The 576,716-nt window shown below is 46.3% G+C and overlaps 2 protein-coding genes and 1 pseudogene across 5 annotated transcripts; 2 read left to right on the top strand and 1 right to left on the bottom strand.

The window, feature by feature from the left end:
• The first annotated feature begins 115,235 nt into the window (after nt 1–115,235).
• On the top strand, nt 115,236–396,314 carry C2H1orf116 (chromosome 2 C1orf116 homolog). 4 transcript variants are annotated; one of them, XM_068269782.1, is made up of 5 exons: nt 115,236–115,376; nt 254,041–254,208; nt 258,528–258,620; nt 355,924–356,104; nt 393,113–396,314. In XM_068269782.1, exons 2-5 carry the CDS (start codon nt 254,131–254,133, stop codon nt 394,924–394,926), a joined length of 2,166 nt encoding a protein of 721 aa, XP_068125883.1. In that variant the 5' UTR covers nt 115,236–115,376; nt 254,041–254,130; the 3' UTR covers nt 394,927–396,314. The 4 variants fall into 4 exon arrangements, with proteins under 4 accessions (XP_068125883.1, XP_068125884.1, XP_068125886.1 ...); XM_068269783.1 differs by lacking the exon at nt 258,528–258,620; XM_068269785.1 differs by lacking the exons at nt 115,236–115,376; nt 254,041–254,208; nt 258,528–258,620 and adding an exon at nt 279,695–279,758.
• Nucleotides 133,613–141,450, top strand: LOC137545135 (uncharacterized; annotated as a pseudogene).
• Nucleotides 396,315–573,452: 177,138 nt separating the features above from the next.
• Nucleotides 573,453–574,760, bottom strand: LOC137545133 (uncharacterized protein F54H12.2-like). The gene has a single exon (XM_068266241.1). The coding sequence runs from the start codon at nt 574,758–574,760 to the stop codon at nt 573,453–573,455; it is 1,308 nt and encodes a 435-aa protein (XP_068122342.1).
• Nucleotides 574,761–576,716: the final 1,956 nt, after the last annotated feature.

The raw sequence follows: 576,716 nt of genomic DNA, 5'->3' as shown, positions 1-576,716 counted from the left end.
CTGATCCAAAGCTGCAGCCTGGATGGCATACATAAAAAAAGGGTGCAGGGGATAATAAAATATCGCTAAATTTAGTTATACTACGGTGACCATATGTCCCGATTTAGCCGGGACACATCCCACCTTCGGGGTCCACTGTCCCAGGATGCCTTGTGTCCCTTAGAAACATCCCGCAGCGGGACCAGTGTTGCCAACCTCAGAAATACATTTTTACTGACAAAGCACAAAAAATTTACTGACAGAACACTTTTTTTTACTGACATCTACTATTATTGAAATTAAATGAAAGATATCACACATGCACCCTACGTGCAATACACCAGCAACCATGTACTCGAATGAGGAGGAAGAAGAGTGCAGTGGCGGACACCGGACAGGTGAAGTATTAATGCACGGCATCTGGAGGTGGGACTTTGATATATTTACATTTGGGGGATGCAACTGGGGGTTTCCGTCACATTTTTTCTCAATTATCGCAGCCCTTACCACTGCACGCCTGATTGAGCATGCCAACCTGAGATTTTCCAGCATGTCCAATTGATAGATGCGATCGATACATGCAACCAATTTCGACCCGAAATTGGTTTGATTGTCAACTAGGCATGCTCTTGGTGGCACCGATTTTTATAATAATAATAATTGTCTTATCTGATGGTTGATTGGCCGCCAAGTCTACAGATGTATAGCCACCTTTAGCTAGAGCAGTGTACATTCCAGAGGGATACGTAAACTGATAAGCAGTAAGTGCTGTGATCTTCTGGGAAAGAGAGAGGTTTTTTTTTACTGACACCACAAATGTTTTCATGGACTTTACTGACAGCCCAGATTTGTTTACTCGGGACTCTGGCCACCGTAATTGCAGCGTCTAATAGACGCCGTGCCAGTTCATAGCCCGCAGCCCCGCTCCAGCCTGCATAGTGTTCGGCAGGTCAGAGCAGGGCTACGGGAAGATGGCTTCCGAAGCCCTGTACTGGAGACTATTTGTGTCTCCAGTACAGGGCTTTGGCGCCATCTTCCCGTAGCCCTACTATTCCACCAGCGCGGGAGACTGCATGTAGTCTGAGGAAGATCTCGGGGGAGCTGCACACACACCAGAGGCCGGCCGCGTGAGGGGACTTCTGTCAGGTGATTAAAAATTATTTTTTTGCAGGTGTTATGTTGCACACGTTTCCTGCTAAAATGTTGCCCACATTGCATTTATTTTCTGCTAAAATGTTGCCCACATTGCGTTATTTACTGCTAAAATGTTGGCCACATTGTGTTATTTACTGCTGAAATGTTGCCCACATTGCGTTATTTACTGCTGAAATGTTGCCCACATTGCGTTTATTTACTGCTGAAATATTGCCCACATTGCGTTTTATTTACTGCTGAAATGTTGCCCACATTGCATTTATTTACTGCTGAAATGTTGCTCACATTGCGGTTTCTTTTCTGGTGAAATGTTGCCCACATTGGTTATTTACTGCTGAAATGTTGCCCACATTGCGTTTATTTACTGCTAAAATATTGCCCACATTTCGTTTTATTTACTGCTGAAATGTTGCCCACATTGCATTTATTTACTGCTGAAATGTTGCCCACATTGCGTTATTTACTGGTGAAATGTTGCCCACATTGCGTTTTCTTTTCTGGTGAAATGTTGCCCACATTGCGTTTTATTTACTGCTGAAATGTTGCCCACATTGCGTTATTTTCTGCTGAAATGTTGCCCTTATTGCGTTATTTACTGCTGAAATGTTGCCCACATTGCGTTATTTACTGCTGAAATGTTGCCGACATTGCGTTATTTTCTGCTGAAATGTTGCCCACATTGCGTTATTTTCTGCTGACATGTTGCCCACATTGCGTCATTTTCTGCTGAAATGCTGCCCCCATTGCGTTTTATTTACTGCTGACATGTTGCCCACATTGCGTTTATTTTCTGGTAAAATGTTGCCCACGTTGCGTTATTTTCTGCTGAAATGTTGCCCACGTTGCGTTATTTTCTGGTGAAATGTTGCCCATATTGCATTTTATTTTCTAGTGAAATGTTGCCCACTTTGCGTTTTATTTACTGCTGTAATGTTGCCCACATTGCATTATTTCCTGCTGACATGTTGCCCACATTGCATCAATTTCTGCTGAAATGCTGCCCACATTGCGTTTATTTTATGGTGTCTGGGGAAACTGTTGCTGCATTTATTATTGAACGGTCATAGTTGACTATATTCACTTTCAAGATGTTGCGACTGTAAAGTTGGAAAACCACTGCGCCTGCGCTACCGTGTCCTCGCTCCTGATGATGTCACCAGGAGAGTACTGCGCAAGCGCGCCTTTAATGATATTTGTGATTAGGGGTGCGCCGGGGCTGTGATTAGGAGTGTGACAGGGGCATAGCTTAAGTGTCCCTCTTTCTTATCTAAAAAAATTGGGTGTTATGGGCACCATGGGGATTTTAGGGTTTGGCACCACCAGGAAAGCGTTCTGTATGAGAGTAGGGTTAGGTTTAACCTTGGTAAAATACTGGAAATAAAATCCAGAGTAGAGTATGACTAGAGTGACCAGATTTTTCTGGGTTCAACCTGAGCCGAGGGGGGGGGGGTATGGGGGGCGCCACGGCAAAAAAAAACTGGGGAGCGGGCCGAAAATTGGGGGCGTTTGCGGTGCCGCGCTGAAAAATTGGCGTGGCCATGACATTGTGTGGGCGGAGCTAACATAATGATGTAAAAGCGAGGCATAAGAAAGCAGTGTTTCCGCCATGATGTGGTGAAACGAGGATTCGCATCATGGGTGTGCAGAAACTGTGTGATGCTATTTATTAGTATACCGTAAACCCAAAGCAGCAAATATAGCCAATTATGACCGTTAAATAATAAATGTGGCAACAGTTTCCCAAGACACCAGAAAATAAACGCAATGTGGGCAGCATTTCAGCAGAAAATTACGCAACGCGGGCAACATTTCACGAGAAAATAAAACGCAATGTGGGCAACATGTGAGCAGGAAATAACGCAATGTGGGCAACATTTCAGCAGAAAATAACGCAACGTGGGCAACATTTCACCAGAAACAATAAGGGAAAGTGGCTACCTATGCTACATGATTTCTGTCATTTGGCACTGTATTGGCCTGAGGAAGCGGGCTCAGACCCGCGAAACGCGTTGCCTGTGCTCAAATAAAAATCTTTTGTAAGTTTACAGAGATTTCGTCATTGAGGTAAGATACCTCATTTTTCTTTTTCGTTTTTAAACTGGTTTTAAAAACTTTTATTCAAATCAGGGCGCCTCTTTCCCTTATTGTGCATAGTTATACCCCCGTACATGTTTGTCCGAGGGGTGGTGACAGAACACCAGTTGTTTTACCACGGTTAATGTTTTGTCCATCCTTTTTCATCTAAGAGAGCGACCGCAACCAGGTCCGTCCAGGACCACCCCGAGTGGAGTCGGGTTTATGGTCTCCACCTGCTTCCTGTGGTCGGTTGCCCCTTGCAACCCTCCTTTGTGAGTAGCCCTTTCAATCAATTGATTTCTCCACACACCTACTATTGACATACTGCACTATCGGGCTCCCTTTTTTGTCTCCTGTATTTTTTTCCAAAGGGTGCCAAGACACCCCAACCACGTTTTCACTAGAAAACATTTCAGCAGTAAATAAAATGCAACCAATGTGGTCTGAATGATAAAACTGCATTATTTGCTTCTGAATTCCTTCTGGTATCAGTGACTAGGGGCGTGGCGGGGGCATGATTAGGGGTGTGACTGGGGTGTGTCTTAACGTGTCCCTCTTTCTTATCTCAGAAAGTTGGGAGGTATGCTTTAAAGGGAAGGTCCAAGCAAAATAAAAAAATGAGTTTCACTTACCTGGGGCTTCTACCAGCCCCCTGCAGCCATCCTGTGCCCTCGTAGTCACTCACTGCTGCTCCAGTCCCCCGCTGGCAGCTTGCCGACCTCGGAGGTCGGCGGGTTGCATTGCGTACATTTTTACGCATTCCCGCTAGTGCAGGAACATTAACACATACATTTTTACGCGTTACTGGTTTAATGCGTACATTTTTACGCATTAAAGCAGTAACGGGTAAAATGTATGTGTTAAACCGGTAACGCGTAAAAATGTATGTGTTAATGTTCCTGCACTAGCGGGAATGCGTAAAAATGTACGCGATGCGAGGTCGGCAAGCTGCCAGCGAGGGACTGGAGCAGCAGTGAGTGACTACGAGGGCACAGGATGGCTGCATGGGGCTGGTAGAAGCCCAATGTAAGTGAAACTCATTTTTTTATTTTGCTTGGATCTTCCCTTTAAACCGGCTACAAAAAAAGAGATTCACTTACCTGGGGCTTCTACCAGCCCCCTGCAGCCGTCCTGTTCCCGTGCAGCCACTCACCGATGCTCCGGTCTCCGCCATGGCTTAGTTTCACACTGTGCCTGCACAGCTCTGGCCAGGTGTATCCTTCCTGCCCACAATAGCATCCTGCACCTGTGCAGGATGCCATTGCAGACTGCAACGAGAAGGATATGCACGGCCAGAGCTGTTCAGGTGCAGTGAAAATGAAACTAACTTGCAGTGGGAGACCGGAGCACCGGTGAGTGGCTGCGCGAGCACAGGACAGCTGCAAGGGGCTGGTGGAAGCCCCAGGTAAGTGAATCTTTTTTTTTTTTCGTAGCCAGCTTAAAGGGTTAAACCACGCATGCGCTGTACTGTCACGCCGACCACCGTGATGACGCGAGGCGGCCGGCGTAGTGACGTCAGACGTGACGTATGCGGAAAAGGGGCCCAACACTCGGGCCAAGTGTCGCCGGGAGCCGCGAGCCAGCCATTTCTGGAAGAGACACTGGGAGAAGACCCGGATGTACGTCGTGGGACCTCCCGACCAGCACTGGGCTGCAGAAAGCCCCGGCTAAGTTGAAATTTTTATTCTAGTTTGAGCTCGGAGTCCCTTTAAAGCGGTATTGTCACCATAAAAATCTAATTTCAACAGCAACTGGTCTGAGGTTATTAAGTGGTAAAGATGCTAATCCTGCATTCAAAACTTGCAAAACTTTTTCTGCTGTTATGGTTTGGAGTTATCATATACTTTAGGAGCACTGGCCCTAGTGCCAAACAGTGCCAAAGAGTTGAATGCTGGGAGTTATTTTTATCTATAATATATTCCTCCTCTTCCTTTTATTTCCCTATCCGACTAAGATGGCGCCAGGTTCGGTCGCCGCGGCCACAGGGCTCCGGCCTTTTTTCTTTCTTTTACAATGATTTCGGTCTCCTCCGAGCTCCTCCGAGCTCCTCTTCCTGCGGGTAGTATGCGGAGAACAGGGGCGCGCAGGTCTCGCTCTGCATCCCGGCCTTTGCCGGCCAAGTGGTCCATCGGCTGTTTGGGACCCACGTGCTTGTGATGTGGATCCCAGGAGTCAACTGCTGCGGATGTGGGGAAGCCGGGAGGATCGCCTCTGCAGCCGTGAGGGAGCGGGACGCCGAGCCGGCCGGGAGCATCGCCTCTGCAGCCGTGAGGGAGCGGGACACCGAGCCGGCCAGGAGCGCCGCCTCTGCAGCCGTGAGGGAGCGGGACACCGAGCCGGCCAGGAGCGACGCCTCTGCAGCCAAGAGGGAGCAGGACACCAAGCCAGCCGAGCCACCGCTGCCGCTGCTGGTCCTCTGGCATCACCACCTGCGTGGAGCCCACCATGGCAACGCCGCACAGGACGCATATCGGCACTGGGCTAGGCCGCTGCCAGGGAGACCAGACGCCGCTGAGGCCCCCCCGCATCCACGTGATGCTGCTGCTGCTGCCAGGGAGGACAGATGCCGCGGATTGTGAGCGGGCCACCCACCCCACAGCTAGGTGAGGTCTGACTGCCGCTGCTTCCCCTGGGTCAGGGCCGTTACATCATTGTGGCCACAGCAGGCCAGTGCTCCGCTGCCTGTCTGGCTATGCTGTCCTCTCCACTCGGCCAGTAGGTGAGAGCCTGCCTGATCCTGCAGCCACCATCTGTGTGGGCCTAAGTGCTCCGAGTGCCCACAACGTACTAGGCCACAAGCCGGAGGAAAAGGTACGAACTTCCATGCCCTTGAGTAGCCAGGCTAGTCAGCTGGCCAGTCAAGACACCGCTGCAGCCATAGGAGGACTCTATCTTTTCTCTGCAGCAGCCATGGGTCTTAGCCTATCCATTCGGGTACTAACCAGCCAGGTCACCTTATATCCAAGGGAGCTCTCTTTCACTTTTCACTGCTTTCACTGTATGCACTGTACTGTATGTATCTGTATATCTTTACCTTCTCTCTCTCTCTCTCTCTCTCTCTCTCTCTCTCTCTCTCTCTCTCTCTCTCCTCTCTCTCTCTCTCTCTCTCTCTCTCTCTCTCTCTCTCTCTATCTTTACCTTCTCTCTCTCTCTCACCCAGGATGGACCAGGGGCATCTGATCAAAGTATCGCTGCAGAAGCGTTTTGAGTGCCATAGACGGCAGCAGATGTCCCCCTGGTCCTTCTCTTTGGGTCCATTCCTTATGAGTGCTCTACCTATGCTTTGCTTCACTCTGTAATTATGCATTGTACCTACTGTATGTATCGCTGTATATATGTATGCGCTATATGTATTTACTGTGTACCTTCTGTATGCTGCCTGTTCAATTTATGTACTGTACCACCACCGACCCAAAAACAATTCCGGGTACAACTCACGTTGTACTTGGCGAAATAAATGATTCTGATTCTAATTCTGATCTAGCTGCTTATCAGTAACACCCTCTGATGACTTGTGTTTACAAGCAAGGCTGAAGTGACTCAGTGATTGGATGTGTAAAAACAAAAATAGACAGTGCACTTGTTAGTATACACCTCGGTGGGAGTGTCTGAAGACTCTGGGAGGAGGGCAGCTAATGAATACACAATGAGCAAGAGAAGGGAGGGTGGAAAACAAGAGTCAGGGAGGATATGTCATGAGCATTAGCTTGGCAAGATGGCCACTGCCTAGAATAGGATTTTCTGCTTTTCCTTTATAAAATGCACAGGAATCATTACATGGATCTGTTATGTGTATGTATTGTTTTTTATTTCTAGGTTAGCATGGGTGTTGCTTGTACTTTAAGAATCCCTTTAAAGAGAAACTCCAACCAAGAATTGAACTTTATCCCAATCAGTAGCTGATACCCCCTTTTACATGAGAAATAGAATGATTTTCACAAACAGACCATCAGGGGGCGCTGTGTGACTAATTTTGTGCTGAAACCCCTCCCACAAGAAGCTCTGAATACCGCGGTACTCTGGGCAAACTGCCACAATGTAACAATGTTCACAGACAGGAAATGGCTGTTTAAAGCTGTCTGTAACAGCCAGAGCAGCTAGAAACAGCTACATAACTTGCCCACAGTAACAATGTCACCATGTAATACATGTCAGAATGTGAATCTGGGAGAGGAAAGATTTTACAATGAGCAAACACTGAATAAATCATTTATACATAATTATTGTAAAAATGGAGCACTTTTTTTTATTAAATTATTTTCACTGGAGTTCCTCTTTAAGATTTTAAAAGAAAAATATGTTGTTTTATAATTCAAACCACACTGGTCCTTTCTATCCTGGTACATTTTCCTCTATATTATTTGAAAATAAGAAATATATCAATTTAAAGAATGGCAATAAAGTTTATCAGTAGATAAAATACATATATTTACATTGATCTGTACATAAGTTATGAAAGAGGGAAATGAGGAAGGAAGAGGGACAGAGAGATTGGGTTCTCAAAGAGGGACTGTCCCTCCAAAAGAGGGACAGTTGGGAGCTATGCCTAACCCCAACCCCGTGGTGCCTAACCATAACCCCCCTGGTGGTGCCTAACCCTATGACCTCCCCCCCTAGTGTTGCCTAAACCTATCCTCCCCTCCTCCCATTTGCACCTAACCCTAAATCCCACTCCTAAAGCTAACAGGCGGACATGCTTGCGGAAAACAAAATTGGCTTGTGGGTAACAAAATTGCGGCATTGCATAGTGGGCGTGGATCACCACGTTTTGTGGCAAAGAAGGTAAAATTCGGCGCCCATTAGATGGCCCGAATGCAAGTTCGCAAACTTCCAACTCGAACTTCCTTAAAATTTGCAAACAGGCGAACCTTGCGAATCGCTATAGACTTCAATGGGCAGGCAAATTCTACAACCTACAGGGATTGTTTCTGGCCTCAAAAGTACCACCAAAAATTACATAGTTGACGCAGAGTCATGTTTTAATCAGTAAAGGGCAGACATCACAGTACAATCCTACGTTTGTGGCATAAAGTGCTGCTTTAACCACTTGCCGACTGCCCATAGCCAATTGGCGGCGCCAAAGTGGCACCCCCAGGAGCGCGTAACGGCAATTGGCGGCGGAACCTGGGGGACTAAATCACCGGGGATTGCGCGCAGTGATGCCCGCGCAACCGCCGGCATTAGGCTCCTTCCACCCTCGACGTCAACCCGCCGGCCAATTAGCAGTGCCGGTGGGTTGTTAACCCCCCCAATCTGCCGCGTTAGAAGCGTATAATACGCTTTGTAATGTATACAAAGCGTATTATACAGGCCGCCTCCTGCCCTGGTGCTCCCAGTCAGGAGGCAGCCCTCCTGGTAACACACTGATCTGCCCCCCCCCCCCGATCGCCTACAGCACCCCTCAGACCCCCCCCCCCCCACTTAATCACCCCCTCAGACCCCCAATCACTCCACTCATCACCCATCAATCACTCCCTGTCACTATCTGTCAATGCTACTTTTTAGATCAGGTCCTAAACTGCCCCCTGGGGGCTCCTGATCACCCCCCCCCCCACACACACACACACACCCTCAGATCCTCCCCAGACCCCCCCCCCCCCACGTGTACTGTATACATCTAACCTCCTCTGTAATCACCCATCAATCACCACCTGTCACTGCCACCCATCAGATCAGACCCTAATCTGCCCCTTGCGGGCACCCAATTACCTGCCCACGCTCTTAGATCGCCCGCAGACCCGCCCTCAGATCACCTCCCAAGTGCCCTCACCGTCTCCCTCCGATCCTCCTGGCCCCGCCAGCAGCCACTTCCTGTTTCGGTGACAGGAGCTGACAGGCTGGGGACGCAAGTGATTCTTCGCGTTCCTGGCCACAATAGCGCCATCTATGCTACTATAGCATATATCATATACCATATAGCAGCATAGAGGGTGCTAATGTGTCTGGGAATGCGAAGAATCACTTGCGTCCCCAGCCTGTCAGCTCCTGTCACCGACACAGGAAGTGGCTGCCGGCGGGGCCAGGAGGATCGGAGGGAGACGGCGAGGGCACCGGACAGCTGCAGGAGGCTATTGGAAGCCCTAGGTGAGTAAAACTCGTTTTTTTTGTTTGACTTAAGTGACCCTTTAAGTGGTTAAAATGTCCATATGTACACATCCATCAGGTAGTGTAAGTGTTATGCCTGCTTCATAATGACAGACCAAACGCCGTGTTTACAGAGACTGAGGGAAAACAGGTCTGTAAGGCCTAAGGAGGTGTGTGGTGCTGCATATGCGCTCAACTGAACGGACCAGTGGGGGTGTGTAGCAGAGGCCACGTTTTGGGATGGGAAGTTATTGGTGAAAGTGTACGATGGACCCAGTGTACAACCTAATTCTTATATTTTATTTTTTTTGTTGGCTTCTTTGTGAACTCCTCCATGCTAACTAGTTACGCGACCGTGCACGGGAGCTTCATGTGCACTAACAGGTCTGGAATGTGACACTGGTCAGTGAAACTGACAAGAGATGTGGTGACTTAGCTCTGCACATATATGCACATGTTTTGTAATTTGACAAATAAAAAAATGTTTTGCAGGTGCTGTAGCAGAGGGCAGACAATGTCATGGCCTACACAATTTGCCCCAAAAATTTTATTATTTTTAAAAAGAAAATCAATGTTTGTTGCATCCCTAGTTAGTGACACTGACGAGAGTGGCATTGACTAGGCTCTGCGCATGATGGTGAAGGTTTCTACATGCAAAAAAAATTGTAATTACCTGCAGTTACAGTTTGACGCCTTTACTCAACCCCCGTCCCCTTCCCCTTCGGGTGGAAGGTGCAGGTCTATAGTCGCCATCTTTGCTGGTCTCCGCTTCACGACTCTACTTAACTTTCTCGCACACCACTCAAATTAATTCTTCTTTTTCCCTTCTATACAGTTTCTGCAAGCTGAGAGGTCACTTGCTTCTTTGTACCTCCTTCTTATAAAAGCACTACTGTGATTTATCTAAACGTATAACCTGTATTCTCTGTTTTATGTTCATGTAGTTTTAAATTCAATAATCACGTAGTTCATTTACCCCATTATATTATGTTAATATTACAAGTGAGAAAGGGCCAGTTATTTAGGTCTATGGAGAGAGGTGATATATAGACAGAAAGGGAGCATATCACAATCTGTTGCTGGAGTGCTCCATACAGGGGCATAACAATAGCCCCTGCAAGGGATGCAGCCGCAGGGGGGCCCAGGAGCCACAGGGGGCCCCATCCTGAGAGACTGACAACTAAGGGCAAGGAGAGAAAAAAATCTTTCTGCTCTCTGCACAATTGTTTTAATGACTGCATCTGCTCAGCCACTGATAACGAATCATACGTTTTGTAGACAAAGATTTATAGACAGTTCCTATTCAGTGTGGAGGAGGCCCCACCCAAAGTTTTGCAGGGGGGGCAGTGATTTCTAGGTACACCCCTGGCTATCTGCATTATTACTACACAAAGAATTGAATGTGTGCATTTAAGAGTGAACACCTGACATACCTGGCTAAGCAAATTTGGCCTAATTAGCTATTCAAAAGGCAATGCTCATGCAAATACGCATTCGCTTTCGCATGCCAACTTATGCAGGGTCAAAAACCAATGCCGCAAAGCGGTCGCCCTGCGGGAATTAGTTCATGCTACAATTAGCACTATCCAGGAGCACCACGGGGAGGCTTCCCAATGCCCCCATACAACCGGGGGGACCGCGGGATCTCAGGAGCTCTCACTGCCTGGTAACCACAGCGGCACCCTGGAGGGGGAGGCTAGGTGGAGCAGGCGACCACCACCAAGCGTGGCCAGTGCCGGGGAGAGCCATCCGCATCCACCTCCCAATATTAAAAACAGGCACTTACCTTAACATCCATTGCGTTCTACTACTGAGCATGACTTGGGTGCAACACATTTGAAAAGGGAAAGGAGTGAAGCATGGGTCGCCCTAAGCTTTGGAGCTCAGGGCTGGCTCACACACAGCACTCCAAGGGGAGGGAAGGACAGGCGCAGACGGCCCACTCCAGGGTGCACACTGCCTAGAATGAGCCATCCACCACCCGCCTCCAAAGGGGGGATAGAAATGAACCACTACACAAAGAATTGAATGTGTACATTAAACACCAAGTGAACACCTGACATATCTGGCTAAGCAAATTTGGCCTAATTGACTATTCATGAGGCAGGCCCTTTGGCGATATACAAACAAATTTCCATATCCATTTTACTTCACGCTGCACTGGCGTTGTAACCCAGGTGCGTGGAGTGTGATACGCACCACAGTGTCACCATGTTGCGATTAGAGGGTGGGGACACCACTAGAGATGGCCCGAACGGTTTCCGGCGAACTTCCAGTGTTCGAGATCGTGGAGAACCACGAACTTATCCGGAAGTTCGGTTCGCCCCCATTGTGCATCATGAGGGTCAACTTGGACCCGAGTCTACATCACAGTCAGCAGGCACATTGTAGCCAATTAGGCTACACTCCCACCTGGAGCCCCCCCTCCCCCCTTATAAAAGGCAGGCAGCGTCAGGCATTGGAATCACTCATGTTCCTGCAGTAATTAGTGAAGAGATAGCTGCTGCAGACTCTCATAGGGAAAGCTTAGTTAGGCTCTTGTAGGTTTCTTAGCTTGCTCCTTGCTGATTATTATTGCTAAAAAAGCACCCCACAACAGCTCTTTTGAGAGCTAATCTTGTTCTTGTGATCTATTTTTTGTGTGTGTGTGTGTGTGTGTGTGTGTGTGTGTGCGCGTGTCCCACTGACACTTGTGTTGCATAGACACCCTTGGTAATTCCTACTGTGTGTGCCACTGCCAGGCTCAGCACATTCAGTGACTACCTGTGTGTGTGACAGGTGCACATTACCCATCACTGCATATACCTACCTGTTGTTCACTGTGCACCCACCTACGTGAGCGCACGCAGTGTCACTGTGCCTGTCTGGTACCTGTCTGTGTGTGACAGGTGCACATTTGTAATACCCATCACTGCATATACCTACATGCAATTCTATGAAAAAACCTCAGTCTCTGCATATGCTTGTAAAAAATTCCTTTATTTTGGTATACAAAAAATGTCCAGCAAGGAATAACCGTTAACCCTCCCCTCTAAAAACCATTAAGAACCTGGTCACAACCTAAGAGCGCTAAGATAATAACTCCCACTGTCATCACGGCGGTCAAAATCGATTGAGATCGCCCAGCCGTGAGTTAGAGCGTGAGATAGGTGACACTATGGACGTAACGTGTGCAGAGGGGGATGATGAAGTACCTGCTGTTGGTGCAGTTTTGGAGGTGTCTGAGGCAAACGAAGCTGGGCAGGATGATTATGATGACGATGATACGGATTCCACGTATGTTCCCAATAGAGGAGTTGAACAGGGGGACAGTTCAGAGGGGCAGTCAGAGAGGAGTAGGGGGAGACGAGTTCCTGAAAGAAGCAGAGGGAGCTCCTCGTCAGAAACAGCTGGTGGCAGTGTCCGGCGGCCATGTATCGCTACCTATGTACAGCCAGCCAAAATGGCCTTCAACGTCAGCTGCTGATGCCACCATAGTATCATCACCCCAGGGGGGCTCAGCGGTTTGGAAATTTTTTAATGTGTCTGCCTCAGATCAGAGCAATGCCATCTGTTCTCTCTGCCTCCAAAAATTGAGCCGTGGAAAGGCCAACACACTTGTAGGGACAAGTGCCTTGGGAAGGCACAGGGAGAAAAGGCAAAAACTGCAATGGGAAAAGCACCTGAGCAAAAGCAGCACACAAAAGAAAAGCCACCCTCCTTCTACTCTCCCTCCTTCAGGTGCATCATCTTCAGACACTTTCTCCCTTGCACCTTCACAGCCACCCTCCTCCACTCTGCCTCTGGCCTTGAGCGGTTCCTGCTCCTCTGCCCACAGCAGCCAGGTGTCTGTGAAGGAAATCTTTGAGCGGAGGAAGCCAATTTCTGCCAGTCACCCCCTTGCTGGGCGTCTAACAGCTGGCTTGGCGGAACTGTTAACTCGCCAGCTTTTACCATACCAGCTGGTGGACTCTGAGGCCTTCCGTAAATTTGTGGCCATTGGGACACCGCAGTGGAAGATGCCAGGCCGCAATTATTTCTCTAAGAAGGTGATACCCAAACTGTACCAAGAAGTTGAGAGGCAAGTGGTGTCATCTCTGGCACAGAGCGTTGGGTCAAGGGTCCATCTGACCACGGATGCCTGGTCTGCCAAGCATGGTCAGGGCAGGTACATTACTTACACAGCCCATTGGGTCAACCTGGTGACCGATGGCAAGCAGGGAGTATGTGGCTGTGCAGCGGACCAACTTGTGACACCTCCACGGCTTGCAGGCAGGCCTCCTGCCACCTCCTCTCCTCCTGCTACATCCTCTTCGCTGTCACCTTCCTCCTCCTCCTTGGCTGAGTGTCAGTTCAACTCTACTGGTGCAGCGATCTCCTCTCCAGCTACACAGCCCCAGCTCCCCAGGGCCTATGCTGCATGCCAGGTACGACAGTGTCATGCCATCTTAGACATGTCTTGCCTCAAAGCGGAGAGTCACACTGGACCAGCTTCCTGGCTGCTCTTAACAAACAGGTGGATCAGTGGCTGACCCCACACCAGCTGGAGATCGGCAATGTGGTGTGTGACAACGGCAGCAATCTAATTTCCACTCTGGGAAAGCTGACACATGTACCCTGCATGGCACATGTGCTGAATCTAGTCATTCAAAGATTTGTGTCAAAGTACCCAGGCTTAGAGGAAGTCCTGAAGCAGGCCAGGAAGTTGTATGGGCATTTCAGGCGGTCTTACACGGCCATGGCACACTTTGCCGAGATTCAGCGGAGAAATAAGTTGCCGGTGAGACGCCTCATTTGCGATAGGCCGACTCGCTGGCATTCGATACCCTCCATATGTTCTCTCGCCTGCTAGAACAGGAGAAAGCCATCACCCAGTACCTCTACAATTTCAGTGGAAGGACACAATCTGGGGAGATGGGGATGTTGTGGCCAAACAACTGGAGACTGATGCGAAATGCATGCAGGCTCATGCGGCCGTTTGAGGAGGTGATCAACCTGGTGAATTGCAGTGAAGGCACCATCAGCGATTTGATCCCGTACGCTTACTTCCTGGAGCGTGCCGTGCGTAGAGTAGTGGATCAAGCTGTGGAGGAGCGTGAAGAGGAACAGTTACGGGAGGATGTGTTGTGGGATCAATTAGCATCAGAACCAGATGTTTCCTCAACACCTGCGGCAGCACAGAAGGGGGAGGAGGAGGAAGTGTCGTGTGGGTAAGAGAAGTCAGACTCTAATGATGAGGAAGGTGTTTCTTTGGATGAGGAGGAGGAGGCGGTGGCAGAAGAACAACCGCAGCAGGTGTCGCAGGGGGCTTGTGCTGCACAACGTTCCCGTAGTATTGTTCGTGGCTGGGGGGAGGAGGAGGACTTACCTGACGTCACCGAGGAAGAGCAAGAGGAGATGGATAGTACGTCTGGATCCAACTTTGTGCAGATGGCGTCTTTCATGCTGTCCAACCTGTTGAGGGACCCCCGTATAAAAAAACTCAAGGGGAATGAGCTGTACTGGGTGGCCACGCTACTAGACCCTCGGTATAGGCACAAAGTGGCGGACATGTAACCAACTCACCTGAAGGCAGAAAGGATGCTGCACATGCAGAAAAAGCTGGCAACTATGCTTTACAGTGCGTTTACAGTGCTTTACAATGCTTTACAATACGTTTAAGGGTGATATCACGGCAAAACGCAATAAAGGTACCACTGGCAGTAATCCTTCTCCCATGTCCACGCAGGCAAGGACAGGACGCTCCAGCAATCTCATGGTGATGTAGGACATGCGAACATTCTAACGCCTCACCTTAGTGCTTCCGGATCCACCCTCCACCAACGCCTGGACCGGCAGGTAGCCCACTACCTGGCCTTAAGTGTGGGTGTAGACACTGTGAGCAGCGATGAACCCTTGGACTACTGGGTGCGCAGGCTTGACCTGTGGCCAGAGCTGTCCCAATTTGACATCCAACTTCTGTCTTGCCCTGCCTCAAGCGTCCTATCAGAAAGGACCTTCAGCGCAGCTGGAGGCATTGTCACTGAGAAGAGAAGTCACCTAAGTCACAAAAGTGTTCAGTACCTCACCTTTATCAAAATTAATGAGGCATGGATCCCGTAGGGCTATTGCCCGCCCCAAGACTAAGTCAGTCCCCACACACAGCATCTCTGCCTGCACGCCGTGTGACTTCCTGCCCCAAGACTAAGTCGCTCCCCCCACAGCATCTCTGCCCGCAGGCCGCTTGACTGCCTTCTCCGCCACCACCAACAGGGTCCAGGACTCCAGGTGGATTCGCTGCTAGCAGCGGCCACTATAATAATTTTTCTGGCGCGTGTAAATGCCTGCCTATTTTTTCTGGCTGCACTGCAGCTGCAACAGCAAAACAAAAAGCATGTACATGTGCCAATTTCCCTTTGTGATCATTACCTTGCCGCGGTGAAGGGTCTTGCATATCACAATGAAGCAATGACCGCTGGCTATATAAGTGTCTGGGGGGGGGCACACGCAAGATAATAAAGTCGTGTCTTCATTGTGGGCAGACCAAATTTGATCAGCTGGACAGTTACTGTTCTGTCATTCAGCTACCTCAGCACGGCGACCATATGGGCTGGAAAGCTGCCATCACCTGCACTCTTATCATGGTGCGCACTAGTCCAGCATGGCTGTCACTATACAAACAACTATTTGCAGTCGCTGCATACCTTTCACTGCATCTTTGACTGCACATTGTATTATACTTGGCAGTCAGTGCATACCTTTCACTTGAATGGATGGCAGACTTGCCCTCCATAACAGATTCTCGTTAAAGGATTTAAAGTTGATTCATCTCATATACAGCAGGGCCTCGAAAGTCCTCCTGTATTGTTATTTTTGGTCACTACCTCGGGACGTGCATGCCATGCCTGCTGCCTTCCTTGGATGTGTGGTAGCCGTTCCTGCTCCTTTGCCCAGAGTGTGCCTGCTGCCTTCACTGGATGCGCTGCATAATATGTTGGCGCTTTATAAATACAATAAATAATAATAATAATGTTTGGTGGTTGTAGCCGTTTCTTAGGCTCCCACTCCGGACCGGAATCGAACCAGGATTCCCCGGCCATTACCCGTGGTCACCATTCTACTGAGAAAGTACCACCGAAAGTTTCAAACAGTTGAATGAATGGCTGACTTGACCTCCATAATAGATTCTCGTTAAAGGCAAGTGGTGTCATATCTGGCACACCGCTGGGTCAAGGGTTCATCTGACCACAGATGCCTGATCTGCAAAGCACGGTCAGGGCAGGTACAATACTTATACAGCAAATGGGTCCTTACTTGGATGTGTGGTGGTGGTAGCCAGTTCTCAGGCTCCCACTCCGGACTGGAATCGAACCGATTCCCCGGCCATTACCCGTGGTCACTCACAATGGCAGACTTGCCCTCCATAACAGATTCTCGTTGCAGGTACTGAACAGCCAGTGGAAAATCAATAAAAAAAAATAGATGTAAGCTTTAACAATGGTAGAGAAAGAACCATCGAAAGTTGATAAGGCAGTCAGACATTACCTGATATCACTGAGGAAGAGCAATCTCGCCATGGTGCGCACCAGTCCAGCACGGCCGTCACTACACAAACAGCTGTTTGCGGTGCGTTACACAGTGAGTTTGGTGTGTCAGTGTGATGCAGTTCTCTAATTACACTCCCTGATTGATTTATACACATGCAAGATGTTTTAAAGCACTTTAGGCCTGCAATTTAGCATTCAATGTGATTTCTGCCCTTAAAACGCTGCTTTGCGTCAAATCCAGATTTTTCCCCGGGACTTTTGGCATTTATCTCTCTCCGCCATGCCCCCCTCCAGATGTTAGACCCCTTGAAACATCTTTTTCATCACTTTTCTGGCCAGCATAAGTGTTTCTAGTTTTCAAAGTTCGCCTCCCCATTGAAGTCTATTGCGGTTTGCGAAAGTTCGCGCGAACCAAACTTTCGCGGAGGTTCGCGAACTGAGAATCAGAGGTTCGCGCCATCTCTAGACACCAGATCCACTGCAGCAGAGCTGCATTTTGACACCCACAAAATGTGCCATATTAGCTTCACACATTCTTTCACTGAGGTTGGGAGAGGAATAGTCTTTTTATCAATTTTAACAAATTTCAGCTGCGCTCACCATCAGTAAATGTTCCTCAAATAAAACAAACACACTTTCTATAGCGTAACTCAGTTTCAACAATAGCATGCAAGGGGAAAGACCACCGTGAGGGATATTCCAGATTTCCATACAAAAACACCTCACATGTGCCTTAAAACAGGGGTGTACGTTAAAAAGGGGCGCTGGGAAAAAAGGGCGCGGGGTTTTAAACGATAAGCATGGATAACGTTTAAAAATGTATTGTACTGTATTTCGTTTAAAATTAATGTTTTATAAAGTTATAAATCATTAAATAATGTGCATTAAATCGGCAATTGTAAAAACGTTAATCTTTCGTTTAAATAGTGAAACGTATAATAACGTTTAAAAAAAAAATTACTAAGTAACCCTCCCTGTACCTACCCCTAACCCCTAGACCCCCCTGTTGATGCCTAAACCTAAGACCCCCCCCTGTTGGTGCCTAAGTAACCCTCCCTGTACCTACCCCTAACCCCTAGACCCCCCTGTTAGTGCCTAAACCTAAGACCCCCCTGTTGGTGCCTAAACCTAAGACCCCCCTGTTGGTGCCTAAACCTAAGACCCCCCTGTTGGTGCCTAAACCTAAGACCCCCTGTTGGTGCCTAAACCTAAGACCCCCCTGTTGGTGCCTAAACCTAAGACCCCCTGTTGGTGCCTAAACCTAAGACCCCCCTGTTGGTGCCTAAACCTAAGACCCCCTGTTGGTGCCTAAACCTAAGACCCCCCTGGTGGTGCCTAAACCTAAGACCCCCCTGGTGGTGCCTAAACCTAAGACCCCCCTGTTGGTGCCTAAACCTAAGACCCCCCTGTTGGTGCCTAAACCTAAGACCCCCCTGTTGGTGCCTAAACCTAAGACCCCCCTGTTGGTGCCTAAACCTAAGACCCCCCTGTGATAAGCATTAATAACGTTTCAAAAACATATTGTGCGGTTTTTTTCGTTTAAAAATAATGTAAAAAAAAAATTGTACTGTTTTTTATTTTTCTCCGGCGCCCTTTTTTCCTATCGGGCGCCCATTAAACGATATTTATTATGGGAGTGAATGGCAGCGCCCGATTTGTCCACTAGCCTCCTGCGCCCTTTTTTACTGTTCCCAAAACAGGGGGCCCCCCACCAACAGTGATGGGGCTCACCAAAACGTTGGCACCTCACAGAACAGGTGGATCTAGTGCATATGCAAATGTTTCACAGCAATCTTTGAACAGCATTAAAGTCAGCAACTCTTCATATCATTAAAAGTATGTTTTAAACCAGAGACATATAAAAAGACATAAGAAAAACACCATCACGTAATACAGTCATCTAACAATCCTGGCGCTGATAGAAATACTCTTACACCTCTGAGTGTTTGTCAGTGTGTGTAATATTAATAAGCCATCCAACCGAGCACTGCTGGGGGGTTCAGACACATGGCGTCCTGCTCCAATTTCATACTTACTCCCTCTGGCGGCTCCAGCTCTCTCCCATTTTTCCAGATGCCGCGTGTCTGACCCCCCCAGCAGTGCCTGGTTGACGGCTTATTAATATTACACACGCTGCCAAACACTCGGAGGTGTAAGTGTATTTCTATCATTAGTGCAAGGAGCGTTACAGTGGCTTGCAAAAGCATTAGGCCCCCTTGAAGTTTTCCACATTTTTTCACATTACTGCCACAAACATGAATCAATTATATTGGAATTCCACATGAAAGACCAATAAAAAGTGGTGTGCACGTGAGAAGTGGAATGAAAATCATACATGATTCCAAACATTTTTTACAAATCAATAGCTGCAAAGTGGGGTGTGCGTAATTATTCAGCCTCCTGAGTCAATCCTTTGTAGAACCACCTTTTGCTACAATTACAGCTGCCAGTCTTTTAGGGTATGTCTCTACCAGCTTTGCACATCTAGAGACTGAACTCCTTGCCCATTCTTCTTTGCAAAACAGCTCCAGCTCAGTCAGATCAGATGGACAGCGTTTGTGAACAGCAGTTTTCAGATCTTGCCACAGATTCTTGATTGGATTTAGAATTGGACTTTGACTGGGCCATTCTAACACATGGATATGTTTTTTTTTTAAACCATTCCATTGTTGCCCTGGCTTTATGTTTAGGGTCGTTGTCCTGCTGGAAGGTGAACCTCCGCCCCAGTCTCAAGTCTTTTGCAGACTCCAAGAGGTTTGCTTCCAAGATTGCCCTGTATTTGGCTCCATGCATCTTCCCATCAACTCTGACCAGCTTCCCTGACCCTGCTGAAGAGATGCACCCCAGAGCATGATGCTGCCACCACCACCATATTTAACAGTGGAGATGGTGTGTTCTGAGTGATGTGCAGAGTTAGTTTTCCGCCACACACAGCGTTTTGCATTTTGGCCAAAAAGTTCCATTTTGGTCTCATCTGACCAGAGCACCTTCTTCCACATGTTTGCTGTGTCCCCCACATGGCTTGTGGCAAACTGCAAACGGGACTTCTTATGCTTTTCTGTTAGCAATGGCTTTCTTCTTGCCACTCTTCCATAAGAGCCAACTTTGTGCAGTGCACGACTAATGGTTGTCCTATGGACAGATTCCCCCACCTGAGCTGTAGATCTTTGCAGCTCGTCCAGAGTCACCATGGGCCTCTTGACTGCATTTCTGATCAGCGCTCTCCTTGTTCGGCCTGTGAGTTTAGGTGGACGGCCTTGTCTTGGTAGGTTTACAGTTGTGCCATACTCCTTCTATTTCTGAGTGATCGCTTGAACAGTGCTCCGTGGGATGTTCAAGGCTTTGGAAATCTTTTTGTAGCCTAAGCCTGCTTTAAATTGCTCAATAACTTTATCCCTGACCTGTCTGGTGTGTTCTTTGGACTTCATGGTGTTGTTGCTCCCAATATTCTCTTAGCCAACCTCTGAGGCCGTCACAGAGCAGCTGTATTTGTACTGACATTAGATTACACACAGGTGCACTCTATTTAGTCATTAGCACTCATCAGGAAATGTCTATGGGCAACTGACTGCACTCAGACCAAAGGGGGCTGAATAATTATGCACGCCCCACTTTGCAGTTATTGATTTGTAAAAAATGTTTGGAATCATGTATGATTTTCATTCCACTTCTCACGTGTATACCACTTTGTACTGGTCTTTCATGTGGAATTCCAATAAAATTGATTCATGTTTGTGGCAGTAATGTGACAAAATGTGGAAAACTTCAAGGGGGCTGAATACTTTTGCATGCTACTGTATATGATTGTATTACGAGATGGTGTTTTTCTTGTCTTTATATGTCTCTGGATAAAAACATACTTTTAATAATATGAAGAGTTGCTGACTTTAATGCTGTTTGAAGATTGCTGTGACTTATTTACATATGCACTAGATCCACCTGGTCGGAATAAAGTTACAGTTACCTCAGCGCAAGAAATAAGCAGGTATATCAATGGCAATCGCAGCCTGAGACCAGTGTGGCCAGGAGATGGTTAAACACACAGTACCTGATCCTGTAGTAATCACACTTCCGGTCCGCTGTATGGACCCACCTACATGGGGAAACAAGCTCTGTCCGGATTCACAACCGGAAGAGGCTGATGGAACGCATGGCCATTTGCAAAAAGTCACGTGCGTGCATCATATATGACGCCGCTGCACGCTGACCAATGGCCGTGCATCAGAAGGTCCTACTGTGTACGGAGCTGGACGCGTAGTGCTCGTGGGGTACATTGAAGTGGTAGCTGCCATGGCAACCCCGGAAGCCCTATACCCAAAGCGAAAGGGTGGGAGGCGACCCAGGGCGTCACCTAGAGGAAAGGAAAAAAACACTCCAAAAAGGCGCACATAAAATATGTGCCTTTCAGTGAAATATGGAGGTATTCTCGCATATATAGCTATTTTAGCTGATTGGACTACAGCCTAAACCAGGGAGGAAATGGATGGGTATTAGCTCATGTTAGTGGGAAGTGGAAGGTGGCTGGGTGTACTGGAAGGTGAAAGAAAGGATAGGTGAAGAAGTGAAAAGGTGAAAAAGAAAGAACCCTAAGGCTTCTTTCACAGTGGGACATTGGTCGCATAACGTGCCCCTAACGCAACGCATTGTAGACTATAACTTGGACGTTATTGTGCATTCTTTAGCCCTGCGTTTGGTGCGCTGTTTTTGTCGCACAGTAATGGAACGAAAACAGCGCATGCGTTACATTTAAAAAAAACAACACATTGCTGAGCATGTGCAACACAAATAACGCAGCAGATTTATTGCTAAATGCACAGCATGCAGCACTTTCTAATAACGCTACACGTTACACACAAACGCAACGTGTGCACTGTGAATGTCGCACAGACTTAGTATTGCTGTGCGTTAGTCTACATTGGAAAATTTTATAACGTGTGACTTTGACGTCGCATTGTGAAAGAGGCCTTAAAAAGGGGGGGGGGGGGGGGAGGAGTGAAGGAAGACGGTAAAGTGTAGTACACGTAGACAAGTGAGGAGAAGGATGGAGAATAAAGATTCATTATAAAGATGGGCACCACAATGCAGAGGCACCGAATGGATCCCAGCATGGCATATCAAATCAAGATTATCTATTACAGCAATTATAGCAATTTTATTATTTCATTGAATTGGTTAAAACAAAATGCATCTCGAGGGAGAAGAAAAAAACTCCCTACAAAGGGCAATGCTTCAGTGTCCCCGCTACAAAGTCAAATAGTCAGGGAGCATCGAAGCTGTATTAAAATTAGAAAGCCATGATGGGATCAAAGGGCAATAAGAAGCGGCCAAGGGGTGAATACAGGGGCACCAGGAGAGTCAAGGATCCAAGAAACAAGCAAGATCGACATAGTCATTGATGCCTAAAGCGCCCATAGCATTAGTGCGTAAAATCCAATGCGCTTCTTGTCTGAGTAATAATTTTTTCTTAGATTTCCACGGACACTGCACTCTTAATACATTCCACCAATCCTTCAATTCTCTGTGCCTTTATACTCCGGATGTGACCATAAAAAAAAACACAAACAAACAAACATAGCGTGATTCTGTATATAACATATAGCTCCACCACGTGTGTTAAGAATTCTCATGTGGTCCCACCACATCCAGGTATCACAGCTCCTCACCCTCTGTGCTGGCTGCCAACCCACAGACAGCTTCTACGTTTATTATCAGTGATTTTGAATAGCAGCTTTCACCTTCCACCAAACTGTGTTGCATAAATGCCACCAAGATCTCCAGCCTCTCACCTTTTATGAATGCTGCCAAATTATAGGTCAGCCACAGCGCTTAGTAGATTCCAATCTCGCTGTCTCCTCACCAGTCTAGATCTCCATAGTATCCATATTTCATCAAGCTTAAACCTAATGACTAAAGAGGAGTCTCCATAGCGTGAAACTGTTGCTTTAATTTAAAAGATTAAAAGAGTTGCACTCACATGTTTCCATAAAACAATGCGCATATAGTATCCACAAGACGAGCTGTAGTCCACATCAGGGGCGTTCCTAGGGTCCTTGGAGATCGGGGGCACCTGTGGGCACAAGGTGAGGGGGGTATGTGGCATGCGCAGTGGCAAAAATAGGCGTGGCCATACAGTGAGTGGGCGTGGCCATGGGTTGGGTCCAAATTTACATGAACTTAGCTGCGGTGTAAGCTACAGATAACAGGCCTGCCCATCAAAATATTGGATGGAGCCCCCTGTCCTTTATTTAAATAATTGACAATCAGTATAGGCATAGATCAAAGATGTATATGCACATACAATTTTGAATGGTCAATCACTGACCAATTTTACCACCCCCATGCAGTAAGCGGGCCAACAGACAATGAATTTGATAAACAGAGCTAAAATTGGCTAATCAAAATTGTATGTGTGTACCAGGCTTTACAGCTAATGCTGTACATACTGAAAGTAGCAGGGATAAGCACACACTGCAGCTAGTTTACTATCAGTACAGGCACAGAGTAACAGCTTATACAGTACATACTGGAGGTAGCAAAGATCAGCACACACTGCAGCTAGTTTACTATCAGTACAGGCACAGAGTAACAGCTTATACAGTACATACTGGAGGTAGCAAAGATCAGCACATACTGCAGCTAGTTTACTATCAATACAGGGACACAATAACAGCTTATACTGTACATACTGGAGGCAGCAGAGATCAGCACACACTGCAGCTAGTTTACTATCAATACAGGAACAGAGTAACAGCTTGAACAGTACATACTGGAGGTAGCAAAGATCAGCACACACTGCAGCTAGTTTACTATCAATACAGGAACAGAGTAACAGCTTAAACAGTACATACTGGAGGTAGCAAAGATCAGCACATACTGCAGCTAGTTTACTATCAGTACAGGCACCGAGTAAAGCCTCATCTACACGCAGCAATGTTACTTATCAATTGAGCCGCTGATGCGGCTCGATTGATAAGATCCGACAGGTCGGATCTTGCCACCGCAGATTCCCTGCTCGTTCCCCACGAGGGGACAATGGCAGGGAATCAAGCGGAAGATAAGCGGCGCCAGGCGGGGATGAGAGCGGATCGAATCCGACGCATGCGCGGCGAGCGGGTACACGCGGGGATGCGGAATAGGCTCGATTAGCCGCCGGATCGCTGAGGCATAACAGCTTATACTGCACACACCAGAGGTAGCAGAGATCAGACACACACACACAGAGGACAGGGCACAGGACAGACACACAGGATAGGGGGGCACACACACACTAGGGCACAGAGAGGTAAACAACAAACACAGGATGGGACACAGAGGCGTACAGGCACAGATACCCACAGTTTCCATACTACCCCAATTTAGAACGAACGAACGAACACACACACACACACACACACACACACACACACTGTACACACACACACACACACAGTACACACACACTGTACACACACATACAGTACACACACACACTTACTACACACACACACACACACACTTCACTGTCAACACAGCATAGGAGATATAAAAAAGGGAGGGTGGGAGAGACGGGAGAAAGAAAACAATCCAGAGTAGAAGCCAGATGGAGTATATTACCTCCTCCCAGACATGCAGTCTTCAGGAAGCAGCTGACTAGCTGCCGCTGTATACTCCGTGTCGCTGGCTTTAATCTTCTCCCCGTCAGTCTGTCTGCAGCTTTGAAGACTTGCTCGCTCCATCCTCAGTTCACACTACACTGAAGACTCTTCAGTTTAGTGAAGTCCAGGTGCCCGCAGTCCTCTCACTGGACACGCTTCTGCTCCCCTGTCCGCTGTCAACTCCAGTAATAACGCGCTCCGATTCAAACCCTGCTGGGAGGCGGAGCTTCAGGGTGGCAGAGTCTTCCGGAGATGACAGGGTGAAGAGGCAGAGCAGCAGCTTGGCACTATGCGCATGTGTACTGGGCTGGCCACGGAGGGGAGCATAGAGTGGAGGCGTCATGGCAACAGAGGCCAATGCTTCCTTTCAGAGTGCCCCGCAGCAGGCGTTCAGAGGTTCGTGGCACTGTGGGCAGGATCCGTAGCCCGTGCTCGTGCTCCGGATCTATTGCCCGTGCTCCGGATCTATTGCCCTAACGACGCACCTGGTCCACGTCCTTAAGCTCCGCCCAACGCGTTTCGTATTAAATACTCATCAGTGGCTGGAGACGTTAGACCAATAGACATAATTTATACCCTAACTCCTCCTCCTTCCCAGCATGCTCCCACAAGCAGGCACCCAATCATCGGCAGCCAACGTCTGCCTCATATGGAGCGTAATGGGACTTCCGATTGCGGGCTTCCGCCCTGTGCGTTCCAGCACATTCACTTCCGCAGCGGCTTGCGTCCCATACGCTTACATGCCAAACATCACGTGCCTCAAACGTCAATGCGGCCAGGCATGCGCAATCTCCACCTCTATGGCCACAGTTTACCCCCAGCTTACGTAACAAGTGTATATGCAGCCGAACTTCACATGCCTCAAGCGCCAATGCGGCCAGACAGGCGTAATCTCCGCCTTCACAACTATAGCTTACCCCCCAGCTTGTGCAACAAGCCTATATGCAGCAGGTCCTATTCCCACTATCCATTTTCTAACTCATTATAGGTTAACCACCTCCCCCCATTAACTTTAAGCTGTCCACATCTCCAGACTGACAGATTCCATACCAAACGCTCACATGGCTAGCAGTATCCTATCTATACATATAACTCCTATCTACATCCCATATTCTCGCAGGTGTATCCCCTTCCCCATCCCACACATATATCTATATCCCATATTCCCCATCCCACACATATATCTATATCCCATATTGTAACAGCATGATTTATACATATTCCTTCCATAATAATATACATTGGGAATGTATATTATAATGGAAGGAATATGTATAAATCATGCTGTTTACAATATGGGATTGTAACGATTGTGGAATTCTCTCCGTGGTCAGCGCACAGGACGCGCGCCGACACTGCGGAAATCCTCCACAAGCGTATAATTAGAGAGAACCCAGCAAAAGGTGCAATGCACCTGCAGAGGGAAATTCCCGTCGGCAGATGGAGCTGTGGAGTGCAGAGGAACAGATCCTCTGCCCTGCCACAGACGCCAGACAGGAATTGTACGAAGGGAAGAGACGCAGGGCAAGATAGCCCTTAAAGAGAGAGAGTAAAGCGACAGAGTGTATGTGTGTTCACCAAACTAGTCGCCACCCTGCGACGATGAACACACAACCATGAAGATCAGGTGAGAAGGCAATCGCAAGAGATGGCGATTGCTAACAGCGACACAAGACCGAATAAGCACAGATGAGGAATGTATGTATGTCCACCAATCTAGCCGCCAACCTGCGACGGTGGACACACAACAGAGGAAACCAAGTGAGAACGCAATCGCAAAAGAAGCGATTGCAAATGAGAATGAGCACAGGGACAGAATGTATGTATGTGCACCAATCTAGTCGCCAACCCGCGACGGTGCACACACAACAGAAACAAAGTAGGAACGCAATCGCGAGAGAGGCGATTGCCAGAGGTGACACCAGGCTTAAGCAAGACAGGGCACGAGAGTAGCAAAGGCACAGCAAATCATACAATGAGAAGATAAGGAAAATAACAAACGCTAACTAAACGCGAACGCGTTTACAGCGCAATCTCTGCACGTTAAGCGCAACAGAGACAAGCACACCTAACTAACCGACACATAAACGCAAAACAGAGAACGCGAGCGCTTGCTTAACGGTTACCTCACTGAGCCTACAGCAAGCGTTCGTATCAGACAAGACAGACAGATGGACGGGAAGCAGGATAGGAAAGATCCACTGCTCTTTCCGCCAGAGCGAGTGCGATCCAGGTAAAGTAACAGAGCTAGCAGGATCCACTGCTCTTTCCGCCAGAGCGAATGTGAACCAAGTATAGAAACAGAGTTAGCAGGATCCACTGCTCTTTCCGCCAGAGCGAGTGCGATCCAAGTTCAGGGACAGGAACACAGAATTAGAAGGATCTACAGCCGCTACCGCTAGGGGCTAGTGCGATCCAAGCAAGACAGACAGATGTGATAGCCGGTAGCAACCGCTGCTCCAGCTATATTCCAAGAAAGCGATCAGAAGGATCCACAGCCGCTACCGCTAGAGGCTAGTGCAATCCAAGTAAGACAGATAAAACAGAAGGGGCTACCAGTAGCAACCGCTGCCCTGGTTAGCACCCACAGACAGGATGCTTTCCTATCAACCACCGCTGGCGACAGGACAATCACAACAGAGAGGTAACATAAACAAAACAGATAAGCAGGCTAACTGCACTAGAGAAGCTGCCTAGTGCAGTCCCCAGAATTACTCTAAGCTAACTATAACAATCCAACAAGGAAGGCTGACACTCCAGGAGTGAGTTAACAAACCGTTATGACCAGCAAAGCCTTCTGGTCAGCAGAAGGCTTTTATACTGCCAACCCTTAAAGGAGACAGCTGGGGAATTTGCATGTATGCAATCCCTCAGCAAAGCAACTCTGAAAGTTGCAAGATGAAGCCAGGTCTCTTTTCCAGAGACCTGTATCTCTCAGACATAAGGAATGGTCAAACAGCTGTCTGCCTGTGCAGCCAGCTGAGCGGATCATTACAGTAACCACCACCCCCCCCCCTCTAGGGACGGATTCCAGACGTTCCTCAAAACTGGTATTTCCACAAAACTCTAACTGAAGACTCATGAAGGTCGGCACAGCCCGACAAGGCCCAATTCCAGAGTCAGTCCACCAGAAACCGACCTCATCGGAAGCAGAAGCCACCGAAACATGCCCATATTACTACGGGTGTAACACCCGTCAGGGCTGTGAATGCCAGAGAAGAAGCCAAATGACACCCTCCAGACAATACCCACCACCTTCCAGGGAGCGTCCGAAAACACCAAACCTGCCACAATACCTGTTTGAAGTGTCTCTTTCAAAACAAAAGCCACTGTTGATCCTATCAAGGGTACCAAGCAAAATCTCTCCCGGAATCTCCCAAAATCCTTTGGAGCTCTGCAGACATTCCAAGAGGCCAGAACGCTCACCAGGCTCACATGGAGAACCGCCAAGAACCCCTATGGAACCTATGATTATTCTGAATTCAGAATTACCCGGACACCCATCAAGATCAGGACTTTCAGGGACCACTTCTGGGCATGCAAACAGGCAGGCAATATCAGAGCATGTCTCCACCGAGGAAGCATCTGAGCATGCTGGTAACCGTGGCATACTTGGGCTTTCTGGGTCACAGAGCACATTGGGGTACACCAGCACAGGAGAAACCTCAGGACATGTCGGGGAACTGCCAACCTCAGAGTCCGACACGACAAGACCAAAACCAGGACCAGGCAAAACATCATCACGAGTAGAGGCCACAGGTACTGGTCTTTCAAAAGAAGACTCGGACTCAAATTCAGAAATCTCTGTGACTGTAATATTATCATTGACTACACATGAGTGAAGGTCCACCAGAGCTGCAAAGGTAGTCAGCACAACAGCAATGCCCACTAAAGTGGACAAAACCTCAGACGGATCTGGGGGGAAAGAGGCATCTCCCAGAAGTTCTGTATCCCCCAGGAGGGACTTGGAAACCTTCAAAACATCAAATAAGACCTCAGAAGTGTAATTTTCCAAGTTTTCTAAGAAGGATTCTGAAGTATCCATGTTACAGGGCTGAACATTAAATACCTCCTGCAGGCAGGGCAGATGTCTCAGGAATGGTTCCACCATAAGCTAAGACTGAATTTCATCATCAGGACACGGAAGCACAGGAGTATCTAGTGAAACTAACTCTGACTTTCTGAGTTTCGTTTCACTGCAGGCAGATTTTATACAAAGCAAAACTGACTCATCCAAAGCACAGGGTGGAGAGTCAATACTTTCTTCAGAGCAAGAAAGGGACTCACAACTGTCAGTGCGATTGGACATCATATTGTTATTCATGGTACAGGGCAGGCTCAGAGAAACCTTCTCTGGACACAACAAAGATGCTTCAGTGTCAGATTCGCAAAACCAAAGCGCTGTCTCACTCTTAGATTCGGCTAACAATGTCGAATCCGGGGAGACAGAACGCAAACCTTGCGAATCCAAAATCACTCTCTGTTGTGAAACTGACACTTCCATAGCGCAAACCTCCACAATCTGCGGAGCAGACTGTAAGGCGTTCAGGACAGAAACACTGGAGCAACTGTCACCAGGCAACAGGCCCTTACAGGTGTGAACAGGGTGAGACAAAGACTCATTTGCACAAGAAATAGTGACAACAACAGGAGAAACTTTATTAGACATATTAATTTTACTTTTGACGCTGCATAATTTAGGAATTTTCCCCATAGCAGGATCATAGATGGAAGATCTTAAAGACCTGTTTTTAGATGACAAGGGATCCCACATATCGTTGAGAAAACTGGCAAATTCATGTCGATCTCAATTTGCAGGAACATCCAAGAAACAGGCATTACATCACATAAATTCAAACTGCACACAGTCAGGAGAGAATCTTTCAGGATTCGCAGAGGAGTCAACCACAGTGGTACACCCATTCATTTCAGATCGCACAATGTCTAGACTCACATCCTTTACCCCAGAAAGGCAGGAACAATCATCCAATAACAATGTCTCTTTATTGGAATCAATCGATTGGTGTGTGTGCAACTCATCCAAAATCGTCTGCCACACACACATCACTGGATCCACCAAACACCTGTCACACTCATCAGAATCCATCAAAGTGTACACGGAATTTATACAAGCGTTTAGCGTCTCTGCACTTTCTGCGATATAGAAATCGCAAAACGCCTTCCAATCCATCTCGAATTCCTCAACCAAAGCTCCAATATCCCAGGGAGCAAATGGGGGCTCAAACAACCCAGTATCTAAGTAGCTCTCATAAGGGTTGGGGTCAGGTACATGCATAGACTTTCTTACTCCTTTAATATAGAAAATAATTCTGCCTATTAAAGGATCCACAAAAGCTTGTGATTGGGGTAATAAACCCTGAAACTGAGCAACATCATTGTCAACATCTATAGGGAGTGTTTTATTCAGATACTTGCGGTTTTTAGTTTTTTCCTTTCTAGCAACTTTGCTCATCTCAGATTTGACAGAAGTAATCTCTTTATTTGTAGTTGCTATGGGCAACAAATTCTTTGGCTGAGAAGCCGAATCAGCAGACTGGCCTGCAAGCACCCACTCATTAGAATATGCTAACGACTGGGAGGTGTTGCATAAGTCAATCTGATCAGCATCTTGCACAGCAGGAAAAAACTCATAGAAATAGGCTGGCAGGGGAATTCTAAGCTTACGAGAAAACACATGAGCCAGAAACTTGCGAGGGTTATGTCTCAGATTCTTGTGTCTGGCATACTCATCAGCCCACACAAACAGATCCCCTTGGAAAAGATTGTAAGCAATCTGACCACTCCAAGTGGAAATATTGGTGGCCTGAAATTCAGGATTTGCTAAGAATCTGGAACATTCTGATATGAACTCATCTCTGGTTTCAGAGTCCAGTATCTTAAACCTCTTAAAGACACAGGACCCATATTCGACCAAATCGTACAAATCAGAAATTCCCTCTACACTGGGAATTTCGGTTTGGCTGTCATACTGTAACGATTGTGGAATTCTCTCCGTGGCCAGCGCACAGGACGCACGCCGACACTGCGGAAATCCTCCACAAGCGTATAATTAGAGAGAACCCAGCAAAAGGTGCAACGCACTTGCAGAGGGAAATTCCCATCGGCAGATGGAGCTGTGGAGTGCAGAGGAACAGATCCTCTGCCCTGCCACAGACGCCAGACAGGAATTGTACGAAGGGAAGAAGCCCAGGGCAAGATAGCCCTTAAAGAGAGAGAGTAAAGCGACAGAGTGTATGTGTGTTCACCAAACTAGTCACCACCCTGCGACGATGAACACACAACCATGAAGATCAGGTGAGAAGGCAATCGCAAGAGATGGCGATTGCTAACAGCGACACAAGACCGAATAAGCACAGATGAGGAATGTATGCATGTCCACCAATCTAGCCGCCAACCTGCGACGGTGGACACACAACAGAGGAAACCAAGTGAGAACGCAATCGCAAGAGAAGCGATTGCGAATGAGCATGAGCACAGGGACAGAATGTATGTATGTGCACCAATCTAGTCGCCAACCCGCGACGGTGCACACACAACAACAAAAACAAAGTAGGAACGCAATCGCGAGAGAGACGATTGCCAGAGGTGACACCAGGCTTAAGGAAGACAGGGCACGAGAGTAGCAAAGGCACAGCAAATCATACAATGAGAAGATAAGGAAAATAACAAATGCTAACTAAACACGAACACCGCACTCATTCGCAACAGCGAACGCGTGTACAGCGCGATCTCCGCACGTTAAGTGCAACAGAGACAAGCACGCCTAACTAACCGACACATAAACGCAAAACAGAGAACGCGAGCGCTTGCTTAACGGTTACCTCACCGAGCCTACAGCAAGCGTTCGTATCAGACAAGACAGACAGATGGACGGGAAGCAGGATAGGAAAGATCCACTGCTCTTTCCGCCAGAGCGAGTGCGATCCAGGTAAAGTAACAGAGCTAGCAGGATCCACTGCTCTTTCCGCCAGAGCGAGTGTGAACCAAGTATAGAAACAGAGTTAGCAGGATCCACTGCTCTTTCCGCCAGAGCGAGTGCGATCCAAGTTCAGGGACAGGATCACAGAATTAGAAGGATCCACAGCCGCTACCGCTAGGGGCTAGTGCGATCCAAGCAAGACAGACAGATGAGATAGCCGGTAGCAACCGCTGCTCCAGCTATACTCCAAGAAAGCGATCAGAAGGATCCACAGCCGCTACCGCTAGAGGCTAGTGCAATCCAAGTAAGATCCACTGCTCTTTCCGCCAGAGCGAGTGCGATCCAGGTAAAGTAACAGAGCTAGCAGGATCCACTGCTCTTTCCGCCAGAGCGAGTGTGAACCAAGTATAGAAACAGAGTTAGCAGGATCCACTGCTCTTTCCACCAGAGCGAGTGCGATCCAAGTTCAGGGACAGGATCACAGAATTAGAAGGATCCACAGCTGCTGCCGCTAGGGGCTAGTGCGATCCAAGCAAGACAGACAGATGAGATAGCCGGTAGCAACCGCTGCTCCAGCTATACTCCAAGAAAGCGATCAGAAGGATCCACAGCCGCTACCGCTAGAGGCTAGTGCAATCCAAGTAAGACAGATAAAACAGAAGGGGCTACCAGTAGCAACCGCTGCCCTGGTTAGCACCCACAGACAGGACAATTTCTATCGGCCACCGCTGGCGACAGGACAATCACAACAGAGAGGTAACATAAACAAAACAGATAAGCAGGCTAACTGCACTAGAGAAGCTGCCTAGTGCAGTCCCCAGAATTACTCTAAGCTAACTATAACAATCCAACAAGGAAGGCTGACACTCCAGGAGTGAGTTAACAAACCGTTATGACCAGCAAAGCCTTCTGGTCAGCAGAAGGCTTTTATACTGCCAGCCCTTAAAGGAGACAGCTGGGGAATTTGCATGTATGCAAATCCCTCAGCAAAGCAACTCTGAAAGTTGCAAGATGAACCCAGGTCTCTTTTCCAGAGACCTGCATCTCTCAGACATAAGGAATGGTCAAACAGCTGTCTGCCTGTGCAGCCAGCTGAGCGGATCATTACAGGGATATAGATATATGTGTCGGATGGGGAAGGGGGGAGGAGATACACCTGTGAGAATATGGGATGTAGATAGGAGTTATATGTATAGATAGGATACTGCTAGCCATGTGAGCGTTTGGATGGAATCTGTCAGTCTGGAGATGTGGACAGCTTAAAGTTAATGGGGGGAGGTGGTTAACCTATAATGAGTTAGAAAATGGATAGTGGGAATAGAACCTGCTGCATATACGCTTGTTGCGCAAGCTGGGGGGTAAGCTATAGATGTGAAGGCGGAGATTACGCCTGTCTGGCCGCATTGGCGCTTGAGGCATGTGAAGTTCGGCTGCATATACGCTTGTTACGTAAGCTGGGGGTAAGCTGTAGCCATAGAGGTGGAGATTGTGCATGCCTGGCCGCATTGACGTTTGAGGCATGTGATGTTTGGCATGTAAGCGTATGGGACGCAAGCCGCTGCGGAAGTGAATGTGCTGGAACGCACAGGGCGGAAGCCCGCAATCAGAAGTCCCATTACGCTCCATATGAGGCAGACGTTGGCTGCCGATGATTGGGTGCCTGCTTGTGGGAGCATGCTGGGAAGGAGGAGGAGTTAGGGTATAAATTATGTCTATTGGTCTAACGTCTCCAGCCCCTGATGAGTATTTGATACGAAACGTGTTGGGCGGAGCTTAAGGACGTGGACTACAGCTCGTCTTGTGGATACTATATGCGCATTGTTTTATGGAAACGTGAGTGCAACTCTTTTAATCTTTTAAATAAAGCAACAGTTTTACGCTATGGAGACTCCTCTTTAGTCATAAGGTTTAAAGGGACACTTAAGTCAAACAAAAAAAATGAGTTTTACTCACCTGGGGCTTCCAATAGCCCCCTGCAGCTGTCCGGTGCCCTCGCCGTCTCCCTCCGATCCTCCTGGCCCCGCCGGCAGCCACTTCCTGTTTCGGTGACAGGAGCTGACAGGCTGGGGACGCGAGTGATTTTTCACTTTCCTGGCCACAATAGCGCCATCTATGCTACTGTAGCATATATCATATACCATATAGCAGCATAGAGGGTGCTAATGTGTCTGGGAACGCGAAGAATCACTCGCGTCCCCAGCCTGTCAGCTCCTGTCACCGAAACAGGAAGTGGCTGCCGGCGGGGCCAGGAGGATCGGAGGGAGACCGCGAGGGCACCGGACAGCTGCAGGGGGCTATTGGAAGCCCTAGGTGAGTAAAACTCATTTTTTTTGTTTGACTTAAGTTTCCCTTTAAGCTTGATGAAATATGGATACTATGGAGATCTAGACTGGTGAGGAGACAGCGAGATTGGAATCTACTAAGCGCTGTGGCTGACCTATAATTTGGCAGCATTCATAAAAGGTGAGAGGCTGGAGATCTTGGTGGCATTTATGCAACACAGTTTGGTGGAAGGTGAAAGCTGCTATTCAAAATCACTGATAATAAACGTAGAAGCTGTCTGTGGGTTGGCAGCCAGCACAGAGGGTGAGGAGCTGTGATACCTGGATGTGGTGGGACCACATGAGAATTCTTAACACACGTGGTGGAGCTATATGTTATATACAGAATCACGCTATGTTTGTTTGTTTGTGGGTTTTTTTTATGGTCACATCCGGAGTATAAAGGCACAGAGAATTGAAGGATTGGTGGAATGTATTGAGAGCGCAGTGTCCGTGGAAATCTAAGACTGGTACACTTATATGTTTGGTGACAAAGGACAGCGATCCAATAATATATGTGTTTTTTCACAGGTGGACTATATATATATATATATATATATATATATATATACACATTTTTTTACAGGTGGACTGTAAGCAGAGTTGCAGAGACACCTTGGGAGGGTTTGTGTCATTTTAGGTTCTTTTTTTTACAGGTGGAAAGGTATACAGGTGTTGTGACACGGGGAAGATATATATGCATATAATTCTATATTTATTTGGAGGTTTTTAATAAGGTTGAGATATATGAGAGATAATTTGCACTATTGAGCTCACTTTCACTGGTAAAACTAATAATTTTTTTCTTGTCTCCACCCCTATGAGGAGTGTTGCAGACATCAATACATGCAAAAGAGAAAAAATCAGGATTGCTGTGGTGAACAGCAGACATGTTCAACAATCCTTGGGGAGACTTTGTTTTTAGGAAGCAACCGCACGTGCTCCAGCATGCGTTCTTTGACCATTCTGGTGGTTTTGCCAGTATAAAAACCACATATTTAGTTCTGCATGTGGCGAAAAAAGGCACATCGCACTGATTCGAGCCTAATTTAAAGGACTTACCGGTCTTCATTAGGTGACAGGCTTTACAAAAGCCACATCTATGGTTCCCTGTGGAAGCAAATTCACTCAGCCAAGTTCGCTGTGGATGTGTAATAGATAGCGGAGATGCCGCCGCAGCGTTGAGCGGCATGGCGGCTGTCTCCGCGTCTCAGCCGGCGGCCTTCGCCGCGCAGTTACATGGTGGAGTTTTGCCTGGTCCGTCAGTTGCACATAGACTGAGGGCTGCGCGCGCCAGGCGACAGGACCTTTATGCGAATAGAAGGGGAGTCAGCTGATCGGCCGGTCAGCTGACTCCAGCAGTGCTCTTGATTGGTTGAGTGACTGGGGCGGCGCTGTGGGGCGCTCTCAGTATATATAGGACCTGCCTGTCAGTAGCTCCTCGTCTGCTGTTGCAAATGCTACGTTAGCACTCAGACCTTAGTCAGATCCCAAAGTGTGCTAGAACCAGCAGGAGCTGGGGATCCACACTTGCCAGGCCTGGTGCACACCAAAAACCGCTAGCAGATCCACAAAATGCTAGCAGATTTTGAAACGCTTTTTGTTATTTTTCTGTAGCGTTTCAGCTAGCAATTTGCGGTTTTGTGAAGCGTTTTTGGTGTAGTAGATTTCATGTATTGTTACAGTAAAGCTGTTACTGAACAGCTACTGTAACAAAAAACACCTGGCAAGCCGCTCTGAAGTGCCGTTTTTCAGAGCGGTTTGCGTTTTTCCTATACTTAACATTGAGGCAGAAACGCACCCGCAATCCAAAATCTGCAGCAGCCCGGGAGTATGCGTTTCTGCAAAACGCCTCCCGCTCTGGTGTGCACCAGCCCATTGAAATACATTACCCTAGCGGATCCGCACCCGCAAGCGGATCTCAAACCGCAGCGGAAACGCTCTGGTGTGCACTAGGCCTTAGTCAGATTCTGTTGATAGCTATAGTACTAATTGAATTGTATTATTTGTTATGACCTTCTGCTAGCCTTGACTACTTTTCTGCTTACTGATTCTGTGCTTCTGTCTATCTGATCCTGTTGCCGACTCAGCCTGAACACTACTCTGATTTAAGCCTTCTGTCATTGTACCGTATCTGTCCGTTTGTTGCCGAATCTGCTTGTCTGACTCTCCTGCCCTCACCAGTGAGCCTAGTCCCTGGTGAGGGATTCCCAGTACAGTCTTAATCACCTGCTCCTCAGGTGACCAGTAGCTGCAGTACAGTCTTAATCACTTGCTCCTCAGGTGACTAGTAACTACGGTACTGTCCTCATCACCTGCTCCTCAGGTGATTAGGAGTTGCAGTACAGTCTTGATCTCCTGCCCCTCAGGTGATCACCCGCTGCAGTACAGTCTGAATCACCCGCTCCACGGGTGATCAGTATACGTTGTCTTACTGTGCTCCACCCGCTCCTCGGGTGAACTGATTACTAGTTCATCTGCATCTCCAGCTTGCTGGAGTGCTTATCCCTGTGTTCTATAGAGATATCTCCCTCTACCAGCTTCTCTGGGGGAGTTGATATCTCTATCTGTATTACTGTTGCACCAAACACCTATCTTTACATCTGGTTGTCCTGTGTCTCGCTATACTTGCATTATTGGTGATTCTGCAGATCACCACATAATCAGGTATAGTATCTGTATTATTGGTGATACTGCAGATCACCAATAATCAGAAAATCTGTTCTTGCTGACACCAATCTTTACAGAACAGCAGACCAAACATTATGCGGGGTGATCAATACCGAACAGACTCAGATCACTCAACTGTCTGGGACTGTACAGGTACTTCAAACGACTATTGATACAAAGTTTTCTGGGCATAGATCTGACTTTCAGAATTTCAGAAACCGTGTGCTATCCTATTTTGAGTTGAGACCCAATCTGTCAGGATCTGAGAACCAGAGGGTAACCTTTATAAAGACCCTTTTGTCAGGAGATTCACAAACATGGGCATATAGTCTTCACACAGGGCATGAGGCATTATCCTCAGTTCAGGAGTTTTTTAAGGCCGTGGCCGTTATATACGATGATCCGGATATTGCTATCACGGCTGAGAGGAAACTAAAGACTCTCAGGCAAGGTCATAATCCAGTGGAGGTTTATGCTGCAGAATTTAGGAGGTGGGCTGTATCAGCTAGATGGGGAATGTATGCTTTATTAGACTGTTTCCTGTCAGGACTATCCGATGCAGTTTCTGATTTGATGTTAGGTCATCCTGAGCCTAAATCTCTAGACGAAGCAATTTCATTGGCGGTGCGGGTTGATCGCCGCCTTCGCTATAAAAAAAAAACCCATGGCAGAAATGCTGTAAGATCTGTTTTCTACGCCTCTTCTCCACCCTCGTCACCTCAGGACGAACCGACGCAGATCGGTCAGTCTAGGTTAACACAAGTGGAGAAGAATCGCAGAAGGTCAGAAAGACTCTGTCTATACTGTGCTGAGGAGGGTCACATTGTCCAGAATTGCCCTAAAAAGTTGGGAAACGCTGCCGCCTAGGTGTAGTCAGAGGTAATACCCTAGGCGAGCCGTGTTTACCTCTAGATAATAACCGCTTACTCCTCCCTTGCTCCATTACCTGGGAGGGTTGGGTCACGGCCACAGAAGCATTCGTGGACTCTGCAGCTAATTTTATAGCTTATGACTTTGTCAAAAAATTGGGGATTCCCTTACTTCCTTTAGACCGTCAGATTTTGATCACAGCGGTAGATGACTCTCCGTTACAGTGTAGACAGCCTCTCTCCCAGACCCCCTTATTGTTGTGTAATATAGGGGTTCTACTTAAGGAGAACTACAGTTCTTTGTACTGCAAATGGCAACCTCCACCATAATCCTCGGTATGCCTTGGTTGCAACTACACTCCCCTCAGATCGACTGGGCTTCAGGTCAGCTACAGAGCTGGTCAGCCCATTGTCATCATCATTATTTGGAGAAAGTTGCTGTTTGCGCCACCAAGGTTCAGGTGAAAGGGGTGCCAGTGCAGTACGCAGAATTTTCTGATGTGTTTTGTCCAAAATCAGCAGAGAAACTCCCGCCACACCGGAGCTTCGACTGTCCCATAGAGTTAAGATCAGGTTGTATGCCCCTGTAACAATGTGTGGTGTTTGGTGCACACTCAGAGTATTCAGATTGTTGGTGATCCGCAGTATCACCAATAATGCTGATATATCCGATTATGTGGCGATCTGCGGAATCACCAATAATGCGGATATTTATTTGTAACTCTGGATACCGGGTATAACGACAGTGGAAAACCCACCACACTGATATCTTTAAGAGGACTGGGTACCTCTAAAAGAGAAACGCAGTGTGTGCGATTCTGTGACTAGATGACGTAACGCTAGAATCGCGTTCCCCAGCAGCAATGATATACTGGGGAACCACTGAGACCTCCGCAAGGAGGGATTCAGCAGAATAAACCCTTTAGTGGGAGAACCACTAAAGGGGGCAAAGTCAGACGGAAACGGTTCGGTAACAAACTGGCTGCGAGGTACCGAATCGTAAAACAGAGAGCAGAGTCAGAAATCTAGCCAAGGTCAGTAACGGAAATCAGATAGGCGGAGGTACAAAGTCAGAAAGCCGAACTCGTAGTGAAATAGACAAGCAGAGGTTCGGCAACGGGAGATCAGAAAATGGCACAGATAACAATAGTGCTTGCGAATATATTGGCAAAACCAATATATGTCGCAGATCAGGAAAATAACAAATCTGACTGTTGTGGGCTAGTTACGGCAAGCCGCACTTGGCCCACGATGGTACTGACTGTCAGATCACTATCTGGCTGACTATTAGATCAACTGACTGGCTGACTATAACAGAGATCAGGTTACATACAAATATATAATAATCAGGAAAACAACAAAGACTGACTGATGAGAGACAGGAGCCTTGCTCCAGCTAGGACTGTCTCTCTCGGATCTAGCTAAGGTCTGAGGGCTATCACAAAGTAACGCTTACTGCAGACAACTTGCAACTGACAGAATGCCTGCTTTTATACTGTGCTGGGCTCAACCAGCCCGCCCAGCCAATCAGCCAATCACAACACAGTTCAAGGACCTTGCAGCACAGCTCAAGGACCTTACTGAGGTCAGCTGACCAGCTGGTCAGCTGACTCTCCTTCTAAGAGTATAAAAGGCTTTATTGCACACGCGCGCAGCCCCTACGGGGTCCAGACTGGATTGAGGATAGCGTTGGTGTGTGGCAGGCCCTGAGGCCTGTGAGGGAAGAACCGGACCACAGCCTCGACGTAAAGTACCCGAGAGGCCTGTGACCGAACGGTGGATCGCAACGCCGATGCGGATGTTTCTCCGCGTTCCGCATGCGACCATGTGGTGGATGGTGCCGCTGATGCGGACGCGGCCAAACCTCCGCGTTCCGCTTGCTGAATGCGGTCAGGCCGCCGTCTTATTACAGTACCCCCCCTTTCAGGCGTGGCCTCCGGACATGCCTCTCCCGGCTTCCCGGGATGTGACTCATGAAACTTCTTTCTTATCTCTTTGGCACGCAGATCTCGAAGGGGAACCCATAATCTTTCCTCTGGTCCATACCCCTTCCAGTGTACCAGATACTGAACTTTATTGCGTACAATGCGAGAATCCAGGATATCCTGAACCTCATACTCCAGTTCCCCATCGACCACCACAGGAGAAGGGGGAGCCGAGTCTACCCTAACAGCAGGTTTCAATAGGGAGACATGGTATGTCCTGCCACATCTCAGACTGGCAGGTAGTTTCACCCTGTATGTCACATCATTAATCTTTCTTTCCACAGGGAAAGGCCCAATAAACCGGGGACCCAGTTTTGCCGATGGCTGTCTGAGAGAGATATGTTTGGTGGATACCCAAACAAAATCCCCCGGAACAAAGTTCCATTCAATGGAACGTCTTTTGTCCGCATACTTTTTCTGGATCTTAAAGGCCTTATTCAGATTGTACCTGACATTCTCCCAAATTTTCTTGAAGGCTCCTTGCCACTCCTGGAGAGCCGGAAGAGGTGACTCCCTGACTGGAAGCGACGAGAATTTGGGTGATCTACCGTAAACGACCTGAAATGGAGAATACCCGGAAGATGTGTTCCTGAGATTATTGTGAGCGAATTCAGCAAATGGCAAGAATTTAACCCACAGATGTTGCGCCTCCGCCACGTAACATCTCAAGAATTGTTCAAGAGATTGGTTGATTCTCTCTGTCTGCCCATTGGTCTGGGGATGGTAGCCAGACAAAAAAGACAGAGAGATGCCCAAATCTTTGCAAAAGGACCTCCAGAATTTAGATACAAACTGTACCCCTCGGTCTGAAACCACATCCACAGGAATTCCATGAAGCTTAAAGATGTTATGCACAAATAGTTCTGCCAAATCCTGAGCAGACGGCAACCCGGGCAGAGCAACAAAATGTGCCATCTTACTGAACCTGTCAGTTACGACCCAGATGACGGTCTTACCTTCAGATTCAGGCAGTTCACCCACAAAGTCCATGGAGATGTGGGACCATGGAACCTGTGGAGAAGGCAGGGGTTGGAGAGACCCGGCTGGAGCCTTCCTGGAGGATTTGCACCTGGCACAGACAGAACAGGACTTGACAAACTCCTCACAGTCGGACATGAAAGAAGGCCACCAGACAGCCCTACTCAACAGTTCCTGAGTACGGGCAATGCCCGGGTGTCCCACATTCTTGTGTTCATGAAACATACGTAGCACTTGCCCTCGGAAGCGGATGGGAACATACAGGAGACCCTCGGGTTTCCCCTTAGGAACATTAGCCTGACATGCCGAAAGCACCTTGGAAAGATCCTCCGAGATCTCAGTAGCTGCCAGAAAGTACTTTTCAGGGAGGATATTAGTGGGAGTAGCAGATGGGGCAGACTCAGGCTCAAAGCACCTAGACAAGGCATCAGCCTTAACGTTCTTGTCACCTGGCCTATACGTGATCACAAAATCAAAACGAGAAAAGAAAAGCGCCCATCTGGCCTGTCTGGGCGTTAACCTCTTAGCTTTCTCGATGTATTCGAGGTTTTTGTGATCTGTATACACTGTAAAAGGGAACTCTGCCCCTTCCAACCAATGGCGCCACTCCTCCAGTGCCAGTTTGATGGCCAACAGCTCTCGATTCCCCACATCATAATTTTTCTCCGCGGGCGCAAACCTCCTTGAGAAGTATGCACACGGATGGACCTTACCATCCGGGCCAAAAGCCTGCGATAAAACTGCGCCGACTCCTACATCGGATGCATCCACCTCCACAATAAAGGGGCGGGTGACGTCAGGATGACGCAAGATGGGAGCGGAACAGAAGGCTGCTTTCAACAACTCAAAGGCCTTAACTGCTTCAGATGGCCAGTTACTAGCATCAGCCCCCTTTCTTGTCAACTGAGTCATAGGGGCCACCACCGAAGAGTACCCCTTAATGAACCTCCTGTAATAGTTGGCGAATCCCAAAAACCTCTGCAGTGCCTTGAGGCCTGAAGGCTGTGGCCATTCCAGGACTGCTGCGACCTTACTAGGATCCATTGCCAACCCAGATGTGGAGATAATGTATCCCAGAAAGGCTACCTCCCTGACTTCGAAAATACATTTCTCCAACTTGGCGTATAATTGGTTCTCACGTAGTTTTTGGAGGACAAACCTAACATGCTGCCTATGCTGCTGCAAGTCTTTCGAAAAAATTAAAATGTCGTCAAGATAAACCACTAAGAATCTGCCTGATACATCTCTAAAGATATCATTGACAAACTCCTGAAAGACCGCCGGGGCATTGCATAACCCGAAGGGCATGACGAGGTACTCATAGTGACCGTCAGGTGTATTAAACGCGGTCTTCCACTCGTCGTCTTCTCGGATACGAATAAGGTTATATGCCCCCCTCAGGTCCAACTTGGAAAAAACACAGGCATCAGTAATCTGTGAGAATAGATCGTCGATGAGTGGGAGAGGGTAACAGTTTTTGATGGTGATCTTGTTAAGTTGTCTATAATCTATACACGGGCGAAGACCACCGTCTTTCTTCTTAACAAAGAAGAACCCCGCTCCCGCAGGGGACTTGGAAGGACGGATAAAGCCCTTCTCCAAGTTCTCCCTGATATAATCCTTCATCGCGATCTTCTCGGGACCAGAAAGATTGTACAACCGTCCCCGAGGGGGCATAGTACCTGGTCTCAGCTCAACAGGACAGTCATAGGGTCTATGGGGAGGCAACCTGTCCGCAGACCGGGCACAAAACACGTCACTGAATTCAGAATACTGAGGTGGAACCCCTTCAACGTGAACCTCAGAGGAACAGACTGATACAGACCCTAAACAATTCTCCTGACAATAGTGTGACCATGCAGACAGTTGTCCCTCTCTCCAATTTATCTGGGGAGAATGCTTCCTCAGCCAAGGGAGATCCAGGATGACTGATGAGGTGGCCATCTTTAAAACAAAGAACTGAATGTTTTCTGTGTGAAGAACCCCAATCTGGAGGGTGAGAAATGGAGTTTGACAAAGAGGTGACTTGTCTTGCAGTGGGGAGTCATCGATTGCAGTGACATAGATATGCTTCTGAATGGGGAGAATGGGGATATTGAACCTCAAAGCTAGATCACGATCTATGAAATTGGCGGCGGAGCCCGAGTCGATGAATGCAGACGTGTGACAAACTTGATTCTCCCATTGAAGGGAACAAGGCAGCAAGATCTTACTGTGATATGGAGGTAGGGTTGGCTCGCTTAGGGCGGTACCTCCAACCAGCCCTAAGCGGACAAGTTTCCCGTCCTCTTGCTGCACTTCTGCACTCGGTGACCCTTCTCCCCACAGTATAGGCATAGTCCCTCCTTCATTCTCCTAGCTCTCTCAGACCCTGTCAGATGGCCATGCCCCAATTGCATCGGTTCCTCCTCCGAGACCTCAGGAGGACTAACCGCATGGGACACCCTGGCGAGTGCTAAAGATCTGCCCTTCTTATGATATCGAATACGTCTATCAATTTTAATGGACAGTGTTATGGCCTCATCTAAACTTTTCGGTTCAGGGTGGCTTATGATGACATCAGAGATGGAATCAGATAACCCATTCATATACGTGTCTAATAGTGTGAATTGATCCCACCTCACTGAGACTGCCCACTTCCTGAACTCTGCCGCATACTCCTCAACCATGCGACTACCTTGTTTAAGTTCCCTGAGCTTGCGCTCGGCTGTGCCGGCGATGTCGGGATCATCGTAGATAATGGCCATCGCTTTAAAGAATTCAGACACCGATGACAAGGCAGTATGACCTTCGGGAAGGCTAAATGCCCAGGTCTGGGAATCTCCCTGTAAGAGGGTCCTAATCAGAGTAACCCTCTGTGCCTCTGAACCGGACGACACACGTTTCATCTGGAAATATGCTAAACAGCGATTTCTAAAGTTACTAAAGTCGGCCCGTGAGCCAGAAAATTTTTCCGGAAGGGGCATCTTGGGCTCGACTGTGTGAGGGGAAGGTTGAACCACTGGTGGAGACAGGGCAATAATTCTCTCTGTAAGCTGGGAGATCTGAGCTTGCTGTAAGGTCACAGTTTTGGACAGTTCTCCAATAGTGGCTGACAGCATATTCAATCGTTCCACCAGACCTTCCATATTCATAATGTGGTCTGCAGTACTGTAACAATGTGTGGTGTTTGGTGCACACTCAGAGTATTCAGATTGTTGGTGATCCGCAGTATCACCAATAATGCTGATATATCCGATTATGTGGCGATCTGCGGAATCGCCAATAATGCGGATATTTATTTGTAACTCTGGATACCGGGTATAACGACAGTGGAAAACCCACCACACTGATATCTTTAAGAGGACTGGGTACCTCTAAAAGAGAAACGCAGTGTGTGCGATTCTGCGACTAGATGACGTAACGCTAGAATCTCGTTCCCCAGCAGCAATGATATACTGGGGAACCACTGAGACCTCCGCAAGGAGGGATTCAGCAGAATAAACCCTTTAGTGGGAGAACCACTAAAGGGGGCAAAGTCAGACGGAAACGATTCGGTAACAAACTGGCTGCGAGGTACCGAATCGTGAAACAGAGAGCAGAGTCAGAAATCTAGCCAAGGTCAGTAACGGAAATCAGATAGGCGGAGGTACAAAGTCAGAAAGCCGAACTCGTAGTGAAATAGACAAGCAGAGGTTCGGCAACGGGAGATCAGAAAATGGCACAGATAACAATAGTGCTTGCGAATATATTGGCAAAACCAATATATGTCGCAGATCAGGAAAATAACAAATCTGACTGTTGTGGGCTAGTTACGGCAAGCCGCACTTGGCCCACGATGGTACTGACTGTCAGATCACTATCTGGCTGACTATTAGATCAACTGACTGGCTGACTATAACAGAGATCAGGTTACATACAAATATACAATAATCAGGAAAACAACAAAGACTGACTGATGAGAGACAGGAGCCTTGCTCCAGCTAGGACTGTCTCTCTCGGATCTAGCTAAGGTCTGAGGGCTATCACAAAGTAAAGCTTACTGCAGACAACTTGCAACTGACAGAATGCCTGCTTTTATACTGTGCTGGGCTCAACCAGCCCGCCCAGCCAATCAGCCAATCACAACACAGTTCAAGGACCTTGCAGCACAGCTCAAGGACCTTACTGAGGTCAGCTGACCAGCTGGTCAGCTGACTCTCCTTCTAAGAGTATAAAAGGCTTTATTGCACACGCGCGCAGCCCCTACGGGGTCCAGACTGGATTGAGGATAGCGTTGGTGTGTGGCAGGCCCTGAGGCCTGTGAGGGAAGAACCGGACCACAGCCTCGACGTAAAGTACGCCGAGAGGCCTGTGACCGAACGGTGGATCGCAACGCCGATGCGGATGTTTCTCCGCGTTCCGCATGCGACCATGTGGTGGATGGTGCCGCTGATGCGGACGCGGCCAAACCTCCGCGTTCCGCTTGCTGAATGCGGTCAGGCCGCCGTCTTATTACAGCCCCCTAGAGGCCATCTCTATAATCTGTCGGGGCCAGAGAAGCTGGCTATGCAGGAATACATTAAAGAAAATTTGGCCAAGGGCTTTATCCATCCCGGTCACCAGCAGGGGCTGGGTTCTTTTTTGTACAGAAAAAGGACGGTGGGCTTCGACCTTGTATTGACTATCAGGGTTTAAATAAGATCACAGTGAAAAATTGCTATCCACTGCCTTTGATTGACGATTTGTTTGCTCAGGTGACTAATGCCAGTATCTTCTCTAAGCTAGACCTACGAGGAGCATACAACCTGGTACGCATTAGGGACGGTGATGAATGGAAGACGGCATTCAACACGCCCGATGGGCACTACGAGTATCTGGTCATGCCCTTCGGGTTGTGTAATGCTCCTGCCGTCTTCCAGGAGTTGATCAATGAAGTCTTTAGGGAAGTTCTGGGAAAATTTGTGCTAGTGTATCTGGACGATATACTGATTTTCTCACCCAATCTAACCGAACATCGGAAACATGTGAAGTTCGTTTTAAGAAAATTGAGGCAGAACTCGTTGTATGCGAAGTTAGAGAAATGCCTCTTTGAAGTCACTAAGGTCCCTTTTTTGGGATATATTATTTCCACTTCAGGTCTCTCCATGGATCCTGAAAAAGTCGCTGCTGTATTGGAGTGGCCTCCACCTGTAGGATTGAAGGCACCCCAAAGATTTCTTGGCTTCGCCAATTACTACAGGAAGTTCGTCAAAGGGTTTTCTTCTGTAATGTCACCCCTCACCAACCTTACCAAGAAGGTGGCTGACACTTACCATTGGAAAGTAGAGGCACAGTCTGCCTTCGCTACGTTGAAAAAGTTATTTTGTTCTGCTCCCATTTTGAGACACGTGGATGTCACCTTCCCCTTCATTGTTGAGGTGGATGCATCGGAGATTGGGGTTGGGGCTGTACTGTCTCAACGCTCTGGCCTTCAAGGCAAACTACATCCCTGTGCCTTCTTTTCTCGTAGGTTCTCTCCAGCCAAGAGGAACTACGATATTGGCAATAGGGAGCTCTTGGCCATTAAGTTAGCCTTTGAAGAATGGCGCCATTGGCTGGAAGGGGCAGAACATACGATCACGGTCTATACTGATCATAAAAATTTGGAGTACATCGAAGGGGCCAAAAGGCTTAGCCCCCGACAGGCTCACTGGTCCTTGCTCTTTTCAAGGTTCAGGTTTGTCATCACGTATACACCAGGAAGTAAGAATGTCAAAGCAGATGCATTTTCTAGGTGTTTTGAGCCCGAGACAGTTCAGCCATCAACCCCTGAGACCATCTTACCTCAAAGACTGGTGGTGGCAGCCACGGAAACCTGGGAAGACTGGGCGGTTACCCTAGGGCCTTACCAGCAAGGTATTCCAGAAGGGAAGCCCGAGGGGGTTCTGTTTGTACCACTTCCTTTTCGCCTACAACTCTTTCAATTGTTCCATGCCCATAAGAATGCAGGGCATCCCGGGGCTGCTCGAACTCAGGACCTACTGGCCAGATGTGTATGGTGGCCTTCGTTGGCTCTTGATTGCAAAGAGTTTGTGAGAGAGTGCTCTGTGTGTGCCAGAAATAAACCCTCTCATCAAGCACCAGTAGGTACGCTACAACCTTTACCGGTGCCAAATGAACCATGGACCCACTTGTCTATGGACTTTGTAGGAGAACTCCCCAGGTCTGAGGGCAAGTCGGTCATCTGGGTGGTAGTTGATAGGTTCAGTAAAATGGCTCATTTTGTCCCTCTGAAGGGACTCCCCTCGGCCCAGGAATTGGCTGATCTCTTCATCCAGCACATTTTCCGGCTGCATGGCATTCCGGAGAATGTGGTGTCAGATAGGGGAGTCCAGTTTGTGTCTAAATTCTGGATAGCCTTTTGCCACCAGCTCGGTATGGACCTATCATTTTCATCATGCTACCACCCACAGACCAATGGACAGACCGAAAGAGTTAACCAGTCCTTGGAGCAATTTCTCAGGTGTTATGTGGCAGATGCACAGTCAGATTGGGTAAAGTTTCTGCCATTTGTGGAATTTGCGCATAATAATCTGAAGAGTTCCTCTTCAGGGTTTTCTCCTTTCCAGGTGGTTTCGGGGAGATCTCCCAAATTCTCCCCAATACCAGTGGCATCTTCCCCTTTTCCGGCTCTAGAGGATTGGCAAAGGGCATTGAAGGAAATTTGGGTGCTTGTAAAAAGGAAATTGGGAAAAGCCTTCCAGACGCAGAAAAAACAGGCGGATAAAAGGCGGTCTGTTGAGTGGAAGTTTTCCCCAGGAGACATGATGTGGGTGTCTACTTGGCATCTGGCGTTAAAGCAACCATCACCTAAGTTAGGACCCAGATTTGTAGGCCCATATCCTGTGTCCAGAAAGATTAATGACGCAACATATGTGATTGATCTCCCAGCCAGCATGCGAGGTGTGAGATCATTTCATGTTGCTTTGTTGAAGCCTGCTGTACATGCGGATTCCTCTCTCTCTCCCCCCCCCCCCCCCCCCTGTGATGATTGACGACCAACCTGAGTATGAGATCGAGAAGATTTTAGATTCTCGATTAGTGCAGAATTCTGTACAGTACCTGGTCTATTGGAAGGGGTATGGCCTGGAGGAGAGAACTTGGGTTCCGGATTGCTGCATGCATGCCGAGGATCTAAAGAAAGAGTTTCATGAGTTACACCCTGAAAAGCCGTGTAAGAAGTGTCCGGGGTCCACTCCTCAGGGGGGGGGGGGGGCATACTGTAATAGATAGCGGAGATGCCGCCGCAGCAGTGAGTGGCATGGCGGCTGTTTCCACGTCTCAGCCAGCGGCCTTCGCCGCGCAGTTACATGGTGGAGTTTTGCCTGGTCCGTCAGTTGCACATAGACTGAGGGCTGCCAGGCGACATGACCTTTATGCGGATAGCAGGGGAGTCAGCTGATCGGCCGATCAGCTGACTCCAGCAGTGCTCCTGATTGGTTGAGTGACTGGGGCGGTGCTGTGGGGCGCTCTCAGTTTATATAGGACCTGCCTGTCAGTAGCTCCTCGTCTGCTGTTGCAAATGCTACGTGTTAGCACTCAGACCTTAGTCAGATCCCAAAGTGTGCTAGAACCAGCAGGAGCTGGGGATCCACACTTAGTCAGATTCTGTTGATAGCTAAAGCACTAATTGAATTGTATTATTTGTTATGACCTTCTGCTAGCCTTGGCTACTCTTCTGCTTACTGATTCTGTGCTTCTGTCTATCTGATCCTGCTGCAGAATCATCCTGAACACTACTCTGATTCAAGCCTTCTGTCTTTGTACCGTATCTGTCCGTTTGTTGCCGAATCTGCTTGTCTGACTCTCCTGCCCTCACCAGTGAGCCCAGTCCCTGGTGAGGGATTCTCAGTACATTCTTAATCACCTGCTCCTCAGGTGACCAGTAGCTGCAGTACAGTCTTAATCACCTGCTCCTCAGGTGACTAGTAACTACGGTACTGTCCTCATCACCTGAGGAGCAGGTGATTAGGAGTTGCAGTACAGTCTTGATCTCCTGCCCCTCAGGTGATCACCTGCTGCAGTACAGTCTGAATCACCCGCTCCACGGGTGATCAGTATACGTTGTCTTACTGTGCTCCACCCGCTCCTCGGGTGAACTGATTACTAGTTCATCTGCATCTCCAGCTTGCTGGAGTGCTGATCCCTGTGTTCTATAGAGATATCGTGAAACATGTCGAGGCTGCGTGTGGCGTCATCGCGTGCTTGCTGGGCCGCCTGACCTCTCCTGCCACGCTCACTGACACAGCGTCCCCGATCACTGGCACGATCCCTGCCACTGGGACCCTCTATGGAGACTCTCCACTTGACTTCATCTATGTGTGGACGAACCTCACTAGCCATCTAAGGGCACAGGGGTGAGCATACCTTCATGAACTGTCTGGGCTCAATATGATCATGTCGGCTCCCCTGCTGCTGTTGCTGCACCCATCCATGGCTCTACAATAGAGACACTGTTTGGATGACCACCTTGTTTGCATATACAGTATGTGCTTTTTGCTTTTCATCCTTGCTGGATTGAACTGTCTATGACACAGGCTTGTCTGCTTATCCTGCTATTTCTGCTGGCAGTACTGCATGCCTTCTGAGTCTGTTGGGACACTGAGACAACGACAGTAAGTTGCCTAATCTTCTATGGACATCTCTGTGCCCTATGAGCCAAGTTTCTGGATTCACCAACTGTGCAGATCTTGTTGAGCTTTGGCAGGGTTTTTCCCTGCTGAGACATGAACTTTGCTTGTTAGCCCAATGGTGTTGACTGCTCAAGGCCTTGATACTCTGCTGCATGCTTGATGTATGCTGTGTGAGTGGATGAGTGGGGATTTTGCTAGCGGGGGGTGCTGGGGATGTGAGCTGCAGGTGGGGTAGTTGGGAATAAGGTCCATGCTATTTTAAAGATGTATCCTATTTACAAATAAATACATTTTCTAGTTTTTCAAAAACGCTGTCTCCTATGAGGTTTGTTGGTATGTACCGCCCACAATCTATTCAACCTTCCTAACTGGTTTTGCTGTTTTTTTGTTCTATAGAGATATCTCCCTCTACCAGCTTCTCTGGGGGAGTTGGTATCTCTATCTGTATTACTGTTGCACCAAACACCTATCTTTATATCTGGTTGTCCTGTGTCTCGCTATACTCGCATTATTGGTGATTCTGCAGATCACCACATAATCAGGTATAGTATCTGTATTATTGTACCAAGATGTGACATAGTAGGTGCTCTTTTGAAGGCAACTAAGGGTTGAGAGGGTAAATTATTTTTCAGTATTGGATCTTCAAGCAGGAGGGACCAGTTCTTACTGAAGGCCCATTTTATCTGCTTGGCCATAGGGGAGAAGTCAAATAAAAAAAAACCTGGTCCCTTAGTGGACCTGTTCCGATTCCTCCTTTTGATAAGCTCAAGCCTATCTTTATCAGTGGCTCTTTGAATGGCTAGATCCAAACTATATTCATTGTAGCCTCGGGCAAGGAGCCTTTGTTTGAGTACCATACCTTTGTTTGAGTTCCATACCATATACCAAGATGGCGCCCACGTAGGTCGCCTCGGTCACATGGCTCCGACTTTTAAAGCAGTTTTTTCTTGTTTTGTTAGCTTTAGTGTTAGATAGTTATAATTAGTTTTAGATAGTTTTAGATATCAGGTTCGTGTACCTGCTTTTTGTGCTTCTGACTGCCGCCACTGACTACCGCCGGGGCTGACTACCGCTGGGGCTCCTGCTCCTGCCTCCGGACACACATCGGCTCCCGTTCTCAGCCCACCGCTGCACTTAGCGAATCTCCCGGCCGCAACTCCTCCAGTTCCTGGCTGCCGCAACAACCCCAGCCTCCTGCATCCTGACCGTTGCCCCTGCTGCCCGATGCTCCTCCGGATCGCCCACACACGGTCTGCCGCTGCACCAGACGACTGCTGCGCTCCCAAGGGCTGCATCCCCGGCTACGCTCTGGCTCCCGAGCTGCCGCTGCATCTCCAGCTTCTGGCATCCTGACACTGCTCCGGGCCCCGGCATCCTGTTAGTCGCTCCCGGCTGCTTTCCGGATCTACAGCACCTCTCTGGCCTGCTCCCCATCCTGTGGTTACTTCCTGCACCCACGTGGCCAGGCCTGCATCCTCGTGGCCCGGCCCGCATACCGGCAACCTGGTGCCCCCGGAGACAGCATCTCTTCTGGGGAGGAGGACTACGGACTGCCCGGCCTGTGTCCCACCAACCTGGCCTCCAGGACAGCACCTTGCCTGGCTTGGGAGTCTCCGCTCTGCCCGGCCTGCACTCCTCCATCCTGGCCTCGGGGGCATCACCCCTCGCCTGGTGAGGAGGACTCCACGTTGCAGACCCTTCAAGCTCGGCCTTACCCTGTGTGCTTACCGCTGCTAGGAAACCTGACCTGCAACCTCTTCCAGCGGCTGCATATCCTGCCCTGCTTCTTGGTGAGTTCTGTCGCTTGTCTCCCCACTCCCTACTGTGATCCTCTATCTGATTGCAATAGGCTGTGTTGTGCCTGCTCCATATCATCTGTGCCTGCTCCATTTCATATGTGCCTGCTCCATACCATCTGTGCCTGCTCCAGACCATCTGTGCCTGCTCCAGACCATCTGTGCCTGCTCCATACCATCTGTGCCTTCTCCATACCATCTGTGCCTGCTCCATACCATCTCTTGTGCTTAGCCCGTGCTGTGCCACCCGCTCCTTCCCATCTATCTGTGCCATAGACTGTGCCGTTCTGTCTGTTCCATACCATCTAGCTGTGCCATAGTCTGGGCTGTGCCTCTGCTCCATACCATCTACCTGGGCCATAGTCTGTGCTGGGCAGCCTGCTCCTTACCATCTATCCGTGCTGCCCGCCCCATACCATCCAACTGTGACGGACTATGTTGTGCCGCCTGCTTCATACCACATGCACCATATCTGTGCCATAGTCTGCACCGTGCGGCCCACCCCACGCTCTTTGATTCGTGCCATGCACTGTGCCAGGCCGCCGCCTCATTCCATTCACCATCTACCGGTCGCCCCATACACTGTGCTGCCTGCTTCATCTCACCTACCTGGGCCACACACTGTGCCACCTACTGAGGAAATTGGGCCATGGGCGCGAAATGGACTGCCACCCTTTCCAGAGAAGCCCTTCTTAAATGGGAACCTCCAGACAGCCCCAACCCAACACCGGGCTCTCCCCTGTGGAATGCTGTCACCACACACATTGAATACCTCTCCACCAAGCGAGCACCAAACAAACGCCGCCACAGAGAAAGGAGGGCGGGGGCCCAGGTCTGACTTAAAAGGAAAGGCCTACGCTCCCCTGTCCCTGCCATCCTACTAGCAAACATCTGCTCACTCCCCAACAAGCTGGACGAGCTGCTCCTCCTTCTCGGCAGCAAACCCCAGATCAGCAAGAACACCCCTGTTCTCTGTTTTACCGAGACCTGGCTGTGCAACCGCATCCCCGACAACTCTCTACAGGTACCAGGCTACAACCTCCAAAGAGCAGACTGTGATGCAGCCCTCTCTGGGAAAATGAGAGGCGGCGGTATCTGCTTTTACATAAACACCTCCTGGTGCTCCACCACCACTCTCCACAAGGCCTGCACCCCAGACGTTGAGCTCCTTGCCATAAACTGCAGGCCCCGGTACTCCCTGAGGGAATTCTCTTCCCTTGTCCTCGTTGGGGTCTACATTCCTCCCGACGCATGCTCCAAGACTGCCCTGCATGTACTCAGTGACTGTATCTCGCGGTGGGAAACAGCCCTCCCTGAGGCCCTGTTCATCATCTTGGGCAATTTCAATAAGGCGAACCTTCGGCACGTGAGGCCCCACTACAAGCAGTACATCACCTGCCCTACCAGGAACTGTAACACCCTGGACCACTGCTACACAGTCCACAAGTATGCCTACAAGGCCACCCAAGGAGCCCCCCTGGGAAACTCTGACCACAACACAATACACCTGATCCCCACCTACAGGAGGCTCCTGGAGACTTCAAAGCTCATCACCAAAACCGTTAAAATATTGTAGCAGGATGGCTAACAGAGAGCCTGGAAAAGTCCTGTCAGGAGTTTATATATCACCCAGACTCATGTCAGAGCATGGGAAAATGTTGTGATGATTGATGGTAAACCTGTCCAACCAGAGGATAGGTTGTGTTTTCCTTATTTCATTAGTAATGATGACTTACTCTACAGAGTATGTAAAAAAAATGATGAAATTGTTGAACAGTTGCTGGTACCTAAATCACACAGAAAACTGGTAATGGAGCTTGCTCATGGGCACTTGTTGGGTGGTCACTTGGGTATTGAAAAAACCACTGAGAGAGTCTTGCAAAGGTTTTACTGGCCTGGGGTACAGAAAGAAATTGAAAGTTTTTGTAAATCCTGCCCTGTTTGCCAGAAGTCTGCACCTATGCCTCACTTTAGAAGTCCATTAGTGCCACTGCCAATTATTGAAGTGCCATTTGAAAGAATAGCTATGGACCTTGTTGGACCCCTTCCCAAGTCCGCAAGGGGCCATCAGCATATTCTAGTGATTCTAGACTACGCTACACGTTATCCTGAGGCCATACCCCTACGCAATACATCTGCCAAAAATATTGCTCGTGAATTGCTCCATGTGTTTAGCAGAGTTGGTGTCCCTAAGGAAATTCTAACAGATCAAGGAACCCCTTTTATGTCTCGAGTAACTAAAGAGCTGTGTAAATTGTTTAAGGTGACTCAGTTGCGAACTTCTGTGTACCATCCTCAAACTGATGGCTTGGTGGAACGGTTTAATAAAACCCTGAAAAGCATGTTAAGAAAGGTCATTGATAAGGATGGAAAAAATTGGGACTGTCTTCTTCCCTACCTGATGTTTGCTATTAGGGAAGTTCCTCAGTCTTCCACAGGTTATTCCCCTTTTGAATTATTATATGGGAGACATCCTAGGGGGCTACTGGACATAGCAAGAGAGACCTGGGAAGGGGAAAAAACACCTCACAGAAGTGTTATTGATCACATTTCTCAGATGCAAGATAGAATTGCAACAGTTATGCCCATTGTGAAAAGACATTTAGCCCAAGCCCAGGAAGCCCAAAGTAGAATTTACAATCGTAGTGCTCAAGTCCGCACTTTTTCACCTGGGGACAGAGTACTGGTGTTAGTCCCAACTGCTGAGAGCAAGTTCTTGGCTAAGTGGCAGGGGCCCTATGAAGTCATTGGAAAAGTTGGGGAGGTAAACTACAAAATTTATCAACCTGATAAAAGGAAAACTGAACAGATCTATCACATAAATTTGTTGAAACCGTGGAAAGACAGGGTCTCTTTAGTAGCAGAGACCACCCTGGTGACCTCTCAGAGGTGTACTGAAGCCCCTAAAATTCCTGAAGTGACAATTGCCAACACGTTATCTAGTTCTCAACAACAGGAGGTAAGAGAATTCCTGCAGAGAAATAGAGACGTGTTTTCAGACTTACCTGGCCAGACTACAGTAACACAACATGACATTGTTACCGAACCGGGAGTTCGTGTAAAACTTAAGCCCTATAGAATACCGGAAGCACGGAGACAAGCTGTCACAGATGAAGTAAAAAAAATGCTGGGTTTAGGGGTAATTGAGGAATCCAATAGTGACTGGTCCAGTCCCATCATCTTAGTCCCAAAACCAGACGGTAGTTGGAGATTTTGTAACGATTTCAGGAAATTAAATTCAGTGACCAAGTTTGACACATATCCCATGCCCCGGGTGGATGAGCTCATTGACAGACTGGGATCAGCTAGGTATTTGACCACCTTAGACTTGACTAAAGGTTACTGGCAGATACCCCTGACAGAAAATGCCAAGGAAAAAACAGCTTTTGTAACTCCTGAGGGGTCATTTCAATATAAAGTGATGCCATTTGGGTTACAAAATGCCCCTGCTACCTTCCAGAGAGCCATGGACAGAATTTTAAGACCCCACCAACAATATTCTGCAGCCTACCTAGATGACGTAGTTGTACATAGCACTGACTGGGAGTCCCACCTTACACGTGTTCAAGCCGTTCTTACAGCTATCCGCAAAGCAGGCCTCACTGCCAATCCAAAAAAATGTGCCATTGGGTTGGAGGAAGCCAAATATCTTGGGTACACTATCGGTCGTGGGGTAATAAAACCACAATTAGTGAAAACTGCAGCCATACAGGAGTGGCCACGCCCTACAAACAAAAAACAGGTCAGAGCTTTTCTTGGCATTACTGGGTATTATAGACGATTTATCCCAAATTTTGCAACTCTTGCAGCACCCTTGACTGACCTTACAAAAGGAAAAGACTCAGTGATGGTAAAGTGGTCTCCTGAGGCAGAACAGTCATTTCTGGTCTTGAAGAAGGCCCTTTGTGAACAGCCAGTCTTGTACTCCCCAGACTTTTCCAAGGACTTTGTAGTTCAGACAGACGCATCGGATGTAGGTCTGGGAGCAGTATTGTCACAAGTACAGAATGGGGAAGAACACCCTATTGTGTATTTAAGTAGAAAACTAAATGAACATGAGAGAAAATATGCAGTGATAGAAAAGGAATGTCTGGCTATAAAGTGGGCCCTAGAGGCATTGAGATATTATTTGTTGGGTCGTCACTTTGATTTAATAACTGATCATGCTCCTCTCAAATGGATGGCACAGAAGAAAGAGACAAATAGAAGGGTAAATCGCTGGTTTCTTACTTTGCAAGATTATAGTTTTACTATAAAACATAGACCAGGAGCAAAGATGGGAAATGCAGACGCCCTATCCCGAGTACACTCATGTTTTTCTGTGGGTGTTCCAACCTTGGGGTTGAAACAAGGGGGGAGGGTATGTAGCAGGATGGCTAACAGAGAGCCTGGAAAAGTCCTGTCAGGAGTTTATATATCACCCAGACTTCGAACCTTTGCATACAGGGAGCTGTGATCCACTCCAGGAATCCAACGGATTCATTAATTAGTATTCAGGAGGTGGATTATGTTAAATAGCTAAGCCCTGCTCTCATTCATTGCTCTGTAACCTGGGGAGCAGACAGGTTGGTGTGGCTGGAGCTAAAAGGTTGGTTTAAAAACTGTCATTTGTTGCAGTGTGACTAACAAAGCATCAGGCTTGTTCAGTCTATAGTTAGATCTGTATATATTGTATAGTCAGAGCCGAGACACGGCTAGGGTTTTGTTTTTGAATTTACTTTGTTTTGAAGCACCTTTTTATGCCCCTGTGTATATAGCTGTAAATAAACACACCACTGTTTGAAGGCAAAGCCACTGGACTGGTCTCTATACCTGAAAAGGTTGCTCACCCCAGGGAGCTTAGCACCCGGTACATATTCCCCCTCTCACATATGGTGGAGGATGCGAGGGGCAGCTGGATAGGTGCTATTTAAAGAGCCAGTACCTGAATTGCAAAAATAATGGACGAACTGGTGAAACAGTTGGTGTTGTCTAATGCAGCCTTGCAACAAGCAAACGCTGCACAGCAGCAAGCAAATGCCCAGTATCGGGACATGATAAATGTGGTGCAGACACAAACTGCGCAGCAAATCAAGGCTGTGCAGGAGCAGACACAGGAACTGTTTTTGAAATTAGCAAGTGATGCAGAAAAGGATCGGAAAACTCTCACAGAGGTGGTGCAGGGACTTGCACAGCGGTCTCCTGATACAGCTACAGGTGGTGGTGGTAACCACTCAGCTATCCATGTGGGTCGTTTCCTGTCCAAGATGACTGCAGAGGATGATGCAGAAGCCTTTCTGGTTACCTTTGAGAGGACAGCTGAAAGGGAAAACTGGCCTCAGACTCAGTGGGCTGGACTGGTGGCCCCCTTGCTTACAGGGGAAGCGCAGAAAGCCTACTACGACTTGGAACCTGCGAATGCTGCGGATTACAAAAAGTTGAAACAGGAAATTTTAGCCCGGCTGGGTGTTACTCTGGCTGTACAGGCACAGCGGGTTAGCAGCTGGTCCTACCAAGTTGGGAGACCTCCACGATCACAAATGTTTGATCTTATCCATTTAGTTCGAAAGTGGCTGCAACCGGAGACTCTGTCTGGGCCCCAGATAGTGGAAAGAGTGGTCATGGATCGCTATTTAAGAGCTCTACCTGTTTCTCTGCAAAGATGGGTGAGCCAGGGAGATCCAACAACTGCAGATCATCTGGTGGAATTAGTTGAGAGGTACTTTGCGGCTGAGGACTTGACTTCCTCCCCTGCAAGGTCACAGACTTTCCACCCAAAGCCACGGTATCCCCTGGCAACCGGTAAGACTGTTCTGGGGGAAGTGGGTGGTAAGCATGGTAAAGACTCAGGGGGAAGGAATGTTGATAATAAGCCTAGAGATTGGCGTCCCACACCTGGGAATCGCGGGCCTCTCCGAAGGCCTAACTTGGAAACTGTTAAATGTTTTCGTTGCCATGAATTTGGACATGTGGCTGCAAACTGTCCTTTAACTGATGAACCAATGCAGTGTGATTTCTCTTTCGGAGATAGGAGGCAGTCCTTGTTTGCTTCTGCTTCATGTACAGCCATGTCAGCAATCGGAAAACACATGTGTACTGTATCTGTAAATAGTAAGCATGACACAGCTTTGCTGGACTCGGGGAGCGTAATAACATTGATCAATGCTGATGTGATTGGCTCTGAGAACTTCCAGTCTGGGAAAGTGGCTGTAGTGTGCATTCATGGGGATACCCGAGAGTATCCCATAGCAACGGTTGCATTCGGAACTGCATTGGGGACTGTGAATCATGTAGTTGGAGTAGTACCTCATTTATTACATGATGCAATTATTGGAAGGGACTTTCCAAAATTTTGGGGACTGTGGGACTGTCCAGATCTGATCCCCATTTCTGAATCAGTACCTCTGAGGTCTGCAGAACAGTTATGTAGAGACGACTCCTCCCAGGAACTTTCAGTTTTTCCTTTCTCTGTTATGGCAGGAGAACTGGAGGAGTCTGGGGAAGTCCCTACGGCCAGCGAAGATAGGCAGACCTCCTCTAACCAAGAGGTTGGTTTGGAGCTGGTTGATCTTAATGTGCATAAAGAAAACTTTGGTACAGAACAGCGAAAAGATCCTACCCTTGTCAGAGCATGGGAAAATGTTGTGATGATTGATGGTAAACCTGTCCAACCAGAGGATAGGTTGTGTTTTCCTTATTTCATTAGTAATGATGACTTACTCTACAGAGTATGTAAAAAAAATGATGAAATTGTTGAACAGTTGCTGGTACCTAAATCACACAGAAAACTGGTAATGGAGCTTGCTCATGGGCACTTGTTGGGTGGTCACTTGGGTATTGAAAAAACCACTGAGAGAGTCTTGCAAAGGTTTTACTGGCCTGGGGTACAGAAAGAAATTGAAAGTTTTTGTAAATCCTGCCCTGTTTGCCAGAAGTCTGCACCTATGCCTCACTTTAGAAGTCCATTAGTGCCACTGCCAATTATTGAAGTGCCATTTGAAAGAATAGCTATGGACCTTGTTGGACCCCTTCCCAAGTCCGCAAGGGGCCATCAGCATATTCTAGTGATTCTAGACTACGCTACACGTTATCCTGAGGCCATACCCCTACGCAATACATCTGCCAAAAATATTGCTCGTGAATTGCTCCATGTGTTTAGCAGAGTTGATGTCCCTAAGGAAATTCTAACAGATCAAGGAACCCCTTTTATGTCTCGAGTAACTAAAGAGCTGTGTAAATTGTTTAAGGTGACTCAGTTGCGAACTTCTGTGTACCATCCTCAAACTGATGGCTTGGTGGAACGGTTTAATAAAACCCTGAAAAGCATGTTAAGAAAGGTCATTGATAAGGATGGAAAAAATTGGGACTGTCTTCTTCCCTACCTGATGTTTGCTATTAGGGAAGTTCCTCAGTCTTCCACAGGTTATTCCCCTTTTGAATTATTATATGGGAGACATCCTAGGGGGCTACTGGACATAGCAAGAGAGACATGGGAAGGGGAAAAAACACCTCACAGAAGTGTTATTGATCACATTTCTCAGATGCAAGATAGAATTGCAACAGTTATGCCCATTGTGAAAAGACATTTAGCCCAAGCCCAGGAAGCCCAAAGTAGAATTTACAATCGTAGTGCTCAAGTCCGCACTTTTTCACCTGGGGACAGAGTACTGGTGTTAGTCCCAACTGCTGAGAGCAAGTTCTTGGCTAAGTGGCAGGGGCCCTATGAAGTCATTGGAAAAGTTGGGGAGGTAAACTACAAAATTTATCAACCTGATAAAAGGAAAACTGAACAGATCTATCACATAAATTTGTTGAAACCGTGGAAAGACAGGGTCTCTTTAGTAGCAGAGACCACCCTGGTGACCTCTCAGAGGTGTACTGAAGCCCCTAAAATTCCTGAAGTGACAATTGCCAACACGTTATCTAGTTCTCAACAACAGGAGGTAAGAGAATTCCTGCAGAGAAATAGAGACGTGTTTTCAGACTTACCTGGCCAGACTACAGTAACACAACATGACATTGTTACCGAACCGGGAGTTCGTGTAAAACTTAAGCCCTATAGAATACCGGAAGCACGGAGACAAGCTGTCACAGATGAAGTAAAAAAAATGCTGGGTTTAGGGGTAATTGAGGAATCCAATAGTGATTGGTCCAGTCCCATCGTCTTAGTCCCAAAACCAGACGGTAGTTGGAGATTTTGTAACGATTTCAGGAAATTAAATTCAGTGACCAAGTTTGACACATATCCCATGCCCCGGGTGGATGAGCTCATTGACAGACTGGGATCAGCTAGATATTTGACCACCTTAGACTTGACTAAAGGTTACTGGCAGATACCCCTGACAGAAAATGCCAAGGAAAAAACAGCTTTTGTAACTCCTGAGGGGTCATTTCAATATAAAGTGATGCCATTTGGGTTACAAAATGCCCCTGCTACCTTCCAGAGAGCCATGGACAGAATTTTAAGACCCCACCAACAATATTCTGCAGCCTACCTAGATGACGTAGTTGTACATAGCACTGACTGGGAGTCCCACCTTACACGTGTTCAAGCCGTTCTTACAGCTATCCGCAAAGCAGGCCTCACTGCCAATCCAAAAAAATGTGCCATTGGGTTGGAGGAAGCCAAATATCTTGGGTACACTATCGGTCGTGGGGTAATAAAACCACAATTAGTGAAAACTGCAGCCATACAGGAGTGGCCACGCCCTACAAACAAAAAACAGGTCAGAGCTTTTCTTGGCATTACTGGGTATTATAGACGATTTATCCCAAATTTTGCAACTCTTGCAGCACCCTTGACTGACCTTACAAAAGGAAAAGACTCAGTGATGGTAAAGTGGTCTCCTGAGGCAGAACAGTCATTTCTGGTCTTGAAGAAGGCCCTTTGTGAACAGCCAGTCTTGTACTCCCCAGACTTTTCCAAGGACTTTGTAGTTCAGACAGACGCATCGGATGTAGGTCTGGGAGCAGTATTGTCACAAGTACAGAATGGGGAAGAACACCCTATTGTGTATTTAAGTAGAAAACTAAATGAACATGAGAGAAAATATGCAGTGATAGAAAAGGAATGTCTGGCTATAAAGTGGGCCCTAGAGGCATTGAGATATTATTTGTTGGGTCGTCACTTTGATTTAATAACTGCTCATGCTCCTCTCAAATGGATGGCACAGAAGAAAGAGACAAATAGAAGGGTAAATCGCTGGTTTCTTACTTTGCAAGATTATAGTTTTACTATAAAACATAGACCAGGAGCAAAGATGGGAAATGCAGACGCCCTATCCCGAGTACACTCATGTTTTTCTGTGGGTGTTCCAACCTTGGGGTTGAAACAAGGGGGGAGGGTATGTAGCAGGATGGCTAACAGAGAGCCTGGAAAAGTCCTGTCAGGAGTTTATATATCACCCAGACTTCTAACCTTTGCATACAGGGAGCTGTGATCCACTCCAGGAATCCAACGGATTCATTAATTAGTATTCAGGAGGTGGATTATGTTAAATAGCTAAGCCCTGCTCTCATTCATTGCTCTGTAACCTGGGGAGCAGACAGGTTGGTGTGGCTGGAGCTAAAAGGTTGGTTTAAAAACTGTCATTTGTTGCAGTGTGACTAACAAAGCATCAGGCTTGTTCAGTCTATAGTTAGATCTGTATATATTGTATAGTCAGAGCCGAGACACGGCTAGGGTTTTGTTTTTGAATTTACTTTGTTTTGAAGCACCTTTTTATGCCCCTGTGTATATAGCTGTAAATAAACACACCACTGTTTGAAGGCAAAGCCACTGGACTGGTCTCTATACCTGAAAAGGTTGCTCACCCCAGGGAGCTTAGCACCCGGTACATATTCCCCCTCTCACAATATGGACAGCGGACGCCAAACTGGAGCTCCAAGCTTGCTTTGAAACCACCGAATGGACGACTCTGGAGGCACCCACCCTTGATGAATGGGCTGAGAATATCACCTCCTACATTAGCTTCTGTGAAGAAGCGTGTATCCCATCCAAGTCCTTCAGAGTCTATCCCAACAACAAGCCTTGGTTCAATGACAGGCTTCGCTGACTTCGGAAACGCAAAGAGGAGGCACACAGGTCTGGCTCCTCAGAGGAATTCAGAGAGGCCAGGCTTGCCCTGAAAAGAGAACTGTGATCGGCAAAGAGGGCCTACGCCGAAAAGCTGGGGCTCTGCCTTAAGTCCACCAATACACGGGAGGTATGGAAGGGCCTGAGAGCAGCCACGAACTTCAAACCAGCATCCCAAACGGCGACCCCGAGCCCTCCACTGGCGGAGGAGCTCAATGAGTTCTACTGCAGGTTCGAGCAGCATCCCAACCAGCCCGTGGGCCAATCAGCATCGACCTCTGGTGAACTTGCCGCCCGGGCTCCTAGCGCTGTTCTGGAAACAGAGGTACTCCGGCACCTCCGGAAGCTGAATCCCAGGAAATCTTCCGGCCCGGATGTAGTGTCGTCTGTCTGCCTGCGAACCTGTGCTGATCAGCTAGCCCCTGTGCTCACCTCCTTATTTAAGCAGTCATTATCTGATGGTACACTCCCCTCCTGTTTCAAGAGGTCTATAATTGTACCAGTCCCCAAAAAACCAGGCAGTACCAAGCACAATAACTTCCGACCAGTGGCCCTAGCCTCTAACATCATGAAGCTCCTTGAACGGTTGGTCCTTGCCCACCTGAAGAGGTCCATGGACGCCCATTTAGACCCGCTCCAATTTTCATATAGGGCAAACAGATCCGTGGAGGATGCCATCAATGTCAGCGTGGCATACATCACTGAGCACTTAGACAGCCCGGCCTCCTACACCAGGATCCTGTTCCTAGACTTTAGCTCAGCGTTAAACACGATCTGCCCTGACATCCTGATCACCAATCTGACACAGCTCTGAGTTGATCCTACTCTCCGAGCATGGATCAAAGACTTCCTGACAAATAGAACGCAACAGGTGAAGCTTGGCAACTACTACTCCAGCGTTTAAACCACCAATACTGCGGCTCCACAAGGCTGTGTTCTGTCACCTCTACTGTTCTCTCTTTATACCAACAACTGCACCTCATCTGCTGACTCTGTGAAGGTCATCAAATTTGCAGACGACACCACTATTATTGGCCTAATTGGAAACCACGGGGAGCATGAATACCGTAGCGAGGTCGAGAGAATATGCAACTGGTGCAGGGAAAACAACCTAGTTCTCAACACAGCAAAGACTGTTGAACTAGTCTTATACTTCAGGAGGAACTCTCCCCCCCACCTGTCCTCATTGGAGGGATAGAAGTCTCTACGGTGTCATCGGTTTGGTTCCTAGGCACGACTCTCACCAACAACCTGAAATGGGGGCATAACACCACCAAAATGCAAAAGAAATCCCAGCAGAGGTTGTTCTTCCTGCTGGCCAGCTTCTATACTTCCACCATAGAATCCATCCTCTGCTCCTCAGTCATTGTTTGGTACGCGGGCGCAACGGCCAGTGATAAACAAACTGCAGAGGGTCATAGCTGATGCAGAGAGAACCTTCGGGTCTCCTCTTCCACCTCTTGATCTCCTCCACTCCACTAGGTTGAGGAAGAGGGCCACCATGATCTCCCGTGACCCCTCTCACCCTGGCAGCCACTACTTCCAACTCCTCCCGTTGGGCCGTCGCTACAGGACTATACCATCCAAAACCACCAGGCAGAAGAACACCTTCTTCCCCCAAGCTGTTCGGTCACTGAACTCTGACCTTCCCTGGTCTGGCCTGCATTTCTAACTGCCGGGTCGGTCAGCTGGTCCCCGTCGCTGCCTGCCTTGGTTCTTATATGGAAATGGGGGACTCGGGGCCTTTACCAGCATCTCTATCTGACTATCTGACTAATGCATTTCAAACTGTATATATAGGTGTGTCTATACTCCGTCTATGCCATGTGTACCACAAATAATTCCGATTATGGCTCTTGCTGTACTTGGCGAAAAAAAACTGTTTCTGATTCTGAGTTCCTCCGCCTGATGAAGGAAATCCTCTAATTGGGTATTGTTTCTACGTAAACGTAAGAACTGGCTGAGGGGAAGGGATTCTGTAACATGTTTGGGATGGTAACTCTTGCAATGTAAAATGGTGTTTGAAGCAGTGGGTTTACGATAACCTCTAGTTGTAATTCCCTCTTGTGTAATGGCCAGCTCTAAATCTATAAAACAGATGTTCTCTGCTGACCATTCCATAGTGAAATGCATGTTCACATTGTTCTGATTGAGGTATTCCAGAAAACGTTGCAAAAGTGGGACATCTCCTGACCGAAAGGCCAGAACATCATCCACATATCTGGACCACATCCTCAAGGCCAAACGGTAGGGGTTATCAACTGTGTGTATATAAAGTTCTTCCCATGCACGTAAAAAAGGTTTGCATATGTGCAGGTGACCAGGGTCCCCATTGCGGTACCAGAGACCTGCTGGTACCATGTGTCACCAAAAAGGAAAGCATTGTGAGGACATTCACACACAAAAGCGTTGTAAGAGGCATCTTTTTTGTGTCTCTGTCCATAAACATCCTCATAGCACTGACACCATCAAGGTGTGGGATTCTGCTGTAGAGACTGGTGACATCAATGGTCACCAACAAGTCTCCCCTGCACCACAAAGAGGACCCAAGGCCCTCCAGAACATCAATGGTATCACCAAGATGTGATGAAATGTGTGACAGTAATGGCCGGAGGATGTGGTCCAGATATCTGGAGAGTCGCTCCGTGACCGACCCCAAGCCTGACACAGTGGGTCGGTCCGGGGAATCGGTCAGGGATTTATGAATCTTGGGCAAACAATACAACATGGGTTTAACTGGAAATGGAGGCAAAAGGTTATTGGCTAGAGTAGAACTTAGGAAACCTTGTTCTACCCCTCTTCTAAGGAGTGACCTCAGGGCAGAATGGTAACTCACCGTGGGGTCTCCTTTGAGGGGTCTATAAGTAGTAGTATCTGACAAGTGTCTCAAAGCTTCCGCTTTATATTTGTCAGTTGAAAGAATGACAACTGATCCCCCCTTGTCAGCTTTGCGAATTGTGAGATCAGGACGATTCTTCAATCATCGCAAAGCTCTACTCTCTATGGGAGATAGATTTTGGGTTGCTACAGGGTAAATTAGGGCCTTAATTTCGCTGTCCACTTGTTTTTCAAACAGATCTATACAGGAGCCTGTTTGTGTAGGGAAGGGCATGGTGGACCTGCATTGCTTAAATTTGGTGTTGTCAGACAATGGTACATCAACCAGTGCTGATTCTACTAGAAGTTCATTCAGGGCCATGATTTCTCCCAGTTGCTTCTCATTCCATGACCCTTCTGGACTAAAACCCAAAGTGCCCACAGAAGCTTGTTCAGTTCTTTCAGGGCCTATTAGGGACATAGTTTCTTCCATTTTCATTTTTCCAAAATGATGTATATTCAATTTCCGATCGCAAACTTCCGCAAAAGTTCAATTCGCGCCATATGGTCGGGCTGAGGTAGCTTAATGACAAAACAACAGTGACTGAGTGTCCAGCTGATCGAATTTGGTCTGTCACAATGAAGCAATGACCTTATTATCGTGGGTGTGCCCCCCAAGACATTCATATAGCCGTCGGTCATTGTTTTATTGTGATACACAAGCCCCTTCACCACGGCAAGGTGATGATCATGAAGGGGAATTGGCACATGTACCTGACATGTGCTAGCAGCGGCCTTAAAAATTCAGGAATCCGCCTGGAGTCCTGGACCCTGTTGGTGGTGGCGGAGAAGGCAGTCAAGCGGCCTGCAGGCAGAGATGCTGTATGGGGACTGACTTAGTCTTGGGGCAGGCAGCCAGTCACATGGCGTGCGGGCAGAGATGCTGTGTGTGGGGACTGACTTAGTCTTGGGGCGGGCAGTAACCCTCCGGGATCCATGCCTCATTCATTTTGTTAAAAGTGAGGTACTGAACACTTTTGTGACTTAGGCGACTTCTCTTCTCAGTGACAATGCCTCCAGCTGCGCTGAAGGTTCTTTCTGACAGGACGCTTGAGGCAGGGCAAGGCAGAAGTTGGATGGCAAATTGGTACAGCTCTGGCCACAGGTCAAGCCTGTGCACCCAGTAGTCCAAGGGTTCATCGCTGCTCACAGTGTCTACATCCACACTTAAGGCCGGGTAGTTGGCTACCTGCCGGACCAGACATTAGTGGAGGGTGGATCCTGAAGGGCTAAGGCGAGGCTTTGGACTAAAGAATGTCCACATGTCCGACCTCACCATGAAATCGCTGGAGCGTCCTGTCCTTGCCTGCGTGGACATGGAGGAGGATTACTAGCAGTGGTACCTTTATTTAGTTGTGCTGTGACATCACCCTTAAATGCACTGTAAAGCATAGTTGCCAGCTTGTTCTGCCTGTGCAGCATCCTTTCTGCCTTCTGGTGAGTTGGTAACATGTCCGCCACTTTGTGCCTATACCGAGGGTCTAGTAGCGTGGCCACCCAGTACAGCTCATTCCCCTTGAGTTTTTTTATACAGGGGTCCCTCAACAGGCTGGACAGCATGAAAGACGCCATCTGCACAAAGTTGAATCCAGATGTACTATCCATCTCCTTTTGCTCTTCCTCAGTGACGTCAGGTAAGTCCTCCTCCTCCCCCCAGCCACGAACAATACCACAGGAACGTTGATCAGCACAAGCCCCCTGCAACGCCTGCTGTGGTTGTTCTTCTGCCGCCTCCTCCTCCAAAAAAACACCTTCCTCATCATCTGAGTCTGACTCCTCTTCCCCACACGACCCTTTGTTCTGCCGCAGGTGTTAAGGAAACATCTGGTTCTGATGAGAATTGATCCCACAACTCTTCATCCTGTTCCTGTTCACGCTCCTCCACAGCTTGATCCACCACTCTACGCACGGCACGCTCCAGGAAGAAAGCATATGGGATCAAGTCGCTGATGGCACCTTCACTGCGACTCACCATGTTTGTCACTTCCTCAAACGGCCGCATGAGCCTGCAGCCATTTCGCATGAGTGTCCAGTTCTTTGGCAAGAACATCCCCATCTCCCCAGACTGTGTCCTTCTACTGTAGTTGTAGAGGAACTGGGTGACAGCTTTCTCCTGCTGTAGCAGGTGGTCGAACATCAGTCGGGCTATCGCAAATCAATCGTCTCATCGGCAAGTTGTTTCTCCACAAAGCGTGCCATGGCCGTGTAAGACTGCCTGAAATGCCCACACAACTTCCTGGCCTGCTTCAGGACGTCTTGCAAGCATGGATACTTAGACACAAATTTCTGAATGATGAGATTCAGCACATGTGCCATGCAGGGAATATGTGTCAAATTTCCCAAATTCAAAGCCGAAATTAGATTGCTGCCATTGTCACACACCACGTTGCCGATGTCCAGTTGGTGCGGGGTCAGCCACTGATCCACCTATTTGTTAAGAGCAGCCAGGAGAGCTGCTCCAGTGTGACTCTCTGCTTTGAGGCAAGACATGTCTAATATGGCGTGACACCGTCGTACCTGGCATGCAGCATAGACCCTGGGGAGCTGGGGCTGTGTAGCTGGAGAGGAGATTGCAGCACCAGAAGAGTTGAACTGCCACTCAGCCAAGGAGGAGGAGGAGGACTACAGCGAAGAGGATGTAGCAGTAGGAGGAGGAGGATAGGAGGTGGCAGCAGGCCTGCCTGCAAGCCGTGGAGGTGTCACAAGCAGGTCCGCTGCACAGCCACTCCCTGCTTGTCAGCGGTCACCTGGTTGACCCAATGGGCTGTGTAAGTAATGTACCTGCCCTGACCACGCTTGACAGACCAGGCATCCGTGGTCAGATGGACCCTTGACCCAATGCTGTGTGCCAGAGATGACACCACTTGCCTCTCAACTTCATGGTACAGTTGGGGTATCACCTGTTTAGAGAAATAATTGCGTCCTGGTATCTTCCACTGCGATGTCCCAATGGCCACTAATTTACGGAAGACCTCAGAGTCCACCAGCTGGTATGGTAACAGCTGGCGAGCTGACAGTTCCGCCAAGCCAGCTGTCAGACGCCGGGCAAGGGGGTGACTGGCAGAAATTGGCTTCTTTTGCTCAAAGATTTCCTTCACAGACACCTGGCTGCTGTGGGCAGAGGAGCAGGAACCGATCAAGGTCAGAGGCGGAGTGGAGGAGGGTGGCTGTGAAGGTGCAAGGGAGAAAGTGGCTGAAGATGATGTACCTGAAGGAGGAAGAGTAGAAGGAGGGTGACTTTTCTTTTGTGTGCTGCTTTTGCTCAGGTGCTCTTTCCATTGCAGTTTGTGCCTTTTCTCCAGGTGCCTTCGTAAGGCACTTGTCCCTACGTGGGTGTTAGCCTTTCCACGGCTCAATTTTTGGAGGCAGAGAGAACAGATGGCATTGCTCCGATCTGAGGCAAACACATAAAACATTTTCCAAACTGCTGAGCCCCCCTTGGGTGATGGCACTATGGTGGCATCAGCAGCTGACGTTGAAGGCCATGTTGGCTGGCTGTACATAGGTGGCGATACATGGCGCCGGACACTGCCACCAGCTGTTTCTGACGAAGAGCGCCCCTGCTTCTTTCAGGAACTGGTCTCCTACTCCTCTCTGACTCCCCCTCTGAACTGTCCCCTTGGTCATCTTGTCTCTTAGGATCCCACATGACATCCGTCTCATCGTCATCATCATAATCATCCTGCCCACCTTCGCTTGCCTCAGACACCTCATAAACTGCACCAACAGCAGGTACTTCATCATCCTCCTCCTCACACCTTACGTCCATAGTATCGCCTAACTCAGACATATGAGGTGGTGTAACTTGCTTAGCGCCTTCATCTTGTTGTAACAGTAGTGGCTGGGAATCAGTTAATTCCCCACCAAATAACTACTGCGAAGTGTCAAATGGAATGGACGTGGTGCTAGTAGTAGCGCTGGTTTTCTGTGTTAAATAGTCAACCACATCCTGACAATCTTGGGAGTTGATGGGACGTGCCTTCTTCTGAGCACTGTGCTTTGGTCCAGGGCCGCACAAAATCACATCAGCATGACCTCGAACAGACCTGCTGGGTGGCCTTCCTCTGGGTCTGCCTCTACCTGTTTTGTCCATATCGGGGGGGATGAAGTGAAAGGTATGCACTAACTTGACTAATACAATGTGCAGTCACACAGGTGCAGTTAATAGGTATGCACGGAGTGGTATATCACACTGCGTGCACTTACGTGGGTAGGTGGGTGCACTGAACAACAGGTAGGTACATGCAGTGATGGGTATTACAAATGTGCACCTGTCACACACACGTACCGTGAACAGGTACAGTGACTGGTGGTATTAAATATCACACTGCGTGCGCTCACGTGGGTTAGGTGGGATGCACTGAACAACAGGTAGGTATATGCAGTGCTGCTGGGTATTACAAATGTGCACCTGTCACACACACGTACCGTGAATAGGTACAGTGACTGGTGGTATGTAATATCGCACTGCATGCGCTCACGTGGGTAGGTGGGTGCACTGAACAACAGATAGGTATATGCAGTGATGGGTATTACAAATGTGCAGCTGTCACACATGTACCGTGAACAGGTACAGTGACTGGTGGTATTAAATATCACACTGCGTGCGCTCACGTAGCTAGGTGGGTGCACTGAACAACAGGTAGGTATATGCAGTGCTGCTGGGTATTGGAAATGTGCACCTGTCACACACACACACACGTACCGTGAACAGGTGCAATGACGGGTGGTATTAATAATGTGTGTGCTCACGTAGGTAGGTAGGTAGGTAGGTAGGTAGGTGCACTAAACAGTGAACAGGTGCAGTGGGATTACAAATATGCAGCTGCCTGTCACACACACAGGTAGTCACTGAATGTGCTGGGCCTTGCAGTGGCACAGTAGGAATTACCACCAAGGGGCCAAAGGTTAGCTGCAACTGACTGACAGGGCTGTATATAATGCAAGTGGGCCACACAAAAAAAAAATAGATCACAAGAACAAGATTAGCTCTCAAAAGAGCTGTTGAGGGGTGCTTTTTTAGCAATAAGAATCAGCAAGGAGCAAGCTAACAAGCCTACAAGAGCCTAACTAAGCTTTCCTTATGTGAGTCTGCAGGCACACGAGTGAGTCCGATGCCTGACATTGCCTGCCTTTTATAAGGGGGGGGGGGCCTCCAGGAGAGAGTGTAGCCTGATTGGCTGCAATGTGCCTGCTGACTGTGATGTAGAGGGTCAAAGTTGACCCTAATGATGTACTATGGGGGTGAATCGAACTTCTGGAAAAGTTTGCGGTTCTCCGCGATCGCGAACCACGGAAGTTCGCCGTTCCCGTTCGCCGGCGAACCGTTCAGGCCATCTCTACTCTTCAGTCACCAACTTTTTATATTCTGCTTTGCTCTCTGAAATGGCACTGGTGAGTAAGCCCAATTCGATCGCACGCAAACCTCAGAAGAAGCTTGGCGTCTGCCATGCGAAACGGTCGTTAGGCCATGCACCCGTTGGCACCCACATCCGCTGCCTCCCACCACACCCAGGTACAGCCTTTTTTGGACACTTTGTGATGACATTTTTTTGATGCCTGTCAAGTTTGGCTTTCATTTGCAATGTTACACCATAACTTGCTACTAGGGATGGGACGAATCCACAATTTTTTCGAATCCGAATCCGGATCCGAATCTAAAAAGGTTCTCGAATATCTCGAACCTTTCGAATCCCGAATCTAACGAATCCTGCACATAAAAATTGTGCGATCCGTGGTATAGTTGCCCGCAGTATAGGTACCCAGGCATAGGTAGCGAGGTAAAGGTGCCTTCAGTATAGCTAGCTAGGTATGGGTGCCTTCAATATTGGTAGCTTTCAGTATAGGTAGCAAGGTATAGGGGCCTGCAGTATAGGTAGCAAGGTATATGGGCCTTCAGTATAGGTAGCAGGGTTTATGGGCCTTCAGTATAGGTAGCAGGGTTTATGGGCCTTCAGTATAGGTAGCAGGGTATATGGGCCTTCAGTATAGGTAGCAGGGTATATGGGCCTTCAGTATAGGTAGCAGGGTATATGGGCCTTCAGTATAGGTAGCAGGGTATATGGACCTTCAGTATAGGTAGCAGGGTATATGGGCCTTCAGTATAGGTAGCAGGATATATGGGCCTTCAGTATAGGTAGCAGCGTATATGTGCCTTCAGTATAGGTAGGTAGCAGGGTATAGAGGCCTTCAGTATCGGTAGCAAGGTACATGTGCCTTCAGTATCGGTAGCAAGGTATAGGGGCCTTCAGTATAGGTAGCACAGTACATGTGCTTTCAGTATTGGTAGGTAACTAGGTATAGGGGCCTTCAGTATAGGTAGCAGGGTATATGTGCCTTCAGTATAGGTAGGTAGCTAGGTATAGGGGCCTTCAGTATAGGTAGTAAGGTACATGTGCCTTCAGTGTAGGTAGGTAGGTAGGTAGGTAGGTAGGTAAAGGGACCTTCAGTATAGGTAGCAGGGTATAGGGCCTTAAGTATAGGTAGGTATGTAGGTAAGTAGGTATAGGGGCCTTTAGGTAGGTAGGTAGGTAAAGGGACCTTCAGTATAGGTAGCAGGGTATAGGGCCTTAAGAATAGGTAGGTATGTAGGTAGGCAGGTATAGGTGCCTTTAGGTAGGTAGGTACGTATAGGGGGCCTGTAGGTAGGTAGGTAGGTAGGTATTGAGGCCTGTAGGTAGGTATAGTGGCCTGTAGGTAGGTAGGTAGGTAGGTATAGGGGCCTTTAGGTAGGTAGGTAGGTAGGTACGTATAGGGGGCCTTTAGGTAGGTATAGGGGGCCTTTAGGTAGGTGGGTATAGCGGCCTGTAGGTAGGTAGGTAGGTATAGCGGCCTGTAGGTAGGTAGGTAAGGATAGTGGCCGGTAGGTAGGTAGGTATAGTGGCCTGTAGGTAGGTATAATTGCCTGTAGGTAGGTAGGTAGGTATAGTGTCCGGTAGGTAGGTAGGTAGGTATAGGTGCCTTTAGGTAGGTAGGTATGTATAGGGGGCCTGTAGGTAGGTGGGTAGGTAGGTAGGTATTGAGGCCTGTAGGTAGGTATAGTGGCAGGTAGGTAGGTAGGTATAGGGGCCTTTAGGTAGGTAGGTATAGGGGCCTTTAGGTAGGTAGGTATAGGGGCCTTTAGGTAGGTATAGGGGCCTGTAGGTAGGTATAGGGGCCTGTAGGTAGGTATAGGGGCCTGTAGGTAAGTAGGTATAGCGGCCTGTAGGTAGGTAGGGATAGCGGCCTTTAGGTAGGTAGGGATAGTGGTAGGTAGGTAGATAGATAGAACCCCCCTCCCCCGCCAACGGCCCCCTCCGTCCCCCGTGCCTCCTCCGCTCACCCCTGCATAATAATCTACTCACCTTTCCCGTGGAGCGCAGAGCGGCAGACCTCTTCGTTACTTCCTTGTTCCCTCTAGTAGCCGGACCGGCTCTTACTGATGATGTCATTGTAAGAGCCGGTCACTAGGGGGAACCAGGAAGTCGGCGAGAGGTCTGCCGCTCTGCGCTCCGCTATGGATAGGTGAGTGGATTGTAACTATGCGGGCAGGGGGGGCGAGCGGAGGAGGCGCGGGGGGGGGTCGTAGGAGGACGAGTGCGAGCGGCGGATGCGCGGCGATGCGGCGTCAGGATTCGGCGGATTCGTATAGTGGAAAATGGCGTCGGGATTCGAATCCACGAATCTCGAATATTTCCTAATATTCGAGGGATTCGTGGATTCACAGGATTCGTCGTCCCACCCCTACTTGCTACCATTGTGTCATTTTGCTGCACATTAAACTATAGTGCCAGACGTTCTTCCTCTCTTTGAATTTTTTTTGCATGGACTTTGCTCGTGTGTCTTGAGCACATACTTTTACTGGGTGTGTACTATATGCCAGCAGAACACAACGCTACCCGAGTGCCTGCCAGCTCTCCCATACAAATTATTTTTGGAAGGGACTTTAACGTCGCTTTGGATCCAACATTAGATACTTCAGATGGTCGCTCTTCCACGAGATATAAAGTGTTAAACAGAATAAAGCACAATTTAGCTTTGCTTAGATTGGTAGACCCATGGCGATTAAGTCACCCCTCTGAACAGGATTTTACATTCTGGTCTGCTTTGCACAATAAGGCAACGAGAATTAATTATATCTTTATCTCACAGCAGGACCTCCCGAAATTTTTAGATTCCGTAATTGATTTACGCACAAGATCAGACCACTCCCCAGTCATACTTAAGGCTCATACACACGCCTGACTGCAGCCAACGACGGGTCCGTCGGCACCTCCCGCCGGGCGGGTTTTCAGCAGACAGTACAGCGTGTGTACAGTCTGTCAGCGGACTGATAAGGCTGTTTCCTCAGCTTCAACATGGAACCGTGACATATCTTCCTCCTCCTGCTCTGATTCTGGCACCCCACAACTACAGTGGCTTGCAAAAGTATTCATCCCACCTTGAAGTTTTCCACATTTTATCACATTACTGCTACAAACATGAATCAATTTTATTGGAATTCTACGTGAAAGACCAATACAAAGTGGTATACACATGAGAAGTGGAACGAAAATCATACATGATTCTAAACATTTTTTACATATAAATAACTGCAAAGTGGGGTGTGCGTAATTATTCAGCCCCCTTTGGAATGAGTGCGGTCAGTTGCCCATAGGCATTGCCTGATGAGTGCTAAGGACTAAATAGAGTGCACCTGTGTGTAATCTAATGTCAGTACAAATACAGCTGCTCTGTGACGGCCTCAGAGGTTGTCTAACGGAATATTGGGAGCAACAACACCATGAAGTCCAAAGAACATACCAGACAGGTCAGGGATAAAGTTATTGAGAAATTTAAAGCAGACTTAGGCTACAAAAAGATTTCCAAAGCCTTGAACATCCCATGGAGCACTGCTCAAGCGATCATTCAGAAATGGAAGGAGTATGGCACAACTGTAAACCTACCAAGACAAGGCCGTCCACCTAAACTCACAGGCCGAACGAGGAGAGCGCTGATCAGAAATGCAGTCAAGAGGCCCATGGTGACTCTGGATGAGCTGCAGAGATCTACAGCTCAGGTGGGGGAATCTGTCCATAGGACAACTATTAGTCGTGCACTGCACAAAGTTGGCCTTTATGGAAGAGTGGCAAGAAGAAAGCCATTGTTAACAGAAAAGCATAAGAAGTCTCATTTGCAGTTTTCCAAAAGCCTTGTGGGGGACACAGCAACCATGTGGAAGAAGGTGCTCTGGTCAGATGAGACCAAAATGGAACTTTTTAGCCAAAATGCAAAACGCTATGTGTGGCGGAAAACTAACACTGCACATCACTCTGAACACACCATCCCCACTGTCAAATATGGTGGTGGCAGCATCATACTCTGTGGGGTGCTTCTCTTCAGCAGGGACAGGGAAGGGCTGGTCAGAGTTGATGGGAAGATGGATGGAGCCAAATACAGAGCAATCTTGGAAGAAAACCTCTTGGAGTCTGCAAAAAGACTTGAGACTGTGGCGGAGGTTCACCTTCCAGCAGGACAATGACCCTAAACATAAAGCCAGGGCAACAATGGAATGGTTTAAAACAAAACATATCCATGTGTTAGAATGGACCAGTCAAAGTCCAGATCTAAATCCAATCGACAATCTGTGGCAAGATCTGAAAACCGCTGTTCACAAACGCTGTCCATCTAATCTGACTGAGCTGGAGCTGTTTTGCAAAGAAGAATGGGCAAGGATTTCAGTCTCTAGATGTGCAAAGCTGGTAGAGACATACCCTAAAAGACGGGTCCAGTGAAAAATGGCGACGGTTAAATAATGGCGCCCCCTTTTGCCCGATATTTGTTTAAAACGATATTTATCATTTTAAAGGTTAAAATAGTGCAGACCTTTTGAACGAAATTTATCGTTTTAAAACTTTTTTTTTTTGTCCTGCCTGAACGATATTTATCGTTTTAAGCCCTGCTTTGCTGCCGTTTGGAAAATATCTGCCTGTCGACTTTAATGTTTAATAGCAAAACCCCCTTAAAAGCTAAAAACAAAAAATTTGCAGGGAATGTTAAGAAAAAAATTGTGAACAGGAGGAAAACATTTTTTCAAAAAGACCTTATAGTTTTTGAGAAAATCAATTTTGAATATTCTACTTTACAAAAAAGATATTGCAGTTTTAGAGCAGGTGCAGAGACGAGCAACAACATTGATAAATGGGATGGAAGGTCTCGCTTACCAAGAAAGGCTAGATAAACTGGGTTTATTTAGTCTAGAGAAAAGACGCCTTAGAGGAGATCTAATTAACATGTATAAATACATCAGAGGGCAATATAATAGCTTGGCGGATGAGCTTTTTGTCCCTAGGCCTTCTCTAAGGACTAGAGGACATGATCTGCGCATGGAGGAAAAACGTTTTAGCCATTTATTTAGGAAAGGGTTCTTTACAGTAAGAGTGATTAAGATGTGGAATGCATTGCCACAGGAAGTCGTTATGGCAAACTCTATACCTGCATTTAAAGGGGCTTAGATGCTTTCCTTGCGTTGAAAGACATCCATGGCTACAATTACTAGGTAATGCCTAATGATGATGATCCAGGGATTTTATCTGATTGCCATCTGGAGTCGGGAAGGAATTTTTCCCTTTTGGGGCTAATTGGACCATGCCTTGTAAGGGTTTTTTCGCCTTCCTCTGGATCAACAGGGATATGTGAGGGAGCAGGCTGGAGTTGTACTTTGTACTGGTTGAACTCGATAGACGTATGTCTTTTTTCAACCAAAATAACTATGTAACTATGTACTTCTGACCGTGGGAAAATTAAACGCCCGCTGACTTTAGCGGTTAATAGCAAAGCCCCTTTAAATGCCAGAAACACCAAATGTGTAGGGAATGTTAAGAAGAACAGTGGGAACAAGAAGAACATTTTTTTTTTCAAAAAGACCTTATAGTTTTTGAGAAAATCGATTTTAAATGTTCAAAGAGAAAAAGTATCTATTTAAATCGCGTAATGACATTTCTGCGGGAAACAATTCCCGCCGACTTTAGCAGTTAATAGCAAAGTCTCCTTAAATCGTAGGGCTGGTTCAGACGGACGTCTGTGACGCGTTTTTTAAACGCCGCGTTCAGACGCCCGCGTTTAACAGCTAAGCTTTTAAGGGCTTTTGAATGCTTTTAATAGCTTTCAATATAGTTGCAATTTGTGAGCGTTGCGTTTTCTGGGCTTTTGCTGGCTACAGGAAGTGGGCGTTTTGAGAAAGGACCTGTTTACAGGAATTGGGATTTTTTTAAAGGGATAGGGCTTGCTTACAGGAAGTGGGGGGGGGTGTGTTTTAAAGGGAAAGGGCTTGTTTACATGAAGTGGGTTTCTTTTTAAAAGGGAAAGGGCTTGTTTACATGAAGTGGGGTTTTCTTTTAAAGGGAAAGGGCTTGTTTACAGAAAGTGTTTTTTTTTTTAAAGGAAAGGGCTTGTTTACAGAAAGTGGGTTTTTTTTTTTAAGGAAAAGGGCTTGTTTACAGGAAGTGGGGTGTTTTTTTTAAATGGAATGGAAAGTGTTTTTTAACAGGAAGTGGGTTTTTGTAAAGGTAAAGGCCTTGGTTATGTGTCTGCAGTATGCAGAAATACCTTTTTACTTCCTACACCCCATGCGGGTGTAGTGGGACTTGGGGAAAGCTGCAAAATATGGCATGGTAGTCCATATTCTGGTGCTTAATTACTGTCTGGTGGCGGGGTGGTGTAGGGAAGGCATAGCCGCATGCTAGTTCCTTGAAAAAAACCTTGGGAGCAAGCATGTGGGTATAGTGGACCTTCAGGAAGCAGTACACATTGAGTAATAAAGTAAATACACACATTGTTCTTGAGAAACAATTTTTTTTATTGACGTAACCAAAAAGTAGGTCTTTAACAATATGTTATATAAAAATAACTGTACAACTGTACAAATAATACAAAAGTAGCTAACCAAAAACTACACAACTATTTAGTGCAGTGCGCAAAACACACACATCTCTAAAAGTGCAAGGCCCAGGAGGATAGCCTGGAGGAGGCCTTGAAAGATATCCCGAGAGGGCGGAGGACTGTGACTGACGTAGAGAAAGTCCGTTACCCCACGGGGGACCCTCTGCCTGTGGCCTGGGGAAGGCAAAGCCTCACCCCAGGACACAGACAGATAGTCCTATGATGAGGGGATGGACCATCTCCACCTCAGCCACCATACAAGTAACAAGTACCTACAGTAAAAGTGTGAGGCCCAGGAGGGTAGCCTGGGAGGAGGCCTAGAAAGATAGCCCCAGAGGGCGGAGGACTGTGACTGAAGTAGAGAAAGTCCGTCACCCCACGGGGGACCCTCTGTCTGTGGCCTGGGGAAGGCAAAGCCTCACCCCAGGACACAGACAGATAGTCCTACCATGACTGGATGGACCATCTCCACCTCAGCCAACACACAACTACACAAGTGCCACACATGTTTAAAAAACTGTATCATATATCTTCAATTATAGGCGGTGTACAACGAGATTCCATTTGTAGGGAGGCAGATACAGCCTCTGTTGTGCTTCTTTCTAAAGTGGCCTGCAATGATGGATGCTGTGCATTAGTTGCATGTCCTATGGCTTGACCCTGCGGGTGGCTACTTTGTGGTAGTTGGGGGTATGGATGCCAGTTTGGTTGATATGGAGGTACCATTTGGCTATAACTCCCAGGAAAATAGTACTGTGGCAAAGCCTCCTGCGATGTGCTCCCAGACCAACCCTCCCTTGATGGGACACTTGTTGTCTTCATGTTCATCACGAGTGTGAACAGTCTTTGTTTCATCTCATCCCACTTTTCTTTGGGAACCTCCCTTGCTTCTTTTTCCAGTGCCTTAAAAAAGTTCCTAGGCTGTCTTTTGGTTCAATTAGCTGTGCAACACTAGTTTCAACATTTTTGATTAGGGACAAAACTTCAGCATTTTGTTCTGGTACGACATTTCTAGCCCGATTTCTCCTTGGAGCGGTAACTATAGGCGATCTAGGCCTTTGACCAGTCGATGTTGTTGCTACAGTGGATTGTGTGTTTCCACTCTCCTCCAGTGACTCCTCCTCAGTCTCCAGGTTCTCAGAAGAGGATCTTATTGAGGTATTTAGAGATCCTACACTTGCGTCATCTTCCTCCTGGGCCTCACTTCCTTGCTCCTCCTGGGCCTCAGTTTCCTGGACATTTGTACTTGTTCTGCAAGGTAAAAAAAAAAAAAATGTATTGCAATACAAATGAGAATATTATAAAAACTACAGGATCTGGTAAAAAAATTAGCATATCATGACAAGGTCCTGTAAACGACCTACTCTAACCACCTGCAAAAGATTCCTGAGGCTTTTAAAAACTCCTAACCTAGTTCATTACTCAAAACCACAATCATGGGAAAGACTTCCGACCTGACTGCTGTCCAGAAGGCCATCATTGACAACCTCAAGCAAGAGGGTAAGACACAGAATAAAATTTGTAAACGAATAGGCTGTTCCCATAGTGCCGTATCAAGGCACCTCAGTGGGAAGTCTGTGGGAAGGAAAAAGTGTGGCAGAAAACACTGCACAACGAGAAAAGGTGACCGGACCCTGAGGAAGATTGTGGAGAAGCACCGATTCCAGACCTTGGGGGACCTGCGGAAGCAGTGGACCGAGTCTGGAGTAGAAACATCCAGAGCCGCCGTGTACAGGCATGTGCAGGAAATGGGCTACAGGTGCTGTATTCCCCAGGTCAAGCCATTTTTAAGCAGAAACAGCGCCAGAAGCAAATGACCTGGGTTACAGAGAAGAAGCAGCACTGGACTGTTGCTCAGTGGTCCAACGTACTGTTTTGTGGATGAAAGCAACTTTTGCATGTCATTCGGAAATCAGGATGCCAGAGTCTCGAGGAAGACTGGGGAGAGGGAAATGCCAAAATGCCTGAAGTCCAGTGTCAAGTACCCACAGTCAGTGATGGTCTGGGGTGCCATGCCAGCTGCTGGTGTTGGTTCACTGTGTTTTATCAAGGGCAGGGTCAATGCAGCTAGCTATCAGGAGATTTTGGAGCACTTCATGCTTCCATCTGCTGAAAAGCTTTATGGAGATGAAGATTTCATTTTTCATCACGAACTGGCACCTGCTCTCCTGACCTGAACCCCATAGAGAATCTGTGGGATATTGTGAAGAGAAAGTTGAGAGACGCAAGACCCAACACAATACTTTAGTATTATTTTTTTTTTTTACCCTCTTCTCTCCATTGTCCTCCTCAGGAATGTAAGTTCCTCGAAAAGTGGATGAAACTTGTAACGAGATGCAGCCTGTCCGCTTCGATTTTTTGTCGGCTTTTCTGCAAATCTTTCGAATATCTATCACGAATAGATTTCCATTTTTTTTAATCATTTTTACTGAGGGAAAAAGACAGAAAAATTACATTACTAATCTGATTGTACATAGCCCAATGTCAAGAAGCAAAAAGACGGAGCACCAGCACTGCTCTTAAGGGTTTAATTGTAGTTACACAGGCATACAGGCAACAAGTAGGATGAGAGTATAAGATACCGGCCTTACAGCCGTTTCACGGCAACTGCCGCTTCTTCAGAGACCAACAAAGGTATCAAAAGCAGTACATATGAACAGTCATTTATATACGTAAAGTATAGCCACTTACCACTCCCCACCGTCTAATTACCGCTAGCGAGTTGCGCGCCGCCATTGCTGCGGCTGCGTACGCTTCCGGGGTCGCGTCCCACCCACTCCCGGGGGTCACGTAACGTCTTACCCAATCGGCGCTCTGGAAGGGGACAACCAATCCGGCGCACGCTGGGTCCGTTATCGCTGATGCGTCCTTGGTTACAATGTAACCAATAGCGGAGAAGACGGTGGAGGTGGAGTTCTAAAAGAACATAAACAATAACACAGAATTAAAATTGTAACCTGTGATAACAATAAAAACAGCATAAAAATACATAAGCGAGGTCGTGTATCTATAGAGACGATAAGGTGCAATCTAATAAGCATCTAAATAGCAATGGAGTTCATTCCGTTCATTTAGTCCCATAGCATAACAGGCATCAGTCAGGGAGATTAAACGTGCTTCTTCCTGTAATAGTTTTTGTTTGCGGTTTCCTCCCCTATGGGGGATTGGTACCTGTTTAAGCCCCAAAAACCTCAGACCCCCTGTTTTACCTCCATGACACTCCCTCATGTGAGTTATCAGTCTGCCTGCTCCTATGCCAGTCCGTACTGAGTTGACATGCTGCTGAAAGCGGGTAGCTAGTTGTTGCTCTGTCTTCCCAATATAGAACCTTTTACATGGGCACATGATAGCATAAACAACATATGTGGACCTTGCATCAATAGATGTAGTGAGTCTATATACTCGGATCCCCCAGGACTTAGGGGTTGATATGGTCAGTTGATATGGTCTAGGACGGGGAGAACAACAAGACTGGGTGTGCTTCCTTGGCAAATGCCTGAAATTTGTTTTAGACCACAACAGCTTTATGTTTGAAGATAAATGGTACAAACAGTCATCTGGAGTAGCGATGGGGACCGCGGTAGCACCCACGTTTGCAAATTTATTCCTGGCAAAGTGGGAGGAAGTATATATCCACAGTACGACGAATCCCTATCGCGGCTCCATTGTCTGTTGGTTTAGATTTGTGGATGATGTTCTGATAGTGTGGAAAGGGAACCAGTCCAGTTTCAATCGGTTCATTGAATACATTAATTTGAATACTTTCAATATGCAGTTCACTGGAGTGTGGCGAGGGAATCAGGTCGAGTTTTTGGACCTACAACTGTTTACTGATGAAGAGAATATCCTTACCAGAGGATACCGAAAAAATACGGCAACAAACTCTCTCCTTCAGTATAACAGTTACCACCCAAGACACACTCTAGATGGAATTCCATATGGGCAATTTTTACGATTAAAAAGGAACAATAGTTTGGATTCTGACTATGAGGAACAAAGTTTTGACCTGGGCATGCGCTTTTTGGCCAAGCGGTACCCAAAAGAGGTGGTGGTGGGGGCTTACTGGAGAGCTAACAAGATGAAACGTACTGACCTGATTTGGAAAGAAAGGAAAAAGAAAGGAGTAGGTACACAACCCAACAAAGGACGTGTAGCAATGGTCTTTGAATACTCCCCCATGGCGGAAAAACTACGCAGTATTATCCTTAAACATTGGTCTATCTTAAAAGTAGATCCATCACTGAGCCATATTGCTAACGAGAAACCCCTGATTACATTCAGAAGGGCACGCACGATAGGAGACATCGTTACATCGAGCGAATTACGACAGATCAAACAGACAAATTGGCTGCATGGCCTTTGTCCACAGGGTAACTACAGATGTGGAACATGTAATCATTGTGGTCAGTTCTTCCCAGGAAAAACAATACAGTTAGGGGGAACTAGGCTGACTATAAGGGATTACTTACACTGTAGGTCCACATATGTTGTTTATGCTATCATGTGCCCATGTAAAAGGTTCTATATTGGGAAGACAGAGCAACAACTAGCTACCCGCTTTCAGCAGCATGTCAACTCAGTACGGACTGGCATAGGAGCAGGCAGACTGATAACTCACATGAGGGAGTGTCATGGAGGTAAAACAGGGGGCCTGAGGTTTTTGGGGCTTAAACAGGTACCAATCCCCCATAGGGGAGGAAACCGCAAACAAAAACTATTACAGGAAGAAGCACGTTTAATCTCCCTGACTGATGCCTGTTATGCTATGGGACTAAATGAACGGAATGAACTCCATTGCTATTTAGATGCTTATTAGATTGCACCTTATCGTCTCTATAGATACACGACCTCGCTTATGTATTTTTATGCTGTTTTTATTGTTATCACAGGTTACAATTTTAACCACTTTACCCCCGCGCGTACGGATTTCTCCGCCCCTTTTTCCATCCTTTCACCCCCAGGGACGGAGAAATCCGTACTCTGCGCACTCCCGCCGCTGTCCGCGCTCCTGCTCGTAAACACGCCGCCCGCCGCTAGTAAACACGCCGCCGCCCGCTCGCCCGGAGATCAATGAACGGGAAAATCCATTCCCGTTCGTTGATCTCAGCCCCGCAATGATCTGCTGCCGCTCGGCTGAGCAGCCCGATCATTGTGAAAAAATAACAAAGTCCCAGCCTCTTTCTACTTCCTGCAAGAGTCCAGAAGGACGCTTGCAGGTCGTATGAAACAAATTGGTAATGGTGCCATCTTGTGGCCAAATAGTAAAACTACATCCTAACCATTTTTTACACACAAATAAACTTGTTTTACACAAAAAATTAACTCCTTACCTCCCACACTCCCCAATTTTTTTTTTTTGTAATTAAAAAAAAAAAAAAAAATTTACAATTAAAAAAAAATACATAAATAGTTACCTTAGGGACTGAACTTTTTAAATATTTATGTCAAGAGGGTATAACACTGTTACTTTATAAACTATGGGCTTGTAATTAGGGATGGACGCAAAACTGAAAAAAATGCACCTTTATTTCCAACTAAAATATTGGCGGCAAACATTGTGATAGGGACATAATTTAAACGGTTTTATAACCGGGATAAATAGGCATATACATTTAATGGGTTTTAATTACAGTAGCATGCATTATTTAAAAACTATAAAGGGCGAAAACTGAAAAATAATAAATTTTTTTCCCACATTTTTTCCTATTTTCCCATTAAAACACATTTAGAATCTTTGGTTACTACACGTCGGAATCGACGGGTTGAGCGCAAGCAATTCCGAATGCCGTTTGTATCCACTTTTAGTACCAGTAGTGAATTGGTCAGTAAGGTTATTCGCAAACATTGACATTTGCTGCAGAATGCTTTCCCCAGGGTACCAGAATTTAGGTACCCACCAATAATGTCTTTTAAAAGGGCTCCCACCATACGGGACAAAGTGTTCCATCATCAATCCCCTAAGATTCATTCAGGTAAATTGCAGGTGAGTGAGCCTTCAGCTTATGGGGGTGCTCATGGTGAGCGTCAGATGGGCACCTTCCCGTGCCTTGGTTGTCATTTGTGTAGCCACATAGTTAAGGGGGGCTCGTTTACACATCCATCTCGGGGTACACGATTTTTTGTTAGGGGTCGTTACACGTGCGATTCGAGCTATGTTGTATATTTGATCAAATGCCCCTGTGGCTTGGCCTATGTGGGAATGACAACCAAGGCACTGAAGGTTAGAATGTCAGGACATAAAACTGCCATTCGTAACAAGGATATCACCCAGGCTGTATCCTGTCATTTTACTGAGGCCAGACATAATTTGTCCCAAATGAGAGTTCAGATCATTGATAATGTTCCCCCCAATTGGAGAGGCAGACATAGTAGATCTAGTGAATTAGCTAGAAGGGAAGCCTGGTGGATTAGGAAATTGAATGTTATGGGGAATGGGGGCCTGAATCGTGAATACGATCTTAGTTTTTGTATCTAATATTTGGGAAAGGCACATGTGGAGTTTGTTATAATTCTTTGCTAGTCTGGATTTTTGGTATATGATTATGATGAACAATGCTTGTGTATTATTGCTGTTGGGATTTTTTGGGGAGTTTTGTTTTAATTTTTTCTTTTTTCTTTTTTTTCTTTTTCTTTTTCTTTTTTTTTCTTTTTTTTTTTTTTTCTTTTTTTTTTTTCTTCTTTTTTCTTTTTTTTCTTTTTCTTTCTCTTTCTTTTTTTTTTCTTTTTCTTTCAGCAATGCCTATTGGCCGAGATGGGGGTTGTCTTTCAGCGCAGGAGCGGTAAGATGTGTCCATTATTACAATACTTGGGCCGTTGCAGCCCTGTTTAACTTTTTTGTATGGCGTTTCCATGGCGGTGGTGGGCGGTGCTGGGCGGTGCTGTCTCCTTTGGCAGCCACAGTGAGCTGCGATACTTATGCGCCGCTCTGCTCTGATCTTCAGCGTGTGCTGGGATTGGAGGGCGGTGTAGCGCAACGCTCATTGGTCCAGTGGCCCATGTGACTGTGATGTCACTTTCCACAGCCGTCTGGACGGGCGCCGCACTATGTGTTTACATTGACGCGCTGACCGCTCTGCTGCTGGATACATTACCCTGACTCGGCCGTCGGTAAGCTGAATTCTCTATATGTGTGTTCCCCATCAGGTCCGCTTGCTGCATGGTACATTCTCATTGGTCTAACATACTTTGAATTGATTGGATGATCTGTGTATATGTGTATATATAAGGATGTTCTGCTGATGTTTTTAAACATGGCTGAGTGGCTTGAGAAAGAGTCAGGAGGCTCGAAACAGCGGGCTGTCGCCGCTATTGCCATTTTTATCTGCTTTTGACCTTCTTTGTCATTTTTAGATGACTTACCAATAAAGAGCTGAACTTTGATTTGTGGTGCCAGCCTTTTGTCGTGGACTGGATTTAGGGTCCCTATGGTACTGGGACCTCAGGCTTTGGCACACAGCCTTTTTCCTTTCTATATGGGTGCTCCTCCATTCTTTATTTGTGGACAACACATTTAGAATAAAATTATTCTTGGCATAATGTTCCACCTAAAGAAAGCCTAATTGGTGGCGAAAAAAACAAGATATAGTTCATTTCATTGCGATAAGTAATGATAAAATTATAGACGAATGAATGGAAGGAGCGCTGAAAGGTGAAAATTGCTCTGGTGGTCAGGGGGTAAAACCCCTCAGTTGGGAAGTGGTTAATTCTGTGTTATTGTTTATGTTCTTTTAGAACTCCACCTCCACCGTCTTCTCCGCTATTGGTTACATTGTAACCAAGGACGCATCAGCGATAACGGACCCAGCGTGCGCCGGATTGGTTGTCCCCTTCCAGAGCGCCGATTGGGTAAGACGTTACGTGACCCCCGGGAGTGGGTGGGACGCGACCCCGGAAGCGTACGCAGCCGCAGCAATGGCGGCGCGCAACTCGCTAGCGGTAATTAGACGGTGGGGAGTGGTAAGTGGCTATACTTTACGTATATAAATGACTGTTCATATGTACTGCTTTTGATACCTTTGTTGGTCTCTGAAGAAGCGGCAGTTGCCGTGAAACGGCTGTAAGGCCGGTATCTTATACTCTCATCCTACTTGTTGCCTGTATGCCTGTGTAACTACAATTAAACCCTTAAGAGCAGTGCTGGTGCTCCGTCTTTTTGCTTCTTGACATTGGATTACACTTCTGGATCACGTGAGCACACACTTGTGGGGAGTATACTACACAGAGCTACTCCACAGCCAGCATTTGGTGCCAGCCATCCTTTACGTCTACTATTGTTATTGAATTGCTGATTCGGAGTGAGCACAGATGCAGGAACCAGTCACCACGGAGGGTCAACCAATTGTCCAGTCTGCGAGTGGGACGGATCAAAACCCAGTGGGACGGTTTATGGCTGATAGGACTGACTGGGAAACCTTTCTAGTGGATCCCGCACAAGGCAGTGAATCAAGTAAGGCACTGGGAGTGAAAGTGGCAGAACAACGCCTTTTTCGTTTATCAGAACGTGAAGTTAAATTGTTCTGGACAGTTGCCAGCCTAAGGAGATACAAAGACAAAGATATAGCAGCCAGAGGTTTTAGAAAATATAGCGAGGCTGCAGAATATAGAGACGATCCAGATTTTATTAAGGTGTGGAATCAACAGCAATTGGATAATGCATTAAAACTGCAAACTATCGTCCTTAACCGTACAGAAGCGGAATACAACAAAGTAACTGATGATACTGACAACTGTAAAAAAGAATTAGCTAAGCTAACATCCCCTGAACAATTAGAGAAGATCGTTAACAAAGTGGAAAATCGGCTGGTGAAGACACAAAGTGATATAAAAGAAAGGAAACTCCGGAAATTTCAACGCGATCAGGACGATTACCTGAAAGGGAGAATATTCGATTGGGGACAGTCATCTAGTGGCAAAAGATTCAGGAGAAGAAGACCCAATAAACCCTCCAAAGGCTACTGGACGACAGATTCCAGCTCAGATTCAGACACAGAAAGACCGGATAAAACACGTCCTAAACCAGGCCCTAATTCTAAACCCAAAGAATCATGTGCAGAAGTCCCTTTAGAAGGCGCATCCGCCGGGGAGGGCGAAGATTCAACAGAAAAGAGGAAAAAGAAAGTGACCTGGCGAAGGGGAACCCCTGGGAAGCGATATCCCAAGAACAAATAAAAGATTTTGAGATACAAGAAAGCCAGAAGATCATCAATATTTCAGGTATGAATCTTTCCATAGACTGTGTTAATGGTTTAGAAAAAGGCCTGAACTTTTCCCTAACCTGCCCGTTTGATAAACCACAATTTGATGTGGACTGGTATAAATCTATCAGGAGGCTAAATATAGCATCGTGGCAGAACTGTGAAAGAGATGGAAGTACTAGTGATGTTGTAGATTCCGGTAATCTGGGATTTGTTCCTTCAAGTGTATTGACACAGAACGATAACCCAACATTGGAAATGCTTGAATCTCTACTAAGAGAAAATACTGATATATCTATAATGGAATTAGAACCAGAGGACACTACTCCAACCCAAACTAAAAGACTATATAATCCAAGGAAATCTACTAGAGACTTTCCAAGCACCCCTGGGTCGGCCATTGAGAAGTTTGATATTCTGGTGAAATCTGATATGAGGGCTCTATTATACCCTCTCGCCACTCCTAATTTTAGTGAGGGGGAATTGAAAGCCCTGAAACAGTTACAGAAAAATGAAAATTTAATTCTCAAAAGAGCAGACAAGGGGGGGAATACAGTAGTAATGTCAAGGGAGTACTATACTAAGGAAGCAATGCGGCTCCTAGAAGGAACCCCAGGTGACTACATCAAACTTCCTAAAAACCCTACAGAACACTATAAAAACCAGCTACAGTCTCTACTACGAACAGGAGTTGAAACAGGTCAAATCACCAAGAAAGTGGGGGAGGGACTATTACCGTCATTCCCAATTAAGCCGGTCTGGTACTTCCTTCCAAAAATTCATAAAAATTTGTTGCAACCTCCAGGGCGACCGATAGTATCGGCCCGAGGATCCCTTACGGAACCTCTATCTAAATTTCTTGATTTTCAGTTGAAACCATTTTTGGAGGAAATACCATCCCTACTTATGGACACATTAGATGTCCTCAAAAAAATCAGTACCATAAAATGGCGACAAGAATATAGCCTTGCATCAATAGATGTAGTGAGTCTATATACTCGGATCCCCCAGGACTTAGGGGTTGATATGGTCAGTGACTACCTGCTAGGACGGGGAGAACAACAAGACTGGGTGTGCTTCCTTGGCAAATGCCTGAAATTTGTTTTAGACCACAACAGCTTTATGTTTGAAGATAAATGGTACAAACAGTCATCTGGAGTAGCGATGGGGACCGCGGTAGCACCCACGTTTGCAAATTTATTCCTGGCAAAGTGGGAGGAAGTATATATCCACAGTACGACGAATCCCTATCGCGGCTCCATTGTCTGTTGGTTTAGATTTGTGGATGATGTTCTGATAGTGTGGAAAGGGAACCAGTCCAGTTTCAATCGGTTCATTGAATACATTAATTTGAATACTTTCAATATGCAGTTCACTGGAGTGTGGGGAGGGAATCAGGTCGAGTTTTTGGACCTACAACTGTTTACTGATGGAGAGAATATCCTTACCAGAGGATACCGAAAAAATACGGCAACAAACTCTCTCCTTCAGTATAACAGTTACCACCCAAGACACACTCTAGATGGAATTCCATATGGGCAATTTTTACGATTAAAAAGGAACAATAGTTTGGATTCTGACTATGAGGAACAAAGTTTTGACCTGGGCATGCGCTTTTTGGCCAAGCGGTACCCAAAAGAGGTGGTGGTGGGGGCTTACTGGAGAGCTAACAAGATGAAACGTACTGACCTGATTTGGAAAGAAAGGAAAAAGAAAGGAGTAGGTACACAACCCAACAAAGGACGTGTAGCAATGGTCTTTGAATACTCCCCCATGGCGGAAAAACTACGCAGTATTATCCTTAAACATTGGTCTATCTTAAAAGTAGATCCATCACTGAGCCATATTGCTAACGAGAAACCCCTGATTACATTCAGAAGGGCACGCACGATAGGAGACATCGTTACATCGAGCGAATTACGACAGATCAAACAGACAAATTGGCTGCATGGCCTTTGTCCACAGGGTAACTACAGATGTGGAACATGTAATCATTGTGGTCAGTTCTTCCCAGGAAAAACAATACAGTTAGGGGGAACTAGGCTGACTATAAGGGATTACTTACACTGTAGGTCCACATATGTTGTTTATGCTATCATGTGCCCATGTAAAAGGTTCTATATTGGGAAGACAGAGCAACAACTAGCTACCCGCTTTCAGCAGCATGTCAACTCAGTACGGACTGGCATAGGAGCAGGCAGACTGATAACTCACATGAGGGAGTGTCATGGAGGTAAAACAGGGGGCCTGAGGTTTTGGGGGCTTAAACAGGTACCAATCCCCCATAGGGGAGGAAACCGCAAACAAAAACTATTACAGGAAGAAGCACGTTTAATCTCCCTGACTGATGCCTGTTATGCTATGGGACTAAATGAACGGAATGAACTCCATTGCTATTTAGATGCTTATTAGATTGCACCTTATCGTCTCTATAGATACACGACCTCGCTTATGTATTTTTATGCTGTTTTTATTGTTATCACAGGTTACAATTTTAATTCTGTGTTATTGTTTATGTTCTTTTAGAACTCCACCTCCACCGTCTTCTCCGCTATTGGTTACATTGTAACCAAGGACGCATCAGCGATAACGGACCCAGCGTGCGCCGGATTGGTTGTCCCCTTCCAGAGCGCCGATTGGGTAAGACGTTACGTGACCCCCGGGAGTGGGTGGGACGCGACCCCGGAAGCGTACGCAGCCGCAGCAATGGCGGCGCGCAACTCGCTAGCGGTAATTAGACGGTGGGGAGTGGTAAGTGGCTATACTTTACGTATATAAATGACTGTTCATATGTACTGCTTTTGATACCTTTGTTGGTCTCTGAAGAAGCGGCAGTTGCCGTGAAACGGCTGTAAGGCCGGTATCTTATACTCTCATCCTACTTGTTGCCTGTATGCCTGTGTAACTACAATTAAACCCTTAAGAGCAGTGCTGGTGCTCCGTCTTTTTGCTTCTTGACATTGGATTACACTTCTGGATCACGTGAGCACACACTTGTGGGGAGTATACTACACAGAGCTACTCCACAGCCAGCATTTGGTGCCAGCCATCCTTTACGTCTACTATTGTTAGTGATTGTACATAGGTTGCATATACAAGTTACAAAAATTTTTGTTACAAAACCTTAAAGGACTTACGAGGACAGATGTTTATATGCACGGAGGACACCGTCCGCGCCCTCCGTGCAGTCCTGCCGGGTCTCCTTCCTGAAAGCGCCCCCCGTACCGATCGCGACCCCACAGACCGGGTCGGGCTCTCATGCCGCTCCTAATATGGCCGCCGGAGGTGGCCGTGGCTTCGCAGTCCACATTGCCCCGAGTGCGGCTGCGCAGCTCTAGGGCCAACCCCTCCGATCCACGCTACAGTGCGTGGTTCGGAGGGGTTGGCCCTAGAGCTGCGCAGCCGCACTCGGGGCAATGCGGACTGCGCAGCCGCGGCCAGCTCTGGCGGCCATATTAGGAGCGGCATGAGAGCCCGACCCGGCCTGTGGGGTCGCAATCGGCACGGGGGGCGCTTTCAGGAAGGGGACCCGGCGGAACAGCACGGAGGGCACGGACGGCGTCCTCCGTGCATATAAACACCGTCCAGGTACTTGACTTTTTTAAGGACTTTGGCCTCATAAGTCCTTTAAGCTTATTGGGAGATTGTAGCAAGCACAAGGCCAGAAGACAGGTACAATGCATTCAGTGGGCCTGAGGTGCGGTACAATGCAATCATTCAGTGGGCCTGAGGTGTGGTACAATGCTATCATTCAGTGGGCCTGAGGTGCGGTACAATGCTATCATTCAGAGGGCCTGAGGTGCGGTACAATGCAATCATTCAGAGGGCCTGAGGTGCGGTACAATGCAATCATTCAGAGGGCCTGAGGTGCGGTACAATGCTATCATTCAGAGGGCCTGAGGTGTGGTACAATGCAATCATTCAGTGGGCCTGAGGTGTGGTACAATGCTATCATTCAGAGGGCCTGAGGTGTGGTACAATGCAATCATTCAGTGAGCCTGAGGTGCGTTACAATGCTATCATTCAGAGGGCCTGAGGTGCGGTACAATGCAATCATTCAGTGGGCCTGAGGTGCGGTACAATGCAATCATTCAGTGGGCCTGAGGTGCGGTACAATGCTATCACTCAGAGGGCCTGAGGTGCGGTACAATGCAATCATTCAGTGGGCCTGAGGTGTGGTACAATGCAATCATTCAGTGGGCCTGAGGTGCGGTACAATGCAATCATTCAGTGGGCCTGAGGTGCGGTACAATGCTATCATTCAGTGGGCCTGAGGTGCGGTACAATGCTATCATTCAGAGGGCCTGAGGTGCGGTACAATGCAATCATTCAGTGGGCCTGAGGTGGGGTACAATGCTATCATTCAGTGGGCCTGAGGTGCGGTACAATGCTATCATTCAGAGGGCCTGAGGTGCGGTACAATGCAATCATTAAGAGGGCCTGAGGTGTGGTACAATGCAATCGTTCAGAGGTCCTGAGGTGCGGTACAATGCAATCATTCAGTGGGCCTGAGGTGGGGTACAATGCTATCATTCAGTGGGCCTGAGGTGCGGTACAATGCTATCATTCAGTGGGCCTGAGGTGCGGTACAATGCTATCATTCAGTGGGCCTGAGGTGCGGTACAATGCAATCATTCAGTGGGCCTGAGGTGCAGTACAATGCAATCATTCAGTGGGCCTGAGGTGCTGTAACGATCGGTGAAGCACAGAGAGGATCTGATTACCAGTGATCTGCAGAATCACTGGGAATACAGATGTATACCAGATTATACGTGATCTGCAGTATCACTGATAATCCGATATACTAGCTAACCTCTGTTCACCTGAGTAGAGTGTAGTGTTTGGTGTAACAGTAACACTTTGAGGACTAGGCCTCAGTGCAGCAAGGAGTACAGCACAGATTCCTTCCGCAGACCTGAGCTCTCCAAGACGGGAGGAGTCAGACTGAAAGTAGGAAGGATAGTCTGAAAGTGACCCTCAGGAGGAAGGGTCGCTAACAGAGCGAGGAACCGCCTCTAACGGTAAGGTCGGTTCTCGAGGTCGGACAAGCCAGGTAGTACACACACGGACAGATCAAGTACAATATCAGGAGGCAAAGGCGGAGTCAAAGTACAGGCAGGGTTCAGCAACGGGGTATCAGATATATCGGGGTACAAAATCAGGAGGCAGAAGCAGAGTCAAGGAACGAGCCGGGGTTCGGCAACAGAGTATCAGAAATATCGAAGTACAAGATCAGAGTTCAGGAGGATAGTCAAGGCAGGCAAAAGTCATAACAGATAATCACAATCAAACTAGTACTTTAGCTATCAACAGAATTTAGCTAAGTGTAGGATTACAGCTCCAGCTGGTCCCGGCACACTTGCGGATCTGACTACGGATCTGGGTGCTCCCACATATGTGATCGCACGCCAGACAAAGAGCAAGTGAACAACCAGCAGTATATATACTCTAGGACCTTTCCAGGACCTCCCTAATTGCTGGTCCAATGGGAGCAGTGGAATTTGTCAGCTGACCCAGCTGGTCAGCCGACTCCCTTCTAACTGCTATTTAAACTCTGCCTCTGTGCTCGAGCGCGTGTAATTCTGAATCTTGGTGGACTATCAGTCCCAGCCACACCAGTACTGTCTTGCAATGTATCCAGTAAACTGAGTGCGGGAGCCGCCTCCAATGCGGATTCCGCCGTTCCCAATGTGGATTCCGCCGCTCTGCCTAAGCGGCATGCGGCGTTTTTTCCGCGTTGTGACACCATGCTGGACGCGTTTCATCACAGTACCACCCCCGAGGAGTGGACTCCGGACAACTCCTACCAGGCTTCTCGGGATGTAAGGCATGAAACTCTTTCCTCAACTCATCCGCATGCATGCGAGTCCCCGGTACCCACTGTCTCTCCTCAATGCCATATCCCTTCCAGTGTACCAGATACTGTACCGAGTTCTGGACAATGCGAGAGTCCAAAATTTTCTCTACTTCGAACTCAGGATGACTATCCACCAGGACAGGAGGAGGAGGAGTAGGGCCCACATGGACTGCAGGTTTGAGCAGGGATACGTGAAATGATCTCACCCCACGCATGCTGGCGGGGAGATCAACGGTATAAGTGACGTTGTTGATCTTTTTGGTCACAGAAAACGAACCCACAAACCTGGGGCCCAGTTTGGCAGAAGGCTGCTTCAGGGTCAAGTGACGTGTGGACACCCAGACTAAATCCCCTGGCTGAAACTTCCATTCCATGGAACGTCTCTTGTCCGCTTGACCCTTTTGACTTTGGAACGCTTTCTGCAAATTATCTCTAACAATTCCCCAATTGTCCCTGAGTGACCTCTGCCAATCCTCCAGCGCTGGGAACGGAGAAGAGGCAACTGGCAAAGGGGAGAACTTGGGCGACCTCCCTGTCACAATCTGGAACGGGGAAAAACCAGAAGAAGAACTCTTTAAATTATTCTGCGCAAATTCTGCAAAAGCCAGAAACTTCACCCAGTCATTCTGTGCCTCCGCAACGTAACATCTTAAAAACTGTTCTAAAGACTGATTAATTCGTTCAGTCTGCCCATTCGTCTGTGGGTGGTAGCCTGACGAGAAAGACAGCTTCATGCCCATTTGGTGGCAAAATGCCCTCCAGAATTTAGAGATAAATTGGACTCCCCGATCGGACACAATGTTCTCCGGAATGCCGTGCAGCCGGAAAATGTGGACGATGAATAGGTCAGCCAATTCTTGGGCCGAGGGGAGTCCTTTCAAAGGCACGAAATGGGCCATTTTGCTGAAGCGGTCGACTACCACCCAAATGACCGACATGCCTTCAGACCTGGGGAGCTCACCCACAAAATCCATGGACAAGTGGGTCCATGGTTCACTCGGGGCGGGTAAAGGCTGTAAGGTACCGACAGGTGCCTGCCGGGAGGGTTTACTTTTGGCACATACCGCACATTCCCTGACATATTCCTTGCAGTCTGTTGCCATAGAAGGCCACCATGCACACCTGGCAATCAGATCCTGCGTTCTGGCAGCACCAGGGTGACCAGCACTCTTATGGGCGTGAAACATTTGTAAGACCTGTAGACGAAAAAACAGTGGGATAAACAAGACCCCCTCCGGTTTTCCCTCAGGGACATCTTGCTGAAAGGGACCTAAAACCTTTGTCCAATCCTCCCAGGTCTCTGTGGCTGCTAACACCAGCCTCTGCGGGATGATGGACTCAGGAGCGGGGGGCTGTGCTGTCTCTAATTCGAAACATCTGGACAGGGCATCTGCCTTGATGTTTTTGCTGCCTGGAGTGTATGTGATAATAAATCTGAACCTCGTAAAAAATAACGACCAACGGGCCTGTCGGGGACTTAGTCTCTTAGCCCCCTCGATGTATTCCAGATTCTTGTGATCAGTATACACCGTGATCGTGTGTTCTGCCCCTTCTAACCAGTGGCGCCATTCTTCAAATGCCAATTTAATGGCCAGAAGTTCCCGGTTGCCTATGTCGTAGTTTTTCTCTGCCGGTGAAAATCTCCGAGAGAAATAGGCACATGGGTGCAACCTCCCCTGCAGCCCAGAGCGTTGAGACAGCACAGCCCCTACTCCAACTTCCGAGGCATCAACCTCCACAATGAATGGGTAAGAGGTGTCTACGTGTCTCAATATGGGTGCAGAGCAAAACAATTTTTTCAAGTGAGAAAAAGCTGCCACAGCCTCAGGAGACCAGTGGTTGGTATCTGCCCCCTTTTTTGTGAGACTGGTAAGAGGGGCAATCAAAAGGGCGATGAGGAGGTAACTTGTCAGCAGCCTTGGGACAGAATACATCTGAGAACTTGGAGTATTGCTCGGGAACCCCCTCCACATGCAACTTGGTCTGACCTAAAGTCACCTTCCCTAGACACTGTTGGGAACAGAAGTCTGACCAACTAGTTAATTGTCCTGTAGCCCAATTAATCTGTGGCGAATGGAGCTGCAGCCAGGGCATTCCTAAAACAATTGTGGAGGTGGTCATGTGTAATACAAAGAAACTTAGACTTTCGTTATGCAGAACCCCAATAGTGACTTCCACCTCTGGTGTCTGAGACAGCGGACGGTCCCTTTGCAGCGGGTAGTCGTCCACAGCAGTAACCTGGATAGGTGCTTTTACTGAGGTGAGCGGAATGCCCAACTTTTCTGCGAACTCTGAACTCATAAAGTTAGCCGCGGAGCCTGAATCAACAAAGGCTTCTGTGGCTTCAGATTTGTCCCCCCATGTAATCATACAGGGAAGGAGCAAACGTTTTTCGTTTAAGGGTATGAGCCGGGCACCTAGGGTGCTACCCCCTACCACTCCTAAACGGTAGCATCTTCCCGGCTTGTCAGGGCAGTTCTGTACTATATGCGCCCCTTCAGCACAGTACAGACACAGCTGTTCGGTCATTCTCCGTCTTCGCTCTACCTGGGTCAATTTTGACCGAGCAATCTGTATCGGCTCGGATGGAGGCAAGACGGGAGAAGGTGAAATAGTAGGAGGTGGAGTCACTGGGACCGTAGTGTAAGATACCCCTCTGACACGGGAACTACCCCTGGTCTGTTTTTGGTAGCGCAGCCTGCGGTCGATTCGGATGGCCGCTGAGATGGCCTCATCGACTGTTCTGGGCTCGGGCTGGCTTAACATCAAATCAGAGACCTCATCGGACAGCCCTGACAAGAAACGATCTAATAGGGCGTAAGTGTCCCACCTGGCCGTAACTGACCACCTCCTAAACTCGGCCGCGTAATCTTCGACCGGACCTTCGCCTTGACGCAAAAGCTTGAGCTTCCGCTCAGAAGTCAAAGCAAGGTCCGAATCGTCGTAAATTACTGCCATAGCTTTAAAGAATTCCTCTACAGAGGTAAGAGCTTTGTCTCCGGCGGGCAGGCTATATGCCCAAGACTGGGAGTCGCCGGACAACAAAGTCTTTATAAACGTGACCCTCTGGGTCTCAGTACCCGAAGATTGGGGTCTCAACTCAAAATAGGACAATACTCTACTCCTAAAATTCCGGAAGTCAGATCTGTGGCCGGAAAAGCTTTCAGGTACAGGCATACGTATGTCAGAGCTAGGAGAGGATCGCACATGATCCACTGATGTCTGGAGGGTTTGTACAGACCCTGATAGGGCATCAATAAGAGTCATGTGGGCGCCCAGTACTTGATTGATGTTGTCCACCGAAGTGGCAAGTACACCCAGACAATCAGTGTTTGCATCCATTTTGTATTTGGTCTGGCGTTCTGTAACGATCGGTGAAGCACAGAGAGGATCTGATTACCAGTGATCTGCAGAATCACTGGGAATACAGATGTATACCAGATTATACGTGATCTGCAGTATCACTGATAATCCGATATACTAGCTAACCTCTGTTCACCTGAGTAGAGTGTAGTGTTTGGTGTAACAGTAACACTTTGAGGACTAGGCCTCAGTGCAGCAAGGAGTACAGCACAGATTCCTTCCGCAGACCTGAGCTCTCCAAGACGGGAGGAGTCAGACTGAAAGTAGGAAGGATAGTCTGAAAGTGACCCTCAGGAGGAAGGGTCGCTAACAGAGTGAGGAACCGCCTCTAACGGTAAGGTCGGTTCTCGAGGTCGGACAAGCCAGGTAGTACACACACGGACAGATAAAGTACAAGATCAGGAGGCAAAGGCGGAGGCAAAGTACAGGCAGGGTTCAGCAACGGGGTATCAGATATATCGGGGTACAAAATCAGGAGGCAGAAGCAGAGTCAAGGAACGAGCCGGGGTTCGGCAACAGAGTATCAGAAATATCGAAGTACAAGATCAGAGTTCAGGAGGATAGTCAAGGCAGGCAAAAGTCATAACAGATAATCACAATCAAACTAGTACTTTAGCTATCCAAGATGGCGCCGGACTCGGTCGCCACTAGGGTTGCCAGGTCGGTTGATGGAGAAAACCGGACAGGGGGTGGAGTTAGGGGTGGAGTTAGGGGCGGAGTCAGAAGCGCACTTTTATGTAGAGTGGGGCTAAGCAATGGGCTTTTTTTAAAAAAATTTTTATAGTATTTATATCGCACTGACATCTTCTGCAGCACATTACAGAGTACATAGCCATGTCACTAACTGTCCTCACCAGTAGTACTGGTCCAGTGCACATAAGAGACAGTTTTTCAACAATAACTGCACATAAGAGACAGCTTTTCACCAGTAAATGCACATTATAAGAAACACCTTTTCGCCAGTAAATGCACATAATAAGGGACAGCTTTTCCCCAGTAAATGCACAAGAGACAGCTTTTCACCTGTAAATGCACATAATAAGACACAGCTTTTCACCAGTAAATGCACATAATAAGAGACAGCTTTTCACCAGTAAATGCACAAAAGAGACAGCTTTTCACCACTAAATGCACATAATGACAAACAGCCAGTGTTCCCAGTATATGTAGCCAGGGATATATGTGCCCAGTATATGTAGCCAGGGGGTATATATGTCCCAGTATATGTAGGCAGGGGTGTAAATGTCCCAGTATACGTAGGCAGGGGTATATATGTCCCAGTATATGTAGCCAGGGGGTATATGTGCCCAGAATAGGTAGCCAGGGGGTATATGTGCCCAGAATAGGTAGCCAGGAGCTATATGTGCCCAGAATAGGTAGCCAGGGGCTATATGTGCCCAGAATAGGTAGCCAGGGGCTATATGTGCCCAGAATAGGTAGCCAGGGGCTATATGTGCCCGGAATAGGTAGCCAGGGGCTATATGTGCCCGGAATAGGTAGCCAGGGGGTATATGTGCCCAGAATAGGTAGCCAGGGGCTATATGTGCCCAGAATAGGTAGCCAGGGGGTATATGTGCCCGGAATAGGTAGCCAGGGGCTATATGTGCCCAGAATAGGTTAGGTAGCCAGGTGCCCCCCCCCCCCCCCCCCCAGGAGGAGAACAGTGCAGCAGAGAGAGAGCTGGGAGCAGTGGTGGAGAAGGGGGGCAATCTCCCCCCCCTTCCCTCACCTTAGGGTGCTCTCTCTCCCCCGCTGTCTCCTCCAATATGATGTGCAGGCTGGCGGGTGGCTGCGGGCGGAACTTACCTCTGTGTCGCAGGCGCCGGAAGTTCGGGTCCCGCAGCCGCTGAGATTCGACTCAAAAAAGATCCGGATCAAAGATTCGAATCATTCATGAGCCGGACAACACTATTCAGACTGATTAGTGTTGTCCGGCTCATGAATGATTCGGATCTTTGATCCGGCTCTTTTTTGAGTCGAATCTCAGCGGCTGCGGGACCCAAACTTCCGGCGCTGGAGCGACACAGAGGTAAGTTCCGCCTGCAGCCACTCGCCAGCCTGCACATCATCCTGGAGGAGACAGCGGGGGAAAGAGAGAGCACCCTAAGGTGAGGGAAGGGGGGGGGAGATTGCCCCCCTTCTCCACCGCTGCTCCCAGCTCTCTCTCTGCTACGCTGTTCTCCTCCTGTGCTGCGGGGGGGGGGGGGGGCTCTAAACCGGACAACTTAATTGTCCGGTTTAGCATGCCTTTTTGCACCAGACACAGCGCACAAAAACCGGACTGTCCGGTGTAAAACCGGACACCTGGCAACCCTAGTCGCCACGGCCACAGGGCTCCGGCTTTTTTAGTACTTTTGTACTTTCTCTCTCCACTCGTGGTGGAGAGAGCTTCACTCTTGCTGGGAGAGGCGGAGGCGGAGGACATGGGCACTACCGGACCTGTTCCGCATCAGACACGGAACGCAGGCGGCGTGAAGATCAGCTGCTGAGGATCAGCTGATCGGGGCCACGTGGTTGTGCGCAGCATGGAGAGGCAGCACAGAGTTCCGATGGTCTGCCGTCGCTGCATCCACATTACGGACTCCACCTGCGCCGATCACCGCAGCTCGTCACCCAGGACGGTTGGCTGGAAGCTGCTGCTGGATTATACCGAGGACGTCGCATGGAGGAGCCCACAGCCGTCTAGCTGCCACATTTCACAGCGGCCTGTAGCCGCTGCCATGGAGACCCTGGAAGCCACAAGGAAGGAGGATCTCACGGCCGTTCCCCCACCGCTCACAGCATAGGGATCCAGGCCAGCGGAGGGTCACAGCTGCTTCCAGCCTCGCACTGCACGAGGGACACGCACGGCAGGCCCCATCCAGGCCAGCGGAGGGTCACAGCTGCTCCCAGCCCCGCACTGCACGAGGGACACGCACGGCAGGCCCCATCCACCAAGGAGGATCCTTGTGTCTACTTGGCTCCCATGGGCCCTGGAGCTCGGTCCTTTCTCCACCGGTCCTGGCTCTGTATGCTACAGCTGCCAGAAGCACAGGGTCCCATCTGCCTGCATCCACAATAGATCCCTGCACAACAACTGGACTGGACTGATGGCTAGACCCAGGGGTGCTTTTCAATCTGCACTCTGCAGCCCCAGGGACTCTGCCTCTGTATCTGTCTGTCTCTTCCTGCCTTGGTCTTCTCTTCGTCTCTCTCAGCTATCCTTTCTCTCTCTCTCTCTCTCTCTCTCTCTTCATCTCTCTTAGCTATCCTTTCTCTCTCTTTCTCTATCCAGGACACACTGCGGGGCATCTGGAGCTGCTGTGGAGCGAGCGAGCGCCGTCGATAGTTGGCAGGCTGCTCCCCTCACATAGCACTCCAGATTTCCCCACGCGTCCTCCACTACAGTTATTGGTATTATGTATATATGGGTATATATTATATGCTTAAGTGTACTATTGCACGTGATTGTATGTGTTGAATTGCTGCATGTGTTTGTACCATCTCCGCCCCTGTATGAGCCAAAAATAATTCCGGGTACAACCCCCGTTGTACTTGGCGAAATAAATTTGATTCTGATTCTGATTCTGATCAACAGAATCTAGCTAAGTGTTGGATTACAGCTCCAGCTGGTCCCGGCACACTTGCGGATCTGACTACGGATCTGGGTGCTCCCACATATGTGATCGCACGCCAGACAAAGAGCAAGTGAACAACCAGCAGTATATATACTCTAGGACCTTTCCAGGACCTCCCTAATTGCTGGTCCAATGGGAGCAGTGGAATTTGTCAGCTGACCCAGCTGGTCAGCCGACTCCCTTCTAACTGCTATTTAAACTCTGCCTCTGTGCTCGCGCGCGTGTAAGTCTGAATCTTGGTGGACTATCAGTCCCAGCCACACCAGTACTGTCTTGCAATGTATCCAGTGAACTGAGTACGGAAGCCGCCTCCAATGCGGATTCCGCCGTTCCCAATGCGGATTCCGCCGCTCTGCCTAAGCGGCATGCGGCGTTTTTTCCGCGTTGTGACGCCATGCTGGACGCGGAAACAGCCGCCTCGCCTTGAGAGACAGCGGCTTTTCTGCGTTTCATCACAGGTGCGGTACAATACTATCATTCAGAGGGCCTGAGGTGTGGTACAATGCAATCATTCAGTGGGGCACATGTCAGTTAAACAATACAATCAAATCATGCAGTGAGCCAAAGTATACTTACAAATGCTATCTTTCGTGGATGGGCTGTACTGTTGGTAATTTTCAAAAAAAGTGACTGCAGACAGCCTCCCATGCGCGAGATTTCCGGATGCTGTTACTGTACTCTTTGCTGCTACAGTCCCAAATTGCTGGTTGGCCATGGATTTGCTCCACAAGCTCTCCCAGCTCCACCCTGCAATCTGCTGCTGCTGTTGCTTCCGCCATTGCTGTCGCATGTGAGATTTCCTTGCTGCTTTGCATTGTGGTTCCTTCTTCATACCCTCCCGGCCCCTCCTCCAGACGCATTCACAGGCTTTCGTAAGCGTTCGAACGCGACGCGACCAGACGCAACTGCCTACCAAAAGCAGCATGTCGCTTTCGAGCCTAGACGCGACGCGGGGATCAACCGCCAGGCGTCTATGAAAGCTTGCAAAAGCCAGCCATAAACACTCCCATTCACTTGAATGGGACGGCGGTGGATCCCAAAAAACGTCGCGTCTAAAACGCTGTGTTAAACGCCGCAAAAGTGTCCGTCTGAACCAGCCCTTAGCAACACCAAATTTGCAGGATATGTTAAAAAGATACCGGGAAACAATGTTTTACATTTTTGTTATTTATTTAAATTTGTGTTATGTTCTGAGTGTGGGAAATTTTTTGAAAAAAAATGACGTGGGGTCCCCCCTACCGAGCCTCTGTAACCCCTTGTCTCCCATGCAGGCTGGGATAGCCAGAATGCGGAACCCCGGCCGACTGGGTCTTCGCACCCTGAGCTATACCAGCCCGCATGGTCCATGGTATGGGGGGGCTCCGGGGGGAGGGGCGGCCAAGCCTTCCAATGGACAAGGGGCTCTTCCCCACCTCCGGTGCCCCAGGAGGAGGTGGGGGCGGCGACTTCCTGGGGGGGGTTCATGGTGGCATCTGGGAGTCCCCTTTAAGAAGGGGAACCCAGATGCCTGTCCCCCTCCCAGGAGAAAAGAGTATAGGGGTGCAAAGTACCCCTTACCCATTTCCATAAAAAGTTAAATGAAATAAAAACGAGAAAAGTCCTTTAATGTTCTAAATTAACCAGAAATACTTACCTGTACCTTTAAGAAAAAATTCCCACGCCAATTAGGTCCCATGACAGTATGCTCTATCTTGCGGTCTTTAGAAATACTTACCTGTACCTTTAAGAAAAAATTCCCACGCTATTATCCTCGGAAAAGGTCCCGCGCTATAATCTGTTATGTCCCACGACGGCAGTATCCTCTGTCTTGTGATCTTCAGAAATACTTACCTGTACCTTTAAGAAAAAAATCCCACGCCAATTAGGTCCCACGACAGTATCCTCCATCTTGCGACCTTCTGTTACTACTTAATTGAAGATCTCCGCCGCCCCGACGCGACACACACCGCCCCCGCCGCACTGCTCTCAGCTATACTTAGTATAGCTTAGAGCAAAAAGCATCTTTAAATTTTGGCTCCAATGGTCCCCATTGGTTCCTTAACAGACCAATGGGGATTCCCATTGGTCGATAAGGAACCAATGGGGAGCTTTGGAGCCAAAGTTTAAAGATGCTTTTGTTCTCAGCTACTGTATACTAAGTATAGCTGAGAGCGCGTCTATACAGACGCATTACCGCTGGCTCCCGCTGTCCTCCCTGCCTCTCTCACACCTGTCACCCTCACCCATGCTGGCACCCATGGGTGCATTGGGTGCCAGCATGGGTGAGGGTGACAAGTGGGGGGAGGCAGGGAGGGCAGCGGGAGTTAGCGACTTAGACAAATAGACAAATAACATTTATATTGCGCTTTTCTCCTTGCGGACTCAAAGCGCCAGAGCAGAGCAGCAGCCACTAGGGCGCACTCTATTGGCAGTAGCAGTGTAAGGGAGACTTGCCAAAGGTCTCCTACTGAATTAGTGCTGGCTTACTGAACAGGCAGAGCCGAGATTCGAACCCTGGTCTCCTGTGTCAGAGCCCTTAACCATTACACCATCAGCCAACTGCTTAGTATAGCTGAGAGCAGTGCGGCGGGGGCGGCGTGTGTGGCGTCGGAGATCTTCAATCAAGATGTAACAGATGGTTGCAAGATGGAGGATACTGTCGTGGGGGTGCTAGTAAAAAAGGGCGCACAGGGATAGTGGACAAAAAGGGCGCCGCCATAGACTGCAATGCAAAATATCGGCTATTCGGCACCCGACAGAAAAAAAAAAGGGCGCCCAAGAAATAGCGGTTACAGGGATCGTGTTAACAAAAGTTTTCGTTTACAGAATAAGGTTTATAACAAATATCGTTTACAAGTTTATTTTGACTTTGTGTTATACTTATTTTTTTCGTTTTTAAATTCCGGATTAGGAAAAAGAATTAAATATATTATTGTTTATATGTGTTTAGGGTGTTTGTGTGGTGGGGATGGATAGGTTTAGGCACCACCAGGGGGGGTCTAGGGGTTAGGGATAGGTACAGGTAGGGTTAGGTATAGTTACAATATAATATACGCAACCAGGGGGTGGTTAGGGTTAGGCACCACCAGGGGGGTGGTTAGGGTTAGGCACCACCAGGGGGTCTAGAGGTTAGGGTTAGGTACAGGGAGGGTTAGGTATAGTTACAGTGCAATATACACCACCAGGGGGATGGTTAGGGCTAGGCATCACCAGGGGAGATTTAGGGTTAGGCACCACCAGGGGAAGGTTAGGTTTAGGCACCACCAGGGGGGTGGTTAGATTTAGGCACCACCAGGGGGGTGGTTAGGTATAGCCACCACCAGGGGGGTGGTTAGGGTTAGGCACCACCAGGGGGTGGTTAGGGTTAGGCACCGCCAGGGGGGTGGTTAGGGTTAGGCACCACCAAGGGGGTGGTTAGGGTTAGGCACCACCAGGGGGGTGGTTAGGGTTAGGCACCACCATGGTTAGGGTTAGGCACCACCAGGGGGGTCTTAGGGTTAGGTACCACCAGGGGGGTGGTTAGGATTAGGCACCACTAGGGGGGTCTAGGGGTTAGGGATAGGTACAGGGAGGGCTCTGTGTGAGAGTAAGGTTAGGTATAGTTACAGCACAATATATGTAATATATATAATTTATTAAATTATGTATATTTAAACAAAGAGGGGGTCTAGGGGTTAGGGATAGGGATAGGGAGAGATCTGTGTGAGCCTACAGTTAGGTATAATTGCAGTAAAATATCTGTAAAATCTACCATTGCATTGCTATGCTTAAAGGGAAGGTTCAGGGATGGGATTAAAAAAATAAAAATAAATTTCCACTTACCTGGGGCTTCCTCCAGCCCGTGGCAGGCAGGAGGTTCCCTCGCCGCCGCTCCGCAGGCTCCCGGTGGTCTCCGGTGCCCGACCCGACCTGGCCAGGCCGGCTGCCAGGTCGGGCTCTTCTGCGCTCCATTTCCTGGGACTTCTGCGTCCCACGCCGGCGCGCTGACGTTATCGGACGTCCGCCGGGCTGTACTGCGCATGCGCAGTAGTTCTGCGCATGTGCAGTACAGCCCGGCGGACGTCCGATGACGTCAGCGCGCCGGCGTGGGACGCAGAAGTCCCAGGAAATGGAGCGCAGAAGAGCCCGACCTGGCAGCCGGCCTGGCCAGGTCGGGTCGGGCACCAGAGACCACCGGGAGCCTGCGGAGCGGCGGCGAGGGCACCTCCTGCCTGCCACGGGCTGGAGGAAGCCCCAGGTAAGTGGAAATTTATTTTTATTTTTTTAATCCCCTCCCTGAACCTTCCCTTTAAAGAGACTCTGAAGCGAGAATAAATCTCGCTTCAGAGCTCATAGTTAGCAGGGGCATGTGTGCCCCTGCTAAAACGCCGATATCCCGCCGCTAAACAGGGGTCCCTTCACCCCCAAACCCCCCACTGCAACACTTGGTCGCAGACTTGGTCGCTCCTGGAGGCATGTCTAACGGCTGCAGCCCTGCCTCCAGTCGCATCTATCAGCGGCGCATCGCCGCCTCTCCCCCGCCCCTCTCAGTGAAGGAAGACTGAGAGGGGCGGGGGAGAGGCGGAGATACGCGCTGACAGACGCGCGTGGGGCAGGGCTGCAGCGGTTAGCCCTGCCCCAACCAGGAAGCACTCCCCCGCTGCACGGAGGGGGATTTGGAGGTGAAGGGACCCTCGTTAAGCCGCGGGATAGCGGCGTTTTAGCAGGGGCACACATGCCCCTGCTAACTATGAGGTCTGAAGCGAGATTTATTCTCGCTTCAGACTCTCTTTAATACAAGTGTAAATATTGTTTTTGTTATAGACGCTATTTGACGTTTCATTTCAAAATTCGTTTGTTGTTATAGACGGTATTTTGCCATTTCATTTCCGTTTATTTAACCGATTTAGCACTAATTTTTTGTTTGCAACCTCTTTAACGAAAAATATGGTTTTGCATTAAAACTTACAATTTCGGCTATACCCCGCGCCCTTTTTTCCAGGCGCCCTTTTTTGATACACGCTGTCGTGGGACCTAATTGGCGTGGGAACATTTTTTTAAAGGTACAGGTAAGTATTTGTGGTTAATTTAGAACATTAAAGGACTTTTCTCGTTGTTGCGTTTTTATTTCATTTAACCCTTTATGGAAATGGATAATAGCAGGAAATCACCGCTCAACTGCACCATGGAGGGCAGTGCTGGACCATAGGCAGCCAGGCCTATGTACTGGAACAATGAGCAAATGGAAATACTTTGCACCCCTATACTCATTTCTCCTGGGAGAGGGGCAGGCATCTGGGTTCCCCTTCTTAAAGGGGACTCCCAGATGCCACCATAACACCTCCAGGGAGTCGTCACCCCCACCTCCTCCTGGGGCACCAGGGGTGGGGAAGAGCCCCTTGTCCATGGATTGGACAAGGGCTCTGGGGGGGAGGCTTGGCTGCCCCTCCCCCCCAGAGCCCCCCATACTATGCACCATGCGGGCTGGTATAGCTTAGGGTGCGAAGCCCCAGTCGGCCGGGGCTCCGCATCTTGGCTATCCCAGCCTGCATGGGGGACAAGGGGTTACAGAGGCTCGGGAGGGGGGACCCCACGTCGTTTTTTAAAAAAATGTATGTCACACTCAGAACATAAAAAAAAAAGTTGATAGCAAATTTATAAAAAAAAATGACTAGCTGGCTGGGATAGCCAGAATGTGGAGCCCCGGCCGACTGGGGCTTCGCACCCTGTGTTATACCAGCCCGCATGGTCCATGGTATGGGGGGGCTCCGGGGGGAAGGGGCGGCCAAGCCTCCCCCTCCCCCCCCCCCAGAGCCCTTGTCCAATCCATGGACAAGGGGCTCTTCCCCGCCTCCCTTGCCCCAGGTGGAGGCTGGGGCGACGACTCCCTGTGGGGTGGTTCATGGTGGCATCTGGGAGTCCCCTTTAGGAAGGGGACCCCCAGATGCCCACCCCCCTCCCAGGAGAAATGAGTATAGGGGTACAAAGTACCCCTTACCCATTTCCACAAAGGGTTAAATGAAATAAAAACGCAACGAGAAAAGTCCTTTAATGTTTTAAATTAACCAGAAATATTTACCTGTACCTTTAAAAAAATGTTCCCAAGCCAATTAGGTTCCACGACAGTATCCTCCATCTTGCAACCTTCTGTTACATCTTGATTGAAGATCTCCGCCGCCCAGACGCCACACACACCGCCCCCGCCGCACTGCTCTCAGTTATACAGTATAGCTGAGAGCGTGTCTATACAGACGCATTACCGCTAACTCCCGCTGCCCTCCCTGCCTCCCCCCACCTGTCACCCTCACCCATGCTGGCACCCAATGCACCCATGGGTGCCAGCATCAGTGAGGGTGACAGGTGTGAGAGAGGCAGGGAGGGCAACGTGAGCTAGCGGTAATGCGCCTGTATAGACGCGCTCTCAGCTATACTTAGTATAGCTGAGAACAAAAGCATCTTTAAACTTTGGCTCCAAATTGGTCTGTTAAGGAACCAATGGGGACCATTGCAGCCAAAATTTAAAGATGCTTTTTGCTCTAAGCTATACTAAGTAAAGCTGAGAGCAGTTTGGCGGGGGCGGCGTGTGTGGCGTCGGGGTGGCGGAGATCTTCAATCAAGATGTAACAGAAGGTCGCAAGGTGAAGGATACGGTCGTGGGATCTAATTGGTGTGCGAATTTTTTCTTAAAGGTACAGGTAAGTATTTCTGAAGATCGCATGGTAGAGGATACTGTCGTGGGACCTAATTGGCGTGGGAATTTTTTCTTAAAAGGTACAGGTAAGTATGTCTGGTTAATTTAAAAAATTAAAGGACTTTTCTCGTTGTTGCGTTTTTATTTTATTTAACTTCTTATGGAAATGTGTAAGGGGTACTTTGCACCCCTATACTCATTTTTCCTGGGAGGGGAGCAGGCATCTGGGTTCCCCTTCTTAAAGGGGACTCCCAGATGCCACCATGAACCCCCCCCCCCAGGGAGTCGTCGCCCCACCTCCTCCTGGGGCACCGGAGGTGGGGAAGAGCCCCTTGTCCATAGATTGGACAAGGGCTCCAGGGGGGGGGGAAGGCTTGGCCACCCCTCCCCCCGGAGCCCCCCCCCCCATGCCATGGACCATGCAGGCTGTTATAGCTCAGGGTGCGAAGCCCCAGTCGGCCAGGGCTCCGCATTCTGGCTATCCCAGCCTGCATGGGAGACAAGGGGTTACAGAGGCTCGGGAGGGGGGACCCCACGTCATTTTTTTCAAAAAAAATTCCCACACTCAGAACATAACACAAACATTTAAATAAAGAAAAAATTAAATACAATTTTTCAAAAAAAAATTTTTAAATATTGTTTCCCAGTATCTTTTTTAACATATCCTGCAAATTTGGCGTTGCTCGGATTCAAGGGGACTTTGCTATTAACTGCTAAATTCGGCGGGAATTGTTTCCCACAGAAATGTCATTACGCCATTTAAATAGATACTTTTTCCTCTTTGAACATTTAAAATCGATTTTCTCAAAAACTATAAGGTCTTTTTGAAAAAAAAGTTTTTTCTTCTTGTTCCCACTGTTCTTCTTAACATTCCCTACACATTTGGTGTTTCTGGTTTCATTTAAAGGGGCTTTGCTATTAACCGCTAAAGTCGGCAGGCGTTTAATTTTCCCACGGTCAGAAGGCGAATATTCAAAATCGATTTTCTCAAAAACTATAAGGTCTTTTTGAAAAAAAAATTGTTTTCCTCTTGTTCACAATTTTTTTCTTAACATTCTCTGCAAATTTTTAGTTTTTAGCTTTTAAGGGGGTTTTGCTATTAAAAATTAAAGTCGGCGGGCAGACATCTTCCAAACGGCAGCAAAGCAGGGCTTAAAACAATAAATATCGTAAAGGCAGGACAAAAAAAAAACAAGTTTTAACCACTTGAGGACCACAGTCTTTTCGCCCCTTAAGGACCAGAGCCTTTTTCTCCATTCAGACCACTGCAGCTTTCACGGTTTATTGCTCGGTCATACAACCTACCACCTAAATGAATTTTACCTCCTTTTCTTGTCACTAATACAGCTTTCTTTTGGTGCTATTTGATTGCTGCTGCAAGTTTTAGTTTTTATTATACTGTATTCATCAAAAAAACATGAATTTTGTCAAAAAAATGATTTTTTTTTTACTTTCTGTGCTGACATTTTTCAAATAAAGTAAAATTTCTGTATACATTTTTGTCCAAATTTATCGTGCTACGTCTTTGATAAAAAAAAAAATCCATTCAGTGTATATTTATTGGTTTGGGTAAAAGATATACAAACTATGGTGCCAAAAGTGAATTTTCCCATTTTGAAACATCTCTGACTTTTCTGACCACCTGTCATGTTTCATGACGTGCTAAAATTCCAGGATAGTATAAATACTCCCCAAATGACCCCATTTTGGAAAGAAGACATCCCAAAGTATTCACTGAGAGGCATGGTGAGTTCATAGAAGATTTTTTTTTTGTCAAAAGTTAGCGGAAAATGAAATTTTGTGACAAAAAAAAAAAAGTTTTCATTTCTTCTAACTTGCGACAAAAAAAAAAACTGAAATCTGCCACGGACTCACTATGCTCCTCTCTGAATACCTTGAAGTGTCTACTTTCCAAAATGGGGTCATTTGGGGGGGGTGTTTACTTGGCCTGGCATTTTGGGGGGTGCCTAATTGTAAGCACCCCTGTAAATCCTAAGGGTGCTCATTGGACTTTGGGCCCCTTAGCGCAGTTAGGCTGCAAAAAAGTGCCACACATGTGGTATTACCGTACTCAGGAGAAGTAGTATAATGTGTTTTGGGGTGTATTTTTACACATACCCATGCTGGGTGGGAGAAATCTCTCTGTAAATGACAATTTTTTGATTTTTTTTACACTCAATTGTCCATTTACAGAGATATTTCTCCCACTCAGCATGGGTATGTGTAAAAATACACCCCAAAACACATTATACTACTTCTCCTGAGTACGGCGATACCACATGTGTGGCACTTTTTTGCACCCTAACTGCGCTAAGGGGCCCAAAGTCCAATGAGTACCTTTAGGATTACACAGGTCATTTTGCGACATTTGGTTTCAAGACTACTCCTCACGGTTTAGGGCCCCTAAAATGCCAGGGCAGTATAGGAACCCCACAAATTACCCCATTTTAGAAAGAAGACACCCAAAGGTATTCCGTTAGGAGTATGGTGAGTTCATAGAAGATTTTATTTTTTGTCACAAGTTAGCGGAAATTGATTTTAATTGTTTTTTTTCACAAAGTGTCATTTTCCGCTAACTTGTGACAAAAAATAAAATCTTCTATACTCCTAACGGAATACCTTTGGGTGTCTTCTTTCTAAAATGGGGTCATTTGTGGGATTCCTATACTGCCCTGGCATTTTATGGGCCCTAAACCGTGAGGAGTAGTCTTGAAACCAAATGTCGCAAAATGACCTGTGAAATCCTAAAGGTACTCATTGGACTTTAGGTCCCTTAGCGCACTTAGGGTGCAAAAAAGTGCCACACATGTGGTACCGCCGTACTCAGGAGAAGTAGTATAATGTGTTTTGTGGTGTATTTTTACACATACCCATGCTGGGTGGGAGAAATATCTCTGTAAATGACAATTTCTTGATTTTTTTTTACACACAATTGTCCATTTACAGAGAGATTTCTCCCACCCAGCATGGGTATGTGTAAAAATACATCCCAAAACACATTATACTACTTCTCCTGAGTACGGCGATACCACATGTGTGACACCTTTTTGCAGCCTAGGTGCACTAAGGGGCCAAACGTCCTATTCACAGGTCATTTTGAGGCATTTGTTTTCTAGACTACTCCTCACGGTTTAGGGCTCCTAAATTGCCAGGGCAGTATAGGAACCCCACAAGTGACCCCATTTTAGAAAGAAGACACCCCAAGGTATTTTGTTAGGTGTATGGTGAGTTCATAGAAGATTTTATTTTTTGTCACAAGTTAGTGAAAAATGACACTTTGTGAAAAAAACAATAAAAATCAATTTCCGCTAACTTTTGACAAAAACTAAAATCTTCTATGAACTCGTCATACACCTAACAGAATACCTTGGGGTGTCTTTTTTCTAAAATGGGGTCACGTGTGGGGTTCCTATACTGCCCTGGCATTTTACGGGCCCAAAACCGTGAGTAGTCTGGAAACCAAATGTCTCAAAATGACTGGTCAGGGGTATAAGCATCTGCAAATTTTGATGACAGGTGGTCTATGAGGGGGCAAATTTTGTGGAACCGGTCATAAGCAGGGTGGCCTCTTAGATGACAGGTTGTATTGGGCCTGATCTGATGGATAGGAGTGCTAGGGGGGTGACAGGAGGTGATTGATGGGTGTCTCAGGGGGTGGTTAGAGGGGAAAATAGATGCAATCAATGCACTGGGGAGGTGATCGGAAGGGGGTCTGAGGGGGATCTGAGGGTTTGGCCGAGTGATCAGGAGCCCACACGGGGCAAATTAGGGCCTGATCTGATGGGTAGGTGTGCTAGGGGGTGACAGGTGGTGACAGGAGGTGATTGATGGGTGTCTCAAGGTGTGATTAGAGGGGGGAATAGATGCAAGCAATGCACTGGCGAGGTGATCAGGGCTGGGGTCTGAGGGCGTTCTGAGGGTGTGGGCAGGTGATTGGGTGCCCTAGGGGCAGATAGGGGTCTGATCTGATGGGTAGCAGTGACAGGTGGTGACAGGGGGTGATTGATAGGTGATTGATGGGTAATTAGTGGGTGTTTAGAGGAGAGAACAGATGTAAACAATGCACTTGGGAGGTGATCTGACGGCGGGTCTGCAGGCGATCTGATGGTGTGGGTGGGTAAACAGATTGCCCGCAAGGGGCAGGTTAGGGGCTGATTGATGGGTGGCAGTGACAGGGGGTGATTGATGGGTGATTGACAGGTGATTGACAGGTGATCAGTGGGTTATTACAGGGAAGAACAGATGTAAATAATGCACTGGCAAATTGATAAGGGGGGTCTGAGGGCAATCTGAGCGTGTGGGCGGGTGATTGGGTGCCCGCAAGGGGCAGATTAGGGTCTGATCTGATGGGTAACAGTGACAGGTGGGGATAGGGGGTGATTGATGGGTAATTAGTGGGTGTTCAGAGGAGAGAACAGATGTAAACAATGCACTTGGGAGGTGATCTGACGGCGGGTCTGCGGGCGATCTGATGGTGTGGGTGATCAGATTGCCCGCAAGGGGCAGGTTAGGGGCTGATTGATGGGTGGCAGTGACAGGGGGTGATTGATGGGTGATTGACAGGTAATTGACAGGTGATCAGTGGGTTATTACAGGGGGGATAGATGCATACAGTACACAGGGGGGGGGGATCTGGGTAGAATCTGAGGGGTGGGGGGTGATTAGGAGCCCCCAATGGGCAGTTTAGGGTATAAAAAAAATAGCGTTGACAGATAGTGACAGGGAGTGATTGATGGGTGATTAGGGGGGTGATTGGGTGCAAACAGTGGTCTGGGGGGTGGGCAGGGGGGGTCTGAGGGGTGCTGTGGGTGATCAGGGGGCAGGGGGGGCAGATCAGTGTGTTTGGGTGCAGACTAGGGTGGCTGCAACCTGCCCTGGTGGTCCCTCGGACACTGGGATCACCAGGGCAGGAGGCAGCCTGCATAATACGCTTTGTATACATTACAAAGCGTATTATACAATGTACATGCGGCGATCTGGGAGCTAGTAACCCGCCGGCGCTTCCGGTTACTGCACAAGGGGGGTGGAGCCTGTCACCAGCGCCTGATCGCGTCTCGCGTGACGCGATTGGTGCATAACCACGCCAGCCACCGCCGATGGGCGTATTGCGGTCGTTTAGGCCCAGTACTTGCCGCCGCCCATCGGCTGTGTGCGGTCGGCAAGTGGTTAAAACGATAAATTTCGTTCAAAAGGTCGGCACCATTTTTTTTACATTTAAAACGATAAATATTGTTTTATAATGTAAGTCAATGGTGCGCCGTTTTTATCTATCAGCGCTGGGCGCCATTTTTAACTGATCCGTAAAAGACTGCCAGCTGTAATTGCAGCAAAAGGTGGTTCTACAAAGTATTGACTCAGGGGGCTGAATAATTATGCACACCCCACTTTGCAGTTATTTATTTGTAAAAAATGTTTGGAATCAAGTATGATTTTTGTTCCACTTCTGACATGTACACCACTTTGTATTGGTCTTTCACGTGGAATTCCAATAAAATTGATTCATGTTTGTGGCAGTAATGTGACAAAATGTGGAAAACTTCAAGGGGGCCGAATACTTTTGCAAGTCACTGTACTTAACACTCGGCTGGCAGCCACCTCCGCTACTACTAGCACAACAGCCGCTCCATATAAGATGTCGCAGGAGTTCTTTACACATATTTGTGAGGGATTTACTGATTCACAACCATTATTTTTACAAGATGAAGGCGCTAAGGATGTTACACTACCTCATATGTCTCAGTTAGGCGTAACTATGGACGTAAGGTGTGACAATGATGAAGTACCTGTTGTTGGTGCAGTTTTGGAGGTGTGTCTGATACAAGAGAAGCTGTGGATGATGATGATGATGATAATCATGGCATGGATGTCACGTGGGATCCCAGAAGACAATATGAACAGGGGGACAGTTCAGAGTGGGAGTCAGAGAGGAGGAGGAGGAGGAGACGAGTTGCTGTAAGAAGCAGGGGGAGCTCGTCAGAAACAGCTTGTGACAGTGTCCAGCGGCATGTATTGCCCCCTAGGGACAGCCAGCCAACACGCCCTTCAACGCCAGCTGCTGCCGCCTCCACCAAAATGGCGTCATCCCAGAGCTCACCAGTGTGGAAATTTTTGTGTGTGTCTGCCTCAGATTACAGCGATGCCATCTGTACTATCTGCCACCAAAAATTGAGTCATGGAAAAAGCAACACCCACCTAGGTACAACAGCTTACAAAGGCACTTGATCAAGAAGCATTAACACCAATGAGGCACATGAGGCACAATTAGCACATGAGGAAAAGCAGCACACAAATGCAAAGCCACCTTTCACCTCCTCTTCCTTCTCCAGTTTCAGCATCTTCCGCTTTATCCTCTGCTGCCCTTGCACCTTCACAGCCACCCTCTCCCACTCCGCCTCTCACCTTGAGCAGTTCCTGCTCCTCTGCCCAGACCAACCAGGTGTCCGTTAAGGAAATATTTGAGCGAAAGAAGCCAATGTCTGCCAGTCACCTCCTTGCCAGGCATCTGACAGCTGGCTTGGCGGAACTGTTAGCCCGCCAGCTGTTACCAAGCTGGTGGACTCTGTGGCCTTCCGAAAATTTGTGGTGATTGGGACACCGCAGTGGAAGATACCAGGCCACAATTATTTTTCAAAAAGGCGATACGTAAACTGCACCGTGATGTTGAAAGGCAAGTGGTGTCATCTCTGCCACAAAGCGTTGGGTCACGGGTCCATCTGACCACGAATTCGTGGTCTGTAAAGAACGGTCAGGGCAGGTATATTACTTATACGGCACATTTGGTAAACCTGGTGACCGCTGGTAAGCATGGAGTACATGGCTGTGCAGCGGACCTGGTGGTGACACCTCCACGGCTTGCAGGCAGGCCTGCTGCCACCTCCTCTCCTTCTCCTCCTACTCCTCCTACATCCTCTTCGCTGTTGTCCTCCTCCTGGCTGAGTGCCCTCTCAGTTTAGATTCCCTTTAAGGGTGATGTCACAGCACAATGGGAAAAAGGAGCCACTAATCCTCCACCTTCCATGTCCATGCAAGCAAGGGCAGGATGCTCTATCAATCTGATGGTGATGTTGGACATGCAGACTTTCTTTAGTCCAATGCCTCACCTCAGCCCTTTGGCATCCACCCTCCGACAAAGCCTCAACCAACAGGTAGCCGACTACCTGGCCTTAAGTGGTGCGGATATAGACACTCGGAGCAGTGATAAACCACTGGACTACTGGGTGCGCAGGCTTGACCTGTTGCCAGAGCTGTCACAATTTGCCATCTAACTTCTGGCTTGCCCCTCCTCAATCGTCCTCTCAGAAAGGACCTTCAGCGCACAAGGAGGCATTGTCACTGACAAGAGAAGTCACCTAGGTCAAAAAAGTGTTTAGTACCTCACCTTTATTAAAATGAATGAGGCATAGATCCCGGAGGGCTACTGCCTGCCTGAAGACTAAATCAGTCCCCACACAACATCTCTGCCCACACGCCGCTGCTGCCTGCATGAAGACTAAGTCAGTCCCCACACAGCATCTCTGCCTGCACGCCGCTGCTGCCTGCCCAAAGACTAAGTCAGTCCCCACACAGCATCTCTTCCTGCAAGCTGCTTGACTGCCTTCCCCGCCACCACCAACAGGGTCCAGGACTCCAGGTGGATTCCTGAATTTTTAAGGCTGCTGCTAGCAGCAGCCGCTACCAGCAGTCGCCGCTATCAAAAAGAATAATAGTTTTTCTGGTGTGTGTGTACATGGCCAATTTTTCTGGCTGCACTGTGGCTGCAACAACAAAACAAAAGGCATGTACATGTGTCAATTCCCCTTCGTGATTGTTACTTTGCCACGGTGAAGGGGCTAGTGTATCACAATGAAGCAATGACCTATATGAGTGTGTTGGGGCACACCCATGATCATAAAGTCGTTGCTTCATTGTGGACAGACCAAATTAGATCAGCTGGACAGTCACTGTTCTGTCATTGAGCTATCTCAGCCCAACCATATGGGCTGGAAAACCGCTATCGCCTGCACTCTCACCAATGTGCGCACCAGCATGGCCATCACTACACAAACAGCTGTTTGTGGTGCGTTAAACAGTGAGTTTGGTCTGTCAGTGTGTAGCAGTATACTACTTACACTACCTGATTGATGTATACACACGCACAGGGACGTAGCAATAGGGGGTGCAGAGGTAGCCCCCACATTGGGGCAGAGGGGCCCCAGGGGGCCCACCCCTCAAACACAGTATTAGCTCTCTATTTGTCCTGTGCTCATAATAATCACTTCTATAGATAATTTTCCAAGGGACTTTTGGCATGTATTCCACTCTGGCATGCCACAGTCCAGTCACTTTTGTGGCCAGAAACAGGGATGCTCTGACACCCCTTTTTAAAATCCGAATTGATTCGGATCCGGATACCCAGATATCCGGATCCAAACTTTTTAGTATCCGAGTAAACTTGGATATCTGAACCCAATATCCTGGATATCTGGCCGGATTCGGATAGAAAACCGGAAGTGACCTGAAAATGGCTTAAAATGCTTCCAAAAGTCTATTCAAATGGCAAAAAACCCTTTTGGAGGTCTCTCTCTCTCTCTCTTTCATTATTGCCATTCAAAGTGATTTTGGCTTCTGCTTGGATATTTGAAGAAACTATCTGCCCGGATTTCGGATTTCAGATGGGAAATCGGGGTTTGCTAGGATAGTCTAATCGGATTTTAAAAAATATCTGACTTCAAAGTTCGAATAGTGGAAAAGGTTTGGATTATCTGGGTAGTTCGGATATCCGTTATCATGCTGAACACCACTGGCCAGAAATAGTCCCTATATGTTTTAAAATTCGCCTGACCATTAAAGTCTATGGCGGTTCACGTGAACTCGAACTTTTGCGGAAGTTCGCGAACACAAAATCTGATGTTCGGCCATCTCTAATCTTGTGTGGTGATTGTAGCATACAGCAGAAACCGATCTGTCATCTGAGTGAAGTGACAATCAGTTCCTCACTGACAGGGTGTTTATTTATACTACTGTAATATTGTGAAAAATGACAGGCAGAGGCAAGCCACACTACAGGGGTCGTGCTGCTGTGATTTCCTGTGGCCTTAGCATATTGCTTTGTGTTCAGAGGGCGTGTACCTTGAACTCAGGGCCGGTTTAAGCAACAATGGGGCCCCAGGGCAAAATTAACCTGGGGCCTCCCCCCCAACATATACCCCGGAACAAAAATCGGCATTAGGGGACCTTTTTTGCAGCTGGTATAGTTAGGGTGTGAAGTCCCAATCGGGCAGAGCTCCACATTCTAGCTATCCCAGCCTGCATGGGGGACAAGGGGTTAAAAAGTTTCAGGAGGGGGGACCCCACATAATTTTTTTTTTTTAAATTCCCACACTCTAAACTTAAAAAAAAATTGGGAAAATAGGAAAAAATGCCAGGGATCTTCATACAGCCATATTGCGGCTGTATAGCGATCCCTGGCCAAAGCGCTGCGGCTGCGTATAGACCCCCTGGAAACCCCGTCAGGAAATGTATTGTGCTTTCGTTTGATGCATGTAAAATTACACTACCGTTAGGTTTGCTACTAAAAGTTATATTTACCGCAATTAAAACTATACTTTTTTCCTTCTAAACTTTAAAATCGATTTTCTCAAAAACTATAAGGTCTTTTTGAAAAATAGTTTTTTCCTCTTATTCCGAATGATCTCCTTAACATATCCTGCAAATTTAGGGTTTCTAGCATTTAAGGTGGATTTGCTATTAACCATTAAAGTCGGCAGGTTTTTAAATGTGTTTTTTTTCCTTTGAAACTTTAAAATCGATTTTCTCAAAAACTATAAGGCCGATTTGAATTTTTTTTTTCCTCTTGTAGCCACTGGGGGCCCCTACAAGCTCTGGGGCCCTGGGGCAGCTGCCTCCTTTGCCTTAATGGTAGCGCCGGCCCTGCTTGAACAAAATACCACAGAAGTAAATGACTGGCCTACACAGCAGCAGACAACATCTTCTACTGCTTCTACTAGGAAACTTGCTGCACCATCCCCACCTTGCCACCACCTCTAGCACCACAGCCACTTCACTTGATGTCTCAGAGGAGTTGTTTACACATGAGTATGTTGAAATTAGCGATTTGCAAGCATTATTGCCAGAAAATGAAGAAGATAAGGATGTTACACCTGATATGGGCGACGAAGATGGGCATAAGGTGTGATGTCCCTGCTGCTGCTGCCTTTTGTGAGTTGTCAGATACAAGTGAAGCAGCTGATGCTGATGATGTGTCGATGGATGTGACATGGGTGCCCACAAGTAGAGAACAAGAGGAGGATAGCTCAGATGGGGAGACAGAGAGAAGGAGGAGAAGACAAGTACAAAGCAGGGAGAGCTTGCAAGGAGCAGGTGGCAGACAACATATATCAGCACCTGGGCTCAGCCAGCCAACATGCCCACCAAGTTGTGAGATGGCAAATGACAGCAGTGTGTGCGGTTGTGAATCTTGGAGAAGAACCACAGCGCTAGAGCAGGTAAATATTCCAAGCCTGCCATGGTAATCTGCATGTGCATGGGGAGAGGGAGGAGGAGTTGGCCCCCGCCGTGTTTGGGCCCCTCTGCAATTGCAGGGGTCATGGGGGTTTTTGGTTCACTTTAAGTCTAACCTAACAGTTATGTCTGGCGAAGTCTGGGCACACTGCTGCACTGGTAGTTGCAGTTTATTTTCTTTTTCTACCAAACTTTGAGGTTAGAAGAGGTTACAAAAAGGCTACAATTACTTTTGAGTGAAGTTTTACTGTAAATGTATTATAATTAAAAAAAAGTCATGTGTCATTAGACTATGCTGTTATATGTATTGTCAAGATTCATAACTTATATTTGGTTTACTTGGATATATTTTAATGTATGCATGATTTTCATTTTTATGCAAAGGGCAGCCTAGTAGAATGCTTTATACAAGGAACCTGAGCTACGTGTTATTATAACTTCAGAGTGCACAGGGTTAACTCTCTGCACTCATTATGCACCTGCATGTGTAGCAGGTCAGTGCCTTAACCTCTTTGATTGGGTAGAAGAACCTGTCTATCCGCCCATGCCATAATGAGGCAAAGGGCAAGAGACAGGAAAGTACACTTTACTCGTAGTTGCTGACTTATGAAGATCTCTGAAAAGACTATCAAATTGCAGTTAAGACGTAATTTTTGCACAAGAATCTTTAAAAAAATTTCAGGATCTATTTTTACTTTAATCTTTTATAAACTCTGTATAAAACAGGATATCTGTTGCTGAGGTAAGTTAATTAATAACTTTGTGTGTGCTTGGGTTCAGCAGGATTCGAGAAATTACTTTCAGTTTCTTGTGTTTAAATTTATTTTCTTTGTGTGTGTGTGTGTGTGTGTGTGTGGTCAAAAAAATATAAGCAGTCTATGCCTAATTATATTCTTCAGAAAAAAATGTGTTATGCATTAGTTTAGGAAACTTGGAGCTGGATTCGTTTATAAGATAGAAAAGTCAGTGAATAGTGTGGTCACTGCTTCTGGTGGCAAACATGTTTGGTAGACTTAGGGCTTGATTCACAAAGCGGTGCTAACCTACTTAGCACGTCTAAAGTCTTTAGACGCGCTAACCAGGGTGCTAAGTAGGTTAGCACCGGATTTCTCAATCAGATCGTGCGCTAACTTTGCGCGCGTAAAGTGTTACGCGCGCAAAGTTTTACGCGCGCTAAGTCCCATAGGCTTTAATGGGCACTTGGCACGGTGCGCCCTGTGCTCTGTGCAGTACGCGCGTAAAGTTTTACGCGCATAAAGTTTTGCGCGCGTAAAGTTTTATGCGCGAAAAGCTTGTTTAGACGTGCTAAGGGGGTTTTCACAGGCGTGCTAACAGTTAGCACCGCTTTGTGAATCAAGCCCTTAGTATATATAACATATTCAGTGTGTCAGGCTGCATTCTACTTATTAACATAAAATCGGAACTACAAATGTTTGCTTTTCAAAGTAAGTTTTGCCATGGTCATGTTCTTGGTGTAAGACTGTGATTACCACACCATTGCATGTTTTTTGTTGTCTTTGAAGAATTCTATTCATAGAGTGAATTTATCTGAAGATGTGTCATTTGTTGTTTTTGATTAAAGGGGAACTGAAGTAAGAGGTATACGGAGGCTTCCATATTTATTTCTCTTTAATCAATACCAGTTGCCTGGCAGCCCTGCTGGTCTATTTCTCTGCAGTAGTATCTGAATAACACTAGAAACAAGCATGCAGCTAGTCTTGTCAGATCTGACTTTAAAGTCTGAAACACCTGATCTGCTGCATGCTTGTTCACGGGCTATGGCTAATAGTATTAGAGGCAGAGGATCAGCAGGGCTGCCAGGCAACTGGTATTGCTTAAAAGGAAATAAACATGGTAGCCTCCATATACCTCTCTCTTCAGTTCCCCTTTAAATGGGGAAGGAGTACACAGTCTGTTGGGTCTAGGTAAGTCCCCACTGAAGAGAGTTGTCTTACAAAATTCAACAGGAAGGAAGTTAAAGAGAAACTCCAACCAAGAATTGAACTTTATTCCAATCAGTAGCTGATACCCCCTTTTACATGAGAAATATAATGCTTTTCACAAACAGACCATCAGGGGGCGCTGTGTGACTGATTTTGTGCTGAAACCCCTCCCACAAGAAGCTCTGAGTACCGCGGTACTTTTGGAAGTTTGTTACAATGTAACAAGGCTCACAGACAGAAATTAGCTGTTTACAGCTGTCTCTAACAGCCAAAACAGCTAACAGCAGCTACATAACCTGCCCACAGTAAAAATGTCACCATGTAATAAATGTCAGAATGTAAATCGGGGAGAGGAAAGATTTTACAATGGGCAAACACTGACTAAATGATTTATACATAATTATTGTAAAAATGAAGCACTTTTTTTATTACATTATTTTCACTAGAGTTCCTCTTTAACACTCAAGCAGCAAGGCCACTAACACAGGAGGCTGAACTATGTAGTTGGCAGGCAGTTCAGTAACCCATCTACAGTAGAACTGTGACAATAGTGATGTAATTAATGGAGGACAAAATGCTAATCTTATCACATACATACAGAACCCAGCTTTACAGGATAGCATCTCCTTCCTCAAGAAACATCCAAGTAGCCCACATGGGTACAACCTGTAATATATAGGGAAATACCCAGGCCACTGATCCAACACTGTGAACCACATGTAGGGAGGCTCCAGTCTCAGTTAAATTATCAGGGGTGGATCAAAAGGGTTCAAATTTGTTATTGCCATTATATATTATTGATATTATTACTGATTTATAAAGTGCCAACATATTCTGTGGCACTGCGCAGAGTAAGAAACAAACAGTTGCTGAGACTGTGCATGTAGATGGAAAACTGCTGAGTCCCAGGGGATCCTGCACAATGTGTGTCACTGTTATTACCAATTCTGTACTTTGTACAGAACCGATTTAGTATTTTGTACCAACAATATATGAAATCTGCTACACAAAAACGTTTCAAAAAATGGTAGGCATGTTTAGAAAACCTCTCTAAACATGCCTAGAATCGCTCTGAAAATCTGCTTCAAAAACCTCTAGCGTTTTGTGGATCTGCTAGAGGTTTTTGGTGTGCACTGGCCCTCATTTTGTACCCCATGTTTATTTCTTACTTTGTACAGCGCCACGGAATATGTTGACGCTTTATAAATTATTAATAATAATTATGCGTGGCTGCATTGTAATAACTCACCTGAGCTGCTCAATTTTCATCCCTGATGCCTGCCTCTTCTCCATGACCTGCCACAGGTCATTTACATATAACATATGCCACATAGAGAGGAGGCAGGCAGCGGGGATGAAAATGGAGCACAGATGGAGCAGCACGCCCAGACAGGTAAGTTATTACAATGCAGCCACACGTCATGCAGGGGCCCTGATGAGAAGTCAGGGGGAGACCACTTGGGGGGTGCGGTAGCCAGCTCAGGTGCTGACTTTGCTGGGATGTGGATTAGGGGAGGGGACATCGAGGTCACCTTTGCCCCTGGGCCCCCATTTTGCTTAACCGGCCCTAGGAGAAGAGGAGGGGATGGTGGCATGCAATTGGGTAAAAAAAGATAATCATTAACCCATTCTCTGACTATGTAAGTTAGTAAATCATTAGGGAAAAAATTCAAGCACATGTAGAGATGAGCGTAATGACCTAATTACGATTTTGCGAAATTTCGCGTAATTAGTGTAATTACGATTATGGCCGTAAGTACATAATCGTAATGAAGAAGGATTTCGCGAAATTTCGCGTAAGCGTAATTTTCGCGTAATTTTCGCATTACAGTCGTATCATGCCGTAATTTCGCATTAAACGCTACCGTAATTTCGCGTTAAACCGTAACGCTCCGTATAATATAAAAAAGCCGCCGACTTTAAGGGTTAATAGCAAAGCCCCCTTAAATGCTAAGAGCCTCAAATTTGGAGAATATATTAAGGAGATCAGGAGGAATAAGAGGAAAAATTTTTTTTTCAAAAAGACCTTATAGTTTTTGAGAAAATCGATGTTAAAGTTTCAAAGGAAAAATGTAAACATTTAAAAACCCGCCGACTTTAACGGTTAATAGCAAAGCCTGCTTAAAGTTTAGGAACACCAAATTCCCAGGGTATATTAAGGGGATCAGTGGGAATAAGAGGAAAAAATTTTTTTTCAAAAAGACCTTATAGTTTTTGAGAAAATCGATTTTTAAGTTTCAAGGGCAAAAATGTCTTTTAAATGCGGAAAATGTCAGTTTTTTTTGCACAGGTAACAATAGTGTATTATTTTCATAGATTCCCCCAAGTGGGAAGAGTTTTACTTACTTCGTTCTGAGTGTGGGAAATATAAAAAAAAACGACGTGGGGTCCCCCCTCCCAGACCTCTTTAACCCCTTGTCCCCCATGCAGGCTGGGATAGCCAGAATGCGGAGCAACGGCCGCGTGGGGCTCCGCACCCTGACTATACCAGCCCGCATGGTCCATGGATTGGGGGGTCTCGGAAGGGGAGGGGCAGCCAAGCTTTCCCCTCCCCCTCCGAGCCCTTGTCCAATCCAAGGACAAGGGGCTCTTCTCCACCTCCGATGGGCGGTGGAGGTGGAGGCCGCGATTTCCTGGGGGGGAGGTTCATGGTGGAATCTGGGAGTCCCCTTTAAAAAGGGGTCCCCCAGATGCCCACCCCCCCTCCCAGGAGAAATGAGTATAGAGGTACTTGTACCCCATACCCATTTCCTTTAAGAGTTAAAGTAAATAAACACACAGACACTTAGAAAAAGTATTTTAATTGAACAAAAAACATAACCACGAAAAAAGTCCTTTAATATTCTTAATTAACCATTAATACTTACATGTCCCTTTAAATAAATGATCCCTCGCAATATCCTCGGAAATGTTCTATCAGTTACAATGTAACAAAGTTATTACAATGTAACAACTTTGTTACATTGTAACTACGCCGCACCCGACGCCACTCGCCGCTCAGCCGCCGCATACGCGTCTGTGCAGGACGCTAAGTCCCCGCAGTTCCCGCTGTCCACCCCGCCCACATCTGTCACCCACATGTCACCCACATGTGGGTGACATGTGGGTGACATGTGGGAGAGGCGGGGAGGGCAGCGGAGCCGGCGGGGACTTAGCGTCCTGCACGGACCCGACAGAGCTCTGAGCTATATAGCTCAGAGCTCTGAGAAGCATCTTTGTATTTGGGCTCCAAGGAGCCCCATTGGTCCTTAGCAGACCAATGGGGTTCCTTCAAATCAGAAGGAACCCCATTGGTCTGCTAAGGACCAATGGGGCTCCTTGGAGCCCAAATACAAAGATGCTTTCGAGAGCTCTGAGCTATAGCTCAGAGCTCTGTCGGGTCCTGCAGTGCAGACGCGGCGGCGGCGGTGAGTGACGTCGGGTGCGGCGTAGTTACAATGTAACAAAGTTGTTACATTGTAATAACTTTGTTACATTGTAACTGATAGAACATTTCCGAGGATATTGCGTGGGATCATTTATTTAAAGGGACAGGTAAGTATTAATGGTTAATTAAGAATATTAAAGGACTTTTTTCGTGGTTATGTTTTTTGTTCAATTAAAATACTTTTTCTATGTGTTTGTGTGTTTATTTACTTTTAACTCTTAAAGGAAATGGGTAAGGGGTACTACAAGTACCTCTATACTCATTTCTCCTGGGAGGGGATGGGCATCTGGGGGACCCCTTTTTAAAGGGGACTCCCAGATTCCACCATGAACCCCCCACCCAGGAAATCGCGGCCTCCACCTCCACCGCCCATCGGAGGTGGAGAAGAGCCCCTTGTCCTTGGATTGGACAAGGGCTCGGAGGGGGAGGGGAAAGCTTGGCTGCCCCTCCCCTTCCGAGACCCCCCAATCCATGGACCATGCGGGCTGGTATAGTCAGGGTGCGGAGCCCCACGCGGCCGGTGCTCCGCATTCTGGCTATCCCAGCCTGCATGGGGGACAAGGGGTTAAAGAGGTCTGGGAGGGGGGACCCCACGTCGTTTTTTTTTTATATTTCCCACACTCAGAACGAAGTAAGTAAAACTCTTCCCACTTGGGGGAATCTATGAAAATAATACACTATTGTTACCTGTGCAAAAAAAACTGACATTTTCCGCATTTAAAAGACATTTTTGCCCTTGAAACTTAAAAATCGATTTTCTCAAAAACTATAAGGTCTTTTTGCAAAAAATTTTTTTCCTCTTATTCCCACTGATCCCCTTAATATACCCTAGGAATTTGGTGTTCCTAAACTTTAAGCAGGCTTTGCTATTAACCGTTAAAGTCGGCGGGTTTTTAAATGTATACATTTTTACTTTGAAACTTTAACATCGATTTTCTCAAAAACTATAAGGTCTTTTTGAAAAAAAATTTTTTCCTCTTATTCCTCCTGATCTCCTTAATATATTCTCCAAATTTGAGGCTCTTAGCATTTAAGGGGGCTTTGCTATTAACCCTTAAAGTCGGCGGCTTTTTTATATTATACGGAGCGTTACGGTTTAACGCGAAATTACGGTAGCGTTTAATGCGAAATTACGGCATGAACGAAACGCGAAATTTCGCGTTGAAAATTACGCTTACGGTATTTTCAATTACGATTTTAATGGCAATTTCGCTACGCTAATTTCGCATCGTAATCGCAAATTTCGCATGCGTAATTATAGTAATGCGAAATTACGAAAATTTCAGCTCAACTCTAAGCACATGCCCCATCCTACCTGAGTCATAACCAACACACACAGTATTCAATACTCAGAGAGAGACCTTAGGGGAGTGTAAAAAATTCCACTCCATTGAGATGAATACTGAAAAAGGTTTTATGTCTATGTTGTAATTTTTATGTCTATTGTACGTGTACAGTACGTGTACAGCACAGTACATTATTAGCGATGGCTCGAACTGTTCCTGGCAGATGGTTCCCGGTAATAAACGGTCGTTCGCCCGCCCACGAACAGATCGTGAAGTTTGATCTGCCCCATACGTTTGCATGAAGCCAAAAATTGACACCAATACTGTTATCTATCCAGTACTGTCCTGTATAAGACTTCACTGGCAGGACCTTCAGTTTAGTTTCAAAACGTTTTATTGAGAGAAATTGTCATAATAACCAATGTCTAACAAGGACTGGCTTGGCACTGGACTGCTGGCATGCTGATTAAATCTGTGAGTAGGGTATTCAGAGTTTTGTGGTTTACCTCCTAGAAGAATTATGCAGGGATCAAAGGTGCTAGTAAATTATATAATTTCACAAATTCTTTTCCAAATATGTCGCCAATAGCGACGAGCAACACGGCAGGCCCATCATATATGCCAAACAGTACCTCTCCTATTACGTCGTATTGATTTTATTTAAGTATTTACAGTGGGATGCCAAAGTTTGGGCAACCTTGTTAATCATCATGATTTTCCTGTATAAATCATTGGTTGTTACGATAAGAAATGTCAGTTAAATATATCATATAGTAGGCACACACAGTGATATTTGAGAAGTGAAATTAAGTTTATTGGATTTATAGAAATTGTGCAATAATTGTTTAAACAAAATTAGGCAGGTGCATAAATTTGGGCACCAGAAAAAATAAATGAAATCAATATTTAGTAGATCCTCCGTTTGCAGGAATTACAGCCTCTAAAAGTTTCCTTTAGGTTCCAATGAGAGTCTGGATTCTGGTTGAAGGTATTTTGGACCATTCCTGTTTACAAAACATCTCTAATTCATTCAGGTTTGATGGCTTCCGAGCATTGACAGCTCACCACAGATTTTCCATTATATTCAGGTCTGGGAACTGAGATGGCCATTCCAGAACGTTGTACTTGTTCCTCTGCATGAATGCCTTAGTGGATTTTGAGCAGTGTTCAGGGTCGTTGTCTTGTTGAAAGATCCAGCCCCAGTGCAGCTTCAGCTTTATCACTGATTCCTGGACATTGGTCTCCAGAATCTGCTGATACTGAGTGGAATCCATGCGTCCCTCAACTTTGACAGGATTCTCAGTCCCTGCACTGGCCACACAGCCCCACAGCATGATGGAACCACCACCATATTTTACTGTACGTAGCAGGTGTTTTTCTTGGAATGCTGTGTTCTTTTTCCTCCATGCATAACGCCCCATTGTTATGCCCATATAATTCAATTTTAGTTTCATCAGTCCACAGCACCTTATTCCAAAATAAAGCTGGCTTGTCCAAATGTGCTTTAGCATACCTCAAGCAGCTCTGTTTTTGCTGTAGGCAGAGAAAAGGCTTCCTCTGCATCACTCTCACATACAGCATCTTCTTGTGTAAAGTGTGCCGAATGGTTGAATGATGCACAGTGACTCCATCTGCAGGAAGATGGCGTTGTAGGTCTTTAGTGCTGGTTTGTGAGTTGACTCTGTTTTCACCATTCTTAGCTTCTGTCTATCCAAGATTTTTCTTGGTCTGCCACTTTGAACCTTAACTTGAACTGAGCCTGTGGTCTTCCATTTCCTCAATATGTTCCTAACTGTGGAAACAAACAGCTGAAATCTCTGAGACAGCTTTCTGTACCCTTCCCCTAAACCATGATGGTGAACAAGGTTTGTCTTCAGGTCATTTGAGAGTTTTTTTTGAGACCCCCATGTTGCTACTCTTCAGAGAAAATTAAAAGAGGAGGGAAACTTACAATTGATCCCCCCTTAAATACTCTTTCTCATAATAGGATTCACCTGTGTATGTAGGTCAGGGGTCACTGAGCTTACCAAGCCAATTTGAGTTCCAATAATTAGTTGTAAAGGTTTTGGAATCAATAAAATGACAACAGTGCCCAAATTTATGCACCTGCTTAATTTTATTTAAACAATTATTGTGCACTTTCTGTAAATCCAATAAACTTAATTTCACTTCTCAAATATCACTGTGTGTGTCTCCTATATGATATATTTAACTGACATTTTTTATCGTAACAACCAACGATTTATACAGAAAAATCATGGCGATTAAGTAGGTTGCCCAAACGTTTGCATCCCACTGTATATAGCACCAATATATTATGCAGCGATGTACAGAGTATATTGTTTTGTCACTAACTGTCCCTCTGAAGGGCTCACAATCTAGTCCCTACCATAGTCATATGTCTATGTATGTATTGTGTAGTGCATGTATCATAGTCTAGGGCCAATTTAGGGGGAAACTAATTAACTTATTTGTATGTTTTTTGGATGTGAGCGGAAACTGGAGTGCTCAGAGGAAACCCACAGAGACATGGGGAGGACATACAAACGCCTTGCAGATGTTGATCTGGCTGGGATACGAACTGGGGACCCAGCGTTTTCTTGTTCCCATTTACATTGGAAAGGCATGCGCTTCCAGACAGGCAGCACTTCCAGTCAGACGCTGCACCAGAATAAACTACAGGTAGTTAATTTGGGTGCAGCATCTGTCTGGAAGCACTGCCAATCTCTCCTGCTGTACATAATAAACGTAAGTATAAGTGTTGTGGAAGAGTCTAGTAGGGAATAATTTGTGCACATATTATTTATACAGCAGGAGACATTGGCAGCGCTTCCAAACAGAGGCTGCACCCGAATTGCCTTGAATGCAAATCAGATGCAAATCATGTACTAGTCCTAATCTATAATTTGAATGCAAATTGATGCACATGGATGCAGCTAGCCATAAGTATACTTACATAAGTTTTGTACAGCAGGAGACATTGGCAGCGCTTCCAAACAGAGGCTGCACTTGAATTGACTACCTGCAATAGATGTGCAGAGCTCCACAAATTGTGGACTAAAATACACAACATGCATTTAAAACAGGTGCAGCAAAGGAGGACGTTAGCTTCAGTATAAATAATATGTGCACAAATTATTCCCTACTAGACTTCCCCACGGCGGTGACGGGTCCTCTCGGGGAAGACCTACCGCTACTCTAACGATAAAAACATGATTTTTTCCTAGTGCTGCTAGTCATAAAATGGTATACACATTTCTCTCAAACAGACATCAAACAAATGACAGCGCTCATTGGCTGCAACTGAATTGTAGACCAACAGAGGCATGCAGAGCCCCACAGGGCTAAGTACATGCCTTGAATGCAAATCAGATGCAAATCATGTACTAGTCCTAATCTATAATTTGAATGCAAATTGATGCACATGGATGCAGCTAGCCATAAGTATACTTACATAAGTTTTGTACAGCAGGAGACATTGGCAGCGCTTCCAAACAGAGGCTGCACCCGAATTGACTACCTGCAATAGATGTGCAGAGCTCCACAAATTGTGGACTAAAATACACAACATGCATTCAAAACAGGTACAGCAAAGGAGGCCGTTAGCTTCAGTATAAATAATATGTGCACAAATGATTCCCTACTAGACTTCCCCACGGCGGTGACGGGTCCTCTCGGGGAAGACCTACCGCTAGTCTACGATAAAAACATGATTTTTTCCTAGTGCTGCTAGTCATGTATTTAGCCCTGTGGGGCTCTGCATGCCTCTGTTGGTCTACAATTCAGTTGCAGCCTATGAGCGCTGTCATTTGTTTGACACATAGTATTTATGCTAAAGCTAAATGCCCTCCTTTTCTGTACCTGTTTTGAATGCAATTTGTGTAATTTTCCCGTTTTTTTTTTAGCTCTGCACATCTATGCAGGTAGTTAATTTGAGTGCAGCGTCTGTCTGGAAGCACTGCCAGTTTCTCCTGCTGTACAATTTAATATATTTAGACTGGTACACCAAAGTAAGTGAGTCTGCTAGGTGCATACCCTCTGTTCCAGAAATATTGCTAATCATTATCTCCAATTTCTCTATATCAAGATTAAACCCGGAGAACAGGGAAAAATCAGAGATCAATTTCAATAGATTTGGTATTTAGGTGTGTGGGTGGGAGATAGTGAGGAGAATAACATCCGCGAATAGATGTATTTTGTATGTAGATTTTCCTGAAGAATGCCCTGTATGTTTCAATTTGAGCATATGGCATTTGTCTGAAGCGCAATGACATGAGCAAACAGAGCCAGGGACAGAAGACAACCCTGCCTCGTGCCCCTTTTAATTTCAAGTGTAGGTCTGTATGCAGCAGTTAGTTTCAGTGATGCACATGGTATTGAATATAAGCACCTGATGGCCTTCAAAACCCCCCCTCCAAAGCCCATCTTTCGTCGCTAACACATAAGTGTAGCTAATAAGATCCTTACATAAGGCCTTTTCCATATCAAGTGATAAGGTGGCCAGTGAGAGATGGTGAGGTTTACAGAAGTGTTGGACACTGAGGATCTTGCGGATATCATCAGCAGCCTGTCGTAGTGGAATGAAGCCAACTTGATCAGCTTGTACAAGTGATGGCAAAACTTTATTAATTCTGGGGGCCAAGATAGTGAATATTTTATAATCAACGTTGAGCAATGAGATTAGCCTTAAAGGGACTCCGAGCTCAAAATAATAATGAAAATGGTACTCACCTGGGGCTTTCTGCAACCCACCGTAGGTCGGGAGGTCCCATGACTTCCATTTGGGTTTTGTAGTCCCACCACTGGCAGCACACTGTTTTACCATTGCATATCTTTCCACTGTATTTGTGATTTAACTTACTAAAGCATAGCTGTCTTTGTGGGTGACACTGCATTAGAGATGGCTCAAACCTCAGATTTTGGTTTCGCGGACGCAATCTTTCTCAGAAGTCCAGGAACCAACGAACTCGGCGAAACACAATAGACTTCAGGCGAACTTTAAAAACTACAAACACTGTTTCTGGCCACAAAAGTGATGGAAAAGATGTTTCAAGCGGTCTAACACCTGGATGGGGGCATGGCGGAGTGGGATACATGCCAAAAATCCCTGGGAAATTACGTATTTAACGCAGAGTAGGGTTATAATTCCTAAAGGACAGAAATCACATTGCATTGCTAAATAATAATAATAAAGTGCTTTAAAACATCTTGCGTATGTATATATCGATCCGGTAGTGTAAGTAGTGTACTGCTTTACACTAACAGACCAAACTCACTGTTTAATTCACCGCCACAAACAGCCGCAAAGGGTTGTCATTAGTTGACACTCCCAGGACAAAGTGTCAGTCCTCTCGGCGGCAATGTTTGTGTAGTTATGGCCGTGCTCGTGCGCACGTTGGCGAGAGTGCAGGCCATGATGATGAAAATTGAAAAATACATTTTTGTTTTTTTTTAATAATTGAAAATTGAAGTTACTTGTAAAATTCTAAAAAAAATTTTTCCTGATATGTTACTTTGATAACTGTGGTAATTCCAGAGCTAATACCCACAGAGTGCCGACAAGCGCTGACCAGTACGGTGCCATAAAGAACTTGTGCTATGTACACAGTAACACCTATGCCTTCTCAAGTTGTAGTATCGGTTTTTATAGGTTTCAGGGAAAGGTAGGTTATAGAAAAAAAAATAGAAAGTTACTTATGTATAGATTTGTTAGTAAGAAAAACAACTGTATTTATAAAAAAAATAAAAAAAATTCAAGGTAATAATTCTAATTTCAATTATAATTTTCAAAAAAATGAAACAAAGTAAGCACAGACAAGCGCTGACCTGTACGGTGCCATAACAAACTTGTGTTTTATGGCAAAAGTAACACCTTGTAACGATTGGTGTCAGCAATACAGAGTTCTGATTATTTGGTGATCTGCAGTATCACCAAACAATGCAGATACTATATCTGATTATATGGTGATCTGCAGAATCACCAATAATTCAAATATAGCAACACAAAGGAGTTAACGTGACCTAGTCACACTTTATTGCACTGAGTGTAGTGATTGGTGCAAACAGTAAGTACTGATAGGTTTAGCAACACCTCACCAGAGGAGCTGGTGGGTACTAACAGTACGGAGCCCCTCACCAGAGACAAGGGCTCCCTGATGAGAGTAGAGAGGTCAGACTAATCGATTCGGTAACAGACAGGCAGATAAGGTACAAATACAGAAGACAGAGGCAGAACGATATTCAGGCAGAGTCGGCAACAAGATCAGATGGGCGAAGGTACAGAATCAGAAGACTGAGGCAGAACGATATTCAGGCAGAGTCGGCAACAAGATCAGATGGGCAAAAGTACAGAATCAGAGAGAGTAAGAATAGTCAGAATCAGCCAGAGTCATACACAGATAATAAACAGTAATAATAACAATCCTATCTCTGTGTGAAATCCCCGGTTTCCTCCCGGATCAAAGCACACCGGATCTAACTAAGGTCTGAGCGCTAACACGAAATGATCACAACAGCAGACAAGTTGAGAGTGAACCAGCAAAGCTTTAAGAAGCAGAGGAGATCCTGAGGCAAGCCCCCCTGCGCCCGGCCATAAAGGTCGTGACGGTGCGCGCGCACACGCGCCAATGCGACCTTATGGGCGACAGACAAACCCGCCCTCGGCGTGCTAGACGCCCGAGGCACGGGTAGTGAGGCGGGCAGGGGCACGGAGGCAGCTGAGGTGATGGCGCTGTTCGCCGCAGCTGCCCCAATAATTGTTACACACCTATGCCATCTCAAGTTGTAGTATCAGTTTTTATAAGTTTCAGGGAAAGGTAAGTTATTGAAAAAAAAAAAGTAAATTTATTTATGTATAGATTTGTTAGTAAGAAAAACAACTGTATTTATAAAAAAAAAAAAACATTTCAAGGTAATAATTCTAATTTCAATGATAATTTTAAAAACACTAAACAAAGTCAGCGCCAACAAACGCTGACCTGTACGGTGCCATAAAGAACTTGTGCTTTATGGCAAAAGTAACACCTATGCCATCTCAAGTTGTAGTACTAGTTTTTATAAGTTTCAGGGAATGGTAGGTTATTGAAAAAAATTTTTTGAAAGTTATTTATATATAGATTTGTTAGTAAGAAAAACAACTGTATTTATAATTTCTATGATCATTTTAAAAAATAAATAAATAAATGACTAATGATAGTTACATAGTTATTTGGGTTGAAAAAAGACTTACGTCCATCAAGTTCAACCAGAGAACAAAGTACAACACCAGCCTGTTCCCTCACATATCCCTGTTGATCCAGTGGAAGGCGAAAAACCCTTACAAGGCATGGTCCAATTAGCCCCAAAAGTGGAAACATTTCTTCCCGACTCCAGATGGCAATCAGATAAAATCCCTGGATCAACATTACTGGGCATTACCTAATAACTGTATCCATGGATGTCTTCCAATGCAAGGAAAGCATCTAAGCCCCCTTTAAATGCAGGTATAGAATTTGCCATAGCTACTTCCTGTGGCAATGCATTCCACATCTTAATCACTCTTACTGTAAAGAACCTTTTCCTAAATAAATGGCTAAAATGTTTTTCCTCCATGCGCAGATCATTTCTGGAAAGTGTCTGCAACACCTCAACCAAATAACTGTGTGTGCAAGGGTTCAAAACAAGAGCAATTATATGGTAGAAGAAGAAAGCCCTTAAAAACTACTGTATACTGTATATCTAAATAGCAATTGTGCACTTTATTTTTTTATATATGTGATATTTATTCATATGTTTATTTTTTAGTTCTCATTGCACAGGTGTTGTTTATTGGTCTTGCATCACACTAGGTTGTATACTGAACCTGGGTTCTCCCCCTGTTGGGCTCAATATTGAGCCTACTGTGGGGTATTATATCTGACAGCAGCATTATGTCATTATACAATATATTACATTTAGAGTGATTGTTTCATATGCAGCAGGGATCATGTTGGAATATTTGCTTGTTTTTTAAATGGTTTTATTCTTATTGAATAATCAATATTGTGATTATTATTATACCCAATGTTGAATAAAGATTTTTGTTATACTTTTTCAAATTTTGCTGTGGGAGGTGCTATTTTTTAAGGTCTTTCTTCTTCTACCATGCGCAGATCATGTCCTCTAGTCCTTAGGCCTAACTTTCAAAAAAAAAAAAAAAAAGTAAACAAAGCCAGCAGGTGTCAGGCTGGCAGCAGCAGGCCTGCCTGCCATTCGTGGTGGGGGTGGTGTCACCCAACTCCCAAACCCAACCCAAATGGAAAGGGCCCCGCTTTGGTGGGGCCCGGGACCACACATGCACGTTTTGTGGTGGTGGACAACACTGTCACCAACCATGACTTGGTGGATTTCTTCCTGCTCTCCCACCATATCAGGCAAGGATGTGGCATTACCACTCACTACATATGTGTAATGAACACTGCAAACCTCAGCCCTGACCATCTACAAAGGTTGACTGTCAAATTGTGCCACATGTACTGGAACTGTCCTGGGACCATCTGAGTGCCAGTACCCTGCAAATATGCCAACCACAAGCTGGTTTTCCTATCCGGGCAGTTCCTTCACCATGAGCCTTCCATTCAGGTGTGTGATAAGCTCATCTTTCTTTAAAGGACTTATGAGGTGAAATGGCTAAAAAAAGTTCAGTACCTGTGTTTATTTAGCCCTCCGCACCCTCCGATTACTTGCGCCGAGTCCACTGCTCTGATCTAGACCCCAACCTCCCAACCTCACCGCCCGGGTCGGGCTCTAATTCCACATCTAAAATGGCCACCAGAGCTTGTCACGGCTGTGCAGTCCGCATAGACACCTAAAAAAAGGGGGTCAGTGTTGGTATTGGGTGTATCCGGCTCTATCTCAACAGTAGTGGGAACTGGTTGTAAGGGATAATATCTATTATAGGTCAGAATGTGATATGTGGGTTGTGGTTTCCATCCCTTTTTATTGTATTTTCGAGGATATCTGTATCCAGGTATAAAGGGACCTTGCATTGGTGGTGGACCTGTAGGTTTGGGAATATTGCGTGGTGTATAGTGTGGTGCTGGTGGATGATACCCGTATTGATGTAGGTAGTTAGGTGGATGATATGGATGCTGGTAGGGTTTCCCCGGTCTTGGGAATTTAGGTTTGTTTGGTTGGTGGTATTCCTTAGGAATCCACCTTGGGCCTTTTGGGGTTGGTCTACTTGGTGGTTTTGTAGGAGGTGGGGCAGGTGTTTTTGGGACCTCTACAGGGGTTTTCTTTTTATCATGAGGGTTCACAATTTTTCCTGACTGCCACTTGTATGCTATTTTCTTTTTATAGTCCGTATGGTCCCTTACATATTTTTTTTGCTTTTTATTTCTTTATCTACTCCTTTCAGGTAGTATTGCATATCTACAGAGAGTTTTTTAGTAATCTCCTTGCTCTCATTCATTGAATATATTAAGGACTAGCTGGTGGCCCAGCGTCGCCCGGGTATGTATTTGGCCGGTGTTGGCTCCGCCCACTTTTCCTAACCCTAACTCAATTACTTAATGACCAAGTGTGTGAGCTATGCGGTCTTTGGCATCAATAATTTGCATTGAAATAAAATAAATCTGATTGGCTGTGGCTCCACCTCTTTTATGAATTTGAACCTCAATCACCCAATGGCCAACTATACCAGGTACAGGTGATTAATATTGCAAGAGGCTTGTGCCATTAACAGTTAAAGAATGGCAGCAATTAAATATTCCCCCTTGAAAATCAATAGGTGGATTTTGATTGGCTTTTGTAGGCTCCACTCACTTTTCTGCATATTAATCCCAGTCACCCAGTGACCAACTGTGCAAAGTTTGAGAACCCTACCATTAACAGTGTAAGAATTGCTGCAGTTTACATTTTCCCAATGAAATTTGTATTTTTCTCCGCCCACTGATGTCCCAACATTGCCCTGGTATGTATTTGGTTGGTGTTGGCTGCGCCCACTTTTCCTAACCCTAACACACAATTACTAAATTACTTAATGACTAAGTTTGTGAGCTTTGCAGTCTTTGGCATCAATAACTTGCATTAAAATGAAACAAATCAGATTTGCTATTTGTGGCTCCACCCCCTTTTATTAATGTAAACCCAGTCACCCAATGACCAACTGTACCAGGTTTGAGGCTTGCACCATTAACAGTGCAAGAATGGCAGCAATGAAATAGTCCTCTTAAAATCAATGGGTGAATTTTGATTGGCTTTTGTAGGTGTGGTGATATATTGAGGTGCTGATGATATTAGGGAGTACAGGAACATATCTCTGTCATTTTTCTGTCGGCTATATCTCACATGTGTATTCTGCTTTGAAGCGATGTTCATCTGGCTGTACTACATTTGCATCTAAAGAGGACTTCAGTGAATAGAGCTTGGGTAATCAGACAATGGCAGAAGTGAAGTGTTGAAGTCATTGACACTTGAAACGTTTACACTTCTGCTGAGGAAGAGCCTCCTGTGTGTTAAACACTATTTCGTTGTGAGGAAATTAAATTATTGGTGGAGATGCAAACTATATCCTTATCTTTGATCAGCTGGGAAATACGGTCAAAAATGGGGTTGTCACCTGTAACTTGGACTAGGGAAATCTTTTCATGTATGTGGGCTATAGTACATTTTTCACATGTGGATCTCTGGAAATCCCATTATGACTGAGGATGTAATTAAATCTAGTTCCCCCCCGTCCACACAGGCTTACAGCCTCGAGGCGAATATTTCATTATAAAAACCAGGGGACAGATACCTCAAATCAGTCCCCTCCCACCGGGAGCTGCGGCTGGTCTCCTGGCCCAAGCTAGTGGACTCCTGGTCTAACCAGAATTGTGTCCGTCCACAAAAGTCCAAGGTTCTTCTATCTGGATCATTGTATTTTGGTAAGCAAATTGCTTGGTGTGTATTTTTGTAACTTTTACTTTTGTAACTTTTTATTTTGTTTTTTTGTAATCTTTTGTATATATTCTGTTCTGCATTGTTCCACTTTTTTTCCTGGAATATTAAATTATTATTTAATAAGCCTGACTTCTGCTGTACTAAACTAACACTCATAGCCTAGAAGAGACTGAAGTGTAACCGTGTATAAGTTTCATGCCTAATTGTACGCTTGAGCAACACTACCGTATGAGATTGTAATTGCATTGTGTGTATGAGGCACTTCTGCGCTCCACAGCCGAGTGGGAAGTCTAACAGTATCGTTCGGAACGACTGTTAGTGGTTTTGCTGCACAACAGTGTAACTTGCATTACAAATCAGTTCCTGATTGTGCTGTGTTACCGTACAACTGTACTGTGTGTGTGGGTATGTGGCGTTCCCGTATTCGGCTTAAGCGCAAAGCTGACCCGAATACGAAAATGCAGAGTGCGCGTTGAGCCCTCGACAGCTGAGTGGACATGTCTAGCAACGGCTAGTGGTGGCAGTGGGATGTGTTTGAGGGGTCCCAGCCTGGTTTGTAGCTTAAATAAGGCTGTTCCCCGCTTAATCTGGTCAAACCCGCAGTCGGGAACCGTATACGCAGGCGTGCCGCGGGCCGGTTCCTGACATAATTGTCTGGCAGTGGTGGGATCGTTTAGTACATTAGTACGCAGTTTAGCTCGCTATTCTGAGTACTAAAGGCTGGAAGCTTGCTAGAAGCAACTAGCCTACAGAAGTCTACTCAGTGCAAAATCTATATACGTTTTTTTTTGTTCAAAGATACACACTTGGCATTTTGTTTCCCTTCCCCCCCTTTTTTTTTTTGCAACACGATGGCCCAGAAAGCATCCAGCTATGCAAGGCAAAACAAAGAGATGCTACTCAACCTGTGTGAGCACTGAGGCATCGAGACGGCGAACGGCCAGACTAAGGAGCAGTTAGTTCGTGCCCTCGAGGAGTATGATAAGGCAGAGCAAGCCCGTGCTTCAACGTCAGCGGATGCAGCTCACGACATGCCAGAGGAGGAATCGCTCCCGCCACAGAATGCGAGTGGAGACGATGTCCTGGATGATCCACTGAACACGGAGATGCCATCTCTGGAAGCTGATCTACAGCTACTGAACTCAGCTGATCCTGAACTGCGGCTAAAGCTGATCCTACTGCACCGATAGGCAGAGGAGGGAAGAGCTGAACGGCGACACCAGGCCGAGAGGGAAAGTGCTGAACGGCGACACCAAGCCGAGCGGGAACAAGCTGCACAGCGACTCCAGGCCGAGAGGGAAAGAGCTGAACGGCAACACCAACTGGAGCTGGCTAAACTTCAGCAGCAGAACCGGTCTGCTGGACCCGCAGAGCGCGAAGGTGAGCGAGTCCACAGAATCCCCCTGGATAAGTTCCCGCTATGGACAAGGACTCTGACATAGACACTTTCCTACAGGGGTTTGAAAGGATTTGTCGGCAGTATGGGGTGCCCCGTGAGCAGTGGGCAAGATACCTCACACCAGGGCTGAGAGGCAAGGCCCTGGAAGCGTTTGTGAGTCTCCCCCAGGAGGAAGAAACAGACTTTGAGGCAATTAAGAAAGCCATCATTGCGTGATACCACCTCACGCCAGAGGTATATCGCAAACGTTTCAGGACAGTGCAGCGAGGTCCTAATGACAGTTACCTGGATCATGCGTACAACCTGCGCACTGCCTTCCAGCAGTGGGTAAAAGGACTGGCTGTTGAAACCTTTGATGCCCTGCAGGAACTGATAATAAAAGACCAGTTCCTCCACACTTGTCCTGTTGAGGTCCGGCAGTTTGTACGGGACCGAGAGCCGAAGACCGTGGATGAGGCCACGAAAGTTGCTGAAGCCTACACGTCCAATCGAGCATCTGATTTTCGGAGGACTACGGCGCCCAGCTGGAAGGGAGAAAAGACTGAGAGACCTTCTCCTCTGAGCACCCACTGAAGCCAAGTCCCACAGCCGCCTGGAGGTAGAACAGCCACCGTTGACGCTCGGAGATGTTTTGCCTGTAACAAACCGGATCACATCAGTGCTACGTGCCCAGAAAAGAAGAAGGAAGCCCCAAACTCTGGCGGGGCCCGAAATGTGTTGTGTGCCACCAGGAATGCAGGTAGCTATGCAGAGAATCTGCAACCTGTGACGGTTGGGAATACAGTTACCACCGGTCTGAGAGACACTGGGGCAGAGGTGACTCTAGTGCACCCCCAGCTTGTGAATCCCGAGGAGCACATTCCTGGCAAGACTATGGCTGTCAAAGGAGTTGGGGGTGCCACCCCCGCCATACCCACCGCCTTGGTCCACCTGGATTGGGGGGCCGGCAGCGGAATGAAAGAAGTGGGGGTAACAGATGCCATCCCCATGAATGTTTTGTTGGGTACTGACCTGGGACGGTTAGTGGCCCGATATGAGCCTACTCCAAACCCCGTGTTGCCTGCATCCCCAGCAGAAGTTCAGGACTCTTGCAAGGTACTGTGTGATAATGCTGTGCAAGTGGGGCATGCTGGCGAGGCCCCAGGGGATACAGACTGTGTACTAGGAGCCAGCCCTAGTGAGTCTCCAGTGCCCAGGCCTGGAGGGGGACACGTTGTTACCATGCATGCAGATAATGTTGATGTAATATGTGATGTGTTGCATAATGACATGTGTACAGTGAACGCTCCGTCAGCTGCAGTGGTGACCCGCAGGGCTCACCGAGCTGCAGCAGATGAATTGTCAACTGAAGGGGCTGATGTCACTGGGTCAGGCTCTTCCACTTCAGAGCCCGGCTCTGAGGACCCAGAGGCCTCTCAGTTTGCCACCTCCCTGGTACCTGTGGCTGACAGCACTGAGTTCTCCGAGGCTGTACGGCTTGATAGCAGCCTGGAAGAGCTCAGGGGTCTGGCGGACAGGGCACCGGTGGAGGGCGACAGAGTGAGGGTGTACTGGGAGCAAGGCAGACTGTACAGAGAGGTAATTCCCTCTGAGCCGTCTGAATTGGAGGAGGCAGACCGGCAGTTGATTGTTCCCCACAGGTACAGGGAGCAGCTATTAAGAATAGCACATGAGGTGCCCCTGGCTGGTCACTTGGGGATCCGCAAGACCAAATCCCGTCTTGCCCACAATTTTTATTGGCCCCACATGGGGACAGATATTGCCGATTTTTGCCGGTCTTGTGTCGCATGTCAGCGGGTCGGCAAAGCAGGTGCCGGGGTCCCGGGGGTCTCCATAGTGGAATACGTTCTAAAGTTCCGGGAAAAGATGGACACCCTGGTGGGGTTAGTGCGAGAGAATCTTACTCAAGCCCAGGCCACCCAGAAGCAGTGGTATGACCACGGGGCTAGGGAGAGAGTTTATGAGGTAGGTCGCAAGGTATGGGTCCTAAACCCGATGCGACAGAATAAGCTGCAGGCCGCTTGGGATGGGCCCTATACCATACATAGGAAGATTAGTGATGTGACCTATGTGGTCGCGCTGGATGACCGAGGTAAGCAGCTAAAAATGTACCACGTCAATATGTTAAAGGAACATCATGATAGAACCGCTTGCGCTCTCCCTGTCTGCAGTTTGCTACCGGACGGTGAAGCAGAGGCCCTGGTTGACATCCTGGCCTCCACCCAGGAAACTGACTCTGTTACCGAGGTGCAGATCAATCCGGAGTTGACAGCAGAGCAGCAGGCTGGGCTATCTGATGTGCTGACCCTTTACCGTGGTACTTTTACAGCCCGCCCTGGTCTGACCAGCCTGGCTGTACACCATGTTGACACCGGAAATAACAAGCCGGTTAGACAGTCAGCTTATAGAGTCTCCCCTGAGGTTCAGGCCCACATCAGCAAGGAGTGAAATGCTGTCACTAGGGGTGATCCAACGGTCGCACAGCGCATGGGCATCACCTGTAGTGCTAGTACCCAAACGGGACCAGACCACTCGGTTCTGTGTAGATTATCAAAAACTAAATTTGATAACTGCGTCAGATGCTTACCCAATGCCGAGGGTCGACGAATTGTTAGATAAGCTAGCTGGCGCGCAATATCTAACAATCGTGGATTTGAGTCGCGGTTACTGGCAGGTCCCTCTAACAGCTGAGGCACGGGAGAGGTCTGCCTTTATCACCCCCTCAGGTCTGTTTGAATTTAATGTAATGCCTTTTGGAATGAAAAACACCCCGGCCACCTTCCAAAGGGTTGTAAATGGTCTTCTGGAAGGTTTGGAACATTGCGCTGTCGCCTACCTAGATGACATCGCCGTGTTTAGCGCCAACTGGGAAGACCACTTAGCGCAGCTGTCACAGGTTCTGGGACGCATTACTGCAGCAGGACTAACAGTCAAGCCTAGCAAGTGTCAGATCGGCATGAAGCAGATACAGTACCTGGGACATGTGGTGGGGGGGGGGGGGAGAGCTTCGTCCAGATACTGGGAAGGTAGATGCCATTGTGTCCTGGCCCACCCCCCAAACGAAGAAGCAGATTCAGTCCTTCTTAGGGACTGCTGGGTACTATAGAAAGTTTGTCCCCAACTACAGTGCCCTCGCCAAGCCATTGACAGACCTCACAAAAAAGAAGCTGCCCAAGCAGATTATCTGGACACCAGAATGTGAACAGTCATTCACAGCTCTGAAGAGGGCCCTAGCCAACCCTCCCGTGTTGCAAGCGCCAGACTTCAGCCGACGGTTTGTGGTCCAGATGGACGCCTCAGCCTTTGGCCTAGGTGCTGTGTTAAGCCAGGTAAACCAAACTGGGGAAGAACATCCGATTCTGTACTTAAGTTGGAAGCTGCTACCCCGGGAGGTAGCTTATGCCACCATAGAGAAGGAGTGCTTGGCAATTGTATGGGCCCTACAAAAGCTGCAGCACTATCTCTACGGTCGCGTATTCACAGTCGTAACCGACCACAACCCTCTTAGTTGGTTACATCGGGTTTCTGGTGACAATGGCAAATTGCTGAGATGGAGCTTAGTTCTCCAACAATATAGCTTCACTATTCAACATAGGAAGGCGAGCAATCATGGGAATGCTGATGGGCTGTCCCGTCAAGCAGAACCAACAATGTAGGTGCTGGCAGGATAATCTGGGAAGATCATCTGCCTTGCCCCATTCTAAAGAGGGGAGGTGTTGAGGTGCTGATGATATTAGGGAGTACAGGAACATATCTCTGTTATTTTTCTGTCGGCTATATCTCACATGTGTATTCTGCTTTGAAGCGATGGTCATCTGGCTGTACTACATTTGCATCTAAAGAGGACTTCAGTGAATAGAGCTTGGGTAATCAGACAATGGCAGAAGTGAAGTGTTGAAGTCATTGACACTTGAAACGTTTACACATCTGCTGAGGAAGAGCCTCCTGTGTGTTAAACACTATTTCGTTGTGAGGAAATTAAATTATTGGTGGAGGTGCAAACTATATCCTTATCTTTGATCAGCTGGGAAATACGGTCAACAATGGGGTTGTCACCTGTAACTTGGACTAGGGAAATCTTTTCATGTATGTGGGCTATAGTACATTTTTCACATGTGGATCTCTGGAAATCCCATTATGACTGAGGATGTAATTAAATCTAGTTCCCCCCCGTCCACACAGGCTTACAGCCTCGAGGCGAATATTTCATTATAAAAACCACAATTCCCACCGGCAGATGGGGCTGTGGAGTGCAGGCGAACACAGCCGCTGCACAGCCACAGATGCCAAAAGGTACAATCAGGCAGGGCTGGATAGCCCACAGGGAACAGAGCAAAGGGACAGAACCAATGTGTGCCCACCAAACTAGTCGCCACCCAGCAACAGCGAACACACAACGGCGGAAACGAAGTAGGAAACGCAATCGCAAGAATGGCGATTGCCAATAGCGACACAAGACTGAGCAGGACAGAGCACCAGGGTAGCAAAGGCACAGCAAATCATACAAAGAGAAAGACAAGGAAAATAACAAACGCTAGCTGAACGCGAACACCGCACACATTCGCAACAGTGCACGCGTTCGTGCGTGGTCTCCGCGTGTTACGCACAACAGAGACAAGCACGCCTAACTAACCAAAGACAGACAAACACGAAACAGAGAACGCGAGCGCTTGCTTAACGGTTACCTCACCGAGCCTCCAGCAAGTGTTCGTAGCAGACAAGACAGACACACGAAAACAGGGACAAGCGAGAGATAGGATCCACAGCACTAGCGAAAGTGGCCAGCGCGATCCAGGAAGACAGAACAGAAGGATCTACAGCACTAGCGATAGGCGAGTGTGATCCAAGTACAGAGTAGCAGAACAGAAGGATTCACAGCACTAGCGGTAAGTGGCTAGCGTGATCCAAGGAGACAGAACAGAAGGATCCACAGCACTAGCGGAAAGTGGCTAGTGCGATCCAAGGAGACAGAACAGAAGGATCCACAGCGCTAGCGCAAGATGTTAGTGCGATCCCAGTGAGACAGATCAGAATGGGCTACCAGTAACAGCCGCTGTTCCGGTTAGCACCCAGACACACAGAACGACTTCCTATCGACCACCGCTGGGACAGGACAATCGCAACAGAACAAACAAACAGATAAGCAATCCTAACTGCACTAAGGAAACCTGCCTAGTGCAGTTTTCCAGGAATTACTCTAAGATAACTTCAACAAGAAGTAGCATGGCTGACACTCTCTAGGAGTGTTTACTACAAACCCTGAAGGAATGACCAGCAAAGGACTGTGGGTAATCCCAACCTTTATACTGCCAGTCATCACAGGAGGCAGGTAGGGGATTTGCATAACGAATGTATGCAAATTCCTCAGCAGCAAGCTGCAATACTGACAAAAAGTCTCTCTTAAAGAGACCTGCAGAATGCAGACCTGAACAGTGGTCAAAGAAGAAGCCATCGACACCCTCCAGACAATACCCACCACCTTCCAAGGAGCGTCCGAAAATACCAAATCTGCCACAAAACCTGTTCGAAGTGTCTCTTTCAAAACAAAAGCCGCTGTTGATCGTATTCAGGGTACCAAGCAAAACTTCTCTCGGAATCTCCCAGAACGCCTTGAAGCTCCGCAGAGATTCCAAGAAGCCAGAACGCTCACCAGGCTCACATGGAGAGCTACCAAGCACCCCCATGGAACCTATGACAGTTCCAGATTCAGAATTAGCAAGACACCCATCAAGATCAGGACTTTCAGGGACCAATTCAATTCAATTCACTTTATTGTCACTGTGTAACACAACGAAATTACTTTTCATGACAACCCCACGGTGCATATAGGGAACATAGTGATAGTAACAAGGAAGAGAAGAAATTATACAAGTATGCCAGGTATTACAGATGTTTAAACAATTTGTACACAGTGTTAATTATTTCAGAGAGGATTCAGAGTTTATCAAGTTTATGGCGGATGGGAAAAAGCTGTCTTTCAGTCTGTTTGTGTGTGTGCGGATTGATCTAAAACGTTTACCTGATGGAAGGAGCTCAAACAAGGCATTTCCAGGGTGAGTGTTGTCTTTGATAATGTTTTTGGCCCTTCTCAAGCTGCGAGTATTATACAAAAGTTCCAGTGATGGTAGTTCAGTGCCAATAATGGCTTCTGCTGTTTTAACAACTCGCTGCAGGGCTTCTCTAGTAGCCTTCGTGCAGCTGTTGTACCAGGCCGTCATGCAATTGGTCAGAACGCTTTCTATAGTGCATCTGTAGAAATTAACCAGCAGCTTCTGTGGGAGGTTAGCGCTCCTGGGCATGCAAGCAGGCAGGCTAAATCAGAACATGTCTCCACCGAGGAAGCATCTGAGTACGCTGGTAACCGAGGCACACTTGGGCTTTCTGGGTCACAGAGCACACTGGGGTACACCAGCACAGGAGAAACCTCAGGACATGTCGGGGAACTGCCAACCTCAGAGTCCGGCATGACAAGACCAAAAGCAGTACCGGACAGAGAATCATCATGAGTGGAGGTCACAGGTACTGGTCTTTCAAAAGAAGACTCGGACATAAATTCTGAATTTTCTGTGACTGTAATATCATCATTGACTACATATGAGTGAAGCTCCACCAGAGCTGCAAAGGTAGTCAGCACAACAGCAATGCCTACTGAAGTGGGCAACACCTCAGAAGGACTAGGGGGGCAGGAGACATCTCCTACAAGTTCTGCTCCCTTTGGGAGGAACTCGGAGACCTCCAGAACATCAAACAAGACCTCAGGAATATCATTTTCCAGGTTTTCTAAGAAGGATTCTGAACTATCCAAGTTACAGGGCAAAACTGGAACTTTATTTTGTGGACAGGGCAGATGTCCCAGGGAAGGTTCCACCATAAACTGAGACTGAACTTTGTCATAATTAGCGGGATGTACAGGAATATTTACTGGAACACACACTGACTCCCTAACTTCATTTTCACTGTACCCAGAATTCTGCGTAGCAGTCAAACTAGCTTGCAATTCCAAAAGTGCAGAAAAACAGGTGAAAATAGCAGCAATACCTAGACGAGCCTCTAGGGACACGACAGGAGATATTGTACAAGGCAATATTGACTCATCCAGAGTACAGGGTGGAGAGTCAAAACTTTCTTCAAAGCAAGAAAGGGGTTCCCAAATGTCAGTGTGATTGGACATCATATTGTTATTCATGGTACAGGGCAGGCTCAGAGAAACCTTCTCTGGACCCAGCAAAGATGCTTCAGAGTCAGATTCGTAAAACCAAAGTGCTGTCTCACTTTTAGACTCGGCTAACGATGTCGAATCCGAGGAGACAGAACGCAAAATTTGCGGATCCAAGATCGCTTTAGGTTGCGAAACTGACGCTTCCATAGCGCAAACCTCCGCGATCTGCGGAGCAGACTGCAAGGCATCTAGGACAGAAACACTGGAGCAACTGTCATTAGGCAACAGGCCTTCACAGGTGTGAACAGAATAAGACATAGATTCATTTGCAAAAGAAGTGGCGACAACAACAGAAGATACTTTATTAGACACATCAATAATTTTCTTAAAGTTGCATAACTTAGGAATTTTCCCCATAGCAGGTTCATAAATGGACGATCTCAGAGAACCTGAGGGAAAAGATCTGTCTTTCTTAGACAAAGGACCACACAGACCTTTTGCAGCCATACGTGCGGTGGCGACATCAGACCGCACCGGTTCAACTTCCACACAAGCAACTGCTCTGAATGACTTGCATTTAGGCTTCAAACACTCAGTTGCTTTGGGAAAGGAAATGCATTCAAAACTCACTTTCTTTAAATCCAGAGGATTGGAACAATCGTCCATTGACAATGTGTCTTTACAGGAATTAGCAGATTGAAGCGCATGTAGTTCATCCAAAATCATTCTCCACACGTCAAACAGCGGAGTCACAAAGTCAGAGATACATTCACCAGTCTTGATTAAAGTGCACGCAGACTCAATGCACGCATACAAAACTGCTTTACTTTTAGAAAGGTAATGATTGCAAAACGATCTCCAATCACCTTCCAATTCATAGACCAGAAGCTCGATCTCCCATTTCTCAAATGGGGGCTCCCATGCACACTTAACAAAGGATGAACAATCATAGTGCGCACAGTCTACAGATTGAACTGGAGCAGGAACAAAACGGGAAACTTTAACCTCTTTATTGGGATCAATTGATTGGTGTGTGTGTAATTCATCCAAAATGTTCTGCCATACAAACATCACCAGATCCACAACACACTCGTCACATTCATCGGAATCAATCAAAAGGTACATAGAGTCAAGACAATCATTCAAGACATCTTCGCTTTTTGTGATGTAAAAATCTCAAAAGGTTTTCCAATCAAAATCAAATTCTTCCACCAAGGCCCCGATTTCCCATGAGGCGAATGGTGGTTCAAACAACCCGGTATCTAGATAATCTCCATATGGGTGGGGATCAGGAACGAGTACAGATTTTTTAACTGCTTTAATATAGCGTGCGATCCTACCTATAATAGGATCCACATACGCTTTTGTCTCAGGCAATGACATCTGAAGCAAATCAAAGGTTCCCTCTGCCCTGGGAATTTTGGTTTGGCAAATCCACACAATCTCCATAAGGATCTCAACCCTCTGCGGATGCTTATCCAACGATTACATTTATTGAAGTGTTACAATAAGTATACACAGCATATCACTACCAGCACAACGTTTCGGGCAAGGTGCCCTTTCTCAAGTGCTCGAAGTTTCTCACAGGAATAACACATTTATACAATCATTGTACCTGACCACACCTTATCTAAGGGGGTGGGACCCATACCTATTACATTTTAACCCTATGAACAGCTAATTCTATAAAAAACACCTGAGGCTGAAGTCCTCATTTAAGCCACCTGGCGACTGCGTCCCCAGCCTGTCCATCCACCAGGCCTCCCTCCTCAAAAGTTCCTTAACATGATCTCTGCCTTCATGTCTAGGGACCACCTCCAGAACCTGCCAGCGCAATTGACTCACACTGTGGCCCTGCTCTGAAAAATGCCTAGCAAGCGGTGGATCCTTTCTAGAATCCTCTTGCTCACCCCCTGTGGCCTTTTTTGTTTTTTTGATATTACTTTTGTGCTCATTTAATCTGGTCTTGATGTTCCTTGTGGTCTGCCCCACGTAGGCCAGACCACAGGGACACTTGATGAAATAAATAACACCTTTTGTGTCACAGGTGGCATAATCCCTAAGCAATATACCCTCACCTGACCGAGGGTGATGGACCTTGGGCCCTTTAATTATGTTATTGCAGTGTTGGCAATGTAAACAAGGGAAAGTGCCCTTTTTCGGGGTACCCAGAAACATTTGTTTCGCCCCCCCGGGTCTACCGATATCAGCCCGGACAAGATGATCCCTTAGGGACTTGCCCTTCCTATAAACAAATCTGGGGGTGGCCCTACAGACCGACAGCAACTGGGGATCCGCAGTAACCATGGGCCAAAACCTGACTATCATATCCCTTAAAATGGTGGATTCACGACAATAAGTAGTGATGAAATTCAATTCTCCCCTCTCACCATCACTTATCTTTTCCTTGTAAGTTCTCAGTGTTTCTCTTGCCATCCTCCCTACCTCACTGGCCAATTCCTCACATTTCTTGCGATTATAGCCCCGTTTTACAAAGTCATCAGTGAGGAGCTGCGATTGTCTGCGATAAAGCTCATTAGATGAAGTAATTCTTCTCACCCTGATGTATTGACTCTTAGGGAGTCCATCAATGAGGGGCTTCGGGTGGCAACTTGTGGCTAATAAAAAGCCATTTTTATCTGTCTCCTTTCTATACACATCAGTTTCAAAGCTACCATTTCTTACCCTAACCTCCACATCAAGGAAATGCAAAACCTCTTTATCATAATCCATCTTAAATTTCATGGTTTCATGTACACTATTGAGCTCCTCGAAAAACAACAGCAGCTCCTCCTCTGAACCTGTCCATCCAAAAAATAGATCGTCAATAAATCTGCAGAACCCCCTGATCTTCCCATGGTGGCCCCCATTCAAAATGAATGTGTTTTCAAAATCTAACATAACAATGTTTGCCACTGTAGGGGCATAAGGGGCCCCCATGGGAATGCCAAGGGTCTGCAGAAAATAATCACTGCCAAATCTAAAATAAGCATGTGAAAGGCTGAATTCGAGTATGGTGAGAATGAACAAGAGCAACTCATTGCTGATCCCTTCATTCATCTTCAATCTGTTTTCAACAGCACTTAAAGCTTCATTGTGGACAATATTGTTATAAAGGTTAACAACGTCCAAGCTGACCAGATAACTCAAATCATCAACAACAATCCTGTCCAGCATGTTCAAAAACTGGGTGGTGTCCCTGAGGCACCTCTCCTCAGCTTTAACAACAGGCTGGAGCCAGGTGTCCACACAGATCCCCAACGGTTCCAAGAGGGAATCAACAGCAGAAACAATAGGCCGCCCGGGGGGATGTAGCAAGTCCTTATGTACCTTGGGCAGTGTGTAGAAAACCGGTACCCTGGGTTTATCTTTCTTCAGTGCACCACATAACTCATTACTGATGATATTGCCACTTGCTACCTCATCTAGCAATCTATCAATCTAAATCTTAAAGTCCCGAGTGGGGTCATCTTGTAGTAATCTATACACTGAGTTGTCCATCAACTGTCGTTTGGCCTCCTTGATATAATCACATTTATTTTGCACGACAATTGCCCCCCCCCCTTATCTGCTGTCTTAATGATAATCGAAGAATCCCTCTTAAGACTAGTGAGTGCCCTCTGCTCAGCTTTAGATAAATTATATGACATCTTCCTGGTGGATAAAGCCTTCTCCGTTTCTGCTAACACAGTTTTTTCAAACAAATCAAGAGCAGTACTAGTCAGCGGTGCATCTGCATAACTTTTAAACCTCAGCTTATCAGGGACGTCCAGCCCTTTAGCAGCACTGCCTGTTGCGATGTCTCTGGTCGCTCTATTCAACACATGCCAGGCCCGCCACTTGACATTCCGTGTGAACTTGTATAAATCCACCTTCGCGTCAAACATTCTCATACCACGTGTAGGCACAAATCCCAACCCTTTGCTTAGGACCACATTTTCCATAGGGGTCAGATGTCTGTGGGAGATGTTGATCACTCCCTGATCTCTATCAAACATGCTCTGATTGAGCTGGGCAATTTCACTCGCCCCAGCCAACATAGCCCCTTCAATATTTACATCAGATATGGTAGCATCCGCCGCTCTCTCGCTGTCATACTCACTCACAGCGGAGGCGGCAGGGAGTTCAATGCTCACCACTGGTGATGTGCCCCGACACATGGCTGTTAGCGCTGGCTCCTGGTGAATGGACGAGGAGTCGGGATGGCGTTCTGTCCTCTCCTCTCTCCTCTGCCGCGACCTCTTCCTCTTCCTGCGCCGGCTCCTCCCCTTCCTCTGAGCTGTCTGTCGCTCCCTCCTCTCGATTCCGGAGGCTGGGTATGGGGAAAAGGGGCAGCGTATTCACCCTCACTGGCCGAGAAGTTGGAGTCAGAGGCCCCCTCCACTGGCGGTGGATTTCTGTTCAACTGACGTCCTAGTCTCCGGATTAACTTCCAGGTATACACTTTATTCCGCTCGTAGTCCTGGGCGTCCCTTTTAAATTTCTCAATTTTGCCTTTCAGTATGCTCTCCTTAAAATCGTTGATGTTAATTTCTAGTTGTTCTTTGAATGCATCATATGCCACCAGGGTGTCTTTGGCTAGCAATTCGGCTGTTAACTTATTTACTTCTTTCTGTGCCTCCACAATCTGCGGGTGTAAATACTGGACTGTTAACAACATAAGATCCTGAGAGCACTTGTTCAGTATCCCATACCACTTGGCAAGAAATTCAGGGTTGTCCTTGCACAGTAGAGGTGAAAGGACGATTCTTAATCCTCGGGGGATTCTGTCCACCTTAATGTATTCAGTGAGTGTGGAAGCATGCAAGGACAATGTCACCTCCTTTCTTATTGCTGATAAAAAGCCATTTTTATCTGTCTCCTTTCTATACACATCCGTTTCAAAGCTACCATTTCTTACCCTAACCTCCACATCAAGGAAATGCAATGGGGGCCACCATGGGAAGATCAGGGGGTTCTGCAGATTTATTGACGATCTATTTTTTGGATGGACAGGTTCAGAGGAGGAGCTGCTGTTGTTTTTCGAGGAGCTCAATAGTGTACATGAAACCATGAAATTTAAGATGGATTATGATAAAGAGGTTTTGCATTTCCTTGATGTGGAGGTTAGGGTAAGAAATGGTAGCTTTGAAACGGATGTGTATAGAAAGGAGACAGATAAAAATGGCTTTTTATTAGCCACAAGTTGCCACCCGAAGCCCCTCATTGATGGACTCCCTAAGAGTCAATACATCAGGGTGAGAAGAATTACTTCATCTGATGAGCTTTATCGCAGACAATCGCAGCTCCTCACTGATGACTTTGTAAAACAGGGCTATAATCGCAAGAAATGTGAGGAATTGGCCAGTGAGGTAGGGAGGATGGGAAGAGAAACACTGAGAACTTACAAGGAAAAGATAAGTGATGGTGAGAGGGGAGAATTGAATTTCATCACTACTTATTGTCACGAATCCACCATTTTAAGGGATATGATAGTCAGGTTTTGGCCCATGGTTACTGCGGATCCCCAGTTGCTGTCGGTCTGTAGGGCCACCCCCAGATTTGTTTATAGGAAGGGCAAGTCCCTAAGAGATCATCTTGTCCGGGCTGATATCGGTAGACCCGGGGGGGCGAAACAAATGTTTCTGGGTACCCCGAAAAAGGGCACTTTCCCTTGTTTACATTGCCAACACTGCAATAACATAATTAAAGGGCCCAAGGTCCATCACCCTCGGTCAGGTGAGGGTATATTGCTTAGGGATTATGCCACCTGTGACACAAAAGGTGTTATTTATTTCATCAAGTGTCCCTGTGGTCCGGCCTACGTGGGGCAGACCACAAGGGACATCAAGACCAGATTAAATGAGCACAAAAGTAATATCAAAAAACCAAAAAAGGCCACAGGGGGTGAGCAAGAGGATTCTAGAAAGGATCCACCGCTTGCTAGGCATTTTTCGGAGCAGGGCCACAGTGTGAGTCAATTGCGCTGGCAGGTTCTGGAGGTGGTCCCTAGACATGAAGGCAGAGATCATGTTAAGGAACTTTTGAGGAGGGAGGCCTGGTGGATGGACAGGCTGGGGACGCAGTCGCCAGGTGGCTTAAATGAGGACTTCAGCCTCAGGTGTTTTTTATAGAATTAGCTGTTCATAGGGTTAAAATGTAATAGGTATGGGTCCCACCCCCTTAGATAAGGTGTGGTCAGGTACAATGATTGTATAAATGTGTTATTCCTGTGAGAAACTTCGAGCACTTGAGAAAGGGCACCTTGCCCGAAACGTTGTGCTGGTAGTGATATGCTGTGTATACTTATTGTAACACTTCAATAAATGTAATCGTTGGATAAGCATCCGCAGAGGGTTGAGATCCTTATGGAGATTGTGTGGATTTACTGGATTTGAGGAGGATTGGTGACCCTTCCTGCCATAGGAACTCCCCATGATAAAATTACTGCCTGAAGCCCGCAGACACCCCTGTGTACATTGTTAATTTTGGTTTGGCACCCAGGCTAGGTGCTATGCTCCCGCAGAGGGCAATTCCCACCGGCAGATGGCGTTGTGGAGTGCAGGCGAACACAGCCGCTGCACAGCCACAGCCTAACTAACCATAGACAGACAAACACGAAACAGAGAACGCGAGCGCTTGCTTAACGGTTACCTCACCGAGCCTCCAGCAAGTGTTCATAGCAGATAAGACAGACACACGAAAACAGGGACAAGCGAGAGATAGGATCCACAGCACTAGCGAAAGTGGCCAGCGCGATCCAGGAAGACAGAACAGAAGGATCTACAGCACTAGCGATAGGCGAGTGCGATCCAGGTACAGAGTAGCAGAACAGAAGGATCCACAGCACTAGCGGTAAGTGGCTAGCGCGATCCAAGGAGACAGAACAGAAGGATCCACAGCACTAGCGGAAAGTGGCTAGCGCGATTCAAGGAGACAGAACAGAAGGATCCACAGCGCTAGCGCAAGATGTTAGTGCGATCCCAGTGAGACAGATCAGAAGGGGCTACCAGTAACAACCCCTGTTCCGGTTAGCACCCAGACACACAGAACGACTTCCTATCGACCACCGCTGGGACAGGACAATCGCAACAGAACAAACAAACAGATAAACAATCCTAACTGCACTAAGGAAACCTGCCTAGTGCAGTTTTCCAGGAATTACTCTAAGATAACTTCAACAAGAAGTAGCATGGCTGACACTCTCTAGGAGTGTTTACTACAAACCCTGAAGGAATGACCAGCAAAGGACTGTGGGTAATCTGATGAAAGCGTAGGTACACCGAAACGCGTTATGATGCTAAGAGGCACTGAGTTAGAGGTCCCGACGATCCCAACCAACCCCCAGGTCTGAGTTCCATCTCGGCATCCCTGCTACTGGCCACAGCAATTGGGAAACGGAGGAAGGAGAGGGATAAAAGGAAATCCTCACAGCCCGGATGTTGGGCGACATGCTTTTATAGCATTTACATCTTGTAAGTGCAATTTTATTCCTTTTTTAACAGAAATAAAACGTTAATGCACCATAGAGCGCTCCTGTTTTATCTTGTTTTCCAAATTTGTATTTGTCTCCGCCCACTTTTTGGTTATGGGAATAAAAAGTATCCTATACTTTATTCCAGGAAATGTACTATGTGTGTGCCAAATTTCATTCAAATCCGTTCAGCCATTTTTGTGTGATCGAGTAACAAACATCCAAATGTTCAAACATCCAAACATCCAAACTTTTGAAAATCAGTAACGTGAATGGTGCAGTAAAAACACAAACCTTTTTTAAGCCCACAGACCGTAATAGCTATATACCCAGAGACAGCTGCCATCATGAAAATTGGTTAAGATCAGTCCCAAAAAGTGAACTACTAAGAGTATACAGAAACTGTACGGAAAAAGAGAATTTTATATGGAAGCGGACATGCTAACCCAGAGATTTGTGGAGAAGGGATATATTAGAGAAGAGAATGAGAAAATTCTTTGTGTAGTGGGAACCAAAGATAGGAGAGGGATTATTTTTAAAGAGAAAATACACAAAAAAGTGAGTGACCAAAGGATATCAATGATTACTGATTACAGTATACAGCACAGAGAAATTAAGCACATTTTACAAAAACACTGGCACGTCTTGAGGGCTGATCCAGAATTAGCACGTATCTTGCCTGAAAAACCAAGTGTCATTATTAGGAAGGCACCGAACTTGAAAGACTTACTTATTAAAAGCTTGATAGACATTCCAAAGCAACTCTCAGGACGTATTGCAGATTTTAATGGATTTTACAAGTGTGGCACCTGTCATGCATGTAGGCATTGTACAAAAGTGGCTAGAAAGACCACCACATTCACTAATAAGTTTATTAGAGAACATTTTCCGTTAAAAATTGTTTTGAACTGTGAATCAAAAATGGTGGTCTATCTCCTTGAGTGCCCTTGTGGCCTACAATATGTGGGTCTTACCACGAGGGCACTCAGGGAGAGAACATACGAACGTGTAAAAAATATTAGAATTGGTTTTATGGACCACTCTGTATCTGCGCACTTGAAAGAGAAACACACTTATAACCCTAGAGGACTGATTTTCTCAGCTATTGACCAAGTGACAAATAACTGAAATGAACTGGATTATTAAGTTGAACTGTATGTATCCGAATGGTCTTAATGTGGATTTTAATTTAAATAGTTTTTTTAGCCAATTCATGAAAAGAAGATTATATTTTAAGGTAGGACTTGTTTATCTGTTTTATATTCATATTTATATTTATATGACATATGCACCCATGGATTACACTTGAAAATAGAAAACAACCTGGTTTAAGGTGAAATATTATTAAAGACTACTAGATGGTGTGGATCATGACACTGAATATATGGATAGAAACTTTTTTAATCAAATGAGTGCAATATCTAAACCAACCACAAGATGGCAATTCTGCAGAATTTTTTTTTCTGATGGACAATGAGACTATGTAAATTTTTATAAACGAACTTGTACTATATGCTATTATTTTTTTGGGACCTTTTATATATTTATTTATTTACTTTGATGTGATATGATGAAGTTGATAATAATGTGATTATACGTCTTCTACCTTGTACTATCTATTGGCATATTCTTGCATATTGGAATGAAATATACTGTAACCTGTATGAGTTCCACCTACAAAGATGATGTGACGATGATGGCGCATTCTATATATATATATATATATATATATATATATATATATATATATATATATATATATATATATATATATATATATATATATATATTCCCATCTTATGTGCGACCATAGCGTCGCATCACCATACTCTATATTTAGGCTGCAGTGCGACGGTAACGTCGCACTTAACCTAGCAGCCGACTTCCTTATTCTGGTGGAATGCATATGCATTCCAATGACGTCACCGGAAACAGTATGGCCGGCGACCGGAAGTACAGTATTCTCCGGCCGGCGATTCGGGAGGAGGCTTGGAACTTGCACAGGAAAGGTAATTATGATTTTAATATATATATGTGCTTTAGCCCGCCCGCTCTCGTATTCCCTGACGGCGAAACTAGTCGGGACAAGAGTGGGCTATGCACCAGAGATCGAAATTGTTCACTTAGTACCACAAGGGTGGGAAGCAAAATGTAACGATTGTGGAACTTTCTCCGTGATCAGCGCACAATGCGTGCGCTGACACGGCGGAAATCCTCCACAAGCGTGTAATTGCGGGCACCCAGCAAAAGGTGCTACGCACCTGTAGAGGGAAATTCCTGTCGGCAGATGGCGCTGGGGAGTGCAGAGGAACCAATCCTCTGTACCTCCACAAATGCCAGACAGGAATTGTACGAAACACAGAACGCAATCGCAAGAGAGGCGATTGCGAATGAGAATGAGCAAAGGGACAGGTTGTATGTGTGCGCCAATCTAGTCGCCACCCCACGACCACGCACACACAACAGCAGATATGAAATAGGAACGCGATCGCGAGAGGTGGAATCGCCAGACGTGACACAAGGCAGATCAGAATAGAATACGAGGGTAGCAAAGGCACAGCAAATAATACAATGAGAAGATACGGAAAATAACAAACGCTAGCTAACCGCGAACACCGCACTCATTCGCAACAGTGCCCGCGGTTATGCGCGGTCTCCACGTGATAAGCACAATAGAGACAAGCACGCCTAACTAACCATTAACAGACAAACATGAAACAGAGGACGCGAGCGCTTGCTTAACGGTTACCTCACCGAGCCTCCAGCAAGCGTAGCAGACAAGACAGACACACGAAAACAGGGACAAGCGAGAGATAGGATCCACAGCACTAGCGAAAAGTGCCTAGCGCGATCCAAGTACAGAGTAGCAGAACAGAAGGATCCCCAGCGCTAGCGAAAAGTAGCTAGCGCGATCCCAGGAGACAGAACAGAAGAGATAGCTGGTAGCAACCACTGCACCAGCTATACTCCAAGAACAGAGATCAGAACCATTTCCTGTCGACCACCATAGGGACAGGACAATGGCAACAGGCAAGACAAGACAGAACAGGCAATACAGATAATACAATCCTAACTGCACTAGGGAAATCTGCCTAGCGCAGATTCAGGAATTACTCTAAGCTGATGTTCAAACAGAGAGCAAGGTTGACACCGCACCAGGAGTGTTACATAGGACGAAATCCTTATGAACAGCAAAGCCTTGTGGGAAAGACATAGTACTTATAGTACACGCCTCCAATGAATGTGGCCAGGCAATTTGCATGACAACGTATGCAAATTCCTCTGCAAGCACAAGCTGCAAAACTGACAGAAGCTCTTCTTTCCAGAGTCCTGCAGCATGCAAACCTACACAATGGTCAAAGGGCTGCCTGCCTGCACAGGCAGCTGAGCAAATCATCACACAAAATAGCTGTAGAGGGTCCTAAATGGTATAGGACCCTCGCTATGTGAGTGATCTTTTTACAAGCCTTTTTTATGTTTTACCTACGAATAAATTTGCTTTGAACCTTATCCACTGAGAGAATCCCTCTTTTTCTTTTCTTGGGGTTCACGGAGCTGCACTACAGGCACCCACGATATAGGAGGGATCTCTGGAGGTGGATTGGAGTGTATATGTGTACTTATCACAACGTAATCCCTGGCACTGTGGCAGTATATGACATTATCTGTGGATGAGAGAAGGATTTATCCTTGGCACGGTTGCAAAGGTTGTTGAAGAAGATACTGCGTGTTTTTATCCTTTTGGGGTGCCTCTAATCATTTACTTATGTTGGCTGGATAACCCCAAGTGCATCACTAAATGCATCATGTGTGAATAACTCTTCTGACACATCAAGTGGAGAAGCTGGGTTGCTAGTTGTTACATAGTTATTTGGGTTGAAAAAAGACATACGTTCATCGAGTTCAACCAGAGAACAAAGTACAACACTAGCCTGCTCCCTCACATATCCCTGTTGATCCAGAGGAAAGTGAAAAACCCTTACAAGGTATGGTCCAATTAGCCCCAAAAGGGAAAAAATTCCTTCCCGACTCCAGATGGCAATCAGATAAAATCCCTGGATCAACATCATTAGGCATTACCTAGTAATTGTAGCCATGGATGTCTTTCAACGCAAGGAAAGCATCTAAGCCCCCTTTAAATGCAGGTATAGAGTTTGCCATAACGACTTCCTGTGGCAATGCATTCCACATCTTAATCACTCTTACTGTAAAGAACCCTTTCCTAAATAAATGGCTAAAACGTTTTTCCTCCATGCGCAGATCATGTCCTCTAGTCCTTTGAGAAGGCCGAGGGACAAAAAGCTCATCCGCCAAGCTTTTATATTGCCCTCTGATGTATTTATACATGTTAATTAGATCCCCTCTAAGGCGTCTTTTCTCTAGACTAAATAAACCCAGTTTATCCAACCTTTCTTGGTAAGTTAGACCTTCCATCCCACGTATCAATTTTGTTGCTCGTCTCTGCACCTGCTCTAAAACTGCAATATCTTTCCTGCAATGTGGTGCCCAGAACTGAATTCCATATTCCAGATGTGGCCTTACTAGAGAGTTAAACAGGGGCAATATTATGCTAGCATCTCGAGTTTTTATTTCCCTTTTAATGCATCCCAAAATGTTGTTAGCTTTAGCTGCAGCGGCTTGGCATTGAGTGTGATTATTTAACTTGTTGACGATGAGTACTCCTAAGTCCTTCTCCAAGTTTGATGTCCCCAACTGTATCCCATTTATTTTGTATGGTGCTAGACCATTGGTACGACCAAAATGCATGACTTTACATTTTTCAACATTGAATTTCATCTGCCATTTATGTTCCCAAATAGCCATCCTATCCAGATCCTGTTGCAATATGTCCCTATCTTCCTGAGAGTTGATGATTCTGCACAATTTTGTATCATCTGCAAATATAGCAACATTGCTCACTACTGAATCTACTAGGTCATTAATAAATAAATTGAAGAGCACTGGACACAGAACAGACCCCTTTGGTACCCCACTGCTAACAGTCTCCCATTTTGAGTATGATCCATTAACCACAACTCTTTGTTTTCTGTCCATTAGCCAGTTCCCTATCCATGCACACAAACTCTTCCCCAGTCCTTGCATCCTCAACTTTTGCACCAGACTTTTGTGGGGAACAGTGTTGAAGGCCTTTGCAAAGTCCAAGTATATCACATCTACAGCATTCCCAATATTAACATTAGCGTTCACTACCTCATAAAAGCTGAGCATGTTAGTCAAACAGGACCTGTCTTTAGTAAACCCATGTTGATGCTGAGAAATAAGATTGTTTTCTACTTTGGAGTCATGTATAGTATGTCTTAGTAACCCCTCAAACAGTTTGCATACAACTGATGTTAAGCTTATGGTGGCCATACACGGTACAATAAAAACGTTTGATTGTCCCGTTTATTCGATCTAAATGATCGAATCAAATGAAAGTTGAAAATATTTTTTTTTTCGATCAAGAAATTCGAACGATTATCCTGTTTTTCGAGAAAAATCAGATCGGACATGCTGGAAAAATCTTTACATTCGATGTAACGGAATAATCGAACTTAATTATAATTACCCTTACAGGTCTATAATTTCCTGGATCTGAATTTTTGCCCTTCTTAAATAATGGGAAAACGTGGGCTGTACGCCAATCCACTCGGACTTTGCAGGTTGAAAGAGAGTCACAAAAGATAAGATAAAGGGGTTTATCTATAACTGAACTTAATTCCCTTAGGACCCGAAGATGCATGCAATCCGGGCCAGGTGCCTTGTCTATTTTTAATTTATTTAGTCTTGCCTTCACTTCTTCCTGCGTTAAGTATTTAATATTACAGTTGGCAGATTGAGACTCTTCTGCCTCTGTAATTTGCAGCAGTGATGTTTCACTTGTGAAGACAGAAGCAAAGAAAGCATTTAAAAACTCTGCCTTACCTTGGTCATCCACCATTGAGTTCCCCTCCCTCATCCTTTAGGAGTCCAATACAGTCAACCTTTCATTTTTTTAGAGTTGATGTACTTGTAAAACTTTTTTTGGGTTAGATTTGATATCCCTAGCGATTTGATTTTCAGCTTCAATCTTAGCTAATTTCTTTCTTTTTTACAATTTTTATTGCACTCCTTATAATTGTTTAATGCAGCCTCTGTCCCCTCCTGTTTTAGGACCTTATAGGCATTCTTTTTTCCTCTTCATTTTATCTCTAACCTTTCTATTCATCCATAGAGGCCTTTTTTTATTCCTAGATATTTTGTTTCCATATGGGATATACATATACTACAATATTGATTGAGAGTAAGTTTAAAAGCTTGCCATCTCCCTTCAGTGTCCTCCCCTTGTTACATTATCCCAGTTCACCAAACTTAGTGCCTGCCTGAGTTGATTGAACTTTGCTTTTCTAAAATTCATAGTTTTAGTGGTCCCGCTGCCCCGCGGCCTATCAGTCACCAGATCAAACGTTTATCATGTTGTGATCACTATTTCCCAAATGTTCTTGAACCTGCACATTTGATACATTATCTGGTCTGTTAGAAATGATCAGATCCAGTAACGCATTCCCCCTAGTTGGTTCCGTTACCATTTGAGTCAAGTAACTGTCCTGTAGTGATGCCAGAAATCTGCTGCTTTTATCAGAATGGGTAGCCTCAATACTCATCATGTGGTAGTGTTAATTTTTTGTGGGAAACCAGAAGCAGAGCAGGAGGAGGACGGTGCGCCACGGAGGTTCTGAGAAAAAGCTGCAGAAGATGTGGTGCGCTGTTTAAGCCAGTCAACCATGTCCTCAGAATTTTGGGGGTTGAGGGTATGTGCCTTCCGAACACTGTACTTTGGTCGAGGGCCGCATGAAATCACACCAGCATAACCTCGAAAATACCTGCGGGGTGGCTTGCCTCTGCCTGTTATTTTTCCCATATTAGGGGTATGCAGCAATACTAACAATATTCAATAGTGGTAGACAGTGTGTGATTACTGTCTACTGCTATTGAATATTGTTAGAGGCACACAATCAGTGTCAAATACACAGCAGCTGTGTGGTGTGTGTGTGTGTGTGTGTGTGTGTGTGTGTGTGTGTGTGTGTGTGTATCACTGGGCTGTGTACTTTAACACACGCACACAGATATTCTATATAGTACGTTCAATCACAAATACAGTTGCAAGATAAGCACTGCTTATGATAGACAGTGTTCTGGCTTGCTTGCAATAGTTTAAAGAGTATATTAGAACTACAAGGGCCAGCAACTGACGGTGTCCTGTATGCAGTGCAGTGGTGCTCAGCAGAGCTCGAATATTCGAGTAGCTCGAATATTCGAGCTCTTTTCCAGCTATTCGAGCTCGGTATTCGAGCTCCGAATAGCTGTAGCTATTCGAATGGGCTATTCGCGTACACTCGAATAGCCCATTCACTATTCGAGCTATTCGAGCAAACGGCGCTATTCGAGCTCGGTACCGAGCTCGAATAGCGTCATAGCCCAGATTGATGTCCTTAGAGCCAATCAGAGGGCTCCCAGGCCCTCTGACGGCAGCCAATCACAGAGCGGGACCCTGGCCAGCCCCTACCCTATAAATAGCGGCCGCCATGTTACGTTTCTCCGTCCTTGCCTGAGACTTGCATAGAGAGAGAGTTGCTCCTTTGTGCTTTGGCTTAGCAAGAGCTTTGTTGTGGTCATTTACCTAGCGTTTTTGCTCACATACACCTCCTATACACACCTATATTGTTGTTAGTTAGTTAGACATTGTATTTTAGTTAGTAGCTTTTGTGTTACATAGAGACAGGCCAGCTGCTGCAGGCTTACAGCTTTTGGCCTCAGGGCCTTGCCTGTGTGGGCAGCTGTCCTCTGTTTATTTCTCTCTATTCTATACCAGTATTTCTGCTGTCCTTTACTACTGATTGTATTAGTATTGTAGTTATATACTGTAACTGTACTAGGACACTCACTGTCACTGTTCATAGGCTACTAGCTGCTCCTGCGTGTGTGCACTCACTGTCTGTGTACACACTACACACACTCTATTTCCTTCTGATAACTGATTGATTATTGTAATTGAATATTGTAATTAGTTAGTTGTACTCACTGTTACTACTTACTGTACTAGGAGTCTAGGACACTCAGTCACTGTTCATAGGCTACTAGCTCCTGCGTGTGTGCACTCACTGTCTGTGTACACACTACACACACTCTATTTCCTTCTGATAACTGATTGATTATTGTAATTAGTTAGTTGTACTTACTGTTACTACTTACTGTACTAGGAGTCTAGGACACTCAGTCACTGTTCATAGGCTACTAGCTCCTGCGTGTGTGCACTCACTGTCTGTGTACACACACTACACACACTCTATTTCCTTCTGATAACTGATTGCTTATTGTAATTAGTTAGTTGTAATTACTGTTACTACTTACTCTTACTGTACTAGGAGTCTAGGACACTCAGTCACTGTTCATAGGCTACTAGCTCCTGCGTGTGTGCACTCACTGTCTGTGTACACACACTACACACACTCTATTTCCTTCTGATAACTGATTGCTTATTGTAATTAGTTAGTTGTAATTACTGTTACTACTTACTCTTACTGTACTAGGAGTCTAGGACACTCAGTCACTGTTCATAGGCTACTAGCTCCTGCGTGTGTGCACTCACTGTCTGTGTACACACACTACACACACTCTATTTCCTTCTGATAACTGATTGCTTATTGTAATTAGTTAGTTGTACTTACTGACTGTTACTACTTACTTACTTACTGTACTAGGGACACTCACTCAGTCACTGTTCATAGGCTAGCTCCTGCGCGTGTTTGCGCGTGCGTGCACTCACTGTCTGTAGTGTACACACACTAAATTTACTTGTGATTACTACTGATTATTGTAACTGCTAGTTGTACTTCCTGACTGTTACTACTTACTTACTGTACTAGGGACACTCACTCAGTCACCTCACCCACCAACCCACTCCATTAAAGTACCCCACTTTTCACCCGCCCTTTTAAAAAACTTTTGTCTATACGCCCAAAACATCGAAGATGTCTGGAAATGGCAGCCAGCGCGGTTTGGGCAAGGGGAAGGGCAGCAAGGGAATCAGGAGGAGAGGGAGCAGCATTGTGGCAAGCCGCGGGCGCGGGCGCGCCACCATGCACAGTTCCGCAGCAGCAGCAGCAGCGTCAGAGGCTAACATTCCTCCCATAGCCACTGGCCGTGGACGCCTTGGGCGCCGCCCAGCAGGAGCATCTGCAACTCACGCTGCAGAGACACAGCAGCAGCAGCGTGTAGCACCTCCTCCGATTTTCCTCCAGCCGGGTCGGAAACGTCCCATTGAGGAAAAGCATGCAGACACTGTGGTGCAACTGATGACGGAGGATGAGCAGCCCGCCATCAGCTCTGCATCCGAGGCCTCCACCCTCACCACCACCCCTGTTCGCAGCAGCCGCCCAGCAGGGCCTGGGGAGGAGGCCAGTTCACCGTCAGTTGGCGACCTGTCATTCAGCAGTCTTTTGACCCCAGGCATCATGAGTCAATTGTCTGCTGTTGTTGGCGATTTTGAGGAGGAGATGCTGATGGGCACTTTGGGGGATGAGGGATTGGACAGTCAAGCAGCCCATCCATGCATCAGGAGAGGAGTTTGGGGGGTCCTCATCCCAGCAGGACATGTTTCAGGAGGGGGAGGATGATGATGACCCGGTGACAGACAGAGACTGGGTGCCACCACCTCCAGGGGATGTCGTCCTCAGCAGCTCTGAGGAGGAGGAGGAGGATGCTCTTGTGGGCCTTGCAAGGAGGTGCATCATTGCAAGCATTGGCAGCAGCAGTAGGCAGGTCCCACAGCCTGCTGGTGTCTCAGGCTCAGCAGCAGCAGCATCTGCCAGTACCACCATCAGCCGCACCCAAGCCCCCCAAGCCCCCCCCCCAACCACCAAGGGGGAGACAGGCAGCAGCGCTTCCATGCCGTAGGGGGATGTTTCTGTCACCAATCTGGCGATATTTCACCATGCCCACTGTGTACAGCAAGTACGCCACTTGCAACCACTGTCAGCGGAAGTTGAGCAGAGGTGCAGACCCCTTAAAGTTCTGCACCAGCTCGCTCATCAACCACCTTGCTGCGAAACATTTCCACCAGCATCAGGAGTTCCAGAGGCTGAAGGCATCTGGTGCTGGCAGTGGCACCACACCCATCACTGCACAGCCTTCAGCAGCAGCAGCAACAGCAGCCACCCGCCCTCCTGCTCCTCCAGCAGCACCAGCAGGAGTGCGGAAACGCACTGCTCCTCCCCCCTCTGCAACTCCTGCCGCCGACACTGAGGCCTGTTCTGGCAGCCAGTCCTCAGTGGCCTCCTCCGCTGTGTCTGCTGATTCCCGTGCCAGCAAAAGGCCACGCCAGAGCCTTTTGAGCGAGTCCTTCCAGGGGGTGGTTAGGGCTCTGCCTCCCAGCAGCCGTCGCGTGCGGCAGCTGAACGGCTTGCTGGCACGGGCCATGTGCTCCCAACTCCTGCCGTACACGCTCGTGCAGGAGGGGAGCGACATTCGTGCGCTGCTTGCTTGCGCAGCCCCAGACTGGCAGCTCCCCAGCAGACACTTTTTCTCCCGCAAGGCCATTCCTGCACTGCACCGCTTTGTGATGGCCAATGTGGAGCGAGGGCTGGAGCACGCGGTTGGTGAAAGGGTCCACGTCACCATGGACTCCTGGAGCAGCCGCTTCGGGACAGGCCGCTACCTGTCCTTCACTGTCCACTGGGTCAGCTTGGTGGAAGGGGGTGAGGATGGGAGAGCAGCAGCGGGCACAGCAGCAGCAGCAACACAGTGGGTGGTGCCACCCCGCAGGGTCAGGGGAACTGCAGCAGGTTCCTCCGATCCTCTGCCATCCTCCGGCACACCTGGCCAAACCCCCCGCCTCAGCAGCAGCGTGAAGGCCCGCCACTGCCAAGCGCTGCTGCACTTGGTCAGCCTTGGGAAGACCAAGCTGACGGCAACCCATGTGTTGGCCAAACTCCAGGAGCAGGAGAGGATTTGGCTGACCCCCAGAGGCCTCAGAGTCGGAGAGGTGGTGGCCGACAATGGGGCCAATCTGGTTGCCGCAATAGACAGGGGAAACCTGACCCACATCCCCTGTCTTGCCCACGTGCTGAACCTGGTGGTGCAGAAGTTCTTGCGCACCTACCAGGGGATGGGCGAACTGCTGGAAACGGCAAGGAACATTGTGCGTCACTTCCGGCGCTCGGCTGCAGCCTGTGCGAGCCTGGAAGACGTGCAAAAGGAGCTGGATCTGCCACGCCATCGGCTGATCCTTGACGTTCCGACTCGCTGGAACTCCACCCTGGCGATGTTGGAGCGTCTGGTTGAACAGAAGCGCGCTGTCAAACAGTACCTTGCCCTGGCCACTGTTTCCGCCGCTCAGAGAAGGGACAAGGCCAGCAACATCCCGTCCATCGTCCCCGATGATGACTGGAGGCACATGCAGCAGGTGTGCTTAGTGCTGGCTCCCTTTCTGCAGGCCACTAACATGGTGAGCAGGGACCATGCTATGGTCTGCGAGTGGGTGCCCCTGGTTTGTCTGCTGAACAGGGCCCTCGATGCTTTGCTGGAACAGGGAGCGGCAGCCTTGGACCAGCAGGAGCGGCAAGCAGCTGCACAGTCCACCTCTGAGGGGGAGGAGGAGGAGGACTTGGTGGAGGTCCCTGACCTTGCTGCTGATGAGGGGGAGCAGCACAGTGAAGCTGAGTTGGTGCGGGGGTGGAGAGAGGATGAGGCTGACGAGGCAGAGGAGGAGGATGAGGACAGCAGCACTGCCGTCGATGTGCCAGCAGACGTGGCCCGCCTCTTCCCAATGGCAGCGCACATGCTGACGTGCCTGCGCAGAGACCCCAGGGTGATCCAGATGAAGCAGAGGGAGGACATCTGGATCAGCATGATGTTGGACCCACGCCTCAAGGGGAAGTTGAGCCAGTTCCTGCCGCCTGCAGGAGGAGACCCAGCACAACAAATAAGGAGCTTGCAGCAGGCCCTTGTTGAGTGCTTGGAGGAAGCCTTCCCCCAGCCTTCCACCCCCACTGTCCAGCAGCCAGCACAGAGGCAGCAGCAGGTGCCTGCATCCAGCAGCAAGCGCCCCACAGACCTGCTGTCTCTCAGCCACGAGCTCTACAGGACTGTAGAGGCTCTGGCAGCAGTGACTAGAGAGGAGGTGCATGCAGCAGCATCCTCCACCGGTCACAGCCTGAGCCGCATGGTGGCTGACTACATGGGGTCCTACAGCGGGCTTGACAGCGATGCCCCTGTTGATCCCATGGAGTATTGGGTCAAGCGCCTGGAGATCTGGAGCGAGCTGGCGCAGTACGCCCTGGAAGTGCTGTCCTGCCCCCCTTCCAGCGTGCTGTCCGAGCGCTGCTTCAGTGCAGCTGGTGGTGTGGTCACCGAGAAACGCTCACGTCTGTCTCACAAGTCTGTGGACAGACTGACGTTTCTCAAGATGAACCAGGCGTGGGTGGAAGGCGAGTTCCTGGCCCCTGTTGTCGGCGAGAGGGGGACATGAACTGGCTAAGAACCATCGTTAATGTGCCTTACCACCCTTTACCACCTCCTGGCTCCTGCTCACTAAGCCAGCCTGGTTCACTTTGACTATTACGTCGCCTGCAGCCACACATTTTACACCTACAGTGGGCTGCTGTGTACTGCCCTTCTGCTGTCTGTCTGTGTTTCCCACTGCCAGGGTACACAGATTTACCTTCTGCTGCCACTCTGCCACCAGCTATTACGTCAAACAATAGCTATATATCTGTGTAATTTGTTTTACAAACAAAACCAAAAAAACATAAAAAAAAAAAAAAGGTTTAATTTTTCTGAGGTGCCCGGGTTGAAAACTGTGTTGTCCCAGTTGTGTATTGGACACGATGTGGGCTGCACGACCGCTGTCTGGGACCTCCTGTTGTGTTCATTTACGGCCTGGTATCACCGCTAGGTACCAGGGCTATTATGTCACGCTGCCTGCCTGCTGCCACACTCACACTACTCCTCCATTCCTCCTGCTGATGCTGCTGTCTGTCTGTGTTTCCCAACGCCAGGGTACACAGATTTACCTTCTGCTGCCACTCTGCCACCAGCTATTATGTCAAAAAATAGCTATATCTGTGTAATTGGTTGTAAAACCAAAACTACAAAACCATAAAAAAAAAAAAAAGGTTTAATTTTTCTGAGGTGCCCGGGTTGAAAACTGTGTTGTCCCAGTTGTGTATTGGACACAATGTGGGCTACACGACCGCTGTCTGGGACCTCCTGCCTGCTGTGTTTATTTACAGCCCTGGTATCACCGCTAGGTACCAGGGCTATTATGTCACGCTGCCTGCCTGCTGCCACACTCACACTACTCCTCCATTCCTCCTGCTGATGCTGCTGTCTGTCTGTGTTTCCCAACGCCAGGGTACACAGATTTACCTTCTGCTGCCACTCTGCCACCAGCTATTACGTCAAAAAATAGCTATATCTGTGTAATTGGTTGTAAAACCAAAACTACAAAACCATAAAAAAAAAAAAAGGTTTAATTTTTCTGAGGTGCCCGGGTTGAAAACTGTGTTGTCCCAGTTGTGTATTGGACACAATGTGGGCTACACGACCGCTGTCTGGGACCTCCTGCCTGCTGTGTTTATTTACAGCCCTGGTATCACCGCTAGGTACCAGGGATATTATGTCACGCTGCCTGCCTGCTGCCACACTCACACTACTCCTCCATTCCTCCTGCTGATGCTGCTGTCTGTCTGTGTTTCCCAACGCCAGGGTACACAGATTTACCTTCTGCTGCCACTCTGCCACCAGCTATTACGTCAAAAAATAGCTATATCTGTGTAATTGGTTGTAAAACCAAAACTACAAAACCATAGAAAAAAAAAAAAGGTTTAATTTTTCTGAGGTGCCCGGGTTGAAAACTGTGTTGTCCCAGTTGTGTATTGGACACGATGTGGGCTGCACGACCGCTGTCTGGGACCTCCTGTTGTGTTCATTTACGGCCTGGTATCACCGCTAGGTACCAGGGCTATTATGTCACGCTGCCTGCCTGCTGCCACACTCACACTACTCCTCCATTCCTCCTGCTGATGCTGCTGTCTGTCTGTGTTTCCCAACGCCAGGGTACACAGATTTACCTTCTGCTGCCACTCTGCCACCAGCTATTACGTCAAAAAATAGCTATATCTGTGTAATTGGTTGTAAAACCAAAACTACAAAACCATAAAAAAAAAAAAAAAGGTTTAATTTTTCTGAGGTGCCCGGGTTGAAAACTGTGTTGTCCCAGTTGTGTATTGGACACAATGTGGGCTACACGACCGCTGTCTGGGACCTCCTGCCTGCTGTGTTTATTTACAGCCCTGGTATCACCGCTAGGTACCAGGGCTATTATGTCACGCTGCCTGCCTGCTGCCACACTCACACTACTCCTCCATTCCTCCTGCTGATGCTGCTGTCTGTCTGTGTTTCCCAACGCCAGGGTACACAGATTTACCTTCTGCTGCCACTCTGCCACCAGCTATTACGTCAAAAAATAGCTATATCTGTGTAATTGGTTGTAAAACCAAAACTACAAAACCATAAAAAAAAAAAAAAAGGTTTAATTTTTCTGAGGTGCCCGGGTTGAAAACTGTGTTGTCCCAGTTGTGTATTGGACACAATGTGGGCTACACGACCGCTGTCTGGGACCTCCTGCCTGCTGTGTTTATTTACAGCCCTGGTATCACCGCTAGGTACCAGGGCTATTATGTCACGCTGCCTGCCTGCTGCCACACTCACACTACTCCTCCATTCCTCCTGCTGATGCTGCTGTCTGTCTGTGTTTCCCAACGCCAGGGTACACAGATTTACCTTCTGCTGCCACTCTGCCACCAGCTATTACGTCAAAAAATAGCTATATCTGTGTAATTGGTTGTAAAACCAAAACTACAAAACCATAAAAAAAAAAAAAAGGTTTAATTTTTCTGAGGTGCCCGGGTTGAAAACTGTGTTGTCCCAGTTGTGTATTGGACACGATGTGGGCTGCACGACCGCTGTCTGGGACCTCCTGTTGTGTTCATTTACGGCCTGGTATCACCGCTAGGTACCAGGGCTATTATGTCACGCTGCCTGCCTGCTGCCACACTCACACTACTCCTCCATTCCTCCTGCTGATGCTGCTGTCTGTCTGTGTTTCCCAACGCCAGGGTACACAGATTTACCTTCTGCTGCCACTCTGCCACCAGCTATTACGTCAAAAAATAGCTATATCTGTGTAATTGGTTGTAAAACCAAAACTACAAAACCATAAAAAAAAAAAAAAGGTTTAATTTTTCTGAGGTGCCCGGGTTGAAAACTGTGTTGTCCAAGTTGTGTATTGGACACAATGTGGGCTACACGACCGCTGTCTGGGACCTCCTGCCTGCTGTGTTTATTTACAGCCCTGGTATCACCGCTAGGTACCAGGGCTATTATGTCACGCTGCCTGCCTGCTGCCACACTCACACTACTCCTCCATTCCTCCTGCTGATGCTGCTGTCTGTCTGTGTTTCCCAACGCCAGGGTACACAGATTTACCTTCTGCTGCCACTCTGCCACCAGCTATTACGTCAAAAAATAGCTATATCTGTGTAATTGGTTGTAAAACCAAAACTACAAAACCATAAAAAAAAAAAAAGGTTTAATTTTTCTGAGGTGCCCGGGTTGAAAACTGTGTTGTCCCAGTTGTGTATTGGACACGATGTGGGCTGCACGACCGCTGTCTGGGACCTCCTGTTGTGTTCATTTACGGCCTGGTATCACCGCTAGGTACCAGGGCTATTATGTCACGCTGCCTGCCTGCTGCCACACTCACACTACTCCTCCATTCCTCCTGCTGATGCTGCTGTCTGTCTGTGTTTCCCAACGCCAGGGTACACAGATTTACCTTCTGCTGCCACTCTGCCACCAGCTATTACGTCAAAAAATAGCTATATCTGTGTAATTGGTTGTAAAACCAAAACTACAAAACCATAAAAAAAAAAAAAAGGTTTAATTTTTCTGAGGTGCCCGGGTTGAAAACTGTGTTGTCCCAGTTGTGTATTGGACACAATGTGGGCTACACGACCGCTGTCTGGGACCTCCTGCCTGCTGTGTTTATTTACAGCCCTGGTATCACCGCTAGGTACCAGGGCTATTATGTCACGCTGCCTGCCTGCTGCCACACTCACACTACTCCTCCATTCCTCCTGCTGATGCTGCTGTCTGTCTGTGTTTCCCAACGCCAGGGTACACAGATTTACCTTCTGCTGCCACTCTGCCACCAGCTATTACGTCAAAAAATAGCTATATCTGTGTAGTTGGTTGTAAAACCAAAACTACAAAACCATAAAAAAAAAAAAGGTTTAATTTTTCTGAGGTGCCCGGGTTGAAAACTGTGTTGTCCCAGTTGTGTATTGGACACAATGTGGGCTACACGACCGCTGTCTGGGACCTCCTGCCTGCTGTGTTCATTTACGGCCTGGTATCACCGCTAGGTACCAGGGCTATTATGTCACGCTGCCTGCCTGCTGCCACACTCACACTACTCCTCCATTCCTCCTGCTGATGCTGCTGTCTGTCTGTGTTTCCCAACGCCAGGGTACACAGATTTACCTTCTGCTGCCACTCTGCCACCAGCTATTACGTCAAAAAATAGCTATATCTGTGTAATTGGTTGTAAAACCAAAACTACAAAACCATAAAAAAAAAAAAAGGTTTAATTTTTCTGAGGTGCCCGGGTTGAAAACTGTGTTGTCCCAGTTGTGTATTGGACACAATGTGGGCTACACGACCGCTGTCTGGGACCTCCTGCCTGCTGTGTTTATTTACAGCCCTGGTATCACCGCTAGGTACCAGGGCTATTATGTCACGCTGCCTGCCTGCTGCCACACTCACACTACTCCTCCATTCCTCCTGCTGATGCTGCTGTCTGTCTGTGTTTCCCAACGCCAGGGTACACAGATTTACCTTCTGCTGCCACTCTGCCACCAGCTATTACGTCAAAAAATAGCTATATCTGTGTAATTGGTTGTAAAACCAAAACTACAAAACCATAGAAAAAAAAAAAAGGTTTAATTTTTCTGAGGTGCCCGGGTTGAAAACTGTGTTGTCCCAGTTGTGTATTGGACACGATGTGGGCTGCACGACCGCTGTCTGGGACCTCCTGTTGTGTTCATTTACGGCCTGGTATCACCGCTAGGTACCAGGGCTATTATGTCACGCTGCCTGCCTGCTGCCACACTCACACTACTCCTCCATTCCTCCTGCTGATGCTGCTGTCTGTCTGTGTTTCCCAACGCCAGGGTACACAGATTTACCTTCTGCTGCCACTCTGCCACCAGCTATTACGTCAAAAAATAGCTATATCTGTGTAATTGGTTGTAAAACCAAAACTACAAAACCATAAAAAAAAAAAAAGGTTTAATTTTTCTGAGGTGCCCGGGTTGAAAACTGTGTTGTCCCAGTTGTGTATTGGACACAATGTGGGCTACACGACCGCTGTCTGGGACCTCCTGCCTGCTGTGTTTATTTACAGCCCTGGTATCACCGCTAGGTACCAGGGCTTTTATGTCACGCTGCCTGCCTGCTGCCACACTCACACTACTCCTCCATTCCTCCTGCTGATGCTGCTGTCTGTCTGTGTTTCCCAACGCCAGGGTACACAGATTTACCTTCTGCTGCCACTCTGCCACCAGCTATTACGTCAAAAAATAGCTATATCTGTGTAATTGGTTGTAAAACCAAAACTACAAAACCATAAAAAAAAAAAAAAAAAGGTTTAATTTTTCTGAGGTGCCCGGGTTGAAAACTGTGTTGTCCCAGTTGTGTATTGGACACAATGTGGGCTACACGACTGCTGTCTGGGACCTCCTGCCTGCTGTGTTTATTTACAGCCCTGGTATCACCGCTAGGTACCAGGGCTATTATGTCACGCTGCCTGCCTGCTGCCACACTCACACTACTCCTCCATTCCTCCTGCTGATGCTGCTGTCTGTCTGTGTTTCCCAACGCCAGGGTACACAGATTTACCTTCTGCTGCCACTCTGCCACCAGCTATTACGTCAAAAAATAGCTATATCTGTGTAATTGGTTGTAAAACCAAAACTACAAAACCATAAAAAAAAAAAAAGGTTTAATTTTTCTGAGGTGCCCGGGTTGAAAACTGTGTTGTCCCAGTTGTGTATTGGACACAATGTGGGCTACACGACCGCTGTCTGGGACCTCCTGCCTGCTGTGTTTATTTACAGCCCTGGTATCACCGCTAGGTACCAGGGCTATTATGTCACGCTGCCTGCCTGCTGCCACACTCACACTACTCCTCCATTCCTCCTGCTGATGCTGCTGTCTGTCTGTGTTTCCCAACGCCAGGGTACACAGATTTACCTTCTGCTGCCACTCTGCCACCAGCTATTACGTCAAAAAATAGCTATATCTGTGTAATTGGTTGTAAAACCAAAACTACAAAACCATAAAAAAAAAAAAAAGGTTTAATTTTTCTGAGGTGCCCGGGTTGAAAACTGTGTTGTCCCAGTTGTGTATTGGACACGATGTGGGCTGCACGACCGCTGTCTGGGACCTCCTGTTGTGTTCATTTACGGCCTGGTATCACCGCTAGGTACCAGGGCTATTATGTCACGCTGCCTGCCTGCTGCCACACTCACACTACTCCTCCATTCCTCCTGCTGATGCTGCTGTCTGTCTGTGTTTCCCAACGCCAGGGTACACAGATTTACCTTCTGCTGCCACTCTGCCACCAGCTATTACGTCAAAAAATAGCTATATCTGTGTAATTGGTTGTAAAACCAAAACTACAAAACCATAAAAAAAAAAAAAGGTTTAATTTTTCTGAGGTGCCCGGGTTGAAAACTGTGTTGTCCCAGTTGTGTATTGGACACAATGTGGGCTACACGACCGCTGTCTGGGACCTCCTGCCTGCTGTGTTTATTTACAGCCCTGGTATCACCGCTAGGTACCAGGGCTATTATGTCACGCTGCCTGCCTGCTGCCACACTCACACTACTCCTCCATTCCTCCTGCTGATGCTGCTGTCTGTCTGTGTTTCCCAACGCCAGGGTACACAGATTTACCTTCTGCTGCCACTCTGCCACCAGCTATTACGTCAAAAAATAGCTATATCTGTGTAATTGGTTGTAAAACCAAAACTACAAAACCATAGAAAAAAAAAAAAGGTTTAATTTTTCTGAGGTGCCCGGGTTGAAAACTGTGTTGTCCCAGTTGTGTATTGGACACGATGTGGGCTGCACGACCGCTGTCTGGGACCTCCTGTTGTGTTCATTTACGGCCTGGTATCACCGCTAGGTACCAGGGCTATTATGTCACGCTGCCTGCCTGCTGCCACACTCACACTACTCCTCCATTCCTCCTGCTGATGCTGCTGTCTGTCTGTGTTTCCCAACGCCAGGGTACACAGATTTACCTTCTGCTGCCACTCTGCCACCAGCTATTACGTCAAAAAATAGCTATATCTGTGTAATTGGTTGTAAAACCAAAACTACAAAACCATAAAAAAAAAAAAAGGTTTAATTTTTCTGAGGTGCCCGGGTTGAAAACTGTGTTGTCCCAGTTGTGTATTGGACACAATGTGGGCTACACGACCGCTGTCTGGGACCTCCTGCCTGCTGTGTTTATTTACAGCCCTGGTATCACCGCTAGGTACCAGGGCTTTTATGTCACGCTGCCTGCCTGCTGCCACACTCACACTACTCCTCCATTCCTCCTGCTGATGCTGCTGTCTGTCTGTGTTTCCCAACGCCAGGGTACACAGATTTACCTTCTGCTGCCACTCTGCCACCAGCTATTACGTCAAAAAATAGCTATATCTGTGTAATTGGTTGTAAAACCAAAACTACAAAACCATAAAAAAAAAAAAAAAGGTTTAATTTTTCTGAGGTGCCCGGGTTGAAAACTGTGTTGTCCCAGTTGTGTATTGGACACAATGTGGGCTACACGACTGCTGTCTGGGACCTCCTGCCTGCTGTGTTTATTTACAGCCCTGGTATCACCGCTAGGTACCAGGGCTATTATGTCACGCTGCCTGCCTGCTGCCACACTCACACTACTCCTCCATTCCTCCTGCTGATGCTGCTGTCTGTCTGTGTTTCCCAACGCCAGGGTACACAGATTTACCTTCTGCTGCCACTCTGCCACCAGCTATTACGTCAAAAAATAGCTATATCTGTGTAATTGGTTGTAAAACCAAAACTACAAAACCATAAAAAAAAAAAAAAGGTTTAATTTTTCTGAGGTGCCCGGGTTGAAAACTGTGTTGTCCCAGTTGTGTATTGGACACAATGTGGGCTACACGACCGCTGTCTGGGACCTCCTGCCTGCTGTGTTTATTTACAGCCCTGGTATCACCGCTAGGTACCAGGGCTATTATGTCACGCTGCCTGCCTGCTGCCACACTCACACTACTCCTCCATTCCTCCTGCTGATGCTGCTGTCTGTCTGTGTTTCCCAACGCCAGGGTACACAGATTTACCTTCTGCTGCCACTCTGCCACCAGCTATTACGTCAAAAAATAGCTATATCTGTGTAATTGGTTGTAAAACCAAAACTACAAAACCATAAAAAAAAAAAAAAAGGTTTAATTTTTCTGAGGTGCCCGGGTTGAAAACTGTGTTGTCCCAGTTGTGTATTGGACACGATGTGGGCTGCACGACCGCTGTCTGGGACCTCCTGTTGTGTTCATTTACGGCCTGGTATCACCGCTAGGTACCAGGGCTATTATGTCACGCTGCCTGCCAGCTGCCACACTCACACTACTCCTCCATTCCTCCTGCTGATGCTGCTGTCTGTCTGTGTTTCCCAACGCCAGGGTACACAGATTTACCTTCTGCTGCCACTCTGCCACCAGCTATTACGTCAAAAAATAGCTATATCTGTGTAATTGGTTGTAAAACCAAAACTACAAAACCATAAAAAAAAAAAAAGGTTTAATTTTTCTGAGGTGCCCGGGTTGAAAACTGTGTTGTCCCAGTTGTGTATTGAACACAATGTGGGCTACACGACTGCTGTCTGGGACCTCCTGCCTGCTGTGTTTATTTACAGCCCTGGTATCACCGCTAGGTACCAGGGCTATTATGTCACGCTGCCTGCCTGCTGCCACACTCACACTACTCCTCCATTCCTCCTGCTGATGCTGCTGTCTGTCTGTGTTTCCCAACGCCAGGGTACACAGATTTACCTTCTGCTGCCACTCTGCCACCAGCTATTACGTCAAAAAATAGCTATATCTGTGTAATTGGTTGTAAAACCAAAACTACAAAACCATAAAAAAAAAAAAAGGTTTAATTTTTCTGAGGTGCCCGGGTTGAAAACTGTGTTGTCCCAGTTGTGTATTGGACACAATGTGGGCTACACGACCGCTGTCTGGGACCTCCTGCCTGCTGTGTTTATTTACAGCCCTGGTATCACCGCTAGGTACCAGGGCTTTTATGTCACGCTGCCTGCCTGCTGCCACACTCACACTACTCCTCCATTCCTCCTGCTGATGCTGCTGTCTGTCTGTGTTTCCCAACGCCAGGGTACACAGATTTACCTTCTGCTGCCACTCTGCCACCAGCTATTACGTCAAAAAATAGCTATATCTGTGTAATTGGTTGTAAAACCAAAACTACAAAACCATAAAAAAAAAAAAAAAAGGTTTAATTTTTCTGAGGTGCCCGGGTTGAAAACTGTGTTGTCCCAGTTGTGTATTGGACACAATGTGGGCTACACGACTGCTGTCTGGGACCTCCTGCCTGCTGTGTTTATTTACAGCCCTGGTATCACCGCTAGGTACCAGGGCTATTATGTCACGCTGCCTGCCTGCTGCCACACTCACACTACTCCTCCATTCCTCCTGCTGATGCTGCTGTCTGTCTGTGTTTCCCAACGCCAGGGTACACAGATTTACCTTCTGCTGCCACTCTGCCACCAGCTATTACGTCAAAAAATAGCTATATCTGTGTAATTGGTTGTAAAACCAAAACTACAAAACCATAAAAAAAAAAAAAAGGTTTAATTTTTCTGAGGTGCCCGGGTTGAAAACTGTGTTGTCCCAGTTGTGTATTGGACACAATGTGGGCTACACGACCGCTGTCTGGGACCTCCTGCCTGCTGTGTTTATTTACAGCCCTGGTATCACCGCTAGGTACCAGGGCTATTATGTCACGCTGCCTGCCTGCTGCCACACTCACACTACTCCTCCATTCCTCCTGCTGATGCTGCTGTCTGTCTGTGTTTCCCAACGCCAGGGTACACAGATTTACCTTCTGCTGCCACTCTGCCACCAGCTATTACGTCAAAAAATAGCTATATCTGTGTAATTGGTTGTAAAACCAAAACTACAAAACCATAAAAAAAAAAAAAAGGTTTAATTTTTCTGAGGTGCCCGGGTTGAAAACTGTGTTGTCCCAGTTGTGTATTGGACACGATGTGGGCTGCACGACCGCTGTCTGGGACCTCCTGTTGTGTTCATTTACGGCCTGGTATCACCGCTAGGTACCAGGGCTATTATGTCACGCTGCCTGCCTGCTGCCACACTCACACTACTCCTCCATTCCTCCTGCTGATGCTGCTGTCTGTCTGTGTTTCCCAACGCCAGGGTACACAGATTTACCTTCTGCTGCCACTCTGCCACCAGCTATTACGTCAAAAAATAGCTATATCTGTGTAATTGGTTGTAAAACCAAAACTACAAAACCATAAAAAAAAAAAAAAGTTTAATTTTTCTGAGGTGCCCGGGTTGAAAACTGTGTTGTCCCAGTTGTGTATTGGACACAATGTGGGCTACACGACCGCTGTCTGGGACCTCCTGCCTGCTGTGTTTATTTACAGCCCTGGTATCACCGCTAGGTACCAGGGCTATTATGTCACGCTGCCTGCCTGCTGCCACACTCACACTACTCCTCCATTCCTCCTGCTGATGCTGCTGTCTGTCTGTGTTTCCCACTGCCAGGGTACACAGAATTAGCTTCTGCTGCCACTCTGCCACCAGCTATTACGTCAAACAATAGCTGCTCACATTAATCCTCCATTCCTCCTGCTGCTGCTGCTGCTGTCTGTCTGTCTGTGTTTCCCAACGCCAGGGTACACAGATTTACCTTCTGCTGCCACTCTGCCACCAGCTATTACGTCAAAAAATAGCTATATCTGTGTAATTGGTTGTAAAACCAAAACTACAAAACCATAAAAAAAAAAAAAGGTTTAATTTTTCTGAGGTGCCTGGGTTGAAAACTGTGTTGTCCCAGTTGTGTAATGGACACAATGTGGGCTGCACGACCGCTGTCTGGGACCTCCTGCCTGCTGTGTTTATTTACAGCCCTAGTATCACCGCTAGGTACCAGGGCTATTATGTCACGCTGCCTGCCTCATTGACTGCCTGCTGCCACACACTCATCCTCCTCCTCCTGCTGCTGAATTTACCTCCTGCTGTCTGTGTGTTTCCACTGCCAGGGAGCACATACAATGGCGCTTCCAACATGCGTGCGCCACCAGCTATTTGTTACGCTCAAAAATAGCTGCATTTCTTTAAAAAAAAAATTTGAAAAGAGAAATAAGTGAAGAAGAAGACGATATAGAAGAAGATGAAGAAGATGAAGAAGAAGAAGATGAAGAAGAAGAAGAAGAAGATGAAGAAGAAGATGAAGATGATGAAGAAGAAGAAGATGAAGAAGATGAAGAAGATGAAGATGAAGAAGATGAAGAAGAAGAAGATGATGATGAAGAAGAAGAAGAAGATGAAGAAGAAGATGAAGAAGATGAAGAAGAAGAAGAAGATGAAGAAGATGAAGAAGAAGACGATGAAGATGATGAAGAAGAAGAAGATGAAGAAGAAGATGAAGATGATGAAGAAGAAGAAGATGAAGAAGATGAAGAAGATGAAGATGAAGAAGATGAAGAAGAAGATGAAGAAGATGAAGAAGAAGATGAAGAAGATGAAGAAGAAGAAGAAGAAGATGAAGAAGATGAAGATGAAGAAGATGAAGAAGAAGAAGAAGAAGAAGATGAAGAAGATGAAGAAGAAGATGAAGAAGATGAAGAAGAAGATGAAGAAGATGAAGAAAAAGAAGATGAAGAAGAAGAAGATGATGATGAAGAAGATGAAGAAGAAGAAGAAGAAGACAATATAAAAGAAGAAGAAGATATAGAAGAAGATATAGAAGAAGAAGATATAGAAGAAGAAGATATAGAAGAAGAAGAAGATATAGAAGATAAAGAAGAAGAAGAAGAAGTATATACAGTACTGAACAAATTTCTGGACACAACTTCTCTTTTCAACTTTTTTTTTTTAAAGGAACATCCCCACATAATCACTTGCTGTTGTTACTTGGAAAAAAAGAGGTTTCTTGCATCATTCACCCTCAAAACAAGTGTTGGAAGCTATTTAAGGCCATTTCGAATAGTCAGCTCGAATAATGAGCTCGAATACCGACTCGAATAGTGAGCTCGAATTCCGAGGTCGAATCGAATAGTAAAAATTATTCGACTCGAATATTCGACTGATCTCGAATAATTTACTATTCGAATTCGACCTAACTCGAATTTTGAAAAGGGGTATTTGAGCACCACTAATGCAGTGTGTAACCCACACAGATATCAATAACAGATACAATGATAAAAATAGATTGCATCGCTTGGATATCAAATTTCATTAAAAGTGGGCTGCAAAGAGAAGATGGGTTGGCGTTCCTCAACCCAACAAATAGATAAACAAATTGATAAGAAAACTCTTGCGCCTAAGCTCACATCAAATCACATCAAATAAAAACAATTTAATATAGACAGTATAAGGTCTATGACCAATAACCCCAGTCCACAAGACACACATGCAGTACGTGACCAAACCTATGATCACTGGTTCGAATTGGCCCGTTTAGATGGACTGAAAACGGCCGTGTCCCAGTGTCCTATTTGAAAAAAGTTGAGTTTACCCTTCAGTGTGGTGTTCAGCAGATATGTTTTTATGATTTATGCATTTTATGATTTTTATTTTTTCGTGATTTGACATTTGGAGTCCACCAGATGCACTGTGCAGGCTGTTTTTCAAATAGGACACTGGGACACGGCCGTTTTCAGTCCATCTAAACGGGCCAATTCGAACCAGTGATCATAGGTTTGGTCACGTACTGCATGTGTGTCTTGTGGACTGGGGTTATTGGTCATAGACCTTATACTGTCTATAATAAATTGTTTTTATTTGATGTGAGCTTAGGCGCAAGAGTTTTCTTATCAATAACAGATACACTTGGAAGCTAAGCACAGCTTATGATGATAGACAGTGTGCTGGCTTGTAATAGATCGAATACGATAGTAGAACTGCAAGGCCCAGCTATGACTGTGGTCTGCCCTGTATGCAGTGTCTGTCTCTCTCACACACACACAAAAGAATAGAACATGAGCCCTCAAAATGGTTTTTGTTTTAGGGTGGTTTCAGTCAATTACAGATACAGTGGAAAGGTATGCACTGGTATACAGTGGCGTAGCTAAGGAGCTGTGGGCCCCGATGCAAGTTTTACAATGGGGCCCCCCAAGCACTCTATACATAGAAATTGATACGGTGCACCAAAACCTGCCAATGGCAATTACAGTGTCAGAGGTGCAAGGAAGGGATGGGAAACAGTTTGTTAATGATTACCACTATTCAAAGTATCTATAGAAGTGATTATTATGAGTACAGGACCAATAGAGAGCTAATACTGTAGTTGAGGGAGGGCCCTTCGGGGCCCCTCTGGCCCAAGGGCCCCGATGCGGTCGCTACCGCTGCACCCTCTATTGCTACACCCCTGCTGGTATAATAAAGTGTGCTGTCACACAGGTACAGAGGAAAGGTATGCACTGGTATAATACAGTGTGCTGTCACACAGGTACAGAGGAAATGTATGCACTGGTATAATCCAGTGTGCTGTCACACAGGTACAGAGGGAAGGTATGCACTGGTATAATACAGTGTGCAGTCACACAGGTAAAGAGGAAAGGTATACACTGGTATGATAGATTGTGCTGTCACACAGATACAATGGGAAGGTATGCACTGGTATAATAGAGTGTGCTGCCAGTGGTGGGACTACAAATCCCAGCTGGCCTGGCTGGCTACTGTCTGTGGGCTCTATCTATGCAGTGTCACCCACAAAGACAGCTATGCTTTAGGAAGTTAAATCACAAATACATTGAAAAGATATGCAATGGTTATACAGTGTGCTGCAAGTGGTGGGACTACTAATTCCCACTGGCCTGGCTGGCAACTGTCTGTGGGCTGTATCTATATGCAGTGTCAACCACAAAGACAGCTATTCTTTAGTAAGTTAAATCACAAATACAGTGAAAAGATATGTAATGGTATGGTAATACAGTGTGCTGCCAGTAGTGGGACTACAAATCCCAGCTGGCCTGGCTGGCAACTGTCTGTGGGCTGTATCTATATGCAGTGTTACCCACAAAGACAGCTATGCTTTAGTAAGTTAAATCACAAATACAGTGAAAAGATATGCAATGGTAATACAGTGTGCTGCCAGTGGTGGGATTACAAATCCCAGCTGGCCAGGCTGGCAACTTTCTGTGGGCTGAATCTATATGCAGGGTTACCCACAAAGACAGCTATGCTTTAGTAGGTTAAATCACAAATACAGTGAAAATATATGCAATGGTATGGTAATACAGTGTGCTGCCAATAGTGGGACTACAAATCCCAGCTGGCCTGGCTGGCAACTATCTGTGGGCTATATCAATATGCAGTGTCACCCACAAACACAGCTATGCTTTAGTAAGTTAAATCACAAATACAGTGGAAAGCTATGCAATAGTAATAATAGAGTGTGCTGGGCCTGGCACAGTACAGCAACTAGGCCCAGCTGCGACAGACAGGGCTGTATCTATGGCTGTCTGTGTCACACACACACACACACACACACACACACACACACACACACACACACACACACAAAATCAGAAGAATATTAGCTCTGAAAAGAGCTTTTGTGGGGTGCTTTGTGGGGTGCAAGCTAACAGCCTAACTAACGCTTTCTCTAGCTCCAAATGTCTTTCCCTTCCTCTCACTACAGCAACATCAGCATGACTGAGAACATGGCCGACGCTGCTGCATTTTTATGGGGGGGCAGAGGTCCGTGGGTGAGTGCAGCCTGATTGGCTGCCATGTGTCTGCTGACTGTGATGTAGATGGTCAAAGTTTAGCCCAATGATGAGGTATAGGAGGCGGATTGAATGCGCTATGTATTCACTACCGGCCGCTGGCGTGGGTAGCTGATATCCACACGGACTACCTGCCAGGTGAACCGTTTGGGCCATCTCTACACTGCATAGATAGAGTCCACAAACAGTTGCCATGCCAGCTGGGATTTGTAGTCCCACCACTGGGAGCACACTGTATTATACCAGTGCATACCTTCCTATTGTATCTGTGTGACAGCACACTCTATTAGACCAATGCATACCTTCCCATTGTGCCTGTGTGACAGTACACTGTATTATACCAGTGCATACCTTTCCTCTGTACCTGTGTGACAGCACACTCTATTATACCAGTGCATACCTTTCCACTGTATCTGTGATTGAACGTACTATACCATAGCTCCCTTTGTTGGTGACACTGCATACATCCCAAAGAGAGACAGGGACAGTTAGGTAGGCTGTTCTTTATTGCTGAAACCACCCCAAAACAAAAACCCTTTGAGGGCTCATACTCTATTCTTTGTGTGTGTGTGTGTGTGTGTGTGTGTGTGTGTGTGTGTGTGTGTGTGTGTGTGTGTCAGACACTGCATACAGGGCAGGCCACAGTCATTGCTGGGCCTTGCAGTTCTACTATCCTCTTCTATCTATTACAAGCCAGCACACTGTCTATCATCTGAATTGAAAGAGTGGAGGAGTCGGCACTAGTGCTGACGGCAACCTGATTGGGGGTTGGTGGGTAGTTCAATGTGCCCTCGGATGGGCTCAGTGCATCAGATCAAATCCAAAAGAAACGTAGAATCCGGGCACCATGAACTGCAGTTACCACACTTTATTGCATCCCCAATCACAGACAGATACAGGTGTATAGGGCTGGTCTAACAGCCGTTTCACAAGCAAAGTTGCTCGCTTCCTCAGAGACTCTGAGGAAGCGAGCAACTTTGCTTGTGAAACGGCTGTTAGACCAGCCCTATACACCTGTATCTGTCTGTGATTGGGGATGCAATAAAGTGTGTTAACTGCAGTTCATAGTGCCCGGATTCTACGTTTCTTTTGGATTTGACACTGTCTATCATCATAAGCTGTGCTTAGCTTCCAAGAATATCTGTTATTGATATCTGTGTGGGTTACACACTGCATACAGTCCCTAGTCAGTGGCTGGCCCTTGTAGTTCTACTATATTTTTCTAACTATTGCAAGCAAGCCAGCACACTGTCTATCATAAGCAGTGCTTAGCTTGCAACTGTATTTGTGATTGAAAGTACTATATAGGATCCCTCTGTGTGTGTGTTAAAGTACACAGCCCAGTGATACACACACACACACACACACACACACACACACACACACACACACACACACACACACACACACACACACACACACACACACACACACACACAGCTGCTGTGTATTTGAAACTGATTGTGTGCCTCTTTGTGATTACACACACTGTCTACCACTACTGAATATTGTTAGTCGTACTGCATACTTCCAATATGGGAAAAATAACAGGCAGAGGCAGGCCACCCCGCAGGTATTTTTGAGGTCATGCTGGTGCGATTTCGTGTAGCCCTCAAAGTACAGTGTTCAGGAGGCACATACCCTCAACCCCCAAAATTCTGAGGACATGGTTGACTGGCTTAAACAGTGCAACACATCTTCTACAACTTCCACTCAGAACCTCCGTGATGCACCATCCTCCTCCTGCTCTGCTTCTGGTTCCCCACAAAAAAATTAACACTACCACTAGCAACCCAGCTTCTCCACTTGATGCGTTAGAGGAGTTATTCACACATGATGTATTTAGTGATACACTTGGGGTCATCCAGCCAACATGCCCTTCAATGCCTGCTGTTGCCACCACTCGAATGCCGACATTCCAAAGCTCACCAGTGTGGCATTTTTTTGGTTTGTGTGCCTCTGATACCAACAATGCCATCTGCAACCTCTGCCAAAAGAAACTGAGTTGTGGGAAGCCCAACACCCAACTAGGGACAACTGTTTTGCGAAGGCACCTGATCGCAAAACACAAACACCAAATGGTTTGCACACATTAATAAAAGCAGCACACAAATATAAAAAATATTAGAAATAATTTTTGTTAAATTTGACAAACATGCTTTAAGAAAAACAAAGAAAATAATAGGTTGTACAGTGAGCCTGTCTGCTTGCTACCATCATAAAGTTCTATAATTAACCTCCCGTCCCATCTAGACCTCTGGTACACGTGACATCATGACGCTACGCTGGTCCATTTACTTGAGCATAATGCACTAACTTACTTATTTTTGGGGGTAAATTACATTTACTTTTTTTTCAAAAAAACAAATACTTTTTTTTTTATAAATAACAACGCTCAAGCTGGTCCATTCAGTTGGGGGCGCATGCAGCACCGGCAGAGCTAAGGGCCTTACAGACCTGTTACTGCCCAATATCATGCGGCTGCATGGTCTCATAACTAGTTACCATGGTGGAGCTCCAGGGCCTCTGTTATCACGGTATTGTGTTTTCACTATTTCATAGCTCTGTGTCCGTCTGATACTCCACAGACACAACACTGTCACTGAGGGGCTGGGGGGAGGAGGAGACCTTTTGTGACCTCAGTGAGGAAGAGGAGCTGGCCATCTCTGCATCCATCCTTGTTCAAATTGGGTATTTCAAGCTGTATTGCCTGTTGAGGGAGGGACCCCCGTATAAAAATGGTTAAAGGAGAATGACCTGTACTGAGTGGCAATGCTACTGGTACGGGTGCGGGTGCGTCGGGATCAGGGGAATGCCAATCAGGATTTGCCAGCTCGTCTCAGAAACTAATGGGAGTACGGGCCCGTCTTCTTGGTGGCTGCAAATCCGGTCTTAATGCACGTGCCACCGAACCAGTTTCTACTACCAGGCTGGTGTTCGCCACTTCACCAGGGTCTTCTTACGGTAGTACTGGTGTTGATAGGTCCAGGAGATGCTGCACTGCTGGTGCATGCCTCACCAAGAAAAATCAGATCAGCGCTAGCATCACTCTGCTGCCCTTGAGACTGATCCTGAACCACCTGCGGTCCAGTGACATGGGGTGTGGTACTCCTGGATCTAGCCGGGACCTCAACCTCGTCATTGGAACTATCGGTCAGAGAGCCACTGCTGTCTACAAGTTCGTACTCTGAACCAGAAGATTCGTCGGATGAGTCGACCCAATCATCCTCATCCGACTGGTCCATGTACCTGGTCCCACAAAAATTCTATTACCAGGACTGCTACATGTGCTTCAAAAATATCAAATTTTATTCAGTGATAGATTCCACAATTCACGATGGGTAAATGACAACAACATTTAAAGCCAAAATCTAAAAACATGGACCAGCAAAGTGAGCGTTCAAAAACAAGTTGATAAAGGGCCTCAACTTACAGGTAGGTTACCCCAATCACCTGGCAGAAGCCTATGCAAAAAAGGAGGACCCCCCGATAAGTACTGGCCGCACAAAATTATTTTCCACTGACCAAGAACTGTGTGTTACCCATCCAAATCGCCCAGCTAAAAGCCTATGCTAAAATGGATGGTACGCAGATCAAAGTTGATGGACGGATTTCTTTTTTCAACCAAATTAACTATGTAACTATGTAACTATGTGTGGTCCCACCACCAACACACACCAAGGCCTCCAATCATACACACACTCAAGTTCAATATTGAACTCGTGCCGGTTGGCTGATGCCCGGATATTTCAAAATCCTGTTACTGGTATGTATTCAGATGTAAAATGTCAAGAATCGGCTGTTTAGAAGATGGACTAATAGTAAAAGGTGATGTCCCCTTTAAAAGGTTTGTTGCAATGACAGCGACTGTATGGCAAGCTCACCACTTACTCAGTTCATATGATTAAGTTACAGCTGTAAATAAGGACAGTTCATGGGAATTTTCATTACTTTACCACTAGGGTTGTGCTGGCTACTGTGTCAGTAATCCCGGCGTGTGCTGACTGAATATGTTCCTTCATGAGCTTCTGAACTCCGCGCTATACTCCAGCGCACTATTCACTCAAGACTTCCACTGCTAACAGGGGCTTGCGGAGAGGCGTCTCTTCTATCCGCTCTGCTCCCCTCACTGCGTAACAGCTTCCTGCAATGCGAGTCTCCTGGCGTGGTGGAGGCCGGTGTTGTGACCATGTGAGCACTCACTGTGCTGGTCCCCACCTCCTGCTTACGCGTTTCGCCCCGCCCACGAGGCTTTTTAAAAGCATATGACGTTCATGGCTTCCCTGCTATCACTTCCTTAAGTAAGCAAATCAGTGGGTGTTGCTAATAGCATCTTCAAATTCAATGCATACATGCTAAAGTGATTATCAACATACATTTTGAAGGACAGCATAAAGAGTATCGCTGTTTAAACTGCTGCTTTTACACCTCTTAAAGGGAAAGTTCATGAAGAGTTTGTTTTCAATGTGATGTCATTAAAACCTCAGATTTTTCGCGATTACATCTCCTATTATAAGAAATATACCGTGTTTAAATCGGAATTTAATCCAAAGGGGATCCTGGTGCCAAGACGGTAGATCCAGCCTGCCTCGATCTTGTACAATTTGTTTTCAATATTGCCCCCGCTTTTAGGGATCTTTTGTTTTACTATTCCTTTAAATTTCAATCCTTTTGGGTCCCTATTATAGAACTTTTCAAAGTGTGATCCCAGTGGGCTGTCTTTTGTTGCATTTTCAATATTATTTATATGTTCACCGATTCTGGTTCCCAATCTTCTCTTTGTTTTCCAGACATATAATAAATTGCAAGGGCACTTAATACAATATACCACTCTCGCAAAATTACAATTGATGTTATCTCTTATTTCAAAACATTTATCACCTCTTGCATTTTCAAAATATTTTGTTCTTTCCACATATTTGCAAACAATGCAGCCACCACACTGGAACATACCAAACCTCTCCGAGCCAAGTTTTTTTCGGTCTCGAGTTGAACTCAGATCTAACAAGCAAATTTTTCAGGTTCATGGCCCGCTTTGCGGTCATATAGGGCCTACTCCCACCCAATCTCTCAATTATCGGGTCTAACATTAATATATTCCAGTGTTTTTGCAAAGTATTCTGTACATCATACCAATGGGTACCATATGTAGTCGTGAACCTTATTGGTTCATTTTCTTTCAATTTTCTTTTGCCCCATAGTAGTACATTCCTATCTTTTTCCTTAGCTTTCTGGAATTCCAATTTCACCAGCTCTTTGGGGTATCCCCTTTCTTTTAACCGTAAACTGAGTTTTTCACCCTCCTTTAAGAATTCCTCTTCCAAAGCGCAATTTCTGCGCAATCTATGAAATTGCCCCCCTGGGACTGCTCGTCTTTGTGCTATGAGATGATGGCTATTAAAATGGAGCAACGTATTGCCCGCAGTGGGCTTTCTATATGTGGAAGTAATAAACCTATCACCCTCTTCCCGAATCTTCAGATCGAGAAATGACAGTTCCGTAAAACTAGCTTCATATGTGAACCGTAAGTTCCTTTCATTTATCGCCAGTTCCGCCATAAATACCTCCAAATCCTCTTTGCTCCCCCGCCAGACCAGGAGCACGTCATCAATGAACCTCAGCCAGAGCCCAACGTACCTCTGGAAGAGGTCCATGGGGTAAACATCCCACCGCTCCCACCAGCCCAGATGGAGACAGGCATAGGCAGGAGCACAGGATGCCCCCATCGACATGCCTCTGGCCTGGCGGGAAAAGCGTCCATCAAAAACAAAGCAATTGAGCTCCAACATCAATTGTAGAGCCTCAGTAACAAATTGGTTATGTAGTGGTGACTCAGGGAACTGCTCCCGAAGGAAGAATTTGGTGGCGGCCAGTCCCACCTCGTGTGGAATCAAGGTGTATAACCCCTCCACATCAACACTTACTAAAATCTTTCTCAAGTGCAGGGAACCCCTCGAGTACAGCCAAAACATCGTCAGTGTCTCTGACATATGAGGACAATCCCTCGACCATTGGTTTCAACTTCCCATCAAGGTATTTCCCCAGTCGTTCCAGGGGGCCCTCATTGCCAGACACTATTGGCCGACCAGGGGGGCTATCCCTGCACTTGTGTATCTTGGGGATAATGTAAAATATAGGTCTTCTAAAACTGGTCACTCCGCAAAAATCAGCCTCTCCCTTCGTGAGTACATCCAATTCTCTACCACTATCAACCAACCAGTGCACCTTCTTCTTAATTGTTAGAAAAGGATTTACTTTCAATCGTACATATGTCTCAGAATCATTCAAAAGTCTTAAACACTCGGATTTATAATTAGTTTCAGTTAGTAAAACAACATTACTGCCTTTATCATTAGGACGTATCACTATATCCTCTTTTTCATTCAAAAACTGAAGTGCCTTTCTCTCTGCTGATGTAAGATTATCATTACAACTTCTTCTGTTTCTTTTGTAAATCCCTTTGTACCAAGTCACGAAAGGCCTTTAATTCATGATTCAATTGTGGCATAAATTTCGATTTGGCTCTCACATTCAAGGGATTTGGATTCAGATGTTCAGGTTCACTAGACAGGACAGAAATCTGTCCATTTCCTTTATCCATCAATTGCTCCAAATCCCTCAAAGACGTCCTATCAGCAACTGACCATTGGCCTACATGATCAAATGCAGTTTCAAAATGTCCACTATCCTCAAAATTACTTTCCGTTTCTTTCTCCTCAAACATCAATTTCAAAGCTACTCTTTTTAAGAAGAAGGTTAGGTCCTTAAATAGTTCAAATTAGTCACCCCCTGATCTAAGTGCAACAGTGAGTCCTCTAGACAACAAACTGATGCAATTCTCATCAAGGTCGACATCAGTGAGGTTTATAACATTATTCCCAGAAACTTCCATGCTATCTACTTCTGTCCTCTCACTGGCTGTGCTCTTAATTTCCCCTGCGTCTTTATACTCAATTTTTTGGCATTTCGTCTCCTTTGGGGGGGTCCTCCTTTTTTGCATAGGCTTCTGCCAGGCGATTGGGGTAACCTACCTGTAAGTTGAGGCCCTTTATCCAACTTGTTTTTGAGCGCTCACTTTGCTGGTCCATGTTTTTAGATTTTGGTTTTAAATGTTGTCATTTACCCATCATGAATTGTGGAATCTATCACTGAATAAAATTTGATATTTTTGAAGCACATGTAGCAGTCCTGGTAATAGAATTTTTGTGGGGCCAGATTGACTTTGCTTTACCAGTACAGCTCCTCAAACGAGTAGTGCCAATCTAAAACTGGGTAGGACGCTCATTTTTCAATTTTTTGTCTGGTCCATGTACCTGTATATCTCTTCATTGGAAAACCTTTTTTTTTGCCATGGTGGACTGCTAAATTTAGGAGGTATTCCTCTGAGACTACCCAGGAAAAAGAGAACCTACCTAGCGAAAGGGAGTATTTGAAAGGTAGAAAGCTGTGGCCACTGAGTTTTGATTAAAAAAAAAATCAAAACTGATGTTTACAGTGCCACAGCTAGTGTACAGTGTTTTTTGCAGTGATCAGAAAAAAAAATTCTGTCACTGTGGTCGGGCGGGGTGAACGCAGGTGCGGGCGAACGATCAGGCCTAATTGGGCAAACACGGCGTTTTTTGGTGGATCCTAGTGACCCTATATATCTGACTGTGATCAGTAATGATCACTTACAGATACTATATAGTACCAATGCTGATTAGCGACAGTGATGATCACGAGGCAATTACAACACAATTACAGCAATTGGCGCAATCAAAGCCAATCACGGAGCAATTGAATCCAATAACGCGACAATCAATAACCAATTACGTGACAATCGAAGCCAATCACACGACAATCGATGCTAATCACAGGGCAATTGAGACAATCGAGACACAGGGCAAAACAGCCAATCAGAGGGCAATTGGCGCAATCAAAGCCAATCACGGGCAATTGAAGCCAATCACTGAGCAATCGAATCCAATCACGCGACAATCAAAAACCAATTACGTGACAATTGAAGCCAATCACATAACAATCGATGCCAATCACAGTGCAATTGAGACAATTGTAGCCAAACAAAGCACAATCAAGCCTTACAGACAGGAGATAAGATACACAATGGCAGGGGGGAGAATATACGCAAGCAATGCACTAGGAAGGTGTGGGGAGGATCTGAGGGCGTGAGTGATCTGAAGCCCCTAAGGGGCAGTTGGGGGTCTGATCTGATGGATAGGAGTGACAGGTGGTGACAGGGGGTGATAGATGGGTTATTTACGGGTGATAAGTGGGTGTTTACAGGGAAAAACAGATGTAAACAATGGACTGCTGATGTGATCGGGGGGGGGGGGGGGGGTCTCGGGGGGATGTGAAAGGGTGGTCACTGCTCCCGAGTCCTGAGATGGTTTATGATGTAATCATAGGACCAACCCCACTTCCCAATCCTGGGGTATGGGAAGACAGTAAACAAGCAGAGGTAGGAGGTAGTGATGTAGGGAACATCAAATTTTCATAACGCGAACAGCCGAACCACGCAAACTGCCATAGACTTCAATGGGCAGGCAAATTTTAAAACCTAGAGGGACTGTTTCTGGCCACAAAAATGATGGAAAAGTCGTTTTAAGGGGTCTAACACCTGGACCGTGGCATGCCGGTAGGGGATCCCGTGGCAAAAGTCCCACCAAAAATTACATAGTTGACTCGTGTTTCAACTTCTAAAGCACAGAAATCAAAGAACATTCCTAAATTTATGGGATTAAGTGCTTTAAAACATCAGGTGTGCGTACATGGCGATAAGGTAGTGTAAGGGTCAGGCCCAGTTCACACTGACAGCTGAAACGCCCCGTTTAACGCACCGCAAACAACTGCAAAGAGCTTTAGTGATAACGTCAGGTTTCCTTGAGAGAGCCATAAACACCACATATTTTAAAATGTAATTCCGTGAGAGCCATACAATATGTTTCAAACTGGGACAGTGTGCATGCGCAGCAGAGGGCTCACGTCCCTGTTGCCATGGTGATGTGTATACAGTTGATTCGCCAGGCAACAGAAGTGTCAGACACGTCTTCAGCTTCTCCTGGGTTTCAGCAACATCAGCAATTTGCAAGAGAGCCAGACAGGAGAAATACCGACTAACAGCTTGTACAGTTAGCTAGCTGACTTGAAGGTTGATTCACTTTGTAGGACGAGATCCCCACACTTTGATTGGCCCAATAGGCTGCCTGTCACTGGGATATTGTCCTACAAAGTCACCGGACCTGACAGAATCCAGAGTGGGACAATTGGAGCAGCTGTTCCTTTTGGGGTAGTGTGAGTAAGTTAGTAGTGCTTGCTACAGCAGTAGGGTGCCTACTTTGAAAATTTTATTTGCGCTGCCACACTAAGCTGCACTGCTTGAGCAGTGTAGCTTAGTGAATCAACCCCTACTGATTTTTCTGTGAGCCAGATGCAGCCATCAAAAGAGCCATAGGTTCCCTACACCTGCAGTAGTGGATACTAGATGCCAGTAGTGTTGGTGAGGGATTATTGCATTATGGTCGGTGCACTACTAGGACCAGCAGACCTGTCTCCCACAGATAACGTGTGCACTGGACACACAGTATTGCAATATCACAAAAGCAATATTTCGGGGATACAGTAGATAAAGTCTGTGGTGTATGCACATATGGTTAGCTGGTCCGCATGTAAATGCTATGTAGGTAGTAAGTGCTATGTAAGTTCAGCAAAGCAGGCAGTATGTGATATGCAGGCTAGCTGGTCCACATATATGTAAGTGCTTAGCAGGCGGCAGGAGTATAGGAGAATCAGAATCACTTACCAATATGCTCCTAGTGAAGCCTGGGGCACCAGAGATGGCCGGCTGTTTGTGAGCGTAGTTTAAATAAGTCACCAGTCCCGCCAGAAGATGCGGCAACTACGGAGGGGGTAGTACCTTACACTCCCATAACAGTAACATGACTGCCCTAATGGGACGGCCGCAGCAACGTGCGTGCCAAGCGGGGACATCACCACGTGGTGCATGGACTAAGAATATCTTGCGGCCGCCATGTCTATAGAGCCTGCTGTGCACGGCCATCTTTGGTATGATGGCTTTCCCATAACCTTCCCTATATTTTCACACAGGGATTATAATCGTTAAGGTGAAAACATACTGCAAGAGACGGCCACTATAGGAGGAACAGAGGGCGCATCCCTTTTAAGTAGGAGTACCAGGGGAGTTCTTAAGTGTATATATATATATATTTATATATATATATATATATATATATATATATATACTGAAATGTTCCCATACAAGCGGTTGCTATAGTATGAAATTGTATAGAGTCCTCAGATAATGAAATGTCGACAAAACCCACTGAAAACGTGTAAATAACATCAGTAAATAATGTCAATACATATACTGTAGATGCAAGTTGAGATTAAGAATAACAGTAGGAATAGATAATAATAATGAATTTGAAATAAATGACATATGAAATAAGAAGTATACATAACAACTGGTAAATTATAATAGCTGATCAACTATGGAAAAATTTGGGATACATAAATCAGAATCAATTATGATGAAAGTTTGAACATTAAGCTCAATCAACCCACAGGGAATATAATAGCATGTGTTGGTACAATTCCAATTTCACTAGTAAGATATATATATATATATATATATATAGAGAGAGAGAGAGAGAGAGAGAGAGAGAGAGAGAGAGAGAGAGAGAGAATTTTTCTCAGAGTTCCCATTGCTTGGGCCCCATATGTCTGCCGTTTATTTGCATGTTTTATCGATCTTGGCCTTCTGGATGGTGTGCCTGAACTAAAATAAGGATTGTTGGAAGTTTGGATCCTGTTCGTTTTTTGGTCCCCCTTACCACTAAATGCGAGATATACAACCTTGTAACGTGGATTGTCAGCAGCTGGTAAGCTCCTTCTAATCCTTTGGGTGATGGTCTACCACTTGGATTTATGAGCTGGATGACCACTTTGGTGAAATACAGTTGATTGTGAAACAGTGGATTCACTTATGATCTGCGCTGACTTTTTAATAATTCAAGAGCTAATACCTGCCGACGAGCGCTGACCTGTACAGTGCCATAAAGAACTTGTGCTGTCTACAAACACCTGTGCCTTCTCAAGTTGTGAATGTGAAAGCAATCTCTAATCCAACCAAACTGAGAAGCATCGCACAGAAAGTTTCACTGCAGTTAAAGTGCAAGCTTGAAGGAGAGCTGTGGGGAGTGGACTATCATTCCCCTGAAAAATCTGATGGTGATCGGAATGGATCTACCATGATGCCGGCCGTAGTTCCCATTAAGTGACAGGCTTGGTGGGGGCCAACATAAATTATTTCCTGACCCGCTGATACTTCTGTGTAATCTTTCAGCAACCACATCAGAATACTAGGGATAGCTGGCTTGAAGCTGTACCTTGTGGCAGCTCTCCAAAAGTACTACAAGGTAAATCATGTGCTGCCAGAGAAGATTGTGGTGTACCAAGATGGAGTCGGGAGTGGACGTTATTTTCTTATTACCCTGAAAAATCTGATGGTGATTGGAGTGGATCTACCATGATGCCGGCCGGAGTTCCCGTTCAGTGACAGGCTTGGTGGGGGCCTACATAAATTCTTTCCTGACCCACTGATACTCCTGTGTAATCTTTCAGTGTCCACATCAGGATAGTATGGTTTGCTGGCTTGAAGCTGTACCTTGTGGCAGCTCTCCAGAAGTACTACAAGGTAAATCACGCGCTGCCAAAGAAGATGGTGATATACCAAGATGGAGTAGGGAGTGGACGTTATTTTATTATTCCCGGTGTTATGATCATGTCTGCAGCGTTTACTGCTGGCTGCAGTGGTATTGCAAGCCAAGCAGTTCTAATGTCATTACATGCATTTGCTTGCATAGTTTGGTTTGCACTTAAACTAGTTGCTGATTCCATCTGCAGTCGCTCTGAAGTTAATGACAGTTTAATATGCTTTTGTGTAAGCAGACATTGTCTGCTGCAATGGAGGGGCAATCCCTTTCCTGCAGGCTGCATATCATTGTCTGCCTTTTCCTGCTATCAGCCTGTGATTAATTACCATTCACTTGTGTGGGAATCTGCAGGTCTGCTCCCATTGGATGACCTCAGTATAAAGAACTGCTTCCTGCAATGCCTCATGGGCTACCATAGTCTCAGATTCAGTCTGTTACTCTGCTAGTGCCCCACCTCGTTCCTGGTCCGTGTGGACTGCGCTGACTCCTGCGAAGGGGTCAGCGAGTCCTCCTAGTTCTGCTCTTGTTCTAGAAGTTGTTACTCTGCTTGTCTTGTGTCATATATTGGTTCATCGCCAATATATACGCATACTTGCGCATTTTGTTATTTTCTTTGTATTCGTGTTACGTTGATACATCAGTGTCGCTGATATATACGTACACGAACTGTTTATTTCCTGTGTTCAGTCAGTCAGCCTTCCAGCACGCTTTGGTAGTTTGCGCGTATCGTGAGCTCCCGTGCTGAGGTAGTATCCTGTTCCTGGTCCTGTTTGTGGATTGCGTTCATCTCTGCGTCCTGTTTCCTGTATTACTCCAGTCTTAGTCAGAGTTCCTGCTTATGTCATATATCGGTTCACGGTTCATTGCCGATATATACATATGTTAGTCAGACGTTACAAATAGTTTCATTGATAGCTGTAATTGTAATACGCTAGGAAATCATACTTATTGTATATTTATCTGTGTTACGTTCATCTATCTTGATCCTGCTATTTCCTGACTATCCTGTCCTGTCTTTGTGAGGCACGCCATTGCTGCAAACGCATTGGCTACCTCATTCCAGTCTGTTTTATTGTGGACGCTTGCTGTCACTAAGTAGTGGCTAGTTAAGCAAGCGTTCATTCTGTCTACCTGTCCTGATCTCCTCAGTCCTGGTTTATGCGCTCAGCGCTACTTTGCGCTGAGACGTTATTACGAAAGTGTTGTTTGTGGCTGTTCGGATCTGCACCGGCTCTGTGCACCACAATCTCCTATTGGAGTCAGTCCTCTCCTCCACTAAACTGGGGATATCCTGATCCCTTGTGCTGGTGTGTGTACCTCCTTCACGTCAGCTTATGTGTTGTATGCTGACTGTGGAGATTACACCTCCAAGCTTAACACCCGGAAAAATCTGATGGTGATAGGAATGGATCTACCATGATGACGGCCGGAGTTCCCGTTCAGTGACAGGCATTGTTGTGTGTGCCAGCATAAATTCATTTTTACCCACTGCTACTTCTGTGTAGTGTTTCAGCTTCTACATCAGGATATTATGGATGGCTTGAAGCTGTACCTTGTGGCAGCTCTCCTCTCCAGAAGTACTACAAGGTAAATCATGCACTGCCAGAAAAGATTGTGGTGTACCAAGATGGAGTGGGGAGTGGACATTATTTTATTATTCCCCAGCAAAATCTGATGGTGGCCGGAATGGAGCTACCATGATGCCAGACAGAGTTCCTGTTCAGTGACAGGCTTTGTTGTGTGTGCCAGCATAAATTCATTCTGACCTACTGCTACTTCTGTGTAGTGATTTAGCTTCTACATCAGGATACTATGGATGGCTTGAAAGCTGTACCTTGTGGCAGCTCTCCTCTCCAGAAGTACTACAAGGGAAATCATGCGCTACCAGAGAAGATTGTGGCGTACCGAGATCATGGAGTGTCAGATGGACAGCTCAACACAGTTCAGAATGATGAGATCCCGCAGTTACAGACCTGCTTTTGTACTTTTGAAAATGATTCCCCTCGCATAATTGTCATCGTAGTGCAGGAAAGGATCAGCACCAATCTGTACTGCTCTGCATCCGCAGCATTTGTCACAGGGCAGAAATTACATTGCATTCCTAAACTGTAGGCATAAAGTGCTTTAGCTCAATGACAGAACAACAGTACCTGTCCAGCTGATCGAATTTGGTCTGTCCGCAATGAAGCAATGACCTGATTATCTTGGGTGTGCCTCCAAAATACTCATATAGGTCATTGCTTCATTGGTATACGCAAGCCCCTTCACCGCAGCAAGGTAACGATCCTGAAGGGGAATTGACACGTGTACATGCCTTTTGTTTTGTTGTTGCAGCCACAGTGCTGCCAGAAAAATTAGGCATGTACACACATCAGAAACAATATGATTATTTTTGGTAGTGGCCGCTGCTAGCAGTGGCCTTAAAAATTCAGGAATCCACCTGGAGTTCTGGACCCTGTTGGTGGTAGCGGAGATGGCAGTCAAGCGGCCTGCAGGCCGAGATGAAATGTGGGGACTGACTTAGTCTTCAGGCAGGCAGCAGCGGTGTGCAGGCAGAGATGCTGTTGGGGACTGATTTAGTCTTCGAGCAGGCAGCAGCCCTCCGGGATCCATGTCTCATTCATTTTAATAAAGGTGAGGTACTGAACACTTTCTTGAACTAGGCGACTTCTCTTCTCAGTGACAATGCCTCCTGCTGCGCTGAAGGTCCTTTCTGACAGGACGCTTAAGGTGGGGCACACCAGAAGTTGGATGGCAAATTGTGTCAGCTCTGGCCACAGGTCAAGCCTGCGCACCCAGTAGTCCAGGGGTTCATCGCTGCTCAGAGTGTCTATATCCGCACTTAAGGCCAGGTATTCGGCTACCTGCTGGTCGAGGCATTATTGGAGGGTGGCAATGCGTTGGACTAAGGAAAGTATGCATGTCCGACATCACCATCAGATTGCTAGAGCGTCCCGTCCTTGCCTGTGTGGACATGGGAGGAGGAGGAAGAGGATTACTGGCACCTTTTTTCCATTGTGCTGTGACATGACCCTTAAAAGCACTGTAAAGCATACTTCCAAAATTGTGTTGCAAAGACTGCATCCTTTCAGCCTTGTGGTTATTTGGTAACTTCTCTGCCACTTTGTGCTTATACCAAGGGTCTAGTAGCGTTGCCACCCAGTACAGGTCATTCCCCTTGAGTTTTTTTTTATACGGGGGTCCCTCAACAGGTTGGACAGCATGAAACACCCCATCTGCACAAAGTTGGATGCCGACTCTTGCTCTTCCTCAGTGATGTCAGGTAAGTCATACCTCCCAACTTTTTGAGATGAGAAAGAGGGACACTTAAGCCACGCCCCTGCCACACCTCTGACCATGCCCCCGTCACAACCCTAGTCAAGCATACCATAAAGATTTCATAAGAAAAATATGTTGTTTTATAATTCAAACCACACTGGTCCTTTCTATCCTGGTTCATTTTACTTCATAGTAACATTTTAAAATTAGTAATATATCAATTTAAAGGATGGGAATAAAGTGTAGAGTCAATCAATCACATTTTTAGTAGAGAAATATACATATTTACATAGAAAGAGGGACAAAGTCCTGAAAGAGGGACAAATTAGGAGGAAAAAGGGACAGAGGGACAAGGCTCCCAAAGAGGGACTGTCCCTCCGAAAGAGGGAGGTTGGGAGCTGTGCACTAATGATAGGAGCAATCCTATGCAGGGAAATGAGATGACATGACAAGGCTCTGCTGCAGAGCCATGTCATCAGATAACTGAAACCCCCTCCCTCTCCAAATTCAGTGACCTGCCTGCTAAAATCGAATCAATGACTCACAGCATCGGGAATGCCACCCACTCATGTGCCTGTGTTATAATCCCAGCACTTTTCCAATGTATCCAGTTACAGCCTCCTCTGCAAGTCTCCTCTCTCTCTCTCTCTCTCTCTCTCTCTCTCTCTCTCTCTCTCTCTCTCTCAGTGCAGAGTACAGCGCAGGGATTCTATTGAATAATGCCCTTCCCTCCTCTTCCTACTAGATGGCCAGAGCAACAACAGCGTTGGCTGTTGGAAAGCTGCTGCTGCTGCTATTGGCCAGAATATCCTGCTCTGCCAGGAGGGCGGGACTAGTCTCTCCTCGCAGTGAGTATGGCTCCCCGCCCCGTGACACCGTGAGGGAGGGGCCAAAACAGAACTGCCACTGAGAGACCATGACAGTTGGCCCTTCTGAGGTAAGTTCTCCTCCTCGCCCCAGCCACGAACAATACCACGGTAAAGGTAAGCAGCACAAGCCCCTGCGACGCCTGCTACGGTTATTTTTCCACATCCTCCTCAAAGCCACCTTCCTCCTCTGACTCCTCTTCCCCAGACGACTCCTCCTCCCACCTCCTCTGTGTTGTGGACAAATCTGGGTCTGCTGATTATTGTTCCCACTCTTCCTTCTTTTCCTGTTCATGCTCCTCTACAGCTTGATCCACCACTCTACGCACAGCACGCTCCAGGAAGAAAGTGTATGGGATCAGATCGCTGATGGCGCCCTTGCTGTGACTCACCAGGTATGTCACCTCCTCAAACTGACGCATGACCCTGCAGACATTACGCATGGGTGTCCAGTACCTCGTCAAGAAGATCCCCAGCTCCCTAGAGCCTGCCCTAGCACCGTAGCTGTACAGATACTCATTGACGGCTTTCTTCTGTTGCAGCAGGCGGACAAACATGAGGAACGTTGAACTCCAGCAATTAGGGCTATCGCAAATCAAGCGCCTCACTGGCAAGATCTTTCTCCGCTGAATATCGGACAAGCACGCCATGGCCGTGTAGGAACACCAGAAATGCCCACACACCTTCCTGGACTGCTTCAGGACCTCCTGTAAGCAGTGGCGTAACTACTGCCCCTGCAACACCTTCAGCCGCAGGGGGGCCCGGAGGCTCTCAGGGCTCCCATGATACACAGCATGGGCCACTTACATGAGGATCAGGAAAGCCCATGCTTGTTAAAATGAACAAAACAAGATTTGCTGGCCAGCATGCACAGGCAAACGGCCTGTACTCTGCTGCTTCTGCCGCCAGCCAATAGAACCTCAGTAAGATGGTAACGTGCAGGCCGATTGGATGAAGGGAAGTAGGACTAGGAGAGATGGAGACGCTCCAGGAAGAAGAGAGACTCAGAGTGTGACAGTGAGTGATCTCCCTGCCCTTCCCTCTCCCCACGTGTAGCTGCAGATTTGAACTGTTTTGCTGGCTGGCCTCACTCCCCTCCTCACACAGAGGGAAGCTTCCAAGCCTGGACTCTGCTCACAGACTGGTGAGCTTATCTTAGGCATATCTACTTCTTGCTGCTATCCTGGTAAAGGGGGGAGGGGGTACTTAACCATTTCAGCAACTCAGCTGCCTGTGTTGCTTCCAAAGGCCCTGGCATACTCTTGTTCTCTGTGTGTTTATTTACACACACATACAGTACTTTCCACAAGTGCATTATGCGGTAAAAATAATGCCAGAGCCTTTGCAAGCAACACAGCTGAGGTGCTGAAAGGGTTAAGCACCCCCCCCCCCCCCCTGTTTCTTAAAGCGGACCCAAACCAAACATTTTATTAACTCAAAATATTTAGTTGCACCACTGACACATACAAAGATATATAAACACGCCTTCAAGCCTATGAGCATTTCAGTGCATGCTTTTCACCCTTCTCTTTTCATAACTAGGGTTATACAGGTGGCAACCATTAGCAATTCCTCCATTGCCGGACACCACCTACTCCAGCATTTTGCCGGATTCTGTTCCGGCAATATGAAAGGAAGGGAGGGGTTCCTCCAATAAATGTAAAATATTTTATATTTGTCATCATGCAGCTGAAAAAAAGGCAGCTATTTATTATTATAGTTTAGAAAATAGATTTTATTTCTGAAATATTGTATTTTTTATTTGGGTCCACTTTAAGGTGCCCATACATCAGAAGATGTATGGCAGATCGACCTAGAGACAAATCTCTCTCTGATCAAACATAATCAGAGAGAGATCTGCCGGTTGCCCATACACCACAAGGCCAATTACCAATCAATTTCAGCATGAAATCTCTTGGGAATCAGCCTTGTGACACCACATCTGTCGCCTTGCCGCAATACGCACTGTCCCCCTTAATGTAAAATGTAATCGTCCCCTCCTCTAGACTTTACCTGTCCGTTGCTGGCTCCTTCCTTGCTCCATGTGGTTGCCGGCATATATGTTGGAGCGTGTGTGACATTGCACATGCACCCACGTTATGCCGGCAACCATACGGGGCATGTATGAGGTCAGAGCTTGGATTGGCGGAAGGGGGCCCCATCAAAAGTTTTGCAGGGGGGCCCAGTGATTTTCTAGTTACGCCCCTGCCTGTAAGCCTGGGAACTTACACACAAATTGTTGGATTATAAGATTCAGCACGTGTCAACCTGCTCAAACTCAAAACTGAAATAAGATTGCTTCCGTTGTCACACACCACGTTGCCGATCTCCAGTTGGTATGGGGTCAGCCACTGATCCACCTGTTTGTTCAGAGCGGCTAGGAGTGCTGGTCCAGTGTGACTCTTGGCTTTGAAGCAAGACATGTCCATGATGGCGTGACACCATCGTACCTGGCATGGGGAATAGGCCCTGGGGAGCTGGGGGTGTGCAGTTTGAGAGGAGAGCGCAGCAGTAGAGTAGCACTCAGCCGAGGAGGAGGACGACAGTGAAGAGGATGTAGGAGGAGGAGTAGGAGTAGGAGAGGAGGTAGCAGCAGGCCTGCCTGCCTGCAAGCTGTGGAGGTGTCACCACCAAGTCCGCAGCACAGCCATGTACTCCATGCTTGCCAGCGGTCACCAGGTTTACCCAATGTGCTGTATAAGTAATATACCTGCCCTGACCGTGCTTTGCAGACCAGGCATCCATGATCAGATGGACCCTTGACACAACGCTTTGTGCCAGAGATGACACCACTTGCCTTTCAACATCACGATACAGTTTGGGTATCGCCTTTTTTGTAAAATAATTGCAGCCTGGTATCTTCCAATGTGGTGTCCCAATCGACCACAAATTTTTGTAAGGCCTCAGAGTCCACCAGCTTGTATGGTAACAGCTGGCGGGCTAACAGTTCCACCAAGCCAGCTGTTAGATGCCGGGCAAGGGTTGACTGGTAGACATTGGCTTCTTTCGCTCAAATATTTCCTTAAAGGACACCTTGCTGCTGTGGGCAGAGGAGCAGGAGGAGGAGGCAGAGGGTGGCATTGTGTTTGCGTGCTGCTTTTCTTCATGTGCTCATCCCATTGATGTTTGTGCTTCTTGATCAAGTGCCTTCATAAGACAAAACAAAGAAACCGAGAGCCCGGTATGGTGTAGTATGTATTGGAACCAGGAGAATAATAGGCAAGTAAGCAATATACTCACAAACGAGGGTTACCGCATAGGCAACCACTGTATAGGCAGGTGGGGAGATTAGACCTGTCCCCACTCAGGATTAAGATGTCGCTCTCTGTAGAAGGAAAAGAGGGTATATCACCCTTCCACCAGGGTGGAATTCTTGATAGTAAGCTGTGCAGAGGCGCCAAAAGAATAAAAATATACTAAAAGGTTTAAAATATTCGGGTGGCGGCGGTGGACCAGCCACTCCAAAAAGGACAAGAAAATTGTCACTTGAGGGTAAGACAATTTATTAAATACTCCACAAACGATTCGCAACGCGTTTCACGGGCATATCCCGCTTCATCAGGCAATAAACATACGGAGTATCACGGCTAGACGTCCAAAACACGCTTGGCACCACAGAGGTGCCAAGCGTGTTTTGGACGTCTAGCCGTGATACTCCGTATGTTTATTGCCTGATGAAGCGGGATATGCCCGTGAAACGCGTTGCAAATCGTTTGTGGAGTATTTAATAAATTGTCTTACCCTCAAGTGACAATTTTCTTGTCCTTTTTGGAGTGGTCGGTCCACCGCCGCCACCCGAATATTTTAAACCTTTTAGTATATTTTTATTCTTTTGGCGCCTAAGTGCCTTCATAAGGCTGATGTCCCTAGGTGGATGTTGCTTTTTCCACAACTCAATTTTGTTGGCAGAGAGTACAGATGGCATTGCTGTAATCTGAGGCAGACACACAAAAAAATGTCAATAGTGGTGAGCTCTGGGATGATGGCATTTTGGTGGTGGCGGCAGCAGCTGACATTTAAGGGCGTGTTGGCTGGCTGTCCCTAGGTGGCGATACATGCCGCCGAACACTGCCACAAGCTGTTTCCGACGAGCTCCCCCTGCTTCTTACTTCAACTTGTTTCCTCCTCTCTGACTCCCCCTCTGAACTGTCCTTCTTTTCATCTTGTCTTCCTGGATTCGACAACATCTATGCCATGATCATCAACATCATCATCCACAGCTTCACTTGTATCAGACACCTCCAAACCTGCACCAACAACAGGTACTTCATCATCCTCACGCCTTACATCCATAGTGATGCCTAACTCAGATATATGAGGTGTTGTAACATCTGAAGTGGTGCAGCTGTGGTGCTAGTAGCAGCGCTGGTGGCTGCCGGCTGAGTGTTAAGTAGTTGTGGGGTGCCAGAATCAGAACAGGAGGAGGAAGATATGTCAAGGTTCCATGCGGAAGCTGAGGAAGATGAGGTGTTCTGTTTTAAATAGTCAACTACGTCCTGACAATCTTGTGGGGTGAGGGTACTGCCCTCTGAACACCGTACTTTGGTTGAGGGCCACACAAAATCACGCCAGCACGACCCTGAACAAACCTGTGGGGTGGCGTGGCTCTGCCTGTTATTTTTTTTCATATGGTGGTGGTGGTGGTGGGTGGGGGGCGAGGGGGGTTATGCGCAGTAGTACTAACAATATTCAATAGTGGTAGACAGTGTGTGTAATCACAAAGAGGCATACAATCAGTGTCAAATACACAACAGCTGTGTGCGTGTGTGTGTATGTGTGTGTGTGTGTGTTATCAGAGGGCTGTGTACTTTAACACACACAGAGAGATATCCTATAGTACTTTCAATCACAAACACAGTTGCAAGCTAAGCACTGCTTATGATACACAGTGTGCTGCCTTGCTTGAAATAGATAGAAGAGTATAGTAGAACTACAAGGCCCAGCAACTGACTGTGGTCTGTATGCAGTGTGTAATCCACACAGATCAATGACAGATACAGTTGCAAGCTAAGCACTGCTTATGATGATAAGACAGTGTGCTGGCTTGTAATAGATAGAAGAGGATAGTAGAACTGCAAGGCCCAGCAATGACTGTGGCCTGGCGTGTATGCAGCGTCACGCACACGCACACACACACACACACACACGCACGCACGCACGCACGCACGCACGCACGCACGCACGCACGCACACACACACACACACACACACACACACACACACACACTAGAACAATACGAGCTCTGAAAAGGGCTTTTGTTGTGGGGTGCTTTCAGCAATAAAGAACAGCCTTGCTAACTGTTCCTGTCTCTCTGTGAGCTGTATGCAGTGTGGAACCCACAAAGAGAGGGTGACACACTGCATACACTGCAAATCACACAAATACAGTGAAAAGATATGCACTGGTATAATACAGTGTGCTGGCGGGTGGACTACAAATTCCAGCTGGCAACTGTGGGCTGTATCTATGCAGTGTCACCCTCAAAGAAAGCTATGGTATAGTAAGCTAAATCACACAAATACAGTGAAAAGATATGCACTGGTAAAACTGTGCTGGGCCTGGCACAGTACAGCAAGGGCCAGCTGAGACAGGGCTGTATCTATGCAGTGTCAAACACACACACACACACACACACACACACACACACACACACACACACACACACACACACACACACACACACAGGATAGAACAATATGAGCCCTCAAAAGGGCTTTTGCTTTGGGGTGCTTTCAGCAATAAAGAACAGCCTAGCTAACTGTCCCTTTCTTACTGTTGGCTGTATGCAGTGTGTCACCCACAAAGAGAGTGGTAATTTAAATTACCAAATACAGTGGAAAGATATTCACTAGTGGTAATACAGTGTGCTGGCGGACTACAGCAAGGGCCAGCTGAGACTGTAGGCTGTATCTATGCAGTGTGACCCACAAAGAGAGCTATGGTATAGTAAGATAAATCACACAAATACAGTGGAAAGATATGCACTGGTGTAATACAGTGTGCTGGCGGGTTGACTACAAATGCCAGCTGGCAACTGTGGGCTGTGTCTATGCAGTGTCACCCACAAAGAGAGCTATGGTATAGTAAGTTAAATCACACAACTACAGTGGATAGATATGCACTGGTATAATACAGTGTGCTGGTGGGTGGACTACAAATGCCAGCTGGCAACTGTGGGCTGTATCTATGCAGTGTCAACCACAAAGAGAGCTATGGCATAGTAAGTTAAATCACACAAATACAGTGGAAAGATATGCATGGGTAATACGGTGTGCTGGGCCTGGCACAGTACAGCAAGGGCCAGTTGCAACAGGGCTGTATCTATGCAGTGTTAGTGTCACAAACAAAACCAAATAAAAAAAAAAACATTAGAACAATATTAGCCCAATATTGAGGTGCTTTGAACAACAAATTTCAGAGAGGAGCAAGCTAACAAGAGCCTAACTAACTCTTTCCCTATCTCCAACAATGTCTCTCCCTTCCTCTCACTACAGCAGCAGACAGAGACTTAGAGCATGGCCAATGCCGCTGCGTTTTTTCCGATGATGAGGTATAGGGGGCTGGTATAGGAGGCTGGTCGAGCGCGCTGTGTGTTTGCTACCTGCCGCGGACAGCTGAAATCCGTGCAAACTACCCGGCGGGCAAACTGTTTGGGCCATCTCTAGACGCAATAATGGGGGTTTTGCAGCCTGGAGGGGGGTTTAAATTTAGGCTAGTAAGCAGTTACGTTTTCTGGGGGGAGGTGCCGCTGGTTAGCAGGGAAGGGGAAGAGGTTGACCCGGAAAGGGATTAATCCTGTGGGATCTAGAATCCCTCACTTTCCTTTTCCGGCAGCCTCTGGAGCAGTAGCTGAGATGGCTGACCGCCCCACTTTCCTGGCACAAGTTCAGCCCAGTACATGCAGCTGCGGAAGGCACGGTGGTCATAAGTGTCGCTGTTTCAACCATCGAAGGTTCTTAGGGAACATTTAGGTGGCAAGGACAATGGTCGCCTTGACGTCTGCTTTGAAGGCCCGCTCGGGTCGCACTAGACTAGGGAAAAAAATTGGAGGGGTGAGTATGTAAATCTTTTCCTTACTCGTACGACTGAAAGGAAGAGTGATGACAGCAAGAGAGAGGAGGAGGAGAAACTGCACTACAGGCTCATCCCGCACACGTTTCAAAATTGGTTCCAGGCTTTCTACATTTTGGCCAGTGCCATTGGTCAAAAGCAGGCTAAGATCTGCTTGGCTCTTTTTTTTACCTCAAGGTGATTAGTGAAAACTCAATGGGTGTACAGTGAATTAGCATGGCTCAGATACAATGAGCAGTTTTACCAGTGAATGGTGGTACAGCAGTGTAGCCTGTGTGTGTGCCACTGCTCTGACACACACAGGCAATAGTGCCTGGCCAAAAGCTGCAGCCTGGAAAATGCTGCTGGCAAGAGAGAGTGGACAGCCAGGATCCAAAATGGCCACCAGCTGCAGAAGAGGCAGCACCAGAGCAGGGAGGGGAAGGGAACCCGACTCCAGGGGGAGGACACAGAGAGCCTGTGCATGACTCAATGTTTTTTTGGGGTTTTTTTTAGCATGCGCCGTATGGAGTGGCAGTTGAGAACCTGGTCTGAGGTGGCTTGAGCTGTTGCAGGCATGTCTAACCAATTGTGTATGCACTGTTCCTAACTCAAGCCAAGATTTTATATGTCCCTGTGAGTACAGAAGCTGGATAAATGATTTGTGTGTTTGGGAAACTTTTCTGGTGGGTTACAATGGCCGTTCCCTTTTGATGGACGATTGCAAGGACAATTTTGATTTGGAATTATTTACAGACGCGTCGGGGGAGGTCGGATATGGTTTGCACTTTTAGGGTCAATGGATTGCGGAGCTGTGGCTGGATTCTTGGGTGTCAGATGGATTTTGTCGGAACCTGGGGCGTAACTAGAAACCACTGTGCCCCCTGCAAAACTTTGGGAGGGGGTTTCACCCCCTCCCCCCAACACACAATTGAAAAAAAAAACAAGAACACCAAACAGCTATGCATGTTTTTTTTTTGTTTTTTTTTTGGTTTTACATATTTTTATTGTGGCATATAGAAAATAACACATATGCTTACAATGTAACTAGTCCACATTCAGCCACTTTTTAAAAGATCAAAACATATCACATAATGTTAAACCTACCTTTACGAAAATTATAGATCAATCAAATCAGGCGCTTTCAGTGTCGTTTGTGTATAGACATCAGTGAATATACTTTATGCACTATATATAGACCATGTATTTACTGTTTTCCATAACAACTAGAGATGGCCCGAACGGTTCGCCGGTGAACGGTTCCGATCTCGGAGAACTTCCGGGGTTCGCGATCTCGGAGAACCGCAAACTTTTCCGGAAGTTCGGTTCGCCCCATAGTGCATCATGAGGGTCAACTTTGACGGTCTACATCACAGTCAGCAGGCACATTGTAGCCAATTAGGCTACACTCCCTCCTGGAGCCCCACCCCTGCTTATAAAAGGCAGGCAGCGTCAGGCTTTTCACTCACTCGTGTGCCTGCAGTAATTAGTGAAGGGATAGCTGCTGCCGACTCTCATAGGGAAAGCTTAGTTAGGCTCTTGTAGGCTTGTTAGCTTGCTCCTTGCTGATTCTTATTGCTAAAAAAGCACCCCACAACAGCTCTTTTGAGAGCTAATCTTGTTCTTGTGATCTATTTTTTTTTGTGTGTGCGTGTCCCACTGATACTTGTGTTACATAGACAGCTTTGGTGATTCCTACTGTGTTTGCCACTGCCAGGCCCAGCACATTCAGTGACTAGCTGTGTGCGTGACAGGTGCACATTACCCATCACTGCATATACCTACAACTACCTGTTGTTCACTTCAGTGCACCCACCCACCTACGTGAGCGCACACAGTGTCACTGTGCCTGTCCGGTACCTGTCTGTGTGTGACAGGTGCACAGTGTAATACCCATCACTGCATATACCTACTACTACCTGTTGTTCACTTCAGTGCACCCACCCACCTACGTGAGTGCACGCAGTGTGATATACCACTCCGTGCATACCTGTTGACTGTACCTGTGTGACTGCACATTGTATTACTCAAGTCAGTGCATACCTTTCACTTTATCCCGCCCCCCCCCCTCTCCGATATGGAAAAACCAACAAAACAGGTAGAGGCAGAGGCACACCCAGAGGAAGACCACCCAGCAGGTCTGTGCGAGGTTGTGGTGATGTGATTTAGTGCAGCCCTGGACCAAAGTACAGTGCTCAGAAGAAGGCACGTCCCATCAACTCCCAAGATTGTCAGGACATGGTTGACTATTTAACACAGAACACCTCATCTTCCGCAGCCACCAGCGCTACTCCAAGTACCACATCCGCTACATTTGACAGTTCGCATGAGTTATTTGGTGGGGAAATCACTGTTGCACAGCCATTATTGTTACAACCAGATGAAGGGGCTAAGCAAGTTACACCACCTCATATGTCTGAGTTAGGCGACACTAAAGATGTAACACGTGTGCGGAGGAGGATGATGAAGTACCTGCTGTTGGTGCAGTTTTGGAGGTGTCTGAGGCAAACAAAGCTGGGCAGGATGATTGTGATGATGACGATGATACGGAGGAGATGAACAGGGGGACAGTTCAGAGGGGGAGTCAGAGAGGAGTAGGAGGAGATGAGTTCCTGAAAGAAGCAGGGGGAGCTCGTCGTCAAAAACAGCTGGTGGCAGTGTCCGGTGCCATGTATCGCCACCTATGTACAGCCAGCCAACATGCCCTTCAACGTCAGCTGCTGATGCCACCATAGTGCCATCACCCCAGGGGGGCTCAGCAGTTTGGAAATGTTTTAATGTGTCTGCCTCAGATCGGAGCAATGCCATCTGTTCTCTCTGCCTCCAAAAATTGAGCCGTGGAAAGGCGCCAACACCCATGTAGGGACAAGTGCCTTAGGAAGGCACATGGAGAGAAGGCACAAACTGCAATGGGAAGAGCGCCTGAGCAAAAGCAGCACACAAAAGAAAAGCCACCCTCCTTCTACTCTTCCTCCTTCAGGTGCATCATCTTCAGCCGCTTTCTCCCTTGCACCTTCACAGCCACCCTCCTCCACTCCGACTCTGACCTTGAGCGGTTCCTGCTCTTCTGCCCACAGCAGCCAGGTGTCTGTGAAGAAAATCTTTGAGCGGAAGAATCTAATTTCTGCCAGTCACTCCCTTGCCCGGCGCCTGACAGTGGGCTTGGCGGAACTGTTAGCTCGTCAGCTGTTACCATACCAGCTGGTGGACTCTGAGGCCTTCCATAAATTTGTGGCCATTGGGACACCGCAGCGGAAGCAATTATTTCTCTAAAAAAGGCGATACCCAAACTGTACCATGAAGTTGTAAGGCAAGTGGTGTCATCTCTGGCACACAGTGTTGGGTCAAGGGTCTATCTGACCACGGATGCCTGGTTTGCCAAGCACGGTCAGGGCAGGTACATTACTTACACAGCCCATTGGGTCAACCTGGTGACCGATGGCAAGCAGGGAGTACGTGGCTGTGCAGCGGACCAACTTGTGACACCTCCACGGCTTGCAGGCAGGCCTCCTGCCACCTCCTCTTCTCCTGCTACATCCTCTTTGCTGTCGTCATCCTCCTCCTTCTTGGCTGAGTGGCAGTTCAACTGTACTGGTGCTGCAATCTCCTCTCCAGCTACACAGCCCCAGCTCCCCAGGGCCTATGCTGCACGCCATCTTAGACATGTCTTGCCTCAAAGTGGAGAGTCACACTGGACCAGCTCTCCCGGCTGCTCTTAACAGGTGGATCAGTGGCTCACCCTGCACCAACTGGAGATCGGCAACGTGGTGTGCGACAATGGCAGCAATCTCATTTCCGCGTTGAATTTGGGAAAGCTGACACATGTACCCTGCATGGCACATGTGCTGAATATAGTCATTCAAAGATTTGTGTGAAAGTACCCAGGCTTAGAGGACGTTCTGAAGCAGGCCAGGAAGTTGTGTGGGCATTTCAGGCGGTCTTACACGGCCATCGCACACTTTGCCGAGATTCAGCGGATAAACAAGTTGCCGGTGAGACACCTCATTTGCGATAGCCCGACTCGCTGGAATTCGACCCTCTTTGTGTTCTCTCGCCTGCTAGAACAGGAGAAAGCCGTCACCCAGTACCTCTACAATTTCAGTAGAAGGACACAATCTGGGGAGATGGGGATGTTCTGGCCCAACAGCTGGACACTGATGCGAAATGCATGCAGGCTCATGCGGCCGTTTGAGGAGGTGACCAACCTGGTGAGTTGCAGTGAAGGCACCATCAGCGACTTGATCCCGTACGCTTACTTCCTGGTGCGTGCCGTACGTAAAGTGGTGGACCAAGCTGTGAAGGAGCGTAAAGAGGAACAGTTACAGGAGGAAGTGTTGTGGGATCAATTTGCATCAGAACCAGTTGTTTCCTCGACACCTGCAGCAGCACAGGGGGGGAGGAGGAGGAAGAGTCGTGTGGGGAAGAGGAGTCAGACTCGGATGATGAGGAATGTGTTTCTTTGGAGGAGGAGGAGACGGCGGCAGAAGAACAACCACAGCAGGCATCACAGGGGGCTTGTGCTCCTCAACGTTCCCGTGGTATTGTTCGTGGCTGGGGGGAGGAGGAGGACTTACCTGACATCACTGAGGAAGAGCAAGAGGAGATGGATAGTACGTCTGCTTCCAACTTTGTGCAGATGGCGTCTTTCATGCTGTCCAGCCTGTTGAGGGACCCCCGTATAAAAAACTCAAGGGAAATGAGCTGTACTGGGTGGCCACGCTACTAGACCCTCGGTATAGGCACAAAGTGGCGGACATGTTACCAACTCACCTGAAGGCAGAAAGGATGCAGCACATGCAGAACAAGCTGGCAACTATGCTTTACAATGCGTTTAAGGGTGATGTCACGGCACAACGCAATAAAGGTACCACTGGCAGTAATTCTTCTCCCATGTCCACGCAGGCAAGGACACGACGCTCCAATGATCTCATGGTGATGCCGGACATGCGGACATTCTTTAGTCCAACGCCTCAACTTAGCGCTTCCGGATCCACCCTCCATCAACGTCCGGACCGACAGGTAGCCGACTGCCTGGCCTTAAGTGTGGATGTAGACACTGTGAGCAGCGATGAACCCTTGGACTACTGGGTGCGCAGGCTTGACCTGTGGCCAGAGCTGTCCCAATTTTCCATCTAACCTCTGTCTTGCCCTACCTCAAGTGTCCTATCAGAAAGGACCTTCAGCGCAGCTGGAGGCATTGTCACTGAGAAGAGAGGTCGCCTAAGTCACAAAAGTGTTCAGTACCTCACCTTTATCAAAATGAATGAGGCATGGATCCCGGAGGGCTACTGCCCGCCCCAAGACTAAGTCCGCCCCCACACACAGCATCTCTGCCTGCACACCGTGTGACTGGCTGCCTGCCCCAAGACTAAGTCGCTCCCCACACAGCACCTCTGCCCGCAGGCCGCTTGACTACCTTCTCCACCACCACCAACAGGATCCAGGACTCCAGGTGGATTCCTGAATTTTTATGCAGCTGGTGCGTGTACATGCCTGCCTAATTTTTCTGGCTGCAGTGCAGCTGCAACAACAAAACAAAAGGCATGTACATGTGCCCATTCCCCTTCGTGATCATTACCTTGTCACGGTGAAGGGGCTTGCGTATCACAATGAAGCAATGACCGCCGGCTATATGAGTGTCTTGGTGGGGGTGGGGTGGGGGTCACACGCAAGATAATAAGGTCGTTGCTTCATTGTGGACAGACCAAATTTGATCAGCCTGACAGTCACTGTTCTGTCATTCAGCTACCTCAGCATGGCGACCATATGGGCTGGAAAGCCGACATCACCTGCACTTTCGTCATGGTGCGCACCAGTCCAGCACGGCCGTCACTACACAAACAGCTGTTTGCAGTCACTGCATACCTTTCACTGCATCTGTGACTGCACATTGTATTATTCCTGGCAGTCAGTGCATACCTTTCACTTGAATGGATGGCAGACTTGCCCTCAATAACAGATTCTCGTTACAGGTAGTAAAGTCGATCAGTGTCATATACAGCAGGGCCTCGAAAAGCCTCCTGTATTGTTATTTTTGGTCACTACCTCGGGATGTGCATACCATGCCCGCTGCCTTCCTTGGATGTGTGGTAGAAAGTTTCACACAGTTGAATGAATGGCTGACTTGCCCTCCATAACAGATTCTCGTTAAAGGCAAGTGGTGTCATCTCTGGCACACAGCACTGGGTCAAGGGTCCATCTAGCCGCAGATGCCTGGTCTGCAAAGCACAGTCAGGGCAGGTACATTACTTATACAGCAAATGGGTCCTTACTTGGATGTGTGGTGGTGGTGGTAGCCAGTTCTCAGGCTCCCACTCCGGACCGGAATCGAACCCCGATTCCCCGGCCATTTCCCGTGGTCACTCACAATGGCAGACTTGCCCTCCATAACAGATTCTCGCTGCAGGTACTGAACAGCCAGCAGAAAATGTAATTTAAAAAAAATAGATGTAAGCTTTATCAATGGTAGAGAAAGAACCATTGAAAGTTGATAAGGCAGTCAGACATTACCTGATATCACTGAGGAAGAGCAATCTCGCCATGGAGTGCACCAGTCCAGCATGGCCGTCACAACACAAACAGCTGTTTGCAGTGCGTTACACAGTGAGTTTGGTGTGTCAGTGTGAAGCAGTACTCTAATTACACTCCCTGATTGATATATACACATGCAAGATGTGTTAAAGCACTTTAGGCCTGCAATTTAGCATTCAATGTGATTTCTGCCCTTAAAACGCTGCTTTGCGTCAAATCCAGATTTTTCCCCGGGACATTTGGCATTTATCTCACTCTGCCATGCCACCCTCCAGGTGTTAGACCCCTTGAAACATCTTTTCCATCACTTTTCTGGCCAGCATAAGTGTTTCTAGTTTTCAAAGTTTGCGAATTGAAAATCGGAGGTTCGGGCCATCTCTAATAACAACCACTTCCAGAATCTTTGATGTAAGATAATATGAGTACTGTACTATTGAAATGTCAACCAGGAGCACAAGGTAAAAAATAAAACAATTAACAGGATGATAAAGTGGCAGCTCTGAAAAACAGAAAGACAAAATAAAAACAATTAAGTATGACAGTGTATAGTGCAGAAAATAAAAGTTTACTTACCTGCAAGTCTTCATCAATCCAAAATCTTAAATTTAGTGGTGAAACACTAGTATCTATCTTCATTGGAGAACAGGTCCCATCATTCCTTTAAAAAAAAAGGTAAAAATTAACCAATAGTCTAATTTGACAATTCTACTGTGTATTTCTTTATTTATACTTACTCTTTTCACTTCACTTGAAATCTGAAGTCTTTAACCGTAGCCAACATAAAGTCTCAACAAATGAACATCAAAAAACCAAGATAGAACACACAGGCAGAACTGTAGAAATATTTATTTAATATTTATTTATTTATTGTATCTATAAAGTGCCAACATATTACGCAGCGCTGGACAGTATTTTAGGTTAGGTTGCTTTTGAAACAGAAAAAAGAACCTCGATTTAAAAAATGAAAATGCATTAGTACGTTCATTTTAAACTTTTTTTTTACTTTTTCTTTTTGACTAACACAGCTACTCCATGCACATAAAGTCCATGTAGAGTATATCCGCTCTTCCAAAGCTTGGAGTTACATGGCTACAGATGATCAAGTGCTTTAGCTCCAGTTGAAAAGAAGTTTTATATGGGACAATGGGGGGGGGGGGTCCATTTCACTGTGTGCTGTGTTGAAAAATATTTTAAATGATCCACAATGATTACAATTCCTTCAGTTGCCCAGTACAGGGCTGCTGGCAACTTAGACATGATGACAATATATCTTTAGTAAATAGGGAAAATAAAAAACAGTAAGCAGCTGTGGACAGTCCGAAAAAGAAATGTTTATCAGTTTATGGAACTCAAATAGTGGATAGAGATAGCTCGAACCTCCGATTTTAGGTTCGCGAAGCTCGAACGCAAACTTCCGCAAAAGTTTGGTTCGCACAAACTCTTGCGAACCCCAATAGACTTCAATGGGGAGGTGAACTTTGAAAACTAGAAACATTTGTGCTGGCCACCACAGTGAAGGAAAAGATGATTCAAGGGGTCTAACACCTGGAGGGGGTCAGTGACTACAAGAGGATTTTTTTTTTTTTTTTTGCAAAAAGACCTTATAGTTTTTGAGAAAATCGATTTTAAAATTCTCCTTCTGACCGTGGGAAAATTAAACGCCCGCCGACTTTAGCGGTTAATAGCAAAGCCCCCTTAAAGAGAACCAGAGACGAAGCACCCTCATGTATTTTACTACATTTATCAGTGGGAACATGACAGTAAACACCTTCTCTGCTTTTAGTTTCATTCTTCTCTGCTTAATTAGTCTGTTATCAGCTGTGATAAGAATCCCTGACTGAGCCTTCAGTCTAGGTTTGACCTGGAATCATTATAGCTGAGTCACTCTTCTGTGGAGTCCTTTCAAGCCCAAGCCTGCCCCCTCCTGGCTCAGCTTTCCTGATTTGCATACTTAGAGCTGATGACATGGGAGGGGCTGCTGCTGCTGAGAGAGAAGCTCTGAAACAGTCAAGTCTGGCTGCAATATGATCTGTGTGCACTCTGCATAGATGATGATGACTGCAATTTCATTCCTATGAGAGACACTTCCTACAGGCAGCTGCACATCATACCAAAGTGAAAGCACACAGATGAAAGGCTGCAGCAGCCTTTCTCATATAGCCTAGACAGCAGCCTAGTCTCATATAGCCTAGACAGCACATCCAGAACAACTCATAACCCGGAAGCAGAAGGAATATGAGCCGGTGGCCATATTGGATTTTTCCTGGAGCAATAATGGATAAAAAAACACTAAAAAAGGCACACCAGAGCGGTGAAATTATCAGGTAGAGCATTTATTCTTTACAAGCTAGGGACTGATATGTTTATTTTGTGTAAAACGTTCATCTCTGGTTCCTTTTAAAAGCTAGAAACACCAAAATTGCTGGGAATGTTAAGAAGAACAGTGGAAGAAGATACTTTTTGAGATAATCGATTTTCAAGTTTAAAAGGAAAAAGAGCCAATTCATTTGCTTCAATTCATTAAAAATAACTCATCTTGGCTTTGTACAGAGTTTAAGGGGGCTCAGGGTTGGTGAGTTTCTGGCCCTTACCTTACTGTTTGGCAGAAACCTGCGCTTTTGTACCCCCAAAACCTAGGCCCCAATGAAAGCCCATAACTGGTTTGCAGAAATGTAGGAAACCCCAAATTGGAGTGCAAGTACAACAATACACAAACAAAAACAATAACTCAAGGATAAGGGGCTGAGGTCAATTAGGAAACAATGTAATCATATGACTCTATCTAATAATAGGAATCCTCATGCACTATACCAACGTAATGTAATGAGATAAACAAGATAGAGGATTGGCTCTTTGGTGCATGAAGATAGAAAAATATACTTTATTACACAAAATATATAGCACATATAATATATTAATAAGAAGATACTATTAACCCCTTACTATCCCTATTTCAATACAAATGCATAAAATTCAATAAAAACAATACAAAAAATAGGGCTAACATTACACACAGCTCCCTGGCCCTTCTTAAATGGGGCTGCAGTCCCCGCTGATCCTACCAAGATCAAAAATCAGAAGATGCTGATAAAAATTGACTGAAAGATGTCATATTCCACTGGATGAATAATTGATAGGACACGAGCGCACACAGTTGCCTTGAAACAGTAACCCCCCACTCGCAGGGGTCACTAGTGAAGGATATAATCCTGAAAGACTGTTGTCCAGAAGAGGCCACAAATGGATTCTTAATTGAAACAGGAGGATAATTCCTTGATGACTGAAGCAGGCCAGCCGTTAGATTATATCATCAAACATAGCAGCATGTAGCATATGCAAAGACTCAAGGCCTGTTGTTGATTAAGAAGACATGTAACGATATTCCAGCATATGTATAGCCAGGCATAAGCATAGTAAAGCACAGGCACAGCAGGACAAAAAAGCCTCTAGTCGGTAGTTCATGCAGTGGAAGCAGAGGCATAAGCGTGTTCAGCCAAAAAATGCAGCATGTATAAGTCACACAGCCATGGAAGTGGCACCCAGCATAGCTACCAGTCCTGTCCAAGTACAACAATATTCCTGCCTTCTACCTGCATGCGACATGTGGTGAGCTTCAGACTTTGTTAACGGCCATGGTGGTGATTTACGTTCGTCACCAGCATCATTGCCAAAAAAACAAGCTTTTGTGACCCTAGGCTATGAACTCTTTGGCCTAGGGGTCCCAAACTCACCAGTCCAGAGCCCCCTAAAAATCCCTACAATGCTAGAAAATTTACAACTGCTGAGCCATCGTCCTTTGAAAAGATTTGAGATTTTTGAAAGTGAACAACAGTATGTACTGTCCTGTGGGACGCATAGCTGCTGGCTCCCGCTGTCCTCCCCCGCCTCCTCACCTGTCACCCTCACCTAGGCTGGCACCTGGTGCACCTGGTGCAGGTGGGGAGAGACAGCGGGAGCCAGCAGCTATACGTCCGCACAGGACGCATTCTAAGCTATACTAACCGGTTCATGAATGATCCGGTTCTTTTTAATGAATCGGCTTCTTTTAATGAATCAAATGAATCGGCTCTGTAACTTTTCCTTTGAAACTTTAAAATCGATTTTCTCAAAAAGTATAAGGTCTTTTTGAAAAAATGTCTTGTTCCCACTGTTCTTCTTAACATTCCCAGCAATTTTTGTGTTTCTAGCTTTTAAGGGGGCTTTGCTAATAACCGCTAAAGTCGGCGGGCGTTTAATTTTCCCACGGTCAGAAGGAGAATTTTAAAATAGGTTTTCTCGAAAACTATAAGGTCTTTTTGAATAAAATTCCTTTCTCTTGTAGTCACTGTCACCCTCTACATACCCTGCAAATTTGGTGTTTCTACTATGTAAGGAGACTTTTCTATTAACCGCTAAAGTTGGCAGGCATTAAAGTCTATGGAAAAAATGCGAACACAAACTTTTTTAAAAAAAATGTGTGGTTCACCGCGAACCACCGATGTTCACGCGTATAAGTTTGCGGTCGAACCGTTCAGGCCATCTCAAATAGTGGAAGCAAAATTGCAGGCAAATGTTGAACAGGTTCATAAAATATGTTCAGCCACTGTTAGCACACTGTGAATAAGCATCATCACAATGCCAAGTATTTTCTTGTACTTGCCGCTTTCAGCAAGATCAATGTACAATATTCATGACTTACAGCAATATTGCACTTTTATATTGGTAAAATAAGTTCCTGACATATTAGCGTATAACTGATGTATTGGATATATCAGTGTATAACTGATGTATCATCAATTTAGCTGTGTCTTGGAACATAGGTAAAGAGGTTAGCTGCTTCTGTTCTGGGTTAGCTGTAAGCATTTCAGGATACATGTAGAAGGAATATTAGAATAAACTTTCAACATTTGCCTGTTTTTCTGCTTTGCGATGCTGTAACAGGTGTGTTGAACAGTCACCAGGGCTCTGCCAACTGAAACTAGGCTGGGCAAATTGCAGAACTCAGTTAGCCAATGAGCTTGAGGGGGAAAAAAAGAGCTGGCACTTAACCTTAATCGGTTCTCAATTATTATGGCCATTAAAAATTTCCCATTGGCTCCTGGTTTGAACCAACCAACTGACTGATTCCATAGCAATTTATCCATCCATGGAAGAAAGGCCAATGAGTGAACTGTGCCAACGGGGCTATGCCAACTCTAGCTAGGCTAGAAAAGAGTGAATTGGCTATGCCAATGGGGCTATGCCATCTGTAGCTAGGCTGGACAAATACCAGAAGTCAGGTAACCAATGAGCTGTAAGAAATTACAGGAGTCAGTTTAACAAGTTTTCAATGAATCTTGTAATTAAAAATTTCCATTTGGGTACTGGTTTGGACACACTGGCTCCTGAATTCCATAGTGATATGACCATTCTTGAAATAATGGCAAAAAACTCGGATCAGCTGATTTCGGTGTGCGGCTCTGAGAGCCGAGCGCCGAAACTGGGTGCCCCATAGCAGCAATGCTATGCTGCGCGGGGCAGGTAGCGGCAATTCAGGGCTCTGGCATCTGCCAGACCCCGAATTACATCTCCCTCTGAGTTGCGACAACTCGGAGGGGGAATAGCATCTCACCGCGCTGAACTGAACGGCGCTAAAATAATATGCACCCCAAAAAACTGGCTATGTCAATGGGGCTATGCTAACTGAACAAAGAAGCTGGATAGATCTTTGAACTCCAACTTCAAATCAGTATACTCACTCAGAACACTATTAGAACAAACGTTTGCATGCTTTGACTTCTGCAAAGGTCTTTACAATGCTGTCAAGGTTTAACATATTTGTTTGTGCATTTTTAATGCTTAGGACCACAAGCCCAGAAAGTATTTGCTCAGACATTGTGCTTCTCAAATAGTTTTAATTAGCCTCAATTTGGAAAAGGACCTTTCTACCGATGCCACCGTTACAGACATCTGGCAATGTGAATGCCAGGGCACTGTTTTCAACCAAAAGCAAGTGTGTTCGGTCCTTCACAGAACATACTTTGTGTATATCAGCTTTAAGTGCTGATCTGAAGCTCAGCAGCTGGCCAGGAAAAGAGGAAGACAAATCACTGGTATACTTGGTTTACAATTTTTCTGCACCTTAATATAGGTCTTCGTCTGACACTTATGATATAACAGCTGGCTGAATAATATTAAAGCGATCAACAATTTCATTCCAGGGCCGGTTCTAGACAGGCACATATGAGGGGGCAGACAGAAATGTGCAGGGGGCATAAAAAAACCACTGTAATGAAAAATGGGCGTGGTCATGCAGCAGACAGTGGGTGTGGTCATGGGTGGGGCCAAATATACATGACCTTAGCAGTGGTGTTAAAGGTCTGCCGGGAAAGTTTGAGCTCTGCTGTAGTGTATCCCCCAAAAATATATGTGATCTGACAGCATTTCACCAAAAATACACTGCCAAGTTGCTGATGTATGGCTCCCTTAAAGGAAACCAGAGATGATTGATACTGTTTTATACAAACCTGGGGCTTCCTCCAGCCCCATGCGCACAGATCGCTCCCACGCCGACGTCCTCCGCTGCCTGCAGCTCCAGTATCGGGTCACGTTAGTTCAGCCAGTCGCGGCCAGTCTGTGCAAAAGGGACTGCGCTCTTTACGTATCTCTCCAGCGACCACTGGAGAGATACATAGAGGGCGCACTTCTCCTGCGTAGACTGGCAGAACTAACGGGACCCAATACCACAGCAGCAGGCAGCGGAGGACGGCGGCGTGGGAGCGATCTGTGCGCATGGGGCTGGAGGAAGCCCCAGGCATGTAGAAAAACACTGTCAATCATCTCTGGTAGACTTTAAGACATTCTTAATAGGAGACCAGCAGCAGCTACAAATGATTAAATTAGGATACACAAAGCTTAAGAAGCTAGGACAAGCAGTACAGGCTAGATCCCGTACAGGCTAGATCCACGGCGGTGGATACGTTTCAGGATTTGGTTGAGAACGAATTTGCCCAGTTACAGAAAACACTCAGAGCCAGTTCTGACCTTACCAAGCAGGAACGGGATGCACTGCAGTCCCTCCAGAAAGATAATTCAGTTGTAATTTTTAATGCAGACAAAGGAAGGGCTGTAGTCGTCCTGGATTCCGATGTGTATATGGCAGAGGCACTGCGACAATTGGAGGATAAGAGTACTTATCAAGTATTAGCAGGTGACCCTACTATCAAATTCCAGGCTGAACTTAAACGATTACTTAACTGGGGTTGCTCCTTGGGAGTTTTTTCTGAACGGGAAAGAGATTATCTCATGGTGGATACACAGGTTATCCCAATTTTCCATCACCTTCCCAAGGTGCATAAACCAGACGTTCCTTCCAAGGGCCGCCCCATTGTTGTGGGGATAGGCTCCTTGGGAGAACTCCTGGGTCAATGGGTGGACGGGTGCCTTCAGCCACTCGTCCGCCATTTGCCTGGGTTTCTTCGTGATACTACACACTTACTTAACAGCCTTGATTCTTTAAAGTGGTCTAATAGCTATACATGGGTCACGATGGACGTGACTGCACTCTATTCCTCCATCCTTCATGACCTTGCTCTCAAGGCACTGGATTTCCACATCCAGAAATATGGCTCTTTTTCTGCAGCCACTAGGGACCTCCTCATTTCTGCGGTAGATCATCTGTTGACCCATAATTATTTTATGTTTGATGGGGTTTTCTATCTCCAAAGATGCGGAGCTTCGATGGGAGCCAAATTCTCCCCATCCCTGGCGAATTTGTTCATGGGATGGTGGGAGGAGCTCCGCATCTTTGGGGCGAAGAACCCTTTTTCTGATTCCATTTTTTGGTATGGGAGGTATATAGATGATCTGCTGCTGAAATGGGGGGTCCCTCAGATGTCCTGCCTGACTTCTTGTTATATTGCAATGATAACAGTTTGAATTTGTCCTTTACTATGTCTCATAGCCCCTCTCAGATAGATTATCTTGATCTGACTTTGTGGGGGATGTCAGGCAGGATTGTCACTAAGACCTATAGGAAGGCATGTGCCAGCAATTCCCTTCTGCTGGCCTCTAGCTGCCATCCGAGCCATACTTTGAGAGCAATTCCTTATGGGGAAATGGTTAGAGTGGCTCGCAACTGCTTTGATCCCAATCTTTTGGAGCGGGAGTTGGATGTGGTGGAGGAGAGACTTCGGGAACGGGGATACACTACGCGCTCCATACGTGGTGCACGACAACGTGTGCTATGTAGGGATTGCCGGGACCTTTTGGAGGTTGGTTCTGGAAGCGGGACTAGGCAAAAAAGAAATGTAACTTTCACAACTCCTTACAGTTTGGAGTATAACAAGATTATTAATATAATAAAAAATATTTGCCAGTCCTGCACTCAGATCCCAAACTCCGTAGGATTCTAGGTGGTGGCGTTGCTTTTTCAGCACGCCGAGCCCCTACATTGGGGACCCGTCTTTCCCCCAGTCTTTTCTCCAGCTCTCCCAGACCCGTTCCGACTTGGTTGACTTGTGTGGGTTCCTACAAATGCAGGTATGGCACCTGCAGATATTGTTGGGTCCACAATCAGACGCGGGAGATTTTTTCGATTGCTAAAGATACAAAATTTGATATGAAACAGTATGTCAACTGTAATTCCAGTAATGTTGTATATCTCATTTCCTGTGCTTGTTGTGGGGTCCAGTACGTGGGATGCACCACTCGCCCTCTAAGACAGCGTATTGCAGAACACTATAACGGCCCAGCTAGATGTCTTAGAAATGAGGCCTACATCACCCAGGTTTCCAGTGTAGCTAAACACTTTTTAAGGGAGCATCGGGGTGACATGAGTGGCTTCACCTTCCAAGGGATCGAAAGAGTGACACACTCTGCTAGGGGAGGTGACTTACGTAGACGTTTATTGCAACGGGAGGCTCTGTGGATCTGGAGATTGGGCACGCGCATACCTACAGGCTTGAATTCAAAATTGGATGTCAGCTTGACTTATGACATCAGAAATTGAACTGTTGTGTGTGTGGGGCCTGCCTCTCTCTGTTCCATATATTCTCCCTTTCATCCTTCCTTCTAGCAATTGGTGTATCTTCACTTACCATATTTTTGCATTTATGTATTGCTACTCCATCTTATCGCTGCGGTATCTGTAATATTTATATTCCTTATGTAACCAGTTTGTGTATTTATCTTGATACAGTATTATAACATCTTTGGGTTTCTTATTCATTTTCTATTGTTGGCCCTTTGGCCTTTTTTATATTTATATGTATATGTCACTTTAAGAGCCATAGCCACACCCTGTGTGGGCCAGCTTTTTTTGACTATTTAAACTTGGGATGTTTCTGTGTATGTTGGCTATGATTAAGGATCCAGTGAGAGCTCCGATACACGTGAGCCATATGTGTATCTACTGATGTGTTAATAAACTGAAGACTTTTTATACCCTACCCATGGTGCAGCGGAATATCCTTTCTTGTTGTTCAAGCTAAGACCTGTGATTCCTGCTCCCCTGGGTCATGCACCGGTGGTGCCAGCGTTTCCACTCCTTGTTTGCAAGCAGTGAAAGGGTTAAAAGAAAATACAGGCTGAAGTGGGCAGAGCAGATAACAGAGTAGAGGGAAGGTCAGTCAGTGAGATTAAATAGTGAAAGGAAGGGGGGGGGGGGGGGGTGAGCCATTGCACATAGTATACCTGACCTCTGTGCAGATTGTTCCTGCTCCCTGAGCTGCAGATAATAATGGCAGTAATAATAATGGCAGTATTTGTATAGCGCCTTTCTCCTGTCGGACTCAAAGCGCTTGCGAGGCAGCCACTATAGCGCACTCAGTAGGCAGTAGCAGTGTTAAGGAGACTTGCCCAAGAAACTCCTTACTGAAATAGGTGCTGGCTTACTGAACAGGCAGAGCCGAGATTTGAACCCAGGTCTCCTGTGTCAGAGGCAGAGCCCTTAACCATAGGATAGGAGTCAGTAAGTAATAAAAGATTATCCCCTGCCCACCAATCATCACAGTAATGTGGGCACAGGGTTGTCAGGTCAGTGGGGGCAGTCAGAGGACTCATACACAAACATTGCCCACCTACACAAACATTGTCCATCAGTAAAGCAGAGGGACACCAAGAGCCCCAATAGTGTAATTCGTCTTGGGGACAACAAAATAAATGAGACGTTAAAATTATACTTACAAACCAGGGTTACCAATAGGCAACCACTGTATAGGCAGGTGGGGAGAACAATCCTGACCCCACTCAGGAATAAAAAGTCGCTCTCTGTAGACAGGAAAATAGGGTAACAACCCTCCACCCAGGGTGGACTCAATGTAGTGTACAAGATACAGAGGCGCCAAAAGAATAAAAGGTAATTAAATGAACTTAAAAAAACCAACTGGTTAAACAGAGGAGGCAGTGGTGGTCTTACCCCCTCCAAACAGACACAGGCGCCGAGCTCGCTGATATAATACAGATGCTGTGACTCCTACTGTATTTTGCCTGAGGAAGCGGGATGTATGGCCCGTGAAACGCGCTGCATTGTTTTTTGGAGTTCCGAATAAATTGTTGACTGTCTGAATCGCAGTCCTTGCCTGTGTCTGTTTGGAGGGGGTAAGACCACCGCTGCCTCCTTTATTGTCCATCAGTACACAGGCAGTCTGAAGCAGACTGTGTCCTGGATATGCAGAGGGCTGGGCGGCTGGGACTGGAGACATAAATCACTTGCCTTTCCCTTCACATGTCTCCCCAGCGCGCCCATCGCTTTCCTCACTCTCTTTCCGATACAGGTGCTTGTAGCTGGTCGGGATCACATGGGGCCGGGCAGCCAGTGAGAGAGCAGAGTGTCTCACTCCTCTCTCACTGGCTGCCTGGCACCATGTGATACCTTACCAGGCTACTGAGTGTCTTTATCTCCGCCCCCCCCGCACACAGCACAGCAGATAGAGGAGACACAGCCATAGTAACAACGGCTGTGTCTCCAGCGTTCGGGGCACTGCTGGTGGGCACACCGGGACCTCAGATTCCGGACACCTAAGCCCCTACTGACGCCTCTGCACTGCGTTCCACGGACCAGGAAGCAGCGGCTCTCTCTGGTTTGAGGGAGCAAGAAGTCGATTTGCCCCCTCTTGCCCCCCCCCCCCCTAAAGCCAGCCCTGCTTCATTCAGTCCCTGAAATCTATTAGAGAGCTGGCCGGTAACTGTGTCTAAGCACTTTAAAAAAACTAAGACTGTCAACTTCAAAATGCCTTTTGACTATGTGAACCCACTTAGCTTTATATTTTGGGGAAATATTGCAGAAAAAGTATTTCTGAACTGTGACACCTCTTCAACTGCAGTTTTAATTAACTGAGCAGCTCTGGACAAATCCATGCTCTCAGACTGGAGTACTTTCGAGAGATAATTTACTATACTGAGAATTTTTGACTGATGAACAATGAGAAATATGAAGTGGAAGGACTACATTTTGTGTTAATCCTCATTGCCTCCTCCCTTTTATTTTTCTTGGATGACACAAAATGAATTATTTTTGATGATGCCTTCAACACATCCGTATATCAAAAAGTAATGAAAGTAGTGAGTCAAATCAAGAAGACTAACGTGTGGGGCATAGTTTTTTCAGTGCTAATGAAGATTCAGAGGTAAAACTAGAAAGAATTTGCCAAAGCTTTCCACTATCCCCAAAAAAGAATAAACCTGTTGTAGTGTTGCCATGGAATTTGAGCTATGTCAGAAACAGCATCCTGGAGGACTAAATTTAAGTTATGAGCAGCGCAATGAACATAAAGTGCATTCTCCTGCTTTTCTAGAATTTGGGCCTGAACCTCAGAATAGACCCCACTCATTGTAGCAGCTCCATTGTAACCTTGGTCACAGCATTTATCCAAAGGCCAAAATGTCTTGCTCTATCCCAAAAGCCAACTGATCTTCTACCACATGAAACCCCAGAAAAGCCTCTTTGATGTCAACCTTGATGGCTCTCATACTGACATCTCTTTTAATTGTCACATTGCGAATGACTTGGCTCATCTGATCCACTTTAGAGCTGTCTTGAGTTGTGTCAATTATCAATGAATAAAACTGAGCCTGCTGTACTTCAGAGACAATGACATTTACCACCTGTTTAGAAAGTATTTCTATTATTTAGTTTTGTATTTTTGGGCTGAGATATTTTATGGTACCCTGTGGGAACAGTAGCATTTGTTTAAGTATAGGGTCATACTCTGCTAATAGTTCGATAATCGCTAGAAAATTTCCACTATTTAGTTCGCCAATTTTTTCACAATGGCCTTGAAAAGCAATGTTGCCCCTTGCCATAGAGTGACATTAATTATTTTTTTTAAAACATCTCTCCAAAAACCTTTTTCCTTTCAGATTTGTTTTTACTGCTCCTTATCAATGGTTACCTCTCTTCGCCAATGATCATAATCCACACATGCATCAATATGAGTTTGGGATTATTCATGCACATTGATTTTTTAGACAGTCCTCTCCATATTTGAATACCTTTGGCCAAAGCCGGTTTAAAGCTAATGGGAACCCATTTATAAATAAAGAAGTCAGATACTCACCTAAGGAGAGGGAAGGCTCCGTCCTAATGAGACTTCCCTCTTCTCTCCCAGTGCCCGGTCCTCCTCAGGATCCCCCATAGCAGTATTCGACCAGTTCAGTCAAATACTGCCACTTCCACCGCCGAAGGGAGGTTTCGGAAGTCTACAGGAGCACTCAGGCTTCTGAAGACGGGCTGCTCCTTACTGCACATGCGCGAGCGCCCTCTATGATGCACTCATAGTTACATAGTTACATAGTTATTTTGGTTGAAAAAAGACATACGTCCATCGAGTTCAACCAGTATAAAGTACAACACCAGCCTGCTCTCTCACATATCCCTGTTGATCCAGCAGAAGGCGAAAAAACCCTTACAAGGCATGGTCCAATTAGCCCCTAAAGGGAAAAATTCCTTCCCGACTCCAGATGGCAATCAGATAAAATCCCTGGATCAACATCATTAGGCATTACCTAGTAATTGTAGCCATGGATGTCTTTCAACGCAAGGAAAGCATCTAAGCCCCCCTTAAATGCAGGTATAGAGTTTGCCATAACGACTTCCTGTGGCAATGCATTCCACATCTTAATCACTCTTACTGTAAAGAAACCTTTCCTAAATAAATGGCTAAAACGTTTTTCCTCCATGCGCAGATCATGTCCTCTAGTCCTTTGAGAAGGCCTAGGGACAAAAAGCTCATCCGCCAAGCTATTATATTGCCCTCTGATGTATTTATACATGTTAATTAGATCTCCTCTAAGGCGTCTTTTCTCTAGACTAAATAAACCCAGTTTATCTAACCTTTCTTGATAAGTGAGACCTTCCATCCCACGTATCAATTTTGTTGCTCGTCTCTGCACCTGCTCTAAAACTGCAATATCTTTTTTGTAATGTGGTGCCCAGAACTGAATTCCATATTCCAGATGTGGCCTTACTAGAGAGTTAAACAGGGGCAATATTATGCTCGCATCTCGAGTTTTTATTTCCCTTTTAATGCATCCCAAAATTTTGTTAGCTTTAGCTGCAGCTGCTTGGCATTGAGTACGATTATTTAACTTGTTGTCAATGAGTACTCCTAAGTCCTTCTCCAAGTTTGATGTCCCCAACTGTATCCCATTTATTTTGTATGGTGCTAGTCCATTAGTACGTCCAAAATGCATGACTTTACATTTGTCAACGTTGAATTTCATTTGCCATGTATGTGCCCATATAGCCATCCTATCCAGATCCTGTTGCGTGTGTCTATGACGCACTTGCGCGTGCGCAGTATGGAGCCAGCTGTCTTCGTGAGGACTCGGCTCCCGAAGACTTCCGTAGTGCCCCGCAGCGGGGGATTTGAACGGAGGATCCTGAGGGCACCGGGAGAGGAGAGGGAAGGCTGATTAGGACTCAGAGCCTTCCCTCTCCTTAGGTGAGTATCTGACTTTTTTTAGGAGGGGTAACATTGGCTTCAACCGCTTCATAAGTGAGGGGTTTTACCCCTTCAGCATCTGAGCAATTTTCACCTTTCTGCGCTCCTTACATTCATTCGCCTATAACTTTATCATTACTTATCACAATGAAATGAACTATATCTAGTTTTTTTCGCCACCAATTAGGCTTTCTTTAGGTGGGATATTATGCCAATAATTATTTTATTCTAAATGTGTTTTAATGGGAAAATAGGAAAACATTTGGAAAAAAAATCAATTTTCAGTTTTCGGCCATTATAGTTTTTAAATAATGCATGCTACTGTAATTAAAATCCATGTAACTTATTTGCCCATTTGTCCCGGTTATTACACCGTTTAAATTATGTCCCTATCACAATATTTTATTTGCAAATAAAGGTGCATTTTTTTCAGTTTTGCGTCCATCTCTAATTACAAGCCCATAATTTATAAAGTAACCTCTTGATATAAATGTTATACCCTCTTGATATAAATATTTAACAAGTTCAGTCCCTAAGGTAACTATTTATGGTTTTTGTTTTTTTTATTGTCATTTTTTTTTTATTATTACAAAAAAAAGGTAACAATTGGGGAGTGTGGGAGTTATTTAGTTAATTTATATTGTAAAGTAATGTATTTGTATGTGAAAAATGTTTTTGAGTGTAGTTTTACTTTTTGGCCACAAGATGGCCACAGTAATTTTTTGTAAATTCGTCCTGCAAGCGTAGGTAGTAAGCTTGCAAGAAGTTCAGGGAGGCTGGGAAACTGATTTTTTTTTTTACAATGATTGCGCTGCTTCTCATAGAAGTAGCCGATCATTGCTGGGGTCAGAGATCAACAGACGGGAATGGTTTTTCCGGTTCATTGATTTCTGGATGAGCGGGCGGCGGCGTGCACGATCGCGAGAGCGCGCGCACGTGCGAGCGGGAGCGCGGACAGCGGCGGCAGCGGCTGACCTGCGTGGTTCAGCTTCACATAGTTCCACATTTTCCCTTGCAGCGCTGCCAACATCTAATGATGCACTTGGCTCTGGTTCAGCTTTACATTGTTCCACAAGTTCCCTTGCAGGACTGCCAACATCTAAAGACCTTTGCTCTGCCAGAGTATCAATACTTGTTGTTTCAGACTCCTTCACTACATTACCCAGGGAGCAAAGAGTTTCTGGGCATGCTTCCACAACACTTTCAATGGGTGAAGATGCCTTAGGGCCCGTTTCCACTAGAGCGAATCCGCACACCGCTATGCGAATTGCTTACAATGTATTTAATATGAAAAACGCATGCGGTTTTGGCATGCGATTTTTACCACGATTTTGCATGCGATTTCGCATGAAAACAATGTAAAAATCACACAGGCACTGACATGGTTAAAATCGCATATACACTAACCTATGCGAAATCATGCTAAAAATCGCATGCGATTCCGCTCCCGCATATGATTTCATCAGCGGTTGATCCACGGCGATTCCACACTGCACAAGTGGAAACGGGCTCATAGAGCTTTCACCAGCACTGGGAGCAGTAAAAAAAAAAAGTGGTAATTTTTTTGTGCGATTTCTCGCTTGCTTCCCTCCTCCTTTTATGTTTTTGTGCACCACTTAGGTGGAGGTAAGTAGACGTGTTACTGGTGGTTTATGCTGTAGGAACAAAGTATAATGGTCGATGGCAGCGAGACCTACGCAAGCTCAACCCTAGCGTCCTTGCTGAACCCCTCCATGCCCTCTCCTCCACTCTCCCCACCCTAACCTGTCCAAATCTTGCTGCAGCTCAGTATCACCAAACTCTCTCATCAGCCCTAGAGAAAGCTGCTCCACCAATATTTCGCGGCAACCGACCCCCTAACCCCCAGCCCTGGCGCACTACCCATACTCGCATCCTCCAGAGGAAAACACGCGCCACTGAACGGAAATGGAGAAAAACTAGACTTAACCAGGATTTCCTACAGTACAAGACCAACCTGCTGCAGTTCCACACTGCCCTTGCTCATGCGAAGCAGGAATACTTTACCAAGCTCATCGGAGCACAAGCTTCCAACCCCCGGCGTCTTTTTGCCACCTTCAACTCCCTGCTTAAACCCACCCCCCCACCCTCCGTTTTCTCCCTCTCTGCCACAGATTTAGCCACCCACTTCACCAACAAAATTGTCTCCATCCGCCAGGAAATATCCAATCTCCAATCTTCACCTCCCACCCCCTCCCAACCAGCTCCTCCTCCACCCTATCCTCCCCTCACATCCTTCACTCCTACTACCACCGAGGAAGTCAACCACCTACTGCAGACTTCCCATACCACTACTTCCACCCTTGACCCCATCCCTTCTAAATTTACTCCAGCCTCACTTCACGGAATTGGCCCCAGTCCTCACTACCCTGTTCAACCTCTCCCTATCCACAGGCACCTTCCCCTCAGACTTCAAGCAGGCCACTGTACTACCCCTGCTCAAGAAACCCTCACTCGACCCCTCGCTACCCTCCAACTATCATCCTATCTCCCTCCTCCCCTTTGCCTCAAAACTCCTTGAGCGTCTGGTTCACAAACACCTGACCCAGTACCTCAATGTCAACTCACTGCTAGACCCACTCCAATCTGGATTTCGGCCTGTCCACTTAACCGAAACTGCTCTCACCAAAGTGGTCAAAGACCTTGCCTTAGCTAAAGCTGAAGGTAAATACTCCATTCTCCTCCTCCTTGACCTGTCAGCAGCTTTTGACACAGTAGATCATCCCCTACTCCTCCAGTCCCTCCAGTCCTTGGGCATTCACGATCTCGCCGTGTCCTCGCTTTCATCCTACCTCTCCAACCGCTCCTTCATGACCGCCTTCAATGAGTCCTCGTCCACCCCCAACCACCTCTCGGTGGGAGTCCCCCAAGGTTCGGTCCTTGGCCCCCTACTGTTCACCCTATACACATCCTCCATTGGCAAGGTTATCTCCTCCATGGGTTTTAACTATCATCTGTATGCAGATGACACCCAGATCTACCTCCACACCCCTGACCTATCCACCACGACCATGGACAAGGTCTCCTCCTGCCTATCAGCCATCTCCTCCTGGATGTCCGCTAGGTTCCTGAAACTAAATCTAGACAAAACGGAATTTATGATCTTCCCACCCCGGCCATCCACGAACCTCCCAGATGTGCATGTCACTGTTAACCACACTACCATTCGCCCTACCTCTCAAGCCCGCTGTCTGGGTGTCACCCTGGACTCCGCACTCTCCTTCACTTCCCACATCCAAAACCTCACTAAGTCCTGCAACTTCCACCTTCGTAACATCTGTAAGATTCGCCCTTTCCTGACCTCTGCCACCACCAAACTCCTGAGCCATGCCCTCATAATTTCCCGCCTTGACTACTGCAATGCCCTGCTGTCTGGTCTCCCTATGACCCGCACAGCCCCACTGCAGTCCATCATGAATGCGGCAGCCAGAATTATCCACTGCTCCCATCGCTCCACCACGGCAGATCCTCTCCTAGAATCCCTCCACTGGCTTCCTATCCAGTCTAGAATTAGATTCAAGATACTGTGTCTGACCTACAAATCTGTCCACAAAACCTGTCCAACCTACATTTCCGATCTTACTCAGAGGTACACACCTAGCCGCTCACTCCGCTCTTCCAATGAACTTCGCCTAACCGCCCCCCGCATCACCTAGTCCCATGCACGCCTCCAGGACTTCTCAAGAGCTTCTCCAACACTATGGAACTCCCTACCTCCACCCATTAGGGCAGCCCCCTCCTTCAACATCTTCAAGAAAGCCCTCAAAACTCACCTCTCCCTCTAGATTGTAAGCCTTTGGGCAGGGTCCTCCTCCTTTTGTGTCCTACCTGATCTTGCACCTCCATTACTGTGAACCCATGCTATGCATCTGAGTGAACCTAACTTGTCTAATCTCCATGCTCCATCCAGTGACTGACTAAGCATTACCTGGTACTCATACTATGGTGTGTGATCTGGTTTTCTTGTATTCCTGTATTGTCATATTGCTGTATGTCACCCCTAAATATTTTCTGTAACCTAAATTAATGTTCAGCGCTGCGTAATATGTTGGCGCTTTATAAATACAATAAATAAATAAAATAATAAATAATAATAATGGAACATTCCTTTAGCATTAAAAATTAAGTTTAAAATGTTTTAAAAATGAAATGAGTACATTATGATACCGTCATATTGACGGATAAAGGCTTTACGTTCCATAATATTCATGAGATCCATCAATGGCATATAAATGTAAAGCTGGCCAAATATGTTAACCTTTGATCAAATCTACCTTTTGGCCCACCATATCTGATCCATTCATTTTTTATTGGATTTTGGGCAGAGCAGATAGAGGAAGGGTGGTGGGGAATCAACAAGAAAATAGCATTGCACCACATTAATACTTATTTATATAGGGTAGACATCTTCCACAGCGCTTTACAAAGTATATATAGTGTTGTCACTAACTGTCCCTCAGAGAGTCTCACAATCTCTAATTCCTACCATAGTCGTATGTCTATCGTGGTGTACAGCCAATTAATTCAGCTGTATTTTTAGTATGTGGGAGAAAACCCGGTTGACTGGAAGAAACCCATACTTGGACTTTGCAAAGGCCTTCGACACTGTTCCCTACAAAAGTCTGGTGCAAAAGTTGAGGATGCAAGGACTGGGGAAGAGTCTGTGTGCAAGGATAGGGAACTGGTGAATGGACAGAAAACAAAGAGTTGTGGTCAATAGATCGTACTCAAAATGGGAGACTGTTAGCAGTGGGGTCCCACAGGGGTCTGTACTGGGTCCAGTGATCTTCAATTTATTTATTAATGACCTAGTAGATGCAGTAGTGAGCAATGTTGCTATTTTTGCAGATGATACAAAATTGTGCAGAATCATCAACTCTCAGGAAGATAGTGTCATATTGCAACAGGATCTGGATAGGATGGCTATATGGGCACATAAATGGCAGATGAAATTCAATGTTGAAAAATGTAAAGTCATGCATTTTGGTCGTACCAATGGTCTAGCACCATACAAAATAAATGGGATACAGTTGGGGACATCAAACTTGGAGAAGGACTTAGGAGTACTCATCGACAACAAGTTAAATAATCTTACTCAATGCCAAGCCGCTGCAGCTAAAGCTAACAAAATTTTGAGATGCATTAAAAGAGAAATAAAAACTCGAGATGCTAGCATAATATTGCCCCTGTTTAACTCTCTAGTAAGGCCACATCTGGAATATGGAATTCAGTTCTGGGCACCACATTACAAAAAAAGATATTGCAGTTTTAGAGCAGGTGCAGAGACGAGCAACAAAATTGATACGTGGGATGGAAGGTCTTGCTTACCAGAAAAGGTTAGATAAACTGGGTTTATTTAGTCTAGAGAAAAGACGCCTTAGAGGAGATCTAATTAACATGTATAAATACATCAGAGGGCAATATAATAGCTTGGCGGATGAGCTTTTTGTCCCTAGGCCTTCTCAAAGGACTAGAGGACATGATCTGCGCATGGAGGAAAAACGTTTTAGCCATTTATTTAGGAAATGGTTCTTTACAGTAAGAGTGATTAAGATGTGGATTGGATTGCCACAGGAAGTCGTTATGGCAAACTCTATACCTGCATTTAAAGGGGGATTAGATGCTTTCCTTGCGTTGAAAGACATCCATGGCTACAATTACTAGGTAATGCCTAATGATGTTGATCCAGGGATTTTATCTGATTGCCATCTGAAGTCGGGAAGGAATTTTTCCCTTTTGGGGCTAATTGGACCATGCAAGGGTAAGGGTTTTTTCGCCTTTCTCTGGATCAACAGGGATATGTGAGGGAGCAGGCTGGAGTTGTACTTTGTACTGGTTGAACTCGATGGACGTATGTCTTTTTTCAACCAAAATAACTATGTATCTATGTAACTATATGGAAAGAACAAACTCCTTGCAGATGTTGCCCTGGCTGGGATTCAAACCAGACACCCAGTGCTGCAAGGCAAGAACGCTAACCACTACGCCACCATGCTGCCCATTAACATCCAGCAGTACCATTTTTGTAGTTCAAACAATGCGTGATAACTTTTTAGTGATATTGATTAAGAGTGAGCATGCCATGTAGGAAGCGATTACTATCCAAATTTAAATCGTATAGGGATCATTCATTTTGACATGTGACCAATGGATGAGGATGGCTATTCAGCAACTAATACAACTTTTTTTGAAAGGCTACATACTCATCTAAAGATATCCTGCAGTGCTCTTTTGCCCAAGGGATCAGGTATTGTTCACTGCTGGGCGACAGAGCACCCACAACATTATACATATGCGTCATTAGTCTCTGGCTAATGACATGTATGATGTTATGCAGGGGGAGCAGAGGGACTAAGAATGGTCATATCCGGGTAACCCGGATATCCGAACTTTTTTCAGCTATCCGACTGGATTTGGATTCCAGATACCTGGGCCCAAATCTGGATAGCTATCTGCGGATATTTGGCCGCATAACCCGGATATCCGCGGATATCCGGATCCGAAATACTGTAACTAAGGTGATGACGTCCTGGAGCCAATCAAAGGGCTCCCAGCAAAAGCACTAGCAACCAATCACAGAGGGGAACCCAGGCCAGCCCCACCTGACCTCATTGAGCCAATCAGAGGCCTCACAGCCTAAGCCCTGGCACCCAATCACAGAAAGGAACACTGGCCAGCCCCCCTGTATAATAAGGAGGGCTGCCATGATGAGACAGATCATCCTAGCTTGCTGAATGCTCACTGGGAGACATGCTCCAGTGCTGGTGGTGGCCTAGCAAGGGGGCTGTACACTGTTATAAACTAGCTGTTCAGTGATTAACCCCTTCACTACTATCACTACCATATTGTTAAATCATTAATTAGCTTGATTGATGTCTCATAGTGTGACAGTTAGTGTGTGCTCCAGCGCTGCTGGGCCAAGGGCTGTGCACAGATAAGCTGTTCAGTGATTAACCCCTTCACTATCACTACACTATTGTTAAATCATTAATTACCTTGATGTCATTTGTGTGACAGTCAGTGTGTGCTGCATGCAGCTGCTATGTGTCTGTGTGTGTGCTGTGCACAGACCAGGCCCGCTGCTGCTGGCCAGCTATTAGCCTTAGGTATAGGCTAGGTTAGGGATTAGGGGATAGGATTACTGTGTTATTGTGTAGTTAGTACTGTAGTACAGCAGTCAGTGCTAGTAGTTGTTAGAGTAGTAGTACCACTGTGTTAGCTTTCTACAGAACTGCTGTGAGCAGTGCCAGTGTGACAGTTAGTGTGCACTAGTGTCTTCTCATCTGCTGTCTGACTGTCACTCGGCAGTCACTGTAACGTGTGCCAGGAGCATGCCGGACGTGGCACGTGGCAATTGGCACGCGTCACGTGGCACTTGCCAAGTTTCACGTGGCACTTGGCACATGTGACGTGGCACTTGGCACATGTGACGTGACACTTGTCACTTGCCAAGTGTCACGTGGCACTTGCCACTTGGCAAGTGCTACGTGACATGTGCCAAGTGCCACATGACATGTGCCAAGTGCCACGTGACATGTGCCAAGTGCCACGTCACATGTGCCAAGTGCCCCAAGTGCCACGTCACATGTGCCAAGTGCCACGTGAAACTTGGCAAGTGCCACGTGACGCATGCCAATTGCCACGTGCCACGTCCGGCATGCTCCTGGCACACTTTACACCTGCTGCTGCTGCATTGCCCTGCTCCTGCTGCCTGTGCAGCTCCCACCGCCAGGCCAGGGTGCCACAGGCTACTGATACCACCTATATTTAACCCAAAACACAATTGCTGCGTAATTTTTTGGAAGTGTCTTGGCTGAAAAATGTCCCAGTTGTGTGGTTGGACTTTGGCCACAATGTGGGCTGCACGACCGCTGTCTGGAACCTAGGCCTAATGTTAATTGACAGCCATTTTTTTTGAGGGGGGGGGATTTTAAGTCCCCACATCATCAATTAGTGTTCCCATGTACAAAATAATGATGGTACATGCCTCATTTACCCTAAAAACCCTTTTTAAAGCAATTTAAAGGGCACTTCCGTTTTTTCTATCCAGATATCCGAATCCGGCCGGATACCCCGGATGCTGAGGTTGGATATCCGATTCAGATCCGGATTGAAAAATGTTGAACTCGGATATCCGACCCAGAGCGGATATTTGGGGATCCGGATCCAATCCGGATTTTGAAAAGGGGTACCTGAGCACCGCTGGTTGGTGGCCAGCCTTGTGTGCCAGCCCTCTTTTTACCTTCTCCACATACATGGAGAAGAAGAAGAGCGAGCCAGCCAGAGACGAGACCGCACCGCAGCCATACTGTCTGCTGTGTCCAGACTCGAGACCTCCAGGCCATTTGGTCACAGACTGTGAGTCCTCGGCGGCGGTTCAGCACTGCCAGCCCAGCGAGTGGGGGGGGCGGGCTGGGGTATTTTGGGGGCAGATGGGCCGTGGGGGAGATTCGGGTGACTCGGGTCGGGTCAGTCACTGCAGTGGGTTGGGGTGTTTTTGGCATTGCAATTTGCAGCCTCCTCCAGCCTGCCTGCCTGACTGTGTAGTGTGGGGCGGGGATGGGACAGTGTGTGTGTGTTATATGGCACTGGAATGTACTCCAGCACTTTACCACACACCCGCTTTTGGCCACTCCCCTCTTTTTGGCCACTCCCCTATTTTTGGTTACACTCTCGTTTGACCACGCCCCCTAAAATTTCTTCGCTCCCCCTAAAAATTATGCAGCACCTGCATAGCACCCCCCCAAAAAATTTCCTGGAGCCGCCACTGAAGAGGTTCACCACAATATCAGCCACAAAGACCCCATGAATCATTGCCCCACAAATGAAATGCAGCAAACACTATGAAAATCAACAGTTATTATGCAACATATGAAAGCAACAGTCATTACAACACACATTAAATGCAGCTAACACTTCCTGAAAAATGAACTTAAAGGGAACCTGAACTGAGTAAAATTATTTAAAATAAACACACGAGGTAACTTCAAATAAACATTACATAGTTGCCTTGCTATCAAATCCTTTTAGAAGCTCACCATTTTCTTCTGACAATGATCCCTTCCAGTTATATCTGTTGCTGTCAGTTATATATCAGTTGCTGTCAGTTATTGCTGAGAGGACAACTGATGTGCCATGTAATGTTCATGTTTCCCTATGGCTCAAGTGGGCGATGTTACAGTTTAACAGTGTGCTGATCAGAAAGCTGTTATGAGGTAATGGCTATTTTCAAAATGGAGGACGGAGAATGCCATTGATCACAGTGGACAAACAGGACGCAGGAGAGGAGAAAGAGATTGAGGGGTAGACTACACGGGAGGCGAGTTTGACTTGTGTATACTTATTTTTCCTTTTAATTTTCAGTTCAGGTTTTCTTTAAGCCATCATTAACATACTTGAAATGCAGAATGACCCCACAAATAAAAAAAACATTACCCAACATGTGGACTTCTCCAGTAAAAATAGGCATTGTTTCCCCGGAAAAGAAACAATCCACAAACATAATTAGGCAGCATGTTCCCCAAATATATTTAGGCAGCATTTTTTTTAAATATGCAGGGATTAACCCACACAGAAATGGACAGATTCTTTCACCCTAAACCACCAAACATAAGCTGGCGTGTTCCCTTTCCAGAAAAATACAATTCTATATGGGCAGAGTTGCCTCTTAAACCCCCAAACATAATGCACTTCTATCTGCAGCCCAGATAAACAGTGATCCCTCTAGTGTGCACCTTAACTTTAATAGTTTCTAGTGGTGCTCTAGTGACCCCTTTATTATAGTAGTCCTTTGTGGTCTAGTGGTTCCAGCCTTAATATAGAATTTCACTGGAAACTTTACCTGGTGGATTAGTGGTTCCCTCCACCACTTTTACAGTCTTCCCTGGTGGTCTAGTTATGGGCCATCCCCATATAGCCTTTTCTGGTGGACTAGTGGTTATCCCTTCCCCTTACACTAAGTCCTGGAGGTCTAGTGCTCCCCACACCCCATATAGCTTCCTTGGTGGTCTACTGACCCCCCCCCCCCCCCCCCATGCACCCCAATCTAGGCAATCAGTAGTGTAGCAGTGCAGTGGTGGTATGTGATATGCAGCCTCTTATCTCTTTCAGCAATGTGTCTTGTATCCTGTCCATCCTATCAAGCTGCTGCCTGCTCCAATCTCCTGCATGTTGCATGTAATCATGCGACACTTAGGAGGACTAGGATGCACTGAAATGTGCTGGACAGCTGGGAAGTGTGACACGTTGCTGAAAAATGTAAGAGGCTTTCTGCACCACAATTACCACCACTGCACCACTGACAATAAGGGATCACATAAGAGTGGCCCCAGGAGAGAGGAAAGAAAGTGGGTCCCCCTCCCCATCCAGTGCTTGGGCCCCTACAGTCATGGGGCCCAAGTACAGAGCAGCTACAGCCTCTCTCTGCCCCTGTCACTAGTATATAGGGACTATAGGTTTTGTTCTTAACCTGAATCCGTTCTTAACTTTGAATACTGTTTCCTCTCTGTCCCCTGGTCCTTCAGAGTCTCCCTCTGTGTGATCACTGCCCCCCCCCAATTATGCTCCCTTGTGTCCCCCATTGCTCTTCCCCTTGTGCTCTCCTCTGTCCAACTAACCGTTGCATCCTCCTCCGCTCCCCCTCGCATAGAAAAAAGCAGCAGCTACATGTCTCTCACCTCATTCAACAGAGCCCGCGGCGATCAGAGACCTCTCCTCTCCCTCACTCTTCCCACTATTGCCGGCTTCTGCTGATTGTGTCATTAAATACGACCAGCATAAGGGAACAGTGAGGTAGAGGAGAGGTAGAGGAGAGGTCTCTGATCGTTGCGAGCATCCGATGGATGTGGTTAGAGACATGCTGCTGCTTTTATCTATACACGGGGAGCAGATGAGGACACCGGTACATTACAGGGAGTCCTCATCATGGCAGCAGATCGCCATTTCACATCAGCGGGCAATCATAAGTCAGGGGGCTCCCTGTATTTGGAATATAAAACACAGTGACTTTTTCATTCCCTTTTTTAGGAAGAAAAAGTGCGTCATATTCCAAACAATATGGTAATGCATACACAAACAATACTACAAATAATTACACACACAAGATCAGCCAGGAAGCACCATCCGAAGGACTGCAGGTAGCCCTCTGTAGCAGCTGCTGTGTAGCCTGTGTTGAAGAGCCCTGAAAATAGGAACAAGTGCTTTCAAAAATGTGTTCAATCTTTGCCTCTTGCTGAAGTCTGCCCCCCCTTCCCCGCCAGTCTTAGGGCCCTATTGCAATGCATCTGCCTAAATCCCTACAACACAGGCCACCTCTACGCGTCCCTGTGATTTCCACGCCGGGAAACTTGGGCGCAGGATACGGCCGGTATACGGCTTATCCTGCTGCTGCACAAGAGGGTATACCCCTCTAGGTCCACATGGATAGTGGGGAATGATGTAATTCGGCTTCCAGCTATTGCTGGAGGCCAATTTACAGTGTTTTAAAAGTAACTTCAGCTGACGGCACCAAAGTTACTCACTGTGCGCCGCTATAGCCGTAATATCTATTACGGTCTATGGTGGCGCCGGCTGTGCCCAAATCTCCTGCGCTGTTATCACAGCGCTCGCCCTCTACCAGGTGAGAATACTAACAACTTCCCAACACACAATACATAATACCACACATACTTACACACACAAGATCAGCCAGGAAACGCCCACCGAAAGACTGCAGGTAGCCCTCTGTTTCCCTCTCAACATCTGTTGTGTAGCCTGTGTTGAAGAGCCCTGAAAATAGGAACAAGAGTTTTAAAAAATTTGTTCAAACTATTCTCCTTGCTGAAGTCTGCCTGCCCGCCCCCCCCCCCCCCCACCCCCCTTCCCCGCCAGTCATATGACCCTATTGCAATGCATCTGCCTAAGCCCAAAACACAGGTCCCCTCTACCAGGCGAAAATACTAACAACCCCCAACACACACAGTACATAATACGACACATACTTACACACAAGAGGTCAACCAGGAAGCACCGTCTGCACGTAGGAACACAGGCAGCCCTCTGTCTCCCTCTCACACCTGTTGAAAAACCCTAAGAAATGAATAGGTACAATAGTTTTAACAAATACGTTTAATACCACTTTAAAGTAAACATGAGCCAAAAAGGAACAATAGGATTTTTATTTTCCTGGGTCTACTAGAGATGGCCCTAATAGTTCGCCGGCGAGCACTATTCGGCAAAGTTCAAGTATTTGTGCTCGCCACGAGCGGCGAGCACATAGCGCTAATCGACCCGGCCCTATACATCATCAATGGGCTAAACTTTAACCCCTAATATCATGGTCAGCAGGCACATGGCAGCCAATCAGACTGCACTCCCTCATGGACCCCCCGCCCCCTACAAAAACGCAGAAGCGCCCGCCATTTCCGCCATTTCCAGTTTTCTGGAGATAGGGAAAGCATTAGCTAGGCTTGTTTATTTTGATCCTCGCTCTCTGATAGCTGTTTAATCATACCAAACAGTCCTTCTGAAGGCTACTTCATCCTTCTGCCTTTTTTTTTTTTCCTGCGACACTGCACAGCCCACAGACACCCAATATTGTGCCCAGTGCCCACTACACGCACAATAGTGCTCAATGGCCTGTGTTATTATTTCTGTATGGTGTTTAAAATTTTGCAGCGTTCTCAGTGTCTGCCTAATGCACTGACAGATCACACTGGCACAGAGCCACACACGTGCCCACTTACACTGATATTGAATTTTATGCCACATAAAAGCACATTTTTTTCCACTACTGCTTCAGGGCCTGTGTTATTATCACTTAATTGTGTTTGAAGTGTTGCAGCATATTCTCAGTGGCTGTCTGATAGTGCACCGATAAAGCCCACTGGCACTGAGCCACCCATGTGCCCACTTACATTGATATTAAAGTGTGTGCCACATAAAATCCCAAGCAAATTTTTTCCACTACTGTGCTCCGGGGCATCTTTTATTATCACTGTAGTGTGTTTGAATTGTTGCGTATCTTGGTGTGTGACACTACACAGCCCACTGACAACCAGAGCTGTGTACACTAGTGCTATTTTTGCCATATTCAGGTGCAGGCATCTCCACTGCGTTACTCTTCACTTGTTGCAGGCACAGTACCCCAATTTAAAAAAATGCCAGGTGGAGGCAGGAGCAGGCTATCCTGAAAGTGTCCTCGTGGCCATGCTGCTGTGATTTCCTGTGGCCCTGGAAGAATTCACAATGTTCAGAGGGCACGTACTGTCAACCCCAAAAATTCTGAGGATGTGGTTGACTGGCTTACAGAGCGCACCACATCTTCTGCAGCTTCTGCACAGGTTGCCAATTGCTTATTGGGGTATGCTACAGGCCAGCACATATTCAAGAAGCTGCAGAACTACAATTATTACAGCAGATTGAAAAAGCTGCAAGTAAAAATGAGGTCATAGTTATGGCTGCCTTCAACTTTCTAGACATTGACTGGAGTATTGAGGCTACACATTCTGGTAAAAGCAGCAGATTTCTGGCATCACTACAGGACAATTACTTGACTCAAATGGTAACGGAACCAACTAGGGGGAATGCGTTACTGGATTTAAAGGGACTCCGAGCAGTGCAGAAACTATGGAAAGATGCATATCATTTTAAAGCTCTCTTTCTCCTCTTTCCAATGATATATAAACTGCCGCACTACGCCTTTTAGTTTTCGCTATTTTGGCGATTGAAATTGCCGCGGCCGCGATTTTGATCGCGAAAATAGAGAAAACTAAAAGGAGTGTGGTGACGATTTAGGGGTCGTCAGAAAGAGGAGAAAGAGAGCTTTAAAATGATATCCATCTTTCCATAGTTACATTGTATTACACAGGGCGACTTTTTCTGCTGAATGGAGCTGCTGACTTTGAGAAAAAGTCGCCCTGTGTAATACAATGTAACTATGGAAAGATGGATATCATTTTAAAGCTCTCTTTCTCCTCTTTCTGACGACCCCTAAATCGTCACCCTACAACTTTTAGTTTCTCTATTTTCGCGATCAAAATCGCGGCCGCGGCAATTTCAATTGCGAAAATATTGAAAACTAAAAAGTGTAGGGTGGCGGTTTATATATCATTGGAAAGAGGAGAAAGAGAGCTTTAAAATGATATGCATCTTTCCATAGTTTTTGCACTGCTCGGAGTCCCTTTAATAATTTCTAATAGACCAAATAATGTATCAAATGTGCAGGTTCAAGAACATTTGGGAAATAGTGATCACAACATGATAACGTTTGATATGGTGACTGATAGGCTGCGGGGCAGCGAGACCACCAAAACTATGAATTTTAGAAAAGCAAAGTTCAATCAACTCAGGCAGGCAATAAGTTTGGTGAACTGGGGTAATTACTACAAGGGTAGGACACTAAAGGGAAATGGCAAGCTTTTAAACATATTCTCAATCAATATTGTAGTATGTATATCCCATATGGAAACAAAATGTCTAGGAATAAAAAAAGGCCTCTATGGATGAATAGAAAGGTTAGAGTTAAAATGAAGGGGAAAAAGAATGCCTCAAAGGTCCTAAAACAGGAGGGGACCGAGGCTGCATTAACGACTTCACGACCGCCGTATAGACAATTGGCGGCCGGGAAGTGGACCCCGCAAGGACCGCCGTATTGACAAATGGCGGCGGTCCTTTTACGGGCATGGGCGGCGCGATTGCGTCATTCGTGACGCGATCGGCCGCCGGGGACTGGCTCCGCCCACCTTGCGCTGTAACCCGCCGGCAGTTCGGAAGCGCCGGCGGGTTACTAGCACCCGGATCGCCGCATACAAAGTGTATAATACACTTTGTAATGTTTACAAAGTGTATTATACAGGCTGCCTCCTGCCCTGGTGGTCCCAATGTCCGATGTCTGTTTGCACCCAATCACCCCCCTAATCACCCATCAATCACTCCCTGTCACTATCTGTCAACGCTATTTTATTTTATCCTGCCCCCTGCCCCCTCCTGATCACCCCCCCACCCCTCAGATTCTCCCCAGATCCCCCCCAGCCCCCAGCCCCCCCCTGTGTACTGTATGCATCTATCCCCCTGATCACCTGTCAATCACCTGTCAATCGCCCATCAATCACCCCCTGTAAATGCCACCCATCAATCAGTCACTAACCTGCCCCTTGCGGGCAATCTGATCACCCACCCACACCAATAGATCGCCCGCAGATCCGACGTCAGATCACCTCCCAAGTGCAGTGTTTACATCTGTTCTCTACCCTAAACACCCACTAATTACCCATCAATCACCCATCAATCACCCCCTATCACCACCTGTCACTGTTTCCCATGAGATCAGACCCTAATCTGCCCCTTGCGGGCACCCAATCACCCGCCTACACGCTCAGATTGCCCTCAGACCCCCCCTTATCAATTCGCCAGTGCAATATTTACATCTGTTCTTCCCTGTAATAACCCACTGATCACCTGTCAATCACCTATCAATCACCCCCTGTCACTGCCACCCATCAATCACCCCCTGTCACTGCCACCCATCAATCAGCCCCTAACCTGCCTCTTGCGGGCAATCTGATCACCCACCCACACCAATAGATCGCCCGCAGATCCGACGTCAGATCACCTCCCAAGTGCAGTGTTTACATTTGTTCTCTACCCTAAACACCCACTAATTACCCATCAATCACCCCCTGTCACTGCTACCTATCAGATTAGACCCCTATCTGCCCCTAGGGCACTCAATCACCCGCCCACACCCTCAGAACGCCCTCAGACCCCAGCCCTGATCACCTCGCCAGTGCATTGCTTGCATCTATTCCCCCCTCTAATCACACCTTGAGACACCCATCAATCACCTCCTGTCACCCCCTAGCACGCACACCTACCCATCAGATCAGGCCCCAATTTGCCCCGTGTGGGCTCCTGATCACTCGGCCAAACCCTCAGATCCCCCTCAGACCCCCTTCCGATCACCTCCCCAGTGCATTGATTGCATCTATTTTCCCCTCTAACCACCCCCTGAGACACCCATCAATCACCTCCTGTCACCCCCCTAGCACTCCTATCCATCAGATCAGGCCCAATACAACCTGTCATCTAAAAGGCCACCCTGCTTATGACAGGTTCCACAAAATTCGGCCCCTCATAGACCACCTGTCATCAAAATTTGCAGATGCTTATACCCCTGAACAGTCATTTTGAGACATTTGGTTTCCAGACTACTCACGGTTTTGGGCCCGTAAAATGCCAGGGCGGTATAGGAACCCCACAAAGTGACCCCATTTTAGAAAAAAGACACCCCAATGTATTCTGTTAGGTGTATGACGAGTTCATAGAAGATTTTATTTTTTGTCAGAAGTTAGCGGAAATTGATTTTTATTGTTTTTTTTCACAAAGTGTCATTTTTCACTAACTTGTGACAAAAAATAAAATCTTCTATGAACTCGCCATACACCTAATGGAATACCTTGGGGTGTCTTCTTCCTAAAATGGGGTCACTTGTGGGGTTCCTATACTGCCCTGGCATTTTAGGGGCCCTAAACCGTGAGGAGTAGTCTAGAAAACAAATGCCTCAAAATGACCTGTGAATAGGACGTTGGGCCCCTTAGCGCACCTAGGCTGCAAAAAAGTGTCACACATGTGGTACCGCCGTACTCAGGAGAAGTAGTATAATGTGTTTTGGGGTGTATTTTTACACATACCCATACTGGGTGGGAAAAATCTCTCTGTAAATGGACAATTGTGTGTAAAAAAAATCAAACAATTGTCATTTACAGAGATATTTCTCCCACCCAGCATGGGTATGTGTAAAAATGCACCTCAAAACACATGATACTACTTCTCCTGAGTACGGCGGTACCACATGTGTGGCACTTTTTTACACCCTAAGTACGCTAAGGGGCCCAAAGTCCAATGAGTACCTTTAGGATTTCACAGGTCATTTTGCGACATTTGGTTTCAAGACTACTCCTCACAGTTTAGGGCCCCTAAAATGCCAGGGCAGTATAGGAACCCCACAAATGACCCCATTCTAGAAAGAAGACACCCAAAGGCATTCCGTTAGGAGTATGGTGAGTTCATAGAAGATTTTATTTTTTTTCATATTGGAAAACGACACTTTGTGAAAAAAAACAATTAAAATCAATTTCCACTAACTTGTGACAAAAAAATAAAATCTTCTATGAACTCACCATACTCCTAACGGAATACCTTGGGGTGTCTTCTTTCTAAAATGGGGTCATTAGTGGGGTTTCTATACTGCCCTGGCATTTTAGGGGCCCTAAACCGTGAGGAGTAGTCTTGAAACAAAAATGACCTGTGAAATCCTAAAGGTACTCATTGGACTTTGGGCCCCTTAGCGCAGTTAGGGTGCAAAAAAGTGCCACACATGTGGTATCGCCGTACTCAGGAGAAGTAGTATAATGTGTTTTGGGGTGTATTTTTACACATACCCATGCTGAGTGGGAGAAATATCTCTGTAAATGGACAATTGTGTGTAAAAAAATCAAACAATTGTCATTTACAGAGCTATTTCTCCCACCTAGCATCTGGAGACGCTGTGGAGTGCCAAACAATTGGTAATATTTCTCTTGTGTTGGCCAACCCTGCTGTGGGCCTCCTGGGTCGTGCGGCCCACGTATTGGAGGCCGCATTCCACAGCGTCTCCAGACATTTTGGCACACCATGAAAAAAATCCCCAACTATTTCGGATAACTTTTATCGAGGCCATTTCCCCACACATCCCAAACACTTTTGAAGCTTTGCGCCAGAAGGAGATCTACTGGATCAATATCCTAAAAAAGCTGGTTCCTAACGGTCTCAACGAGGTCTTAGAGAAAGCATTTTAGTATCCAAACGATGCTGATTTCCATATGCCACTACCGGCACCACAATTGATAATGACAGAAGGTTTTATTACGCTTGTCCTCTCTTTTATTGATTCTAATTCACTTTTGTGCATAAGTTCCTTGTTATTGTGTCTTTATATGTATCGTTTTTCATATATGTATCTTTTTTATATACATGTTTTTCATATATATGTTTTTATATATCATGTAGATATTTGTTTTTTCTTGTGAAAAATGTGGTATGAGTATATACATTCAATATTATACCTAATGTTTTTTTAGAGTAATTTCTCGCGATTGATACAGTTTTTTGATACCCCTCAGGATCCCAGATCGTATAACACCTGCCACATCCACCTATTTGATACATCGGAGCCGCATGCGTCCACTTTGATGCATCCACATGCGGCTTGTTATGGCGTTTACACGTCATTTTTGACACCTTCTTATATGCACATGCGTCTTATTGGACGCATGAGACTGACGGTCGGCCGCTTACGAGCGGGTATCACTACGCCACTAGTTACCCTTAACCAATAACCAACGCAGGAAGAAGTAAAGGCAAGACTAAATAAATTAAAAATAGACAAGGCACCTGGCCCGGATGGCATGCATCCTCGGGTCCTAAGGGAATTAAGTTCAGTTATAGATAAACCCCTTTATCTTATCTTTTGTGACTCTCTTGCAACTGGCAGAGTCCCAGTGGATTGGCGTACAGCCCACGTTTTCCCATTATTTAAGAAGGGCAAAAAATCAGATCCAGGAAATTATAGACCTGTAAGCTTAACATCAGTTGTATGCAAACTATTTGAGGGGTTACTAAGAGATACTATACATGACTTCATAGTAGAAAATAATCTTATTTCTCAGCATCAACATGGGTTTACTAAAGACAGGTCCTGTTTGACTAACATGCTCAGCTTTTATGAGGTAGTGAATGCTAATATGGATATTGGGAATGCTGTAGATGTGATATACTTAGACTTTGCTAAGGCCTTCGACACTGTTCCCCACAAAAGTCTGGTGCAAAAGATGAGGATGCAAGGACTGGGGAAGAGTCTGTGTGCTTGGATAGGGAACTGGCTAATGGATAGAAAACAAAGAGTTGTGGTCAATGGATCACACTCAAAATGGGAGACTGTTAGCAGTGGGGTCCCACAGGGGTCTGTACTGGGTCCAGTGCTCTTCAATTTATTTATTAATGACCTAGTGGATACAGTAGTGAGCAATGTTGCTATTTTTGCAGATGATACAAAATTGTGCAGAATCATCAACTCTAAGGAAGATAGTGTTATATTGCAACAGGATCTGGATAGGATGGCTATATGGGCACATACATGGCAGATGAAATTCAATGTTGACAAATGTAAAGTCATGCATTTTGGTCGTACCAATGGTCTAACACCATACAAAATAAATGGGATACAGTTGGGGACATCAAACTTGGAGAAGGACTTAGGAGTACTCATCGACAACAAGTTAAATAATCGTACTCAATGCCAAGCCGCTGCAGCTAAAGCTAACAAAATTTTGGGATGCATTAAAAGGGAAATAAAAACTCGAGATGCTAGCATAATATTGCCCCTGTTTAACTCTCTAGTAAGGCCACATCTGGAATATGGAATTCAGTTCTGGGCACCACATTACAAAAAAGATATTGCAGTTCTAGAGCAGGTGCAGAGACGAGCAACAAAATTGATACGTGGGATGGATGGTCTCACTTACCAAGAAAGGTTAGATAAACTGGGTTTATTTAGTCTAGAGAAAAGACGCCTTAGAGGAGATCTAATTAACATGTATAAATACATCAGAGGGCAATATAATAGCTTGGCGGATGAGCTTTTTGTCCCTAGGCCTTCTCAAAGGACTAGAGGACATGATCTGCGCATGGAGGAAAAACGTTTTAGCCATTTATTTAGGAAAGGGTTCTTTACAGTAAGAGTGATTAAGATGTGGAATGCATTGCCACAGGAAGTCGTTATGGCAAACTCTATACCTGCATTTAAAGGGGGCTTAGATGCTTTCCTTGCGTTGAATGACATCCATGGCTACAATTACTAGGTAATGCCAATGATGTTGATCCAGGGATTTTATCTGATTGCCATCTGGAGTCGGGAAGGAATTTTTACCTTGTAAGGGTTTTTTCGCCTTCCTCTGGATCAACAGGGATATGTGAGGGAGCAGGCTGGTGTTGTACTTTGTACTGGTTGAACTCGATGGACGTATGTCTTTTTTCAACCAAAGTAACTATGTAACTATGTAACTAAATATTGGGATTACATCCTTCGGCGCATGCGCGCCACACGTCACTTCCGCCCAGCATACCGGAGGTGACGTGTGACCACGTGGACACGGCATTTCCCGCTCACCCATCCCATATGTAGAGCTCAGTTCGCCTCATACTCCACTGAGGCGCTGAGCTCACACCAGACCCCTGATCGGTAAGTCCCTTTACTATATATCACTTTGCGCTAACTTTGGCTGATCTTTTAATATATAAGGACCTGAGAACTGCACTTTATATCCTATCCACCGGCCAATTCACCCCTGGTGAGGTTATTATATACTGTTTGATGTTTTAGTGCACTAATATAACATAGTGATAGCTACTGTAAAGTACAAGATACAGGGGAATGTAAACTTCTCAAAATTTTTTTATAATCAACCACAGTATTAGATATGAATTGAGTACTTGATATGATACACAGGTTACACGTTTGTATTGTCTTTTGCAATTTGCATCCTTGAAACATTCGCTTATGTAAAGTCTATAATGAACCTCAGTGATCAAAATGAATTGGATCCGTATACGTCTGCACTGTTCTTTGCACTTTACCCGTTGAAATGTAAATTTTGTATAAATTATCACAAGTATTTGGGGTCTTCTTGTTTATTTATTTTATTGTTCTGTATATTTGTAGCTTGTGCTCCTGTTTGATTGCCTGAGGAAGCTGGGAAATCCCGTGAAACGCGTAGCACCTGGGAGTACCAATAAATTGTTGTTGTTCTGACTGAACATTAAGTCTCAGACTGGTTCTTGGTCTCTATGGGCGGTGAGTCATGACTTATGTCTCCCCCCAGTTTTTAATTTATTGTTATGCTTTTACTCTTTTTGGCGCCTCTGGTTCTTATTCTCACTACAAAGCGATCCACCTATGGTGGCAAGGATTCTTCCTAATTTCTTTCTACGGAGAACGACATCTTATACCTGAGTGGGGTCAGGTTCTAATTCTCCCCACCGGCATATGGAGTGGTTGCCTAGGGGCAACCCTTGTTTGTGAGTATAACTAATCTTATTTATTCTTGTTATTATTATCCAACAATACTGCACCATTTGGGCTCTCGGTCTTTTGTTTTTGTTTCTGAAGTGCGTCTCAGGAAGATAGGGACATATTGCAACAGGATCTGGATAGGATGGCTATATGGGCACATAAATGGCAGATGAAATTCAATGTTGAAAAATGTAAAGTCATGCATTTTGGTCGTACCAATGGTCTAGCACCATACAAAATAAATGGATACAGTTGAGGACATCAAACTTGGAGAAGGATTTAGGAGTACTCATTGACAACAAGTTAAATAATCGCACTCAATGCCAAGCCGCTGCAGCTAAAGCTAACAAAATTCTGGGATGCATTAAAAGGGAAATAAAAACTCGAGATGCTAGCATAATATTGCCCCTGTTTAACTCTCTAGAATCTGGAATCTGGAATTCAGTTCTGGGCACCACATTACAGGAACGATATTGCAGTTTTAGAGCAGGTGCAGAGACGAGCAACAAAATTGTTACGTTGGATGGAAGGTCTTGCTTACCAAGAAAGGTTAGATAAACGGTGTTTATTTAGTCTAGAGAAAAGATGCCTTAGAGAGGATCTAATTAACATGTATAAATACATCAGAGGGCAATATAAAAGCTTGGCGGATGAGCTTTTTGTCCCTAGGCCCTCTCAAAGGACAAGAGGACATGATCTGCGCATGGAGGAAAAATGTTTTAGCCATTTATTTAGGAAAAGGTTCTTTATAGTAAGTGATTAAGATGTGGAATGCATTGCCACAGGAAGTAGTTATGGCAAATTCTATACCTGCATTTAAAGGGGGCTTAGATGCTTTCCTTGCGTTGAAAAACATCCATGGCTACAATTACTAGGTAATGCCCAATGATGTTGATCCAGGGATTTTATCTGATTGCCATCTGGAGTCGGGAAGGAATTTTTTCCCTTTTGGGGCTAATTGGACCATGCCTTATAAGGGTTTTTCACCTTCCTCTGGATCAATAGGGATATGTGAGGGAGCAGGCTGGTGTTGTACTTTGTTCTCTGGTTCAACTCGATGGACGTATGTCTTTTTTCAACCCAAATAACTATGTAACTATCTAACCTCCTTGACGCACCGTCCTCCTCCTGCTCTGCTTCTGGTACCCCACAACAACTTACCACCACTAGCACCACACCTGCTCCACTTGATATGTCAGAGGAGTTATTTACACATGATGCATTTAGTGATGCACTTGGGGTCAGCCAGCCAACACACTCTTCAGCACCTGCTGTTGCCACCACCCAAATGCCAACATTCCAAAGCTCACCTTTGTGACATTTTTTTTGTTTGTGTGCCTCTGATACCAGCAATGCCATCTGCAACCTCTGCCAAAAGAAACTGAGTTGTGGGAAGCCCAACACGGAACTAGGGACAACACTTGATCGCAAAACCCAAATACCAATGGTATGCAGTGCACACATTAATAAAAGCAGCACAGAAATATAATAACGTTAGAAATAATTTTTGAAGAATTTGACATACATGCTTTAAGAAAAAACCTAAGAAAATAATAGGTTGTACAGGGAGCCAGTCTGCTTGCTACCATCATAAAGTTCTATAATTAACTTCCCATCCCATGCTGGCCTCTGGTACACCTGACATGACATGGCGCCACGCTGGTCCTTTCACTTGAGCATAATGCACAAAATGTTGTTGTAAATTACATTGACTTTTTAAAAAAAAAAAACAACAACTTTTTTTTTTTTTATATAAATAAAGCCCAAGCTGGTCCGTTCAGTTGAGAGTGCATGCAGCACGGGCACAGCCTTACAGACCTGTTACCACCCAATCTCATGTGTCTGCATGGTCGCATAACTAGTTAGCATGGTGGAGCTCCAGGGCCTCTGTTCTCACTGTGTTGTGTTTGCACTATTGCATAGCTCTGTGTCTGTGTGATTCTCCACAGACAGAACACTGTCACTGAGGGGCTGGGGGGAGGAGGAGACCTTTTGTGACCTCAGTGAGGATGAGGAGCTGGCTATCTCTGCATCCATCCTTGTGCAAATGGGGTCTTTCATGCTGTCCTGCCTGTTGTGGGAGGTACCCTGTATAAAAATGGTTAAAGAATTACCAGTATCGGGTTGGCAACGCTACTGGACCCTCGCTATAAGCACAAAGTGGCGATCTCACCACTTTTAAACCCTTGATGTTTGTATTCCCCTCTTAGTAAGCATACTGTGATGCCCAAGCCCGGTTGAGTGGGATACTCCTACTTAACATATTAACTGCTGTTTGGTTTATTTTGTTTTGTTATAACCCCTACCCCCCCCCCCCCAAAAAAAAAAATCTAAATTAAAAGATTATTTCAAGCTAAATCAGTTTTGGAAGAGATCTAGAGCATGATCCCTAGGCAGAACAATAAAAACAAAAGGGAAGGCTATGCAAAGCAAAATAATTGTGTGATGAATTTGCGATGGGCAAAAAACAATGCCGGTTGTTCCCAACACTTAAAGAAAGAAGAGCTTATCACACAGCTGAATAGAAGGCTCATGGTGAAGGAACTGCCTGGACAGGAAAAGCCAGCGTGTGGGCATTTGCAGGGTGCTGGCACTTAAATGGTCCCAGGCCAGTTCCAGCACATGTGGCACAATTTGAAAGTCAACCTTTGTGGATGGTCAGGGCTGAGGTTTGCAGTGTTCATTACACATACTGTATTATAGTGAGTGGGAATGCCACATCCTTGCCTGATATGGTGGGAGAGCAGGAAGAAATCCACCCAGTCGCTGTTGGTGACAGTGTGGTCCACCACGGTACCGGGAGCAGGAGTGACAAATGCTGCAGACGCGAAGCAGTACAAATTGGTGCAGATCCTTTTCTGCACTACGATGACAATCATGCGAGGGGAATAATTTACAAAAGTACCAAAACAGGTCTATAAGTGTGAGATCTCATGATTCTGAACTGTGCTGAGCTGTCCATCTGATACTCCAGGTCGGTACACCACAATCTTCTCTGGCATTGCTTTATTTACTTCACCGTATTTCTGGAGAGCGGCCACAACACACAGCTTCAAGCCATCCATAATCTCCTGATGTGGAAGCTGAAAGACTACATGGGAGTAGCAGCGGGTCAGGCAAGAATTTATGCTGGCCACAAAGCCTGTCACTGAACGGGAACTCCGGTCGGCATCATGGTAGATCCATTCCGATCACCATTGGATTTTTCAGAGGAATGTCCACTCCCCACAGCTCTCCCCCAAGCCTGCAATTTATCTGCAGCAAAATTTTCTGTGCGATGCTTCTCAGATTTGTTGGATTAGAGTGTCAGGCTTGTCTGGTCAATGACCACAGGTCAGACTGTATGCTCATATGACTGACTCAGAGCCCAGCCTGTAACACCTGCGCAAACTCCTGCCTAACACATACTACAATACACCATGTAGGTAGATGTAGCATACAGTTTGACAAATAGCTAATCAGCAGACAGAACCTGATAATTCTTGGCAATGCAATACTGGGCACAGTGGATATAAATATACAAGATAGTCACCTGAGGCCTAGTGGATGAGGCTATCCAGACGAGTGAGCCAAGCAGCAGAAATGCCAGGAGTTCCTGGTGACAGTGAGTGAATCCAGATAAGCACTTTCCAGAGATAGCGTAGTCAAGGCAGGCCGAAGTGAGTCCAGGCAGAGTTCATGCAAATCCGTCTCCAAGCAAAGGTCAATCCAGGTGGCAAGGCAAGCGTAGTCGAGGTACAAGGCAAGGTTGGCAACAGGAATCAATCAGAGGTTAAGCATGGTTAGGATACAAGGCAATCGTCGGCAACAGGAATCAATCAGAGGTTAAAGAGGAACTCCAGTGAAAATAATGTAATAATAAAAAATTCTTCATTTTTACAATAATTATGTATAAATGATTTAGTCAGTGTTTGCCCATTGTAAAATATCTTTTAAATCCCAGATTTACATTCTGACATTTATTAAATGATGACATTTTTACTGTTGGCAGGTGATGTAGCTGCTGCATGCTTGTTTGACAGTTGGAAACAGCTGTAAACAGCTATTATTTCCCACAATGCAGCAAGGTTCACAGACAGGAAACTGCCAGGAGTACCACGGTCCTCAGAATTTCTTATCAATATCAGTCATACAGCGCTTCCTGATGGTCTGTTTGTGAAAAGGAATAGATTTCTCATGCAAAAGGGGGTATCAACTACTGATTGGAATAAAGTTCAATTCTTGGTCGGAGTTTCTCTTTAACCAGCCGGGCGGTATGGACGAGCTCAGCTCGTCCATCACCGCCGGAGGTTGCCGCTCAGGCCCTGCTGGGCCGATTTTCATCAAATAAAGAGCAGCACACGCAGCCGGCACTTTGCCAGCCGCGTGTGCTGCCCGATCGCCGCCGCTCTGCGAAAGAGGGTCCCCCCAGCTGCCTGAGCCCAGCGTAGCCGGAACAAAAAGTTCCGGCCAGCGCTAAGGGCTGGATCGGAGGCGGCTGACGTCAGGACGTCGGCTGACGTCCATGACGTCACTCCGCTTGTCGCTATGGCGACGATGTAAGCAAAACAAGGAAGGCCGCTCATTGCGGCCTTCCTTGTTTATTCTGGGCGCCGGAGGCGATCGGAAGAACGCCTCCGGAGCGCCCTCTAGTGGGCTTTCATGCAGCCAACTTTCAGTTGGCTGCATGAAATAGTTTTTTTTTTTATTTAAAAAAAACCCTCCCGCAGCCGCCCTGGCGATCTTAATAGAACGCCAGGGTGGTTAAGCGTGGTCAGGATACAAGGCAATAGTCGGCAACAGGAATAAAATACAAATTCAGCCGTACACTGAGCCAGTCTGCCTCAGTTGAGCACGCATGCAGCGCCCAAATGCCTAAGGGCTTTACAGACCCGTTCGCGCTCAATCTTGGTAAATGTGGGAATGTACTGTGATTTCTGACCTAGGGATTAAAACCTGACTCTGCGTCAACTACAGAATTTTTGGTGGGACTTTTGGCATGGATCCCCCTCTGGCATGCCCCCAGTCCAGGTGTTAGATCCTTTAAAACGAGTTTTCCATCATTTTTGTGGCCAGAAACAGTCTTTGTAGTTTGTGAAATTCGCCTGCCCATTTGAAGTCTATGGCGGTTTGCCCGGTTGGCACGAATTCAAACTTTTCCGAGATGTTTGGATTCGATGTTTGCGAACCCAAAATCGGATGTTTGCGACATCTCTATCTTCTACCAGTCTCCTGTTGATATGGTTTGAACGCTTCGCAGGCGAGCACTGTTCGGCGAAGATTGGGCATTCGTGCTGCCGGGAGTGGCGAGCACATGGCGCAATTCGACTTGCTGTATAAATCATCATTGGGCTAAACTTTGACCCCTTTCATCACAGTCAGCAGGCACAAGTCAGCCAATCAGCCTGCACTCCCTCAAAGACCCCCAAGCTCCCTATAAAAACGCTGCAGTGCCATGTTCCGGTCTTTCTTCATTGGAATAGTGAGAAGAAGGGACAGAGCTTGCTGGAGATAGGGAAAGTGTTAGCTAGGTTTGTTTGTTTTGATCCTTGCTGGCTGATTGCTGTTTAATCACCTCCAAACGTCCCTTCTGAGGGCTACTTCATCCTTCTGCTGTTTTTTTGGTTTTTTTGTGTGTGTGACACTCCACAACCCACAGGCACCCACCATTTTGCCCAGTGCTCACTATAATTGTGTGTCAGTCACAATAGACACAAGCACTATAGTGCTCCAGGGCCTCTGTTATTATAACTAAATTGTGTTTAAAGTGTTACATATTCTCAGTGTCTGTCTGATAGTGCACGGACAGAGCCCACTGGCACTGACTCACACCTGTGCCCACTTATAGTGTTCAGACATGATGCATTTAGTGATACACCTGTGGTCAGCCAGCCAACACACCCTTCAACGCCTGCTGTTGTCACCACCAGAATGCCAACATTCCAAAGCTCACCAGTGTAGTATTATTTTTGTTTGTGTGCCTATGATACTAGCAATGCCATCTGCAACCTCTGGCAAAAGAAACTGAGTCGTGGGAAGTCCAACACCCACCTAGGCACAACTGTTTTGCGAATGCACCTGATCGCAAAACACAAACACCAATGGTATGCACACATTAATAAAAGCAGCACGCAAATGCAAAGCCACCCTCCTCCTCCTGGTCCAGCATATTCAGCCACGTCAACTTCTGCTGACATTGCCCCCTCTTAACCATCCCTCAGGTATGTAGCATCAGTGTCAATCTGCACTAAAACATGGAACATTGAGCAATACCTAACTATTGTTCCTAAAAACATCCTACCCATTTTTTGTGGGGTTAAATTATGAGCATCTCTAGACTACTTATTGGGAACCTACCAAAATCAACACATATTAAAGGGACAAAATTATATCAAAGATAACCCAGCCACCCACCCTCCTCTTGAAGATCAGAACTTAGCGGGATAAATTTTGGGGGGTGGTGGTTTGTGGCCAAAAGAGGGGTGTGGCCAAAATAGGGGCGTGGCCATCAAAAAAGGGGCGTGGTAAAGTCCTGGAGTGTATTCCAGTGCTATATAAATTCATAATGATATGGTAGGATATAAGAGTATGGTCGGATTAGATTGTGAGCTCTTCCGAGAACCTGACTATGCACTCTGTAAAGTGCTTGATAAGATGTTACTACTATATAAATACAGTATGGATATTACACTGACAGGATTACAGTGTGAGCCAGCCTAGCCAGGACCAGTGGGCCTGGCTGGCCCTGGCAGCGCCGGCAGGCAATGATGATGACCCGCCCGATGCCCGCGCTGAACTGGGCCTCCCTCACTCACACAATGGGACTGGCTCTCCTCTCTCCGACTCCAGACCTCCCCACTCTCTGTCTCCAGTCCAGGCTCTGACTGACAGTCTCTCTCTCACTGCTCGGCTCTAGTCTCCGTGCTCCAGGGTCCCTCTCTCCTCATGCCCACGGCTCCGCCCTCACCACGCCGACACCACGCGGCGTGCGCAGTTTTATGCTGCCTGGCCGAGTGACGTCATGTTAGCATGCGCTGCACACGGAACGTCTGACGTCAATCGCCGCGGCGCACACAGCAGGGGGAGCCTGAGCAGAGCACAGCAGTGTGAGTGGGGTGCTAGACGGAGCTGGGGCTGGGCTAGTGGGCTGGGCTAGTGCCTGGGAAAAATTAAAGCAACAGAGCGGCGTTGTACGAAAACATTTTTTTTACAAAAATATTTCAGCACCCACCTGGCACCGCCCCTGGGGAACCGGTTCGCGAACTTCTGCAAAAAGTTTGGTTCGCAGGAACTTTTTCGAACCGCAATAGACTTCAATGGCGAGGCGAACTTTGAAAACTAGAAACATTTATGATGGCCACAAAAGTGATGGAAAAGATGTTTCACGGTGTCTAACACCTGAGTTTTTTTCAGTGACTACAAGAGGGGAAAAAAATTTCAAAAAGACCTTATAGTTTTTGAGAAAATTGATTTTAAAGATCTACTTCTGACCGTGGGAAAATTAAACGCCTGCTGACTTTAGCGGTTAATAGCAAAGCCCCTTTAAAAGCTAGAAACACCAAAATTGCTGGGAATGTTAAGTAGAACGGTGGGAGCAAGAGGATTTTTTTTTTCAGAAAGACCTTATAGTTTTTGAGAAAATCGATTTTAAAGTTTCAATGTAAATTCTCCTTCTGACCGTGGGAAAATAAATCCCGGCCGACTTTAGCGGTTAATAGCTTTAAAGGCTAGAAACACCAAAATTGCTGGGAATGTTAAGTGGAATAGTGGGAACAAGAGGAAAACTGGATGATTCTGATAAGAGGATACTGTATTTGTTGGATCGTTTACCGAGGATATTGGCGTGGGTATTTCTTTTTAAAGGTACAGGTAAGTATTTATGGTTAATTTAGAATGATAAAATACTTTTCTCATGGTTGTGTTTTTATTTCATTTAACCCTTTGTGTAAATGGGTAAGGGGTACTTTGTACCCCTATACTCATTTCTCCTGGGAGGGGGGTGGGCATCTGGGGTCCCCTTCTTAAAGGGGACTCCCAGATGCCACCATGAACCCCCTAGGGAGTCGTTGCCCCCATTTCCTCCTGGGGCACCGGAGGTGGGGAAGAGCCCCTTGTCCATGGATTGGACAAGGGCTCCGGGAAGGGAGGGGAAGGCTTGGCCACCCGTCCCCCCAGGGCCCCCCATACCATGGACCATGTGGGCTGGTATAGCTCAGGGTGCGAAGCCCCAGTCGGCCAGGGCTCCGCATTCTGGCTATCCCAGCCTGCATGGGGGACAAGGGGTTACAGAGGCTAGGGAGGGGGGACCCCTCGCCATTTATTTTTCAGATTTCTCACACTCAGCACATAAAAATAATATTTTTTTTTAAAGGACTTCCGAGGCCACAAATGTGAAAAAAAGTTAAATACTTTTTCATAATCCAGATCCATGGAGGACGCCATCTGCGCCCTCCCGTCCATTTCGCCATGGCTCACGCAGTAATACCGGCCCTGGTCGGGTCCCGACCCCTCCGAACGGGTCGGGTTCTCATTCCCCCCTCAATATGGCCACCAGATTGCCGCGGCTGCGCAGTCTGTATAGACGCAATTTTAGCTGCGCAGCTCTAGGACCTTCTCCTGATGCGTCCGATGTATGCACGCATATTGATGACGAGGCGGGAGGAGGCCCTAGAGCTGCGCAGCTGAATGAACGGGAGGGCACGGATGGTGTCCTCCATGGATCTGAATTATGAAAAGGTATTTGTAACGATTGTGGAATTCTCCCCGTGATCAGCGCACAAGACGTGCGCTGACACTGCAGAAATCCTCCACAAGTGTGTAATTTGAGGGAACCCAGCAAAAGGTGCAATGCACCTGTAGAGGGAAATTCCTGTCGGCAGAAGGAGCTGTGGAGTGCAGAGGATCAGCTCCTCTGCCCTGCCACAGACGCCAGACAGGAATTGCACGAAGGGAAGAAACGCAGGGCAAGATAGCCCTGAAAGAGAGAGATCAAAGCGACAGAGGGTATGTGTGTCCCCCAAACTAGACGCCACCCTGCGACGATGAACACACAACCTTGAGGACAAAGTGAGAAGGCAATCGCCAGAGATGGCGATTGCTAACAGCGACACAAGACCGAATAAGCACAGATGAGGAATGTATGTATGTCCACCAATCTAGCCGCCAACCTGCGACGGTGGACACACAACAGAAGAAACTAAGTGAGAACGCAATCGCAAGAGAAGCGATTGCGGAAGAGAATGAGCACAGGGACAGATTGTATGTGTGTGCACCAAACTAGTCGCCAACCCGCGACGGTGCATACACAACAGCAGAAATGAAGTAGGAACGCAATCGCGAGAGAGGCGATTGCCAGAGGTGACACAAGGCCACAGAAAGGCAGAGCACGAGAGTAGCAAAGGCACAGCAAATAATACAATAAGGAGACAAGGAAAACAACAAACGCTAACTAAACGCGAACACCGCACTCATTCGCAACAGTGCACGCGTTTATGCGCGGTCTCCGCGTGATAAGCACAACAGAGACAAGCACGCCTAACTAACCACCGACAGACAAACATGAAACAGAGGACGCGAGTGCTTGCTTAACGGTTACCTCACCGAGCCTCCAGCAAGCGTTCGTAGCAGACAAGACAGATACACGAAAACAGGAATAAGTGAGAGATAGGATCCACAGCACTAGCGCAAGAGGCTAGTGCGATCCAGGAAGACAGAACAGAAGGATCCACAGCACTAGCGCAAGGCGAGTGCGATCCAAGCTAGACAGGCAGATGAGATAGCTGGTAGCAACCACTGCTCCAGCTATACTCCAAGAACAAAGATCAGAACGATCTCCTGTCGACCACTGCAGGGACAGGACAATTGCAACAGACAAACAAAACAGATATGCAATCCTAACTGCACTAGGGAACCTGCCTAGCGCAGTCCCAGGAATTACTCTAAGCTAATCTTCAAACAATGAGCAAGGCTGACACTTCAGGAGTGTTACACAGGTCTAACCCTTATGACCAGCCCAGATCTGTGATATCACATGGTATATATAGAGCAAGCCTACAAAGGATGTGGCTAGGCAATCTGCATGACAAATGTATGCAAACTCCTCAGCAGCAAGCTGCACAACTGACAAAAGGTCTCTCTTCCAGGGACCTGCAGAATGCAGACCTGAACAGTGGTCAAAAGGCTGCCTGCCTGCGCAGGCAGCCAAGCGGATCCTCACAGTATTTAACTTTTTTCACATTTGTGGCCTCGGAAGTCCTTTAAATATTGTTTCCTGCTATCTTTTTAAAATATCCTGCAAATTTGGTGTTGCTATGATGTAAGGGGCTTTTGCTATTAACTGCTAAAGTGGGCGGGTGATAACCAACCAGAGTTATAGGGGTGCAAAAGTGCTGAATTCTGCCATTGGCTTTTATTGGGCTCCCTATTTCACTTTTAAAAATCCCAAATCATTTCTGTGAGAAAGCAGGGAAAGCAGCCGCTTGCTCTCAGAGCAGGGCGGCTGCTTCCGCGTCCTGCATGGCGGCGCGGCGTGGAGGAACTGCCGCATGCCGCATAAACAGCGGTGAACGCGGAGAAGCCACCGCGTGCAGTGCGGCGGCTCCCGCGGCAGGCATCAGGGACAGTGCTGGTGTGACTGGGACTCATAGTCCACCAGGGTTCAGAGTGACGCACGCGCGCAGAGAGGCAGGCCCTATATGGCAGCCAGAAGAAGGTCAGCTGACTGAGCGGGTCAGCTGACATTTCCATCGATCCTCATTGGTCCAGCAATTAGGGGAGGTACTGGAGAGTCCTTTTGTATATATACTGCTGGCTGTTCACTTGCCCGTTGTCTGGCGTTGCGATCATTATGTGGTAGCACGCAGACCTGAGTCAGATCCGAAAGTTTGCCGGGACCAGCTGGAGCTGTAATCCTACACTTAGCTAGATTTGTTGATAGTTTAAAGTACTAGTTTGATTGTGATTATCTGTTATGACCTTCTGCCTGCCTGACCATTCTCCTGAACTCTGATCCTGTACTTTGTCATTGTGATACTCTGTTGCCGAACCCCGGCTCGTCCTTAGACTCTGCATCTGCCTTCTGATTTTGTACCTCGATATTCTGATACCCTGTTGCCGAACCCTGCTTGTACTTTAGACTTCGCCTCTGCCTTCTGAATCTGTACTTTACCTGTCCGTGTGTTTACGACCTGGCTTGTCCGACCTCGAGAACCGACCTTACTGTTAGAGGCGGTACCCAGTCCTGATAGTGACACTCCCCCTTGAGTGTCACTCTCGTTCTGTCGTTCCTTCTCTCAGCCTGACTCCTCCCTGCAGGAGAGTCCAGAAGGAATTGGGCAGTACTCCTTACTGCTCTGAGGCCCAGTCCTCTCATTATTACTGTTTGCACACCAAACACTCTACTCAGGTGTCCAGAGGTTAGCCAGTATATCGGATTATCGGTGATACTGCAGATCATCTATGATCTGGTATATATCTGTATTCCCGGTGATACTGCAGTTCACCGGTAATCAGATCCTCTCTGTGTTACACCGATCGTTACAATTTCAAAGGGCGATGGCTCAGCAGTGGCACATTTTCTAGCATTGTAAGGACTCTTAGGGGGATCATGACTGGTGAGTTTCGGGCCCCTAGACCAAAGAGGTCATAGTCTAGGGTCACAAAAACCTGTTCAATTTGGCAATGTTAATGGTGGCGATTCTGACGAATATAAATCGCAGCCATGGCCGTTAGCAAACTCTGAATCTCATGACATGTCTCACGCAGGTAGAAGGCATATTTTTGTACTTGCACTCCAATGTTGGGTTCCCTACATCTCTGCAAACCAGAGTTACGGGGGTGCAAAAGTGTTAAATTCCCCCATAGGCTTTCATCGGGCCTCCTATTTCACTTTCCAAAATCTCAAATTTTTTCAAAGGGTGATGGCTCAGCAGTAGCACATTTTCTAGCAGTGTAGGGACTCTTAGGGGGATCATGACTGATGAGTTTCGGGCCCCTAGGCCAAAGAGGTCATAACCTTGGGTCACAAAAACCTGTTCATTTTGGCAATGTTAATGGTGGAGATTCTGACGAACATAAATCGCAGCCATGGCCGTTAGCAAACTCTGAATCTCATAACATGTCTCATGCAGGTAGAAGGCATATTGTTGTACTTGCACTCCAATGTTGGGTTCCCTACATCTCTGCAAACCAGAGTTACGGGGGTGCAAAAGTGCTAAATTTCCCTATAGGCTTTCATTGTGCCTCCTATTTCACTTTCCAAAATCTCACATTTTTTCAAAGGGTAATGGCTCAGCAGTGGCACATTTTCTAGCATTGTAGGGACTCTTAGGGGAATCATGACTGGTGAGTTTCGGGCCCCTAGGCCAAAGAGGTCATAGCCTAGGGTCACAAAAACCTGTTCATTTTGGCAATGTTAATGGTGGCGATTCTGACGAACATAAATCGCAGCCATGGCCGTTAGCAAACTCTGAATCTCACGACATGTCTCACGCAGGTAGAAGGCATATTGTTGTACTTGCACTCCAATGTTGGGTTCCCTACATCTCTGCAAACCAGAGTTACGGGGGTGCAAAAGTGCTAAAATCCCCCATAGGCTTTCATTGGGCCTAGGTTTTGAGGGTACAAAAGCGCAGGTTTCTGCCGAATGGTACGGCTGAGCAGACCCAAATTTTCAGGCTTTGTAGGGAGTTTAAAGGGGCTAAGCGATGTTGAGTTTCGGGACCTTACCTTACAGTTCGGTAGAAACCTGCGCTTTTGTAAACACTGCTGCTTCAGTATCTCATTGCCCGTGATAGCGTTAGCTTTGGCACGTTGCTGGGTGCTATTGTTACTGCTTGTCTTATTGGAATCTCTGGAATTGACCCTTGCCTGTACCTTGGCCATTCTGTTTGCTGCCTGGACCGACCTTTGCCTGTATTCTGACCTTGTTGATTGCCGCCTGGATTGACCTCGGATGGTCTCGACCTTGCTTTTGTTCATCCCTTTGTACCACGCATATCTGATCACCTGTGTATCACCCTGCACTGTTACTGATTTGCTATTGTCTGTGTGCCTTGTTTGGCATAGAAGTTTATTCACTCACCCTGCATTTAGCTTCTATATATTTATATAGCGCAGACATATTAGGCAGCGCTGTACAGAGTATATTGTCTTGTCACTAACTGTCCCTCAGAGGCACTCACAATCTAGTCCCGACCATAGTTGTATGTCTATGTATGCATCATGTAGTGCATGTATCATAGTCTAGGGCGAATTTTTAGGGGGAAGTCAATTAACTTATTTGTAGGTTTTTGGGATGTGGGAGGAAACCAGAGTGCCCGGAGGAAACCCACGCAGACATTGGGTCAACTCCTTGCAGATGTTGACCTGGCTGGGATTCGAACCGGGGACTCAGCGCTGCAAGGTGAGAGTGCTAACCAATATGCTGAAGTACCTTGCACATCAAAGGCCTGGGTGTAACCATAGTCAGGCAGGTGTTGTCTGGACACCTCCTGTTCAAGCAGGGACGCTCCACATAAGGTGAAGACTGTGAGGATAGATTGGGGAATAGAAGCTGATTCGTGAGTGGATACTCTGATAGGCCTTACAACGGGTGAGTTCAATTCAACGTGACCAGCTGTATAAAGATCAGAATCAGAGCCCACCTGAATGCTGTCCTCTGTTTCTGCCAGCCTGGGAAGATGTTTAGCCCTGCTACTGGAGGATAGAGTCCCTGTAGTGGGAGAAGAGGCTCCAGAGGATGTGTGAGGAGTGTTTAGGTTCTGGTCTGTCTCCAGGGCTGCAATTGTCAGTGTTTTCTTTCTTGTTGTTGTGTGAGCTGGCGCCATCATGGGGCTGGAATGTAGTGCAGTGCTGCCATTCAGGAAAGAAATCGGTCAGTTTTCTTGGATTCTGTGGACAATGTTTTCTTCTTTTATTTTTTAAGAATCCAGCTGCATATTTTCTTCCTGACCTGGGATATGATGAATTGCTGAAGGTTAGCGTTGCTTTGAGCCGATAAACTGCTTGGGTCTCGGGAGCTCCTAGGGCATGTGACTGACTCCAGTTCCGGGGGGCACCCCACCCACACACACACTTGGAAGACAGTTGATGGGCATGAGTGACTTTAAGAGGGTCATTTGCAACGTTAACATGTACACAACACACATTATCCTTGAAACTCTGCTCAGTTATTTATTTTTAACTAACCTGACTTTATAAAGCGAAAGCAAAGTTGCACATTTTTCTTATCTAATGAATCAAACATAACCGGTGGTATTCTTATGTCTTACAGCGTCCTCTTTAAAACCGGTCAATTGTGCTCCTCTTGAAATCTGTTCTGGGTGATGCCAGAGAAAAAAAAGTTTGGTCAAGAGATGAAAATATGGACGTTTTGAACATAGTGGGCAGCATGGGGAGCTGTGACAGTATGGAAAGCATTTGTTCTAACCAGTCTGCTTATGTAAGTACTAGCAAATGTTTCAGATTATGTATAGGGTTAGGCTGTGGTCCTCTATTTCTCCCTCTGATATTTATCCATATTGCTACAGAATGTATTCTTCTAAAAATGAACAAGCATGAAACAAACTCAGAAGCAACAGTTTGCTACAGGATTAAGTCTTTGTGATCAGCACTGCACCTACAACTCAACTGAGTCTTCTTACACAGTAGCGAGAAACAACTTTAGGAAGATGAGGAGACTGTTGAGTTGCAGTGATTACCATAAAGTGTTAATCTGTCTCAGTGGTGAGAGAGATGGTTGGTGGGGTCAGGTTTATTGTATTGGGCTGTGAAAGCAGCACCCACTTTTCTGACAAAAGAGGAGCTGCAAGTGCCAACCAGTACTGATGAGTAAATAAATGAGAATGTCAAGTAAGCTTGATCTCACAAAAAATCAGCCTCAGTCTTGCTTGGTAATTTTTTTCAGAAACAGCCAAGTTTGCCATGTGGCTGGATTTCAGTGAGAATGAAGAAGCTGAATAAGTACAGCTCCAGGGGTGGTCGAGTGGGAAATGTGGAAAAGCCCTACTCCTTCTTCTCACAATGTATGCCATATCCCAGCACCCAGTCACCATACATCCCACCATGGACCTTTAAAAAGGAAGAGGAGAAGAAGGGTTTCTCACTCTATGTGCACTTTTTTTGTACTGTAAGGAGAGAAAGGGGGAGAGATAGGAAGTGATCTGTAAAGTTAGATAAGGTTTATCGTAGGTATAAGGGCCCATCTCCACTAGTTGCAGATTCGCAGTGTTTCCACATGCAAACTGCATGGGAAAATGCTTCCTTTCTTTAGCATGGTTTGCTGTCCAGATTGCACATTGGTGAGAATCTGGATGTCATGCTGCAGATCTCTGCAGCACACAGCAGAATCTCCAGGGGTGTTGCTAGGATCCTAAGAATTGCGGGGCACTTTTAGGCACTCCAGACGAAAAACGGATGTGGTCATGCACCAGACTGTGGGTGTGGTCGTGGGTGGAGACACATTTACATGAACGGAATAGTGGTTTAAATAGGCCAGCCCAGCAGAATGTTAGTTGGAGCTCCCCTATCCATTAAAACAAAACCAAAAATGCAGCATATTGCATAAATAGGCAGTGCCACTTAAAGGGAACCTAAACTGAGAAGGATATTGATTTTTCCTTTTAAAATAATACCAGTTGCATGACTCTCCTGCTGATCCTGTGTCCCTATTAATTTCAGCCACAGCCACTGAACAAGCATGCAGATCAGGTGCTCTGACTGAAGTCAGACTGGATTAGCTGCATGCTTGTTGCAGGTGTTTTATTCAGCCACTACTGCAGCTAAAGAGATCAGCAGGGCTGCCAGGCTACTGATATTTTTTAAAAGGAAAAATCCATATCCAGTGCAGTTTCTAGGCTAAAATGCACCCAGGGCGAGGGTGTAAAAATTGCGCCCCCCCAGAAGCAAGGTATGGGTGCCCGCAGTATAGGTTAGCCAGGTCTAGTTGCACTCAGTATAGATTCCCCCAGTATAGGTAGCCCAGAATAGGTACCCCAGTATAGGTAGCCAGCTATAGGTCCCCCCAGTATAGGTAGCCAGGCATAGGTGAGCCAGTATAGTTGCCTCCGGTATAGGTTAGCCAGGTAGGTGCCTCCAGTATAGGTAGCCAGTATAGTTGCCCCCAGTATAGGTTAGATAGGCAGGCGCCCCCGGTATAAGTTAGATAGGTAGGTGCCCCCAGTACAGGTTAGCTAGGTGGGTGCCTCTAATATAGGTAGCCAGAATAGTTGCCCCCAGCATAGGTTAGATAGGTAGATGCCCCCAGTATAGGTTAGTTAGGTAGGTGCCTCCAATATAGGTAGCCAGTATAGTAGTCACCTGTATAGGCTAGCTAGGTAGATAGGTAGGTGCCCCCAATACAGGTTAGATAAGTTAATGCTCCCACTATAGGTTAGATAGGTAGCTGCCCCCCAGTATAGGTTAGATAGGTAGGTGCCCACCAGTATAGGTTAGATAGGTAGGTGCCCCCAATATAGGTTAGATTAGGTAGCTGACCCCTCAGTATAGGTTAGATTAGGTAGCTGCCCACCAGGTTAGATAGGTAGGTGCCCCCCAGTATAGGTTAGATAGGTAGGTGCCCCCCAGAATAGGTTAGATAGGTAGCTGCCCCCCCAGTATAGGTTAGATAGGTAGCTGCCCCCCCAGTACAGGTTAGATTAGGTAGGTGCCCCCCAGTATAGGTTAGATTAGGTAGCTGCCCCCCAGGATAGGTTAGATAGGTAGCTGCCCCAGTATAGGTTAGGTAGGTGCCCCCCATAATGGAGGGGGGAGCCGCAGCCGCGGGGAGGGCAGCCCGACCTCTCCCTCCCTTCCTCTCCCCGGGCCGTCCTCCGTGCTCCTTCCTCGGACTGCAAAGCAATGCGCAGGGAAGCGCTATACAAAACTACTGACCTCCCTGGTTCCAATCGCTGCTCACTCGCAGTCAGTCTCCTCTCTGCCTAAACACTGATACACACGCTGCTTCCTGTTTAGCAGGAAGCAGCGTGTGTGTGTATCAGCGTCTATGCAGAGAGGAGACTGGCGGCGAGTGAGCTGCGATTGGAACCAGGGAGGTGAGTAGTTTTGTATAGCGCTTCCCTGCGCATTGCTTTGCAGTCCGAGGGGGGAGCACGGAGGACAGCCCGGGGAGAGGAAGGGAGGGAGAGGTCGGGCTGCCCTCCCCGCGGTTGAGGCTCCCCCCTCCATCACAGCGCCCCCCTCCATCAGCGCTCAGGGCGCCCCCACGGGCCGCACGGCCTTAGAAACGGCCATGTCCATATCCCTCTCAGTTTAGGTTCCCTTTAAACATAACTAGGCAGAGTTACCTGGCTTCAGTGCTGGCTGGTCTGGCTTTCTAAATAGCATGCTGGCCCGCTGCCAAGTTGTCTGGACGTCCCACCATAGCGTTCCCTAACCTCTTAGTGGACCCTCTCCCATGCTCCCATGGGCCTCCCATTGACGCACCGCAACCAACTTCCAGCATGCCCGCACCCCACAGTAGAACCACAGCTCCCTGCATGCCCGCATAAAGGCATCACGGCACCCAGCAAGAGAACACAGCACCTAGTAGACCCACATAGATGCCCTGTGTGGTGCCATGCTGGGTGCAGTGGTGCCTCTTATTGGGCATGCTGAGTGTTGTAGTGAAGAAGGGAAAGAAGCCCGGAAGAGGAGATGTCTGCAGAATCCAGAGACCAAGCGGCAGGAGGTGAGTACTGCTGCCGGCTGCCTGACTCTGCCTGAGGGACATCCGGGGCACCCCAGGATAGATCCAGGGCACATGCCACTGATCTTTGGGGCTAGCAACGCTCCTGAGAATCCCTAAACTGTGCATGGCATGACTAGTAATTTGGGCTGTGGCTACACAGCAGAATGGGAGCCTCTGCCAAATCTGAAACGTCCTCGGCTTCCAGTAGAAATAGTGTCTAGCTTTATCATGGTATTGTGGTATTATGTCAGATAGTGAAGTTAGATAGAGGTTCACCTTGCAGAACAGAACTTTTATGCTGAAACTAATTAGCAGATTTTATACTATGTCAATTGAAATACTAAGCTATCCTATTGCATATACATCCATTGTATCTATACTTAAAGAGAACCATAGACTAAGCACCCTCATGTATTTTACCATATACATCAATGGGAACATGACAGTAAACACCTACTCTGCTCTTTGTTTCATTCTTCAGTGCTCAGTCTGCCTGTTAGCAGCTCTGCTAAGAATCCCCGACGGAGCATTCAGTCTGGCTTTGCCCCGTAATGATTATAGCTGTGTCAGTCTTCTGTGATGTCTTTTCAAGCCCAAGTCTGCCCCCTTGTGGCTCTGCTTTACTGCTATGCATCCTCGTTGCAAGAAAGCAGAGCCAGGAGGGGGCATGCTTGGGTTTTGAAAAGACGTCACAGAAGACTGACTCAGCTATAATCATTCCGGGGCAAAGCTAGACTGAATGCTCAGTCGGGGATTCTTATCAGAGCTGATAACAGGCAGACTGTGCAGTGAAGAATGAAACAAAGAGCAGAGTAGGTGTTTACTGTCATGTTCCCATTGAGATATATGGTAAAATACATGAGGGTGCGTTGTCTTCTTTAAAGAGGAACTCCAGTGAAAATAATGTAATAGAAAAAAAGGCTTCATTTTTACAATATCTGTGTATAAATGATTTAGTCAATGTTTGCCCGTTGTAAAAGCATTCCTGTCCCCGATTTACATTCTGACATTTATCAAATGCAACATTTTTACTGCTGGCTGGTGATGTCACTGGAAGTTGCTTTTTTTGACAGGTGGAAACAGCTGTAAACAGCTATTTCCCACAATGCAACGAGGTTTACAGACAGGAAAGGATGAGGGTGGGAACTCAATGGTGGATGACCAAGGTAAGGCAGAGTTATTAAATGCTTTCTTTGCTTATGTCTTCACAAAGGAAACAGCACTGTTGCAAATTACAGAGGCAGAAGAGTCTCAATCTTCTAACTGTAATATTAAATACTTAACGCAGGAAGAAGTGAAGGCAAGACTAAATAAATTAAAAATAGACAAGGCACCTGGCCCGGATGGCATGCATCCTCGGGTCCTAAGGGAATTAAGTTCAGTTATAGATAAACCCCTTTATCTTATCTTTTGTGACTCTCTTTCAACTGGCAGAGTCCCAGTGGATTGGCGTACAGCCCACATTTTCCCATTATTTAAGAAGGGCAAAAAATCAGATCCAGGAAATTATAGACCTGTAAGCTTAACATCAGTTGTATGCAAACTATTTGAGGGATTACTAAGAGATACTATACATGACTTCATAGTAGAAAATAATCTTATTTCTCAGCATCAACATGGGGTTACTAAAGACAGGTCCTGTTTGACTAACATGCTCAGCTTTTATGAGGTAGTGAATGCTAATATGGATATTGGGAATGCTGTAGATGTGATATACTTGGACTTTGCAAAGGCCTTCGACACTGTTCCCCACAAAAGTCTGATGCAAAAGTTGAGGATGCAAGGACTGGGGAAGAGTCTGTGTGCATGAATAGGGAACTGGCTAATGGACAGAAAACAAAGAGTTGTGGTGAATGGATCGTACTCAAAATGGGAGACTGTTAGCAGTGGGGTCCCACAGGGGTCTGTACTGGGTCCAGTGCTCTTCAATTTATTTATTAATGACCTAGTAGATGCAGTAGTGAGCAATGTTTCTATTTTTGCAGATGATACAAAATTGTGCAGAATCATCAACTCTCAGGAAGATAGTGTCATATTGCAACAGGATCTGGATAGGATGGCTATATGGGCACATTAATGGCAGATAACAGTAAACAAAGAGGTTGCTACTAAAATGTATACACCAGTACTTAGCAACACTTCCCAAACAATTCCTGTGTCAATTGAAAATATGTGAATCGATAGAATTCCTTTAACAGGAATACTTTTTTTTTTTGTGTATGTGTGTGTCTGCCGTTCTGTCTAGAGGGTTGTCTAAATGACTCAAACAGCAGACCCCCTTCACAAGGTACACCACATAACTTGATTTTGAAGAACTGTCATCATTCCAAGTTTTTACCCATACACCTCTTCTGGCTGAATTAACTAATGCTGTAGTTCTGGCCGTAAGTTTAACTGTATCATCTGAAGCGTCCACTAGATATTTGGAAGCATTCCAAACTTTAGGGAAATCATTAAAAATTTCCCAGAAATCCTCAAAAAAGTAGGTCAGTTTTGTTTGATACCCTTGAAAAATATGGATCTAATTTAGGCGGGGTTCCCCAAAACCCTGATCTTCAGGAGAAAGATAACATTTAGATAATGATCTGGGCCAAAAAAACCTTTTCCTAGATTATCCCACTCCGTAATCCTAATCTTAAGAGTAGCATGGACTGGAATAAGCCGAGAATGAGGATCCGCCAAACTCTCATACATTTGATCCAAAGGTGTCAAAGATTTCTGCTCAGACTTAATACCTATTAGTAAGTCTTTCATTAATTAAGGAAAAAAACATTACAGTTAGGGCTCTTTTCCACTATGAAATGCGATCGCAACCGCATTTGCGATCCCAATCGCACTTCAATTTCCTCTATGCGATTGCGCTACTATACTTATAGTACAGCTCAATTGCATACAATGCAGGAGGATGACGATTGTGCTTTGTCCAAATCGCATCGCAATCAGATTGCACTAATGGAAATTGCTGCTGATCACGTACCTCGTGATCAGAAACAAATCGTAACTCGCAGGGTAATGAAAAAAAGGCCCTTAGTCAGTTTTACTCAAATCTTCCTCCTAGTTTGATACATTTTCTCTGTGCAGAGAGAGTTACTATAAAGGAGGCAGCCCCAGCATTCCTTTACATGTGCATTTTTGTTTAAATTGCCTCTCCTTGCCCTGAATCTGTCTAGTTCTTTTAAATAATCTATTTAATTGCTGCAGCTTAGAAGAACTTCAAGAATGTTACACATGCAGGCTTTCTGATGTGAAATGTATCTGAAAACAGGTACCCAAGGGGTTAAAAACACAGCCTGGGTATTCTGGGATGCAGTTTGTTCTGCTCTCACTGCAGCTGCCTGGGAGGTCTGTCTCTTCATTAGCTTGCCTGTTATTGCTGGTTTATCGCCTTCTCTAAACAGAGAGGGTTTCTCTGCTCACATTTGCCAGCTTTAATTCTTATGAATTAACCTTCAGTGACCTGTGTTGTGATAATCTCCGCACAAGGCGGTAATTTCCCGCACCTGCTCAGGAATGATAGATTTTCATGCGGACACAGGTTTTATGAATGCACACTTTGCTAAATGGTGGGTAAAGTCCGCTGTTTTGAGCATTACCGCATGCAGGAATGCTCAATAAATAGAGGCCTTTGTCTCTTGGAAGCAGGAGTCATAGTTGGAGGTGCAGACAACATAGGAGATGATGGATTAGCTATAACAGGTAGATAAGCCATAGTAGTACTAGTCCCAGGCCCATCTGAAGCAGCTGAGGCGGTAGAAGCAATAGCTGAATCTTTAATTTCCTATTGCTGTGGACCTTCTCTGTACAATACTGGCACAATTTCCATTCAGAGTTGCCAATCTATGCTGACTGGACTGAGTAGAAGATTTTTCAGACTTTTCAACCTTCTCAGTCTTATGTCTTTTGGTGTATAAAACATAATAAACGATAGCCGGCCATTAGACAAATCCCTCTATACATAACATACATCCAGCCAAGCAGAAGAAACATAATCACATCTACTTGCCAGAGAGGGATCCTGGGCAGATTCAGCAGATTGTGCAGGAGCTAACCCAGAGGCGTCCTCCATGATCCCAGCCACAAACCAGAGTGCATCATGGACTCTACAAACTTATACCTGTGCTGCTGATTTGATGCAGCTGATCCAATTATGCATGCGGCCCCTGCCGGCTAAGCATATGCTTAATCAGCTTCTTGCCTTAAGGAATCAGCTGTATGCCGATTCCTAGTCACCGCCGCGGCCCCTGCCGCCCGGCTCAGACTTCAGATCACGCGGGACGCCAGCGCGTGACTACCTCCAGTTCAACCGGAAGTGAACTCTCTCCAATGCACGCACATGCGCGCATAAAGTTGCTGCCTCCGATGGAGAAGCCTCCTCCACGCTGCAGGGCTCCGACTGTTCACTGAGCAGTGCTGCTTGGAGCCCTGGAAAACGCTGCCCCTGCCGCCTGACATGGATGGCACTCCTGGAGACCTCTCCCATGCATCCCGTCCGGGACAGGAAACTAAACTGAGGTACTGTGGCAGGTGTAGTATCTTATATGTGGCTGCCTATTGCTTATGCAAATTCTTCTTTTAACAGTTTCCTGTCCACAGTGGGGAGGGAGACAAGTCTCATCCAGGGGTGCTGTCCGAAATAACGTTCTGGGAAAAATGGGATACAGTTGGGGACATCAAACTTGGAGAAGGACTTAGGAGTACTCATCGACAACAAGTTAAATAATTGTACTCAATGCCAAGCCGCTGCAGCTAAAGCTAACAAAATTTTGGGATGCATTAAAAGGGAAATAAAAACTCGAGATGCTAGCATAATATTGCCCCTGTTTAACTCTCTAGTAAGGCCACATCTGGAATATGGAATTCAGTTCTGGGCACCACATTACAAAAAAGATATTGCAGTTTTAGAGCAGGTGCAGAGACGAGCAACAAAATTGATACGTGGGATGGAAGGTCTCGCTTACCAAGAAAGGTTAGATAAACTGGGTTTATTTAGTCTAGAGAAAAGACGCCTTAGAGGAGATCTAATTAACATGTATAAATACATCAGAGGGCAATATAATAGCTAGGCAGATGAGCTTTTTGTCCCTAGGCCTTCTCAAAGGACTAGAGGACATGATCTGCGCATGGAGGAAAAACGTTTTAGCCATTTATTTAGGAAAGGGTTCTTTACAGTAAGAGTGATTAAGATGTGGAATGCATTGCCACAGGAAGTCGTTATGGCAAACTCTATACCTGCATTTAAAGGGGGCTTAGATGCCTTCCTTGCGTGAAAGACATCCATGGCTACAATAACTACGTAATGCCTAATGATGTTGATCCAGGGATTTTATCTGATTGCCATCTGGAGTCGGGAAGGAATTTTTCCCTTTTGGGGCTAATTGGACCATGCCTTGTAAGGGTTTTTTTCGCCTTCCTCTGGATCAACAGGGATATGTGAGGGAGCAGGCTGGAGTTGTACTTTGTACTGTTTGAACTCGATGGACGTATGTCTTTTTTCAACCAAAATAACTATGTAACTATGTAACTGCCAGGACCATGGTCCTCACAATTTCCTGTGGGAGGAATACAGAGCCCCCTGATGATCCATTTGTGAAAAAGGAATAGATTTTTCATGTAAAAGGGGGTATCAGCTACTGATTGGGATGAAGTTCAATTCTTGGTCACAGTTTCTCTTTAAGTGTAGTTTGCTGATATTGCAAATAACAGAATAATTTTATATCATTAGCTGCTATTTAATTCACTTTTCTGAGTTATCTTACAGGAAATACTGTATTTCTATTACTTATCAATAAAATATGTTTTAAGCCCCCAGAAATAAAGAACATATATTTGGTTTGATATTACTTCTTCACCTATTTTTTTATATGTTTCAGTTGACAGGTGCTGAAAAATGATTTTGTAGATCAGATGAAAATTAATCTCCTGGGAGAAAACTCAAGAAAAAATTAATTCTGTAGAGGCCACTGGCCTCAATTCACTAAGATCATGCTGGAGATAATAAGGCAAGAGAAAACTTACCTCCACATAAGAGAGAGTTATCTTATCTCTTCGTTCCTTAAGTTACCTCCTCTGTAGTTAAGTTACCTCCGCTGTAGTTATTTTACCTCCTCTGTAGTTATTTTCACATGCAGTTACTAAAGAGCCTGTCTTTAACTCTGGAGTTATTTTAAGGATTGAAGAGTTAACTTAAAGACAGAATAGTTAACTTTAGGTTTGCCTGAGGTAAAATGTTTCCTGGATACTACATGCCTTATCACCATGGTAACAACTCTAGAAGAGTTATTAAAGACAGGAGATAAGCTTAGTGAATTGAGGCCACTGTGTGATATTTTACCATCAGCTCTTTCTTTAAACCCAGTGCACTGTGTTATGTTTTCTGGTTATATATTGAAAATGCACACCACCAATTAACATTTCAAGGCCGAAACCACACATGTCCTGCTGCTGGTGCTAATAGTGTCTCAGGCATATATAGTACCTGCGTGTATATGCCTGAGACACTATAGACCTGATTCAATACACTTTTTCTCCTAATTTATCTCCTAGGAGATAATTTTTAATATTCTGTTTAAAATAACATTTCAACACTCTGCAATTGAAAATCTACCCAAAAGTAGGTGAAAAAGTACTGTGAAATTACTTTGAGTATTATCTTGCTGGTGACTTAAAAGGCATTTTATTGATAAGATGTGAAAATATCACCTAGGAGGAAAAAATATTAATTGGATTGGGCCCTTTGAGTCCACAAAATTGTTGATCAGTCACTCATCATCTGTCCTTCACCACTCACTGGATGACTTTACATCAGCCAGGGAATACTTCTATTCAGAACAGTTTGCACCCCCACCAAAGAAGTGAGGGGGAAAGCATGACAGTCAGGTCGCTTTGGTACCTGCCTCCCGCCATGCAGCACCTGCTCTTGGGTGCTGCCATAGACTGTAATGTTACCACTTAACTCAAAGTAGACATCTATATGCATCCACTTTGAGCTGCCTGAAGTCAATCTGAACGTGACAGTGTGTCCGGTGTTGTCTTAGTGGGTTCACACATATGCAGGGCCGGTTCCCTCATGAAGCAAGGTGAAACATTTGCATCAGGCACAGATATTTCAGGGGCAGCATTTTTGTACTGTGTGTACCTTCTAGAGGAGGAATGGAGTGGTTGAGGGTGAGCAGTTATTTGTCACAGACTCACACCCAGCCAATGTGCTATTGTGTCGAGCTGTAGCATGTCATGTAAGAACATTACGAGAGATACAGACTAACCAGCAAGCTCATGGTGACCCAGAACTCATTGGAGTGTGTAAGGGACTACAATGATCCTAAAAGCCCCCTTACTAAGATGTTAAGAAAAACAAAAGTTTGCTTTCTTAAAACAAAGAATTTGCAATTTGCAAATTCAGGTTGGAGTGAGCTTGAGATGTCTCCCAGGGCATGTAAGAACATTAAATGAAGCAAAGTAAATTGTCGGGTGCTGTCTGATCATTCCAAATCAGGGGGGGAATTCTGTGTTCCCTGAGCCAATAGAAGTGCTTACTGTAACTGTAACTGTTGCTCTGGTCATTTAAACATTAGGAAGGGGGAAAATGAAAAAATTTTGGTTTTTTTTGTGTTTATGGGGAAAAAATATTACCCAAGGAAAGCCTAGTTGTCTTGAAAAAAACAATGTATGTATCACTTGTTTAGCATAGTTGATAAAAATGTTATTGCTGTATCAATAGCAACACGGCTGACACTGGCGTAACTACCGTACCTGCAAGGGATGAAGGCGTGGGGGGCACAGGGGAAGAAGCCCGAGAGGGGGCTCGCGGCTCATTAACAAGCGTGCGGACGCAACAAAAAATATTTTTGTTGCTGTTTCTTTAGCGTTCGACAGTGGGCACTAGGACCTGGGGGTATATTTATTTTCTACCTCCTGCTTGCATGCTTCCTCGGCCCCCGGTCCCTGCCCCCTCAAGCACGCAGGATGGACATATGCAGGGTGACATATTCCCTTCACTTTCAGGTCCTGCTGCAGGCCAGGAGGAAGATGTGAGACTGCTGCTGCTGTCAGTTGTGAGGCACTATGTGTGGGTGTGGGTGCTGTGTAGAGTGTGTGTGTGTTGTGTAGAGTGTGTGTGCGTGTTGTGTAGTGTGTATATGTGTGTGTGTTGTGTAGATTGTGTTTGCACATTGTGTGTGTACTGTATATGTACTGTACTGTATATGTAGTGTCTCTTTGTGTGTGTGCAGGCTTGTTGTGACACAGCCTGACTGCGGCTGTGTGGGTCTGGACTGGGACTGAGGATTAGAGACACTCAGGCTGGGGGACAGGAAAGACTGTAGAGGCTGGGGCTACAGAGAGGTCACAGGGAGGGTGATACATACATACACACACACACACACACACACACACACACACACACACACACACACACACACACACACACACACACACACACACACACTGCAGCCCATAATTATTCATACCTGTAACGATTGCGGGGTGGTTTCCGTGGTCAACGCACAAGATGCGCGCTGACACAGCAGAAATCCTCCACAAGCGTATAATTAAGATAGATCCCAGGTTAGGTGCTATGCACCTGTAGAGGGCAATTCCCACCGGCAGATGGAGCTGTGGAGTGCAGACGAGCACAGCCTCTGCACGGCCACAGATGCCAGTGGGTAATTGTACAGATAAAGGCAAGTAGGGCACGATAGCCCTCTAAGAGAGAGAGCACAGAGACAGACTAAATGTGTGTTCCCCAATCTAGTCGCTACCCAGCGATGGTGAACACACATCCGCAGAAACGCAATCGCAGGAGAGAGGCGATTGCCAGAAGTGACACAAGACCGAATCAAGACAGAGCACGAGAGGAGCAAAGGCACAGCAAACAACAATGAGAGATAAGGAAAATAACAAACGCTAGGTAAACGCGAACACCGCACTCATTCGCAACAGCGAACACGTTTACGGCGCGGTCTCCGCACGATAAGCGCAACAGAGACAAGCACGCCACCCTTAATAAACCAATGACACACAAACACGAAATAGAGAACGCGAATGCTTGCTTAACGGTTACCTCACCGAGCCTACAACAAGCGTTCGTATCAGACAAAACAGAGAGAAGGAACCACCGCTGCTACCGCTAGAGCGAGTGGGATGCAGACAGACAAACGAAAAGGAACAGGAATAGGTCAGATAAGATCCATCGCTCTTCCGCCAGAGCGAGTGCGATCCGGGTTCAGGGACAGGAGCGGAAGGATCCACTGCTCTTTCCGCCAGCGCGAGTGTGAACCAAGTATAGAATAGGTTTAGCAGGATCCACTGCTCTTTCCGCCAGAGCGAGTGTGAACCAAGTACAGAATAGGTTTAGCAGGAACCACAGCAAGACAGACAGATGAGGTAGCCAGTAGCAACCGCTGCTGCAGCTTACCCTCCAAGAATACAGATCAGAAGGATCCACAGCCGCTACCGCTAGAGGCTAGTGCGACCCAAACAGATGAACAGAAGGGGCTACCAGTAGCAACCGCTGCTCTGGTTAGCACCCCCAGACAGACAGAACGATTTCCTGTCGACCACCGCTGGCGACAGGACAATCGCAGCAAGAGGCAACACAGACAAAACAGATAAAGCAACCTGACTTGCACTAGAGGGGCTGCCTAGTGCAATCCCGAGAATTACTCTAAGATAAACTTTAGCAAACAAACAGGGCTGATACTCTAGGAGATCATCAGTAACAAACCATGAAGGATGACCAGCAAAGGATTCTGGGAGAACCTGGCTTTTATACTGCCAGCCTTCAAAGGAGGCAGCTGGGCGATTTGCATAACAAATGTATGCAAATTCCTCAGCAGCAGAGCAGGTCTGAAACTTGCAAAGAATAGACAGGTCTCTCTTCCAGAGACCTGCAGCCCACAGACTAGAGGAATGGTCAAACAGCTGTCTGCCTGTGCAGCCAGCTGAGCGGATCATTACAATACCCCTGGCAAATTTTGACTAAAAGTTACTTTTATTCAACCAGCAAGTATTTTTTTTGAAGGGAAATTACATGGGTGTCTCCCAAAAGATAATAAGACAATGTACAAAAGGCATTATTGTGGGGAAAAAATTCTCAGCTTTTATTTACATTTGATCAAAAAGGGTCCTGTCCAAAATTATTCATACTCTTCACAAACTGTCAAAGTCTGTGGGAAAATCCAAAGTTCTATATCATTCCCAATAGTCCAAGCCGTTCTAAAGCATCCTAATTACCCTGATTGATTGCGAACAGCTGTTTTAATCAACTCAACAGGTGAAAAAAACAGCAGCTCTCTGTAGTTGTTTTGTGGACAGTCATGCTAAGACAAAGGAGCTCAGTGAGGACCTGCAGCTGTTCATTGTGGCTGTTCACAAGTCAGGAAAGGGCTACAAGGCCATTTCTAAATGTTCCAGTGGCTATAGTGCAAAGTATAATAATAAAAAAAAAGGTGTTCCGCACTGTAGAAAATCTTAGAGGAAGTGCTTGGAAGCCAAAAGTGACACCTGTGCTGGCCAGGAGGATAGTGAGAGAGGTGAAAAAGAATCCATGGATCACCATCAAGGCCATCCTGGTGAATCGGTGCTCTGCTGGTGGCAATGTCTCAAGGCAGACAATCCAACGGACACTGCACAATGCTGGGTTCCACGGATGCAGACCAAGGAGGACGCCACTTCTCCAGATAAGGCACACAAAAGCTTGCTTGGCCTTTGCAAATGCTCACCTGGACAAAGAAAAAGACTTCTGGTCTTCTGTGTTATAGTCAGATGAAACGAAAATTGAATTGTTTGGTCACAATGATGTTTCCTTCATTTGGCTGAAAAAGAAGATGCCTTCAACCCAAAGAACTTCCTCCCCACTGTCAAACATGGTGGTGGTGGGAAGTTAATGCTTTGGGGTGTTTTTCAGCCAATGGACCAGGTAACTTAACCACTTCACCACTGAGGGGTTTTACCCCCTGAGCACCAGAGCAATTTTCACCTTTCAGCGCTCCTTCCATTCATTCGTCTATAACTTTATCATTACTTATCGCAATGAAATGAACTATATCTTGTTTTTTCCGCCACCAATTAGGCTTTCTTTAGGTGGGACATTATGCCAAGAATTATTTTTTTCTAAATGTGTTTTAATGGGAAAATAGGAAAAATGTGGGGAAAAAAATAATTATTTTTCAGTTTTCGGCCATTATAGTTTTTAAATAATGCATGCTACTGTAATTAAAACCCATGAAATGTATTTGCCCTTTTGTCCCGGTTATAAAACCATTTAAATTATGTCCCTATCACAATGTTTGGCGCCAATATTTTATTTGGAAATAAAGGTGCATTTTTTTCATTTTTGCGTCCATCCCTAATTACAAGCCCATAGTTTATAAAGTAACAGTGTTATACCCTCTTGACATAAATATTTAAAAAGTTCAGTCCCTAAGGTAACTATTTATGTATTTTTTTTAATTGTACATTTTTTAATTTTTTTTTAATTACAAAAAAAAAAAAAAATGGGGAGTGTGGGAGGTAATGAGTTAATTTTATGTGTAAAAGTCATTTATTTGTATGTGAAAAATGTGTAGGGTGTAGTTTACTATTTGGCCACAAGATGGCCACAGTAACTTTTTGTTTTAATGCGACCTCCAAGCTTCCTTCCGGAAGCTTGGAGGAAGTATAATGAGGCTGGACACGTGAGTTTTTTCTCACAATGATCGCGCTGCCCATAGAGCAGCGGATCATTACGGGGCTTAGATCAACGAACGGGAATGGATTTTCCCGTTCATTGATCTCTGGGCGAGCGGGCGGCGGCGTGTTTACTAGCGGCGGGCGGCGTGTTTACGAGCGGGAGCGCGGACAGCGTCGGGAACGCGGAAAGTACGTATTTCTCCGTCCCTGGTTGTTAAAGGATGGAAAAAGGGGCGGTGAAATACGTACGCGCGGGGGTAAAGTGGTTAATCACAGTAAACGGCACCATGAAAAAAGAGCAATACATGAGGATTCTCGACGACAACCACCAGACAGTCTGCAGAGAAACTAGGCCTTGGGCACCAGTGGACATTTCAGCATGACAACAACCCCAGCAAAAGTGGTGAATAAATGGTTAGCAGATAACAACATTAATGTTTTGGAGTGGCCCAGCCAGAGTCCTGACATGAATTCAATTGAGAATCTGTGGAGGGAGCTAAAGATCAGGGTGATGGAAAGAAGACCCTCCAACCTGAATGATTTGAATCTCATTGCTAAAGATGAATGGGCAAAAATACTTGTGGAGACATGCGCAAAGCTGGTCTGCAATTCTAGGAAGCATTTGATTGCTGTAATAGCAATAAAGGCTTTTTCTATTGATTATTGAGAAGGGCATGAATAACTCTGGACTGGACACTTTTTTCTCAAATGTAAATAGAAGCTGAGAATGTTTTATATTCCAAAATAATGCCTCTTGTCTTTTGGGAGACACTTATGTCATTTCCCATCAAAAAATTACTTGTTGGTTGAAAAAAAAAGTAACTTTAAGTCAAAATTTGCCAGCGGTATCAATTAGTGAATGCAGGGGTACTTATTAAAAGGTGCCTATGGCGGTGCCTGAGAAGTTAATTGTTTTTGTTGCAGTGATTGGGAGGGGGATAGGGAGAAAGGGGTAGTGGTGTTTAGGGTTAGGCGTCAGGTAGGAAATTTGAGTAGGGAGTGGGAAGGTTAAGGCTAGGCATCGAGGAGGGGGGAATGTTTGGATATGGAGGGGGCCCCATCCAAAGTTTCGCAGGGGGGCCTAGTGGTTTCAAGTTATGCCCCTGACAGCTGATAAAATGGTTAAGAACCTTAATGTAATGAGGGTATATTACTGTTATTTTAGCTTGTAATTATTGATAAAGTAGAAAAAAAATAAAAGACAGAAAACAAAAACAAAAGACAGAAAAAATACACCTTTATAAATAATATAATTTGTACTAGGGACATAATTTAAACGTTGTAATAACTGGGACAAATGGTCAGATAAAATGTGTGGGTTTTATTCACGGTAGCATTGTTTACTTTAAAACTATAGGGGATGGAATTTATGAGATTGTGTATTTTTTTCATTTTTTTCCTTGACTTTCCCTTTAAAATGCATAGAAAATAAAGTAATTACTGAAAACAAATATCAACCCCCTAAAAGCTAACTTGTGACAAAAAAAAGTTCATTTAGGTGTGATAAGTAGCGATAAATGTATTGGTGAATGATGAGATGAGCTCTGATGAAAATTGCTTCTGTATGTGAAGGGTTTATTTTAAAACTATAGGGGATATAATAATTGAAATTGTATATTTTTCATGTATTATCTTAATTTTCCCTTTAAAATGCATAGGAAATAAAGTAATTACTGAAGAAAAAGTATCAACCCCCAAAAAACCTTAATTGTAGCACACACAAAAAAAATTAGGTGTGATGAGTAATGATAAAGTTATTGGCGAATGAATGGGAAAAGCTCTGATGAAAATTGCTTCCATCTTTACAGGATGCATGAGATGAAATTAAGATAAATCAGATTTACTTACCCTGGGCTTCCTCCAGTACCTAAAAGCCTATGTGTCCTTTGCCGCAGCTTCGTTCTCAGCCAGTCTCCTGCAGTCCCCTCTGTTTTGCACAGACTTAGTTCTTCTGCACCTTTGCAGAATGCTCCTTTGATTGCGAGCAGCATGTTTGCGCATACTCCGAAGCCGTCGGTGGGACCAAGTCAGCGCCCTCTGCAGAGGTGTCCCCCAGGAGACTGGTTGAGAGCAGAGCTGTGGCGAGGAACACATAGGCTTCTAGGTGCTGGAGGAAGCCCCAGGTAAGTAAATCTGATTTTTTTAAAATTTGGCCTTATCTTGGTATCTTTTAAGGTGAAACCAATCCGTGGGTTGAAGTGGTTAATTATGGCTTTTGTGGCGCAGGGGGAATTTTTGTTAAATCACTGTAATTCAGGTGCCAGCAATTGCTGGATCACGAATTACGTATCTAAAGGGACTAATTAGGTAATCCGGTGGGGAATATATTTGTTATATTCCCCTACATTACCTAGAACCATCTCTCGGTCTCTGGATGCACCCAAATTAACAAAGTCAGAACCATATGTACATAAAACTTGGACCATGCTACTCCTTTTCTGCCTCCAGTCCTTACCACTTCCACTTCTATTTCCGCAACTCCTTCAGAGGAGCCTATACTGGGGGACAAAGGGACCTAGGGAGGGCACCCATGATAGGGCGAGCCAGGCAACCAGCATTTACAGGGGTCACTTTAGTGGGGAGGGGAATGGAAGTCAGGGACCCTTGATTTCAAAGGTGGGAGACTGGGTCAAGGGTGCTAGTATTTAAGGGGGGGGGGGGGGGGCGGAGCAGTTTTCCCTAGAGATTCTTCTAGAATCGAGCTGATGGGAAGCAAGCCTGTTTCCCTCTGGAAGATCGCTACCTGATGGCGGACATGGAGGCCTTGGTGCGGAGGATACGCGAAGAAGCAGCTGCTCGGGGTTCTGGCTGGGTCTCCAGCCAGATGAGTGAGCTGGCATCCTCCGTTGCTGCAGGGGTGTCCATGTGCGCTAGGAGATCCTGTCCTCCAAAGCACCTTAGCCAGGACACCTCCCCCAGAGCTCAGCACAGCCTTGGGAGCCCTATTCAGGACCCTTCGACCCCTTCTGTCAAGGAGCGGGTGCCTCCGCCCACAGAGTAATGGCTGCCATCTCCATGGAGCAGGCCACGTCCTCTAGTCCTGGATCGGTCGGCCCGGCGGGGCACTCCACGGCTGCCTTGGATGGTGGGCAGGCCTCGTCTTCTGGGCAGCACCTGCAGGCCCAGGCAGGTGGATCCACGGCTGCTTGCTCCGGTGAGCAGGCCCCCTCACAATCCCCCTCAACCAGCACTAGCTGAGGACTCAGAAGCAGCGGAAAAAGGCCCAGGTTGGGGATGAAGGGGCGGCGAGCCCTCCTAGAGGAGTTGCCAGGGTTTCCCCCAGGCAGAGCTCATGCTCCTCCTCGGAGGGTGAAGTATCTGATGATGGTCTTCCTGGCGGATCCGGCTGACCTGGGCTCAAAGTCGGTGCAGCCAGGTGAGATGCAAGGGAATGGGGGTGCCCCAGTAGGAATAGTTTTGGGGAAGAGTAGTGGGAGGGCTCCCGGGGGTAGTGGGGGTCTTGCTGTTGCTGTGCCATCTACTGTTGCTGCTGCTTCTCTCCCTTCTGCTTTGTCTCTTGTGAATTCTCTGCTAGCGGGTCTCAGGGAAGTGTTACAGGGTGAGCAGAACACTCCAGCAGGGTTGTCTCCGACAGCTGCATGGACAGGGGGCTCGGTTCAGGGTATAGGGGGGTCAGGGCCAGGTGATCTTGGGGGGGGACGGTTGGGTCTGTTGCAGTATCAGAGGGATATCAGAGGGAGTCGTAGGGGCTAAGGACATGCCTGCCCCTGTGGTGGCTGCCCCCCCGTGGCCCCTTTTGTTGAACCCCCCTTAGCCAACCTGGTAGTTTCCCCTTTGGGTCTGGTCCCAAAGAAGGAACCTAACACATACTGTCTGATTCATCACCTGTCCCACCCAAAAGGTTTGTTGGTCAATGATGGCATAGATCCGGAGATGTCATCGGTGGTTTATACATCCTTTGACCAGGCGGTTAGATGGGTTAAGCGCATAAGCCAAGGGGTGTTAATGGCTAAGACGGATGTGGAATCTGAATTCCGTTTGTTGCCAGTTCACCCTAACAGTTTCAATTTGTTGTGCTGTTTTTGCGAGTTTTTACGTGGATCTGTGCCTCCCCATGGGCTGTTCAATATCCTGTGATTATTTAGAAACTTTCAGCACTTTTGTGGAATGGGTGGTGAAGGAGAAGTCAGGTTCAGGATAAGTCATTCACTACCTGGGCGACTTTCTGTTCCTGGGACCGAAGGATACGTCTCTGTGTGCGTACCTCTTAGCCACCATACAGCAGGTCTGTTGGTCTTTCGGCATTCCCCTTGCGGAGGATAAGACAGAGGGCCCACAGACATGTATCAAGTTCTTGGGGATTGTCATTGATTCGGTCACCATGAAATGTCGTCTACCTGAGGACAAAGTGTCGGACCTGAGAGAGTGCACAGCCAGCGCATTGGGGGGTAAGAAGATCCAGGGACTTCAGTCGTTGCTAGGTGAGCTTTGCCTGCAGGATCATGCCCGTGGGGCATGTTTTCTGCAGGCGTACAGGCGCCGTACGGTTAACTGGGGAGCATCGAGAAGATTTGGTTATTGTGGCTCTCCTTAGAGAACTTTAATGGGCGTTTGGTTCCATGAATTGGAACTTTTTACGGACGCTTCGGGGTCTTTCGGCTATGGGGCCTACTTCACTGGTCAATGGAGTGCAGCCCCATGGCCGGAAGACTGGGTACAGGTGGGTTTCACGAGGAATCTGTTACTAGAGTTATTTCCGATAGTGGTCACGGTAGAGTTATAGGGTCAGTGCCTCAAGAACAAAAGAATCAGGTTTAACTGCGACAATTTGGGAGTAGTTACAGCCATTAATAAGGTCTCGGCCTCTTCCCCCCCCCCCCCCTGCTGTTCATTTGTTGTTCTATCCTAAATCAACACCAATGGGAATTCAGACAAACAGCTCCAACATTGTGGGCAGCCTTGGTGTGCTAATCGATGGGGAATTGAGTTTCAGGAACCAAATCTCATCCATAGTCAAATCTTCCTACTTTCATTTGAAGAACATTGCAAAAATGAAACATCTGATTCCCCCAGAGGATCTTCCAACCTTAGTTCACGCCTTCATCACATCACGGCTGGACTACTGCAATGCCCTTTATGCAGGCCTCCCCAAAAAGGACTTGCTCCGCCTGCAATTCGTGCAGAATGCTGCTGCCAGATTGCTAACACACCAGCCTCGCCACTGTCACATTACTCCGATCCTTCGCTCACTGCACTGGCTACCAGTAGAATGGAGAATACTCTTCAAGATTGGACTGCTGACATTCAAATCCCTGCACAATGAGGGCCCTGGATACATGAAGGACTTGCTGAAGCTGCACCACACCTTTCACAACCTCAGATCAGCAGGTTGGTGACTCCCAGAGTGCACCTCAAAACCTTTGGAGACAAAGCTTTCTGTCAATCTGCCCCTACTCTTTGGAACTCCCTGCCACACCCAGTAAAGACAGCCCCATCCCTGGAGTTATTCAAATCCAGACTGAAAAGCCACCTGTTTAGCCTGGCATTTCCGGACTTATAGAATTCTTCCTCTGTACCACGATTAACCAATCAACCAATAATTGGTCTGAGCCATGCTTATGCGCTTTGAGTCCTACGGGAGAAAAGCGCTTTACAAATGTTATTTGTTGTTGTTGCGTGTTTATCTCCGGAGATCAAAAACGGATCAATTGGGTAAGGGAAGGATGGTCACACATTGTTCCCGGTACTGGGCTCATTAGTCTACCCGGTAACGATGGTTCAATCCCTCTTGTCTATAAGGCCCACGCAGGGGGTTTCCTTCCTTTGGCATGAGGCAGGGACTCCGCTGTCCTGCTTACAGTTTGTCTCAGTGTTTAGGAAGGTGTTAGGCTTGTTGGGTTACTCTCCCAAGAGCTTTGCGTCCCATTTTTTCAGGATTGGAGCGACCACCGAAGCTGCGAGATGGGGCCTTAGCAATTCATGGATTGAGTGCATTGGTCGCTGGGCGTTTTCTTTCCTACGTTCGCCCCCACTTGTTGGAGCAGGCAGTCGGTGGGTGGCTGTTTGGGTTATGCCATGATAGCTGGTTACTTGTTGTTTTTTGTGTTGTTGTGTATATCAGACTCCTCCCCCTGCCTTGTGTGGCTCCTCGGCCATTCCTATGTTGCTTGGGGTTCTCGGTGAGGTGGAGCGCGGCCGGAAGGCCATCAGTTGGAACTGTCGCGTGCACAGGCTCTTTTGCAGTGGATGGGGGTACCTGGTGTGTTGTGGAACAGCGTGGTACCCGTGGTTCATCACTTTGCCAGACTGGACCGTGCCCCGGACATCTTGGTCATACACGCGGGTGGTAATGACCTGGCCTCACAACGTACCAGGCAGACATTGCAAAGGATATGAAGTTTGAAGTTTGACTTCTTGCGTCTGCGAGACAGTTTTCTGGGTACGGTGATAGTGTGGTTCGAAGGTTGTCATGGAGATGGGCCAGGTTAGTTGAGAGGGTGAATAGGTCTAGGAAGAAGCTCAACCGGGAGATGTCCCATTTCGTTGTAAGAAATGGAGGGGTGGCAGTGTGGCATGCAGACTTACAGATGGACGGGGTTCACCTAAATGCCGTGGGCACTGACCTCTGGTCTTTGGCCCTCAGCGAGGGCATTCAGCGGGCTCTTCAGTTGTCAATTTGCAGTCCAGTGTTTTATTTAATGGTGGAGGGTTATGGTATACCCTGTGGGTATGCTGCAAAAAGTCACAAATGTTGCACCAACATATAAATCATTGACAAATACTTAAAGACTTTGTGCTGCCTCACAGTCCACTAAGGAGTAAAAAAAAAAGTCCAGCTACACAGCCAGCGGGTCAAATCCACTCCGATCTTCACATCCAGTAAACCTCAGAAGAAAAAACAGAAGAAAAAGATCTTCATCGCATAAACTATCAGATCAATGAGACCAATCTTCCACCAATTATGGCCCGTGCAATGTCCTATAGGGCATCACCACTTGCTCGTGCTCCACCACCTATAGGGACCGCTCTCACCTCAGGCTATGGCTGCCTAGACCCACAGACAGCTTACGCAGCATGTGATTCCAGCCGATCAATTTTTCCACTTCCTTACACCTTCCAGCGTAACGCACAAGCAATTATCCCATAAAAAACATAAAATTACAGATCATTGTGCAGGCTGCAAAACTAGCCTTATGGAGGGAGACCAATGCCAGGAAAAGTCACCGTGCTTTGTTTATGGGGACCACCTCCTATACACACTGTGTCAACCACACCTCCAGGGATCATGCTCACCTTGTAAACAGGCTGCCCCAATCATAGACCGCTTAACAGCATATGTGTGCACGATCCTGTGACTCCCAGTCCCAGCACTCCTCTGTCAATATTGGTTACACCCTCCACTGCGTCCAGAATAAATCGCAGCCCACTGCAACTAGATAAAGCTAATATGGCATAAAACCTTCTATTAAAATAATAAAAAATAGTAGCGCTACTCACAAACATAGAAAAAATACAGGCACATCATGTATAAAACAAGGACGTCTCCTTCGTGCACTGCTGCTTCCTGCCCGCTAAGCCACGCCCTACGCGTTTTGTCTATCGACTCATCAGGGGCTCTGGGTCAGGTTTGGCTTGCAGTGCTAAAATACCCTCCCCTCATGCATATTCATCACCTTTTCGCGCCCATATTCTCATTAGCCCCCCTTACATGTATAATGACATTATCCACTTATGATGCACAAACCTTGCACACCTACTGCTGTGCTTTAATTTCCCTAATCAAACTGGTTCCACACCATAACTATTACCTCCAAATAGGTACTAGTATCCTCCTACTCCACGTTACTAACCCACCAACACACTACAAAACTACAAACCCAAAACACCATAAACACAAAAATATAAATATATATAAAAATTCAAAAAATATATATATATAAAAAAATAGAATAAAACAATTCTAAAAAAAAAAAAAATATTATATATATATCGCTGAAGCAGACAAGCTGGTAAATATACAGAGGTCTGTGGGAAAAACTCAGCTCTTTCCCTATTGTAAAGACTGCATGTAGACAGCTACATAAGGTATGTCACAGGTTGAAAAGTTTTTGACAGTCCCTAAACTCCAGGAGGGCTGCCTGCAGCTTGTGTGAGAGGCTGACCATCCCTTACATTCTCCACACCCCTATAGACGGTATACCTATATCATTCCTCTATTCCCACAATCCTCCCCACCATGTTGTTAATGTTTTGTTTTTGCTTTGGCAATGCTAAAATGCTAAAATGTATTTGGTCCTGCCAATAAAGCTTTTTTTTGGATTTGGCTGGCAGGGACAGGAGACACAGTACATGCAAGTAGCCTCTGTGTGATGTGGGACTGCAATACAGATAGCGATCTGCTCTATCTCAGTCTCTCCACTCCACCTGGGGGGCAATCTCCCCCCAGGCCCCCTTTCATTCAGTGATTTAGGGCTGGTGTCTGGTGTATTCAGGTTTGTTGTTGTAAAGCAATGCAAAATACTAGGCTAGCTGATAAAACTGCAATTAAAGGGCAGGCAAGCTGGTATATATACACAGCATGATGCAGAGCTTGCCTGGAGGGTCCGTGGGCAAAAATATGTCTCTCCCCTATGTCATAATGACTGCATCTTGTTAAACAAGGTGAACATTTTTTGACAGTCCCTAGACTCCAGGAGGGCTGCTTTCTGACTTGTGTGAGAGACTGGCAAGGACAGGAGTCCTATTACAGGCAAGTAGCCTCTGTGTGATGTGGGACTGCAATACAGATAATGCTCCATCTCAGGCTATTCTCAATTTCTCTCCACTCCTCTTCTCTCTGGGCTAGTGAACGCCAAAATCACAATAGCAATCGCTAGCAATTAGTGAGTGTGATTTTTAGAGTGATTTCTGAATGAATCACTCAAAAAAATGCTACATGCGGTATACCTGCGATTTTGAAAAAATCACAACGCTGCTGTGGGAACACCCACATAGGGTAACATTAGCCAAGCACTTTTCAAATCAATGTTGATTTGAAAAACGCTCAGAAGCCCTCTTGCTTGGCACCAGCCCTCCTTCATTCACCTTTGTTTCCCTCTTCCCCTAGTGCTGGCTGGCTGTGTCTTCTTGTCATACAGGAAAGCTAAATAAAAGTGCAATCCTGGTGAGGCAAATTATTATTATTTAGTATTTATATAGCGCCGCCATCTTCCGCAGATGCATATATCCCTGCATCATATGGGTATCGCTTGCGCTATGTGACATGTGACATATTCCACTGAATTGTCCATACTAAGTCTATCTCCCGTTCCTCTCTTGTAGAGTTGTTCCAGCGCTGTCCCCTGTTCAAATTTGCTGCTTCCAGAATCCCTCAGAAACACTTGTGTCCTTGAGTACTTCCAAAGATAGGCAGCTCCATAATACGCCAGCGCACTTTTGTGCATGGGCAGTAGGGAGCCACCTGTATTCAGAAGCACTCTGGGACATAAGTGCTTCTGGACCTTTCAGGAATCCCCCCGTTAAAAATCCTGCGTTTGCCCCTGTATGTATGTATATATATATATATATATATATATATATATATATATAATTTTAAACATTCAGGATTTGTAGTTTTGTAGTGTGTTGGTGGGTTAGTAACGTGGAGTAGGGGGATACTAGTACCTGTTTGGAGGTAATAGTTATGGTGTGGAACCAGTTTGGTGTCACGATTAGAGTGGTAGACATGGCGCACAGCGGATATAAATGTCAGAAAAAACACAATTAAACTTTTTTTAAGGGGGGAGGTGAGGTCCTTCGGATGGGGGAAGCAAGAATAATGGGGGGATGTAGTCAGAGCACAATATTTTTTGGGTTATGGCACTGAGATGTTGATGATGGCCATATAATGGGGCACTGTCGAGAAGGATAGGGGTATATGTATGCCACAATCTAATGGGGATGAGATTCTGAGTTTTTGGTGGGTTAAGATTGTATAAAGGGTGTTTAATGTAACAAATTACACTATTCTGGGGTCTTAATCATATGAGAAGGTAAGGGCACATATAATTATAGGTGGCCATGTGTATTTATTGAATAGATGGGAATGTGGACTAATGCATAGTAACAAATGGGTATGGGGGAATTTCACACTATATATAACTGAATTGGATATCTGATATATGATATGATAGGATATATAACTGAATTGTATATAACTGAACTGTAGCAGTTAAGAGTGTAGTAATATGTCACTGTTTGGCAGATAGATGTGAACAAGTGTGGATACTCGGGTGGATAGGGGAGGCAGTTGGTCCTTATTGATTGTTTAAATTTAATTTAGTTCTTTTGGATGTAAATGATGCAGGAACTATGCATGGACCTTAGCTCAAGCAAAGCTGCATTTGTGATATACGATGTTGGTAAGGTTGCTACAGCAACCGGAGATTGAGATGGTGAGTCGACCAGCACATGCGCCCAATGATGGCCCAAGTGAGCATACGGAAGCGGTATCCTAGGCCCTCGCGGGTGTACAAGTGCAGCAGCGCAGAAGGTCTGGGGGGGCTGGAGATGGCGCGTGCACACAATTTGCCTTGGTTGTGGAGCGTGGATTGGTGTTTGCGCTCCACGGAAGGTAAAGTCTCGCAGGATCTGAGGCAGCGCAGGCGCATAGTGGAGGAGCGGTGTAGCGATATTAGGTAAATTTGAGCAATAGGATATATGATTAGGGAAATTAAAGCACAGCAGTAGGCGTGCAAGGTTTTTGCATCATAGGCAGATAATGTCATTATACATGTAAGGGGGGCTAATGAGAATATGGGCACGAAAAGGTGATGAATATGCATGAGGGGAGGGTATTTTAGCACTGCAAGCCAATCCTGACCCAGAGCCCCTGATGAGTCGATAGACGAAATGCGTAGGGCGTGGCTTAGCGGCCAGGAAGCAGCAGTGCACGAAGGAGACGTCCTTGTTTTATACATGAAGTGCCTGTATTTTTTCTATGTTTGTGAGTAGCGCTACTATTTTTTATTAATCTTAATAAAAGGTTTTATGCCATATTAGCTTTATCTAGTTGAAGTGGGCTGCGATTTATTCTGGAAGCTGTGGAGGGTGTAACCAATATTGATAGAGGAGTGCTGGGAGTCACAGGATCGTGCACACATATGCTGTTAAGCGGTCTATGAATGGGGCAGCCTGTTTATTAGGTGAGCAGTGCACGATCCCTGGAGGTGTGGGTGACACAGTGTTTATAGGAGGTGGTCCCCATAAACAAAGCATGGTGACTTTTCCTGGCATTGGTCTCCCTCCATAAGGGTAGTTTTTCAGCCTGCGCAATGATCTGTAATTTTATGTATTTTTATGGGATAATTGCCTGTGAGTTACACTGGAAGGTGTAAGGAATAGAGATGGCCCGAACAGTTCGCCAGCGAACGGTTCCCGGCGAACTTCTGGGGTTCGCGAACGCGGAGAACCGCAGACTTTTACGGAAGTTCCGTTCTCCCCCATAGTGCATCATGGGGGTCAACTTTGACCCTCTACATCACAGTCAGCAGGCACATTCTAGCCAATTAGGCTACACTCCCTGATGGAGCCCCCCCCCCTTATAAAAGGCAGGCAGCATCAGGCTTTTCACTCACTCGTGTGCCTGCAGTATTTAGTGAAGGGATAGCTGCTGCAGACTCTCATAGGGAAAGCTTAGTTAGGCTCTTGTAAGCTTGTTAGCTTGCTCCTAGCTGATTCTTATTGCTAAAAAAAGCACCCCACAACAGCTCTTTTGAGAGCTAATCTTGTTTTTTTTTCTGTGTCCCACTGACACTTGTGTTGCATAGAGAGACTTGCTAATTCCTACTGTGTGTGCCACTGCCAGGCCCAGGACATTCAGTGACTACTACCTGTGTGTGTGTGACAGGTGCACATTGTAATACCCATCACTGCATATACCTACTACTACCTGTTGTTCACTTCAATACACCCACCCACCTACGTGAGTGCACGCAGTGTGATATACCACTTCGTGCATACCTGTTAACTGCACCTGTGTGACTGCACATTGTATTACTCAAGTAAGTGCATACCTTTCACTTCATCCCCCCCGATATGGACAAAACAGACAAAACAGGTAGAGGCAGAGGTAGAGGCAGACCCAGAGGAAGGCCACCCGGCAGGTCTGTGTGAGGTCATGCTGATGTGATTTCATGTGCAGCCCTGGACCGAAGTACAGTGCTCAGAAGAAGGCACGTGTCCAATCAACTCCCAAGATTGTCAGGACGTGGTTGACTATTTAACACAGAACACCTCATCTTCCGCAGCCACCAGCGCTACTCCAAGTACCACATCCGCTACATTTGACAGTTCGCAGGAGTTATGTGGTGGGGATCACTAATGCACAGCCATTATTGTTACAACCAGATGAAGGCACTAAGCAAGTTACACCACCTCATATGTCTGAGTTAGGTGACACTATAGACGTAACGTGTGCGGAGGGGGATGATGAAGTACCTGCTGTTGGTGCAGTTTTGGAGGTGTCTGAGGCAAGCGAAGCTGGGCAGGATGATTATGATGATGACGATGATACGGATCCCATGTATGTTCCCATTAGAGGAGATGAACAGGGGGACAGTTCAGAGGGGGAGTCAGAGAAGAGTAGGAGGAGACGAGTTCCTGAAAGAAGCAGGGGGAGCTCGTCATCAGAAACAGCTGGGGGCAATGTCCGGCACCATGTATCGCCACCTATGTACAGCCAGCCAACATTCCCTTGAACGTCAGCTGCTGATGCCACCATAGTGCCATCACCCAAGGGGGGCTCAGCGGTTTGGAAATTTTTTAATGTGTCTGCCTCAGATCAGAGCAATGCCATCTGTTCTCTCTGCCTCCAAAAATTGAGCCGTGGAAAGGCCAAAACCCATGTAGAGACAAGTGCCTTACGAAGGCACATGGAGAAAAGGCACAAACTGCAATGGGAAGAGCACCTGAGCAAAAGCAGAACACAAAAGAAAAGCCACCCTCCTTCTACTCTTCCTCCTTCAGGTGCATCATCTTCAGCTGCTTTGTCCCTTGCACCTTCACAGCCACCCTCCTCCACTCCGCTTCTGACCTTGAGCGGTTCCTGCTCTTCTGCCCACAGCAGCCAGGTGTCTGTGAAGGAAATCTTTGAGCGAAATAAGCCAATTTCTGCCAGTCACCCCCTTGCCCGGTGTCTGACAGCGGGCTTGGAGGAACTGTTAGCTCGCAAGCTGTTACCATACCAACTGGTGGACTCTGAGGCCTTCTGTAAATTTGTGGACACTGCAATGGAAGATGCCAGGCCGCAATTATTTCTTTCAAAAGGCGATACCCAAACTGTACCGTGAAGTTGAGAGGCAAGTGGTGTCATCTCTGGCACACAGCGTTGGGTCAAGGGTCCACCTGACCATGGATGCCTGGTCTGCCAAGCACGGTCAGGGCAGGTACATTACTTACACAGCCCATTGGGTCAACCTGGTGACCGATTGCAAGCAGGGAGTACATGGATGTGCAGCGGACCAACTTGTGACACCTCCGTGGCTTGCAGACAAGCTTCCTGCCACCTCCTCTCCTCCTGCTACAGCCTTCGCTGTTGTCATCCTCCTCCTTCTTGGCTGAGTGGCAGTTCAACTCCACTGGTGCTGCGATCTCCTCTCCAGCTACACAGCCCCAGCTCCCCAGGGCCTAAGCGGCATGCCAGGTACGACGGTGTCACACCATCTTAGACATGTCTTGCCTTAAAACGGAGAGTCACACTGGACCAGCTCTCCTGGCTGCTCTTAACAAACAGGTGGATCAGTGGCTGACCCTGCACGAGCTGGAGATTGGCAACGTGGTGTGTGACAACGGGTTGAATTTGGGAAAGCTGACACATGTACCCTGCATGGTACATGTGCTGAATCTAGTCATTCAAAGATTTGTGTCAAAGTACCCAGGCTTAGAGGACGTCCTGAAGCAGGCCAGGAAGTTGTGTGGGCATTTCAGGTGGTCTTACACGGCCATGGCACACTTTGCAGAGATTCAGCGGAGAAACAAGTTGCCAGTGAGACACCTCATTTCAATAGCCCAACTCGCTGGAATTCAACCCTCCTTATGTTCTCTCGCCTGCTAGAAAAGGAGAAAGCCGTCACCCAGTACCTCTATAATTTCAGTAGAAGGACACAATCTGGAGAGATGGGGATGTTCTGGCCCAAAAACTGGACACTCATGCAAAATGCATGCAGGCTCATGCGGCCGTTTGAGGAGGTGACCGACCTGGTGAGTCGCAGTGAAGGCACCATCAGCGACTTGATCCCATTCGCTTACTTCCTGCAGCGTGCCGTGCGTGGAGTGGTGGATCAAGCTGTGGACGAGCGTGAAGAGAAACAGTTTTGGGAGGAACAGTTGTGGGAGCAATTTTCAGCAGAACCAGATGTTTCCTCAACACCTGCGGCAGCACAGAGGGGGAGGAGGAGGAGGAAGAGTCATGTGGGGAAGAGGAGTCAGACTCGGATAATGAGGAAGGTGTTTCTTTGGAGGAGGCGGCAGAAGAACAACCGCAGCAGGCATCGCAGGGGGCTTATGCTGCTCAACGTTCCCATGGTATTGTTCGTGGCTGGGGGGAGGAGGAGGACTTACCTGACGTCACTGAGGAAGAGCAAGAGGAGATGGATAGTACATCTGCATCCAACTTTGTGCAGATGGCGTCTTTCATGCTGTCCAGCCTGTTGAGGGACCCCTGTATAAAAAAACTCAAGGGGAATGAGCTGTACTGGGTGGCCACGCTACTAGCCCCTCGGTATAGGCACAAAGTGGCGGACATGTTACCAACTCACCTGAAGGCAGAAAGGATGCAGAACAAGCTGGCAACTATGCTTTACAGTGCGTTCAAGGATGATGTCACAGCACAATGGAATAAAGGTACCACTGCCAGTAATCCTTCTCCCATGTTCACGCAGGCAAAAACAGGATGCTCTAGCGATCTCGTGGTGATGTCAGACATGCAGACATTCTTTAGTCCATTCTTTAGCCTTAGCGCTTCCAGATCCACCCTCCACCAACGCCTGGATCGGCAGGTAGCCGACTACCTGGCCTTAAGTGTGGATGTAGACACTGTAAGCAGCAATGAACCCTTGGACTACTGGGTGCGTAGGCTCGACCTGTGGCCAGAGCTGTCCCAATTTGCCATCCAACTTCTGTCTTGCCCTGCCTCAAAGTGTCTTGTCAGAAAGGACCTTCAGCGCAGCTGGAGGCATTGTCACTGAGAAGAGAAGTCGCCTAAGTCACAAAAGTGTTCAGTACCTCACCTTTATCAAAATTAATGAGGCATGGATCCCGGAGGCCTACTGCCCGCCCCAAGACTAAGTCAGTCCCCACACACAGCATCTCTGCCTGCACGCCGTGTGACTGCCTGCCCCAAGACTAAGTCGCTCCCCACACAGCACCTCTGCCCACAGGCCACTTGACTGCCTTCTCCGCCAACACCAACAGGGTCCAGGACTCCAGGTGGATTCCTGAATTTTTAAGGCCACTGCTAGCAGCAGCCGCTATACTAATTTTTCTGGTGCGTGTACATGCCTGCCTAATTTTTCTGGCTGCATTGCAGCTGCAACAACAAAACAAAAGGCATGTACATGTGCCAATTCCCCTTCGTGATCATTACCTTGCCGCGGTGAAGGGGCTTGCGTATCACAATGAAGCAATGACCGCCGGCTATATGAGTGTCTTGGGGGGGGGGGGGGGGCACACCCAAGATAATAAGGTCGTTGCTTCATTGTGGACAGAAAAAATTTGATCAGCTGGACGGTCACTGTTATTCTATCATTGAGCTACCACAGCCCGGCGACCATATGGGCTTGAAAACCGTCACGGCCTGCACTCTCGCCATGGTGCGCACCAGTCCAGCATGGCCATCACAACACAAACAGCTGTTTGCGGTGCGTTACACAGTGAGTTTGGTGTGTCAATGTGAAGCAGTACTCTAATTGCACTCCCTGATTGATGTATATGTTACGGCCAGAACCCGAAGTTTGGCCAGAACTAGAAGTGGCCGGCCACTTCGGGTTCTGGCCGGCCAATGTGCGAACTGGCCGCTGCGCTGCGGCCAATGTGAGAAATGCAACAATTCCTGTAAGGTTAATGGGATGTTGTGGCCGCAGCGCAGCGGGCAAATGTATCACACATCTTTACTTTATTCAATGACATTAAGCCGCCCGGCTTTTTCTCTGCCTCTCTCCTCCCCCCCCCCCCCGCCTCTCTCTCCTCCCCCCGCCTCTCTCTCTTCTTCTCTTATGGGCAGCCGGGCGGGGACACGCGTGTCCCTCCGGAGTCGTTCGTCGCGGCAGGGGTATCCTGCCGTTCTTGCAGAGCGGGTGCTGGCAGAAGCGATGTCTGCAGCCTCCCCGCTCTGCTCTCCTGCCGCGACGAACGACTCTCCTGGACACGCGTGTCCCCCGCCCGGCTGCCCATAAGAGAAGGAAGAGAGAGAGGCGAGGGGAGGAGAGAGAGGCGAGGGGAAGAGAGAAAGCGGGGAAAAAGCCGGTCGGCTTAATGTCATTGAATAAAGTAAAGATGTGTGATACATTTGCCCGCTGCGCTGCGGCCACAACATCCCATTAACTTTACAGGAATTGTTGCATTTCTCACATTGGCCGCAGCGCAGCGGCCAGTTCGCACATTGGCCGGCCAGAACCCGAAGTGGCCGGCCACTTCTAGTTCTGGCCAAACTTCGGGTTCTGGCCGTAACATATACACATGCAGGATGTTTTAAAGCACGTTAGGCCTGCAATTTAGCATTCAGTGTGATTTCTGCCCTTAAAAACGCTGCTTTGGGTCAAATCCAGATTTTTCCCTGGGACTTTTGGCATTTATCTCACTCCGCCATGCCCCTCTCCAGGTGTTAGACCCATTGAAACATCTTTTTCATCACTTTTCTGGCCAGCATAAGTTTCTAGTTTTCAAAGTTCGCCTCCCCATTGAAGTCTATTGCAGTTCGCGAAAGTTTGCGCGAACCGAACTTTTGCGGAAGTTCGCGTACCGAAAATCGGAGGTTCGGGCCATCTCTAGTAAGGAAGTGGAAACATTGATCGGTTGGAATCACATGCTGTGTAAGCTGTCTGTGGGTCTAGGCAGCCATAGCCTAAGGTGAGAGCGGTCCCTATAGGTGGTGGAGCACAAGCAAGTGGCGATATCCTATAGGACATCGCACAGGCCATAATTGGTGGAAGATTGGTCTCGTTGATCTGATAGTTTATGCGATGAAGATCTTTTTCTTCTGAGGTTTACTGGATGTGAAGATCGGAGTGGATTTGACCCTGTGGCTGTGTAGCTGGGGACTTTTTTTCGACTCCGTAGTGGACTGTGAGGCAGCGCAAAGTCTTTGTCTATGATTTATATGTTGGTGCAACATTTGGGACTTTTTGCAGCATATCCGCAGGGGACGATAGGTTTTGTTTAAGAGTGGAGCTCGCTGAGATATTTAATCTTGAGGGTTAATGTAGGGGTGATGTTTGGATAATGTGGGAGATGTTTAGACTTTGCCCTTATCAAGTGGAGCTCGTACTGGGGGACCAAGGGACCTGGGGAGGGCACCCATGATAGGGCGAGGCAGGCGATCAGCATTTACAGAGGTTACTTTAGTGGGGAGGGGAATGGAAGTCAGGGACCAATGATTTCAAAGGTGGAAGGCTAGGTCAAGGGTGCTAGTATTTAAGAGGTGGGACGGAGCAGTTTTCCCTAGGGATTCTTCTGGAATCGAGCTCTCTCCCTCCCTCCCTGATGTGTTGTTATTATATGTTCATGTTGTCACTTTCTTGTCATTGCAGCTGGAGGGGGGTGGTATCCGGAGGTGGCCAGTTAATGTGAGGGGAGGTTTCACCTCGGTGTGAATTCCTGCATGATGGCCAGCATATTCAAAGATTGGTTACCGTTAGGCATGCAGCTGTCCCCGAGTGGGCGTTTTGTTAGCTGCTTGCCTCTTACCCGTGTGGACCTCTGGATCACCTCTTTATTTTCAGTAATTTGATGTTGACATTTTGATTGTTAAAGGGGCACTATGGCGAAAAATTGTAAAATTTAAAATATGTGCAAACATATACAAATAAGTACATTTTTTTCCAGAGTAAAATAAGCCATACATTACTTTTCTCCTATGTTGCTGTCACTTACAATAGCTAGTAGAAATCTAACAAAAGCGACAGGTTTTGCATCCCTTCATACTGGATTCTCTGGGATTTATTTATTTTCAGAAGCACTTAGTGAATGGCAGTTGCTCCGTCCAACTGCCAAACAACTGTGTAGCAAGCAGGGAAGCTGGCCAGCATCATTGTTTAAATCCTTTTTAGGGAATAACGTTATAAAGAATAAAAGCCTTGCTAGGAATCCCCTACGAAAAGATGGACTAGACCAAAACCTGTCGCTTCTGTCAGATTTCTACTACCGACTGTAAGTGACAGCAGCATAGGAGAAAAGTAATTCATGGCTCATTTTACTCTGGAAAAAAGTTTACATCTTATTTGTCTGTTTGCACATATTTTAAATTTTACATTTTCTGCCATAGTGCCCCTATAATGTTTTGTTAAATTAAGATAAAGGGCTGCTTTGGCCTTTTTTCACCAATGTCAAATTGCAGTCCAGTGTTTTATTTAAAGGTGGAGGGTTATGGTATGTGTGGTACAAAATTAAATAAATACTTGCTGCCGCTCTTAGTCTTGTATTAGTATACCTTTATTGAGAACCGTAGAAAAAATCACAACACCTGCCCTAAAAACATTTAAAATAAAAAAATTGGCCATTTGGATAGATGGCAAGATTAAAAGGCTGGTGGCGTCCTTGCCCTCCTATGTGCAGGACTCAAGAGATGTCTTGAGACTGATCGGGGAGATGTAAATTGAACCTGGTGATTTTCTCGTGGGGATAGACGTGGAGAGTTTATATACGTCTATCCCGCACGAGGTGGGGCTTGATGCCCTGAAATTCTTTCTCACTGATGCCTATCCTGATGTGCCCGTGCACAATGATTTTGTAGTGCATGCCATGAGATATGTTCTAGAGCACAACTGTTTCTTGTTCAACGATACCCACTATAGGCAGGTGCGAGGTACGTCCATGGGGGCGTCGTGCGCACCTGCCTATGCCTGTTTACATCTAGGCTTGTGGGAGAGAAAAGATGTATATACGTTACCTCAGTTCGACGCACATGTAAAGATGTGGCTTCGGTTCATAGATGATGTGCTGGTGGTGTGGAGAGGGTCAGAGACCGAATTGGAAATGTTTTTGGATTGTCTAAATCTCAACCAACGAAATATACATCTCACATATGTTCACAGTCTGACTGGAATTTCCTTTTTGGACGTGATCATTGTGAAAGATGGTGCAGTATTGCGGACAACCACATACCGTAAGCCTACAGCTGGAAACACCCTTCTCCACGCCACCAGCCATCATCCACCTCATTTGATAAAGGGGATCCCAGGGGGGCAGCTCCTCCGCCTAAAGAGGAACTGCTCCAGAAATGAGGATTTTCAGCGTGAGGCCACTGAAATGTATGAACGGTTTAGGGATCGTGGTTATGGACATGAGACGTTGTGCTCTGGTGCTCAAAAGGCCCTTCTGACTCCACGTGTTGCATTGCTGCAGCAACAGTCATCAAATCAAGTCAAGACTAAATGGGAAAGATTTTCCTGTCCCAGTTTTATCTCTTTCTATAATGCGAATTGGTCCCGAATCCGAGACATACTGAGCCAGCACTGGCCGATATTGCGGGTTGATCCGGTACTAGGGTCCATAGTCGGGGAGAGACCTTCTTTGGTCGCCCGACGTGCACCCAGTTTGCGGGATCGATTGGTGCATTCCGACTTGTTACCACAGTCAAATTGGCTGACTGCATTTAGCACTAAAGGAATGTTTAAGTGTGGTGCATGCTCTGCGTGTGAGTATGTGGATGTCGCAAAAACATTTAGGGCTCCAAATAAAACAAGAGAGTGGAAGATTCAATCTTTTATTAATTGTAATTCTGAGTGGACTGTATATGTTATACAGTGCCCATGCCCTAGGCTATATGTAGGCATGACCACGAGAAAACTAAAGAAGAGGATCTCTGAGCATTTAAGCAATATAAACTGTGGGGAAAAAACTCAATGGAGAATATCGCAGCTCAGTGGCGGAACATTTCTGCGAGGTCCATGGGGGCTTACAAAATGGATTTTTGTTTAAGGGGATATACAAATTGCAGAGCAATCGCAGAGGAGGTGATAGAGAAAAGTGGCTGTTGCAGCAGGAAGCAAAATGGATCTATTTACTTGACTCTTTAGTACCAACAGGCCTGAATCAAGAGTTGAACTTTGCCCCCTTCTTATGATATTGACGTGCTGAGCATGTCTGGTGGGGGGAAGCGTATTGCCCTTAAATGGACTTGCTAATTCACTTTGTGTATGGAGTTCAACATTTAATATCTAAAATGCTGCTGGAGATTTCAATGGGACAATTAAAGTTAAAAGGCAATGACTACACTGTGGATTCATTTGAATATAGCTGTGGACCTGATATACAGGTTCTGTTATTAAAACGCTGAAGCCAGAGTGAGAATGAAGGGGAGAAGTTCCGGAGTCATAGTCAGTAACCATGGTGACTGATGACGCTATTGGAACGCCCAATTGGAGCGCACATAATGGCGCATAAATCACTGCCCTGCCAGCCACGCCACGTATCCTGACGAAGCTCGCAGTGGGCGGGCGCAACGCATCGATGGGCGGGGCTTCACCGCAACGTGCGTCTGAGCGCTCCCTCTAGTTTGTACTAGCCGGCCGGCTGAACTACTAAAGGCGGAATTCCGTATCCATTTCGGCTCCCCTGACAGACTGGAGACTCAGGGTGGAGTGAATAACTGTTTGTGGCTCCCCTTGAGAGTGGCAAGAGAGTGTAGAGCCGAAGAAAGAAGGAGAAATCTATCCAGCAGGAGCCTAATATGGAATAGGAGCCATGCGTGGTCGGATCTGATGCTTTGACCGGGTGGTAAGATCATGCGGCTCTAATATGGTGTCCTTTGAAAGCTGGAAGTATCGTGTACGGCCGGAGTTTAGCGGCGGCTTGTCATTACATGCATGCAAAAACAGCAGTCACTTTTTCTCAACACCTTGAAGATAAATACTGGATTGGTACCGGTACCAGTGTGGATGGGATGAATGACAGTGTGCTGTGTGGCATGGTGTGAGGTCGGAGCGCTCCGCACTTATTTTAAATGTTTTTAGGGCAAATGTTTTTAGGGCAGGTGTTGTGATTTTTAGTACGGTTCTCAATAAAGGTATACTAATACAAGACTAAGAGCGGCAGCAAGTATTTATTTAATTTTGTATGGCAATTGTTGTTAACTTGCAGCTGCTCCTGTTATAGGAATATACACAGTTTTTGGTCTAATTAAATTGGTGAGTGAGATATACAGGTGATTTATTATTATTATGGTATGTGTGGTGAAATTGTTTGGGTAATGTGGGAGACGATTAGGCTTTGCCCTTATCAAAAATTTGCGTTCGCGCGTTAAGGCGAATTTTTTTGCGTTAACGGTCTAGTTTGCGCAATAAATTCGCATTCATGCGTTAAGCACGAATGCAATTTTTTTCATGCGATAACCAGTTTTTCGCCCAAAAAACATTTTTTTCACGCTAAAATGCGCGAAAAGCCGTGCTGACAGTTAGCACCGTTTTGTGAATCAAGCCCTTTGTACACATAGTCCCAGAAAAAAACTGGACATCAGAAAAAGTCAATAAAATAATCCAGGCTATGTTCACAGTGGTCAGTTGCATAACGCACGTGTTATAAAGCGTTACAATGAGTGTGGACTGCAAATGAGACTAGGCATAGGCTTTAATACAAATCCTGTATGCAGCGAGTTAGAATAACGCGATTACTTACAACACAGTACTGTGAACAGGCCCATTGAATTCTATAGGTAGTGAGTTGACATGCCAAATTATTTTGCAATACAACTGAACATTGTGAACAGGGCCTCAGAGCTATTAAAATATGGGTATTTAAAGGTTCTGATCCATGTAGTTTACTTGACATCCCAACCTTCACCATTACTCAGAAATATTTCACAGTTAAAAACAATTCAAAATATGGCTAATTTAAAAACTAGTTGGACTTGTAGGTAGCAGATTTTAACTCTTAACATGTGCATTTGCTTTTTGGGAGTAATTTGGGAGTTCGCCGGAGCTCCGACCCGGTCACCGGCTCTGACGTCATCGCCAAGGACCGGGTCGGAGCTCCGGCGAACGGCTGTGGGCAGAGCTGCGGCGAGGGAGGTCCTGGGAGCTTGGGGCTGGAGGAAGCCCCCGGTAAGTACCACTCATTTTACTATATGTGCCCTGATGACTCCTTTAATAGCAATACACGCCTTCTGCATATTTTGCAAAGTTACTAATGTGTTAGCCCCAGTCTGAGTAAAGTTCATTACTCACAGAAAAGTGTACTCTCGCGAGAGATGTGAAGACGCAAGTGAGCACATGATGACATTGGGCTTAAATCACTAAACCGTGATATCTCATATCATGGCCGCGCTAGTGTTTTTGCGTGCAATCGCGAATTTTAGCACGCAATTGCGAATTTTCATGCGCAACCGTGAATATTTGCTTGCGAAAATTCGCAAATGTGCGCAAAAACGCTAGCGCGGCCGTGATATGAGTTATCACGGTTTAGTGAATCAAGCCCATTGTGTGAGTAGGAGGAAGAGGTTGCCATAAAGAGCCAGAAGAACAGCAGAGAAGAGAACAGAGGAAACTGTAGCATTAATACGGTCATCCACTCTGGCCTGCGTCAGCACTTTCATTCGCAAGTCTGTTTGCTCTGCAGCTCGGCAAATATCTATGGCAGATGCAATACCTAACACCAGCCTGTCTCTGATCAAGTCATCTTGTAACTGTCCATAATCACATGTGGCTGCTTTCTCCCTTAATCTAGTTACAAAACAGTCAATTGTCTCGCCTTCTTCTTGCTTGACGGATCCAAAAACAAAGTGCTCAAAGATGACATTTTTTGTTGGCTTAAAGGGAAGGTTCACGGTGCATAAAAAAAAAAAATTGCTAATCCACTTACCTGGGGCTTCCTCCAGCCCGTGGCAGGCAGGACCTGCCCTCGGCGCCGCTCCGCAGGCTCCCAGTCTCCTCCGGTGGCGCACCCGACCTGGCCAGGCCGGCTGCCAGGTTGCGCTCTTCTGCGCTCCAAAATGCGCTGAAGTCCATGCAGGTGCAGTACAGCCCGGAGGACGTCCGATGAAGTCAGCACGCCCGTGTGAGGCGCATTTTGGAGCGCAGAAGAGCCCGACCTGGCAGCCGGCTTGGCCAGGTCGGGTGCACCACCGGAGGAGACCGGAGCCTGCGGAGCAGCGCCGAGGGCACGCCCTGCCTGCCACAGGCTGGAGGAAGCCCCAGGTAAGTGGATTACCATTTTTTTTTTTATGCACTGTGAACCTTCCCTTGAAAATGCCCCTCCAGTGCACCCAAGATAGCAGTAGCTCTCTTTTGCTGTTCCTCATTCAAATTCAGATTAAAGCGATAGATGTGTCTGCTCTCACTTCCCATTACACGCCTCAAAGTGGCTGCCTGTACCTCTGCCGGTTTCTCATGCAGTCTGGAAGCTAACATAAAGTCCTGAAATTCAGCTTTGAAAGTTTCCCAGTTGGTAGCCAGGTCACCAGACATCTTCATCTCAGATGGTGGAGGTATTGTGTTTGCATACATGGCTGCTTGAATACTGAGTTCTATTCTGTATACTGAAGGTTTCTTTTCCAGCTGGATGATTGGATGGTGTGTGTATTTCAGACTTCTGACACCATGTTTCTGTGAGTTCAATAATGCAGAGAGAAGATGCAGATTGCAAATCAATCAGAGCTGCTGTATTCATGCTGCTAGTCTTGTAAGAAGCAGAGGTTACAACAACGAAGTACTTCCTGTGATGACATCTCTAAACATTTCCTGTGATAATATCTGGTCTGCCACTAGGTGGCAGCATAACCCCTTAACAGCCATTAGGCTCTATGAGACAGGCCACAGTACCCGCAGTGAGACGTGATGGGACAGAAGTTGTCCGGCCGACATAGATGCTGAGTCCTGATGTCTCTATCGGAGTCAAGGACACCGCAAAGAATCTTTACAGATTGTCTCTGTAGCAGTGCAGCAAGCATGCATAGATCAGGGGAATTGCCGTGATGTACTTCCTGTCCAACAGTAAGTCATAGCGCCCAACCGTCCCGGATTGGTCGGGATTCTCCCGATTTGGGGGGGCCCTCCCGCTATCCCGGGCCCCCCCTCTTGAATCCCGGCCGGCTGGGCAGAGAAGAGGTGGAAAACTGATCGAGGCTCCAGCTGCGGTAATGAGGGATGCGGGAGCCGGCTTCACTCCTCCCTCTCTCTGAATACCCCCCTATGTATGTCTGTGTCCCCCCTCCCTGTAGGCAGAGTGAGCGCAGCGGAGCGGGCAGTCGGGTCCTCTTACCGCTGATGCACTCGTACTGACACCGGACCTCCATGTGCTTCCTGTGACGTCATAGTAAACAGGAAGCACATGGAGGTCTGGTGCCAGTACGCGTGCATCAGCTGTAAGAGGACCCGACTGCCCGCTCCGCTGCGCTCACTCTGCCTACAGGGAGGGGGGACACAGACATACATAGGGGGGTATTCAGAGAGAGAGAGGGAGGGAGGAGTGAAGCCGGCTCCCGCATCCCTCATTACCGCGGCCGGATCAGTTCTTCACCTCTTCTCTGCCCAGGCAACCTTCCCCCCCAACCTAAAAGTGGCACCCTCCTCCGCACCCACGGGCATTCCCCCCCCTTCCACCCTCCTTCCCAGGTGTCAGTGCACCTTGGCCCCTGCACCTTTCCCAGGCACCCAGTCCCTGCCCCCTGTCCCTGCACCAGGCACCCTGCACCCAGGCACCTGGCCCCTGCATCCATCCCCAGGCACCTGGCCCCCTGTACCCTTCCCCAGGCACCCAGTCCCTGCACCAGGCACCCATCCCCAGGCCCCTGCACCTGGCACCCTGTACCCTTCCCCAGGCACCCAGTTCCTGCCCCCTGTCCCTGCACCCAGGCACCTGGTGCCCTGTACCCTTCCCCAGGCACCCAGTCCCTGCACCAGGCACCCTGCACCCATCCCCAGGCACCTGGCACCCTGTACCCTTCCCCAGGCACCTAGTCCCTGCCCCCTGTCCCTGCACCAGGCACCCTGCACACATCACCTGGCACCCTGTACCCTTCCCCAGGCACCCAGTCCCTGCCCCCTGCACCAGGCACCCTTTCCCAGGCACCCTGCCCCCTGTACCAGTCACCCTGCTCCAGGCACCCTGCACCCTTCCCCAGGCACCTGGACCCTGCACCAGGCACCCTGCCCCAGGCACCCTGTATCCTTCCTCAGGAACCCTGCACCCTTCCCAAGGCACCCTGGCCTCTGCACCCTTCCCAGGGCACCCTGTCCCAGGCACCCAGTCCCTGTCCCAGGCACCCAGTCCCTGTCCCAGTCACCCTGCTCCAGGCACCCTGCACCCTTCCCCAGGCACCCAGTCCCTGTCCCCTGTCCCAGGCACCCTGTCCCTGTCCCAGGCACCCAGTCCCTGCCCCCTGAGTGTCACCCTCCCTGCCTCTGAGTGTCACCCTCCTCTCTGCCCACTGGCACTTTCCTCTCTGCCCACTCGCACCCGCCTCCTCTCCACTCACACCCTCCTCCTTCCCACTGGCACTTTCCGCCCCCACCCACTGGCACCCTCCATTCCACCCAGTGTCACCCTCTCCCACCCTCCCCCGCACACTCCCTCCCTCCCCCCGCACACTTCCTCCCATTGTCACCCTCTTGCAAAAGCAGGGGTGTGGCTTAAGGCCGCACAGGGGGCGTGGCTTAAGTGTCCCTCTTTCACATCTTCAAATGTTGGGAGGTATGAGTAAGTATGTCACTGAGGACTTCCGGGCCCAGCTCCTGTCGACTCTGATGGGAGTGAGAAGAGCAGTGCAGTAGTTCTGTGCCTGCGCAGTACCGTCCTGATGACGTCAGAGGGACCATGTGACCTGCACAGTGAAGCGCAGAAGAAGCCGACCTGGAACCCGACCTGGCGAGGTCGGCTGCGCCAGCGGAAAATACCGGGAGCCACCGGAGCTGCGGCGAGGGCACAGGACTACTGCCACGGGCTGGAGGAAGCCCCAGTTAAGTGGATCTTTTTTTTTCAATAGCTTGAACCATTCCTTTAGATTAAAAAAAAAACAACAACCAGGGTTTCCCCTTTCCATTTTTTTCTTTTTTCTTGTAATAAATTGTATTGTGCTGTGCAATGCCTAGCAGGGGCAGAGGCAGCAGGAGAGGCAGTGCCTTCGTGGCTGTGGCCGGCAGGTCTGTGGCTGCCACGGGGCACTCAACTCTGGGGGAGGGAGCTGAGAAGTGTGTTGCAGAGGTGCAGCGCTTTGTGCCCATTTTTGGCCAGGGTCGACGGGCCATTCGGGAGAGGCAGGCAAAGTCTGTTGTGGAGCTGATGGCAGAGCAGCAGGTCACCGGTTCCACGCAGACCTCCAGTATGACCCCCAGCACTCCGGTGAGCAGCAGCAGACACCCCCCACTTGAGGTCACGTCAACCCCAGTGCTCAGCCAGCCCTCACTCGACGAAAGCCTCCTCTTCAGTCCAGCGTCTGAGAGCACCTTGAGGGCCGTTGTGCAGGAGATGCAGGGGCCTGTCAGCCAGGAGAGTTTGGGAGTGGAGGAGCCTGAGCCTGGGGATGTTGGGGCTGAAGAGGTGGTTGGGGGGGTCAGAGGAGCTGTTTGTGGAGGAGGAGTTTGAGGAGGAGGAGGATGAAGTGCTGGACCGTACAAACATGCCACCAGCACAGTTCTCCCCCAATTCAGCTTGGAAGAGGAGGATGTGGCAGAGAGGTGCAGCATGCCGGCCAGGGGCAGTGCCAGCAGTGGGCGTGGTAGCAAGAAGCCACAGCCCGCTGCTTCAACCACCACCACCACGCAACTCCAAACCAGCGGGAAACAGCAGGCACCCCCTTCCAGCTGTAGGGGGGTGTTCACATCCCCAATTTGGAAGTACTTCCATGTGTCCACCCTTAATCAGTGTTCTGCAGTCTGCAAATCCTGCAAGACAACTCTGAGCAGAGGTCGTAATCCCTCCAGGATGGGTACCTAAAGTCTCCAGGCACACTTGAGGAGTCAGCACAGGAGTTTGAGGAGTTCCAGAGGCTGAAGGAAGCTTGACATGCGCGTCCTTCAGCAGTAGCAGCATCGCGCCCTACTGGTCTACCAGCAGCAGCAGGAGCACGTAAATGTACTGTTTCCTCCAGACCTCCCACCGCTGACATTGAGATTGGTGAGGGCAGCCAGTCCTCAGTGGCCTCCTCTGCTCCCTCCACAGCTTCCTCCTCTGCTTCCCGTGCAGGCAAGTGGCAGACCCTGCTAAGCGACGCCATTCCGGGTGTGACCAAGTCCCTGCCCCCCGCCCACTGGCGCATCCGGATGCTGAACGGGTTGCTTGCCCAGGCCATGTGCTACCAGCTCCTGCCATACTCCCTTGTGCAGGATGGGAGCGACATGCGTGCGCTCCTACAGTATGGGATCCCAGAGTGTTGAATCCCCAGCCGCCACTACTTCTCCCGCATGGCCATCCCAGCACTGCACCAGTTTGTGGTGGCAAATGTGGCCCGTTCACTGGATCATGCCATGGGTGAGGGGGTCCATGTCAGCATGGACTCTTGGAGCAGCGAGTTTGGGACAAACTGCTACCTGTCCTTCACGACCCACTGGGTAAGTTTAGTGGAAGGGGATGAAGCATCAGCAGCAGCATCGGGCACAGCAACAGCAGCAGCTTAGTGGGTGGTGCCACACTGCAGGGTCAGGGAAAATGCAGCAGGCTCCTCTGATCCCATTCCCTCCTTTGGCACACCTGCCAAACACCCCCACCTCAGCAGTAGCGTCAAGCCCACCACTGCCAAGCAAAGCACTGCTGGAAATGACCAATCTGGGGAAGGAGAAGCTGATGGCAGCCAACGTCCTGGCCACCGTCAGGGAGCAGGAGCAGAGGTGGCTGACCTCCAGAGGCCTCAGAGTCGGATTGGTGGTGTCCGACAATGGGGCCAAGCTGCAGGCTGCCATCAGCAGGGGAGACCTCACCCACGTCCCCTCTTTGGACCACGTCCTGAACCTGGTGGTGCAGAGGTTCCTGCGCACCTACCTGGGGATGGAGGATCTGCTGGAAGGGGAGCGGAAAATTGTTCGCCATTTCCACCGCTCTGCTACTGCCTCAGCAATCCTAGCCAACCTGCAGCAACATGAGGGCCAGCCACCACACAAGCTCATCGATGTACCAACTCTCTGGAACTCCACCCTGGCCATGTTTGACTGGCTGTGCCAGCACAGGAGGGCTATCACCCGCTACATCATTGAGGCAAATGTCTCTGGCACCATACACCTCCAGATAATTCTGAATGCAGATGGAGGCAAATGCGTCAGGCGTGCCTGATGCTGGCTCCCTTCCTGCAGGGAACCAACATGGTGAGACGTGAACGGGCATCCATCTGCGAGTGGGTGCCCATGGTTTGCCTGCTGGACAGGGCAGAGCGCTGCTGCAGTGGTGCAAGGGTGGAGATGGCAGGACAAGGATCAGCGGGCACAAGAGGAGGACAGGCGTGTCGTCCCTGGGGGGGGGGGGGGGGGGTGATGATGGCGATGATGTGTCTGCTGCGGTGCACCTCTTCACCATGGCTGTGCACATGCTGCGCTGTCTGCACAGAGACCCCAGGGTGATCCAGATGCGGCAGAGGGAGGACATCTGGATCACCATGATCCTGGACCCACGCCTGAAGGGCAAGCTGTGTCAATTCATGCATCGTGGAAACCCAGAGCGTCAAACAAGGGAGTTGTAGGATGGCCCTTGTTCGCAGACTGGAGGAAGCCTTACCCCAGCCTTCCACCCCCCTGCCCCTGTCCAGCCAACACAGCAGCCGGTACCTGTGGCCAGCAGCAGCAGGGGGCCCAGGAGATCTGCTGAGTCTGGGCCCCCTGCTACCCTTACTGGCTACCCTTACTGGCGCACCTATTCCAGGCTACCTATATTGGCTGCACCTATATCTGGCTACCTGTACTGGCGCACCTATTCCAGAACAGGAAAAAATGGGATACCAGTTTATAGCTGGTATATTTGAATTCATCAGAATCCTGGCTTTTACAAAAATTAACATTTTTGTCAGTAAACATAACAACAACAAATAAATATTATTTTTTTTAATTTCACTTTTTTTAACGTTTCACTCAATAATTTTGTTATATTTCCAGAAAAAGTATAAAGTTTTGTTCCAGTGTTCAAGCCCAATTCATTACAGAAAAAAACAATATATAATATGTCTATATAAAACTATTTTATGTAGGTTTTCTTGTCAAAAATCCTAAGTAAACCTAATGAGTGCAAAATGTTTAAAAACCGCTTGGCAGTAGATGTTCGCATTTAGGACAAATCGGTTAGAAGGAAAAGGATTAAATATACCAAGATCCCCAAAGGAAACACGTTGAAACGTCTGGGCAGGCCTTGTGTATGAAAGTTCTTGTTTCTTTTCATGTTTTCCAGTTAACCCCCTTGGCGGTACGCAGTTTCTGAGGCTGCGCCCGCCAGGAGGTTTTTTGCCCCGAAATTTTTTTTTAAAACGCTTTAGCTAGCATTTCGCTAGCTAAGCGTATGTATAATGTTGCTCCGGTCCCCCCATGCCCGCCAATCGCTGCCAGCTATAAGTACCTCGCCACGATCCCACGAAGAGCGCAGTTTCTTGATCGGCTTCCGGCGTTGCTATGGCGACGATCGGAGATGACGTCATTGACGTCATCAGCAATCCGGAGATGACATCGCAAAGCCTGGAGCCGATGGGGCGGCTGCGCCGGCGTAGGAACGCTGGGGGGTACGTATCCCGGAAGTAATTGCGGGTGATCGTGGGGGACCGGAGCAACTTTGTACATACGCTTATCTAGCGAACCGCTAGCTAAAGCGTATTGCACCAGTTTAAAAAAAAAAAAAGTCCTGGGGCCATGTGATCCTCCGCAGCGCCTACCCCGTATGTAGCACGGGGTTACCGCTAAGGAGGTTAATCAGCCCAGTTTAGTGTTCTATTTTGTTGATTATCTGCTAAATGACTGCTGTGGTTGAAGGATATAATTTATATTATGGCTGCAAAAGGGAGAATATCGCCAGGAAAAAAGTGGAGGCATTGAACTGGAAGAGTATGTCATTTATTGCTCTTTTAGCTATGTTGCTACTAACTTTAAGCTTAAGTTATGCTCTCAAGCTATTGTTACAGCAGGAACAGGTTTGATATATGTTGGGGAGTTTGGGGGTAGGGGGTGGTGGGAGTATGGGATATTGCTCTCTTCCTGGAATGTCTTAATCTTATTGCATATGTGCTGTACCACTAAGGGCAACTGAAGGGTGGGGCTAGCCTTAAATTCCTTTACGTACTATGTCCCATAAAGTAATGTACTGGAACATCAAGGGACTTTGTTTCCCGATCAAAAGAGGTCAGGTATTTCGTCATCTCAAAAGACTCAGGACTGATATAGCATTACTTCAGGAGATGCACCTGGGACAAAATGAGATTGCATTGATTAAAAAAATGGGTTGCCCACTCCGTTGGGTCTCCTGCAGTGAGCAAGAAAGCAGGGGTAATTATTTTAATCAAAAAATCTATTCGGGCAGAAATAAGTGAACTGCTTATGGACAAACAGGAACAATGGAAATGTGTCACCCTCCAGTTGCTCTCCATAAATGGCAGATGGAAGTCAATGTTGAAAAATGTAGTCATGAATTTTGGTCATACCAATAGTCTAGCACCATATAAAATAAACGGGATACAGATGGGAACATCAGACTTGGAGAAGGACTTAAAGGGAACATAAACTGAGAGGGATATGGAGGTTTCCTTTTGAACAATACCAGTTGCCTGGTAATTCTGCTGACCTACAGTATGTGGCCTCAGTAGTGTTTGCATCACACACCTGAAACAAGCATGCAGCAATCCAGTCTGACTTCAGTCAGAGCACCTGCTCTGCATGCTTGTTCAGGGGCTGTGGCTAAAAGTATAGAGACACAGGATTAACAGGAGAGTCAGGCAACTGGTATTATTTTAAAGTGAAAAATCCATATCCTTCTCAGTTTAGGTTCCCTTTAAGAGTACTCATCGACAACAAGTTAAATAATAATATTCAATGCCAAGCCGCTGCAGCTAAAGCTAATAAAATTTTGGGATGCATCAAAAGGGATATAAAAACTTGGTATGCTAGCATAATATTGCCCCTGTTTAAATCTCTAGTAAGGCCACATCTGGAATATGGAATTCAGTTCTGGGCAGTGGGCACCACATTACAGGAAAGATATTGCAGTTTTAGAGCAGGTGCAGAGACGAGCAACAAAATTGATACGAGGTATGGAAGATCTCACTTACCAAGAAAGGTTAGATAAGCTGGGTTTATTAAGTGTAGAGAAAAGACGCCTAAGGCCACATACACACATCAGACCATAGTCTTTTGAAAATGAAAGATCACAGACCAATTTTACCCCCTTCCATGTAGTATGAGAGCCATACCTTCACAGTCTTTTCTATGAAGCTGAACTCCGCATTAGAAAAAAATCTTTGCAAGAAGCTGCACACAGAGATGCTGTACAGACACAAAAGATCAGTATCTGCAAAAGATCTGTTCCTGCCAAAGATCCGTTCCTGCAAATTGCATTCATAGTCTATGAGATCTGCAGATCATCATACACACCTTGTTTAACTGACATTCATCTGCAGATCAGACAATCATCTGCAGATCTGAAAATCCATCCTGGTGGATCTGATCTGCAGATGAATGTCTGTTAAACAAGGTGTGTATGATGATCTGCAGATATCATAGACTATGAATGCATTTTGCAGGAACGGATCTTTTGCAGGAACAGATCGTTTGCAGATACTGATCTTTTGAATGTCTACAGCATCTTTGTGTGCAGTATCTTGCAAAGATTTCTGTCTGATGGGGAGTTCAGCTCCATAGAATAGACTGTGTAGGTATGGCTCTCATACTACATGGAAGGGGGTAAAATTGGTCTGTGATCTTTCATTTTCCAAAGACTATGGTCTGATGTGTGTATGAGCCTTTAGAGGAGATCTAATTAACATGTATAAATACGTCAGAGGGAAATATAAAAGCTTGTCGGATGAGTTTTTCGTCCCTACTAGGAGACATGATCTGCGCATGGAGGAAAAATGTTTTAGCCATTTATTTAGGAAGGGTTATTTACAGAGTGATTAAAATGTGGAATGCATTGCCACACAAAGTAGTTATGGCAAATTTCTGCCTTTAAAGGGGGCTTAGATGCTTTCCTTGCGTTGAAAGACATCCATGGCTATAATTACTAGGTAATGCACAATGGTGTTGATCCAAGGATTTTATCTGATTGCCATCTGGAGTCGAGATGGAATTTTTTTCTCTTTGGGGCTGTACTATTTCTTGTACAGGTTTTTTGCCTTCCTCTGGATCAACAGGGAGATGTGAGGGAGCAGGCTGGTGTTGTACTTTATTTTTAGGTTGAACTCGATGTGCGTATGTCTTTTTCAACCCAAATAACTATGAAACTATGCAACTATATATAAGAAGTCAGTGATTTTAACACTGGATGCAGAAAACGCATTTGATGCAGTGCAGTGGCAATGGTTAAACAAGGTATTGAGCAAGATGGGATTTTATGGGGCATTCATGCATTTCTTTCACGTGCTATATAAAGAGCCACAAGCTGGGGTCTCTACCAGGGGTGCCGCCAGCATACAGGCGAGTCACGCCCCCGGCTAGGAGCCTCACACAAAGGGGGGGCCTCGCTCTGCTGCTGGCAAGGAGGCAGGAGGGTGTGCGCAGTGGCGGGGGAGCGGGCAGAGCAAAGTTTCAACTCACCTGCCTCGATCCTGCACGCAGCCTCTACATCCTGTCCTGGCGTGCGGCGTCTGTCGCTATGGTAACAGCGCCCCCTGAGATGACGTAACCACATGTCATCACATGGGAAGCTCTTACCGATGCGACAGACGCTGGGACAGAAAGAAGATAGAGGCTGCGTGCAGGATCGAGGCAGGTGAGTTGAAACTTTGCTCTGCCCGCTCTCCCCGCCCCTATTTCTGGAGACACCTACCTATCTAACCTATATTGGGGGCATCTACCTAACTAACCTTATACTGAGGGGTACCTACTTATCTAACTGGGGGCATCTACCTATCTAACCTATACTGGGGCACCTACCTACCTAAGCTATACTGAGGGGTATCTACCTATCTAACCTATACTGCCTGTACCTACCTATCTAACCTATACTGGGTACATCTACCTATCTAACCTACACTGAGGGGTACCTACCTATCTAACCTATACTGTGTGTACCTACCTATCTAACGTATACTGCGTGCACCTACCTAACTAATCTATACTTAGGGCATCTACCTATCTAACCTATACTGCGTGCACCAACCTATCTAATCTATACTGGGGGCATCTACCTATCTAACCTATACTGAGCGGTACCTACCTATCTAACCTATACTGCTTGCACCTACCTATCTAACCTATACTAGGGGCATCTACCTATCTAACCTATACTGTGGGCACCTACCTATCTAACCTATGCTGCGGGCACCTACCTATTTAACCTATACTGAGGGCAACTATACGGGCTACCTATACTGGGGGCACCTATACCTGTCTCCACGGGAGGGACATATTTTACACCCTCGCCCAGGATGCAATTTAGCCTAGAAACTGCTAGTATTTGGCTCCTCCCACATCATGTTTTGGCCACACCTATTTTTGTTTTGTGGTAGGGATGCCCATTGTTTCGCCACAGGGCACTTCGCGCGCCGCTTCTTTCATGGATGGGGGCCTCAAGTTATGGACTGCTTGGGGCCACCAAAACCTTAGCTGCACCCCTGGTCTCTACTTCAGGTTTTTTTCTTGTCCTCCTTTCGCTTGTTCAGAGGTACACGCCAGGGTTTCCCGTTGTCACCGCTGCTCTTCAACATTGCCCTGACAAGGATTCTGTTGTCCAAAATTCAAAGTATCAGTATTGGGGACCAAAAAGTAGTTTCTGCCCTGTTCGCAGGTGACATACTGTTGGTAAAGAATAGCGGAGATGCCGTCGCATGGGCAAGCGGCATGGCGGCCATCTCCGCGTTCCAGCTGGTGGCTTCGGCCGCGCAGCTACATGCTGCTGGTTCGCCTGGTCCTTCTAGTGCACACAGATTAAGAGCTACGTGCGCGCGCCAGGCGACAGGACCTTTATGCAAGTAAAAGGGGAGTCAGCTGATCAAGCCGGTCAGCTGACTCCAGCTATGCTCCGGATTGGCTGAGTGACTGGGGCGGCGCTCTGGGTATTTATAGGACTTGCCTGTCAGTTGCAAGTTGTCTGCTGTTGCGAATGCTTACGTGTGAGCGCTCAGACCCTAGTCAGATCTTACAGTGTGTTAGAACCAGCCGGAGCTGGGAATTCACACTTAGTCAGATTCCGTTGATAGCTTTAAGTACTATTGTATTGTGAGACTTGCGTACCATTCTTTAGTCTAGTTCACAGGTGTTGAAACCAAGGACTTCACACCTAGACTAGGATATTGCTATATTGCTACTGTTCATCTGATAGTCTAGTTCCCAGGTGTTGAAACCAAGGACTTCACACCTAGACTAGGATATAGCTATATTACCACTGTTTATCTGTTATGATCTTTCGCCTTCCTGACTACTCTCTTGCTTACTGATTCAGTACTTTTGCCTATCTGATAACCGTTGCCGACTCTGCCTGTACCATGATACCGAATCAGTCTTCCGCCTCTGTACTGTATCTGTCCATCCATATGTTGCTGACCTTGCTTGTCTGGCCTTTCTGTCCTCACTAGTGGGTCTGCCACTAGTGAGGCAATCCTTTAGGGCTGTCACCTAACCATTAGGTGATCAGCCTTGCTGTACTGTATATGACACTTGCTCCTCAGGTGTCTGTTAGCTGCAAGCAGAGTCTTTTGATCACATGCTTCTCAGGAGATCATCTTGCAGCACAGTCAGTGGTCCCTGCTCCTCAGGGGTCCCCTGGCTGCAGTACAGTCTGATTCCCTGCTCCTCAGGGAATCCTTGGCTGTAGTACAGTCATAATCACTCATTCCACCAGTGACTACCCTTGCAGCACAGTCAGTGGTCCCTGCTCCTCAGGTGTCCACTGGCTGCAGTACAATCTGAATTCCCTGCTCCTCAGGGAATTCTTGGCTGCAGTACAGTCTGAATTCCCTTCTCCTCAGGGGATCCTAGGCTATTGCTTAGTCTTGATCACCTGCTCTTCAGGTGATCATATTCTCAAACACCGTCAGTGGTCCCTGCTTCTCAGGTGTCCACTGGCTGCAGTGCAGTCTGAATCCTCTGCCCCTCAGAGGATCCTTGGCTGCAGTACTGTCTGTATCTCCCGCTTCTCGGGAGATAACTCCTCCAATTACTGTTGCACCAAACACAATACCACATTGGGTGTCCTGTGTCTAGCTATACTAGTATTATTGGTGATTCTGCAGATCACCACATAATCAGGTATAGCATCTGTATTATTGGTGATACTGCAGATCACCAATAATCGGAAAAATCTGTGTTGCTGACACCAATCGTTACAGAACAGCAGACCAAAACATTATGGACGTACTGCACAGCCAAGTTGAAGGACTAGCCACTTCGGTGGATAACCTCATAAGGGTGCTTGATGCCCAACAGACTCAGATCACACAACTGTCTGGGTCAGTACAGGTCCTTCAAACGGCTGTGAATACAGTGCGATCCCCTCAAGTTACAGACCTTCACATGTCTGTACCTGAAAAGTTTTCTGAACATAGATCTGACTTTCAGAACTTCAGAAATCGAGTGCGATCATATTTTGAGTTGAGGCCTACCCTGTCAGGGACTGAACCTCAGAGAGTTACATTCATAAAACCCTTTAATCAGGGGATTCACAAACATGGGCATATAGCCTTCATGCAGAACATGAGGCGTTATCATCAGTTCAGGAATTTTTTAAGGCCATGGCCATTATATATGATAGTTACATAGTTACATAGTTATTTTTCTTGAAAAAAGAAATACGTCCATCGAGTTCAACCAGTATAAAGTACAACACCAGCCTGCTCCCTCACATATCCCTGTTGATCCAGAGGAAGGCGAAAAAACCCTTACAAGGCATGGTCCAATTAGCCCCTAAAGGGAAAAATTCCTTCCCGACTCCAGATGGCAATCAGATAAAATCCCTGGATCAACATCATTAGGCATTACCTAGTAATTGTAGCCATGGATGTCTTTCAACGCAAGGAAAGCATCTAAGCCCCCTTTAAATGCAGGTATAGAGTTTGCCATAATGACTTCCTGTGGCAATGCATTCCACATCCTAATCACTCTAACTGTAAAGAACCCTTTCCTAAATAAATGGCTAAAACGTTTTTCCTCCATGTGCAGATCATGTCCTCTAGTCCTTTGAGAAGGCCTAGGGACAAAAAGCTCATCCGCCAAGCTATTATATTGCCCTCTGATGTATTTATACATGTTAATTAGATCCCCTCTAAGGCGTCTTTTCTCTAGACTAAATAAACCCAGTTTATCTAACCTTTCTCGATAAGTGAGACCTTCCATCCCACGCATCAATTGTGTTGCTCGTCTCTGCACCTGCTCTAAAACTGCAATATCTTTTTTGTAATGTGGTGCCCAGAACTGAATTCCATATTCCAGATGTGGCCTTACTAGAGAGTTAAACAGGGGCAATATTATGCTAGCATCTCGAGTTTTTATTTCCCTTTTAATGCATCCCAAAATTTTGTTAGCTTTAGCTGCAGCTGCTTGGCATTGAGTACGATTATTTAACTTGTTGTCAATGAGTACTCCTAAGTCCTTCTCCAAGTTTGATGTCCCCAACTGTATCCCATTTATTTTGTATGGTGCTAGACCATTAGTACGTCCAAAATGCATGACCTTACATTTGTCAACATTGAATTTCATCTGCCATGTATGTGCCCATATAACCATCCTATCCAGATCCTGTTGCAATATGACACTATCTTCCTGAGAGTTGATGATTCTGCACAATTTTGTATCATCTGCAAAAATAGCAACATTGCTCACTACTGCATCTACTAGGTAATTAATAAATAAATTGAAGAGCACTGGACCCAGAACAGACCCCTGTGGGACCCCACTGCTAACAGTCTCCCATTTTGAGTACGATCCATTGACCACAACTCTTTGTTTTCTGTCCATTAGCCAGTTCCCTCTCCATGAACACAGACTCTTCCCCAGTCCTTGCATCCTCAACTTTTGCACCAGACTTTTGTGGGGAACAGTGTCGAAGGCCTTTGCAAAGTCCAAGTATATCACATGATGATCCGGATATTGCTGCCACCGCTGAACGGAAGCTAAAGACCCTTCGGCAAGGTCGGGATCCGGTAGAGGTTTACGCGGCAGAGTTCAGGAAGTGGGCTGTATCAGCTAGATGGGGAACATATGCACTGTTAGACTGTTTTCTGTCAGGTTTATCTGATGCAGTTTCTGATTTGATGTTAGGACATCCTGAGCCCAAGTCCATAGACGAGGCAATTTCCTTAGCAGTACGGGTAGATCGCCGCTTATGCTATCAAAAACAGACCCATGGTAGAAATGCTGTAAGATATGTCTCCTACGCCTCCTCTCCACCCTCGTCACCTTCGCCTGAGCCGATGCAAATCGGACACTCTAGATTGACGCAGGTGGAAAAGAATCGCAGAAAATCAGAAAGACTCTGTTTATACTGTGCTGAGGAGGGACACATGGTTCAGAATTTTTCTAAGAAGTCGGGAAACGCTGCCGCCTAGGTGTAGTCAGAGGTAATACCCTAGGCGAGCAGTCTTTACCTCTAAACAATAATCGTCTGCTCCTTCCCTGCTCCATTACATGGGAAGGTCAAACTATTTCCACAGAAGCCTTTTGTAATGGATAGCGGGCAAGCCGCCGCGCGGTCTAGTAACAGGGTGGCTGTCTCCGAGTTCAGGCCGGCGGTTTCCGCACAGCAACATGTCTCTGGTTTGCCTGGGCCTTCTAGTGCACACAGATGGAGAGCTACGCGCGCGCGCGCGCCAGAAGACAGGACCTTTATGCCAGCAGGAGAGGTGTCAGCTGATCAGGACGATCAGCTGATCCCAGCGGAACTCCTGATTGGTTGAGTGGCTGGGGGCGGTGCTGCGGAGCGCTGTAGTATATATAGAACTTACTTGTCAGTTGCTGGTTGTCTGCCGTTGTGAGTACTAACATGTGAGCACTCAGACCTCAGTCAGATCCTACAGTGTGTTTGAACCAGTTGGAACTGGGAATTCACACTTAGCCAGATTCCGCTCTTGTACTTTACTGTGTTATACTTTAGATCAGTTCCAGGGTGTTGAGACCAAGGACCTCACACCCAAGCTTTGGATTACTGTGTCATTACTGTGTTATCCTTTAGACCAGTTCCGGGGTGTTGAAACCAAGGACCTCACACCCAAGTATAGGATTACTGTGTCATTGCTGTCTTATACTTTAGACCAGTTCCCGGGTGTTGACACCAAGGACCTCACACCCTAGCATAGGATACTGTGTTATGCTTTAGACTAGTTCCTGGGTGTCGAGACCAAGGACCTCACACCTCAGACTAGGATTGTACTTATTGGTTATGACCTCTGGCTCTGTTGACCTCTCTCTTGCCTTCTGATTTGGTACCTCTGGCCATCTGTCTTCTAGTTGCCAACCTTGCCTGTACCCGGTTACCAAATCAGCTTTCTGTCTCTGTACCTTATCTGCTCGTGTGTTGCCGACCTGGCCTGTCTGACCCTTCTGGCTGTCACTCATCCCTCGGGTGATCAGTCTAACTGTACTGCTCGTGACACTCATCCATCAGGTGTCAATTAGCTGCAAGAGCTTCCTGCTCCTCAGGAAGTCCTGTCTGCAGTCCAGCGAGGGGCCTCTATCCCATAGGAGTCCACTGGCTGCAGTACAGTCTGATTCCCAATCCATCAGGGAATCCTTGGCTGCAGTACAGTCTGTCTCTCCTACGCTCGGGAGGGCAGCTGAAGTACAGCCAGTGGCCACCTGCACCTCAGGGGTCCACTGGCTGCAGTAGAGTCTGTATCTCCCGCACCTCGGGAGATAACCTTTCTTACTCTTGCACCAAACACTCTACCACACTAGGTGTCCTGTGTCTCGCTATACTTGCATTATTGGTGATTCTGTAGATCACCACATAATCAGGTATAGCGTCTGTATTATTGGTGATACTGCAGATCACCAATAATCAGACAGACCTGTGTTGCTGGCACCAATCGTTACACCTTTGTGGACTCCGGCTCTGCAGCCAACTTCATAGATTATGATTTTGTAAAAAGATTGGGGATTCCCTTACTTCCGCTAGACCGGCTGATTCTGGTCACTGCAGTAGATGACTCTCCGTTACAAAGTAGACAACCTCTTTCTCAAACCCCCTTGTTAGTGTGTAATGTAGGGGTGTTACATAAAAAGAGTTTACAATTCCTTGTCCTGCAAATGGCAACCTCCACCATTATCCTTGGTATGCCCTGGTTGCAACTTCACTCCCCTCAGATTGACTGGGCTTCGGGTCAGCTAAAGAGCTGGTCAGCCCATTGTCATCATCATTGTTTGGAGAAAGTTACTGTTTGTGCTACCAAGATTCAGGTTAAAGGAGTGCCAGTACAGTATGCGGATTTCGCTGATGTTTTCTGTCCCAAATCCGCAGATAAACTCCCGCCTCACCGTAGCTTCGATTGTCCCATTGATTTAAGATCTGGTCGTATGCCTCCTAGGGGTCACGTTTATAATCTGTCAGGACCTGAGAAAGTGGCAATGCAGGAGTACATTAAGGAGAACTTGGCCAAAGGCTTCATCTGCCCTTCCTGGTCACCAGCTGGGGCAGGTTTCTTTTTCGTACAGAAAAAAGATGGTGGCCTCCGACCCTGCATTGACTACCGAGGGTTAAATAAAATTACAGTAAAAAATCGTTACCCACTGCCTTTGATTGACGATTTGTTCGCTCAGGTGACCAATGCCAGTATTTTCTCCAAATTGGACTTACGAGGTGCATACAACCTGGTACGGATTCGAGATGGTGACGAATGGAAGACGGCGTTCAACACGCCCGACGGGCACTACGAGTATCTGGTTATGCCCTTCGGGTTGTGTAATGCCCCTGCCGTCTTCCAGGAGTTGATCAATGAGGTTTTCAGGGAGGTGCTGGGGAAATTCGTGCTAGTGTATCTAGACGACATACTGATTTTCTCTCCTAATGTAACGGAACATCGTAAACACATCAAGTTTGTCTTAAAGAAATTAAGACAGAACTCACTGTACGCCAAATTAGAAAAGTGCCTCTTCGAGGTCACTTCAGTTCCTTTTTAGGGATATATTATCTCTACGTCTGGTCTCTCCATGGATCCAGAAAAAGTCTCTGCTGTTTTGGAGTGGCCACAACCTGTGGGATTGAAAGCACTGGAAAGATTTTTGGGTTTTGCCAATTACTACAGAAGATTCATCAAGGGGTTCTCCTCGGTAGTGTCACCCCTCACCAGTCTTACCAAGAAAGGGGCTGACACTTACCACTGGTCAGCAGAGGCACATTCTGCCTTTTCCACACTGAAAAACTTTTCTGTTCTGCTCCCATTTTAAGACATGTGGATATCACCTTCCCCTTCATAGTTGAGGTCGATGCGTCAGGGGTTGGGGCTGTACTGTCTCAACGCTCTGGTTTGCAAGGCAAACTTCACCCATGTGCCTTCTTTTCCCGTAGGTTCTCTCCTGCTGAGAGGAACTACGATATTGGCAACCGAGAGCTTTTGGCCATTAAATTAGCCTTTGAAGAATGGCGACATTGGCTAGAAGGGGCAGAGCATACTATCACAGTCTATATGGATCATAAGAACTTGTAGTACATAGAAGGGGCCAAAAGACTTAGTCCCCGACAGGCCCGTTGGTCCTTATTCTTTTCAAGATTCAGATTTGTCATAACGTATACACCGGGGAGTAAGAACGTCAAAGCGGACGCTCTATCTAGGTGTTTTGAGCCTGAGACAGTTCAACCTTTAACCCCTGAGACCATCCTACCCCAGAAAGTAGTCTTGGCAGCTACTGAGACCTGGGAGGACTGGATGGCTACTCTGGGGCCTTACCAACAGGATATTCCAGAAGGGAAGCCCGAGGGGGTTATGTTCATACCATTTCCTTTCCGCCTGCAACTCTTACAATTGTTCCATTCCCATAAGAATGCGGGGCATCCTGGGGCTGCCAGAACCCAGGATTTATTGGCCAGATGCGCTTGGTGGCCTACGCTGGCACTGTATTGTAAGGAGTTTGTAAGAGAGTGCTCAGTTTGTGCTAGAAGTAAGCCCTCTCGCCAGGCACCAGTGGGTACATTACAACCCCTACCAGTGCCAAATGAACCCTGGACTCATTTGTCAATGGACTTTGTAGGAGAACTCCCCAAGTCTGAGGGCAAGACGGTCATTTGGGTGGTAGTGGATAGGTTCAGTAAGATGGCTCATTTTGTCCCTCTGACAGGACTCCCCTCGCCCCAGGAGTTAGCTGATCTCTTCATTCAGCACGTTTTCCGGCTGCATGGCATTCCGGAGAATGTGGTGTCTGATCGTGGAGTCCAGTTTGTGTCAAAATTTTGGAAAGCCTTTTGCCATCAGTTAGGAATGGACCTTTCATTTTCATCAGGCTACCACCCACAGACCAATGGTCAGACCGAAAGAGTTAACCAGTCCCTTGAACAGTTTCTCAGATGTTATGTGGCAGATGTACAGTCTGATTGGGTAAAGTTTTTACCGTTCGCGGAATTTGCACATAACAATCTGAAGAGTTCCTCTTCAGGATTTTCCCCTTTTCAGGTAGTTTCGGGAAAATCTCCCAAGTTTGCTCCATTACCTGTGGCATCTACCCCATTTCCGGCCCTGGAGGATTGGCAAAGGGCATTGAAGGAGATTTGGGTGATGGTTAAGAGGAATTTGGGGAAAGCCTTCCAGACTCAGAAGAAACAGGCGGATAAGAGACAGTTTGTAGAGTGGAGGTTTTCCCCAGGGGACATGGTGTGGGTATCTACTCGGCATTTAGTGTTAAAACAACCGTCACCTAAGTTAGGACCCAGATTTGTAGGCCCATACCCAGTGTCCCGAAAGATTAATAATGTAACTTATGTGATTGATCTCCCAGCCAGCATGAGAGGTGTGAGAACATTCCATGTTTCTCTGTTGATTCCTTCCCCCCCCCCCCCTGTGATGGTTGACGACCAACCTGAGTATGAGATCGAGAAGATATTGGATTCTCGATTAGTGCAGAATTCTGTACAGTATCTGGTCCACTGGAAGGGGTATGGTCTAGAGGAAAGAACTTGGGTGCCGGATTGTCGCATGCATGCTGAGGAATTAAAGAAAGAGTTTCATGACTTACACCCTGAGAAGCCGGGTAGGAAGTGTCCGGGGTCCACTCCTCAGGGGGGGGGGTACTGTAAAGAATAGTGGAGATGCCGCCGCATGGGCAAGTGGCACGGTGGCCATCTCCGCGTTCCAGCCGGTGGCTTCTGCCGCGCAGCTACATGCTGCTGGTTCACCTGGTCCTTCTAGTGCACACAGATTAAGAGCTACGCGGGCGCACGCCAGGCGACAGGACCTTTATGCAAGTAAATGGGGAGTCAGCTGATCAAGCCGGTCAGCTGACTCCAGCTATGCTTCGGATTGGCTGAGTTACTGGGGCGGCGCTGTGGAGCGCTCTGGGTATTTATAGGACTTGCCTGTCAGTTGCAAGTTGTCTGCTGTTGCGAATGCTTACGTGTGAGCGCTCAGACCCTAGTCAGATCTTACAGCGTGTTAGAACCAGCCGGAGCTGGGAATTCCCACTTAGTCAGATTCCGTTGATAGCTTTAAGTACTATTGTATTGTGAGACTTGCGTACCATTCTTTAGTCTAGTTCACAGGTGTTGAAACCAAGGACTTCACACCTAGACTAGGATATTGCTATATTGCTACTGTTCATCTGATAGTCTAGTTCCCAGGTGTTGAAACCAAGGACTCCACACCTAGACTGGGATATAGCTATATTACCACTGTTTATCTGTTATGATCTTTCGCCTTCCTGACTACTCTCTTGCTTACTGATTCAGTACTTTTGCCTATCTGGTAACCGTTGCCAACTCTGCCTGTACCTTGATACCGAATCAGTCTTCCGCCTCTGTACTGTATCTGTCCGTACATTGCTGACCTTGCTTGTCTGACCTTTCTGTCCTCACTAGTGGGTCTGCCACTAGTGAGGCAATCCTTTAGGGCTGTCACCTAACCATTAGGTGATCAGCCTTGCTGTACTGTATATGACACTTGCTCCTTAGGTGTCTGTTAGCTGCAAGCAGAGTCTTTTGATCACCTGCTCCTCAGGAGATCATCTTGCAGCACAGTCAGTGGTCCCTGCTCCTCAGGGGTCCCCTGGCTGCAGTAAAGTCTGATTCCCTGCTCCTCAGGGAATCCTTAGCTGTAGTACAGTCATAATCACTCATTCCACCAGCAACCACCCTTGCAGCACAGTCAGTGGTCCCTGCTCCTCAGGTGTCCTCAGGGAATTCTTGGCTGCAGTACAGTCTGAATTCCCTTCTCCTCAGGGGATCCTAGGCTATTGCTTAGTTTTGATCACCTGCTCTTCAGGTGATCATATTCTCAAACACCGTCAGTGGTTCCTGCTTCTCAGGTGTCCACTGGCTGCAGTGCAGTCTGAATCCTCTGCCCCTCAGGGGATCCTTGGCTGCAGTACTGTCTGTATCTCCTGCTCCTTGGGAGATAACTCCTCCAATTACTGTTGCACCAAACACAATACCACATTGGGTGTCCTGTGTCTAGCTATACTAGTATTATTGGTGATTCTGCAGATCACCACATAATCAGGTATAGTATCTGTATTATTGGTGATACTGCAGATCACCAATAATCAGAAAAATCTGTGTTGCTGACACCAATCGTTACACTGTTGTTTTTTGATGACCCGGCAATTCAGGTTCCATTGACGTTTGACATTGAGATGGTAGGAGATGAATCAGGGTTCAGAGTGAATAGTCAAAAAAGTGAACTTCTATTCCTTTCCTAAAGAGCGGATGTTGGGTATGTGGCATCCCTGGGAGTCAAAATAGCTAACAACAACATCTCTTATCTTAAGCTTAAAATTAACAGGGATCCTTCACAACTATATTCAGAAAATGTTTCCCCTCTCTTCAATAAGGTCATAACACAGCTAGAAGGTTGAGCCATCATTCCACTAGTGCTGACCGTTAGTGTAGCTTTGGAAAGCTCCTTTATCCCATGCAAGTCCTCCCATTGCTAATAAAGAAAAGAATAAGGATGTGCAGAGATTAAATAAAGCATACATCAATTTTTGGGGGCTGGAAACAAGATGTGAATTAAGATAAATAGATTGCAGCTGCCTAAGGACCCGGGTCTTAATATTCCTGTCCGCAGATACAACCTGGCATGCTTAGTGAGACATGACCAATTGGGTGTCAGAATCCAGTTCCTTCTCTAATTACGCACTGAAAAGTGCAGTCATAGAGTCATGGAATCTTAGGGGCCTGCTACATGCCTCTTGGGCTACCATCCAAGTGCAACTTAAATTTAGCCACCTGATACGGGATACCCTGGTTGCATGGAAGGAGGTGAGAAAAAGTTTTAAACTTCCATGGAAAGTTTCAAAATATATGTCCCTATGGGGCCATCCAGGATTTGCTCCTGATATGATGCATGAGACTTATGCTAAATGGAAGGACCTAGGCTTTGTAAAACTGGGGAACTTTTTCATCTGGATGAACGTAGATGGCTGACTTTCAAAGAACTACAAAGTTAGATCATATGTGAAAGAGCATTTAGTCGGTGTTACTACCATTGCACAAATGACTCCCTCGACACTTTCTTGGAACCAGGAGGCAGGAAGTTGTCTTTGTCAGATTTACAAAAGACTCTAGCAGAAGTGAATATCTCCACAAAAATTGTGTAGAATTTTAAGAGTTGGGAAAAATGTCTTAATGAAGGGGAATAAGGTAAAAAATTAGTGGAGGATAATAATATTTTACGTAAAACTAGTGATGAGTAGAAATTACGCCTATGTGTAATAACTCATCATAATTCGCAATTACGCATTGTAATCGTAATGCGAAATTTCAGGGAAAAGCATAATTAATTTTGTATGTAATTGCAAGTACTCATAATTAAGCATGCTCGTATACATGCCATTGCTAACAAAATTGCTACATATTTTAAGGAGAATAGTGGGTACAAGTTAAAAAAATAATTATTCAAAAAGACATTGGGCTCGATTCACAAAAGGGTGCTAACTCATTTAGCATGCCTAAAAGCTTTGAGCGTGCTAACTAGGGTGCTAAGCAGTTAGCACGCTCAAAGCTTTTATTGATCGCGAGCAAAGTTTAGTGATGCGCGGTGCGCGCAAAATGTCACACTGGGTGCGATCAAAACTTCGCACCGTGTGCACCCACAACATTGCACCATGTGATGTTTCGGGCGCACCGGTGCAACGTTTTAGGTGAACCCGGTGCAACATTTTACACGCACTGCGCAGCACTAAACTTAGCGTGCGAAACTTTGCGCGTCCTAAAGGACTTTAGGCGTGCTAAGGGGCTTTTAGGCGGGCTAACTAAGTTAGCACCCTTTTGTGAATCAAGCCCCTTGTAGTTTTGGAGAAAATCAGTTTTAAATATACAAGGAAACATGTTTTTTAAAATGTCATTTTTCTTTGTATTTTTAAAATCAATTTTCTCAAAAACTACAAGGTCTTTTTGAACAATTAATTTTTTTTCCCAAACAATCTTTATTTCCATAATCAAAGGAGAAATAAAGGAATACAACATGACGAAGTCAAAGTAAAGCAATGAGATAAACTATTATCAAACATATAATCTAAAGATAGCACATTGTCATTGGTATAAAAAAAAGAGAAAGTCATCATAGTTACTTCGAAGCAAAATTTGCATCAAAATGGTTGCAATTTAAGTAATTTGGTCAGAAGTTTACTACTATAAGCAAATACAGAAAAAAGGCAGTCCTCATATAGAATCAAAATTGGAATGTGTAACATGGGAGCTAAAAGCTCCTCACAAAGGAACACACACAATTACTTGGGCCCCAGAAACTAACATACATAATTTCGTATCCAAGAAGCAAAAAAGTTTAAAGAGCAGGACCTCAGCGTGATTCAAAAAATGCAAAAATCTTTATTGTGGACCTATTCACAGTTACCAACAGACAATTAAAATCATTTAAAAAATGAGGATCCCAGGGTGCCTCAGTTACCCCTCCACACATTCGTCCGCAATACACATTCAAACCATACACACATGATTAATTGGAATGCTGCAGCAATTCTAGGATATATGGGTGTTGCAACTTGCACAAATATAAATGTCCCGTTCAAGATATAGCTGATATCTTCAAGATGAGCCTCAATCTCATTACAGAGGTAATATATTATCAAGCTGTAAGTGGCAAATTGCTAGATAGTTCAAAGAACCTGAGTGCACTCAAGAAATGAATGGCCAATACAAAAAGAGTGGGTCCTTACAACAGGAAGACAATTTGAAGACACTTCCAGCCGTTAAAGGGAACCTTAACCGTGGGCCCCCCCAAAAAATGCGCTTACCTGGGGCTTTCCCAAGCCTCCTGCAGCCGTCCTGTGCCCGCGCCGGTCCTTCGGTGCCCTCCGGTCTCCCTCCGTGGCTAAGTTTCATTTTCGGCCGCCATTACTTTCTCTTCTCCTTCATTTCTTAATGGGCATATTGAGTAGGGGGTATGTATAGAAAAACCTTTAGTATATATAGCTAGCATTATCACTAAGCGGTTTTAGAGAGAATGGACACATAAATAGCCCTCTTCTCCAGGAGATATCACATATACAAATCAGGCATTGCCAGTCACCCACACTTACAAATACACCCCTCCCTTTTTCCCTTTTAATCCTTAAGGGGGGACTCTGCTACCCCCGCTTGGCCACTTAATTTAGAAATATGGAGAAATCCATTTCAGAATTTAGACCTAGTGGGGACAATGTCCCCAACTTGTATATCCACATTGTCTCCACGCGGCACAGTTCTTTTTCCAGATTGGTTTTTCTTGCTCCTTTCTTTTTAGAAACCAGAACCTTTACAAGACTTCCTCTAAAGGAGCCCCCATGATGCTGCTGGTAATGCTCCCTCAGTGGACCCTTGCAGTTTTCATTTTTATTGCCCACATTAGAGATATGCTCCAATATCCGGGCCTTAAAGGCCCGTGTGGTCATTCCAATATACTGTAAACCACAGGGGCAGGTGACCATGTACACTACCCCCGTGGTCTCACAGTTCATAAACGCATTAATGTTGTATTCCTTTTCATGCCCAGAGTCCCAGAATGTCCCGGTTTTATGTACATAGGGGCAGACCTTACATCTCCCACAGCGATGCATGCCTTTTGGGGGAGGGGTGGCAGACAACCAGTTCCTCCTCTCCTCTTCCAAACGTTTACTAGTGAATTCAGAGCTGACCAAATGATCCTTCAAATTACGTGCCCGTTTAGCAGTCATTGTGGGATATGGTCCCACAATTTCTGCTATATCAGGTGAAGCTAATAGAATTGGCCAGAGTTTTGCCAGGCAATCTCTCAGGGAGTTCCAATGGGAGCCATATTGGGTCACTATTCCAACCTTTCTCACAGTGTCCGATCCATCCCCTTTACCATCTCCAAGGAGGGACTCACGATCCCGTTTTCTCGCTCTCTGGAGACATCTCCTCAGGGTCCTATGGGGATATCCCCGTTCCCTGAGGCGTCCATACAGTTCACGGGCATCAAAGTTAAAGTCCTCCTCAGTGGTACAGTTCCTCCTTAAACGAGAGACGAACCAAGGAGGGGACGCAGCCAGAACAAGGAGAACAAGGACAGATAGGAGTTAATGTAGTGAATCTCGTCGAATTCAGGCTTGAACCACGTCACATTTCTTTGTTATCAAAAGGACTATCATTTGCCCCAATTCAAAAGGGTGATGAATTTACAGTTTACACAGATGTTATATTGTTTTTGAGAAGAACCTTATTGAAATTAATGTACAAAGATAAACAAAAATTCACCACTGAGATCTCAGATATGAGAACTAATTATCAATGCCTGAATTTGGATGAGAGAGAAGCTCTTATGGCGTTAGAATTGCTATGGGATGAGGGTAATGTAGAAATATCCTGTGAGGACATAGAGGAGGCCGATGTAGCCCCAACTGATTGTCACATACCGATAACAGGTTTAAGGAAAAAATCCAACTTCATGCCACCAATCAGTTCAAATAAATACCTATCAGTGTTCTTGGAAACATTTGCAAAAGAGGTGGGAGCTCTTGAACTGAATCCCTCGGGTAAACACAACCTGTCCAAAGATGAACAGCGAGCATTAAAAGAACTAAAAGAGCTAAAGGGTGTCGTTATCAAGCCAAGTGACAAGGGGGGGAATGTGGTTCTGTGGAGGGAAGAGGACTATGTGAGGGAGGCACACCGTCATTTGAATGATGGGGCCACTTATCGTCGTCTCACCGGGGACCCCTTCCCCCCCTTGGTCAATAAAATTAATGATAAATTGGAAGAAACTTTTTCAGAGGGCCTCATATCAAGGACCAAATTGGAATACTTGAAGGTGGTGGAATATGTAAAACCCACATTCTATCTTATTCCAAAACTACACAAAAACAAAGAACGACCCCCGGGTCATCCAATTATGTCCGGAATGGGGGGCCCGACGGAAAGACTTGGACAGTTTGTGGACAAGAGGTTGAGGGGTCTAGTTCAAGCCCTACCGTCCTATGTGCAGGACACAAGAGATGTACTGAGAGTCATCTCGGGTGTCAGTGTCTCCCCAGAGGCCTTGCTTGTGGGAATCGACGTTGAATCACTATATACGTCGATTCCACACGAGGCAGGCCTAAGAGCGGTTTCTTTTTTCTTGGGAGAATCCCACCCAGATATACCCGATCATAATCGCTTTCTGACTGACGTGCTAGAATTGGTGCTCACTGAGAACTTTTTTCTTTTTGAGGGTAGACCGTATCATCAGGTGGCCGGGACGTCAATGGGGGCGGCGTGTGCGCCGGCGTATGCATGCCTCCATCTTGGATATTGGGAGAGGAGGGATGTCTATACCATGGAGCTGTTCCGGCGCCACGTTGCCCTCTGGATAAGATTTATTGACGATGTGCTGGTGGTGTGGAGGGGTGGGAGGGCAGAGCTGGAGGTTTTCATTGACACTCTAAATGCTAATGACAAGAATATAAAGCTTACCTATACGTGTGATGCTGGAGAGCTACCCTTCCTGGACCTAAGAACTGCGGTCAGAGAGGGACGCTTGGTTAGCACCACGTATAGAAAGCCAACAGCTGGCAACACCATCCTCCACGCCACCAGCCATCATCCCGACCACCTGGTGAGAAACATCCCCTATGGCCAGTTCCTCCGTTTAAGGAGGAACTGTACCACTGAGGAGGACTTTAACTTTGAAGCCCGTGAACTGTATGGACGCCTCAGGGAACGGGGATATCCCCATAGGACCCTGAGGAGATGTCTCCAGAGAGCGAGAAAACGGGATTGTGAGTCCCTCCTTGGAGATGGTAAAGGGGATGGATCGGACACTGTGAGAAAGGTTGGAATAGTGACCCAATATGGCTCCCATTGGAACTCCCTGAGAGATTGCCTGACAAAACTCTGGCCAATTCTATTAGCTTCACCTGATATAGCAGAAATTGTGGGACCATATACCACAATGACTGCTAAACGGGCACGTAATTTGAAGGACCATTTGGTCAGCTCTGAATTCACTAGTAAACGTTTGGAGGAGGAGAGGAGGAACTGGTTGTCTGCCACCCCTCCCCCAAAAGGCATGCATCGCTGTGGGAGATGTAAGGTCTGCCCCAGAGGTGGCCTTAGAGTACGCGGGGCCTGGGGCGAGTGTCATATGCGGGGCCTAGAGATATATGCTGTGGATACACGTTGTGGAAGCACACACTGTATAGGTTAGATAGGTAGGTGCCTCCAGTATAGGTTAGATAGGTAGGTGCCCCGCAGTATAGATTAGATAGGTAGGTGCCCTGCAGTATAGATTAGACAGGTGGGTGCCCTGCAGTACAGATTAGATAGGTAGGTAGGTACCCTGCAGTATAGATTAGATAGGTGCCTGCAGTATAGATTAGATAGGTGCCAGCCTGCAGTATAGGTTAGATAGGTGCCTGCAGTATAGATTAGATAGGTGCCAGCCTGCAGTATAGGTTAGATAGGTGCCTGCAGTATAGATTAGATAGGTGCCAGCCTGCAGTATATGTTAGATAGGTACCTGCAGTATAGGTTAGATAGGTGCCAGCCTGCAGTATAGATTAGATAGCATTATATATTAGATATGTGCCAGCCTGCAGTATATATTAGATAGGTGCCTGCAGTATAGATTAGGTAGGTGCCCCGCAGTATAGATTAAATAGGTGCCAGCCTGCAGTATAGGTTAGATAGGTGCCCCGCAGTATAGATTAGATAGGTGCCAGCCCGCAGTATAGGTTAGATAGGTGCCAGCCTGCAGTATAGATTAGATAGGTGCCAGTCTGCAGTATAGATTAGATAGGAAGGTGCCTGCAGTATAGATTAGATAGGTGCGAGCCTGCAGTAGGTTAGATAGGTGCATGCAGTATAGATTAGATAGGTCCCAGCCTGCAGTATAGATTAGATAGGTGCCAGCCTGCAGCATAGGTTAGATAGGTGCCTGCAGTATAGATTAGATAGGTGCCAGCCTGCAGTATAGGTTAGATAGGTGCCTGCAGTATAGGTTAGATAGGTAGGTGCCCCGCAGTATAGATTATATAGGTAGATGCCCTGCAGTATAGGTTAGATAGGTAAGTGCCCCGCAGTACAGGTTAGATAATGTGGCTGCAGTGCTGGGGAGAGCGGGCATAGTTGTTAAAACTCACGTGTCTTCACGGATGCTCACAGCTACCATCTAGTTCCTCTCCCAGCATCTGTGTATTGGTAACAGTGCCCTCCTGTGGTGACATGCGGTCACGTCATCCCAGGGGGCGCTGTTACCAATACACAGATGCTGGTAGAGGAAATAGATGGTGGCTGTGAGCATCCGTGAAGACACGTGAGTTTTAACAACTATGCCCGCTCTCCTCAGCACTGCAGAGGGTGCGGGGCCTCCTCAGGCGCGGGGCCTGGGGCGATTGCCCCACTTGCCACCCCCAAAGGCCGGCTCTGGTCTGCCCCTATGTACATAAAACCGGGACATTCTGGGACTCTAGGCATGAAAAGGAATACAACATTAATGCGTTTATGAACTGTGAGACCGCGGGGGTAGTGTACATGGTCACCTGCCCCTGTGGTTTACAGTATATTGGAATGACCACACGGGCCTTTAAGGCCCGGATATTGGAGCATATCTCTAATGTGGGCAATAAAAATGAAAACTGCAAGGGTCCACTGAGGGAGCATTACCAGCAGCATCATGGGGGCTCCTTTAGAGGAAGTCTTGTAAAGGTTCTGGTTTCTAAAAAGAAAGGAGCAAGAAAAACCAATCTGGAAAAAGAACTGTGCCGCGTGGAGACAATGTGGATATACAAGTTGGGGACATTGTCCCCACTAGGTCTAAATTCTGAAATGGATTTCTCCATATTTCTAAATGAAGTGGCCAAGCGGGGGTAGCAGAGTTCCCCCTTAAGGATTAAAAGGGAGGGGTGTATTTGTAAGTGTGGGTGACTGGCAATGCCTGATTTGTATATGTGATATTTGCTGGAGAAGAGGGCTATTTATGTGTCCATTCTCTCTAAAACCGCTTAGTGATAATGCTAGCTATATATACTAAAGGTTTTTCTATACATACCCCCTACTCAATATGCCCATTAAGAAATGAAGGAGAAGAGAAAGTAATGTTGCTATCGCTGTACCAAAAAAGTGGACATTAAGAACAACCCTCTGGCCTGATGTATGTTGGGTATCTAGCTAATGCTATAGAGTCAGCATCTGTGAAATACTGTGATCTGAAGATGGAGATTATAAGTACTGAACGCTGACTGGCAAAAAATCTCTACTTTTCCATAAACAAAGATGGCCGCCGGAGGACTGCCATGTGATTAGGCTGGACAGTATAAAGAAGCCGTCCGAATGTGTAACCACTCCCCCTGACGTCACTCTGAGGAAGCCAAGTTGATTGGTGAAACATGTAAGTGGGAGGAGTCCTGGGAGGCCGACCTCGTTCACCACCAGGAACACAGGAGCGCTCGATCCCCGCTGTGACGCCAAAATTCAAGCAAAAAGCGGGTAGATTGCGCTCACCGCTACTACCAGACCACGCCACTTGGGAGGTGCAGCATTGTGATATATGGGAACAGCTATCCAGGTGAAATCAGCGCACAACTACCGCGGACCGCAGAGTGTTGGGGACCTGAGGATTTCCGGAGGTGTAAGTAATACGGAATATCCTGCTTCACCGGGAGTACAAGTAAGCTGTGGAATAAGTTTGCTCCTGACACAGAGAATGTTTAAGATATGCCTGACATAGAGGAGAACTGCTATGCTTAACGGCTGGAAGTGTCTTCAAATTGTCTTCCTGTTGTAAGGACCCATTCTTTTTATATTGGCCATTCATTTTTTGAGTGCACTCAGGTTCTTTGAACTATCTAGCAATTTGCCACTTACAGCTTGATAATATATTACCTCTGTAATGAGTAGTGTTGGGCGAACATCTAGATGTTCGGGTTCGGTGTGAACAGGCCGAACATGGCCGCGATGTTCGGGTGTTCGACCCGAACTCCGAACATAATGGAAGTCAATGGGGACCCGAACTTTTGTGCTTTGTAAAGCCTCCTTACATGCTACATACCCCAAATTTACAGGGTATGTGCACCTTGGGAGTGGGTACAAGAGGAAAAAAATTTTTAGCAAAAAGAGGTTATAGTTTTTGAGAAAATCGATTTTAAAGTTTCAAAGGGAAAACTGTCTTTTAAATGCGGGAAATGTCTGTTTTCTTTGCACAGGTAACATGCTTTTTGTCGGCATGCAGTCATAAATGTAATACATATAAGAGGTTCCAGGAAAAAGGACCGGTAACGCTAACCCAGCAGCAGCACACGTGATGGAACAGGAGGAGGGTGGCGCAGGAGGAGAAGGCCACGCTTTGTGAGACACAACAACCCAGGCCTTGCATGAGGACAAGAAGCGTGCGGATAGCATGCTTTGTACCGCCATGCAGTCATAAATTTAATAAAGATAAGTGGTTCAATAAACAGGGACCACGCGGCAACGCTAACCCAGCAGCAGCAGACGTGATGGAACAGGAGGAGGCGCAGGAGGAGAAGGCCACGCTTTGTGAGACACAACAACCCAGGCCTTGCATGAGGACAAGAAGCGTGCGGATAGCATGCTTTGTACCGCCATGCAGTCATAAATGTAATAAAGATAAGAGGTTCCATAAACAGGGACCGGCAACGATAACCCAGCAGCAGCAGCAGCACACGTGATGGAACAGGAGCAGGCGCAGGAGGAGAAGGCCACGCTTTGTGAGACACAACAACCCAGGCCTTGCATGAGGTACCGCCATGCAGTCATAAATGTAATAAAGATAAGTGGTTCAATAAACAGGGACCACGCGGCAACGCTAACCCAGCAGCAGCAGACGTGATGGAACAGGAGGAGGCGCAGGAGGAGAAGGCCACGCTTTGTGAGACACAACAACCCAGGCCTTGCATGAGGTACCGCCATGCAGTCATAAATGTAATAAAGATAAGTGGTTCAATAAACAGGGACCACGCGGCAACGCTAACCCAGCAGCAGCAGACGTGATGGAACAGGAGGAGGCGCAGGAGGAGAAGGCCACGCTTTGTGAGACACAACAACCCAGGCCTTGCATGAGGACAAGAAGGGTGCGGATAGCATGCTTTGTACCGCCATGCAGTCATAAATGTAATAAAGATAAGTGGTTCAATAAACAGGGACCACGCGGCAACGCTAACCCAGCAGCAGCAGACGTGATGGAACAGGAGGAGGCGCAGGAGGAGAAGGCCATGCTTTGTGAGACACAACAACCCAGGCCTTGCATGAGGACAAGAAGCGTGCGGATAGCATGCTTTGTACCGCCATGCAGTCATAAATGTAATAAAGATAAGTGGTTCAATAAACAGGGACCACGCGGCAACGCTAACCCAGCAGCAGCAGACGTGATGGAACAGGAGGAGGCGCAGGAGGAGAAGGCCACGCTTTGTGAGACACAACAACCCAGGCCTTGCATGAGGACAAGAAGCGTGCGGATAGCATGCTTTGTACCGCCATGCAGTCATAAATGTAATAAAGATAAGTGGTTCAATAAACAGGGACCGGCAACGCTAACCCAGCAGCAGCAGCAGCACACGTGATGGAACAGGAGCAGGCGCAGGAGGAGAAGGCCATGCTTTTTGAGACACAACAACCCAGGCCTTGCATGAGGACAAGAAGCGTGCGGATATAGCAGCAATGCTTTTTGCCGCCATGCAGTCATAAATGTAATACAGATGAGAGGTTCAATAAACAGGGACCGGTAACGCTACACCATCCCAGATGTTCATTGGTCATGTTACTTGGTTGGGGTCCTGGAGTGTTGCGTAGTCGTTTCCAATCCAGGATTGATTCATTTTAATTTGAGTCAGACGGTCTGCATTTTCTGTGGAGAGGCGGATACGCCGATCTGTGACGATGCCTCCGGCAGCACTGAAACAGCGTTCCGACATAACGCTGGCTGCCGGGCAAGCCAGCACCTCTATTGCGTACATTGCCAGTTCGTGCCAGGTGTCTAGCTTCGATACCCAATAGTTGAAGGGTGCAGATGGATTGTTCGACACAGCTACGTCATCTGACATGTAGTCCTTGACCATCTTCTCCAGGCGATCGGTGTTGGAGGTGGATCTGCACGCTTCCTGTTCAGTGGGCTGCTGCTGCATGGGTGTCAGAAAATGTTCCCACTCCAAGGACACTGCCGATACCGTTCCCTTTTGGGCACTAGCTGCGGCTTGCGTTGTTTGCTGCCCTCCTGGTCGTCCTGGGTTTGCGGAAGTCAGTCTGTCGGCGTACAACTGGCTAGAGGAGGGGGAGGATGTCAATCTCCTCTCTAAAGTCTCCACAAGGGCCTGCTGGTATTCTTCCATTTTGACCTGTCTGACTCTTTCTTCAAGCAGTTTTGGAACATTGTGTTTGTACCGTGGATCCAGAAGGGTATAAACCCAGTAATTGGTGTTGTCCAGAATGCGCACAATGCGTGGGTCGCGTTCTATGCAGTCTAGCATGAATTGAGTCATGTGTGCAAGAGTCCTACCAGAATCCTCATCATCCTCTTGTGAGCGTTGTGATAGTTGTTGTGATGCATCATAGTCGTCACCTTCCTCCTGGTCTGCTTCTGCTGACCATTCGCGCTGAATTGTGGAAGTCCAACGTGCACCGCTCTGGCCCTCGTCAGTGGTGGCATGAAATTCCTGCTCCAACTCCAGCTGTTCCTCCTCCTCTTCTTCGTCATAGCTGCTGGGGCCAGCGTTCCCTGAGGCGGATGGCCTGATGTTGGTACCATCACGCTGATCGTTTTCTCCTTCAGATTCCCCCAGTTGCATCATGACAGCTGTTTCCTTGATTTTCAACATTGACCTCTTCAGTAAACACAGCAGTGGTATGGTAATGCTGACTGAAGAGTTTTCACTGCTCACAAGCAACGTGGATTGCTCAAAATTTTGGAGGACTTGGCAGAGGTCCAACATGTTGGCCCAATCGGATCCACAGAAGCTTGGCAGCTGGCCGGATGCGCCTCGGTACTGCGCCGTCATGTACTGGACCACTGCACTCTTCTGCTCACAAAAGCGTGCTAGCATGTGCAGCGTAGAATTCCAGCGCGTAGGGACATCACACAGCAAGCGATGGTGGGGGAGATTGAAGCGCTCCTGCATCTTGGCGAGTGCCCCCGAAGCAGTACTGGAATTTCTACAATGTTTGGCCACTCGACGCACCTTCAACAGAAGATCGGCCACGCCTGGGTATGTCCTCAGGAACCGCTGAACTACTAGGTTCATCACGTGCGCCAGGCAAGGGATGTGTGTCAGCTTAGCCAACCTTAAAGCGCGAATGAGATTACTCCCATTATCACACACAACCATGCCCGGTTTCAAGTCCAGCGGTGCCAGCCACAAATCCGTCTGTTCCTTTATTCCCTTCCAAATTTCCTCCCCTGTGTGCTGCTTATCCCCAAGGCAGATCAGCTTCAGCAACGCTTGCTGACGCATGCCAACAGCTGTGCTGCACTGCTTCCACGATCCTACTGCTGCTGGGTTAGCGTTTCCGGATGAGGTACAGCTTTGAGATGCGTTGGAGGAGAAGGAGTCAGAGAGGTAGGTGCTGCTGTTGTTATCCAGTGGGAGGGACGGCGGTGCAGCTGTTTGCGGCGTGGGCAACACCCGCGCCGTAGCAGGTGAGGAATCGCTGCCAGGCTCCACAAGGTTCACCCAGTGCGCGGTAAGGGAGATGTATCGACCCTGGCCGAACGCACTCGTCCAAGTGTCAGTGGTGAGGTGAACCTTGCAGGCAACGGCATTCTTCAAGCTTCGGGTTATTTTGCTGACCACGTGCTCATGCAACTCAGGCACTGCAGAGCGCGCAAAGTGGTAGCGGCTGGGAACCACGTAACGTGGGATGGCCACTGACATCATGCCCTTGAAGCTGTTTGTCTCCACCACTCGATATGGCAGCATTTCGCAGGCCAGAAGCTTGGCTATGCTGGCTGTTACTGCCACGGCCCGGGGGTCATTTGCTGGCAATTTCCTCTTGCGCTCAAACATCTCCGAAACAGACAACTGAACCGTAGCGCTGCACACGGAAGGGCTGTTGGTTGTTGTGTTTGATGAACACTGGGAGACCTCAAGAGCACTACTCCGGAAAGTGACAGTGTCAGCGTCGTCTGATGTTTGTGAATGTTGTGAACCACGCAATGGCTGGGCTACTGCTGCTGCTGAGGCGGGTCTGGTGGTGAGTCTGGTGAACCCAAGGGAGGCAGTGTTGCTGGTACCCTGTCCTGCCGCGTTTGCCCACAGAGTGGGATGTTTGGATAGCATGTGGCGGCTCATGCTGGTGGTGGAGAGGTTGTTAATACTTTTCCCCCTGCTCAGGCGAGTCTTGCACACCTTGCAAATCGCCATGGTAACATCCTCAGTGCAGTCTTCAAAGAAAGCCCAGACTTTGGAGCACCTGCCTCCTTGCTGGCGATTTCTGTTTCCTCCTCTTTTGCCTCTCACTCTAACTTCCACGCTTGTGGTGCCTGAAATTGCGCGCCGCCTACCTTGTGGCACAAGGCGAACTCGTGCAGCAGTGGGTTCTTCAACAGACTCATCTGTGCTGCTGCTACGACGGCGATGTTCTCGTTCACAAATAAAATCTGGGTCTCTGTCCACATTGTCCATACCCTCCTCTTCCATCTCCTCAAACTCGTCATATGTCATTGTGGGGGGCCGCCGCCGTGGAGTAGAGCTCCCCAGAACAACCTCTGCGCAGCTCACTCCAACGTCGTCTTCCAGATCTTGTCGGCCGACCTCCTGCAATTGCAACCCCTCCTGCCCAACTTGCTCTGGGATTTGGGTTTCCGAGTCCTCCTCGGACTCGCCTTGTATTTCAGTGCGCGGTGCATTTCCCACAGTTAATGGTTGTGAATCCGGGCACAACATTTCTGGCTGTTCCTCCATTGACCTTTCATAGGTGGAAGTTTGTTGGGCTGGGAATAGCTCCTGCGAATACCCCATTGTGTCCTGAGGTAATTCATAGGACTGGTTATCTGGCAGTTGTGTGCGTGGTGTCGCTGCCGGTTGTGTCAGCTTTGTGCCCACTGGCTCCTTGTAACTGGCTGAGGACTTGGACCTCGTGCGTGATGTGCTGGTGCTGCTTAACCCACTGCTGGACGCTTGAGAGGTCATCCAAGTAATTATCTGGTCCTGTTCTTTTGGATTTGTGAGGGTTGTTGTCCTGGACAACATGGGCGGTATTGAGTGGGTTTTCTTGGGTGCTCCCCTGTGGCCTGTACGTGAACCGTCAGGGGAAACACCTCTTCCCTTGCCCCTTCCTCTTTCACCGGATTTCTTCCTCATTTCACTTATCCTTACAGTACACGCTGACTGGCAGCAGTACAGTGGCAGTACAGAAATGCTATACAGTACCACTATTCCCAGCAGCGACACAGAGCACAATGCTATACAGTGGCGGGTGAGCGGTGTACTACTGTTCCCAGGCCCAGCAGACACAGAGTGTCAGAAAACACAATGCTATATATAGTCTGGCTGAGCGGTGTACACAGAGTGGCAGTACACACAATGCTTTATAGTCAGGCTGAGCCGTGTACACAGAGTGTCAGTAAACAATGGTATATAGTCTGGCTGAGCGGTGTACACAGAGTGTCAGTAAACAACGGTATATAGTCTGGCTGAGCGGTGTACACAGAGTGGCAGTAAACACAATGCTATATATAGCGTGGCTGAGCGAGGTGCACAGTGGCAGTACACACAATGCTATAGAGCCAGGCTAAGCCGTGTACACAGAGTGTCAGAAAACACAATGCTATATATAGCGTGGCTGAGCGAGGTGCACAGTGGCAGTACACACAATGCTATATAGCCAGGCTAAGCCGTGTACACAGAGTGTCAGAAAACACAATGCTATATATAGCGTGGCTGAGCGAGGTGCACAGTGGCAGTACACACAATGCTATATATAGCGTGGCTGAGCGAGGTGCACAGTGGCAGTACACACAATGCTATATATAGCGTGGCTGAGCGAGGTGCACAGTGGCAGTACACACAATGCTATATTAGTCAGGCTAAGCCGTGTACACAGAGTGTCAGAAAACACAATGCTATATATATAGCGTGGCTGAGCGAGGTGCACAGTGGCAGTACACACAATGCTATATATAGCGTGGCTGAGCGAGGTGCACAGTGGCAGTACACACAATGCTATATATAGCGTGGCTGAGCGAGGTGCACAGTGGCAGTACACACAATGCTATATTAGTCAGGCTAAGCCGTGTACACAGAGTGTCAGAAAACACAATGCTATATATAGCGTGGCTGAGTGAGGTGCACAGTGGCAGTACACACAATGCTATATATAGCGTGGCTGAGCGAGGTGCACAGTGGCAGTACACACAATGCTATATATAGCGTGGCTGAGCGAGGTGCACAGTGGCAGTACACACAATGCTATATATAGCGTGGCTGAGCGAGGTGCACAGTGGCAGTACACACAATGCTATATTAGTCAGGCTAGCCTAAGCCGTGTACACAGAGTGTCAGAAAACACAATGCTATATATATAGCGTGGCTGAGCGAGGTGCACAGTGGCAGTACACACAATGCTATATATAGCGTGGCTGAGCGAGGTGCACAGTGGCAGTACACACAATGCTATATATAGCGTGGCTGAGCGAGGTGCACAGTGGCAGTACACACAATGCTATATTAGTCAGGCTAAGCCGTGTACACAGAGTGTCAGAAAACACAATGCTATATATAGCGTGGCTGAGCGAGGTGCACAGTGGCAGTACACACAATGCTATATATAGCGTGGCTGAGCGAGGTGCACAGTGGCAGTACACACAATGCTATATATAGCGTGGCTGAGCGAGGTGCACAGTGGCAGTACACACAATGCTATATATAGCGTGGCTGAGCGAGGTGCACAGTGGCAGTACACACAATGCTATATTAGTCAGGCTAGCCTAAGCCGTGTACACAGAGTGTCAGAAAACACAATGCTATATATATAGCGTGGCTGAGCGAGGTACACAGTGGCAGTAAACAATGCTATATATAGTGTGGCTGAGCGAGCGGTGTACTACTGTTCCCAGCAGCGACACACAATGACTGGGGGGGGACCCTGGCTAGCGTGGCTGGAGAGCGAACTACCCTGCCTGCCTACCCAAAGCTAAACCCACAGACAAATGGCGGAGATATGACGTGGTTCGGGTATTTATTTACCCGAACCACGTGACCGTTCGGCCAATCAGAGCGCGTTCGGGCCCGAACCACGTGACCCGTTCGGCCAATCACAGCGCTAGCCGAACGTTCGGGGAACGTTCGGCCATGTGCTCTTAGTTCAGCCATGTGGCCGAACGGTTTGGCCAAGCACCGTCAGGTGTTCGGCCGAACTCGAACATCACCCGAACAGGGTGATGTTCTGCAGAACCCGAACAGTGGCGAACACTGTTCGCCCAACACTAGTAATGAGATTGAGGCTCATCTTGAAGATATCAGCTATATCTTGAAGGGGACATTTATATTTGTGCAAGTTGCAACACCCATATATCCTAGAATTGCTGTAGCATTCTAATTAATCATGTGTGTGTGGTTTGAATGTGTATTGCGGACGAATGTGTGGAGGGGTAACTGAGGCACCCTGGGATCCTCATTTTTTAAATGATTTTAATTGTCTGTTGATTACTGTGAATAGGTCCACAATAAAGATTTTTGCATTTTTTGAATCATGCTGAGGTCCTGCTCTTTAAACTTTTTTGCTTCTTGGATCAGAAGTTTACTACTATCATATCTAAGAATAAGGGTAAGGCCCACATCCGCAGACCAGCCACCAGACGTGTTTATAGAGTCAGGTCACTTCATATAAGTCAGACCGACAGTTCCCGCCTCACTGGAGTAAATCCGGGCACAACATTTCTGGCTGTTCCTCCATTGACCTTTCATAGGTGGAAGTTTGTTGGGCTGGGAATAGCTCCTGCGAATACCCCATTGTGTCCTGAGGTAATTCATAGGACTGGTTATCTGGCAGTTGTGTGCGTGGTGTCGCTGCCGGTTGTGTCAGCTTTGTGCCCACTGGCTCCTTGTAACTGGCTGAGGACTCGGACCTCGTGCGTGATGTGCTGGTGCTGCTTAACCCACTGCTGGACGCTTGAGAGGTCATCCAAGTAATTATCTGGTCCTGTTCTTTTGGATTTGTGAGGGTTGTTGTCCTGGACAACATGGGCGGTATTGAGTGGGTTTTCTTGGGTGCTCCCCTGTGGCCTGTACGTGAACCGTCAGGGGAAACACCTCTTCCCTTGCCCCTTCCTCTTTCACCGGATTTCTTCCTCATTTCACTTATCCTTACAGTACACGCTGACTGGCAGCAGTACAGTGGCAGTACAGAAATGCTATACAGTACCACTATTCCCAGCAGCGACACAGAGCACAATGCTATACAGTGGCGGGTGAGCGGTGTACTACTGTTCCCAGGCCCAGCAGACACAGAGTGTCAGAAAACACAATGCTATATATAGTCTGGCTGAGCGGTGTACACAGAGTGGCAGTACACACAATGCTTTATAGTCAGGCTGAGCCGTGTACACAGAGTGTCAGTAAACAATGGTATATAGTCTGGCTGAGCGGTGTACACAGAGTGTCAGTAAACAACGGTATATAGTCTGGCTGAGCGGTGTACACAGAGTGGCAGTAAACACAATGCTATATATAGCGTGGCTGAGCGAGGTGCACAGTGGCAGTACACACAATGCTATAGAGCCAGGCTAAGCCGTGTACACAGAGTGTCAGAAAACACAATGCTATATATAGCGTGGCTGAGCGAGGTGCACAGTGGCAGTACACACAATGCTATATAGCCAGGCTAAGCCGTGTACACAGAGTGTCAGAAAACACAATGCTATATATAGCGTGGCTGAGCGAGGTGCACAGTGGCAGTACACACAATGCTATATATAGCGTGGCTGAGCGAGGTGCACAGTGGCAGTACACACAATGCTATATATAGCGTGGCTGAGCGAGGTGCACAGTGGCAGTACACACAATGCTATATTAGTCAGGCTAAGCCGTGTACACAGAGTGTCAGAAAACACAATGCTATATATATAGCGTGGCTGAGCGAGGTGCACAGTGGCAGTACACACAATGCTATATATAGCGTGGCTGAGCGAGGTGCACAGTGGCAGTACACACAATGCTATATATAGCGTGGCTGAGCGAGGTGCACAGTGGCAGTACACACAATGCTATATTAGTCAGGCTAAGCCGTGTACACAGAGTGTCAGAAAACACAATGCTATATATAGCGTGGCTGAGTGAGGTGCACAGTGGCAGTACACACAATGCTATATATAGCGTGGCTGAGCGAGGTGCACAGTGGCAGTACACACAATGCTATATATAGCGTGGCTGAGCGAGGTGCACAGTGGCAGTACACACAATGCTATATATAGCGTGGCTGAGCGAGGTGCACAGTGGCAGTACACACAATGCTATATTAGTCAGGCTAGCCTAAGCCGTGTACACAGAGTGTCAGAAAACACAATGCTATATATATAGCGTGGCTGAGCGAGGTGCACAGTGGCAGTACACACAATGCTATATATAGCGTGGCTGAGCGAGGTGCACAGTGGCAGTACACACAATGCTATATATAGCGTGGCTGAGCGAGGTGCACAGTGGCAGTACACACAATGCTATATTAGTCAGGCTAAGCCGTGTACACAGAGTGTCAGAAAACACAATGCTATATATAGCGTGGCTGAGCGAGGTGCACAGTGGCAGTACACACAATGCTATATATAGCGTGGCTGAGCGAGGTGCACAGTGGCAGTACACACAATGCTATATATAGCGTGGCTGAGCGAGGTGCACAGTGGCAGTACACACAATGCTATATATAGCGTGGCTGAGCGAGGTGCACAGTGGCAGTACACACAATGCTATATTAGTCAGGCTAGCCTAAGCCGTGTACACAGAGTGTCAGAAAACACAATGCTATATATATAGCGTGGCTGAGCGAGGTACACAGTGGCAGTAAACAATGCTATATATAGTGTGGCTGAGCGAGCGGTGTACTACTGTTCCCAGCAGCGACACACAATGACTGGGGGGGACCCTGGCTAGCGTGGCTGGAGAGCGAACTACCCTGCCTGCCTACCCAAAGCTAAACCCACAGACAAATGGCGGAGATATGACGTGGTTCGGGTATTTATTTACCCGAACCACGTGACCGTTCGGCCAATCAGAGCGCGTTCGGGCCCGAACCACGTGACCCGTTCGGCCAATCACAGCGCTAGCCGAACGTTCGGGGAACGTTCGGCCATGTGCTCTTAGTTCAGCCATGTGGCCGAACGGTTTGGCCAAGCACCGTCAGGTGTTCGGCCGAACTCGAACATCACCCGAACAGGGTGATGTTCTGCAGAACCCGAACAGTGGCGAACACTGTTCGCCCAACACTAGTAATGAGATTGAGGCTCATCTTGAAGATATCAGCTATATCTTGAAGGGGACATTTATATTTGTGCAAGTTGCAACACCCATATATCCTAGAATTGCTGTAGCATTCTAATTAATCATGTGTGTGTGGTTTGAATGTGTATTGCGGACGAATGTGTGGAGGGGTAACTGAGGCACCCTGGGATCCTCATTTTTTAAATGATTTTAATTGTCTGTTGATTACTGTGAATAGGTCCACAATAAAGATTTTTGCATTTTTTGAATCATGCTGAGGTCCTGCTCTTTAAACTTTTTTGCTTCTTGGATCAGAAGTTTACTACTATCATATCTAAGAATAAGGGTAAGGCCCACATCCGCAGACCAGCCACCAGACGTGTTTATAGAGTCAGGTCACTTCATATAAGTCAGACCGACAGTTCCCGCCTCACTGGAGTAAATCAATGACTCAGTAATTGTAGATGTAACGGGGGCCTCCACAAATATGGAGGACATGGTTGGTAGTTTGACAGGGGTAATAATTGAGCAGTAGGTATCAGAGTCCTGCAAGACATATCATTGTGACCACATGATGACAAACTTTTCAGACATTTCTTCACTGGTATGTATCAGCTCCTCCATCTTAGCAATTTGTTCAATTTTTTGGAACCATAAGGAGGTGGGAATTGGTTCCACAGATTTCCATTTTAATGGAGTGCACGCTTTAGTCAGTAAATGTTTAACTAACGATATTTTATAAGATCGCACAGTGTCTCTAGTCAGGTGCAATAGTAAAACCTCTGGTTTCCATTCAAGGCTCTCACTTGCAATCTTCGTGATCAGGGACTGGACCTGTTTCCAAAATGTTATAATCTTAGAACAAATGTGGAGTAAATTTCCATGGGCATTTCCACATCTCCAACATGTATCTGAAACCACAGGAAAAAAGCCTATGGAGCCTAGAAGGAGTTCTGTACCAGTGAGAAAGTAATTTGTAGTTCATCTCTTGAACCAGTACACCGCGAGAGCTTTTGTGTGTTAAAATTAGAGATGGCCTGAACGGTTCACCGGCAAACGGTTCCAGGCAAACTTTCAGTGGTTCGCAATTGCCATGTAAGGCGAACTTTTCCGGAAGTTCGGTTCGCCCCCATAGTGCACCATTAGGGTCAACTTTGACCCTTTACATCACAGTCAGCAGGCACATTGTAGCCAATCAGGCTACACTCTCTGCTGGAGCTACTCCCCCCTTATATAAGGCAGGCTCCGCCGGCCATTACACTCACTCGTGTGCCTGCAATAGTGAGAGAAGGGACAGCTGCTGACAGATTCTCATAGGGAATTATTAGTTAGGCTGTTGTAGGCTTGTTAGCTTGCTCCTTGCTGATTTCTTATTGCTAAAATAGCACCCCACAACAGCTCTTTTGAGAGCTAATCTTGTTTTTGTGATCAATTTTTTTTCTTTGTGTCCCACTGACACTTGTGTTGCATAGACAGCCTTGCTAATTTATACTGTGTGTGTGCCACTGCCAGGCCCAGCACATTCAGTGACTACCTGTGTGTGTGACAGGTGCACATTGCAATACCAAGTACTGCATATACCTACCTGTTGTGTTGAGTGAACCCCCCTCTTCACTATATATACCTACCTGTTGTGTTCAGTGAACCCACCTCATCACTGCATATACCTACCTGTTGTGTTGAGTGCACCCACCTCATCACTGCATATACCTACATGTTGTGTTTAGTGCACCCACCTCATCACTGCATATACCTACCTGTTGTGTTTAGTGAACCCACCTCATCACTGCATATAACTACCTGTTGTGTTGAGTGAACCCCCCTCATCACTGCATATACCTACCTGTTGTGTTGAGTGCACCCACCTCATCACTGCATATACCTACCTGTTGTGTTCAGTGCACCCACCTCATCCCTGCATATACCTACCTGCTGTGTTGAGTGAACCCACCTCATCACTGCATATACCTACCTGTTTTGTTCAGTGAACCCACCTCATCACTGCATATACCTGTAACGATTGGTGTCAGCACACAGAGAGAATCTGATTATTGGTGATCTGCAGTATCACCAAGAATGCAGATATATACCTGATTATTGATGATCTACAGAATCACCGATAATACAGATATATTGCTAACCTCTGGACACCTATGGTATGTTAGTGTTTGGTGTAACAGTAGTACTTTGAGCAGTGCACCTGCTGAGCAGGTGATAGTAAGCAGTACAGGAATACTGCTCCGGAGAACACAGATTCTTCCAGCAGCCTGAGGCTTCCCAAGGGGTGGAGTCAGGCTGGAGGTTGGAAGGATCAGAAGATGAGTGGGTGGGTGTCACTATCTGCTCTGGAGACTATCTTTTAATGAGAGAGATAGCTCTCGAGGTCGGGCACGCCAGGTCGGCAACACATGGTCAGATAAAGTACATAGGCAGAAGGCTGATTCGGTATCCAAGGCTAGCAGGGTTTGGCAACAGAGTATCAGATATATGAGGTATCGAATCAGATGACAGGAGAGTAGTCAGAAAAGCAATAAGTCATAACAGATATCAAATAATGCCTAGTCTGGGTGTGAGGTCCTTGGTCTCTACACCCCGGAACTAGTCTGAAGTATAACAGAATGATTTGCACAAGTTCCCTAGTCTTAGGTGCGAGGTCCGTGGTCTCAGCACCCTGGAACTAGTCTGGAGTATAACGCAGATGACAATACAGTTCCCTAATCTGGGTGTGAGGTCCGTGGTCTCTACACCCTGGAACTAGCCTAAGCATAAACAGAATAATAATACAAAGTTTCTGGCTCAGTGTGAATTCCCAGGGCCTCCTGGTTCAAACACACTGTGGGATCTGACTAGGTCTGAGTGCTTCCACGTAGTGATAGCAACGGCAGACAACTTGAGACTGGCCAGCAGCAAGTATATATGGAGTAGTGCTCCCAGCACCACCCCTGAATGATCAACCAATAGAATCTTGCCCTGGCATCAGCTGATCAGCGAGATCAGCTGACCTTCTCCTGTCCAGCATAAGAGTTCTGCCTCTCAGCGCGCGTGCGTGTTCCTCAACCTGTGTGCACAAACAGAACCAGCCACACCAGACCCACGCCGCTCCGCACAAACCGCCGCGCTGGACACAAATCAGCCGCCTTACAGCTATCACCAGCGGCGGTCTTTTCGCGTTCTGCCCTGCCACCAGACGCACGTGTCCGCGTGCAAACCGCCGCATTGGACGCGGAAACAGCCGCCTCCTCAACACCAGACGCGGCGGCTTTTCCGCGTTCTCTCACAGTACCCCCCCCAGCGAGTGGACTCTGGACATCTCCTGCACGGCTTCTCAGGATGCAAGTTATGGAACTCCCTTTTTAAATCCTCTGCGTGCATGCGACATTCTGGCACTCAAGTTCTTTCCTCAATGCCATACCCCTTCCAGTGCACTAAATGCTGCACGGAATTCTGCACAAGTCGGGAGTCCAGAATCTTCTCAATTTCATACTCAGGTTGATCATCAATCAACACAGGGGGGAGTGGAATCCGGAACTAGTAAAAAAGGGCGCACAGGGATAGTGGACAAAAAGGGCGCCGCCATAGACTGCAATGCAAAATATCGGCTATTCGGCGCCCGACAGGAAAAAAGGGCGCACGAGAAATAGCGGTTACAGGGATCGTGTTAACAAAGGTTTTCATTTACAGGATAAAGTTTATAACAAATATCGTTTACAAGTTCGTTTAGACTTTGTATTATACTTATTTTTTCGTTTGTAAATTTCGCTTATATGGGTTTTAACTAGGTTTTTTCGTTTTAAAAATGCGCTTATAAAACTATAACAACTAAAATTTCGTTTACACTTCTTTTATCCTTTAAAAAATCGTTTTCATATGTATAATGCTTAAATAACGTTTCTACAGCTGATTGTATTAGAAATACATCGCTTATGGTATTAACTTTGTTTTTACACTTCTAATGCGTTGATTATAGTTACTAAAATATCGCTTTAAATATTACTGTTATTTTAAGATTTCTACGTGATTTTAAGGCTAGTTATTCTATTACAAATTACTGTTATTTTAAGATTTCTACGTGATTTTAAGGCTAGTTATTCTATTACAAATATATAAATTATTTTATTCATGTTATTTGGAGTGAAGTATTTTAAGGATTAAATATATTATTGTTTATATGTGTTTAGTGTGTTTTGTGCAGTGGGGATGGTTAGGTTTAGGCATTACTAGGGGGTCTAGGGGTTAGGGATAGGTACAGGGAGGGTTAGGACCAGGGTGGTGGTTAGTTTTAGGCACCACCAGGGGGGTCTTAGGTTTAGGCACCAGAAGGGGAGTCTTAGGTTTAGGCACCAACAGGGGGGTCTTAGGTTTAGGCACCACCAGGGGAGTCTTAGGTTTAGGCACCAACAGGGGGGTCTTAGGTTTAGGCACCAACAGGGGGGTCTTTAGTTTAGGCACCAACAGGGGGGTCTTAGGTTTAGGCACCAACAGGGGGGTCTTAGGTTTAGGCACCACCAGGGGAGTCTTAGGTTTAGGCACCACCAGGGGGGTCTTAGGTTTAGGCACCACCAGGGGAGTCTTAGGTTTAGGCACCACCAGGGGGGTCTAGGGGTTAGGGATAGGTACAGGGAGGGCTCTGTATGAGAGTAAGGTTAGGTATAGTTATAGTACAATATATGTAATATATACAATTTATTACATTATGTGTATTTACACAAAGGGGGGTCTAGGTGTGAGGGATAGGGATAAGGAGAGATATCTGTGACCCTAAAGTTAGGTATAATTGTAGTAAAATACCTGTAAAACCTACCATTCTAGTACTATGCTTAATACAAGTGTAAATATCGTTTTTTCTATAGACGCTATTTGACGTTTCATTTCAGAATTCATTTACTGTTATAGACGGTATTTTGCCATTTCATTTCCGTTTATTTAACGTATTTAGCACTAAATTATCGTTTATAACCTCTTAAACGAAAAATACGGTTTTGCATTCAAACTTCTAATTTCGGCTACACCCCGCGCCCTTTTTTCCAGGCGCCCTTTTTTGATACACGCGTGGAATCCACTTGTACTGCCGGCTTGAGCAAGGACACATGAAACAATCTCACACCTCGCATGCTGGTAGGGAGATCGATGGCATAGGTGACGTTATTGATTTTCCTGGTTACTGGAAATGGGCCCACAAACCTGGGACCTAACTTGGGAGAGAGTTGCTTCAGCGCCAAATGTTGTGTGGACACCCAAACCAAGTCTCCTGGAGAGAATTCCCACTCGATGGAACGGCCTGTTTCTGCTGACATTGAAAAGCCCTCCTCAAATTTCTTTCTACCATTCCCCAAACTTGTCTTAAAGACTTCTGCCAATCCTCCAGGGCTGGAAATGGGGTGGCAGCCACTGGTAATGAGGTGAACTTAGGTGATCTCCCCGTCACCACCTGGAATGGGGAAAAACCTGAGGAGGCACTTCTCAGATTGTTGTGTGCACATTCTGCAAAGGGCAAGAATTTGACCCAGTCGGTTTGAGCATCCGCCACATAACACCTTAAAAACTGTTCCAGAGACTGGTTGGTTCTTTCGGTCTGGCCATTGGTCTGTGGGTGGTAGCCTGACGAGAAAGATAGCTCCATGTCTAACTGATGGCAGAATGCCCTCCAAAATTTAGAAACAATAGGACTCCTCGATCTGAGACTATATTTTCCAGAATCCCATGCAGTCGGAAAATATGTTGGATAAAAAGATCGGCCAGCTCCTGGGCCGAGGGGAGTCCTTTCAGAGGAACAAAATGGGTCATCTTGCTGAAGCGATCGACTACCACCCAAATGACTGTCATGCCCTCAGACCTGGGGAGTTCACCCACAAAATCCATGGACAGATGGGTCCATGGCTCATTCGGAACTGGCAAAGGTTGCAAAGTTCCCACAGGTGCCTGACGGGAGGGTTTGCTCCTAGCACATACTGCACATTCTCTTACATACTCTTTGCAGTCAATAGCCAACAACGGCCACCAGGCACATCTCGCAATGAGATCCTGAGTTCTGGTGGCCCCGGGATGCCCCGCATTCTTGTGAGAATGGAACAACTGCAGTATCTGTAGACGAAAAGGCATGGGGACAAACATGACCCCTTCAGGCTTTCCCTCTGGCACATCCTGTTGGAACGGAGCCAATGTTTTTGTCCAGTCCCCCCAGGTCTCAGTGGCGGCCAGAACCACTTTTTGAGGGAGAATGGTCTCTGGGTCAGAGGGCTGTGCTGTTTCAGGCTCAAAACATCTGGACAAGGCATCAGCCTTGATGTTCATACTACCAGGGGTATACGTGATTACAAATCTGAATCTCGAGAAAAATAATGACCACCGAGCCTGTCGGGGGCTAAGTGTCTTAGCGCCTTCAATGTACTCCAAATTCTTGTGTTCAGTATAGACAGTAATGGTATGTTCTGCGCCTTCTAGCCAATGTCGCCATTCCTCAAAGGCCAATTTAATGGCTAGAAGTTCCCTATTGCCTAAATCGTATTTTTTCTCTGCGGGCGAAAATCTACGAGAAAAATAGGCACAAGGGTGTAACCTTCCCTGCAGCCCAGAACGCTGAGACAGCACAGCCCCCACCCCTACCTCCGAGGCATCTACCTCTACAATAAAGGGGAAAGTGGTGTCGACATGTCTCAAAATGGGTGCAGTACAGAACAGCTTCTTTAGGGTGGAGAAAGCAGCATGGGCCTCAGGGGACCAGTGATGAGTATCTGCCCCTTTCTTTGTGAGACTGGTGAGAGGTGAAATCATCGTAGAGTACCCCTTTATAAACCTCCTATAGTAATTGGCGAACCCCAGGAACCTCTGGAGTGCCTTCAGACCCACAGGTTGAGGCCACTCCAGTACAGCTGAGACTTTCCCAGGGTCCATAGAGAGACCTAAGGGTTGAAATAATGTACCAAAGAAAGGCGACAGATGTTACCTCGAAAATGCACTTCTCCAGCTTAGCGTAGAGCATATTCTGTCTCAATTTCCGTAACACAAACTCAACGTGTTTTCTGTGCTCAGAGGGGCTGGACGATAAGATTAGTATGTCGTCTAAGTATACTAAGACGAATCTGCCCAATACCTCTCTGAAGACTTCATTAATTAATTCTTGAAAGACGGCCGGGGCGTTAGACAACCCGAAGGGCATCACCAGGTACTCGTAGTGCCCATCGGGTGTGTTAAAGGCTGTCTTCCACTCATCACCGTCCCTGAGTCTCACAAGATTGTATGCACCCCTTAAATCCAGTTTCGAAAAAATCTTAGCATTGGTGACCCGAGTAAACAAATTGTCTATTAAACGCAAGGGATAGCGATTTTTTACTGTGATCTTATTTAGGCCCCGATAATCAATGCATGGACGGAGGCCTCCATCCTTTTTCACAAAAAAGAACCCTGCCCCTGTCAGGGACCGAGAAGGGCGAATAAAACCTTTAGCTAAGTTTTCTCGTATGTATTCCTGCATGGCCAATTTTTCTGGCCCAGACAAATTATAGAGGTGACCTCTAGGGGGCATACAACCAGACCTGAGTTCAATGGGGCAGTCAAAAGGACGGTGTGGAGGAAGTTCATCTGCTGCCTTGGGACAAAACACGTCCACAAAATCTGAATACTGATCTGGCAAACCCTCCATATGAATCTTGGTTTTACCAAAGGTTACTTTCGCTAAACAATGATGATAGCAATGGGTAGACCAGCTCGTTACCTGACCAGTAGCCCAATTGATCTGAGGCGAGTGAATCTGCAACCATGGCATGCCAAGAATGATTGTGGAGGTTGCCATTCGTAACACAAAAAATGATAAACTTTCTCTATGCAACACCCCTATTGTGACCCCCAAGTCTGGGGTCTGAGAGAGGGGGTGATTAATTTGCAGGGGAGAGTCATCCACTGCAGTGACCCGGATCTGTTGTTTCAATGGAGAGATCGGGATCCCCAATCTTTTAGCAAATTCATAATCCAGTTAGCTGCTGAGCCAGAATCTATAAAGGCCTTAGTAGTCTCTGTTTTATCCTGCCAGGATATAGTGCAAGGGAGAAGAAAACGCTTATTCTCTAGAGGTAAAGACTGCACGCCTAGGGTATTACCTCCGACTACACCTAGGCGGCAGCGTTTCCCGACTTCTTGGGACAATTCTGCACTTTATGACCCCCCTCTGCACAGTATAGACAGAGCTGCTCTTTTTCCCTACGTCTCCGTTCCACCTGGGACAATCTCGACCGACCAATCTGCATTGGTTCCGGTGGAGGGGACGCTGGTCGTGATGAAACTGGAGGAGAGGCTGTATAAGACATGTATCGCACATTGCTCCTACTCTGTTTTTGGTATCTTAAACGCCGATAAATTCTGATGGCCAATGATATGGCCTCATCAATAGATTTGGGTTCAGGATGACCCAACATCAGATCAGAAACTGCGTCTGACAACCCTGATAGGAAACAGTCTAAAAGAGCGAATGAGTCCCACCTTGCTGACACTGCCCACTTTCTTCTTGCCCTGCCGTAACAACTTGAGCTTCCACTCAGCGGTAGAGGCAATGTCCGGATCGTCGTAAATTATAGCCATAGCATTAAAAAATTCCTTTACCGAGTTCAAGGCCTTATCCCCTGTGGGAAGACTGTATGCCCAAGTCTGGGAATCCCCTGACAATAAAGTCTTAATAAAGGTTATTCTCTGTGCTATGGTTCCTGATGAATTAGGCCTTAACTCAAAGTATGAATACACCCTATTTCTAAAATTCCGGAAGTCAGATCTGTGACCAGAACATTTCTCAGGTACAGACATGCGTATGTCTGTGCTATGAGGAGATCGCACGGTATCCACAGCCGTCTGTAGGGCTCGTGCAGACCCAGACAAGGCATTGATCTGAGTCTGATGATTGCCCAGCACTGAGGTGAAAGTTTCCACCGAGGTGGTGAGTGCATCAAGACAGCTGCGGAGTGCGTCCATTTGGGTTTGGTCTGCCGTTCTGTAACGATTGGTGTCAGCACGCAGAGAGAATCTGATTATTGGTGATCTGCAGTATCACCAAGAATGCAGATATATACCTGATTATTGATGATCTGCAGAATCACCAATAATACAGATATATTGCTAACCTCTGGACACCTATAGTATGTGAGTGTTTGGTGTAACAGTAGTACTTTGAGCAGTGCACCTGCTGAGCAGGTGATAGTAAGCAGTACGGGAATACTGCTCCGGAGAGCACAGATTCTTCCAGCAGCCTGAGGCTTCCCAAGGGGTGGAGTCAGGCTGGAGGTTGGAAGGATCAGAAGATGAGTGACACCTGAAGGTGGGTGTCACTATCTGCTCTGGAGACTATCTCTTAATGAGAGAGATAGCTCTCGAGGTCAGGAAAGCCAGGTCGGCAACACACGGTCAGATAAAGTACATAGGCAGAAGGCTGATTCGGTATCCAAGGCTAGCAGGGTTTGGCAACAGAGTATCAGATATACGAGGTACCGAATCAGATGACAGGAGAGTAGTCAGAAAAGCAATAAGTCATAACAGATATCAAATAATGCCTAGTCTGGGTGTGAGGTACTTGGTCTCTACACCCCGGAACTAGTCTGAAGTATAACAGAATGATTTGCACAAGTTCCCTAGTCTTAGGTGCGAGGTCCGTGGTCTCAGCACCCTGGAACTAGTCTGGAGTATAACACAGATGACAATACAGTTCCCTAATCTGAGTGCGAGGTCCGTGGTCTCAGCACCCTGGAACTAGTCTGAAGTATAACGCAGATGACAATACAGTTCCCTAATCTGGATGTGAGGTCCGTGGATTCTACACCCTGGAACTAGTCTAAGCATAAACAGAATAATAATACAAAGTTTCTGGCTCAGTGTGAATTCCCAGGGCCTCCTAGTTCAAACACACTGTGGGATCTGACTAGGTCTGAGTGCTTCCACGTAGTGATCACAACGACAGACAAATTGAGACTGGCCAGCAGCAAGTATATATGGAGTAGTGCTCCCAGCACCACCCCTAATTGATCAACCAATAGAATCTTGCCCTGGCGTCAGCTGATCAGCGCGATCAGCTGACCTTCTCCTGTCCAGCATAAGAGTTCTGCCTCTCAGCGCGCACACGCGTGTTCCTCAACCTGTGTGCACTAACAGACCCAGCCACACCAGACCCACGCCGCTCCACACAAACCGCCGCGCTGGACGCGGAATCAGCCGCCTTACAGCTATCACCAGCGGCAGTCTTTTCGCGTTCTGCCCTGCCACCGGACGCACGCATCCGCGTGCAAACCGCCGCATTGGACGCGGAAACAGCCGCCTCCTCAACACCAGATACGGCGGCTTATCCGCGCTCTCTCACAATACCAACCTGTTGTGTTCAGTGCACCCACCTACCTACGTGAGTGCACGCAGTGTGATATACACCTACCTACGTGAGGGCACGTAGTGTGATATACACCTACCTACGTGAGTGCACGCAGTGTGATATACCACTCCGTGCATACCTGTTACCTGCACCTGTGTGACTGCACATTGTATTAGTCAAGTCAGTGCATACCTTTCACTTCACCCCCCCCCCCCCCCCCGATATGGACAAAACAGACAAACCCGGTAGAGGAAGAGGTAAAGGCAGACCCAGAGGAAGGCCACCCGGCAGGTCTGTGTGAAGTCGTGCTGATGTGATTTCCTGTGGCCCTGGCCCAAAGTACAGTGCTCAGAAGAACTCCCAAGATTGTCAGGACGTGGTTGACTATTTATCACAGAACACCTCATCTCCCGCAGCCATCAGCGCTACTACGAGTACCACATCCGCTGCATTTGACACTTCGCAGGAGTTATTTGGTGGTGAAATCACTGATTCACAGCCACTACTGCAACAACAAGATAAAGGCGCTAAGCAAGTAACACCACATTACAGTGGCTTGCAAAAGTATTCGGCCCCCTTGAAGTTTTCCACATTTTGTCACATTACTGCCACAAACATGCATCAATTTTATTGGAATTCCACATGAAAGACCAATACAAAGTGGTGTATGTAACGATCGGTGTAACACAGAGAGGGTCTGATTATTGGTGATCTGCAGTATCACCAAGAATACAGATATATACCCGATTATTGATGATCTGTAGTATCACCGATAATCAGATATATCACTAACCTCTGGACACTGGAGAGATATGAGTGTTTTTGTGCAACAGTAAATACTTTGAGAACAATACCTGGAGAACAGGTATCAGAGCAGTAGGCTATACTGCAAAAGAGAACAAGTGCCTTCCAGTAACCTGAGAATCTCCCGAAGGGAGGAGCCAGGCCAGGAGATGGAAGGACCAGAGTGTTAGTGACACCAATAGGAGAGTGTCACTAATGATCTGTGAACTATCTCTAAGGTAGGGAGATAGCTCTCGAGGTCGGGCAAGCCAGGTCGGCAACACAAGGACAGATAAGTACAAAGACAGGAGACAGATTCAGTAACCCTAAGACATGCAGAGTTTGGCAACAGAATATCAGATATAGCGAAGTACCAAATCAGTAATCAGAAGAGTGGTCAGGAAGGCATAAGGTCATAACAGATAATAAACAATGCCTAGTCTTGGTGTGAGCTCCGTGATCATCAACACCCTGGAACTAGTCTGAAGTATGACAGAATGATAATACAGTTCCCTAGTCTGGGTGTGAGGTCCGTGATCATCAACACCCTGGAACTAGTCTGAAGTATAACAGAATGGTAATACAAGTCCCTAATCTGGGTGTGAGGTCCTTGATCATCAACACCCTGGAACTAGTCTGAAGTATAACAGAATGGTAATACAATTCCCTAATCTGGGTGTGAAGTCTTTGATCATCAACACCCTGGAACTAGTCTGAAGTATAACAGAATGGTAATACAGAATTTAACAAAAGGTCTGAGTGCTTCCACGTAGTGATCGCAACGGCAGACAACCAGTGAATGACCAGCACCCAGTATATATATCACAGCACTCTCCAGCGCCTCCCCTAAGTGCTGGACCAATGGGAACTGGTTGAATCGTCAGCTGACCGGCTTGGTCAGCTGACTCCCTTCTGGCTGTCATAAAAGTTCTGCCTCTCAGCGCGCGCGCGCGTCCTTCTGAACCTGTGTGGACTATCAGTCCCAGCCACACCAGCCATGTGTTGTGTACCACCCGCCGCGCTGGACGCGGAACCAGCCGCACCGCTATCAGGGCATGCGGCGGTTTCTCCGTGTTCAGCCATAATGGTAGATGTAGGCCTACACGTGCAAACCGCCGCGTTGGACGCGGAATCAGCCACCTTGTTCTGAACACTCGCGGCAGCTTTTCCGCGTTATCTCACAGTACCCCCCCCCCCCCCCCCCCTGAGGAGTGGACTCCGGACAGCTCCTACCCGGCTTCTCAGGATGTAGGGCGTGGAATTCCCTCTTTAATTCATCCGCATGCATGCGGCAATCAGGTACCCATGTTCTTTCCTCAATGCCATAACCCTTCCAGTGAACCAAATACTGTACTGAATTCTGTACAATACATGAGTCTAAAATCTTTTCCACTTCATACTCAGGTTGGTCATCCACCATCACAGGGGGAGGAGGAGTGGAATCTACATGCACTGCTGGCTTAAGCAGGGACACATGGAACGATCTCACACCACGCATGCTGGCAGGAAGGTCAATGGCATAAGTAACATTGTTGATTTTCCTGGTTACTGGGAAAGGACCCACAAATCTGGGTCCTAGTTTGGGTGAAGGCTGTTTTAAAGCTAAATGACGAGTGGACACCCAGACCAGGTCTCCTGGCCGGAACTTCCACTCTATGGAACGTTTCTTGTCAGCTTGTCCTTTCTGACTCTGAAAAGCCTTCTCTAGATTCTTTTTCACAATTCCCCACATGTTTTTAAAAGACTTTTGCCAAGCCTCTAAAGCTGGAAACGGAGTAGAAGCTACTGGCAGTGGGGAGAACCTAGGCAACCTTCCTGTTAACACCTGGAATGGAGAGAATCCAGAAGAAGAGCTTTTCAAGTTATTGTGTGCAAATTCTGCAAACGGCAAGAACTTGACCCAATCAGTTTGTGCATCCGCAACGTAACACCTTAGAAACTGTTCCAGAGATTGATTAATTCTCTCGGTCTGACCATTGGTCTGTGGGTGGTAGCCCGACAAAAACGACAGTTTCATGCCCAACTGATGACAGAATGCCCTCCAAAATTTAGAAACAAATTGGACTCCCCGATCTGACACTATATTTTCCGGAATGCCATGTAGCCGGAAGATATGCAGGATGAATAGATCGGCCAACTCCTGGGCCGAGGGGAGTCCTTTCAAGGGCACGAAATGGGCCATTTTACTGAATCTGTTGACTACCACCCAAATGACCGACATGCCCTCAGACCTCGGGAGTTCACCCACAAAATCCATGGTCCACTTGGGGTGGGTAAAGGCTGCAATGTTCCCACAGGTGCCTGACGGGAGGGTTTACTTCTTGCACACATTGCACATTCTCTCACATACTCCTTGCAGTCAGTTGCCAATGAAGGCCACCAAGCACACCTAGCAACAAGGTCCTGTGTTCTGGTGGCACCAGGATGCCCAGAATTTTTGTGGGAGTGGAACATCTGCAATATCTGGAGACGAAATGGCAATGGTACAAACATGACCCCTTCAGGCTTTCCCTCAGGGACATCCTGCTGGAAGGGACTTAAAGTTTCAGTCCAGTTCCTCCGGGTCTCTGTGGCTGCCAACACCACTTTCTGTGGGAGAATAGTCTCTGGGTCTGAGGGCTGTGCTGTCTCTGGCTCAAAACATCTGGATAAAGCATCGGCTTTAATATTTTTGCTACCCGGGGTATACGTAATTATAAATCTGAATCTTGAGAAAAACAGTGACCACCGAGCCTGTCGGGGACTCAATCTCTTAGCCCCTTCTATGTATTCCAAATTCTTGTGATCAGTGTAGACTGTAATCGTGTGTTCTGCTCCTTCTAGCCAATGACGCCATTCCTCAAAGGCCAATTTAACGGCTAGGAGCTCCCTGTTTCCTATATCGTAGTTTTTCTCTGCGGGTGAAAATCTACGGGAAAAATAGGCACATGGGTGTAACCTCCCTTGCAACCCAGAACGCTGAGACAGCACAGCCCCTACCCCAACCTCTGAGGCATCTACCTCCACAATAAAGGGATAGGAGATGTCAATGTGTCTCAAAATGGGTGCAGTACAAAACAATTCCTTCAGAGTGGAGAAAGCAGCAAGAGCTTCGGGGGACCAGTGGTTAGTATCTGCCCCTTTCTTTGTGAGACTGGTGAGGGGTGCGATGACTGTGGAGTACCCCTTTATGAACCTTCTATAGTAATTAGCGAACCCTAAGAATCTCTGGAGAGCCTTCAGTCCCACTGGCTGAGGCCACTCCAGAACAGCAGAGACTTTGGCAGGGTCCATAGAAAGGCATGAGGTAGAAATTATGTACCCCAGAAAGGCGACAGATGTTACCTCAAAAATGCATTTCTCCAACTTGGCATAACATGTTTTGTCTTAGCTTGTGTAACACAAACCTGACATGGTCCCTATGCTCTGAGAGGTTGGCTGAGAAGATTAGTATATCAGCCAGATATACTAGGACAAATTTGCCCAAAACCTCTCTGAACACCTCATTGAGTTCCTAAAAGACGGCCGGGGTGTTACACAACCCGAAGGGCATCACCATGTACTCGTAATGCCCATCGGGTGTGTTAAAGGCCGTCTTCCACTCATCGCCCTTTCTGATTCGTACCAGGTTGTATGCACCCTGCAAATCCAATTTTGAGAAAATCTTAGCATTGGTGACCGGAGTAAATAAATCATCTATTAAAGGTAATGGATAGCGATTTTTTACGGTGATTTTATTCAGGCCCCGATAATCAATGCACGGCCGAAGGCCTCCGTCCTTTTTCTTTACAAAAAAGAAACCTGCCCCAGCAGGCGACCGGGAAGGGCGAATTAACCCTTTGGCTACGTTTTCACGGATGTATTCCTGCATGGCCAACTTTTCAGGCCCAGATAAATTGTAGAGATGACCTCTAGGGGGCATACAACCAGACCGGAGATCGAAAAGACAATCGAAAGGACGGTGTGGAGGAAGTTTATCGGCGGACTTAGGACAAAACACGTCTGCAAACTCGGCATACTGATCTGGTAATCCCTCCACGTGAATCTTGGTCTCACCCAAGGTTACCTTAGCTAAACAATGATGAAAGCAATGGGAAGACCAGCTTGTTAGCTGACCAGTGGCCCAATTAATCTGAGGTGAGTGAAGTTGTAACCAAAGCATGCCAAGAATGATCGTGGAGGTTGTCATTCGCAACCCAAAAAAATGCAAATCTTCTCTATGCAACACCCCGATAGTGACTCCCACTTCTGGAGTCTGTGACAGAGGACTGTTACCCTGCAGAGGGGAATCATCTACTGCAGTAACTTGAATCGGTGGTTTTACCGGGGTGACTGGAATACCCAATTTCTTTGCAAATTTGTAATCCATAAAATTAGCCGCTGAGCCCGAGTCAATGAAGGCTTCAGTGACCTCAGACCTATCTTCCCATGAAACAGTACAGGGAAGAAGCAAACGTTTATCATCTAGGGGTAAAAATTGCACGCCTAGGGTATTACCCCCAACTACACCTAGGCAGAAGCGTTTCCCGACTTCTCAGGGCAATTCTGTACTCTATGACCCCCCTCTGCACAATAAAAACAGAGCTGCTCTGCTATCCTGCGTTTCCGCTCCACCTGAGACCATTTTGACCGACCAATCTGCATTGGCTCAGGCGGAGGTGAAGCGGGAGAAGGTGGAGTTACTGGAGGAGCAGCGTGGGACACCATTCTCACGTGGTTTTTACCCCGGGTCTGTCTCTGATAGCGCAGCCGGCGATATATCCTGATGGCCGATGAAATGGCCTCATCGATGGACTTAGGTTCAGGCTGGCTTAACATAAGATCGGAGACCTCGTCTGACAACCCTGATAAAAAACAATCTAAAAGGGCAAATGTGTCCCACCTGGCCGATACTGACCATCTCCTAAATTCAGCAGCATAATCTTCAACCGGACTCTTGCCTTGACGTAACAGTTTGAGCTTCCGCTCAGAAGTCGAGGCAATGTCTGGGTCGTCGTAAATTATAGCCATAGCTTAAAAAAATTCCTCTACAGAGGTTAGGGCCTGGTGACCGAGGGGAAGACTGTACGCCCAGGTCTGAGAATCGCCTGATAACAAAGGCTTAATGAACGTAACCCTTTGAGTCATGGTTCCTGAAGAATTAGGCCTTAACTCAAAGTATGATAACACTCTGCTTCTAAAATTTTGGAAGTCAGAACTGTGACCAGAAAATTTTTCAGGTACAGGCATACGTATGTCTGTGCTAGGAGGAGATTGCACTTCATCCACAGCCTTCTGTAGGGTTTGTATGGACCCAGACAGGGTATTAATCTGGGTCTGATGGTTACCCAGCACTTGGTTGATATTTTCCACCGTAATGGTAAGTGTGCCCAGACGGCTGATGAGTGCGTTCATTTGTATTTGGTCTGCCGTTCTGTAACGATCGGTGTAACACAGAGAGGGTCTGATTATTGGTGATCTGCAGTATCACCAAGAATACAGATATATACCCGATTATTGATGATCTGCAGTATCACCGATAATCAGATATATCACTAACCTCTGGACACCGGAGAGATATGAGTGTTTTGGTGCAACAGTAAATACTTTGAGAGCAATACCTGGAGAACAGGTATCAGAGCAGTAGGCTATACTGCAAAAGAGAACAAGTGCCTTCCAGTAACCTGAGAATCTCCCGAAGGGAGGAGCCAGGCCAGGAGATGGAAGGACCAGAGCGTTAGTGACACCAATAGGAGAGTGTCACTAATGATCTGTAAACTATCTCTAAGGTAGGGAGATAGCTCTCGAGGTCGGGCAAGCCAGGACAGCAACACACGGACCGATAAGTACAAAGACAGGAGACAGATTCAGTAATCCTAAGACATGCAGAGCTTGGCAACAGAATATCAGATATAGCGAAGTACCAAATCAGTAATCAGAAGAGTGGTCAGGAAAGCAGAAGGTCATAACAGATAATAAACAATGCCTAGTCTTGGTGTGAGCTCCGTGATCATCAACACCCTGGAACTAGTCTGAAGTATGACAGAATGATAATACAGTTCCCTAGTCTGGGTGTGAGGTCCGTGATCATCAACACCCTGGAACTAGTCTGAAGTATAACAGAATGGTAATACAATTCCCTAATCTGGGTGTGAGGTCCTTGATCATCAACACCCTGGAACTTGTTTGAAGTATAACAGAATAGTAATAATGAATCTAACAAAAGGTCTGAGTGCTTCCACGTAGTGATCGCAACGGCAGACAACCAGTGAATGACCAGCACCCAGTATATATATCACAGTGCTCTCCAGCGCCTCCCCTAAGTGCTGGACCAATGGGAACTGGTTGAATCGTCAGCTGACCGGCTTGGTCAGCTGACTCCCTTCTGGCTGTCATAAAAGTTCTGGCTCTCAGCGCGCACGCGCGTCCTTCTGAACCTGTGTGGACTATCAGTCCCAGCCACACCAGCCATGTGTTGTGTACCACCCGCCGCGCTGGACGCGGAACCAGCCGCACCGCTATCAGGGCATACGGCGGTTTCTCCGCGTTCAGCCATAATGGTAGATGTAGGCCTACGCGTGCAAACCGGCGCTTTGGACGCAGAATCAGCCACCTTGTTCTGAACACACGCGGTGGCTTTTCCGCGTTTTCTCACAGTGTACATGTAAGAAGTGGAACGAAAATCATACATGATTCCAAACATTTTTTACAAATCAATAACTGCAAAGTGGGGTGTGCGTAATTATTCAGCCCCCTTTGGTCTGAGTGCAGTAAGTTGCCCATAGACATTGCCTGATGAGTGCTAATGGCTAAATAGAGTGCACCTGTGTGTAATCTAATGTCAGTACAAATACAGCTGCTCTGTGGCGACCTCAGAGGTTGTCTAAGAGAATCTTGGGAGCAACAACACCATGAAGTCCAAAGAACACACCAGACAGGTCAGGGATAAAGTTATTGAGAAATTTAAAGCAGGCTTAGGCTACAAAAAGATTTCCAAAGCCTTGAACATCCCACAGAGCACTGTTCAAACAATCATTCAGAAATGGAAGGAGTATGGCACAACTGTAAACCTACCAAGACAAGGCTGTCCACCTAAACTCACAGGCCGAATAAGGAGATCGCTGATCAGAAATGCAGTCAAGAGGCCCATGGTGACTATGGACGAACTGCAGAGATCTACAGCTCAGGTGGGGGAATCTGTCCATAGGACAACTATTAGTCATGCACTGCACAAAGTTGGCCTTTATGGAAGCCGATATGGAAGAGTGGCAAGAACAAAGCCATTGTTAACAGAAAAGCATAAGAAGTCCCGTTTGCAGTTTGCCACAAGCCATGTGGGGGACACAGCAAACATGTGGAAGAAGGTGCTCTGGTCAGATGAGACCAAAACTGAACTTTTTGGGCAAAATGTAAAACGCTATGTGTGGCGGAAAACTAACTCTACACATTACTCTGAACACACCATCCCCACTGTCAAAATGGTGGTGGCAGTACCATGCTCTGGGGGTGCTTCTATTCAGCAGGGACAGGGAAGCTGGTCAGTGTTGATGGGAAGATGGATGGAGCCAAATACAGGGCAATCTTGGAAGAAAACCTCTTGGAGTCTGCAAAAGACTTGAGACTGGGGGGAAGGTTCGCCTTCTAGCAGGACAACGACCCTAAACATAAAGCCAGGGCAACAATGGAATTGTTTAAAACAAAACATATCCATGTGTTAGAATGGCCCAGTCAAAGTCCAGATCTAAATCCAATAGAAAATCTGTGGCAAGATCTGAAAACTGCTGTTCACAAATGCTGTCCATCTAATCTGACTGAGCTGGAGCTGTTTTGCAAAGAAGAATGGGCAAGGATTTCAGTCTCTAGATGTGCAAAGCTGGTAGAGACATACCCTAAAAGACTGGCAGCTGTAATTGCAGCAAGAGGTGGTTCTACAAAGTATTGACTCAGGGGGGCTGAATAATTACGCACACCCCACTTTGCAGTTATTTATTTGTAAAAAATGTTTGGAATCATGTATGATTTTCGTTCCACTTCTCACGTGTACACCACTTTGTATTGGTCTTTCATGTGGAATTCCAATAAAATTGATTCATGTTTGTGGCAGTAATGTGAAAAAATGTGGAGAACTTCAAGGGGGCCGAATAATTTTGCAAGCCACTGTATATGTGTGAGTTAGGCGACACTATGGACGTAACGTGTGAGGAGGAGAATGATAAAATACCTGCTGTTGGTGCAGTTTTGGAAGTGTCTAAGGCAAGCGAAGCTGGGCAGGATGATTATGATGATGACGATTATACGGATCCCACGTATGTTCCCAATAGAGGAGATGAACAGGGGGACAGTTCAGAGGGGGAGTCAGAGAGGAGTAGGAGGAGATGAGTTCCTGAAAGAAGCAGGGGGAGCTTGTCAGAAACAGCTGGTGGCAGTGTCCGACGCTATGTATCGCCACCTATGTACAGCCAGCCAACATGCCCTTCAACGTCGGCTGCTGAGGCCACCATAGAGCCATCACCTCAGGGGGGCTCAGCGGTTTGGAAATTTTTTAGTGTGTCTGCCTCAGATCGGAGCAATGCCATCTGTTCTCTCAACCTCCAAAAATTGAGTCGTGGAAAGGTCAACACTCACGTAGGGACAAGTGCCTTACGAAGGCACATGGAGAAAAGGCACAAACTGCAATGGGAAGAGCACCTGAGCAAAAGCAGAACACAAAAGAAAAGCGACCCTCCTTCTCCTCTTCCTCCTTCAGGTGCAGCATCTTCAGCCGATTTCTCCCTTGCACCTTCACAGCCACCCTCCTCCACTCCGCCTCTGCCCTTGAGCGGTTCCTGCTCCTCTGCCCACAGCAGCCAGGTGTCCGTGAAGGAAATCTTTGAGTGGAAGAAGCCAATTTCTGCCAGTCACCCCTTGCCCGGCATCTGACAGCTGGCGTGGCGGAACTGTTAGCTCACCAGCTGTTACCACACAAGCTTGTGGACTCTGAGGCCTTCCGTAAATTTGTGGCCATTGGGACACCACAGTGGAAGATGCCAGGCCGCAATTATTTCTCTAAAATGGCGATACCCAAACTGCACCATGAAGTGGAGAGGCAAGTGGTGTCATTCCTGGCACACAGCGTTGGGTCAAGGATCCAGCTGACCATGGATGCCTGGTCTGCCAAGCACATTACTTACAAAGCCCATTGGGTCAACCTGGTGACCAATGGCAAGCAGGGAGTACGTGGCTGTGCAGCGGACCAACTTGTGACACCTCCACGGCTTGCAGGCAGGCCTCCTGCCACCTCCTCTCCACCTGCTACATCCTCTTCGCTGTCGTCATCCTCCTCCTCCTTGGCTGGTGCCACAATCTCCTCTCCAGCTACACAGCCCCAGCTCCCCAGGGCCTATGCTGCATGCCAGGTACGATGGGGTCACGCCCAGGGGCGTAGGGCCTGTGGTCGCAACGGTCGCCACGGCGACCGGGCCCGGCTCCTGAAGAGGGGCGGAGGGGCCCGGGGGGGCCCATGTCCGTTTGGACTCGGAGATCCGTGCGTGCGTGCTATTGGGAGGGGGAGCTGCAGCCCCGGGGAGGGCAGCCCGACCTCTCCCTCCCTACCTCTCCCCGGGCCCCCCCCCCCCTTCAGATGCAGAGTGAGCGGCGCACGGAAGCGCTGTAGGCAGAACTCACCTCCGTCCCTGGTTCCAATCGCCGCTGATCTCCTCCCGCTGTATAGATGCTGATACACACTGCTTCCTGTTTAGCCGGAAGCAGTGTGTATCAGCATCTATACAACGGGAGGAGATCAGCGGTGATTGGAACCAGGGACGGAGGTGAGTTCTGCCTACAGCGCTTCCGTGCGCCGCTCACTCTGCATCTTAAGGGGGGGGGGGGGGCGGGGAGAGGAAGGGAGGGAGAGGTCGGGCTGCCCTCCCCGCAGCTGCGGCTCCCCCCTTCATTATGGGGGGGGCACCTACCTACCCTATCCTGGGGGGCAGCTACCTACCTAACCTATCCTGGGGAGGGGGGCAGCTACCTACCTAACCTATCCTGGGGGGCAGCTACCTAATCTATCCTGGGGGGCAGCTACCTACCTAACCTATCCTGGGGGGGGGCAGCTACCTACCTAATTTATCCTGGGGGGGCAGCTACCTACCTAACCTATCCTGGGGGGCAGCTACCTACCTAACCTATCCTGGGGGGCAGCTACCTACCTAATCTATCCTGGGGGGGCAGCTACCTACCTAACCTATCCTGGGGGGCAGCTACCCACCTAACCTATCCTGGGGGGGCAGCTACCTACCTAACCTATCCTGGGGGGGGCAGCTACCTACCTAACATATCCTGGGGGGCAGCTACCTAATCTATCCTGGGGGGCAGCTACCTAATCTATCCTGGGGGGCAGCTACCTAATCTAACCTATCCTGGGGGAAAGCTACCTAATCTATCCTGGGGGGCAGCTACCTAACCTAACAGGGGCGTAGCAATAGGGGGTGCAGAGGTAGCGACCGCATCGGGGCCCTTGGGCTAGAGGGGCCCCGAGGGGCCCACCCTCAGTTGCAGTTTTAGCTTTCTATTGGTCCTGTGCTCATAATAATCACTTCTATAGATACTTTGAATAGTGGTAATCACTAACAAACTGTTCCCCATTCCCTTCTTGCACCTCTGACACTGTGGTTGCCATTGGCAGGTTTTGTCCCGCCGTATCAATTGTTACGTATAGAGTGCTTGGGGGGCCCCATTGTAAAACTTGCATCGGGGCCCGTAGCTCCTTAGCTACGCCACTGTAACCTAACCTATACTGGGGGGCACCTACCTCATCTAACCTATACTGGGGGGCAGCTACCTAATCTAACCTATATTGGGGGCACCTACCTATCTAACCTGGGGGCACTTACTTGTCTAACCTGTATTCGGGGCACCTAGCTAGCCTATACAGGTGGCAACTATACTGGCTACCTATATTGGAGGCACCTACCTAACTAACCTATACTGGGGGCACCTACCTATCTAACCTATGCTGGGGGCAACTATTCTGGCTACCTATATTAGAGGCACCCACCTAGCTAACCTGTACTGGGGGCACCTATCTATCTAACTTATCTAACTTATACCGGCGGCGCCTGCCTATCTAACCTATACCGGGGGCAACTATACTGGCTTACCTATGCCTGGCTACCTATACTGGGGGGACCTATAGCTGGCTATAGGGATTCGGATATGTGTGTGCGTCGGGTGTTGCCGGGGGAGGGGGGCTGTTGTTGCCGTGGGGGGGGGCCCGCATCCAGATTCCGCATCGGGGCCCAGAGGTTTGTAGCTACGCCACTGGAGAATTACACACCTCCAACAATGCCCCAAGAATCTCTGAGGTGCTCTCCATGGTCTCCATATACTTTGTAGCAAAAGTGCTATCCATATCAGTGGGTTCTTTAGGTATTAGGCATTTATAAACTAGGGATCACTTGTACTCCTATTACAAAATTGATTGAGTAGCACTGATATGTTATACAGTATATGTCATGTCATATTAAAGCAATGCTTGGTAAAATTTGCCTTCTTAAAACAGAAGGAAACTTGCAATACATTCCTAGTGGGGTGGGTCACCCCGAGCTGCTTGGTTACTCTGTCATATTAAAGGGAACTGAGATCTAATTTAAACAGACCTTCCTTTGTGGGTGGAGGGCATTAAATTAACTTACCTATGGGGGCTGATCTGTATCCAACCTGCAGCTGTCACTGCATCATGGCCACACAAGTCAAGTGCATTTCTGGCTGCTGGTGTATGCCAGGAGATGTAATGTGCCTGGCCGCTGGTGCATGCTGGGAGATGTAGTGTGCCTGGCCACTAGTGACTGTTGGGGATGTAGTTTTTACATCTCTTGGCCAGTAGTGTAGCATTGGCTGGAAAGTGTTCTGGTAAAGGGCTCTGTCTCTGACACAAGAGACCTGGGTTTGAATCTTGGCTCTTCCTGTTTAGTGAGCCAGCACCTATTCAGTAGGAGACCTTGGGCAAGACTCCCTAACACTGGTACTGCCTATAGAGCATGTCCTAGTGGCTGCAGCTCTGGCGCTTTGAGTCTGCCACGAAAAAAGTGTGATATAAATGTTGTTTATTTTATTTATTTATTAGGACATGTTAAGGCATTAGAGACTACATCTCGGGCCAGGCATGCTACATCTCCAGACATTACACCAGCAGCCAGAAATGCCCTGTATTTGCAGGCACTTTGAACTGCAGCTATGCAGCAGTGACAGCTGCAAGAGATGGAGGCTCATGGAGATGGAGGCTATGGAGATGTCCCCATAGGTATGTTAATGTAACTCTGCACCACTCCCACGAAGTAGACATAACCTATGAAACCTCCCTTCGGGGAGGTTCGTTTTAAATATTTTCCTGTTACGTTTTGAACCTAAATGTAGGGTTTTTTTTTTATTTCTCAAAAAATACATTTAGTAATGGCTATTTCCCTGCTGGGCAATTTTAAAATGATGATTGTTTTCTAATTTCAGGATGGAGATGACTATGGTCATTTGTCAGCTGAGGAGCGGGAATGCCTTATGTTTCTTGAAGAAACTATAGAATCCTTAGATAATGAAGATGACAGTGGATTATCCAATGATGAAGTAGAAACCATGGAAAACGTGAATTGTCTTCCAATGTCTGAGCCAGGGAAGATCACAGTAAATCTTAGTAAGAATTTTTAAAGATACTAACATAAATATGACCATTTTTGAGTGCCCTAATGATGAGCAGTTGAAATTTTCAAAGTAATATTAGCTGTGAATCTGTCTTATTTTCTTGAGGCAAACTCTTTGTGAATTTAAGGCCACAATTTGCCATGATGCAAATTTTGCATTGCAACCATATTGCAATCATGGCGATTGCAATTGCAATCAATTGCTAGATTTATTTCAAAGCCACCAGTTGTGCAAGCACCAATTTTCTCAGCCCCAGATGCCCTCCTGATGCTTCATTGTGTGCTAGGTCTAGTACCATCTGATGAAATTGCTGTGGCACAAGCAGCTGCTCAGTGACCTCTTCACGGACCTCTGTGACTTGATACAACAAAATGCTAAGTCTTTTCTCAGCAACAGGTTCCATTAATCACAGAAACCTGTTTTCTGACATTGATTAACCATCTTAGCGGTATGGACGAGCTCAGCTCGTCCATCACCGCCGATGGCTGCCGCTCAGGCCCTGCTGGGCCGATTTTGTTCAAATAAAGAGCAGCACACGCAGCCGGCACTTTGCCAGCCGCGTGTGCTGCCCGATCGCCGCCGCTCTGCGGCGATGCGCCGCGAGCAGCGGCGAAAGAGGGTCCCCCCAGCCGCCTGAGCCCAGCGTAGCCGGAACAAAAAGTTCCGGCCAGCGCTAAGGGCTGGATCGGAGGCGGCTGACGTCAGGACGTCGGCTGACGTCCATGACGTCACTCCGCTCGTCGCTATGGCGACGATCTAAACAAAACAAGGAAGGCCGCTCATTGCGGCCTTCCTTGTTTATTCTGGGCGCCGGAGGCGATCGGAAGAACGCCTCCGGAGCGCCCTCTAGTGGGCTTTCATGCAGCCAACTTTCAGTTGGCTGCATGAAATAGTTTTTTTTTAATTTAAAAAAAACCCTCCCGCAGCCGCCCTGGCGATCTTAATAGAACGCCAGGGTGGTTAAAGTGGGATCCTACATGAGTACAGTAATACATTTTCCTCTTGTAACATTCAGGTCCAGAACTACAGGGTTTACATTTACATTCTAGTTTTTCCCTTACATCATTGGAATTCTGGAGAATAATATTAGGAGCCTGGCCATTACTGCTCAAATGTTGCAGAAAGGATGGTGTGTAGAGGCATCGCAAACATCAAACTTTGGGTTCGCAAATGCTAAACTCCAACTTCCGCAAAAGTTCAAGTTCGCGTGAACTGGGCGAACTGCCATAGACTTCAATGGGCAGGCAAATTTTAAAACCTACAGGGACTCATTCTGGCCACAAAAGTGATGGAAAAGTTGTTTCAAGGGGTCGAACACCTGGACTGTGGCATGCCGGATGGGGATCCATGCCAAATGTCCCACCAAAAATGACATAGTTAACGCAGAGTCAGGCTTTAATCCCTATAGGGCAGTAATCAAAGTACATTCCTACATTTTAGGAATAAAGGGCTGCTTTAAAATGTCCAGAGTGTGTACACCTGTTGGTAGTGTTAGGGTTACTGTATGTCCGCTTCACATTGACAGACCAAGCACTGTGCTTACCGAGACTGAGCGCTAAGAGGTCTATAAGACCCTTAGGTGTGTGGTGCTGCATGTGCGCTCAACTGAACGGACCAGTGTGAGCTACATGCACAGGCCATGATGGGAAGTTATTAATAAGACTGTACGCTGGAACCAGTGTACCTAATTATTATATTTTTATTATTTTGGCTTTTTTTTAACTCCTCCGTGCTAACTAGTTACGCGACCATGCGACCATGCAGCCATGCGAGCTTGAGCGCTACCAGATCTGGAATGTGACACTGGTAAGTGACACTGACAAGAGATGCGATGACTTAGCTCTGCACATGTATGTACAGTGTGATATTCTGGGTTTTTTAACTCAATGGTAGAGTAGGTAAGCAGCATCAAGGGTCATAACACACCAGCCAGTGAGTCTTTTTAGGGTAAAAAATAAAACAATTCCGCTTTATTGTCAGTCAAACAATGTCCATAAACAGCAACAAAATAGACCACTCTGAGTATGCAGTAATCACACTGTCGGCACAGCACAAAATTATACAGCCTTCTTCAGCCACACTGGCTTTCCAGTGACACCCTGCCACGGGCCTAATGACAGTCCTGGTGTCACTCACCTTTTCCCAGGCTTCTCCTGGTTTTCCAGTACTGGAGTCCAACTCCCCTCCAGCACTTCCACATCAGCAGCTTCCCTGCTGCTACAGGCCTGGCAGCCCTCTTGGCTACACAGCCTTCCCGGAGCCTGCTTGCTCCACATACAGCCCAATGCATCCTGCCTGATGCAGGTACTTATGCAAATCCACACAGGTGAATCCATTAACACCCTCTCTGCCAAACTCAGGCCTGGACTTGGAGGAGTGGCGTGTAAGGCCCACCCTTCTCCCAATACACGCCAGCCCTGGATCCCAAACTAATCTACCAATGTTGCTAAATTGCAACAAAAGTCATTATCCAGGACCTTTTCCTTCACATCCAGGCCAGAACCAAGCAGACATCTGCTCTGACCATCACAACAGGTTTTGTAATTTGACATTAAAAAAGAAAAATATTTTGCAAACGCTGTAGCAGTGGCCAGACAATGTCATGTCCTACACATCTTTCTCAAAAATGTAAAAGTTTTAAAAAAAGGAAATTAATGTTTGTTGCATCCCTGGTGTCACTGACAAGAGAGGTGGTGACTTGGCTCTGTACATGTACAGTATGTGCAGGTTTACACATACAAATTTAATTTAAGAATTTTTTTTATTGTTATTTATAAATACAATTATTTGTTATTTAGAAAAAAGTCATTGTTATTTAGAAACTTTTTTATTAGTGCATGCACTGGGATGTGGAAAAGGCCCTGGGGAGCTGGAGGTGTGCCCTCTTAGTAGAGGAGGGAGCAGCCGCAGCACAGGAACCCTCAGCCGAGGATGATAGTGAAGAGGATGATGGAGGAGGAGTAGGAGGAGGAGAAGAAGATGTGGCAGCAGGCCTGCCTGCCATTCGTGGCGGTGTCAACAAATCTCTATTTAATAAGCTAGTCTCCTGGGCTAGTGTTGGGCGAACATCTAGATGTTCGGGTTCGGGCCGAACAGGCCGAACATGGCCGCGATGTTCGGGTGTTCGACCCGAACTCCGAACATAATGGAAGTCAATGGGGACCCGAACTTTTGTGCTTTGTAAAGCCTCCTTACATGCTACATACCCCAAATTTACAGGGTATGTGCACCTTGGGAGTGGGTACAAGAGGAAAAAAAAATTGCAAAAAGAGCTTATAGTTTTTGAGAAAATCGATTTTAAAGTTTCAAAGGGAAAACTGTCTTTTAAATGCGGGAAATGTCTGTTTTCTTTGCACAGGTAACATGCTTTTTGTCGGCATGCAGTCATAAATGTAATACATATAAGAGGTTCCAGGAAAAGGGACCGGTAATGCTAACCCAGCAGCAGCACACGTGATGGAACAGGAGGAGGGCGGCGCAGGAGGAGAAGGCCACGCTTTGAGACACAACAACCCAGGCCTTGCATGAGGACAAGAAGCGTGCGGATAGCATGCTTTGTACCACCATGCAGTCATAAATGTAATAAAGATAAGAGGTTCCATAAACAGGGACCGGCAACGCTAACCCAGCAGCAGCAGCAGCAGCACACGTGATGGAACAGGAGGAGGCGCAGGAGGAGAAGGCCACGCTTTGTGAGACACAACAACCCAGGCCTTGCATGAGGACAAAAAGCGTGCGGATAGCATGCTTTGTACCGCCATGTAGTCATAAATGTAATAAAGATAAGAGGTTCCATAAACAGAGACCGGCAACGCTAACCCAGCAGCAGCAGCAGCAGCACACGTGATGGAACAGGAGGAGGCGCAGGAGGAGAAGGCCACGCTTTGTGAGACACAACAACCCAGGCCTTGCATGAGGACAAAAAGCGTGCGGATAGCATGCTTTGTACCGCCATGCAGTCATAAATGTAATAAAGATAAGAGGTTCCATAAACAGGGACCGGCAACGCTAACCCAGCAGCAGCAGCAGCAGCACACGTGATGGAACAGGAGGAGGCGCAGGAGGAGAAGGCCACGCTTTGTGAGACACAACAACCCAGGCCTTGCATGAGGACAAAAAGCGTGCGGATAGCATGCTTTGTACCGCCATGCAGTCATAAATGTAATAAAGATAAGAGGTTCCATAAACAGGGACCGGCAACGCTAACCCAGCAGCAGCAGCACACGTGATGGAACAGGAGGAGGCGCAGGAGGAGAAGGCCACGCTTTGTGAGACACAACAACCCAGGCCTTGCATGAGGACAAAAAGCATGCGGATATAGCAGCAATGCTTTTTGCCGCCATGCAGTCATAAATGTAATACAGATGAGAGGTTCAAGAAACAGGGACCGGAAACGCTAAACCATCCCAGATGTTCATCGGTCATGTTACTTGGTTGGGGTCCTGGAGTGTTGCGTAGTCGTTTCCAATCCAGGATTGATTCATTTTAATTTGAGTCAGACGGTCTGCATTTTCTGTGGAGAGGCGGATACGCCGATCTGTGACGATGCCTCCGGCAGCACTGAAACAGCGTTCCGACATAACGCTGGCTGCCGGGCAAGCCAGCACCTCTATTGCGTACATTGCCAGTTCGTGCCAGGTGTCTAGCTTCATGCCCGGTTTCAGGTCCAGCGGTGCCAGCCACAAATCCGTCTGTTCCTTTATTCCCCTCCAAATTTCCTCCCCTGTGTGCTGCTTATCCCCAAGGCAGATCAGCTTCAGCAACGCTTGCTGACGCATGCCAACAGCTGTGCTGCACTGCTTCCACGATCCTACTGCTGCTGGTGCTGGGTTAGCATTTCCGGATGAGGTACAGCTTTGAGATGCGTTGGAGGAGAAGGAGTCAGAGAGGTAGGTGCTGCTGTTGTTATCCAGTGGGAGGGACGGCGGTGCAGCTGTTTGCGGCGTGGGCAACACCCGCGCCGTAGCAGGTGAGGAATCGCTGCCAGGCTCCACAAGGTTCACCCAGTGCGCGGTAAGGGAGATGTATCGACCCTGGCCGAACGCACTCGTCCAGGTGTCAGTGGTGAGGTGAACCTTGCAGGCAACGGCATTCTTCAAGCTACGGGTTATTTAGCTGACCACGTGCTCATGCAACTCAGGCACTGCAGAGCGCGCAAAGTGGTAGCGGCTGGGAACCACGTAACGTGGGATGGCCACTGACATCATGCCCTTGAAGCTGTTTGTCTCCACCACTCGATATGGCAGCATTTCGCAGGCCAGAAGCTTGGCTATGCTGGCTGGCTGTTACTGCCATGGCCCGGGGGTCATTTGCTGGCAATTTCCTCTTGCGCTCAAACATCTCAGAGACAGACAACTCAACTGTAGGGCTGCACACCGAAGGGCTGTTGGTTGTTGTGTTTGATGAACACTGGGAGACCTCAAGAGCACTAGTCCGGAAAGTGACAGTGTCAGCATCGTCTGATGTTTGTGAATGTTGTGAACCACGCAATGGCTGGGCTACTGCTGCTGCTGAGGCGGGTCTGGTGGTGAGTCTGGTGAACCCAAGGGAGGCAGTGTTGCTGGTGGTACCCTGTCCTGCCGCGTTTGCCCACAGAGTGGGATGTTTGGATAGAATGTGGCAGCTCATGCTGGTGGTGGAGAGGTTGTTAATACTTTTCCCCCTGCTCAGGCGGGTCTTGCACACCTTGCAAATCGCCATGGTAACATCCTCAGTGCAGTCTTCAAAGAAAGCCCAGACTTTAACTGGCTGAGGACTCGGACCTCGTGCGTGATGTGCTGGTGCTGCTTAACCCACTGCTGGACGCTTGAGAGGTCATCCAAGTAATTATCTGGTCCTGTTCTTTTGGATCTGTGAGGGTTGTTGTCCTGGACAACATGGGCGGTATTGAGTGGGTTTTCTTGGGTGCTCCCCTGTGGCCTGTACGTGAACCGTCAGGGGAAACACCTCTTCCCTTGCCCCTCCCTCTTTCACCGGATTTCTTCCTCATTTCACTTATCCTTAAAGTACACGCTGACTGGCAGCAGTACAGTGGCAGTACAGAAATGCTATACAGTGGTGGGTGAGCGGTGTACCACTATTGTCAGCAGCGACACAGAGCACAATGCTATACAGTGGCGGGTGAGCGGTGTACTACTGTTCCCAGCAGACACAGAGTGGAAGTAAACACAATGCTATATAGTGTGGCTGAGCCGTGTACACAGAGTGGCATTAAACACAATGCTATATAGTCTGCTATATAGTCACCCCGAACAGGGTGATGTTCTGCAGAACCCGAACAGTGGCAAACACTGTTCGCCCAACACTACTGGGAGGGAACGCAGATTTTAGTACCTAAACACACGATACAACATGTTTTCCGGGGTCGGACTCTGAGGCACATACAGATGGTCCCGATCATCATCCTCATCATACAACTCTTCTCCTGAGTCTGACCCACCCACCACCTCTGCCACCCCAACATCCCCAGACACAGACCCCTCATCGTCCTCAACATTAACTTGGGATGCTGGCCTGAGCCAGACCTCCTCCTCCACATCAGGCCCCATCATCTCCTCAATGGCAGCCCTCATTAATCGCTCTGGCGACGGACCGATGGACACAACGTTCTCCTCCGGGGAGGGCTGCTGCTGACCACTGGCTGCTGGGGTGGATGTTATAGCTTGCGTGGGGCGTTGGCTGTTGCTGTTGTTGGGAGTGCTGCTCACAGCGGAGGTCTCTGGGGAACTCATGTTGAGCTCATATAGTGGTTGACGGTGAGTGGAGTATTACTGATCCCAGCAATATACACACTGACTGGCAGAGTACGCAATGCTATATAGTGTGGCTGAGCGGTGTACACAGAGTGGCAGTAAACACAATGCTATATAGTCTGGCTGAGCGAGCGGTGTACTACTGTTCCCAGCAGAATCAGAGTGGCAGTAAACAATGGTATATAGTCTGGCTGAGCAGTGTACACAGAGTGTCAGTAAACAATGCTATATAGTCTGGCTGAGCCGTGTACACAGAGTGTCAGTAAACAATGCAATATAGTCTGGCTGAGCGGTGTACACAGAGTGTCAGTAATCAATGGTATATAGTTTGGCTGAGCGGTGTACACAGAGTGTCAGTAAACAATGGTATATAGTCTGGCTGAGCGGTGTACACAGAGTGTCAGTAAACAATGGTATATAGTCTGGCTGAGCGGTGTACACAGAGTGTCAGTAATCAATGGTATATAGTCTGGCTGAGCGGTGTACACAGAGTGTCAGTAAACAATGGTATATAGTCTGGCTGAGCGGTGTACACAGAGTGTCAGTAATCAATGGTATATAGTCTGGCTGAGTGGTGTACACAGAGTGTCAGTAAACAATGGTATATAGTCTGGCTGAGCGGTGTACACAGAGTGTCAGTAAACAATGGTATATAGTCTGGCTGAGCGGTGTACACAGAGTGGCAGTAAACACAATGCTATATAGTCTGGCTGAGCGAGCGGTGTACTACTGTTCCCAGCAGAATCAGAGTGGCAGTAAACAATGGTCTATAGTCTGGCTGAGCGGTGTACACAGAGTGTCAGTAAACAATGGTATATAGTCTGGCTGAGCGGTGTACACAGAGTGGCAGTAAACAATGGTATATAGTCTGGCTGAGCGGTGTACACAGAGTGTCAGTAATCAATGGTATATAGTCTGGCTGAGCGGTGTACACAGAGTGGCAGTAAACACAATGCTATATATAGCGTGGCTGAGCGAGGTGCACAGTGGCAGTACACACAATGCTATATAGTCAGGCTAAGCCGTGTACACAGAGTGTCAGAAAACACAATGCTATATATAGCGTGGCTGAGCGAGGTGCACAGTGGCAGTACACACAATGCTATATAGTCAGGCTAAGCCGTGTACACAGAGTGTCAGAAAACACAATGCTATATATAGCGTGGCTGAGCGAGGTACACAGTGGCAGTACACACAATGCTATATAGTCTGGCTGAGCCGTGTACACAGAGTGGCAGTAAACACAATGCTATATATAGCGTGGCTGAGCGAGGTGCACAGTGGCAGTACACACAATGCTATATAGTCAGGCTAAGCCGTGTACACAGAGTGTCAGAAAACACAATGCTATATATAGCGTGGCTGAGCGAGGTACACAGTGGCAGTAAACAATGCTATATATAGTGTGGCTGAGCGAGCGGTGTACTACTATTCCCAGCAGCGACACACAATGACTGGGGGGGACCCTGGCTAGCATGGCTGGAGAGCGAACTACCCTGCCTGCCTACCCAAAGCTAAACCCACAGACAAATGGCGGAGATATGACGTGGTTCGGGTATTTATTTACCCGAACCACGTGACCGTTCGGCCAATCAGAGCGCGTTCGGGCCCGAACCACGTGACCCGTTCGGCCAATCACAGCGCTAGCCGAACGTTCGGGGAACGTTCGGCCATGCGCTCTTAGTTCGGCCATGTGGCCGAACGGTTTGGCCGAGCACCGTCAGGTGTTCGGCCGAACTCGAACATCACCCGAACAGGGTGATGTTCTGCAGAACCCGAACAGTGGCGAACACTGTTCGCCCAACACTATCCTGGGCACTAAACAGAGCTTCACATCTCCTAGAGAGAGATTGCAGTGTAATTGTGTTACAAGTTCAGTGTCTGATTGTATGCTTGAATTGTACATTGCTACCATGTGAGATTGTGTGTGTGGAGTTCTCATACGTTGGCCTAAAGCGCGCAGCCAACACAACGTACGTAAACACCACCCGCAGTGTCTAGCAGTACCGTCGTGGATAACTACTGGTGGTGGCAGACTGGTGTTGAGGGGCAACAGTCTTGTGTTAGCCTGAATAAGACTGCTCCCCCTCTCGATCTCATCAAAATCCTCATCAGGAACTGTCTCTGTAGGCTTGCTATGGGGACGGTTCCTGACATATTGGTGGTAGTGGTGGGATCGCTCAGGACATTAGTATGCTGTTTAAACCCTTAGACTGTGTACTTAGGGCTGGAAGTTTGTTATAAGCAACTAACCTACAGAAGCCTACAGAAGTGCAGAATCTATGTACTTGCGCTGGGACACACTTGGCATTTTGCTTCCCCTCTCCCCTTTTTCTATCTTTTGTTTGGCAATACGATGGATCATAAAGCAACCAGCTATGCGAAACAAAGCCGAGATATCCTGCTTAAACTACGTGAGCACAGAGGCATCGAGACGGCGAGAGGCCAGACAAAGGAGCAGCTAGTCCGAGCCCTCCAGGAGTACGATAAGGGAGAGCAAGCCCATGCTCCAACACCAGCAGAAGCAGCTCACAACACGTCAGAGGATGAATCACTCCTGCAACAGGATGAAAGTGGAGACGATGTCTGGATGATCCACCTAACAGGGAGAGGGCATCTCTGGAAGCTGATCTACAGCTACTGGGCTCAGCTGATCCAGAACTGCGCCTAAAGCTGATCCTACTGCATCGACAGGCAGAGGAGGGAAGAGCTGAACGGCGACACCAGCTGGAGCTGTCTAAACTTCAGCAGCAGCAGCAGAATAGGTCTGCTGCATCCGCAGCATATGGGGTGAGGGAGTCCATAAAATCCCCTTGGATAAGTTCCTCACTATGAACAAGGACTCTGATATAGACACTTTTCTCCAAGGGTTTGAAAGGACTTGTCATCAATATGGGATACCCTGAGCAGGGGCATAACTATTGCCCCTGCAACACCTTCAGCCCAGGAAGAAGAGAGACTCAGAGTGTGACAGTGAGTGATCTCCCTGCCCTTCCCTCTACCCACGTGTAGCTGCCAATTTGAACTGTTTTGCTGGCTGGCCTCACTCCCCTCCTCACACAGCGGGAAGCTTCCAAGCCTGGACTCTGCTCACAGACTGGTGAGCTTATTTTAGGCATATCTACTTCTTGCTGCTATCCTGGTAAAGGGGGTAGGGGTACTTAACCATTTCAGCAACTCAGCTGCCTGTGTTGCTTCCAAAGGCTCTGGCATTCTCCTGTTCTGTGTGTGTTTTTTTACACACACATACAGTACTTTCCATAAGTGCATTATGCAGTAAAAGTAATGCCAGAGCCTTTGCAAGCAACACAGCTGAGTTGCTGAAAGGGTTAAAGAGGAACTCCAGCCTACACAAACATACTGTCATTAAGTTACATTAGTTATGTTAATTAAAATAGATAGGTAATATAATCTCTTACCCACACTGTTTTAAAAGAACAGGCAAATGTTTGATTTCATGATGGCAGCCATCTTTTTGGTTGAAAGGAGGTGACAGGGAGCATAAGACACAGTTCCAACTGCCCTGTGTCCTGAGCACCTCTCCCAGTTGCTAGGCAACGTGAATAACAACATAGGAAATCCCATCATGCTCTGCACAGCATCAGGGAAAAAAAGCCCGGGCTTTTTTTCTTTGATGGGTGGAGCTAAACTAAAAATGCAGCTAAAAATGATGCTTTGGTAAGAAAAACAAAGTTCTGATGCTGTGAAACTGTTAAAGAAACACCAAGCCTTTTTAAGTTCTGCTGACTAGATTTTTAGTCCGGAGGTTCACTTTAAGTACCCCCCTCCCTCTCTGTTTCTTAAAGCGGACCCAAACCAAATATTTTATTAACTCAAAATATTTAGTTGCACCACTCTGACACATACAAAGATAAATAAACACTCCTTCAAGCCTATGAGCATTTCAGTGCATGCTTTTCACCCTTCTCTTTTCATAACTAGGGTTATACAGGTGGCAGCCATTAGCAATTCCTCCATTGCCGGACACCACCTACTCCGGCATTTTGCCGGATTCTGTCCCGGCAATATGAAAGGAAGGAAGGGGTTCCTCCAATAAATGTAAAATATTTTATATTTGTCATGCCGCTAAAAAAAAGGCTGCTATTTATTATTATAATTTAGAAAATAGATTTTATTCCTGAAATCTTGTATTTTTAATTTGGGTCCACTTTAAGGTGCCCATACATCAGAAGATGTATGGCAGATCAACCTAGAGACAAATCTCTCTCTGATCAAACGAGATCAGAGAGAGATCTGCCGGTTGCCCATACACCACCGGTCAATTCCCAATCAATTTCAGCATGAAGTCTCTTGGGAATCAGCCTTGTGACACCACATCTGCCGCCTCGCCACAATACGCACTGCCCCCCTTAATTTAAAATGTCATTGTCCCCCCCTCTAGACTTTACCTATCCGTTGCTGGCTCCTTCCTTGCTCCATGTGGTTGCCGGCATATATGTTGGAGCGTGTGTGACATCGCACATGCACCCACGTTATGCCGGCAACCATACGGGGCATGTATGAGGTCAGAGCTTGGATTGGTGGAAGGGGGCCCCATCAAAAGTTTTGCAGGGGGGCCCAGTGATTTCTAGTTACGCCCCTGACCCTGAGAGCAGTGGGCAAGGTATCTCACACCAGGGCTGAGAGGCAAGGCCCTAGTTTGTGAGTCTTCCACAGGAAGACAAGTAAAAGCAGGTCTTTGGAGGCGCCCCAAAAGTATATTATAGCAGTATCAGATTAATAATAAAGGAGGTCTCTTACCTCCAAAGAAGACTCACATGGATGGAAAAAGGAGTCTTTATTAAAAAAAATGGTTATACTGTAGACAACGCGTTTCACAGGACTCAGCCTGCTTCCTCAGGTCAATAAAACAGATAACCTTGCTACCAGCGGTGCAGAGCGAGGGCGCATAGATCAACATTGATCTGCTCTGCATGGCTGGTAGCAAGGTTATCTGTTTTATTGACCTGAGGAAGCAGGCTGAGTCCTGTGAAACGCGTTGTCTACAGTGTAACCTTTTTTTTTTTTACTAAAGACTCCTTTTTCCATCCATGTGAGTCTTCTTTGGAGGTAAGAGACCTCCTTTATTATTCATCTGATACTGCTATAATATACTTTTGGGCACCTCCACCAACGTGCTTTTACTTGTGTATCCAACATCTCTCTGAGGTGCCATCCCTACCACTGGGCGACACAGTCTACCAGTGGACAGACCCATAGGAGGAGAGCGACCACCCAAATCCAGAGGGTCTGGGCTACCGAGTGGAAACTGTCTTTTTCTGCACGCACTTTCGGTGGTTGCAGGATTGCAACCCACCTTTGTGAGTATATATTATTCACATTCCTGCTCTCCCACTTTTTCTAATGATACTACACCATAAGGGCTCCCGGTCTCACCTTCTCTATAGGTCAAGGACAACCCTCACCTTTGCGAAGGGATTACCCAAGACCTACACAGATACCCTTCCACAGGAAGAAGAAGCGGACTTTGAGGCGATTAAGCAAGCCATCATTAAGCGATACCACCTCACGTCAGAGGTGTATCAAAAACATTTCAGGACATTGCAGTGAAGTCCTAATGACAGTTACCTGGATCTTGCCTGCATTCTGCACACTGCCTTCCAGCAGTGGTTGAAGGGACTGTCTGTTAAACCAATTGATACCCTGCAGGAACTGATGATAAAAGACCAGTTCATCCACAATTATCCTGTGGAGGTCCGGCAGTTTGTACTGGACCGAGAGCCAAAGACCGTGGATGAAGCCACTAAATATGCCGATTCCTACACTTCCCATCAAGCATCTGATTTGTGGAGGCCTACTGCACCCAGCTAGAAGCGAGAAAAGACCGCTAGGCCTTCTCCTCCAGTCACCCAGTGAAGCCAAGTACCGCAGCCTCCTTGAGTTAAAACAGCAACCGCTGACACCCGGAGATGTTTTACATGTAACAAAGTGGGTCATATCAGTGCTACGTGCCCAGAAAAGAAAAAGGAGGCCCCAAAACCCCAAACTGTTTTGTGTGTCACCAGGAATGCAGGTTATGCAGAGAATCTGCAGCATTTTATGGTTGGCGGTACACTTATCACCGGAGCCGAAGTGACTCTAGTGCACCCCCAGCTTGAGAATCCAGAATAATACATTCCTGGTTAGACTATGGCTGTCAAAGAAGTTGGGGGTGTCACCCCAGCCATACCCACTGCATGGGTTCACCTGGACTGGGGAGTCGGCAGCGGAATGAGAGAAGTTGGGGTAACTGATGCCACCCCACAAATGTTTTGTTGGGTACTGACCTGGGATGGTTAGTGGCCCGGTATGAGCCTAATCCAACCCCATAGGAACCTACATCTTCAGCAGAAGTCCCGAACTCATGCAAGGTACTGTTTGAGAACTCTGTGCAAAGAGGGGGTGCTGGGGAGTCTCCAAGGGCTGAGGACTGTGTACTATGAAACCAGCCCTAGTAAGTCTCCAGTGCCCAAGCCTGAAGTGGGACATGTTGTTACCATGAGTGCAGATAATGTTATTGTGATATGTAATGTGTTGCATAATGACATGTGTAATGTGGACACTCTATCAGTTGCAGTGGTTACCCGTAGTGCTCACCGGGCTGCAGCAGACAAATTTTCCACTGAAGGGGCTGATATCGCTGGGTCAGAAGCTTACATTTTAGAGCCTGGCTCTGAGGGCCAAGAGGCCTCTCAGTTTGCCACCTCCCTGGTACCTGTGGCCAACAGCACTGAGTTCTCCGAGGCTGTGTGACTTGATAGCAGCCTGGAGGAACTCACGGGTCTGGTGGACAGGGCACCAGCTGAGGGCGACAAAGTGAGGTTGACTGGGAGCAAGGCAGACTATACAGAGAGGTTATTCACTCTGAGCCATCTGAAGTGGAGGGGGCAGACTGGCAGTTGATTTTTCCCCAGAGGCACAGGGAGCAGCTGTTGAGAATACCACACAATGTCCCTCTTGCTGGTCACTTGGGGATCCACAAGACCAAAGCCCGTCTTGTTTACAACTTTTATTGGCCCCACATGGGGACAAATATTGCCAATTTTTTCCGGACTTGTGTCGCCTGTTAGCGAGTCGGGAAAGCAGGTGACACAGACAAAGCCCCACTGAGGCCCTTGCCCATCATAGAGGAACCCTTCCAGAGGGTTGCTGTTGACATTATTTGGCCTCTAGCAGTACCTAGCAGCAGAGGTAAATGTTTCATTATCACGGTGATAGATTATGCCACTTGGTACCCTGAAGCTGTAGCCCTGAGCTCCGTACGGGCGGACAAGGTTGCCGACGCATTGGCAGGGCCGGATTTCTGGCAAGCCAACCTAGGCATTGGCCTAGGGCGCCAGAATTTCAGCAGTGTTTGGGGCGGCTGAAGGGCAGGAACGTGCGTGCAGTGCAGACAGGAGAGTCGGGAGTAAAGAACATCAAAGTGCCCAGCCGCCAGCTGAAGCCTACACTGCACCTCCTGCAGCCAGACTAGATCTGTCCTCCACCGCCCTGCATTGTTTGCAAATAAGCAGCGGGCTGCCTGAGTCGGGTGGCACATGACTCACTTGTTTGGCGGTGGGGGATGAAAGATCCCTGGGGGGCACTGGGAATAGGGAGCGATCGTGGTGGAGCCTCTGCACTTTCCCCAGCTCCAGCCTATTTCTGCAGGACAGGGTGTGAGAGTCCAGCAAACTGTGCGAGCCGGGAGGTAATGATTTCTAGCCTACATTTCCGCAGAGGCCGGGGAGGCTTCTCTATTGTTTGCAGGGGCTTCTTTTTTCATATTTACCTCTCCGGGCACGCTCTACTTCCTTCCTCCTCCAACAGGTCTGCTCGTCTCTCCGCCCCTCCCCCTTGGCATTGTAGTAGTGTGGAGCTGTATAGAGCCGAGCAGATCTGCTGGAGGAGGAATGAAATAGTGCCTGCATGGAGAGGTAAACATGAAAGAGTCAGCACAGCAAGCATTGCACAGGGGTGAGGGAGAATAGAGGCTGGCCTGGGATGCAAATGGAGACCAGAGTGTGAGCAACTTTGCATTTATCACCACAAGCATTTTTACACTGTGGAATCATGCTGCAGCCTCTCCTCCTCCTGTTGTGCAGCACAGACTTTGCAGGCAGCGTCAGGAATGTCAGGCTGCTGCTCAGCTCTACAGATCCTATGCCTGCTTGTCCTGCATTGCTGCTGTCTTAAACTTCCTTCCTCACACTGGTCAAGGCAATGTTTGGGGGGAGAAGTGGAAACACTGGGGCTGCAGGCAGTGTGTGTGCGTGTGCATGTGCGTGTGTGTACGTACTGAGTGTGTGATTTTGGTGGGGGACTGTAAAGGCAGAATGGTTTTGGTCTATCATCTACAGCTGGCATATACTTGTACTAACAGCTGACATAATAGTTGTATTATTACATTGCCCACTCTCTCCTCTGCCTCTAGGCTAGCTTTCCCACCATTCCTCTCATCTTTATGCCCACTTGTCCTGTCTCATACTGCCTACCAACCCTTGCTATGTTGCTTTCTCTACCCATTCTCCGTTTCATGCTCTGTTGGCACTATCTGTAAATGTCTTCCAATGTATTTAATTAATAACTCTAACATCTTCTGCAGCACTTTACAGAGTATGTAGTCATGTCACTGACTGTCCTCAGAGGAGCTCACACTCTGATCCTACCATAGTCATATTCTAATGTTCTACCATATTATTGTTATGTATTTATATAGTACTGACATCTTCTGCAGCACTTTACAGAGCACATAGTCATGTCACTGACTGTCCTCAGAGGAGCTCACAATCTAATCCTACCATAGTCATATTCTAATGTCCTACCATATTATTATTATGTATTTATATAGCACTGACATCTCCTGCAGCACATTACAAAGTACATAGTCATGTCACTGACTGTCCTCAGAGGAGCTAACACTCTAATCCTACCATAGTCATAGTCTAATGTCCTACCATATTATTATGTATTTATATAGCACTGACATCTCTTGCAGCACATTACAGAGTACATAGTCATGTCACCGACTGTCCTCAGAGGAGCTCACACTCTAATCCTACCATAGTCATAGTCTAATGTCCTTCCATATTATTATTATGTATTTATATAGCACTGACATCTCCTGCAGCACATTACAGAGTACATAGTCATGTCACTGACTGTCCTCAGAGGGGCTCACACTCTAATCCTACCATAGTCATAGTCTAATGTCCTGCCATATTATTATTATTATTATTATTATGTTTTTATATAGCACTGGCCTCTTCTGCAGGGGGGAGGAGGGGGGGTGCCTGGTTATAGCTGGCCTAGGGTGTTGAAAAGTAGAAATCCGGCCCTGCGCATTGGTGAGCATTTTCTCGGGGGTCGGTTTTCCCCGCGAGATGCTCACTGATCATGGCCTGCAATTCATGTCACACCTAATGGAGTGCCTCTGTAAGAAAATGATGGGGGGAACACATCATGGCCAGCATTTACCACCCACAGACAAATGGGCTATGTGAGCGGTTCAATGGTACTTTGAAACAGATGCTAAAGGTGTTTGTTGATTTGTAAGGGAGAGACTGGGGGCACTACCTGCTCCACATACTGTTTGCTTATTGTGAGGTGCCCCCGGATTCAACCAGGTTCTCTCCTTTTAAGCTCTTGTACGGGAGAAGGGTACATGGACCCCTCGATCTCCTTTCGAGAGGTCTGGAGGGGCAGGATATCGGTCCCAGGGTCTCCATAGTAGAAATAGAATATGTTCTAAAGTTCGGGGAAAAGATGGACACTCTGGTGGGTTTGGTGCGAGAGAACCTTACTCAAGCCCAGAAGCAGTGGTATGACCATGGGGCTAGGGATAGAGTTTACGAGGTAGGTCAAAAGGTGTGGGTCCAAAACCTGATGTGACAGAATAAGCTGCAGGCCACCTGGGAAGGGCCCTATACCATACATAGGAAAATTTGTGATGTGTCATATGTGGTAGCCCTGGATAACCGAGGTAACCATCTGAAAACATACCATATAAATATGTTGAAGGGACATCATAATAGAACCGCTTGTGCTCTCCCTGTCTGTAGTTTACTACCGGAAGCAGAAGCCCTGGTTGATATCCTGGCCGCCACCCAGGTAACCGACTCTGTTACCGAGGTGCAGCTCAACCCGGAGTTGACAGCAGAGTAGCTGGGCTGTCTGATGTGCTGACCTCCTACCGTGGTATCTTTACAGCCCGCCCTGGGCTGACAAGCTTGGTTGTACACCATGTGGGTACAGATAGCCACAAGCCGGTTAGACAGTCAGCATATAGAGCCTCCCTTGAGGTTCAGGCCAACATCAGCAAGGTGATTGTGGAAATGCAGTAACTAAGAGTGATCCAATGGTTTCACAGTTCATGGGCATCACCTGTAGTGCTAGTGCTAGTACCCAACTGGGACCAGACCACCCAGTTCTGTGTAGATTATCGGAAACTAAATGTGATAGCTGCTTCAGATGCTTACCCAATACCGAGGGTGGACGAATCGTAGATTTGAGTCGAGGATACTGTCAGGTCCCTCTAACGGCTGAGGCACGGGAGAGATCTTCCTTTATCACTACCTCTGATCTGTTTGAGTTCAGTGTGATGCCTTTTCGGATGATAAACATGCCAGCCACCTTCTAAAGGGCTGTAAATGGTCTCCTGGAAGGATTGGAACACTGCACTGTCGCCTACCTAGATAACATTGCCGTGTTTAGTGCCAACTGAGAAGACCACTTAGCACAGCTGTCACAGGTCCTGGGACGAATCACTGCAGCTGGACTAACAGTCAAGCCAAACAAGTGTCAGATAGGTATGAAACAGGCACAGTACCTGGGACATGTGGTGGGGGGGAGAGGTTCGCCCAGATACTGGGAAAGCAGATGCCATTGTGTCCTGACCCCCCCCCCCCCCCAAACAAAGAAGCAGATCCAGGCCTTCTTAGGAATTTCTGGGTACTACAGAAAGTTTGTCCCCAACTACAGTGCCCTGGCCAAGCCGTTGACAGACCTCATAAATAGAAGCTGCCCAGGCAGATCCTCTGGACGCCAGAATGTGAACAGTGGTTACCCGTAGTGCTCACCGGGCAGCAGCAGACAAAATGTCCACTGAAGGGGCTGATATCGCTGGGTCAGAACCTTACAGTTCCTTTGTTCTCCAGCAATATAACTTCACCACTCAACATAGGAAGGAGAGCAATCATGGGAATGCTGATGGACTGTCCCGCCAAGCAGAGCCGTCAGGGTAGACACTGGCAGGATGATCTGTGGAGGTGTAAGGCTGTATACTGTAGGATATAACAGCCATTTAGTGTAACTAGTATATTGTGGGAGCCTACTTTTCCTGTTTGATTGTCATTTTGTGTAGTCCTGGGTAGTGTGGTTCATTTGAAGAGAGTGCAGACTCTCCATCTCCAATACAAAGGGGCAAGCGTTTGCATTGCCTCTAAAGTCTACACATAATGACATGTTAATATTGCACCAAGCCAGCAACTAACATTCAGTAGCACACTTGTCTGAAAGAACCTGGCCGTAGGCATTGTTAAGCTAAGGTCAATGCAAAAACCCTGTTGTCACATGTAAATACCTTGACTGTTTTTGGTGTCTCCGAGGCTACAGAGCAAGGATGCAGGAAGGAAACTGTAATATTCTCATGTGAAAGCAAGCTTGGATGTACCAGAGATCCTGGCACCAGTCTTTATAGAAAAGTAGCAAATACATTTTGGTTTAGAAGTGGGTAGCCAAAGGCTACATGTCCCCCTATAAAAAAAACAGCTCTCAGAGCCAGTAAAGGTGGCCATACACTTATAGTTTTGCAGCAGATTCGACCATCAGATAGATTTCTGTCAGATGCCTGTCAAGTTGAATCTGACAGGAATCTATCTGATGTGTGCCACACACTAGGAACAGATTTCCAATAGATTTCAGAATTAAATCTATTGGAAATCTATCTAAATGCATTATTGGACCATTAGATCCAATGCAACTCTATGGGCCATCAATCTGCTATCAGCAGTAGATCGACCTAGATCTTGCATCCTGTCAGATAGATCAAATCCATCGAAGCAAATTTTTTTAAGCAAATTGACTTGTTTGTACCTTTGTACTTTTTTACTTTGTTTTTGTAAATATCTTTGTATATATTTCTTTCTGCACTGTTCCACTTTTTTGGAATATTAAATCTCTATTTAATAAGCTAGTCTTCTGGGTACTAGGCAGAGCTTCACATCTACTAGAGAGAGACTGCAGTGTAATTGTGTTACAAGTTCAGTGTCTGATTGTATGCTCGGATTGTACATCGCTACCATGTGAGATTGCGTGTGTGCCGTTCTCATACGTTGGCCTAAAGTGAGCAGCCAACACAACGTGCGTAAACAATAGTTGAAGTGTCTAGCAGTAGCGTCGTGGAAGGCTGCTGGTGGTGGCAGAGTGGTGTTGAGGGGCGACAGCCTTGTTTTAGCGTGAATAAGGCTGCTCCCCCTCTCAATCTGGTCAAAGCCCCCATCAGGAACTGTCTCTGCAGGCTTGCCGTGGGGCCGGTTCCTGACAATGATTAACAGGAAAGAAACAATGTCCATCTGCAAAAAAGATAACTGTTAGAAAGTGCTCCCCAACATATAAAAAAGAAATCCATTGGTCCCAACATTATATGCAATTAAAAAACAGGGGGAAAGCCTGTAAAACACTTTTAGAAAAAGAATAAAAATTCTTTACTAAAACAAAACTGGGCAAACGAAGAAGAGGGTTAAGAAGCTCCTCTCTCAATCGGCAATAGCAACAGTACATATCCCGAAGCAAAGGTAGAACCAGTTAACCGACCAAACACTGCTGGAGTGTTTAAGAAATATCCTAATGGTAAAGTGCTCCTCACTGAGATCTGGTCTGTGTGGAGCCAGCAGTATGCCAGGGGAGAGCTGTCCAGTCAAGCACTGGAGGAAGGAGCCTCTGGATCTTAGTAGGAGAGGTGTGATGAGGGCTGCCACTCTGCGGAGAGCCTCCAAAGCCCAAAGCTTTTATCAGCCTAGGCATATCCTGAGGAGAAAATGCCAAGACCTGAAATCAATTATGTGAAATAAGGATCTTGAATGGATATCCCCACCTATATTTTATATTGCTAGCCAGCAGATTCGAGATTAACGGTTTCATCTCCCTGTGTTTTGCTAACGTCACAGTTGATTTCAGGCTTTAGCCAGCAAAGATTCCTTAGTGGAATAGTAATGACACCCTGTTCCTAGGGGGATCGTCATCCCTAGGTTTCGGCCTGAGAGCACAATGTACTCTATCTAGTCTGTATTCTTCATCTGGAAGGCCTGGTAAGAAATAGCGCAGCAGTGCCTCCATGAAGTCAGAGATGTCATTTACCATCTCAGGGATGGAGCGAATCCTAAGATCATTCCTCCTATTCCTGTTGTCAAAGTCCTCCTGGTTGTCTGGTGGTGTCACACCAATGATGCCCATACATGGTACAATTTTTTTCATCAAATCTTACCATTTCTATGTAATATAAGGGAACTGCCTAAATTATCCTTTCAGTTTATTCACTTAATTTACCCTTATACTACATAGAAATGGTAAGATTGGAAGAAAAAAATTGTACCATGTATGGGCACCATAAGGAATGAGCTTGATCCTTACAGGTGATACTTAATATAATTGTAGCCTCATCAGTCCTTAAAGTGAACCTTAACTGAATAAAATAAATACTAACTTACCTAGGGCTTCTACCAGCCCCCTGCAGCTGCCCTGTGCCCGCACCGGCACAAAGTGATCCTTCAGTCCCTCACAGCGACCCTCTGTCACTTGGGTAAGCAGCCCTGGTCTGGGTGCCTTCTAATCCGCTCTGGACATGTGTAGTACAAAAAGACTCTACTGCGCATGCGCAAAACTTTCGCGGTTACAGGAGTGTGATCAAGGACGCACGGCAGTGGCCATTGGCAGTCGGCCAGCTGGAAGAGGGTCGCTGCTGGGAACTGGATGGACACTTAGTGACAGCGCGGGCACAGGGTGGCTGCAGGGGGCTGGTAGAAGCCCCAGGTAAGTTAAAATCTTTTTTCCCCCTACAGTTAAGGTTCCCTTTAACACTCACTAATCTCTCCACTTTTTTAGCTGAAAAACTACAATACTCCCCCACCTCCCCTTACTGAACTGTGTCCCCTGGTGAGGCAATCCTATTATGCTTCCCTTTACTCTTTCAACTGGTCCCCCTCCCCATCTGACACCTACAGCCTGGCTTCCAGCAGTGTTTCCATAGCGGGACACCTCAGCACTGACCAGCTGTCACCTGACCTGATCAAAGCAGCAATGACATCTGCTAAGGTCAGGTGACAGCTGGACATAGCTGAGGTGTCACCCTATGGAAACACTGAGAAGCATCACAGGATTGCCTGAGCAGGGGACACTGTTCAGTAAGAGGGGAGAGGGGGGAGCATTGTCTAGGAAAAGGAGGGGGGAGAAACAATTAGGAGACTCAATCATCCTCTGCATAATAATCAGTCACTTACTTGTCCCTGCAGAGCTCATCTGTGTGGCTGTGCAATGTAAATGGAGCATGGTCCGCAGAGTCATCTTCAGCCCAATCTACACGATACGATTCTATTTACGATCCGATTAAATCCGACATGTCCGATTGGGATTCGATTTGATTCAATTAGATTTGCCATTGCAAAACAATGGCAAATCGAGTTGAATCGAATCCCGATCGGACATGTCGGATTTAATCGGATCATAAATAGAATCGTAATCGAATCGTAAATAGAATCTTATCGTGTAGATAGGGCTTTCAAAAGACTCTGGCACAGACCACACCAATAGACACTCGGGAAGGGGGAGCAGAGCTGTAGCCCACACGCTGTGCAGAGCAGCTAACCTCCTGAGGTCACTTGTCACAGCGTTTCCTGCCGCCCCTCCTCGCCTGTTACTGTACTGACTCTCCAGCCCTACACATGTGAAAAGGGAGTTATATTCAGCCTAGCTCCGCTCTCCTACCCCCCCCCCCCCCCCTTCCAAAGTATTTGTGGTAGCTTCCCTTTAATAGTTCCGGCAGCCAGAGTATGAAAATAAATAGGGCCGGGACAGTGAGTGCGCGCCGCCCACCCCAATGCCTACGCTGTAGCAGCCTGCACGAAACTGAGGTGCAAAGCTGCATCCTGACTCCCTGTGTGCATCAGCAGCTGGGAACACTCTGTGCGGCTGTGAGTTACGGGGGACACCACCTGGCATTGCGCTGCGGCGGGATGGGGTGGGTCGGGTTAGTAATCTCTCTCTTTGCTGCTTAAAAAAAAAAAATCCAGCCCTGTTTGCTTCTATCTTTATCAAGGTATGGCCTTTAGCTCATAATATGGCCCTGGGTTGTTCCCATTCTTCCTCATTTAGCATGAATTGCCTAACACTGGAAGGTGTGCAGGAATGATTAAATAAGATTAAGATAGACAAGGCACCTGGCCCAGATGGCATTCACCTCCGGGTACTAAAGGAGTTGAGTTCAGTAATCGATAAGCCACTTTATCTTATATCTGTGATTCTCTTTCAAGTGGGTCAGTTCCTTATGACTGGCGTACAGTTGATGTTTTCCCCTTCAAGAAGGGGAAAAAAATCAGAGCCAGAAAACTATAGACCAGTAAGCTTAACATCAGTTGTGTGAAAATAGTTTGAGGGTATCCTACAGGCTACTATAAAAATAATGTAGGACAGAATAATCTTATTTCAGTTCGACACCATGGTTTTACTAAAGACAGGTCCTGTCTCACCAACATGCTCAGCTTTTATGAAGTGGCAAATGAAAATTTAGATCTTGTGAAAGCTATAGATGTGGTGTACTTTGCAAAGGCTTTTGACACTGTTCCCCACAATAGCCTGGTACAAAAGCTGAGGATACAGGGACTAGGAGGAAATGTGTGTATGTGGATAGAGAACTGGTTATTCCTTTTCAAATAATACCAGTTGCCTGACTCTCCTGTTGATCCTGTGTCTCTAATACTTTTATCCACAGCCCTTCAAGAGACACTGAAGCAAAACAAAAATTATGATATAATGAATTGGTTGTGTAGTACGGATAATTACTATAACATTTGTACCAAAAAAAATATTCTCATATTCTTATTTTCAGTTTTATAGCTTTTTTTTATAACATTGCATCATTCTCTAATATTTGCAATTTACACAATACTTAGCATTCTAAATGTTTTTACAGAACAGGCAGTGAACTTTTGACCTATCCTGAAGTGTTCTCTGCAAAAGAAAAAAACAATACAGTTGAGATAAAAACCATCAGCAGTCAGAGCTCTCTACAACTTTGAAAGTGTAGAGCTCAATGGCTATTTGCATAGATAACAACTGGGGTTTCTTAACTCTTCCTGTACTGGAAACAAATATTAGACTTATGTCTCTGCTCCTAATGCTTTATTTCTTAGCTGTACTACACAACCAATTCATTATATCATAATTTTTTTTCACGTCAGTGTCTCTTTCAACAAACATGCAGATCAGGTGCTCTGCCTCTGACAGAAGTCAGATTGGATTAGCTGCATGCTTGTTTCAGGTGTGTGATTCAAATACTAATGCAGCCAAAGAGATCAGCAGGACTGCCAAGCAACTGGTATTGTTTAAAAGGAAGCATCCATATCCCTCTCAGTTAAGGTTCCTTTTAAGGGATAACAGGCAAAGAGTGGTGGTAAATGGAACATACTCAAAATGGGAAACTGTTAGCAGCGGGATACTACGGGGGTCAGTACTTGGTCCTATTCATTTCAATGTATTTATTAATGATCTAGTAAATGGAATACAGAGTAATGTAGCCATCTTTGCAGATGATACAAAATTATGCTGAATTAAGCTACACTAAGACTGATTAGTGACATATTACAACAGAACCTTGACAACATGGCCATATGGGCAGGCACATGGGAGATGAAATTTTGTTGATAAATGTAAAGTCATGCAACTTGGACATACCAATGGTAGATCATCATGTAAAATAAATGGCATACAGCTGGGAACATCAGACTTGGAGAAGGACTTAGGAATACTGGTTGAAAACAAGTTAGGTAATCGTATACAATGCCAAGCAGTGGTAGCTAAAGCAAATAAAATTCTGGGATGCATAAAAAGGGAAATAATATCTCAAGATTCTAGTATACTAATCCCTCTGTATAAATCACTTGTGAGGCGCATCTGGAGTATGAAATACCGTTTTGGGCACCTTACTATAGAAAGGACATTGACCTTCTGGAATGGGTACAAAGATGGGCAACTAAATTAATCAGAGGGATGGAAGATCTCAATTACTAAGAAAGGTTGGACAAACTGGGCTTATTTAGCTTGGAAAAAAGGCAACCGAGAGGTGACCTGATTAACATGTATAAGTACATCAAAAGGCAATACAAAAACTTGGCAGATGAGCATTTTGTCCCTAGGTTTGTATGACGGACAAGGGTACATGATTTGCATGAAAAAGTTTTTGCCATCTACTGTATTTAGAAAGGGGTCCTTCTCAGTGAGATTGGTTAAAATCTGGAATATCTTACCTCAGGAAGTACAGTAGTTATGGCAAACTCTATATCTGCATTTAAAGAGGGCTTGGATGCTTTCATTGCATTGAAGGCCACCCATGGATATAATTTTTAGCATTTTAATGAGTGTACTGGGCAGGATATATAAGGGGAGTGGTACCTGTACTTTACTTTGTTGTAGAGAAGAGTATAGCCCTGGAGGAAGAGTTTGTTTTCTTTTTGTCTGCTGTTGCTTTCTTGAGGGTAAGGTTCATGCCTCATCGGTCCTGGGTGCATCCCATGAATGTGAGTCCACATTGCAAGGGACAATTTTATTATATTGACTAAGATTTAATTGCTAAATCTGGAAAACCATTTGATTACAGTAGAATGAATATAGGCAGCTAACTGTAACTGTTTTTTGGGGGGTTATCTTAATATCATGTGTAAGTTAGATCTTGGTTCTTCAAAGCCATTGTATCTTGAAATGTAAAATGTAAAGGACCCCAATGTCCTTAGCAACAGCTATAGGCTACCAATTTGCGCCCACTATACCCTAAGTTATAAATATATTTAACTCACATTTTTCACCTCTTTCAACAACGCATCAAACATTAATTGCATTTGTAAACTGTGATGATCCGCTCCGCTGGCTGCACAGGCAGACAGCTGTTTGTCCATTCCTCTAGTCTGTGGGCTGCAGGTCTCTGGAACAGAGACCTGTCTTTCCATTGCAAGTTTCTGGTCTGTTCTCTTGCTGGGGAATTTGCATACATTCGTTATGCAAATCCCCTACCTGCCTTCTTTGATGACTGGCACTATAAGAGCTTTATGTTTCCCAGAAGGCTTTGCTGGTCATTTCCCTTCCATGGTCTGTTCCTGATGGACACTGCTGGAGTGTCAGCCATTGCTATCTAGTATAGTTAATTCCTGGGGGTTGCTTTAGGCTCCCCTTCTAGCCCAGTCAGGTTGTATTATGTGTATTGCCTGTTCTGTCTTGTCTTGCCTGTAGCCATTGTCCTGTCCCTATGGTGGTCGACAGGAAATGGTTCTGATCTCTGTTCTTGGAGTATAGCTGGTGCAGCGGTTGCTACCAGCTATCTCTTCTGTTCTGTCTCCTGGGATCGCGCTAGCTACTTTTTGCTAGCGCTGGGGATCCTTCTGTTCTGTCTCCTGGGATCGCGCTAGCCACTTTTCGCTAGCGCTGGGGATCCTTCTGTTCTGTCTTCTGGGATCGCGCTAGCTACTTTTCGCTAGCGCTGGGGATCCTTCTGTTCTGCTACTCTGTACCTGGATCGCGCTAGCCACTTTTCGCAGTGCTGTGGATCCTATCTCTCGCTTGTCCCTGCTTTCGTGTGTCTGTCTTGTCTGCTACGCTTGCTGGAGGCTCGGTGAGGTAACCGTTAAGCAAGCGCTCGTGTCCTCTGTTTCATGTTTGTCTGTCGATGGTTAGTTAGGCGTGCTTGTCTCTATTGTGCTTATCACGTGGAGACCGCGCATAACCGCGTGCACTGTTGCGAATGAGTGCGGTGTTCACGGTTAGCTAGCGTTTGTTATTTTCCGTATCTCCTTATTGTATTATTTGCTGTGCCTTTGCTACCCTCGTATTCTATTCTGATCTGCCTTGTGTCACGTCTGGCGATCGCACCTCTCGCGATCGCGTTCCTATTTCATATCTGCTGTTGTGTGTGCGCGGTCGCGGGGTGGCGACTGGATTGGCGCACACACATACAACCTGTCCCTTTGCTCAATCTCATTCGCAATCGCCTCTCTTGCGATTGCGTTCTGCGCTTCGTACAATTCCTGTCTGGCACTTGTGGAGGTACAGAGGATTGGTTCCTCTGCACTCCTCAGCGCCATCTGCCGACAGGAATTTCCCTCTACAGGTGCGTAGCACCTTTTGCTGGGTGCCTGCAAATATACGCTTGTGGAGGATTTCCGCCGTGTCAGCGCACGCGTTGTACGCTGATCACGGAGAAAGTTCCACAATCGTTACATTGGGCAAGTCTCCCTAACACTGCTACTGCCTACTGAGTGCGCTCTAGTGGCTGCCTCGCAAGCGCTTTGAGTCCGACAGGAGAAAGGCGCTATACAAAAAAAGGAATTATTAAAAAAGGAATTATAAACCTTATGATTGAACAAAGGCAAAGAGTCATTTTGTGGTTTAATTTTTTATATATATTTTAAAACTTTGGTTAAAACAAAAGTCAACAGTACACACAATAAAATGTGTAGCTTGCACGTCACACTTAAATGTTTCTAATGTTAAAAAAATGTCACAACAGTTTACATAATGTCCTGTAGACATTTTGGCCTAGACTTTTATAGACAACTACAGTCTTCCAGCTGTCTATATGTCCTACACAACGACTTTTAATTATATCAATGTAATTTTTATGCAAAAAGATGATCACTGTGTGCTAAAATATTTCAATTAGCAATAATCTGCTTAAAAAAATAAACTGTAAACTTTAAAAGTAGACCTTAATGACCAGTTTGTGTATGTAAGGAGGCCACATTACATCTCAGTCATAAACATGATGGAGACATGCTGTTTGTCTCACTGCCAGGTACATTTTCCTGTGGTCTGTTAAGTCCACTAGGTCTATGAAGACTGGTGTGTCAGGACAGGGGTCTTGGGGACTTGATGGTCTTTGAGACATAGGTGGTGGTATGGGTAGATAGTAGGGGTGTGCAGCCCTCTGAGAATAATTTGAAAAAGTACGAAAAGAATAGTTGTGATGCTCATATATAGGTTGCCCATAATAAGGTGGGTTTACTGAGTGTCGGTATGGAGCAGGAAGTTGACCCATATGAGTCTGTCCATAATAGGATTGGTCTTGGGGTTCTTTAGATTATGGGTTGACACATTTGTTTATAATCTCAATGATACTACGTTTGGCACACAATATTTTCTCACGTGGGATTTGTTCGAAAAAGGAAGCTAAAGAAGAAAATGGATAGTCGGTTCATTCATTTTGTCCCTCTCTTCATCACTTTTTTCCATATGGATGACTGCCTTCTCTATGGATGTTAGCATTTTATAATCAAATTCTGACCTTGACATTCCTCTACATACTCTTCTTATATTAAAGGCTTGTCTGTACCGATATTACACATTACGTGAATATGGGGGGCTGAAATGAGTGGATTGACTCTGTGGAGAGTGCAGAGAGATGTTCTACTCACCTGCTTGCACAGATGTAGCACTAGTATCCACTGGTGAAGGGTCAGTAATGTCCACATCTGCACTTGTTCTTTCTGTGCGTTCTTCAGCAGGTAGATTGTCTTCTGTGCTGTAAATAAAGGATAATAATAAACCTCACCTTATTCTGAACAAGTCTCATGGCTTTATCAGTCATAAGTGTTAATACTTACGGCTCAGTATGTGACTTGAGAAAGTACAGAAATGCTGAAAATCTGTATGGTCTACGGTGTTTGGCCCCTGAACCACTTTTTTGCTCAACGTTTTGCCTCTCCAAATCCCTTTTGAAGTTATCACAAACAGATTTCCATCTGGTTCTCAACTGTTCAACTGCAAAGACAAAAACATAAATGTTGTTTTTTTTACACTTGCACATTCATTGCAACAGTACATACAGTACGTATGCAGCACTACATTTCTAATATAGGTTGTGGAAGTCCACTATCCAGAACATAGTTTTGGATACCTGCAGAAATATCTGTCTGGAACTGAAACTGACCCAACTTCACATCCCTGGACCAGGCCCTTGGTCTAACACCTAGTCACCTGCCTATCCTTGCACCTTTATTGGTGCTGAGGCCTTTGCCCTTTTATAGAATGTCACAAGGCCTTTTTACCAAAGAGCCATGGTAGCACAAAAAATAAAAAAAATAAATAAGAAAAGGTCAGAAAGTGGTGGAATGCACCTTTGGCATCCTAGCTAACAAGTGGCCCTTTTACCACACTGCCATGCAAATGATACAAACAAATGCAGTGACTGCTGTGAGAACTACCTGCCTCCTATATAACTATGTGTTAATTATGGAAGGAAACATAGTTGAAGAGGATGTCATCCATCCCACATTTAAAAGCTACGGTGGTGTTACATTAAGAGGAACCCACAGTGCACTGATTATTACATAGCATATGGCTCAAGATTTCATTACTAGAAAGGGTGGCTTTTTTATTGTTATTGTATGAATTTACAATTGACAACAATTTGTAAGAAATAAATATATGCTTCTAAACACATTGTTTTTTTGGCCTATTATTCATAAAAAAAGTACTCCATACTATGCACTAGACACTAGCAATAGCAGAAATCGAGTGTCAGGGATTGCCAATGGTCATACACATATCAGAAATCGAGGTACCAGGGATCAGACAAAATCAGAGTCATTATCAGGCTGAGGTCAGAACCGAGTATCAGATGACTGCAGTACAGGGAGGATCAAACAGAGTTGTTAAGCAAGCCTAGGTCTATACCGAGTAGCAGATGACTGTAGTACAGAGGGATGAGACATCCATGGCTACAATTACTAGGTAATGCCCAATGATGTTGATCCAGGGATTTTATCTGATTGCCATCTGGAGTCGGGAAGGAATTTTTTCCCTTTTGAGGCTAATTGGACCATGCCTTGTAAGGGCTTTTCGCCTTCCTCTGGATCAACAGGGATATGTGAGGGAGAAGGCTGGTGTTGTACTTTGTTCTCTGGTTGAACTCGATGGACGTATGTCTTTTTTCAACCCAAATAACTATGTAACTATGTAATCAAAGTGAAGGGCACGCCGGGTCATACACAAAATAACAATCAGGATAATATACAAAATACATTATACATATATATAACTGGTCTAACTAGAGTACATATATATATAGGCAGTGTCTGCATATATATATAGCTCTGAAAACTAGCTGACTAGGCACAATAGCAAGACAAGGTCCAGCGCTCAGCAAACTGATAGCTATCACGGACACCGGACAACTGACAAGACAAGACTTAATTACTGAATTGAGACAGCAACTCCCGCCCCCTGAAACTTCCAGCAAATCAGTAGTGCTCCTGCGGGAGCCAGTGTCAGCTGACTCTACATCAGCTGACATCTCACACTTGTCTCCTCAGCCTATAAAGGCTGCTGTGAATCGTGCACGCCCACCTGGGGACACGGCCGGGATCATCGCGCCGATTCACGTCTGCAGAGGAGCCGGGGATGCCAATAGAGGAGGAACACGCGAGTGGCATCCGCCGCTGCCCGGATACGTCGGCGGAGCTGCCGGCATCAAGGTTGGCCAATTTTGTAACACATACATTTGTGGCTGGTTGCTAAAAATGACATTATAAAAAGCATTGATGGTAAAAACGCACAGCATCAGAAGCTACCCATGTCTGTGTGTGTATGACACCTACTTTAGAATATTACATATTACAAGCCAAACAGTATTGCCTTCTTCAGTGCACACCATAGCATTACATAGATAAAAAACAGAAAAAAACACTGATGCAAGCAAATATCAGATTAATCCCAACAGAACAGTCAACTTAATTTTTTTGGTTTTATTAGATAATTCGTCCCATAGGTCCTCACAAAAGTATGCAGCTATGTCAGCCCACACCATATTCATCTTGCAAGTGTCCTTATACTCAGGATGCTTCTTGTCATACAATTCCAGGTGGTCCTGGATCTTTGTGATTAGCTCCTCTGTGTTAAACCAGCTCCTGCTACTCATTATCGGTTTTATTGCAACATTAGCTCTCTGCAGGGGCGTAGCAATAGGGGTTGCAGCGGTAGCGACCGCATCGGGGCCCTTGGGCCAGAGGGGACCCGAAGGGCCCTCCCTCAACTGCAGTATTAGCTTTCTATTGGTCCTGTGCTCATAATAATCATTTCTATAGATATATTAAATAGTGGTAATCAATAACACACTGTTCCCCATCCTTTTCTTGCACCTCAGACACTGTGGTTGCCATTGGCAGGTTTTGGTGTGCCGTATCCATTGTTATGTATAGAGTGCTTGGGGGGCCCCATGTAAAACTTGCATCGGGGCCCACAGCTCCTTAGCTACGCCACTGGCTCTCTGTGCAAACAGAAAGTGCAGGCTGACCAGGAAAGACTTCCCATTTCAATATCCATGGAAGAAAAAGCAATTATGCAATCGCGGCATAAAGCGATTTTGTTAGCATTTTGCACTTTTCCTATACCCTCCATTGCCCTAAATTTCCCTAAAAATGATACAGGCAACACGTTGCTGAGCGGAAAGCAGACAAAACGCGCTGATATGAACTATCCCATAAGGATTCAATGCACAAGCGATTTTAGGGCGATTTTTTAAAATCGACGGCGCTAAAAAAAACCCGCAAAACGCTCTACATGTGAACAAGCTCTTAAGATCCTCCTCTTCTTGGATATATCATGACAACAATATCTGACATCCAGTCAAAGTGATGAACCAGAAGGTATATATTATCCTTTCCAAATATCAGAATCAGAATCATTTATTTCGCCAAGCATGACAGGATCACGCCTGGAATTGGGTTTGGCACATACAGAGCTCAACATCTACAAGGACATGAAAAATAGTGCACTAAACAAGAGACATACATGAGAACGCATTTAACAAGATACAACAGATAGCATTTAGCAAGATACAACAGAAAGTGGAGGCAGGCTATGAGGGCTCGGCCCATAAGTCCCAAGCATGTCTGCAAACCTAAGAAGGATGGGGTGGTGGTGAGACGTGGGTGGAGTTCAGGAGATTGACTGCTGAAGGGAAAAAAGCATTCCTATGCCTCGTGGTCCTGGTGCGGACGACCTGGAATCTTCGCCCTGAACGCAGGCGACTGAAGTAGCAGTGGCCCATGATTCTCTCTGCTGATCTAATGACCCTCTGGAGTTTTTGTCTGTCGCTGACGGAGGAACCAGCGTGCCAGACCAGGATGGAAGAGCAGAGTATAGATTCTGTGGTGGCAGAGTAGAATCTTGTGAGGACCTGATGGAACATGCCAAACTTTTTCAGCTGACGGAGGAAGAAGAGTCTTTTCTGGGCCTTTGCCACGGTGGAGCTGGTGTTAGCCTTCCATCTCAGGTCGTTTGAGATGGTGGTGCCCAGGAGGCGGACGCAGGGAACTATCGCCACTTCAGTTCCGTCAAGGTGGATTGGTGGTGGAGAGGGGGCATGCTTCCTGAAGTCGATAATCATCTCCACAGTTTTTGCTGCGTTAAGGACCAACCTGTTCTCTTTGCACCAGTGACAGATACTGTCTACCTGCTGATGAAAGGCACTCTCGTCGTTCTTGGTGATAAGGCCAACAACAATGGTGTCATCTGCGAATTTGATAACCTTGACAGAGTCCGCTGTGGATCTGCAGTTGTTGGTGTAGAGGGTGAACAGCATTGGAGACAGGACGCAGCCTTGTGGAGCCCCCATGTTCGTGGTTCGTGGTTGGGAGGAAATGTCGCCAAGCTTGACAGATTGTGACCTGTGGGATAGGAAGTCCGTGATCCAAAGGCGAAGGCTGGAATGGACACCAAGTGTAGCTAGACCCTCCTGAAGTCTGCGTGGACAGATGTTAAATGCCGAACTAAAGTCCAGGAGGAGGACTCTGGCATATGAGTCTGGCCTGTCCAGGTGGTTGCTGATGAGCTCCAGGCAGATATTGATGGCGTCATCGGTGGACCTTTTTTCCCTGTATGCAAATTGGAATGGGTCTAGGAGGGGCGTAGTGTAGGACTTCAGAAAGGACAGGACAACTCTTTTGAGGGTCTTCATGATAATGGATGTTAGTGCTACAGGCCTGAAGTTATTGAGGTCAGTGACGCCCTGCTTTTTGGGGACTGGAATGATGGTGGACCTCTTAAAGCAGACAGGAACCTTGCCCATCTGAAGTGACTTGTTGAATATGGTGGTGAGAATAGGGGCAAGTTGCCTAGAACAGGACTTCAGGCAGGCAGGGGACACTCCGTCCGGGCCAGAGGCTTTCCTGGAGTTCATAGTTGACAGGTGATGTGTGACGTCGGATTCTCTCACAGCCATGGGGGGAGAACTTAGACTCGAGGTGAGGTCAGCATGCGCCAGAGGTGAAGTGGGCGGTGGCAGGTCCCCCGCAGGCGAATCCTGGCACTCGAACCTGCAGTAGAATTTACTGAGTTCTTCAGCAAGTTTGATGCTAGGTGGAGTGTGTCGGGGGGGGGGGGGGGGCTTGTAATTGGTAGCAGCTTTAAAGGGATACTGTAAGGGGGTCGGGGGAAAATGAGTTGAAGTTACCCAGGGCTTCTAATGGTCCCCCGCAGGCATCCTGTGCCCGTGCAGCCACTCACCAAAGCTCCGGCCCCGCCTCCTGTTCACTTCTGGAATTTCAGACTTTAAAGTCTGAAAACCACTGCGCCTGCGTTGCCGTGTCCTCGCTTCCCCTGATGTCACCAGGAGCGCTTGGCGCAGACACAGACCATACTGGGCCTGCGCAGTACGCTCCTGGTGCCATCAGCGGAAGTGAGGACACAGCAACGCAGGCGCAGTGGTTTTCAGACTTTAAAGTCTGAAATTCCAGAAGTGACCCGGAGGCGGGGCCGGAGCATCGGGGAGTGGCTGCGCGGGCACAGGATGTCTGTTGGAAACCATTAGAAGCCCCGGGTAACTTCAACTCATTTTCCCCTGACCCCCTTACAGTATCCCTTTAAGGTCTTTCCATACGGCTCTTGAGTCTTTTGAACAGAGGTTTTGTTCCATCCTCTCAGAGATCTCACGTTTGGCAACCCTCAATTCACGATTAAGGTCGTTCCTCGCCCTCCTGTATTCCTCAAGGTTGCCTGATTTGTGTGCAGCTTCCTTGCACTTCCTAAGTTGCCGTAGTTTGTTGGAGAACCACGGCTTGTTGTTCAGAAAGACTTTATAGGTTTTGGTTGGTACACAGGAGTCCTCACAAAAGCTGATGTACGATGTAACGTTCTCCACCCACTCATCCAGGTTGGGTGCCTCCAGAGTCTGCCAGTCCGTACAGTCAAAACAGGCTTGAAGTTGGAGCTTGGCCTCACTAGACCAGACCTTGGAGGACCTGAGGGCCGGTTTTGCTGACTCCAGATGCCTCTTGTAGGTGGGGATGAGATGGATGAGGCAGTGGTCAGAAGAGCCCAACGCAGCCCCCGGAACAGCTTTGAATGCATCTTTCAGTACAGTATAGCAGTGGTCGAGTGTGGCCGAGTCTCTAGTGGGGTAGGCAACATGCTGCTGAAAGCGCGGTAGCTCGTGGCGGAGGCTCTATTGAAGTCGCCCACAACTATGAACAGAGAGTCCGGGAGGGACGTCTCCCACTGGGAAATGGAGTCGCTCAGGACAAGCAGGGCAGAATTGACATTGGCATTCGGTGGGATGTACACTCCCCACCAGGACGAAGGAGGAGAACTCCCTTGGTGAGTAAACTGGCCTGCAGTTAACAAGAAGGAGCTCAAGGTCCGGAGAGCATTTCCTGGCTAGTACTGAGATGTTGGGACACCATGCGGAGCTGATGTAGAAACAGATGCTGCCGCCTCTCTTTTTCTCAGACAAAGCAGTCTCGGTCAGCTCGGATGAGGCTGAAGCCAGGGAGTTGTAGGGCCTCATCAGGGATATCCTCGTGGAGCCAAGTCTCTGTGAAGCAGAATATTGGGGTGTTAGCGCTGTACTCACTCCTGTCACAGAGGAGGAACAGTTCGTCCAGCTTGTTGGGCAGGGAGCATATGTTTCCTAGGAGGATTGAGGGGGGAAATATAGTAGCATATCCACTTTTTGGTCCTCATTTGTTCTCTTTGTACTGGCTAAATCAAGAGGAAAAGGTACATATCACAATAACTACTCTATAATGTTGAGTAGCAATACAACACGTTACCCTAGCAACATATTATTTAGATAATATAGGTTGCACTAATTAGGCAAAGGGCAATATGCTGTCATGGTAAAATTTCTGTGCACTGCCTCTGCAAGGCAATCTTACCGTAGACTAATTAAACAGGGTCCTAGCAACATATTGAACAGCACATTCACATTTTTTTTCTTTTACAAAAGCTTATTTGTTCTTCAAAAAATTTCCATTACTACTGTAAAACTATAAAATTGCCATAAATTGATCAGTGCTTCATAAATCTTTTAAATGTAATGTACTTAATAATCTTAATAATCTTTTATTCTGACTTGCAGCCAGATAACAATTTCCAAAAATAAAGGAACACTTAGATTGCACACCTTGGCAGCATTTGCAACAGTACTTTATAGTACTAGTTACATAGTAGTTAACACCACTCTTACTACATGAGTAATTAGCTGCACAAAGCAGGGATAACATTCTGTTTAGTAGCTAAATCAGCAACATATTGAACAGCACATTCACATTTTTTTTCTTTTACAAAAGCTTATTTGTTCTTCAAAAAATTTCCATTACTACTGTAAAACTATAAAATTGCCATAAATTGATCAGTGCTTCATAAATCTTTTAAATGTAATGTACTTAATAATCTTAATAATCTTTTATTCTGACTTGCAGCCAGATAACAATTTCCAAAAATAAAGGAACACTTAGATTGCACACCTTGGCAGCATTTGCAACAGTACTTTATAGTACTAGTTACATAGTAGTTAACACCACTCTTACTACATGAGTAATTAGCTGCACAAAGCAGGGATAACATTCTGTTTAGTAGCTAAATCAGCTGAGAGATTTCCATTTTTTTTACTTTTTTTTTCCTCTTTACAAACGCTTATTTGTCCTTTAAAAAAATCCACTGTAATGATCTCATGCAATGCAGCAAGTGCAGAGCATAATAATCGCATGGAGTGTGGTTGTCGCTGATATGGAAATACTGAGAAGAACAGACCAGGATGATGTGTAAGGTTTATTTGTGAGAATACAATATATATACACAAGTGGACAATGCAATATTGGCAACTGAAAAACACAGGTGAACTGTACAAGAATGTGTATGCAAAAGGGTATTCAGGAACTAATAATCCCAGACCAAACGTATATACAAGTGCTCCCTGCATATACTGGAATATGCAGAACAACCAGTGTATATACAATATTTGTGTGCACACAATCCCTGAACCCACTTAGCAAGTATGTATAAGACCTCAATACAATTATATACAAATAAGCAAGAATGTACAAAACCTATTTACAAATATACACATGCAGCATATAACCAGGCAATATAAACAGACAAGCAGCAGGCAGCACGAAACTTCAGACAGGCAGGGGTCAATATTAGAGAACAGATTATTATTATTATTGATTTATAAAGTGCCAACATATTCCGTGGCGCTGTACAAAGTAAGAAACAAACATGGGGTACATAATACAGACAATGGTGTACACTAATATACAAGATACATAATTAGTGACAAAATACAAAAAATTATACAGCATACAGAATACAAAATACAGAAGTGGTAATGACAGTAATAAAAGTAACATGATGAATAAAATGTATAATGATTTCCAAGACACAAAAGGGGGAGAGAGCCCTGCCCTTGCGAGCTTACCATCTAAAAGGAATGGGGGGGGGGAAACAAGAGGAGGGGTAGTATACGATAAAATATATAAAGTCAGTGTGTTTTAGGATACCTAGTAGGAGTGCAATTTGGTCTTAGGACAAAGGGAAGTGGCTTAAGGTAGCGCATATGCTTATCGGAACAAATTCGTTTTTAGAGAGCGTTTAAAAGTAACAAAGGTTGGCGAGTGACGGATGTGTTGTGGGAGGGGATTCCAGAGAAGGGGTGAAGCGCGTGCAAAATCTTGTAAGCGTGAATGTGAGGAGGTGATTCTAGAGGAGGACAACAGAAGATCGTGTGCAGATCTGAGATTGCGATTGGGTTTGTATCTGGAAATTAGTGAGGATATGTACCGGGGACAGAGATTGTGGAGAGCTTTGTAGGTTAGGGTTAGGAGTTTGAACTGGATCCTCTGGTTAATTGGCAGCCAGTGAAGAGCTTGACAGAGAGGGACAGCAGAGGAAGATCGAGAAGAAAGATGAATGTACAAATGCAGTACAAATAATTGCAAGGCAAAGGATTGTCAAAGGATAAGCAAAGGTCATACACGGTAAAGCAGGCAAGATCTAGATACAAGATAAGTAACAAGGATTCACAGGGAACAGGATAGGCTAGCACAGCAGCAACGATGAACTAGCAAAGTCTGATTCCCAGATGCTGGCTTATATCCTGTACAAAGGAGTCAGGTGATGCAGATTTCCTCTCATTAACAATCTGCCAGTAAAACAGTTCCTGAGGATGTTTGCCCCCTGCTGGTGAACAGGAGGAAGCATAATGAAAAGCCAGAGTTTCTTGAAGGAAATGCGAGAACCTCTGCTGGTGACTAAAGGAAGTTCATGTAATAAGTTCATAGCAGTATAGCAGTATCTCCAGCAGACATGTATCGTGACATCCACTCTTACCATAACATTGTCATAAATAGATCAGTGATTTATAAGTCTTTCTTTAAATTAAATGTAATAAATAATCTTTCTATTCCGGCTTGCAACCAGATAAAAAAAAAATTGCAAAAATAAAGGAAAGCTTAGATTGCACATCTTAGCAGTAGGGATTGCCAGTAAATTCCAATCTCACTACTTGAGTAATTTGCTTAGCTGCACAGAGTAGGAATAACTCTAACTCATTTCAAAATTTCAAACAATGAAAACAAGCTGACATAAGGTTTCCATTTCCTTTTGTGAACAATCCAGTCAAACTAGATTGCCGAACAATATTTGCAATATTTTGCTTCCATTAAAATGAAGTGTGAATATGCATATGTATACATTTACAAAACTATTTAAAAAATTGTTTTGCTTTATTGCAGGTAGTGAGATGGCATTAAGAAAAACAGCTGCTATTTCTAAATCAGAGGAATGTATCAATGTGGATACTGAATTAAACACAGTTCCACAGAGATACCTCAGTTTCCCAAGAGTTGTTCAGTTTTCCAGAGAAGAAATAAAAATACAGCCAAATAATTCCGGAGTTTTAAATACAAAAGAGGACCACCTGAAACCATTGCATGAAAAGTCCATTAGAATTCCTACAAGCAACCTGAAACAGGAAGAGGAATCCAAGTTCCTGTTTCTGGCACCTCCAGAATGTTTTACAGACCCTGAAGTGATAAGGAAAAGACATTCTGTTACTGATACACTTTTGAAAACTACAGTAATTTTTGAGCATGATGACAAACCAGATGCAATGAGGCTGCATAGTTCAAAAGTACCACCACCCATAATGCCAAGAGAATCATCACTAAAAACGAATCTTCCAGGCTCAAGTGAAACCCTTAATCAGGTTGTAAAAAAAACAATAGAGTTACAGTTAAAACAGGCGCCACCCACAGCACCAAAGCCACGGATTTTGCCAGCTCATATAATAATTAAAACAGGTAAAAGTGATCTCACAAATCCAGACCCAATGATGAGGCCAAGAACCCTTTCAACACATGAAAAAATCTCAAATATTAATAACGAATCAGTGGTTACAAAGGTTACTCAGGCTATAGAACAGGAAAGAGCCAGACATGAGGCACTACAAAAACTAGGCTTGGAAGAATCCAGTTCACAGAAAAAAGGTTCCATCAAACTCACCTATAGAGATCTCCCTCTTGCAAGTGGAGGAACTGACCAAGGGAAAAAAGATGCTAAAAAGATGAATATAAATAAAAATTATCAACACAAATTAGATTCAACATCAACTTTAATTGCACAGTCTTCAGATTTAACTAAGCAGCTGGATGATCACATGAAAAATGAATTGAATAGCAATAACATGATTCATGCAGGCGCAGAATCAGGTTCATTAGAGAAAACTGATGAGCCTTTAAGTGCTGCTTTCCTAATGATTCAGAAAGAGAACAATACTATAAGTAGTAGTTCAATAACTGATACAAAAAGTGGCATGCTTGAAAAGAACACACCCAGCACAAAGACAAACACACCATTCATTCCAGAAAAATCTTTTTCTCTATCTTTAAATGACAATTTTTCTAAAAATGTAAAATCCGGGCCTGACAAAGCATCTGAAAATGTACCAAAAGTTGAACAAATTCAGAAAGGCGAACTACGAGACAACAAAGCAGGTTCCTTAGAGAGCGTTAACACTATTAGCAAGAGTCCAGGAAATTCCTTTACATTTATTACTCAACACAGTCCTAAAGCTGTTCAAAAAGAAGGAAAATATATGCCAGCTACTGATAAAAGCAAAAGACATAGTGCTTACTATGAAGACCCTAGTGAGTCATACTTACGCCTCCCTCAGAGCTCAGTGCCTGGTGTGAGACAAATAAATATCAAATCCAATACTTTGGAACGAACTGGCATGGGTCTCAGTAGCTCTCTTTCTAATATTGAGAAAGATACTCAAAAGGGGAGCAGTTCAATCTTCAGAAAGCCATTATTGACTGGAAATTTCTTGAGGAACAACAGGCCAAGACCAGCTTCCCTTGGAACAGGAAAAGAATTTGCTAGTCTTGAGTCTTCCTTATCAGATTTAGAGAATCCAAAGAAGAATTCCTTTTTTTCAAGGCTATCTCATCCATCTGCTCCTGTTACAAGTGTTAAAATTACTCCAAAGGGATCTACCGATGAACACAGGCGAGAGGCTTTGAAAAAACTTGGTATTCTTAAGGAATAAACAATGTATCATCCAAATCAAATCCTTTAAAACCATATATTTTTAAATGGAAGTCTGTAATAACAGTTTTATTAAAATAACTGCACCCCTTATTTTTATGAAAACAATTTGAATTTACATTTTATTCATTTCTAGTCACAATGTAATATTTTGTGTACACTATCTCAGTTTAGACACAGAATAATGTAATATTAAATATCCTTTGAAAATGGAATTATAGCTGTGGATGTCCTTCAATGCAAGTAAAGCATCCAAGCCTAATTTAAATGAAGATACAGACTTTACCTTAACTACTTCCTGTGGGAAAACAGTGCACATTTAATGAACTCCTTCCCAGGGGCGTAACAATAGACCCTGCAAGGGATGCCTCCACAGGGGAGCCCAGAAGCTACAGGGGGACCGTGGGGGGGGAAAGTTTGAGAGACTGACAGCTAAGGACATGGAGAAAAAAAACATATTCTGCTCTCGCACCATTGTTATATTAATTGCATGTATACAGCACACAAATAAGGAATCACACACACTTTGGAATTAGTACACTGTCCCTGCTCCCTAGGGTTCGTAAAAAACATCTGTCTCTCACTGCTGCAAAGTTCTGATGACTAGATGTTCAACCTTGCAAACAAAGGAGTCACATTTTGAAAAAAAGTTGTAGACTTTCCCTTTTCAGCAAAAGGATTCCTAGATTCTTATCACAGGGGCTAATGACTTTATGGCCTCTGAATACTTTTACAACGCAATGGAGTGGAGATTGATGTCATACTGTTGCTGCTTCATTGAGAACTTGTTGTCTCATACTGAGTCCAAGATCCCGTAATAACAGTATCAATCAGTGACATTCTGAATGTTTTGCCAAAGTTACATTGAATACTATATCTTATGTTCAGCATGTCATTGTTGTTCCTCCATATAGCATGTGCTCTCATGTGGAAAAATAATACGGCTGTGTGTTTGTATGTACTGGGAGCAGAGCTGCAAAGAGGGACTTGCCGGCTGCAAGGGGCTGGAGGAAACCCTGAATAAGTAGATCTGGGGGTAGCATAGATTGCCTGACGTTTCCTTTAAGTCTAAGTGTTTTTATCTGCATGGGGAAAACACATTGGTCCTCACTTTTCCTGTGCAGAAAGCGAGGGGGGTGGGGGGCCCCATCCAAAGTTTCACAGGGGGGCCCAGTGATGTCTAGTTACGCCCCTGCTCCTTCCCAAAAGTGATGGAAAAACTTTCTTTTTTATTTCCATATGAAAATCATGTTCCCTTATCCTTTGCACAAGCTTAGGAACAAATGCTTATCTGTGAAGCTTTCGTATTTCTCTCTGATATATTTATATGTCAGGTTACCTCGTAGGTGTCTTTTTATCAAGCTAAATAAACTCAGTTTGCTCAACCTTTCTTGGTAAGTAAGATCCACCATTCCTCTGATCAATTTAGTTGACTGTCTGTGTCCCTGTAATTAAGTGTGTTACGAACCTAGGATGCAGATAACACCTGTAGCACAGATACTTGTAGCACATATACAGAAGACAAATAAAAATTGTGTGTGTGGGGGTGAAAACCTTTTCACTGCTTCACATTAATTCTCATTGCTTCAGATTTCCAAGCTTAATAAACTCAGTTTGTTCAACTTTTTATGGAAAGTAAAGGCCTGTACATACGCCTGACTAAGTCAGCCGATAACGACCATCTCAGCCGATAGTCAGGCATGTGTACAGCGGCTGATGACACCAACCCCCTGCATAACAACAGAACGTGCTGTCAGCTACACAGCTGATAGGCGTCTGTATAGGCCTGCCAACAATGTCACCCTAGGGAATTGTGCATCGGTAATACTAATAGTAGAATATTTTATCAATATGTTACCATCCCCTATAGTAGAATATCAGTAATTATACCAATATTCTACTAACACACTCTGTACCAATAATCAATCCTTGCAAAGCTATGGCTAACACTAACACCCCCACCTTACTCCTAACACTAACCTACCCCTACCTACACCTAACACTAACCAACCCCCACTTACTCCTAACACTAAACTTAGTGTGCCCAATATTTTTTCCAGTGCCATATATTTTTTTCAGACACCACTGGACACCAAATTTTATTTTGTAGCTGCTTATCACAGCCTTTAACATGGGTCCCTATGACAGCACCCAAATTTGTTGCTTTGCTGCTTCTCCCTGAACTTTGTAGGAAGAAACTCAGCCGGCAGGAGCCTATGTCCCCACCGTATGGAATCACAAAAACCAAAAGAGTTAGTGTATTAATGCTTAAAGTGAACCTCCAGACAAAAAATCTAATTAGCAGCACTGAAAAGGCTTGGTGTTTCTTTAAAGGGACTCCGAGCTCAAAATAATAATGAAAATGGTACTCACCTGGGGCTTTCTGCAACCCACCGTATGTCGGGAGGTCCCCAGGGCCGGATTTATGGCATTATGGCATCCTAGGCCGGTTCCTAGGGCGGAAAAATGTTTGGGGCGGGTGGGGAGCCACCCGTGACAGACAGTTCGCATCCCCACAATGCCACAGGTGAGCAGATCTGTCCACCCGCAGCCGCCCGCTTTACACACCGCAGCATGTCCTTGTGTGCGTGTATGTGCGTGCAGGCAGCCAGCGGGCAGCTACAGAGAAGTCGGGAACAAGGTAGCCAATTAGCTGCTGCGAACACAGCGACCCGACGTAGGAAGGAACAGAGGCGTCTGCAACGTGCATGGAGGTCTTACCACGCTGCAGAGAAACCCTCAGGGCGCACAGACAGACAGAGCGAGACCTCCATGCACAAATTAGGAGGAGTACCACAGCAGGCAGCTATTTGTCCCATCTCCCCTCTGGCTGCTCCGAGTCCCGACAGCAAAGTACGGGGGAGGGAGAGAGTGAAAGAGTGATCAGCTGATCGGGACTGAGCTCACACTGGGAGAAGCATGGCTCTTAGAGCAGCCTTCCGAGGAGAGGCACCACAAAGCAGGAAGATCTGGTTCCTGACTGGGGATAACGTCAAGCTGTAACTGCAAGTATGTGAGTAGCTGCTGACTGTAACTGCATGTAACTTCTCCACACCCCCAAAGCAGCATTAGATGGTCTTTTTGTCCCCTATATAGAGGCACCACACAGCTCCTTCCAAGTGCCCCCACCCCCCTCTATAGGCACTACAACTCTCAGCATGTCCCCCCATTCCACAGAGGCACCACTGCTGCCAGCATGCCCCTTCATACAGGCACAGGCACTACTGCTCCCAGCATGCCCCTCCATACAGGCGCTACTGCTCCCAGCATGCCCCTCCATAGATGCACTACTGCTCCCAGCATGTCCCTCCATTCAGGCACTACTGCTCCCAGCATGCCCCTCCATAGAGGCACCACTGCTCCCAGCATGCCCCTCCATACAGGCACTACTCCCAGCATGCCCATCCATACTGCCAGCATGCCCCTCCACAGAGGCACTACAGTTCTCAACATGTCCCCCACTCCACAGAGGCAGTACTGCTCCCAGAATCCCCCTCCATAGAGGAACTACTGCTCCCAGCATGCTCCTCCCTCTCTATAGAGGCAACAAACCGAGCTCTCAGCAAGCCCCACCTTCCTCTATAGAGGCACTACAGTTCCAAGCATGCCCCTCCTACTCTATGTAGTATTGGGTTGTCACCTAGGGCCAGCTGGCGAACCCCCGGGCCCTGGTCTTCCCGCAAGATGATAAATGGCCCCCTGGAGCTTCTGCAGAGTAATCGCAGCAGAGCGCACTTACATGTCCATAACGCTCCTCTGTGCTTTATCCTCAGACACCTCATCTCCGTGACCCAGCAACACATGACTCTACAGGGGCCTTGGGGGGACCACTATTCACATTAGAGGAGGCCTGGGGGCCCAGCAGCCAGCTCTGGGGGTCAACCCAGTGCTATATGGAGACGCAGGGGCATGCTGGAAACTGCAGTGCCTCTGGAAGGGAAGGAGCATCCTGGGAGCTGTGGTGCCTCTGTGGAGGGGTAGGGGCATGCCTGGCAGCTGTGGTGTCTCTATAGAGGCGGAGGTACGCAGTAAGTGTTTATCAGTTTGCCGCTATGGAAATGCCAGCCCTGGTTATCCCCTCAGTTCTTACCTTACTCTTCTGACTTTTTCACCCTCTTTCCTGTTACCCTTAATTCTGCCTGCCAAACCCCCCCCCCCCCATCCTTTCTTTCCTCACTGATCTCTCCTCACCCTGGCCACCTCTTCAGTTACTGCTCCTCTCCACCCTTATATCCCTCCCCCCAGTCTTATAATTTCTATGTAAGGGCTGGTGCACACCAAGAGCGGTTCTGAGCGTTTTTAAAAACGCTTGAGGGGTGAGAAGTGCTTGCTAATGAAAGTGAATGGGATGGTGCACACCAGAGCGGTTCGTTTTTCCCCCAAACTCGGGTCCTGCTGCATTTTTTAGATTTCTGAGGCGTTTCTGCCTCAATGTAAAATATAGGAAAATGGAAAACTGCTCTGAAAAACACTAGATCAGAGCGGTTTTCCAGGCGTTTTTTTTTGTTACAGAAGCTGTTCAGTTACAGCTTTACTGTAACAAAATATGACATCTGCTACACAAACGCTCCAAAAAACGCTAGGCATGTTTAGAAAATCGCTCTAAACATGCCTAGAACCGCTCTGAAAATCTGCTTCAAAAACCGCTAGCGTTTGCGGATCTGCTAGCTGTTTTTGGTGTGCACTGGCCCTAATTTAAGAGACTGCCTATAGTAAATATTCAATATATGCACTCTCTTTAGTCTTCTACTACACTGATTTGGTAAGATTGGTTGAAAAAGAGTGGATCATTAGTGGCCACATTAACCTGCGCTCCCCAGTACGGACATGCGCACACAATGAAGCAACCTATTTGATCAGAGAGGGACACAGTGCTAGAATATGGATTTATGTTTTTTATTTATTTTTTTCGGGGGGGGGGGGGGGCAGCTGGCGACAGTGGGCCTAGGGCGATAAAAAGTACAAATCCGGCCCTGGAGGTCCCACGACGTCCATCTGGCTCTTCTCCCAGGCCTTCGCCAGATATGGCTCCCCGGCAGCTTTCTGGCGACACTGGCCCGAGTGTCGGGCTCGTTCTTCCGCATACGCAACCGCTGTCGTCACTCGCCGGCTGCCTCGCGTCATCACGGTGGCCAGTGTGACAGTACGGCGCATGCACGGTTTAATCGTGCATGCGCCGTACTGTCACGCTGGCCGCCGTGATGATGCGAGGCGGACGGCGCGTGACGACAGCGGTTGCATATGCGGGAGGACGATACCGACACTAGGGCCAGTGTCGCCGGAAAGCCGCCGGGGAGCCATATCTGGCGAAGGCCTGGGAGAAGAGCCAAATGGACGTCGTGGGACCTCCCGACCTACGGTGGGCTGCAGAAAGCCCCAGGTGAGTACCATTTTCATTATTATTTTGCAGTGCTGGTCGTAATGGAAAAAGCTACGCTTACGGATCATTACGCGTAATTTTACGCTATTACGCATTACAAAATTACGCTTACGGCATAGACATTCAATTTCGGTACATGTCTGTAATTACGCATAGCCCTTACGCAATTACGCGTAAGTATACCGTAATTCAGGTTATTACGTTATAGGCTTACGCGTAAAATCCTACTAGCAATTAATGCGTAAGGTCATGCTGCCAAGCGGAAAAGTTGACGCATGGATCAATGTTAGGTAGCCGCCGACTTTAAGGGTTAATAGCAAAGCCCCCTTAAGTGCTAAGAGCCTCAAATTTGGAGAATATATTAAGGCGATCAGAAGAAATAAGAGGAAAAATTTTTTTTCAAAAAGACCTTATAGTTTTTGAGAAAATCGATGTTAAAGTTTCAAAGGAAAAATATATACATTTAAAAACCCGCCGACTTTAAGGGTTGATAGCAAAGCCCCCTTAAGTGCTAAGAGCCTCAAATTTGGAGAATATATTAAGGAGATCAGAAGGAATAAGAGGAAAAAATTTTTTTCAAAAAGACCTTATAGTTTTTGAGAAAATCGATGTTAAAGTTTCAAAGGAAAAATATATACATTTAAAAACCCGCCGACTTTAACGGTTAATAGCAAAGCCTGCTTAAAATTTAGGAACACCAAATTCACAGGGTATATTAAGGGGATCAGTGGGAATAAGAGGAAAACAATTTTTTTCAAAAAGACCTTATAGTTTTTGAGAAAATCGATTTTTAAATTTCAAGGGCAAAAATGTCTTTTAAATGCGGAAAATGTCAGTTTTTTTTGCACAGGTAACAATAGTGTTTTATTTTCATAGATTCCCCCAAGTGGGAAGAGTTTTACTTACTTCGTTCTTCGTATTGCGTGGGAACTGGCTTTTAAAGGGACAGGTAAGTATTAATGGTTAATTAAGAATATTAAAGGACTTTTTTCGTGGTTATGTTTTTTGTTCAATTAAAATACTTTTTTTATGTGTTTGTGTGTTTATTTACTTTTAACTCTTAAAGGAAATGGGTAAGGGGTACAAGTACCTCTATACTCATTTCTCCTGGGAGGGGGGGTGGGCATCTGGGGGACCCCTTTTTAAAGGGGACTCCCAGATGCCACCATGAACCCCCCCCCCCCCCCCAGGAAATCGCGGCCTCCACCTCCACCGCCCATCGGAGGTGGAGAAGAGCCCCTTGTCCTTGGATTGGACAAGGGCTCGGAGGGGGAGGGGAAAGCTTGGCTGCCCCTCCCCTTCCGAGACCCTCCAATCCATGGACCATGCGGGCTGGTATAGTCAGGGTGCGGAGCCCCACGCGGCCGGTGCTCCGCATTCTGGCTATCCCAGTCTGCATGGGGGACAAGGGGTTAAAGAGGTCTGGGAGGGGGGACCCCACGTCGTTTTTTTTTATATTTCCCACACTCAGAACGAAGTAAGTAAAACTCTTCCCACTTGGGGGAATCTATGAAAATAAAACACTATTGTTACCTGTGCAAAAAAACGGACATTTTCCGCATTTAAAAGACATTTTTGCCCTTGAAACTTAAAAATCGATTTTCTCAAAAACTATAAGGTCTTTTTGAAAAAAAAAATTTCCTCTTATTCCCACTGATCCCCTTAATATACCCTGTGAATTTGGTGTTCCTAAATTTTAAGCAGGCTTTGCTATTAACCGTTAAAGTCGGCGGGTTTTTAAATGTATATATTTTTCCTTTGAAATTTTAACATCGATTTTCTCAAAAACTATAAGGTCTTTTTGAAAAAGTCTTTTTGAGGCTCTTAGCACTTAAGGGGGCTTTGCTATTAACCCTTAAAGTTGGCGGCTTTTTTATATTATACGGGAGCGTAATATTACGCGATTACGGCAGACTGTGTAATTTCAATGGGAGTTTACTGTTTTACGCGTAATTTGTTACGCGTAAAACGTAACCCACGGTCTACGCGTAATTAATTACGCGTAATACCGTAACCTTACACGTAACGCTTACGGTGCATTTGTAGTGAATTAGAATCAGAATCAGAATCAGAATCATTTTATTTCGCCAAGCATGACTGGGTCAAGCCCGGAACTGGGTTTTTGCACAATGGAGCGGTACATAGAATAAAGAAGGGAAGACGTTAAAATGACAGTAATACCTCGTACTCCAATATGGACATACACAATATGCAATCATACAAACACAATATACAACATACAATCAGCATTGGATATACGTATAGCTCAGTGTTACTCTATCAAAGACACGCTGCTAAAGACTGTCGCTCCTATGCAGGTGGTAAGGCACTGAAAGAGGGTGGTAGAATATTGAGAGAGTTCAGGAGGCTAACGGCCATCGGGAAGAAAGAGTTCTTGTGTCTGGTGGTCTTGGTGGGGATGGCTCGGAGTCTGCGCCCCAGTGGAAGTGGGGTGAAAAAACAGTGGCCTGGGTGAGAGTGGTCGCTTGCGATCCTCAGTGCCCTGGCTCTCAGCCTTGTGTTGTACAGGTGGTCAAGTGGAGGCAGAGGTCTACCGATGATCCTCTCCGCCGACCTAATGATCCTCTGTAGTTTGTGCCGGTCGCTGAAGGTGGCTCCCACATACCAGACCAAGATGGCGGAGCATAGGATCGATTCAATGGTGGCAGTGTAAAAGCATGTTAGAATCTCCTGCGCCATGCCGAACTTCCGAAGTTGGCGGAGAAAGAAGAGTCTTTGCTGGGCTTTCCGTTGGGTTGAAGTGATGTTGACCCTCCAGCTGAGGTCGCTGGAGATGGTGGTGCCCAGCAGGCGAGCGCAGGGTACTCTGGCCACCTCGGTGCCGTCAATGTAGATGGGGGGAGGGGAAGGAGCCGACTTCCTAAAGTCAATTATAAGTTCAATGGTTTTGGCTGTGTTGAGCACCAGGCTGTTCTCCTTGCACCAGTGGCATAGTCTTTCCACCTGTTGCTGGTAATCCTGGATGTTGTCCTTGGTGATGAGGCCAACAATGGTGGTGTCATCCGCAAATTTTATGACTTTGACAGAGTCTACCGTGGATTTACACTCATTTGTGTAGAGGGAAAAGAGCAGCGGGGACAGGACGCAGCCCTGGGGTGCCCCTGTGTTGGTTATCACTTCGCGTGAGTAGATGTTCCCCAGCCTGACAGCTTGGGATCTGTTAGAGAGAAAGTCAACGATCCATAGACGTAGGGTGGGGTGGACCCCAAGTGTGGCCAGAACATTCTGAAGAGTGCGTGGGCATATAGTGTTAAATGCTGAGCTGAAGTCTAATAGCAGTACTCTGGCATACACGTCCTTCCTGTCTAGATGGTTGTAGATGTATTCCAAACAGATGTTTAGGGCGTCGTCAGTGGACCTATTTGCCCTGTAGGCGAACTGGAGTGGGTCTAGTAGGGGCACGGTGGATAGCTTGAGGGTGGATAAGACCACTCTCTCTAGGGTCTTCATGATAACGGACGTCAGGGCTACCGGCCTGTAGTTATTGAGGTCAGAGATGCCTTGCTTCTTAGGAACAGGAATGATGGTGGACCTCTTGAAGCACGCAGGGACCTTGCCCTCTGTCAGTGACCTGCTGAAGATGGCGGAGAGGATGGGGGAAAGTTGCTCCGAACAGGATTTGAGGCAGGCTGGGGACACGCCGTCGGGTCCCGAGGCTTTCCTGGAATTTAGCGTGGACAGGAGGTGCCGGATGTCTGCCTCCCTCACTTCCAGAGAGAGTGAGTCCCCACTTGGGTCGCTGTGTGCGGGGGCTTGGGGGGGAGGAGGAGGTGGGTGCCCCCCAGGCTCAGCCTGCCTTTCAAACCTGTGGTAGAATTTGCTAAGTTCTTCAGCTAATTTCGGGCTGGGTGTAGCATGTTGCGGGGGAGGCTTGTAGTTGGTGGCAGCCTTAAGCCCTTGCCATACAGCTCGTGAGTTGTTCGAGCGCAGGTTCTGCTTCATCCTCTCAGCAAACTCCTTCTTCGCGGCTCTCAGCTCTCGCTTCAGAGCGTTCCTCGCCATCCTGAATTCCTCCTGGTTTCCCGCCTTGTGAGCCGCCTCCTTGCGTTTCCGCAGTAGCCGCAGCTTGTTGGAGAACCACGGTTTGTTATTCGGGTAGACCTTGAAGGATTTGGTTGGGATGCAGGAGGCCTCGCAGAAGCTGATGTATGAGGTGACGTTGTCCGCCCACTCGTCCAGGTCTGGAGCTGCCAGGGATTCCCAGTCTGTGCACTCAAAGCAGGCTTGAAGGTGGAGCTTGGCCTCACTGGACCATACCTTGGAGGACTTCACGACCGGTTTTGCCGAATCCAGGATTCTCCTGTATGTGGGGATGAGATGAACAAGGCAGTGGTCGGAGGAGCCAAGTGCTGCCCCAGGGATAGCCTTGTAGGCATTCTTCAGTGGCGTGTAGCAATGATCGAGGGTGTTCAGGCCTCTGGTTGGGCAGGTAACATGCTGATGGTAACGTGGCAGCTCTTGTCGAAGGTTTGCTCTATTGAAGTCCCCCATGACTATGAACAGTGAGTCTGGAAGGGATATTTCCCACTGCGAGATGGTGTCGCTGAGGGTAATCAGGGCAGATTTTGCGTCAGCATCAGGGGGAATATACACTCCGACAAGGACATAGGAGGAGAACTCCCTCGGTGAGTATGCTGGCCTGCAGTTCACGAGTAGAAGTTCTAGGTCTGGGGAGCACCTCCTGTCAAGCACTGGTGGGGTGGGGCACCATGAGGAGCTGACGTAGAGGTAGATGCCACCGCCTCTTTTCTTCCCAGAGAGGGAAGGGTCGCGGTCTCCCCGTATGAGACTGAAGCCTGGGAGGTGTAAGGCGTTCTCCGGGATGTTCTCATGTAGCCAGGTCTCCGTGAAGCAGAGTACAGGGGTGTTTCTCCCGAGCTCCCACCTTCCGCAGAGGAGACGTAGTTCATCCAGTTTGTTAGGGAGAGAGCGTACATTCGCCAGGAGTACCGAGGGGATGGCTGACCTCAAGCCCCTCTTCTTGAGTCTCACGCGGGCCCCAGCTCGACAGCCCCTACGCCGTCCGCCTGAACAGGGCCAAGGAGCGGAGTTCAGGACTTGCTGTATGTAGTTCTGGACCTGGTTTGGCAGATTGGCCTCAGGGAGTGGTGGGCCGCGATGTTCCCACCACAGAAGTTGCTCCCTGGAGTATGTGATGCGTGTGGTGGTGTGGGGGCTGGCGCGTGGCCGATGGCGGGAGTGGGGTGCCTACGGGAGGAGACTGGCATTGCAAACAGATTATCACGTGCGCTGTGCAGTACAGACTGTCGCCTGAGCAGTGCGATGCAATCCGTCGCGTGAGCGGTACAATACCGTCCGTCAAAACAGCAGTGCAATACAGCCTATCACCTGAGCAGTGCAATACAGTCCGACCTTATGAGCAGTGCAATACGGTTCACCACCTGAGCAGTGCAATACAGTCCATCACATGAGCAGTGCAATGCAGCAGTGCAATACAGTTCATCACAAGAGCAGTGCAATACAGTCCATCCATCACATGAGCAGTGCAATACAGTCCATCGCCTTAGCAGTGCGATACCGTCCATCACCTGAGCGGAGCAGTAGTGCAGACGATGCGTAATTACGCTAATGCGTAATTTCGGCCCAGCACTGTTATTTTGAGCTCGGAGTCCCTTTAACCCATTCGCGTTCCGTCGTTTTCACTTGAGAAATGTTCACCTCCTATTCATTAGCCTATAACTTTATCACTACTTATCACAATGAACTGATCTATATCTTGTTTTTTTCCGCCACCAATTAGGCTTTCTTTGGGGGGTACATTTTGCTAAGAGCCACTTTACTGTAAATGCATTTTAACAGGAAGAATAAGAAAAAAACGGAAAAAATCATTATTTCTCAGTTTTCAGCCATCATAGTTTTAAAATAATACATGCCTCCATAATTAAAACTCACGTATTGTATTTGCCCATATGTCCCGGTTATTACACCGTTAAAATTATGTCCCTATCACAATGTATGGCGACAATATTTTATTTGGAAATAAAGGTGCATTTTTTCCGTTTTGCATCTATCACTATTTACAAGTTTAAAATAAAAAAAATATAGAAATATATCATCTTTACATTGATATTTAAAAAGTTTAGACCCTTAGGTAAATATTTACATGTTTTTAATTTTTTTCTTATTGTAATGTTTTTTTTTTTATATTAAACATTTTATTTGGGTAGTTTTGGGAGGGTCGGATGTAAACTATAGGTTTATAATGTAAATGAGTGTTGATTTTTATTTTTTTTTACTTTTAGTTGTAGTTTTACTTTTTGGCCACAAGATGGCGGCCATGAGTTTGTTTACATGACGTCACTCTAAGCGTAACATACGCTTAGAGCGACGCATGGGGGAGGTAACAGCCAGAAAAGGCGCAGCTTCCTAGAGAAGCTGTCGCTTTTTCAGCAGGGGAGAGGAATCAGTGATCGGGCACCATAGCCCATAGCCCACTATAGCCCAATTCACTGATTGCCTGGCTAACAAACCATGGTTCCTGGACGTAGTTTCTACGTCCAGGAACCAAAATAGGTTAAAGAAACTCTAAAGCCAAATAAAATCAATGCTTTTAACTTTATTAATGTTAAGCACTATAGCTAGTGCTAAACCACCGCATCCCCTCAGCAAAATTAGGGGTTTATACCCCCCAAATCCCCTGTGCAAAATCCAAAACTTTCTTGGTCGTGGATTTTGCTGCCCATGGAGGCAGAGCTTTGAGCTGCAGCTCTGCCTCCATTCCCGTCAATCTGCCCATGGATCTCCGCCTCTCTCTGCCCCTCTCAGTGAAGGAAGATTGAGAGGGGCGGGGAGAGGCGGCGATCAGTGGGGATTGACACACGAAGAGGCATGGCTACAGCCCTAAGCTCTGCCTCAATCAGGAAGAGCTCCCTGCAGTTAGCACAGGGGATTTGGGGGTATAAACCCCTCGTTTTGCCGCAGGATGCAGCGTTTTAGCACTAGGTATAGTGCTTAACATTAATAAAAGTTAAAAGCATTGATTTTATCTGGCTTCAGAGTTTCTTTAACAGTTTCACAGCATCAGAACTTTGAACTTTTTTTTTCTTACCAAAGTCTCATTTTAAGCTGCACAGAAGCTAAGCTACACCCCATCAAAGAAAACTGCCCGGGCATTTTTTGCTCCTGATGCTGTGCAAAGCATGATGGGATTTCTGATGTTGTTGTTCTGGTTGCTTAGCAACTGGGAGGGGTGATCATGACACAGGACAATTGGAACTGTGGGCCAGATTTATCAAAGCATTACCGACAGTTTTTTCTTCTACAACTGTTCTAACCAGCAGAGGAACTGTTCTGCATGCTAATAAGAAACTTCTTAAATCCTACGTAATAGCGGCAGTTTAGCGTGGATTTCTAGAGATGCACTACAGTTAAGAAAAGTGCAAATACATCCATAAACTGCTGCAGATTAAGAAGTGCTTCATTGCAGTATAGTGCAGCAGTGCAATCTAGGCATGATTTGTGAAGGGCTCCCCTCCCCTCACTCAGAGCCTGCTGACAGAGCCTGTTGGTTACCTCAGCAACAGTAATTCCCCTCACACACTGCACTGCCTGAGAGACCTTCCTAACTCCTCCTTTTCCTAACAATTTAAGAAGGAATCTGCGCTATTTAGTGATTTCTTAGGATGTCTGAGACAATTCTGCATGGATTCCTAAAAACCTACTAATATGTTGTCTCAGACACTCTCGATAAATGTCCCCCTGTGTCTTATGCTCTCTGTCACATCTTTTCAACCAAAAAGATGGCTGCCCCCATGAAATCACAAACATTTACCTGTTCTTTTAAAACAGATAAGAGATTATATTACCTATCTATTTAAATTAACATACCTAATGTAACTTAATAACAGTATGTTTCTTTAGGCTGAAGTTGCTCTTTTAAGTGAGCTTAAAATGTCTTAAATTTGGGTCCTGATCAATAGTGCAAAGAACTTGCATATTTAGTTTACCTTTTTCTTGAGATATGGTCATTTCAACCCCAATATGAACAGTATATGTTAATGTGTGCTTATATTAATAGAAAACTAGCTATAGCATGACTGGGTCCTTGTTTGAAAAAATGCTTTTAAACTATTGCTTCTACAGTAGTAATTTAGCTTTTTATACACCTTATCACCCTGTACATATTATCACCATTTGATGAAACAGTAAAGCTGGCCATACACTTTAAAACCAAACCACTAGTTGGCACTGTGATCAACCCCCAATAGACATTATGATTGACATCAACATTTTCATCACCAAAATTACATTTGCCTTTGGTTTACATTATAAGGCTCCCTGCACACTGCAAATCCGTTTTCCGATTCCGATTCCGATTCCGTTTCTGATTCCGATTCCGATTCCGTTTCCGATTTTCCTTGAATACATTCAACAGAAAAACGGATCAAAAAACGCAGCATGCAGTTAAGATTAAAAATCTGAATCGGAATCGGATGTAAAAACAGCGGAATCGGAATCTGAAATGCATGCAGTGTGCAAGAGGCCTTAGAAGCACGGCAGGAAAAGTAGCCCTGGTTTCCTACTCAGGTTTTGCTTAGCACAGCCTATAAAATCAGGATCACAATGAAGGGGAATAGTCACATTGTACAATATGATGCAATGCATACAGTAAAGCAGAAAAAAAGTATGTTTCACTGCATACATTGTTGGGTACCACACAGCATGGCCTGTGTTATTCCAACTGATTCCTTCTCACTACACTACTAACACACTGATATGAACATACCATAACATACCATAACAATATAGTCATATCCTGTTTGCTGTGCAATTATATTATATAATGCAGTGCAATATGTCAGTGTGAAAGAAGCTTCAAGGTGGCCACACACGTTACAATGTTCTATTTTACCACAATCAAAATTAAAATGATTGATGAAAATCAGAAAATCAAAAAGGTTTTCTTTTCTTTTATTCAACCGAGAAATCTGTCTGAATTTCCTTTTTTAAAAATGTTTTTTTGAGATTAGACGTGTTGGAAAATTCAGAAATCAAGAATTGTATGGTGTGTGATAGATTGGCAAATTGTGTTCAAAATTAATACATTTAACCTTCTGCCACCCGCGTCACGCCAGTAGGCGTGGCCGCGGCGGCAGCCCCAGGACCGCCTAACGCCAATTGATGTAAAGTCCTGGGGCTCTGTTTTGCATGAGATCGCGCGCATGGTGCGCGCGCATCTCTTGCTCGGAGGGCGGAGCTCCGCCCCGCCTTCAGTCTCCGAGCGGCTATTGCCGCTCGGGAGACTGTTAGACGGCGATCACGTCGTCTATTTACTAGGTGCAGCGCTGCGATGAGCAGCAGCGCTGCACTGGGGACAGCCGCGTGACACGGCTGTCCCCATGGGGGACAAGAGAGCGATCGTCTCTCATAGGCAGAAGCCTATGACAGCCGATCGCCATATTTGGCTGGCTGTGGGGAGGGAGGGAGGGAGGGAGGGAAGACATTTAAAGAAACAGGGTTTTTTAGGAAAAAAACCAAACAATAATATTTATTTAACAAAAAAATAAACATGGGGGGAGCGATCAGACCCCACCAACAGAGAGCTCTGTTGGTGGGGAGAAAAGGGGGGGGGGAATCACTTCTGTGCTGAGTTGTGCGGCCCTGCAGCTTGGCCTTAAAGCTGCAGTGGCCAATTTTGCTAAAAATGGCCTGGTCACTAGGGGGGTTTAGCCCTGCAGTCCTCAAGTGGTTAATGTAACTATTCAGTACATAGCAAACTTTATATATTGTTTGTGTAAAAAACAAAAGGATAGACTTATGAAAGGGTGTGTGCATCATAATAACAATAATAACATCTACAACAACAAAAATATGGTAATAAGTATGGTATGTAATGTGAAAATAAGATATGTGAAAAAGTGATTATTTGGTTTATATTAAAATGTGACTGTAGTGTATTTGGTTTATTTATTCATTTTAATTAAACAGACATCAATGAGTGGTTGCAAGAAAAAAAAGTGTGTTAAAGTTTTAAGAAGCAATGTGTTGTTAAGTGGTGATTGTAATGCTAAGCAGAAAATGATGATGCCGTAAGATATTGATAGTTTTTCCAATCGAACCAACTTTTTCTTTTTTCTGAAGTTGTGTCAATCTCGAACACACGTGTGGTATCTTGAACAGCCAGAAATTGGATCATTTAGGTCAAACTGAAAAAAAAAATGTAACGTTGCCACCTTAAGAATGCTGATTCTGTTTACTTTGCATTATCCATTAATGAAATAATATTTGAATGACCCACTAACATCAGTAAAGTACTTGTTGCATTAATAACATGGTCTGATTTTAATATTGTTAACTTTAACAGGAAATATTACCAATTAATTAATGATTTTGCATGGCCTATTGTATGGAGTTGGCATATTTTTTCCCCATGCTTTAAAAAAATTGACTGATTACTGTATGTAAATTTATGGTACTAGATAAAATGTTTTTCTTACAATTAAAAAAAAACAACTATAGCTCGTGCATTTTAATATACAGTATATGAATAAAAAGATATGATGTAATTCTTTGGTTGAGTTGAAGGTGATATTCATTGCTTTGGTCCAGCCTCTTGAGCCCAGTTCACAGTGCTCATTTGTCTTTTGCAGAATAGTTCTGCATGTTAACTCACTGCCCATACAATTCTATGGGCCTGTTCATGGTACTGCTTTGTAACTGATCACGTTTTTCTAACCCACTGCATACATATTTCCTTACATAGTTGCATAGTTAGTTTGGTAGAAACAAGACACCCATCATCAAGTTCAACCAGAAAAAAATACAAATAATACAAAAAAATAAATAACATTTTAAACCTGCACATATCCTAGTTGGTCCAGGGGGAGGCAAAAAAAAAAAAACATACAAGGCCTGGGCCAATTAGCCTTAAAGGTTAAAAATTCCTTCCTAACACAAGTTCAACCAGAAAAAAAGTACAAATGATTAAAAAAAAAAAAAAAACACCCTGAACCCGCACATATCTCAGTTGATCTAGATGAAGGCAAAACACCTCACAAGACCTGGGCCTTAAAGGGAACCTTAACTGAACGGGGGGTAAAGAGTTTTACTTACCTGGGGCTATTACCAGCCCCCTGCAGCAGTCCTGTGCCCTCGGCGCCGCTCTGGAATCCTCTGGTCCCCTGCTGTCACTTAGTTTCGTTTTTGACGACTCACCAGTCGCCGGCCGCCATGCGTATTATTGGACGCATTCACCAATGCAATTAGCGCTATTGCGGACCGCAACGCGTACAAAAATACGCGTTGCCGCATTCCGCACGCGTAGATATGCGGCAACGCGTATTTTTGTACGTGTTGCGGTCCACAATAGCGCTAATTGCATTGATGAATGCGTCCAATAATACGCATGGCGGCCGGCGACTGGTGAGTCGTCAAAAACGAAACTAAGTGACAGCGGGGAACCAGAGGATTCCAGAGCGGCGCCGAGGGCACAGGACTGCTGCAGTTGGCTGGTAATAGCCCCAGGTAAGTAAAACTCTTTACCCCCCCCCCCCCCCGTTCAGTTAAGGTTCCCTTTAAATAGGGGAAATTCCTTCCCAGCTCCAGATGGCATTCCTGGTAAATTCCTGGATCAACTCTCCTGGTAATTACCTAGTAACTATAGCTGTGGATGCCCTTCCATGCAAGGAAAGCATCCAAGCCCTCTTTAAATGCAGATATAGAGTTTGCCATAACTACTTCATGTGTTGTAAGGGTTTTTCGCCTTCCTCTGGATCAACAGGGATATGTGAGGGTGCAGGCTGGTTTTGTACTTTATTTACTGGTTGAACTCGATAGACGTATGTCTTTTTTCAACCCAAAAAACTATGTAACTATGCATGTAACTTTCTGAGTAGTGATGTCGCAAACATCACATTTTTGGTTCGTGAATGCGAATTTGCAGCATACATTCGCGAACCTGCTAACTGCCATAGACTGCGATAGGCAGGCGAATCCTAAAACCTATAGGGACTGTTTCTGGCCACAAAAGTGATGGATAAGTTGTTTCAAGTGGCCTAACACCTGGCCGTTGGCATGCCGGAGGGGGATACATGTCCCACAAAAAATTACGTAGTTGATGTAGTGTTTTAATCTCTAAAGGGCAGAAATCACATTACATTCCTAAATTTGTGGAATAAAGTGCTTTAAAACGTCCAGCTTCAGTACATGTCGATCAGGTAGTGTAAGGGTTAGGCCCGGTTGACACTGACAGACAATATTCAGCATTTACAGCACCGCAAACAACCGCAGATAGCTTTAGTTTATCTATTTTTCAAAAAAAAAAAAAAAAATTGTTGAAGCTGCAGCAACAGAGAACAGAACACTTTTATCTGGTTTTGAAAAAAATGTTGTTACAGCCACTGTAGCACAGGCCAGAATGATGTTGTCATGACATATACATTGCATTCAAAAATGTAGGTTAAAAAAAAAAAAAAAAAAAAAAAAAGTTTGTTGCAGCCGCGATGACAAGAGTAGTGATGGGCCACATATCAAATTTCAGATATAGTGAAGGCGAATCTCTGCAAAAGTTTCCGAATCTGGCGAATCTTTGAATCTCCATAGACTTCAATGGGCAGGTGAATTCTAAAACCTACAGGGACTGTTTCTTGCCACATAAGTGATGGAAACATTTTTCAAGGAGTCTAACACCTGGTTGCTGGGGCATGCTGGAGGCAAAAGTCCCACCAAAAATTACGCCGTTGACAGAGATCGTGTTTTCATCTCTAAAGGGCAAAAATCACATTACATTCCTAAATTGGTGGACTAAAGTGCTTTATAGCGTAGGGCGTGTGTAAACCTCCATCACTTCACACTGCCATACGAAACGCCGCGTTTAACGCACCGCAGACTGTAAACAACTACAAAGACCTTTAGTGATTACATCAGGTGAGCATATCTTTGTTTTTACTAGTTGACACCTCCAGGACATAAATAATAATGGCAGTATTTGTATAGCGCCTTTCTCCTGTCGGACTCAAAGCGCTTGCGAGGCAGCCACTTGAGCGCACTCAGTAGGCAGTAGCAGTGTTAAGGAGACTTGCCCAAGAAACTCCTTACTGAATAGGTGCTGGCTTACTGAACAGGCAGAGCCGAGATTCGAACCCAGGTCTCCTGTGTCAGAGGCAGAGCCCTTAACCATTACACTTTCCAGCCACTAAATGTTAGTCCTCTCGGCAGCAGTCTTTGTGTAGTGGTGTGTAGTGGCCGCCGTGCTTGTGCGCACAAGCGATCGCGGTTTTCCAGTCTCTATGGTCAAGCTGAGGTAGTTCAATGTCAATTAAGTGACCAAAAAAACACTGATTCTGCACTGAAGCCTTATACAGGAGGCAATAGTGGATACTAGATGCCAGTAGTGATGTGAAGGATTATTGGGTTATGGTCAGTGCACTACTAGGACCAGCAGACCTGTCTCCAGCAGCTAACTTGTGCACAGAAGAGCAATACAATAGCAAGAAAAACAATGTGTCAGCCCTAAGAAGGTTTTATCTGTTCAGAACAGTGTGGTAGCAGCAAGAATCTGCACTGAGAACACAGAACACAGGCCTATCTAGCTCTTTCCCTGTCAGCAACACACTGTCACTCATCTGCCTAGTAGAGATGGCCCAAACGCTTCGTCTGCGGACAGTACCCAGCGGATACCAGCTATTCGTACCAGCGGCGGGTGGCGAGCACATGGCGTGTTCCACCTACCCCCTATACATTATCATTGGGCTAAATTTTGACCCCTTACCTCACAGTCAGCAGACTCATGGCAGCCAATCAGCTAGCACCCCCTCCTGGACCCCCCGCCCCTTTTAAAAATGCAGTTGCACCAGCCATGTTGCTGAAGACTGAATTATTATAATAATAATAATTCATTCTTCGGCTGGCATAGTGAAAGGAAGGTTAAAGTAGCGGTGGCCTGGATGTGAGCGGTCATTTGCGATCCTTTGTGCTCTGGAACGCAGTCTGGAGTTGTAGAGGAGGTCAAGTGAGGGGAGTGGTTTCCCAATGATTCTCTCCGCCGACGTGATGACCCTCTGAAGCTTGTATTCGTCTCGGTTTGAGGAACCAGCATACCACACCAGAATGGAGGTGCAGATGATGGATTCTATAGTGGCAGAGTAAAAGTTTGACATAAGCTCCTGTGCCATCCCAAACGTCCTCAGTTGACGAAGGAAGAAGTGTCTTTGTTGGGCCTTACTCTGTGTGGTGCTGCTCGTGTGAGTCTTCCAGCCCAGGTCACTGGAGATCTGAGTTCCAAGGAGGCGGACACTAGATACCTTTCCAACCTCAGTGCGATCAATGAAGATTGGTGTGGGGGCCTGCTTCCTGAAGTCCATAACCATCTCAACGGTTTTGGTTGTGTTGAGGACCAGCTTGTTTTCCTTGCACCATCGGCAAATGCTATCGACTTGTTGACGATAGTCATGCTCATCATTTTTGGTCACAAGACCAATGATGGTGGTGTCATCAGCGAATTTGACGACCTTGACTGAGTCTGCTCTGGATCTGCAGTTGTTGGTGTAGAGGGAAAACAGAATTGGGGACAGGACGCAGCCCTGTGGGGCACCTGTGTTGGTAGACCTTGCTTGGGAGGAGATCTTGCCCAGCTTGACGACTTGTGATCTGTCGGTCAAGAAGTCTGTGATCCAGTGGCGTAGGGTCGAGTGGACGTCAAGTGCCTCCAGGTTGTTCTGGAGGATGCGAGGGCAGTTTGTATTAAACGCCGAGCTGAAGTCGAGAAGGAGGATTCTGGTGTATGAGTCAGGTTTATCCAGGTGATCACTGATGAGCTCTAGGCAGATGTTGATGGCATCATCAGTGGACCTGTTTGCTCTGTACGCAAACTGGAACGGGTCTAGTCGGGGTAGCGTGGAGTTCTTGAGTTCGGATAGGACTGCCTTTTCTAAAGTCTTCATGATGACCGAGGTGAGGGCCACAGGCCTGTAGTTATTTAGGTCGGATATGCCTTGCTTTTTGACGACAGGGATGATTGTGGACCTCTTGAAGCATTTGGAGACTCTGCCCTCCTGTAGGGACTTGGCATAGATGGAGGAGAGGACAGGAGCCAGCTGCTGCGAGCAGGATTTAAGGCATGCTGGTGTCACACCATCCAGGCCCGGGGCTTTTCTAGGGTTGAATGAGGCCATAAGACGCCTAACCTCGGCCTCGCGTGTCCTCGGCGGAGGTGGGCTCGATCCTGACTCAGCATCTACACCTATTTCAATGTTATTTCCCTTTAAAAAGAAAAAAAAACGCATCCGAATTCCCAAACACGAACTTTTTACCGAATTTTGATACCGACACCCGAACCGAATCCGAACCGAATTTCATGGTCGAAGGCGAATTCGAATCCGAATGACATGCGGACCCGAATTTGAATGTACCCGAACCGAATTTTGGTACATCTGAGCATGCCTGATACCTAGCTGTTGTGTTCAGTGAACCCACCTCACTGCATATACCTACCTTTTGTGTTGAGTGAACCCACCTCACTGCATATACTGTACCTAGCTGTTGTGTTCAGTGAACCCACCTCATCACAGCATATACCTAGTTCTTGTGTTCAGTGAACCCACCTCATCACAGCATATACCTAGCTGTTGTGTTCAGTGAACCCACCTCACTGCATATACCTACCTTTTGTGTTGAGTGAACCCACCTCACTGCATATACCTAGCTCCTGTGTTCAGTGGACCCACCTCACTGCATATACCTAGCTGTTGTGTTCAGTGAACCCACCTCATCACAGCATATACCTAACTGTTGTGTTCAGTGAACCCACCTCATCACAGCATATACCTAGCATCCCCCCCAAGATGGACAAAACGGACAAACCAGGTAGAGGAAGAGGTAGAGGCAGACCCAGAAGAAGGCCACCAGGCACCGGCAGGTCTGTGCGAGGTCATGTTGATGTGATTTTGTGCGGCCCTGGCCCAAAGTACAGTGCTCAGAAGAAGGCATTGTCAGGACGTGGTTGACTATTTAACACAGAACACCTCATCTCCCGCAGCCACCAGCACTACTACAAGCACCACATCTGCTGCATTTGACACTTTGCAGGAGTTATTAGGTGGTGAAATCACTGATTCCCAGCCACTACTGCAACAACAAGATGAAGGCGCTAAGCAAGTTACACCACCTCATATGTGTGAGTTAGGTGACAGGCGTGAGGAGGAGGATTATGAAGTACCTGCTGTCGGCGCAGTTTTAGAGGTGTCTAAGGCAAGCGAAGCTGGGCAGGATGATTATGATAATGGCGATGATACGGTTCCCACGTATGTTCCCAATAGAGGAGATGAATAGAGGGACAGTTAAGAGGGGGAGTCAGAGAGGAGTAGGAGGAGATGAGTTGCTGAAAGAAGCAGGGGGAGCTCGATGTCAGAAATAGCTGGTGGCAGCGTCTGGCGCCATGTATCGCCACCTATGGACAGCCAACCAACATGCCCTTCAACGTCAGCTGCTGAGGCCACCATAGTGCCATCACCCCAGGGGGGGCTCAGCGGTTTGGACATTTTTTAGTGTATCTACCTCAGATCGGAGCAAAGCTTTCTGTTCTCTCTGCCTCCAAAAATTGAGCCGTGGAAAGGCCAACACTCACGTAGCGACAAGTGCCTTACAAAGGCACCTGGAGAAAAGGCACAAACTGCAATGGGAAGAGCACCTGAGGAAAAGCAGCACACAAAAGAAAAGCCACCCTCCTTCTCCTCTTCCTCCTTCAGGTGCCGCATCTTCAGCCGCTTTCTCCCTTGCACCTTCACAGCCACCCTCCTCCACTCCACCTCTGACCTTGAGCGGTTCTTGCTCCTCTGCCCACAGCAGCCAGGTGTCCGTGAAGGAAATGTTTGAGCGGAAGAAGCCAGTCACCCCCTTGCCCGGCATCTGACAGCTGGCGTGGCGGAATTGTTAGCTCGCCAGCTGTTACCATACAAGCTGGTGGACTCTGAGGCCTTCCATAAATTTGTGGCCATTGGGACACCACAGTGGAAGATGCCAGGCCGCAATTACTTCTCTAAAGAGGCGATACCCAAACTGCACCTGACCACGGATGCCTGGTCTGCCAAGCACGGTCAGGGCCGCTACATTACTTACACAGTCCATGGGTCAACCTGGTGACCGAAGGCAAGCAGGGAGTACGTAGCTGTGCAGCGGACACACTTGTGACACCTCCATGACTTGCAGGCAGGCCTCCTGGCACCTTCTCTCCGCCTGCTACATCCTCTTCGCTGTTGTCATTCTCCTCCTTGGCTGGTGCCGCAATCTCCTCTCCAGCTACACAGCCCCATCTCCCCAGGGCCTATGCTGCGTGCCTCAAACGACGGTGTCACGCCATCTTAGACATGTCTTGCCTCAAAGCGGAGAGTTACACTGGAGCAGCTCTCCTGGCTGCTCTTAACAAACAGGTGGATCAGTGGCTGGAGATCGGCAACGTGGTATGTGACAACGGCAGCAATCTCCTTTCCGCTTTGAATTTGGGAAAGCTGACACATGTACCCTGCATGGCACATGTGCTCAATCTAGTCATTCAAAGATTTGTGTCAAAGTACCCAGGCTTAGAGGACATCCTGAAGCAGGCCAGGAAGTTGTGTGGGCATTTCAGGCGGTCTTACACAGCCATGGAACGCTTTGCGGACATTCAGCGGAGAAACAACTTGCCGGTGAGACGCTTGATATGTGATAGCCTGACTCGCTGGAATTTGACCCTGGTCATGTTCTCTCGCCTGCTAGAACAGGAGAAAGTCATCACCCAGTACCTCTACAATTACAGTAGAAGTACACAATCTGGTACACAATCTGGGGAGATGGGGATGTTGTGGCCCAACAACTGGACACTGATGCGAAATGCATGCAGGCTCATGTGCCCGTTTGAGGAGGTGACCAACCTGGTGAGTCGCAGTGAAGGCACCATCAGCGACTTGATCCCCTGCGCTTACTTCCTGGAGCGTGCCGTGCGTAGAGTGGTGGATCAAGCTGTGGAGGAGCGTGAAGAGGAAAAGTTATGGCAGGAACAGTTGTGGGAGCAATTTACATCAGAACCAGATGTTTCCTCAACACCTGCGGCAGCACAGAGGGGGGAGGAGGACAAAGAGTCGTGTGTGGAAGAGGAGTCAGACTCGGATGATGAGGAATGTGTTTCTGTGGAGGAGGCAGCGGGAGAAGAACAACCGCAGCAGGCGTCGCAGGGGGCTTGTGCTGCTCAACGTCCTCATGGTATTGTTCGTGGCTGGGGGGAGAAGGAGGAGGACTTACCTGACGTCACTGAGGAAGAGCAAGAGGAGATGGAGAGTATGTCTGGATCCAACTTTGTGCAGATGGCGTCTTTCATGCTGTCCAGCCTGTTGAGGGACCCCCGTATAAAAAAACTCAAGGGGAATGTACTGGGTGGTCATGCTACTAGACCGTCGGTATAGGCACAAAGTGGCGTACATGTTACCAAGTCACCTGAAGACAGAAAGGATGCAGCACATGCAAAACAAGCTGGCAAGTATGCTTTACAATGCGTATAAGGTTGATGTCACAGCACAACACCATAAAGGTGCCACTGCCAGTAATCCTACTCCCATGTCCACCAGGCAAGGACAGGACGTTCCAGCGATCTCATGGTGATGTCGGACATGCGGACATTCTTTAGTCCAACGCCTTGCCTTAGCACTTCCGGATTCACCCTCCACCAATGCCTGGACCGGCAGGTAGCCGACTACCTGGCCTTAAGTGTGGATGTAGACACTATGAGCAGCGATGAACCCTTGGACTACTGGGTGCGCAGGCTTGACCTGTGGCCAGAGCTGTCACAATTTGCCATCCAACTTCTGTCTTGCCCTGCCTCAAGCGTCCTGTCAGAAAAGACCTTCAGCGCAGCTGGAGGCATTGCCACTGAGAAGAGAAGTCGCCTAAGTCACAAAAGTGTTCAGTACCTCACCTTTATGAAAATTAATGAGGCATGGATCCCGGAGGGCTACTGCCCGCCCAAAGACTAAGTCAGTCCCCACACACAGCATCTCTGCCTGCAGGCCGCTTGCCTTCTCCACCACCACCAACAGGGTCCAGGACTCCAGGCGGATTCCTGAATTTTTAAGGCCGCTGCTAGCAACGGCCGCTATACTAATTTTTCTGGTGCTTGTACATGCCTGCCTAATTTTTCTGGCTGCACTGTGGCTGCAACAACAAAACAAAAGGCATGTACATGTGCCCATTCCCCTTCGTGATCATTACCTTGCCGCGGTGAAGGGGCTTGCGTATCACAATGAAGCAATGACCGTACAGCTATATGAGTGTCTCGGGGGGGGGGGGGGGGGAGGGGTGGCACACCAATGATAAGGTTGTTGCTTCATTGTGGACAGACCAAATTTAATCAGCTGGACAGTCACTGTTGTTCTATCATTGAGCTACCTCAGCCCGGCAACCATATGGGCTGGAACACCGCCACGGCCTGCACTGTCGCCATGGTGCGCACCAGTCCAGCATGGCCGTCACTACGCAAACAGCTGTTAGCGGTGTGTTACACAGTGAGTTTGGTGCATCAGTGTGAAGCAGTACTCTAATTACACTCCCTGATTGATACACATGCAAGATGTTTTAAAGCACTTTAGTCCTGCAATTTAGCATTCAATGTGATTTCTGCCCTTAAAACGCTGCTTTGCGTCAAATCCAGATTTTTCCCGGGACTTTTGGCACCTATCCCACTCATCCATGCCCCCCTCCAGGTGTTAAACCCCTTGAAACATCTTTTCCATCACTTTTGTGGCCAGCATTAATGTTTCTAGTTTTCAAAGTTTGCATCCCCATTGAAGTCTATTGCGGTTCGCGGAAGTTCGTGCGAACCAAACCTTTTGCGGAAGTTCGTGAACCCTGTTTGCGAACCTAAAATCGGAGGTTTGGGCCACCTCTATTCATGATGTTCTTCTTGGATAGTTATCAACAATGGAAAAGTCTCTGAAGTGATTGGACCAGAATCAATAGTAGATCCGTCAGCTAGCTGGATGGTCAAAGGTACACGTTTGCAGCTGGTAGGAATTTGAAATTGCAGAGCAAGTTTGAGATTGCAGAAACAGGAGCAGGCTCCAGAGTTGATGATGACCTTTACTTTAATGATCTCTCCTCTGGGGCCCTGTAATGAGAGGGTAAGCGGAATGTGAGAAACGGCCAGTAGTTGGGCAGCGCTGTCTATGCAGCCGTTCGCCGCCTTTGCCTCCCGGTCCACGGTGATAATGTCAAGCTGACCTGGAGGACGGCCTGTACTGCGCCTGAGCGAGCGGCACTGTCAATCACCGCCACGTGGACCAGAGCATACTGCGCAGGCACAGAACTACTGCGCCTGCGCAGTACGCTCCAGTCCATGTGGCGGTGATTGACAGCTCCAGGTCAGCCTGACGTCATCACCGTGGACCGGGAGGCAGAGGCGGCGAAGGGCTGACTGCAGAGCTGTGGTGAGGGACATGCTGGGAGCTTGAGGCTGGACGAAGCCCTGGGTAAGTAGCACTTATTTTGCTATAACATGCCTGATAACTCCTTAAAGTGATTTCAAAGCAGACCTCTCATTGCAGGTAGGATTTTTTGTATAAGTCTTATTCTTAGTTCCCTTGAGTACATCGTAACGTACAGTCTTAATAAAGCTTTCAATACTAGGAAACGTGCCTGGCGGAATAAATCTGCTGTTAAGTTTAAAGGTTGTAGCCACTGGAAGCGTCTCAGAATTGGGCTTATTATAAAACATTTTTTACATTTGAGCGATCGTTCAAATTTGAAAAGATCCACTTCAAACTGAAAAGAGTCAAATTTGGATGTTGGGCAAAACGATAAACCTTTACATAGCACAGCCATTTCGTGTTTGTTCAGGGTATACTCACTTAAATTCACGTTTGGGGATGTTGGTGCAGGCTCCATGTATTCGGTCACTGTGGTTGGGGTTGCGGTTGGCGAGGAGTTTTTCCTTTTGGATCTGCTCCTCCTGAGTCTTCGCTGCCTCGACCGCCCTGAAGAACTGATGCACCCTAGACGTCGCTATCGGATGATGGATTCTCCGTGAGAAGTCAGAGTCTGGATTATGTCCTGATCTTGGTTTGGGGTTGGTTTGGTTTACCACCTCCTTTAGGTTTTGGCCACCTCCTTGGTGGACCCCTTCTTTGTTCTGCTCCAACAATCCAAGGGTATATCCGCCCTTCTTGGTGATCTTGGCAGATCTGTCTGTATTTCTCTCTTTTCCTTTTATTGGATTTGGCTTCTGTACGTTTCAATTTCAGTTTCAATGGTCGATACTTGGTTGGCTATTTTCTTATCTGTGTTAATTAATTCCTTGGTGCCAGTCTGAATTGGTACCAGTTGCTTTTCAACTTGCAAAAGCAGTACTCTTACTTCTTCTATGACCATCAGCATGTAAGTTAATGAGTGTTGCGTATCATTTAGTGTTGCACATCATTTAAAAAATCCTACCAGAATGAGGTATGCAAATAGGGTGAGGACCATGATTCTCTGCTCTGTATCCTATCAGAATAAAGTATGCAAATAGGGTGTGGACCATGATCCTCTGCTCTGTATCCTATCAGAGTGAAGTATGCAAATAAGGTGAGGACCATGATCCTCTGCTCTATATATAAAAGTGGAGTAAATACATTTTTATTAGTAATATGAGTTGAATAAATGTAGCAGTCTCATTTAAAAGTCCATTTAAAATCGTTAGATTAAAAAAAACAGTAGCAGGGATGGTTTAAAGTATTTTAAAAATCGCTATAGGTTTGGTAGATATTTTGAAATCGGGGTATCCAGGAGAACAAGGGAGAAGCTTGATTGTGATATATCATGGTGTCTGGTATACCAGTTGGCACTGACACACTGCCAATAGGTAATGATAATCATATGTATCAATAAAAATATATAGTTGTGATAAAATATTGAATTTTAAAATTTACCAAATAAATATAATATAAAATAACATAATATAAATGACACAGCTATATTAAATGGTGTGCAGACATAAATGAATGGATAAAATTATAAAAGCATAATGCAATTAATAGATATAATATTGTCCCACATTTTTGAAACTTGTGTATTGCATAAAATGCTGTCCACATATCTGCTACAATTAGTGATTCTTATTTTCAAGGGCAATGTTCAGGCCATTTGGTGTCAGCGTTTCCATCTGAAGAATCCAATAGGTTTCTCTATTGCATAGAGTTTTAAATCGACTATATTTATTTTAGTCCATGACCTGTTCGATTAAGATTGCTTGTATAAATTCAAATTCTGCTATGAACGAAATTAAAATGTTTCGAAACACTGTGCTTTTGGCAACCTTTCCTGACATTTTCCCTATGTTTATTTACAGTGGGTTGCAAAAGTATTCTGCCCCCTTGAAGTTTTCCACATTTTGTCACATTACTGCCACAAACATGCATCAATTTTATTGGAATTCCACGTGAAAGACCAATACAAAGTGGTGTACATGTGAGAAGTGGATCGAAAATCATACATTATTCCAAACATTTTTTACAAATAAATAACTGCAAAGTGGGGGGTAATTATTCGGCCCCCTGAGTCAATACTTTGTAGAACCCCCTTTTGCTGCAATTACAGCTGCCAGTCTTTTAGGGTATGTCTCTACCAGCTTTGCACATCTAGAGACTGAAATCCTTGCCCATTCTTATTTGCAAAACAGCTCCAGCTCAGTCAGATTAGATGGACAGAGTTTGTGAACAGCAGTTTTCAGATCTTGCCACAGATTCTCGATTAGATTTCGATCTGGACTTTGACTCGGCCTTTCTAACACATATATATGTTTTTTTTAAACCATTCCATTGTTGCCCTGGCTTTATGTTTAGGGTCATTGTCCTGCTGGAAGGTGAACCTCCACCCCAGTCTCAAGTCTTTTGCAGTCTCCAAGAGGTTTTCTTCCAAATTTGCCCTGTATTTGGCTCCATCCATCTTCCCATCAACTCTGACCAGCTTCCCTGTCCCTGCTGAAGAGATGCACCCCACGAGCATGATGCTGCTACCACCATATTTGACAGTGGGGATGGTGTGTTCAGAGTGATGTGCAGTGTTAGTTTTCCACCACACATAGCGTATTGCATTTTGGCCAAAAAGTTCAATTTTGGTCTCATCTGACCAGAGCACCTTCTTCCACATGGTTTCTGTGTCCCCCACATGGCTTGTGGCAAACTGCATATGGGACTTCTTATGCTTTCTGTTAAGAATGCCTTTTTTCTTGCCACTCTTCCATAAAGGCCAACTTTGTACAGTGCATGACTAATAGTTGTCCTATGGACAGTGTCTCCCACCTGAGCTTTAGATCTCTGCAGCTTGTCCAGAGTCACCATTGGCCTCTTGACTGCATTTCTGATCAGCGCTCTCCTTGTTCGGCCTGCGAGTTTAGGTGGACGGCCTTGTCTTGGTAGGTTTACAGTTGTGCCATACTCCTTCCATTTCTGAATGATCGCTTGAACAGTGCTCCGTAGGATGTTCAAGGCTTTGGAAATCTTTTTGTAGCCTAAGCCTGCTTTAAATTTCTCAACAACTTGATCCCTGACCTGTCTTGTGTGTTCTTTGGACTTCACGGTGTTGTTGCTCCCAATATTCTCTTAGACAACCTCTGAGGCCCTTACAGAGCAGCTGTATTTGTACTGACATTGGATTACACTCAGGTGCACTCTATTTAGTCATTAGCACTCATCAGGCAATGTCTATAGGCAACTGACTGCACTCAGATCAAAGGGGCCGAATAATTATGCACACACCACTTTGCAGTTATTTATTTGTAAAAAATGTTTGAAATCATGTATGATTTTCGTTTCACTTCTCATGTGTACACCACTTTGTGTTGGTCTTTTATGTGGAATTCCAATAAAATTGATTCATGTTTGTGGCAGTAATGTGACAAAATGTGGAAAACTTCAAGGGGGCCGAATACTTTTGCAACACACTGTAGTCTCTTATGGAAGGGTTGTTTAGTTTATCCAATCATGTATTGTAAATTGCAAGGACATTGTAGAAGGTACCGTATTTTCCGGACTATAAGACGCACTTTTTCTCCCTCACGAGTGGGGGGGAAAAGTCAATGCGTCTTATAGTCCAAAGGTGTCCACCACAAATACATACTGCAGCCAAATATCACTGCCGCCTGTTGCTCTGCATGTTAAGAAAAACACAGGACATGAGGACACAAGGAATAAAGATTTCCCACTGATTTATGTGCCAAGTGCAGCCGATGGTCTTGAGGGCGGGACCACAGCTCCTTCACTGGGCCAATCACTGCCCTTATTCAGTAGCAGTGACCTATCAGATGTCAGTGATCTGATACGTCACTGCTACTGAGTCAGTGCAGTGATTGTTCCAAAGAAGAAGCCGTCTTCTCGCCCTCAAGACCATCCATGTGTGTTCCGTGATCCTATGGTAAAAACCCTACAATTGTTTGTTCCATGTGTGCTGTTATTTCTCCCTACCGTGCTTTATTCAGTGTGTGCTGTATTCCTGTGTTATTTCTCCTACCAATGTGTATCCCATGCGTGCTGACTGGGGTCATCCTCAGTTAAAGCTTCAGAGCCAGGCAAACGGCAATTGAGTAATCTGATTCCTCCACAGCCAGGGGCGGCGCTACACTGGGGCTTGCCGGGGCTGAAGCCCCAGCTGACAAACTGTAAGCCTCCCCTAAAGCCCCCCCAGAGCTGAGTGGACTTAAAAAAAACAAAACCTTTCCCTCATGCTGCTGCTGCTTAAATGTTCTGTCCTCATCAGTGTCGTTGTTAGCTCAATTTATTTCTAGCACGTGCCGGTATCAGCCCCATTGTGCCCCGAACGGGCATTTCTACTGTACAAAATAGTCCCGATTGCTGCATATTTACACTAGCTGTCTGACTCAAAGGCGTAATGATACAGGATTTTGCAGCTGCAAGGCGGAGGGATACAGTTTCAGCTGACAGCGCGGGTGTTTGAAAAGCTTTTAGGAACTAGGAAGGAAAAATTGAAGAGAGGAGGAGGAGAAGCAGGAGGCTGGAGGAATGTCTGATGCTGTAGTCAGAAATCAGCGGTGTCTGTGAGTGTTTCTCCCCCACGACTTCACTCACACCACCAGTGGACAAAAGGGCAGATCATGAATGTCTGATAGCTGACACCAGGGAGAGGCGCAGGCACGGAGGGATTACTAGTGTCTAGTGTGAGTCTGACATCTAGGGAGAAGCAGCAGCAGGATAGACACTGTGAAAGCAAGCAGGGATTCTGGGCATACATTAGAATAGATGACAGATCACCAAGTACATTTCTCTTAGCATGCAGGGAACTTGGTTACTCTGCTGTGCAGGGAGGGGAGTCACACATCCTCACCATACACTGAAAATAATGCACTTTACCTGACTGCTTAATTGCTAACCTGTTGCCTATTATATGAATGATATGGTGCAAAATCATTTTGTGGGGCACAGGGTGCCTAATTGCTATATGGGAAACGTCTACTTATTAAGTGGTATGTGTCACTAATTGCTGTGTGCTCTGCTACCTTACTACTTCCTACTATCCTACTTCCTACTATCCATCTGCTACCTTACTACTGTGCAGAGAGATATGCTGCCTAACTGCAATGCAGGGGTAAAAATGGGGGATACATGCAGTCCTATTGCTATGTGATGGATGCCTAATTACTGTACTATGTGGGACATATGCAGCTGTATTACTATGTGGTAGATGTAGTGCCTAACTGCTAAATGGGGGATTTGCTGCCTAAAAATTGCTATGTGTGAGATATTTTTGGCTGTTATGTGGGAAGATTCTATAGGAGACTTCGGAGCTAATCTACTTTAGGGGACCCAGCAGGAAATCTAGCTAACGTGATTGGGTGGATGGCATGCTCTTGAACTTATAGGTTTCAGATAGGTTGTAATAAACTACACCCACGTTGTTCAGCCAATCACAATGCTCTGTGCAGTAAAGGGTGCTGTGATTGGAGAGCTGTACCCTATGAGGTTTCCTGCTGGGTCCCCTAAAGTAGACTAGCTCTGAGACTTCTAGCCTTATTTTTGTTGTTCTGGTGACATATAACCTGTCATTGCCATGCCCACAAACACCACAGTATGTCGCACGGTTTCCTTTTCTTGGTGCCCAGAAGTGCCCCGAATCTTTTGGGATGCTGGCAACGCCCCTGCCCCTCATTCTCCCCTGTGGAGGTGCTGCTGCCACCGCTAACTCACCTCAGATGAGGCGGCGAGCAGTAGATAGGAATCAGCCAGACCAGCGCATAGCAGCCACACGGTGGACTTTAAATGCTGGACGTGACCGATGATGTCACTTCCTGCATTTGAATTCACCGCGTGGCTGCAATGCGCTGTTCTGGCTGACTCCTATCTCCTGCTCGTCGCCGATCTGAGGTGTGTTAGCGTCAGCAGCACCTCCACAGGGGAGAATGAGGGGGGGGGTATATTTAGCAGCCGCGGGCGATTCATGATGGCTTCTTCCTCCTCCATGCCCCCAGACAGACCCAGGACCATGGGAGCCACATACTTCTCTTGCTGCCACTCAAGTACCAGCTGCTGTGTGGTCCTGGGCTGAAGGATGAGGTCAGTGCTAGAGGCAGGAATGAGATGTGCTGCTGGGGTTACAGAGGGACATGGGTGTGATATGCTGGGGGAGGGGGGTGGCTGGAGTGTGATGTTTTTGGGGGGACAGGTGTGTGATGTACTGGAGGGGACTGGGGTGTGATGTGCTGGAGGGGACTGGGGTGTGATGTGCTGGAGGGGACTGGGGTGTGAGGTGCGATGTGTTGAGGGGGACAGTATTGGCCTGTTCTGGAGTGGACAGGGGTGTGATTTTCTGGGAGTACAGGGGTTTTGTGCTGGAGGGGGCACGGGTGTCATGTGCTTGGGAGACAGGGGTGTCATGACACCCCTGTCTCCCCAGCTCACAATACCCCCTGTCCTCCCAGCATGACACCCCTGTCCCTCTGTTTCCTCAGCATACATTTACTGGTGAAAGGCTGTCTGTCATTATGTGCATTTACTGGTGAAAAGCTGTCTCTTATGTGCATTTACTGGTGAAATGCTGTCTCTTATTACATGCATTTACTGGGGAAACGCTGTCTGTCATAATGTGCATTTACTGGTGAAAGGCTGTCTGTCATTGCGTGCATTAACTGGTGAAAAGCTGTCTCTCATTACATGATTGTTGCTTTTACTGGTGAAACACTGTCTCTTACGTGCATCTTACGTGCATTTACTGGAGAAACGCTGTCTGTCATTACGTGCATTTGCTGGGGAAACGCTGTCTGTCATTATGTGCATTTACTTTATATTTTTTTTATGCAACTACATTAGCTGGTACAAATACATTACAGTTAGTCCCTCCCACACGATGTCATGACCACACCCACATGTTCGCCGCGGCGCGCTTAGCGCGCCGCAAATTCCCCCCATGAGCCCCGCCTGCCAGCCATTGTGCCCCTCTTGAGCCCCCCTAGAAATCTGAAGCTGGAGCCGCCACTGTCCACAGCTGGACATTGTCCCTCTGCTATTTGTTGTCCAGCGCTACGATCCTTGTCTGTCCCCGTGTCTCTCAGCCTTGTCTTACTTCCTGCATGTCATGTGAGCTCACCGTCATGTAGAAAGACTGGGGCTGAGAGACACGGGTCAGACCAGGATCGCAGCGCTGGACAACAAATAGCAGAGAAGGACGATGTCCAGCTGTGGAGGAATCAGATTACACACTTGCCGTTTGCCTGGATCTGAACTGAACCTTTAACTGAGGATGACCCCAATCAGCAGGCATGGAATAAACATCAGTAGGAGAAATAACGCAGGACCACAGCACACACTGAATAAAGTATGGTAGGGAGAAATAACAGCACAATACACAAAATTGCACAATAGGCAGAAAACAGTAATATTACTGATGTGCACAAGATAAATAGCACCTCATTCCAATGTGCTCTCACAAGTCTTTGCATTAAAAACCTCACATGAAAATATACCTTTTCATGTCCTGCACAGACACTACAACACAGATTGCACACACTTCCAAGCCAATTATATATGCACCTATTATAAGGTGCTGAACATCTACACTGTGTTCTGGTGGTTGGATGTGCTTGGTTTAGTGACAGCTGCAGCATTCCACTTACAGGTCCCTATTCATTACTTGGCAGACCGTGTCACCAATTTCACTACAATAATTGTAGATCCTTGGCATCCTCCTGATTGCAGCAGCTCCCACATTGTCCAGGCAGCATATATAGTATGTACACACAGCCATTGCTTTTACTGGGCAAAGCTTTATCAGAGGACCATAGATGCACCAGGTTTATAGTATATATTCTTTTTTCCCTGGTTTTTACCCTCTAAACCTAGGTGCGTCTTATGGTCCGGAGTGTCTTATAGTCCAAACATACGGTATATGACGTAAGTGCTTTTACAGTTCAGGTGTTAATGAATGTTCCATGTTTTGTTATTGCTTGAGGAAGTGAAGTTAGTAGTTCCATTGCAGATGTTTCTGCAACTGAGGCATCTGTATGTTTGGCAGCTGTAGATTCCCACAATCCTATTCGATTTGATTGTAGTAGTTGGTTGGCTGGATGCATTTTTAAGCCGGCTGGGTGCTATAATATTTCTAATAGTTTTCCCTCTTCTGAATATCACTTGGGGTTTTGATGGGAGGATATTTTTTAGGAGTGGATCATTTAGATGAATTCCCCAGTGCCTCTGTATGATATTGTTACATTCCCTGTGCTGAGCATAATAATCCATTACCAGATTCATATTCGTTTGTTTAGTATCATTTATGATTTTATCCTTATTTTTTGGTTCAAGACATTCTTTTTGTGTTAGGTTTGTTGATCTTTTTATAGCATCTTCTACTAGATTTGGAGGATATTTTTTACAGAGGAATCTGTTTTTAATGATTTTAGATTGCATTTCGAAATCTGATGTTTTTGTACAATTTCGCCTAATCCGTTTAAATTGACTATAAGGGACATTTTTAGCCATGGTCTGTGGTGTTCACTTGTGTATTCCAGGTTACCATTACAATGTGTTTTTTTTTAAAAAGGTTTTTGTGGAAAGTTCTAAAGTCTGTTCATCTATGTAGATTGTCAAGTCTATGGTGTAGGCGTGTATAGTGGCAGTAAAAGTCAATCCAAATTCATTGTTATTCAGATATTCTATGTATTTATTTAATGTTTCTCCTGTGCCGTTCCAAATGCAGATGTCATTGATATAACGTCTGTGTAGGACCAGGTTCGCACCATACGGGTTGTCAGTGGACCAGATCGTTTTCTCTTCCAACCACCCCATACACAGATTTGCAAAACTCGGTGCGAACCTGGTCCCCATTGTCGTCCCCCTCGTCTGTAAGTAGGTGTCTCCAAGAAAGGTAAAATAATTGGTTGTCAAGATAAATTCAATAGACTCTAGAATTAATTCCTTTTGATTTGTGGGCATGAGTTGATCGCCTTCTAGATAATGCTTGATGGCCTGTATGCCTTTTTTCTGAGAAATATTGCTGTATGATATGCACACATCTAAAATGGCCCATAGATAGTCACGTTTCCATTGGATAGATTCTATGGCATTGATGGTGTTGGTTGTGTCTTTAAGATAGGATGGTAATGTTCTAACACATTTTTGAAGGTGCATGTCTACAAGGTGTGAGAGATTACTGGAGATGGAATTTATGCCAGATACTATTGGACGGCCGGGGGGTTATTTATATCTTTATGAATTGTAGGTAAATGAGAGAAAAATGGGTTCTCAGGTGAATTAACAGTCAGAAAATTATATTCATCTTTTATCAATATTCTGTTCTTGTATGCTTCTGATATTATATAGTTGTATCTGGTTAGGAATATTTCTGTGGGGTCTTTGGTTATTTTTTTTATAATAAATGGTGTCATTCAAAATTCTGTGTGCCTCTTTGATGTACTCTATCTTGTCCTGAATGACCACCCCTCCCCCTTTATCAGCCTCTCTGATGACTATGGTGGTGTTGCTCTTTAAGTTTTTTCATAGCCTCCTTTTCCTTTTTAGTTAGATTGGTTCTTGTCAGGGGTTGCTCTTTGAGATGATTAAAGTGAACCGAGCACCTTTTTTATCACTTAGGACATTTCTATAGCACATGAAAAGTTTTTTACCTTGTATTTTACATTCAAAGTAGTTTAATTAGCCTGTTTCAGCAGGCCTGCCTGACGTTCCCATCCGCAGAGCTTTCAGGAACCTAATTGTTTTATTGAGCTAATTACCAAAAGGTAAACAATGCTTTTTTCATCAACAAAGGGGGTGAGTAATTAGGACTGTTTCTTCAAAGACATTGTGTGTGTCAATGTGTGAGAAGGGGAGGGGGGAACATGGCAGCTTCTATGCCAGGAGAGATTCCAGTGAAAGAGAATGTGCTCAGTTCCCTTTAATGTCTTTCATAACTAGTGCACTGAAAGTTTCCACAAACGATCCCTTGAAATTGATGGGGTTGAAGGTTGACTTCCTTTTTAAGTTAGTATTAATGGGTAGTGTGCAGATTTCTGTTTCCAAGTCTGTATTGTCATGGGAGTATGAAACGGCTAAGGGGATTGTTTCTCCCTGGCCTTTTTTCTTCATTTCCTGTGTTAGAAAGTACCTTTGTAAGGAAAGTTTGCGTATGAATGATTGGACATCTACAAGTAGGTCATATATGTTAATTTTTCCACTGGGGCAATAGGATAGGCCTTTACCCAAAATGTTTCTTTCTGCCATAGTTAATACATGTGAGGATAAATTGAATATTTTGGTTTGGCCTTCTTTTATTGTACTTGATTGTTTATTTTTTTGTTTTCTGGTTCTATTTTGTTTCCCTCCCCTCTGTCCTCTTCTCGTAGGTCTATTGCTGATAAAGTCCATTTTAGGGGTTTGGTTTTGAGATATTGTGTTATGGTGGACTTGACTAGAATGGGAAGTTTGCTTGGATTGGTTTGAAGCTGATGTTTTTTTCCTCTTTTTTATATTGCTTGCTGCACCCGTTATGGGGCTTTGCAGAAGGGTTAGATTGGATCCTAAAAAATATTTCTTTGCTGGGGAATTTAAATCCGACTTAGGTGTTGGAGTGGAGGCATGGATATAGGATTTTGATCAATTGTTGTTTCTGTTAGGGAACATAAAGCTGTTATGGCAGGACTGCATGGCATTATGTCTGGTAGATCATTATATGAACATTCTGATTCAGAGGATATATCTGAGGTAGTCATAATGGTGGTTTGTGTATGGTCTTTTTTGTCGTTTGTGAGTGTTGCACTTGATGAAAAGGCTTGCCCATCTTGGCTCTGTATTTTTTCTGTAAGGTGGGGATTACATTGTAGTGTTTCATCTATAGGATTGACACGAGGGGGATGATTGATTTCTGCGGTAATTGTAACTGTGTTTTTATTATTAATTGGTGAATAATGAGTTTTGGATCTTTCTCTGTAGTTGGGATATTCTGGATTTTTCTTTTTCTTTTGCCATACACTTCTTTGTGGTAAAGATTGGTTGTACAATAATCTCTGTGCATTGTTTGGCAGATTTTGGTTGTACGTGAGTGGTGGATACTGGGACGTAGGGAGTAGGGGTGGTCTGCGTATCTGGGGATTATTATTCTTTGGGTGGACATGTATCCTATCGGAATGAGTTTTATTTGTTGCTGCTATGGGGCATTTCCAGGTTCTAGTGTGTCCATTTCTGTAATCTTGATCACGTTCAAATGTGCGTTGTTTTGAGTAATATGTTTCTATTTCTAAATTTTTTAGTCTATTGCTTATCTTTTTATTCCATGTCTCATGTGTTATTTGCTGTAAATGGCTGTAGATCAGTAAGGGCTGGTTTCGACTAGTAAATGATGCGAATGCGGCTAGCTAGCCGCATCGCAGCACTTCCGCCGCTGGCCGCATCACTTTCGCATCTCCCGATGCGGAAGTGAATTGAAGAGATAGGACGTGGCTGCGGGCGGATGCTGCCGTGCGATAATCTGCAGCATGCTGCAGATTCTCGGATTGCACCGCACCACTCCACACAACATGCACGCAGTGGAAACTCTTCCATTGCCGTGCATGTGTTTCAGGATATCCGCGGTGTAGCCGCATCACACCGCTCCTACTGGAAACAGGCCCTTACGCACGTCTCTATTTCTGGTTGTAATTTTTGTATGATGTCAGTTCTTTTTGTTATTATTATTTCCATGGCCTCTAGAGATTTCTGGTCCCAGAAATCATCCTAGTCATCAGTGAATTTTATGTCTTCTAAAAAGGCTGATTTGATTGGGGCCCTTAGGCCCCGAGAAACAATCCGAGTACCCATATATTTCCTCATGAAATGTATGTCCAGTGAGTGTTTGATGTCCTTTTCAAGTAGCTCTTCCAGTTTCCGCAGCAGATTTATAATGGTTTTATCAAGATTGGTCTGTGTGTGAATGTGGCTGGAATCACGTATTGGTATACGATAATTGGTATCCAGTTGTTCTCTGGTTTTGTCTCTATTTCTATAGTATTCCATTCTTATAACTGTATTTGTCACGTCTATAAGGTGTGTTAGTTGTGTTGAATGATGTCCACAAGCTCTCCGCTCTGCACGTGCCTGAGATGGGGTTTTCAGTACCACTGCAGGTATGGGTTTGTAGTAAAGTAGATTGAACTTCCGGAGGTTCTGGAGGAGCGATCAGAGTAAAGCTGGCCATACACTGGCCCGATTTGCCGCCGGTTCGACAGCAGATTCGATCACTGGGATCGAATCTGCTGCCAATCGTTCGCGCTACATGCCGAATTTCGATCCATTTCGTCTGATCCCGTCGATCGCTCCGTGCGGAAAATTACCGTCAATCGCCCACGGGTAGGTAGCGCGTCACTAGCGGCGTTTGAGTGCCCGACGACCGACGCAATAGAGAGGCAATACATTACCTGCTCCGCCGGCGCGACTGCCCCCGCTGTCACCGCTGCTTCTTCTCAGATCTGGTCTCCGGCATGCTTCAGTTCCTCCTGCCCGGCAGGAAGTTTAAACAGTAGAGGGCTCTCTACTGTTTAAACTTTCTCCCGGGCAGGAAGAAGTAAAGCATGCCGGACCTGGAGACCAGAGCGGAGAAGACAGCGGAGACCTGGGGACTGGAGTCGCGCCGACGGAGCAGGTAATGTATGCGTGTATGCGGGCAGGGGGAGCGGCGGCAGCACCACCACCACCACAGCAGATTGTGAACGGTTTCAGGCTGAAATGGGTTCGCAATCTGTTTGCAGTAAAGGTAGCCATACGATCCCTCTCTCGATCAGAGAGGGATCTATCTGTTGGTCGAATCTGATGGCAAATCGACCAGTGTATGGCTACCTTTATGCTGTGTATAGTTGGTGCAGCTCTCAATTTCCATGCAGGACGGCTAGGATATATGGAGGCAAAGTGGAGGCAAAGTGGGAGAAAGTGCACTCAGTGTGTGAATTATGAAAAGTGGCCAGACGACCGTAGAATGATCTCACCTCAGTGTAGTGCTGGTTAGCCCATATGGGTGTCCCAGCTCGCAGGCTTTGTCCCTTTGAGCCAGGGACCAAGCTCGTGGCAACAGGGATTCCTTTCGTTTCTCTCCTCTCGCAGCTGTGGATAGCACCACTCGCCTTGCAGTCACCAGCGTTCTGCACTATGCAGGTGCTCAGTGACCATGGCGGGCGCCAATTGTATGAGTATATTCCCTTTTGTAGAGGGATCGGTGTGCAAGCTGTCTTCCACCTTCCAGCACAAACGTTACCTGCACTCTACGGGCGCTTGTTAGCTGGTAGTGTATAATGGAGTTGGCAGGGGTGAGGTGCAAGTCTGTGCAAACAACAATACACGGGGAAGCCGTGTAATGTAAAGATCTGTTTATTGTAACGCATTTCGAAAGGGAAAAAGCCGTCCCTTCTTCTTCAGACAAATGTTTGAACATACAGTGAGACATTTCTTAAATACATAGTCTATTGGCTTAACGATGGGGGTCACATGCTAGGTGATTTAACCAATAGGTTGTTGCATCATTTAAAATGTTTTCATAATTCACACACTGAGGTCACTTTCTCCCACTTTGTCTCCATATATCCTAGCCATCCTGCATGGAAATTGAGAGCTGCACCAACTATACACAGCACAACTCTGTTCGCTCCTCCGGAACCTCCGGAAATTCAATCAACTTTGCGTAGAAAAAGTTACACCACATTTCACAGAACTCTTTTTTGTTGCGGCTTATCGTAGGTTGAATCTCAAGACAAAAACCTTTGGGGATCTTCTTGGTTCTGTAGTACTCAGACAGAGTGTGACCGTGTAGTTCAATGTCCACTTTGCGCTTTTTAAGGCATTGTAGCTCACTAAGTACATCTGCGTGCCTGAGTCAGCTCCAAAGCCAATGCGTCGGTCTCCAATGAATAGTGTATTATGAATTTCCTCAGGTGGGTAGCTGAATGTTGGTTCTTCTCCATTATTATCATCCATTTAACCATTTAAAGTGTTAACAACAAAATCTCTTCCACATGAACTGTAGAGAGAGATGAAAGCATATGCTGCAGTTGTTGGTAGTTGTCCAAGCGTAGATTGGGCCATGGTTGAGAACATCAGTCAGAGCCTCCACGGGGGTGTTCGTCTCTGGTACTTTAACGTCAGTGAAGAGTAAGGTTAGGAATGGCATACCTTACCATAAGTATCAGGGTGCTGAAACAGGGATGCAAAGCAACATCCAATGTTAATCCAAACAGTCCAAAGGATTGGTTTGCACACCAGCTTCTCAATGAGCAAAAGTGTCATTTTGAGGCCATCAATGACTATACCGATGCTGCTCGTTGTTATGCAAAGTGCATGATAAGTAGCCGTTTCCACGGTGACGCGTTCTTTTGAATGCATCACCACTGTTACTTGCTTATGTCCAGCCGCCTTTAGCTGCATGCGTGGTATAGTCATTGGTGGCTATTGGACCTTTGTAGGTCTCTAGTCCATGCCCCTTGCTGCCCAGACCAGCTTCTGGATCTTACAGTGACGCTACTGCGTCACAGCTATGATCCAATTGGCTGGGCTGCTTGTCCGTGCGCTATACTTTCCGGAAGTACGCGTTTACATAGCAACGCCGCCGTACCTCAGCGAAATTGACACTTTCATGGCTGCGGTCAGCGGGAGCAGTCTTCCACAGTAGGAATCAACTCCCAATGAATTTAAACATATAGGTGAGTGACAGACCACCTATAATTATGGTTATTACATATTTCTAAGCAAAGTTGCTATGAGGCCCTGTAACGGTTGGGTGTAGCAACTCGGATGTCTGATTATATGGTGATTTGCAGAATCACCAATAATGCAGACGCTATACCTGATTATGTGGTGATCTGCAGAATCACCAATAATACTGGTATAGCTGTAAGGATGCTATGTGTGTGTGCTTGGTGCAACCGTAACTTTAATAGTTTGGCGAGACCTTACCAGAGGAGCTGGTAAGGTACTATCAGTACACTGACTGTATAATAGCGTACAAGCCCCAGCAAGCTGGAGATACTGATATTGAAAAGATAGAATCCCCCGAGGAGCGGGTGATTCAGACTGTACTGCAGCCTAGTGATCACCTGAGGAGCAGGTGATTAAGACGGTACTGCAGCCTAGAGGACACCTGAGTAGCAGGTGATACAAACAATACTGCAACTAGTGATCACCTGAGGAGCAGGTGATTAAGACTGTACTGCAGGCTAGTGAACACCTGAGGAGCAGGAGTTACCAACAGTACTGCAACTAGTGATCACCTGAGGAGCAGGTGATCAAGACTGTACTGCAGGCTAGTGAACACCTGAGGAGCAGGAGTTACCAACAGTACTGCAACTAATGATCACCTAAGGAGCAGGTGATTCTATACTAGAAATCCCTCACCAGAGGCTAGGCCCACTGGTGAGGACAGAGTGGTCAGACAGGCTAAGTTCGGCAACAGAGAGGTAAGTATCGGTACAGAAGCGTGAGGCTAAAGGATAACGGGTAAACAGGCAAAGGTTCAGCAACAAGTCAGATAGGCAGGAGTACAGAATCAGTAAGCGAGATCAGAGTCAGAGTTTAGCCAAAGTCATACACAGGAAATCAGTAACAATAATACAATCAAATGAGCTAACTATAGATAGATGTATATCGCAAGCAATTATTGCATATACATCTATCATCAATAGGAACCTCACTAGGTCTGAGCGCTAACACACAATGTATTCACGACAGCAGACAGTCTCTGAATGAAGCCCGGAGGCTTAAGAAGCAGAGGAGACCTCACTGGCACGCCCCCTGGAGTCAGCCAATCCTGGGCGCCGTGAGACTCCTCTGACGTCAGCCGACCAGCAGGTCAGCTGACGAGCCTCCTCCTAGAATAAAGGTCCCGTCTGTGCGTGCGCCCGCGCGAGACGGTGACCCCTTGAGACCACGAACGTTCCGTCCTCGGCGTCCTAGACGCCGGGAGGACAGGCAGAGGCAAGGAGGCAGCTGCGGCGGTGCTGTTTGCCGCAGCTGCCCCGTTGTTCATTACAGACCCATTCTTGGGCAGTACACATTATATACATATGTTATGTTGATGTATGTGGAACATGTAATTTTGGTTTTGATTGCCCTTTCTGGCCTATGTTTTAAAATTACAGTATGATTAGGGGGCCGTTTTCCTTGCTCCATGGGTGGATCGTATTGTTACACAGTGTATTTAATATGGTGTGCACCTTATATTGAGATCTTGGTTGGCACTTATCTGAGGAAGGGGCCCCATGTGGCCCCGAAACAATTGTCATGCATAGTGTTTGACACATCATGGAATAATAAACTACACTTTTGCTCACTGAGAAGCTGGTGTGCGAACCAACCCTTTGGACTATTTGGATTAGCATTGGATGTTGCTTTGCATCCCTGGTTCAGCACCTTGATACTTACGGCAAGGACAAAATCTCTTCCACATGTCGGTAGTTGTCCAAGCGTAGATTGTATAATGGTTAAGAACAAAAGCCAGAGCCTCCACGAGGATGCTCGTCTCCAGTGCTTTAACGTCAGTGAAGAGTAAGGTTAGGAGCTAACCTTACTTTTTACTGATGTTAAAGCACCGGAGACGAGCATCCTTGTGGAGGCTCTGGCTGAGGTTCTCAACCATTGCTCAACGATTGGACAACTACCGACATCTGCAGCATCTGCTTTCATCTCTCTCTACAGTACATGTGGAAGAGATTTTGTACTTAACTGACACTTTAAACTGTCAAATGGATGATTATAATGGAGAAGAACCTACATTCGGCTATACACCAGAGGAAGTACATAATATACTATTCCTTGGAGACCGACGCATTGGCTTTGGAGCTGACTCAGCCACAGATCTACTTAGTGAGCTAAAACATCTTAAAAAGCGCAAAATGGACCTTGTCACACTCTGTCTCAATACTACAGAACCAACAAGATCCCCAAAGGTTTTCGTCTTGGGATTCAACCCACGATTAGCCACAACAGATGAGAGTTCTGTGAAAGGTGGTGTGCCTTGTCTACGCAACACTCATTAAATTACATGCTGATGGTCATAGAAGAAGTAAGAGTACTGCTTTTGCAAGTTGAATAGGAATTGGTACCAATTCACAGTGGCATCAAGGAATTAATTAACACAAATAAGGAAAATAGCCGACCAAGTATCGACCACTGAAACAGAAATTGAAACATACAGAAGCCAAATCCAACAAAGGAAAAGAGAAAAATACAGACAGATCTGCCAAGATCACCAAGAAGCTCAGATATGCCCTTGGGTTGTTGGAGCAAGACAAAGAAGGGGTCCACCAAAAAGGTAGCCAAAAACTAAAGGAGGTGGTAAACCAAAACTCAAACTCAAACCAAGATCAGGACATAATCCAGACTCTGACGTTCTCACAGAGAATCCTTCGTCCTATAGCGATGTCTAGGGTGCCTCGGGTTTTCAGGGCAGTCGAGGCAGCGAAGACTGAAGAGGAGGAGCAGATCCAAAAGGAAAAACTCCTCACCAACCGTAACCCCAACCACAGTGACCGAATACACGCAGCCTGCACCAACATTCCTAATTGTGAATTTAAGTGAGTATACCCTGAACAAACATGAAATGGTTGTGCTATCTAAAGGTTTATCGTTTTGCCCAACATCCAAATTTGACACTTTTCGGTTTGAAGTGGATGTTTTCAAATTTAAAAGATTGCTCAAACGTAAAAAAAATTTTTTTTTCATAATAAGCCCAATTCTGAGACACTTCCAGTAGCTACAACCTTTAAACTAAAGAGCAGATTTATTCTGCCGGGAACGTTTCCTAGTATTGAAAGCTTTATTAAGACTGTACGTTTCGATGTACTCAAGGGAACTAAAAATAAGACTTATACAAAAAAATCTTACCCGCAATGAGAGGTCTGCTTTGAAATCACTTAAAGAAAACAAAGAAATCATAGTGAAGCCAGCCGACAAAGTGCTAATTTATCATGAATACAGTAGAGGCATCAAGGAGATGTTGAATGACCAGAGCAGCCACTGTGTAATACATGGAGATGCCACCCCTTCAATCCTTAGGAAAGTAAAGAAACTACTGACAATTGGGCAATCCAATAATTGGATTACTGGGAAAGAAATGGAGTTTTTTTCTACCAGAACATGCACAAAAACATGTTATTTACAGCCTCTTGAAGATACAAAAAGGATTAAACCCACTAAAACATTGACCAATTATCTCAGGCTCTAACTCGGTGATCCCAACGCATTGCTCAATTCATTGACTTCCATCTTCAACACATAGTGCAATCCTTGCCAGCATACCTTAACCTTTTCGGGACCACGTGCATTAGATTCTACGCCGCACTTGTGGCTGTTCTAGCCTGATGCGGCGTAGAATCTACGCCGGCCCGCAATTTCCGCTCCCGACGTGATCGTGCGCACCCGGAGGGGGAGATTAAGCTGTCATATGACAGCCGACATCTCCCCCGAGTGATCAGCAGCCATCGCGTATGGCTGCTGATCACATGATCACTACGATCGTAGTGATCAGTTTGACAGCTGCGGCGGCAGGGGGGAAAGAAGAGCATCCACTCACCTCCCTGCCATTCCAGCGACGATCGGCGCCCCCCTCCGCTCTGGCCGGCATCTCCGCTCCATCTGACGTCAGCGTCGGGTCCCGGCTTGATGACGTCATCAAGCCGCGACCCGGAACTGATCGTCAGACAGAGCGGAGATGCCGGCGTGAGAAGAGGGTCCCGTACGGCTCATCGCTGGAGCCTGGAAGGTAAGTGAAGGCTGCTGGCAGAAGGGGGGGCCCAGGCCTCCAAGGGGGGACACACTTCTAGGCAGCCGCAGACGGGATCCGGCCGCCTGACCCCCCCAAACGCGCGCACCCCCTTCCCGCGCAAAATGCCTGGTCCTTAAGGGGGGGTAGGTGGCCGGTCCCGAAAAGGTTAAGGATACACAACATTTTCTCACCAAACTCAATGGGATTACAATTAACATGGATGACATCACTCTCTGTACCATGGATATAGGATCCCTTTACACATCTATACTGAATAAATAAGGCTTGGATGCAGTAAGAATCTTTTTATTACAGCAGCTGAATGTTCTTTTACCATTTGAATTCATTTTGGCAGGCCTTGAACTCATACTCACATGCATCTGCTTTAGATTTGAGAATACATGGTTTAGACAGTGCAAGGGGATGGTGATGGGCAGTTTGTCCACCCCAGCCTATGCTAATCTGTTTGTTGGGTACCTCAAAGAAACATTGGTGTTTTTGTTGCCACTGTACCTTGCCCATGTGGTCATGTGGGTGGGGTACATTGATATTTTTTTTTAAAACGAGAGTTTTTATTCAAGTTTTTCATATAAAAAACATGACATGCAAAGATGGATGAGGAGGCATACCTTCCAGAGTCTAGTTGGATGTTCCAAGGCCATCCGGTAACCACCCGTATACAAATGTAGCAGAAGATTGAGCCGGGACCATCCGTATTTAAATATGCTCTTTTATTGAATAAGCTTCATAAGTAGGCTGTCACACATAGTGCAACGTTTTGAGATGTGTCTCTTTCTCAAGCATGTGACAGACTAAGATTACATGTGCATAACAAGGTATTTATACATCCCCATCACATAATCAACCAATCATAGGTAAGTGGAACACCAACAAATCACAGGTCCTCTATATCAATGTGGACCTGATGGGGAACTGAATTTGGTTTGAATGGACCAATGAAATCGTAAGCACTCACCTAAGGCTGCCCCCCCCCCCCCGCCACCACCAGCACTGAGAACCATCTCGGAAGGACCTGCAGCCATCTGTGGCCTGGCTACGCCCACGGGGGCGGGCCCAGTCACCGCATTGGAGCGAGGGAGCCACCGACATCACGTGACCCACCACAGATCCGTTGAGTCACTAGCAGGGGGCGTGCACTGAAAAGGTAGCATGCAACGCTAGATGGTAATGCGTGCATTGCGTACCTCAACACGTATACGTCACTCTGCTGGCATCGGCACTCCCCCGCTACCATGGCGACAGGACCCAGAACAGCCAATGCCATGGAAACGGGGATGCAGCCCCTGACAAACCAAAGCTGTATAAAGAAATAAGCAGGCAGCAAAAAGGAAAATAGGGCATTACATTGTTAGCCATAGAGTTAGCCATAGGGGTCACTTAGATAGTCAGATAAATAGATTGTTGCGTACAGAAAAAATGTCACAGCAGCAGCACCAGGTTATATTCTCTATTTAGGCCTCTAGGATGTAGACAGTCAAGTGTCCTAATCCAATAGGCCTCCCTGTATAAAAGTTTTTTGAGTCTACTGCCACCCCTTTTAATAGGGGGATCCCTTCAATGATCTGGCACCGCAGCTGGTTAACGCCATGTCCGCACGCAACAAAATGAGCTGGGACCGCCTGTTCATTTAATTTGTTGTGGATCGCTGATTTGTGAGATGATAATCTCACCTTAAATTTAGAGGTGGTCTGTCCTACATAGATGAGTCCACAGGGACGTTGTGTGACAGCCTACTTTTGAAGCTTATTCAATAAAAGAGCATATTTAAATATGGATGGTGCCAGCTCAATCTTCTGCTATATAAAAAACATAACAAGACATAACAGTAATAAAATAAAATAAAGAAAAGAAAAGCAGAAAAAAGCACCATCATCCATCCGGTTGGCGACCCTTGAAGGTTATAGAAGACAGAGGTTGATGTAGATACCATTGAGCATTACAAAATACTGACAGATAAATATTACATTTGTAACATATCTGAAGACTAATACATATTAACTATCTATATATCATTCAATGACTTCAGTTTTATTTAGTGGTAACCTTGAACTGATATGCTATTGTGTCATATATGTCAAGATTGGGAATCGTGGAGTCTGAAGCATCCACCTATTTACTCCAAATTTTGTCAAATTTTGTGAATTTATTTCTTACTTGCTATGTTAATTTAAATAATGGCAAAGCCAAGTTAATCAATCGCTTCCATTCTGTTATTGATGGAGGAGTGGGCCGTTTCCATCATAGTACAATAGTTTTCCTAGCATAGAACAATAATATTCTAATCAGGGTTAAATGATTTTTGGAGCATGCCAGTTCCTCCACCATTCCCAGCATACATAGCTTAAAATCTAAAACAACTGGTAAGGATAGTTTGTCTCTGATAAAGTGTATCACTGATTTCCAGAGCTTGTTTACCACTGGGCAGTACCAAACACAATGTATGAAATCTGCATTAAGGGCCTTACACTTAAAGCATTTCCCGTCATGTGTTGAGCTCATTTTGACTAATTGGGGTACATTGATGATGTGTTCATGATGTGGAAGGGAGATAGAAGTGAACTCTTAGATTTCATTGAATATTTGAATTCACTGTTTGATGGCATTATTTTCAACCCGGAGATTTTTGATAGTACCGTGCCTTTCTTGGATGTCATGGTGGTAAAAACTGAATGTAGGTTGAACACTACTTTGTATACGAAGCTGACTGATCTGAACACTTTTTGCTGTACAGTAGTGCTCACCCTAGCCATCTCATGAATGGACTGCCTGTTTCACAATTTCTCAGGGTGTAAAGAATTTGCTCAGATACACAAGACGCAGAAAATGAAGAAAATAAGATGAAGGTTAGATTTACAGAGAGAAGACACCCTGAACACATTTTGCAAGGAGCAATCACTAAGGCATATGCCATTTTCAATGGCACAGTGGTCAAACAGACTAAAAACAACATCCCATTTGTACAGGAATGTCCACCAATGTTAAACAATCTGTGGAAAAGAACATGTCCATTCTACAATCTGATAAAAGCCTGAATCCTGTTCTTAGGGAAAGACCTTAGTTCTCCTACAGATCTAGTAGGAGTTTAAGGGATATATTGGTACAGGCTCATCCATGTGAAAAGTACAACAAACAGCCATTTGTTTTTTTCTGAGAAAAAAGGTTGCTACAGATGTTTCAACTGTAATGTATGCAATTCTCTTATTACAGGTACTTTCTTTGTACATCCCAGTACTGGTAAGAAATTTGTATATGAACGAACATTACAATTGCAACACCGAGTATTGTGTCTATTTACTGAAATGCCCTTGCAGCTTTGGATATGTTGGAAAAACAAGCAGAGGCCTTTAAGGTCAGATTTCAGCATCACAGGAGTGACATTTGGGTTGCAATAGCAGCAATATTGGAAGGTAAATCTCTTGACTCTACTAAACCAGTTACAGTACATTTTGTACAAATAGGTCACACAGTCAGTGAACTTAGAGATTTGGTCATTGACCATGTTATAAAGCCTAGAAAAGGAGGTGTAATGATCAGTGATGTTTCTGATGATCAGAACGAGCTCTATCAGCACAATAGTCAGTATTTTATTCAAAGTGTGATCACACGTGATTGGGTGCACAGTAGTATACAGGAGTACTCCAAAGTAATAGCCCTTAGTGGCAGGGGCTATCACTAAAATAGAGAGTGGTCATGCAAGCAAAGTCGGTAACAGGTCGGTCAGGCAGCGGTACAGAATCGTCAAAATCGGAGTGAGTATACAGGCCGAGGTCGGCAACAGATCAGAATGGCAAAGGTACAGAATCAGGAGGCTAAATCAGAGTGAGAGTTCAGGCTAAAGTCGGCAACAGATCAGATTGGCAAAGGTACAGAATCAGAAGGCAGAGAATAGTCAGAGGTACAGGCAAAGATCATACACAATAATAATAATAATACAGTAATAATAATATTCCTAAGCTAAGTGTGAATCCCCGGGGTCCTGCCGGTTCAAGCACACACGGATCTGATTAAGGTCTGAGAGCTTTCACTGCAAAGTTTCAGCAACAACAGACAATGAGGTACTGACAGCACCAAGCTTAAATACAGCCAGCAATCCAAATGACCCACCGTAGGCGAGTCGACCAATCAGCACTGAGGAACGGTGAGCCGTGGTCAGCTGACCTGCAAATCAGCTGACTCGCCTCCTCAGCGCATAGAGTTCACGCCACCTGGTGCGTGTGCTAACCTGCGCTGGTGTAATGGAGAGAAGCCCGGCCTGCCGGAAGGAGCGAGAGGAGCTCGCGGGGACGCGGCAATGGCCATGGTGACATCAGACGCGGAAGCGGCGGCTGCGCCGCTTCACACAGCAGAGGTAACTAAACAATTTCTGACATTACACCCCCCCCCCCTGAGGCGTGGTCTCCGGACACGCCCCTGAAACACTTTCAGGATGAGATGAATGAAATTGTTGTTTTAATTCCTCAGCATGAAGATGACGAGCTGGGACCCATGACCTATCCTCAGGACCATACCCCTTCCAGTGAACCAGATACTGTTTTGAATTCCGCACCTTGCGAGAATCCAGGATCTCCTCAACTTCATATTCCGGCTCTCCATCAATCATCACAGGGGCAGGGGGGGGCGGGGGCGGGAAGGAGAGGAGTCCGCATAAACAGCAGGCTTCAGCAAAGAGACGTGAAAGGATTTCACACCCTCATAGTGGTTGGCAGAGCAACTCTATATGCCACTTCATTCATCTTTTCAGTAATGGGATATGGACCAATATACTTAGGTCCCAACTTAGCAGAGGGTTGTCTCAGAGCAATATGACGGGTGGAGACCCATACCATATCTCCTGGATCAAAATTCCACTCAGGAGAACGCTTCTTGTCAGCGTGTTTCTTTTGTACCTCAAAAGCCTTTTCTATATTGACTTTTACCAACGCCCAGATTCTTTTCAAAGAGTCCTGCCACCCCTCTAATGTAGGGAAAGAACATACATATATCCAGGCACATCGCCTCTAGTTAGGACATTAAATAAATTATTAGGGAAAGGGAGGTGCTGAAGGGGGTGTGGCTAGAAACAGCAAAAATCAATTAACCCTTCGCACACTCACATGCAAATGTTCAAACAAATGCATTCACAGATTTACTCATCCAGGCACAACTGTTATCCCTACAGCTAAATTAAAAGCCAGGGTTTTAGTTCACAGAAGAATGCATTCTTATGCTTAGTCACCTATACTGCGTAGAAGTACCCAGGTAAACATAGGTGTCCTAACTCTGGCCCTGTAACATGCATAGTGCAGACATGCAAACACATTCATTGCATTAAACCTATCAATGGATTAGGAGCACACATCCTAACTTCCTCTCCTGGGAAAGACAATGCATCTTACCAATCGCACAAGGGAGCTAATGTTATGTGTCCATGTTCAATCTGTCCATGTGCACCATGCGCATACACCAGCATAAGCTGTCTGCATGCTGACAAACATACAGGGGAAGGGGACCAATGGGCTGCTGGCATCCTTCCCATCCTAACAACAAACCAGTAGGCGGAAGTGACGCCGGCACTGGCCGGACCCGTAACCATGACTACACCGAGCGCTGCACGCATGCGTCGGGCAGAAATGGGCTGCTCCGTCATCTATACTCGGAGCCTTTGCCCTTTTGGAGGCACAGGACGGTGGTTTATGGGGCGATCGCGTTGGAGGCATGCACCTCCAGCCACAGTGCCCGCATTCACTTAAGGTATATATACCCCAGAGTCATTTAGCTACCCTGTTAGGGCATATTGAATTGTTGATTGGCAGATCGCCTTGGGACACGCCCCAGATAATGGGCGTTGTCCATTTCCTTTTCCACCAGCTATTTAAACAGAGGCCTGACATGGCTCGTATAGCTTTGATTTAAGCTTTGAGGGATAGTGATGGGGGGTTCTGTGTAGACATTTTAATCACTGTTATGTATATATTGTACAGCACCTTCTGAGGAAGCCCTGTAAATGGGCGAAATATGTTCATATTAAGGTTTTATATGTACAGCACTTGTCACCTTTGTTAACGCAGCTTTCCACCCATCCTGTCCCTGGATTGGGGTACAGTGGTGTGAGGCAGCACTCTGGGCTCTACCCTATCTGTTACCAATGGATTAGAGGTAGCCTGTTCATGGCCCTTCTCCTCACCCATTGACCTGGTACACTGTTGCATTGCCTGCGGGATAGCTACACCCCACGTCGACACATCGAGTGGGGGGGATCAGCAAAGACCCCCGCAGCCAGTTGCACACACTTTTTTCATTAGGCTACCCGTATCAGGGGAGTGTACCATTGATGTTCTTCCTAACACAGGAGGTATATCACTTGACCAATTGGTCTACCTATGAAAGTGCACCTCACTTTGTTCTTTACCTAAAGGGCTTGTCTTCTTTTAGACATTGTTTATATATAATAATTACAAGCAAGAAGTTTTAAACCAGGATGATACCATTTATTGGCTAACTAAAAATGAATAAAAAGTTTAGTTAGCCAATAAATGGTATCATCCTGGTTTAAAACTTCTTGCTTTTACTGATGGCTAACACGGTACAATACCCTACTGCTACTACTATAATAATTAGCAAATCCTAAAAACCTTTGGAGTGCCTTCAACCCAACGGGTTGCGGCCACGCCAACATGGCTGAAACTTTCTTGGGGTCCATAGACAGACCATTCGTGGATATGATGTACCCCAAGAATGATATTTCTGAAACCTCAAACAGGCACTTTTCTAGCTTGGCATACAGACATTGGCCTCAATTCACTAAACTTATCTCCTGTCTTTAATAACTCTTCTAGAGTTGTTACCATGGTGATAAGGCATGTAGTATTCAGGAAACATTTTACCTCAGGCAAGCCTAAAGTTAACTCTTCTGTCTTTAAATTAACTCTCCAATCCTTAAAATAACTCCAGAGTTAAAGACAGGCTGTTAATTAGCTGCATGTGAAAATAACTACAGAGGAGGTAAATTAACTACAGAGGAGGTAAATTAACTACAGAGGAGGTAAATTAACTACAGGAGAGGTAACTTAAGGAATGAAGAGGTAAGATAACTCTCTCACGTGTGGAGGTAAGTTTTCTCTTGCCTTATCATCTCTAGCGTGATCTTAGTGAATTGAGGCCATTCTGTCTAAGTTTAGTTAACACAAACTTAACATGCTCTCTGTGTTCTTTGAGGTTTTTAGAGAAAATCAAAATGTCATCCAAGTTCTGGATGGTGATTTTGTTCAAAGCTCTATAATCAATGCATGGACGGAGTCCACCATTTTTCTTTTGAACAAAAAAGAATCCTGCCCCTGCTGGTGATTTAGAGGGACAAATGAAACCTTTCTCAAGGTTTTCCTTGATATAATCTTTCATGGCCACCTGTTCTGGACCTGAGAGGTTGTACAAATGACCCCTGGGAGGCATGGTACCGGGCCTTAAGTCTATGGGACAATCTAATTCCCTGTGAGGGGGGAGTTTGTCAGCAGAACGAGGACAAAACACTGAAAAAGCGACATACTGCGGGGGAATACCCTCAACCTGAATTTCAGCAGAACACACGGCAATCTTCTCCAGACATTGTTTTTGACAGGCTGGGGACCAAGCCAGTAATTGCCCAGTGTTCCAATCTATCTGAGGAGACTCAGGAGAGTGTTTACTTAACCAGGGAAGACCCAAGACTATGGTAGAAGAGGACATGTTAAGAACATAGAATTGTATTTCCTCCTTATGCAGAACCCCCACATGACAAATGAGGAGAGGAGTCTGTGATAGAGGTTGCTTGTTCTGTAGGGGAGAGTCATCGATAGCAGTTACATAAGTCTGCCTTTCCATGGAAAGGATGGGAATATTCCACTTGGAGGCTAGATCTGAATCAATAAAGTTAGCTGCAGAGCCTGAGTTGATAAAGGCCTGAGTACTGTAGACCTGATTCTCCCACGTAATAGAACAAGGTAATAACATTTTGGCATTCTTTGGAGGTAAAACAGGTTCGCCTAGGGTAGTACCTCCTACTACACCTAGGCGGAGAAGTTTTCTGACTTCTTACTGCATTTTTTAATAAGATGACCTTTCTCCCCACAGTGCAAACAAAGGCCCTCTTTCCTTCTCCTGGATTTTTCAGACTCTGACAATTTGGAATGGCCGAACTGCATAGGCTCATCCGAACTAGTCGTGTCTGATGGAGTGGAAAAAACGACTTTAGAAGAAGCACATGATCTGCCCTGCTTGTGATATCGAATCCTGCGATCTATTTTAATAGCCAACGTGATAGCTTCATCTAGTGTCTTTGGGTCAGGATGACTGATTATGACATCTGACACTGATTCTGATAACCCCATGAGGAAACAATCTAATAAAGCGAAATGTTCCCACCTGGAAGAGACTGCCCACTTTCTAAACTCAGAAGCATAATCTTCCACAGTACCATGACCCTGGCGGAGTCTTTTCAGCTTTCTCTCTGCTGTGGCGGCAATGTCGGGGTCGTCATAAATGACTGCCATGGCCTTAAAAATGCCTGGACGGACAACAAGGCCTCGTGACCGTCAGGCAGATTATAAGCCCAGGTTTGAGAATCCTCGTGTAAAAGAGTTTTATTAAAGTTACCCTCTGTAATTCAGTGCCTGTCGATAGGGGTCTAATTTCAAAATAAGATATACACCTGTTTCTGAAATCTGATTCAAGACCTGAACATTTTTCTGGGAGCGCCATCTTAGGTTCAAATACACAAGAGGGAGGCAATGAAGATGCAGATCCCTGTGAGTTGCGTATAGCATCAGACAGGAGATTTAACTGAGCCTGCTGTGATTAGACAGTATTAGTTAACTGCTCGACAGCTACAGTTAAAGCCTGAACCTGCGTCCTTAAGATCTCCATAATGATATTGGTCTGTTGTTATGTAATGATCAGTGATGTTTCTGATGATCAGAACGAGCTCTATCAGCACAATAGTCAGTATTTTATTCAAAGTGTGATCATACGTGATTGGGTGCACAGTAGTGTACAGGAGTACTCCAAAGTAATAGCCCTTAGTGGCAGGGGCTATCACTAAAATAGAGAGTGGTCGTGCAAGCAAAGTCGGTAACAGGTCGGTCAGGCAGTGGTACAGAATCGTCAGGCAAAATCGGAGTGAGTATACAGGCCGAGGTCGGCAACAGATCAGAATGGCAAAGGTACAGTGTATCTGATATCTGATTCGATATTTGTATCTGATTCGATAATATCAAATGGATGGTCGATTGGCTATCAAGTCAACAGATGTATGGCCACTTTAATTCCCCAAAGCTCATTCCCCCCCCCCACACACACACACTTATGTCCTCCCCTTCGCCACCATCTCTACTAATCCCTCAAATATGCCCCTCTTCCACTTCGGATATCCCCTCCCCCATTACCAGACACATCCTTACTGACCTTCCTGCTGGCACCATGATCGCTGCCTCGTTAATGCTAATTTCCAAAGTTTCGGTATCCCTCCTTCCATCACTGTTTTCACTCCCCCCCAAAATCCATGCCTTGCTTACCTGCTTTTTATTGGTGGTCAGTGGCAGTGAATCACTGCCTGCCCACGACCCACTTCACTATAGTATGAAACCCTATAGGCCACATCCATACTCAGTACTGACAGGTGAAAAAGCCATTATGAGTCGATCATAGTGAAAGAATCTGTCCATAACAATTGATGCATGTATGGCCAGTTTTAGATTATGGTTTTTAATAACAAGATTGGAGAGAGGAGAGAGAAAGAAAAGCAGGTGGTTTTGGTGCACGGCGCTCAGCACCGGTTACCCAAACTAGGAGCCCCATAGCAGCAATAATATGCTGCGCAGGGCGTGTAAGGGAAATTCGGGGCTCCGGTGATAGCCGTACCCCAAATTACACCTCCCTCAGATTTGCAACAACTCGGAGGGGGAATAGTATTTAACACCGCCAGGGAGTTTAGTGGCAGCAGGAAGAGCCATCATTCAGCGCTCCTGGCGCCCAACTTACCCGCAGCATACAAATACTAGGGGCTCAGACACACTATAAGCACTTTTATGAGCACTTTTTAGCCATCAGAACTTTCTGAGAGCTTTTTAAAAAAGGCTTCCATTGACTTACATTAAAATCATGGTAAAATCATGATCGCGGTAAAATCGCTCAGAAAAGCGCTTATAGCGTGTCTGAGACCTTATGCAGAGAAGGGGAGAAACGGTGAGGAGAGAAAAGCTGAAAGAGAAGGAAGAAGATAGTTAAGTGACAAGACAATATGTTCTGTACAGCGCTGCGGAAGATGGTGGCGCTATATAAATACTAAATTATAATAATATCAATAATTTGTCTCACCAGGATTGCACTTTTATTTAGCTTTCCTGTACAAGAAGAAGACACAGCCAGCCAGCACTAGGGGAAGAGGGAAACAAAGGTGAATGAGGGAGGGCCGGTGCCAACCAAGAGTGCTTCTGAGCGATTTTCAAATCGACAGTGATTTGAAAAGCGCTTGGCTAATGTTACCCTATGACGGTGTTCTCACAGCAGCATTGTGATTTTTTTTAAAATCGCAAACACACTGCATGTAGCATTTTTCAGAGCGATTCATTCAAAAATCGCTGATTTCCCTCTTTCCAGTGAACCCCAGTAATCCCTGTTTTCTACCCCCCTGCACCGTCACTCTCTCTCCTGTGAACCCCAGTAATCCCCTGCTCACTTCCCCCTGCAGACCTCAGTAATTGCCTGTTCTCTCCCCCCTGCACCCTCATTCTCTCCATTACAGATACTCTTCTCCCTGCAGACCCCCAGAAAACCATGTTCTTCCCCCCCTCCCTGCAGACACTAGCAACCCCCCCCCCCCCCCCGCACCTTCATTCTCTCCCCTGCAGACTCTAGAAACTCTGTTTTCTGCCCTCTGAACCCTCATTCTCTCCCTTGCAGACTCCAGTAACCCTGTTCTCTTTCCTCTTCACCCTCACTCTTTCCCCTGCAGACCCCAGTAATTCCTTCCCCCTCCCCTTGCACCCTCATTCTCTCCCATGAGGACCCCAGAAACTTACCTGTTCACTAAAGCCCTGCACCCTTAATGACTCTCAGTCTCTCCCTTCCAGAACCAAGTGACCCCCTATTCAGGCAGGAAGGGGGGCCCAGACTTCTTTCTTCCTACCAGAGCCCTTGTTACAAAGGCCACTAAATACTGCTATCTTAGGAGGCGCACAGATACCACCAATTGCTGCTATCTCGGGCCCAAGAGCCGACTGGAACATGGGAGAAAAATTAGCCTAGGAGGGCTGTGTGTCGAGGGGCCCCCAGGTAAATTTTGCCCCAGGGGCCCCAGTGTGGCTAGAACCAGCCCTGCTTATAAGGACTTTGTTGTAACAATGAACACTGAATTGCCCTAACAACAAGGAGGACTATTGCTATGTGTTAGCAGCCCTAACATGGAAGGCCTACTGTGGCTACTTTCAGTCGTAACAAGGACTTTTGGGGTCACTAGCTGGTGAACTGCTAGGAGCAGAACACCGACAACACAGCTATACAGTACAATATAGCACAAAACCATCTGTTTATCTCTCCCTGAATCTGCAGCAGCAGCAGCACCTCTCCCTACACTGACTAAGGCAAACTGTGAAATGGCTGCCGGGATCAATGCTTTTATAGGGGGGAGGAGGCCCAGGGGATGGAAATGTCTGATTGGCTGTCTGGTCCCTATGTCTGTTTAGCTGTCCGGTTCCACCTGACTTTAGTGTGAAGGACAAAAAAATGACACCATGGGAAAGTATATTATGAATGGCCTGTATAGTTCCCATTTAACATGAGTTGCAAGCCACTGCCATTCACGGGTAACCGTTCGCCAGTGAACGTGTTTATCCATTACTAATGGTTACCTCTTCTCCTGGTCAGGAGATGTATTCACATCAATGGGAACTATATGCTTAAGCATGCATTGTGTGACCCTGGCATGCATTGCAGCGGGGACGCACTATATAATTTTCAACCTGCGATTCTGCGACACTGGATGAGAGAAGATAGAGGCCTCCATGTAGGTGGGGATGCAAAGCAGCAGCCCCCTGTAAGTAATTGGATGCTTGCTGAACCCCCAAAAGCCCACACTGTTTATGAACCTCCCTTGATGAGTTTTCAAAAATGACTGCCCAGTTCACTTCAAGATTGGATTTGAAACAGCAGCTGTCACAATCTGATGCAACACCTGCTTCTGCCTATTTCCTGACAAATATCCTGACACACATTTTGCATTATGTTTTGCTTTCCCAGAGACCAGACTAAATTAGACAAACTGTCCAACTAGCTCATTTTCATAGAAAACAACTCAATTTTTTTTATCATTTTTTGCTGTACTAGAAAATAAAAAGGGACCTAAGACAATTTCTGGTTAGTGTTAGGGCTAGTACTTTGTGTACCTATGTTTATCTCATCATGTCACATGATACAATTTAATGAAATGTGTTTCTTTACATTATATCAAAAAGTTGTGAAGTTTGCCTGATACATTTTTCTTTCGTGTTTTATATTTACTAGACAAATGTGTGAGCTCAAGGAAACACCTTCATTAAATATGTACTTGGCAATGGAATTTTACTGCCATACCCTTAGAGCTTGGAGCACTGGATCAACAGGTCTTTCTAGTTAATGAACGTCACACGAACGTGATTATTTTTAGATGTGCCATCAGTAAACAGGAACATATTGCAATCTGCCAGTCTCTGTTTTCTTTTGCAGATGTTTTGAATTTTATTATTATGTATATTATATAAAAAAATGGGAACTAGGGGGCGTGGCGAGCTAGCATGACAGATGGACGCTGCTTGAGCTAGCTCTGCACTGCCACACTGCATCGGCCAAGATTAAGCATACTTAGAGGCATTATACCCCACCTTACCTTACATCCCTGGCTAGACAAATAACACTGCACTCAAACCAATAGTGTGTGCTAGAGCAATGGTATAGTTGAAAAGAAATGGAAAAGCTCAAAAAGCAGCACCACACTATTTAAAGTATAGGCAATTCAAAAACATTTTATTTCAATCTATAATATCCGATATCAACAATAAAAACATTTAAAAACGAACAATCAAAATCTTCCACTGAAAATAAATGATTAGATCCATAATAACACTGTATGCGTAAGCATATGTATAAATCCCAATGGATAATGATCTGGGCTAATATGGGGTGCTCAAGATCTGAGCACACCAACAGCCAATGAACCCGGGTTCAATACCTCCTGATATGCGTGCAACATATAATATAAACAAACAATGCATAAAGTGAACTCAGTGCAATAAATATAATATAAATATCCAAAATCGCAAAACCTGTGCAAACAAATGGTTAATAATGTAAGGCTGTAAAGTGCAAAGTAGAGAGTATGACAGACAAGGTAAAGCATATAGCAGTGTATGACAGGGGGTATACTTAGCCGGTAGTAGAAAGCCCAGATAGTGGAAGATGCAGAGGGAACCCTCGGTGGACTACTCCACCGGTTTCGCGGCCGTCACGCCGCTTTATCACAGAGTGCGAGGGAGTCACCATGTCAAACCAGCGCGTTGGCGCTGTTTAAATGTCGGACTGGACGTGGTCACGTGAGAGCGCGGCTGTACGCGTCACACGTGACATCCATAGGGCAGGGAGGCTGGAACGGGAGCCCAGGAGGGTCAGAGCGGGCCACGCTGGAGCGCAAAAGAAGGAAGTAAGTATGTAAGGCAGAGATAAATGGGTGAAAGGAGCGCATAATGACGTGCATAGGGCAGGAAGGCTGGACGGAAGCCCAGGAGGGTCAGAGCGGGCCACACTGGAGCGCAACAGGAGGAAATAAGTGTGTAGGGCGGAGATAGATAGATCAAGGAAGTGCAGGGAAGAATAAGAAAACTGAGAAATAAAATGAAAAATACAACAATGTGTAAAAGTACAGAAAATAATGACATTAGATGGAACATAATATCAATGGCAATATTAAAGATGTACAATTATTAAGCAAGGGACCAATATGCAAACATATATATAATATAATGATACGTAGCAAATATCTTAGCAAGGCTACTGTGCGCTTTAAAGGGGACCATCCCAAAAAACAGGGGAAACCCACATTATACGATGCAAGACATGAAATGATGCATAAAAAACCACATATAATCAATAGATGGATAACTAAAGGAAAAGTGTCCACATATATTGGCATAAAGTCCCCATGGCAGTATCTTCATCCAGGAAAACATAGAACAGACGACGCAAAATCTGTAGCCAAAGAACCGACGTAGAAACAGTCCCTTAGAAAAGTCCAAGGTATAAATGTAATCCAAAGTCCATGAGTCCTTATATGTCCAGGCACACTTACAGGAGTCCAAAGGTAATACACATGATGTGTCATACACATACAACTCAGCTTTAAAGACAATCTGCAATATAAAGAAACATATGATGAGCATTTTATTGAATAAATCCGGAGTAATCAATCTCCTCATTCAGACCCCGGGGGGATAATGACTCCAGATTATATATCCATCTGGCCTCTTTTTGTAACAATCTAGCAACAATGTCACCCCGCCTATTGGTGGTTTTGATATGCTCAAGACCATATATCCTCAATCGACTATATGAACCTGCATGAAAATCAAGAAAATGGGCAGCAACTGATGTAAGTTTGTTACCCTCTCTGCGATCACGTTCAGCTAATCTTATTTTGGACATATGTTGTTGTATTCTCACCTTTAGGGCATTTTTGGTTTGTCCAACATATAATTTAGGGCAACTGCATTCCAGGGCATACACAACCCCCTGAGTGCGACAATTGATGTATTGGTTGAGCCTGTACCTTTTTGATTGAGAGGCATTGTTGATCTCATACTGGCCACTCATATAGGGACACACATTACAGGCTCCACAAGGGTGACTGCCATGTACACCAGCTCCAATAGTACGGCCTAGACCTGTGGAGAAATGACTCGAACAAAGTTTGTCTCTGAGTGTGGGACATCTCTTGGCTGTAATGGATGGATACACAGAAATGCAACCCCTCAAATCCGGGTCAGACTGTAATATGGGCCATGTATTCCCCAAAGCACCATGTATCTCCTTCCACCCATTATTGAATACAGTACTGAGTCTCACCAAATTATCTCTCCTACGAGGTCTCATATTGATGAGCTCCGTCCGGTTCTTGTTTTTAGCAGTGTAGAAACGTGCTTGACTACTTTCTTGGGATAACCACGATCCAGAAAACTTTGTTGTAGATCCACAGCCTGTTTATAAAAATCGGAGTCATTAGTACAAATCCGCCTTAATCTCAAAAACTGACTAGTGGGAATATTGTTCTTTAAGGCCTTGTTATGTGCACTTTTATAATGTAGTAAACTATTTACCGAGGTAGGTTTTCTATACAAATCACAAATAAGAGTACCGTCTTCCTGTATCTGAATCGATAAATCCAAAAATGCGACTCGCAAAGGCGAGACCTGCATGGTCAAAAAGATATTCATATTATTACGGTTCAAATCCATGATAAATTGATTACACAGCTCTGAGGGACCACTCCATAATATTAACAGATCATCTATATACCGATACCACCCCAGTATATAGGGGTGGTATATAGCATAATTGTCCCCAAAAACAATCTCTCTCTCCCAGAATCCAAGGAACAAGTTAGCAATTGCCGGTGCACACTTAGCACCCATGGCAACTCCGCAGGTCTGCTTATAATATTTACCATTTAACAGAAAATAGTTATGATCCAAAACAAACCTTAAAAGTTGTAGCACAAAATGTGCAGATCTGAGTGTGCATTGTCCTCCATCTCCAAAAAATATTTCACTGTAGTTAGAGCCCAATCATGTGTGATGCACTCCTTTCACCCATTTATCTCTGCCTTACATACTTACTTCCTTCTTTTGCGCTCCAGCGTGGCCCGCTCTGACCCTCCTGGGCTCCCGTTCCAGCCTCCCTGCCCTATGGACGTCACGTGTGACGCGTACAGCCGCGCTCTCACGTGACCACGTCCAGTCCGACATTTAAACAGCGCTAACGCGCTGGTTTGACATGGTGACTCCCTCGCACTCTGTGATAAAGCGGCGTGACGGCCGCGAAACCGGTGGAGTAGTCCACCGAGTGTTCCCTCTGCATCTTCCACTATCTGGGCTTTCTACTACCGGCTAAGTATACCCCCTGTCATACACTGCTATATGCTTTACCTTGTCTGTCATACTCACTACTTTGCACTTTACAGCCTTACATTATTAACCATTTGTTTGCACAGGTTTTGCGATTTTGGATATTTATATTATATTTATTGCACTGAGTTCACTTTATGCATTGTTTGTTTATATTATATGTTGCACGCATATCAGGAGGTATTGAACCCGGGTTCATTGGCTGTTGGTGTGCTCAGATCTTGAGCACCCCATATTAGCCCAGATCATTATCCATTGGGATTTATACATATGCTTACGCATACAGTGTTATTATGGATGTAATCATTTATTTTCAGTGGAAGATTTTGATTGTTCGTTTTTAAATGTTTTTATTGTTGATATCGGATATTATAGATTGAAATAAAATGTTTTTGAATTGCCTATACTTTAAATAGTGTGGTGCTGCTTTTTGAGCTTTTCCATTTCTTTTCAATTACATCCCCGGCTAGCTAAACACCTCAAGACTACAATGACCCACAAACATAAAGAAGAAATCGATGAGGAAGCACTACAGGGCCTCCCGCAGCGGACCCACGGCTCGAACAAGATGGCGGGCGCAACAGGCACAGGAGCGCGGAAATCTCGCAATTCGAAAGCAGCCACCCCAGAATCTGAGGATGAAAGCACATCACAAACATCCCAAGGGGAAATGCCTGATCGTGATGCCACACTACTCCACAAGATCAAGTCGCTGCTACAGCGCGAACTCCACAGAGAGCTCGACTCAGCTACCCACAAGTTAGCAACGCACTTCTCCCGCGAGCTTACTAAAATAGGCTCCCGTGTAGCAGAAATGGAGGAGAGGGTTGACAACGCTACTACAGTCCTCGAGGCGCACGAACAGGACATAGCTACCATGAAAGTGGATACAATCAACATGAAAGCTGACCTCTCGGAAGCCATACTCCGCCAAGAGGATGCTGAAAACAGGGCCCGCAGAGGCAACCTCCGGATCAGAGGCCTACCAGAGTCCATTGAAGATATTACTTCCATGGCCACTGCCCTCTTTCAAGAGCTGATACCCTCTATCCCCATCGACCGCCTAGAATTCGATCGAATTCACAGAGCGCTCGGTCCGAAACGCCCGGATGGTTTACCCCGCGATATCATCATTGCTTTTACTTTCTACAAAACGAAGGAGGCCATCTTGAAGGCCGCATCGGAAAAGAGGGACCTCGAATTCCAATCCCATCCGTACAAGATCTTCCCTGACGTGGCACAATCCACCCTTCTTAAGCGGAAGGCTATGAAGCCCTTCACCAATACTCTCATCTCTCAGGGTATTAAATATAAATGGGGACATCCATTTAAACTCATTTTCACCTACAACAGTCGCACTTATGGAGCTGCTACTACAGAGGACGCACAACGGCTATTTGAAAAGCTTAAACTCATTCTTCCAGTAGCGAAACTCACTCGTACCAAGCCATCAGGATCGCAAGAATCACGGCGGTCATCTCCTCCGCATTCGGAGTGGGAAAAAGTCCCAACGCGAAAGTCCCCCGCTCGTGATGTTTCACCGGCTCGCAGCGAAAGTCCCTGAGGTGAAGCTACTACATTCCCCACACAGGGCCGTAACCCAACAGCCTTAGAAGTACTACAGAAAGTTCTTCCAACAGCGTGCCTAACCGTAAGTACATTACCGTCTCTTAATGCACCTATGAATGACGCACTTTGTAAAGTGGCTCTCTCTCAGGCCACCCGCACCTAGCCTCATAGTCTGATGGGCTGAGGAACTCACCAAATAACTTAAACTTTGCTATACCCACCCTGGGCGGCATATTACAAACATCTACATGGAAGATTTCACATCGTGAAGATTGCTCTTCCCACTAGTTCGCATCACGTACTCCTCCCATACCAAACTGGTTTGATTCAGAGACGGAATGTACATGCTATGCATATCTTAATTGTGCTTCCTACACGAAGTCACCTTGCCGCATCCTTCCCTGAGAGACTACAGCGTTTGTTCTACTGTTTTGTGTATTGCCCATGGCACTAACTTGTGGAAGATTGCACACCTTGAAATACCCGACTCCACCGGTCTTCCATTATACTCCACGAATGGCCCTATAGTCTGACGGACGGCGGCCTTCTCCTCGATTCAAGTTACTCCCTATACCTGTCTAGGGCAACACTCCACAGCATTGTTCTAATTGTTATTGTTCACAGACACTCTTGCTATTTTAATAGGAATGTAAGGGGGGAGTTAGCTTATATACGCTCCCACTGCTCTTTTAAGTGTTCTACTGTCTGTAATTTCTCCATTCCCACATATGGGCTGTTGTTTTATGTTCTATTAATTATTTGCCCTCCGGCCTAACTGTTCATGAGTGGTATTAGTTGTGTTGATGACGCTACAGAGGCGGGGGAGCGATCGATCCTGGAGCCGCACCTTTGATTGCTTTGCAAAGCTTGTTTGGCCCTGTGCCAACTTGTGCTAGGCACCACTATTGATCGCTTCTATTAGAAATAGAAATGGCGCATATTCATTCTATGACAGGTCGTGACATACCCCTATCCTCCATGTTCTATCAAGAGTGGTTAGCCCACATACCCAGTAGATATAGGAGGAGCAGTACAACAACCTCAGCTCCCTAACCGACAACTAACACACCCTCTGGAGCATTGAGGCCTTCGTTAGGGCTGTTGTCTTGTTTGAGGGGGGTTTTACGCTCTTATAAACCCCATCGCTTGCTCTATGCGGTTACTTGGAGGAGGATGTGGTGCCCCACTCACAGTTAGGCACATGAGGCCGAACCAACCGCATGTTGCCGCGCGCTCGGCGCCATTTTATCCGCCCCTCATGGGAGACAACAGTTTAGTGTGCCCACTACTCTATGAATCTTTCCAGTTCATACCATAACCTCCATGGTCTAACGGACTGAGGTTTCTACTATATTCTACACAAACCGCCACACTCTCTTCGAGTGGCGAACCACACTCTGTCTCTTGTGCATAGCTCCCATCCACTCATTGCACCACGAGTGAAAGAGCCCATTGATGCGATCTACATAGCCGACACCATTACTCCATTGGTCAATATTACTAGGTCCCGTTGATTGTATAATATGCTGCAGTAACTCCTATTGATTCCCAGGGACACGGAGCTACGTGCGGCTTCAAACCTCCCATCACATCCCTATAGTTGGTCATATGAAGCAACAGTTTCACCAGAATGTATAGATGACACAACCTCATAAGTCAGAGCTAGGAGGTAAAGCTTCCCCAAGACTCCTTAAACAGAAGCCCATACACTTACCAGATATGATATATGGTATAAACGCATTATATGTTATCTATATGTTATCAAGATGTGTTAAACATTTCTCCAAACTAAGTGTTGTTGATAATGCTTGTCCCCTGGTCCTGTACTCAATGGAGAAGATCAGTCACCTGTACTCCCTACCCCCCAAGGCTACTAATGGGTAAACTCTATGTCATAATCCGGTTACAGTATTGTGCTGTCCTCCCAGCTCTATGCCTCACCCCTTTTGGAGTGTTTCAACACTCCACTGTTCACTACCCGGCCATGCAGTTGGCAGAGGCGACCCCCACTATGACTCCCATATCTGACCGCGAGTCATGTTGGGAGATTCTTCTCTGCCCATGTTCTCCCCCATACCTCGAGCCCACTCTCCCACCTCCTTCTTTCTCTCCAACATCTTTTCTTTCCTGTCCTAACCTTTGTTTCTCTAGATCCCATGGAACCTCTTGCAACATCAGTGAATATCCTTACTTAAAAAGCTAATATGACATCTAACCCACTTCGTTTTATTTCTCATAACGTCCAAGGTTTTGGCGTTCCACAAAAACGCTCTAAAGCCTTCCAGTACTACAAATCCTGCCGTGCTGATATACTCATGCTGCAGGAAACAAGGTTGGCCGCCTCCTCCTGTCCCAGTTTTCTCAGCAAACACTTCCCTGTCTTCTACACAGCATGCGCCCCTGATAAAACTAGAGGAGTCCCATTTCACTGCGATAAATCAATAATTGACCCTGAGGGGAGATATCTACTTCTCATAGGCCAGATGTTTGACCAAGACATAACAATAATGAACTATTACACCCCTAATTCTCGCCAGGAATACTTTTTCAGCCATCTTCTAGAAGTACTTTCTCACCATAAACGGGGCACCGTTATTGTCGCAGGTGACACCAACGTAGCTTTAAACCACAGTCTTGACAGATACAGACCGAATGCTCTGCCTCTCCCTCCTTCCCAATCCTCAGGGTCTAAAATCACACAACTTTTGACATCACATTCCCTCATTGACATTTGGAGAGACCTGCATCCCTTCACACGTGATAACACCTTCTTTTCAAACGCCCACAACAGTTTTAGTCGCATTGACCATTTCTTTATTCCCCAAGCTATTGTACCCAACGCTCTAGAAGCAAAAATCTTGACAGTTCCCTGGTCTGACCACTCCCCAATTTCATTAACATGCTCTTCCTTAGTCCCAAGAGGCTCCAACTACTCCTGGAGATTAAATGACTCCCTCCTGTCCTACCAAACCCACGTAGATCAGATTAGGCAAAACCTAGAACATTTTCTGGAGGAAAACCAGGGCTCTGTTTCCTCCCCATATACCCTCTGGGAAGCCCACAAGGCAACAATGAGAGGACACTTAATACATCTAGCTTCATCCATTAAAAAGAAGAGACTCCAAAAAATTAAGCTGGCACCGGCTAACCTAGAATTAATAGAAGCTCAGTGGAAAACTTCCCCCTCTCTTACCAACAGAGCCTTAAGGAACAAAGCGAGATCGGAATTTGATTTATTACTTAGTGAACAAGTAGAGAAGCAGCTGCGCTGGAAACGCGAGTTCTATTATTATAACGCCAATAAGCCGATGACACTGTTAGCCCGCAGACTTAAAAATAGGCCCCTAGCCACTCCTATACATAGGATCCGCACACATACTGGTGCGGTTACCGCTAACCCTAAAACAATTACAGAAACTTTTGCCTCCTTCCTCACTAAATTGTATACCCAGGACAGCTCCTTTCCTAGTGCCACAGCTGAAAAGTTCTTCTCTTCCATCCCGCTCCCCTCTATTCCACAAAGCAGCCTAGACACCCTGAATCAGGAGATTTCTGCTACAGATGTTCTCCAGGCAATCAAAACCTTAAAGGCACACAAAACCCCGGGTCCGGACGGATTCTCGGGCATATATTACCGTAAATTTGCAGACATATTAGCCCCCACCCTAGCATCCTGCTTCAACGCACTGCGGGCTGGCCATAAACCACCTTCCACCATGTTGCAGGCGACGGTCTCCATGATACCTAAAACTGATCAACCAATCCTACAACCCCAGCAGTTCCACCCCATCTCCCTGATCAACACTGACCTCAAAATTTTAGGGAAAATCCTTGCACAGAGGCTCAACCTATTCATTCCCCAGGCTATCCACAGAGACCAAGTAGGTTTCGTCCCCGGCAAACAGGCCAGCGATAATACTAGGCGGGTTATGCATCTCATACACCTTCTCCGCATCCGACGCATACCTGGGCTCCTTCTCTCATTAGACGTCTATAAAGCTTTCGACACGCTCTCATGGAACTACTTAGAATATACCTTAACTAAATGGGGTTTGGGTTCACCTTTCCTCAACTGGATCAAGATGTTATACTCTACCCCAACGGCCAACGTCAAGTACTCAGGTTTTGCTTCAGCCCCTTTCCACATACAAAGGGGTACGAGACAGGGTTGTCCCCTCTCTCCTATCCTATTCATTTTAGCCTTAGAGCCTTTGGCCATAGCTATCAGGCAACACGAGAGCATATCGGGGGTGGAGTGTGCGGGAATTCAACATAAAGTCCTGTTGTTTGCAGACGACATGCTCCTGACCGTCACTCGACCTTTAACCTCCATCCCTAATCTGCTTGCCTTGCTTGATGGCTTCTCCCACATTTCTGGTCTTACAATTAATAATCAAAAATCTCTCGCCATGAACATTTCCTTAGACCCTATCACTAAGGAAGAGACATCCTCAATACTGAACTTCCAGTGGTCCAATTCCATTCCTTATTTAGGTCTAACCTTAACCCCCCATCTAGATACCATATTCAGTAAAAACTATCCCCCCCTCCTGAAACAGATCTCAGCCATGTTGACATCATGGACCAATATCCCTCTATCCATAATTGGTAGAATAAACACAATCAAAATGTCCATACTTCCCAAAATCTTGTACCTCTTCCGCACGCTTCCTATCCCTATCCCACCGCACTTTATGCGCACCCTCCAAAATAAGATGCAATCCTTTATTTGGGCAGGTAAGAGACCTCGTATCAGTAAAACCTCTCTACTAGCACACAGATACGATGGAGGATTGGGCATGCCCAATCTCTCCCTTTACCACAGAGCCGCTGTAGCCTCTCATCTACTGACCCTCTATAAATCCCTAGATGCCCCTCTATGGACCTTTCTGGATATCCCAGATAGTCACCCTATCAAACTTCATACACTTCTCTGGATACCTAAACACCTCAGACCTAAGCACCTTAGCCCATTCCTTACTTCAGACCTGTCCGTTTGGGACTCCTTTAGGTACTCCGGTGGTCTCCAGTCTTCCCACCTACATTTGTGTCCCATCATCCACAATCCCCTCTTCCCACCTGGTCTTGACAACCCTAACTCCTTTAAATGGTGGTCAGAACATCAATTTACTATGGTCAAATACTTCATTAACAACAGAGGCCTTCTCTCCTGGCAAGAGATTAAAGACAAACATGATCCCCCATCCTCAGAATACTTTAAGTTCCGACAAATACATCACTGGATCTCTACCCTTACACGCGACAAAGATTTTCCGCTAGTCCCTACTACCTTTGAGGGTATGTGCCTGAGAAATCCATCTGGGCCTGGTTCAATTTCTGGAATTTATTCAAAAATCTCTCGCCCCAAGTCTGCTAGGTCACACTCCTATATTCAAAGTTGGGAAAAAGAGCTCGGGATACATAGAGACCGGGAAGATTGGGTTGATTGCTGGCAACGGGTGGCAAGTTGCTCGACAAACGTTTTCGCCAAGGAATCAGCATATAAAGTCCTAACCCGCTGGTATTTAGTTCCAGCTAGATTAAATAAATTATCCCCTGCTCTTGACCCCAAATGCTTTAGGGGCTGTGGAAGGGAGGGCACCATGTTACATACTTGGTGGCAGTGTCCCCGGCTTACCCGCTTGTGGAGTAGAACATTCGGCCTTCTGCAATCACTTTTCCATATCACTATACGTAGGGACCCATGGATAGCTCTGTTCCATGGTAAAATACATGGGCTCACAGAAAACCAAAACAAGCTCGCCTCTTTCCTCTTCCTCTCCACTAAAATGACGATTGCTAAGAATTGGAAGAAAACACCCACTAGCTTTTTAGAAGTTAAAGCACGCATGTCCAACTTTATGGTTAACGAAAAATTGACCAGTGTCCTTCGAAATACACACGATAAATTCCTCCACATCTGGCAGCCTTGGATTGATTTCGAGTTCCCGGGTCTAGATACTGACGTGTACACTACCTGCTGAATCTATATATGTTCCATGGGAACCCTTTCCCCCCTCTCTCTCCCCCTTTCTCTCCTCCCCCTCTTCTTTCCTCCTCCCTCTTTGTTTTCGGCTGTTTTTCTTGCCTCCTCTCTCTTTGGGTACAAGGTAGGGGGTCCTTCTTGGGAGAGGGTGGAAAGATTTCCCCCCTCTCCCCTCGAATATCCTTTTCCGTGACTACTGGTTCTCGACACTGGTCGTCGAGTAACTGACTATGTTGAAGCGCCCATGTTATTTGGTTATATGTTCTGATTTGTACATGTCCATTCCCCTGGTTCGGGTCCCCCCGGTACCTGATGCCGCGTGCTGCCGGGTTGACCCTCTACCAGAACCCAGTTTAATGCAGTGCCCTCTCGGGGGCCACATTGATTGTTGTATCAACCATGTATGACTGTTTGACATGTTCATTATTGCTGTTTAAAACTCAATAAAAATATTGAAACAAAAAAAAAATGGGAACTATTTCTTCTTCAAAATTGAAATTGCCCTGATGGTGGGCAAAGTTCCTTCCTGCCTCAAAAGGACTACCATCATACCAGTCCTCAAAAAATAGATGTCACCGACCTTAACAAGTACGGACCTGTTGCTCTAACCCCAACCGTCATGAAGAACTTGAAAAACTGGTCCTCACCCATCTGATAGGCTCCACTGACGCTCTCCTAGGTCCACTTCAATTTGCATGTGGTGCAAAAAAACTTCTCATGTAGCCACACAGGTTGTGTAGTCAGAAGGGAAGAGTCAACAAGTGCGTGACTTCTCCCACTATGCCTTAAATAGCCACCCATGAAACAGTTAATTTTGTACAGCAAGTGCTCTGGGCGCTCAAGCACCCCCTTCCTTTTTGTGCTGCTTTCATATGCGCCCCTTTTTGCCCAGACTGCTTCTTTACTGGGGCACTGCCACAGCTTATGGCTAGAGGATATGAATCCAAGCTAAAAAATTTGAAACAGAGCAGGCGAGCCTGCTGTCTCCAAGGCAGCCACGTCATGTGACTAGCCCAGCTGACGTAACTTCAAAAGAGACACGATTGCCAGAGATAAGGGGTATGGTGGTTGTGGACTCCCACTGTAACACAGGAGAAGCGATCTGTGTTTGTTTGTAGATGTGTGTGCCAGGTGTATATTGGTGCAGCTCTATACAGGGGCGTAGCAATAGGGGGTGCAGAGGTAGCGACCGCATCGGGGCCCTTGGGCCAGAGGGGCCCCGAAGGGCCCTCCCTCAACTACACTATTAGCTCTCTATTGGTACTGTGCTCATAAATCACTTCTATAGGTACTTTGAATAGTGGTTATCATTAACAAACTGTTCCCCATCCCCTTCTTGCACCTCTGACACTGTAGTTGCCATTGGCAGGTTTTGGTGTGCCGTATCAATGGTTATGTATAGAGTGCTTGGGGGGCCCCATTGTAAAACTTGCATCGGGGCCCACAGCTCCTTAGCTACGCCACTGGCTCTATAGTACCACCTACGGTGAATGCAAAGTTCTGAAAAGGGCAAGAAGAAAAGAAGAGAGCGCTCTCAGAGGTATTGATGTGGTCAAATGGCCAGGTGTCCACTGGATAGGTCTCACCTTGTGAGATGGCTAAGGAGGTTCCTTAGCCAGCTTACAAGAGCAGCCACCATGCAGGTGTTTGTCCCACTAGCCTGCGACCAAGCTTAATGATCTCCCTTATTCCTCCAACTGTGGCGTAGGCAGCTGATTGACCTCCTGGAGATGTACAGATCTGTGCTGCGCAGAGCTGGGACCAAGTCCTCCAGTGCCCAAGGCTGAGACACCAAAGTGCGCCCCTCCATTCCTCCCACCCCAGCCAGAACAGAACTGATTTATTTTCAATTAAGAGGCGCCCCAGAGCCCCCCACCCCCTTTCCCCTCCCACACCAATCTCTAGTTATCTAGCTTGCAGTCACAGCCCCTTTTCTTAGTTCTCTCTGCTTCAAACACAGTAAGGGAATGATAGCTGAGTGAGTTGCGCGACCCCTCCTACACTGCACCCTGAGGCTGGAGCCTCTCTCACTTCTGCCTCGGCCCGGCCCTGGTGCTGTGTGTGGTCTCTGCACACCAGGGTTACATTTGTACTTTTTAGTGTCCTAGGCCAGCTGTTAACAGGCATAGACAGCAGATTATTAGTAGGGTTAAGGACTTTCAAAGGAAAGGTTAAAGTTAAGTGCAAGCATCCAACATGAAGTAAGGTAGGGGAGGCACTTAGACAAGTGTAATAGACTGATTTTTGTGTAGAAAAATCTGTAAAGCAGTAATTTCCCAATTAGCTATTGGAAAATAATCCTATTCTTTGAAATATCTGTGGAGATAACAGGCTGAAATACAGGATCAGGATTTGGGCTATCTATTGCCTGAGTCTGTTTATGTTTAGCAACTTGTTGACCTGGGGAAAGTACCTAAGGGGAGGCTCATGGCTTGGCTGCCTCATTCTCATCAGACATGATGCAGGCAGAGGAAGCATGCTCATGGAGTCCTTATTTATAATTCCCTTTTTCAGGGTGCAACATTTTGGAGGTCCCACCGAGATGAATGTGATGAGGATTAGCTGCCCAGACAGACATCCCTAATCATCATTCAACTTCGCATAAGCTGATTGCCAGAGAGGACAGAGAGGTCGTGACAGTTCGACAGCTGTGGAAGGAGAGACTTGCATGTGATCTGAGGTTAAGGAATAGTGCCAGGAGAGCTGCGCTGTCTATCCTACAGGAAAAGGTTGAACATCAGACTAAATTTGTCCCGGGGCTAGGAATCGAGATGGAATCATCGGGTGTCAAGGACTTGAAAGTACAAGTGCCTTGTATGCATTATCCAAAGATGCTTTGCTGGAAATATGTGACTTTTTATCTATTGCTGGTCCATCTAAAAATGTAGCAGATAAAAGTTGGTCCTTTATAATCTTGCATATTATGAGGTATCTGGAGAGGGAAGAGTTATGTGAACTAGAAGATCAGGGGATATCTGAGTTACTCATGCTGGAGGATAAAGTGAAAGAGCTGCAACAATTTTATGGGGATAGTGTACAAAAGCAGGCAGCTTCAGATGAGACACGGGCAGATGTGGTACAGGGACAGGTAGTTCCTCTCTCAGAAGCAGAAAGGTTGAAAAAAGAGATAGAAGCACTACAATTGAAATTAATGTTATCACTGCAGGAGCAGACAAATCAGATCAGTGAAGCAAAAAAGTCAGTGAGGGGAGGAGATAACCTTTTGAATGAAGGCCATGTTTCCGCTCAGCAGATTTTTCAGCATCATGTTCCTTTGCAGTGGGGTAGAGAATTTAAAATATCAGGTCAGATAGGTCAGCCAGGCCAAAAGGACAAACTGACTTTTTCTAGCTTAGCCCACCAAATTGAGCAGGGAACCAGCAAGGGGTTTCCTGAAATAGAAATTGTTGATGCAGTAATTAGGGCAATAGCACCAGATTTGCAGCTGCGCAGCTACCTGGAGGGTAAGACCAACCTTACTTTGCCCACTTTGAGGAGAATTCTCAGATCTCATTACCAAGAGAAGGGTGCAACAGAATTATACAAACAACTGACCTCAGAGGTACAAAGTAGTAAAGAAGACCCACAGACTTTCTTGATCCGGGCCCTTGATTTAAGACAAAAAATCCTGTTTGCTTCCCAGGAGGCAGAATCTGGTCTAAGATATGATCCTGTACTGGTACAGAGTATGTTTCTTCATACTGTCTTAACAGGTTTGCAAAATGACAACATCAGAAGTGACCTTCAACCATTCCTGCAGCAAATAACAACAAGTGATGAACTGCTTCTGGAGAAACACAACATTGCCTGTGCAAATGAAGCAGAGAGACAGAACAAAAAGAAGCTACTCACCCCACAACGACCAGCCACAGTGCACTCAGTCCAATCAGAGACACCTACAGCTACAAAAGGTAAAAGCACCCACCTGTGCCAAACTAGTAACACTCAATCTGAGGTACTAAGTGAACTGAAAGAAATGCGTTCTGACCTAGCTGTATTAAAAAACCTGGGTGCGGAAGTTGCACAGATCAGGGAATCGATTCAACAACCTACCACTGTACAGACACAGTATCAGAGACCACCTGCAGTAAAGGAGTATATACCCACTCAACAGTTACAGTATTCTCCAGAAAGTTGTTTGTTTCCCCAACAACCGAGACAGATCTCCGCTACCCCCTATCAACAGAGGTTTAGACCTCAAGGCCACTATCCTTCAGCATATGCCCCTCTGAGAAAGTGTATGTGTCAGCTAAATGGAAATGAATATTGCAGCCATTGTTACCGATGTGGAAGTAGTGAGAACTTCCTTGCAGGATGCAAAGCGAGAGGTACAAGACTAAACAAAGATGATCCTTTAAATGTTAGATGGTTACTTCCACGGGACAGGGAGTAACCAATAGGAGAAGAATGTCCCAACCATATTGTTTCCACTGTGGTGTTCAGGGGAGAGATCAGAAGCTCAGCCGATGTACATCTTGTAAGAAAGCTACCTATTGTTCAAAAATCTGTCAAGCTGAACATTGGCCTCAACACAGGAAATTGTGCAGACAGCATCATGGGCCACCAGTGCATGCCAGCAGCCCAGGAAAGGAGGATAGTCATTCCCACCTTGTCACTCTGGTAGGGAAACAGTGTATAGCTGAGTGCTACATACAGGGGCATAGAACACGAGCATTATGGGATACGGGCTCCCAAGTATCCATTGTCGATGAAGAATGGAAAAAGAGATATTTGCCAGATGTGAAGTTAAGAGACATTTATGAGTTACTTGATGCTTCTGAGGATTTGAAGATCACAGCTGCTAATGGACAGAGCATCCCTTATTTAGGATTCATCGAAGTTACATTTGGATTAGCTATAGATAATGATGACCTCACTGAACTTGTTGTCCCCATCTTAGTGATGAAGGGTGGAAAGCTCTCCAAACCTATTATAGGCTTTAATGTTATTGAGCAAATAGTTAAATCTAACACCACAGCACAAGTATCAGCAACAAGAAGAGAGCAAGTGAATGAGACACTAAGAGCCACCTTCCCAAACCTTGAGAGAGAAAGTGTCACTGCCTTCATTGATATGGTGACAGCTGAGCAGCCATGCGACTATCTTTTGAGAACGACCAAAGAGAAAGTGATCGTGCCAAGACACACCTCTGTTCAGATAGATTGTAAAGTGCAGACAAAATCATTAACTAAGGACACTACAGTTCTCTTTGAGCCAGATATCAGTCCCCAGTGGCCTGAAGGACTTGAGTTTTGTGAGACGTTAGTAACGCAGAGAAGTGGTGTGTTGCCTTATATTGTCCTTACTGTACAAAACCCAACTAACCATGACATTGAGATATCAGGAAGAACTGTAATTGGTATTGTACAGCAAGTTCAAGCTGTGTATCCAGATACCATCTTGGAGAAACCCAACAAAAGCCTTCCAGTGTCAGTGAGCCAAGTAAATGCAGGAAACAAGCAAGTTGCTGATACTCCATGGGTTCCCCCAATCGACCTGAGCCACTTGAGTGATTCTGAAAAAGAGGTGGTACAGAGACTACTTCGGGAAGAATGTTCCTCTTTCTCCAAATCAGATGACGATATTGGAAGCATTGAGAAGCTAAAGTTAAGAATCTCCTTGAGTGATATGAATCCTGTGGCGCGCACATACATATCTACACCGAAGCCACTCTACAAAGAAATGAAAGACTATCTTCACAACCTTATTATGCAAGGATGGGTACAAAAATCCTGCTCATCTTATGCTTCACCAGTTGTCTGTGTAAGAAAAAAAGATGGTAGCCTACGCTTGTGCATAGATTTCAGAGAACTGAATAAGAAGACCTACCCTGATAGACAACCAATTCCTCGAGTACAAGACATCCTGGATAGCCTTGGTGGCCACTCATGGTTTTCATTACTGGATCAGGGAAAAGCCTACCATCAAGGGTTTATGGCAGAAGACAGCAGACACTTGACTGCATTTGTGACCCCATGGGGCGTGTACGAATGGATAAGAATTCCTTTCGGGTTAATGAATGCACCTGCAGCTTTCCAACGTTGTATGGAAGAATGTTTGGAAGATGTACGAGACAACATATGTATACCCTACTTGGACGATACATTGGTGTACAGTCAGTCATTTGAGGAACATGTGAATCATGTCAGAGAAGTACTTCAGAGGTTGAGGAAGTATGGAATAAAGCTGAAGCCTAAGAAGTGTGAACTGTTTAAACGTGAGGTGCGCTATTTAGGAAGAATTGTTTCATCTGAAGGTAGCAAGATGGATCCAGCTGACACTATTGCAGTAAGAGCTTTAAAGGAGAAGAGACCAAGCACTGTGGGAGAATTATGTGCCATCATGGGCTTGTTAAGCTATTACAGACAGTATATACCAAACTTTTCTCGTATTGCTGGACCACTTTATGATTTGTTGAAAGGGACCACAGAAGACCATATACCACAAAGCAGCATGAGTACACGAAAAGTTCCAACGAAGAGAAAAGGGGTGTCATCACATAAACTGATTAACTGGACGGAAAAACATCAATGTATCTTGGAAGAATTAATAGACTGTCTAGTTGAGCCACCAGTCCTTGGTTTTCCAGATTTTTCCCAGCCGTTTATCCTCCACACAGATGCCTCCAATCAAGGCCTCGGTGCAGTTCTATATCAACAACAAGAGGGAAGACTTCGTGTGATAGCCTATGGCTCCCGGACTTTAACTGCAGCTGAACGGAATTACCATCTTCACTCTGGAAAATTGGAATTCCTTGCTTTGAAGTGGGCCATTACAGAAAAATTTAGAGACTACCTGTATTATACACCAACGTTCACAGTGTACACTGATAACAATCCACTCACATATGTGCTATCGAGTGCCAAGCTTAACGCCACTGGATACAGATGGGTAGCAGAACTTGCAGATTTCCATTTCACCATTCGTTACCGACCTGGTAAAGAAAATGTGGATGCAGATTCGTTGTCAAGAATGCCATTAAATATTGAGAGGGTGATGGAACAATGTACTGAAGAATTATCATCTGATTGTGTGGCAGCAACAATCCAAGCTATTGAGGCTAAAGACTCTAACCTACCGGGGGTTTGCCTAGCAGTTACAGATACCCAAAGTACAGGAGTGATTGATGAAATAGGTAAACCATTTTCAGTTGATGAAATTCGACAAGCACATTGGCCCAATAATACAGTGCAAGGTGAAGAACCATAAGCCATCAGGTTATGAACTGAATACTCTTAGCAAGCAAAGCAAGTGTCTACTTCGCAACTGGGAAAGACTTTGTATTGATGAAAAAGGAATTCTCCAAAGAAGAACATTGAACAAGACACAACTTGTATTACCTGAAGAATACAAAGTTACTGTATTAAAGGAATTACATGATGAGATGGGTCATCAGGGTATTCACAGAACACTATCATTGATCCGGGATAGATTCTTTTGGCCTTACATGCAGAAGGAAGTTGAACATTATGTGGCAAGAACTTGTACCTGTTTGAAACAAAAGACGCCATGCAAAGAAACACGAGCACCTCTTACAAGTATTGTGACAACACAGCCATTTGAACTTGTGTCAATAGATTTTCTCCACTTAGACAAATGTAAAGGTGGGTACGAATATATCCTGATAATCATCGATCACTTTACTCGTTTTGCTCAAGCTTATGCCACCACCTCAAAGTCTGCTAAAACAGTTGCTGATCGAATCTTCAATGATTATGCTCTAAAGTATGGAATGCCAATGCGAATACATCATGATCAAGGCGGTGAATTCGAAAATCAGCTTTTTGCTCAGTTGAAAAAGAACTGTGGGGTACTAGGATCAAGAACAACACCGTATCACCCCCAAGGAAATGGACAAGTGGAACGGTTCAACAGAACATTGTTACAGATGCTTAGGACTCTTACTGAGAAACAGAAGACAAATTGGAAAGAATCGTTGACTAAGCTTGTCTATGCATATAATTGCACACGATGTGAAGTAACAGGCTTTTCCCCTTTTTACCTCCTTTTTGGAAGATCTCCAAGATTGCCTATTGACCTCTTGTTTGGACTTACCTCAGAGACAGGAAAACCTGATCATCGAGCATACATGGAAAAATGGAAACAAGAAATGCAGAATGCATATGAAATAGTGCAAGAGAATATGAAAAAGTCAACAGAGAGAAGTAAAAAACATTATGATGGAAGAATAAGAAGCTCAGTATTGTGTCCAGGTGACCATGTCCTCGTCAAAAACCTGACGCCTAGAGGAGGTACTGGAAAGCTCCGTAGTCATTGGGAAGAGAATATTCATGTTGTGATTCGTCAAGTAGGAAAAGATCTCCCAGTCTATGAAATCAAACCTGAGCAGGGTAGAGGAAGATCAAGGATCATGCATCGCAATCTCTTGTTACCATGTGATTATTTACCACTGGAAGTTCAACCAAAACCACCAGTTAAACAGAAGGAAAGAAAGAGCTAGATCACAAAGATACAAATCAAGAGGAAGAAGATGAGGAGGAAGAATATGTGTACTATTACCATCCAGTAATGCAGCCTCAAGAATTTAGTGATGATAGAATTAGTGAGACTACTAATGGACAAGTGGATAGTGAGCAAGAGACATCTGCACTTAATGAACTGAATGAGCTGGATGAAGAAGCACCTTTGACCAATACAAGTGAGCCTGAGATACTACAAGAGACTGTTGAGCAAGAAGATAATCCAAGGGAGGATGAACAATCAGTTGAGATGCAGGATGAGGTTCTAGTATCCCAATCTCCAAATTCAGTTGAAGATCACACACAAGTGCATAACTTACCCAGGAGGGAAAGGCGAGCTCCTAAAGTCTTTACTTATGACCATGACCAACTGGGAACACCAACATGCTATAATGTAGTGAATGCCAATGAAATGCTTTACCAGTATTATTTATCCCATGCCAGTTAGAGGGGTTGAACCAATGACAATGTGGACAAATCCATTTCAGATCTACCAACCAACATTTCTACAGGCATACTAGAAGTCAAACTGTCTTAGTTATGAAGCATAATTGGGGATTTCAGACCCTAAAGAATAGTTCTCAAATATGTATGAGGAACAGTTCTGTGCTGTTGATATAGCTAACCAAATTGATCAATGTATAGTGCAGATACGTTACCAGAATGCCCGGGGTTGAGAAATTTTCAGGTTAAAGTATGTGTAGATGTCGGGACGCCATCTAATTTTGCAGGGGAGAGTGTAATAGACTGATTTTTGTGTAGAAAAATCTGTAAAGCAGTAATTTCCCAATTAGCTATTGGAAATGTCATGATCGCTGCTGCAGCAGGTATTGCTGGAAATAGTAGTGCTGCAGCTCAGGCAGTTCTGATCTCTTTCCATACAAGCTGCATAGCTTTGTCTGTCTTTCCCTGCTGTCAGCTTGTGACTGATTATCATTCACCTGTGTGGGAATCTGCATGTCTGCTCCCATTGGATGACCTCAGTATAAAGATCTGCTTCCTGCAGGACTCCTCGGGTTTTCATAGCTTCAGTTTAAGCCTGTCTTGCTGTCGCTTCAGCCCCCGATCGTGTTTCTTGTTCTAAAGATACTTTGCTGGTTTTGCATCATATATTGGTTCATTGCCCATATAAATGCATACCAGCACGTTTATTATTTTCCTTGTATTCGTGTTACGTTGATACATCAGTGACGCTGATATATACGTACACGAACTGTTTATATCCTGTGTTCAGCTAGTCAGTTCTAGCACGTTGATCACCCGTGCTGAGCTAGTTATCCTGTTCCTGGTCCTGTTTGTGGATTGCATTCATCTCTGCGAGGAGATAACGAATCCTTCTGAATCCTGTCCTGTTACCGTTTGTGGATTGCGTTCATCTCTGCGAAGAGATAGCGAATCCTTCTGAGTCCTGTTCCCTGTATCGTTCCAGTCCTAAGTCAGTGTTCCTGCTTATGTCATATATCGGTTCATTGCCGATATATACATATGTTAGTCAGACGTTACAAATAGTTTCATTGATAGCTGTAATTATAATACGCTAGGAAATCATACTATTTGTATATTTATCTGTGTTACGTTCATTTATCTTGATCCTGCTATTTCCTGACTATCCTGTCCTGTCTTTGTGAGGCACGCCATCGCCGCTACGCTTTGGCTGCCTCATTCCAGTCTGTCTTGTTGTGGACGCTTGCTGTCACTAAGTAGCGGCTAGCTAGCAAGCGTTCATTCTGTCTACCTGTCCTGATCTCCTCAGTTCTGGTTTATGCGCTCAGCGCTACTTTGCGCTGAGACGTTATAGCGAAAGCATTGTTTGTGGCTGTCGGATCTGCACCGTCTCTGTGCGCCACAATCTCCTTTTGGAGTCGGTCCTCCCCTCCACTATACTAGGGATAGCCTGTTTCCTTGTGCTAGTGTGTGTACCTCCTCCACGTCAGCTCATGCGTTGCATGCTGACTGTGGAGAATACACCACCAAGCCTTACATTATGAAAACCCCATTACCAATCCCTATTGTGGGGGGGATTTCCAGAAATTATGACACTGTTTGTCAGGGGTCCGGCTCCTTTAAAAAATTTGAAAAGCTTGGTCCTGAAGTTACAGACAAATTTATATCAGAATTGGTTAAAGTTCTGGCCAGTCCCGACTTTCGGGCTTCTGCAATTTCTACCTGGTCTGATTGGATCGTTTGTGCTCTTTTTAAGGGCAAACTTTTTGATTGGGCAATCGATGTCTTAGATCACACTCAGTTTAGACAAAGTCCTTTGCAATTTATAGCTTTTGTAATTCACAATTGGTTGCGCATAGATCCATTGCCTTTTCCTCTTATTGAACTCCTGGCAGCAGGCCAATCAGCTGCTCCTTCAATTGCTTGCAAAAATGATGAGCAAGCAGAGAGTGTTCCTGATAATTTTCCTGCAGCTTTGAATAAATCACCAAAAACAGCAGGGTCTAAGGCAAAACGCAAACGTTCTAAGAAACGTGTCCGATCTGCAGAGTCGTTATCCTTAGCGACTGAGACCTATAATGAGATTCCTCCATTAACAGATAATGAAATGCAATTGTCTTTCAGGGGAGTTAAATGGACTTATGAAACTACTAATGAACTTTCCTCCCTGGCTAGGGAAAATAAAGATTTTTGTTTAAAAGAATTATCTGAGTATGATTATGAGGAGATATTACAGAGTATTGAACAAATCAACTTATTTGTGAACCAAGGGAAGTTTGCATACACTACAGTTCAACACTTGCTACAGGTATTGGAGATTCTTAAGAATAAGGAATCTGCCAATCACCTGCTAATTGACTCTATACATGGGCCTGCCACAATCATATCTGCCAACTGTGATCTGCCTGTTAAGTATGCTTGGAATCCTCCATTTGAGAAAGGAGAGATGGAAGCTCTGGTCAATGAATGGAAGAATGATTCAAGTTCATTTTGTCAATTTTACAGTGCAAAAAGTGAATTAGTATTGAATGCAGGAATTAAGTCTGCCTATAACCTAATAAAAACTGGTGTGTGTGGGTATGACTTTGTGGCTCCATTGATCGATGTGTGGAAAATGATTTTGGACGATTTTTATGCGATTCAATCAGTTGATACCAGGGAAGATACACTGTCTATTGGAGACTGTCCCACTTCTCCAGTTACTGAGTCCCTGCCATGTCTTGTGAATGTTCCTGTAACTCCACCCTGTACCATGGATAACTCAGTGTTACTTCCCAGTAAAACAGAAGCCACTGATACTTTCTTAACTTTGCCCTGTACAAATTTCTCAGCAGAGAATCCAGAGGACCTGCTGACTTCTGAGTCCAGCCTAGCCAGTACTCATGAGTCTTTGTTCAGTGAAACAGACACCAGAAAAATCTTGCCTGTCTCTGCAAACACTTCTGCAGAAATTACCTGTGTTAATAAAGTTCAACTCCTGTCTGATCCAGCAGATGCCAATAGATGCACTACATCAGTTTCCGAGTCCCAGCAATCCTGTCCAGAAACCTCAGAACCCCAGCATCTGAATTTTCCAATTTTATAATTGAATGGTGATTCAGATGCGCAAACATTGTGTTTTGATCTTCCTGTTTCTACACCTCACTCTAGTTTCGTGAATAACTCAGAGCGTCTGCTATGTGAATCCGAAATCGCAGAATTATTACCGTGTTCAGAAAATGTTCCAGTAAATTTTCCCTGTACCATGAATTGTGCAGTAGATCTCTCCAATGAAACTCAGGTCACAGAATCATTATGCTGTCCAGCAGGTGCTTCCATGGTTTTGCCCTGCAATATGGACTGTTCAGTGATCCTGTCCAGTGAAGCTGTGGTCGCAGAGTCTTATGCTTCACCCAGTACTTTGGATACTTCAAACCCTCTAGCAGAGGAGTCTGAGGCACTGCTTACCTCAGTTGGTGTTGCAGTAATATTCACTTGTCTAGCAGCTGTTTTGGAATTACAGTCTGCTCTAATAAAACTTGATGAATTTCTGCCCAGCAAAGCAGAAGCCATTGAAATATTGTCCTCGTCAGCAAGTGTGTTAGATACCTTGCCCTGTACACAGTCTGATTTAACCAATGTTGTTGAGTCCCTCTCCAGTGTTGTAACAGCCGAGGAACTCCAGCCCTGTCCTCTGAATGTTTCAGAAATCTTGCCCTGTAACATGGATAATTCTGATTCTCTGGTCAAAATAATAGAAATCGCAGAATTTCAGTCCGGTCTGATGAGTGTTCCTGAAACCCAGCCCTGTATCCTGAAAGATTCTGGTTCTCTGGCCGCTGTGGCAGAGGTTCCAGAGTCCCCTTCCTGTCCAGGGAATTCCTCAGTTTTGCCTAGTCCAGTGGGGGCTGCTGCAATACTGACTTGTTCTGCAGCCCCTCATGAGCTCCAATCCAGTGTATTAGATGAGTCTCTGTCCAGTCCAGAGGTAGTTGTGGAGTCCCTATCTGGTTCAGTGCATACATCAGAAGATTTGTCCTGTCTTGTTAATGCCCCTGAATCTGATTTGTTACTGACTTTGCTGGAATCAGCGACATCTAAGTCTGATCCTGCATTCTTGTGTGAAAGTCCAGTAGTTGCGAAGTCTAGTCATGATGATTTTTTTTTGGCCGGTCCTGGTTTTGGTCCTGTCTTGGCTGACCCTGAGGTTCACAGTTCCTTGACGTGCCCAGAGGTTTCTCTTGTGCCAGTGTGCCCAGATGTTCTTTGTGTGCCAGAATGCCCAAGTGTGTCTAAGGTGTTAGCGTGCTCTGATGCTTCCTTAGTGGGAACATGTTCTGATGTTGCCAGTCTGCCTGCATGCCCAGAGATGGTTCTGGTCCCTGAAAGCCCTGATCTTGATGTTTGTCCTTGTGGCCCTGACTCGGGAATTGCCCTAGGTTCCATAGGGGTTCTTGATGGTTCTCCATGTGAGCCTAAGGGGCGTTCTGACCTATGGGGATCTCTTTGGAGCTTCAAGGTGTTCTGGGAAATCTCTGAGGAAACTTGTCCTGGTGCCTTGGACTGGTTCAACAGTGGGTTTTGTATTGGTAAAGACAGTCCCGGTGGGCATTGCAAAGGCTTTGACGTTTTTGAACGGTTCCTGGAAGGCGGTGGGTATCGCTCAGGAAGTTTCGGAGGGCTTTCTTCTGGAAATCATGGTTCTGATGGGTGTCACACTGGGGCTTGTAGTGCTGATGGGCATGGTTCTGTGGGTTCTGGTTCTGATGGGTCCAGTCTTGTGGGGACTGATTCTGGAATTTGGTCTTGCCGGGCTGTCCCTGAACTTCCTTGCAGGATGCAAAGCGAGAGGTACAAGACTAAACAAAGATGATCCTTTAAATGTTAGATGGTTACTTCCACGGGACAGGGAGTAACCAATAGGAGAAGAATGTCCCAACCATATTGTTTCCACTGTGGTGTTCAGGGGAGAGATCAGAAGCTCAGCCGATGTACATCTTGTAAGAAAGCTACCTATTGTTCAAAAATCTGTCAAGCTGAACATTGGCCTCAACACAGGAAATTGTGCAGACAGCATCATGGGCCACCAGTGCATGCCAGCAGCCCAGGAAAGGAGGATAGTCATTCCCACCTTGTCACTCTGGTAGGGAAACAGTGTATAGCTGAGTGCTACATACAGGGGCATAGAACACGAGCATTATGGGATACGGGCTCCCAAGTATCCATTGTCGATGAAGAATGGAAAAAGAGATATTTGCCAGATGTGAAGTTAAGAGACATTTATGAGTTACTTGATGCTTCTGAGGATTTGAAGATCACAGCTGCTAATGGACAGAGCATCCCTTATTTAGGATTCATCGAAGTTACATTTGGATTAGCTATAGATAATGATGACCTCACTGAACTTGTTGTCCCCATCTTAGTGATGAAGGGTGGAAAGCTCTCCAAACCTATTATAGGCTTTAATGTTATTGAGCAAATAGTTAAATCTAACACCACAGCACAAGTATCAGCAACAAGAAGAGAGCAAGTGAATGAGACACTAAGAGCCACCTTCCCAAACCTTGAGAGAGAAAGTGTCACTGCCTTCATTGATATGGTGACAGCTGAGCAGCCATGCGACTATCTTTTGAGAACGACCAAAGAGAAAGTGATCGTGCCAAGACACACCTCTGTTCAGATAGATTGTAAAGTGCAGACAAAATCATTAACTAAGGACACTACAGTTCTCTTTGAGCCAGATATCAGTCCCCAGTGGCCTGAAGGACTTGAGTTTTGTGAGACGTTAGTAACGCAGAGAAGTGGTGTGTTGCCTTATATTGTCCTTACTGTACAAAACCCAACTAACCATGACATTGAGATATCAGGAAGAACTGTAATTGGTATTGTACAGCAAGTTCAAGCTGTGTATCCAGATACCATCTTGGAGAAACCCAACAAAAGCCTTCCAGTGTCAGTGAGCCAAGTAAATGCAGGAAACAAGCAAGTTGCTGATACTCCATGGGTTCCCCCAATCGACCTGAGCCACTTGAGTGATTCTGAAAAAGAGGTGGTACAGAGACTACTTCGGGAAGAATGTTCCTCTTTCTCCAAATCAGATGACGATATTGGAAGCATTGAGAAGCTAAAGTTAAGAATCTCCTTGAGTGATATGAATCCTGTGGCGCGCACATACATATCTACACCGAAGCCACTCTACAAAGAAATGAAAGACTATCTTCACAACCTTATTATGCAAGGATGGGTACAAAAATCCTGCTCATCTTATGCTTCACCAGTTGTCTGTGTAAGAAAAAAAGATGGTAGCCTACGCTTGTGCATAGATTTCAGAGAACTGAATAAGAAGACTCACCCTGATAAACAACCAATTCCTCGAGTACAAGACATCCTGGATAGCCTTGGTGGCCACTCATGGTTTTCATTACTGGATCAGGGAAAAGCCTACCATCAAGGGTTTATGGCAGAAGACAGCAGACACTTGACTGCATTTGTGACCCCATGGGGCGTGTACGAATGGATAAGAATTCCTTTCGGGTTAATGAATGCACCTGCAGCTTTCCAACGTTGTATGGAAGAATGTTTGGAAGATGTACGAGACAACATATGTATACCCTACTTGGACGATACATTGGTGTACAGTCAGTCATTTGAGGAACATGTGAATCATGTCAGAGAAGTACTTCAGAGGTTGAGGAAGTATGGAATAAAGCTGAAGCCTAAGAAGTGTGAACTGTTTAAACGTGAGGTGCGCTATTTAGGAAGAATTGTTTCATCTGAAGGTAGCAAGATGGATCCAGCTGACACTATTGCAGTAAGAGCTTTAAAGGAGAAGAGACCAAGCACTGTGGGAGAATTATGTGCCATCATGGGCTTGTTAAGCTATTACAGACAGTATATACCAAACTTTTCTCGTATTGCTGGACCACTTTATGATTTGTTGAAAGGGACCACAGAAGACCATATACCACAAAGCAGCATGAGTACACGAAAAGTTCCAACGAAGAGAAAAGGGGTGTCATCACATAAACTGATTAACTGGACGGAAAAACATCAATGTATCTTGGAAGAATTAATAGACTGTCTAGTTGAGCCACCAGTCCTTGGTTTTCCAGATTTTTCCCAGCCGTTTATCCTCCACACAGATGCCTCCAATCAAGGCCTCGGTGCAGTTCTATATCAACAACAAGAGGGAAGACTTCGTGTGATAGCCTATGGCTCCCGGACTTTAACTGTAGCTGAACGGAATTACCATCTTCACTCTGGAAAATTGGAATTCCTTGCTTTGAAGTGGGCCATTACAGAAAAATTTAGAGACTACCTGTATTATACACCAACGTTCACAGTGTACACTGATAACAATCCACTCACATATGTGCTATCGAGTGCCAAGCTTAACGCCACTGGATACAGATGGGTAGCAGAACTTGCAGATTTCCATTTCACCATTCGTTACCGACCTGGTAAAGAAAATGTGGATGCAGATTCGTTGTCAAGAATGCCATTAAATATTGAGAGGGTGATGGAACAATGTACTGAAGAATTATCATCTGATTGTGTGGCAGCAACAATCCAAGCTATTGAGGCTAAAGACTCTAACCTACCGGGGGTTTGCCTAGCAGTTACAGATACCCAAAGTACAGGAGTGATTGATGAAATAGGTAAACCATTTTCAGTTGATGAAATTCGACAAGCACAGCAAGATGACAAGCACATTGGCCCAATAATACAGTGCAAGGTGAAGAACCATAAGCCATCAGGTTATGAACTGAATACTCTTAGCAAGCAAAGCAAGTGTCTACTTCGCAACTGGGAAAGACTTTGTATTGATGAAAAAGGAATTCTCCAAAGAAGAACATTGAACAAGACACAACTTGTATTACCTGAAGAATACAAAGTTACTGTATTAAAGGAATTACATGATGAGATGGGTCATCAGGGTATTCACAGAACACTATCATTGATCCGGGATAGATTCTTTTGGCCTTACATGCAGAAGGAAGTTGAACATTATGTGGCAAGAACTTGTACCTGTTTGAAACAAAAGACGCCATGCAAAGAAACACGAGCACCTCTTACAAGTATTGTGACAACACAGCCATTTGAACTTGTGTCAATAGATTTTCTCCACTTAGACAAATGTAAAGGTGGGTACGAATATATCCTGATAATCATCGATCACTTTACTCGTTTTGCTCAAGCTTATGCCACCACCTCAAAGTCTGCTAAAACAGTTGCTGATCGAATCTTCAATGATTATGCTCTAAAGTATGGAATGCCAATGCGAATACATCATGATCAAGGCGGTGAATTCGAAAATCAGCTTTTTGCTCAGTTGAAAAAGAACTGTGGGGTACTAGGATCAAGAACAACACCGTATCACCCCCAAGGAAATGGACAAGTGGAACGGTTCAACAGAACATTGTTACAGATGCTTAGGACTCTTACTGAGAAACAGAAGACAAATTGGAAAGAATCGTTGACTAAGCTTGTCTATGCATATAATTGCACACGATGTGAAGTAACAGGCTTTTCCCCTTTTTACCTCCTTTTTGGAAGATCTCCAAGATTGCCTATTGACCTCTTGTTTGGACTTACCTCAGAGACAGGAAAACCTGATCATCGAGCATACATGGAAAAATGGAAACAAGAAATGCAGAATGCATATGAAATAGTGCAAGAGAATATGAAAAAGTCAACAGAGAGAAGTAAAAAACATTATGATGGAAGAATAAGAAGCTCAGTATTGTGTCCAGGTGACCATGTCCTCGTCAAAAACCTGACGCCTAGAGGAGGTACTGGAAAGCTCCGTAGTCATTGGGAAGAGAATATTCATGTTGTGATTCGTCAAGTAGGAAAAGATCTCCCAGTCTATGAAATCAAACCTGAGCAGGGTAGAGGAAGATCAAGGATCATGCATCGCAATCTCTTGTTACCATGTGATTATTTACCACTGGAAGTTCAACCAAAACCACCAGTTAAACAGAAGGAAAGAAAGAGCTAGATCACAAAGATACAAATCAAGAGGAAGAAGATGAGGAGGAAGAATATGTGTACTATTACCATCCAGTAATGCAGCCTCAAGAATTTAGTGATGATAGAATTAGTGAGACTACTAATGGACAAGTGGATAGTGAGCAAGAGACATCTGCACTTAATGAACTGAATGAGCTGGATGAAGAAGCACCTTTGACCAATACAAGTGAGCCTGAGATACTACAAGAGACTGTTGAGCAAGAAGATAATCCAAGGGAGGATGAACAATCAGTTGAGATGCAGGATGAGGTTCTAGTATCCCAATCTCCAAATTCAGTTGAAGATCACACACAAGTGCATAACTTACCCAGGAGGGAAAGGCGAGCTCCTAAAGTCTTTACTTATGACCATGACCAACTGGGAACACCAACATGCTATAATGTAGTGAATGCCAATGAAATGCTTTACCAGTATTATTTATCCCATGCCAGTTAGAGGGGTTGAACCAATGACAATGTGGACAAATCCATTTCAGATCTACCAACCAACATTTCTACAGGCATACTAGAAGTCAAACTGTCTTAGTTATGAAGCATAATTGGGGATTTCAGACCCTAAAGAATAGTTCTCAAATATGTATGAGGAACAGTTCTGTGCTGTTGATATAGCTAACCAAATTGATCAATGTATAGTGCAGATACGTTACCAGAATGCCCGGGGTTGAGAAATTTTCAGGTTAAAGTATGTGTAGATGTCGGGACGCCATCTAATTTTGCAGGGGAGAGTGTAATAGACTGATTTTTGTGTAGAAAAATCTGTAAAGCAGTAATTTCCCAATTAGCTATTGGAAATGTCATGATCGCTGCTGCAGCAGGTATTGCTGGAAATAGTAGTGCTGCAGCTCAGGCAGTTCTGATCTCTTTCCATACAAGCTGCATAGCTTTGTCTGTCTTTCCCTGCTGTCAGCTTGTGACTGATTATCATTCACCTGTGTGGGAATCTGCATGTCTGCTCCCATTGGATGACCTCAGTATAAAGATCTGCTTCCTGCAGGACTCCTCGGGTTTTCATAGCTTCAGTTTAAGCCTGTCTTGCTGTCGCTTCAGCCCCCGATCGTGTTTCTTGTTCTAAAGATACTTTGCTGGTTTTGCATCATATATTGGTTCATTGCCCATATAAATGCATACCAGCACGTTTATTATTTTCCTTGTATTCGTGTTACGTTGATACATCAGTGACGCTGATATATACGTACACGAACTGTTTATATCCTGTGTTCAGCTAGTCAGTTCTAGCACGTTGATCACCCGTGCTGAGCTAGTTATCCTGTTCCTGGTCCTGTTTGTGGATTGCGTTCATCTCTGCGAGGAGATAACGAATCCTTCTGAATCCTGTCCTGTTACCGTTTGTGGATTGCGTTCATCTCTGCGAAGAGATAGCGAATCCTTCTGAGTCCTGTTCCCTGTATCGTTCCAGTCCTAAGTCAGTGTTCCTGCTTATGTCATATATCGGTTCATTGCCGATATATACATATGTTAGTCAGACGTTACAAATAGTTTCATTGATAGCTGTAATTATAATACGCTAGGAAATCATACTATTTGTATATTTATCTGTGTTACGTTCATTTATCTTGATCCTGCTATTTCCTGACTATCCTGTCCTGTCTTTGTGAGGCACGCCATCGCCGCTACGCTTTGGCTGCCTCATTCCAGTCTGTCTTGTTGTGGACGCTTGCTGTCACTAAGTAGCGGCTAGCTAGCAAGCGTTCATTCTGTCTACCTGTCCTGATCTCCTCAGTTCTGGTTTATGCGCTCAGCGCTACTTTGCGCTGAGACGTTATAGTGAAAGCATTGTTTGTGGCTGTCGGATCTGCACCGGCTCTGTGCGCCACAATCTCCTTTTGGAGTCAGTCCTCCCCTCCACTATACTAGGGATAGCCTGTTTCCTTGTGCTAGTGTGTGTACCTCCTCCACGTCAGCTCATGCGTTGCATGCTGACTGTGGAGAATACACCACCAAGCCTTACATTATGAAAACCCCATTACCAATCCCTATTGTGGGGGGGATTTCCAGAAATTATGACACTGTTTGTCAGGGGTCCGGCTCCTTTAAAAAATTTGAAAAGCTTGGTCCTGAAGTTACAGACAAATTTATATCAGAATTGGTTAAAGTTCTGGCCAGTCCCAACTTTCGGGCTTCTGCAATTTCTACCTGGTCTGATTGGATCGTTTGTGCTCTTTTTAAGGGCAAACTTTTTGATTGGGCAATCGATGTCTTAGATCACACTCAGTTTAGACAAAGTCCTTTGCAATTTATAGCTTTTGTAATTCACAATTGGTTGCGCATAGATCCATTGCCTTTTCCTCTTAATGAACTCCTGGCAGCAGGCCAATCAGCTGCTCCTTCAATTGCTTGCAAAAATGATGAGCAAGCAGAGAGTGTTCCTGATAATTTTCCTGCAGCTTTGAATAAATCACCAAAAACAGCAGGGTCTAAGGCAAAACGCAAACGTTCTAAGAAACGTGTCCGATCTGCAGAGTCGTTATCCTTAGCGACTGAGACCTATAATGAGATTCCTCCATTAACAGATAATGAAATGCAATTGTCTTTCAGGGGAGTTAAATGGACTTATGAAACTACTAATGAACTTTCCTCCCTGGCTAGGGAAAATAAAGATTTTTGTTTAAAAGAATTATCTGAGTATGATTATGAGGAGATATTACAGAGTATTGAACAAATCAACTTATTTGTGAACCAAGGGAAGTTTGCATACACTACAGTTCAACACTTGCTACAGGTATTGGAGATTCTTAAGAATAAGGAATCTGCCAATCACCTGCTAATTGACCCTATACATGGGCCTGCCACAATCATATCTGCCAACTGTGATCTGCCTGTTAAGTATGCTTGGAATCCTCCATTTGAGAAAGGAGAGATGGAAGCTCTGGTCAATGAATGGAAGAATGATTCAAGTTCATTTTGTCAATTTTACAGTGCAAAAAGTGAATTAGTATTGAATGCATGAATTAAGTCTGCCTATAACCTAATAAAAACTGGTGTGTGTGGGTATGACTTTGTGGCTCCATTGATCGATGTGTGGAAAATGATTTTGGACGATTTTTATGCGATTCAATCAGTTGATACCAGGGAAGATACACTGTCTATTGGAGACTGTCCCACTTCTCCAGTTACTGAGTCCCTGCCATGTCTTGTGAATGTTCCTGTAACTCCACCCTGTACCATGGATAACTCAGTGTTACTTCCCAGTAAAACAGAAGCCACTGATACTTTCTTAACTTTGCCCTGTACAAATTTCTCAGCAGAGAATCCAGAGGACCTGCTGACTTCTGAGTCCAGCCTAGCCAGTACTCATGAGTCTTTGTTCAGTGAAACAGACACCAGAAAAATCTTGCCTGTCTCTGCAAACACTTCTGCAGAAATTACCTGTGTTAATAAAGTTCAACTCCTGTCTGATCCAGCAGATGCCAATAGATGCACTACATCAGTTTCCGAGTCCCAGCAATCCTGTCCAGAAACCTCAGAACCCCAGCATCTGAATTTTCCAATTTTATAATTGAATGGTGATTCAGATGCGCAAACATTGTGTTTTGATCTTCCTGTTTCTACACCTCACTCTAGTTTCGTGAATAACTCAGAGCGTCTGCTATGTGAATCCGAAATCGCAGAATTATTACCGTGTTCAGAAAATGTTCCAGTAAATTTTCCCTGTACCATGAATTGTGCAGTAGATCTCTCCAATGAAACTCAGGTCACAGAATCATTATGCTGTCCAGCAGGTGCTTCCATGGTTTTGCCCTGCAATATGGACTGTTCAGTGATCCTGTCCAGTGAAGCTGTGGTCGCAGAGTCTTATGCTTCACCCAGTACTTTGGATACTTCAAACCCTCTAGCAGAGGAGTCTGAGGCACTGCTTACCTCAGTTGGTGTTGCAGTAATATTCACTTGTCTAGCAGCTGTTTTGGAATTACAGTCTGCTCTAATAAAACTTGATGAATTTCTGCCCAGCAAAGCAGAAGCCATTGAAATATTGTCCTCGTCAGCAAGTGTGTTAGATACCTTGCCCTGTACACAGTCTGATTTAACCAATGTTGTTGAGTCCCTCTCCAGTGTTGTAACAGCCGAGGAACTCCAGCCCTGTCCTCTGAATGTTTCAGAAATCTTGCCCTGTAACATGGATAATTCTGATTCTCTGGTCAAAATAATAGAAATCGCAGAATTTCAGTCCGGTCTGATGAGTGTTCCTGAAACCCAGCCCTGTATCCTGAAAGATTCTGGTTCTCTGGCCGCTGTGGCAGAGGTTCCAGAGTCCCCTTCCTGTCCAGGGAATTCCTCAGTTTTGCCTAGTCCAGTGGGGGCTGCTGCAATACTGACTTGTTCTGCAGCCCCTCATGAGCTCCAATCCAGTGTATTAGATGAGTCTCTGTCCAGTCCAGAGGTAGTTGTGGAGTCCCTATCTGGTTCAGTGCATACATCAGAAGATTTGTCCTGTCTTGTTAATGCCCCTGAATCTGATTTGTTACTGACTTTGCTGGAATCAGCGACATCTAAGTCTGATCCTGCATTCTTGTGTGAAAGTCCAGTAGTTGCGAAGTCTAGTCATGATGATTTTTTTTTGGCCGGTCCTGGTTTTGGTCCTGTCTTGGCTGACCCTGAGGTTCACAGTTCCTTGACGTGCCCAGAGGTTTCTCTTGTGCCAGTGTGCCCAGATGTTCTTTGTGTGCCAGAATGCCCAAGTGTGTCTAAGGTGTTAGCGTGCTCTGATGCTTCCTTAGTGGGAACATGTTCTGATGTTGCCAGTCTGCCTGCATGCCCAGAGATGGTTCTGGTCCCTGAAAGCCCTGATCTTGATGTTTGTCCTTGTGGCCCTGACTCGGGAATTGCCCTAGGTTCCATAGGGGTTCTTGATGGTTCTCCATGTGAGCCTAAGGGGCGTTCTGACCTATGGGGATCTCTTTGGAGCTTCAAGGTGTTCTGGGAAATCTCTGAGGAAACTTGTCCTGGTGCCTTGGACTGGTTCAACAGTGGGTTTTGTATTGGTAAAGACAGTCCCGGTGGGCATTGCAAAGGCTTTGACGTTTTTGAACGGTTCCTGGAAGGCGGTGGGTATCGCTCAGGAAGTTTCAGGGGGCTTTCTTCTGGAAATCATGGTTCTGATGGGTGTCACACTGGGGCTTGTAGTGCTGATGGGCATGGTTCTGTGGGTTCTGGTTCTGATGGGTCCAGTCTTGTGGGGACTGATTCTGGAATTTGGTCTTGCCGGGCTGTCCCGGTCATCATGAATTATCAGTCAGACTGTTTTGTTGGGAATTTCAGTTTTGAAAAGCGTCTGGAATCCGCTTTTAAGGGCGGGGGTACTGTCATGATCGCTGCTGCAGCAGGTATTGCTGGAAATAGTAGTGCTGCAGCTCAGGCAGTTCTGATCTCTTTCCATGCAAGCTGCATAGCTTTGTCTGTCTTTCCCTGCTGTCAGCTTGTGACTGATTATCATTCACCTGTGTGGGAATCTGCATGTCTGCTCCCATTGGATGACCTCAGTATAAAGATCTGCTTCCTGCAGGACTCCTCGGGTTTTCATAGCTTCAGTTTAAGCCTGTCTTGCTGTCGCTTCAGCCCCCGATCGTGTTTCTTGTTCTAAAGATACTTTGCTGGTTTTGCATCATATATTGGTTCATTGCCCATATATATGCATACCAGCACGTTTATTATTTTCCTTGTATCCGTGTTACGTTGATACATCAGTGACGCTGATATATACGTACACGAACTGTTTATATCCTGTGTTCAGCTAGTCAGTTCTAGCACGTTGATCACCCGTGCTGAGCTAGTTATCCTGTTCCTGGTCCTGTTTGTGGATTGCGTTCATCTCTGCGAGGAGATAACGAATCCTTCTGAATCCTGTCCTGTTACCGTTTGTGGATTGCGTTCATCTCTGCGAAGAGATAGCGAATCCTTCTGAGTCCTGTTCCCTGTATCGTTCCAGTCCTAAGTCAGTGTTCCTGCTTATGTCATATATCGGTTCATTGCCGATATATACATATGTTAGTCAGACGTTACAAATAGTTTCATTGATAGCTGTAATTATAATACGCTAGGAAATCATACTATTTGTATATTTATCTGTGTTACGTTCATCTATCTTGATCCTGCTATTTCCTGACTATCCTGTCCTGTCTTTGTGAGGCACGCCATCGCCGCTACGCTTTGGCTGCCTCATTCCAGTCTGTCTTGTTGTGGACGCTTGCTGTCACTAAGTAGCGGCTAGCTAGCAAGCGTTCATTCTGTCTACCTGTCCTGATCTCCTCAGTTCTGGTTTATGCGCTCAGCGCTACTTTGCGCTGAGACGTTATAGCGAAAGCATTGTTTGTGGCTGTCGGATCTGCACCGGCTCTGTGCGCCACAATCTCCTTTTGGAGTCAGTCCTCCCCTCCACTATACTAGGGATAGCCTGTTTCCTTGTGCTAGTGTGTGTACCTCCTCCACGTCAGCTCATGCGTTGCATGCTGACTGTGGAGAATACACCACCAAGCCTTACAGGAAAATAATCCTATTCTTTGAAATATCTGTGGAGATAACAGGCTGAAATACAGGATCAGGATTTGGGCTAATTATTGCCTGAGCCTGTTTATGTTTAGCAACTTGTTGACCTGGGGAAAGTACCTAAGGGGAGGCTCATGGCTTGGCTGCCTAATTCTCATCAGACATGATGCAGGCAGAGGAAGCATGCTCATGGAGTCCTTATTTATAATTCCCTTTTTCAGGGTGTAACACAAGCAGTGGCATAGCTACAAACCTCAGGGGCCTGATACGGAATTTGGACCCAGGCCCCCCATCCTACATTAAATAGCCAGGATTAGGTGCCTCCAGTATAGGTAGCCAGGAGTAGGTACCTCGGTGTAGATAGTTAGGAATAGGTACCTCAGTATAGATAGTCAGGTATAGATGTCTTAGTGTAGATAGTCAGGAATAGGTACCTCAGCATAGATAGCCAGGATTAGATGCCTTAGTATAGATAGTCAGGAATAGGTACTTCAGTATAGATAGCCAGAATTTAGATTCCTCAGTATAGATAACCTGAGTATAGATAGTAAGGAATAGGTACTTCAGTTTAGATCGCTAGGATTAAATGCCTCAGTATAGATAGTCAGGATTAGGCACCTCAGTATAGATAGCGAGGATTATATGCCTGAGTATAGATAGTCAGGATTAGATGCCTGAGTATAGGTAGTCAGGAATAGGTACCTCAGTATAGATAGCCAGGATTAGATGCCTCAGGATAGGTCACCAGGATTAGATGCCTTAATATAGGTAGCCACGTGGAGGGGGAAGTGGGAACACAGCCGCACGGACCAGCAGCGGCTGAATAGTCATCAGATTCTCACTTCGTCCACGATCCATGCTCTGCATCTACAAACTTCTTTCTGTTCTTGTGTTCCATCTCACAGTAAGAGCGCCTCCTAAGAGGCGCTCGTACTGTGAGCTGGAAAGTAGGACTGGAAGAAGTTTATACATGCAGCGCGTGGATCGTGGGCGAAGTAAGTATCTGATGACTCCCTCAATGGCAGTATGTAGAGGGAACGGGCGGGCCCCTGAGGGCCCCTATGCCTCTGTGCACAAGTTAGGAATTAGTAGAAGGCATCAGATTAGGGTTACTTTTTAGCGGTGCATACACATATCTTATTTTGATTGGTCAATTACTAACAAATTTTACCACTTCCATGGAGTATGAGAGCCAATGGGCTTTGAATACTATGAACAGATTCTTTAGGTAAGCTCTCTGTGCCCGTTCTCACTAGGGCGATTAGTGGGTGATTCCCGCTAATCGCCAAAGTGCTAGCGCTTTTCAAATCGCTAGCGTAATTATAACTATATGGCAGTGATCTCACGGCCGCGATTGCCACCGATCGTGGTCGATAGGCGATTAATGTCAATTGTGAAACGTGTTGCCTGCAGCATTTTGCCACGATTCTCGAGCGACCACAGTACAGTGCTTAAATAAGCGCTGATAGCAATCGTCGGAAATCGCGAGAGTGTCCAGTGATTTTACCACGCTAATCGCGGTAAAATCACCAGTGGAAAATGGTAGCGCTAAGAGCTACCATTTTGCTATTTTTTAGTATGACTGGGCTCTTATAGTAGTTGGCAAAATTGGCCATTGATTGGCCAATCAAAATTGCAGCATGTGTATACCAGGCTTTAGAGAGAAGGATGGTTTTGTTTAAGATCTCCTCTGAGGATGGTCAGTGATATGGCTATGTACTCTGTAAAGCACTGCAGAAGATTTCAGCATTGTATAAATAAATAATAATAATACAGTAGGACATTACACTATGGCAGGGAATCAATTGTGAGCTCCTCTGAGGACAGTCAGAGACATGCCTATGTGCTCTATAATGTGCTGCAGAAGATGTCAGTACTATATGGTAGGACATTACACTATGACTATGGCAGGATTACAGGATCTTCTCAAAAAATTAGCATATTGTGATAAAGTTCATTATTTTCTATAATGTACTGATAAACATTAGACTTTCATATGTTTTAGATTCAAATACACACAACTGAAGTAGTTCATGCCTTTTATTGTTTTAATATTGATGATTTTGGCATACAGCTCATGAAAACCCAAATTTCCTATCTCAAAAAATTAGCATATTTCACCCGACCAATAAAGGAAAAGTGTTTTTAAAACAAAAAAAGTAAATCTTCAAATAATTATGTACAGTTATGCAATCAATACTTGGTCGTGAATCCTTTTGCAGAAATGACTGCTTCAATGCGGCGTGGCATGGAGGCAATCAGCCTGTGGCACTGCTCAGGTGTTATGGAGTACCAGGATGCTTCGATAGCGGCCTTAAGCTCATCCAGAGTGTTGGGTCTTGCATCTCTCAACTTTCTCTTCACAATATCCCACAGATTCTCTATGGGGTTCAGGTCAGGAGAGTTGGCAGGCCAATTGAGCACAGTAATACCATGGTCAGTAAACCATTAACCAGGGGTTTTGGTACTGTGAGCAGGTGCCAGGTCGTGCTGAAAAATAAAAATCTTCATCTCCATAAAGCTTTTCAGCAGATGGAAGCATGAAGTGCTCCAAAATCTCCTGATAGCTAGCTGCATTGACCCTGCCCTTGATAAAACACAGTGGACAAACACCAGCAGGTGACATGGCACCCCAGACCATCACTGACTGTGGGTACTTGACACTGGACTTCAGGCATTTTGGCATTTCCCTCTCCCCAGTCTTCCTCCAGACTCTGGCACCTTGATTTCTGAATGACATGTAAAAGTTGCTTTCATCCGAATAAAGTACTTTGGACCACTGAGCAACAGTCCAGCACTGCTTCTCTGTAGCCCAGGTCAGGCGCTTCTGCTGCTGTTTCTGGTTCAAAAGTGGGTTCATGCTTCCATCTGCTGAAAAGCTTTATGGAGATGAAGATTTTAGCTTTCAGCACGACCTGGCACCTGCTCACAGTGCCAAAACACTAGTAAATGGTTTACTGACCATGGTATTACTGTGCTCAATTGGCCTGCCAACTCTCCTGACCTGAACCCCATAGAGAATCTATGGGATATTGTGAAGAGAAAGTTGAGAGACGCAAGACCCAACACTCTGGATGAGCTTAAGGCCGCTATCGAAGCATCCTGGGCCTCCATAACACCTGAGCAGTGCCACAGGCTGATTGCCTCCATGCCACGCCGCATTGAAGCAGTCATTTCTGCAAAAGGATTCCCGACCAAGTATTGAGTGCATAACTGAACATAATTATTTGAAGGTTTACTTTTTTTGTTTTAAAAACACTTTTCTTTTATTGGTCGGGTGAAATATGCTAATTTTTTGAAATAGGAAATTTGGGTTTTCATGAGCTGTATGCCAAAATCATCAATATTAAAACAATAAAAGGCATGAACTACTTCAGTTGTGTGTATTTGAATCTAAAATATATGAAAGTCTAATGTTTATCAGTACATTATAGAAAATAATGAACTTCATCACAATATGCTAATTTTTTGAGAAGATCCTGTATATTGTGAGCTCTCTGATGACAGTCAGTGACATTACTATGTACTCTGTAAACTGCTTCAGAAAATGTCAGTGCTATATAAATACATAATAATAAGGGAGGACATTAATTTATGACTGTGGTAGGATTAGATTGTAAGCTCCTCTAACGACTGTCAGTGACATGACTATGTACGCTGTAAAGTGTTGCAGAACATGTAATTGCTGCATAAATACATAGTATGTTAAGATCAGTGGTGTGCCTGGGGAATGGTGCTGATTATTTTCCCATTTTCCCATTCCCATTATTGATGGGAGAGTTGGCAGGTTGGGGCGCCGAGCATGTTGCTGCAATTTTTGGGGGATTTTTTGGGAAAAGGAGTCATCAGGATGTATATGGAGCTAACTGTTGTACTCTCTGTACTCTATACAGTGCTGCAGACGATGTCAGTGCTATATAAATACTTAATGAATAATATGGTAGGACATTAGACTACGACTATAGTATGATTGGATTGGTCTGAGGACAGTCAGTGACATGATTATGTACTTTGTAAAGTGCTGCAGAAGATGAAGGTGCTATATAAATACATAATAATAACAATATAGTCGGACATTCGACTATGACTATGGCCCGATTAGATTTGGAGCTCGTCTAAGGACAATCAGAAAAGGGGGACATACAGTGGGTATTGGAGGTTTTCCACATTTTGTCACATTACTGCCACAAACATGAATCAATTTTATTGGAATTCCACGTGAAAGACCAATACAAAGTGGTGTACATGTGAGAAGTGGATCGAAAATCATACATGATTCCAAACATTTTTTACAAATAAATAACTGCAAAGTGGGGTGTGCGTAATTATTCGGCCCCTGAGTCAATACTTTGTAGAATGACCTTGTGCTGCAATTACAGCTGCCAGTCTTTTAGGGTATGTCTCTACCAGCTTTGCACATCTAAGGACTGAAATCCTTGCCCATTCTTCTTTGCAAAACAGCTCCAGCTCAGTCAGATTAGATGGACAGCGTTTGTGAACAGCAGTTTTCAGATCTTGCCACAGATTCTCGATTGGATTTAGATCTGGACTTTGACTGAGCCATTCTAACACATGGATATGTTTTGTTTTAAAAGCTCAGCCCCAGTCTCAAGTCTTTTGCAGTCTCCAAGAGGTTTTCTTCCAAGTTTGCCCTGTATTTGGCTCCCTCCATCTTCCCATCAACTCTGACCAGCTTCCCTGTCCCTGCTGAAGAGATGCACCCCCCGAACATGATGCTGCCACCACCATATTTGACAGTGGGGATGGTGTGTTCAGAGTGATGTGCAGTGTTAGTTTTCTGCCACACATAGCGTTTTGTATTTTGGACAAAAAGTTCAATTTTGGTCTCATCTGACCAGAGCACCTTCTTTCACATGGTTGCTGTGTCTCCCACATGGCTTGTGGCAAACTGCAAATGGGACTTCTTATGCTTTCTGTTAACAATGCCTTTCTTCTTGCCACTCTTCCATAAAGGCCAACTTTGTACAGTGCATGACTAATAGTTGTCCTATGGACAGAGTCTCCCACCTGAGCTGTAGATCTCTGCAGCTCATCCAGAGTCACCATGGGCCTCTTGACTGCATTTCTGATCAGCGCTCTCCTTGTTCGGCCTGTGAGTTTAGGTGGATGGCCTTGTCTTGGTAGGTGTACAGTTGTGCCATACTCCTTCCATTTCTGAATGATCGCTTGAACAGTGCTCCGTGGGATGTTCAAGGCTTTGGAAATCTTTTTGTAATCTTTTTGACAACCTCTGAGGCCCTCACAGAGCAGCTGTATTTGTACTGACATTAGATTACACACAGGTGCACTCTATTTAGTTATTAGCACTCATCAGGTACTGTCTATAGGCAACTGACTGCACTCAGATCAAAGGGGGGCGAATAATTATGCACACACCACTTTGCAGTTATTTATTTATAAAAAATGTTTGGAAGCTTGTATGATTTTCGTTCCACTTCTCATGTGTACACCACTTTGTGTTGGTCTTTCATGTGGAATTCCAATAAATTTGATTCATGTTTGTGGCAGTAATATGACAAATGTGGAAAACTTCAAGGGGGCCGAATACTTTTGCAACCCACTGTACGAAAAAGGGGGATTCATAGGAGGAGGGGGGAATAAAGAGGTAGAGGCACAAGACAGGGAGCCTGGTGGGAGAGGAGAAATGTCAGGAAGGACTCTCATCAGGACTGTAGACGTCACATCACCAGTGCTGTTTGGCAGGGACATGCTGTTAAAAGAAGCCACTGAAATCTGAAAAGAGGAAAGGCACATGTGGAAGACAACAGGATGTGACAGTTTTCTTATTTTTTCAGATTGTTAGGAAAAAGTACTCACAATCCATTTTGCCCCAGTGTCAGAAATGGACGCTCTGTTCTTAGGCACCGACAGGTCCTGTCCACTAACAGAGAGGACCTGTTGGTGCCTAAGAACAGAGTAAACAGAATATGCTGCTGTATGTTTATTTGCCTTAACTGAGCATACGCCGAGTATGCCTAATAATTTTGCTATTGTATGTATGGTATGGGTGTCCTGCACGTTTGTTTCAACATATGTTTATTTTAATACCCGGCTTCATGGGTTACCATGACAATGAGCGTCACAGCACCTCCTCTCCACCCCTCTCCAGTAGGTTGTTCATGCGGCTATGGTTGGGATGAATTATAGGCAGAGTTTTCCCATTGTTTGACAGAGCGCTGCCAGCCTCCAGGACAACGGCGCAGGTTTTTTTCCCCGTCCGTTGCTACAGTATGTCGGGGGCTCTCTGTATGGCTGCGACCTCTGCCTGATGGAGATAAGGACCGTTCCCCGTCTATTCTTACTTACAGGACAACTGTAGTGAGAGGTATATGGAGGCTGCCATGTTTATTTCCTTTTAAGCAATACCAGTTACCTGGCTATCTTTTTGATCCTTTGTCTTTAATACTTTAAGCCAAAGACCCTGAACAAGCATGCTGACAAGATTAACTGCATGCTTGTTTCTGGTGTGATTTGGACACTACTGCAGCTAAATGGACCAGCAGGGCTGCCAGGCAACTTGTATTGTTTAACCATTTTAGCCCGCTGGGATTTTTCACCTTATGCATCAGAGCAATTTTCACCTCCCATTCATTCGCTAATAACTTTATCACTACTTATCACAATTTATTGATTTATATCTTGTTTTTTTCCACCACTAATTAGGCTTTCTTTGGGTGGTACATTTTGCTAAGAATTTTTTTTTTATATATAATTGAATTTTAACAGGAATATTAAGAAAAAAATGGAAAAAATTCATTATTTCTCAGTTTTCGGCCATTATAGCTTTAAAATAATACATGCTACCATAATTAAAACCTATGTATTTTATTTGCCCGTTTGTCTTGATTATTACACCATTTAAATTTTGTCCCTATCACAATGTATGGCACCAATATTTTATTTGGAAATAAAGGTGCATTTTTTCAGTTTTGCGTCCATCACTATTTACAAGCTTATAATTTAAAAAATGTTCATAGTATACCTCCTACACATGCATATTTAAAAAGTTCAAACTCTTAGGTAACTATTTGTTTTTTTTAATTATAATTATATTTTTAATTGAACATTTTATTTGAGTAATTTTTTGGTGTTGGAAATAAACAGTTAATTTTAAATGTTATAATGTGTGTACATTGCCTTGAAAAATGTATGTAGATGTAGTTTTACTATTTGGCCACAAGATGGCCACATTGAGGGTTCTTTTTTATGTCCTCCTCCCTTCCCGGAAGCATAAGGAGGGCGGAAAACTTTTTTTTTTTTTTAAGAAAGATCGTGGCCTCTGATAAGAGACCGTTGGTTTTTCTGCTGGGGACTTAGATCAGTGAACGGGAGCCATGTTCCCGTTCACTGATCTCAGGGCTACCAGAGAACGGCATGGGGGCACTGAAGTACGGCACTGCACCAGAGCAGCCACCTGGACGTGAGGATCACGTCCGGGCGGCTTAAATGGTTAAAGGACCACTATCAAGAAAAATTGTAAAATTTAAAATACGTGTAAACATATTGTAAAGCTCGCAGAGGCAGCTGCGTCGAACAGCACCGCCACCGCAGCTGCCTCCGTGCCCCTGCCCGTCCCTCCGGCGTCTGGGACGCCGAGGACAGAATTGTCTTTTGCCCATGGGGTCACTGTGTCGCGCGGGCGCGCGCACAGACGGGACCTTTATGCTGGGGGGAGGCTCGTTGGCTGACCTGCTGACGTCAGAGGAGCCTCGCGGCGCCCCGGATTGGCTGTGTGCAGGGGGCGTGCCGGTGAGGTCTCCTCTGCTTCTTAGGCCTCCGGGCTTCAGTGTTTCCTCGTCTGCTGTCGTGAATACATTGTGCTAGCGCTCAGACCTAGTGAGGTTCCTGTGGATGATAGATGTATATGCAGTGTTTGCGATATACATCTATCTATAGTTAGCTTATTGTTATATTGTTATTGATTCCTGTGTTTGACTCTGGCTATACTCTGACTCTGCTCTAAGCTTGCTGATTCTGTACCGCTGCCTATCTGCCTATAGTTGCTGAGCCTCTGCTCGATTGCTGACTACTCTTCTGCCTTACGATTTCTGTACTCGTACTTGTCTCTCTGTTGCCGAACCTTGCCTGTCTGGCCGTTCTGCTCACCAGTGGGCCCTCCTCACTGGTGAGGTGTGCTATATACCCACCAGCTCCTCTGGTGCTGTATCGCTACTCTTCCTTAAAGCCAATGGGTACCGTTCAAAAAAAGGAAAAGTCAGATATTCACCTAAGGAGAGGGAAGGCTCGGTCCTAATGAGCCTTCCCTCTCGTCTCCCGGTGCCCTCGGTGCTGCGCTGGCTCCCCCGTTCGCGTCCGCCGCCGCAGGGACTTCGGAGGTCTTCGGGAGCACTCGGGCTTCCGAAGACGGGCCGCTCCATACTACGTACGCGCGAGCGCGTCATAGAGGGCGCTGGCGCATGCGTAGTATGGAGCGGCCGCGTCATCGGGAGCCCGAGTGCTCCCGAAGGCTTCCGAAAGCTCCCGAAGGCATGCGGAAGTGGCAGTATTTGAACGAACTGGTTGAATACTGCCACGGGGGATCCTGCGCGGGACCGGGCACCGGGAGAGGAGAGGGAAGGCTCATTAGGACTGAGCCTTCCCTCTCCTTAGGTGATTATCTGACTTTTCCTTTTTTTGAACGGTAAACATTCACTTTAAAGTGACTGATAGTACCTTGCTAGCTCCACTGGTAAGGTCTAGCTAAACTATACAGTCATGAGCTCTGCTAATTAGATTGTCACTTAAACTGATAGTACCTTGCCAGCTCCTCTGGTGAGGTTTTGCCAAACTATACAGTTGCCGTGACTGATAGTACCTTACCAGCCCCTCTGGTAGAGTCTGACCTAATTATACGGTTTCTGTAACTGATAGTACCTTGCCAGCTCTTCTGGGAAGGTCTAGCCAAACTATACAGTTACCGTACCTGTTAGTACCTAGCCATCCCCTCTGGAAGGTCTGGCCGTACTTATCAGTGCTCTTGCAGCTAGTGCCCACCAGCACCTCTGGGGAGGCCTAGCCTTATTGGGTTCTGAGGCTCATCAGTTCCACTTGTCACTTGTATTACCTTTCCAGCTCCTCTGGAAAGGTCTAGCATAGCTACTCTCGTTACCTGTTTAACTAGTTCCTTGCCAGCTCCTCTGGTAAGGATTAGGCAGTCTATTTCTGTATTTCTCCTAGTTAGACCTTCCAGGCCCTCTGGAAAAGGTCTGTGTTATTATCAGTCTGTTTGTTACTGGTCTCTTGCCAGCCCTCCTGGCAGAGACCTGCAATACTATTTTATGTACTCTCATTGTTAGTACCTTTACAGTCCCTCTGGAAAAGTTTGGACAAAACTATACAGTCAGTGTACTGATAGTACCTTACCAGCTCCTCTGGTAAGGTCTCGCAAAACTATTAAAGTTACGGTTGCACCAAGCACTACACACTCAGCTCCTTGTGTTGCTATACTGGTATTATTGGTGATTCTGCAGATCACACATAATCAGGTATAGCGTCTGCATTGTTGGTGATTCTGCAGATCACCAAATAATCAGACATCTGAGTTGCGACACCCAACCGTTACACATATACAAATAAGAAGTATTTTTCTTTCAGAGTAAAAAGAGCCATACATTAAGTTTCTCCTATGTTGCTATCACTTACAGTAGGTAGTAGAAATCTGACAGAACCGACAAGTTTTGGACTAGTCAGTCTCTTCATGGGGGATTCTCAGCAAAGCTCATATTCTTTATAAAGACATTCCCTGAAAAGGATTTATACAATGATGCTATGCTAGCCAGCTTCCCTGCTTGCTGCACACTTTTTTTTTGGCAGCTGGACGGAGCAACTGTCGTTCACTAAGTGCTTTTGAAAATGAACAAAACCCTGAGAATCCCCCATGAGGAGATGGGCTAGCCGAAACCCTGTCGGTAATGTCTGATTTCTACTACCTACTGTAAGTGACAGCAACATAGGAGAAAGGTAATGTATGGCTCATTTATTTTGGAAGAAACATACTTCTTATTTGTATGCATTTATATATTTTTTAAATTTTACAACTTTCGCGATAGTGGTCCTTTAAAAGGAAATAAATATGGCAGCCTCCATAAGGGTTTCACTACAGTTGTCCTTTAACGCTAACCAATAAGCGGCCACCCTTGTACTTGTTTTCATTCCGCCCCGTCTCCATAATCATCTGCATCTATCCTGACCTGCAGTCTATGAATGACGGTTTGCGCAGCAATATGGTCTAAAAGACAGGTAAGATTTCTACAATAGGGGTCATTTAAAGTGTTCAGCTATAACGATTCACAGCCTTCATGTTTAACTTGCTAACTGATAGTAGCTGACTACTACACCTCCTTCACTCACTCTGCTATAGAAGGAAGGCCCAGTGCACACCAAAAACCTCTAGCAGATCCGCAAACCTTTTTTTTGAAGCAGATTTCAGAGCGATTCTAGGCATGTTTAGGGAGGTTTTCTAAACATGCCTAGCATTTTTGGGAGTGTTTTTGTGTAGCAGATTTCAAATATTGTTACAGTAAAGCTGTTACTGAACAGCTACTGTAACAAAAACGCCTGGAAAACCGCTCTGATCTAGCGTTTTTCAGAGCAGTTTTCCACTTTCCTATACTTTAACATTGAGGCAGAAACGCCTCAGAAATCTAAAGAATGCTGCAGCCTCCGAGTTTGCGTTTGTGGAAAAAATGAACCACTCTGGTGTGCACAATTCCATTGAAATTCATTAGCCAAGCGGTTTTCCCCCTGCAAGCGTTTTAAAAAACGCTCCAGAACCGCTCTGGTGTGCACCAGCCCTAAGAGAGCAGTCAGTGGGCTCGTATGGCTGCTGCTAAAGCCAACTGGCTATCAGATTGTGTTAATATGTGAATGTACATTGTTATGTAGATTTTTTTGCTCCTTACCACTGGGCACCTTCAGCACATATCACTTTGTTTCCCTGACAAAGACCCCTATTTTTGAGGGGTTAAATATGTAGGGTATTTGATGGGGGGGTTGTATTTTCTATTTAATAGGCAGTGAGAGGGGTTACTCTATCCCTTACATATTTTAATTGGAATTAGTACTGTGTCACCCTCCACTGTGTTCACTTCACAGGTGTGTGTTAGCAGCACCATGCTGGTCTCTTTTTTCATTTTTAGATATTTATTGAAAGTTACATTTTTTTTTCCTCCATATTTAGTGAAATCTTTTAAATAACTATTCAGATCAGTCTTCTCTTCAGGGACACCTCTGATGCGCAGGTTATTTCTTCTATCCCTGTTCTCATGATCCTCAGGTCTTTGACTGTGACAAGGTCTGTTTAGGGTTGCCACCTTTTGACTGAGAAAATACCGGCTTTGGGGTGTGGCCTAAAAGTGAGAGGGGTTTGTTACATTTGAAAAAATAGCACAAGTAAAACTCAAATTTATAAAAAATAAACACAAATGTTAAATAGTTTAAAGAACACCGGTAAGGTTAAAAATGGCCCTGGTTTTTACTTACCTCTGGAAGGGGAAGCCTCTAAATCCTAATGACGCTTCCTTCATCCTCCTCAGCCAGCCTGATACTGTGCTGGGACCCCCGTTGTTGCCCGCGCGCAGTAGCAGCTTTCCACTTGGGCTCTGGTGAAAATAGCCGAGCCCGATCAGGTCTGCTCTACTGCACAGGCGCCTGCAAAGTAGGTCCGATCCAATCAGGCTCAGCTATTTCTACCGGAATCCAAGTGGGAAGCCACTAGTGCACGTGCCAACAAGGAGATCTTGGGGGGTCCCAGTGCTGGATTCCCTCTAGTGCGGAGGACAGGGGAAGCCTCTAAAATCTTGAGGCTTATTCCCTCCCGAGGAAAGTTCCCCCTAGGGCAGAGGCGGATTAAGGCTAAATGGGGCCCTAAGCAAAGTAACTGATTTGGGCCCCCCCATCATGTCGTAATAGAATCAGAAGATGCAGCTGCACAGCAACATGCCGCACACACCGGGGCAGCCGAGCTACTGGTTTCTATGGGCAACAGCCCACTTTCCTCTGTGGGTGCACAATGCAGGGAATAGCAGCGGCAAAATGCAAAGTGAGAGTTGAATGGCTGGGACATTTGCACTCAGGGGCTGTGAAGAGGGCGCCAGATATCACAGCAGCAGCACTTTCCCCCTGCATCTCCAGCCTGGCAATAGCAGAAAGCTCTGGACACCGCCAAACCGGAAGCCGTTCCCCAGACAGAATTACATAACCACCCCCAACACTGAACAACCGATTTCCTCCCAAACTAGACAGCCACCATGCAGCCTCCATCCCAGTGAATACGATAGACCAGCAGAGAAGGCAGCAGCAGCGGGGGAGAATGACAGCACCAGATGACTCACATTCACCTATTGCATAGCTCCCAACTGTCCCTCTTTTGGAGGGCCTGCCCCTCTTTAGGAGCCCTGTCCCTCTGTCCCTCTTTCCTCCTCATTTGTCCCTCTTTCAGGACTTTGTCACTCTTTCTATGTAATTATATATATTGCTCTACTAAAAAATGTATTTAATTGACTCTAAACTTTATTCCCATCCTTTAATTGATTCCTTACTAATTTTAAAATGTTAATATGAAGGAAAATGAACCAGGATAGAAAGGACCAGTGTGGTTTGAATTATAAAACATCATATTTTTCTTATGAAATGTTTATGGTGTGCGTGACTAGGGGTGTGATAAGGGGTGGGGCAGGGGCATGGCTTAAGTGTCCCTCTTTACCATCTCAAAACGTTGGGAGGTATGCCTATTTGCGATCCAAGCAATAGAGGTACCGTCATCCGGAGCCCATCTATCTCCTCTAGAGTGCTGCCGCTCTGTTACTACTACTACTACTACTATGACTACTTCCTACTTCCTGTCTGATCTGAGAATCAGGAAGTTCAAAACGAGCGGCTGCACTGTAGAAGAGACAGATGGGTTTCAGATGACGGGATTTCTATCGCTTGGATCATGGATAGGTGAGTGAGCGTTTGCCATCTGCTGCTATTATACTTGCAGCATCTGTGGTTCTCTGTGGGAAGAGAGGGAGGAGTGGGAAGTGGCAGAGCGCACAGTAGCAGGAGGGGGACCTAGGAGCAGAGCCTGGCTCTGAAGACAATCAGCAGCGCACGGCATCATTTGACAAGACAAGACAAGACAAATAACATTTATATCGCGCTTTTCTCCTGGCGGACTCAAAGCTCCAGAGCTGCAGCCACTAGGACGCAACCTATAGGCAGTAGCAGTGTTAGAGAGACTTGCCTAAGGTCTCCTACTGAATAGGTGCTTGGCTTACTGAACAGGCAGAGCGGAGATTCGAACCCTGGTCTCCTGTGTCAGAGGCAGAGCCCTTAAAAGGACTCCGAGCAGTGCCTGTGGCTATGCCTTTAAGCATACCCACAACTAATTAATTACATCCTCACACCTACCAGCATGATGTTTGTAATTATATCCCCCTGGGTTCCTTATATTTCATTGCATTGTGCTGAATCGAGCTGCCGACTTTGGAGAAAAGTCGTCCTGTGTAATACAATGTAACTATGGAAAGATGCATATCATTTTAAAGATCTCTTTCTCCTATTTCCAATGATATATATAAACCGCCGCCCTATGCCTTTTAGTTTTCGCTATTTTCGCGATCGAATTTGCAGTGGCCGCGATTTCGATCGTGAAAATAGCGAAAACTAAAAAGCGTAGGGTGGTGGTTTATATATCATTGGAAAGAGGAGAAAGAGAGCTTTAAAATGATATGCATCTTCCATAGTTACTGCACTGCTCAGAGTCCCTTTAACCATTATACCATCCAGCCACCGCTGACAGGATGGCGAGGGCTGGTTTATGTGCTGATGGGGCCCCTTTGACTCTGAATGGGGGGGCCCCCAAGCAACTGCTTTTGTTGCCTGGTCGGTAATCCGGCCCTGCCTTAGGGGCACTTTAAAGGTGTTCATTAATGATACATTTCCACGACTGATAGATCCTTTCCAATCAATGTGGTAATCGATCTGATGCAATTGGCCCTGCCCCATTAATGACTGAATAACCGGTAGCCAAGTTGATGAGATTATCAGAATCAAACTGTTTTTCGGACCGATCCTATCGAATTGGCTAATGGGAATTTGTCCATTAATGGGTATGACCAATCATTTCTGCCTGATTACTGCGAGAAACGATCAGCCGCAGAATTGTATCATTAATGTGCACCTTAAGAGTCTGGAAGGGAGGACAGGGGATGATGGAGGGTTGGGGGGGGGGGGGGGGCAAGAGAGAGGGAGCAAGAGAGAGAGGGGAAGAGAGAAAGAGAGAGGAGGGAGGAGAGAGTGAGAGAGAGGGGGAAGGGAGGGAGAGGGAAGAGAGAGAGAGGGGGAAGAGAGAGAGAGAGGGGGGAAGAGAGAGAGGGGGAAGAGAGAGAGAGAGAGAGAGAGAGAGAGAGAGAGAGACACCTGTGTACTCTGCTACCTTGTCTTTACAGAGTAGCTGTAAGGCTTGGTGGTGTATTCTCCACAGTCAGCATGCAACGCATGAGCTGGCGTGGAGGAGGTACACACACTAGCACAAGGAAACAGGCTATCCCTAGTATAGTGGAGGGGAGGACTGACTCCAATAGGAGATTGTGGCGCACAGAGCCGGTGCAGATCTGACAGCCACAAACAATGCTTTCGTTATAACGTCTCAGCGCAAAGTAGCGCTGAGCGCATAAACCAGAACTGAGGAGATCAGGACAGGTAGACAGAATGAACGCTTGCTAGCTAGCGGCTACTTAGCGACAGCAAGCGTCCAAAACAAGACAGACTGGAATGAGGCAGCCAATGCGATTGCAGCGATGGCGTGCCTCACAAAGACAGGACAGGATAGTCAGGAAATAGCAGGATCAAGATAGATGAACGTAACACAGACAAATATACAATAAGTATGTTTTCCTAGTGTATTACAATTACAGCTATCAATGAAACTATTTGTAACGTCTGACTAACATATGTATATATCGGCAATGAACCGATATATGACATAAGCAGGAACGCTGACTAGGACTGGAGTAATACAGGGAACAGGACTCAGAAGGATTCGCTATCTCTTCGCAGAGATGAACGCAATCCACAAACGGTAACAGAACAGGATTCAGAAGGATTCGTTATCTCTTCGCAGAGATGAACGCAATCCACAAACAGTAACAGAACAGGATTCGTTATCTCTTCGCAGAGATGAACGCAATCCACAAACGGTAACAGGACAGGATTCAGAAGGATTCGTTTTCTCCTCTCAGAGATGAACGCAATCCACGAACAGGACCAGGAGCAGGATACTAGCTCAGCACGGGTGCTCACGATACGCGCAAACTACCAAAACGTGCTGGAAAGCTGACTAACTGCACACAGGATATAAACAGTTCGTGTACGTATACATCAGCGACACTGATGTATCAACGTAACACGAATACAAGGAAAATAATAAACGTGCTGGTATGCATATATATGGGCAATGAACCAATATATGATGCAAAACCAGCAAAGTATCTTTAGAACAAGAAACACGATCGGGGGCTGAAGCGACAGCAAGACAGGCTTAAACTGAAGCTATGAAAACCCGAGTAGTCCTGCAGGAAGCAGATCAGTATAAAGATCTGCTTCCTGCAGGACTACTCGGGTTTTCATAGCTTCAGTGTAAGCCAGTCTTGCTGTCGCTTTAGCCCCCGATCGTGTTTCTTGTTATAAAGATACTTTGCTGGTTTTGCATCATATATTGGTTCATTGCCCATATATATGCATACCAGCACGTTTATTATTTTCCTTGTATTTGTGTTACGTTGATACATCAGTGTCGCTGATGTATACGTACACGAACTGTTTATATCCTGTGTGCAGTTAGTCAGCTTTCCAGCACGTTTTGGTAGGTTGCGCGTACCGTGACCACCCGTGCTGAGGTAGTTACCCTGCTCCTGGTTCTGTTTGTGGATTGCGTTCATCTCTGCGAAGAGATAACGAATCCTTCTGAATCCTGTTCTGTTTCTGTTTGTGGATTGCGTTCATCTCTGCGAAGAGATAACGAATCCTTCTGAATCCTGTTCTGTTACTGTTTGTGGATTGCGTTCATCTCTGCGAAGAGATAACGAATCCTTCTGAATCCTGTTCTGTTACCGTTTGTGGATTGCGTTCATCTCTGCGAAGTGATAGCGAATCCTTCTGAGTCCTGTTCCCTGTGTTACTCGATTCCTAGTCAGCGTTCCTGCTTATGTCATATATCGGTTCATTGCCGATATATACATATGTTAGTCAGACGTTACAAATAGTTTCATTGATAGCTGTAATTGTAATACGCTAGGAAAACATACTTATTGTATATTTATCTGTGTTACGTTCATCTATCTTAATCCTGCTATTTTCTGACTATCCTGTCCTGTCTTTGTGAGGCATGCCATCGCCGCATCGCATTGGCTGCCTCATTCCAGTCTGTCTGGTTTTGGACGCTTGCTGTCGCTAAGTAGCCGCTAGCTAGCAAGCGTTCATTCTGTCTACCTGTCCTGATCTCCTCAGTTCTGGTTTATGCGCTCAGCGCTACTTTGCGCTGAGACGTTATAACGAAAGCATTGTTTGTGGCTGTCAGATCTGCACCGGCTCTGTGCGCCACAATCTCCTATTGGAGTCAGTCCTCCCCTCCACTATACTAGGGATAGCCTGTTTCCTTGTGCTGGTGTGTGTACCTCCTCCACGCCAGCTCATGCGTTGCATGCTGACTGTGGAGAATGCACCACCAAGCCTTACAGATACCCACTGCCTTCCAGGGACCGTCCAAAAATGCCAAAGCCTTTGCAATGTCCACCGGAACTGTCTTTACCAACACAAAACCCACTGTTGAACCAGTCCAAGGTACCAGGACAAGCTTCCTCAGAGATCTCCCAGAACACTTTAAAGCTCCAAAGAGATCCCAAAAGGTCAGAACCCCCTTTAGGCTCACATGGAGAACTATCCAGAATCCCCATGGAACCTATGGCAATTCCCGAGTCAGGGTTACAAGGACAAACATCAAGATCAGGGCTTTCAGGGACCAGAACCATCTCTGGGCATGCAGGCAGACTGGCAACATCAGAACATGTCTCCCCTAAGGAAGCATCTGAGTACGCTAACACCTTAGACACACTTGGGCATTCTGGCACACAAAGCACATCTGGGCACACTGGTACAAGAGAAACTTCTGGGCATGTCAAGGAACTGTGAACCTCAGGGTCAGCCAAGATAGGACCGAAACCAGGACTGGCCAAAAAAAAATCATCATGACTAGACTTCGCAACTACTGGACTTTTACATGAGAATGCAGGATCAGACTTAGATGTCGCTGATTCCAGCAAAGTCAGTAACAAATCAGATTCAGGGGCACTAACAAGACAGGACAAATCTTCTGATGTATGCACTGAACCAGATAGGGACTCCACAACTACCTCTGGACTGGACAGAGACTCATCTAATACACTGGATTGGAGCTCATGAGGCGCTGCAGAACAAGTCAGTATTGCAGCAGCCCCCACTGGACTAGGCAAAACTGAGGAATTCCCTGGACAGGAAGGGGACTCTGGAACCTCTGCCACAGCGGCCAGAGAACCAGAATCTTTCAGGATACAGGGCTGGGTTTCAGGAACACTCATCAGACCGGACTGAAATTCTGAGATTTCTATTATTTTGACCAGAGAATCAGAATTATCCATGTTACAGGGCAAGACTTTTAAAACATTCAGAGGACAGGGCTGGAGTTCCTCGGCTGTTACAACACTGGAGAGGGACTCGACAACATTGGTTAAATCAGACTGTGTACAGGGCAAGGTATCTAACACACTTGCTGACGAGGACAATATTTCAATGGCTTCTGCTTTGCTGGGCAGAAATTCATCAAGTTTTATTAGAGCAGACTGTAATTCCAAAACAGCTGCTAGACAAGTGAATATTACTGCAACACCAACTGAGGTAAGCAGTGCCTCAGACTCCTCTGCTAGAGGGTTTGAAGTATACAAAGTACTGGGTGAAGCATAAGACTCTGCGACCACAGCTTCACTGGACAGGATCACTGAACAGTCCATATTGCAGGGCAAAACCATGGAAGCACCTGCTGGACAGCATAATGATTCTGTGACCTGAGTTTCATTGGAGAGATCTACTGCACAATTCATGGTACAGGGCAAATTTACTGGAACATTTTCTGAACAAGGTAATAATTCTGCGATTTCAGGTTCACATAGCAGATGCTCTGAGCTATTCACGAAACTAGAGCGAGGTGTAGAAACAGGAAGATCAAGACACAATGTTTGCTCATCTGAATCACCATTCATTTGTAAAATTGGAAAATTCAGATGCTGGGGTTCTGAGGTTTCTAGACAGGATTGCTGGGACTCGGAAACTGATGTAGTGCATCTATTGGCATCTGCTGGATCAGACAGGAGTTGAACTTTATTAACACAGGTAATTTCTGCAGAAGTGTTTGCAGAGGCAGGCAAGATTTTTCTGGTGTCTGTTTCACTGAACAAAGACTCATGAGTACTGGCTAGGCTGGACTCAGAAGTCAGCAGGACCTCTGGATTCTCTGCTGAGAAATTTGTGCAGGGCAAAGTTAAGAAAGTATCAGTGGCTTCTGTTTTTCTGGTAAGTAACACTGAGTTATCCATGGTACAGGGTGGAATTGCAGGAACTTCAATTTCACACAAAAAGAGCTCCGAATCACCTGCTGAATCAGCCAAAGGTGCTGAAGCAGGCGGGTCAGAACGCCAAATTTGCGAATTCGGAGTCACATAAAAATCATCCAAAATCAGTTCTCACACATCAATCAATCGAGCCACAAAGTCATACCCACACACACCAGTTTTTATTAGGTTATAGGCAGACTTAATGCATGCATTCAATACTAATTCACTTTTTGCACTGTAAAATTGACAAAATGAACTTGAATCATTCTTCCATTCATTGACCAGAGCTTCCATCTCTCCTTTCTCAAATGGAGGATTCCAAGCATACTTAACAGGCAGATCATGGTTTGCAGATATGATTGTAGCAGGGACATATATTGGGTTAATTAGCAGGTGATTGGCAGATTCCTTATTCCTAAGAATCTCCAATACCTGTAGCAAGTGCTGAACTGTAGTGTATGCAAACTTTCCTTGCTTCACAAATAAGTTGATTTGTTCAATACTCTGTAATATCTCCTCATAATCATACTCAGATAATTCTTTTAAACAAAAATCTTTATTTTCCCTAGCCAGGGAGGAAAGTTCATTAGTAGTTTCATAAGTCCATTTAACTCCCCTGAAAGACAATTGCATTTCATTATCTGTTAATGACAGAATCTCAATTATAGGTCTCAGTCGCTAAGGATAACGACTCTGCAGATCGGACACGTTTCTTAGAACGTTTGCGTTTTGCCTTAGACCCTGCTGTTTTTGGTGATTTATTCAAGGCTGCAGGAAAATTATCAGTAACACTTTCTGCTTGCTGAACATTTTTGCAAGCAATTGAAGGAGAAGCTGATTGGCCTGCTGCCAGGAGTTCATTAAGAGGAAAAGGCAATGGATCTATGCGCAACCAGTTATGGATCACAAACACTAGAAATTCCAGCGGTCTCTCTTTCAAATCGGAATGATTGTGTTATGATCATGTCTGCAGCGTTTACTGCTGGCTGCAGTGGTATTGTAACCCAAGCAGTTCTGATGTCATTACATGCATTTTCTTGCATAGTTTGGTTTGCACTTAAACTAGTTGCTGATTCCATCTGCAGTCACTCTGAAATTAATGACAGTTTAACATGCTCTTGTGTAAACAAACATTGTCTGCTGCAGTGGAGGGGCAGTCCCTTTCCTGCAGGCTGCATATCATTGTCTGCCTTTTCCTGCTATCAGCCTGTGATTAATTACCATTCACTTGTGTGGGAATCTGCAGGTCTGCTCCCATTGGATGACCTCAGTATAAAGAACTGCTTCCTGCAATGTCTCATGGGCTACCATAGTCTCAGATCCTGTCTGTTACTCTGCCCGTGCCCCACCTCGTTCCTAGTCCGTGTGGACTGGGCTGACTCCTGCGAAGGGGTCAGCGAGTCCTCCTAGTTCTGCTCTTGTTTCTAGAAGTTGTTACTTTGCTTGTCTTGTGTCATATATTGGTTCATCGCCAATATATACGCATACTTGCACGTTTATTATTTTCCTTGTATTTGTGTTACGTTGATACATCAGTGTCGCTGATATATACGTACACGAACTGTTTATATCCTGTATTCCGTTAGTCAGCGTTCCAGCACGCTGAGCTAGTTATCCTGTTCCTGGTCCTGTTTGTGGATTGCGTTCATCTCTGCGAAGAGATAGCGAATCCTTCTGAGTCCTGTTCCCTGTATTACTCTAGTCTTAGTCAGAGTTCCTGCTTATGTCATATATCGGTTCATTGCCGATATATACATATGTTAGTCAGACGTTACAAATAGTTTCATTGATAGCTGTAATTGTAATACGCTAGGAAATCATACTTATTGTATATTTATCTGTGTTACGTTCATCTATCTTGATCCTGCTATTTTCTGACTATCCTGTCCTGTCTTTGTGAGGCACGCCATTGCTGCAAACGCATTGGCTACCTCATTCCAGTCTGTTTTATTGTGGACGCTTGCTGTCACTGAGTAGTGGCTAGTTAGGCAAGCGTTCATTCTGTTTACCTGTCCTGATCTCCTCAGTTCTGGTTTGTGCGCTCAGTGCTACTTTGCGCTGAGACGTTATAGCGAAAGCATTGTTTGTGGCTGTCAGATCTGCACCGGCTCTGTGCGCCACAATCTCCTGTTGGAGTCAGTCCTCCCCTCCACTAAACTGGGGATATCCTGATTCCTTGTGCTGGTGTGTGTACCTCCTTCACGTCAGCTTATGCATCACGAGCTGACCGTGGAGAAAACACCTCCAAGCGTGACATTATGGTAGCCCCATTACCAATCCCTATTGTGGGGGGAATTTCCAGAAATTATGACACTGTTTGTCAGGGGTCCTGCTCCTTTAAAAATTTGAAAAGCTTGGTCCTGAAGTTACAGACAAATTTATATCAGAATTGGTTAAAGTTCTGGCCAATCCCGACTTTTGGGCTTCTGCAATTTCTACCTGGTCTGATTGGATCGTTTGTGCTCTTTTTAAGGGCAAACTTTTTGATTGGGCAATCGATGTCTTAGATCACACTCAGTTTAGACAAAGTCCTTTGCAATTTATAGCTTTTGTAATTCACAATTGGTTGCGCATAGATCCATTGCCTTTTCCTCTTATTGAACTCCTGGCAGCAGGCCAATCAACTGCTCCTTCAATTGCTTGCAAGAATGAGCAGCAAGCAGAAAGTGTTACTGATAATTTTCCTGCAGCTTTGAATAAATCACCAAAAACAGCAAGGTCAAAGGCAAAACGCAAACGTTCTAAGAAACGTGTCCAATCTGCAGAATCGTTATCTTTAGCGACTGCGCATCAGACCTGCAATGAGATTCTGCCATTAACAGATAATGAAATGCAATTGTCTTTCAGGGGAGTTAAATGGACTTATGAAACTACTAATGAACTTTCATCACTGGCTAGGGAAAATAAAGATTTTTGTTTAAAAGAATTATCTGAGTATGATTATGAGGATATATTACAGAGTATTGAACAAATCAATCTATTCGTGCAGCAAGAAAAATTTGCATACACTACAGTCCAACACTTGCTACAGGTATTGGAAATCCTTAGGAATAAGAAATCTGCCAATCACCTGTTAAATAATCCAATGTATGTTTCTGCCAAAACCACATTTGCAAACTGTGATCTGCCTGTTAAGTATGCTTGGAATCCTCCATTTGAGAAAGGAGAGATGGAAGCTCTGGTCGATGAATGGAAGAATGATTCAAGTTCATTTTGTCAATTTTACAGTGCAAAAAGTGAATTAGTATTGAATGCATGCATTAAGTCTGCCTATAACCTAATAAAAACTGGTGTGTGTGGGTATGACCTTGTGGCTCCATTGATCGATGTGTGGAAAATGATTTTGGACGATTTTTATGCGATTCAATCAGTTGATACCAGGGAAGACACACTGTCAATTGGAGACTGTCCCACTTCTCCAGTTACTGAGTCCCTGCCATGTCTTGTGAATGTTCCTGTAACTCCACCCTGTACCATGGATAACTCAGTGTTACTTCCCAGTAAAACAAAAGCCACTGATACTTTCTTAACTTTGCCCTGCACAAATTTCTCAGCAGAGAATCCAGAGGTCCTGCTGACTTCTGAGTCCAGCCTAGCCAGTACTCATGAGTCTTTGTTCAGTGAAACAGACACCAGAAAAATCTTGCCTGTCTCTGCAAACACTTCTGCAGAAATGACCTGTGTTAATAAAGTTCAACTCCTGTCTGATCCAGCAGATGCCAATAGATGCACTACATCAGTTTCCGAGTCCCAGCAATCCTGTCCAGAAACCTCAGAACCCCAGCATCTGAATTTTCCAATTTCACAATTGAATGGTGATTCAGATGCGCAAACATTGTGTTTTGATCTTCCTGTTTCTACACCTCACTCTAGTTTCATGAATAACTCAGAGCGTATGCTATGTGAATCCGAAATCGCAGAATTATTACCGTGTTCAGAAAATGTTCCAGTGAACTTGCCCTGTACCATGAATTGTGCAGTAGATCTCTCCAATGAAACTCAGGTCACAGAATCATTATGCTGTCCAGCAGGTGCTTCCATGGTTTTGCCCTGCAATATGGACTGTTCAGTGATCCTGTCCAGTGAAGCTGTGGTCACAGAGTCTTATGCTTCACCCAGTACTTTGGATACATCAAACCCTCTAGCAGAGGAGTCTGAGGCACTGCTTACCTCAGTTGGTGTTGCAGTAATATTCACTTGTCTAGCAGCTGTTTTAGAATTACAGTCTGCTCTAATAAAACTTGATGAATTTCTGCCCAGCGAAGCAGAAGCCATTGAAATATTGTCCTCGTCAGCAAGTGTGTTAGATACCTTGCCCTGTACACAGTCTGATTTAACCAATGTTGTTGAGTCCCTCTCCAGTGTTGTAACAGCCGAGGAACTCCAGCCCTGTCCTCTGAATGTTTTAAAAGTCTTGCCCTGTAACATGGATAATTCTGACTCGCTGGAAAAAATAATAGAAATCTCAGAATTTCAGTCCGGGTTAATGAGTGTTTCTGAAACCCAGCCCTGTATCCTGGAAAATTCTGGTTCTCTGGCCGGTGTGGCAGAAGTTCCAGTGTCCCCTTTCTGTCCAGTGAGTTACTCAGTTTTGCCTAGTTCAGTGGGGATTGCTGCACTACTGACTTGTTTTGCAGCCCTTCATGAGCTCCAATCCAGTGTATTTGATGAGTCTCTGTCTAGTCCAGAAGAAGTTATGGGAACCCTGTCTAGTTCGGTGCATACATCAGAAGATTTGTCCTGTCTTGTAAATGCCCCTGAACATGATTTGTTAATAACCTTGCTGGAATCAGAGACATCTAAGTCTGATCCTGCATTTTTTAGTGAGAATCCAGTAACTGTGAAGTCTAGTCATGATGATTTTTTTTTGCCCAGTCCTGGTTTCGGTCCTACCTTGACTGACTTTGAGGTTTGCAGTTCCTTGACATGCCCAGAAGTCTCTCTTGTGCCGGTGTGCCCAGATGTGCTTCGTATGCCAGAGTGCCCAAGTGTGTCTGTGTTGGCGTGCTCACACGCTTCCCTAGTGGAGACATGTTCTGATGTTGCCGGTTGGCCTGCATGCCCGGAGATGGTTCTGGTCCCTAAAAACCCTGATCTTGATGTTTGTCCTTGTGACCCTGACTCTAGAGTTGCCCTGGGTTCCATAGGGGTTCTTGATGGTTCTCCATGTGAGCCTAAGGGGCGTTCTGACCTGTGGGGATCTCTTTGGAGCTTCCAAGTGTTCTGGGAGATCTCTGAGGAAACTTGTCCTGGTACCTTGGACTGGTTCAACGGTGGGTTTTGTGTTGGTAGGGACAGTTCCGGTGGGCATTGCAAAGGCTTTGGCGTTTTTGGACAGTCCCGGGAAAGCGGTGGGTATCGCTCAGAGAGTTTCTGGGGGCTTTTTTCTGGAAGTCGTGGTTCTGATGGGTATCACACTGAGGCTTGTAGTGCTGACGGGCATGGTTCTGTAGGTTCTGGTTCTGATGGGTCCAGTCTTGTGGGGCCTGATTCTGGAATTTGGTCTTGCCGGGCTGTCCCGGTCATCATGAATTATCAGTCAGATTGTTTTGTCGGGAATTTCAGTTTTGAAAAGCGTCTGGTATCCGCTTTTAAGGGGGGGGGTTATGTTATGATCATGTCTGCAGCGTTTACTGCTGGCTGCAGTGGTATTGTAACCCAAGCAGTTCTGATGTCATTACATGCATTTTCTTGCATAGTTTGGTTTGCACTTAAACTAGTTGCTGATTCCATCTGCAGTCACTCTGAAATTAATGACAGTAATGACATGCTCTTGTGTAAACAAACATTGTCTGCTGCAGTGGAGGGGCAGTCCCTTTCCTGCAGGCTGCATATCATTGTCTGCCTTTTCCTGCTATCAGCCTGTGATTAATTACCATTCACTTGTGTGGGAATCTGCAGGTCTGCTCCCATTGGATGACCTCAGTATAAAGAACTGCTTCCTGCAATGTCTCATGGGCTACCATAGTCTCAGATCCTGTCTGTTACTCTGCCCGTGCCCCACCTCGTTTCTAGTCCGTGTGGACTGCGCTGACTCCTGCGAAGGGGTCAGCGAGTCCTCCTAGTTCTGCTCTTGTTTCTAGAAGTTGTTACTTTGCTTGTCTTGTGTCATATATTGGTTCATCGCCAATATATACGCATACTTGCACGTTTATTATTTTCCTTGTATTCGTGTTACGTTGATACATCAGTGTCGCTGATATATACGTACACGAACTGTTTATATCCTGTATTCCGTTAGTCAGCGTTCCAGCACGCTGAGCTAGTTATCCTGTTCCTGGTCCTGTTTGTGGATTGCGTTCATCTCTGCGAAGAGATAGCGAATCCTTCTGAGTCCTGTTCCCTGTATTACTCTAGTCTTAGTCAGAGTTCCTGCTTATGTCATATATCGGTTCATTGCCGATATATACATATGTTAGTCAGACGTTACAAATAGTTTCATTGATAGCTGTAATTGTAATACGCTAGGAAATCATACTTGTTGTATATTTATCTGTGTTACGTTCATCTATCTTGATCCTGCTATTTTCTGACTATCCTGTCCTGTCTTTGTGAGGCACGCCATTGCTGCAAACGCATTGGCTACCTCATTCCAGTCTGTTTTATTGTGGACGCTTGCTGTCACTGAGTAGTGGCTAGTTAGGCAAGCGTTCATTCTGTTTACCTGTCCTGATCTCCTCAGTTCTGGTTTGTGCGCTCAGCGCTACTTTGCGCTGAGACGTTATAGCGAAAGCATTGTTTGTGGCTGTCAGATCTGCACCGGCTCTGTGCGCCACAATCTCCTGTTGGAGTCAGTCCTCCCCTCCACTAAACTGGGGATATCCTGATTCCTTGTGCTGGTGTGTGTACCTCCTTCACGTCAGCTTATGCATCACGAGCTGGCCGTGGAGAATACACCTCCAAGCGTGACAGATTGAGAACATCAAATGTCCACTGGAATAATTCCCCTTTAAACAAAATATAACTTAGTTGGAGTGCCCAGGTTGAAACAGGAGTCACTTGGAGATCGGGATTGGCCAGGAACCTGGCACATTCAGAGAAAAACTCATTTTCTGTTTCAGAGTTAAGTTCTTCAAATTTCTTAAAGGAACAGGAACCATAATTAACAGTGTCATACTTTCTGGGAATCCCCCCCACAATGGGGATTGGTAAGGGGGTTTTCATAATGTAAGGCTTGGTGGTGTATTCTCCACAGTCAGCATGCAACGCATGAGCTGGCGTGGAGGAGGTACACACACTAGCACAAGGAAACAGGCTATCCCTAGTATAGTGGAGGGGAGGACTGACTCCAATAGGAGATTGTGGCGCACAGAGTCGGTGCAGATCTGACAGCCACAAACAATGCTTTCGTTATAACGTCTCAGCGCAAAGTAGCGCTGAGCGCATAAACCAGAACTGAGGAGATCAGGACAGGTAGACAGAATGAACGCTTGCCAGCTAGCGGCTACTTAGCGACAGCAAGCGTCCAAAACAAGACAGACTGGAATGAGGCAGCCAATGCGATTGCAGCGATGGCGTGCCTCACAAAGACAGGACAGGATAGTCAGGAAATAGCAGGATCAAGATAGATGAACGTAACACAGACAAATATACAATAAGTATGTTTTCCTAGCGTATTACAATTACAGCTATCAATGAAACTATTTGTAACGTCTGACTAACATATGTATATATCGGCAATGAACCGATATATGACATAAGCAGGAACGCTGACTAGGACTGGAGTAATACAGGGAACAGGACTCAGAAGGATTCGCTATCTCTTCGCAGAGATGAACGCAATCCACAAACGGTAACAGAACAGGATTCAGAAGGATTCGTTATCTCTTCGCAGAGATGAACGCAATCCACAAACAGTAACAGAACAGGATTTGTTATCTCTTCGCAGAGATGAACGCAATCCACAAACGGTAACAGGACAGGATTCAGAAGGATTCGTTATCTCCTCGCAGAGATGAACGCAATCCACGAACAGGACCAGGAGCAGGATACTAGCTCAGCACGGGTGCTCACGATACGCGCAAACTACCAAAACGTGCTGGAAAGCTGACTAACTGCACACAGGATATAAACAGTTCGTGTACGTATACATCAGCGACACTGATGTATCAACGTAACACGAATACAAGGAAAATAATAAACGTGCTGGTATGCATATATATGGGCAATGAACCAATATATGATGCAAAACCAGCAAAGTATCTTTAGAACAAGAAACACGATCGGGGGCTGAAGCGACAGCAAGACAGGCTTAAACTGAAGCTATGAAAACCCGAGGAGTCCTGCAGGAAGCAGATCTTTATACTGAGGTCATCCAATGGGAGCAGACATGCAGATTCCCACACAGGTGAATGATAATCAGTCACAAGCTGACCGCAGGGAAAGGCAGACATAGCTATGCAGCTTGCATGGAAAGAGATCAGAACTGCCTGAGCTGCAGCACTACTACTTGCAGCAACACCTGCTGCAGCAGCGATCATTACAGTAGCACTTCAGCTGTGACAAGTCATCTGGGGGACCTCTCTCCTGTCTTGACACTGCTAGCTGCTGCCTGGGGGGCTGGGCTGGCTCATTTCTGTTTTCACTGCACACACCACGATGGCAGTGTCAGAGTCCTCTCCTACACATTGCATCTCACACAGACAGCAGCACAATAATTATGTGCTGGCTCTGTTGAAGACGTGTCTCTGCCTTCTCAGCTGAACTCTTCCGTTCCTCTGTGTGTTTCTCTCCCTCCACACAGTGTAATGTGAGCCTGTGCCTGAGCTGAGCAGCTGACTCCTGTAATCAGGCCAGGAGGACAATTCAGAGGATGCACGCTGCTCAGGGAAGACCAGTGAGCTCACAGACTCTCTCTCGGCTGGGCTCCTTGGCTCCCCCCTTCTTCCCGAGAATCATCACTGGTGATTGGCGGGCAGTGCATGGCCAGCCAATCCAAGAAGAGAGGAGGGAGATCTGTCTCCAGGTTGCACAGCAGGGAGCCTGGGGCTAATTTTACCGGCAGATAACGTGGCGGTGAAACTTTTATTCTGGCGCCAGCTTTTAAGTGGTTTTTCTGGCCGGGCCGGCCAGATGCCGGCTGGGTGGCAACCCTAGGTCTGTTCTGCTCTCTTGTAATTCTGAATCAACTTGCCTGTAAATACTTCATAACCAGGGTTCCTCACCAGGACCCCGAATGCGAAGTTTACCCGAAAATTGGGGTGATTTTTCAGGTTTCCCGAAGGCAAAGCCGAACCTGAATGTTAACCACTTGAGGACCCACCCTTTACCCCCCCCCTTAAGGACCAGCGCTGTTTTAGCTGATCTGTGCTGGGTGGGCTCTACAGCCCCCAGCACAGATCAGGGTGCAGGCAGAGCGACCAGATCACCCCCCTTTTTTCCCCACTAGGGGGATGATGTGCTGAGGGGGTCTGATCGCTCCTGCCTGCCTGGGTGTTGCGGGGGGGCACCTCAAAGCCCCCCTCCGCGGCTAAATTCCCCCCCTCCCTCTCCTCTCTCCCTTCCCCGGAGATCCGAGGCTGCACAGGAACGGATCTGTCCTGTGCAGCCTCTTACAGGCTCCTGCCTGTCATGTGACAGCGATCCCCGGCCGCTGATTGGCCGGGGATCGCTGATCTGGTACAACGCTTCTACTGTTAGCAGCGTTGTACGGATGTAAACAAAGCAGATTATTTCCGCTTGTGTTTACATTTAGCCTGCGAGCCGCGATCGGCGGCCCGCAGGCTATTCACGGAGCCCCCCGCCGTGAATTGACAAGAAGCAGCCGCTCGCGCGAGCGGCTGCTTCCTGATTAATTAGCTTGCAGCCGGCGACGCAGAACTGCGTCGCTGGTCCTGCAGCTGCCACTTTGCCGACGCGCGGTATGAGTGCGCGGTCGGCAAGTGGTTAAAAATCGTGCCGAAGCCGAATTTGAAGGTTGCCGAATGTGCGCACTCGAATTCTCCCGGATGACGCTTGGGTTCGGGGTTCGGCTTCCGGATTCGGCGATGACGTCATTGGGCCAATCAGAAGTCCTCCAGCCGAGGACCTGGCAAACCTAGCAACCAATCAGAGGAGGGGAGCCTGGCCCTCCCCTCCACTGTATGAGGCGGCGGCGGGCCATCTTGCGGAGCCACGTACTTGTGTGACTGCTGGTACTGAGAGTATCTCCAGTGCTGTGCTGCATCTGATCAAGTGCATTTTCACTGCTAAACCTAGCGTTTTGCTTCCTAAACACCTCCTAAACACACTGATTGTACTCATTTATAAATCGATAGTAATTTGATTGTTTTTCAGCTAGTGTTTGACTGTATACTGTGCTAGGCTAGTGTTAGTCTGTGTGCAGGCTAGGCCTGCTAGCCTAGGGCAGCCTTAGCCTACTACTAGCTTAGGTAGGTGTCACAAATAGTGGTGAAGCTGCTGCGGTGGACTGCGCTACCAGCGCAGCTGCCTCTGCCTCCCTGCCTGACTATGTCCCCGCACCTCGGGCGTCTCATGCACCGAGGAAAGGTATTTCTGCTGCACACAAGGTCGCATTAGCACATCGACAGGACCTTTATGTGGGGAGGAGGCGTGTCAGCTGACCGGCCGGTTGGCTGACGTGAGAGGGCAGCGCTCGCCGGTTTTGATTGGCTAAGTGGCGAGGGCGTGCCTCGGGGTCTCCTCTGCTTCTTAAGCACAGAGGATTCACTCGCAAATTGTCTGCTGTTGCGAATACCTCGTGTTAGCGCTCAGACCTTTGATGGCTATAATTATAATACATTGAAAACTGTATATTTATCTGTGTATGACTTTGGCTCGTTTCTGACTACTCTTTCGCTTTACGCTCCTGTACTTTTGCCCATCTGATCTTGTTGCCGACTCTGCCTGTTCATCATTCTGTCTCTGCCTTCCGATTTTGTACCTTATCTGCCTGTCTGTTGCCAACCCAATTTGTCTGACCTCTCTACTCTCATCAGTGAGCCCTTGTCACTGGTGAGGAGCCCGCAGTACTGTTAGAGCCCACCAGCTCCTCTGGTGAGGTGCCTCCAAAGTCTATCAGTACATACTGTTGCACCAATCACCTACCTGTGTACTAGCTATCCTATCAGTTGCCTTGCTATACCTGCATTATTGGTGATTCTGCAGATCACCACATAATCAGGAATAGTATCTGTATTATTGGTGATACTGCAGATCACCTAATAATCAGAAGTCTGTTTCTGGCTGACACCTATCGTTACATAACAGCAGACCAAAATGTCTATGGAAGTACTGTGTAGTCAGGTCGAAGCTTTGACCATGGTGGTGAACGATTTAACCGCCACGGTCAATGCACAACAGACACAGATCACCCAATTGTCTGAGGTAGTGCGGGGACTACAAACTTCGACCATGCCAGTACAATCCCCTATAGTTCTGGAGCCAAGGATGCCCCTCCCAGAAAAATTTTCGGGGCATAGGTCTGATTTACGGAATTTTAAAAAACGATGTCTATCTTACTTTGAGATGAGGCCTGTATCTTCAGGTTCTGAGATCCAGAAAGTGACATTTGTTAAGACTTTATTGTCAGTAGATTCTCAGACCAGGGCCTACAGTCTTCCAAGTGGTCACGAGGCTTTGTCCTCAGTTCAGGAATTTTTTAAAACTATAGCAATTATTTATGATGATCCAGATATCGCAGTTACTGCAGAGAGGAAGCTTCAAACTCTCCCTGCAGCAGAGTTCAGAAAGTGGGCCGTGTCAGCTAGGTTGGGACAGTTTGCCTTATTGGATTGTTTTTTGACAGGTCTGTCCGATTCAATGGCAGATGTTATGCTTAGGCACCCTGAGCCTAAAACGGTCGACGAAGCAATCTCTCTGGCTGTTAAGATTGATCGTCGCATCCGTTACCAAAAGCAAAACCGGGTTAGGCTCCCTGTTAAAACTGTTCCCATCTCCACTCCTCTTCCTCCTCCTCAAGATGAACCGATACAGATCGGACACTCAAAATTATCGGAGTTGGAGAAAAGCAGGAGAAGAAAAGAGGGGCTATGTTTATACTGTGCTGACATGTGGTACAGAACTGCTCTAAGAAGTTGAAAAACTCTGCCGCCTAGGTGTAGCTAGAGGTACTACCCTAGGCGAGCCAGAATTACCTCTACTTGATAAAAGGTTGTTACTTCCTTGTTCTATAACCTGGGAAGATCAAGTTTTGTCTACCTAGGCATTTATAGATTCAGGTTCAGCCGCCAATTTTATTGATTTAGACTTTGTTAAGAAATGGGGGATTCCCCTTGTCCCGTTGAACAAACAAATATTTGTCACGGCAGTCGATGACTCCCCATTACAGGGCAAACAGCCTCTTTCTCAGACTCCGGTACTTTTGTGTCATGAGAGGGTTCTTCATAGGGAAGAGCTACAGTTCTTTGTACCCAAGATGACCACCTCCACTGTAATTCTTGGTATGCCATGGTTACAAAAACACTCTCCTCAGATAGACTGGAGCTCCGGCCAGTTGTTAAGCTGGTCTCCTTTCTGTCATCATCATTGTTTGGAGAGAGTTGCCGTATGTGCCACCAAGGTTCAAATTGAGGGTTTGCCTCCACAGTATGCCGAATTTTCGGATGTGTTTTGTCCCAAATCGGCAGATAAATTTCCCCCTCACAGAAGCTTTGACTGTCCGATTGAGTTGAGACCAGGTACTATGCCCCCTAGAGGTCATCTATATAATCTGTCAGGACCAGAAAAACTTGCCATGCAGGACTATATTAAAGAGAATCTGGCTAGGGGGTTCATCCACCCTTCTAAGTCTCCAGCCAGAGCAGGATTCTTTTTTGTGCAGAAGAAGGATGGTGGGCTTCGGCCATGTATTGATTACAGGGAGTTGAATAAGATCACTATTAAAAATCGCTACCCACTCCCTTTAATTGACGATTTATTCGCTCAGATTACTGATGCTAGCATCTTTTCTAAATTGGACCTGAGGGGGGCATACAACCTGGTACGCATCAGAGAGGGTGATGAATGGAAGACGGCATTTAACACACCCGATGAGCACTACGAGTACCTTGTTATGCCCTTCGGGTTGTGTAATGCCCCTGCCGTCTTCCAGGAACTGGTCAATGAGGTGTTCAGAGAAGTCCTGGGGTGCTTTGTTCTAGCTTATCTAGATGATATACTAACTTACTCACAGAATGTGGCAGAACACCGGAAGCATGTAAAATTTGTCCTGGAAAAAGTCAGGCAGAATTGTTTATATGTGAGCAAAAGGAGGGGGGAGGGAAAAAGGAATCGTTGGCACTGCAGCTAGAGACAGCTGACGCTGGAAGGATATAGGCAGGGTAAACACACACTCTCTTCTCCTGCTCTGGTGCAGGCTGCGTCTCGGATTTACAAGCCCTACTCCATAGAGCCAAATTAATCCATGCCATGCACTGATGAGGATCAAACAATCCGAAACAGTCTGTATGCATGTTGGATTATTATGGCTCTGTACATATTAACAAGCTAACACATCATTGCATTCCAGCGGTTCTGGAGGTGTGTTTAGCTTCTAAGGGTACAATGGTTAATTTGCATATATTCAGCAGTGGTGCCTGGGAGACATCTCGAGCTCACTCCAACCTGAATTATCGCAAATTCTTTCTGTTTTAGGAAAGCAAACTTTTGTTTTTCTTAGCATCTTAGTAAGGGGGCTTTTAGGACCATTGTAGTCCCTTACACACCCCAATGAGTTCTGGGTCACCATGAGCTTGCTGGTTAGTCTGTGCCTCTCGGATTTACAAGCCCTACTCCATAGAGCCAAATTAATCCATGCCATGCACTGATGAGGATCAAACAATCCGAAACAGTCTGTACGCATGTTGGATTATTATGGCTCTGTACATATTAACAAGCTAACACATCATTGCATTCCAGCAGTTCTGGAGGTGTGTTTAGCTTCTAAGGGTACAATGGTTAATTTGCATATATTCAGCAGTGGTGCCTGGGAGACATCTCGAGCTCACTCCAACCTGAATTATCGCAAATTCTTTCTGTTTTAGGAAAGCAAACTTTTGTTTTTCTTAACATCTTAGTAAGGGGGCTTTTAGGACCATTGTAGTCCCTTACACACCCCAATGAGTTCTGGGTCACCATGAGCTTGCTGGTTAGTCTGTGCCTCTCGGATTTACAAGCCCTACTCCATAGAGCCAAATTAATCCATGCCATGCACTGATGAGGATCAAACAATCCGAAACAGTCTGTATGCATGTTGGATTATCATGGCTCTGTACATATTAACAAGCTAACACATCATTGCATTCTAGCGGTTCTGGAGGTGTGTTTAGCTTCTAAGGGTACAATGGTTAATTTGCATATATTCAGCAGTGGTGCCTGGGAGACATCTCGAGCTCACTCCAACCTGAATTATCGCAAATTCTTTCTGTTTTAGGAAAGCAAACTTTTGTTTTTCTTAACATCTTAGTAAGGGGGCTTTTAGGACCATTGTAGTCCCTTACACACCCCAATGAGTTCTGGGTCACCATGAGCTTGCTGGTTAGTCTGTGCCTCTCGGATTTACAAGCCCTACTCCATAGAGCCAAATTAATCCATGCCATGCACTGATGAGGATCAAACAATCCGAAACAGTCTGTATGCATGTTGGATTATTATGGCTCTGTACATATTAACAAGCTAACACATCATTGCATTCCAGCGGTTCTGGAGGTGTGTTTAGCTTCTAAGGGTACAATGGTTAATTTGCATATATTCAGCAGTGGTGCCTGGGAGACATCTCGAGCTCACTCCAACCTGAATTATCGCAAATTCTTTCTGTTTTAGGAAAGCAAACTTTTGTTTTTCTGATAAAAATAAGGAGCAGATATTCAGGAATGAAGAGAAGGAAGGCCAATCGGCACTGCAGGTGCTTTATTCAAATAGCAGGCACAGATACAATACAAAAATGTAGAGATAAAAATTGTTCACTTACCATAGAATGGAGAGTGGTGTGGTGGTACGGTGGGTGCCTGGGGAAGGTGCCTGACGGCTGCTTCACGCTGTAGATGCGCTTCAACGGAGGCCTCCGTTGAAGCGCATCTACAGCGCAAAATGGCCGTCAGGCACCTTCCCCTGGCACCCACCGCACCACCACACCACTCTCCATTCTATGGTATGTGATCAATTTTTATCTCTACATTTTTGTATTGTATCTGTGCCTGCTATTGTAATAAAGCACATGCAGTGCAATCGGCCTTCCGTCTCTTCATTCCAGAATTGTTTATATGCAAAACTCGAAAAATGCCTATTCGAGGTGTCTGAAGTACCTTTTTTGGGGTATATTGTCTCCACTTCTGGTCTCTCCATGGACCCCAAAAACGTCTCTGCCGTGTTGGAGTGGCCTCAGCCCTCAGGCCTGAAGGCACTCCAAAGATTTCTGGGCTTCGCTAATTATTATAGGAAATTTATCAAAGGGTTCTCTTCTGTGGTGTCACCTTTCACTGACCTCACCAAAAAAGGGGCAGACACTTATAACTGGTCAGAAGAGGCTCAGTCTGCCTTCTCATCATTGAAAAGTTTATTTTGCTCCGCCCCTATTTTGCGACATGTAGATGTCAGCTGCCCTTTTATAGTGGAGGTGGATGCATCTGAGATAGGGGTTGGGGCTGTGCTGTCTCAACATTCCGGTTTCCAAGGCAGATTACATCCCTGTGCCTTTTTCTCTCATAAGTTCTCTCCTGCCGAGAGAAATTACGATATCGGAAACAGAGAACTACTAGCCATCAAACTTGCATTTGAGGAATGGCGTCATTGGCTCAAAGGAGAACATGTTATTACGGTCTATACGGACCACAAAAATTTGGAGTACATTGAGGGGGCCAAGAGGCTCAGTCCCAGACAGGCTCGTTGGTCATTATTTTTCTCAAAGTTCAGATTCATAATCACCTACAAATCAGGAAACAAAAACATCAAGGCAGATGCCTTATCCAGATGTTTCGAACAGTACAGCCTCCAACCCCCGAAAACATCCTGCCCAAGTACGTTGTGTTAGCAGCCACAGAAACATGGGAAGATTGGTTACCCACTTTGAGTCCCTACCAACAAGATGTCCCAGAGGGGAAACCCGATGGGGTTTTATTTGTGCCAATACACTTCCGGTTTGCAGGTTTTACAGTTATTTCATGCACATAAAAATAGAGGTCATCCCGGGGTAGCAAGAACACAGGATCTGCTCTCCAGGTGTGTTTGGTGGCCATCTCTGGTCTTAGACTGTAGGGAATTTGTGAGAGATTGCTCAGTCTGTGCTAGAAACAAACCTTCTAGACAAGCTCCTGCGGGTACACTCCAGTCGTTGTCAGTACCTGAAGAACCATGGACCCACATATCTATGGACTTTGTGGGCAAACTCCCCAGGTCAGAGGGTAAAACGGTCATCTGGGTGGTAGTTGACAGGTTCAGTAAAATGGCTCACTTTATTCTTCTAGACCAGGGGTCTCAAACTCGCGGCCGGCGGGCCATTTGCGGCCCTCGATACAATATTTTGTGGCCCTCGCCGGCAAAAGCTTCCTTATAGTTCGCTTCAGTGCTCCCAAGTAATCCGCCGCATCCCCGCCGCTAAACGAGTGCTGCAGAGCCCCCAAATCGCCTGGGGGGCAATCCGCCGGCATTTCCTGGAAGGGGCAGAGCTTTCAGCTTCAGCTCTGTCCCTCCTGACGTCAATCGCTGCACAGATCGCCGACTCTCCCCGCCCCTCTCTGTGAAGGAAGAGTGAGAGGGGCGGGCAGAGGCGGCGAAGCGCCGCGATTGTGAAATTCCATATGCGGCCCAGCCTCATCCTGACTTTGCCTCCCCCAGGTAAATTGAGTTTGAGACCCCTGCTCTAGATGGACTCCCCTCTGCTCAAGAGCTGGCAGATCTCTTCATTCAGCACATCTTCCATTTGCATGGCATACCGGAGAATGTGGTGTCAGATAGGGGGGTCCAGTTCGTCTCTAAGTTTTGGCGAGCCTTCTGTCATCACTTAGGAATGAATCTGTCATTCTCGTCCTGCTACCACCCACAGACCAATGGCCAAACTGAAAGAGTTAATCAGGCACTGGAACAGTTCTTCCAGTGCTATGTGGCTGATGCTCAGTTGGAATGGGCAAAATTTTTGCCCTTCACAGAATTCGCACACAATAATTTGAAAAGCACCTCATCGGGCTTTTCTCCCTTACAGGTGGTCACGGGGAGATCTCCTAAATTTTCCCCGTTACCAGTGGTGTCTTCTCCATTCCCTGCTTTAGAGGATTGACAGGGATCATTGAAGGAGATATGGACGTTGGTCAAAAGTAATTTAGAGAAGGCTTTTCAGACCCAAAAGAAACAGGCTGATAAGAAGCGTTCGGTGGAGTGGGACTTTGTGCCAGGGGATTTGGTGTGGGTTTCAACCCGTCATCTGGCTCTGAAACAACCCTCAGCGAAGCTGGGCCCCAAGTTTATAGGCCCATACCCTGTATCCAAGAAAGTTAATGATGTGACTTATGTGATCGCTTTGCCATCTAACATGAGAGGTGTGAAATCTTTCCATGTGTCTTTGTTGAAACCGGCTGTGCATGTGGATTCCTCTCCCTCCCCCCCCTGTGCTGATTGATGGAGAGCCTGAGTATGAGATTGAGCAGATTTTGGACTCTTGATGGGTGCGCAACTCTGTACAGTACCTGGTTCATTGGAGAGGGTATGGGCCTGAGGAGAGATCCTGGGTGCCAGGTCACCGCATGCATGCCAAGGAATTGAGACAAAAGTTTCATGAACTGCATCCTGAAAAGCTGTGTAAATCGTGTCCGGATACCACGCCTCAAGGGGGGGGGGGGTACAATACATTGCCTGCTGCCATACTGCCATACATGATTCCTCCTCCTGCTGCTGTTGCTGTATTTATTTATTTATGAATTTATTTATGTATGTATTGTATTTATACGGGACTCCTCCTCCTCCTGCTGTATTTATTTATTTATGAATTTATGCATTTTTTAAATGTATTTATTGTATTTATACGTGACTCCTCCTCCTCCTGCTGTTGCTGTATTTATTTATTTATGAATTTATGTATGTATTTATTGTATTTATATGTGACTCATCCTCCTGCTGCTGTATTTATTTATGAATTTATTTATGTATTTATTGTATTTATACGTGACTCCTCCTCCTCCTGTATTTATTTATGAATTTATTTATGTATTTATTGTATTTTATAAAGCGCCAATACTACGCCACGCTGATTTTCATCCTCCTGCTGTCTGTGCTCCCACCGCCAGGGTCCACAACACAATACATTGCCTGGTGCCATACGTGACTCCTCCTCCTGCTGCTGCTGTATTTATTTATGAATTTATGTATTTATTGTATTTATAAAGCGCCAATATTATGCCGTGCTGATTTTCATCCTCCTGCTGTCTGTGGTCCCACCGCCAGGGTCCACAACACAATACATTGCCTGGTGCCATACGTGACTCCTCCTCCTGCTGCTGCTGTATTTATTTATGAATTTATGTATTTATTGTATTTATAAAGCGCCAATATTATGCCGTGCTGATTTTCATCCTCCTGCTGTCTGTGGTCCCACCGCCAGGGTGCACAACACACAATACATTGCCTGCTGCCAGTGCCACACGTCACTCCTTCTCCTGCTGCTGCTGCTGCATTTATCCTCCTGCTGTCTGTGATCCCACCGCCAGGGTCCACACAATACATTGCCTGCTGACCACACCCTTGGGAAGTCATTAGGAGTGTGACTGTGGAGGAGAGAGGACCTTTCCTGCTGAGCTCTTGCTGAGCTCCAGCAAGTTCCTTTTCCTGGGAGCTTTGATACATTCTCACCTGGACCTGCGGACCTTGTCAAGGCGGACTTTGCATGTGAGTAAGGGAATAGGACTTCGGTTTGTATCTAAGCTTCCCAGGACTAAGGCTCTAGGGGGGCCTGGGTTGTTTGAAGCAGGACTTCCCTGTCCTCCAGGATGGAGGCTCATAGTGCTAGTGGCAATGGTTCCTTTGTGAGTGAGACTGTGAATAAGACTGTGGAGTGGCATCAGAAAGCAAAAAAAACACAGGAAAAGTATGAGGCATTGTGTTTTGAATTTAAAAAGAGAATGAACAAATATGGTCGCTCATGGAAGACAAGTTTTTTGCAAACCAATCCCGGATTTGATAAAGTTGCAAGAGCAGATAAAAGAACATGAAAAGCTGTTGGGAGAATTAAAACAAAGTGGAGGAATGTTTTCAGAAGGTTTGCAAAATAAGGAGAGGTTTATGCAAATGGCTAATGGTGTTTCTAATGATGTTCCAAGGATGGAAGCAAATGCAAATATGAAGAATGTTGTGGAGTCAGATAAAGTGGAATCCCCAAGGTCTTTTTCGCAACAGGAAAACGGGAAGGGGAACATTAAAAACTTGGATATGCGTACTGTTTCACAGAGCCAGCCAGGTATACTGGCTGTATCTGCAGGGATGAATCCAGTCTGGTGCAGTAATTATCCAATTCAGACTGGAATTGGGATGCAACAATTTGCAGGACAGATGCAAGTTTTGCATGGAAATCAATATGGGATTTATGCAATATGCATTCGGGTTTGCAGTATCCAGGATATGCTAATAATGTGAACAGTTCTTTTTTGCAGCCTAATGTGATGTTTCCACAATCCCCTTCCTCCTTTCCTAATGTTATGCAAAACCCAAACCCTAATGTTAATTTGCCTATTGTTTCAAATCCCCACCCTGTCTGTTTTTCCCCTGTTAGTAATCCCCTTGTGAGTCCTTTTTCAGATAGCAAGAATAGCCAAAGTACTATGGTAGGAATGTCAAACTTACAGATGTTGAGTGGGGCCAGCAATCATATCATGCAAAGTCAGGGGGGCGCTGGAGTTTCTCCTTTTTTTGCATGTAGCGAGACAGACTGGATCGCTAATGAATGTAACGGGGCCTCTTAGTGGATACCGCCTCCAGTGGCACCCTGCCTCCCAGAATCATGCAGCCACCAGTATCAATCAATGCAATATATTTATTCCCCACAGACCAACGTGATCTAATGGGGTGACGTAAGCAATAGAAAATATAGCACTAATCAAACACTTGTTAACTCAGCAAGATCATAACAATAAAAGTAATATGCTTCACACATTCAAAGTGCATCAAAAGTGTATGTCCAAAGTAGCCACATCCTGCGCCCCTCCAGTGTCACTCTAACCAAGTGTACACTAGACTGGTGCAGAATGCACCGCAGCAAAGGGACAAGCTTAACCACTTGCCGACCGCGCACTCATACCGCGCGTCGGCAAAGTGGCAGCTGCAGGACCAGCGACGCAGTTCTGCATCGCCGGCTGCAGGCTAATTAATCAGGAAGCAGCCGCTCGCGCGAGCGGCTGCTTCCTGTCAATTCACGGCGGGGGTCTCAGTGAATAGCCTGCGGGCCGCCGATCGCGGCTCGCAGGCTAAATGTAAACACAAGCGGAAATAATCCGCTTTGTTTACATTCGTACAACGCTGCTAACAGTAGCAGCGTTGTACCAGATCAGCGATCCCCGGCCAATCAGCGGCCGGGGATCGCTGTCACATGACAGGCAGGAGCCTGTTAGAGGCTGCACAGGACAGATCCGTTCCTGTGCAGCCTCGGATCTCCGGGGAAGGGAGGGAGGAGAGGGAGAGGGGAATTTAGCCACGGAGGGGGGCTTTGAGGTGCCCCCCCCCCCCGCAACACCCAGGCAGGCAGGAGCGATCAGACCCCCCCAGCACATCATCCCCCTAGTGGGGAAAAAAGGGGGGCGATCTGGTCGCTCTGCCTGCACCCTGATCTGTGCTGGGGGCTGCACAGCCCACCCAGCACAGATCAGCTAAAACAGCGCTGGTCCTTAAGGGGGGGGTCCTCAAGTGGTTAATAAACTGCAATCAACACACGGTAGTAACCTCTTGCGCCCCTCCAGTGTCACTTTAAAGAAGTGCACACTACACTGGCAAAAGATGCACAACCATAGCAAAGATACAAACTTAAGAAAATGCAATCAGTAGTACAACCTTATTTAACTCCCGACTGGCCAGTGGGCTATAATGCAGTTCTGTACTCGGGGTACCCCTTTAACCACTTGCCGACCGCACGCTTATACCGTGCGTCGGCAAAGTGGCAGCTGCAGGACCAGCGACGCAGTACTGCATCGCCAGCTGCAGGCTGATTAATCAGGAAGCAGCCGCTCGCGCGAGCGGCTGCTTCCTGTCAAATCACGGCGGGGGGCTGCGTGAATAGCCTGCGGGCCGCCGATGGCGGCTCGCAGGCTAAATGTAAACACAAGCGGAAATAATCCGCTTTGTTTACATTGTACGGCGCTGCTGCGCAGCAGCGCCGTAAGGCAGATCGGCGATCCCCGGCCAATCAGCGGCCGGGGATCGCCGCCATGTGACAGGGGACGTCCTGTCACTGGCTGCACAGGACGGATAGCGTCCTGTGCAGCTCGGATCTCCGGGGAAGGGAGGTAGGAGAGGGAGGGGGAGAATGTCGCCGCGGAGGGGGGCTTTGAGGTGCCCCCCCCGCAACATGCCTGCACGCAGACGCGATCAGACTCCCCCTGCACATCATCCCCATAGGGGGGAAAAAAGGGGGGCGATCTGATCGCTCTGCGTGCACCCTGATCTGTGCTGGGGGCTGCAGAGCCCACCCAGCACAGATCACATAATACAGCGCTGGTCCTTAAGGGGGGGTAAAGGGTGGGTCCTCAAGTGGTTAAGGAACATTATGTGCACAGTTGGGCGCCTTGTGAAAAAGCTGCAGCAGCAAGTAGACTCCTGATGCACTCAGCAATAACTGCATAGATGCCAGTGATGTGAGAGGGGACAGGTTAACCAGGCTATAGTTCAGAATGGCAGGCTATGGCAAACAGTCCTGACATACACTGTCCACAGTTTGTTGTAAGAGGAGTGGTATGACTCCCAAACCTCTCAGCCAGGTTAATGCCGCCAGTGGCGGCTCCAGCTTCAGATTTTTGGAGGGGCTCAAAGGGGGCACGAGGGCTGGCAGGCTGGGCTTGGGGGGGGGGGGGGGGATTTGCGGCGCGCGAACAATTGGGCGTGGTCATGATGTCATGATGGGGGCGGGGCTAACTGTAATGTAGTTGTACCAGCTAACGTAGTTACATGGAAAAAAAAATGAAGTAAACGCACATAATGACAGGTAGCCTTTCACCAGTAAATGCACATAAGAATCAGCTTTTCAGCAGTTAATGCACGTAATGACAGACAGCGTTTCCTAATTAAATGCACATAAGAGACAGCTTTTCACCAGTTAATGCACATAATGACAGACTGCGTTTCTGCAGTAAATGCACATAAGAGCCTGCTTTTCACCAGTTAATGCATGTAATGACAGACAGTTTCCCCATTAAATGCACATAAGAGACAGCTTTTCACCAGTTAATTCACATAATGATAGACTGCGTTTCCGCAGTAAATGCACATAAGGGACAGCTTTTCACCAGTTAATGCACATAATGACAGACTGCGTTTCCGCAGTAAATGCACATAAGGGACAACTTTTCACCAGTTCATGCACATAATGACAGACAGCATTTCCCCAGTAAATGCACATAAGAGACAGCTTTTCACCAGTTAATGCACATGACAGACAGCCTTTCACCAGTTAATGCCCATAAGAGACAGCTTTTCACCAGTAAATGCACATAAGAGACAGCTTTTCACCAGCTAACGCACGTAATGACAGACAGCTTTTCACCAGTAAATGCACGTAATGACAGACAGCTTTTCACCAGTAAATGCACGTAATGACAGACAGCTTTTCACCAGTAAATGCATGTAATAACAGACAGCGTTTCCCCATTAAATGCACATAAGAGACAGCTTTTCACCAGTAAATGCACGTAATGACAGACAGCGTTTCTGCAGTAAATGCACATAAAGAGACAGCTTTTCGCCAGTTAATGTACGTAATGACAGACAGAGTTTCCCCATTAAATGCACATAAGAGACAGCTTTTCACCAGTAAATGCACGTAATGACAGACAGCGTTTCTGCAGTAAATGCACATAAGAGACAGCTTTTAACCAGTTAATGCACATAATGACAGACAGAGTTTCCCAAGTAAATGCATGTAATGAGAGACAGCGTTTCACCAGTTAATGCACATAATGACAGACAGCCAGTGTCCCCAGTATATGTAGCCAGGCGTATAGCTGTCCCCAGCATATGTAGTCAGGCTAGTGATGGTGGGCTGGGGGCCCCAGGGCACCTCAGGCCTGGCCGGTGGTGGGCTGGAGGCCTGAGACCTGGCTGGTGGTGGTGGGCTGGGGGCCCCAGGGCAGCTAAGGCCTGGCTGGTGGTGGTAGGCTGGGGGCCCCAGGGCAGCTAAGGCCTGGCTGGTGGTGGTAGGCTGGGGGCCCCAGGGCAGCTAAGGCCTGGCTGATGGTAGTAGGCTGGGGGGCACCAGGGCAGCTAAGGCCTGGCTGGTGGTGGTAGGCTGGGGGGCCCCAGGGCAGCTAAGGCCTGGCTGGTGGTGGGAGGCTGGGGGCCCCAGGGCAGCTAAGGCCTGGCTGGTGGTGGGAGGCTGGGGGCCCCAGGGCAGCTAAGGCCTGGCTGGTGGTAGTAGGCTGGGGGGCACCAGGGCAGCTAAGGGCTGGCTGGTGGTGGGTGGCTGGGGGCCCCAGGGCAGCTAAGGCCTGGCTGGTGGTGGGAGGCTGGGGGCCCCAGGGCAGCTAAGGCCTGGCTGGTGGTGGGTGGCTGGGGGCCCCAGGGCAGCTAAGGCCTGGCTGGTGGTGGTCAGATGGGGGGCCCCAGGGCAGCTCAAACCTGGCTGGTGGTGGTGGGATGGAGGGCCCCAGGGCAGCTCAGACCTGGCTGGTGGTGGTGGGATGGAGGGCCCAGGGCAGCTCAGGCCTGGTGGGAAGGTCTCAGGCCTGGCTGGTGGGATGGGGGGCCCCAGCCCCCAGGGCATCTCAGGCCTGGCTGGTGGTGGTGGGATGGGGGGCCCCAGGGCAGCTCAGGCCTGGCTGGTGATGGTGGGAGGGGGGGCCCAAGGGCAGCTCAGGCCTGGCTGGTGGACTGGTAGGTGGGCTGGGGCCCCAGAGTCAGGCTTGGGGGTTGTTGGTGGTGGTGCTGCTGGTGCTAGGCTCAGGAGGCCTGGGGGGGCTGCGGCAGAAAGACAATTTGGCAGTTGACTGGGAGAGGACAGCCACCGCCCACCGCACCCACCTTGTCGCGGAGTTCCGACTTCAAGTCCTGCTCCTGCTTCCTGGCTAGCCTGGCTGTCAGGTCCAGTCGTCCGGCCAGGGTGGGTGGGTCCATGGGATCACTGCTGGGGTGGGTGCCAGCCCAAGCCCTTGCCCAGTCACCCTCTTCCCGAAGTCCCAGACTCCCAGGCAGCCCTCGGCTCCACTCACTGCAGTGCAGCCAGAGAGTGACGACGAGCCAGGTCGGGTCGGACACAGCCGGCGGCGGCGGGGGGGCTTTGAGGGGGGCTAATGAGTTGCCAGCTGGGGCTTAAGCCTGGGTAAGCCCCAGCGTGGCGCCGCCACTGAATGCCCCTCTATCACTGCAAATATAATTCCTACCACGAGGTGCAGGGCCAGTCCCTGATAATGGTCACTCAGCAGGTGTAGAACTCACAGGCAGCAGTTTTGAGGAGACTGAGATTCACAAACCTTGCAATCCAGCTAAAATGGTTCCTTCTGAAGTCCACACGGCTTGTACAATCCAGACTCCACCAACCTCACAGGTTCACACAGTTCTGGTCCAGCAGCTGTATCCTTTCTCCAAGATTCAGCTCAGGGTGCAGCAATCAGTGTCACAGGATCCCTTCTTCACACTCAGAAAACAAATAGAAGCCAGTCTGATGGATTTAGGCCTGAAGATCCAGTCCCAGTCACTCCAGACCTCTCTACCAGGCTCTAGGCACACCAGCCACACCTCAGCTCCCAGCAGCCTCTGCTCACTCCAGCCTCTCTTCCAGAATTCTCTGCAGTCTTAAAGGAACTATGCCCTCTAAAGGTAGCAGTATATAACATAACAATAACAGCACATTATATGGTGTTACATTCTCCCCCCACTTGAAAAGCTTGGGTCCTCCCAAGTACAGAAAGTTACACAACTTTTCTTTAATTCACAGACATAGACATACCTAAATGGTCTGGATATACTGACCATAACTAAATGGATCCCACCAACTAGCACTAGGTACTTTGGCTCCACAGGGAGACAGGGTGCCACCTGAAAGACCTGAGTTCATGGTTTCGGGAACATGGGCGTTGATCTCTCGGTGTGAAGCACATACTCTCTCTTCACTGCAGTTCCCCAAAGAGTCATAAGTTAATCTTTTAGGAGCTCTAATTTGTCGAGGCTCCCTTCTCTTCAACTGACTTTCTTGGACATTTTCTTCCTGAACTTCTTGTTCTATTATTGTATGACTTTCTGGTTCTTTATCCTTCAAAATATCTACTGGTAGCAATTCTTCCTCAACTTTGTCTGAAAGAAGAGTACCATCTGTATCACTTTCAGTCACCAGGTCCTCTAGATTGCCTGAAGCATTTTGTTCCAGACTGCTCGATGGGACAAACTCGGGCGCTTCTACTCTGAGTTGGCTCTCCTCAGCATCTTTCTCCACTACATCTGGACTGGTCTGTGGCACACTCACATCTTCAGGCCTCAAATCTAGGCCATTCTCAAGAGGACCCCAAACAAATCTTCCTACTGGGGGTGCATCCCATCCCCACTCTTCATCATCTTCTTCAGTGTTGTGGTCACACTCAGGTGATGCTGCCATGCTCCCCTTCTGTGTGGCTAACCGCTGTGACCTCCTCAACTGACGACCTTGATCATGCTCAGCTGCCACAGGATCAGGCATTCTCACTGCTTGCCCCAGTGGTAACAGGTTATTGCGGTGCCATGACTTCACAGGCCCACTTTGTCCTTCTGGCCGAATCCGATATACTGAAATACCTGGCAGTTGATAACACGCCTCATACACCTGCGAACTCCAGCGATCAGCAAGCTTGTGTTTCCCAGGGATCCCCAGATTTCTTAACAACACACGATCACCTGGCTTTAAATCATGAATCCGGATTCTTTGGTCATACCTGGCCTTATTCTGCTGTCCCCGCCTTTCTGCAGCCTCTTGAGCTTTTTCATAAGCAGTCTTCAGGCTCTTTTGAAAACGCTCCACATACCCCTTGTAAGAGACTGTTGTTGTATCATCACAAGAAGTCCCAAAAACCGTGTCAATTGGCAACCGGGCCTCCCGCCCAAACATCAGAAAGTATGGAGAAAATCCAGTGGCATCATTCTCAGTACTATTGTAGGTATGGACAACAGCAGCAATGTGTTTGCTCCATTGAGCCTTCTTCTCACTGGGTAAGGTCCCCAACATATTTAACAATGTTCTGTTGAATCTCTCTGGTTGTGGATCTCCCTGAGGATGATAAGGTGTAGTTCTGGTCTTCTTTACACCCAACAAACTCAGCAACTCACGTATCAACTTGCTTTCAAAATCTCGACCCTGATCTGAGTGAATGCGTTGCGGGAGGCCATAATGTACGAAGTATCTCTCCACCAGTACCTTTGCTACTGTCATAGCCTTCTGGTCCCTAGTAGGGAAGGCCTGGGCATACCTGGTATAATGGTCGGTGACCACCAAGACATTGGCAAACCCACCCTCATCAGGCTCGATACATAAGAAGTCAATGCACACTAAGTCCATTTATCCTTGGCTTTGTAGATGTCCCAATGGTGCAGCTCGCACTGGTTGTGTCTTCCGTTGTACGCACCTGGAGCAAAACTGGCAGTAATTCTCCACATCCTGTCTCATAACCGGCCAGTAAAAGCGATCCTGCAACAACTTCAGGGTGCGATCAACACCCAAATGCCCATGATCATCATGAAGGGAGGAACAGACCATGTCCCTGTATTTTTCAGGTAGCAGTAACTGCCATTTCTCTGTGTTCTCAGCAGCTGGTGCTAACCGGTACACCAAACCATTCTTCATTTTCAGATGACTCCACTCTCTAAGCAATAATCCAACCAGTGGATGGTTGATATCTTTTAGGTGGTTTTGGTTATTCTCATGTAGAGCCTTTTTGACACCCCGGCACAGTGTATCTTCAGCTTGATCGTGATGCAAATCTGACAAACTCAGTGCAGGTAATGAAGTGCTTTTCAATGTCACCATATTGCAGTACCTCTGAGGAATTGCTTCATGTGATAGTCCTAGCTTTTCAGCAGCACAGATCGTCCAAATCTCGCATTGTAGACCTTGGCACATGGCTCTCACACCTGGGGCTGGAACCTCTAACCACTCATCTTCAGGCTGCAACACATCATGAGGTCTTCTAGAAAGCCCATCTGCATCCTGATTGGCCATGCCTGGACGGTACTTGAGACTGAATCTGTAATTAGCAAGGGCCGCCAACCATCGATGTCCTGTAGCATCTAATTTAGCTGTGGTCAACACATAGGTGAGAGGGTTGTTATCAGTCTGTACTTCAAACTCGGCTCCATATAGATACTCATGAAGCTTGTCTACCACAGTCCCCTTCAGTGCCAGGAACTCAAGCTTGTGTGCTGGGTAATTCCGCTCTGTTGGTGACAGACTCCTGCTCACAAAGGCTATCGGCTTCAGTATACTCTCCTGCTCCTGGTACAAAACACCCCCTAGTCCATCTCTGCTGGCATCAATGTGTAAGACATACGGCTTCTGAGGGTCTGCATATGCTAAAACAGGTGTGCTGGTTAGACAACTTTTAAGCTTCTCAAAGGCAGAGTCACACTCCTCTGTCCATTGCTCAATGACAGACTCTTTTCCTGCACGTTGCAGAACCTTATTCTTCTAATCTTGTTTAGACCCTGGAGCCTGCACCTTTTCTTTCACTTGGAGCAAATCATTGAGGGGTCTTGCGATCTGTGCAAAGCCTTTGACAAACCTCCGATAGTAAGAACAGAAACCCAAGTATGAACGGAGCTCAGAAACTGTTTTAGATTTTGGCCAAGTTGTTAGTGCTTCAACCTTTGAAGGATCCGTTGCCACACCATCAGCCGACACTACATGTCCCAGGTACGTTACAGATGGAAGGCAGAATTGGCACTTTTCCAGCGACAACTTTAACCCTTCCTTCTTCAACCGGTCCAGCACCTTGATTAGCCGAGTCTCATGCTCTTCCAGGTCTCTTCCAAACACAATGACATCATCCAAATACACAAGCACCTCCAGCAGGTTCATATCTCCCACTGTATTTTCCATTAACCTCTGAAAGGTGGCTGGAGCACCCATGAGTCCCGGGGGCATCCTATTGAATTCGAAGAATCCTAAAGTACAAATGAAGGCAGTTCGCTCCTTGTCTTCAGGATGCATTGGAATCTGAGGATATCCACTTTTAAGATCCAGCACACTAAACCACTTAGCTCCAGCCAAGCATTGCAATACATCTTACACTCCTGGTGTGGTATACTGATCTGGAATAGTACGTCGATTCAAAGTTCTATAGTCTACACACATTCGAATAGTACCATTCTTCTTCCATACCACTACAATTGGTGAAGCATAGGGACTTCGAGACTCTCTAATGATTCCAGTTCTTTTGAGTTCTTCCAGCTGTTTCCGTAAATCTTCAATGTCTCCAAGGGCTCGCCGCCTTGACCTTTCCCGGAATGGCCGGTCATCTTGAAGGCGAATACGGTGCTGTGTACTTTTTGGAATGGTCACTTGAACTAACTGACCCCCTGGAGTTGTGAGGGTCATAGGCATCTTGTCATGGGGGACATGGGTCTTCCACTCCAGCAGGGCAAATTGAGTTGGTCTACTTGGGTCTGTTGTACTATCTAACAGGAACCCCCGACCAGATATTGGTAGTCTTTCAGCTACTTCCCTGATCTGTGCATCAGTCCAGTCAGGCCCTGGCAACTCTAGGACTAAACAGTGTCCCACGGCAGCTTGGTGGTTCTCACACCATCTTCCTGCAGCTCTTGAATCCATACTGTGTCTGATTTCAAGGGAAAAGGGGCGTAGACATCACTGGGCGGAGCCAAAGAGAGCCCCATGTTGGGTGCCAAATGTAGCGAGACAGACTGGATTGCTAATGAATGTAACGGGGCCTCTTAGTGGATACCGCCTCCAGTGGCACCCTGCCTCCCAGAATCATGCAGACACCAGTATCAATCAATGCAATATATTTATTCCCCACAGACCAACATGATCTAATGGGGTGACGTAAGCAATAGAAAATATAGCACTAATCAAACACTTGTTAACTCGGCAAGATCATAACAATAAAAGTAATATGCTTCACACATTCAAAGTGCATCAAAAGTGTATGTCCAAAGTAGCCACATCCTGCGCCCCTCCAGTGTCACTCTAACCAAGTGTACACTAGACTGGCGCAGAACGCACCGCAGCAAAGGGACAAGCTTAATAAACTGCAATCAACACACGGTAGTAACCTCTTGCGCCCCTCCAGTGTCACTTTAAAGAAGTGCACACTACACTGGCAAAAGATGCACAACCATAGCAAAGAAACAAACTTAAGAAAATGCAATCAGTAGTACAACCTTATTTAACTCCCGACTGGCCAGTGGGCTATAATGCAGTTCTGCACTCGGGGTACCCCTTTAAGGAACATTATGTGCACAGTTGGGCGCCTTGTGAAGAAGCTGCAGCAGCAAGTAGACTCCTGATGCACTCAGCAATAACTGCATAGATGTCAGTGATGTGAGAGGGGACAGGTTAACCAGGCTATAGTTCAGAATGGCAGGCTATGGCAAACAGTCCTGACATACACTGTCCACAGTTTGTTGTAAGAGAAGTGGTATGACTCCCAAACCTCTCAGCCAGGTTAATGCCCCTCTATCACTGCAAATATAGTTACTACCATGAGGTGCAGGGCCAGTCCCTGATAATGGTCACTCAGGAGGTGTAGAACTCACAGGCAGCAGTTTTGAGGAGACTGAGATTCACAAACTTTGCAATCCAGCTAAAATGGTTCCTTCTGAAGTCCACACGGCTTGTACAATCCAGACTCCACCAACCTCACAGGTTCACACAGTTCTGGTCCAGCAGCTGTATCCTTTCTCCAAGATTCAGCTCAGGGTGCAGCAATCTGTGTCACAGGATCCCTTCTTCACACTCAGAAAACAAATAGAAGCCAGTCTGATGGATTTAGGCCTGAAGATCCAGTCCCAGTCACTCCAGACCTCTCTACCAGGCTCTAGGCACACCAGCCACACCTCAGCTCCCAGCAGCCTCTGCTCACTCCAGCCTCTCTTCCAGAATTCTCTGCAGTCTTAAAGGAACTATGCCCTCTAAAGGTAGCAGTATATAACATAACAATAACAGCACATTATATGGTGTTACATGCATATGGGCAAAATTTGCCCTCAAACAAGATGGCGATGGGCCCTGTTTCTGGCGTGGGGGCGGGGCTTAAGGCTATGAGCGGCACCGGCTGTTTTGGGGGAAAAGAAGCACCCCAGTTTGCTGATAATGTAGGGAGAGCCTCTGCAATGAAGGATCTAGGGTTGCAAGGCTCACTCTCTGAACGGGATGCGCACGGGAATTCGGTAAAGAGCGTTCCACAAACTGGAAGTGACGCTGGAGCCGGTGCTGACGTCGCTTCTGGTAGTCTAGAAGCAGGTATGAATGCCTGCAATACAAAGAAAATTGAGGCGGCGGTTTGCAGAGGGGGTGAAGCTGTCGGCATGCCACATCAGTCCAGTGTAAGTAGCAAGTTGTCTGGGCTTCCCTGTGGCACGAATAAGGCAACTGGTGGAAAAAGTCTGTATGGACTCTGGAGTAGGGGCAGCATCATCTGATGCTGCCCAGGGTCCTGTGAAGGCACAAGCTGGCAGGATTGACAAGGTAATTAATGTGGTTTCCAGGATGGGAGTGCAGGCTGGGAAAAGGAGGGTAGAGGGTGGTATGGTTGGGGAAGGAAAAAGGAGGTTGATGGGGAAAAATGAAGAAATGCAGAAAGAGGGAGTGGAGAAGCAAAATAAGAAGGTTGTTGATGTAGTATCTGTGCCTCGGCAGCAGAGGGTGTCTGGTACGGAAATTGTTAAAGAGAAGGGGAAGAATGTATCATATGCAAAAATGTTGGGAAGAAAATGTGAGCAATAGTGCACACAAACACTCTGTTTAGGATTAAGTGGGTCAAACTGCAAGTAGCAGAAGAAATTTGGTAAGGGTGTGTTATTGTAAAGAAGATGGTGTGAAATACACACGTAAGACCTTTATCCAACTGTTGATGAAAATGGGTTTCAAGGTGGTTGATTTTTATGCTATCTTGGCTCCTGAGAATCCCCCCTCATTTTTCGATGTCAGCTTTTTGTCCCCGACCGGTTTGGACACTTTCTGGGAGAAGCATGAGAAAACTTGGAAAGTGAATGATGTATGGTATGGTTTGTCTCCCCAGACTGTGTCTGGACGGTCGTTGGACAAAAAGGTGACAATCGTGGTCCCGAATGAGTCCATCCCTGTGCATGATCTTATGGTATGGTTAAAAAATTATGGGAAACCTTTAAATGAGCCTAAAAAGGTGATGGACGAGTTCGGGATCGGGGGGGGGGGGGGAGGTTGGGAGCTGATGGTGAGGCTAGACAAAGTAGGGAATGTGGTCAAACACATCCCTACTTCTGTTTTCATTGGAAGAGACAGAGTGACGGTCTATTATCAGGGGCAGCCTCGTGCATGTTATAAGTGTGGTTTACATAGCCATTATAGTATTTCTTGTAAAGAGCAGAAGTGTTCACGGTGCCATGCTTTGGGACACTTAGCAAAAGATTGCAAAGATATTAGATGTAGTATCTGTCTAAAAATGGGTCATCCATATTTGCAGTGTCCTGAAGCATGGGCCAATGTGGATGAGGAAGTAATAAAGAAAATGGAGAAAATTTTGAAACAGAATGATAAGGAGGAGGCCTCTGATGATGGACCGTCACAGTTGAAATCCACCGTCTTGGAACCTCAGCCTGTTATCCCCCCCTTTTTGTCAGTTTTGAAGTCAGCACCTCCACCTCCTCCTCCCCCATATTTGGTCCCAGTGATTACCAAACTCCCTCAGGGTACGGTACCTCTTTTTAAGATTGATGATCCTGGTAAAGGGAAAAATATGTTTTCAGCCTGTAGAGAGGGAATTTCTTCTCAAGAGGTGAGAACCTCACCTACAGGTGTTAAAGGGAAGGATGATGAGGAAAGAGTCTCTGGTGGGAAGAAAGAGGTGGAAAATAATGATGGTAAAGATATGGATAATGATAAGCAGATCCCAGAAGGGAGAAGGAAAAAAACGGAAGGAACTATGGCAGTTAAAGTTAAAGGGAAAAATAAACAAAATGGGGAGGTGGTAGGGGAAAAAGTGGATGATCCTAAAAATTTGAATAAGGTGAAGTCAGCAAAGGAAAGAAGGAAGGAAAGGAGGAGGGAATTATCAGGGAAAAAAGCAGCGGAGAAAGTGGAAGAAATTAAAAAGAAAAAGTCTATCACCTTACAGAATAAGTATGAAGTATTGTCAGACCAGTCTGACATGTCGGAAGACATTTTTGTAGATAGCGAGAGTGATTTATTTGAGGATGATGATGTCTCAGTCAAAGAACAGATTGTAGACATGGAAGTTTCCTGCTCTAAGGAGGCAGAAAGTGCAGTTTACGGAAGGCTAAGCAATCTCTTTCATTTATCTTGATGGAGGTTCCCCCCCCCCTTTGAAACTAGCAACCATTAATGTTGCTAGTATGAGATCTGTGAGTGCTCGAAGGAAAGCCATATTTTTTCTCGGTCAGTTTGATGCCGACATTTTATTTTTGCAAGAGACCAGGCTTCAAACACTGTCTGCCATCCATGAAGCCAAGAGGGATTGGCACTTTGGTCCCTCTTATTTGTCTCTTGCGGCTTAGCCTTATACTGGGGTGGCGGTCCTTTTTAAAGAGAGTCTGAAGCGAGAATAAATCTCGCTTCAGACCTCATAGCTAGCAGGGGCATGCGTGCCTCTGCTAAAACGCCGCTATAGCGCGGCTTAACGGGGGTCCCTGTCCCCCCAAACCCCCTCCGTGCAGCGGGGGAGCAATTCCTGGTTGGGGCAGGGCTAACCGCCGCAGCCCTGCCCCATGCGCGTCTGTCAGACGCGTATCTCCGCCTCTCCCCCGCCCCTCTCAGTCTTCCTTCACTGAGAGGGGCGGGGGAGAGGCGGCGATGCGCGTCTGATAGACGCGCTGGGAGGCAGGGCTGCAGCCGTTAGCCCTGCCTCCAGGCAGAGACAGCCAGCGACCATTTTACGACCAAGTATTGCGGGGGGTGGGTTGGGAGTGAAGGGACCCCCGTTAAGCCGCGGGATAGCGGCGTTTTAGCAGGGGCACACGTGCCCCTGCTATATATGAGAGCTGAAGCGAGATTTAGTCTCGCTTCAGTGTCTCTTTAAGACCGGCATGGTAACTTTCCGGCAGCTAAGTGAAATTGAGATGGGGCAATGTTTGGTCATGGATGTCTCTGTGAGGGGGCAGGATTTGAGGCTGATCAACATCTATGGACCTCAGTCTGAGAGGGAGAGGAAGCGCCTCTTCACAGAGATCAAGCCATTCCTGTTTACAGCCCAGGAGGTGGTCTTTGGTGGTGATTTCAATACCGTAGTTAGGCTTAAGGACAGGAGAGGTGCCAAGACCCGCCTAGGCTATGATAGTAATTTTTTGAATAGTATGGTTAGGGATGCTGGACTGGTGGATGTGCATATAAAGCACATCCCAGATGACACGAGTTTCACTTATTTCTGTGGAGAGCGTAGGAGTAGGATAGATAGGTTTTTTGTTAAGGAGAGCTCTGCCACTTCATCTCCAGGGGTGCAGGTGGTAGAGTTCTCTGATCACTGTATTCTGTCTATGGTGTTGAATGTTTCAGATGTTCCTCCTAAGGGAAGGGGTATTTGGAGATTAAATTCATTGCTATTGAAAGAAGAAATTGTAAGACAATCTTTCAGGGATTTTTTGCAGGCACAGGTTACTTTGCTGGACTGTTGTGACAGTAGGTCTGAGTGGTGGGAGATGGTTAAAAAACAGGCAGTAGGTCTTTACAAGAACCTAGCAAAAAAAATAACTTTTGGTAAATATGTTGCCTACCAGTGTCTGAGGAGGAAACTTGAAATCGCTGTCTCGGCGGATGGTGATCCTGTGGAGGTCAAAAGGATCAAGGATTTGTTGCACAAGAGTCAGTATGATCGGCATGCTTCTTTGCCTCTGGAAAGGGATTATGGTAAAAATCCCTCGCCAGACCCTTATCAGAATTGCAAACAAAGTGTAGTAGTTAAGATCATTTATGGTCTCAAGAATAGTACAGGATCTCTGGTGAAGTCCAGAGCAGGGATTCTGGAAATCGTGAGACTCTTTTATGCAGAACTTTTGAGTAGCAGATCTCTTGATGAAAAAGCGATGGAATCTTTCTTATGTCATATTCCAGGACTGGTAAAATTAGATTTTCCTCTTGCGTTTTTGACGGAAAGAATTTCTGCTGATGAAGTGGTGAAAGCCATAGAGCAACTTGCTATAAAGAAAACTCCAGGGCCAGATGGCTTGACGGCCGAATTTTATAAGGTTTTCAAGGACATTTTGGCTCCTGAATTGGCAGAAGTTTACAATCGCAGTCTTGCAGAGGATGAGCTTCCTCTCTCTATGAGAGAATCGGCAGTTATTCTACTATCAAAGGGTAAAGATTCTTCAATGATTGAGAATTGGCGGCCCATCAGCCTTCTCAATGTTGATCGAAATATTCTGGCTAAAATAATTTTTTGGCGAATGAGCCAGGTGGCAAATGTGGTACTTTCTCGCCAGCAGCACTGTTCTGTCCAGGGGAGAAGTACTCTTTAACCACTTGCCGACCGCACGCTTATACCGTGCGTCGGCAAAGTGGCAGCTGCAGGACCAGCGACGCAGTATTGCATCGCCAGCTGCAGGCTGATTAATCAGGAAGCAGCCGCTCGCGCAATTCACGGCGGGGGGCTCTGTGAATAGCCTGCGAGCCGCCGATGGCGGCTCGCAGGCTAAATGTAAACACAAGCGGAAATAATCCGCTTTGTTTACATTGTACGGCGCTGCTGCGCAGCAGCGCCGTAAGGCAGATCGGCGATCCCCAGCCAATCAGCGGCCGGGGATCGCCGCCATGTGACAGGGGACAGCCTGTCACTGGCTGCACAAGACGGATAGCGTCCTGTGCAGCCCGGTTCACCAGGGGGGGCCAGGTAGGAGAGGGAGGGGGGGATTTCGCCGAGGAGGGGGGCTTTGAGGTGCCCCCCCCCCCCGCAACACCCGGCAGGCAGGAGCGATCAGACCCCCCCAGCACATCATCCCCTTAGTGGGGAAAAAAGGGGGGCGATCTGGTCGCTCTGCCTGCACCCTGATCTGTGCTGGGGGCTGCAGAGCCCACCCAGCACAGATCAGCTAAAACAGCGCTGGTCCTTAAGGGGGGGTAAAGGGTGGGTCCTCAAGTGGTTAAGCCGTATTAACGGTCCGGGAGATTCTGGAGAGATGCAGGGCTGCTGGTTGGGGGAAATACTTGCTGGCGTTGGATCAGGCTAAGGCTTTTGATCGTGATTAATATTGTATAGTGTATATAGTGTAATATAGTATGTATACTTGAAGGCAGATAGTTGAGATTTAAGTTGTTTTGGGTTCTTTAGTTTGTTTTTGTTTTTTTTACTTTCAGGAAATGGGCTTGATATGGACTAAATATTAAGCTATTTGGGGCTAGATGCCTAGTGTTTTTTTATTGTATTTACTTTAGTTATTTTCATATTTTTGTATAAAATAAGTTGTAGTATTCTTTAATAAAGAATTACAATACATTGCCTGCTGCAATACGTGACTCCTCCTCCTGCTGCTGCTGTATTTATTTATTTATGAATTTATTTGGTCCCACCGCCAGGGTCCACAACACAATACATTGCCTGCTGCCATACGTGACTCCTCCTCCTGCTGCTGCTGTATTTTTTTTATTTATTTATTTATGAAGTTATGTATTTAAGGTACTTATAAAGCGCCAATATTACATCGCGCTGATTTTCATCCTCCTGCTATCTGTGGTCCCACCGCCAGGGTCCACAACACACAATACATTGCCTGCTGCCAGTGCCACATGTCACTCCTACTCCTGCTGCTGCTGTATTTATCCTCCTGCTGTCTGTGGTCCAACCGCCAGGGTCCACATAATACATTGCCTGCTGACAAACGTCACTCAACCTCCTGCTGCTGCTGCTGTATTTATCCTCCTGCTGTCAGTGGTCCCACCACCAGGGTCTATACAATACATTGCCTGCTGCCAGTGCCACACGTGACACTTCACTCCTCCTGCTGTCTTTATCCTCTTGCTGTCTGTGGTCCAACCGCCAGGGTCCACACAATACATTGCCTGCAGACACACATCACTCCTCCTCCTGCTGCTGCTGTATTTATCCTCCTGCTGTCTGTGGTCCAACCGCCAGGGTCCACATAATACATTGCCTGCTGACACACGTCACTCCTCTCCTGCTGTATTTATCCTCCTGCTGTCTGTGGTCCAACCGCCAGGGTCCACACAATACATTGCCTGCTGCCAGTGCTACACGTGACACGTCACTCCTCCTGCTGTATTTATCCTCCTGCTGTCTGTGGTCCAACCGCCAGGGTCCACATAATACATTGCCTGCTGACACACGTCACTCCTCCTCCTCCTGCTGTCTTTATCCTCCTGCTGTCAGTGGTCCCACCGCCAGGGTCCACACAATACATTGCCTGCTGCCAGTGCCACACGTCACTCCTCCTCCTCCTGCTGTCTTTATCCTCCTGCTGTCAGTGGTCCCACCGCCAGGGTCCACACAATACATTGACTGCTGCCAATGCCATACATCACTTTTTTGTTTTTTAATTACACCTATTTAAATGTGATTCCCCTTAAAAAAAAAACGCATCCAAATTCCCGAACACAAATTTTTAGAGAATTATTTACCAACACCCGAACCGAATCCGAATTTCGTGGGCGAATCCGAATCCGGATGTCCTTCAGACCCGAATTCGAATGTACCCGAATCAAATTTTGGTACATCTGAGCATGCCTGTCCATAACCCCAACCAGACCCTCCTCCACCTCCCCTATTCTTTCACCCAGGGTTGCCAGTTCCATTTTAATTTCTTGTACTGCAGTAGTGTTTGTCACTTTAACCAGTTTCTCTATGCCTGCACAGAGTTGCTGAAAATCTCCCTTTGTGGGAGAGCCCTTGGCTGCAGCTGCTGTGTTGGGCTGGGACTGGGAGAGGCCTACCTCATGGGTGCTGAACTTGAGGAGAGCATCCCTTCGTACTCTTTAAAAAAAAGCAGCTGGGATCACAGGTTCTCAGTAGAGATTGCCCGAACAGTTCTGCCGGCGAATAGTTTGCGGCGAAAGACGCATGTTCGCGTTCACCCCCTCAGGCGAACACATGGCGTGTTCAACCTGCCTCCTATACATTAGAATCCAGCCAAACTTTGACCCCTCACCCCAGTCAGCAGACACATGGCAGCCAATCAGCTACCCTTTCCACCTGGACCTCACCTATCAGAAAGCCAGCACCAAAGCCATTTTGCAGTGTGTGTTTGGCTTCTGTGCTAGGCAGATCAGAGAGAGTGTACTGCAGATAGGGATAGCATTAGTTAGGCCTGTGTTCTGTGTCCCCAGTGGAGTTTCTTGCTGCTACATTACCAATTCACCATCTACATAACACCAGAGCCCTTCTAAAGGCTCTGTTTTGATTTTGTGATATTGATGTTCAGTGAGTCCACACAGATCCAACGCGCCTCTAATTGGTGTAATTTTTGATCATGGTCACCCCTTCTTGGACCCATTTTCCACTATTGGATTACCCAGTAAACATGTGGGATCTCCCCCATGCACTTCTCTGAAAGGTCTTAAGACAGAGGTATTTCTTTGATGTTTAATGTCACGAACCTAGTTTCACTGCACGAGTTGTTTCTCCTATGTACAGCAAACGGTACGGGCATTGTATTGCATGAACCATGCACTCTGTCTCACAATTGAGGAATTCAAAGAGATCATACAGTTTTCCAATATTCGGGTTCTTGAAGGTTGTACATGTCTGGGCCATTACTGCTAAACCTTCGACTTCCTCTGCCAACAGATGATTTCCAAGTGTGACTGTTGGCGCTGTAGTATGGCAGCCTCGGCTGTTGATTTTTGGACATTTTCTTCTCTTACTATCACCATCCTCCCCAAAGCCCCCCCCCCCCAACTCCTTCCAGAACCTGTATAAGCCAAAACCAATTATGGGTACATCTTTGTACTTGATTCTGATTCTGTCTGTACATTAGTACATGCTTTGCACTTCCCACATTTATACATTCCTTTTAACTACCTAATGACCGTGTCACGTCAATGGGCGTGAACGCAGCGGCAGCCCCAGGACTGCCTAATGCCAATTGGCGCCAAGTCCTGGAGCTGTCGTTTCTCAGGGAACGGCCATGCGCATGCACAATCGTTCCCTGCCAGTTAGTCGCCGATCGCGGCTAACAGGCTGTTTGTGAACGAAAGGGGAAAGAAATCGCCTTTGTTTACATCCGTACAGTGCTGCTGTCTCCAGCAGCACTGTACGAAATCAGCGATCCCTGGCCTCTGATTGGCCGGGGATCGCCGTCCTCTCATAGGCTGATGTCTATGAGAGGCGGAACAGGGCGGATCGCCGTCCTGTTCAATACAGGATCTCGGAGGGGAGGAGGGAAGCAGAGGGAAGTGGAGAGAGGAGGGAGGGAGAAACAGCCTTATACAGGCTGAAGTAAAAAAAACTAAAAAACTGCCACAGCGATCAGACACCGCCGGTGGCATGTTCCCTTAGGGACAAAAATAGGAGGTGAGTCCGATCGCTGGGCTCCTTAGCTGGGCTGTGCAGGGAGGCTGAAAAACCTGCACAGCCCAGTGCAGCAAAAAAAGGCTGGTCGTTAGGGGGGTTTAGCACTGTAGTCCTCAAGTGGTTAAGGGGTTTCCCAGTCACGTTTTTTTTTAGGGTTTCTGCCTTTAGTGGATAAGAAGACATGTACCAGGATTCTTGCTGCTACAATACCAATTCACCATCTACATAACCCCAGAGCCCTTCTAAAGGCTCTGTTTTGATCTTGTGATATTGATGTTCAGTGTGTCCACACTGTGCATTTTAGTGGTTGCAGACAGGTGATGTCAGTGCTTAGTGTTACAGATGTTCACCCTTCTGAGGGCTGTTTTTCTTTTTCTTGCTGTTGTTATATTGCAACCCTGTGTGTCCAATGCACATGTTAGCTGTTGGAGACAGGTCTGCTAGTCCTAGTAGTGCACCGACCATAACCCAATAATCTTTCACCACCACTGCTGGCATCTAGTATCCACTTCTGCCCCCTGTATGACCTCAGTGCAGAGTCAGTGTTTTTTGGTCACTTAACTGTCATTGAACTACCTCAGCCTGACCGTAGGGAAAACCATGACTGCCTGCACTCCCGTGAACGTGCGCTCAAGCACCGCAGCCACTACACACCACTACACAAAGACCGCCAACAGAAGAACTAAAATTTACGTCCTGGAGGTGTCAACTAGTAAAAACAATGATTTGCTCTCCTGACGTTATTACTAAAGCTCTTTGCAGTTGTTTGCGGTGCTCTAAACGCGGCATTTCATATGTCAGTGTGAACCGGGCATAACCCTTACACTACCTTATGGCCATGTATGCATGCCAGATGTTTTAAAGCACTTACGGTGCGTACACAAACACTACTTCTGCCAACGACTGGTCCGTCAGACCCTCCCACTGGGCGGACGTTCAGCCGACAGTAGCACGTGTGTACGCGCTGTCGGCAGACTGATAAGGCGGTTTCTGAATGCTCTGCTCAGCGGTGCTACTGTCGGCTTAACGTCCGCACAGCAGGAGGGTCTGACGGACCTGTCGTTGGCGGAAGTAGTGCGTGTGTACGCACCTTTAATTCCACAAATTTAGGAATGTACTGTGATTTCTGCCATTTAAACATTGAAACACAACTCTGTGTCAGCTATGTAATTTTTGGTGGGACTTTTGCCATAGATCCCCCTCCGGCATGCCACCGTCCAGGTGTTAGGCCTCTTGAAACAACTTTTATATTACTTTTGTGGCCAGAAAAAGTGCATATAGGTTTTAAAATTCATCTGCTCATTGAAATCTATAGCGGTTCTCTAGATTCGCCTGTTCGCAAATTTGCGTTCTTATTCCAAAAATGTAATGTTCACTACATCACTAGTACTGAGCCAACCGTCACTCATTTGTGCACCATTCAGGAGCTGCTGGAGGAGGCCTGATGTCGGATTTTCTAATATGAGAGATTTAATTGATTCATTTATAGACTAAATAAAAGTAGATATGATTTTATTATCCCTTTATATAGAGGATATAAAAACAGTCTCAAGACTATAGGGGTTTTAGTAGGAACAGTGAACAGTCATCAATAATATATAAAATCTTTTCAATTGCAGTCGTGAAACGTAGACAATTCATACAAAGCTCCATATAACAGAACCAAAAGTTGCGGAGGCCACTTCTTCCGAGATACAAATTCGTATAGATATCACTATAAAACCTAGGAATGGGAAACCACAATCTAGGATGTAGTGTCTTGAGCAGAAACCTAGATGCACTGTCCACAGTCACAGACAGAGATGAGCGAAATGTTTATTTGTAACCGGAATATCACCTACTAATTCTATTTTTCTTTGAACGTCGGAACATGAGATTATTTCTTTGAAAGTTTAATCTATGACGTATCCACGTAAAGATTGAACTTTGTTTATTTGCATTCACCCTGCGATGGTTAACTATAATATGGTGACACGCTGGATGAGATTTACAAAAAAATGTTTAAGCCAGCTATGGCTAAAGTCTTGTAGACCAAACTTACATGAACTTGAATATGATGAAAGAAGAGTTTAAAGGATACCCAAGGTGACATGTAACAGGATAAGATAGACATGGGTATGTACAGTGCCTAGCACACAAATAACTATGCTGTGTTCCATTTTCTTTCTCTGCCTGAAAAAGTTAAATATTAGGAATGTAAGGGGCTGACTCAGTCCTGACTCAGACAGGAAGTGACTACAGTGTGACCCTCACTGATAAGAAATTCAAACTATAAAACACTTTCCTTGCAGAAAATGGCTTCTGAGAGCAGGCAAGAGATTAAAAGGTTCATTAGTTAATAGATTTTAGCTCTGGCATACTTCAATAATTGTGTCATTGAGCAAAAACAATAAAACAGTTAAAATTTAAAAAGTAGATTTAAACATAAAATAAAACTGTGGAATATCTAAAAAGCCATTTTTTGGAGACGGAAGATAGATACAATTGTTTATTTAATTCATTTATTTTCACCTCGGGTGTCCTTTAAAAAAACCCAAACACCCCTCATTGTTCTTATGAATTCTTCACCCTAAAAAGGGGGAGGGATTCATAAGAAAGGAGGATATGTCAGATTTTCCAATATGGGAGATTTAATTGATTAATTTATAGACTAAAAAATAGATATGATTATATATATATATATATATATAAATATATATATATATATATATATATATATATATATATATATATAGGATATAAGATCCTGGAATGTATGATTTAATATAATGATTAAGAAGTGTGTTCTAATTAATATTCTACATGTCTGATTATCATAGGGTTATGAAGAAATTGGTATTTTATTATTGCTTTTATATTGGTCATGATACAATCTAATGCTGTATCTATTTAGTTATATTCTGCTTAGAAGGGTTAGTTCAGCCTCCGAGACCACTGATAATATGTTTACCTGTGTGTTTACTGACTATTCATGCAAAGTATTTGGATAACCATTAAGCATATTGTGACGGGCGAGCCGTCAGTGCGCAGAAAACGCAGCCGCAACCGACTTCCTGCCTCGGTTGTCCTTGCGCTGCCCCAATCAGAATCTCATGTCTGTGGACACCAGGCAGTCCAGCCTGGGGGGTCTCTGCTGTCTTCAGAGAAATAGTTAGCCTAGTTCTTTTCATGAAGCCTGTGCCCTGTGACTTGCTAATGAAGCCAGAGGGGTAACACTCAGATGTTAATTAACAAACCAGGAGTCTTTTCAGAGCCAAGGAAGCTAATCCCAGCAGGGGGCAGACTTAGCGGAACCATTCAGCCAGGATAGGGAAACATAGAGTTATGATCTTTATGCATGTTTTAGAAGTACCATACATCGGAGAAATGTGGAAGTTATATCATTCTGCTGGTCCGGATCTTGTGAGTGTTTTGATATTAAATTTGGGCCCCTAGCCTAACCAGAACGCTGGGAATTCCACCGTTTTTTAACCGGGCATGCAAACATGCCCAAGTTTGATATCATATTAATCGGTAGGTTCTGGGGATCGAGAATATGTAATTATTATCTGTGTGCCGGCCGCGCAGGTCTGCCTAGGGAACCTGTCAGGATTATGAGTTTGCTAAAGCCCCTGCCCAGATGTGATTACCATAGTCCGGCCTGGGGGCCGACTCTGGAAGCCCGCCTCTGAGCTCAGCTCCATTAAAAGTGAATGAGCTGCCTGGGAAGAAATTCCTCCCTTTACCATCTTCAGGACACACGGCCACTATGAGGAACAAGTGGTGGCCATATTGCCAGAGCTAAAACAAAGGACATCCTCCATTTTGTTTGGATTCTAAATCTTGCTGAACTTTACTCTGCAACAAAGAACTCTAAGAACTTGAAACCGTTTTGCTTGAACTTGACGATTTTCCCACAAAAGGACATATTTCCACCAACCATAAGTATTTTTCTCCCTTCTTTTATTTTTCATACTGGCTATTACTGTCTTAATAATTGTGATTTTTAATAATTGTCTGTATATATTAATTATTTATATTGCGTGAATAAACGACTTTCTCCAAGTCATTCACTGTTTCGCTACCCTGCTTATCAGCACACACAGAAATGATCCCGGGTCTCTGAAGATACGCTACTGTTTGTTTGTTGTTGGCTAGACAGAATATCGTGTGTTTAACCATTTTATTCGCAGGATTAGTCAGTCAGTTAGTGGGCCCCACGGTCCCATAGTAACCGCGGTGGTGGCAGTTTACTCTGAACCAGTAGGTGACGTTGTAATTACCCGTGTCTCACAGGCTCCCTTCGGAGTTGTCTGCGGCTAATTCTTAACGGTTCCTGCGCATTGACTGCGACCAGAGTTCGCACGATCTGTGCGCTGGCACCGTTTAGAAGGCTAAGTGCGGTCGGCCACTGAGGGCTCCTGTGACAGTGTTAGGCAGCGGTTGGGACCTGTGTTGTGCTGAAAGTATCTGCGATAGCGCTAGCGCTATCGAGAAACGAACTAATTCGTTGGTGTAGCTGGAAGGCAATATATTTTTTATATATACAGAGAGACTGTGTAGCCAGTACCCCTCCCCAAAAGTTTTATTTTATTTGGCGTGGAAATGTCCGGGAACTACAAGAAAATGTGCCTGGCGGACCTGCAAAATCTTTGCCAAGAGAGAGGCATTGATGTCGGCCGCAAGAAACAAGGGGACCTGGTAACGGAATTGTTTCAATGGGATACCCAGCAACTGCAGGAGCTGGATGTGTCTGCTGAGGTAGACGCTGACCCATCTGACTCAAGGCAAGGGGAACCAGAGACTGAGACTCCTGACCGTACAGAGGTTGTGCATCCTGAGGGCCCTGCATCAACAGTTACGCAGGAGAATGTCAGTGTGGACCCCAACCCCAAAGTTTCTGAAAATACTCGCCCGGAACTGGCCAGTACTGGACTGTCCAGGGGTGCTGACCCGGTAATGCAGCAGGCATTACAAAAGCTGATGGAGACTGACCTGGACAAGTACATGCAGTACATGGAAGCCCGCGAGGAGCGGGAACGCCAATCTGCAGAACGCAAGGCTGCTGCTGCTGCTGCAGAACGCCACGCGGAGAGGGATGCCGCTGAGCGAGAACGGGAGCGCCAACGACAGCATGAGCTAAACATGGCAAAAGTGCAACAGGCCAGCCGGAGTTCACCGCCCAGCCTCCCTGCTGAAGGAGCTGCAGCACCCGTAAGTGCAAAATTTAAATTTGCTAATATTGAAAAAGACACTGACATTGACTTGTTTTTGCGGTCTTTTGAAAAAGCATGCCGTCAGTATCGTCTGTCCCAAGACCAGTGGGCCAGACATCTGACACCGTTGCTGCGCTACAAAGCGCTTGATGCCTTCGCAGAATTGCCTGCGGAGAAGGATAATGATTATGCTGCTATAAAAGACGCTATCATTACTAAGTACCAGCTGACGCCAGAAGCCTATCGGAAAAAGTTCAGGGCCTGGCAGAAAAAGCCTTCTGATTCGTACCGAGATGTGGCCAGCAGCTTGCTCACCACACTCCGCCAGTGGACACTAGGCCTCACCAAAGGGTCTTATGATGTCCTGGAGGACTTGATAGTCCTGGAACAATTTCTGAACATTTGCCCTGCTGATGTACGCCAGTTTGTGCTAGAACGCAGGCCGGCTTCAGCAACTGTCGCTGCAGACCTTGCTGAGACTTTTGCAACTACCCGGGTGGCTGATACCCGCAGAACTGTCCCATCCAGCTGGAGAGGAGGTCAGCCCAATACCTCGGCAGACCCTCCTGCCCCTGTGAGCCGTCCGCCACAGAGGCCACCCAGCGCAGCTGCTGCACCCAGGCCTGCAGCGCCTGGAGAGGTCACCTGTCACTACTGCCGCCAGCCCGGACACATGAAATTCGACTGTCCGGAGCAGAGACAGACACCACCAGCACCTGGATCATCTGCATCACCTGCACCTCACCCACAGCAGAGGCAGCCCGCCAGCGAACCACAGCCTGGATCATCAGATTTTGTCCTGTTTGCCCGCGGAAAGGAAATCCGCGACCGAACCGACCAGCAGCAACTTGTTAGAGTGAACGGCAAAGTTGTCACCGGATTTCGAGACACCGGAGCTGACATCACGTTAGTTCACTCACATCTTGTGCCAAAGGAGAGCATCAGCTCCAGCCGATCCCTTGCCCTTACTGGAGTAGAGGGCACCCTTTTTCACATAGCCCACGCGACAGTGAAGCTGGATTGGGGAGTGGGAGGAATCCAAGAAAGGGTTGTTGGGGTTATGAAGGATCTCCCAGTCCCTGTGTTGCTGGGGACTGATTTGGGCAAGCTTGTGTCCTACTATGAACCTGCCACGACCGCCTTGTCGCTCACGGGAGGAGACGGACTCTCCGCCCACCACCAGGTACTTTATACTCTTGGGGGAGCACCAGGGGGAGGCGGGTTGAATGTGCCCAGTTCAAGGGTACCAGGTTCAATAGTGCCTGCTTCAAAGGCACCTGAGTTTGATGTACAGACTGTCTGTTGTGATGATGCTGTAACTGTACCTGAGTTTACTGTACAACCTGTCTGTAATGAGAAAATGTCTATACCTGTCAATGTCATTACTGCATGCAATGATGATTTGAGTAATGTCCGTCTGTGCCATTCTGACAGTGTACCTGTGCTAGCAGTACCGCGCAGCTGCACTGCTCAGAACCCTGGCTCAGAACAGGTGGAGGGGGTTCCGCCCTCCTCCCCCTCCTCTGACCACAGGGATGAGACCTTTCAGCCGCTGGCCTCCTGTGACATGAGCCAGTTGGCTGAAACTGACAGCGCCGTATTCTCAGCCGCACTACAAAGTGACTCAAGCCTGGAGGTGCTCAGGCAGCGAGCCGCTGAGCCCCTCGCAGACGGGGCTGCTTTCAAGGTGTACTGGGAAGGTGGGAGACTGTACAGTGAGTCTGTGCAGCCCCCTACAGGTGGATCCCATGCGAATACCAAATGGCTTGTGGTCCCGAGTGCGTTCAGGGGACATGTGCTGAAATCTGCACATGGTAATCCTCTGACAGGGCACTCAGGTGTCCGCAAGACACTTGCCGGTATTCGGAAACAGTTTTATTGGCCCCGGATGAACAGGGATGTAGCAAACTACTGCCGAGCATGTGCCGTCTGTCAGGAGCTGGGAAGGTCCAGGGATTCCCGCGGGGTTCCCTTAGGTCCACAGCCACTTAGCAGGGGAACCCTGCGTGGGCTGGCTGTTGACCTAACCAACCCACTGCCCGTTGTCAGCAGTCCCGGCAGACACCACGTCCGACTGCAGTGGCGCAAACGCCCTGTCCAGAACAGTCCATGTCGGGTTAACCCTGAGGGTAGCGGACAGCGACCTGTCCAGGTGAACCGAGCCGCAGGCGCCAATGGGTTTCCCCGCCGTCCCGGCAGCCGACACCAACACGCTGATGGGCTGTCCCGGTGTCAGGGGGAACTAGACCCAACAGCGCCAATGGCTGCTACGGAGGATGTCTTGGTGACAACCCCCTACACAGCATCAGAAAGGGGAGGTGTGACGGGCGAGCCGTCAGTGCGCAGAAAACGCAGCCGCAACCGACTTCCTGCCTTGGTTGTCGTTGCGCTGCCCCAATCAGAATCTCATGTCTGTGGACACCAGGCAGTCCAGCCTGGGGGGTCTCTGCTGTCTTCAGAGAAATAGTTAGCCTAGTTCTTTTCATGAAGCCTGTGCCCTGTGACTTGCTAATGAAGCCAGAGGGGTAACACTCAGATGTTAATTAACAAACCAGGAGTCTTTTCAGAGCCAAGGAAGCTAATCCCAGCAGGGGGCAGACTTAGCGGAACCATTCAGCCAGGATAGGGAAACATAGAGTTATGATCTTTATGCATGTTTTAGAAGTACCATACATCGGAGAAATGTGGAAGTTATATCATTCTGCTGGTCCGGATCTTGTGAGTGTTTTGATATTAAATTTGGGCCCCTAGCCTAACCAGAACGCTGGGAATTCCACCGTTTTTTAACCGGGCATGCAAACATGCCCAAGTTTGATATCATATTAATCGGTAGGTTCTGGGGATCGAGAATATGTAATTATTATCTGTGTGCCGGCCGCGCAGGTCTGCCTAGGGAACCTGTCAGGATTATGAGTTTGCTAAAGCCCCTGCCCAGATGTGATTACCATAGTCCGGCCTGGGGGCCGACTCTGGAAGCCCGCCTCTGAGCTCAGCTCCATTAAAAGTGAATGAGCTGCCTGGGAAGAAATTCCTCCCTTTACCATCTTCAGGACACACGGCCACTATGAGGAACAAGTGGTGGCCATATTGCCAGAGCTAAAACAAAGGACATCCTCCATTTTGTTTGGATTCTAAATCTTGCTGAACTTTACTCTGCAACAAAGAACTCTAAGAACTTGAAACCGTTTTGCTTGAACTTGACGATTTTCCCACAAAAGGACATATTTCCACCAACCATAAGTATTTTTCTCCCTTCTTTTATTTTTCATACTGGCTATTACTGTCTTAATAATTGTGATTTTTAATAATTGTCTGTATATATTAATTATTTATATTGCGTGAATAAACGACTTTCTCCAAGTCATTCACTGTTTCGCTACCCTGCTTATCAGCACACACAGAAATGATCCCGGGTCTCTGAAGATACGCTACTGTTTGTTTGTTGTTGGCTAGACAGAATATCGTGTGTTTAACCGTTTTATTCGCAGGATTAGTCAGTCAGTTAGTGGGCCCCACGGTCCCATAGTAACCGCGGTGGTGGCAGTTTACTCTGAACCAGTAGGTGACGTTGTAATTACCCGTGTCTCACAGGCTCCCTTCGGAGTTGTCTGCGGCTAATTCTTAACGGTTCCTGCGCATTGACTGCGACCAGAGTTCGCATGATCTGTGCGCTGGCACCGTTTAGAAGGCTAAGTGCGGTCGGCCACTGAGGGCTCCTGTGACACATATATATATATATATATATATATACACACACACACACACACACACATACAGACAGTGGCTTGCAAAAGTATTCGGCCCCCTTGAAGTTTTCCACATTTTTACATATTACTGCCACAAACAGGAATCAATTGTATTGGAATTCCACGTGAAAGATCAATACAAAGTGGTATACACGTGAGAAGTGGAACGAAAATCATACATGATTCCAAATTTTTTTTACAAATAAAGAACTGCAAAGTGGAGTGTGCATAATTATTCAGCCCCTTTTGGTCTGAGTGCTGTCAGTTGCCCATAGACATTGCCTGTTGAGTGGTGATGACTAAATAGAGTGCACCTGTGTGTAATCTAATGTCAGTACAAATACAGCTGCTCTGTGACGGCCTCTGATGTTGTCTAAGAGAATATTGGGAGCAACAACACCATGAAGTCCAAAGAACACACCAGACAGGTCAGGGATAAAGTTATTGAGACATTTAAAGCAGGCTTAGGCTACAAAAAGATTTCTAAAGCCTTGAACATCCCACGGAGCACTGTTCAAGCGATCATTCAGAAATGGAAGGAGTATGGCACAACTGTAAACCTACCAAGACAAGGCCGTCCACCAAAACTCACAGGTCGAACAACGAGAGCACTAATCAGAAATGCAGTCAAGAGGACCATGGTGACTCTGGATGAGCTGCAGACATCTACAGCTCAGGTGGGGGAATCTGTCCATAGGACAACTATTAGTCGTGCACTGAACAAAGTTGGCCTTTATGGAAGAGTGGCAAGAAGAAACCCATTGTTAACAGAAAAGCATAAGAAGTCCCATTTGCAGTTTGCCACAAGCCATGTGGGGGACACAGCAAACATGTGGAAGAAGGTGCTCTGGTCACATGAGACCAAAATTTAACTTTTTGGCCAAAATGCAGAACGCTATGTGTAGTGGAAAACTAACACTGCACATCACTCTGAACAGACCATCCTCACTGTCAAATATGGTGGTGGCAGCATCATGCTCTGGGGGTGCTTCTCTTCAGCAGGGACAGGGAAGCTGGTCAGAGTTGATGGGAAGATGGATGGAGCCAAATACAGGGCAATCTTGGAAGAAAACCTCTTGGAGTCTGCAAAAGACTTGTGACTGGGGCGGAGGTTCACCTTCCAGCAGGACAACAACCCTAAACATAAAGCCAGGGCAACAATGGAATGGTTTAAAACAAAACATATCCATGTGTTAGAATGGCTCAGTCAAAGTCCAGATCTAAATCCAATTGAGAATCTGTGGCAAGATCTGAAAACTGCTGTTCACAAACGCTGTCCATCTGATCTGACTGAGCTGGAGCTGTTTTGCAAAGAAGAATGGGCAAGGATTTCAGTCTCTAGATGTGCAAAGCTGGTAGAGACATACCCTAAAAGACTGGCAGCTGTAATTGCAGCACAAGGTAATTCTACAAAGTATTGACTCAAGGGGCTGAATAATTATGCACACTTCACTTTGCAGCTATTTATTTGTAAAAAATGTTTGGAATCATGTATGATTTTCGCTCCGCTTCTCACGTGTACACCACTTTGTATTGGTCTTTCACGTACAATTCCAATAAAAATGATTCATGCTTGTGGCAGTAATGTGACAAAATGTGGAAAACTTCAAGGGGGCCGAATACTTTTGCAAGCCACTGTATATACACACACACATATATATATATATGTATATATATATACACACACACACAATGCCATATAGGTAGTGAAAGGATAAATGTTAACCCATGCCCTTTATATAGTTGATTGAGTAGGATACAAGTATACCATTAATTATAAAAAGATATAGGGAAGGGAAATATTCCCTGCTAACTAATAGAGCCAACCTGTTTCTAATAGAGTATAATGAATACAATAGATAAATGCAGACAGAGTGCTTTCCATGCCTTGAAGAATTGCTAGATCCAGCCTGTATTGTACACCAAATGGATTAACCATTCTCTACTTTGAAGGCAAAACTAACAAAATAGTTTATTTTAAGATTGCCAGTTAAGCAATTCTTCTATGTTTTCAGTATAATATATATTTGAAATCCAATAGCACCCCTATTGGAAGGTATTACAATTGCAGAGTCAGTAAAATCCATAAGTAAGCCAGTGGTGACATCTACAGGTGATGAAAAACACTGCAATTTGAGGGGTCTTATACCAGCTTATTATTAAAGTGGATCCGAGATGAAAAACGAACTATAACAAGTAACTTGTCCATATATCTTATCTAAAGTTTAGAAAGATTACACAGCAAATCTAGCTGCAGACCGCTTCAAAAGTTTATGATTATTTATTCCTGTGATACAATGAGGGCTGGAGATGCTATAAGCTTGCCTGTGTGTAAATTCAGTCCCCTTTGCTCCTCCCTGCTCCCCTCTGCCTCTGAAATCTCTGGCTAGTAACCTCCTCCTCCTCCTGCCCAGACTGAGCTCCCAAAAGCCCTTGCTACAGTGCCAAGGCACTGTAAAAAAGCTTTGGGCGAGGCTTGTTTAGTTGATAGGGAATTAGAGTATTAAAACAAAACAAAACAAAACAATTAAACACCGAGCAGTGCAGGTGGCTCCTAAATTAGGAGATAACAAGGCTGAAATTGCCTCCCAGGCCTTCTAAAGCAGAGTCTCCAGCTATCTATCTGAAAGGTCTTTCAACAAACCTGTATCCTCAAAAGGAATAGTAGAATCTTTTGACAATTTCGAAATGGCAACATGAATTCTAGGGCATTTAGACCATTTAAGCACGTCTTCCTCATTAAAAGCATATCGTCTTTTGAATGATTTTGAAACAAACAATTTCTTGTCCGGTTCTTTCCATTCACTGACAATTAAATCCATCATTGTTTTATGCACTGGAAAAAACGCTGGTTTCAAAACTGTGTTCTGAATACATACCACCCTCAACAGAAGCAGGTTTAGGCTTATCAATAGAAATATTCAAAGCCGCACAAATGTACTCTAACAATTCACCAGATTGATCAGGTAATAGTTTACATTTTCCCCTGTTAGAGCTCTTGGCGTCTCCTCTTCCAGAGCGGAAGATTCCCCTACATGCTCTATTTCCTCTGAAGAGGACTCCAAAACCCTTTGAGCCCCCCAAAAGTTTGGTGAATCAGAGCCTAAGGTTGGTGGGGCTACCTCAGAAGTGCCTGGTGCAGTAGGAGCTTCTTTTGCAGCAGGAAATGTATCTGCCAAACGTTCTTGAAACTTAGAAAGCATATAATTAAACTTGTCACCACTTTCATGTTTTACTATTTGTAGTATACAGGCATTGCAAAAGGGTTTGGGATAGGAAGGAGTAAGTTTTTTATAGCAGATACCACTCTCTGTTCCTTGAACTGTGGATCTGAGTGGCATGGGGGTCTGACTGTAACACATAAAGAGAGAGAGAGAGAGAGAGAGCCCTAGTATTAATAGAGTACATTGTGTCTTTATAAAAAAGCTTGCCCCTTAAAACTGACATCAAAACACCTCACCTGGTCTGTGTCAAGGTGTGCCTCGGCATCCCTGCCCTGAGTAGAGGTGTCCTCCATTGTGGAGGCAGAGGGAATGTGCTGCAGCCAGCCACCAGGCGCACTGCGTCTTGTTTAAAATAGATGCTGTTGGCGTTCCATGTGAGGCTCTGGGTCCGCTTTCCCTTCTGGCAGAAGTCTTGGAACACCACCAGTGACATCTTCCGCCCCAGCCTCCGTCGGATAGTGCCGCCCCTCGCTCCAGCGCTGAGCATACAGCTGCGAGCGGAGGGGAATCTATCTGACCCACAGACACCACTCTGCCCCGATCCTGTGCCACTCTCCTCAGATCGCCTGCGGGTTCTCCTGTCTCAGTCCCCCGCAGGCAGGCATGGATGGCTGGCCTTACCCTTGGGCCTCCCAAAAAATTCTATGAACTCACCATGCCCCTCAAAGAAAACCTTGGGGTGTCTTCTTTCCAAAATGGGGTAATTTGTGGGGTCTGTCCTGGCATTTTAGGGTCTCTGCAATAATTACATGTATGGCCAGTATTAGGAGTTTCTGCTATACTCCTTATATACTCCTTATATTGGGCATATGGGTGATGCACTTTTTTGTCCATAAAAGAAAAATGAACAGCAAAGATTCTCTCATTTACATTGATCAATGTGGATGAAAAAATATCTGCCAAAAAATGTGAAAAAAAGAGGGACATGGCGTTTGCCAGGACATAGGAACACCGTCCACAAAATGTTCCATACGCACTTTGTTCGTATGCCCTGGCAAACCCAATTAATCCATTCACATCGATGAATAAGGATGAAAAAAACGTTGCCAATTTTGATACAAAGTGCTTGCCAAAGCATAGGATCTCCAACACTGCCCCTCAGCTCATATGCCTCGGCAAACGTATCTTACTGCAGAGGAGAAATCTCGTCCTGCAGCGCTGCATGCACCGACTAGTGTGTAATCTGACAGATGCACAATGCTTCTATCAGAATGCACCATGAGTGCTGCAGCTGGTTGGTCGATCGGTCGGTCCACCTGGAAGGGTAAAGGATGGAAAAAGAGAGAGAGAAAAAAAACAAGAAAACAAGCAAGCAGCAATGCAATACATTCATTAACATTAACATTGATAAACTTTATTAAACCTTTTTAACCAAACATTAACATTTGGAACTTTTAATTTTTTTGCTTACCTGTTTTTTTATTTTACTTACCTTCTGAGGACAAACTTCTCCTTCCCCATGGGACAGTGTGCAAAGCGCAAATCGATCAAGAGTTTTGGTGAAGTACACTATGCACTTTGTCCAAAGTGAAAGGAGAGGTTTCTGGCAGCCCTGTGTATTTGGGTCTCTCGAAACCTGAGTTCTGGTTTCACACTGCATTTTGGCGTATCCGGTGGGTCGCGCCCCCGCCGCACCGCATCGCCAAAAACAGACCTTCATGGAATAACGCGTTAGTACATGGTATTCCCTGTCTGGCATTCAGCCAAGTAGGTAGTAAACATTGCGTCGCCATAGACAAACATAACTTCTGGGCTGACGCAAATCGCAGCAGAAGCCGCACGGTAACAAAGGTTTGCACTAGCATTATGTCAACCACTTCTGGCGAAGTGGGGACTGCAAAGTTGGACTTTCGCTAGGCAATTTGCTGCAACGCATCACGCCAGTCTGAAAGAGCCCTCAGAGACCCTTGTGTGCCTACTGCTGTCTTGGGTTCAATACTCTAACAATGGATCTACAAGTGGAACTTCTCGAAACACTCCCCTATACATAGGGCAGGCTGGCCAGGACAGTACGGACAATAAACTATGGTGTCACATGTCCAATCAAAGTAAAAGAAACTCCCCGCACTCCAACAATCTCAGGGATATACACTTGTGTGCATTGACTGGTCTCTCACTGTGCCTCCACAGAGTATGCATCAATAACTGGTGGATCTTGAGAGAGAAGGCGTGGGCACCAGGGCCGGATTACCGACCAGGCAACAAAAGCAGTTTTCGCTATTTTTGCGATCGAAATCGCGGCCACTGCAAATTCGATCGCGAAAATAGCGAAAACTAAAAGGCATAGGGTGGCGGTTTATATATCATTGGAAAGAGGAGAAAGAGATCTTTAAAATTATATGTATCTTTCTATAGTTACATTGTATTACACAGGACGACTTTTCTCCAAAGTCGGCAGCTCGATTCAGCACAATGCAATGAAATATAAGGAACCCAGGGGGATATAATTACAAACATCATGCTGGTAGGTGTGAGGATGTAATTAATTAGTTGTGGGTATGCTTAAAGGCATAGCCACAGGCACTGCTCGGAGTCCCTTTAAGGGCTCTGCCTCTGACACAGGAGACCAGGGTTCGAATCTCCACTCTGCCTGTTCAGTAAGCCAGCACCTATTCAGTAGGAGACCTTAGGCAAGTCTCTCTAACACTGCTACTGCCTACAGGTTGCGTCCTAGTGGCTGCAGCTCTGGAGCTTTGAGTCCGCCAGGAGAAAAGCACGATATAAAAGTTATTTGTCTTGTCTTGTCAAATGATGTCGTGCGCTGCTGATTGTCTTCAGAGCCAGGCTCTTCTCCTAGGTCCCCCTCCTGCTACTGTGCGCTCTGCCACTGCCCACTCCTCCCTCCCTTCCCACAGAGAACCACAGCTGCAGCAAGAATGATAGCAGCAGATGGCAAACGCTCACTCACCTATCCATGATCCAAGCGATAGAAATCCCGTCATCTGAAACCCATCTGTCTCTTCTACAGTGCAGCCGCTCGCTCTGAACTTCCTGATTCTCAGATCAGACAGGAAGTAGGAAGTAGTAATAGTAGTAGTAACAGAGTGGCAGCACTCTAGAGGAGATAGATGGGCTCCGGATGACGGGACCTCTATTGCTTGGATCGCAAATAGGCATACCTCCCAACGTTTTGAGATGGTAAAGAGGGACACTTAAGCCATGCCCCTGCCACACCCCTGATCACGCCCTTATCACACCCCTAGTCACGCATACCATAAACATTTCATAAGAAAAATATGATGTTTTATAATTCAAACCACACTGGTCCTTTCTATCCTGGTTCATTTTCCTTCATATTAACATTTTAAAATTAGTAAGGAATCAAAGGATGGGAATAAAGTTTAGAGTCAATCAAATACATTTTTTAGTAGAGCAATATATATAATTACATAGAAAGAGTGACAAAGTCCTGAAAGAGGGACAAATGAGGAGGAAAGAGGGACAGAGGGACAGGGCTCCCAAAGAGGGACAGGCCCTCCAAAAGAGGGACAGTTGGGAGCTATGCAATAGGTGAATGTGAGTCATCTGGTGCTGTCATTCTCCCCCGCTGCTGCTGCCTTCTCTGCTGGTCTATCGTATTCACTGGGATGGAGGCTGCATGGTGGCTGTCTAGTTTGGGAGGAAATCGGTTGTTCAGTGGTGGGGGTGGTTATGAGTAGAGTACTTAGACATGTCACATCAAACTCAAAGTGACAGGTGCCCCGCCCCTTTTTCACACCCTTTCCTCGCCCCTTTTTCACACCCTTTCCCCGCCCCTTTGTCACACTCTTGCCCCAGCCCACACAGTGAAACACCGCCCCACCATATATTAAGCATGACTGACAGGCAAACCACAAGCAGGCAAATGCCTTCTACCAAAGAAATTTTGAGAAAGCATTAAAAGGTTTATGTGTTTATTGAATATAAGACTTAATAGTAATTGTGGTCATAGCATACAATTGTAAAATATAATTTTCAACACTTTTTACACCCTTTCCCCACCCCTTTTTTACACTCTTGCCCCGCCCCTCTTTCACACTCTTGCCCCAGTCCCCTTGTTCACACTCTTGTCCCGCCCCAATGACTAATGCCCCCTTTACAGAGATCTCCACCTCCATGTTACCCCAAAGCGTGTTATTTGACATTATTTGATCTGTAGTTTTATTATGTTCGTATTAACACCTTAGCACCCCACCTTGGATAGTTTTCATGAGACATGAACTGTTAATTAATAAAATAAGACACGGTAAAAGGTTTATGTGTTTATTGAATATAAGGCTTAATAGTAATTGTGGTCATAGCATACGATTGTAAAATATAATTTTCAAATTTTTTTTATATACACCACTCAAAATATTCTTTATATACATTGAACAAAATATAATTTTATTTCCGTACATGTTTTATAAATGCGTTGTTCAAATTTAAAAGATAACTTCTAGTATTTGTTATACACAATAAGCAAAATATGCAAAGCAACATTTTATCCCAGTACATATATCGCTCAAAGTATCTAATTTCTGTACTTGAGCAGGTCTGCCAGGATGGTCTAAGGTTCTAATCCACGGGTGGCGTTTTCGTTGAATACGGTTACGTATCTGACACGGGTTCGACTCCAGCCCCCGGGCATTCCTTTTAATTTAAGTCCGTTCATCAAAAGAATTAGAGCGTTAGCCATTGTGTTTGCAGCATTGGAAGTACTCTTTTTTTAGGTAACAAAATCCCCTGTGTTAGTCCTGGTGATGGAATAAGCATCCTGCGACTGACAGGTGTATGAGGCGTTGCGGGTGATTCGCCGTGCAGCTGTTTTTTGAGGCTGTCGAGCATGTCTCTTGTCCTTGTGTTACCAACCACGGTAGAGGGGACATTTAATTCAGCCATAGCATCCATAAATATTTTCCAACCAGGAGGTGTTTTACTTGCGGCCATAGCATGACTCTGGGTCGCACAGCGGACTAGATCCACCATGTTTGATCCAGGTACAGTTTGGCCTTTGTAAACAAATTCACCCCTCGCATTCCACATAGCCAAATCATCTGATTGTAACAGTTTGTTTAACAATAGCTCGGCATTTTTCTTAAAGCGGTCATTAACAAGATTAAGAATTTCAACAATATCTTTGTCTCTGTTATCATAAATATTTGTCATTTGCTTCTGATCAGATGTGGGCGGCATTATCAATGTTAAAGAAGCTGCTTCTTTACCATCCTGTCTGGCAAATACCAAGTACCTCTGTAGCACAGCTGTGTATCTCTTAATTTTTTCATCATCAGGTATGTCATTCCTGCGCAAAATTTCACTAATTTCTGCATGTAAACGTTGCGTAACAGACTGGGGAATGTCGGTGGTGTTTGGAGAAGGTCTCTTTATTTTATCTAGCTCTTGTTTGGACACCAAGAACATTTTCTCAGCATGGTCCATCACTAACCACCAACGCTGTTAGCAATCAGCCCTGTTATTAAGGGAATTGCAAAGCCAAGGAGCGGTCCTATAAACCCACCAGACTGGTTCACAAGACGTTTCTTGGTTTTAATGGGGAATGTTTTATCGCTCAACTTCTTTATAGCGCGGCGCCACTTTTTAAGTATATTTTTTTGACGCTCTTTTAGGGGTATCTTTCCTTTTAAAATGTTGAGCGCGATTTCACCAATAGCTGAAATCAAATCGTTACTGGCATTACGTAAAATTGATTTTCGGACCGCTGGTTTTGCTTTCACCAGAACTTTTAAAATGGTCCAGTTTCTGCGTAATCTGTTAGACATCTTACAGCTGTGTATGCCCGGCCAAGAATGACAAGGATGATGGAAAAATTACTTTTTAGAGCTCTGCTTTTTGTACAAATATACAGCCGGTAGGTCCGGAGGGAACAGACCAGATCTTAAGCGGAGTTCCTCCGGAGTATCCGGCCGTAAATCTACCAATAAGTAGCCGTAAGGCGGGTGTGTGGCATCTTCAAAAGCCTCTAAAAAGAAACGTATTTTACCAGGGTACATTTGTCTAGCAAGTGTGGTGATTTGTAATTTATCACGCGGGTTTTTAAAAAGAACCATATTGTAACGCTCGGTGAAGCACAGAGAGGTCTGATTACCGGTGACCTGCAGCGTCACGGGGAATACAGACGTATACCAGATTATGTGTGATCTGCAGTATCACCGATAATCCAATATACCAGCTAACCTCTGTTCACCGGAGTAGAGTGTAGTGTTTTGGTGTAACAGTAACACTTAGAGGACTAGGCCTCAGTACAGTAAGACGTACTGTACAGATTACTTCCGCAACCCTGAGCTCTCCAAGGCGGGAGGAGTCAGACTGCTAGCAGGAAGTATCTTCTGAAAGTCACCCTCAGGCGGAAGGGTTACTAACAGAACGAAGAACCTCCTCCAATGATGAGGTCGGTTCTCGAGGTCGGACAAGCCAGGTCGTACACACACAGACAGATAAAGTACAAGATCGAGAGGCAGAGACGGAGTCAAAGTACAGGCAGGGTTCGGCAACGGGGTATCAGGTATATCGGGGTACAGAATCAGGAGGCAGAAACAGAGTCTAGGAGCGAGCCGGGGTTCGGCAACGGTGTATCAGAGATAACGAGGTACAAGATCAAAGTTCAGAAGAGTAGTCAAGGCAGGCAAGAAGTCATAACAAATATCACAATCAAACTAGTACTTTAAGCTATCAACAAATCTATCTTAGTGTAGGATTACAGCTCCAGCTGGTCCCGGCACACTAACGGATCTGACTAACGGATCTGGGTGCTCCCACGTATGTGAACGCAACGCCAGACAAGGAACAAATGAACAGCCAGCAGTATATATACACATATCCCCTCTCCAGCACCTCCCTAAGTGCTGGACCAATGAGGAGTGAAGCTATGGTCAGCTGACCTGCCTGGTCAGCTGACTCTCCCCAGAGAGTAATAAATTATGTTTGAGTGCGCGCGCGCGCGTCACTCTGAATCTTGTGGGACTATGAGTCCCAGCAACAGCAGCCCCGTTCTGCGGTGTCCCCGCAGCGGGGATCTGCTGGCTATCTGCCGCATTCAGCGCGGCGGTTTCGCCGCGTTCTGCGGCCTGATGCACGGAGGCAGCCGCCTCATGATGCGAGGAGGCGGCTGCCTCTCCGTGCGAGAAGTTCCTGTGTGCGGAAGGAGCCGCCCGCCGCTGGCTCATGGCGGCGGCTCCTCCGCGCTTTCTCACACATATATTTAGTGTTCAGATTTATGGTCCTGCTTTTTTTACCCTGGCAAAAAACATTTTGGACAAGATACATTATGCTCAGGTTTCTGTGGTGAACATACTTGGTAAATGCCTGCTGTATTTCAAGGTTTTCACAAGCCGCTTCCATGAGATCATCAACAACTGCCAAATTTACCTTGTCAGGTGGGAACAGCTCCTCATCTGTAAAAGTAGGCGGTAACCCTTCAACAAATTTGATGTGTAAAAACAAACGAGAGAGGTCATCATACAGTTTTTGCCAACATGCATAAAACCAAACAACATTTTCAGGTTTGTGCGACATAAGTGTGTCGGAGTGTAATAAGAGCTGTTTTACAAAATAACTCTTTCCAGAATTGGAGGGGCCGGCCAAAATGCATGAGAAAGGGTGTTGAATCCGTGGGTCCATAACTATGTGTTTCAGTAGCCAAAAGGCAGTGTGGTATAGTCATTTACCAGTTGTCTTTTTGTGTAAACGCACTTCTGTGTTTTGCGTAGAGGCCTTGTCTCTATGCGCCAAAGCTTCTTATTTCTGACAATACCAGGCTGTTCTATGCCTATTCTTTTCTGCATCTTAGAGTCTGAATTGCCCGGGTAATCCAACACAAGATCTTTCAAGCTGTCAAAATTAATAACCTGTGCGTTAGCCACATTGAGCGTTATACCCTTAACTTTCAAGACCGTTTTCCCTGTATTTAATTTGTAGCCGTAGGTCTTGGGGCCCACAGAGACAAACTCTGTAATGTATGTATCATCATCCACTTCGCTAGTCAATTCCCCAAGAAAATCACCCAACGGAGGGTTCCACTCACCCTCTTTACTTACAAAAATGACAGAATCTGTGTCGTGGTAAAGAACACGTTCTTGCAGTCTGTCCAGTAATTGATACAGTTCCAATCTGGCATAAGCTGTGGTAAAACAGGCTATAAAGATGTTAGTGTTTTTGTTGGCGGTATAGCGGTCTTTGGTATATTTCCAATTGGCCACAGCTGTCTCATCAGTGATAAAATTTACCTCAGACAGCTCATGGCACGGTAAAAATGCCAGCTTGAAAAGTTCATCAGGATCTGAAACGATGCTGGTGCGCGGCAGGTTTGACCTTTGACCGAATTTACCCCACAAAGAATTCAGGAAAAGTTTGGATATCTGTCTTTTAGCGGGGTTCACCGCTATTTCATCAGCTCGTAGGCAAACACCCTCTTTTTCATAAAACGAGTCAATGTATTGCTTTTTGTCAGCATCGTTTTTACACCAGCTGGGATAACCAGAAGCCTCTTGCTTATCCCTGAGGTGTAGTTTTATGTATGGGGCAAACAGCTCATCTGTGGTGTTTGGGAAGTGCCAGATCTCATAAACAGTTGCAATCCTATAACCCTTCTCTACAGCTAAAATGAGCTCTACAGTGCACCACGTACCTGTCAGGGAACGTTGTTCGTCTGTGTGGTTGCAGATGTCTGGTTGGGAATTCAAAGCACAAGTGTAGCAAAGGGGGAACATGAGTTTTTTGTTGAGTTTTACAGGTAGAACTGGAAAAAATAAATCTCTAGGTGGGTACACCTTCACCTTAGCAATGCCAAAGTATTTTTTGATATAACCAAAGTTGTCAAAAATAATTTCTGGATGCCCCACAGGGTATGTTTTAGTCTTGTTGACAAAAGGGTAGAGACTGGTGAAGTCATAATAATGAATATTTTCACCATCCTGAATTTTGTGATAAAGTTTGATGGCGTTTGTTCTCCCACCATAAAGAGCATCACGGGGGTCCAGAGGAGCTGGGAACTCCATTTTAAGGAGAAAATCTTTGACCCTGTCATCTTTTTCAACCATTTCATTCCACTCATGCTCCCACATTATATGAAGTGTAAAACCACATTTCAAGAGGTAACTTTTCTTCACCAAGAATGCATTGTACAGCTGTCCGTATGTAGACTTAGTAACTTCGTTACTATCACCCTCATTATAGCACACAGGGCAACCATGATAAAAACAGCCCTGAAATTCAAAAGCGGTGTGTGTACCATCAACAAAAGCGTAACCATCCAAAAAGTAATGCCCTACCTGCTTTTCACCACCTCTTACAGCGTGTTTTATAGAGATGCCCTCTGAATGTTGAACATACATAAGCCATTGTATAGCCGGTGTGGAATAACGTTTCTGTGTTTTATGATAGTTATCAGCAGGCAGAATGGCTATTGTGTCGGTTGGTAGAAATTTAAATCTGTACATAGCCATGCAGACAGAGGCCAACGTGATGAGTTGAAAGGGGTCAATGCATTTAGTCACTATAACGTGCTCCTTCTTACGTTGGCAATATTGTCTCACTTCTTTTCTAGTCATTTGCATAACCCGCTCTCTGTAACACTCACAAGCTTTTCTCAAAATCTCCACATCCTGTTTGCAATAAGTTTTTAACTGGTCCTGAAAATTAACCACCCTGGCGTTCTGATTAAATCGCCAGGGTGGCTGCGGGAGGGTTTTTTTTAAATAAAAAAAAAACTATTTCATGCAGCCAACTGAAAGTTGGCTGCATGAAAGCCCACTAGAGGGCGCTCCGGAGGCGATCTTCCGATCGCCTCCGGCGCCCAGAATAAACAAGGAAGGCCGCAATGAGCGGCCTTCCTTGTTTTGCTTATATCGTCGCCATAGCGACGAGCGGAGTGACGTCATCGACGTCAGCCGACGTCGTGACGTCAGCCGCCTCCGATCCAGCCCTTAGCGCTGGCCGGAACTTTTTGTTCCGGCTACGCTGGGCTCAGGCGGCTGGGGGGACCCTCTTTCGCCGCTGCTCGCGGCGAATCGCCGCAGAGCGGCGGCGATCAGGCAGCACACGCGGCTGGCAAAGTGCCGGCTGCGTGTGCTGCTTTTTATTTCATTAAAATCGGCCCAGCAGGGCCTGAGCGGCAGCCGCTGGCGGTGTTGGACGAGCTGAGCTCGTCCAGACCGCTCAGCTGGTTAAACGTATCATGCTTGTGCTCTTCATACCAGGCCAAGACTTCTTTTTTCTCACCAGCCATCATGTATTCCACACCATAAAACTCTATGTCGGGCATGGGGCCTACATAGCTCTGGTTTGTTTCTGTGTTAAAAAAATGTGGAAAATGGCCTTTAGACCCTGAAAAGCCCATGGCGGCGGGCATTTTACTGAGTTTCATAGGTATGAAATTTAAAGAATCTATGAATCTCATTTTTAAACCCACCAGGGTCACACACAGCAGACGTCCCCCTTGATTCACAATACGCATTTCCAGCTTTTCTCTGATCAGTTCCTGAACAACAAAATAGGTATCATACCTACCGGCATTATGCGCTATGAAGGTATAGCCGGTAAATTTACCGCTGGTGAAAAAAAGTACAAAATCGCGTGTGCAGTTTTTTACCACTGAATTCCCAGGATGTTGGACCGTATAACATTGTTTCATAAATGTAATTGGGTATGTGTGTGCCGGTCTCCTGCATGCATTCAAAGTCATAAAAAATTTACTTTTCTGTCATTTGTTTAACACTGTAGGGCTGCATATAACAAATATGACTGTCAAATCTGGAGACACAGCACCACAAATGCTACACTTCAGACCACTGCACTTATGCTCCTCACCATTGTTGACAAAACGGTAACAAGAGTCACAAAAAGATTTCACCCTGCAGAAAGCTGTATTATCAATCGCTAAACGTTTATGTTCTTCAAAACAAACAAATGATCGGCAAAACACACGACAACGGGGGCACCTAGGCTGTTCACCAACCACCTCTCCGCAATCTGCTCTTTGACAACTTTTGCAAAACTGTACACAACCGTGATTAAACTTGTGGGTATAGACTGAACAACATCTCTCACAAAAGTAAGTAGTACCAATAAAGGCTTTCACGTTCTTAATACCATAATAATGGTTTTCATGGTGTAAAACAAACACAGTCTTCTCTTTAGGGGTTTGGTCAGTATGATAATACTGCCACTTTCCACGGTCGTGATACAGTACTTTAATCGTGGCATCAAAATAGTTTTCAAACATTGTTATCTGACTGAACGACACCATTTGACCGTCTGGTATGCTCAAATCCTTATGGGTCTGACAAGCTTTTGCCAACAAAACATGGTCGTCTATGTCTTTACCTGCCAAAAGAGCATGCAGACTAGCAGCTAGACAAGCATTAGTGCTATAATTGTTAAAATCATAGAGCCATTGTTTCTTACGTTTAATAATCTGGCTGTATGTAATAGACTTCAAAATCCTTCTAGCACTACCACGCCTATTCTTGATTACAATGACAGCAAGTTTGAGAGAATTGCAGGCCACACATTCGGCGTTGCTTTGTAAAGCATTTGCAATGTTGTTCAGAAATGTTTCAGCATTAAACTCCTCTCTAGATTGCTTAGCTGACACAACTGGATGAAACGCGCCCCCGCCATCGAGTCTAAGCTGAACAAAATCACCCGGTTCTATGTCAGTAACTATCTGGGACAGCAGTTCCTGAATAGCAGAATGGATAACACGTAGCGCCTCAACAAAGCTCTGTATTCTGTCAAGATTTACAAACCGAAAGTGATCAACATATTCCAAACCATTAAAATGTACTAGCTCCCGCCGGTGATGGAAAACATGGTCTAAAAATACAGGGGCAGCGCCAACCGGCCCAGAAGCAACACCCGTGTCATTGTCTGGATCTTGTGAGGAACTATCCGCTATGGAGCTGTCGGTCTGTTCACACGTGTCATTGTCTGGACCTTGTGCGGTACTGTCTGCTATGGGCCTGTCAATCTGCTCACTACCGACACACAGTGCAGAATTACCAGGTGTATGTAGCGTTTGTGCGTTAGGCTGATGAATGTCGACAGTAACAACTTTTTGTGTTTGCCTTCGCAGTGGTCTGTCTCTTTGATTGGGGCTTGTTTGATTGTTCGGGGGCCCAGGAGGTATAACATGTTTGTTAGAAAGCCTCTTTTTTCTAGCGTGTAGAGAACGCCTGGCTGTATGTAACATCTTTATAGCCCGTTTTAAAGCTCTAGACCTTTTGCTCAGACGTGTTTTATTTGTTTTTTTTCAGGAGATTGCCAGTAATACCACTACCCAACATACATAGTCATGCATTGTCACAGCTATCTTTTTCATATAACACCACATATCTCATCAATTTGTCGTGCTTTTCACGTACCTCTCTTAAAGCGGCGGCATTTGAGGGTGATGGTATGGCTGTTTGTAAAATATAACTGTTCCAAACACTACATAATAAATCATTTGCCATAGCACTCACGCGATGATTGTTACTTCCCAAATACTCCAAGTCCTCCTGCGCTTGTCGCCCCCATAGGGCATAGGTTATAAGTTGCGGGAGCTGTGTTGGTGTGCTTGTATTTTCTGTTGCATTTGGTGAAGATCTTTCCCATAGGCCTTGGGTTATAAGCGGCGGTGTGTATGTAGGGCTAAATGCACTTGTTGTAGGGGTTGGGGCTGTAGCGGCCATTTCTGAAGCATCACCGTCTATTCTTTGACGTTTGGCATCAGGTGTAGCAAAGATTCGTCTCTTTAAATTGTCTGTCTCAGCAGCTGCTGTGGGAGTGTCCTGAACGGTGTTTAGTCTTTTGTTTATTGGCCCACCCCCATATTTGAGATGCGGTGGGTTAGTTGTGTTTTCACAAATCGGTGATAGCGGCGTTGTCCTTATCGGTCCATTATTCCTTTGTTGCGTAGTTGGTTCTCTCATGACAGTTGATGTTGTGGGTTGATTGACCATTGATGGGGGCGTCTGTCTGAAGGCGGACAGCGACGCATTAATTCTTTTGTGGTTCTCTTTTAATTTTTTTGCTACAAGTAAAAATAAACAAAATATAAGAATTACACCGCCAATTTCCCAACCAGACACAATGCATTAAAGCTTTTAGATCTCATAAAAAGAATCACATTACATAATTCAGCTTAGATAAAACATACACTTACGTGCATTAGGAGCGGCTCCGCCAGTTTTCTTCCCCTGCCCTCTTCCTTTTGGACATGAATTCGGTTTACTACGTCTTTTTTCTGCGCATGATTTCGGTAACCCACTTTTTCCTTCTGCAAGTGCAAATTAACAAAATATAAAGCTCTATAGACAACACATTTATTCCAAACGATATTTCACATTAAATATTACAGCCTGCATAAAATGATACTTACGTTTCTTAGTTTCTGTCACTGGTGCGACCTCTTCCTGTGTGACTGTTTGTGTCACCGATCCGTCCTCATCCTGTGTATCTGTTAAGTCAATTAGGTCGGATTTCACCACAATCCTGCAGGATGGCGTTGTAGTTGTTGTTGTGCCCAAGGATATTACAGCTAATTCGGCATTAGTTGTTACAACCCTAAAAGGGTCTGGAACTAAAATTAAAAAAAATAATAATAATTAATAAAATAAATATAAATAGGTCATTATACGCAAACCATAAGGCTATTTACTGCGAGATATACATATTTAAAACACATTTAGCTATTTTAAAAGATCGTAGCACGCGCTTACTGTTTATTTCTCTCTCTGGCGCATGATTGGCAGATTCATGAAAACTCTCAAGCACACTCTCTTCATCGAATACTATAGTAGAAAGAAAACAAACATTTTTTTTTTTTGATAATTGTAGGTGGCTATTCGAAATTAAAAACAACACTGTACTACCAAAAACAGCATTCATATGTAAACTTACACATCTGCGAATCTGGGATGTCATCATAATAACCGTTCCATGAGCTGTCAGGAAAGTATTGCGCCATCTATAAATATAAAAATGGATGCTGTAATTGTCCAACATATTATAGCAAGTTACTAATATTGGGTACTACAGCCATAGAAAAAAATACAAAAGCTTATAGAAACCTATAAGTATTCTGTACACACAAATTTTCCAACAATATCAAAAGCCAGGCTATTTATCGTTGCTATGTGCGTAGAAAAAAACACAACAACCATAAAAAACATTAAAAAAACAAACATAAAAAAACATAAAAAATACTACATCCCTAGAAAAAAATTAACCACAAAGCATATATAGGTCTATAATTGTTTTGTGCACATATATTACCGTTTTATACGCACATATCTACCAACTACATAAAATATAGCTATAAATTATAAAGTATATACACACATATAATTATGTTGCAAAAATATTTGAAATCAATAGATATATATATATTTGTGCTTGGGGGAAAAACAAACAAAAAAAAACAAAAAAAAAAAACAAAGCATATATAGGTCTATAATTGTTTTGTGCGTGCATATTTACCAACTACATAAAAACATAGCTATAAATTATAAAGTATATTGAGGAAAAAGAAAAAAACTAACCTTCTTTCCTTAGCTGTAGAAAGTTCTAAAGCACGCGTTTTGGTAGTCAGCGGTAAGCGATGTCGATGGGGCCTTTGGTATTCAAGGTTGTGATGGCTTTGAGTGTTTGCTCCAAGCTGTAACTTTAGCTTTCTTGGTCCGTCTTATTTATGCTAGGTCTATCATCTTATCTGAGTTCGGCAGCCAATAAAAAGTGCCCTTTTATTTTGTTGCGTAAGCTACAACCCCTCTGCATGTTTTTTGCTGAGTGGTCTAGAAGACGTGCATGCTTTTTTGCTGAGTGATTGCTGAGTAGCCTAGAATCCACGCGGGTGCTTTTTGTTGCGTAATTGCTGAATGGTCAAACACTCTACATAAATAAAATATGTTATATTCAAAGGGGCATTCTCTTTGCTGAATTTGTGATAACCACACAAACTGTATAGAGATATTTTATTTCTCTATTAATAATTTTATTGACTACTTTTCAGATTATTTAAAAACTTACAGTGCAAACCTACACACACACCTTTTATTAAAACTATTAAATATACCCACAGAGCATCTTAACTTTACATGTTGTATGTAATTGTGGATAAATAAATGCTATTTTATTGGCTATTAGTAATCCCATTTAATTTAAAGATTGATTCTCTATTAATAATTTCATTGACTAGCTTTCAGATCATTTAAAAACCTGCCAGGTAACCCTAAACACGCCTTTTATTTAAAATATTAAATATACCCACAGACGATCTTAGTGTTATATAATTTTGAAGAAATAAAGGCTATTCTCTATTAGTAATCACATATAATTTAAAGATTGTGCACTTTTTTTTTTTTGCCCATGTGATATTTTGCTGAGTGTAATACAAGCCATGTGCTTTCTTTTTGCTGCGTGTGGGGTATTGCACAACCTGTATATAGACAGCCTATTTTGCTGTGGATTGTGTTTTTTTTCACAGCGACACCCTGTGTGTGTGTTCTAATAACTTAAAACAACTCCCAACCATAAGCTCAGAGTAGATAAGAGGTGTTATCTAAAAATCCTGATCGTGCATTTTGCAATGTGTAGAGGGATGCTGATGACAGAACAAAAGACAGACCCTCAGATGTGATGAAATTACATTTTTTTATTAACCAAGTTTATTGTACATTGTCAAAATAGCATTCTGTTCATTTAAACACATTTATTGTACGTTGTCAACATAACAAACACATGATTGATTGTAGTAACAACAGTTCATTTTACTTTTTAATCTACGACCCACAAATGCTTGTACAAAAGCGTCATTAGTTTTAAAATTATTGTCAAATCTTTTCAATAACTCTTCTAGCTTATATCCTCTGGCTAGGTGATGGAGCATATAAACGCAGTAATGCCCGCACACAGCGCTATCTGTAGACTGCAGCTGTTTATTGTTATAGGTGATACAGTCAGAATTCCTGTTTAAGAACTGTATGAAATCCTTAGGAAAGATGATATTATCTGGCGACATTCCATAACTGTCAAAAAAAAGAGATGTATCCTCGTTCAATAACATTATTAAAATCCAGTGCTGCCCCCGACGCGAAGAAGGATCTGTATTCACAATATACGCAGCGGGTCTCTGAACGATCTTATATGTCGGTAAAAAATCACACGGTATTACACCTCTAAAGATTCGTCTTGCGCAAGAATCGGCTTTCACAGCGCTCTCGATTTCAAAATTATTCATTATTGTTAATAATCATATAGAACTTCTCTTTTATGGTTAATTTCAATAACGTTATCGTTTAAAGAGTACACAATCATGTTCAGGGTTGTTGGGGTGGGGTCGGAAAAACGTAGTTCTGCCCTCAGGTTACCCGTTTTTACTAGAGAAAAGTGCCCTGAACCCGCTTCTTGATCCGGCGTTGTGTCAAACGCGAACAGGGTGTAACCATTCATGTATTCCGACCTGTCAAACGATAGTGCGTTGTCAGCTTTTTGTTTACCCGTAATGTGCACCAGTGCCATATACTCGCGTATTGCCGTTTCTGCCTGAAAGTTAGGCTGGAAAGGTTTTGCAGGTATCTGTTGACCGTCTAAATACAGGCAGGCATAATTTACATTATAGTGACCGAACTGCAACGGGTTTCTCGGGTAGCTTCCAGAAAATTCTTCATTTCCTACCAGAGCGAGTATCACGATTTTTGGTATATTGCCGAGAAATAGATTTTCATGGTTGGAAATTCGTGTCCCGGCCGGTATACTGTATACTTTGAGACACGCCCGGTCAATGGCGTACTTTGCGTTAGCGGTTAACAGCGCCTGGCTGTGACCGATCCTCACGGCTGGTGAGACTTGAACCCTTTTAATATATAACGACGCTGTTTGTATCTGCACTTTAAACGCCTCAGCTTCAGCACTCATAAGGCAAAAAGAGTCTTTATTCCTGGTGAGTTTAATCTTCAGGTCTAGCCCATTCAGGACCAGCTTTGGCTGATTAAAGATATCGGCGTAAATTGGACCCACTAGTTCGACGCTTCTGGACCGTGCTGTAAATTGCACTCTTTTGATGAAGCCTGCATTGTTACCGTCCAGCGCACGGTCATCAAAATGTCCCGCTGTATCCTTATAGAATAAACCGGCTGTAAACTGTGTCGCCAAAGTCTGTGCGTTATAGTTTAGAAGTGTTTCTATATAGGCTCTGTAGGTATACAGATTATCGCTTGTAGATATTAATCGATCGCCGAGTGATATATCTAGCTGACTGAAAAGACTGGCTATAGGGTAATTAACCAATGCTACACGAGCGCCATCTTGCAGGAGCGTGTTGTCCGCTTTAAGTATTCGGCAGGTGATATGTAGCAAGGTATTATTTAAGTCGTAATAATATTCGCCGCTTCCGGATATAAAGAATTCCAAGGGAGTGCCGTCAGCTATTGCGGCGATAGGGTGTATTTCTACATAAATAGATTTTTCTATACTTGTTTGTGTCGGTGGTATTTGAAAGATATCCAATTCTGATTTGGCATACTCGGTTGAGCAGTCGTGCACGAAAGCCATGTCGCCGATTAAAAGATGTCGCCTGGTGAACGAGCTGGTGATTTCTGTCTTCTGCGCTTCTTGCGACCATTGGTTTTATTGAGAAAAGGTGGAAGAACTATGCTGTCAATATGTCTTTCTCGTTTACGTTGTTTTTTGCGTATATACACAACACCTGACCCGTCCTGCTCTTGTTTTGAACGATTGATTCTATCCATGACAGCCGTTGACACTGACGCTACGGCATCTTTAGCGATGTTTTTGGCTGCTGTTTTTACATGCGGCTTTACAAGTTCAATGCCTTTTCTAAACAGAGGAACAACCCTACGGAATAACCCTCTGAATAGACCTGCTAGGCCCGAACCATGCATAAATTCCTCTCCCTGGAAACCTTCCAATCCATAGCCCGCTTGCGCAAGGTAATATCGCGTGTAGATATTCGGGTCTCCATACAACTTCTGCGACAACATTTCAATTCGCTGTTACGCGCCGTTGTCTGAAATGAAGTCTCACAACGGATTTTCCGTACTTAAACCTAACAGGTTTCCCTTGATCGGTTTGAATTGAAATGGTTACTGAATCGAAGTGGTGCTTGCAGAGTGGTATATAGTCGGGTCTGCTGTATCTTTGTGTGCTTATCCCATCACCTTTCCCGTTGATTTCAACGGTCCTTAGTAATTGAACGTAGGCATCCCCTACTAGCTGATGTTCTATTATATCTGTGTACACAAAGAGTGTATAAAATCCTGCTCTGATATCAGGGTAGAATATTTTGGTGTTTTGGGGTGTTTGGCTCTGATCTGGTTGGTAGTAAGGATGGTGACCGGCTTTTAGAAGTTTCAGCTGATCAGGTGTTGGTACAGGTAAACCTAATATATGCCCCAATTTTTTACCCGGTATGAAAAAGTGTGTGGTTGAATTATACAGGCTAACAGTTCTTTCCGCTTCATCATAGGTCAATTTAATCTGGTCCAGGGGTAGCTTTGCTTTTTCGAGTCTATGATTAACTCCTTTGATAAGATCGTCAATAGTGTGATAATACCCGGCTCTAACATAATAATCTCTTAACGGTTCTCCACGTTTCCCGGCGTGAAAAATACCCTCGGGCACTTCAAAGGTATACCATGAATGTGGATACTGTATTTCGGTGATTGCTACTTCCCACGCGCCACGAAGGTCCACAGATTTAGCCAATTTAGTTGTATAGGTTGAGATGGTATTCTCTGGGTAAATTTTTGATGAGGCATTGCACGGTAGTGTAATAAAAAAGGAATCCGTCTGCATATTTTATATTTCGGTCAGCTGGTTTTCCGGAATCCACTCGTTGAATTTTTCAGGGTATCCGAGCCACTTAACTAGGTACAAATTTTTACCCTTCACTCGTTTTTTTCTTATAATTTTTTCTATCCGATAAATTCTGTTTTTATGAAGCGGCACTTTTTGTAGCTCATCATCATAGAACGATCCCTCAATGACTTCCCCAGCCAGATCTCTCAACTTATAAAGAGGCCTGAGACCTCTGGTGTTGATAGCTTGTATTGTAAAGATCTCTTCCGTGTAGCTTTGCTCATAACCTTTTGTAAATATACTTTTATAACAGGAAATTCTCACGTGGTCACCAACTGCAAGCGCCGGTTTAATCTTTTTAATAGATGTATAATCTTGGTACAGATTTTTCCAGATTAACAAAGAATTGTTTTTTGTAACAGACGCCGGCTTGCATCGTATAGAGGAGTGGTATGTGTTATTATAACTTGTTAAGATCTTTTGTAAATTATCGATGTATCGGTATGTATTTCGGTGTCTGAGATAGCGCCACAGCTTGGTTTTCAAAGTGCGATTAAAACGTTCTACGATGGCTGCCTTGACTGTGTTTGTTGTAAAAAAATGTTTTATTCCACGCTCTGCACAAAGCTTTTTCATAGGTTTATTCATGAATTCTCGACCTCTGTCGGTTTCTAGTTTTCTGGGTATTCG

Source organism: Hyperolius riggenbachi, chromosome 2, assembly GCF_040937935.1.
Source record: "Hyperolius riggenbachi isolate aHypRig1 chromosome 2, aHypRig1.pri, whole genome shotgun sequence".
Lineage (NCBI taxonomy): Eukaryota > Metazoa > Chordata > Amphibia > Anura > Hyperoliidae > Hyperolius > Hyperolius riggenbachi.
This window is presented reverse-complemented; position numbering and strand designations above follow the sequence as displayed.

Excerpts from the sequence above, each read along its gene's own strand:
- C2H1orf116 (XM_068269782.1), top strand. The coding sequence starts at position 254,131 with ATGGACGTTTTGAACATAGTGGGCAGCATGGGGAGCTGTGACAGTATG. Across the intron at positions 254,209-258,527 it reads GTTCTAACCAGTCTGCTTAT|GTGGAAACAGCTGTAAACAG; the intron begins GTAAGTACTAGC and ends TTTTTTTGACAG. Across the intron at positions 258,621-355,923 it reads CTCAATGGTGGATGACCAAG|GATGGAGATGACTATGGTCA; the intron begins GTAAGGCAGAGT and ends TTCTAATTTCAG.
- LOC137545133 (XM_068266241.1), bottom strand. The coding sequence starts at position 574,760 with ATGGCTTTCGTGCACGACTGCTCAACCGAGTATGCCAAATCAGAATTG.